Source organism: Streptopelia decaocto, assembly GCF_964273445.1.
Source record: "Streptopelia decaocto genome assembly, chromosome: 12".
NCBI lineage: Eukaryota > Metazoa > Chordata > Aves > Columbiformes > Columbidae > Streptopelia > Streptopelia decaocto.
The window spans coordinates 8089548-8651859 of NC_138667.1; the positions used below are offsets into that span (position 1 = coordinate 8089548).

Consider the following 562312-nt stretch of genomic DNA (forward strand, 5'->3'; position numbering starts at 1 on the left):
GCCTGTAGGGTAAAGAAGCAGGGAGAGGCAAAGAAAGCCAAAGCTTCCAAAGGATTTCCCATTTACTGGGCTTCTGGATGTTCATGTCAAAGTTAGAAAGTAACATTAATTACAGGCATCTAGAAAGAACCATAATCATCTGTCATTCATGGTGGCAGGATGACATCTCCTGTTTGGATGGTTCAGCAGTACCATTTGCAAGCTCAAGATAACTATTTCTGACAACCTCAGGAGATGAGTTTGACATTTTGGACGGATGGATGTGAGAGGAGGTTGTATGGCAGTGCAGATACGCATCAGGGCCTTCCATAGACAAAAAGCAAACAGGTATTTTCATTTGGAGCAACTTTTAGTTTAGATAAAAGGGGAAATAAGCACAAAAGAAGAAAGCACTGAAGGTTGGGTACCCCATGTGCCCTCCGTACAGCCTGTATTGAAGATTCACTGCTGTGTCCAGAGTCCTATTAAGCTAGATACTGTACACTCCTCATGACATTAAGTCATTAAACTGTGGCAACTCGGATGTGCATCTTATTCTTGCTCAGTCCTGCCTTTTACCTGGGAGCAGCTGGGAAAATGAAGCCTGCCATTTCCAGGACGGGAAGTCGCGGGCTGCCCGCTGGCTCAGTAACCTGGCCAGATGGGGCCTCCTCACAGCCTGAACTTCATCTTCTGCTCCTGGAAATCTCCTTTTGGATTTTCTTGCTTCCAGGGTGAGTTCCAGTGAGAAAATGCTTGTTTGCAAAAAATGAACAAGAACTAGTAGCTATTGAGAGATGGCCTGTTTGTTGCCTACATCTATGACACTATGACTGCAATGGTCATCAAAATCTTGCTTGAGAATGTCTGTTCTGAGTAAATTGGACTGGAGGCAGCAAGGGCAGGAATGCCGGACTCAAATTGCGGGTTCAGCATGCTGAGACTCACCAGTTCAGGACTGGGAAGCACCAGCTGACAGATGGCCAGTGTCCCATCTCTGTGCAAAGCAGGGCATCACTATGTCAGATCTTTTTCAGCTTTTTGTTTGTTTTTTATCCTCTGACAGATATCAATCTCTGGAAGAGCTGGCATCTCTTATATCCTCTCTGGCTCTGACTTCTCTGTGTGTCTGCATAAAGTAGGCCAGTGGGCTCCTGCTGGGCTCAGAGCTACGTAGGATTTGGGAGACCATGCCTGCATTGCTGCCTGCCCCACAAAATGTTCCTGCGTGCCCTTGTCCCCTGTGCTGCTGTGGTGAATCCCTGCCTTACACTACAGGTGGTTCATCACCTTGGGGCTGGTCACATAGCTTGAGTGTATGAGGAGTGCAGCATCTTCATTGCTCTTGATTAAACATGTGTGATGAGAACCATGTACCTGTGAAATTTGCTGATTGTGTGTTAATAATAGCAGAAATTAAGAATAAAGAAGAAAATGACAACAAAAAATACCCCCATCCAACCACAAATCCAAACTAAATAATGTAAGGAGTGTGTCCTGTGATCATCTCGCTACAGATTAGATCAATAGCAACATCTAAATGAAGCCAGGAGAGTGGCTCTGAGCCCAGAGATCTGCACTGCTGGCGCAGTATTCACAGCCCTTATCATGGTTTACTACACAAATGTTTTCCCTGCACATTGTGAGTTTCCCTGGTTGGCTAATATACAACCATTGTTGAAATAAATATTTTGTTAAATTTTCTTGCTAGAGGAGAGATCAAGCAGTAACTCTTCACTGCCCCTGGGAAAGAATATGCAAAGCCCGTTCTTCAAAAGGTCAGGCTTACGTTAGACACTGTGAATACAGATAGAAAAGGAAATCTGTGATCATTCTACCCTTCGGGCACATGCTAGACATTGCAAAGTTTGGTGTGCAAAGTATTTTTTCATACTTATGGAATATTGTCTGTAATGTGGATTCTTTGAGGAAGTCGGTAAGAATCTCCGTTGGGTCTTGACATGGGATTTCTGACTAACATGATGAATTTCTTTGTTTGCTGTATTTATTTTTCTCCCCCAACTGAACCAGTCTCAGAGTGTTTATTGTGTAGTTCATTATTTATACCGTGGCATTCAGCTGCCCTCATCGGATCAGCTCCCTCTGTGCAAACACACAGTGGGAAAGTCCCTTCTCTAAAGAGCTTTAGCCATCGGTGCTAATTAGAAGACAAAGGTGCCTGCTGCTCTCCCACACTTTGTTCTCTACTCACAATAACAGCCAGTTTGTTTTCCACGATGTCCCAGGAGGCGATGGGATTGTACCTCCCACGGGTCTTTTGCCAAGAGCTGGTGCCTCAAGGGTGCAGGTTCAGAGCTGTCGGTGGAGGATTTGTCCTTTCTGTGAACAGATGAAGATTTGCAACACGCTCCTTTCCTGTAAGATGTTGAAGTCTTAGCATGTCACTGTTTTTTTTTTTAACACAAAATAAATACCTTGGCCATGGGAAGTTGTTGTCCAGGTGTCTTTATGTTAGGCAACCAAAGAAATCTTGCTTTTCCTAAGAGGAATGCTGGAGGAGGTACGGTAATGGTAGCATCCTCCAAAAACCCTGCCTTCACTTTGAGGACTCAAAAGGACTTTAACTGCAACTTTGTCTTCCATCTTTCTTTATTTTCCAGTCTCTGAGAGGATATGAAGAAATGGTTTCCCATTGTCCTGAATATTACAGAAAGGGAGTGCAATATACAATGAAGATTTAAATGATTTATAACGTAGAATGGTCCAAAGGATAATCAACACAGGGAATGAGAGAACTGCTGGAACACAATCTTTTGGCAGCGCATAAAAGCCCAATAATGATCTTGGAAACGTATTGATTCAGGGATTAGCATAAAAGGCATCCAGCTAGGATGCTTTGTTCTGGTTTGGGTGGCATCACTGGAGACCTTGAGGAAGGTCGGTAGATCCCACTGACTCTCAATCATTCCAGCTGGAAGTTGGGTAAGAAGCAAAGACCTCGGAGAGGACCAGATGCTGTATCCACACTTATTGTTCCAGGGTAAATAAAAGAAGAAAATGTTTTTCATTTGTTTGAGCAGCTGTCATTCTCCAGTGAATCTTCCACTACATAGTTTTCAAATGCATATTAGCTAAGTAACTGTACATATTTCAAATTATAATTAAAGGTAAAGTATAATTTAAATATGTAATTCTATTGCCATTGAAATAGCATGAGCCACACTTTGGTAGTGCAGTCGAAAGGGTTACAAGGGTAGTGACACAGAAAAAGCCAGTTGTGCTAAGCCAGGCACATTTCTCTTGGCTGCAGCACACAAGGCTTTTTGAGAGAGGCTAGAAAAGTAACATTGTGAAATAAGACCTGGAGGATCTGAAATGGTTTTAGTTTAAATTACAGCTGCTATGTCATTCGCTTCCCCATCTCTGTCTCAGCTATTTCTGCAATGGGGGCCATTCAGACACATGAGAGTAGATGTGGCTAGAAATGCAGACTTGGCACCATATATAGGATGCAAAGAATACTTTATGCCTTATAGGAACCTAAAGCCATGTCAAGCGAGAAGCAGAAAGCCAACACTTTGCACTGCAGCTCTCTGCTGAGCCCTGCACCGCCTCATGAGATGGGATGGGAGAAGATGAGATAGAACCCTAGAGGCAATCCTGGCCACGCCACTGAGCTGCTCGGGGATGCTCCAGTGCTCCGACTCCTTCACCCCATGCACAAGGAGCTGCACGGCCACCGCAGCGTTCCTGCCCGAGGCACCGCGGCCGGCAGTGCTGCGCTCGCAGTGCCCCGCTGATCTGGTGACATACAGGTGGTGACACCTCTGCAGCTGGATGAAGACAGTAACTGATTTTAGGCAGTTTTCATGATACACAAGTCTGACTGCAAACTCTGCAGCTCCTTAATTAATGACTTGCTGGCTTCATTCCCAACTCATGGCGTCTTCATATAGAGTATTCCAGTCACATACACTCTCAAAACAGCTTTGTCTTTCAGAGATGCAATCCAACAGATGAATAAATAACAATAAGCTCTGTCTGAAATGCATTAAGGAAACATTTGATAGGAACTAATTTATTTTACTTTATTATTTAGCAACCCAATATATAAAATTACCTAACACAACAGTAGATTAACTGCTGCACTCACTTTCTATTAGATTTTGGTTGCCGTTATTGAAAGGCTTAAGCATATTTTTTGAAGGGCAGTTACGTAAGAAAGAGGGTTTTTTTTTTTAAAGACAAGATACTTTCAGGGTTTCCTGACACAAAAGTATACTGAAATAGACCTGCATCATCAAGCCTTTGAAGTATTGGTCCCTTATCTGCGCTTCACCTTAAAAAGCTTACATTGTGGGTTGGTTTTAAGGAAGACATCACTGAAAACTCTGCCATAAAGATTACAGCTGACACCTCCTGTGCTCAGGCACAGTCAGACTTCCCACCATGTGGGTACGGTGTCCCCAGGGGCTGGTTGTGCCCCCCAGGAATGGAGAATCAGCTTTGATCTCCTTGCCCTCAGCTCTGGAAGTAGAGTCCATGGCACTAACTCATTTCTAACATGAAAACGGGGCAGTACTCACAGTAAAAGCAAAATCCCAAATTAAATACTACCAAAGCAAAGTGTCTTCTTGCACACCCAGTTCTTTGCTTGGGAAGGTCACGCAGGGTGCCCAGCTCCCTGCTGGGCGAGCTGCTGGTAAAGGGTGCTGGTGTCTTGGGCAGTTTCTGGGCTTCTCTTGCCACAGGCTGAAGCATCTTGTTCAGGTTTGTCTGACAGAAAAACTCATCCCAGGCATATGGGTAATCCTAGAAACTGGGAAGACTAAAATGAACCTTAAGTAGTTTGGCTGCCAGTGCACAAACACTGTCTGCTTTGACAACAAAATGTGGACAGACTCCTCGGAGTCATAGAAAACCAGAGAGGGTAGAAGAAAGAGCAGCCAAATATATTCCCCTGGCTGTAAATAGCCACTACTGCAGTAAACTCTTTGGTTAGAAATAGTGCATTTCTATTATTGAAAAATGAAGTTACAATGGTAAGGGTGAAACTGGAAGAACAGTGCTGGACTCCCTGGCTTTGGATCCCCAGAATGTATAGGAAATGAAGACAAACCTTCAGTAATCTCACCTACTGTGGAGTTTTTCAATCTTTAGAGTTTTTCTGTTGTATTCTGATTTATCAGTTAGACAGAAGATACAGCCCAAAAGAACTTAGGCCCCAGTCCTGAAAATGAGAACCAGTTAGAGTTCTCACAGTATCTGAACTAAACCAATGTGTATTTGCAAGGGAAGAAATATGGTGATATTCTCTGAAAATCTTGTGACCCCATTTTCTAGAAACAATCAAAAACTGAGCAAGGGCAACTCTCTGGTGCGCCCAGATAGAGAAATATAAATGGAAATCTATTGCATATCAAGAGAATATGAAAGTTGAATGTGTTGTACGCTTGAGCTGTTTTATTTGTACATCATTTACTCAGCAGTCATCCTGGTAGTTTTTCTACCCCTTCAACTTTGTGCAATTGTATAAAATGACACAGCTTCTTTCTAAAGCTTTGTGTGGTTAGATGGAAATTAAACTCTGCATTACTGATAAAGGCTACCACATGCAAGGAATTTGTTGTTTAAAAGCTGGAATTATATTCTATTCAATTTTAGAACATTTAGGAGAAATTAAGAAACCTTTTAGTTCATCAAGAGATGTGTCTAGAAAGTCAGTAACCTGAAACTAAGGGTTTGACAGGTAAAGGCAGATATAAAATTCTGGGAGAGAAAATAAATTGAGAAGAAATGAAAAGCTTAATGAAAGAAATCCAGACTAGTGCAATTTCTTTTAATGTACTTAAGAAGGCAGTTAAATGGGCCAGACTGGCTGATGTGTAAGAAAGAGAATGTTCAGAAATAGGTCACTTTTAAGACAGGAAAGGTTAAATGACTTTGAGCAATAACAATGTCTCCAGGGTTCAATGGGATAAAACAAAGACAGATACATAACCAAAGAAAACAGAATATGAAGTGTACTAGAACGAGCTATCAGAAATTCATTTCTGGAGTTAATGGTAATATAGAGCAACATGACATGTCTAGGGGGGAGCAGTGGAAGAGAAGAGTGCCTGGCAGGGAAGGGTGATGGGGATGAAGTTCTCTCCCATTGCCACCAAACACTTGTCCCCCTCCCCACGTCCGACCCAGCTCCCAAAGGCACAAAATGCCAAGCTGTGCCCCACTGTCAAACTGCCTGTGTAACCAAGCAACCCCAAATACATGTGTACACATATATCTTATGTGTCTTCCTCTCCCTCCCATTTATAAATATCGGTAACAGTGTCCGGATATACCCAGCTTGGATTCTGAAACTGGTTTCCCATTTCTATGACTCCCTCCCTGAATACAAGCTGGCTTTTTTTTTTTTTGGTCAGTGAGCGGCTTTCTGTGTATTTTAGTTCTGGTCCTTAACCAATAACATCCTGAGCATTCCACAAACCCCTCTCCATGCCACAGCAAGGCCAAGCTGCGCTGAAGTCGTTGGCTCCTGATCTGCAGCACGGCATCCACACTCGCAATGATAAATCCCAAGACAGTTTAGCTGCGCTTTGAGGAATTAGTTAAACCTCCAGCTCTACTTAGACCTGAGGAGTTTGTGCGTATAGGGACACAGCATGAAAATTAGGCAGCGGGAGACAAATACAGAAGCTGTCGAGGGAAGCTTATTTCAAGCATGTCCCCCCAAACCCACCAGCCTATTACTCTAGCCATAAATTTGTCCTTCAGTGTTTGTTTTTTTTCTTGTCTTAGAGTCTGAAAGGCCTATTTCTAACATTGCAAGGCCTCAGCTGTCATATCTGTTCTTCTTTTATTGCAAGCTACGCACTGAAGCACCGTGCCCTTTCATATCAAATACATCATTAAAATAGATCCTTTTTCCCATCAGAAATAAGCTCTGGGCGCAGTTACTCAAGCATTTTCTCTAGCAGCCAAGCCAATCTAAGATGTTCCCACCTTCCTGACCTGTTTCTGCCCACATGTAGAGTTTCCATCCGCTCACACGTACCTGTGTGTGGGGCTGCCCCATGAATTTGATCCATGGGGATTAAAACCAATGCTCTAAAAACACGTGTGTCAGCACAGCAGAGAGGGACATCGACCCCTGGCACGGAGACAGGGAATGCGTCCTTGTAACCATGTCTTCAGACGCTGCTAATTGCCATTTCTGCTGCTTGCGGGTGCTGCCCAAAGCAAAGACTGCAAGCAGTGAAAAACCTGACCTGAAACCTTTATACATTTTTCAAGCAGCAAGCTAGAGACCAGAACCATTTATTTAGCTGTAATGGCACACTCTTTAGGCATTTCCCCAAACAAAATTAGCACCCTTAAATCCCCAAATCAATTCAGCTTCCACACTTTGCTATGATTAAGTAACATGCTGTCATTTATTTAATCCTCTTCAGAAACAGCAGAGCTGCTGTGAACAGAAGATCCATGTTTATTTTCAGGCATTTCAAATTCATTCCACTTGTGTCCTCACAGATACACACAGAGATTTATATCCTTGGTACAAAGGAACCCATTTAGTGAAACAAAATGCCAGCATCTAAAATACAAATCAGGGTGAGCCTTAAAAGCTGAACTGTAATCTTGTGTCTTCCTCATAGCACTAGTCTCCCAAAAGACTACAGCTCCCAGCGTGCACCCAATATAATGGCATTTCTGGCACCAAGGTGACAGTTTGCATGAAGAAGCAATTAACCTCCCTTGGCAAAACAGGAGCCAGGGGAAAGAATCATGACCACAGCTGCTCTGTATTCTTGAAAATTTGGTGCAGCTGCCAGCTTGCAAGTTCACCCTGCACTTTAAGGTGGTGAAAATTTGCAAGCTGTTTGACCTGCTGGTTGTTGGGAGGAAAAGGGATGCTAAAAATGACTTGCGGAGGGCTTGGTGAATACTGTGATATCACAGAAAGAGAATTAAATGCAAAAGAGCACCTCTGTGGACAAATGTTAGCAGGGTGTGTTTGCTTTGGAGAAAATGCTTTATGTTAAAACTTGCAAAGGAGCAGAACAAAAGGTAAAATATATTACAATGGCTATTCGCATCCACAGAGCTCTAATGAGCCATTCCATCTAATGAATGAACCTATACACAGCGTTTGGGGGATAATGCCAAAAGGCTGCAGCTCTGTGACACATGTGCAGACCCCTCCACGGGGGTTTTGTGCTGCTGCCTTCAGACAGTGTCACTGGCAAGTTCATACTCCGGCTTTGCCAACCAGCTGCCACCGCGGGGCACACAGGGTGTCCCAGGTCCCAGGAGGGAAGCAGCCATCTCACCCAGCATTTCCATACTGCCTGCTCTAGCTGCTTGCTATTTAAGTGTGTATGAAACTTTAGCTTGTTGCAAACCTGAGCTTTTGTGACAAGACACAGCCTCACAGGTACTTATCAGCTTAGCAGGCAACAAGAGTCTGGGTTATTTATATTTGCATTACCAGCTGCACCTGCAAAGTTCAGCGAGAACTAGCTGGAGAGCAGCAGCGTCAAACCCACCATGTTTCCTGAGCTTCTGTGCAAGCCCAGCATAGGCAGGACAGGCTTTTGCTGGAGGTGAGATCAGGCAGGCAGCCCAAGGCGAGATGTGAATTAAAACCACCTCACCATGCTGAGGGAGGAGAAATCACACCTGACCTTGGAGCCAAAGTGGTCAGGGGAATATGCTGGATTTTGCTTGGCACAGAGATGTCAAGTCCCTTTAAATCATTCCTGATCTTTTCCCAGGGGTGAAGAACCTGGATGAGAGGCTAAATTAGCTGGGGAGAATAACTACTCCTTATTCTCACCTCTGACTTGCAAAATCTTAGAATAGCCTGTTTGTGTTTTTTTCTAACCCTGTTCAGAGTTAAGGATTTGGGTGTGTATTCGTGCAAGATGTACATGCAGGTCTATAAAAATCCTCACCTCCTCCTCTTCTCCCTCACACACATACAAACGCATTGTAGCACTTGAAATTCTTCAGTTGCTTGGTCAAAAAATGCTCAGGAGAATGATCAAAGGTTAATGAAAAGTTCAGCCGAGGAGCAGTCCCCAGCAGAGATAGCAGTTCTTTAAGGCTTTCAAACAGCTGACAAGAAACCATCAACAAGTATTTGTGGTCAGGGATAAAGAGAAACATCTTTTTGAACATATCCAAGCATGAAACCTCCATGGTAGTTACCTTATAATACTATCCCTACATGTCAAACCATGTCATTTTTATGAAGAAGACTGATTTATATATGACACAGGCAACTTTTCACAGCCCTCAGGGGCTGCGACTTCAATAGCAAAGATCCAAGTAGCAGAACTGTATTCTGCAACCCCGTAATAAACAGCAGTGGGAGGAAGATGCGTGTTGCGTTCTCATTCCTGTTACCAGACTTCAATAAGAATTGCCTGCGAGTGCAGTCAACTTCTTTTCAGAGGTCAATAAAAATTGTCTTCATGGAGAAATGCTTTTTTTTTTTTTGTTGGGGTTGTGGTTTTGTTTTTTACTTTGTCATTGTTGTTTTTTTTTTTTTTTCTGAGTTTCACATATTTTAAAATAGAACTCTCCTGAAAGTAGGTTTTTGACTTGATGCCTGGGAAATTCTTAAGGATATTTATGTTTTGTGAATATTCATGTTATAAAATGAATTTACTTGTCTGTGTTACTAGAGTACCAAGAGCTCCACTCATGTCGAAGCATGGTCAACAGTCCTTCAAGAAGGAGGACCAGGGTTGCTGGAATGGTTTATCTGGGCCAGAGCCTACTCTGGCCTGAGGTCCGAGAGACCTCAGGAAAGCTGGCAATGGGAGCAGCCAGCACAGTGGGGCCAGCCGGCAGGTCATGGTGCCTTCATGGTCTCAACCTCGATGGTCTCAACAGCAAGTTGCAACAAAGCACCATCACCTCATGTGGCCTCTAGTTTGGGTCATAACACCTGTGATCAGAGGGGGGGGGATCATCACAGGGCCATAATGTTGGATGGTGCCCAAGGAAGAGATTGATTCACATTCTCTGAGGTTAATTATATGGTGGATGTTGATGAACTGGGCAGAAACCTTACAATCTATAAGGTATTTCTAATGGCAATTTATCATCATACCTATTGTGTTATTGGTTGAAATAGTAGTCACAAGACATCCAAACCAAAGTGATTAATTTAGATATGGTAATGGTGTATGTATTTTAAACACAGTTTGATGCACTGGTGTATTTTTTCTCATGTCTTTATTTTTATTTTCCTGTCGCCATGGTACTGCATATGTAAACACTCTTTATTTAAAAATATAAAAAATGAAAGCAGATCTAAAGCATTTTAGAATGTAAGTTCTCAGATCAGAATAACATGTGTGGTGTTTTGACATGAGCTGAAAATATATCCAAAGGCTCCTTTCCAGCATGCTGACAAAATATATAAATTAGCCAGGCAAAGGTCTAGCTCTCATCAGAGCTCCCAGCTTGGCGCAGAGCTCTGATCCAGCAGAGCAGCCAAAGCCGCTGCCTCTGATACCTGGTGAATCATCATTTTTCTAGCAAAGATGTGTACCTGTGGTCATCACAGGGAAGCCAGCAGCTCACTGCCTCTAAATTCAGCGATAAATTAGCATTTCTCTGTGCCTGTTTCCTACAGTGGTGGCCAAGAAACCCCCACAGTGGCCCTGGCTATTCTGTCAGTGGGGAAAGGGGGAGCAGAGTCACCCCTCGGGGCAACCTGAAAGACAGGACTTTCTGAGGAACACTGAGCACCAAACCTCACGTGTCCCTGTACCAGCACTTTGTTCTTAAGGAATCAATCAACGTTCTGGATCCAGTGGGAAAGGGAGACAACCTGGTGCAAACTAAAGCATTTTCGGTGCTTGGCTAGCCCCTTCTCAAACACAGCAGCCTGCAAACCTTGGAGCTCAGGCTGTCAGTTTTTCATAGATTTAGTTTTCAATGCACAGCCATCTGGTTAAAACACAACCTGCTGCTTTGTATGCAGCTGTCCAGGTTTGCTCTAGGTTTCTGCCCTGAGCTTCACCTCCCCACTCGTACTTTTTTTTTAAAGCTCTGGCAGTTAGAACAAATGGGCTGGTGGAGGCATGAAGTGTCCTTGAGTAGCTCTGAATACAAAAAAGCAAATTTATTTAGGGATGTTTCTTCTTATGGCTGACGGATAAAGTTCACCCTCAGGCTTGAAAAGACATAGACTTTAAATCGCCTTGTAAAGAAAACTATTTTCTATTGGGACACAACAATAGTGTGAAAAAATCCTCAAAAAAACAGGTCACTTTTATTGAGTTAGGTATTTATTTAGGTGCCCAAATCTGGTTCCTGGTTTTAGGCACACATTTTTACCAGCTTTGAGAACCCTGGCCCTGATAACACCACAGGCACAGAAGCACCACAAGGAAGAAGTTAACATTAAGAGTGCAATTTCTTTTAAAGCATTATAGATTCTGTGATTTGCACTTGTAATTCCTACAGATGGTCTGGAAAAGCCCACTTTAAATGTTTGTCAAGCACACTAGGACTGCTGGTGGGAAGTGCAAATTCAAAGCATTAATATTATTGCTTAGCTATTGTATCTAAAGTACAAATGTCACTTGGAAAAAGAAATAAAGAAAACTTCCTCTAGAGAGATCAGCTTTCCTCTTCCAGGGATTGTCTGATCCCAGGCAGATCTGCAGTATTGAATGGAGACTCGTTTGTGTCTCGTCTGTTCTTACAGAGACTGAAGGAAAATCTCCCAAAGGAATGTATGCGGCTGCTATAGCGCTTGTGGTTTATTTCTGCACCTCGCCTGTGCTGTCCTGCAGCTCAGGCTGGCGCACTGCTGTTAATGAAATACCAAAGATCAAGCTGGCATTGGAAATCAGGTCAGCTACTGTGTCTCAGTTTTAGCTGTTCTGATTACTCTATAGCACAGGGCGACACACACGGAGACCCCAGAAGACTCATCTTTGGAGCAAAATCCCATCTCCGTGTCACTGGATCTACAGAGGGGTTACATTTTGCTTCTTAGAGCTGGTAATTTGGTAAATTATTCCAGGTGCAAGCAGCCCCTCAGCTGGGTCACTCTATCTTCCTCACAACAGCTGTTGGTGGAGGGAGAGCTGATGGAGAGCCCTGAATTGCTGCCAGCTGTGCGCTGCCCGTCCATCCCGCACCACACCCCTCCCAAATGTATTATAACCATGCTCTAGGGAGCAATTGAGAGGCTGTAGTTGCTCTAATGTGTGTTTTAGGGGGATTTCCATTCTTATTACTGCACTGTGGTGGGTTTTTTTTGGTTTTGTGTTTTTTTTTTTTTTTTTTTTTAAAAAAGCTCTCTTGTAATGCGAGTGGTTCTTCAGTCCCAGGTAAGCAGCAGTCCTTGGGCCACTCTGGTGCTGAATGTTTTTACTTGCTGCATTTTACTTCTGTGGATTTTAAAGTAGATGAGATTGAGCAGGTTGTTTTCTCCCAGTTGGCTCCCAGGCTCCTGTGAGTGCCCTGGGGCAGTCTGCCAGGGAAAGAGTGTCCCAGGAAAGGTAAAGGTGGGCTGAGGTTCCCGTTCTTTATGGATTGTTAAAAATATGATACCTGTATGTTGATTTTTTTTGTTAAGATTGCATATCATTCTTTGTAAATCTAACCACAGTTACCATTTGTAGGTTGTTTGGGCATGCAAAGAAGTTTAGTGGTATATGGTCAAGTTAATTCATATATTACTGGAAATTTTCTGTTATGCTTCTACTGGCTTCTTGCCCACAATCGCTATACTTGAACTTTGCTACACTATTTGTGAAATACTGATTGCTCTGAAAGTAGGTGAACTTATAAAAGTACTTAGCAGCTCTTGGTGGACAGGTACCTAGTGAATTCAGAGGAGTTCAATACCTATTGTACTGAGAGCTCTGAAAATAAAAAGAGTTAAACAGAAGATGAAAGATGTTTGATCCTGAGGTATTGAAAACAATCGACCTTCTGTGTCTGCTGCATCCTCCCGTCACTGTCAGCTCTCTCATTGCGGTGGGCTGCACAAAACCTTTATGAAGAACGTGGTTCACACCTGAAATTAGAAAGGGGTTTCTTGTGGCTTCTTTCTCAGTAGTCTGTACCTCTAAGCCATTTGAGTCTTTCTTTTATTTGTGACAGTTTTCTCTTGGTAGGGTTCATAGTAGTTTGTGATGGTTTATACTGGCATAAGAACAGATAATTTATAGGACTGGGACTTTGGGGAGAAGATGTGAACCTTTCCTTGGGTTTGTTGTGACTGTATAAGGGTTTCTTGAAGGGGGTGGTGGTATGGAATTGGCAATGAAGTGTTGCTTGGTCTATAGTAGCTAGTGTCCTTCAGGTAATCTGAATATTTGCTTGAATGATCCTTCCCTAACTGAGGACCTCTGGTTGGTAGCAACACATTTGTAAGACCCAGAACAAAGGACTCAATGTCTTACTGCAAAGAAATTACTGCTTTTTCCCCAGTGTGTCTCATCTGCATAGTCCGGGCACATGGCAGCCAGGCAGACTGCCATGGGCTCTGTGCCTTCCAGAGGTGTGAATGGGATTCTCACAAGGGTGGAAGACTGTCACTTAATTCATTTTAATGAAAAGGCATCAGAAAGAAAAAATTCAGATCTCTGCCTAAACCCTTAAAGTTTCTTATTTTGATGCTAGAAATGGACTTGATGTGAGAAGTTCAGTCAATTCCTCTACTTAAGACAGCAGAAATCTATTTATGAAGAACAAAGTGATATGTGATAAGCACCACAAGTATTGGCTGGAAAACCACAAGTAATTAGTCAGGATCTGTTAACTTTGTGAAAATTCTGGACCTCAGTTAGACAGGAGAATGTTAAAATGCCAGCTGGCCAGCAAGGACTGTGGAAGGATCCAAAAAAGTTACCTCTTGAAATCAACCTGAGCCCTTTGGGCAGCAAATACTTGGTGTTTTCTTTGCTCTCATAATCATGCTGCTTTACCTTGATGAAACTGAGAAGACAATACAACCTTTGTTTCTGATGGTTACTTTTCATAAATGACCACCTATCTCCAGCAATCCCAATTATGTTCTTTCGTATCACATTTCTAGTCCTTTCACAATTGCCTTTTGTACTGCATAAATGAACCATATAAGTCTGTATTAAGTGCCAATTCTGGTAAGCTCGGTCCTGTTTCAGTATATTAGTTAGTCTGCAGTGCTTCTTGCTATTGCTGTAACTTCTTGTCATGGGAAATGAGGTGTATGCTGTTTTATCAACTGTTGAGCTGTTACACAGCTTTAGCATTACAGTTTCCACTGATGGCGAATGTTGTAGTTGAGGGTACAATATGACTTCCATTACAAAAAATCTGACTTGATGTTCTCATCATTAGCCTTGGGGTGAAAATTGTCTCTGAACAGAATGAAAGTGTTAAGAAGACAAATAATTTGGCCTACTACAGCCCTTTTATTATAGAATCTGCCTCAAGCCCTCTGATAAGTTACTGAAACTTTAACTTTTCCTGAACAGGGGCAACTGAAACAAGACACTCTGCAAGCAGCAGAACTAATACATTGTGGCTTCTCAGTAGTAAGCAAAAGTTATTGAGCGGCTTTCAGAGCCAGGCTGGTCTTGTGAAGCTAACAGTATAGTCAGGTTCCAGCAACTTTGTACCTCTGTTAAAGAACCCAGCAGGTCCAGGTTGCGTATGGGCCATGGATGTTCTGCAAGTCACATAATGCACCCCAGAATACTGGTGTTGTATGGTAGGCATGTGCAATGGGACATAATGTGTTAAGAACATGGAAGAGACATTATTGAGAAGTATATACATGCAAAATGGACAGGAAAGCAAATTCTTGTATAGATGAACTTTCTTGGGTGCTGGGCTGCTTGTGTTTCTGGTAAAATCAGAGCTTACAGTGAGTAGAACTTCCAATTTGCATTCACTGGTTCATTCACAAGAAAGAAAAGAACTGGCTTTGCCCAGGGCTGCCCAGTCTCACTGGAGTCATTGCTCTGCTGAGCTGATTTCGGGTAGCAGAAGAAGTGATTTGGATCCTTTAGCACTGTCCAGTTTACATGCCCTGTGTTTCTAGGGCAGCTCCCTTGGCAGCAGGACCTTGCTTTCACTGCAGTGATCCAGAGACCGGTTTTGTCCTCCCCAAAGTAAATGGCAGGGCAAAGGTATTTGGAGAAACAAAGAGGAGATAATCAGTGCTCTAGCTGCACAGGGCTTTGGCAGGCTTAACGGAGAGGAGGGGGTCACCCTTTTCCCCCATTCCCGCTTAATGTCCTTACTAAAGAGAGGAAAATATTTTATGAAGGCAAGGAATATCTTTGCTGATCTAAACGTGTCTGATCTAGGAAAGGCTTTGTTAGCTGACTCAGCTTCAGCAGCACTGAAATGAAATTAGCAGGTGTTAAGCTTGTTTTGAAATGCAGCATCACTGTTACCTGATTAATAAACGCCTAACTCTCTTAAGCTGCCTCTTTGGCCTCATATAATGAAAATTTTGCCAATATATCATGTCATTCCCTTGGTTTCTCTTATGCCAGAATGAAATTCTCTTTATTGCATTAGCCTCAGTAGCTGTGGGATGCTTGTTATGGAAGGCATTCAGATTGCTCTTGTCCCGTTCCTGCAAAGAGCCCGTTGTGTTCAGTTCCTTACAGAGCTCCTCAGATACCAGCAAGGACTGGCTCAAACCAGGGATGTGCAGAGCTGTGCTGGTAACTGACCACTGGTAGAATTTATCTCATCTGGATGGTTTTGTTTGAGAGTTGGGGTTCGAAGCCTGCAGTACTTTCCTTGCCCGTTTGGACTGAAACACTGTTTGAAAATCATGTGCTTTGCTTGCCTCTTGTGCCTTCTGTCTGGCAAAATGTTGTGAAGGTGCAGAGACACCCATTTTCTCTGCTGTTGAATATTGTGGCAAATGGCATTGCATTTTTTACTATTTAGGCAAGGTGTCAAAACCTTCTCATGCTTTTCTTGTTTAGTCTGTGTGACGTAGAGTTCTGTTAATTTCTTTGCTGCAGATGTTGTTGGTAAAACAGATTATAAAGAAGCAACTGAGTGCAATGTCTTGGGACACCAGTCCATGCCTCAGAAGACATGAATACCATCCCTGCTCTTGCAACCTTCACCTCTCTGGGCTTCTGTTTTCCTCCCTCAACATATTTATTTAGCTTGTATATTCTTAGGGCAGGTCATGGCTCTGTTCTTCCATGCTACATTCAGCACAGCAGAGCCTTGACCCTTTGGTAATGCAGCAATAAAGATCTTGGAGAGCTCCCTGATTTGACAGTTATGCAAGCTGAGTCCTACATTCAGAAATCCTGGAACCCAGCAAAGTCAGGTACGTCAGACTTAATCAGCAGTACAAGAAGGAAAACGAGGTTGGCTGTTTGGAAACAAGTGTTTGATACTCTGTCATTCAACGATTACTACCAGAAACTAGATAACTGCATTTTCCATATCTAATGTACTTCTGTTTCCTGATAATCTGCCCACTGTTTCTGATGAGTGAGGGCTGATTCTCTCTAGGTGCTGTTCCTGCTTGACTTCTGAGGTGGACTCCATGGGATGCTGACAGAGGTGATATTCACCCATTCATCCACCTGCAGAAGGCCTGTGCATCACCAAAAACTAGGTCTTATACAGTGACTGAGCCTCACCCTGTCTCTTATTGCCATCTAATCATGTTACTTATCACCACTTGACTCTGAAAGCTGCTATGGATTTGCAGATGGTAGAGCTGGTGAAGGGCCGTGCTCCTCTCTGCTTCTAAATAGAGCTAGTCAGTGCAGCATTTACACCCACAAACACAGGAGGTAGTAGCAGCTCTTAGCCTTGCTACCCTGATTCCCTGAAAATAAGCCCTACCCCAAACATAAGCCCTAGCATGATTTTTCAGGATTATTGAGGATGTTTGAAATAAGCCCTATTTCAAAAATAAGCCCTAGTTACAATTCATAAAAAAGTCAATTTAAATAGCATCCAGGCAACCATACATGAAAGTAGTAATAAGTTTGGGAGCAAAAAATAACATAAGACCCTGTCTTATTTTGGGGGAAACAGGGTACATGCAATACTAGGGCATTCTCTGCTAGAATGAAACTGGTCTAATCCCATCAAAATCTCCAACCTGTGCAAGTTCACACTGCCTACGCGTTTGCTCTGAGTTTCTGATTACGTGTCTTGACATAAGAAAAAAAGCACATGAATGCAGAATACCCATTACTGCTAGGAAGTGTAACTGTGAGAAAACTAAAGTTGCTTGTTGCTACTAGAAGTATTTGAATTGTGAAGAGTTCTTGTTAATGAAGAGTTATTTTGGGTTGCCATGATTTCTTTGGTTCACAGTATTTTCACATTGATCTAACAGTTTGTTGTATAACTGGCTTTTGCACATGTCCTGTATTTTGATACAAATTGTCTAGCGCTATGGCTCTCATAAGTGGTCATCGCAGTAAACAAAGCCCAGTCACTGTATGTCTGGTGAAAGGAGCAGATTTGCAGTAAACCAGCTGACAGAGAAAGAGACAGTGTGAGACTGCAGCCCTGAAACATGTCACTGACTTCAGGCAATGCAGATCAGCAGGAGACAGGACTGCAGCAGATGGTCTGAGTTTGATTAATCAAATGTCCTGAATTAAAGCCTGATTGTTTAAAAAAAAAAAAAAAGTAGAATAAAAAATAACAGCAAGCTGACAATGCAAATGAGTATACTGTCTGTCCCTACTATTAACTTCAAGTAACTGAAGGTTGAAGGAATCATTGTTTTCCTGACAGAGCTCAGCAAATCGAACATTAGTGTGTTTAAATATATTTTTATTTTTCAGTGTGTTCACATGCATTTCAAATGTCATGGAGATCGAGCAAGTTCTTGATCTTTGAAAATCAAGCATATTTTGCATCCTCTGGAAAGGCTGAGCATGATGGGCTGGGGACCTGATGAATGACAGGCAAGGTTGTGCTGAAACACTCAGCGCCCCACCAGTCTTGGGAACTGCTCTGGAGCATAAAACAGGCTCATAAGTTGTCTGATCAATCACAGACATATGCTACCCTGTGTTCAATTCAATGTAGTTGAGGATTTGAACCTTCTATTGTGACTTAATTTCCAGAGAAGCAAACCAGGCCTCAGTTCTGCATGGCTGAGACTGCATTGTTGGGGTTTTTTTGCTTTTTAATCATGTGCACATTTCATTATAATTAATCATAACATAAGAAATGAGGGTAAATGACAGAAGTGGTGAAAATCATATTCGGCTCTGATTTTTCCCTCTCTAAACCAGCAAAAACTATCCAACATTTTGGGAGTGCAGAATTGAATTAAAACTATAGACTGATCATAAGTCCTCTTGGCTGTAAGCCAAGAGTGGAGCTATTAATTTGACGCAAATTAATCTATGCAAATTTGCACACTGATTTAATGAAGAGACAGACATGCAATCATTTCATTACTTCTCAGGTTTTCAATTAGACTGAATTCAGTAGCTGGCCACCATCATAGTCACTGCGTTTTGCTAAAAGGTTATTTGATGAATATTTATGAATTTGGGACTCTGCTACAGCTGGGCTTAATAGCAAGTATCATTTTCTGAGTACATGCAAATGATTCTTCAAATATCCTAATATAGTGATTGATTTACCTTTTTTTTTGTCTTGACTGCTCTATCTTTAATCCCAGTTATTACTCTGGTGTTCTGGTCTGAGATAAATGACTTGCTCAGGGGTGACTGTTTTATATTATTACAAACACTGTCTTGTTTCATGGCTATTTCAGTGTGAGATGTGACATTCTAAACAGCTGGAAACATGACAAACCTCACTCAGAGTGCAAATAGATAAAATTGAGACAACCCATGATATTACCCTGGGCCAAAAAAAGGTGCCACTTCTACAGGTGCCTGAGATTAGAGGAGTGGATTCCCTTTTCATTGATTTCTGTAATGATATTCACCTTGCGGTTGCATTTAAGGATGTGTTCTGCTGGAAGCCTGATGCTTCTGCTGTATCCACTGCGTCTAGTATATGCATAAACACTGCCCCAGTTCGAACTGGTGTTTCTGAACCTTACCCAGCTGTTGTTGAAGTTAATGGAGCTAAACCAAATTGCTGTAAATAGGAACAAGAGCAAGTCCAACACATTCTAGTCCTGCCTCTTGTTGTTTCAGGTTCTCATTTGTTGTAAGAATCCAGAATAAAGACTGAACCCCTGAATGCACAATATATTAATGTACTGCAGGATCATTCTGGAAGCAGCCCTGAAAAATACTGCCTGCCCTCAGGTGGCTTTTACACCCTAATCTATAGGCAGAATGACAGAAACTTACCGCAGAAAATGATCCATTTGGTGCTAAATTAAGCAGGGACATGAGTGAATATGAGCATGTTATTATAAGCACTTTGAATCTCCCTATCCCTATGTTCATCTGTGTGGGTTCTTATAAAACTTTCACTAACACGGTGTCAAAGCCTGTTCTGAAACCATGAAGCCCCTTGTCTAGTAGCTGGTAGGAGAGATTTGTTTTGTCTCTCTGCGTCTCTTATCTGTGCTAAAAATACGATTTGCTTTGGATGCTCCTAAAGTCAGAGGAAATACAGAGCTGGTGCTTTGGCTAGGAGATAGGGAGGTTTGCAATGCTCTTTAGCTCCTGGAGAAAACAATTCTGGTGCCTGAGGTCATCTCCTCACTACTTACCACAACTTCAAACTTTTCTGTGGACCTTAGCCTTTTATCGGTGCAATGCCGATGTGAAAGTACAGGTAAACGTGAAAGGAAAATGGCTGTAATTTGTGAGCTTCATAAAATGAGTTCTTGAACTGCACAAGGCAACATAGGAATAAGCTCTACACTTTATCCATTCAGAACAGGAATCAGAGAGAGTTGGCTGGAGTAAAAATGTACATATCTCTTTGTCAGCTCTATCACAGTTTACTATTGTAACTTCAAGACTAAGCCAAAACTGATGTCACTGGCACCTTCTGCCAGACCCCTTAGTATGCTAGTTAAACCAGTTTTGTTGCCCTTTGGTTGATACCTATATATATTGCAATTACTCTCATATAACCACAGAACTGGCTCACTCTACCTGAACAAGAGTATTTTCTGTGTGAAGAGCCAGAAGAGCAAGATGTATCTAGAAAGACAGACATGCTGATAAGGAAGTGTTGACTGAAGTAGGCTACATCTCCTTCTAGGTTTCGTTCTCCCCTGGAGCCAAGGCGTTAAACTTATTAATTCCTACTGTACTGTATACCATTGTGTATCTGCCCACTGACCTCTGCCTAGTGTCCAGACTATGAGTTAAATCTTGTTTGTGATGGAGGAATTCAGCTGGGAAAATAGGAGAGCAGGAGACTTCAGAAGGTTAGGAGGCTGACAGGACAAGGAAGGCATGTTCCCATGCTGCTGAAAGAGTCCTTTTTAACTGGCAAGGAGACTGGCCACTATTCAATTAATGGCCCCTGAAATAAAGAGTTCTTGTGGTCTCTGCAATCCCTTTACTCAACAAGGTCGAATGAGTGCTGTTTCCATTGCAGCCTGTTTCTTGCACTAAATAAACATCTGCAGGTTATGTCAGGCAGGACTTGGCTCTCTGTGAGGAAATGCTGCAGGATTTCAACACGGGGCCCTGGATTGCCTCGGGAGAAAAGTTAATTCAATATAGGCTTTTGTAAAGTTCGTAACGAATGTCGTTGGCGGTGTTTGTCTATATGCTTATGTAAATCAGAGTACGTGTTGAGGAGGCAGATTATCAAACTAGTGAAGTAATAATATTACCAGCAAGTGACTTCAGGCTGAACCATTGCGGGGAGGTTGGGCTGAGCAAGGACTGAAAAATTTTACTCATGCTTTTAAGGGGTTTCTGAGTTTCACACCAATTTATTTGCATGATGTTTGTCTAATCATCTCTTGCTTAATAATATTTTTCCCTGTTCTGGAACATATCCTCCCTGTGCTTTTTCTTTAACTTACAAAAGGAGCTTTCATCACTACCTAGAGATGTAACATACAACTCGTCTGAGAGGTGTCACTGCTTACTGTGCTGTTATATGACAGTGGGTGATGTTTCCATGTTTAACTCAAACTTGTCAAATGCCTCATTGCCTTCCCTGAAAATGACCTTTTTTTTGCAAGCAGTGGTGACAAATGACCATCACAGAGCCTGTGGAGCAGGAGTAGAAACTGCAAAACTTGATAGAAATTAATTTCCTGTAAAAACAGACTAAAACCTGCACTTGCATGACTTGATACACTTCAGCCACTGGCAGCGTTGGGCTGCAAGCAGCTGAAGTGTTTCCTCGAGCTGATCTTGGAACTGGTGCTCTTGGCTTTTGTGGCTCACTGAAAGAGCACAACACATCCATCTTGGTGCCAAGGCAGACATGCCCTGCAAGCCCTTCCTCCAGGAGTGAGCAAACCAGGTCACAATCCCACATCCCCTTTAAAAAGCAAGGTTGTGCAAAACACAGGGTTTTGCTGTCTAAGGGACTAGGAGGTAGTTTCTCAGTCCTGCTACTGGTTTGCGCTGGAGTTCCTGGTATGTTTGTCTTCTGGTGAGTGTCCTTCCCTTGCATGTGCAGGCTGGACTGCCACACTTGGAAGGGGGCCCTGAGTGGGCAGGAGACATCCTCAAAGCCAAGGAGACTGTGTGGGTGAACCTATGAGGAAGGAAGGATATCTCTGCATGTCCTCATGGATAAGGCACCACTGACTTTTCCTGAGGTAACTCCCCAATTGCCATTTCTGGTCACTTTTGCCATCTACTGCCAGAGCTGCCCTCAGGATGAAGGCACTGGCTCATGTCTGAGAAAAGGAAAACAGGGATAAGAAACAGGAAAAAAGGTGCTTTCCCTGCACAGAGAGGGCCTCTTGCCCCAGGCACAGTGCTGAGCCTGAGGACTACAAGATGGCTGTCCTCACCTGCCCCCCTCAAAATGGCTTTCCCTCTGCCTGGGGGCTGAGATGTGCCCTTTGCCAAGACAGGACCACCCTGGCAGGGGTAGGTGCCACATCCTGCCCTCATTCCCCACCATGCTTTCACATCCCCTTGCTGTCAGGCAGTGAGCACTGAGCAGGGCTGGCCAGCCTGTGTCCATCCTCTTCACTGCTGCCTGCATGGGGATGTGAGAACACCTGCAACTCAAGGTGCTGGGAAATCACCCCAGCCACTCTTTGTGTGAGGAAAAACATCAGACACGGCAGGTAGGCTCTGGATTGCTGTGTGGAGGTGTTTCTAACACAGGGCCTGACCCTCTGCTGCTCCTGGCACTGCCTCTATTTTGGGGTTGTTTCTCTCATTCCCTGGCCGTGGGGAAACATTCTGCCTGTTTTGTTGTGCTTCCCCTGCACCCATGTAACCCTCTTCAAACTGTCCCTGAGTGGTGAGGTGGCTCGATTTGTTGTCTCTTCATATTAGGTCTTTCAGCCATACTGCAAATAAACCTTAGAAGGAAATCAATATTTCTCACCCTTAGCACATTGATTTATACCACCTTTCTGATGATGGCTCCTGTAACAAATGCAAAAGGGCTTTTAAAGACTTGTCTGAATGCAAGTGTCTTCTATGTGCAAATACAGTAGTGTGGGGTGGTGGGGAATATATGGTCCTGAACAAACTTGCAAGTGGCAACAGACTTGTGCAGGGCTGGCTTTTGTGCTACTGCATGTGCGTGCATGTTTTAGAGACATGGTCTGTAGTCTGGGAACAAGCAGAAAAACAGTGGGATGCTGCCTCAGCATGTGGGTTAAAATGGAGCTAGGATGGTGACATAGTGACGATACATCATGAAAATAAAAATGTATATATAGCTAGTGACAAGGTTTCAACCTTGAAGCATTTTGCTTCAAGAGAAGAGCAGAGCTGAACACAAAGAAGCAGTACATGCCATGCCGAGCTTTTGAGTTGCATGTATGTTGGTGCCAGGCAGCTGGGTGCCTTGAGTCTGTCTGTGTGTGTGTAGCCTCAGCCAGACAGTTACAATGCCAAAATAGTGGTCTTTTTAGCTAAAAGGGCTGTGGTAAAGCTACCTGCTCCAGGGTCAGTTCCAGGCAAGGGGAGATGCTGCAGAAGTAGCTGGGGTCAGATCTGGGTACACAGAGGTGGACCCTGTATTAGTGTTAAAACAACGTTCTATGATATATATTCTATGATAACATGCTTGATACTTGCCCACACCCCAAAGCACTGCAGTGACCAGAAAGCCACCCAGGATTGTGACTCTACCTGTTCTTTGAATTGGCCATATAGGAAGTATTATTTGTATTGTTATGAGTTACATGAAATCTAGTAACTGCTTAGTCATAGTAAACCTTTGTGTTAATGGCTGCCTCATTTTGGAAAAATACAGTGATTAGCTGATCTCTCCCTTCATATGACAAAGCATCCACCAAAAGCACAAGCTGAAGTCTCCAGTCAGAGGAGTTACAGGGGCTTCACAAGATGCTGTTCTGTGGCCCTGGCAGAACAGCATCAGATCATCTCCTTAAGCAGAGAGAAAGCAGTGGCAGCAGTCTTGAGAAAATGCTGAATGCAGCTTTTTCCTGGCCAAAAAGGGACTTAGAGCTCTCTCCTGCTGCTTCGTTCCTGGGGTGTGAAGGGAAACAAGGCTTTGTACGTAATTTGAAAGCAAACAGGATTGTGTCAGAGATATCAGACTCCACCACTAATTATTTCTCCAGACTGGAATGACCCATGAGAGTCAGATTTTTAGCCAGCTCCTCCAGGCACACAGATAATATCATGAAATATTCTTATCTGATGGAAGTGGGTATCACTCACTGGACGTTACACCGATACACATCAGGAAAGAAGTTGACAAAAATAATAATAAAAAAAACCTCTTCAATTGGAGTTGAAGCTGAGCAGTACATGAATTTAAATAGCAGTTTTAAGTTATCTGCTTTGTATATTAAGTATATAGTTTTCCTGCTCCATTACTTCTGCTGTAAAACAATCATTAATGAAGACTATGAATTAGTTTGAAAAAGTGCTTTTGAATCTTATGCAGTTTGACTCAAACTGATTCCTTCTCTAAAAGGGTAGATTTGATAGTTCGTAGATCTGCAGGGATTGCTGATACATACTGTATAGTTGCTTTAAACGTGTCAGCATTTCAGAACTGTTGGGCTATACATCTGCATTCTGTCTACGAGTTCCCATCAGGGCAGTTTCCAGTATTTTCATTTCCAGTAAAATTGCAGTTGCCTGGGTAAGAAGTTGCAGAGGATAATAACTTCTTATGTGTTTATACAGTATCTACCACTGTAGGGCTCCAATCCTTTGGAGTACTGCCACAGTACAGTCTTTGGGTACTGCCACAATATAAAAAAGAAATCTTCCAAATGTTGCTGTTTAGTGGATTGTGCAGAGTATTTGAGTCTTACTGTGCTGATTCCCTGGGGCAAGGGATTTACTGTGATTATTTGGTAGGATAGGTGTTTGGCTCATGGGAAGAACTGGGCATTCAGTGAGCTTAAGTTGCAGTTATTCTCTTGAGGTCCTTAAACTGGTCCAGGGGTGTAAAACCTAGGTGTAGGCCTGGACTTCCCCCAGCTCTAAAGCTGCATTGGGTTGTGTGACCTTGTTGAGTCTTCAGATATCATTTGAAATGTAACCTGCTGGGGTCTGAGCATCTTCCTTAGTTCAGGAAGAGAAGGTTGAGGTAGTTTAGGACCTCCTTTACAGGCAGACTCATCAATGCATTTTTAATGCTTTTCATTCAATAGGCAGGGTGTTTGTTCCTTGAAGAAGAAGAAAATAACTGTTTGTAACTTGGATAAGAATTGACACCTGTGTCTTGAATGACCCTCTATGCAAATGTTCTTTCACACACAGCATGATTTCCCTTCAACTCCCAGAAAAAGCACTGCATGGGAAAACAGTGCTGCAGCAGTGGTACCTTCCTTGATCAGTAAGCTGGGTTTATCCTGTAAATTTGATATTCCAGCCATGGTCTCATTTTCATACTTAAAAAGCCATGGATTTTTCCCAGCAAGAAGTTCTGCCTTACCACAGATCTGCTGTGCAGCTGCCTCTGTCCTCCAGTTTGTCTCTGTCCCATCAAATGCCTCAGAAAATGTAATACTTAAAATAGAAGAGTTGTATGTGCATCGATCCATACCAATTATATTTATAAGCTGCCACTGCTCTGGGCATATACGAGGACAGGCATGGCACTGAAAAATGAAGGGAAATGCCACAGAGGCTTTTATTCTTGCGAATACCTCAACTGTAACATAGAAATTGGGGAATACGCTTCATAGGGCAGTGCACAATCTCTCTGCACTGGCACCAGTTGCATGATTTGTCTCTTCTGTATTCATGAAGAGCTCTCATTATGGCTACTTCTCACATTTATTTTATTTCTAATTACACTGATTTATGATTGAGTTTTAATTAACTTCTCTTGTCTGGAGCGTACCTATATGCTTAATAGATCTTTACAATCCAGGCCTAACACATTCACACTGCTGGAAGTTGCTCATGGTAATACCCTTGTAGCCACAAGCTTTAATTAGTGGAGGATTTGATCCTCAGAGCAGTTAGTGAGGAAGACCTTGGCTTCTGTGTTACAGAAGAGGTGAAGGATGTGTCCAAGGTCTCTTCTGAGCTGTGGTTTCCCAGTACTAAACCAGTGCTGTGGTCCTCAGACTCTATCCCCTGTGCCGGGTGCATTGTTCTTGTGACAGCTGCCCAGAGAAATGGTGGAATCACCATCCCTGGAGGGGTTTAAAAGACATATAGATGAAGCTCTTAGGGACATGGTTTAGTGCTAGATTTAGGTTATGGTTGGACTTGATCTTAAGAGTCTCTTCCAACTGGAGTGATTCTACGATTCTTGCCCAGGCAGGTTGGCTTTGTGGCTGCTATTTTCCATCTTTGTGATGCTCAGCAGCTCTAGTGAGACCTCAGATCTGACTTGACCTTGGAGGATTCTGCGATCCCATGGCAGACAGAGGAGAATGCAAAATTGCTGACAGCATTGGACTGTTGATTCCCTATGAGGCTGCCTTGCATTTCAGTCTGAGAGAGCTGACTTGTGCTGCAGAGATATATAACAGTGCTATGAGTTAACTTTGATGTGACATCAGACTTTTAGTTTAGTATGACAGTCCCTCAATTTTCTAATAAATCTGGGTCAATGCTGGTCTTCTGTGGGATAATTAAGGTTGATCTATTCTGCAGGGCAAGCAGGGATAAAATTCATTACTGTGTGGGGAGGTCAAAGAGGGCCAAGCTGGAGAAATATCTGTGTCCTGAGTACCGCTCTTTAGTGCTGCATCCTAATTGAGCATTGAACTATGTAAATGCTGAACAGGTCAGGCTCTGCATTCTATGAAGTGTCAGAACTGATGAGGCTTTCTTTGAAAAGTTACCTTGCTGTGCTGCATGCTGCTGAGAGAATAGGAAAATGGGATTTTTCAGTATTGTTCATTTTTAATTCATGGCAAATTCTTTTTATGATCTTTATGCGGCACTCGGTCTGCTGAGCACAGTGATTGCTTCTGTAAACAAAATACTTGCAACACAAGTAAGACAACAAACAGTCTCTAACCTTTCTTACCCCCTTGCCCCCCATAGTGCAAGGTGCTGTACAGAATGATCATGGAGCAGAGAAGTGACGATTTCTTATGACTGCAAATAACATAGCTGTTTTGTAATAGGATTTATTAGTTTGGGCTTAGGGTCAGGCAAGTTCAACTTCTTGTTCTGGTGCTAAAATCCAAGGCCACAGAGGCCACCCTTCACACTCCCTTGGGTGTGGACTTCCTCTCCTTGTTTTTTAACGAGAGAAACCTGATCTAAAGCGGTCTCCATCTTCTTTTTACCTGGGCTCCAGGATTTTGGGTGGAGTGTTGCCATGAATGGTATAGGAATAGAAATCAGGGGCATCTCATAGCTGAAATTGCGACAATATGGGGAGATCTGCTATAAATACAGGACTTTGTTTGTAGAGCTTTGACTTGCAGGATTACGGTCAAGTCGGGTAGCCTGAACACTCTGCTAGAACAAATTGCTCTGGGAGATCTTGGTGTTTTTCATTTCACTACGACTGGAGGAATGCCAAGTTGTGGGTTTTTTTCATTCACTTGCAGCAAGAAACTTATCTGACCTCAGAGCTTTACAAAGCACAATGAGTTAGAATCATCCAAGAACAAGACCTATGAAGCAAACTACATATTCATTTGTACAAGTTATGTAGGGACAGAATTCCTACTTGTGGTACTAATCATTTTTGTGATGGACCCTTCACCACTACTTCCCATCAATGCTAAAGCAGGGAAACATTGGTTTTTGCAATGAGAGAAGCAAGAAGTGGATCTCTGATTATGAATACTATTATGGAGCAAAAGCAAAGCACACACGGGTTGTTTTAGGTGTCAAACAATGGAAATCACTCAGGCTCAGACAACGCATCTGTTACTGGTATTAGAATTGTTAATGTAAACGTGTCATGGTTTTCCTCTGTGATAAGACTGTACAAAAATATTAAGACAATGCTTGAAATTCTGGTTCCTCCCAGACTGGCAGAGGTGTGCTGTGGTTGGTGCTCTTGCTATGAAGAACAAGGAATCTCTGATCCTAAGACAGGAGGTTGAGGCTCTCATAGGAGAAACAGCTTGGTTTGTACTGCTTTGTGAAATGAAAACTAGGGAGAGAATGTGATTGCTGGCTAAAAATACAAGAGAGATAGTAAGAAGAAGAGCTCTGTAGTTGGCCTGTGCACCTCTAAGCTTGCCCAGTGCTTTCCAGTTGTATAAATTGACTTAATGAAAGATATTACCTCTCCCTGCAGACTTTGCCTTTCTTCTAGTCTTAGAAATGCCATAGCTATTATAGTCTATGCTCGGCACTAGAGTGGAACGCTTGCGGTCTACTTGAGAATAAATTTGAGTGTGAGATGGTTTCCAAGTATGAGAACTGCAGTGATCTGTAAAGGACTTACAGTAAATATAATGTAGGAAAGACACCTGAATAGCCATAAATTGACATTTGATTAGTATCTGAAGGATTGCAAGACATGGGAACATGTGATAGCAGAATGGCTCAAGAGATTCTCTGCAGTCCTAACAGATCACGAGCTGAAGAGACTGTGTAACATCAATGAAGTGGGAAAAATCTGCATGAGGAACACCAGCAGGTTTATTATCCAATGATTTCTATTTAATTATTGATAGTAATCCAAGTACTGCTTACTGTATCTTGTACTATTTTACAGCGTTTTCCTCTGTGTATTGAATGTCTGATTTACTAAGAAACTAACTACATGCCTTGGAGTTGTGTAAGAACAATGAATATATTCATCAGCTTTCATATAAATTGGCTTTGAGATCTCACTGAGGAGGGCTTCTGCAATGAGTTCATCTGGGCAATGAAGGGGAATGTAATAGAATTATACATAAGATGGGCACAGCCACTGAATGTACTACATAAACTGTGTCATAAGGTTGGTTGTTTTATTGTCTCTTTGTACGCTTAGAACTTAAAAAAAGATTTTGAAAAGTCAGTGTACCTGGGGTAAGATTTTAGCACTGTATGAAGGAGCCAGGGTCTTGAATATGGGGCACTGTGCTCGGTCCTTTCTCTGTGGGTCTCCCATGGAGAGAAACACTTGCTCCCAGTGAACCGAGAGGAATGGAGCACAGATGAGCACTCTGGCCTCCTAGCTCCCCAGTGCCTGCAGTGGGAGGGTGTCTGGCTGCAGGTATTTTGAGTAGTGACAGCACAGGGAGTGCAGTGTTTTGAATTCTGCAGTAGCTTCTTTAACAGAACTGGATGTGGGATGGCATGATGGAAGGACCATTGTACATTAAAAAAATTACCTGAGCTGCCAAATTTTTGCCCAGGATAAACAACCAGAGAATATCAGAATATTTATGTGAGTTAATCTCTGCCATCACTGGAAGTACCAGGAAAAATCCTCATTCTTCCTCTATATTGCATCGCATCCTTGCTCTGTATTGGTAAGAGGGAGACTTCTTGTCTCTTAAGGAAGTAGTCCAGAGCCTAAATATCTATGGTTCCTTGCACAAAATACGCCATGTGCATATTATAAAATCACAGTTCTAAATTCTGCCTCGAAATCTCACCTAAAGGGGCAGGCCATGATGGAGTGGCTGATAAAATAGAAGCTGAGGATGGAAGCCCTCACTACCTGAGCCTCCCCAGAGGATTGTGTGTGTGCCCAGAAGGACAAGCAAAAACCCTTCCCACATACTGCATGGGCCTGGACTTCGAACTTTGGCTGGTCTCTTCAGTAGCTTGAATGGGATTTGGATCAACCCCTGTGAATGGGAATGTGTTCCTGCTAATTATACTGCAATACTCTTGTGAGCTACTGCTCACCAGTAGTAGTTAGTGAAACAACAACTAGATGCACATGGGGTAATGTTTTACACTGTCCTCAGTTATCATTCTTCTCCTGTTGTAAATGCATCTGAAGGGCATGATTTCCATTTAGAGTACATTGTAGAACCAGGTCAGACATGAGGAATTCATTTTTTACCTGCCTGGTAACCTGACAAATCATGTAGTTAGATCTTTGTGAAATTATCTGACTAGACACGGTGCTCCTCAAAAGCAGAGTGTTAGGAACTATTAGACAAAGAAGCAGACAGGTGTATTAAAACACAGGGATAAGAACAGTTGCTTACTCTAGCCTTGCAGAGAAAATTAAATTAATGGGGAAAGTGTTACTTATTTGACTGTGAATGTGGATGTTATTACTAATTGCAAGAGTAATTCCTTGATAATGATGGTGTAATGATTCTTTCTATTACAAGTGGTAATGCTGTCATTACTACATTACTCAAACTCAGATCCGTGGGGAAGCTCTGTAGGGTGAGCAGTGATTGAAAGTTCCACATTAAAATAATTACCCTAGATCTTAAATTTAGAATCCACGTGATATATATCTAATGTTCACTAGATTTCTTAAGGCTCCTCTTCCACAAAAATGTTTCTCTTATCTGCACTGGGGTCTGGTTATTTTCTTCTTTAAACTAGTTAATGGTTCAGGATATGTTTAAGGATGATATACAGCAATGAAAGAGTTTTAGCATTGTTAGAATGGTGACAGCTGATAAATGAGCAGCTTATTTCTTATCTATAATGTTGTGTAGGAAAAAATGTATCATTCCTTATCCAGAGCTTTTCTGTTCCTGCTGCCTCTTTGAGACAGGATTTCAGCATCTTGGCAGAAAGACGCAGTGGCAATGTGAGAAATATGACATAGGCAGGTGCAACAAATGCTAATGCAGCTCTTGTTTTGAATCTGAGAGCCTTGGGGAGAGGGCAGGGGGTGTGAAGGACAGAGAGCGCCCTGCTGATAACTGAGTGGAAGGGAGACCTACGGAGTCAGGGTTCCATGCAGGTGTCTTCTCTGCTGTTGTGCCTGTCTCACTAACCTGACAGCACTTCCAGGGCTTTCTAAACAGGATAGGGCAAGCCCTTCCCCTGGGAAACAGTTACTGCAATTCTTCCAGAGGCGAGGAGCCTACTTGAATCCAGTGTTTTAACTAATGTCTTCTGTACTACTAAAGAGACAGTTCTCGGACAGCCAGAATGAGGCATGTCATTGCAATGTACAGATATGCCTCAGTGTAGCACAGACCAAGGAGCATCGCTGAAATGGAGCAAGGAAATAAGGTGCTTCTCTCTCCTTCAACCACTTTTTCTCTGTGGTGTTCCCGGTAGCAACTGGGAACTGAGCCACTGCTTCGCCCTGCCCTTGGCTTGCAATGGGAGGCTATGCTGGCATCAGTGCTACATGCTTGTTGTCAAGGACTGCTGTTAACTTGTGGGACCAGTTCTGAAGGAGGGTTTTATTCTGGCTTTTCTGTACCAAATGAAGGGGAATAAAGCATCCCAAATAATTTTTAGTTAAGCTAACTGGGTGTAAATTAGATTGCCACAGGAAAATGCAACTCACTTCAACTTTGAGATGAGGGAGCAGTGGGAGCTGGATCATCTCCTGCTTTGGAAGCACTTGCAGAGCTTCTGAACTCTGGTTCTTCATGAGGTCCCAAATGGGCTGCTGGCTGGGACTGGCCAGGGGGCCTGGGTCCCACATGAGGGTGATGGCTGGCCCGGTTGTGGTCACCCAGGACAGGCACTAAGGCCTTCTCCCTGATCTCTGTGCTCTTAACCTCTGTGACAATCTTATTAATATTTCCTTACTGAGCTTGTCCCTGATAACTGAAGTTGGGGACTTGTCAGGGTTCTCCTCAGGCAGAGCATGTCAGTCTTTATTCTTCATACATATTCTCCTTTGTAGAAGTGTACAGAATCTGTTTTCTTTTTAAGTATCATTTTGAACATATTAATGATATTGGCAATTACTCAAAGAAAAACATATAATCAATGCTTGTTAGTCTGTGAGGTGATAAATTTAAAAAATACAGTCTGTGTTTGCCTGGAATTTATTGCTTCAGGCAAGGTGATAGCTTCAGCAGTGCCATTTCCAAAGGCTGCACTGTGCATTTATTTTCTCATTAGCATCTAGTTTCTATTGTATATTTTGAACAAAGGTAACCTTGGAGTAGGAACACATTCCTTTCTGTCAGGAAGAACTTGTGATGCTGTTTCAAAGATGCATGCATGATTGAGCAGCAATACATCACAAGAAGCTCTGCAAAGAAGATAATTCTCTGTGGGCTGTAGTAGAAGAAAAGAAAAATCATTTTTTTTAGATTACTGTACTTTCTGTGTGGGGGAGGGTTAATTTATGTGTGTTGTGACAATCTCTCAGATGGTGAGTAGACTGTTTGTCAACTCGTAACTATCATTTTCCAAAATAGCAAAGCTTCAACAATTTGCATTTTAGTACATTTTGATAAGAATTTATATTCGTTTTTAAATGAGAGGAGCTGTTGTCAGTGCAAATTCTCAAAAAAACAACAAAAAAAAAGGCTGATTTTAATAGTTTGAGGGAGGAATTTGAAACGGTGACTCTTTCCACTGCAGCATCCATTGTATTGTGTCAAACCCTTGGTATACTGCTAGCATTTAAAACATGCTTAGGTTGCATACAGTCCACACAGAGCTGGAAGTTCACAGTAGTGTACTGGGGAAGTAAGGGAGGGTGGTCTTGTGGCAAAGCACTGAGCTGGGTCCTGGAGGAAGAGGAGGTCTGTGGTAGAGGGAGAATGTGTGACCAAGGACATCAATGAATTTCAGTGGGACACCTAGAAATGGCCTCTCAGGTGCTCCTGTTTTGAAAGCATTTGCTTTCCAGCAGCATCATGGAACACTAAATCCAGCTCAAGAAGGTAACGAGGAGTGGTCCTTTCTCCAGCTTGGACCGAAGCTGGGATAATAACCACTATCCAGCACAGGAAAGACCCATTTACATTCCCACAAACCACAGGGCATAGTTAGGACAGGTAAGAGGAAAATCACTGGTGGCAGAGCCAGGTATCAACCAGGATGCTAATCCCAGTACTCTCATTGTACAAAACACAAGCTGAGATCTTTAACAACTCTGCTTAATCTCAGACCTACCTGCTCCAGCAGAACTGTGTTCCTACATGTGGGTGGGCACTGACTCAGGGGAGTGATTTCTGCTGAAAACCCACCACTAGCTGTAAAACCTCTCATGTTTGGAAAGCTCCTCTGTGTTGGGCCAGCTGTGGGTAGTGCTGCCAGGATTTTGAATGTGCCATTGCTGCAGCTGACAGTGCTGCCTGCACCAGTGTTCTGGGTGCCCTCCTGGAGCTTTGCTGAGCTGTCCCAGGAAAACAGAGCAGCACAGATGATACACTGTGGAAAGAAAATAGTATTTCTTCAGTGCACTGTTCCTGATACGGACTTTAATTGCAGCTGAGATGGCTCTATCCATGCTGAGGTCACTATGTGCTGAGCGTTAAGCTGAGTACAAACAAGCTGCTCAGGCTCATCCTGCTGCAAAGCGAGAGCAGCGCCTGGGGAATTCCAGAGAGATTAAAGAGCTGCACCAGCCAAAGCAGCTGGATTGTGGCTTTTGGCTCTCAGTGCAAGCAAGCTCTGGTGTTGGCCCTTGCTCTTGTGTTTTTATGATGGAGACAGAACAGGGAACTGACACCATGGAGGTTCTTGCTTTGGGGATTTTTCTGTGATAGTAAGTTTGAATCCTCAGCATTTGTAGGGCACAAGAGTCACAAGAACTTGCTTCAGTTGAAAATGCAGCTTTTTAGTCCTGTACCAGGTTGATCCTAAAGGGTGAACTTCTATCAGAGAAGTTACTGGTTTAAGGATAAACTTCTGGTGTGAGGCACTGTATAATCACAACACAAAAATATGGCTCTTGGCTTGAAGAGCATTAGCTCTGTAGTCAGCTACAGCTGTTCTGGCTCGGAAGATCATATTAAACACAATGTCTGCTTCTATTCATAAAACTTGATGGGTTTTGAAAAATAAACTTTAATGTGTTTGAAAGTGCCTTAAGTTGGTAATAATGATGAAGTGCAGAGAATCATCCAAAATTTTTCTGTTTACATCTATAACATAAACAGCTTTATTCAGTAGTTCTTGCATGGGGTACTCAAGATTTTTAACTGACAACAGAAATCCACATATGGCTCAGAAAAGTGTTGGCATGCTCTCGTGTGAAGTTTGTTAAAACTGTGTGATAGACATCTTGTTATTTTAAAAATCCTTTTCCTTTCAAACAAATTTATTCTGTGGTTTGAAAGCTGAGATTTAAAAGCTAATTGGACAAGGCCAACGATATAATTAGATTGATACTTATGTAGAATAGTGGTCTAGGTCTATTCTGTAAAAGACTTCTGAGTCTGAAATTGAAATTTGTCAGAATATCACAACTGGGAAAAAAAGGGAGGAAAAAATTGCCACTCACTCTGACAATTCTGGTTGTACCAGGAGGTTCTCGATATCTAAGGCAGAAATAATCTTGTGCCATTACTTACCATCCACCTTGTCAGTCTTTCTCTCTCCTCTCCTGAGGGTGACACTGACTGCCAAGATCATTGGACCTGCTGGTGGTATTTGTAGGATTAAGAAGGTTAAACCAACATTTGGTCGCTCATTGAAAGATGATGATTCATAGCTGTTACCAAATGCATTCAGTAGTCATATTCTTTCTGGTTATCAAATCAATCACATCTTTAAGAGGAACAGAAAATAATTCATTTAGGGAATAAGAATCTTCACCAGTAGTCTAAATTTTTATTATTGTTATTACTATTTTTAGGGAATTTAAATTCTTTCCTTCCCTTAGACAGAAAGCTTTCAAATGAACACCTCCCAGGTTCTTTACATTTGCTTCTTTGTAAAGTCAGAGATGAGCAAAAGCTTGCTGAAGGCATCCTACATAAGCAAAATCAGTCAAATTCAGCCAAGTTGTGGTTTTTTTGCTTTGTTACGTGCATAACATTGATTTCTACATAGCAGTTTATTTTTCCATTCAAACATGTGCAGTGTGCACAAACATGAACTCCTCTGCACAATCTTACTGTGCTTATTTAAGCCTCGTTTTAAAAATCCAGTGAGAATGTGTTTCTTTTTTTTTCCTTCAGAAACAGTAAATATGAAATGGAAAGCAGAAAAATGACTTAATTTGTTCAGTGACTTCATTTATTTCTGAATTTTTTGTTCTGTAGGTCTTTAAAGGGAAAACATGCATGAATGTTACACATTGAAGTATCCCAGATTTGAATATGGGTAATCAGACAGAAAGGTTCCCTTCCTCAAGGATTAATAAAGAGAACTCAAATGGTAACTTACAGCTTTGGTATCAGGAATGGTTTCTTGTCTTTGCTAGTTACTGAGTAGGACAAAGATACACAAAATTAAGGAGAGAGAGAAGATTGGGGTACACAGAACTGCTTGAAACCTCTCAAGTTCAGATATGATCTGTAATGTTGATGATGGTTCAGCTCAGCCTGTGTGTTTTGTGGCCATTTCCAAAAAGAAGCTGCCTTCAAAAAATCTAAGTGGCTTACCAGATCTCTGTCATCAGGGAGAAATGTTAATGTGATTAAAAATATGCTAAATTTATAACAAATAAATTGCTCACATCCTGTTTGCTCCTGACACTGCAAAGACTAGTGGAACTGAAAACAACCTGGTGTCTTGAGGTCTAAAGAGTTTGGTCAGTAATGACTTACACCCACCTAAATGTGGTCCCATCACCTTGGCATGGAGGAGCTGCTATCCCCAAGGCTATACCTCTACATGCATGAAATGAATTTTGGTTTTTTTCCCATAGTTCAACCACCTCCTCCTGATCCCCTCACACCAACTGCAGCTCTATCAGTTTTTGGGTCATTTCTCTTACTGGTTTATTTACTGCAGGTTTCTGGATCTTGTGCTTTTCTGCCTTTGCCTGGATCATTTCATGGCTGAGATGTGTCTGGGCTACTCTTGAAAAGCACAAATGTTACTTCATTCAGCTTATCCTGGACTTGTAACTGCATTTCCTACCTATGCTATAATTTGTTAGGCCTCCCGTTACGCTTTTACCTGCCTCATTGTTATCACATGTCAATGATACATGCTGGGTCCTGACTAAATCCAAGGCGTGCTCTGGCGTATTCCTCTGTGAACTGCTGGGGCCAGGTTCTCCCCTCGGCCCCTGTGTGCGGATCGGCTTTGGTCCAGCAGGAGCTGCGTGCGCAGGCAGCTGGAGGAGCAGATCATCTTTACCTGGGCTTTGCCTCCTCTCCCTACCTATTATTAGAGGAAGCAGCAGCTTTAACAGTGTAAACAAGACACCTTGAAGTGGCTTTTGTCAAAAGCTTCCTCCTGATTCAAGAACGCAAGCCTTACTTTTTAAAGCAGTTGACCCTCATTAGGCACACACAGTTATTTAGCATGTGGAGGTATCAAACAATGGCAGTAACCCCTGTTGCTAATATCTATATATTTGGGTAATTAGAGCTCATCTCTCCTGTAGAACTTATATTTGGAGCTTGTCTGTAAGTCTTATAGGGAACTTCTTGAACAGGAATTTTCCAACTGTCAAATATTTTGTGGAAATGACCTGACTTTCCAGACTCCTATCAGAGCATATGCAGGTCAGAATGGCCACCATTTCCTACTTAGAGGCCCCAGCCTTTCCAAAATCCTAAACAAATGGAATAAATAGTGTAGGGTTTCAAATCCATTAAAAGGATGTAGATTTAGGCCAAAAATGATCCTGGAAATTCCATTTGTTTTCTGAAACCAGTCTGGTTTCCTATTAAACTCTATTGTCTCATAGAAAAGATGGAGGAAATACATGTTTGAGAGCAAACGGATTAAATTACTTCCCTGGGGTCCCACATGTACTCCAGGGCTGAAGCTGAATTGAACATGCAGCTCCTGAATATTAGTAGGGCCTTAACGACAGAATGATCTTTGTCTCATTATGTTCACATAATCCCAGTTAAATGCTCACCAACTTAAACCTCTGAAAATAAAAGCAAAGCTCGGGATTGAAAATGAAATGAAATGCTGGAATCACTTCATACTACTGAATTATTAATATTAACCATTTAAAGAAAAATGTCACTGCTTTTTGAGGAATAGCTTTTAAAAAAGTGTTTTCAAAGGACAGATGCTTATATTAATGTGGATTTTTTTTCCTTAGGCATTCAATAACTAGACTGCAGGGAATCATCTCTGAGAAAGCTGTGTTGACTATTACTCTGAATCCTTTACCTATCATTTGTTAATGAATTTCAGCTTAAGTGCACATAAAATGTAAGAATTTGACTACAGAATGTATTGAAAATAATAATTTTCCTTCTTCCTGTGGCCTCTCTAGGCACTTGTTAAGAGATGTTTGAATGCACTGAAGTGTTAAGAGACTGAGAGCTTGTTAAAACAGCAGAGGGGCTGCTGTTTGAGGAGGGGCAAAGAAGAAAGTAAGGAAGGAATCAGAAGAAACCTCCTTTCCAAGAAAGATTAAAAGCATTTGAGGAAAAATAAATGTCCTTTCAGATGTTCCTGTTGCATGCTTTAAAATTAAATGAGCTAGAAAATTTGTGTGGCTGTTTCTATGAGCATCCGTCTTTTATGTCTGCGTTGGGACACTGGACCTGGTGTGCACATGCCCGGGCTAATTGTACTGGTAATGGTCTCACTGCATCAACTGGATCCAAATTTGATGGGTATTTAAGAATAATGGATGCATTCATAGAGACTGGGATTGGCTAAAACCGGGATAAAGTTTTCAAATATCTAGTTTGCAGTCTGTGATGCATCCAGTTTTGATAAGTACATTTTGCATGAAAATGGCTTCTATTTCTCAATAATTAATCAGTTTCTATATTTATTGCTCAATAGCCATTGCTTATCTCTGGTTAGGCATCTGCATGGCTGACATCTCCTGGTGCTTTGTTTTTTTTTAATCCCACGCATCCCCTGCAGTTTTCTCAAATGCTGTAACCTACGGGATCAAATCAACTTTAAACAAGAAGGGTGAAGATTACAAGAGCAGTATCTTTGTTGTGGAGCTTGCTGGCTTGGGCAGAGGGTGGGTTTGTGCCACATCTGTCCCCAGGAAGGTACACCCAGGTCTATGGGCACAGTGCTGGGATGAACCCGTGCACAGGAATGATGCCTGCGGTTGTCACATCACAGTGCTGTCAGGGTGAGGACAGACACCAGCTGTGAGTTTTCACTGCTGGCCATCTCAAACGAGAAGTGGTGTGTTTGTTTACCAAGACTGGCACAAGGGCAAGTAACTGGGATGTCTCTGTGTGTGTTTGCCACATTATGAAAGGGGCAGGTTCTCCATGCGTCTGACCCCCTTGTGCCAAATAGGAAAGGACTGCGTGGCCTCCCCCTTATTCCCTTCTGCTCCCTCTACCTGCATTATGTTGGATTTGATGCTGCTTAGATACTGTGAAGTGTCTTAGTTTTTGTGAGGTTAGTACAGGTTAACAGGATCTGTGGAGCAGATATCCTGCACTGGGAGCAGGTCTGACCTGAGTCTCTGGAAGGGTGGTAATATAACTCTTATTTTGGCAAAACTGGGCTAATATCTGTGCAATGTTACTTTGTTTTGTGATTTACAGGCACAGAGATTGAAAGCATTCAATTAGATTACATGTGATTAAAGACGCTTTTGCTGTTAATCAGTGTGGATTAGGAGGATAGGTTTAAGAGTTTAACGTTGAAGGGGACTTTAAAAATATTTGTGAACTACATGCTTAGCTGTTCATTCAGCTGTAAGCCTTTGGGATCCTGAGAAGCCCATGTTTCATTTCACAACAGCATACAGATGGGGGAAGTCTGTTTACAGATGCGTTGTGTTCTGTGGAAGGGACTTACTGGGAATGTTTACCTTGGACTTTTACTATTGTTCAGATATAGTTCTGGTCTACCTAGGATTTTAAGCAAGAAATTTGTCCCAATTCTACTTGTGTTTGAAATCCAAGGTTTACTTGTACAGGTGCGAATACAGATCATGCTCATGCCACTGAAATCCTGCCCAGGACGTGGGCATGCAGCAGGCTTGGGGACTGAGCTGAGCTCCTGTCCCACTCAGTGTGAACGTACCACATATGGATGCACTGACCTGCGCTGGGGTGGCCCTTTGCAATGACCCTGTCACACCCAGCTGGCCAAAGGAGACATTTGGTAATGGCTTTGAATCCAGGCCCTCAAATGAACATGCTCTGAACACTTAGTAGAATTCTGCAAAACCCCAGTTGCTTGGTTGATATACAGTTTGATAGGCACATTTACAGAAATCCAGGAAATTAAACAATAGCCTAGCATAGATTAGCACTGCTGACTTTGAAAATCGTAGTTGTATATTTTAAAGACTGAATTAAGCCTTTTAAATAATCCAGCCTGACTTATGTAACATCAGAGAGTTGTTGCCTTGCATTCTAATTGAGATAAAATATACATCTTTTATATAAAGACCAACCTGTCGCATCACCCAGATAGGCTGTTTACCTAAAAATTGTCCTTAGTCTTAGAAGTGCATGTAGTGGTACTGACATCTCTAAATCACATTGGCAACTTTCCATAAACTCTTCCATAAAATTGGTTTTGATGTTCAGTGTAATGTGCTAAATTGAGCCTGGGCACTGAGAAGCTGAATTGCCCAACTAAGGCATATAGGTGCCCTGGCTTGAAACTTGAGTATAACATGCATTCTTCACCTTAAAAAAAAAAAAAAAAAAAAAAAAAAAAAAAAAAAAAACCCCACACTAACCTATTGCCAGTTTGTTTACACATCATCTCAGCTAATCTTAATATGGTTGCTATAGTGTTGCTAGCACAAAGATGTGGATTAGGAGTAGTAATTTTCTGCTGCTACTTTTCCAGTTGAGCAACAAAATAGTCAATGTTGGTGTGAAAGCAAATACTTTTCAGCCCACAACTGAAAATGGCTTTATCAAAATTCTCAATTAAAACAAACCCAACCTTAGTGTTACATTTGAAAGCCTGTTCATTGACAAAACTTGTTAGTTTGTCAGTTAAATATTCCCCAGACTAAACTTGCATCTCCAGAAAGGACAATGCAAAATGCAGAGTTTTAACAAAGCCATAACAGCGATGGAAATCCTCCTTTCTCTTGCTAATGTATTTCCATCACTGTTTTGCATCCCTATGACTCTGGGGAACACAGTCTGCAAAGTACACAATTAAGCATTATCATCATGGTTTCAGAAGCCATTCTGTTACACCAAGTAATAATTCATTTTCCACTGTTGTGCACACTGCTGTTACTGAGATAGAAGCTGGACCCTGGCGCTTGCAACAGGGCAAGAGAAGCCATGAATTAGTGATAACCGTTGTGTATATTTTTTTCCAGTCATAACTTTTATACTTAGTAAAGCCAAACAGGCCCATGGACTAGAATTGCAATCCTGCCATAGGTTTTGCAGCTGGTCAAAATAAGGCTGTTCTGTTACTCTAAGACATTTTGGTTTATGGTTATAGTTTTCTGTGGGTTTGTTAGACAGTCTTATGTTTTCCTGGAGGCACCATTTTAATTTTGAGGGCAAATCATGACCAGTATTGGATTTGTCTGTTTAATGAGATTGCTCCAGGTAGAATTTGCTCTCTGTTAATTAAAGCATTCACTTTGACTCGAACTGCTGTTTGGAAGCAGGAGAGCAGCAGCCCCTGGGTGTGAGAGGGAAGCTGAGGTTGGAGGAAGGTGGAGCTTTGGGGCAGAAAATGAGGTGCATGAACCTTTACTCTTTTAATCCCTACTTTTTTGGTCTTCCTGTACAGCCACCTCATGCACAATTAAATTATGGCTGTGATGTCAATTGATAGAATATTACAAGGGGCTCTTGCTGCTCATAATCCCAGACACAAAACTGGAGACCTAAGCCTCATTTTCCAAACAGGGAGGAATGTTTTCATTACTATGTTAATTCAATCTGTGCTATAATAGTGATACTTTAATTGCTCCTTTGTTTTCCTCAGACATAATCCAATTCCCTTTGGCCTCCTGGTTTATCCACGCATTAATTGGGTTATTGCCTTGTAAAACAGAAGAGCAAATATATCACTTAAATTTTATCACAGACAATTAATAAGCATGACTGAATTTTTTTGAACTGCCCTAATGCAATTAGGTGCCAGGCTCCCAGGAATTTCAGTGGGATCTGCATGCCTTCCTGCATCACACCTACTTGGAAATCCCCATCCAAGAAAAACTATATTTCCTTACTGTATGTTTAGCACTTCAGAGTTTCTCCTTTTCAACCTGAATTCCTGATTCTATAGTCTTTAAGCTTGTAAATCTGCTTTTGATGTAATCTAGTAAAATTCCTTTTGATTTCCTTCATCAAGGATTGTGGGGTCAAAGCCTTTGAAGTACAGCTGAAAGCTTCAAAGCATAAAAAAAGCAGAGACGGGGCTTGAGGGACTGGTAATGGGACACCCATCTTCTCACGTTCAGGACTGCAGTCCCTGTCGAAGTGACTCCACGCTTTCTCAAACTTGCAGCTGTGGGACTGGTGTCCATACCTCAAAATCTGATGGTGCTGCTGAGTAAAAGACTTGATCAGCAAACTCCGAAAACTCTGAAGCTTTCCCATCTCCCCACACCAGCTTGTTGTGGAAAGGAGCTGGCGTGGCCAGGTCTGTGCTAGTTATTCAACAAACAGACACCCCTGAGTCCCTCCTGTTTCATGGGCACTTTTGTCCTTGAATTTTTGTTGCCTGTGTCAAGGAACACTGGACCAGGATAGTAGCAATGAAATTTTTTAGGAAAACAAAGTGGACTATCAAGCATGACCTTAATTCATTTTCATTTGAGCAGTGCACAGAAACACCAGGACTGGAGGTCTTGCCCCCTTTGTGGCTGTTTCAGGCACCGCTCATAGTGGCATGGTCAGAAATACCCTTCATTCATCATCAAAACTGTGCACCTAGCAACTCCTTCAGCTGGTGTTTCTTGGAGGCAGCAGAAAGGGAGATGGCTGCTCCGTCCTCCTACAAGTTCCTAGTGACACCAGTGCTGGGTAACAACAAACAAATAGCCACCATTGCTGCAAAGCCTTCATAGAGAAAACATGTGCTGAACTAAGCCCTCTTTATTGGTACTTATTTGGGGTGTGAATAAACCAACATAAAAGCCAATAGTGTATGATCAAAGGGTGCATGCTAATGATAATAACACTTTGTTGTGGGATATCTCAGCAAAGCTGTTATAACTATGTCTTACCCACATCACGTCTGTAATGATGATGATCAATTTTCTTCAAGCTGGCAAAGGAGAAATGCGAATTGCCAAAGCAACACTCACTTTATTCAGTCTACATTTTATAGGAAGAGAGAGTACAAAACTGACAGGGATTATTTTACTTTGAGTGGTTTTCAGATAAAAACACTTTCCACTCAAGATTACATAGTGTCAGTATAATAATGGTCAGGGAAAAGCGAGCTGCTAAAATTGAATTTAGAAATAAGTTAAAAGTGGTGTGAGAGAGAGCTGGGGATAGGTACTTGTCCAGTGAAGCTCAGGTGGGGACTGAAGACCCAGGGCTGAGCTTAACTGGAGCCCATGGGCACAGTCCTGTTGGATGCAAGGCAAGATGTGTATAAACACAGTGATAGCTTACTGGGATAATTTCACTTGACTGGTCACATATTGTATATGGTAAACCTTCATGCATCAGGGAAGAAACAAGTCTCTTATAGTAACAACCAGGTGCTGGGAAGGTGTCCTGCATCTGCCTTGTGGAAGGTTTTAACATCAGCCTCTTTGGAAGATGTTGGCTCTTCTGGGTTTCCTTAAACCATGAAAACCAAAGCCAAAGAAATAGAATTGGTTTTGGTCTGAAATTATTTTCTTTATTGGAATCTTTCCCATTTAAAGTAATCTATGGGTTTAGAATCAGTCTTGAGTAACTTTCACTGATATGTGAATTTGGGCTTTTCAGGAAGTACCATATTCCAGACTTCAATGGACAGAGGGACAATGAGTGTTCTGTTCCACTTGTGTGCTTCACAGCACTAGGCAAAGTGTTTGCTTTTGCTTCTGACTCTTTCATGAGGAAAATCAGCCCTGTTGCTGGCTGGACTTCCATGTGTCTGTTAGGCAGAAATTACTTGCACCTGGGAAGTTTTCTCACTTCAGAATGTAGAGATATGCTACTCCAGATGGACTGATCAGGGTCTCTGGAGGATGTAGATTCTCTTTCACTTACAGACATATCCACAATATCTCACAGAATCACAGAGTGGTTGGGGTTGGAAGGGACCTCTGGAGATCATCTGGTCCAACCCACCTGCTGAAGCAGGTTCAGCAGAGCAGATCCCACAGAATCGTGTCCAGGCAGGTTTTGAATGTCTCCAGAGAAGGAGACTCCACAACCTCTCTGGGCAGCCTGTTCCAGGGTTCTGGCACTCTCAAAGGAAAGAAGTTTCTCCTCATATTCAGCTGTCCAAACAAGGTAGGAGCTTGATGTGGAGTTTCTCTAACCTGTTACACTAAGTTGGCAATGACCATCATAAATATCATCTTAAAATCTATGGACATACTTTGTGTTGTGTCTGCAGTTCTTCCATTTCCAGGACACACCTTTAATTTAAATATAAAAAGCCTGGGTAATTAAAGCAAAATGCTGTAGTGAGGAATGTGCCATGCAGCTGTGGTTGTGCAAAGTACAGTGTTCTTCCCTTGGAATAAATTAAAGGAGTTAGACTTTTGTTTCAGCTCAGCTGGGCTCCCAAAGCTCAGTTTGCCCATTTACCATCAGCACTGCTGCTGGCTGCAGGCGTTCAGCTGTGTGCATAGACCGAGGGAAGCGTTCGGCTGCCGGGTTTATATCCACAGTTGCCAGTTTGGGAGCACCTGAACCAGCCTGGTCTCAGCACAAAACCCGACCGAGTGGAGTTGTGCCAGCGTGTCTGGGAGGATAGGCTGAGCCTTTCAAAGGCTTTGCTATTCCTGCTGGAGTCTTTGCAGTGTTTTTGCTGCTGCTCAGCTGCATGCTGAACCAGCCAGCAGGACTGAGGGGTGAGTTTTCCCTTGGGGAAACTTCCCTGCCATTTCATTTGGAAAATAATAAAACTGAAGCACAGAGATTTTCTCTGTAGCGGTGGATTTGGAGAAGAGGGAAATGACTGCTGCAGTGCTCTGCTAAATGCTCGCTGCCATCAGGAAAGGGATGCTGCTGATTCTAAATTTGGGGTGGATTAAAACTCCCTTGTAGTATGGGGCAGAGCATTTTAATTTGGAGCCTGGAGTCTGTCCAAAACAGAAATGCAGAAATACAAATCAAGCTGCAGTTCTGACAACTGCTCAATTCTGTCTTCCCATCCCTTATCTCTCTACCAAAAAAAAAAAAAAAAAAAAGGCAAATTTTGGTCTTAAGCCCTCAGTCTTGCTTTTCTTTTTGGCTGAGCACTCATTTCAGGCAAATGCTGTCAGACAAGCTTGTTCAATTCCTTGAAAACTTAAAAGTCCAGGGATTCATTTTATGAAGTGGGTTTTTTTTCATTGCAGGCTTCAGAGTTTGTATGAAAGGCCATGACATACTCATTGGGTTTTTTTTAGTCACAAAAATGTCTTATTTAAGGTCTTTTATAGCCTCATGATCTTTATTTGTTGTTGTTTTTTTTTTAATACCTTTCAGGATTTATTAGCTCTATCTATGGAAAACACCCTAAAATCTGATAATCTGCAATATCTTTACTCGGGCTGTTGAGTTGATTGCATTTTACAAGACTTTGTGACATCTTAAGTACTTTGTTGAAGCTACAGCTATAACAAGATTATTGCTAGGTTATTGGCATTAAATAAAATAGCAGCCACAGGGTTTTAAAGTTTGTTGCATAGATTAGAAATGAGATAAAAATGTATCATTGATTATGCTGCAGTTTATTTGCAGTTCTCGTAGCATTGTGTCCAGATGAACTGGGAAAGCCCTGACCTATTTCTGATAAGAAGCTGAGCTCCCATCAGTTTTATACCAACAGGATCAGGCTCACAGAAATAGCCCAACACAGGGAAATCAAAATATCATCTAGGTTGGTAGCTGATCCGCCTCTCTTCTGGAAGTGGGAAGTGGCTCCACATTCGTCAAACCTTTTCCCAAATGACCAAGGAGTTGTGAGGGATCAGGTATTTTCCCCCAGTGATTTTCCTGGTCTGCTCTTTGAGATATGTTAGCTTGGCCTCATTCTCTGTAGAAGAGCTATCTGGATTGAATGGTCTGAAAACTTTAAGAAATAAGCAATCACAGATGGGAAATTGAGTCTAGTCACTAACTTTGAATAGGTGGTCTAAGATCTTGGGAATAAATGAGGAGGCCTAAGGGAAATGTGGTGCTTAAAGGACTTTATTACTTAGATTCTGTAACACTGATTTTGATTAACAGCTCTTTAATGCTAGAAGCACCATTTCCAGATCAGAGGGAGCTTCACATGTGGGAGTTGTGTGGGGCCCTCAGAGCTCAGTCTATGAGGCACAATAACTCGTGTGGTTGTAAAAAACAGGATGGCAGAAATGGGAAAGAGGGCAAAGGTGTTAAAAATGCAGGTATCTATTAGGTGTGTTTTGGTTAGGATCAGCCATGGTGCATGCTGTGTTCAGGGGTGTTTATTCTGGGTTCTTACCCTGGTACATCTGACCAAAGTTGAGTCTGGGGTGCTGAAGACTGTGATGTGATGCAGATGGAGCCACTCCTTTGTGTGCCATGGCACCATTTCCCTCACCCAGAAGGACCATCTGAGGCTGAGAGGTTATTTGCCTCCTAGGGATGTGCAGACTGTAACTTTGCCATCTACACTTGCTCTGTCACTGAAAAATCAGCCACTTGGCTGGCATGAGACATGAATTTTCCATTTGTACCAGCTGGTGCAATGCAAGTTTCAGGACTATTTTAACTGGAGAGATCTGTTAAGGTGGCAATAATAGTTGAAGCTTCATCAGCTTTTTTGGTCTCCTAGGTAAATGAATTGTAGGCTGTTTATGACTTCGAACTGAAGATGACCACTCTCCTTACAGCCTCAGCACAGGTCTTACTGATGAGAAAAGTGTAAACCCCTTTTGGAGCAGAGTAAGCTAGAGTGTTGTGATCCTGAGGTGTTGTGAAAGCCAAATCCAGCTCTGCTTTCCCTGGCCACAACGAGCCCAACTCCTGTGAGATTAATGTGCCAAATTCTGATCTCAGTTATGCTTGTGGAGTTGTCCTATATTTGTCCTGAATAAATCAGTTGTACCCCATTCAGGAAAGCCAGCTGAGTTTTGATCCCCATTAAGTCAATAGGAATGTTGCCACTGACTGCAGTGGGTTTGGGTTTAATTTGTGGTTAAGAGTGTTCAGTTTAATTTAACTGTTTCTTAGTGGAGAAGGCAGTAGTGTCCCAAACCTCAAATAAACACTTGGCATCCTCTAAACCAGGCAGGTCTCATCTAAAGGTACATTGCATTTCCCATAAAGACTGCTGCAATATTTGGTTGGCCAGGATGTTTCTCTTTCATGCTAAATCAACAGCTCTAATTAAGCATGATGACAAAATATGAGGACTTCTATGTAATTATGGCAATGGCACCACCTGCCTCTAATTAGGCTGCCAAAACATTTGGTCTAAAATGGTGCACTGAATGAGAAGAAAAAAATCTAATATTTTGGCAATGCAACAAAAGACTGGCTTTCCTCACGTAATTAGCTATAACAAAGTGTTGTTAATCTGACTTCTGATTAATAGACTATTTAATCTTATAGCAGTCTGACAAAACTCTGAGCTACCTCTGCCTTGACTTTCCACCAAAAAAGCTAAGATTTCAAACAGTTTTAAGGGATATACTTATATAAGAAACATTAGATTTCTTATTATTTTCATTGTTCTTCATGAGAGCCCTAAACATCACATTCTCTGAATTCACTGAACTTTTAAGGCTTTCATTAAATTGGAAGACAGAGGAAAAGCTAATTTTTTTTCCTCTTCCTATTTCCCTGTATGGAGAACTGACCGGTATGATGAGCTGGGGGAAGAGGGACACCCAGAAACCCTACAGGCTCTGCCCATTGTAGAGCTGCTGGTCGGCTGGTAGAAAGGATCTGCTTTCTGGGCTGCTGCAATGCCCCGGGCTGTTCAGTGGCTAATGATTCCCCCTAGAAGCATTTCTCAGGTTGGATTTAGTGACCATGAGGAGGGGAATATGATGCGTAACAGCAGCAAAGCAGCCCAACTGCTTTTTTAGGACTTGTGTGGCCATTTGGTTTTCAGAGCTGTTAATGTAACCTGGCATGTTAAATCAGACATGATCAACACTGTAAAAGAGCCAAGCATACCGACAGTACAGATGGGTGGCAGATAATGAAAGCGGCCATGGCTGAGCAGTGTAAAACTGCTGATCAAACCACATTAATATATGGGACTTACATTTCTGAAAAACAGCACTTGAATTTACCAGGATGAAAATGGGTAACCGTGTACTCACTGTAGGTGACAAACCTTTAAAAACAAGTTTTCAGCAGCTTTCTTGCATCCTGCCTGGCTGCCTTAAATTTTATTTGGGCATAATTTTTTTTCCCCTTGTCTTGTGTCCCCTGTAACAATTGGTGACTCCATAAAGTGGGTGTGAATACTTTCTGCCAATCTCAGTCTTTTGCTTGTTTTCTTGCTCTGTTGGGTCTCTTTCCCATAGCAGTGTCTGGGCTGGATTATCTACTCCCACTCCAGCTGCAAAGTTTTAATGAGCTTTAAAATTCAGAAGAGTTTCAAGAAAGTCCAAGAACTTGGCAGCTCTCAGCTGTTTGTAAAGATGACTGTTAATTCAAAAGATTTGTTTCAATTTTCTCAGCCTGAAGTAATGATAGCAGCAATGTTCCTGTATCTGGTATATCGCTGGAACAGTGGTGAGACTTTAGCACTTGAGAAAAGGCTTCCTGGTGCAGTTCCCTGCTCTGAAAGCACAGATTTGATGGAACAAATTATAGTCCCTTTGTAGGTTAGACAGCCTTTCTATCTGTGTACTCACACACCCTTCAGAGTTGGGTGCAGGAGTCCATTTGTTATCTCTGGTCTCCCTTTGTGCAAGCAGTGGGTTGGTTATGTAGTAAACCTTAACAGATTTGCTAAATAAAAACTTAGTTGGCGGATTGTACCATGACTTGCCAGGCAAGAGGCAGTGGTGTAAAACCACCTCCAGATTCCACCTACTAATCACATTTGAGATGTGGAGCATCCTTAATAAATGGTTTCTGTACAGCAGCATGATAAGAAGAAACGATGAGGGTCAGAGGTCTCATTCGATGCTGATAGAGCATGTGGATCAAAACCCTGATGTGGTGAGTAACCCACACAATCCGCTGAAGCAGCAGGAATACCCGGTTACTCAGCACGCACTGGGACTCCAGCCGACAATAAAAGCCAAGATCTCTATTAATTCTCAAGTCTTGTAAATACACTGCCCTGGTACTCCAAAACAACAGCAAGAACCCTTAGGTGACCTCACCTCTCTTACATGTTGAACTGGCAGATGAAATCCTTTCACTTTTTTTCCTCCACTGTCTATCTTATTTATCAAACACATTTTCAGAAGTAGATTTGGGAATACCCTGTGTTTACTTTTGAGCGTGCTTGGTAAGATTTGTTTTCTTAAGAGCTGATCCAAGAACTGAACAAATGAGCTCCTGAGCCAGTCTATAGAGGGAGATGGCCAGGGTCAGTTCAGTGTTTTCTGTGATTAAAGTACACACCACTGAGTAAATACAGGAAGGAATTATATATTATTTGACTAGCTGCTAATTACAGTGAGATCTTCCTGGCTGAGCTCCCTTTATACAAGATGAAAGTCAGGTCTCTCAAAATTCTCATATTTAGTTCCTTAGGAGAAAATGGACTGGTAAATACGACAAGTATTACTGCTCTAGTTTGTATCATGCTGCTTTTGCATGCTAATCCAAAGTTCCCCTGAGATAATTTGACAAGAAGGCCATTAATGCAAATTTAAGCGTGACCTAGAAAGGATTTATTTTTCATGTACCACACTGATTCTCTGCTATTGTTATTTGGTTTTCTTTGTTTTAAACTGCCTAGTGTTTTGTGGTTGCCTTTCCTTCTTTTTCTTTCCACCTTTTATTGTTTATATAATCTCAGGACCATAGTAGGCTAATTCACCATAAAAGAAATAAGTTGCTTTCAAATAAAATGCTCAAGTAAGATGTGAAAACGTTGCATATAAAGAATGGAGTTTATCCAGCAAACACTAGGTGTAGTTTGGAAAAAACTGTCTTTGTAGGCAATTAAGAAAAGTTGACTTCTCAATATCTTTTATTTTACTGGAGAACTTTGCAAATTTGTATTATAAATACCTGAGCTTTCCCAATAGATGTGGTCTGAAAACCATTGTCCAACCATGCCCGCTGGCCAGCAGAATTAAACACTAACAAACCCCAAACTATTGTAGATAGCAGGATTAAATATTCTTTTTTCTAATTGCTCCATTTTATTTCTGTAATTTCTAGGCATAACAGAATTTTGAGGGACTGCAGCTCTGACATTCATGTCATAGAAATGAGCAAGAAACAAAACCAAAGACTTGAGAATCTCAACAATTCTGGATTTGGTTGTACATTTTAAAGAGTATAAAGGTCCAAGTTACCTGCCTTCCTTTAGCCCTTCAGAGCTCTAACTATTTTTGTAATCTAATATATAAAGAAATAATGTAACCTTTCCCAAAAGGATCTCAAAGCTCTGTCACTAAGCCCTTGAAAAATACACCATTGCTCATAGCCAGGAGAAATAAATCTAGCTGGATTCCAGTTAAGATGTGGCCTGTTAGCATGTGTTGGGAAAAGCCTCTCCAAGCCTGTAGTGTGTTTGTGTTTTGTTGGTTTTTTTTTTTTTTTTTTGTTGTTTTCTCAATTTGGACTGCCAATAGCAGGAAAAAAAAAAGGTTACTTTTATCTCCCGAGTGTGCTTGGAGGTTATTGCTGCTGGTGGCACTGAGAATTCACGCAAGGGCGCGCACACAATTTGCTTCTGGGTTAGTTAATATTTTTCCCTTTCGGGTCAATACGTCTGCTTTCTATTTGGCTGAAGAGAATGCAAAAGACTTCCTTGTGTGTTGCAATGGGGACAGTGAGTAGTCCTGAGGCGGAGACAAGTTAAATGACTTGAGGTTATGGAGTAATTGCAGCGAAGGCGGGTGGAGGTGCGAGTCCTGCTGGAGCCAGGGCTGCCCCACCAGCACTCCTGCTCCTGCCCTGCCCGGGGAGCGATGCCGGTGCCGGGAGCGATGCCGACAGGCAGCGAGCTCTCGCTGACCCCGTGCCAGCTTCTACTGCTGGAAAACACATGCAGTGTCCAGCCCGCTTGACCCCCTGTCTGAGTAACTTGTTTTGCCATTTGTCACTGCCAAATGTTTCTTTATTCTGCCTCAGTCACTTAGTTTGCCACTCGTTTGTCTCCCTGCATAATTAACTTTGCCAGCCAATTGACTTGCTGTGTAATTATCTTTGCCAGTCACTTTGGTCTCTGCATATTAATCACGGTTCCTAACGAGCCTCGGGGCAGGCTGCATCTCGGTGGGGCTGGCAGCAGGTGCTGACCAGCCCTGACACCCACCGGGCACTGCCCGGCGCTGGGGGAGAGCCCGAGGGCCACCGGCACAGATGGGACCTTGCTGGGACCACAGCGAGACCAGAACAGCTGCAGAGACACGCTGCCACTTGCTGCTTCCCTTCCCTGACCTGAATTTAACTCCGCTTCCCAGCAGTGCCCCCCTCCTCATTTAATTGCTCTCATTTCATATCGCGTCTGTCCGCCTTTGTCGGCTTCTCTATCGCGCTTCCCCGTGTGCTTTACCACACTCTGGTTGTGCAGACTGGCCTTTCACTCCCCAAATGATCTGCAAGGCATCCACAAATTCTTTGTTCGGCTTCAACTGGGGGGCTGGTTTTGCAGGATGCCTTGGAAAAATTATCTGACTTAGACTGACAAGTGTGAAGAGCAGTTGCAGACAGTTTATACATCCTCCTCATGGAAAATAAACCTGTTAGTGTATGCCATATGCTACAAAGAAGTGGCTCTCAGCCACGCAGCTGAAACACTAGAGCCTTTCCTTGACTCTTTGTCTGCTTGTCTATTTGTGTTCAAAGCAGGAGTCCCTTACAGCTGACACTTCTTCTGACCTATTTGCCAAATAGCTGTGGACTTTGTAAATAATGTAGACAAAAGTTTTCAGTGTGGTCAGGAATAAATAACGTAATACCTAAATTTTATCATCTAATTGCAAAATAATGTATTAGGAAAAATATCTTGCCTGCTCGGTTACCATTCAGAGAGGTTTGGTTTTCTCTGTTGGTGCACTTTGCCTTTAAACTTTCTCTAGCCTGTACTTTGTTGTGCCCAACCTCAGTCTAGTCTCTGTATTACTTAATCAAATTTTGTACAACTTTATTCCCCGTTGGATACACTTCAGCTCTAAAAACACAGTCCAGCACCAAAACCAAACAGACAAACAGACTTCCAATCTAATTTTCCCTGATAGTGTTTTCTAGTTCTATGTCTGGATAGATAAAATCTATTACTAGGGTTTTGGCCTGTCTGTATCCTTTTATATTGACTGGTTATTTCAAAGTCCAGTTATTCTCCTTGCTTAGAAGATCTATAGCAAATTCTGATAAAGAGCTTTTATAAAATCCACTCCCATTGTTCCATGTTTTGCATTTGTATGTAGCCAGCAATGTCTCACAGACCTTATTTTTTCGAAGTAGCAAGGAAGATAAATCCCTAAATACATTTCTGAGATACAAAGGGGCAAGTCTATCCTGTGCAATCAAGTGTGATATTGTTATCTCACCTAATTTTGGTGGAGGTAGCTTCATGAATAGAAGCTTTCCAGGCTCTGCATTTGGTGTGGGACTAAAAGGAGGTGCTTTTGCCCTGTGTCCAGCCCCGTGCTCAGCATGGAATCACTCAGCTCATGCCTGGACCTTGATGTGCTGCACCACCAGCTATGACCGACATGAATACTTTGCTCACGTTGAAGGAAGGCAAGTATTCCCCCTCCTCCCAACTTGTCCTTTGGTCTCCAGCGTTTACATTCCCTGACGTGTTCCTGGGAGAGCCTGAATTATTGTTGGTAGTGGTTTTGTTTTGCAAGAGTACAAGCTCTTTGGCTGACTAATGCACAGAGAAATCATCTGTCCTGGCTTGGTCCTCCCATAACTTCCGCATAACAAAAGGAAAAGGAGTGATCGCATCTCAGCTGTCCTGCGCTCTCACGCCTGCGTTTCAGTCTGGGGAAGATAAGGGTACGCTGCTGGGAAGGGATCTAAAGTTCACAATCTAGAGTTTTTCTTCTGAGATTTAACAATTTTTTTCTTCTTCACAAAAAATGAAAATGAGTTCATGTGTGAAGTATGGCTGCTTTTTTTTTTTTTCCTTCTTTTTCCTGGAGTATCTCTGGTCTGTCTTTAAGCTGCAAAAAACCCACTCAGAAATGCACCAAGAGCAAGTTCTGACTGGTGTGGACAGTGCAGCTGCTGAAATTCGATTTTGGCACGGGAAGTGACATGACTGGAGCAAATTCCTCAGCTTGACATTTAAGAGCAAATCATTGGTGGTTTGGCTGGGGCTGTTGTTGTTTTGGACTAGGCTTGGGTCAGTGGGAAACACGGCAATAAAGGGGATGTACTAATGCAGCCTCACGCTGCCTGCTCAGCCAGGGAGAATTTGGGGGACAAGGGAATAACTTTGTGTTTTTCTGGTGTCAGTCCCTACCTTTGCAGATGTATGAATTCAAGGCTCCATGCACACAGAACTCCAGCAGAAGGGAGGAAAGAAATGCAGTCCTTGAAATAAGCTCTAGTTAAAGATTAACCTTGCTGACTAATTGAACGTTGGGGATGAAAAATGTTAAAACAAATATACTATAGAACCGGGCTGTGTGTTGTGTTGTTTTTCCTTCTCCATCTGCTGACAGAGGGCTGTGTTGCCACCTGTCTGGGCCAGCATCTTTGGATATTAAACAAACCCAGTCTCCTTCTGTGCTACGGTACAGAGAAGTTAATTCAGCTCTATTAGAAAAGCCTACAGCATGAAGCAAGCCAATAGTAGCTTTGAGAGTGTGTCCTTCAAGTTATATTTCACACCCACCTAGTACTTGTAGATAACAATGTTTACTATCACTTCGTAAGCATAACTCCGGATGACTAAATCAGAAAGTAATGAAATGCAGCCGCCTGCTGTATTTCTGTGTTCTTTTAGTTATTCACCTTGTTGAAAAAGAGCCTGGGGTCTGTGATTCCCTCCCACAGGAAGAGCAGAAGCATGTTCCTTCCCGTGGAAAGCCTGGCATGTGGGTCTGGCTGGCCCGCTGCAGCTGGGGAGATGGGGGCACAGGGACCGTGGCTGCCAGTGATGCAGTGATTGCAGCTCCAGTGATGGAGTGGGTCTGGTTCAGCACTCCGAACCAGAGTTTAGCTTCTCTACTGTTGTCTCAACTGTTGTAATGTCATTTGAGGAACAAACGTTACCTGGAGTCACAGTGGGGATGTGAACCCGTGAAGAGGTTCTGAGCAGCTCAGCTCTGCTATGTGGGTTCCCTGTTGTGCAGCCAGAAGCAGAACACAGCACAGGTGCCAAAGGGGAGATGGGAAACACAGCAACTGCACTTGCAGCCAGTCCTGGTGAGGTAATGTGCTCTGGGGAAGTGTCTCAGGAACAAGCTTTACATTCAACACCAAACATCACCACTAATCCACATGGCACTACTGACAGTGTTAGGGGATGCCAACTCAGAACAAAGCTTTCCAGAAAGGGACCCTTTGGCCATGTGTCCTGCAGCTACAAGAGGTCAAAATGATACCAAATCTGGACACCCTTCAAACTGAATGCAAGATTTCTCTCTTTGGCAAAGCTGACTTGCAATCATGAGTGATTGTCAGAAGCAAGGGAGGAAAAATAGACAATAGCAGGTGAAGGAGGATGGGGATGCTGTTAGAAATCATTGGCCTTTTAAGACCTCTGTTAAAGTCTCTCTATTATTGCAAAGATGAGCTTGCTATAAACTCCTGAACAGCCTGAGATGCAAGAGAATGGGCCTCAGACAGTTTTCTGTTGTCTGGGAGATTTCTGTCTTAATAGAAGCTTTCAGAGCCAGCAGGAGAGTTGAGCTCTAAAATTATGCCCCCACAGGAACAGAGTTCTGTGTTCTGATGGAAAAGGCAAATTGTTTTGTGATATGATATTGGACACACACAGTATTATTCTGCTGGTTCTTAAGAAACACAGACTCCATCACAGACAGTGAACCTAAATGCTTTCTGTGGCAAAAATAAAAATCACTTTCTGTTTTCACTAAGAAAATACTTTGCTCCTATGGGGTAATATCTGGTCAAGGTGGTTGCTCTGTTCATTTTGCAGAACTCCACAGGGTTTTTCTCCTCTGTGCTGCTGAGCCCCTTCTACTCTAGTGCACACATTTGTCTTTTAATTTTTCTTTTGACAGTATGTTATCCTAGCCTGCAAGTGCAAAATTAACATTTACACAATTTGAACCAGTTAAAACTAAACTATCACCTTCCAGCCTGGGCTGAAATGGAGTCCATGTCCCAATACACACACACAGAGAGCAGGATTAAACGGCAACCAAACAATGTCAGGTTAGCCAATGTTTTGCAACGCCGATGCTCCTATGTCCTGTGATTTCAATCATTGGAACAGAACTCTCTCCACATTCAAACCTGTGGTTTGCCAAATAGATTTTTGTATTTTCGATCTTGCCACTACTTTATTTACTTTACTACTTTATTTACTCACCACTTCTGGGTGGTGTTTCCTTTGGGGATACTAGCCACAGCTTCCATTATTTGCTGCACTGTTTATCATAATTCCACATTATTTCCTTTTCTGCCAATGGTAATCACATAAGAGCAATGGATTATTTACCTCCTTTCAGTTTACATATGATCTATATATTTCAATAGCTCATACATTAACAGTGCCTTTCTCTTTGAAGATTTTAATTGGATGTATGTTCCAATAATTCCTAAAACAATATTTTCTGCCAAAAAATGGAATTAAAAAGACCCTACCTTAATGTTTTACAGGGTTTTAAAGAGAGAATCTAATGAACAATTTTTGGTGTTATGTGCTGCTTTTTTTTTAAAAAAAATCTGCAATTAAGGGAATGTAATTACTTTTCACCTTGTCTTCTATTTGCTTTCTGCATTCCACCTCTCTGTGCTTGGGGTATGAATCATGTTTTATTTCATGACTGGAGAGCAGGCATGAGTGTGCTGATGATTCTGTGTCTGGTCTATATTTTTGGTAGAGACATGTAGCTGCTACAAATCAACAATGGAGTCAATGAAGCCAAGATGGTTTAGATGAGCAAAGGATGTAACCTTTGATCTGCAAGAGAAAGCCCTTGACCCTACCCCTTTGCAAAATCTAATTTAAAACAAAAAGTACATGAATGCCAATCAAACATATACTATTCTCCTCTTGCTGAGGGCTTGCTCTTGCAGCCTTTTTTCCTCCTCCTAGGAATGTGGTTGATAGAATTCAGATAAAAACCTGATGCCTAAGAAAGACCCTTCAGCAAAATGTTTGTCCAGCGGTGTTAGAACTTGCCCCTGGATAATGAGTTAAATCCACTTTTATCATTCTCTTGCAACTCTCACGCAATTAAGCTGCCGATTCCAGCATTTGCTGAAACTTACTGACGATTATCAGGCTCTATCTGCTCCTGCTGACAATCACTTTTACACTGGTGGGGCAGAATGGGCTTGGGCCCATCTCCTGCAGGTTACCTACCTACGTTCAGTGCTTCCTTCCAAACCTTGTGCTGTATCACTGATGCAATAATTTTGTAGGCTCAGCTGAGCTTTTCCCTTGAACTTACTCTCTAATTAACTGCTGCTTTAAATTCTTATCAGTAGATGAACTTGCTGCAGAAACATTCTGCATTTTCATAGCTTCCAAGCCATGTAGGAACACAGCCTCAGTTGTCTTGCTGTAACCTTGGCATTATTTAACATGTCAGGTGAAGTCTTAGTTTTCCAGACCTTTTAATCTTTACTCCTCACCTAATATTATTCCCTTCAAATAGTTGTCATTCCACTCACAGATACTTTGCCTCATGGGGATCTAAAGCAAGCTGGGTTGAGTAAAGACCCATTTCACACATGGAGGAAAACACCAGAAAGATAGGGACTCTCAATATAAGCCTCTGTTTAGGAGGGCAGTAAAGCCTGTGCTTAAATCCATTCTAGTTGTAATTATTTGTGTTATAAGAGCCTTATATGTACATGTTGTTGTAAAAAATATATAATGAGGAGGAATTGTCTGTCTAGCGGTGTAACAAAGTCAACAAGGAGCTCCCAGCAACAGACCGGGTACGGGAAACTTGACAAAACCTTTATCTACAGAGGGATTCACTGGCCAAAACAAATTACCTGTTGAACAGTAATGTGATTTTTGTGGGTATTGTGGTATATCCTCAGCCCAAAGCATGTATTTAAGTTTAATTGAAGAAATTAAAGTTTAGCATGTGCTTCAGAGCTTTGCTGAATCAGGGCCATAATGCTGCCACCAGCCCTTTTAACACTGGTTGGAGATGAGCTCAAGAATGTGTCTGGGATCAGTGAAATTCCTTAGTGGTTCCAAAATTGGGTACATTGTGTCCAGACAGAAGAACTGAAGCTTCTTTCTGTACCGTGATTTTCAACTCTGATTAAACCATCTCAATGTGCATTCCCAAGGCCACTGATGTAATAGATTCTTTCCAGAGAAAACGCTGCATAAAGCAACACTGCCAGGAAATGGGAGCCCTTACATTTGGTGACTGTATTTATTGTAAATATCCTGACTGAAATCTTTTGTGCAGTAGTTTGAGAAGAAGATTGTTGTTGTCGCCCTCCTCAACTGCACCATTGTCCAAGTCTGGAAAGAAATGGGGATCTCATCTGTGGTGAGAAAAATCCATCATAGAAAAAGAGACCAAATGCAGTAGAGCAAAAATAGCATGAAAATGGGTTTGCAGTGAGAAAGTAAGTTTCTTGGAGGTCTTGTCAAAATGACCTTCATCAACAAAGGACTCAAATGCTATGGGATTTTAACTTTTTTTCTTTTTAATTTCTTTGCTTTTTTTTTTTTTTCTTTTTCTGTAATAGTAGATTCAATCTATCAATGATAGTCTCTCTGACCCCACAACCTGCCCCTCAGCCCCTTGCTTCAAACTAAGTCAGCAGCTTTCTGTGGAAGAGGCCAGCTCATCTCACCCTTAGGTATTTCCCAGAAGCAACAAAACTCAAGGGCAGTTGCTGCTATTCAGGATAAAACTTTTGAGTGTTTATGCTGGGCACTCTACTCTGGCTGTACTACAGGCTCGAGAGCTCTTCTGCTGGAATCAACAAGCTCCTTGGCTCAGTACTCCAAATTTGCAAAGCTCCTTTATGAATTAAGCAGCCAAAATACAAACAAATGTCACTATACTGTTAAGCATCAACGATACTGAGCTTGGACCAAGAGTTCTCCCTCACTAAAACCAGTGAGTGACTCCAGGCAAAGGCTGTGAGTGTACAGCCATAGCTTTGTGTAAGAGTATCCAGAGCTACTTTCAAGCTGCTACTGAAACTTGCAGGTCTCCCTGTAGACCCAGCTGCTTGCCAGATTCCCATTAAGATGTCAGAACTAGAGACAGAGATTGTCATGTAAAATGAGGGACAAGGATGGGGCTCAGTGCCAGCATTAGGGGTTCCAGCCATTATCCCTGGGGACAAGTGAAGATGCTGTTCCGGGGATGGTAAATCCTGTGGTGGCTGTGGACCAGCTCCACCTGTACTATGACAGTGGATAGGCCTCACCTGCTAAACATTATCACAATGTTTAATAAAAGAGTACAGATATTTACCGAAGTTGAAAGGGGAATATCTTAGACAGTGAAATCACATAGTGTACTGGGTGTGCCTTTCAATTTTTCATAAATTCATCCATGAAAACATTGGCAATGTGGTGCAACAGGTACATTTCTAATTAAGTTGAGTACATACCACATGTGTTGCTTCAAGTCCGCTGCTCTTTCTCCTGGGTGCAATTTGCAGAGCTGGGTTTGATCTTTGAGCTCCTCATGTGTCTTGGCCAACAGCTGCTTGGAGAGCACTCCTTTCTCCTCCAGCCACCACAGCAGCAGAGACCAACGGGACGCTGTGCTAACGACTCCCTGAAGCCAAACTGCTGATAGAGACTTGGGCAGTTCTGCCTTACTGGAATTAACTCCCCTGTTGAGCCAATAAATTGTGTATGTTGAAGTTTGCACAGAGCATAACACTAAACAATGTGAGTGAGAATCAAAGAGGGTGCGTATCGATCTTAACCACAGAAACCAAGCTGGTGCCTGTCAGAGGATGCCTTTCCTTTCGCAAAAAAGTATGGAGCGAGTTGGCTGCTGATGAAGAAATATACCTCTTCGCCACCTTTTTTTCTTCTGTCTAAGAATCACACCTACATGTCAAACGATGACAAGCAACTAGCCCACCCTTCCTTTTTCAGTGTGCTAGCAACATAGGAAACGTGCCTTGCTTGTGTAGAGAGACAGAAATGATGAAGATGTGGAATGTCTGAGGACTAGAAGCTGCTTCTCTCTGGATTCCTTCCACGGTGTTTTATAGATCCTACCATTGTCTTCCCTTGCCCTTGGGAGATGAGTTACCATGTGGCAGAGAACGATGCTGCCACACAGCTGGGTGAAGCCAAGGGGCTGCACTTTTGTGTGCTAATACCAAAAAGGTCTTTTGTAGGAAAGCAAAAATAAGGAGGGACTAGGAGATCAACTAAAAAATATTCTTGGGTTTTTGTGATGTTTCTTCATCCTCCCAGGTGTCTCATTAAAAATGAATTAAAATGAGACAATTAGCTGCTAGGGAGAATTTACAATGCTGTTCCATCAAAGTACTTTAGACTACTTACCAAATAACAGCTGAGTAATTAGTACCTATCTCTACTGTCTGTCACAAAGACAATGGACAGGGTGAGGGTCCTGGAGAACTACGGTCTTTATTGAAGAAAGGAAATGAATGTTTAAGCAGTCTAATTATAAACAATATTTATAAATTAATATGATTACTAGTAGCTTGACTGGCTTTTTTTCCCCCTTTTTAATTTTTTTTTCTGCTTCCTTTCACATAGTTTTCTTCTGCTTGGCTGTAGAATGGGTTGCCTGGTGATCAAATAGGAAAAGGCAGAAATAGTAACTATTCCATTACTCTATTATAATATTGCTTTCACAAAACCACAGTCAAAAGGTCCTTGTGCTTCTTAAGAATGGAAAATGTGGATATACGTCATCTGAAACCACCGCCTGACAGCGGCTGCAGGACAGTTGCAGCTTCTTCCATACGGCCCCTCTAACCTTGCTGCTTCTCCTCTTGCTTCTTGAGCGGAATTCAGGTCTTGACTCCTGTCAAGATCAAAGTGATGATGTCCAGCAGTAAGGCAGGAGAGAATTTCCGATTAACTCCTTTTCACAGACTACATTTTTATTTGTGGCTATACCAATTCCAGTTTTCATAACAGTGCATTTTTCCTTTGAGGAACTCTCCTTTCATTTCATATAGTGGTCTAAATAGCTATCACACTGCTAATGTTTGCAGCCAGAAATTACTCCCTAGAGTGCCAGATCCAGACCTTCCAGTAATTTGTGTATGTAAATTCAGATTATTATTATGTTCATGTGTAATACTACAGGTAACAAAATTAAAGAGCAGATACAAATTATCTATATAAAGTCTGCATAAAATATTAACATATGGAAATCTAATTTTTCGTGTTTGTATAAATGTCTGAACATGTAAGGTCTATCAGTGAATCTTACTTGTATCCATACAGCTCAGAAACATGTCATATTTATTGCGTGAGTCCTAACACCATCTTCCAGTAGTTCAGAAAATATGATTGCTGCTAGGAGCCGATCGGAATTCAGAACTTTACAATCATTTGCCATTTGCTTGTCACTGTGCATCTAAATGTCTTTTTTTTTTTTTTTTTTTTCCCCTTGCTATGAATTTTTCTCATTTAACAGTCAACTAAACTATAGTGATCTGGGAATTATCAGCTGAGGACTGTTCAGCACTGCAGGATGCTCAATGCAATTAGCAAAGTTAATAAAATGTTGGACAGGTATCTTACACCGGGGGAAAAGGCGTTCTTATTCGCTCAGGATCAAACAGTTACTTTACCTTGTTTCTTTTAAGAAAGCATTTATTCTTAAAATAGAATGAAATAAAGAATAAAATCACTGATTGACCTGTTATTGGCTGAATTCTACATTAATCTTCCCTGTTTTCTACTTCCAGGAGAACAGCTTCAGGAAACAACATGTACCTACTTGCAGAGGGGCACAGAAACAAAAGGTACACTGCAATTGGCAAAGCCTGAAGATTGCCCTGGAATATCTAAGGAACAAGTTGAAGCCAGCTCTGAACCATCTACCTCTAATAATGTGTGGAGGATGAGAAATATAACAGAAGTCAGAGAGGAGTAAGCATACTGTTCCTCCTCTTTTTGGCAAAGCTGATCCTTGGAAACCACATGCTTATTGGCTTAACACCTGGAAAGATGGTAGGAAAATGGAGTAAATGAGAGACAGCTGAAAACTACTGATTTGTAGAACCAGGGGGGAGGAAGACGACTGCTGAAAGGTCTATGAAGCATAAGAAAAACAAGGATGTTGCTAATAAGGTAAGTGTACGAGTCTACTTGTATCTTCACCCAAGAGCTCACAAACTGGAGGGACTCCCACATTTAGGGTAAATGTTCTCCTGCATCTGTCCTTGAGGGAAAACTAAACTAGGTAATTGTCTGAAGTTATTTCTGTTGATTTCAGAGAAAGATTGGGAAGTCTAAGTGAGAACCTGTAATTATGAGAGGTCTTTAAAACAAAAAGCAAACCTTAACATTTAGAAAAAAGACTTTAAGAGAGAAATTGTGGAGTCAGTCTGTCAGGCTGTCTGTTCCCTGGTTCAAGCCATGTTGTTCCAGGTTGTGTTGATTTTGTGTTTCACTCACCTCTTCTAGAAATAGTTCTAAGATTCTACCATGGCTGGAATGAAACTGGAGGAAAGGATAGTCTCAGCTGCTTTGTCCCTGTCCTGCCTCCTAAGCCATCTGCTACAGCAGTGTCTGTGCCGAAGGAATGCAATGCCATAGGCCCCTGCCTTTGCTTTCTGGGGATCCCCACTGAATCAAGAACAGGAAGTAGATGTATGAAAAATAGTGGCTGGAAGACACAGCATGTCATCCTGTCATCATGTAGGCTTCCCTGTCTTCTGAGCAGACGTAGGGGTATTAGAGGGTGAGAAAAACCTGAAGGGGTTAAGGCAAACCAAGGATGCCCCATGCCATGCACAGCTTGTGAAACACCTCATCTGCTTGTGTTCCCCAGAAACAGGCAGAGGACAGTTGCAAAAACAAGCCTCATTTTACTGTTTCCTGCAGGGGAAAAGGCAGAGATGCATGTGCAGAGTGGCAGTGTCTGCATAGACAATTGAGCCTGTCTCTAGCTGTCTTTAAGCTGGGCCTGCAGAGCCACCCTCTTGGACCTGAGCTTGCCAGGCTGGAGGGCTAGTTTGTTCCAAAGGGGAAACCTGGGCAGGGACAGGCTTGGAGCATGGGCTTGAGGCCAGAATTAATGCTGATTAGCCCCAGTCTCTAGGTAGAGCTACCCCTTTACTCTTTGCATAGGTACAAAATGGTTCTTAGTCCCCAGGGGACCACTTTGATACCACTGGTAGATATAAAATGGGAACATGACTTGCCATTGTGTACTTGGGCTGAGAAGCTGGTCTTTGCTTGGAAGTGCTGTAGTCACTTGCTTTCACTTAAAACAAAAAGAAGTTGATAGACAGCGATGACTGAGATCTTGGACCTTTCAAGAGGAGTGGGCAAGACATGCTTTCTTGGGGGCAGGGAAGCTCACTTGCAACCTGCATTTTGTGTTAACATGCAGGAACGCCCAATTCCTTATACACTGCCCAGGCTGATGTATGGAGGGAAGTACAGATGTGCAGGCTGTCTGCTGCTCCCTTCTGCAACCCTGGGCTAGGAGAATTCCCTAATCTTGCTTATCTATAGTATTTACACTCCTCATAGTACCCAGGTGTCAGCAGGCATGGTACAGCCACGTTTCAGCTTTGAGTCATCAGGTGAAAGAAGTCTGGTCTGGGGCCTGTAGTGACTAGAATTCATTACCTTGTGTTGGCTGCTTGTTAGATGAATTTGTGGGCTTGATCCATTTTCCCCACATACATGCATAAAACACCCACACATGTGGCTTGTATTAGCGTGTCCTCATTGGCAATTTCTCTAAAGATGAACCAGGCTGAGGAGAACCAGAGTGTTTTAACCAGCTGCAGCTCACCTGGCCCATTGAGAGCACAGGAGTGACAGAGGGGGGTGCTGATGCCACTCATCCAGCCGGGACATCCTCTGTTGCCATCCTAAAGCAGTGCTGTGCTCCTGTTCAATAAGACGATCCTTCCCCAACATTTGTGATAACCTTTTATTTGTAAAACTGGTGTGCCTTGTCCTCCCTTCCTATAAGTGGCACAGTCATTTTGCTAGCTAAGGACATCCACTTCAAGAAATAAGTATATAAATGTTGCCTCTTATTTTCAACTGCTGTGAGCCGAAAGCTTCCACTGAAATCACAGGTCTCAAAATGCGGGGTTCACAGGAGTGGGGTGTGCGGGGTCTCTCCCACAGGCTGTGGGTCCCCAGGGCAGGATCCACTCGTGGTTTCCGTGGGAGGCCCCGGTTCTGCGCTGCCGCGGAGCAGTCGGCAGCGGCTGCACGGCGGCCGCGCAGGGGGATTTCGATCAGCACGACTGCCAAAGCCAATTATCAGGAAGAGGACGATATAATTATATTAGGGAACATCTGTACTTCATTAAAAGCCCTCGCGGGGCGGATTCACACCCGGCCACATTATGCACAGGCGCTTCCAGCCGTTTCTCACCCCACTTCACCGCGTACGGCCGCCGGCGCCACCGCCCCAGGAGCAGCCGGCCCCGCTCCGGCAGCTGCACCGCCCCGGGGCCGCGCCCGGCTCCGGGCCCCGCCGGCCCCCCGAGCGGCTGCACCTGCCCCGCGGCCGGGCCGCCCCTCCCGCCGCAGCCGGTCCCATCCCGGGCGCGGCGGGCAGGCGGCGCTCTGCGGCCGGGCTGCGCGGGGGCTCCGGGGCGGTGCGGCGCGGGCTTCTCTGCTTCTTCCTTCTCCTCCTCCGCGGCGGCGGCGGGCGGCAGATGCGGCGGATCCTGGGGCGGCTCTCGCCCGCAGCGGGCTCCCGTCCCCCCGCCGCCCCCATGGACGGCAGCGGGGGCAGCAGGCGCGCGTAGCTCGGTGAGTTCTGCCGCGGCCGGTCCCGGTCCCGTCCCCTCCCCCAGCACCGTGCCCTCGGGCAGCCCGCACCGCGCTGCCGCAGCCGCAGATGCTGCCTCTCTCTCTCCCGCGCTCCTCCGGTTCCCTCTCTCCGCGTAAAAATCTTCCCCCGCGCTCCGGCGCCCCACGCGTGTTGGCGGCAGGAGCCGGGCTGGCGCCGGGGCTGGGCTGCAGGGACCGGCTCGCCGCCCGGCTCTGCCACCTGCTCCCTGCGGCGCGGCTCCGGCTCCAGCTCCGGCTCCCCTCGGGGGCTGCGGGAGCGTCGCCTCTGCGGGCTGGTCCCTCCGCCGCGATGGGGTTTGGGAGAACGCCTCTCGGTCGTGCCGCTGCGAGCGTCCTGCCTTCATCTCTATTGGGGGTCCTGGGCTGATAGGCTTGCAGTTGGGCTCCCACGCATTTGTTTCAGGGTAGGACTTTACCAATATCAATCTTCGAGTTATTTTTTTTTCAACTAAATTTAATTTAAACTGACTCAGCAGTTGTAAGAAGCTCAGGGAAAAAAAAAAATGACAGTTTGCGGATTATTTTCTTTACCTTGGGTTTAAAGACCTCTCTCTGTATATTCTGTAATGAGTTCTTTCTGTAAAATAATATTTTTGTGCTTTATTTACTCCTGGAATTTATTAGTCCTCTAGGACAGGTAGGCTTATTAGAGGCTAAAATAATCAGTCCAAGGTACACAGTCAGTGCCCTTGGTCATAACAGGTGCATATTATTATGAACAATGAGATGGTTTCAGCATTCAGGTTTATTTGTATGCTCTGCATTTCTGTGACTCTGAAGAAATCGTCATGCTATGTTATGTCAAAGATGTGCTTGCAGCATGAGCGTGTCCATAGTACCTAATTAACAGGGCATGGGAGCAGCTGCACAGACCCTGTCAGCGATGGCTTTAATACCCAGGGTATTCCTGGGCAACACCCTATAACTTGGGGTGTTTTAGTGGCTTGTGTGAGGATCAACACTGGGCACAGGTTCTTCATCAGTGCTCTGGCACAGCATGTAACACCAGGAGATGAGGAAGAGTGCAGAGGAGAAACCATTTGTGTCCAGATTGTATTCTCTAGATTTGATGGTACTTTAATGCCATTCCCTGCCCCTGGGTTTTCTGAATGGGGAGGTGGTGGCACATCTTGTGCTGTTACTGAAACCTAAAATATTGATGCTTAAATTCCACAGCAGAAATTTCCTGGGCAGGTATTTCATAGAGAAAAGGACCATTATTGTTTTTGTAGCTTCATGGGACCCTTATTTAAGGCAAAAATCCAGAGTGACATCATATTGGTAATTGACTCAATGGGAGTTGTTCAGGGGTTAGAGCTGTAGATCAGAAGGAAATTAGACTGGAATTTAATTATTGTTCTCAAGTCAATATAGCCCAAAAGGTGTATTCCAGCAGTCCTTACCCAGGCTCAGCTCCTGCTGCAGGACACCTGTGCTCTGTGGTGCAGCCAGTGCCACCTCCTCGGAGGTGTCCCTGCCTTCCTGAGCACTGAAGGATGCACCGTGCTGGTGCTCTGCTTTCCAGGACTCTTGAAATGTCACTTATTTTGTTAGGGAGGGGAGGAGGAGTGGACTGCCTATGTAGCATGGGGAAGGATGACTGGATAAAGGGGTGCAGATGGGGACTGCATTCGTGTGTTACCTTCTGGTTCATTATAGATTACAACAAAGAAATGATGAAGCAAAGGAGGAGTCAAAGCGCTAGCCAGGGGAAAGTGTCTGGCAATGAAGTCTGCTAGAGCTGTGCTCCTGGGCAGTGTTAGTGGAGGCACAAAACAAAGTAAAGGCACCAGAGATGTCGAAGAGGTCTTAGCTTATTGTCAGAGATGCTCTGAGACGGCGCAGGCTTGTAGTTATGCCTTGTAGTTTACCCCATCAGGAGAGACAGTGCTTTTTCCTCCAGGAAAACGGTGAGAGAGTCCAATTCTCCCCAGAGGGTTTCCCCAGTGGCGGAGTCTGCCAGTGAGTTGCAATAGCAGTGAACTTTGGGTTGTTCTGTAGTGCCTACAAACCTTGGGACAGCAAAGTGTTTTGCAAAGGATGCAGAGAAACAAAAATGACAGTGTTACTGCTGTGTTAACTTCCCCTGGACTTCTTACAGCCTCTCCCAGCGATGTAATTCCATCCCTCGTGGTTCTTGGTTTATGGCGAAGGTAGGAATATATTTCTGTCTCCTCTGAAGCACAATGTTTTTTGTAGTTCTAATTCAGTCAGCCAAGGAAGATAATTACCTTGTTCACCCTTTGTAAGATGTGACTGATACAGCTCCCTCTAGTTTATGAAGTTAAAAGTGTTGTTTACTGCTGCAATACAGCACATTTCCCAAAAAGCCGTTAGTTGAGGAGAGAATGTTTCTGTTATACTGTCAAGTCAACTTCACCTAATGGTGTTGAGTTTAAAGGATTTAAAGTGTTATTTACTGAAATTTGGGGACAATAATTTAAAGGATTCTTTAAAAGTCCTCAAAAGTAATTAGTAGCCTTGTTTAGCATCTTGGGCAATTTACACTGGTGAGAGAGTGATTTGTCCTTTTCACATCACTGGTGAAGCGTAATGTTGCTGTGAGCAAGCTGGATAATATTTACGGATCTGCTAAGCAATCGAGCTCTGGATAGTGGTCCTTTAATCGCCTGAGGCTTTTCTCGCTGTAGACGCTTGTTTAACAGAGTTTTGAAAATCATCTCTAGAAGCCAGTTATTTGTTTATGCTGTAGATGCTGATCTGGTCAGGGATACATCCACGTTGCAGTGACCACGTGGAGCACCCCAGTGCTGCAGGTACCTGCTCTTGCCATGCTGAGGAGCTGCAAAAGAAGCGTTGGATCCTCGCTTTGCTGCCTTGTGCACCTGCAGGAAACAAGTCAAAGAGGGACTGATGCAAGAGCAGGGACTTCTGGACACTCCAGCAAGCAAGTGTAGGAGATGTGTTGCACCAAGCGGTTACCTAGGCTAGGAGATCAGCGGGATGTAAAAACAAGTTAGAAGTTTCAGATACCCAAAACATGTGTGCAGTGTGTGTTTAAAATGAACAGGGTGTTAAGGGAGGGGGTCTAAAGCCTTTTGCTTAGTATTTAAGTTGCTCTCTGATGCATAGAGTTAGGGGAAGATGCTTTCTAGGTGCCGCTGATGGCTGCTGCAATGCACATGGTGTTTGTGAGGTCTGAGCAGCAGTGCCTGTCTGCTGCTCAGGAAGACCTGTTCTCTCACTGTAGACAATTAATAAATTAAGGAATTAATAGTAGCAGATGAATTAATAATCATAAGTTTAAACCTTTGTGATGAGTTCCATAGAAAACTCCTTTAATTTTTTTTTTTTCTCATTTCCTTGCTCAAGGTCCACACTGCCAGTGGAATAGTAGTTTAAATACTCTGGGGTGCTTCTTTCTGATAGCATTGCATTGGTTACATTAGAAATGTTTTGTCTAAGCAAACTCACTCCGGACACTTTCCCACCTGCAGGTTTCTTCAGGGCTGCAGAAGCTTAGCAGGTGTGTAGCAAAGGCCTTTCCTTGGTGGTCAAATGTTTGCTCACATCCTAAACATAACTTCTGGGAAATTGTGTTTGTTTTGGAGCTGGGGAACACTTGTTTCTTTTACTCTTTTCATAGCTTCAGAGGATTTAAGCATATGATTAACATTAAACATGTGAATATCCTCCCTAGACTCATTTTTTGGATCAAAGGCGGAGTGTTCAGTATGTTGAGAGGATGGAGCCCACAACCACTAAATACAGGGAGCTGATCTGCCGCTATGCTTGTCTAAAAAGAGTATATGATATGAGTACTTTGGATTTATGTCTCTGTGCCCCAAATCCCTCTGCTAACTGCTGTCTTGATGGTTCTTATCTACAAAGTGCTTACAAGTGTTAACAAACCTTCATGATGCTGCTGAGACGTGTTGTTATCCCAGTTTGCCAGAAGGAGATGCTGAGAGGGTTTCGTGATCTGCTGAGACCACTGCGGGTTATGGACAAAGCCGGGCGTTGAATTTCCAGCCTTTACCTCCCAGCCCTGGAAGGCAGGGGCAGCAGCACAGCTCTCTGGCAGTACTTGGTTAACCATTGCTATCTTTCCAGTGATCAGAATGTTCCCCAGATTTCCATTCCAACACAAAGGCTTCTCATATCGTCTACTGGATCAGACTTCAATCCGAAATGTGGTCTGTGTGCGCAGTGAGCACGGGCCTGGGGAGGGAAAGAATCTCAGGAAATTCTGTGTCTGTCCTGGCTCTCAGTCTGGCTGGATGTTGCAAGGAGAGCTGCTGTCTGAAGACTCTTGTAACCTGAATGGTCGCAGCTTAGAGAAAGGGGGTTTTCCATCTTCTCTCCTGTAAGACTAGTGATTCTTGATTTCTCGCTGATTTAAAAATACTCAGGCTCTCTACACAGGCATTCTGAGTCCATGCGTATAAATATAGACACTAGGTGTGAGTGTGCCTGTGAGCTGGCAGATGAATCAGTTTCCAAATTTGAAGTTTGCCTAGTGTCACTTTTGGCTCTGAAGCGTGCTTTGTTTTCTTCCTGGTTTAATTATGCTTCATTTCCTTAACTTTGAAGAGAAGAGGCAAACTCCAAACGTAGAGGAACGTGCTTTGTCTGGGTCTGGTACCTGGGCAGCGCGGCACTGCGAGGCTGCTGCGGCCTCCGTGGCTGCTCTGCCCTTTGCCGACAGGACCGTCCGCACCGCTGTGGGACGCCGGGGCCGGGGAAGCTGCAGCGGCCCCGCAGGCTCCTGCCGGATCCAACAACCCTGACAGAGGCAAATTTCTGTGTGTTTTGAAGTTTTCCTTTTGGAAATGTGATTCATCAAAATCCAGTGTTGTGTGGTATGAGGCAAGTGACAAACTGGCAACAGGTCTTGAGTTTCCTGCAGGATAGATGTCTGGTGTACCTGCGTGTACAAACATGCGTGAGGGACAGACAAGCCCTAATTGGGAATTTACTGCTATTATGTGCTTTATGAATGAACCACAACCATCCTGAGCTTTCGTGTGTCTGCAATGGCATCTCTTTTCTTTTCTTCCTCCATGGAGAACCTGTGTTCTTCTGAACTAACATTCCGTTCCATAAATGACCCAATCAGTCTTCACCACCACTCGTTAGATCAGAAACTTCATTAGTTAATAGCAGTGCTGGTTTTCCTTTTTGCCCCTACTACAGCTAAGCTCATAGCATTTACAGACAGGCTTGTCAGTCATTCATATTCTTTTTATTCTTCATCTTTGGCTTCAAAAGAGAAAGCCTTTCATCTTTAGCCTTGCTTTGTTTTTTAGAAGTTTGACTGGAGGAAAAAAGAAACAAAAACCCCCCATTTCTCTCCTGCTTTCTTATAAGCTTCCAAGCAGTCTCCCCTGCTGACTTTGTGCTTTCACAGTAGACAAACATTGACTCTGTGGAACCACAGAATATAGCTGGTTTTTGGGTTTTTTTTATTATTCTTTTACCTTTTTGGATATGCCTCAGCAGATTAACAGGATTAATTAGCAACTGTCTATTTTGCTGAAATTCTCATTCTTTCCACAATTATTCCATTGGGTTTATTGTATAATACCTAAAGTCAAGTTGGTGTAAAGAGTACATAAACACGTCTAAACTCAGAAAAAATGTGAGAGGTTTCTCTGGTTTGGAGCCTAGAAGATTTCTGTGATTGGTTTGTTGATTCTTGCTCTTTTGTTTAAAAGAAATTAAAATGCTGGCACCCAGGGATGTGTTTTAACTCTGCCTACCCGAAATGAAATGTGAATGGGCAAGTACAATAATAAACTATGTTCCTCAGTGGTGGGAGGCTTTCTTTTCACCTCTAAATGCTCACCACTTACAAGCGATCAAATCTGGAGCCTTTGCTAATCTTCAGTGCCAACTAAAAGGAAGATACAGAGGCACAGCACCTGATCTCTGTGATCATGTAGAATCTCGCAGCTTATTTCTGAAGAGCAGGACCAAAAGCAAAAAACTTCTGGCCTGGGCTATGTGTTTTTGTTTTGGTATAAAAATCACTTGAGGTTCATTGAATCCTTTTTTGAACATGCCAGTAGTTCATATCCATTCTGCTCATGTTTCCTCACTCCTAGCTCTGATGCAGTGCATATTACAGTGTGATTATTAACTGTGATTACTGCATTTTTTGACCTATTTAAAAGTCTCTGGCTGTGAAATTCCAAATATTCTAATTTAAGCTATAAACCAGATTATTAATGTGCCATCCCTTATGCATTTCATGGCTCATTTCCTGATTACAGCAATTTTGAACGTGCACATTTAGTCTGTTCCAATGCATGTGTATAAACATCATATACTGTGTACAGTCTGGTCATCTGGGCTTGGGGGCTCACTTTCCACATATCTGCCATGATTTAAAGCAGATAGAAGAGAAATCTGTAAGTTTCCCTTCCTGCATTCTAACAGCTGGAGCTGCTGCAAGTCCAGGGGTTTTAGTAGCTAGGAGATGTTTGGGGGTCTCTAATGTGGCCCCCACTGTCACCCCATCACAGACATAGTGGGATCCTCTGTGCTCTTCTCAAAGGTCGGTGTAAGGTACAATATCTATTGGCAGAAAGTGGGGGAGGGAGTGTGGGAAGCAAAGTGAAAGACAGGTAGAGGAGTTCATTTGGCTTATTGACTTGTTCTTTTGGGTCATGGCACAGGATTAGAGTTCTGATCTGACAGAATCAAGTAGTTCTGTGCTGAAGTTGGTTATGGTTTTATTTGGGGTTGTTAGGTTTTGGTCTTTGTGGGGTTTTTTTGTTTTTTAATCAGTTTGTCATTTTAATAATGGATATTCCATCAATTACATCCAACACAACCAAGTCAGGAAACACGCAAGGTTTGGAAGATCAGGTCTTGAACGCTCTTTACTTTGATCTCTTTAAAATACATTGTCATGACAAATCGACATGTATATTAAACCTGTAATCTTGCAGATAATTTAAATAGTTGAATAATTTGGAGTACGTGAGCAGTTCTTCAGAAGTCAGAAGGGACTGTACCTGAGCCTCAGTGTTTGTAGATGAAGGCTGTAGATGCAGGTGGGATCCTTCTCTTTCAGGATATGGGGGAGAACTTCGGCATGGCTGAGCTGCTGGTGCCTCATGCACACAACATGTGAGAGGTGACAACCAGGCAATAGGCCATGGGATTTGTCCCTGTGGAGGAGCAGTGTCCCCTTGGCATTTTCAGTCCTCTCTTGTGGCTGTTCCTGTGCCAAGAGCTGGAGGAGAGAAATCTGTTCTGCTCAGCGCCCATGGAGGCTGCCAGCTCAACCCTTGTCTACTCATTCTGTGCACCGAGGACAGGATTTGTGCCTTTGTTCTCTCATGTGCGTATATTAAACAGCATTTCAGATGTTCAGTGTGTGTTGTTTTAAAGCACCCACAATACAAACTTCATAATGGCAGAGTTGCTGTCATTCATTACTCAGTTGCTGGAGATAACTTGGATCCTTTGGATCCTTCTTTCTGTCTCTCAAATGAGAAGCTGGTCAGAAGATATCATTACGTAGCGTACACAGCTGGGAGAGCATCAGCTTCTTGTTTGCCATCATCTTATTTCTTAATGTGGTGTAGTAAATTATAAATGTACACAAACACCTGTGGAGCAGTTCATTCATAACCTGCCAGACTGCAGCGTGTCTTTGGAAATTGCTGTTCTGCGGTTTGTTTTTGTTGTCTAGGATAACTTCATTAACTGATACTAGGCATTACTTAAAAATAAATGGATCACATGAGCACCATGTGTCCATTTGTGATTTTTGCTAACAAAAACTTCGTCTTTGTTTCATTCCTTGAAACACCTTCTGTGCAACAACTTGTTGTTCTTTATGACACAGTTATTGGCTGTTACTAGCTAATTTCAGGAAGGTCATTATTTGCAAATTAGTGTGCTGCGGGGCTTGGAAGCACATGCCACCGTGTCATAAAGGCCAACAGAAATATTTGATAGTATAGATTCTTAGGAAGATGTGAAAGAGGTTTGTATAAATAGAGATGGTTACGACTGAGTTCCTCTCGTGGCATTACCCATACGCCTCTCTTCTGGGCTATAGCAGTGCTAACAGCTATGCAGTTTGTGTATTAAAGCAAGTATCTTCCAAAGTGGAACCACAAATGACAGCAGAATTATGATTAAAGTGTGATCAGTACTGATGGTGAGCCCAGCATAAAATACAAGTCTGGCTGTGGTTAGGAGAATGTGCCCATCTAATAAGCAGCTTAACTTGGTGCATTACTGTGAAATAGAAAGAAGCATGAAATATGCGATATGAATAGTAGGCTGGATTTCCCTGTCACTTTGTATTTAAGTTCCAGGAGCTGCCCTGGCTTTGTCAGGGTTACTTCTGAATTACACCCACAGGAATCAGCAGTATAATTGAAATTATGTGTTGTAGCCCCAGATTTGGAGCTTTCATATCAGACAAAATGCAGCCAGTAAGACTAATTGATCCAAATGTTTTATTTTTCTTGATCAGATGCTGACTGCTACAACTTCATTCAGCCCCGTTAAAGAAAATAGATGTTGTTCCTTTCTCATTAATGTTGGACCAGGCAATTAAGGGCCAATTTCGGCAGAGAGATTAGCAAAGACTAAGGCTTGATCCACAGTGTTTTGCAGTCAATAAATCAGCAATTGCTATCTACACAATAGCAGGTCTAGTAGGGCTTTGAGCGTCTCTGAGAGCACTTGTCTGCAGTATTGCTTCTTTAAGTTTTCTGAAATCAGTTAAATTGAGATAAATCCAATGATTTGCTCATGTCCATTGGAGTTGCTCAAAATGCGTGTTCTTCACTGAGAACAGACTGGCCTGCTGTGCTTGGGTAGGGGAAATCGGGAGCTTTTCCCCACGGGCTGTAAATAGCCTGCTGAATGTTTGTGTTTTAAAGGAGATGTTCCACCAACCACTGAAACAGTATTTCCAGACTGCTTTAAATCACTTCCTCATTGTTTCTGTTCCGGATAGCCAGGTTTTACTTTCTGTGGGCTTTTACATGCATGAAGTTTCTTTTTAAGATTGTTGTGTCTCTCTCAGCTCTTCTCCCAGCAGGATTCTTCTCCTTCACAAGCCACATCCAAATACCTCAATGGGATGTTGTGGAAATAAAAGCCTATTGTATAAGGCTGTATGTATGGGTGTTTCAGCAAGTAGCACAAGAAATCTGAGGTTCTGTGTTGCACACCTTCTATCTTGATGTTTTGACAAGCCCCATTTAAAGACTCTTATGGCGAGTGATTTTTATGAGCACATGTGGAGAGGAATGTGTAAAGTGCTTGAGATGTTAGGGACCGGGAAGACGCATGACAACTGCTTTGTGTAAGATGATCTGCGTTCTGAGGAACAAATGGTGCATTGAGATGACAAATGGAGCAGCAGAGGTGCAGCTGGGCTGCACGGGCTGTTCAATAGCAGAGCTACCGTCGAGCAGCTCGATGAGAGACTTCTGCAGTGCTAAGAATAACAAAAATGCATTTGCTCTCAGCAGATAAAAGGATTTTGTATGCTGGTCAATATTAACAATTTCTTGTTAGCTTTGAACTTGCTTATAAATTAATTATATAATTCTCATTGATTTACTTAATTGGGTTCCAGGGTCTTGATTTGCAGTTTTCTGGCAGTGGTTTTAGAACTAGAAGATTTTGGGGCAAATAAACGGTCTGTATTTTCTCACTTGCTGGGTGGGGTGTTTGGTGAATATTAGTGCATTTATCAAGGCGTCTTTCCGTGTTAGAGACAGACTGTTATCCACTTTTGATAGATGGAAACAGAGGGACAGTGTGATTATGGGACTTGTCTAGAGAATGCTGTGTGATACAGCAGAGCATAAGAGTTAAGTGCTGACACCCTAAAAGCCACACTGGTCCCCCGAATCTGGCATTACTCTTCCTTTGGGCTATATTGTGCCTTTGCCCACACAAATCTGGCTCTGATCCCTGCTCCATGCTCCCAAAGGCAGGCAGAGAAGGGAGGGGGCTGACCTGTCCCATCAGTGCCTTGGAGCACTTTGTGATCTGGGGAGCGGATGCCATTCAGTTGCAAAGGGAAAAAGAGATCAGCTCCCCATCTTCCACCATGGTGACTACAGACCTTCCTCTGGAGCTTGAAGACAAATAGTAGTTCCCTATTGCACAAGCTTGGGAAAGCCAAATGGTTTTCCAGTGTCTGAATAAAGCACACGGCAAGGAACCTGGTGTGCACTCCTCTCTGTGCAGTTTGCATGCCGCCTGGGGATCCAGGGAGCTGGCACTGGTGTCATCTGGAGAAGTGGATCTGGACTGCAGGTGGGAGCCAACCAGGTGTGTCCCAGGGGGATGGAGAACGGAACCAAAACAGAAATTTTTGGCAAAGTAGTGAAAACTGACTGCTTCACATTAGCAGGTGTTGCTCTTAAACTGCCTCCCAGGGGAGAGGTGTTTGGCCAGAGCCATGAACGCAGACACTGCACCTGCCTGGCCGATTCAGTGGGAAAATACCCCCTGGCCAAGCGTGGGGCCGAAGCCCCGGCCTGCAGAGCTGTGCTGGGACAGGTTTCCTGCACGTGGGATGGAAGCGCAGATGTCTCTTCCCTTTTTGTACCTGCAAAAGGAGCGCTGTGGGTCCAAGGCACAGCTCAGCCGCAGTTCCCTGTATTGACTTGTGACAGCAGGGACTGAGGCAAGGTCCTCCTTTATCAACAGTCCAGCTTTAAAAAGGAAAAACTCCAAACCCCATCAGCTTGGCTTGTCTCCCTGCTGTGAACAAACGCTATTTGATTCACAAGAAACTGTGTGTAGGTCCTTCTGCATTCTATGGGGGCTTAAAATTGTGAAAAGTTTGTAGTAGACTAGAAGAGGGTTGGGTTTGCTACTAGCAGTGCAAGAGATATTTTTGCAAAGATCTGTGTTAATATGAAGCATCAGTAAAAATGCAAACAGTCTTTAGTCTGGAATATTATAAAGCAAAGGCAGAATACAAGAAAACATAAGAAAACGAGAAAAGAAAAAGGTAATTGAAGCAGCATCACCTTGGTATGACCTTCAAAGGGTGTAATTGGTGTCAGTGAGCAAAACACAAGTGCAAACACATGAGGTTTTGGTGCCTGACCAGCTTGGGCTGGGAGTGCTGCAGTGATTCCTGCTGTTGACACCGTGAGGAACCGCTGCTGGGTTTTTGGGCTTTCCACCTGGTGAGAGATGACCTGCGCTCGTATCGCATTGCTCTGATTAGCGTTGGTTTCTCTCTCTTGAGTTTGAATGTGTATTGGCTTTCCTCGGTAGATCAAGAAGGAATTAATGCTGCATTCTACTTAATTGTTCATCAACAGCTAAAATCATGACAAAACTGCTCCACCCCAATTAGTAAAGCAGCAATTAGGAAGACTTAATTAGACTCAAACATCTGAAGTCACACTGCTTCCTGGGCCTGGGAATGCCGTAGCAGACCAGCGTGTGCAGCTGACTTTGCTTAGTTAGCTTTAGACCTGCGCTAATGAGCAGAATCACTCGTTTCTTCATTTAGAAGTATTTGACCTTAAGATATAAACATATATCAAGGACGTGAGTTTTAAATCATTAACACTTGTGTTTCAAGACTCAGTCAATATCTGGATTTTATTTTTATGTATTTTCTTCTTATGTCTACTAATTGCTGTGTCAAGTAACTAGTTTAGCGAGACCAGCTGAAAAGATAAATGATGCTAAAATCTTGGGAAGAAGAGAATGTGTGTTTTCTACAACAGGACCAGAGGAATTTGTAGCCATGAGTTAGATACGCAAACCCTCTGACCTCCCCCCGTTGGTATTTTTTTCATAAGAACAAAGATGCTGTCAGCACAAGTCACCATTTCACCAAAATGGTCGTTTACCTTTCATAACAAATAATAAAGAGCATTATAAATATTCTCCATATGCTGCTACTGGATTGTATTAGTGAAATATGTCAGTGTTTGTGGCGTGTGCAGCCCCATGTTTTATGACACTGCTTGAAAAATGTGAGACGTTCATATGAGTTATTTGGAAGATGGTGACAAGATTATTTGACATATCTGTGTCTTAAACAGAGCATTTCCTAGTGTACAGTGGAGAGAGAAAAGCAAGTGTGTGACCAAGCGTCTGCAGCGCCGGGGCAGCCGTCTCCAGTGCGGTTGCTGCTCGGAAGGTGGCTGTGGGGCTTTCCAGTTGCTGGGGTTGTTTTCCAGTGTGACCTGTGCCTCTGCTGGGACCGAGTGCTCACAGGGACCAAGCAGGTGGCCACACAGATCTTTTCTGCATGGCTTCCAATGATTTAAAAGCAGTTTTTTTGACAGCTTGTGGTTTGGGGTCTCTACTGTATGTATTTCCCTTCCGTGGCTTTACTTAGCTTCTTGGATTATCTGAATGTTGCCAAGACTTCACTCTGAAGCAACTCAGAATTTCACCTGACAGCGTTGGCTGGAACACAGTGAACTCGTGTCCATTTGGTGCTTCACACACCTGAATGCAGCGTTTGTGTTGGTGACCAGAGCTGGGTTTTTCTCAGCCAGAAGAACAAGGGTGGTCGGGGCAATGGGTTTGGATTTGGGTCATGAGAGTACGCACTGAGCAGCTGAGAACGTCACCCCAGCCGCCCTTTCCTCTGAAGCAGTTGTGCTCTGCCTTCCCCATCCACACAGCAACGGGGACGGTTGATATTATAGTAAAGACCAAGGAAGAAGCAGCTTCTGCCTGTGTCTTTGTATGATTATAGCTAGTCCTTGAGCCTTCACTGTATTATCTCCTTAAATCTGTGCACCTGACAATTTTGCTTTAGCACAGCTGGATGTGTTACTGTCCTGGGTCGCAAGAGTAAAGCGTGCACTTGCGAGCCTGCCACAGGCTCCCTGGGAGGATTCGAAGTAAATCAACATGCAACTGCCCACTCCAATTCTCCCTTTTCTCGCAGCTCTTTTTTGAAGAGTGAACTGTTGTGAGGAGATGTTGCTGTATGCAAATTTGAGATGAAACCTCCTGTCTTTCCAGCATTTTCTATTTGCATTGCCCAAAAAGCAGTTGTAGTTTCGGAGATTTGGACTCTGACTATGTAGATGCCACGGCTGAGAGCTGGGAGCGTTGATGCACAGCATCTCCAGGAGCAGCGGGTGATGGGATCGACAAAATGTGTGGGCAGAGGATTTGTACCGCAGGCAGCAGCACAAAGTGGAGGCTCTTTTGGTTAATGAATATTGAACTTCTCCTGTCTAACAGCAAGTTGTATCCTGCTTTGCGAATGAGCATCTTTGTGAGAGGCTGAGCTGCAGACAGGGGGTCTGCTTGTGAATTCATCAGTTCCTGTCTGGGTGACGAGTGTGCTCTGCTGGTCACCCAACAGTTGGTATCATGCAATATGATGGGGGTTTTTTTTTAGTTGTTTGGTTGTTATTATTTTTCTCCAGAAATCTAGGAGTCTTTACTCAGTGCTGGATGCTTTTCTCTAGCTGCCCGCATTGCATTTTGTACGTGACAATACCCTCCCTCAGAAAGAATTGATGTAATAAATTTGTGCACGCAGCATTCCCTAAATTCAGCTCTGTTTGTGGCAGGAGTTCCAAAGGGCACATACATCTCAGAAACACTGTGACTGTTGCGTGAAATGGTAATTTTAATGCATGGAAGATCAGCTTCTGATTTATTTTATTAGTGCAGATGAAAATTACTATGATGGTTCAAGTAGGGCGTAAAATAAATATCTCTAATCTTATTCCATGAAGAATACTAACTTCAAATTTTGTATTTCTTTTCTTTTTCAAACCACTGTAAAATGCTTAGTATGTGACTTGAGCATCTGTTCTATTAATATCATGTTTATGTAGGAAGGTGGTTTTTTTTTTTCATGCTCATAATAGGAAGAGCATATTTTCATTTTGGTAGTGTTATGTGCAACACAGAAGTTCCAGTTCCTTTGATCAGGTAAAAGTCTCAATTTTTAACCGGAGCACAGAAATATGCATTTATCCCAGTGGAGAAAAGCACATTAGGAAATGCTTTCCTAAACAGGACACTGCAGGTGACTTCAATTTAAAAAACACCCAGACTGAGAAGTCTAACATTTGCTACCAGCCAGAATACCCAGGCAGTCAGGGCTCGTGGAAGAGATTATTTTACCCTTGTTTTCCTTTTTTCACCTGCAGGTGAGAACCAATATGGTCCTGAAGGCTTCACAGATAAACAAGTAGCTTCTTGCAAGGTTCAGTGTAAATTGAGATTCTGGGGAACATCCAGGTGCTTGAGTCTGCTCGTTTCCCCAGCTATTTTGGCACGAACTGCGGTGAGGATAAGCCCTCTGCAGACTTCCGCCGTATCCTGTCTGTGACAGGTTAATCTGCTGCCCACGTCCACACCTCGGGGTGGTTGACAGCGTGAAACCAGGCCTGGAAATGGAAAGTAGGGCTCCTCCCTGCTGCCGTTAGGGATGGCATGTTATAGGAGATCAGGGACACGACGTGTCCTGGCTGCTGTAGCATACCTGGCTGCTGTCCTGCTGCTCTGCACTCCTGATCATTCTGCCAGTGTTCAAAATCTGTGTTAACTGGTAGCACTGGCCGTGCTGAGCAGATCACTGAAGAAAAAGTGATGCTTCTCGTAGCATGGCTCAGCAGTCCTGCTCTGAACTAGCAAAACACACGTGCATAAGTGGAGTTGTAACTAATGCGAAGTGTTTTCATCCCTAGATAAGTCAGCAAAAACATGGTTATAGCCAAGCCAGGACTTCATATGCGAAGATGAGTGTGTGGTTCTGTGACATGGTCCTGTCTCTGACTGCTGTTGTAAGAGCACTGAGCAACAGTGATGTTTCCGTGGGGTTAATTGGTAGCCTAAATAGCATTGTGGGAAAATAGAAAAGGGCCTTAAAGAGATTCTTAAAGGATTCAAGTATCACTTGGAGTATTAACAGAAGATGCAGATGTAGATTTGTGCATGCATGCGTGCATTTGGCAATGCAAAGTCTTTCAATTGGAAATCATTGGTACAGAAATACAGTTAAGGTTTCAAATGTATTTAGTTCAAACAGCCATAGGGAAAAGCAAGGTTATTAAAGCAGTAAAAAGATGTACTGCAAGGCATTCACTTCTATATCAATATATTGATTATACTGAAAGTGGAGTATGAGTGTGCATAGTTGGGTCCTCTGGTAAGAAAAGGAAATTTGTTTTTGGCAATGGGAAAAATGACTGAAAGTGCTCTAAGAAATTAATAGTGATGCTTCTTTCTGAAGGTTTACAGAGGGTTCTTGTGAATTCTGCTCTGTGTTCCACTAAATCGGGACTGTCCTCTGTGAGAACAGCTATGCACTGTCTCAAGGTGAAGAAATCTGTGTGGTCTAAGAATCCACAGGTAGAAGAGAAGGAGAGAATGGAAAATATTTATAAAGACAAGGAATTTTAAACTGCTAGAGCGACACTTCTGTTGTGAATAATTTGCCATAATGAAAGTCAAGAGTTTGGCATCCTGGTGAGTTGACTTTGGCTGTTTGCAGTGGGAGAGCTCAGAGAGATGCTCCTGCGGAGGTAAGGTTGATGTTTATTATTCTAGAGAATAACTTGAATAGTCTTTCTGCATCAGCAGCACATAGTCTGCTAAGAATTATAGTCTGCTGGCCTGGGGAACAGACACCTGCAGTGTGTGGTCAAGATGGTGCCTATCCCAAATGACTTACCTGCCAGGGAGCCTGCTGTGTGCATTGCTGGTGAACATCCCTTCATCGGGGCTGGGGGCCCTGCTGGTGTAAAGCTTTTTGTAGGCAAGGTTTTGGGATGAATTTGGAGGGAGGTGGCTTTGGGAGTGTTACAGGTTGAGCTGGTGAAGAGTCCTTACAGACAACACTGGTATTGTGACTGGTCTCTCTACTATAAACTTTTAATGGCACCCCTGCCATCTCTCAGCGGGTTTAGGGCGTTGGGCACTGGGGGACGGCGATGGAAAGCTGTCATGTCTGTGTCCTCTATCGGAAGGATCCCTTTTGTGGTCTCCACCACTATCTTGCACTCAAGCTGTGCCCTGACCACCTTGATGATAATATGGATTTATGCATAGTGCTAAGGATCCTCACCCTGTCCGTACCCCGCAATGTGGCATGGTGCCCGAATGCTTAAGCTAACTTCAGGCAAACAATCTCACACCGTGGTTTACTCTTTAAATACAAGTGCACAGTGGTCCCAGAGAGCTGAGACAGGCTGAGAGACACGGTGTCCGCGTGGTGTAGTGCAGGGTACAGAGCCAGTTCATGACTTCATACCACACGTGCCCTGAGGGTCTTACATTCACAAGAGGCAGCTCATCCCTTTGTCTCCTGAGCTTTTGTATAAACCAATATGCCCAGCTACTGTGTTTTCTTTGGCTACTAAGTGCTAAGTCTTTGACTGTACTAATTCCTTTAGGAGCTATTGATAATGTAAGGTTTGCTTCGTCTCTGCTTGCGAATACATTGCTTGTATTCCTGGATGAAGATATTATTGGAATACTTACTTTAGTGCGAACCCTCCAGTGGCCAATCTTTTGTTCCAGAATAATGGGCCTTTGTCCAATTTAGCATAATGTACTTTGGAAGTGGAAGTCTGTAGTTTGTTGCGCAGGAAATGCACCCATTTACTAAATCTCATTAATTAACTGGCACCTATTTAAGGGAAGTTTCTTATTTCTTGCAGTGTTTAAAACATCATCTGTCATGAAAAGTAGCTCTTTCGATTTTTAGATTTAGATCTTTGATTTTACAAGTGATTCCTTCTGCATATTGAAAGTAATTTTTCTGCTGCTTTTTGTTAGGAAAAAGGGACCTGGGCTTTGAGAATTACAGTTTAAGCTGCTCAGAATTGTGTGGCAGCTCTGTGCTTGCTGCCAGGAAGCTGTTACTGGGCTCAGGACAGTGCGTCTCTGCCATTTGATGTAATATTCTACGTGATGAAAAACTAAAGCAGCTTTTTCTTTTTCTGTGCGTAGCCCCCACCACTTCTGGCCAGCACAAGATTAATCTTCTGGCTGCCAGTCTCTACAGAGCTTTTGTCCAAACCAGAGACATCTAGCAATGCCTGCACCACACCAACTGTATCAGACAAAACTCATCACCTTTCCTTAGCAGGCTTTATCGATATAACCATGCAAATGTTTCTCCTCAGCCACCTCATCTTCACTCCTTGCCTTGCTTCACTTTGTCATTTCCAGGTCACTTCCCTTGCCTTTGTCAGCATGTTTAGCATTGCTTCGTGTAGGCGCTGCCCTCAGGAACGCCATCATGCATACTAAATTCATGTCTGGGACCACGGCATGAAGTGGCTCATCCGCTCAGGAGCAAGGTACAGCCATAGGGAAGAACAGACGAGCCGCACACCTTCTGGGGATCAGTTCTCTGCAGCCGCACAAGCACCTTCTGCTGTCCTCCGGCATCAGGGTGCTGGGGTGGCCCTCGCGCAGGTGGGTGCACCGCTTCTACCATCCCTGGCTGCTCCGACTTACCATCAGTGGTGTCTGAGCCAGTCTATTTTAGTAATGCAATTACACACATTAAGCGTAATCAATGAGCTGCGGAGCAATCTACCGGTGCCTCCAATCAGTAGAATTACTCAGAAGGATCAAAATGAGCTGCTTTTTCTGAAAATGACGCTGTCATTCACAATGAAGTAAGTTCAAGGAAACCCCATTCTTTATGCGGAGTATGCTGTTGCTCTGAATACCTGTTCATATAACTCCTCGTCTTGGTGCGATGTAGGAGAAAGGGGTCTGTGTATGTTTGGGAAGATGTGGGTCCCAAAGGTGTCTGCCTGCAGAAGAGCCAGGGTAATAACCTTCCCAGAGAAAACATGAATAAAGGGCTGCAGAAAATACTGCAGCTTGCTTTCTCTCTGCCAGCACTACCAGCACAATGAGTAAAAGATTGTTTCATCTGGCCTCAGCAGAGTGTCTGTCTAGGACAACGTAGACATAGCTCAGACTGATTTCCACTGCCTCCCTCGGGTGGCTATGTGTAGTTGAGCTGCTGTGGCTGGTACCTGCTGTCCCTGTGCACATGGTCCCCATGCCTTCAGCACTTAACCGTGGACACGTGCTGGGCAGGTGAGTCCTCCTGCTTCTTACATGTGTGCTCTTCTTGCCAAATGACAAAAATACATGGAGGATTTCAGGGAGGGGGGAGGATTTGCTATGAAAAATGGCGTTCCTCTGCGCCTGGCAGGACTTCATCCAGGCTTACAGCTGTATGGAGGGGAGGCCAAGTGTGCAGCCTCCTTTGGAGTCTTCTTCTCGGCACAGCTATGGGAAAGTATCGCGCAGACCGCCAGCCGTGTGCTGTGAGTTCTGTGTCACTGTTTTGCATTCTGACCATAACTGTCCTTGTCACAATGTTGGCAGGCCCTGCAATTTCATCTTTAGTTTCATGGTACTTAGTTTTATCTTGAAATCACAATTCTTAGTCCCGATTCACAACAGTACAGTCTCAGTTTCTATTCTTATTTCAACTTAGCATGTGTTGGGGGAAGATGGACATTTACAGCCTTTAAATTCATGAAAGAAGCACTTGAAATGCTTGACAGCATTAACCATAAGCGCTCAGGATCCCAGAGGAAATATAAAGTTGATAGACTTGTGTGTGTGTTTTTAAATCTCGAGGTTTTAACGTCAGTCTCCTGATCAGTGGAAGCCTTTTTCGTTGCTGTGGAGCGTTCGATGCCGGCGACCTGGCACACGCAGCCTCACAGCCTCCCGCATGTGCGTCAACCAGACCCATGTGTTGGGAAACTGGCTTGGTCCTGCTGTGTTTGAACAGCTCTCCTCCCTGCCTTTCTGGAATGTACTTACTGTTGTTCCCAGCTCCTCACTTTTCTTGATGTTCTACCTTCTTTTTAGTGGTGCTCCAGGGATCCCAGAGAGGTGTAGCAAGTGTAATTTCCATGTGCTATCTGTAGAACTGCTCATTTTTTTGGAGGTAAACCCATGTTTTCCTTCAACTCTGCCTTTTGTTCGTAGGCATCAGTGCTTGAGGCAGAGTATTTCATTAAAGATTTATGTAAATCAGGGGCTGGTCTCTGAGGCGAGAGGATAAAGCTCTGCTCCAGAATGCAAATGCAGAGCTGGAGCAGTTTTGAGTTGTGCATAATGTAGCACTAGTTGGCCCAGCCCAAGGTTTCAACCAGGAGAGGGAAACTTGCACCACCTTTGTTTTTGCCACCCTGTAACTTTGAGGTTCATTCACATTTCGGTTTATGTGAGGAAACAAACAACCCTAGGCAGCCCTTGCCAGGCGCCCTGAGCGTGCACGGGCTGGAGGATCAAAGGGAGTTTGGTTCTCGGAGCTGGGGAGGCACTCGGCATCCCAGCCCGGAGCCTGCCAGTGCTTCTTTCTGCCCTGTCCTTCCTTTTCCAGCTGGCATGAGCAGGACGTGGAGGTGAAACGCCTCTTAAGTTTCCTTCACTGAGATTTCTCTGCAGTGGCTGTAATATATGGACAATGTGCCTTTTCTCTGTGCCTCATTCTCCAAGTGCTGTCCTGGTAGGATGTTTGGGAATCTGGAGAGCGTGTCAAACATGGATGCACTTGTGAAAATCCACAAGTGCATCTGAAAGCATCAGTGTACCTGGCAGATGCTGCAGCTGCAGTGCTGCTGGATACCTGGCTTGTGGAAGAGCACTTGTGTGCGTACAGAGCTTGGAGCAGGGACTGTCCCAGCCCCATCCACAGCAGCTTGTGCAGAGCCCAGGTAACCTCTGTGTGACAGCACTAAGTAGAAACCTAACAGCATGTGGAGCTTTCCCCAGGCTTCACAGCTGCACACACAAACCCAAATGTACTTTTTCAGAACAGTGTTGTTTACTGTCGATGGCAGGTGCAGCTCCTGTTTTCCACTTTGTGGGCACAGCTCCTCCCTGTAAGGATGCACCCAAAGCTCGCAGGGACTTGCTGTCCTTCAGACATGTGCATTTATGCATGCCGAGATGTTTACTTGAATGTAAAGACTTGACAGGAAATGGAGTTTGTATTCATGGAAATGTAATTATGTATGTTGTGTAAACTAACTAGTAAAAGTAATTCTGGAACTCAAAACAGGACAAGATTTGAATACTTATTAACCAAAACAATGTTAGTTGCTGTGTACCTTGGAATAAACACCTCTCTGTCCTATAGGAGAAGTGTTGTCCCGTCCTCTCTATAGCTCTGGGAGCCGGAAATGACCATCCTGCAGACTCAGTGTAGGAGGCCTTGGAAATGTGGGTTTGAATTCTCTCTGCTGTATGGAGATCCTGCAAGTTTTACAGGATAAAAGACTGGAACAAGTTTGCCTACGCAGGCAGTGCACTTCCAGCTAATCTCCTGAAGATAGGATCTGTGTGCTTCTTTGAAGTCATTCATGGAGAGCCACGATAACGTGGAAATCTCTTGGACTGTTTCCTGTGCCCGGCAGCTCCAGCTGGGATCAGAGGCCAAACTGCCGCGTTGAGTGCGTGAGAGGGAGATGCTGCTGTAGGACTCCGGGCGTGCGGAGGATGGTGGGCGGCAAACGGCCTTGTCGAGGGATGAACAGGGGAGGGTTTGACTTTGCAAGCTGAAATATCAGCCAGAGCAGTGTAGCAGCATGAGTGTGAAATAGCTTTGAGTCGGAGAACCCAAAGATAAGCATGCATTGTGAATGCTTCTTGTGGTGTGAGCTCCCGGCTTGCATCAGCTGTACAAAGCAATTGCACTCCTTGTCACTAAGGCGTCAGATCCCAGGACTGAATTGGTTTCACTAATTTCACCATGTATCTGAGCTAACAGATGAGACCATGACTGCGTCATTTGCAATTTGTTTTAAGGTAAGGCTCTCCACAAATTGGAAAGTCCAAGTTGCAGTCCTCTTAACATCAGTCATCTGCATGGAGGATGCCAGCCATGCGTGTGTATTTTAACAAGCACACACCTGGAGGAACACTCCCAGCTGATTTTTGCTCTGTGTTTGCCAGGGGCAGACAATGCCAAACCGATGGCTTTTGTAAGAGAAAGTTCTGAGAAACTTTGAATCATTCTGGTGCAAGTCAACTTGGTTGCTATGAGAGTGGAACTATAGAAGAAGATTGGCCTATGTTATTGTCCTAAGCCAGGAATGATTCTCTGGTTCTCCTAAACTGTGGAATATTAATTGAAAAAATCCAAATCTCTTTCTGCATTTTTGTGGTCTTCATTTTTGGCAGTGCAAGTGACGTAGGACAGCTAAATGTCACTCAGCTTAGCTGCTGCGTTGTCTGCAGTGAGTTGCAGGCAACCATCAGCTTCCAGGCGCTTTCAGCAGCTCTGCAAACAAGCAGTAACAGGTTGGCAGTGATAAGTTGTTGTTTCCCAGCAGCTTTGGAGGACAGGGTATACTTGAAATAAATCTATCAGGTAGGGTTTCAAATTGGCCAGGGCTGTAAGCAACAGTTTATTGAGCTTATTTATGATGTTGCACCTAGAAAATGAAATGGAGAAATGTCAAGTGCTTTCAACATCAGCCAGCATAATTTAATCCTCCCTCCCCCTTTCTTGGAAGCTCTGTCCTGGCTTCATGCCAGAGGCATATTATTGTAATAAAACACATTCACATTCTAGGTGGTAAATGGAATTTACCCGATAATTAAAACTACAAATAAAGTAAATTCATTCATCATCATCTTCATTCCCAGCATAGCTTACATTCTCAGCACTATATATGGTATAAAAATGTGCACCTTGGGCTTTTTAGCTCTTCATGGCGTAATGACCAAATCCATCTGTGAGAGTCTTGGGAATCCGAGCTGAAGCAAAACCACACAAAATCTAGATCTGAGCGCTTCCCCGAAATGATGCTTCCACAGCCTCTTCTCCTGTATTTGGACTCTGTCCTGCCCTGAAGGCCATCTCCTTTCCATGCTGCTGGTTGTTACAATTATTGCAAAGACAGAACAGCCTCAACTTCCTCGGCTGAGTAACCATCTGTCTGCCCTCCCACACAAACACCTGAAGATGAGATAATGTTGAAAAGAAAACAAATCCTCTAAATAATTTTAAAGCCTCAAACGTGTCTTTCTACAATCCTGAGTTTCCAGTGTGTTTTTTCATGCGTTAATAGGATAGATATATTTTTAGTGGCAAAGTTAGTTTGTTATGTTAAAATTACTGCATTTGGTTTGGTAGAGTTGCTTCATAATTGTGCAAAGGGTGTTCTTGATGCCTCTTACAATTCATGCACTAAACCTGGCATGTTAAACATGGGTCCCTTGGACACACACAAAAATGAATATTAGTTTGACTCTGTCCTGAGGGCCAGCAGCCCTTCTGCCAACCTGGGGATGGGGAAGAGTGACACAAGATCTGCAGCCTGTTTTGCAGATCATGCCTCTGTGCAATCTTACTGAGTAAAGCCTTAGTAAGCAGTCACATAATCCGGTACAAGTAGCACAACTGAGCACAGCAGTTTCTTTTCAGAGAAGCACTTGTTAATATTCGGATAAACTTACATAAAGTAGGAAAATTAAAGACAACTTTAAAATAAATCCTGAAATGCAGCTAGAGGGATCTTGGATTAAAAACCTCTTGCGTGTTGCTTTATGAACAAACAACTTCACCCGTGATAGATAGTGTGCCCTGAGCGTACATAACAAGGCAATTAAGGGAAAGCACAGTCAATGGAATAATATTGTATTATCTTTTTGTTTCACATAAGTCCTGTATCTTCACTGCCAGTTTGCTGTAAATTGTACCTTGTCATTAATAGGATTATTGATAACTCTGCCAAACAGAGCTTCTGCAGAATTTACTGTTTGCTAAAATGCTTCCTTCATCATTAAAAAGTGTTGCTAATATGCTTTAAACATAAATCTTGTACAGCCTTAATGCTCTGGGATGCAGCCAGTGGCAAGCAGAGCTCTGTAGATCGCTAAAGCTGGAAGTCAGGGACACATGTCTGCTTTGGGCTGCAGTGTCTCAAGCTGTTTGAGTATTTTTCAAGTCTGTAAACTCTTAAAACTGAATTTGCCCTTCCCCCGTGGGGCAAATTCAGGGTGAATTCTGTCCTGGATAAATCAGCTTATGCCACGATCAAATGCCCACCAGACAACTCATATTTTTCTTGCTTTTACCATCTCACCCTGCTTGTTCGGAGGCAGCAGCTGTGGTGCAGGTGGCCCCAGGTTGTGCTGCTGGTGGTGGCTCTCAGGGGCCCTGCACCTTGGGAAGTAACACTGTGGATGGTTTGCGCTGGGCTGTAGGGACGTGGTGATATGCAGCTTCAAAGTCTGATGGCCTCCAGGAAATCAGCTGAAGGATGTGGGTTCGCATCCAGCAACAAAGAGCTGTTCATCGCCTGCCAGTGAGGCTGTCAGCAATGTGGTGAGCACGTCACAGGCCTGGACCTGGAGGGATGACTGCAGGGCACAGGCTTGTTTTGGGCTAAAAGACAGCATTGTGGCTGGAACCTCCTCCAAACTACTTTTGTTGAGTGGCACCACATCTCTGAAGTCTGAGTTCAGTTTCAGCCGGCTGCATCCTGGCCCTTTGTCATCCTCCCCGTGCAGTGAATCATCTCGGTACCTGCACCATGGCTGGATAGAGCGAAGGGCAGGTGGTGGTGCAGTGTCTTCTCTGCCCTTTGGCAGCTTCTTAAATCCTCCATGCATTTCTCTTTGTGTTGTTGGCCAGGAGGTGCTGAGTGGGATTGATAGTGCAGGGGCCATTGCCCATCACTCTGGTTTATTTGGAAGAGCTATGTCACGGAGTTATCCTGGACTACTTTGTTCCTGCCAGCCAGTGCTTTATTGTTGACAAGTCTGAAAGCTGCGCAAGGGTCTGGAGGAATGAAAATAGATGATTCTCCCATCACCGAGGAGAGCCAGAAATCATCTATCACTACTTTTTCAGTCCCACTTCCAACTTGAATCTGGATTGTTGTCCAGAGCATCAGACGAATTGCTGCTGTTCCTTGTGTGCCTGGTCTCTGTACAGTATTCTCTAGTGCTTAGCCCAGCTCAGACTTAAAAAACACAAAGGAATTTAATCATATCTGTGAGACATGATTTATTGTTATTTGATGGAGCTGCGTGGTATCAATCTGGAGTTGTAACAAGGCATGAACAGACTTGCCTTGGTACCATCCTGATGTTTCAGCACATCAGCCAGATTCAGGCTGAGCAAGGATCGCGCAAAGCAATTCCCTGGATTTTCATTAGCAACACAGTGATGTTCAGATGCCTTTGAAGGTCTGGGGCCTGCATAGAGTTAGAGCAGTGACCACTACGCATTCTTGCGGCCCCTTCTCTAGCTCATGTGAAGCAGCGATTTGAGACAGCCTGCCCAGTCATTTAGAAGATGATTGTTCTCTCAAAGCAGCAGTTCTCAGACTGTAATTTTAAAATTACATCGTGTTTTGCTAGGACTTGGCAAAACTTCTCCTCGGCCTAGAGTTTTAAAACAGTAGCCCCCAAAAAACTCATTCCTGTGCAACTAAAAAAGAAATCAAAAGTAAGAAGGAAGAGCGATTTGAAATGAACCGTTTGTTTGGGAGGATTTTTTTAAGAGAACGCTGTCTGAATCTCTTGCTTTTGAAGATGTATTTCCACGCTGAGTCACATCCAAGGTTCATACAGAAAAGCCTGGCTGGCGTTTTAGAGGTCGATATTTGTTGACTGCTTTGGAGCTGTTGCCAGCACGCAGCAGCGGTGCCTCACCGAGGAGGGCTACAGGCATGCCCTGAGATAAATGGATTCAAAAGGTAAGCACTGCCTCTTCACTGCTTTAATTTTCCTCCTCCTGGGTTCGCTGTGCTGGTGCGAGTACAACACGCGCTGGGCTGGGGTTGCCATCTTTTGCTGGGTGACAAGGACAAATATTTTTGCCTTCAGAGAGACTGAAGGTTTCTTTGTCGTGTGTCACCGCTGTCTGGGGAGCACGTAACTCCGTGTCACCTGTGACAAACACAGCGTTAGAAATAAGCCTGGTATGGGTTAAGAGCCTCTGTCTCAAGGTTATGTGGCTGTTATGCTACTAGATGTCATTTTAACTTACAGAGTCTCACTCCAGCCCTATTTCTTAGTGCTTCAGTTGGGGAGCGCGTGTTTCTGTTACTGCTACTCCTGGAGTGTATAATTCAGTGTGAGTAAAGACACCCATCTGAAATCATAATGTACAACTACGTTAAGCCCCATTAGTTAAGAGTTGGACCGGTTACAAACGAGAGTAAAACGCACACTCCATTACTGCATCTGTCTGTGTGTGTGTTTAATTTTCTGAACAAAGGGTGGGGAATTAAGAGACACTTCTTTGATACATTTGCTGCTGTTTTGAGCCAGCCCAGATCTGGGAGAGCAATTGTATTTTAATCAGCTGTGTGAGTCATCACAAAAAATGCCAGCTCAGGTTTGATTGCCGAGTTCTTATTGTTGCTGATGTGCAAGACATGAAATAGAGAGAACACAACGTGGTATTTAGCTGCAAGACTGAGCTCAAGATGCTGACAGTTTGAAAAAGCTTGGTTTTGACTGTGTGTGCCAAACAAATTTGCCATAGGAAGAACACGTTTGCCACATAATGATGTCATTTTTGTAGACTCGCTTTAGAGATAGTGCCCACTGCTCAGCAGAAGGCTTGGTCTGAGTACAAAGACCTCTTCAGGATTCTTCTAAGTCTCCTGGTTGGAAGAAAGCCAGTACTGATGTGATAGTGAAATGCACGCAGATAGCAAAACTACTCATCCGGTAAAATTCCTGCCTGAACTCACTTGCAAATCAAAAGCGTCATTGAACTGCCTAGAGAAGGTGAAAGTTATCAAAGATCTGCAAATGTGAGAGAGAAAAATCTCAGGGTTCTAGAGAGGATGCAGACATGGTGCTGGACCAGAACCTTTCCTTGTGGGAAACTGGAAGCTCCTGGAGGCTTTTGTAGAAATGGGCATTGAATAATGATCATTTGAGCTCCAGAATACCCTCTTGACTCCGGCTTCCCATGGTGTGCAATGTGGCAGTGGAGCGGAATGAAGAGCCAATGTAACATGAAAAGGGATGCTTTAAAAGTGGAGAATTTGGGGATTTCAGAATTGAGGTCCCACTGAGAAATGATTCAGCTGGTAAAATTGACTACAGTCCTGGAAAATCTCGGTGCATTGTACCACATAGAAGATGGAACTTTTTTCTCCCCAGGTTATTATGTAGTAGCCATCTAAATACTATGTTAATAAATATTATAAACAAGAAAGCAGTTATATATTTATGAATGACAGACACACACTTAAAAATGCCCTGGACAATAAAGAAGAATATGGGCCATTAGTATGGTAAAACAGACATAATGGGCTAAATAACTTAATTTCCGATACATTTCTGGATTTGGCTAACATGAAAGATTTCACTGAAATTATCACAAAACAGAATGAGATAGTCTTGGCCAGCATCCTCCTTTTCAACAAAATAGATTTTAATAATACAGTCCTGTGCTTAATTGGTTAGCCCAATTAAAGGCTTTTAGTAGTCCTTCCTTTTCGTAGTGTTTAATAGGCTTTGGAGACATTGCCAACCAGTCCAGAGCAGGTGGGGAAGGAGAGTTTTGTGCTGGCCTTGGCAGGAAGGCCGGGGCACAGGTCTGGCCCAAGTGTGGTGGCATTTGCAGGGACCAGCTGTGGGGATTATTAAATGTGCAGAATGGAAGCGAATGGGAGTATTGGCCTGGATGGTGGGGATCTTCACAAATATCTCTATTTAGAAGATAATACGTGAATAAAATACTTATTATAATACGGGAGGAATTCAGATATGGGCAAACTCCTCAGAATTCCCAGAAGGGCTCACATGCCGGTATTAGCAGGGACTCTGGGCCCTGCTGGGACACGGGGAGGTGTCCAGGTGGGGTGCTATGGCTGTGACCATGAGCTGCCTTTGGTGTTTGCAGAGTTGGTAAATGGCCGTTACAGCTGTGCTCTTGGACTCTGCAGCTTCATTGGGGTTTAATCTGTTAAAGCTCTTTGAAGAACTTAAATACCCAGAGCCCTGTGTAAAGCTGAATTACATCTTGTCCTGTTTTTGTAGCACAATGTGGTGTCTTTGAGAAATCTCTGAGGTTATTTTTCTTCATTAACCATTAAAAAGCACCCAATTTGACCATGTTGTTTTAAAGCTTGAGTATTTCATTTTTGTGGACATTTTAAGCAGGGGCCCTTGAAATCCCTTAAAAAACAGCTCGTTTCTCTGAATCCCAGGCATGTCTGCTGAAAACACTGTAAATGTCATAAGAAGCGATTTCACTGTTCAGGCCGCCCAAAACAGACATATTGATGTTATTTAGCCTTCGCTTGCCAAGTTGAGCGTTAGGATTGCATTTTCACATGCAAAGAAGCTGTTGGCTTTACAGATAGCCGTATTTTCATAAGCTGCATTTAGCCGTCACACCTTCTCCTGTAGTCTCTTGATATGCAAACAAGTCTTGGTTATATATGCTCCTGGCCTATAAACTGATATCCCTGAAGAGTTCCTGATTATCCTTCCATTAACTTTTACTCTCCTCCATCTCCCTCAGGGAGGTAACAAGTAGTTTTTCCTTCATTGTAGGTTTCCAGCTGGTTACCTTCCTGGTTCCCTCCTAAATAGATTCTCTCAGTAGTTTTGTGTGTCACTAAGGAAATACCAACTGTGACATTTCACTGCCATCTAAAAATACAACAGGCACTGTTGAAATGAGGATTTGAAAATCTGAAATGCAAGGAAAGCATCCTGGATTTTAAAGTGCCATCCTAAATAAAAGAATGACTATACACTACTGTTTCTTCTAGTTATTGCCTTGAAATGAGTATAAACCCATGTTTGCTCATTCCCATCAATATTCTTTGTTTGAAACAGTCTGCTGGCTCAGCTCCTTTAGAATTACTCAAACTGGAATTATTATTTAGCTGAATAAACATTTCAAGACAAGTTGCACATTTCTAGTTTTGGTATTGGCACTCCTAGAAAATTTGCAAGTATTAGGGGCTGAATTATTTAAATGTGTTGTCTAACTTCGTTGCTGTAAATATTTTCATGACCAATCAGTTGTATATGGGGAGCAGAGGTGACTTCCCTTATCCACGTGAAGCAGAGCCAGATAGTCACACTCATTTCAAGGGCTTGTTGAGTTTGTGGCCACTAAACAGAAATAAGATGGTTAGAATGTGGTCCCAATTTTGTGGTGATGCCAAACCTAATCTGAGCATGTGATTCATCCAGTTTGCATGGGGAGCGGATCATCAGGGCTTTTCTTCAATTGCATGTATAAATCTACAGGCTCGAGACATTACAGGTGACATTAGGCTCTTCCTTTTGCAAATCCTACATATTTGCATATCTGTACATGCGTAATTTTATCAGAAATTCCCCTACAGTGTTTAAAGTCCTGTTGTGTACATCTCTGTGCCAGCCTGGAGTCTTGAAAGATTAAATAAGGGTGAGACATTTAGCCACAGGTTAACAACTCTGGTGTGCATTCAAATTTTGTATCAGGTAGTTTGTTAGATTATTAAAATAGTACAATTTTGTAACAAGAGTAGTGGCTGCTTTAAAAACCTCACTGTTGCTCGAGCAATATGCAAAATGAATGAACAAATATAGGGTGTTTTTATGCTGGACACTATCCATAGACAAAAGTTGGGATTTCCACTGTGTCTCTGAAGTTATGTATGTCCTTTTTCGAGCACTATGGAGGGGTGTGTGTACGTCCCCATCCGGGCCACCTATACGCTAAGGAAGCTGCTACCCTGCCGCCTTGGAGCTTGGGGAAAGAAAAACCATGTGTGTTGTTTGTGCCTTCTCCAGGCACCAGAATAATGAGTTTAAAAATTAGTCTCTGTGCTTTCTGATGGGTCACATATCTTTCTGATCTATAAGATATGCACCCTTGACACCATCTTTTGAGGAGCACTTCCAAAAAGTATGGAATGAATGTAGATTATGTGGGAAATATCTCAGTAGTGTGCTCACACAGCTCAAGTCAGCACAGTCTCCCACTGTTAACTGAACATGTCCTTTATGGAAATTGGCTTTGTAACTCGCATTTCAACTGCTGAAGAGTTATGAGGTCAGCAAGTGCAGCTCAGAATTTAGCTCATTTTGTGTATATCTTGGACCATATTCACCCCTGTTTTTTATACCACAAAAATCAGTGGAATGATGCCAAGAAAAAAATCATCCCCTAATATTAAAGTCTGATCCTCAAACACGTGTATTTCACTGAGCTCCCTACTATAGCTCTAGGAAGGCTTCTGCTTTCTGGTTCCTGAACTTTATAGTTTTATACAGGCACTGAGAACAACTAACAATAGCAGGTTTTGGGTGGATATTAAATCTTGTGCTTCAGGGTATGAACTAGTCCCTGACTACTGGAGAGCAGAAAGAGGCTACTGTAGTGAGCAAACCTTTGCATTTCTGCCTTCCACAGCACTCCTGGCCCCTTCCTACGATGCATCTGATGGTGGCCAGTGTGAGAGGCAGGAGGATGAGCAGGATGGAGCGTGGGCAGCTTGGCACAGGCATTTCCCATGTTTATCCGAGAGCAGACTGCTGGTCTCAGAGCCAAAGCATCACATCGCTGGTGCTTTGATAGGAAGCAAAGAACTAATTTCTGCAGTCCCTTTTAATGACAGATTTTTAGCAGTGATCACAGAAATGTCTCGCAGAGTTAATTTCAGCTAGTGAGCAATTAGTCAGCTCGGTGGTGGCTCCCCCTGCCCCTTGCCTGCTGGGGAAGAGGCTTGTTGGGGCTGCACATGGTGATTCCTGGGGTGTGGGACCCCTGGAAGCACCTGCTGGGCCCATCACCCTCACCTGTGTTTGTGCTTGGACTGCAGCTGAAATTTCCTCTTTCAGAAGTTGAGGGATTTATTTCCCATCTACAGACTTGCTGTGTTATCCTAAATGTCAGCAGAGTCTCTTTTTTTTAATACTTAATGCAGCCAGAGAAAATCTGTCAGCAGAAGACTCCTTGCCTGCCCAAACAAAGGTTGAATTTGAGAGCATATTCCAGCATGAATGTGTTTTGATTTGGAGACAGCTACTGATGACGTTGATGCTTTTCTCACCATGAGAGGCATGGGGCTGGCGAGTACCCGGCTGCCTCAAGTCCCACAGTGGCAGCGAGTGGTGGGACTGAGAGCAGGGGCAGATGGTGCTCCAGAAGGGGAAATCCAGAAACTCACGAGCTCATTTCTTTTAGGGAGACGCGACCATATGCCATCCATAGAGCACAAGAGCCTGCTCGTCAGTCTGGAGCACTTTGGGGATGCCAGGATGAAATAAGCCAAATCCATAGGTGAGACCAGAGCCTAATGCTGGTAGTGCTGGTGTAGCCCCTGTGCTCTGTCTTCCCTGGTGCAAAATCCTATGTTCAAGTGTCATCATCAGCACCTCTTCAACCTGGGGCTGAGGGGATATTTGGGAGGAGGTAGCTAGGGAGCTTGCGTGGCTGGATCCATCACTGATGGGCTCAGCTCTGAGGTCTCAGTTCCGCTGTCTGCAATCCTGTGCACAGTTCTTGAAGGCACGTTGAGGACAGGGAATGTGAGCACCATAAATCAGGTGCTTGGTTGTCTGCACTGCACACCAAAGCACAGAGGTACTCACAGCAAAGGATGCCTTGCAGTGGGACATAAATCTCGAGGAAGTCTGCAGATCACGGCAATTAAGAGTGAAAATCTAAGAGGCATTTGTGCTAATCTGGTAACTGAGCATTGCTCAAGTACAGTGTAATTAACAGAGGTGACAAATTGCCATTGGTGTCAGAGCTTATGTTGCTCTTCAGAAGGCACTGATGTTTCTGAGGTGAAGATGAGACCCTCTTCCGTTTAATATTTTAGTGAATTTGGGAAGGAAAAACAAGTCAAATGAAACGTCGTCCAACCCAAACTGGAGCAGTTGTAAGCAAATTACTTGAATTGCTTTATTTACCTATTGGAGGGATGAGGGCACTTATAAAAATGTCTATGCTTCTATATAACTGCATATATATATATATGTAATGTGCAAAATATATCATTATGCATTCATATTCACATAGGGAGTCTGTCTGAGGATGTATGTATATATATAAAAATATGATTTATAGGTTTTTAAACCTCCCTGACAGACTCCAGGAGGCCAATTTCTAAATCTATGCCGAGATTTTTGACTAAGACAGGTAGCAGTAGGTGCTAATAAATGAAAGAACTGCAAGTGAAATGTTGTGACACGCACCTCTCTGAACAACCTGCGGAGCGCTGGCAGAATCATCAAACTGAGCTGAGAGTAATCAGCAGGGACTGATAAAAGCTGCTCTTGTAATTATTTGTTTGATATACAGCTTTCCTTCTTCCTTCTGCATAAATAGCGGAATTGCTTTCCTTAGTGCGGGAGGTTTTTCATTCCTGTCAGGACTTGTTCTCACCAAGATGTCATGAGAGGAGGACTGAGGTCTGCGTTTTTGTTTTATTTACAGCCTTTCCATTGTAATTCTGACAGCATGCAGGGGAGACAGCATTCACGTAGATGGGGAGAGGCGTCCTTGCTCATGCAAAGCTGTCGGTGTCACAGGGACCAGACTCTGCCATGCTGCTTTTAAGCCGCTCTGATTCCTCCAGGTTTGGCCTGGAAGAAGCTGTTCCTGAAGAGGAGGCGGCCGCTGCGGTCTGAAGGCAGTCGCGATGTCATGCCCGTGTATTTAGGTATTAAATAAAATTCCCGCAGCACCTTTCTGGCTTTTAAGTGTGAGTTTGATGATGCTGCAGCCCCGACTGCCCTACAAAACCGCGCATCCCTTTGGATTGACAACCGTTAGTTATCCTTAAATAACTTTCTCTCCTCACCACTGCCTAAGTGAGAAAATCCAAGTGTTGACTGTTTTCCAGGCAGTCACAGTGGTGGCCCGTCAGCCACGACTGAGCTGAGCCAAAAGGCTCCTGTTGATGTCAGTGGTTTCTGGGAACGCTGCCTGCATGGTTTTGTTCCGGGATTTCCCTCTCCGTCCATGCCTGGTTGAGCTCTGACTTCACTCAGGGCAAATTTTGCAATTCTGTGTTTAACAATGGGTACATTAATTCATTGCCACTCAAAGCACTTTCATTTTCCTTGTTCCGTTTACATTTTATTGATCCTTTTTCTTTTCTTAAGAAAAAAATTGATAATTTTTTGTTACAAAAAGAAGAAAGGAAATTCCTGTATACCAGGGTAGTTTTTATACCATCTACGGGTTTTACCAGGGATTGGGGAGGGATAAGGGGAGAGAGGCATGTTAGAGCAGAAAATAGATTTCCTAGCCTAAAGTGAGAGAAATCTAGACTGCTGCCTTTAGCATACATTTGAATACTGTCAAGGACATCTGGAATAGGTTGTAGGCATTCTTTGAACATTACTAAAAATCCGATAATGATGAGGCACAGATAAGCCACTGGCCCTGTGTTTGGCGTGAACATACAATATTGGGAAAGTGTTTGAGACATCAGAGACCAGAGTCAATGCCAGCTCGCTCTTACTCAGGAGAAATACTTCAGACTTGAACCAGATTAATGAAAAGGGAAATTGTCCTGAGACTGAGGGAAGAAAAGCTTTACACCCCGTTGCAGTTCTATGGGGGGTAGTTCCTGAGTGATTACGGTGTGTCCTTTCAGTGCTTTCTGATTCCAGGCGATGATGGCATTTTAAGATAAATAATATGTTCATGGCTCTGCTTGTTATTGAAAGGCTTTTATTATTGCTGATGTTACATGAAAAAGAAAGTTATTAAAAAAATGTGGCACTAACAAATTGAAGCCCCCAGGGAACTGTTGCCTGAATGGGTTTTTGATTGGAGTTCAATTTAATTGGCCATAAATCTTCTCATTTCTGATTTACATTCTACTTCAGACCAGTCTACCAAATTCATGATAATCAGGTTTTCATTTTTCTCTGTCGAACAAATACTCCGACATGAGCATAAACAGAAATATTCCTTCAGCAAGGTGACCTTGTTCTTGCTTGCACTGTGCTGGTAATTGATTTAATGCCTCCTTACCTATAAATTGGGCCTCTTTCTGAGGCGTGTCCGTTGGATTTTGAGGTAATTGGTTGGCGTAGTTGTTTTTTCACCATAGTATTTTGACTGCAACATATTTCTCATAAACCCCTAGTACCAGAGAAGCTGTGATCATTGTCACTGACACAATGGAAAAGATTCAGCTGGTAGGCATACGCGTGCCTCTCCCGTGGGCTGGCCTTGAATGCAGCGAAGTGCATAGCTCAGAGAATAAAAGCTCTTGTTCTAGCCCAGAGTAAATATGTGGGATGCAGAGTGTAGTGATTTCTGTGGGGTTTGAGTCGAATCTTTTTTCCTGTCACTTTGCAATGCCTTCAGGGGATGAATTTGTGCTGCTCGTGCCGGGTCACTCTGGTTTGCAGGTTTGCTGCAGAGCAAGAAGCGGGTTCCTTTTTGTGTGCGAACATCAGTCTTTGATCTGGGACTTGCCTGAGCACTGGCAGGGAGAGGATGGAGACCTGAGGGCTTCTCTGTGCATCCCAGGTCAATGTCAATGCAGGTTTGGAGGTGCTGGGCCTAGTTTTTGGTCTGAATCTTTGGAATCACTCTCTTAGATTAGAATGTTGGGTTTTTTTCACCAGGAGGTTGGAAGCCCCCCAAGAATTGCATAGTGCGTGAGTTTGTAGTTGCAGAGGTCGTTTCGGTTTGGGTGTTTCCTTGAAAAACTGGATGAAGAGGGTTGGTGCTTTAGTGCTTCCCCAGTACCCCGTGGCTGCTGCTGCTCGGTTGCTCCCGTAGCCTGTTCTCCCCGGTTGGAGCCCCCCAGCCGCCCCCTTCCCCACCTCGTGCTGAGGTTTCCCCGTGTCTGGCCTGTCCTCCTGGGAATGGCAGTGGGCAGCAGCATCTAATTCTGTTTAGATACCCCAAACCCTTAAATTCACTCGCTGCTCTTGCATTCTCATTCATGTGAATCTCAGTAAAGTGCCTCAGCTGATAAAGGGAAAGGGTAGGAACAGGGACGGATCCAGCCCACATTGAGATGCAATCACTGAACTGAAGAATGTTCCAGTTAAGTGTCTTTCCCCACCTTTCCCATCCCACGGTTCTTTTCCCCTGTGATTTCTTCATGTTTCTAAGTTGCATAGCTTCATTATATTGCTCATTTAACCATTTCCAACAGTATTGGGATTGACAAGTTGAGTTTTCTGCAATCTTACAACTTCATGGACTGTAAATTGAATGTTTTATGGCCTGTCGAAAAGGTGAAAAGAAAGTTATACCTGCTACCAGTTTGCTAATTACATCAGCATAAAATACATTACGAGTTTGTTAATGCCAGGTACTCTTGCTGAAAAAACATTTATAACCATGGCCTTGAGAAGCAGAAGCAATTACTTTGCAGTGGGTTTCCTTTTTGTTTTCTGAAACATCAGAATACTTTCTCTTCTCTTGCCTCTGCCTTCCTCACTACAAAATAAATAGAGAAAAGTTGGAATTTTAAGTCATTACAATTATGTTCTGATTTTTTTTTTTTTTTCTGCAGAAATGAATAGCTGGAAAATTACTGAAAGCAATGTAAAGAAAAATGAGTATCTGTTACTGAGGTTTCTGCTGAGCCCACCGGTATTTAGAGCTTGTATGAGTGTGGTCAGTCAGTACCGAGGCAGATAAAACCCGACTGTGTGTCGTGGTGTCCTGGAGCACGGAGCGGGGTTTGTTCCCCAGGGATGGGGCAGAAAGCAAGAGCTTTATGGGGAAGGGCAGAAGGACTCACGCCGTATCCCAGCCTGCAGGGAGTGTGCGGCACAGATGAGAAGGATCGTTGCTAAAAGTGTCTTCATGCCAAATAACGCATCTACATACAGCTAAATCCTTCTGGCTCTACTTTGCACGTTCAGGCTGTCTGTGAAGTTGTCAATAGGGAGGGTTTGAAACTGGCCTTCACTGTTCAGCCTGCTCCACAGTGCAGTTGTTTCGGCTCCTTCGGTCATTACCTACTTGAGTCTCAGTATAGGAGTCAAGGTCTTTTCCAAGCTACCTCAGTGGTAACTCTGGTTAAAGCTTGGACCCCAAAGCCCAAAGAATAAGACCAGGAGTTGGTTCTTATCCCACCTGTGGCATTAAGTAGATCACCTTTGGCTCCAGTTTCCTACCTTACTGTTTGTCCATCACATTAGTGACTTTTGTTTGGGGCAGGATTCACCTGTATGTCAATTAGGACAAACAGGGCCTTGGTTTTGGTGGTATGGCAGCTAAATCGTGAAGAAGAGATCTGTGTATGTCTGCGTTGAGCTGCAGGCCTGTGCAGTCTGTTCACTTGGGTCAGCATCCACGTAGGAAAGATGCTGGTTGCTTGTGATTCTTTCTCTTTTCCTGCCGTTTCATCCCTTAGCTCCTCATGTTTTCAGAGCAGAGCAAATCCCTCAGCAAAGCTCTTCCAGTGTCACATAGAGAGATTAGTGATGGTTGGATAATAAGTTTTGTTACTAAAGCTGGTCAAGAATTCTCCAGGAAGATTTCCAAAATGTTTTAGTGTGAACCATCTTCACTTCCTTGAACTGTCTGGTGTGGGTGAAAGTTGGATCAATAAAGACATTTGCAGGGCTGAGATAGGATGGGAGATGTTCCCAGATGGGAGTAAGAACCAGTCCAACTGATTCTGGATTAGATATATTTGTTGAAGTCTGTGCCTTGCCAGATTGTACTTGACCTTGAGCCTCCCACACCCTTGATTTATCCCCTGCTCACTGAGTGCTGACTTGCACATCCCCAGTTCTTTCAAGAAGGAGCCCCCTGTCATGAGCAGGATAGCGAGTGAGACTGCCTCATGGCACAGATGGCCACAACCTCCTCGCCTTCCCTTACCATCCTCTCTAGCTCCTGTAATTCTGGTGGATTGTCAAAAGCTTGTGCCATTCATCCCTGAAGTGGGAAGGGTTTTATTTGTTTTGTTAATCTGAAAGTTAAGTGGGTGGGAAGATAAGACTGCAGCCCCGCTCCATTCGTCACATGGTACCAGCTCTTGTTTCCCCTTGAGAGAGGCAGAACAGATGGAAGGCAGAGATGAAATGAAGATCAAAAGTAAACAGTGTGATTAAGTTTTTGATAAAAGGATAAAACACTTATCACATCAAAGCTGCTGAAAAACACATTAAATATTTCCTGAACATTTCGTGTCCGCATAAGCATTAACTGTACTTGCCACAGGGATGTTTGTAACAGTGGGTGGTGGAGTGGGGAACGCTGCTGGGCTATTTACCCTCCTGGCTGGCCCAGGACGGCAGCGCTGGCAGCCTGTTAACCATCCTCTAGCACACGGAACCTCTCGCTGCAGACTGGAGGGCCCATGTTATGTGCATGGCCTGGCAGTCCTTTCTTTAAGCCATGCCCAGCTCAGCTTTCCAGGTTTGGGCACTGTTTTTCCAGAGGTTTTAAGGCACTTGCAGAGTTTGTGGGTGGCTTTTCTCCCAAGCATCAGTGATTGTTTGGTCTCATGCTTTGGCTCAGTGAATCAAATACTTAAATACTTTTGTGTAAGCAGTGTAATTTGTAGTGAGAAGTCTCTATGGATTGTCTGTTTCCATCACCGTGTTGGAATACTTAGCAGTCCTGGCCAGTGGAGAAAGATTAAAAAGCAGTATATTGCAATTATTTTTTAACTTATTTTCTAATCTTATGAAAGTATGAAATATATTAAAAGAATGTAAAGAAAAGGCACTTTGTAATAGCCAATAAAAGCTAGGGATGATGAAACAGAACAACAGCAAAAAAGAGTAGCAGTAGAAATACAAAAAATTCCCTGTTCCAGTTATTACCATAACATCCCAGAAATGCATTTCCCCTGAAGTGGCAATGGGCTCACTTCCAGCAATCTTGACTTTACCATCCAGAAAAGCCACAGCTGAACAAGCTGTTGCTTGAGCTGTTGCATTTCCCAGTCAGAGAATCCTTGGCTGTACACACAGCCCCACGACCTGGGAGAACATTGAGGAGCCCACTGTGATCTGATGCGACACCGTTGTCCTTCTCATTCCTAAGGACAGAGGGTCACCAGGACACCTTGCTGTGCAGTGTCCCCACACTTGTTGGGGAGGGACCTTTCTGGTGCCTTCTGGCTCAGCACCACCTGCACAGAGCTGGGACCACTGACTGAGCTGTGCCACTGCTGGTCATCTAAACATTTTGGTGAAATAAATGCAAAATGCTGTGGTACTGGCTCAGTAGCATTTTGTGTTGCTTTTTTGCAGATGTCAGTGTTGAATCCAATGTGGTTTTTTTCCTATTTATATAACTTTGCTTTTCTGTAGGCAAGGAAGGAGCTGCATGCTCTGCCTTCTCCCACATGGAAGGTCCTGTGTAATGGAAACCAGTCCCAGAAAGTCTCCCCTTGCCTCTTCTTTTCCCTTTTAAATTTTCTTTTAACCGGTGCAGAGATGTTTTCACATCTCCAGCTCTCAGTCCTTTAGAGCACAGGGACAGTTTAAATGCTGTATGTGTGCAGCCACCTGTACCATCAGTCGTTTTGCGTGACGGGGTGTGGAAGTCCACCCTTCGCCAGGATCCCCCCCCAGCAGCTGTCCCTCCAGAGCACCGTTTATCAGAGTGCTCCTTCAGGACATACGCTGTATTTTACCCTTGTCACTGCCACAAGAGCCTGTGTGCTGTTAGCAAAACATCTCTCCTCCTCCTGAACCCACAAGCGCTAGGTCTGCTTTTGGGACCAGTGTATACCAGTGTATCTTTCCAAAGTCAGGGCACCAACCCTCCCATGTGTTTACTGCTGGAAATGTCCAGGTCTTAATAAGCATGCATAAGAACAGCAGAATTTATGAACCTTGGGGGTTTGGCTTTTTCTTGCATCATTCAGTTTCCCTGTACTTAGCAAGGCTGGTGGATGCTGTTCCTTCTGCTAGAGTATTTGTAAAGTCTCCCACCTCCATACAAGCCCTCTTGAGTCCAGTGACAGGTCAGCTCACACTGTTGCTCTCTGCCCAGAAGGGTAATAATTTGGGTCTTTTTCCTCTGCCCAGCTGCTCAGCTTAATGGCACATGGAGGAACTCAGACACTTTTGAGATCTGTCATCCTGCAAATTTTTGGTTGAAATTGGCATTTGATTTCCTTCTGAAGTGAGAGCAAAACAGCAAAACCTGATGTGTTGAATTGGACTATAGCTCAGAGAAGCACCTGTTGAATTTTCACATGCTTTAATCTCATTTGCTTCAGGTTGAGTCCAAGTGGTCTTCAAGTGAAGTTCTGGGCCATTTTTACCACGTCTAGGCTGTTGTTTCCAGGAAAAAAGTTTTTACACCCAACATGGACTTCTTTACAAATATCTAATGATCTGGACAAGATTTTTACATGCTATAGTTTATATTAAAAAGCCCAGAAACTGGGAAGTACTTGCACCAGTTTAAGAAAGACATGTTTTAGAATAATAGAAAAGTTAATGAGAGGGGACCTCTCATGGTTGTTAGTCCAAGCTCCTGCTTGAAGCAGGGCTAACTTCAGAGTTTGCCCAGGGCCTTGTCTAGTGGAGTTTTGAAAATGTCCCAGGATGGAGACTGAACACCCTTTCCAGGCCCCACTTCCAATTTCATGTGGTGCTCAGGGGAGGATTTTCTCTTACCTTCAACTGGAATTTCCCTCCTGCAGCCTGGGCTGTTGCCTGTTATCTTGTCACCGTGCTGTTCGGAGAAGGGTCTGGCTCTGTCTACACCACCCACCTTTTTCATCATCCAAACCACCATGAGTACAATAAGATAAATCTCAAGGTGGTTTGCTTGTTTGTTTTCTTCTCAGTGCTTCCCTTTTTGCTTCTGTATTCTGTGAGTGATTGACACCCTAACCTTGTCTTCTACCTACTGCAAGCAATCACATATTTGGGCTGTTTCAAAGCAAGACCTTGTTTCTATTTAGTGCTTTTGAAAAAAAGTAGTTAGTAAACTGCATGAACAGAAAAGGAGATGAGGTGTTGTGAGCAGAAAAGTCCCTGTCCTTAATTCCTGTCTGCCAAATACTGATGTTAGTCATTACCAAGCTTAGTAGTGCAATAGTTTTTTAGTCTCTGTACAGTTAGCCTTCATCCTGCTGTGAATGTAACAGTATTAGTCAACAGTGACCAAAATGGCATGAAGTTAAAACCAGGTCATTTTCAGTGGCAAGTATGGTGTCAACCAGGCATCAGCTCAGATGTGACAGAAGCCTTGCCCAAAATCTCAAGATTAGACCAGGAACTTCATAATGTAAGGTCACATTTCATTTCTTAACAGTACCCGAGACAGATGTCTCAGTGACAGCTGTACAGCTGTTTTTATTCCGATTTTTAAGAAATGGTAACTTTTCCTCAAGAAGCATTACTGTGTATTTCAGCAAGATTTCTCATGTGATGAGAGGCAAATGTTCAGGCAATATCCTGTTTAGATACGTTTCTATTTGATAATAAAAATGGTGTTGACAGTGAGGGATTGCACTGAATAAATTATGACTTTGAATTCTGTTTTACACCGAAGCCAGGATGTGTCCTGTAAGTTCACAGCTGTTTTTGCTTTTTGTTTTCCTCATCTAGACAGCTATATGTCCGTGAGATCTATTTCTTGATCTATATGGACATGCAGTCCTTCTTGGGATTATTACCATAGAAACAAGACGTAACATAGAGCATGTTAGAAGTAACAAATAGGATTTGGCAGTGTTTCCCATTTACTACACGGAGTCTGAGCTGTGTACAAAAAGCAGCAATTACTTGCTCTTAGAGCCTTATTAACAGGCACATCTGCACATTCATTAAAACTAGATACTTCAACTTCTATTCTGACTGGGATGACATTCAGATATTCTGCTCTTTAAACTAAACTATAATCCTAGACTTCTATTTTATTTTTCATCCAAGATGGGAATTTGTTGCGTCTGACATTTTGGTTCCTTTTTGTTTGATTGCAAATCCCGGAGGCAGCCTGCGCTCCCAGCCCGGGCGAGCCTCCCGGGAGGAGATAAGATGCAATAACCGAACCGTTGGCTCCTGGGGAACAGTCCCTCCTTTGAAGGGTGAGGTCACCCAAGTTTTGCTCGTAAAGCCTGATCTCCCACGGTGCTGGGACCCAGCTCCCGGCCTCTCCCAGGGCTTCACACCCTTCTCATCCTCTGCGGTCCAAGGTTGCTCTGAGTTGGCAAGTTGTGACAGCCTGAGCTTGGGGGAGTAGATGGATTGTGCCAGGCAGAGAGCTGCTTTTGCAGGAACAAATACAACACACCGTACGTGGAATGAAAGCTGAGCTGACTATCTGGGTCACAGCACATCTACCGATAGATGTGAGGGAGAAACACAAACTCCAATTTTTAAGCCAAATCCATGGGGCAAGTTTTGAAGTTGTATGGGATGGCGAAGAGGCAGAGAAGCAGATGGAACAGGATACAGAAAAGGGCAGAGAAATAGATTAAAACACGAAGGCCTATCTGCTGACTGCCTGTGACTGAGCGCCCGCCGGCTGAGCGTGGCAGCATCGGGCAGTGTCAGCGCGTGGCCCTGCGTGGGAGGTCGGTGCCAGCTCAGCAGCCTGCGGGGCGCGGATCTTGCCCTTCTAGCAGGCAGACGTTGTGCTCAGGAGGGAGAGCTGGAGTCCCGGGGGACATTCTGTAGCTGCTCAAGGGAGCAGAGCTTGGCTCTGGGACTCTCCCCTTCCTTCATCTCTTTCTCATCCTGCCTCGCACCGAATAAAATCAAGTTTAGAAGCAAATTGTTAGCTCACAGAGGGATCCTTTGCTCTGGATGATGCATTTGCTGATGTGGGAGTGAGTGTGCACTGTCCTTTTCCCAGTCCACATCCTATAATGCTGCCTCTTGTTGGGAGCGGAGCAGCTTCTAGGGGGAATTTCAGAGGCAGCTGGAGATACTTTAAAGTTCTTAGGGCAAAATCTGTCATCCCCCTGGACCAACTCAGGAACGAAACAACTTTGCTTAACAGAAGAAATGTTAAAAGCTAATTGTAAGCCACAAAATTGAGAAGGAGCCTGGAATGCAATGCTGAGAACTGAAATATAGGGAGCTTGAAACTAGGCTACACGCTCAGAGTTTGCCTGGCCTTCTTTCAAAGGTGCTGAGGACTCTGCTTCTCTAGTAGAGTCGATGAGTGCTCAGGATCTTTTTGAAACATTTATTTAGTACCTAAGTATAGATTCAGGACTGACTAACCTCAGGCTCCAAAAATAGTGGAGGTGTCTGCCTTCTCCCTCTTCCTCATTTCTCTTTTCCTCACTCTTTAGTCTCTTCTTCAGCTCCCACGTTCTCTGTTCCCTCCAACTCCTTTTTTCCATCCCCCTCCAGCTGACTTCTGCTCCTGCTTGTAGCCCCTCACTCACTGTGACACGGCTCCTGTCCTGTGGGAGCCACAGAGCATTTCTCAAGGTGCATCCTGAGCAAGCCTTCGGTGGCACCCTTTTCTCTCGCTCTCTCACCCTAAATTCTCCCTGCCTCATTCTCAGGGGGACAGAGGTTCAAATGAACAGCTCCATTCTGCTCAAGAGCCTGCAGAATTCAAGTCCCACATATCTCGCCTGTCCTACATGGGACTGACCAGGGCTGGTAGCAAAAAAGGGAATCACCACAAAGCACTCGATTGGCGTGAGAATCCAGAGCAGCTCCTGTCCCTTTCTGGCACAAAAGCATAAATCAAAATGTCCCATTTTCCTGTGTATTTCCCATCACAGGCATGATCTGCCAATGACAACAAAAAGAGGTTATAATAAAGGGATCATGTTAATTTTGTGAACAGGAAGCACTCATTAGTGGCTTGTGTTTTCCAAATCAACCAGAAGACAGACGTGACTGTGAATCTGATGGATTTTGTCTCTTACATGGGTTTTTCTCTCTTGTAGAAAGGCATGCCCCAAACGCTGAGTTCTACCAGTATGTTTACCCCATGTGGCTTCAGCCCTCATCTACATACTGCAAAAGAAGATGAACAAGGAGGACTGATTTTCCAGGATGGAAACCTTACCTCAGCATCTCTGGATGCTCTAATCCAGCATCTGATACCTACCACTGATTACTACCCTGAAGTAAGCAATTCACAGTATAATAAACAGTTTAGTTTTGATAAATTGAGGCGGCACTTTATGCAAAAGTGCAAATGTGTTAAATTTTGAATTAAGAGGACTAATTTAAAAGCTGCATACAATTAAAGCTGGGTAAATTGATGCATTGCTTTAAATGCTGTTTCACTGCTCTGTAATTGTTCCCATGAAAAAGCAGATCCCAAAGTTGATAGTGCTTTTAAATAAGAGAACGAGGTGGCGGAGGAGCGGAGGGGGGAAAGCTGTGGTGGTGATGAATTAGTGATATAGCAGTTGGAGCACTTCAAAAATAGCAGTGCGTCCCAGAGAGGTTTAGATGAAGACTGAAGCAAAAATGTCTGAACTGGCATTAAATTAGCTGAATTTCAGTAGCTGCTGAGGTCATCCAGGTTTGTCTGTATGTACAAAGCGTTCCCTCAGTGACAACAGAGATGGGTTCATAATTTACCCGGGGTTATATTCACACCAACTTTGCAGTCACTGGACAGCACAGTCCGGATCCTAATCCATGCTCCATCAGTGAATATTCAGTGTTTCTTCACCAACAGTGTGAGGATCTAAACTGGAAGCAGGTTTATGGTCCTGCAAGCTATTGACTTTACTGGATTTCGCACATCCTCAGTGGAATTCAGGACAGAGTTTGACTGGAAGATTTTAAAGTCCTAATATATCTCTATAGAAAGGCTTGTATTTCAAAGCACAGAACAGCATTGACTTTGGGCCATTTAGAAGACCACAAAAGTTATGAATGCAGAGCAGACAGCATGTTTTAAATTACCCATGGCTCAGTTTCTGATCAGCTAAAAATAAGTAATAAAGAAGCATGTCAATTAAAAAAAAAACAAACAACAGAAAGGCAATAAAAATAGGTAATGGACAGATCAGGCTGTGAGATTTTCATTAAGCAACGTGTGATATGTGATACTATACCTGCAGCTCGGGAGCATGGCTAGATCTGGGGGAAAGAAGATAATTCAGGTGCCAGGAGGGTTCAGGATGCAAACAACTGATAATTCATGCATATGTTTTAAATTCACTGCTGGAATACTTTAAATAATCCATGGATTTATCCAACAGACCTGCTTCCCACAGCTTCACAGATGTAGGACTGCATAAGATATGGCTTGGCTGATAAAAGTGAATTTTTGGGAGTTAGTAGAATAAAAGAAATATTCCTGAAAACAGGCTGGGTGAGACCTGCAGGGCAATAGCAAGATGTGACTAATCTGGGGGCATCCGCAGCTCATGACCCAATGGAACACAGGGGTGCCTGAGCAGCTCCATGTTAAGTGTTCACAGGCCTCCACACGTCCCTGGTTGTGCTGTCCCCCATGTCCCCTACACCTGGGCTCACTCCTGCAGAGTGACCTACATGCTGTCTTTGCTGGATGTTTGCACAGGGTTTGGGCAACCAAAGGCTGGAAGTGGATGTTGTGGAGGAAGGAGATGCTGCTGCCTCCTGCACGCAGTGTAACCAGTTCAGTTTTCAGGGTCAGGAAGCCTTATGTCTTTTAGACATACAGGTCCGTCCCAGTGGAAATGCAAACACCGTGGAGTTTGGGGCTTTCATGGCTAACATTACCACTGTGTGGCTGCTCACAGCAGGTCTGTTTTTCTTTCTCCCGCAGAAAGCTTATATCTTTACATTCCTGCTGAGTTCCAGACTCTTCATTGAACCCCATGAGCTTTTGTCCCGAGTTTGTCACAAGTGCATTGAGCAACAGCGGCTGGACGACCCCGTGCTGGACAAGGTTAGTTTATCTTCACAGAAGAAAAATTGTGAGGTATTTTCAATGGGCAGAGAAATCTGGGGCTCTGGTGTGTGTCCTTTGACGTGTCCTTTGGATTGAATGAAGCTTTCTCATAAAGGATGACAGCTGAGATCCTGACATTGAGGCATCCTAGTATCCATGCCCAAGAGCAGCGCTCCAGGCACTAGTCACTTCAAATCTTCTGATTTTCCCTTTCCACTTGTCTCAGTCATCCCAGGTGACTTTCCTTCTTAACTTCTCTAAGGCTGTGATGAAGCCTGCGGGATGCAAGAAGGTAGGACGTAAACCTCATACACTCTCAATTGCAGGTGTGAATGCACCACTGTCCCATTTTTACTTAATGCCTCTGCCCTTTTGCTTTCTTGCTTCTGGAACAGTACTATTTCCTCTTGGACTTACCTGTCACTTTGAACGCTAGGTAACAGCACGCAGCCACCCACTAACCTCCCGCTGCCGGCACCAACAGCTGTGCTGCAGAGCGGTGCAGGCTGGCACACCAGGAGTGAGGTGAAGCAGGAGTGAGGCTGTGACAAGCTCACAGGATGAGAAAATCCAAGCTGTTCCTGTGTCAGCACTCCTCCTGTTCTGCCCTAGGGGCTGTGCAGACTGATACAGTGCGTAACAACACATGTGCATCTTCTGGCAGACCCGCAGACGCTGCAGTCGTGGATCCCACTGGATTGCACCCAAGCTCTCCTTGGTGCATTTATGGAGACCTATCCGGTACATTACCCGGAGCAGGAGTTGCATCTTCAGTGCAGTGGAGGGGAGAAGAATGTGCATTAGTTGCAACTTTCAAAAAACCCCCAAATTCTGAAATTATTCTCAAGATTAGCCTTTCCAGCTTTGAAACTATTTTTGGCATAGAATACTGAATCACCAACATCCGAACGCATGTTTTTGCCTGGGTAGCTGGTTTCATGAGTAACAGGAGCTCTGCCCTCACTATAGAGAGCAATCAGCCAGACTATATAGAAAGCTGATACTTGGGTTGCCTGTACAGTCTGTGTTAATAGAAATATCTGGATGAGGTGCAGCATCCAAAACAATTTTTCTGAGTTGTGATGGAGAATTAAAACGTGAGCTTTGCAAAGTTGTGCTGCTCATTAAACTTTGCAAGAAATGAGAAGCATTATCTTATTATGAAGATTTCCCAGTCTGCCTGAGGTGAGTCTGCATTTCGGACTAGCCTGTCGTAACAAAGAGTTAGGGGGGCACAGCTAATTTGGTGCTCTTGAGAGTGGGGCTGAGTTTGAAACTTTGCACACAAGAGACCTCCTGTCCCCCAAGTCATATCCTGTGACATGGACAAAGTCCTCTCCTTCAATTCGGAGTAGCGGTTTACACAGCTGGAGCAAAAGTCTCCCCAGACCTTTGTAGTTCCCAATAAAGCTTTCCCTCTAGCAGCCACCTGCTGGTCTTTGAGCCTGAGCTTAATGCTAGCTGACAGCAGTTATTTTTAGAGATGTGGTTCATTTAAACCTGTTGTTGTTGGAAAGCTGGAATATGCATTTTAACCACCTTGGTTGAAAAGCAGAGAGCTGTGGAACTCAAGAGTATAATTTTTCCTGATTACAGGGTACACTTTAGCTACAGTACGTACAATGCAGAAGAAGGCTGTTTGTTTTGGTCTGTGTTTTCTGTAAATAAAAATGCAGTTTGTTGCTTAACGCAATTTCCTTTTCACATGTTCTTGGATAACGGAGGGTGGAAGCTTTGCGAGCAGCCTCACTGGCCCTCTTTCAAGATAATACTAATGCACCATTTGTGCCATTCTCTACGTTTCCCTCCTTGCCCCATATCTTCCTGACTATTCCTGCTGCTGCATCCTGAGATAAACCTACAGCAAAAGTAAAGTGGGCATCAACTGTGTGTTATATGAGCGGGTGTCCTTGTTCTATCATGACCTTGAGCTTATCTGGGAAGAGAGCAACATTATCGGTAGCCCAGGTAAAGTTACCAAAGTGCTGGTGTTTTGTGCGTTGTTTCTTCCTCATGTTACATCTGCCAGCGGTCACTAAGCAGTTTTTTCATATGGCCAGAAAGCAAAAAACTCACCTCTTTGTTGGTCAAAAACTACATTGCAATCAGTTTTTCAAGAAAGGATGAAATTGTAGGAGGGTTGTAAGTACAAAAGGGAAGAACATGTGGTTCAAATGAGCAAAAAGGCCAGATGTTTTTTAAAAAGGCATAAAGGTTGCACAAACAAAACGTCCATCCAACCATAAACTGGCCAGTTGCATGTGCAGAATACTTAAATCTGCATGTAAAACAGACAGTTGTGTATGCATCTAAGTACCAGTATATTTTGCAGGCCAAAATATATCATTTGTGCACCAGACTGTTTGTTTGCATGTGTTCAGATTTTACAGGTGCAGTCATCAGTTCCTTCTTTGAAAATCTGGCCCCACGTTCAGTGAGATACAGATTTGGTGGGAGACTTTAATGAGGAAACACATTTCAATCCCTATCCATCATTCTGGTTTCCATTTCAGGCACGGATCAGAAAATTTGGACCCAAAATCTTGCAGTTGCTGACAGAGTGGACAGAGACATTCCCGTATGACTTTCAGGAAGAGCGGATGATCGGCCATCTGAAAGACATGATTCACAGGATAGCCCCATGCGATGAGGTGAGCATGTTTGATCCGGGACATTGTGTGGAGATGTTATGTTCATTTTCCCACTTGCTTCCTCCTTTTCCTTCTTTTGCCACATTGTGTTCCGTGCCTCTTCCTGGCAACTCTGACAGTTTTGTTCTCCTCTAATGGTTAAAACCTGTAGTAGCTTCCCTGAAAGCGACATCTCTCAGTTTAGGTTCTCCTGTGTCAGTGACATGAGGACAAGAACTCGGTCTAGATGACAGTATGGTCTTGGTGTTCAAGTGCATGAGCCGTGTGTGTGGCAGAGTAGGACACAGTGAGTGGAGTCCCTGGGAGACCTGCTTGCAAATTCAAGTGGGTGAGTCCCAGAAATTAATTCAGAAACATGAAAACTACCACCAAATCCATGAAAATAATAAGGACAAGGGCAAATAGTACATAGAGAGTCTCTAATTACTTCTAGGTTAACCATGGGATGTGGAAGAATTCAGTTCCATTGGCTACATCAAGGCCTGGCTTCAGGCCACAGATGGGTGCAATTCAGTAGAACAAAAAGTGCATACCCATGAGTCTTTAGAAAGAGAGGGGTGGAAAAAAGGAATGAGCAGGTTTGCAGCACACTGGAAATGAAATAGGACCTTCCTACCCACATGAAACATGAGAGAAATGGAACCAGTCGCTCTTGGGCTGGCAGCACTTTTGGGTGGCTGGAGGCTGCATGACACTGATGGAGGTGAAAGGAACACAAAGGACTCTCAGAAAGAGCTGAAGTGGCCTCAGTTCCCTTGACCAGCGCAGTGAGACTTTTCCCTCAAGGGGAAGAGGCAATGAACTTGCTCCTGCCCACCACCAAGAAAGGTTCCTTACAGCTCTTCAGCATCTGAAGCGAGACAAACCCACACAGACCCACCAAAAACACGTCCACAGGAAGGAAGGAACCAGCCAAAAAGGCAGAGAACAGAGGCTTTATGGCTCTTTAAAAGCAGTAGCTGCCCTGGTGAAGAGCCATAAATGCTAAAAATCAACTTTTTGCATAGAAAGCAGAAGTTTATTTGCCTAACCTGAGCAAGTGCTGCATGCCTTCGTGCTGGAATGGGCACAGCTGTGTACCAATGCTTAGGGGTGCCCCGGGGGGCAAATCATTGCTTTTCAAATATTACTAGGCACTGTAACTGCACATGATTATGCCTGGGCAAAATCAATAATTAATATAAGAAAGAGCTCATATCCTGCAAATTTCCTTTTTTAAGGGACAGCACGGAAGAGTGGTGGTACCCATTAGTTGTTCAGAAGAAAGTTGTTCCCATTGCGGATCATAGAAATGAAAGATTGGTGAGGTCATCTAGTCCATGTAGGTTAATGCAGGATTTTCCTCTGCAGTGTACGCTCCTGTCCTTTGTAGAGTCCACTTTCCAAAGGCTCTGAGATGCGCTTAGAAAGGTTTCCATGCTGAGAAGCATTTCTTAGTAACTGCTGTGATTTGCATTTAGAGTTAGAAATTTTAATTAAAATTTGAGTTCCTAAGCCACCTGCTGAGACCTGCCGTCTTCAGAGGAACTTTCCCAGTTAAGAACGAAACATTTTCTTTAAATATTAAACAGTAGTATGCTTCTTTTGACTGTTAATGTGGCAACGAAATGAAATTGGTTGATAGAGTCCAGCATGCAGCCCTTCTACAATGGGGGGTCACTTTGTGGCAAGGTAATTACCAGCATGTTGAAGGTAATGAGCAATGTTGTTTTCACTTAGTGAACATATTTTAAAGAAGGCAGGAAAAGCTTTTAAAAGAGCAAAAGCAGGATTTGTTTTTTAATTTCTACCCCAGCATGCACAGAAAAGCTTTCTAGGCAAGGATGCACCCAACCGATTTTCTGTGAGTCTCTTCAAGAGCTCTGATTGCTGAATATTTTTCTTTTGTGTCCATTAAGGGTCTCTCTTATTTCATTCTTTGTTAGGTGGTTGGCTTACCTGAGTCTTTGTTTACCATTGTCTATATCTGCATTATTATACTGTATTCCCTACAAAACTAGGTGAAACTAGATCTCGTGATAAGGATTTATTGAAAGACTGGCTAATATGTATGTCTTCCAAGCGATTTTATGCTGCTTTTTGGCTTTTCATCCAAACAGTGAAGAATTTGATGCTGCACAGACATGGCTGGTCCAAGATTTCTCATCCAGACTCCTTTTTGAAAAAGAACTGGGTTTTCAGCTAAAAGTTTTTTAGCCAAATGTTTTATGTTCTGTAGAAGACTTGGATTTAAGTGCTGTGCCTGCCCCCCACCGCCCCAAATTAATTCCCCTGTTTACAAAATACGTTCACAAAATACCAAATACGTCACTATTTGAGCATCCAGTAAAAAAAAGCATTCTATTCATAGAGCTTGATAAGCTATGCCGAGATTTGCAAACACACCTGGATATAAACCAGAGAAATATTTAGCTGATGTTCAGTAGTTTAGATCCAGGATAGTCCTTGTAAATCAAAAGTGTGACCATCTGTTTGAATGAGAAATTCCATGAAGAAGGCCAGTAGTCTCTTTTCCTTGAAGCTACTATACATCAGGAACAGATAAAAATGGAAAGAATGTTTTTAATTTTCTAGAAATTATTTCAATTATTTATTTTTACATCTTCCTCCATTCTCCCTCCTCCTTTGTGATTTACTTCCAAATAGAACCCATGTTGTCATCCTCCATGGCAAGTCCTTCCTGCCTTCTAGGTACTCAGTTCTCTCACTAATCTCGGTTTTATGATGTCTGCATCTGTCAGTTCTGAAGAGTTGAAGGCGTTTCTTTCTGCCCATCATCTATGGCCAGTGGCTTCACTCATTGTCTGTAAAGAGCTGCTCCAGCTCTGAAAACAACCTGAGCAACTTAGTAATGATCATTCTGCTGAACCCATGGCTGTGCTTGGAATACGATATGAGCTTCCTTCAGTAGAAATTAACATTTTGGGTATTAAATACTCAAAGCCACACGATGCTCAGACCACTCCAACTGGGTAGCAAGTCGCAGTATGTTTCTGCTGCCCTCAGCTTAAAAGGATGGAGACTTAAAAACGATAAACAGCGTTCGAAACATTTCTTATTCCTAATATATAAGAGTTGACGAGGCACCACTCACAGGTAGAGTTCTTGGCCAACACGTAGCTGACATAAAGCATAGGTACCGAATGCTGCTGTGCTCTAGAAAGCTGCAATAACTCATGTTGTAGCATTACCTCTCCTCTGATCCTGATCTTGGCAGGAATATGTGAGTGCCGGTGCCAGCCCAACCCGCCAGTCCTGCCTGCCTCTGCTCTTGACTGCAGTCTGTTTCTGTGGTCCAGAGCACAGAACTGTAATTAAGCCAACTGGGTATTCTGAAATAGGCTTGTTGAAAATAAAATGGTAACCTGTTGCTGACTTAGAAGTATTTTGCACAAGGGAAAATTCAGCATAAAAACACTCCTTTGTCAAGTTCTGTGGGTGGTTTATGTTTCTTTCTCTCCCTGTCTCTCCAGGCCTACTGGAAAAAGATGAATCAGCTTTTACAAACCCTGAATCAGAAGCTTGCAACCCTCAGCCACGGGCAAGAAGGGATTGTCAAGATCAGTGCTGCTGTCTCTGATAAGCTGGTTGCCTTTAAAACTAAACCTCCATCAATTCAGAGAGAAATCCTGAGCGTCTGCAGTGACCCCTATACTCTGGCTCAGCAGCTGACACATGTGGAGCTGGTACGTGGGAATGGTTCCCAACTTCTGCAGTCAGAGATATTATTTTAAGCCATCAGCCGCTAAGTATTCCAGACACAACCAGAAGGTGTCTGCACTGCTGCAGCACATCCCGTGCTGTATCAGCACTGCAGCAGGCAGCAGGGTTTGACAGGTTAAGAGGTGTTTGGGAAGCAAGCTATATATCAGAGTGTTCCTGTGCATCTTGGAGTAGGTCACTTTCCTTTTTCAGCTTGCTTATTTGTGAAACGTGAGTTTATAATCTCAGGAAGGTCAAGGCATTTTCAGTTCTGTAAGGTGCTCTAAGCCTCGAAACCTGAAGGTGCTGTTGAAATGGCTGGTCATTAGGCCTTTCGCAAGAAATTTTAACAGTTCGAATCCATTCCTACAGATACACAAAGCATCTGAGTTGTCTGATGCATTTTATATTCTTCCCTTTTGGACTTTGTGCATGGACATACCAGGCTGTGCAAATACCACCCCCACAAAGTCTGCTGTTTCCCTCCTTGGACTGCAGTTCACTCTCAAACAGGCTTTTGACCATAGTCGCTCCAGTGGCAGTACCAAGGTGTTGGACAGACTGGGTTGCACACCCTTCGCCCAGGTTCAGGTCCTCCTTGTAGACCTCCTGGGTGTTCACAGAAGTACACAAAGCATTGCTGCCATCTGCAGAATTCTTGATGCTGTAGTGATTCCCTGCTGCCTGTCCTTCTGTAGACAGTGCTCATCCTTGAGAGGAAGGCTGGAATAACAAACCATGAAATGGACTGTGGATTGAAGTGAATATCATGGAATTGCCTTGGGAATTCTGAAGGTAGTCGATATTCTATTTGTGAAGCAGTGGAATAGTTCAGAAATCCCAAATTTAGGATCATCTCACCTTGGTTAGTTTTCAGAATGTGCAGGTTTGGCTTTCTTTGCTTTATATAGCTTAAGCCAAAGAGTAGAAGTCTTTTTGCCTGGGGAGTTTTGCTTGCTTTTCTTTTCCTCTACAGTACAACTGTCTTCCAAGGGAAGATTCCCTGTAACTGGGGCACTGCTGCACTTTTAAAACTCATACAGCTGGAGGTCTTCATTCAGTTTACTGTAATAAATGCTCTGTGCCTTCTCTTTCACTTACTGCATTGGGTACACCAGCTACTCGGCACTGAAACTGTCCAAAGCTTATTTGTTAGTAAAAATTATTTGCTCTTTATTTGATAACAGTTATTAACTATTAAGAGTCCTATACTGTTATCAGTGGCAAGGTGAGAAGCCAAAAGAAATGGCACAGGAGTAGCCATAAAATTTTCACTTAAGCAAAACTACTATTAATTTAATTGTTGCTTGAGTGGTCTAAGTTTGGGGTGTAGGAATTCCAAAATATCTCTTCTGAAATACCTTTGTAGCCTACAACAAATATTTTTTTTTTCTAGTAAACATGTTTAAGGGAATTGAAAAGCCTAAAAAGAAGGCCAGTGGTGTGGCTGGAACTGCCAGGTTTGTTCAGGAGCTGGTGAAGGTGGACTGTTCTTTACTAAGAGAGACCTGGATGCTGTGGTTAATCTTGTTTTGGATCGTGCCTGGGACACTATGGTCTTTAACGTGACCTGTGTGTCTTCAGTGCCTTCCTTCCCCAGTGGCACAGAGCCACCACCTTGGGCCATCACCTGAGCCTCACCTGAGCACCGGATTGCTGGGGTTACCAGATCACAGCATTGCTACCATACTAACAGCTGGGGAACGAGGCTGTTGAGTTCTGCAGGAGCACAGCAGGTCTGTGGCAGCGCCAAGCACAGAACTGAGGTCTGCTGGCTCCTGTTGGACACCTGTGCATCCAGCGCCTTTCTCTCTGCGCAATAGAGGGGGCTTTAACTGTGTCTTGTCAGTAATGAGACATATTTATTCTCCTTTTCTTCTTTCTGCTGAAATAACTCTAATTGTTCTTATGAATTTTAATGTCCGGTGCTAGTTGGCTGTCTACCAGTTCAGTGACACCATTCAGAGCTGACAGATAGTGGGGATATCTTACCAAGGGGAACAGAATAGTTTCTGGGCTGCTTTCTTATTTCTTCCTCTCTGTCTTTTTTGCCCTCTCTAATAGGAAAGGCTAAGTCACATTGGACCCGAGGAGTTTGTGCAGGCATTTGTACATAAAGACCCTCTGGATGGCACCAAGGTATGATTTGTCTGTATGCAAAGTGTCTCCTGCAATGACAGTTTGTTCTACATGAACTGGTGGGATGAGATCCATCAGACCAGGGCCTGGGGCACATGTTGACCATGGCCAGGCCAACTGATGACCTGTATTCTCACGGCAAGGATGGGACTTGTTGGTAGAGCCGGCACTGGCAGGTTATTGCCATTCCTTCCTGGTGAGAGTACATCCTGGCCGGAGACTGGGCAGCTCCCTGATGTTCTTCTTTCTGGCTTGTTCCTCCTCACCTGCTTTGACCAGGGCAGATGGCTCACGGCTGCACACAGCCAGGGAACGTCTGTTCCCAGCACTGAAAGCATAAAGACTCTGGACGTGATGTAATGCCCCTAGTGTGTGCCCAGACACCACAGCAATGAGTCAGTGCGTCATGAATCAACGTACTCTTCTCTCTCCACACAATAGCTTTTAACCCAAAGCACCGCAGGGAATGGAGCGCCTGATCAGGGCTTCATCCAAAGTCCATGGAAGCCAGTTGGAGTCTTTCCACTGATTCCAGTGGGGTTTGAAGCAGCGTTTTGGTGAGTGCCTCAATAAGGAAAGAGACTTCCTGGCTGGAGAGGGAGAGTCTGAGATTTCACATGCTGCCAGAAAATAAAATTCTTCCCCAGAAGTGCATATGGGCTCCCACTGACATCATATATCAATGGCAGAATTTCATTGCTGGATGCCGAATATAACAGGAAGACCTCTGTTTATAGTGCTGCACCAGAATAGCTTGGAATGGTGAAAAAATGGATGGATGGATGGATGGATGGATGAATTGAAAGTGCAACGTTGTGCTCTTTCCTTTTGTTATTGGAGTTATGGATATTCTGCAGTTGGTTCCAGGGAGAGGGGAGTGCACAGAGATGGTATTTCTGTGCATTGATCACATTCTTTAGGAAGGAACCCCAAGGTAGCAAAGATGTGTCAGAAACATGAAATACCAAACCAGCCACAGTGAGATTTCAGCAACCTGCTGCAAACGTGAGGGACAAGACTGAAAATGAACAGCTGTCATATCTGTTGCAAAGTAAAATGAAGGAGATCAGTTGAGGGCACTAATTTCAGTGAATTTTGGAAGAGTGGGAGAGAGGCAGCAGCGAGTGAAATCAAAGTGCATAAAGCTATAGAGGGGGAGGGATGCTAAGAGGAAGAAGGAAATGTTCAGTAATAAACTAACGTACACGCAAGGGCTGTAGCTATAACTGGAATTTCAAATGCAAGGCCAGCACAGAATATCACCAAGATATGAAGAGAAATTGAGGTTACAAGATAAACGTAAGGAAACATCAGCAAAGGTGGACAGGAAGGATTGGAATGAAAGGCAGAGAACCTGAAAATAATGGTGGGATGGGAAATCTGAGCAAATCATCTTGGCAGACTACAACAAATGATGTGGCAGTTATGCTTGTTCTTCAAATGCAAATCTGAACACTGAGGTGCTGCCCAGTAGGAGGTCCGTGACTTCACTGAAGTGCATGATAACAGAGAAAATCACCAGTGGAAAGCAGGGACGCCCTCTGCATCGTCTTCTGAGTTCAAAGCTATGACTTCCCCCAGGAGGATCTACTTAGTTTAAACAAAACTGCTGTAACATTTCCACACAAGTCATGGCACTAACACATTATTTGGCTTCAAGTCAGCAAGGCTGATGGAAGTCAAGGCGGTCTGCAGCTCTTCTCCACCCAGTCCCTGGGCTGAGCGGAGGTCCCAGCGATGGTTTAGCAGAACCTCCGCACCAGGTAGGGACTAGAGGGATCATGTGAGACCTGCCAGAACGTTGTACATCGCGGCACAACCCTTGCCAGTCCCTCACCCATGGAGACCACCCCTGTTAACCACAGGGAACTGGTCTGAATTCCCTCCGGCTGGAGATCGTATCAAACATTTTTTTTGCGCGAGGACTTCAAAAGGTTTCACTGATGAATGTTTATCAAGCACTCTGAGTTGCAGATGGAAGATGCTAGGGAGGTGCTAAATATTGCTGCCATTTATAAGGCTTAACCTTTAAAAAGCAGCCTGTTTCCACTTTAACTGTTGCACATTTTTCACAAGTTTTGTGCTGTTAGCTGTGGTTTTTAAGGCCTGGCACAGGACAGCAGTGTTGAGATGAAAATAGCATATTCAGAACAAAACCTAGGTTTTCTCTACTTTTTGCTATAACAGAGAACAGGAGAATACCACGGAGTGAATGAAAACCAACTGCTATGGGTAGACTGGGGCTGCTTTGAGTTTGCTTTGGTTTGGTTGATATTTACTGGCTGCTTGCTGACATTTACTTTTGAGATGCTTTTAAAATATATTTTTATTGTATATCTGCTCTACTCATAAAGTTGATAAGAATTTCATGCTTGTTAATATTTGCTCCATATCATGGTACTGTGATTTCTGTTTCTAAACAAGCCTGTATACAGAATCACAGGTGAATATTTTTTTACTTTGAATTATCTTGGGAAATATGTTAAGCCCTATTTCTGAAGGGGTTTTAGTCACTTGTTTAACTCACATAGTACTGGTAATACCATTTACATTAATGGATCTATGTCCATGCATTGTGATATTGTTCTTAGTGGCATGTCTTTATGGTAGCTCTGGGAAATCATCATCGAAACAAAAAATTAGTATTCTCTGATACCCTCTAGTGGATGTTAATGAACGTTCAGATAAATCACATGAACTCAGTGTGTCCTAGATGGAAAGCATAAGAATTTGGGCCTGGGAAAAGGACTTGAATTCTTATAATCCCAAGCAACATCTTCGGGCTGTGTGAACTGCCCTATCAACTCTGCTGAAGCCAAATTATCTGCTGATGTCAAAGGAACTGGAAGAGTTCAGCCAAGTATCTGCTCCCACAGCCTGGATCCATTATATGAAAAACTGAAAAATGCACTTCTTGCAATGCCTCTTATCAGGGAAGGATCTCTGGCATGGCAGTGACCTGTTCAAGAGCAGCCACCAAGAGAGCTGGTCACTAGAGAGCCTATTATCCTGAAAAGTCAATAATGGAAGTATTTTTTTCCCATGAAGAGGCAAGTAGAACTGTGTTTTCTCTTGCTGATCTGTTTTTCACTAAACTACAGTCTCTCCACTCCAGAAAAAAGGACCATGGGTGATTGCATTTACTAAAGTGCAGGAAGTCCTGGAATCAAAGGCACAAACAGAGTGTGCTGTGGAAGATCTGCGTGTCTTACTCTTTCTGCAGATCATCGTTTGCTGTGTGCACCTTGCAATGCCCTGGCTGGTACTATCCCACCGAACAAGGGTCAGTGCAGACTGTGTTGCTGAACACTTGCTGTAGGCAAAACGGGGGCGTCTTCTGTCCACTGGTGTGAGTTGTGCGGTGTGACACGCTCAGCTGGACCCTGTGCACCCACACCCCACCCAGGCACTTTTTGAAAGGGGCCCTTGATGTCAATAGTTACCTTTATGTGGCATTTATTTTAGCAATCAGGCAGCTATATGAAACACAGTTAAATGTCTCTCTGTGCTTTTTTCTCCCCAGACTTGTTTCAGTGAACAGAAGAAGACGAGTAACCTTGAGGCCTATGTGAAATGGTTCAATAGACTCTGCTATCTTGTGGCAACAGAAATTTGCATGGTAAGTGAAAATTATGTGGCGTATTTTACCACATGCCTGAAATACCAGTTTGAGACTGCACATTAATAAGCAAACCTGGGGATTTATTTCTAATGACCCCGCTAAGCAGCTGACGGTAAGTTTTAGTAATATTGCACTCGCAGAAGCGACCTGATAAATGACAAACACATTGCAAATGGTGACACACGGGGGACGCACTGTTCTCTTGATGTAGTAGGAGTAGAGTGTGGAATAATGAACCCTGCAGGGAAAAAGAGAGGAAGAAATGCCTTGAATTTATCCTGTGAGATTTCTACTGGAAAATATTCTAGTGAAGCAGTATTTGTTATCTGTCATCCTAAAGCTCTGTGTCTGTGAATTCCCATTGCATGGCTCTTTGTTCTGCTGCCCATTACTGTAGCTGTGACTAGTGTTTTTTTAACTTGGTAGTTGTTTTGTTTTGTTTAACTTGGCCCCATCAAAATGAAATGAATGTTTTCTCCTTTGAAAAGGGCATGGAAGGGAGGAATAGTAATGGTATAAACAGCCTAGATAGCCCATGACTCAAAAGCATTACTATTTGAAGATCATCTTTGGAAAAGGTGGGGTGATTGCAGTCCAGTTAAATGTGGATTTAAAATGCAAGCTACCAAAGTCTTTCTGGGACAAAGATGCTGCTGTTTTATGGGTGTGAAATCCTGCCCTTTGGAAGGTCGGTGCTGATGTACCCACTGACAGGAGGGAGCTGAGACACTCGCTGCTTCGGGGCTGCCTCTCACAGCGCTCAGACGTTAACTGATACAAGCCTGGGAATTGCCATTAATTCCTTCTGTGTCACTGCAGCAAAAGCTTTGATTTTAGAGGCTGCGGTCACCAGCATCCACTGAGCTGGTGGAATTAGAGCCAGTAACTGGGAGCAGATGACCCAAGCTTTGCATGTACGCCTGCTCTGTATGTAATAAATACCTAAGTTCTGATTCTGCTTATTACAGATATTTTTTTATTTTAATTTGCAGCCTGCAAAAAAGAAACAGCGAGCACAAGTCATTGAATTTTTCATTGACGTTGCCCGAGAGTGCTTTAACATAGGGAATTTTAATTCGCTGATGGCAATCATTTGTAAGTATGGCTTCTGATCAGGTCTCTCCATCAGCTGTCACGGATGAAAAAGGAAACCTGACTCTGATCCGTGGGTTTCTTTTCTTGTTTCTCATTCATAGCTGGAATGAACATGAGTCCAGTTTCCAGGCTAAAGAAGACTTGGTCAAAAGTGAAAACAGCCAAGTTTTTCATTCTTGAGGTAAAAAAAAAAAAATTAAAAAATGCCAATACACTGCTTGAACTATATTCTGGATTTTTTTTGTTTGTGAATTTTCACATTTTTATCCAGGTATGAGATTCTTGTGCATGTTTCACAGGCAGAGGGCCCAATTCTGAATGAAGGTTGCAAAGTGTAGTGGGGAAGGTGTGAAGCTGCTGAGACATAGAGGGGAATCAGAGCACTCGAATAAATAGGAAGAGGGGAAAAAACAAAAATATGAGCCTATATGCAAACCATAGTGCTTCCACTGATGCCAGTTTTCTTTGGCCATACACACAATGCTGAGTGTAAAGCTTCCCAGCTCTACCTTGGATGTTGAGTGAGCAAGTTCCAAGGTTGTTTTTTGTATAGAGGATGCTAGGATTTGGCATATGAAAAATGTGCAGCCCTTATTCTTCACATAAAAGCCTGGTAAACTGTTAGGAAAAAAAAACCCAAAAAACAAAGGTACAAAGAGCCGTGATCTGTAGGTCTCTCATTATATCTTTGGCTCATGGGGTTTTTGTGTGTATGTGGATTTTTGAAGGAGGCGAGGCTCTGTTCAGAGTTTGCTACAACTGGGGGTGAAGTTGTCTTCAGAGAACCCGGATCGCTTTCTAACCAACGTGTCTTCTTTTGTGTATTTAGCACCAGATGGACCCTACTGGTAACTTCTACAACTACAGAACAGCGTTGCGGGGCGCTGCTCACCGATCACTCACCGCACACAGCAACAGGGAGAAGGTAGGTGTGACCACATCTCAGGTGTCACCAAATATCTCCAGATGGATGGGGTGCATTGCTGATGGGAGTCTGGGGCTCAAAGATTTGATGCAAGTGCTTTCCTCCCTTCCATGGGACACCAATGCAAGGCTCGTGCAGTGCTAAATGCAATGGAAGGAATCCGAAATGGATCACGGGGCTTTTGTGGGCTTGTTCTCAGACATTGGGGAACTAGGGAGAGCAGGACACACAACGTGGAGGAATTCATTGCAAGTATCTCTGTATCCCTTGAAAATTCACATTGATTGAAAAGCCTGATGGAATGGGTATTCCCAACTAAAATGACTTTTATTTTGGTGTGGAGCGTCAGCCTGGCAGGCCCAGGTGGAACTGCGCTGTTGTTCCAGCCGTGCCAGCCGGTGCAGACAAGCCCCTGTTGTTGTGCAGTGTGTGATTTGAGATGGGGAGCAAAGGGCACAGCACTCGGGTATCAGGTGGTTCTCCACTTACATTAGGGAAAAATGACTTACCTCAAGTCCTGCAAAGAAGTCTGATCTCAATCCATTGCAACAGGTTTGGGGTGAAATTCTGTCCTCATGAATTTTCATTTCATTTGGTTGTCGCTGCCATCTCGGTGAACAAGAATTGATGTTTTATCAGTGTTTGTGGCAGATATGTGGCTTTCTGAGATCTCACTGATGCTGGAAAAATACTATTGATGAGATATTAGGGCAGAATCCTCCTGTTTTGTGCCCCGGTGTGTTTCTTGTTAGTTTTCTTAAAGGTCTCTCTTTATTTTATGAAAGAAGGTTTGTTTTTAACAATGCAATTGCACATAGTCATGAAGAGGTAATCTCTGCCTATGCGCAGAGCATAGCTAAGGTAAGGTAGATACTGCATGAACAAGCGTAATATGGAATTTAGTATTCATTCACTAGAGGAGCCAGGGCAGATGCTAATCTCGCATCCCTGCAAATTGGATGTAAATCTGCTGAAGCTAATGGAATCTCATGGCATTTACAATGAAATGAGATCAGCATCTGGTCTCAGGCTGACTCAGCTGCAATGGGAGTACATTGTGTTGTTCTGTAAAACAATTCTCTGTGCAAAGAGACGATGGCTTTGGATGTTTGTGACCAGCAGAGAAATTCTTTTAACTCGCACACCACAGCAAGGACCTGTTGGTCTGAGATGCTTCTGCAGTTTAGTTCTTCTCTGACCATCATATATATTCAAACCAGTTTGTTGTTTGACTTAATTTCCTGTGGAAGTTAGCAATCTCTGTCATATCTCTACCTCTTGCTGGTTAATACTGAGGACAGGGAGGTTATTAGATTGAAGGGAATCTATTTTACATGAGAAAAAGCCCATATTCTATTTCCCTTGAATAGTGGTTCAAGAAAATGCACAAGCACATGATTTGGTAGCTACTCACACTGGGTATTTTACAGTGTCAGATACAGCAGATCATCTAATTGTTGCTATAGAAATTAAGGAATTCTGTTTCTTTTTATAAGCAAGATTATATGTTATTTATTTTAATGAGTTTGAATAAAACTGATAGAACATGATCACTTTTTTGAAAGAAAACGTTCTGTTGTTTCTTGGCAAACTTGTGGCAGAGCTCACCCCGAAGAAAGTTTTTATCTTCAAACTGAAGTGTCCTTGCAAGAGTCTGAGATCCCATCCCCTCCACCCCCCTTCTCCACAAGTGGCCACTCCAGCAGCCCAGCTGGCAGCTCCAGGCTTCAGTCCATCTGCTGGAGAAGGAAGATGCTCTGGAGGGATCATCCTTGTCGCAGACACCTCAAGGCTGGTGTCCCGGCTGATGAGTTTGCACAGTACTTGAACATCAGCACAGCTCAGGGGCTAAATGACATCCTCAGAGAGGGGGAGCCAGGGACCTGGGCACCCTCCCTCCTCCTGCCCCGTGCACACATCTCGCCCTCAGCCCTCACCGTTCAGATCCATCCCTTCTCTCGGTGTGCAAAAAGGCACGGCAAGGCAGCCCTCAAAGCTCAGAGATGCAATATAGCAGCAGAAATAAACCTGCCAAAGTGCAGGGTGAGAGAACTGGTAATGAAGAAGAGCTGATGTTTAATGCAGAATTCAGAAGGGTATGCTTGTTAGGAGCTAAGTTGGGTTTTATCTATGCAGTCAGCTGACCCGTGCCATCTCCAAAATTAAGTCATTCCACTGGGAAACCTTGCATTGTGCTAATGACATTTTTCTGGCTTTGAAATGTGGGGAGTATGGACAGTGTGGTACTGTGTGTTGTTGCCGCCTGATACTGTGGAGGAAGAACATGTCTGATCTCATTAGCTTTCTTCTTTCTGCAGGAGACAATTGTCCTTCAGCATGCGGGTGGGTTGGCTGGCACAGGGGGGAATCGAAAGGGAGTGAAATACGAGTTTCTGGCACTAACCCAGTTTTTATGTGAGCAAAGGGCCTGGATTGAAGCCAACATTAGAGCATAACTATATCCACTTTTGTTGCTTTTCCTACAGAAATTTGGAAAACAAAACATACAGTGTAACATATTTTTATTGGGGAAATAAATGGTGACCCAAAGACAGAAATCCCCTGGAAACGTCTAGAGAACTGGTATCCTAGGGTCTGTCTTTGCTGCCTTTTGGCTGCAGATGAGAACAAGCTCTGCCCATGCTCTGAGCTTGACCTGGCGTTGAGCCCACATTCGTGTACCTTCCCTCTCAGCAAGGCTTTTCGTTTATGTTTAGTACCACTAATGATGGTGCCCTGGCTCCCAGGCAGTGTGGAGCAGGGCAGAACAAGCTCGCATCTGCCTGCTAAAAATATGTAGAGAGAACCTGGCAGTAATTTCTAGCTGGGGATCAGTGTCTGGTTTCAGCTCTCTGTGTCTTTCCACCTTATAAGACCACACCAGCTACAGAGTTACCATCATTTTTGGTAGAAGACAAACCACATAGACTGAATCATATTCTTTACCTCAGGTTGATTGATCTAGGTTGGATGATATAAAAATGGATGCTGAAACACACTTAGCTCAGTTCAACCAGAAATTGTTCCACCCTGATAGGAGGGCTCAGCATTTGGGGGGGCAGGTTAGGCTGTGCTGTGTTTCCATTCCTATGTTACATCAGTGGGATGTATCAGGATAACTCCAGTGACTCTTGAGTGTCAGTCCAGGCTTTCTTATGGCTATTGCCCTGAGGTTGTGGAGTTTATGGTTGTCCCACAAAAAAGCCAGCAGAGGTGCAGATCTTTAGCATGTAATATTTTAGCCAAAACAGAAATTTACTTCTGTTTTCACAGCCAGAGTTATCAGTGCCTTGTAGACCCTTGCCTCAGTGTTTCTGCATTTCTTACTTGCTCACACTCACTGTTGCATCGTGGAGGCTGTAGACTGGAAAATAACAGCTGCCAATCCTGTTCTGGGTCCATTTCATATCCCATTACAGCTGATGTACAGCGTGAGATGGAATAACCGTACGACATTAAATACTTAACTAAAGGATTGCTCCCTTGGCTGGTCTTGCATGCCATGAAGGAACTTTAACTTTGGTGCAGACTAAACAGGCTACAGTTCAGTTAATTTACAAATAGAACAGTGGAAACATTTGGACACTTTCCTTGAAGTTCATGGTTATTGAGTTTATACTTAGTGGCTTAAAAGACCAGTATTGCTGCCACAGGGCAATGCCCACAGAGGTGGCTGCTGACCTTAGAGCTTAACCCTCCAAGTGGCCTTTTTCTATCACAGTGCCAGTGCTGGAGAGGTGGGTGGGCTCCTGAGAGCCCCAAGGGTCAGCTTTGTCCTGGACTGGCTCTTTGTGTTATCTTTCCTTTCCCTCGGAGTTGTGACATGAGCACCGAGAGGGACTCTGCTGAAGTGCTGGGTATGTGCTTCAGGAGCACTGTTGCTGCTTTCTGCCGTAGAATGTCTGGTGTCAAACATTACAACATCCTTGTTGTAATTCCAGTAATTTCAGGAGTCTTACCTAGAAGTGGACTTTTTCTATAGCAAATTATGACCTGACTCTGGTCATATGGCTTGGATCAGTGCCATATGCCACTTTGCCCTGGATGATGCCCAGGGCCTATTTTGAGTGCTACAGTGATGTCTCTGGCTACTCTTGGCATTTTCCTGTCAACTAACTTAATATTGTCAATCCTACTGTCTGCAGGTTAATTTGGAGAAGCAGGTTGTACTAATCAGGCACTAGGAAGGAAATTACTTGCCTCAAGAGGTAGCCATGCATGGAGCTGTTGAAAATGAAACTGCTCCTGATCAGCTGTTCGCAGACAAGTCCTTGGGCATCAAATTTTATTCTGTCTTTCCTTGTTCAGGGACAATACTGGTTCTTTGGTTCCCAGCTGTCTTTAAATTGCTAGATTTGTGTATTCAACACCTTTGCTTATACGGACTCAACAGAGAAAGGAAGAGTTCTGCAATTTTATTTTGCTCTTTGCTGTCTGATCTTGTCATCAAACAGTGATGCTGCTGGTAATAAAATGGGTTATTAGCATTTTCTTAGTCATGTTATGCTGTTCAGTGAACATTGTGTTCGGTTCGTATTCATTTCAGTGTACATTCTCCTGATGGCTGAACGTGTCTCTGTACTCTCCTGCCCTTTTGCTTGTCTGTCACTTTACTGCTTCTTAAGTGCATAGCACGCTGAAAACGTAATATTTCTTTTTTCCTCCTCTCTCCTGATTGAGTTCTTCTTTCATGCAGAGAAAATATTGAAGTGGAAAGATAATAGTTATGTCATTTCTCTTCACAGATTGTGATCCCCTTCTTCAGCCTGTTGATCAAAGACATTTATTTTTTGAATGAAGGATGCGCTAATCGCCTTCCAAATGGACATGTCAATTTTGAAGTAAGATCTGAAAAATGTTTTTATCTATCCTATTCTGACAGCACTATACTAGACCATGTGCCTGCAATTTCAGTGCAGACGAACCAAGACTAAATATGCCAAAAGGGATGATCTCAAATGAAAGTTAAAGCAATCCCAGAATGTTTTTTAAAAGAATTAATATGTATATTTTATACAAACATTACAAGCAGATCATCCTAACTTGCTCGATGTGCATTGGCTGCTAGAAATATAGTGTTAGAAATATAGTGTCGCAGTATAAGTGATTATATGTATGGCTTGGAAGGGAAGATGACTTTTTCAAAAAACATAGAAAACTATTTTTCTTACACACAAGTCAATATGAAAGCTTTATACTTTATCTGCCATTTTAGCCCTTTCTCATTCTTAGTAAAGAAGTTCGGCAAAGACATAAATTACCTGTGGTCATTAAATAAAAATTAGAATACAAGCAGAATTACATATAGAGCACAGAGGCACTGTATCCATGAGGTAAATGTCATGCCGCTGATGGGAGGATTTGAATGTGTTCTCTCTTGCCTGTAGGTTTCACGCAGAAAAATTTCTACTAAATGCAGTAGGAGGACTTGACCCAGCTCATTGCAGGGGTTGGACTAGGTGACCTTGGAACATCCCTTCCAACCCAAACTATTCCATGATTCCATGCCTTATGTTCCCTCCAGCCCTGGCACTAGGCAGTATTAGTCACATATCCCGAGTAATGCCAGTTGTGTGCTGGAGCGGCTGGATTTACACCAGTACACGGTTGCTGGTGCAGTGTTGCAGGCACTGGGCTGTTCTGTGTTGAGCTGTGCACCGTGAGGGCTGAATTCTTGGATTCCGGTGGAGGGGCAGAGGTGAGCTGATATGATGATGAGATGATAGTTCTTGAGCTCTCAAATTCTTTGTAAATTATTTCTTCAGCATCACTTTGGTTGTGTTCAGTTTCTCTTTCAGTTATTGGCATTGTGAGGTAGTGAGTAATGCATAAAATACTGAATCTGGCATTGCCTTAAATTATATCGGAACTGGTACAAGACCTAAAGAGTTGTAAGGTGTTGAAGTCACCCCACTTCATGGAATTTATATGTAATTCTGCTCCCTCCCGTTCCATCAAAGTTTACGTCCTCTGTTCTTAAATACGTGTGTGTAACCCATAACTTTGCTTATGGATACATTTTCATTTAGGTACAGAGTCGGCTTGTAAGAAGGAAGGTAGCGCACCCTTTCCTCTCTCTTTCCCCTGTAATGGACTGTGAAATGTACCCCTCTGAAACGTACAGGGCTCTTTTCTCCTAATATCCTTGTGTTTGGCACAAGGGATCCTGGATCCCAGCTTTCTGCTTGGATGTGGTTGTTTTCGTGAGATAATCTTAGTGTAATCTGAGTTGGAATCGTTTTCTGTTTATAGAAATTTCTGGAGCTGGCTAAGCAAGTAGGAGAATTTATAACATGGAAGCAAGTGGAATGTCCCTTTGAACAAGACCCTAACATCATCCACTACTTGCATACTGCTCCCATTTTTACTGAAGATGGTAAGATTCTGTACAATGTGTAATTATTGAAAATATGTCTCTTCATCACTAGTAATTAACACCCTGCTCCATGCTTTGGTGATCTCTCTCACTGACCAGTCCTGATTCTTTCCTGTCATGCAGTTTGTTTATCCCCAGTCTAGCAAGGTGTTTTTGCAAATACAACCTTCTGGCTCATGAAGCTGCTGCCTGATCGCTTCTCTTTTGTGTGTAGCTTCTCTATAAGGCACTATCTAGGAAGCTGCCAATGTGGCCCTATTTTTATAACCAAGAGAAGAGGCCACACAACCATGTTGTGGGCTGCTCTGAATGTCAGCTGTCCCTTAGCCACTCATTCTGTGACCGATGGAGCCAGAACTAATCTCTTCTGCAAGCCCACACTGTCATCTCTTCAGTGAAGACAGCCCAGGGCGATGTAGTCCAGCTGACCTCCTCTGCTACAGCAAAGAATGTTATCTACCAAAAAAGAATTTTTAAGAAAAATCTTTTCTAGTAATTCATTTAAGCTGTAGCTATGACAGCCCTGGTCTGAAATTATTTTTGATTTTCTTTTTATACTTATCTGTCCTCTTCAATTTGGTATCCAGCACATCAGACTGTGTCATTTCATACTGATTTGTGTCAGTTGCCTCTTGGTACATTGTCACGCACAGACTTGGCTCTAGCTATGTTCCTGTAACTTAAACTGGTGTTCAGTGTATTTTTTCTTGATTCTATAGGCAGTTTTCTCTACTAATCCAAGTTAATCAGACCAGACAGTTTTTATTTCACAGAGTACTTCAGAACACAAAATTCTGCTTCAGAAATCCTGCCTAAATCCTAAGACCGTCAAAATAGAATAATTAATGTGATTAAAGTAATACATATCAAAAGGAGATAGGATGGAGGCATCTGTTCTGTTTTTAGGCTCTAAGCCAAAGTCAGGGATATCTCAGAAGTGGTGTTTAAAAGTACAGTTTTGCTGGACAAAAAAGCGTGACCTCGACCCACTAATTGTTTGCAGCTTTTGTCTCTCATGCCCTCCCCTGTGTCCCTGCCGCTTGCGTGAGGTGCCCTTTGCAGAAGCCGTGGGCAGCCTGTTCCGCTGCCCAGGGCAAGTGTGGAGCAGGAGACCTGCCCTGAGTGAAAGGTGGGAGGATACAGCAGAGATGCAGCAGTGGTACATGAAATGCAGCTGGACTCTGCTTGTCCCAGTGTGGAGGAATAGTGGGCCAACACTCGGATATATAAATGCAATTGAATTGTAGTACGGACTTGAATACTGAGATGGTTCCAGTATTAAAGAATAAAGCATCGCTTAAACAGTCAAATGAGGAAATGTGTGTGAACACAAATCACAGCCTACTTTAAAAAAGTCTGTGAAGACAGCGAGCTATTAATGCAACACCAGCTTTTGCAGAGGAGACTCCACAGCATAGACACATTTTGGTATCATAAAATGCATCCTACAATGCAAAGTTTTGCAGACAAAAAGGACTTGTTTATTTTCTTCTGTGTTCCTTCTCTGGTGTCTGTAACTCGTTCTTACCTTGAGGCTGTTTTGTATCCATTCAAGATACCATGTCTCTGTAAACTTTAAAAAGATTGAGGAAGATAAATGTGTTAAATGATGGGAATATCTTTAATTTCATAAAGTTTATATGTTTATCTGCCAGTTTGTGCACTCTTTTTAAATGTTCAAATAACACTTTGGTGACAGTGCTGTGATGGAGTAAATCGGTTGAGATCTCTATAGGCAAAACCAGAGACCATTTAACTGTTTAATATTATTATAGGAAGGTCATGCTAACATATGTTAACTCTGAGGTCCTTTACTGTTCCATCAAAATTAACCTAACAGCTTTGTAAAGGCACACGTGTGAGCTGAACATCAGTGTCCTGTTGATGACCAGCTACCTGATGGACCAGGAAGTTTTAGTTGCTCTTGCTGTGTGGTACAATACAGGACGCACAGAAATGCAGAGAGATAGGGGGTTAATGTTGCTGTTGCAGTAACACAGATTTACCTTTCCCAGGTTTGTATCTGGCTTCCTATGAAAGCGAAAGTCCGGAAAACCAGACAGAAAAAGACAGGTGGAAATCCTTAAGGTAACCGCTCGTTTTATCAGCTCATTTCTAAAGTACCTCCCAAATGCTGCATTGATAGTCAAAGCTTGTAAAGTGCTGGCATATAAAATGTGACCTCTGATGGGGGTCTTTTGTATTTAAGACTAATTTACAGAGCTGAGGCTGCACTGGTAAAAGCCAGTTTGTAATCACAAACTATCCACCATTTAAAGGATACCCTCTTCCTACAGTCTACATCTCCTGTAAGAGATGTGTAAGGGTTTGCTGTGAGAATCTGAAGAGAGTGATTATAAAAACAAACAAACCCCATACTTTCGTATTGCCTTTTTGGAAAAAAAATAAAAATCTTATGTTTTAAATTTACAGATCCTCTATTTTAGGAAAGACTTGAAGATTAAGAGATTATTGCAGTAGGTCAAGGAAAAGAAATCCGCAAACATTTTGCACTACTGATTCCAAAGATGCCTGTTTGGGATTTAGACAATTTCTTTTGTTTGAGTTTTTTGTTGGTTTTTTTTGACTTCCTGACATGACGGATGAACTGGATTCATCCACTGAAAGCAACAGAACTGTATGCACAATGACGCTTTTCTAACTATGAGACATAAGAGGAAGGACAAACAGACTATTTGTGGCTGTGCCCAAACTGCGTCAGGATCACCATAATTTTTGCCTCTGGAAAATAAAACAGAAAATCAGGAGCATTGAGAACAATGGCACTGCAAAGGAGAATGGAGAAAAGGAAAAAAAAGAAAAAGAGAAGAAGAAATACACGTGAATATTTCAGAAGCAGGTGCTTCAGACAGCAGCTCTTTAAACTCTCTGAGGATTGTAAAATTAAATCAAACACAGACACAGCAGCAATCTGGTTAATTGCTGAATGAAGAAAGAACTTAATCTCACGTGAGCAGTCCCCAGCCTTGTTGAACAAAGCACTGACTGCTACAGGTATAAGCTTCCAACGGATGAAAACTGACATTGCTCGCTCATACGTGGACACGTATGTCACATATAGACCACATCAGCGTTGGACAGTCATACAAGCCCCATGACTTTTTACAGAGAACAGTCTGAAGTGGGACTATGGTTTAGTTCTTCTTCCCACCACTGTTGTTGCTTTTCTTACTGTGAATCTGGGCCGAGCTGAGGAGGGCACAGGGTGCGGACGGTGTTGCCTAAAGACCCCCCCACCACATCTGAAGTTGAACTGAAGAAGCAAATGCCTCTGGACTCAACTTACTTCTATTTAATGTATGTAGTGTATTCCCTAATTTTGTTGATGCTGAGTTGCATCTTTTAGAGGCTTTTATCACACTTAAAGAAAAAAAGATATTGCATTACCATTTGAAAAAAAAAAATTATCAGGTTCCAATGAATACAGTACTGTTCATTTTACAACATAGTACTAAGAGGATAGGACGTGGGGGTAACTGCTCTGAATTTGGGAACTACATGGTATGCTTTAAAAAGACAGAGGGTTCAGACTAGAATGAATGCACTAAAAAGTTGTCATTCATGAGCAGATAACCGTTCTTCTCTTTTTTATTTTTAGGATCTAAACCATGTTCACCATTTCCTTACAGATAATATGAAGTAGGGACTTTGTGTTGTGTTTAAAGGTGTACAAAAATCAAGGTGCTACTGTAACAAATATGTTAAATAATAATGAACTATATGGATACTAAATTCAAAACTAAGCCCTACCAGTAGACTAATCGTTTGTTTGTGGAAAGAATATTCCTACCTGCCCCAGAAAAGACCTAAAAAAGCTTAAATGAAACCTAAATGCCACATGATATTGAACTTTGCATTTTATTACTGCCTGATGCTGGCCTTTTCAGATGTTCCAGTCTTTCTGCCTGCAATAGAAGGATGTAACCCTTTCTTTGAGATCAGGAGTAGTTTTACTGAAATACAGAGTGATTCCAAGTGGCTGTACTATTTTGAAAAATTAGGCTAATCGCAAAACTTGGCTGTGTTGGCTTATGCCTTTAGCCAGACCACTGGAACCACTCCTGCCCTCTGCCAGGCCTCAGAAGCCTGAACGAGCTGCTGAACTGTTGGGCAGTGGGGAGCTGGGTTTGAGGGCAGCTCTGACAGCGGAGCTGAGCCGGAGTTCAGCAGCCCGAGACACACTCTGTGTGACCCACTGAAGGTCTGTAGTGTCTGCAGCGCGGTTCTGACGTTGGGTTATGAGCTGTGAAAACCTGTGCAGGCTGCATCGCGGCCACCAGGAACCCACTGCTCTCGCAGTCGCTGAGATGAGCAGGACAGCTGCTTCTAGATCTGCATACGCTGGGGCTCGAAGCAGAACTAAACTTCTTTTCATATAGGTCTATCAGTGCATGAATTCAAGCAGGGGGAACATAAAAATAGCAGGTGTTTACTCAAGCTTTGTGTAGAAGAACTAAGAGTGAGGATGGTACAACATCATTCCAGCCAGGGGATGAGCACTATTCTGGTGATACTGTTTATATGCTGTTTTTGTTAATTTTTGTACATGACCTGAGAGCTATATAGAGAAACACAGACACAGAGCCATTCGTTCAAGCAGAGCCGTTTCCAAAATGATGCCATTAAAAGCCTGTTAAATTCCAACCAAACCCAGAGCAATAACCGTAAGCGTATCTACAACAATGCTAATGCTTAAGTGTGTTTGACAAATGGTCATTTTTTTTCCTTAATTTCTGCATCTTTTTAACAGGCACAATGTGACTTCATAGTGGATTTTTTTTTAATTTATCTGAAAACAGATGTAGGTGGATGGGTCCTTTCTTAAAACCTGCTTTTTAAAATGCAGATCATCACTCCTTTTCTAATGAGCCAGTAGAGGCTGGCACAGCTGAGATTATAACATCCCGAAAACGAATGAAAATGTGATTTCTCATGATAATACTTTAGTTTTTTGGGCACCTTCCATGAATTCAGGCAATTTTGTAAGTATGAGTTAAATTAGATCTCATAAAGTTTATCACTGCAAACTAAACCACTTTCATAGTCCAAAACTTTCAAGCCTCAGTGCTTAAAATAGAAGCATAAAGGTCAGATTTAGGTAGGTATTAAGGGCTTAGTGGGACTTTCAGAAGCACCAGACTGTCTTTAAACCTTTATGTAGTCGCACATTTAAAAGGTCTTTTTTCAGAAGTGCTAAACATCCTCACCTCTTGGTGAATACTGAAGCAATTATTGCTTTACAAAGGCACGTGGCATATTGATCTGTAGTGTGTGATTTCCAGAGACGCTGGCTGCTCTTTGCAAAACAACCTGGAGGTCAGAGAAGGCAGCACTTTTAAAAAACAGTCTTTAGAAATCGTAGCACATCTTCACACAATTTCATGGCAAAAACCCTGTTGATTTAAATAGAAACAATGCAAAGCCTTAAGTTACAGCTGTCAGTTGCATTTGTAATTCATATTTGGCCTAACTAGGGCATACAGCTCCACACAGGAGAGTGGTTGGAGCCTTGCTTCACCAGCAGGATTTACAAAGCACGAGTACAACTGAAAACAGAGGATGACAATTTGGGGAATAGCGAAAATGTTTTAACATTTGATAGAAAGCACCTCCAGTAATTAATGTTTCCTTGCTATAAACATGTAGAGAGCTCCTACTGCGCTGAAAAGAAACTATCACTGAAGACTGAGCACTAAGCCACTACAAACTACACCAGGGGACACACCACTGGAAAACTGAACAGACAGTAAAATGTGACATCTAAATTGTGACAAAGTGTTTTCTAGCTTTTGCAAGCCCTGCTTACATCTCTGCATGTGTTACACTGTAATTAAAGCAGAAATACCCCCACAAACCAAGATGAACCAAAAATGAGTGAAAAAGGCAGGAAAACGCTTACCAATCCAGGAACAGTTGGGTTGTATTGGCCAAAAAAGCACTGATAACAGGTTCACTATAATAAATATTAGGAAGATATAAGAAAATAGTTGAAATGTCAGATCTGCACATGAAGTTTGATCAAGTGTAACAGGTGTCCCTGAGACACCTGTTGGATTTGACATTCAAAGGGATTTTGGTGCCGTAAACAATTATTTTTCTGTGAGGTGTCTGAGCAGCAGCTTCTGCAGTGTACAGGAGACTCTTGGCCCTGAGGATCTCTGTGAAAGGAGTTGCCTCAAGTGACTTGTGCTCACAGAGGCCAGGGCAGTTCAGCAAGTGAGCTCCCTGTCCTTCTGGAGCCACTGGGAAGCCACTTATGGGGTAGGATTTTCCAAGCACCTTCTGTGGTACACCCTTCACTCCTCTCAAATGGGACATCTGACTTGCAGTTCTGTTAGGAGAATCATGGGTCCGTGATCTGGTTGTTTTATTGAGCTTCTGCCCTTTGTTGTGAGCCAGCTGGACATGGAATGATGTGGCAAGAAGAAGGGGATATACTGTGCCCACCAGGGATCAAGTCTCTGAAAGTTGGAGCCTGTGCAGGGTAAAGAGAGAGGCAGGAACTCACTGGAGGAGGCTGTAGGGAGGCACTGACATGTCTGAAGAACACCAGAAGCCAAATTCTGCTATATTGAGCTCTCCTCTTATTTTTTCTGAGATGCAGGCCATACTTCTCCCTCTTCAGTTGTCAATGAAATAGCACGAGGTCATCAATATTGGCATCAGTCACATTACTTAATTAAAGGTGGATGGATGGATGGATGGATGTCTGCTGGGCATGACTGGATTTTGAGGGCAAAAACCTCTCGTAATGAGTTTAGTGCACACGAACCCTGTGCACCAGAGTACACCGAGCTTAGCAAATTGTTATTCCCTCTGTTAGGCAGTAACAATCCCATCATACAGCTGGCTGGTGGCTCCCCATGTGGATAGACACTCAGATCTAGAAGCAAACTGTGGTCCCAGCTACTGCTGAGATGGAGCTTTAACAAAGTGTGGACACAGTTGCTAAAGCACTTAAAATAAGAAAAAATGTGATCGTAGAGGTACTTTTCTCAGCTTGAAAATGTCTTATGATGTGCTCAGTCGTGATAAGATAATCACTCAACATCAAGCCAGTCCCTTACTGATACCTTGGTTACTTCATCGTGTTTTATTGCAATAGTTTATGCACCTTGTATTAAAGCACATGAGCACTGGTTTGCACGACTGTAAATCCAGTTTAGAACAGAGCTCAGATTACTGCATATGTAATTGGAGTTATCAAAAAGAAGACATGTTAGTAGAAAAGATATTGTTATGCATATCAGTTTAAAAATGTTACACAGTTAACAGTATCTGGCTGAACAATGAATGTGTTCCATAGAATGAGACTGATACCAAGGCCAGCGACATGCCCAGGGAGAAAGTTCAATTGATTTTGATGAGTTTTGGAACAGTCCTGAAATTATTAAGTATACTACAGTTTTAAGTTATTCATAGTGATCAGGTTGCATTGACAGCTGGTGTAGTCCCTGCCCTGTCTTGCAAGCCAGGTGCAACTCTCAGATGAGCAGGTGCACTTAATAGGGTGAAAATCCAGCCTTAGCAGAAGTTTTCTTTGACATTGTTGAAGTTTCAGCAGCAAATTCAAAGACTAAATCTGATCCGAGGAATTAATTCACATCTGAGAGTAAAATTTGATTTATGGCTTTAAGGACTTTGTTGTAAGATTGGTAGTAATTACCCTGTCTCAGGTGACTCTCTCATTGGAAATTAAAACCCCTTTGATTGTGAACTGATTATTTCTATTGTCATAATTGCAAAATGGGATTAGGGAGTGACAAGGAAACAGGGAAGAGCCCCTTGGTCTCTGCTCTGAGGCTCCACTGTGGGCCAAAGACTTTCTTTTGTCCTTTTTCACATTATCTGTTGCGTGAAATTACCTCGGTACTGGGTGCTGGACATTATTGAACTGTGGCTGGGGAACCACACGTGCTTCTCTGGTGTCCGTAGGGCAGCACATACACTAACAGGGGGATGTAGAGGTGGTTAGATGATCCTGTACAAAGCTGACGTGTAAATTCATATCTCAGCCTGCACTCTGGAGTTTCTGTTGCTGGGACACATCCCTTTGGAAAGGGAGGAAGTTCTTGGAAGTTCATTGGGGCAAAGAGTACTTATCCATCCAACAGAATGATTACAAGAGAATTCTTTTAACTAAAGGAGGTTCCTCTAGAGGACTAGAAACAGTGATGATTTTGTTATTTAGTTGTCAAAAAGTTTAAGATGTAAGCAGCATAGAAAAATAAGTACTAAAAAACTCATGATAAATAGCTCCATGGTTGTTAACTTTCTTATTTCACAGCATGGCAGCGGAGTGGAAAAAGATACCTGTGCATATCTTGCTATGCATATCAATGGCAGCTTGGCAGGCTAAGGCAGGAGAGAACACAGTGAAATACTGGTGCAGAAAGCTGTGCCAATACTTTGGGGTTAATGTTGGGTGTGTTGGAAGGAAAGCACTGGGTTAGCGTGTGTCCCTTGCCCTGCAACCACTGTGAGCTGCTCTGGAGCAGCTGAGCTCTGAGCACAGCAGAGGAGGCAGCAGACACGTTACCTGGTTTTGATGGAGCAGACCTGGAAGATGATCTGTTTTGTATTAATTTCTTCTAAAATTCTTTTTGCATATTTTCAGATATGCAAAAAATACTAAATACTTTAAGCTAAGGCTCACACAAGACATCAAATCCTGCGTTTTTACATTATGCAAGATGTAGATAAGAACCTAATAGCTTCTATGGGTGGTATTTCATTCAGTCTGCACAGCTTCAAGACACTAAAACTCAGGTTATAACCTCAACTACAGAGAAAAGCTATAGTAAGAGTAACTCCTGTCTAGATTCCCTGCCTCCCGCTGTGGCCAGACGCAGACCGTAATGCTGTAAATGCAGAGTGGCTTAGACTTAGAGCCAATTTAATGGACTTCTGACCAGAAAATTCCATACCCCATCTACCTTTCAGAGAAATGTGACTTCCTCAGTGAATTGTAACAGGGCAGTGCTACATCACTACTTTCATTATTTAATTATGCTTCTAAAATTCCAGTCTGTTTGAAACAACTGAACATATGATGGTTTCGTAATGTTTGGTCCATGGGTAGAGAGAGTTGAGAAAACAGGGGCTGTAATCTCGACAATTGACATCATATGTATTTCCCTAACAGCCCAAGTTGGGTTATCACTTACAGTCTGTCCTCATCTTGAACTAGAAGGAATTGTACCAAGAGAATCCCCCTGATTCTTACAACTTAGTGAAAGATACCAAGAGAGCTATTAAATTCAAGTGTTTCAAGACGTGATTCTTAGAACCATACAAGTACTTCCCTTAGGAGTCTGTCTGTAAAGAGACCACTGCTGGTACACAACAGAGATGGAAAATAAATTATCCACTGGGTTTCAGAACTCTTAGCAAGTGTTCATCAGCTTATAAAAGTGAGAAATCAGATGTTAAGATTTTTTCACTTTTAGTGACAGTAGCAGCTATCTTAAACCTAAACTACAAGAACCTGCTGCTCTAAAACAGGTGCTGTGCTTTTCCTGTATCTTTTTATTTAAATGAGGCAATTTCATGTTATGATTAGCAATTTCTGGTCAAATTGAAATCCCTCTACCATCTATAATACTCGAACCATGTAGCTTTGTTAGAAGCCCTCAGAAAAAAATACCAACACTTTATTAATTGCACAGGCAGGAAACAGTAAGATTACTTGAACGTGGCTGTTATGATTTTGTGACTGTACATAGATCTTGCAAAATGTTAATGGTAATATGCATACTGTACCCCACATAAACACCGCAAGAATAGCATGGTCATTGTTACGCTTTATAGCTGTTGTGGAAAATGTCTTAACCTGCATTCATGATGATAGTGCCCATCCTATTCCCATGCCTTTTTATACAGTTGTGCTAAGATTGTTATGAAATCCTTTTGTCAGTCATGTTCGAGCCTAACTTACCTATGTATAGAATTTATATATTAAACCCCCCTAATTTATACTGTGTTTTAACAGTTTGCCTGAGCTGTCTATGGTTTCTAAATTTTGTAATGTGAGTGTCAAATAAGAATAATAATAAAATTTTAAAAAGGCTCAGCCGTGTTGATTTTGGTTTTCAGTTTTATTTGTAGTAGAGATTTCAACAACTACAAATCTACAGAATAGGCTGTAAAGAAACTTGGGTTGCTTTGAAATTCCAAAAACACAAAGATATCCCTGACTGCACACAGCAATTCATCAATATGCGTGTAGGCACAAAAGTACCTGTGGTTTCTGCTCTTTCTCTTGTTTCCACTTTACTGCTTCTCTCTTCATCTTCACACATTCAGAACATCGCACTGCAAACACACTGCAAGGAAAAGAGGTAAATTCTCTTAGTTCCCATAATAAAAGTATTTTCCCAGGTAGTTGTAGACTCAAAACTTCTTCATAATGAGAGGCCAAATACAGGACTGGGCCTGAGTACTTTTAGTCTGTTCCTATAAAACTCCATGGTACAATTAGTGTTTAATTGCATTCTTTTATTATTGGTATTGCTCTAAACTGACAGCTTCTATTGAGATGAGAGTCCCATTTCAGTAACCACATTCAGTAAGAGGCATCCTTGCTTCAAGTAGCTTTAAATTATTTTAAACAAAGAAGAGACTCAGAGGAGAAACTCATGTGTAGGCATAAGTGGTAGAGTTTGTAACATTAAGCATCTGCACCACATTGCTCCTGTGAGTGTGTTCCTTCCATTCAGCACAGCCTGGCTCTGCCTGCCGTTACCAACCCACGACTTCTGGACTGTGTACATGGTGTCGCTGACTCCAAATCTCACAGAAATGGGATGTGCTAACTCGAGAGAGGAAAACCAAAACCAATACATCTTTAATTAACAGAAAGCAAGCACAGCATGCATGTACTGCATGCACTGAAAGTCGGGAATTTTTGCCTCTGCCACTGAGTATTTCAGAAGCTTTGGGCAAGGCAAACAACCCCTGCTTTAAATTTCATATCTGAGCAATGGGAAAGCGAAATGAGATTTACATCTCCTGAATAGCTGCTGTGAGGATGGATCACCTGCTGTTGTAAAGCATGTGAAAGAGGGACCATACAAAATGGCATTTTGAAGCAAAGGTGTTGAATGTAGCTTTTCATACAGGCACAAATGTGTCCCATCAGGATAATTACGCAGAACTGTAACGTGTTTTGCTGCACGAAGCAATCTAAAACATGGCTGCATTGTGTGTTACTCTCTCCTCAAGTTGAGCACACATTTGGTGTTGTAAAGTCTAATTAAACAAGGAAACATTTCATATAAAAACAGTAAATACCATAAGGGTTGACAGCAGAAGCAGCTATAACTGCACTCAAATGAGTCTCCTTCCCACTTTTGTAAAGATTAAATTTCTCTAATTCTATTCTTCACCATTACAGATTATTCCTATCTTAAAAATGGCCATTTCTAGAGGGGCTGTGGCTTTGTTCGAACTGGTCATGGCCAGTGAATTTGTCTGTCTCTGAGATACCACTGAAATTACAGCTGACATCTCTCTACTGCTGGGTTTCCACTGCCACCTCCTGAACAGGAGGGAGAATTCACTGCTTTCAGTACTGCTTTTCTTTTGAATGTCTATAGAGGTATTTTTGACAGCACTTTGTTCAACAGGAGGAGCAATAGCTGAAACTACTTCACAGTCTGTCTATAGAGGCTACTTGGTATAAACTTTGTCCTGAGGCTTTTGCTTCAGAGTGAAATTTCTTTAGTTTACTTTATGTATATTTGATGTAAAGGTGGTACAACCTTTATATTACCATTTTTCTTCTTGAAAAAGGTTCAACACAAAAAGCTAATTATTCTTCTGATAGATTTGTTCTTTCAATTATCAGCCGAAAATGATTAATATTTACTAGCTCCCATTCGTTGCATTTTCATAACGAACAATAGTTATTTTTAACCCTTCTATTCCAGGCTGAGGATCCTTCTTCCCAATGGGAGAGAACTGAAATACCCCAGAACCAAAATTTTCCTGCTTCAAGGTAGTCAGTTCCAATAGTCTCTTCCAGTGTGATCTTATTCTGTCCCACTAAACGGGATTTCCCCAAACTGTCCCTGAGCTGCTACACCCTGTTCGAGGGCCTCTCAGCTATTTATACGGGAAAACAAAAATAGCAAAGGTAAGACCTAGCAAATCCAAATACCCTTCCTAGACAGTCCTCTTGGAACAAGAACTCACTGAGAAACTGTGATGATGTGGTACACTTGGCTAGTGTCAGGTCAATGGATATTTTCTGCACGTTCACAACGCTTCCCTTGTACATCCTCACTCTCTGTATACATAACTTTCTGCTGCTTGCGTTCGGAGAGAATTCCTCTGCCAGAGGCTCTGTCAGTGGATATCGGGAAAACTCTTACCACTTCACAGATGTCATTACTAGTTTTACAAATAATAACCAGTCATTTACACGCTAAATAAGAAACAGTAAACCACTGGCACCAAAGCCATATTTAGCATGGACAGATTTGGCACAAAACAAACCACGTGGCAACAAACAGCCATCAATGTTTCAGATCTTAGTTTCTCTTAGTAAAAACAACACCACAGCATAAGAGAAACAGGATTTTTACTCTAGTGCAAACCATGTTAAAATGTTTATCTTAAGCTCACTGGCACATAAATTGTAATGAAAATTTTAGAACCACGAATCCAAATGTATGTCTTCATTTTAGCAGTGTTTGCTAATATTTTGGGGGACTGACATTAAAGAGACACCAGTAGTTGTTCAATGTAAAGTACACCACACCTTAGATATTCTGATTTTGCTTCAGTTGCAAAATCTTGCTGTATCAAAGGTAAAAGTTGCTAAAATTATTTTAGGAAGAGTCACCAATTTTGGGAATTTTTCAATTTTCCACTGACCTTCAGAGATTTGTAATTTTGCCCAGATAAAACATAGTGAGCTAATAAATTTGAAGCTTGCATTCCAATTCCAGTTTCCTCCCCATTTTGGTTTTGCTGTTCTTTAATGCAATCTCTTCTGGCTTATTAAATTCTGTGTTTGAATGACTGCTAGAGGAGAGGGTAATAATTTTTCCACAGTACAGAACTGGATTAATTCACACGAGTGACACGGGGGTTTTGGGTTTTTCTGGAGCAAGCGGGTATTTGTCTCTGCTGGACGCAAAAACGAAGCTCGATCACCATGTCCCATTTCTAGGGTTCTGTCCCCTCAGCCCCACGGCCGGAGCAGCTCGGCGGGTCCGTCCCAGGACGGGCAAAACTCGATTCCCTTTCAGCCAACAACACACACGCTCTCTTTTCAGCAGCCAGAGGAATTACTCAGAGAGGAGGTGGTGGTTGTAACTTGCAGACTTGCGTAGATAATCAATTTTATTAGTTTTATTTGCTGTCAGCATCACGCACAAACGACCCCCCCAGGGCTCAACCTGAGCGAGCGTGAAGCCAGGCCTAACGGTGGGATCAGCCTGGACACCAAACTTTTTAAACACATTTGATGAATTAATTGAGAGGAGTTAACTGGCAGTGTGATTACTGGACCGTTCAATTAGGCAACACCCCAGCTCGGTGGTCGCCTTTGAACCCGGGCTCGCTGCTTGAACCCCTGCATGAATTTCGGTCCCAAGGCCGCACAGCCTCACGTCCTCGGAGGCTTCCCCCGAGAGGGGCGCCGGGAAAAGCCAGCCCGAAGGGAGTGGGCAGGGCTGCGCGTAGAGAACCCCATTCCCCCACAGCGGCCGCCATTGCGACGCACCCCTTCCCTTCCCCTCCCCCACCTCCGCTAGGGGGCGGCCTTTGTCCTACGTCCGTTCGTTGTGCTGTGCGTCTGACGTCACAACGCACAGAAGCCACGAGACGGAGAGAACGAGCCGGGAGGAAGCGGTTTCTCCGCGCTCGGCAGCGGCCGCCATTTTGTTTGTGTGCGCAGGGCGGACACGGGGATCGCTCGCCTTTTTTTTTTTCAGCTGTAAGTGGTGGAGGTGGCCTTCTTCCTCTGGATCTTTTATTTTCCCTCTCTCCGTTATTTTTCCAGGGGACCGAAGCAGCGGGGAAGCGGAGGGGGCGCAGAGAGTTGGTTGAGGGGGGCTGCTCGCGTCGCCTCCGCGGCCCGGGGAACAGGGTGAGCATAGAGCCTTCCGTGAGGGGTTGGCTGGGGAGGCGTTAAGGTGGGGGAGAGATCCTCGGTACAGGACCCCCCTGGTCAGAGTCCCGTGTGGTGGAGAGGGCCTGTGGGGTGCGAGTGGGGACTGGGGCGTCTGGGCTGGGGCCTTGGGTGCGGTGGGTGCTTAGGACGGGGGGCAGAGGGGCGAAGCGGCCGCGCACCTCGGTTATTCAGCCCGCCCTGCACCGAGGTGTCTGGCCCCTGCCCAGATGGCGGCAGAGACGGGCCCTTCCCGGCCCCCCCCCCCCGGCTCCAGAGGCCTCCCAAGGGAGCACAGGAGGGGAAGGGGACTTGGTGGGTTGGGGCAGTGGGTGCCTCCTGTGGGACATGCTCCTGCATGTCTGTTCCCTGGACGCTCAGATCGACCCGACCTGGTGAACTTTGGTCATCTCAAAGGAATAAGCCTTTGGCCTCCTCTGCCCTGTGCAACCTGCCAAGTTTTCAAGGAGAGACATTTAGAACCTGCTGTGTAGGCAGCTTATGGCAGGACTTTTGGGGCCTTCCTGAGGCACTTTGTACGTGGATCTTTTACAAAAGATCTGTGTTTCCTGTTTGAGAAACCTTATGGCAAAATGTGGGAGTGAAAACGGCCTGTGGTACAGATTAGGACCAGATGCTGTATAGGAATACATACGTTCATGTCAGCTGTCAGTATTGCATAAGTGTTTCAGTGCATTTATTTAGAGGGAGTGCATAATAGTAAAAAAAATCTTAAAGCGGCTCCTACTGTGAAACGGGTTGTAGCCATTTTGAGCCTCGCAGAGACCTATTCTAACAATTTCCTCCTTATTTACATTAACTTGTCTCATTTAGGGACAGAACATATGACTTCCGTCTTAATTTCAGTAATTCTGAGTGCTTGAGTGTAGGTAAGCAGCAGTTAAAAGCTAAACCTTTCCTCCAATTTCCTGGGCCATATGTACATCTCTCCACCCCCAAGTCACCTTCTGCAGGACGCTTTAATGGTGATTTTAGTTAGATATTTGTCCACTATACAGCATTATTGCAGCCTGCGTTCTGCCAAATGGGAGGGGGAATGGCAATCATAAGTGAAATCGTCAGTTCACCTATAACTGAGTGTGTGGGGGGAGCTCTTCACCTCACAAGTAGAATAATTGAAACGTGAGTGTATTTCATAATTCGAGTTATGTAGGTTGAAAATGGCTTTGGAGCTGGGTAAGAAGAGAAGAAATTCAGGCATGTAAATGAAACAGTAATAGATTTTTGTCCTGTTCCTTCAGGAATTTTTGTTTGTCGTTCAACACATTAGTATATTTTTTTATTTCTTATTAATTATTGTAAGTGAAGAAGATTTTTGCGAGACCTAGAGCGTGACTGACTCAAAGCTTATACCAGTCACTTATTTTTGCATAGTTTGCCACTATGTTTACATTATATTTGTATTTTAAAAACTGGTTTTGTAAAAAAAAAAATTGTACAAGTGTTTGTTGTGTGTTTTGTAGTGTGTTTTTTTTTTTTTTAAACTACCAGCCTGTCACAAATATTACAAAAGTATCAGAAAAACTTTTTCAGAAGAGGCTTGCTATTTACATGCTCTAAAAGCTTCTCTCTTACTTTTTCCAGTTGATCTCGAGACAACCAACATTGTTCTGTGTCGGTTTACAGAATCATGATTTTTTTTAAAGTGCTGTCTTTGTCTCTAAACTACTTTTCTTGCTATCACCACTTACTAGGGAAAATTTTTCTTGTCTTGTGTTAGTTCCTTCTTCAGATTATACTGAATAGTTATGTAATATTACTCTTATTTCCAAAAACTACCAAACAAGAGTAAACAAATAATGGTTGGTTTTGTTATACTCTTAAATCTACAGCTATGCTTTATTTTACTTTTTTTTTTCCCCCCCCCCAGTTGTGCATGTACCTGTTTGAACACGGAATTCCTGCTTATAACATCCAGCAACGGAAGCTGGTGGGTTTTATCTCTGGCAAATAAATACCCACATACTTGCATGCTAATAGGGTTCAAAACTATGGCTCATAGTACTACCGAGTTATGTGTTAATTTATCAGAGGTCACTGTGATTGTTGCTAAAACTTTAAGTGTGTCTGTAAATTGATCTGTAAGAGGAGTTTTTAAATTTGACTTCCTTGAAGTAACTTATGTCCAATATAGGTTTTGTCAGAGAGAATATTTGAGGATTAAGGTGTTTCTCCAGCAGAATAGTTTTTAAGGAAATTATTCTGTTTAGTCACTTGAGAGTTTATTTAAAACAGGCTTTAATGACATGTTTGAAGCTATTAGCTGAAGATGAGTTGGCCTATTTAATCTTGCCTTGTGTTTCGTAACAGTGTTGCAGTGTTAGGATGAGAAAGCTATGTCTACTCACCCGAAGCCAAAATAATGTGTGGGGAAAGCTGAGGAAAAACAATTATTTGAAGAAATGCTTCTTTCTAGTTGTGTCATATTTGATCAAACTACAGAAGTGGACTCAATCTACAAATACCAGTGTAATCCTTTTGTCTTTTTTTGTGTTTTTGTTGATTTGTTTTTCTTTAGTGGCAGATGCGGCATTCAAAGCAAGCTCATTGTCCGGAATGGGACGACAGAAAGAGCTGGGATCAAAGAAAGCACAGTAGCAGCCATAAACGGAGGAAAAGGTCCCACAGCAATGGACAGGAAAGCAAGCACTATAAACCAAATCCTATTTCAGAAAGGTATAAGACTCTGAACTGAGTAGCACTGATGTTTCTTATCATATCTAGTATAAATATGTTTTCAGAATGAGGTTTTGAGTGCCCAAAGCTGGCAATTCCTTAAGGTTTGGCTCATTTAAGACAAACTTAAGAGATAACTGGATTTGTTAACACAGTACCTAGACCATTAAATAGAAATTCTTTAATAAAAACAAGTAAATGTTACTAGCTTGTTACACTGTTGTCAGTTAAGTATTGGTATTGAATACATTCAGTATTAAATTTCAAGTTAAAGTGTACATTTTCATTTACCTAATGTGAACAAAAGGAAGAGAAGGTTTGTTTAATCATTTAATACAGTGGTGAGTATGAATTTCTCTTAATAATTTGGAGGTGGTTTGCTTTTTCTCCCGTACTACTTTCACTGGAAGGATGTGTTGTTTTTTTTGTTTTTTTTTTTTCCTTGAGAAGAATATCCCATGTAATTATTTCAAGAGCTCATACTAATGCTTATAAAATGCTGGAAGCGGTAGGTGTACAGCATGATGGGGGCTCTTTGCCTCAGCAGTTTTCTTAAAGGGTTCTCTTTAATGTGCGGAAGATCCTTGATCCAGATATTCTGTGAGGTTTTTAATGTTTAATGCAGAGCACTAAGAACAATGCTACTTCTCTCAGTCTCCAGGTTTTGTTTTTCGCTTTGAGCTTTGGAGCCATAGGAGGGGATTATTGCAATATTGAGAGTGATTTATCCTGTGACTTTGGAGATTGTAATTGAGTTGCTCAGTATATTTTAGGAAGTGTTTTTCCTTTTTGAGTCTGAGTTTCTCACTATGCAAACTGTGGACAGATCATATGTTCTTCATGTGGATGGCTGCTGTGTATTTGAGACTGACAATGTTGTTATATTCATAATAAAGTAACATCAAAAGCTCCTCTGTTTTTGGGGAGGGAGTCAATTAGAAAACATTCTTGATGTAAAGACAGATGGTATGTAACTCAGCTCAAGTCGCTTATCTTGTTGGAACCTCAAGTTTTTGAAGTGGAGAACATTCACTTAAAATATATTTTCAGTCATTATTTGGACGATAGAGCCATAAATGAAAGAGACCATCATGACCGGAGATATGTTGAGGAATACAGAAATGACTTCTGTGAAGTATATGACCACAGGCATTATCACAGAGACTATGAAAAGAGTCACCATCATCACTATAGCAAATCCTCTGGTCGGAGCAGGAAAAGTAGTCATAAAAGGAAGCATAAGAGGCATCATTGCTCCAGTCACCAATCACATTCGGTATGAGCAATTTTTAACTTTATTATTAATGAATTAGTGATAATAGACTTCTTAAGTGAGCGCTAGAACTTCAATTCCTGGTCACAGTACTCTTAGGAAGTAGTATATTATTAAAAAGGATTTGTAGTTGAGTCCATTTATGAGCATATGAGTGTGTTCTTTGTTGAGACTTTTGGATCAGAGTTGGGTGGGGGGCGGGGTTATCATCAGTACTAGTTATACACTGGGAACATAGGTGGCTGGTAGTTAAGATCACTGGGATTAATCTAAAAAATGTTATATTGAAATTGAAGACAAGTAACTATTCTATTTCAAAGTACAGCTATCACTTTAGTTCTGCAGCATAGTCAACTATGTTTTTGAGGGTAGACTGTGAGATGTCATCCATCCTATTACTAAAGTAATTGAAGTGGCATGCCCTTTTAATGTTAACTTAATTGGAGGTGTGAAATATGCATGTCTGATAAATTGATAAGAACAATTCTACACCTGATTCCAGAAAACTTTGATAAGTCATGTGCCTGGCTAATGGCAGCTAATATTTTACTGAAGATGGGATAAGTTTGGTGCTTGCTGCCTTTAAAGGCATGCTCTCTCAATTTCTCATTATTGGCATGATGCCCACTGATACATATTCCAGGTGTTTTATGGCACGTTTCTGCAGAAGAAACAGCAAGTTATATTAGCTTATACAATGCAAATTAAGGACCTCGGCGTAATTTTTCTTCTCTCTAAACACGAGGGAAGTAAAATTACTTGGTAGTGTTTTGTATTTATATTACATGAAGAATATGTTTTAAAAATAGAAACATTTCACCTGACTGTAAGCTTAGATATGTAAATATAAGTACTGTTTTTTGCTGTTTGCTAGCAAAGTATTAGAAATAGTGATGTTGCATTCTTAATCTGTCTTCAGTTAAACCGCTGTTTGAGAAACAAAATTGTGTTGTTTTTTCTGTTGCTTTATCACTTTTAAGTATTTATCTGAAAATCTGTTCCTTGCCATGTTTTTCTTCTGTAACATAAACTGTGCCCTGTGAATTTCTGGGGACTGAATTTGAAATTGCTCCTGCCAACTGTTCGTGGCCGTGTGTAACTGAATGCCTGAATATCTCCCCGCTGAATGAATTGCGTATTCTGACCTGAATTCACTGTGATTGATATTGATTGACTGGACGATCTTGGTGCCGTTTCCAGAAGAGTCACCGAAGGAAAAGATCCAGGAGTGTAGAGGATGATGAGGAGGGTCACCTGATCTGTGAAAGCGGAGACATTCTGAGAGCAAGATGTATAGAACATTTTTCAACACTTTTTAAAAACTATTCAGCAAAAAATCTGTTTAGAATAGTATGTCAGAGGAGGGGGGATAAAGAAATCTTCATTGCTCTTTTTGTTCTGTTTTTTTTTTGTGCTTTTTTTGTTTTTTGCATATCTTCTTTTCTGTAGAATTTAAATACTGTGTTCAAAAAGTTCCAATTAGTAAATGAATTTGAATCTTGAGATTAGAACAAGAGATAGTTTTTTAGCTAGCTGTTTTCATGACACCTGTCCAATAAAGTAATGCATTCAGATGCTGAGATTTAAAGTAATTATGCTTTTGTAATGGCACGTTTTTAAATCTACATTAATAATGTTAATTATTGTTTAAGTAGTTACATAATTCTAACTTATGTTTGTTCTTTTTAGATGAAATTGTTGCAACTTTAGGAGAAGGAGCTTTTGGAAAAGTAGTGGAATGCATAGATCATGATATGTAAGTTTTGGATATGTAAGTTTTGGTTATTTTTATAAGTGGATCTCATGACAAAGGAGACTCCTTAGCTCAGAAATTAAAGTTTGGGGATGTTTTCTTTAAAAGGAAATTAGAGTTCAAATAAAGTGTTGCATTATAGTTAAGAAAGGAGTTAAACTGTTTTTGGGAGCTACCTTGTTTGCTTTTTTCTGGCTGAAAATTTTGAAGGATTTTCAGGTGATACCAGTCTGTTTCTGGTTGGTGTTGAGGTTTTTCAGTCATCTCTTCCAGTACTATAACTGTTTTTATTTTTTTCTATTGCTCCAATGAAAGGCCCTTGCATGGTATTGACTTTATACAAGATGAGATATAGAAAAATAGTTTTGGTTACTTTGTTTTTCCTCTAAGCTTTTGAGAATCTAGTGTTTAACAATAAACTTCCTTGACCATGTTTATGTTGGAAAAAACATCTGCTAGAGAGGGTTTCTTCCAAAACCAAACCTTTTATATCTATACTTTTTTTTTTTTTCCCTGTACAAGCTGTATAACTGCATGGTGCAAACTACCATTTACTAAATAGATGTAATCTGCCTGTGTTGTGAAAGGAGACGTTCTTAAGTCATGAGAATCAAAATACAGAGACAATTAAAAATTGGCTATCAGTGAAAGGGGTAGAATGAACTATGTGCATCTGTGTTCCATTTAAGTAATAGCCTTAGAGTTGTAACTTTACATTGAGTACAGGTCAGTTTTTACTAGTACAAAATACTCAGAACCTAAACTTCAGAAGTTACTAAATTCCAATGATTCTGTAGGAGCGCTTGAAAAAAGCCAGAGCAAGTTGTGCAAGTTGAAGGAAAAAAATGACACATTTTTGCTGTACTTTCCTCAAGTGAGAACTTGGGTAATTTTTTTTTAATCCAACTCATAATTCTCTATGACATTTAATCTTCTGTGTTTCTTTTATTGAAGCTGAGCTGCTTTGGGGTTGTAGGTATTTGACAATAATTGATTCAGTTTATGATGCTTTACTTTCTTTTAAAGGAGAGGAATGCATGTAGCAGTTAAAATTGTGAAAAATGTTGGTAGATACCGGGAAGCAGCACGTTCAGAAATACAGGTTTTGGAACACTTAAACAACATGGATCCAAGCAGCAATTTGTAAGTATGAAATAAGAACAATCAGCATACTAAGGATTTGCAGAAGATAATTATTCAGTAAGTTGAGTTTTCATTTGTTATATTTTTTTCTCTTTTTTAAGCCGCTGCGTCCAGATGCTGGAATGGTTTGATCATCATGGCCATGTTTGCATTGTTTTTGAGCTACTGGGACTTAGTACTTACGACTTTATTAAGGAAAACAGCTTTCTGCCATTTCATATTAATGACATTAGAAATATGGCTTATCAAATTTGCCAGTCTATAAACTGTGAGTAAAGCTTAAGTTTATCAAATATGTTCTTTTTCCTGTTTAGGAAATGAATGTGTTAATATGGAATACTGTTGTTTTTTTCCTTGTAGTTTTACACCATAATAAACTAACCCATACAGATTTAAAGCCTGAAAATATCTTGTTTGTGGAGTCTGATTACATAGTGAAGTACAATGCCAAAATGGTAAGTTTGTTCTTTGTTTCTCCCAACTTGTATTAGGCTATTTCTGTTTACATCTGAACTTTTCTTTAAAAAAAAAGTGTAGAAAGGTTAAGTGGTTATGTTTACTAGAATTTTTTTTGTGCTTTTTGAGATGTACTAACTTTCTGCTGAGTAACTTTGCTCTGAGTCTATTGAAACTTTCATCTAATGACTAGTTGAGGTATTTTCTGTTTAATGAAGTTCTGGCATTCACAGGGAGAATTGGGTTAATGGTTTTGAATTTAGCCAGGTTTTTTCCTTCATATTTCTTAAACCATTGTGGAATCCCTTTATAGCATTTATAGCATTCCCGTGTTTTGAGAGAAATGTCAGATCTTGCGTTCTGTCTGATTACCCTGGACTCTGACATCCCTGTCAGTTTTACAGTCCTTGGATTAGTAGCTAAAATGAATTTTCTGTTTGTTGTCAACATGGGATGCCGATCATTGGGCAGAGTTCTAATTGGTATGGGCCATGAATAGAACTGTTCTTTATGAGTATCTTCCTTTTAAGTCTAAGCAAACGAAAACATAGCGTTAGGATAAGAATTTGTGGTACAAATGACTTCTAGCACTGACAGAAATACCAATTTCTTTTCATGTTGCTGCTCCTTTTTCAAACTATAAAAACTTCTTGGAGACAGAAAAGCAATATGGACTTCAGTGCCTCTAGTTTATGCATAGGGCTTGGTTTTATTTTTATTTTAGAGTTAAAATTACATAAATGAGTGTATGTAACAGTGGATAATAAAAAACAAGACAGACCTAATAACTAACTCAAGTTAACTTGAAGATTCACAAAAAAAGGAGCTCTGTTACTGTGGGAGAGGTCTTAAGTTCAGATTAAATCCTTTTGTTACTGGCTCCTCTTTCTTTGAAGCTGCAGCTGAATAGGAATTTGTATATTTGGAAGGAGTGTTTCATTACATAGGTTTAATTTTTAGTGTTTTATGTTAACTGGTATTTTGAAGACAAGTTAATGTGATTAATACCTTCTGCCTAAGCATACTTTTAAAAAATACTAACAAATAGTACTTCAATTTTCCTACAGAAGCGAGATGAGCGTACTTTGAAGAACACAGACATCAAAGTTGTTGATTTTGGAAGTGCAACTTTTGATGATGAGCATCACAGCACATTAGTGTCTACGAGACATTATAGAGCTCCTGAGGTTATTTTAGGTTAGTAGAGTTCTAAACCTTCTGACAGTTAATTACAGTTAATTCAGATGGCTTTACTTCATAAACTGGAACAGTTGCTTGTGGCTCTGATAATTCAGTCATCTTCCACAGATGGTGATTCTTAAGAGTAAACAGTAAAATAAATACTCTAAAACATTCTAAAGTATTTTAGAGTCCATACATGTTCCTCTCCTGCTGAGGTTTGAGGAGAGGTGTAGACAGGAAGATGGGCATCAGTAATGCATGGAAAGTGGGAATATGCTTTGTGGATTACAGGTTTTGAAAAGATACTAAAAAGTAAAACATAAACTTGGCTTATTTTGCAGCACTGGGATGGTCGCAGCCTTGTGATGTTTGGAGTATTGGTTGTATTCTAATTGAGTATTACTTAGGATTTACAGTATTTCAGGTATGTACATAAAGTTAAATTGAATTTTTTCGTTACAGGCTACTGATTTTGAATGTTTTAATGACCTTTCAGTGACATGTACTTAACTGTTGCTGTAAAAGGCATAGCTTTACAGGCTTTTTCAGCATAACATGGATGAGATTGTAAAGACAGCATGCATATATGAAAATGTGATCTCTTGAATATCTCCTTCAGACTATTTTAATGTATCTGTTCTGGCTTTTTGGATGATGAAGCCTGCCCAAAGTCTGAAGATACTGCTGGAATTAGGAGTAAAGAAAACATACTCGTACAAACTTGGCTTTATGAACTCTGCTGTTTGGGGGCCGTCTTAACTGTGAGAAGTGCTATGTAACGAGCTGCATTGCATAATCTATTGGTAATTTGTGGTGATAATGTATAAAGATACTGTGACGGTACTCCAGCAAATGTCTTGTTTGTAGATGAGTGTTGTTACCAAGCACCTGAGAATAGAAAAATGTGATAAGTAAGTTCATTGCTTTTTCCACACAGACACATGATAGTAAGGAACACTTGGCCATGATGGAAAGAATACTAGGGCCTCTGCCAACTCACATGATCAAGAAATCCAGGTAAATTCATTATAGGAGTAAAATGCCTAATATTTTCCTATTATAAGAGAAATTTTAAAGTTTCCATTGTTAGTTGTGAGCTTCTGAAGATAACAAAGAGACTTCCAGGCTTCTTGTTACCTATTAATGAGTGTGTTGCAAGAGATGGTGTCACATTTAAGTGAATTAAATAGTTGACAATAGTCTTCTTTTCTGGTTGTAGTCTGAGTTGCCAGCAAGCAAAATGCCAGCTTCTTGAACAGAAACTGAGTATGACTATTCTTAAGACTGTAAAGCTGAGTTTGGTATAGTCACCAGAACAGTATTAGACACAATTTAAAGATATTTGGGAATAATCTGATTTTGTTAAATAGTTGCTAACCACTTAAACTCTGCAGACTTTATAGGGAATTCTTATTAGAGGTTAATTGACAAGCTGTCTTATTTATTACTAGCAGATGAGACCAAGTTCTTACCTTAGAGCATCTTAAAGCATCCATCTCTTTAAATGTCAGTAATGGAAAATATATTTTCAGTGATGTTGTTGATTGGAATACTGCAGGGCCTGTTTTCTAAATATTGTGACAATGGTAATAAAAAGCAACATGTCTGTGAATAACTAAGAGCTAGAAGAGATGTTAGCTCCCAAATGCATGAGGATATACAGGAAAACTTTTATGGTGTTTCAAAACTACTTAGAAAAGCATCTGCCCACTTTACGCACTGACGCTCTCTTAAAATTATTTTCCTTGTCATGCAGAAAGCATTATTTTCGTCATGACCAATTGGACTGGGATGAACACAGTTCTGCAGGGCGATACGTTAGGAGACGCTGTAAGCCTTTAAAGGTACAGGACAACATTTTTATGGTGCTGTTATATTTGCAGTTGTGAAAGGTCTCCCCTAAAACACTTCCTTTTTTTTTCTTTCAGGAATTCATGCATTGCCAAGACACAGACCATCAAAGTCTGTTTGACCTTGTTCGCAGAATGCTGGAATATGATCCCGCCAAAAGAATTACTCTTGATGAAGCCTTGCAGCATCCTTTTTTTGAACCATTAAATAAATAAAGAAATTCAAAGATTCTATATGCTTCTCCAGGGAGATTTCCTAGACTGTGTCAGTCAACAGAGATTGCATGAAACTTTTGTAAACTTTAAATTATTTTGTACAGTTAAGTCTGTAAATATTTACATATGTTTTGTATAACTGTTACATTTACCTTATTGAACCATTGTAGTCCTATGGGTATCAAAGTGAAAAATAAAGGTAATTTTCATTTTTGAAAATTGTTTTCTTTTTGGAGCTGTACCCTCTGCTTTTGTGGATGGGGCTCGTTAAGCATCTCACTTGAGGTGAGGATTCTCTGGGCTTGCTGAATGACTTTGGAAAACTTGGAATGTTTTTAACTACCTTCCTTTTATTAGTCATAAAGATTTGAAGGGCTAAGAGTACCTAATCATGCTGTATAATGCTTTGTGATAACATACTGAAGAATGGTTTAAAAGTGTACATTCTAAGTAGCTATCTCTTGTGGGTCTCCTTTTCCCCAGATTCTCTGTTCAAACAGCGTGCATCACTTGGTGACAGGCTAATGAGCCTCTGGAAACTTGCCTAATGCTTTCTTTCAATGTCAAGTATTTATAGGTAACTTTTTTGTTAAGGTCTGAAAAGTAACATTTCATAGCTTCAATATTATTTTCATTCATTGAAGAGCAGCATTTTCATAAAGTTTGTAGAAGGATTGTGCTTTCCTGGAACAAAATGCAGAGAAATACTGCCTGCCACAGAATTGTGGCATATTTAAGCGCTTCTCTTGTAATGGTGACAACATCATCTTGAAGTCTTCAAATACGTGTTTCTGTGGAGCTTGGTCTCTAATTACTGATAAATAATCTTTGCAGCTGAGAAACTGTCATCAGGCTATAAAATAGGAAGGAGGAAGGGTTCTCATTTGTGACTTCTGGAACTCGGGTGCCGAGTTGAGAAGAAAATGGCACTGCTTGGCAAGTTCCATTGATGCACTTTGGTAGTTTTTGCTCTTCCATGTTTTTAAGTTGGTGATTTCTAGGTCTTACTCAATGCCCTCTTAATCCACTTCACACTGTGTGGCTGGCTCGTGAAGCAGGTGGAAGGGAAACTTTCATGTTAGGCTTCGTTCAGGCAGGCTGTTGGTATAGATGCAATAAGCAAGTTATGGCCATTTGTTTTTCTGACAGTGCAAACCTTTCTTAAGGAAGGAAACCGTAAATACTTTCATCTCTGCAGGAGCCTAAGTACAGGTTTTGTGCTTGTTGAGTAGGTCCTAATGCATAGAAAGATTTTAAACTTGGTGTCCTTGTTCCACTGATGTGGAGGAGGCTTAATTTGCAAGAGGCTCCAGACATGCATATCTCTGGCTTAGGGGTGGAATATAGTTGGGCTGAGACTTTGAAAGCTTATCTTTGTAAGCAGTGCCACCTCCTGTGCTTGATGATGTAACAGACACCTCTCTTATTTAGGGTGTTCACAGCATTGTGTCTTTGTGTGATGGAAAAGTAACAGTTGGTACCATCCAGGTCAGCTCGGTAGGACTGAGGAGGATGGGAGTGAATTCCTTGCCTTGCTGCTTCCCACAAAACTTTCATCCCACACCTTCAGAGGCAAAGGGAGGACTTGGCTGAGTGTGTCAGCTAAGTGATGCAAATCAAAGGCAGATGGGGGGGCGGGGAGAGAGTTTATATGCTGCTATAACTATAAAACTGTAACTATAAAACAGTTCTGTCAAAATTAGGGAAAAATTGTGCACTCTTGCTTGAGTATTCTAGGCTTTGTTAATGTTAGCTGTTAAAAGGCATGGCACTTGCTAAAGGAGATACATGCTAGAAAAAATATGTATTATAAAAACCTGTTTAAACTCACTTCCCTTCTCCCAGTAAACATAAAAAAATGTGCAGCATCTGCGGTGAGGTGCCAAGCAGTTTCGCAGGCCTTGCAGCGTCCACAAAAGATGTGTTGGTGTGAAGGGGCTGGTGTCCAACATCCCCGGGGCTCCCTGGTGGGGCAGCACAGAGATGTTGGCAGCCGAGCAGCAGCCAGGTGCCAGGGCTCTGTCTGTAGCAGCTCTGATTTCTCCCCTACTCTGGGCTGCCCTCAGTTGTTTTTACTAGGGAAGAGATTTTTACGCATCCCCCACCCACCTTGTCTTGTTAATACACGAATATAATGAGGGTAGTTTGTAATCGTTGCATATCTGGATCAAGCTAATACTAACTGCCCATAGCTGTCGGTACATAAATTATAAGATCCATTCCTGTCTTTCTCCACACTTCTGATTTTTAGCTATTGTACCTCAAAAATATGATTATAAATCTGAATGGTTCAGCCAGGCAGCCCAACAGCACTTCTAGCAGCTCAGTTGTACATTTTACTAAACATGCATGATAGGACAAAGTAAAGTTGTGCAAACGGTGTATGGGATCCTGAACTTCAGAAGTGGAGGAGGGCAGGGGAAGGGTTGAGCTGCGGGTTAAACTTCACAGAAAGTGGGTTAAGAGTTCTGGGCGAGAGGGCTTAGCATCTGCGGTTGTGATTTTCTTTTTACAGCTTGCCGATATCTCTGTAAGGAGGACTCAGGTCCTGTGGGCATGTTTTAGGACAAGATGCTTTGCACCCTAGAAGCTTCCCTGATGTGCTGGTACTGTGAATGTGCAATCGACCTCATAGAGTTGGTAAGGGAAGCCTTAGCAGGCTGAGGGGAGAAGAAGGTAAGGATGAGGTTGGTCACAAAACCCTTGAATTTTCTTCTTTGTATCTTCAGGCATGCGAAAAAAAGGCAGGAAATAGTTAGCAAATGATACAGGTTTGCCTGGCTAACTGGTGTGGAAATAGTGGCTACACCAAAGCAGTGTGTGTAACCAACACCGCAGTTTAGCAGTGTGCCTGCATGGGTTTTGCTAACAGACACTAGATACTGATACCACTCCTACTATTTTTTTTTGTAAGTCTGTCCTCTGCATCACTCATCTCTCTAGAAGAATTACTCCTAGAAGGGCAGGGTCTAGGAGGCAGAGAGCACATTTGGATATGTACCGTATGTGCTCAGAGTCTAGACAGGCTTTAAGTTATCCAAAGATGTTTTATAGGTGAGTTAAGACTTGACGTGATGCAATATGTAACAGAGGAAAAGGCGAGGATGTTTGGCAAAGTTTATGGGTACTTAGTGCTTACATGCGCATAGTTTCTCTCATTCAAAGGCTCCCTAAAGCAGATGGGGTGCTTTATTGTGATAAAATCAGTATGTTACAATGCGTGGTGGAAGCCTGCTGGGCTTTGCAGATAAGGTCCCTTTCCTAAAGCAGGTCACAGCCCGAAGAGGGGAAGAACAAACACCCCCAAAGTTGACACCTTACAGGTCGCATTCGTTAGAAGAGGAGAGGCCGCTTCCCACCTGCCTGTCCCCGCGGCCCTGGGCGCAGCCGCTGCCCGGTGTCCCGGCGGGGGCAGCTCGCTCCGGCCGCCCCGGCCCCACTGGAGGGCGCCCGCTCCGCGCCCGCGGCGGCACCGCGGCTCGCCCTGCGCGGCTGCTGAGCGCCTCGGCAGCTGGAGCGGGGCCGCGCCCCCTTCGGCCGAGCACCCTGCACCCCGGAGCGGCGACTCCGGGGGGCGACGGGCGGGCGGGGACGGGGGAGCGGTCCCCGCGGGGGGCCGGGCAGCGGAGGTGGGATCTGCTCCGCGTAATCCCCCATGGGGGGCGGCGGGCCGCGCTCGGAGCATCCCCCCTTCCCCAGCGCGGGGGAGGCGGCGGGGGAGCCGCCACCCCCCGCTTCCTCCGTTTAAGACCCGGGCTGGCGGGGCGAGCTGAGGAGAGCGGTCGCTCCGCAGCTGCCGGCCCCACTTCCGCGGCGGGGCGCGCAGCGCACGGGGCGGGCGCTGGATGCGGGGGGAGGCGGGCGGCAGCCGAGCGGGTCCCCGCGCAGCGGCGCGGAGCGCGGCGCGATGAGCGCGGGCAGCAGCGGCGCCGCCACCGCGGCGGGCACCGCCACCTCCGCCCTCTGCCTGCTCCTCTCCCTCACCGCCGTGGCCGTCTGCCTGCTGCTGGGCGCCAAGACGGCGGAGCTGCAGGGCCGGCTGGCCGCGCTGGAGGAGCGGGGCGCCGCCGGCCCCGGGCCGCTGCTGGACGCGCTGCAGCCCCGCGTGGAGCAGCTCTTCCGCGAGGTGAGTGGCGGCGCCGCCCCGCAGCACCCACGGGCGGGCAGTACCCACAGACCCGCAGCACCCGCGGGCGGGCAGCACCCACAGACCCGCAGCACCCGCGGGCGGGCAGCACCCACAGACCCGCAGCACCCGCGGGCGGGCGCGCAGGACCAGCCGCAGCGGGACGGGAGGGAGACGGACTTGGGAAAGGCGCTTCGGCTCCGCTCCGGCGCGGGGAGCCCGGGGCTCGTTCCGAGTGTCACCGGCTTCTTTGGAAAAACTTCCTCCCTTTTAGCGAGCTTTCCCCTTTTTATTGCCGTTTGCATTAGTCAGACTGTAGGGCGAGGTGCGGCAAACCCCGGTCCTTCCGATGTAGGAGAGAAAATGCCCCAGGTGGAAAAGCGAGCGGTGTAATGTTTGAGAACATGCGACTTTTCCCCCTCATTCTATTCACTGGCAAAGGTAACCCGAGCACTTAAATACTATTTATCTTTTGATGTAATGGACTATAATTTCCTTGTTAGAAATTTATGAACATGATCCCTGTTATCTGGACTGTCTATCACAGGATATCATGTGGTCCAGCAGTGCTGAACTGATTTATGGTGGGTAGAGAAGACTAGTTGCTTCACTTTCAATCCCAGGGTTTTCTGAAATTATTCAATAAAGATTTCGGTGCTGAAAGATTTCTCCTACTTGGAGAACAATTGTCCACACCAACGCCCTTCTCCACAATTAAACCAAGTCTCTGGGAGAAGTTACGCTTGATCCCAGGGTTATGTTTTTCCCCAGACTCTGGTGTTTAGGTTTGGGGCTTTTCACAGGCGAAGGGGGGTGGGGAGAGCTCCCATCACTCATAGGAAGCGCTTGAAGATCCCAGAGCTGGTTTGCTGAATTTGTGTAAACAGTAGTTCATGAAGTGCAGCAGGATTCAACACGGCTTACGGGGCTGCGCAGGACACTCCAAGTGATCGATTCTGACATCTGGGGAAGGTTTTACACTGGGATTTTATTAATGGCCTGACCAGGGTGCAAAACACGGTGCTGCATTAAAATCGTTAGAGCCATGAAGCCTCAATCATGCAAAAATGTATTTGTAGGCAGCGCCTTCCAGCTGTGAGCAGCTCTGGGGATTCGAGGGGAGACGGAGGCAGGATGGGGTTGATGGGGAGACGATTCCTCATTCTGCATGAGTTACGGGGATGGTATCGCTGGCACCGCCGCGGCGTGTCCATGCTCCTGGAAACTTGGTTGCATCGATGTGCCTTGAGAAAAGGGAAATGTTAAAAAATATTTTTGTGAAAACCCTGAATACCAGAACAGAGGGGTGCCTGCGAGGCGCAGTCACAAAATCTAGTTAACGTCTTCTCTCCAGGCAGGAATTAGCCTGCCAGTCGTGGCAGTGGTTCTGTTCCAATTACTCCAATAAATGTGCTTAGCAATGGGAATGGTTTCTGTGGCACTGCCTAAGATCATGTGCAACCTCTTGCTGAGATTTAGTTAAGTGTGGAAAGCTTGTTTTGTACTGGAAACGCTCAGATGGAGATTGTACAGGGGAAAATAAAGCAAAACCACATAATTGGGCTTCTAATGCAAGAGTGAGCTTGTTGAAACATTTAGTATGACCAAACTTTTGTCAATACTGAAAGCAAATTTTGAAATGAGTAGCAGATTCAAGGAATGCATGGTGGTGATTGTGCTATCTATTAATAGTAATTTGAAATTTAGTTATTCATTTATGTTATAGTTCTAGAAAGTGTCTGTTTCTTGACCAAACTCCTCTCCGTTACGTAAGACGCCTCGCTTGTCAAGCAACTTCTGTCCTTTCTGTTCTTGAGAGTTTCTGGAGAGCGAAAGAATATTTCCATCATCGTGAATATCAACTGGTGCCTGGGGTCAGTTTTTTTGTTAAATTCTGTGTTGGTCCTCCTTTGAAGTTTACCACAGCTTTTCAGAAGTGAAACCAAAGCTCCATACGCTCCCTGTGCATGACCTGGCATACTTTGTTCTCTGTTGCTACCCAAAAAGCATTACTCCATATACCAATCTAGGGGTTTGCTGGCATAATTTATGGCAGAGCTGCATATAAAGGGCAGCAAATATAACACCAACATGCTGACTCCGTTGCTTTTAGTGTCGTTGCAATGTTTGGCAAGTAAAAGAGGATAGGAAATAATAAAGGAAGGGTGAATGCGTAGTTAAGCCAATGAAAGCCAATTTGGACAACTAAGATTTAGTTTCTGGCCCTGTGACAGGCATCCATCTAACTCTGGAGAAATTGCTGAGTTGAATGTGGTGGGACCTTGCCCTTCCCTTGGCTGTTCCCTTAGCGGGATGTGCTGCAGGGTGCTGCTTTGATGCCCTCCAAAACATTTCCAACAGCATGGTCCAAACATGGCAGCATCTCCACTTGCTCTACATCAAAAGCCCCAATTCAAAGTGTGTAGTTTTCATACTGGAGTGAAAACCTTAACGGGAGGATTATAGAAGCATCCAGTTGTTGTAAACAAAGCTGGACCGTTTTATTCACAAAGGATTTATTGTCTGCATTAGGCAGAGAGTGTCCAGATTAATCAGTTTCATGACAAGAACAATTCAGTGGGAGAACAGAGGACTTGCTCCAGGATTCAGGACCAGTGCAGATTTCTTCTGCTGTTTCCGTGACGCCGGCTGGACTGAAAGCATGGAAGAAATTGTTTTTGTTTCTATGAGCATCTTCATCATTCATACTACTTTAAAAATAAACAGATAAAAATGTAGACTTCAAGTGGCTGTCAGAAAAGTCTCTTTAGATACTCTCTTGCCACTTTTTCTTGAGGAAAGCCTGTTTTGCAGAAGGCAGCTGGATTATTCCGCTCTTTACACTTTTCTTAGGACAACTTCTCTGTCAGGTGCTATGAAACCATGTTGATACTTTCAGGACCTCTTAGCATCACAGCCGAGCAGCTGGGAAGGAATGCATAGGATTTCAACAACTGATAAAACTGTTTTATCTCCAGAATAAAAGGAAAAGAACCTAATTCACAGGTAGCCTAATTCCTGAATAGTCCACAGTGTTCAAATATTTGAACGTAGCTTGGGTCCTCAGCTATGTAAAATTCAAGTCTGAACGCCCCGAATCCAATAAGTACTTTGATTTTTCTCTCTTTGAAATTTGGGACTCCAGTTATCAGATTATTGGTTTGTCTCTTGGTAAATACTTTGGGTGAGACAGGGCATTCCTGGAGGACCGAGGGAGCAACCACTGCGGGTGAAGGTGAGGAGTTCCCGCCATGCTGGGTTGCCCCAGCCGTGAAGCACTATGCCTGAGCTAATACAACTTACCTGTCATCAGGGCTTATTAACTTGGGCTTGGCAGTGTCCTAAATGCAGGCACGAACATTTTGGTTGGCTTAGAGAGCAGGCAGAGCGCGCTCACATCTGTCTGCAATATGCCACGTAGACATTGCTTTAGTTTTGTGAATTTTTACATGTTCTTGTAGTCCTACTCATGAGCTTTGCACCTTGGAGATGGAAACACTGGCCTTTTGAAGGACCTGGGTGTGTGTGAGCACCCCGGTCTCATTGGCAGTGCCCATCCCGCTGTCCTTCATCCCCTCATCCCTCTCCTCAAGAACCTTCAATATGCCACATAGCATGAATTTTAAGTACAAAATCGGCCAAACTGGGTCACGTCTGTTGTGCAAATATCACCCAGCCGGGGTGTTGGGAAGCAGCCTGGCAGTCAGATGCAGCGGGGCTCTCCCTGGGGTGTTTGCCTTGCTATCGGGGTGGCCATGGCAGGGCAGAGGGGTTCTCTGCCCCAGCGCCATTCCTGCCACCAAACACGCTGACTTCTGAACATGGGACTTCTGTCAGCTGCTCAGGATGAATCCAGCCCATGGTGCTTGGCACAGGGGACTTCTGGCAGGGGCAGAAGGAGCCCTCACCTGCCCTGCGCACAGGGGGTACGCTGGCCACCTGCTAATAAACATTGAACATTTTGTGTGCCACTGTGGCACGCGGGATCCAAAGAGGTTGAACGTAGCAGGGTGAAATTATTACCTCTCATTGGAAGGGAGTGTGCTGGATGGTTTAGGTGTTGGCATGCACGTGCAGACCGCCTTTAGATCAAATGTATTCTCTAATTAGCTGTTTGTATTCCTTCTCCAAACAGAAACTGGGTGAAGGACTAGCAAAGCTGCGGACGGCAAGAGAGGCTCCCTCAGACTGCATGTGCCCCCCAGGTAGGTGCAAACGTATTGGCACGGCCAACACCAGACTGCTCAGGAGCCGCCTGCTCGCTGGACCAACGCCACTGAGCTCCTCCTCTCCTATTTTATATATTCCTCTGTATCAAGGAAAATGTCTTAAAAAGTGAGATTTTTTTTTCCAAGCTGAAGCCCTCTCTCATGCTTGAGACTGCTAACTTCTTCCACTGCCTTGCTTTGGCCTGTTTACAGATAAAGGAGTTTGAGGTTTGGACAAAAGCGACGTTTGGCTATAAGAATAAAAGAACAAATAGCTTTACTCGGTTGTGAGCCCTGAGTGTTGGGCCAAAACAATTTAGAAGTAGTAACAAAATCACTGGGGCTTAATGCAAGTGTGATAATTAAAAGCTGCAGCCTCGCTGCCTTTTAGGAGAGCAGCGACTTCTCCAGCGCTGCCTTGCTCTATGAGAGCTGCCACTGATTGTTTAAATTTCCTCCCAGAGTTTAATGAACTTCTTAAACTGTCAAAACTTCCTGTTCTGCTGTGGAAGTGCATGCTCCTTGGAAACAATAAACAGCTTAGATTAGTTTGTAAAGGAATCTAATTTATAGAAATGCTCCGTTAAGTGCTTTGCTCTCATGAATGACTGGGCTGAGGAACTTCAAGCCTTTTCTTTTTTTTCCTTTTCACAGAAGTAGCGAAAGATGGGTGAAAGACGTGCAGTTCTTTGATGGAAGAGAATGCTTAGGCATGTTACAAAGCCTTGCAAGCAGCAGATAGTTCAATTCTGGTTTTAAAGATTAAAAAAACCCAACCAACCAAACCTTGAATGCTGCTTGTAGATGCATGAAACACAAATGGGCAGTCTCAGATTTTCCTGAGATCCTGGAGTTTAATCTTACTAGAACACAGAGCGTTATTTCATACATGCAATACAAAAAAAAGATGGACTTTTTCTCCATAAGATTATGTGTCATAAGCTTGGAAATATTTCAGTAACGATGCTCTTAAATGTGCTGCTGCAGTTCTACTCACTGGTTTTCTAGTGGAAGACTCCTGTGAGCATCCTGTGTATGTTACTGCTATAACCAAGCCCTGTCAGCTGAGAAACAAATCGTGCTTATTTTCAGCTCTTCGGACAGTGGTGGCCAAATTGGTTTTCTCTCTTCTGGTGCACAGAGCCAGCCCAGTCCGTCAGCCTCACGGGCTCTGTGCGCTGCGTCTTGCTCCAGTCTGTGCAACTGGGGCACTACTGGTGCGCTTTAGTGGTCAAGAGGCTTTTCCTTTGCTCTGCAGAAAGCGGTTGGGATTGAGGAGGCTCCTTTGTGACCAGAAAAGTCCCAATTTGGTTCCGGGTCACCGAGTTCGCTGGTTGCTGCTTTTGAGAGATGAGGGGGAAGGTTTTCCCACGTGCTGCTGAAATACTTGTTACAGTCATTAGTAACGAATGCCAAAGCAATTTGTGAGCCGAGGAAGGAGAAGCGATTCCTGGTGGGTGGGACATATTGTGGCGTCGGTGGCTGCTCCTGGCTACCGTGGATGGGGAGGTAAGGCGAGGATGGGCTGCCGAACTGCCGTGAAGCCTTTCAGCTATTTTTGAGCGATCAAAGGAAACTTCACATGTGTTTCATTTTTTTCCTTTTTCTCCTGAAGAAGTCTGAATTGCCTTCTGGTCTGTAGTTAAAGAGCTTGGTCTGGAAACATCCTGAGAGCTTGTGGCCCTTACTGGCATTTACTGCAGAGCTACACCAGGTCGCAAACAGCTAAGCTTCAATTAGCCTCTGTGCACCGAAAAAAGTAGCCCCTGGGGAAAGGAAAATTCCCCTGTGGAGGGGATGGAGAGATGCTGCCAGCTCTGCATCATGGTCCCTCCCTTGGTGCCTCTTCGGGACGGGGGGGACACGCTCCCCGCAGACCCGCGGGCAGCGTTGGGAGCAAACTGCACGCTCAGAGCTCGCCCGGCGAGCTGGGCTTGTTTTAAACAAGATCTGTTTTTCCTTGGAGTGAATCAGTCTGGGGTTTCGTTGGAAGTTTGGAGGATGTGTGGGTTTTTGGGATCACTCTTATAAAAGCAACTTGCTATGCATTAAAAGAAGTTTTGGGCAAGATGACTGTGATCCATTTAAAAGTTAAATAAGGCTCAAGTTATTTTGACTACAGAGAAGCCCTAAATTAGTGCTTGTAAAACAAACAAACGAACCAACCAAACAAATCAAAACAAAACCCTCCATACTTCCTCAAAAATATCCCAGACCTCCAAACCCCCTTCCCCAAAACCAACCCATTTTGTGCTCTGCGTAAGTCACCTATTTGGCTATGGGGCTCAACCGGGTTGTTTTAAAGCATCTTGATTTCTACAGAGGGACCCTCTGGGGAGGGCAGGGCTGTGGGAGCCGCTGCGGAGGCGGCTGGAGCCCCAGGGCCAATGGCCAGCAGAGGGGGCCCGGCTGTTTCGCCAGGGCAACGAAGGCATCTGGATCAAGGATAATCATAATTATTTTTTTAAAAAGGTTTAAAAAGTACTACCCTGGCTCTGATACTGGGCGTGCTGTGAAAAGGTGTCTTCGTAGTTGCTCGCAGCATCTGTGTACTGCATTGAGCTGAGTTGTTTTGCTTTATTTATTCAGACAAAGCAGAGGCGGGAGGGACGATGATGACAAAAACTGCCTGTCACTTTGGCTCCTTCATGCTTTGGGCGTTTCTGTGGCTGAGGGAGAGGAGAGGAGAGCAGGACATCCTTGGGGGTTTGGGAAGCTGGACCAGGGGCGGGTTGGTCTCCGAGTTGCCTTGATGGCGGGTTGGTGGCCCCGCTCCGGTGAGGATGGCAGCTCTGTGGTCCCTCCAGTATTTGGGATGGGGCTGGAGTGGTTGCGTGCTGCTGGCGCTGGCCGGGCCCAGGACAGGCTGTCCCCATGTGTTGGCTCGCTCAGTATTTTTATTATTGTCATTCCCTGAGCCAGGCCCGTAATAATTTGCAGAGAGGCCCCTCATCCCCTTCTGTTCAGTCTCTTTCTGTGCTGGGATCCTCACACAGCCTTCGCTGCAAGATATAATCCGGCAGGTGTGGGAACACTTGTTTTTATGGCATTTAGGAGAGGCTACAGCTGATGAGCACTTGGAGGTGGCTTGAAAGCAAGACTAAAACTTCATGCTTGCAAGACTAAAACATCATGCTTGCAAACACTTTGTTTGCTGTTGTGTGGCCTCTGGCTTTTTATGTCTTTATTTTTAAGGAGCCTTTTTTATTTGTCTCCCTTGTATTTTTAAGCACAATCTTCTGAAACCTCAGGTACAAAAGGCTCTTATTCAATACAGTATTTGCCACGCCATTAGTCTTCGGGGGTCTGTGAGAAAGTCCCTCAAGACCTCAAAGTGCTGGATACACCGTGCTAGAGCCTGAGAACAAATGTTTCCTCTTAAATCCAGTAAAAAAAGAAAAAAGGCTTAAAACAAGCCCCAATCTGCAGAAAATGCCCCTACCTGGCACCTCGTCCTTGCTGTATTGCAGACCAAGGGTGTGAAAATCTCCAGGTCTTTCAGCCCCTCTTGCACCACATATTTCAACGTATTTGTTTCCATGTGCCTTTTTATTTAATGGTACCTCCTCAGGCTTTGCGCTCCGGAGTCTTAACTCTGAATGTCCTGGCTGCTGGATGATGCATATCCCCCTCCTCGTCCTGAGTTTGCACTGAGATAGTGTCATATGCTTTTGAACGTATGTATATATTACAAAAGAGTGTTAAATGTTCAGGGTAGTAGTCTGATGTTCCAGTGAATATGTGACAAATATTTCCCAATAGCGGCTTGGCAGCGGGAGGAGCAGTGGTACTGCAGCCTGCAGGACGGCGGATTGCTCCATTTCTCCGCAATTCAAACCATGTGTACTTGGGGGACCCGATCATTTAAAATCCTCCCTACCTTTGCAGACTCAGCAACTCCAGAGGATCTCTTGCTGTGCTTAATATTATTTATATATTATGTTATTATTTTTATTTCTTAAATTTTTACTTTTACTCTATACAGAGGGATCAGCTTTCTCCAGCTTGCTGGGAAGGTTTGTCACTATACGTTTTGTGGTTCCCAGTGACGCAGAATATCTGCCTAATTTTTACTGATGTAAATATTGCCTTCAAGTGTCACTTGCTATCTGCCTTCTCCCCACGTTGTCTCACCAGGTAATTAGCACAACAGAATTTCCCTAATTGCTGGAGATCAAGGAGGAGAGGGCTCTGCTGGCTTTGTAGTTCTGATAAATGGCAGATGTTTTCCAGGAGGCCAAATGGGATGAGCTGAGCTCTGTTAACACCGGCTCTTTGTTTCTCACTCTTGGTGATAGCAGCTCTCTATTGTTGCTCTTTTTACATCTTCAGTATCTAGGTCTAGAGTTCCGTGTTTTTGTGAGTTATGGTTAAATAGATACAGAAAAATATTAAATTAACTAGAATATTTCTTTTTGAAATCAATGGTGGTTTCTGCTTTTCTGAGTTGCTTTGCATCTAGTGAGCTTAACTATGTGAAGTATTCCTTACTGCCACCTGAAAAGATGCTTTTCTGCCTACTGAAACCGTTAAAACTTGGAATTTTTCTGCAATTTCTATGATTTAGAATGAGACAGAGAGCTTTACGACGTCTTCAGCTTTTAGAATGTTTCCTAAATCCTCCTTGCCCCGGTTTCTGCAAGAGCCCAGTCCCTTCCCACACCCCACCAGTCACTTTGCTTCAGCTTCAGTTCAGGGTTTACTTTCTGGGTCTGGCTTTGCCCACAGGGGGCTAGGACGTTATAATTACAGTATTAATATAAACGGGATTTTTTTTGCCCTAAACTTACAAACACAATCGCAATTCTCTCCTGCATGGAAAAACCCATGCCAGGAACAACTGGCTAGGAAGGACTTTTGACAAATGGTGCCATTTAAATGCAGGCGCTTACTTTCTGTTTAACATGTTTTCCAATCTTACCCCTTCAAAAATACGATCTGATTGCAGATCTTAGCAGCTTTTGGAGAAACGCTTTTTTGAGCATAGAAATTACTGCTGGCTACCTTCCACGCACTCCTTCCTGGCGACCATTCCCCAGTCCCTTTTGGATGTTTGTGGAAGGCCCTGAGGACATCTGGAGCCGTGTCTGCTCACCACATGTGCTGGAGCCGCCAGCCGCCTTCTCCCGGGAGCTACCCGGGGTGGGCACCAACACCCTCCATCTTCGGACGAGAAGGTCCTGGAAAGCCGCAGAGTGGTGGGCTCCCATTTCATCCTCAGGAACCTTCAAGATCTGCTTAGGGAGTTGTTTTGTGGCTTCAGGACTCTCCACTGAGAGCCTGTGGGTCAGGGCGTTGTTTATTGAGTGGTTGCAACAGATGGAATGAAATGGAGGAGAGGTTTGGCATCTCCTCCCAGCCATACGACTCGTGCATGTGTTGTGTGTTGCAGGGTGCCAGCCAGCAAGGGGGAAGGAGCCCAAGGTCCCTCTTGAGAGTAGAGGAATGATTTCCTTATGGCCCCGTGGGTCGCCCTGTGTCTGGAGAGGGCTGCTGACACTGCGGCAGAGCTGCGTGTGTCGTGGCCGAGGGAATTGGGGGTTTTTAACCTGGAGAAAAGGAGGCTGAGGAGAGATTTTATCATCTCTACAACTACCCAAAAGGAGGTTGTAGCGAGAGGGGTCAGTCTGTACTCCTGAGTAACAAGTGATAGGACAAGAGGAAATGGCCTCAAGCTGCACCAGGGAAGTTTTGGATTGGATATTATGAAAATTTCATCCTGGAGGGGGTTGTTGGGCATTGTAACAGGCTTCCCACGGCAGTGGTGCAGTCACCATCCCTGGAGGGGTTTAAAAGATGCGTAGATGAGGTTTAGTTTAGTTTAGTTTAGACATGGTTTAGTGCTGGAGTTAGCTTATGGTTGGACTCGATGATCTTTAGGGTCTCTTCCAGCCAAAATGATTCTATGATTCAGTATCAGAGGGGCTTCTGCTCATGCTGGCTTGCTTTTCTCTATTGCAAAGCCACTTTTGGCACTGCTCCACACCCCCGTTGAGGAGCTCGTGGTGGTGGAGGGAGCGGCAGGTGACAGCCAGGTGTGCAGCAAAGGGGGGGTTCAAGTCAGGGAATTTGGGGACTGCTCTCAAGCCAAGCTCCCCAGCAGACTGGCATCCATGAGAAGGCATGTCCTCTGCTCTCAACACCCATTGAGACAATACCCTACCAGATCAGCTGCTGCGTCAGCCAGCAGTGACATTTAATGTCCTACTGAGGTGACATTAAATGCTGGATGGGGCCAGGATTTTCCAAGGCAGGAAATAACGTGGTACCAGTGTTATTCCCAGAGCTGGCAGTGCCTCTGATGTGGAGGCAGAGGCGTGAGCTAAAAGGCAGTCTGGCCTCAAAACCACTGGTGCGGGGAAAGGGGCTGGAGCTGTGTCTCAGTGAGACCGCCGCAGTATTTATCCCAGTGGCATTTGGTGCAGCTCTGGCGTTTGAACACGGAGGCAGTTTGAACACAGAGCAGTACGGTAGGAACCGGCCCTTTCCCGGCAGCATTCATCTTCAGACCACTTCAGCAAAAATTAATTAAAACTTGTGACATCAGTGGGAGAAGGCTTTGAAAATTTATTTTTTTTAAGTCTGCCAAAGTTATTTTGAGTGTAATGAAAACTACAAAAATAAAGCTGATGACCATATCCTCTGCGAGAGGCTCTATGTAACTGTATCTTTGTCTTGACATATGAAGTCATTTATCCAGGCATAGACATTTTTTGCTGCCAGCCCCTTCAGTGCTGCCTTTCCAGAGAGGGGGCTCTGAAGCAGGTTGGTTCAATGCTCGTGGACTGACTCACCTGAGAGTTTCTCATCAGCTTCCAGTCGGTTTCCTCCTCTTTCTTGTTCAAATGACGGATGAATGTCACCCATGTGAGCAGTGACTTGGCTTTGCAGAACTGCTTATTGAAAATAGACTGTGCTTGGAATGGTACCTACTGTATCTCCATGCTGTCTCACCGAGCTGGTAGTGCTGTCATCTCCTATCCATCCCATATGTAACACGATGGGAATGTGTTCCAAATCCAGCGTGCTCTATGTTGATCTTATCATTCATGCAGTGTTGATAGAAGCAGGTTTTATTGCAGAAATGCTTTTTGGGCAGTCAGCTGCCACTGACGTATTCCTGAAGCAAGAGTTGCCTTGTTTCTTGGCTGCCAAGAAGCTCCAGGCTTGATGTTTCATGACTTGCATTGTACAAATACATGCCCTGGGGTGCTGGGTGGGGTGGCAGAGACACGGCAGCCGTACCTGGCTGGGGATGATGCTGGGTGTGCAGGAACCAGCCATTGAGGTGACCTTGCCACGCACGTGCACAAGGTACACCGCTCTGTACACACAGGTCCTCAGGGTGATACACTGCATGGAGAAGTAGCGTGAGGAGACAGATTCGGTTGCTGTTCTTTTTTTCAATTGCACCTGTTCTGCCATGATAAACCAGACAGCAGAAAGGCTGGATTTCTTCCTGCTTTTCTAAATTGGACCCAAGAGGCAACACTTCCCGTCATTTCCCAGCTATGACCCCATGGTAATCCTACCACTAGTACCCAACATCCAATGCTGGGGGCAGGTGACCATCTCAGCAGGCTGTGGTGGGCGCAAGCATTTGCGTTAACACAGCCTTGCAGGTTGCAATCACATGGTTTAGTGACCTAATTAAACCCCCACCTGTTCTTCATTTGTCATCATCAGTCTTTGTTTTATCATGTGGCAGAAGATACGTGGGTGCCAAGATACTCCTGAACGCTCAGATTTGGCAGCCTGTGCAAATACAATGTGCTGCTTGAGTTTCATCCCTGCGGCAGATGGATTGAGCTCCCAGCCTTTTGTACGAGTGAGGCAAATTGCTGCTGGAAATGCAGGGGATGGCAGGTCCTCAGTGTCCTGTCCACCCAGTATGTGCTCATTTGCTTTTTTTACTTGTGACCTAGTGGGGCAAGGAGCAGGAAACACTGCACATTCAGGATGAATCGAGTGCAGGCAGGGGGCTCATGGAGGGGGCTCGAGCGAGCCTGTCACCATGTTAATTTGGTGCCAGAAGTCCACTTTCTTGTACAAACTGGAGGTGCGGAGATACTGGTGAAAGATCTTGCATTCATCTGCCAGGGCTCTCTGTGGCCATACTCAGTCTTGATTGGGGTAGGGACTTGGGGCTGTGTTGATTGCATTTGAAGCTGTTGTTCATGTTTCTGGCTCATGTTTGGCTTATTTATTTATTCATCAAAGACATTAAGAGAACTTGGCTTCTGCTGAACGGCAGCTGCCCTTTATGGTTTATTTTTTCAAAAGGATTGCAATCGTTGACAAGACTTGAAGGCCAAAAAAGCCGGTCTTTACCTGCAGTTGGCTGTGTAACGTTAATTACTTTTTAACCCAGCTGAGTGGCAAGAGCTTCTGATCCCCGATGGCACGAGACTTCATTCATCAGAAGGTCCCTATGGTGCAAGTTGACTGGGACCATTTCTGTGAAGACAACTCCAGTGAGGCACTTGGCTCCGGCCCTACGTGCTTTCCTACACACTTGCAAGAAATCCCACGTTTCTGCCTTTGCTTCTGGCCCGTTCATAGCACGACTGTGGTCCCAGCTGCACAAGTGACATGTGAAGCCCAGCGGCGCCTGGATGGGCTGTTTAAACCGAAGCTCTGTGCACCACATTAACATTTTTACCCCTCGTGCCCCAGGCTCTTGGGCGGCTTCCCAGCAAGCATGACATGGAGAGGGAAGTATTTACAAAGAAAAATTAAATAGGTTCGATGGAGTTCCCAACCATCTGTATGCTTGTGGTCAGACTTCTAAAAAAAAAAAGAAAACTAGGAGAGATGAGGTCTATCAGTACAGTACATCTGGAAATGTTTCTTTCTGGCTCGAGTTTGTCTGCGTTTTCTCCCCGTTTTGTGCTGTCTCTGAGCAGTACCCGTTCGTGCTGCTCCAGTGTGCGGCGCTTGGTGCGGGAGGATCGAGCAGGTTTGTGCTGCTTCACTGCTAAGAAAGATTGAAGAGCTTGGACGAGATGTTGAACAGATTTTTCTTTCTTTTTCTTTTTTTTTCTTCCCCCCAGCAAATCTGTCTGGAAGATGAGAACAGTTGGTATTGATATGATCTGCTTCATATTTTGGGAAGCTTTGGCAGTAACTACTATCAAATAATGATGCTTCTGGGTCTCTTATTGTGCAAACATTTAAATATGTTAAACTGTGTTGCGCAGAGACCCTGTCAAGGGACTGATGCGCTGTCCAAGGGGGGGCTTGAGGGCACAGCTAATGGCAAAAACAGGTCCTGATAGGCACCCGTAAGGAATGTATGTCCCATTTCTTAAGAGAAAGCCTGGCTTTTTGGCTACTGGCAGCTGCTGTTAGCTTGCCTGAAAACAGCTGGTTATTTATTGGAGGAGGATTGATGGGAAACATGCTCTCGGTTGTGGGTTGTGTGCTGTTGCTGTGGGCGATGACACTCGTCTGTGCCAGGGACACAGGGATTTCTCGTGCTTGTTTGCTGCTTTAAATTTTTGTCCTCAACTTTGCATCCTAAGCCACAGCTTTTCCAGCTCAGTCCTGGAGGGTTGAATCAGGGCTCATCCTCATTACTGGGGTGACTGCGTGTGGTTCTGCCCCTGCCCTTGTCCTGGGTGGCTATCATCCCACACTGGAGTGCGGTGCAAAGGTGCCCTGACCCTGGCCAGAAGCTGCATGTGCTTTTCTTTTCTGCTGTTTTGTAGATCAGGACTGCATAAATGTCTTATTTTAATTCAAAGATATGGTTAATTTCCCCAAGAACGGGTGTTCGCCTCTCACTTGGGAGTTTACGTAGACTGCTTTGACTTTAAGGATAAAAGCACTGTATTTTAGCTCCTTGAGCGTTGCTTTAATGTGAATTAAGCCAGACTTTAAGGAACTCTGTTTCATTTTCAGAGTGAAAAGATTCACAGGCTTTAAACTATTTCTTCACGCAGACGTAAGGTCAGAGTGCATGGGTGCCTCGCAGCATGCCCGGGCGCTCGGTCGTGCCCCGGTGCCGGGGGCAGGCGGCCGCGCTGGAGATGCTCAGATGCGTGAGGTCCGGAGTATCTGGAGGAGCAGCAGCACCACCCCCTCTCCTGGTTTGACTCTCCTTGCTTATAGTGACACAGAGGCACATTCAGGCCTCTGATAAAAGCCAGGCTACTCCACTTTTACACACACACAAAACAAAAAAAAAAAAAACAAAAGAGAAGGGGAGGCTGTGTTTTGTTAAAGCGGGGACTTGGGATTTAGGAAGAAAAATAACCCAAACGTCACTTTTTTGAATTAACAAGGGGATCTGAAGTTGGAAGTGCCCCTTCTCCACCCCTCCTGCCCCACCAGGTCAGCGGATATTTCCAGGCTCCCCTGCCCCAGGCACTGCCCCATCCTCTTTAGCCCCATGGTGGTGGTTATAATGAAGAAAGCTTTTTACATGTATATATATCCCACCCCATATATAATCCCATACATATGTATATATACTCTTTAGTTCTTGTTAAGTGACAAAGCAAAATATAATGAACACAGAGAAGCAGGGAGTAACGTATATTTCTTCTCCATGCCCATGCTCTTTTCCTGGGTTTTATTCTGGGCTTTGCTTATGGCAGGTTTTAGCTTCTCTTTGCTCCAGACTAGCCCTTACTGATGGCTCTGTGTTGAGAGCTTGTGCCCAGGGGATTTCATTGTGGGGAATGGGTAAAATTGGGTGGCTCTATCCTGATTTGGTTTAAGCTGGTAATTAATTACCTGTTGTTTGAACCCAACAGTCTGAACTGTTTTGCTTTGAAATTGATTTGATACCTAATTTTGGAAGTGTTTGCCACTGTAACTGGGGATTCCCTATGGCTGTATCACTGTCACAAGTCTATATACCATTACTACCCTGAATTTCAGCCATTTTACACAGCGAGCTCAGTGCCGCTGGCAGGATCCTGTACAGAGCCACTGTAGTGAAGTGTTGATGTCAAACCTGGCAATGATGCTCTGAGGAGTTTGGCTTTCACCACCAAATGTTGAAAATGTTGGCTTTTCCCTCAATGTAAACCTGGGTGCACTCAAGGGAGGTTAAATGCACACGTTGACGCTGTGTCATTTAAGATCCAATATCCCATTTGGTAGCATCTTCACACATAGGAGTATTTTATTCTTTAGCTACTGTCCTGATGGCTGATGTGCTGTCAGCCCCAGCAGGGAGCCCTGGACCTCTGAACACCTCACAGCATCAATCTCAGGGTGAAATAATAATTAAAAAAAACTTGTTAGACTTTAAAACTTACTTGTTTTTAATGCAACTTAAAAACAATCCAAATGCCCATTTAAAAAGTAGTGGAATAAGCAACACTTCTCTTAATTGTGTAGTTCACAGTCTCACAATGAAAGGAAGAGCAGTGGTGTACACTGGCCTGGGAAGCAGTGGAGCTGTGCTGCTGCGGGGCTGCGACCCTGGAGGGGTGGGGGTGAGGACCTCCCCACCTTGCCTGTGGCTTGAGAGGAACCATCTGCAGCCTGAAAGCCACAATGCTGAGCCTGTTATGCCAGATTCTTCCCCCTCCCCTCTCTCATATCCCCTCTGCCCCCCGGAATGACCCAAAACTGGCTTCTGCCTTGTTTTCCTGAGGAGCCAGGAGGGAAATAAGGCGTCTCTCCCTCCTCTGAGTTTCATAGAATCACAGAACACTTTGGGTTGGAAGGGACTGTCAAAGTTAACCTAGTCCAACCCCCTGCTATGAGCAGGGACATCTTCACCAGCTCAGGTTGCTCAGAGCCCCGTCCAGCCTGGCCTGGGATGTGTCCAGGTATGGGGCATCCACCACCTCTCTGGCCAACCTGGATCAGTGTTTCACCACTTGCAGTGTAAAAAATTTCTTCTTTATATTTAGCCTAAATCTCCCCTTCTTTCATTTAAAACACAATCGTAGAATAATCTCAGAATAAACCAAACAATATCTCAGGGAAGAGAACAGAAAAGGCAATAGGGCTGCTCCCCCTCTTCTTGCAAAGGGGAGCATTGCTTGGTGGGTGCTTCTCCCCTGCTTGCACAGCCTGTTAAGGATGAGTGCTGTCACCTGTGTGTGCTGGTAGCTGCACAGCTGCCGCTCCTGATGTACCATCCTCATCCCAGGTGTGTCTGGGGGCTCCTCCTGCCCTTCCAGCAAAGTGTGAGCTTGGTGGGCTCTTGTGGGGCTTCGTGTTGATCTACTTTTGCTCTCCATGCCTGAGGTGAGTCTTGTGGTATTTGCTGTTTCTCAGTTCTTGGGAAGGTGCTGCAAAGGGACAATTTGTAGATGTGTGCTCGTGGGGGTGTTAGTTGGGATTGCCATTCAGCCTAGGAGTGAGGGTTATGTATGGGTGTCTTTAAAAGATCTGAATTCCCTTGTTTTTTTAATACAGAGGAGGGGTTCAGATACACTGGAGTGAAATTCATTACAAACAGGCAGAAAAGTAGATGTGTGTATGTATGTTTATGTATATTTATGTGTGTGGAAGAGCTCATGTGAGGTCTGGTCCATGAGCAGCTGCTGAAGCAGCCTGGGTGCTGTCTTGAGAGGCCCTTTCTATTTTTGATGTTGGAAACGTGGAGCTGTAGCAGGTCTCTCCATGCCCTCTGTTACAGGAGGTGGTGAGTTGCCCTGGGGGGCTTTTGTTCTTTCTTGGGGCATAAGTGTGTTATTTTGAAGTCTCTTTTAATTCATTTTCTCTGAAATTGGATGTCTGCTTGTTGCAGACCATACTGTAATGAACGAATGAATGTGAGTCTAACAAATACACATCTTTAAGAGAAGTTCTTAGTAGAAGGGCAAAATGGTCCAACTTTAGGATGTTAAACCACAGGATGCTTCTGAGGGGTCTTCACCTTCCTGGATGATTTAAGTGCTTTGCTTGTATAAAGTATCACTTTTACTGTGGAATGGCTGTAGAGCCTGGTGTATTCATTCCCTCACTCTCCTGAGCAAGTGGTTTCACTGGGGACCCCTGTGGGCTACCACCCAGCTGGTTTTTCTGTAAAAGAGGTGTCTGAGTAGTCGAGACACTTTATTGAGGTGGCTGTTCCCTGAATCCTCTATCCCAGGTTTCTGTTTTGTTTGGTGGAGTGCAGGGGATGATTCCATTTGTTTGCCCTGGTGAAACAGCAATGTGTGAGAATGGCAGACAAAGTAATGGCTTGTAATCCCAGAGTGGTGACTCCTAGAGATGAAAGGTTTTTCCAGGCGGTGGGGTGCTGGGTCAGTAATAGCTTCTGCCTGTAGCAGCCTTCCTGCTTCTGTTACGCGATTGCACTATTGTCTTTGGGATTTCCACCCACCCTTTATTTTGTGTGGAGTGCCTATACTGGGGTAGGGTAAAGTCAGACAAAAACCCTTATGGATGAAGCAAACACTGTCTGAGGTGAATGTTACAGAATGCAAAGTGAGGTGGAGGGGGAGCAGGCAAACTCCCCCAAAAAACCCAAACCAAGCCCAATCTGGAAATGCATCTTGCCCTGCGATGGGCAGTGACTACTAATTGCTGTTCTGATGAAGCGTGAGCTTGTGGCTCTTGATGGGTTGGTGGACTCAGAGGTCGCTGCTGATGGGCACCAGCTTTTGCATGGTTGGTGCCAAACTCTCTTCCCTTAGACCTCAGTGCTTGGCAGAAGTTATCACTAGCCTGGCTTAATGTGAAATGAGGCCCTGGGTTTAAGCCATTAATCTCTTCTCTTTGGGGTTGTACCTTTGCCAAAGGGTAACGAACAGCCTAACGAATGGGGCCAGCTGAAATATGGCTCTCAGCTGGGAGACTGATGGGCGACCCCTCTGATCAAGGCCACTTACTGAACCTGTTTCCACTCAAATTAGGACACACTGACAGGGCCTGTGGAGGATATGGCCATTATCACCTGAGATGTTGAATAATAACGCCTGTTCAAGGCAATTTGTACTTATCTGATAGCCTGAAGTGCAAAAGCTGGAAGAAGGGAGATGAAGGGATGGAGACTCGGCCCGGGACCAGAGGGTTTGATTTCCCTCTCTCGGCTGCCAGCGTTTTGACGGGGAGCCAGGAATGCTGTGGGCTGTGAAATGTTTTTGTTTCGCTTCGTCGGGTTTGTGCAGCCGAGTCCTAATCGGGGCTGTCATTTCCAGGGAGGGAAATCGGGAGGTCTGTGTTCTGAGCACCTCCGTGGGACTGTTGCAGGGAAAGGGTGAAAGGGTCCTTCCCGGTAGCTTTAACAGAACTGAATGTTGCTGATTTCTTTTTATTTTTTTCTTTTTAAGCAGTACAAACTAATTTGCTGGTATAGAGCTGTAAGTGGTACAAAATCAGGTTGAGCTGGAACCTTCCAGTCCCAAGCATTGCACCCAGCTCTGATCAGCTGGAGACCTGCAGTCAACAATCTGCTTTTTCCAACTCCTCTAGGTAAAAATATCGCAGAGATGAACGTGTCCCCCTGCCTGCATCTTTTTTTAGAGGTTATAAACATTATTAATGTGTTATCATTTAAGTCTCTAATTTCTGTTCACATGCGACTTTTCGGCTCTCATCTATAAATAATCCATCTTGAATCGTGAATAGCAAACTGAAGTTATTTGTTTGCAGATATTTTTGGTTGGAGGAGACCTCTTTGGTGTGCTTGTCTTCCTTACCATTTTATGTATTTTGACGTGTCATTTCCTTCGTGGTCTTCCCACCCCCTCCCCCCCAAATGGATTTGCATATGAATAATTAAAAACAAAAGGAGACAAATCGCTATCATAAATGTCTTTCATATTGGGTAAGACACGACTTTCAGGGGGAAAGACGGCGGATTGAAGCATTGCAGACAAGCTACCCAGGCATGGAAGGGAACCTGCTCTGCAGCTCCAGCTTCTCTGCCATCTCATCTTCTCTTGTTCAATGTTCTGCTGGACCTGCTGCCCTTTCCTGAATCCCCTCTCAAAAGAGCAGGATGGAGCCACAGTGATTAAACTAGACAGGAGTATGTATTTTCTGCAGCAAGCTGCATAAGGATATTGATTTAGTCAGCAAGCCCATCTTCGTCCAGCAGCCTTCAGTGCAGCCTGTGCTTGCTGAGCCCTCGCCTTCCACTGTTGAGATAATCTTGAGTCTCTGCTCTATGCAACAGGTCAGGTGTAATTTTAAGGTAGCTCCTAACAGGAATGCAAGTTTAGATTGCAGTCAGCGCTGGTTCTAGCTTTTGTTGGTCACTATTGGTTCTAGTTATTGTTAAGAGATTTATTTATTCTTTATTAGGATTGAAAGGTTTTTATTAGGACCTAGAGATTTTTATTAGGCTTGTGTATGCATTGACTTGTCCAATTGTTGCAATGTCTCGTGTTGAACAGATCACCCAGAAGAAGATCATATTTCCTGCAGGTGGTTTAACTGTATAATCTGTAATATTGTGGTACCACTCCTTAAATAGATTGACCTTTCGGTTCCAGTTCTACTCTCTTCTGCCAAAATAATTTCCTCCTTACTCTGGTTCACATTATCGAATTGTGAAGCGATTAGTTCTAGCTCTCAGTCAAGGCGCTGCTATCCAAATCTGGGTTTCACTCAGGCTAAATGAAACTTGTGATTATTTGCACAGCCTGAGGCAACTTACTGGGAAAAAATGAGATACAGGACTGAATAGTCCCATGAATGAGAAATGAGTGTATTTTTTAAATTGTATTGTTTTCCTTCAGATCACTGCAATGTGTGCTGGGGAGCTCAGGGTGCGGTGCCTGTGGGGCAGGGACAAGGCAGGCTGGGATCCTTGTTAGGAAAATGCAGTGGGTGGTGCTGGCTGGCGCTGGTCGCTCTCATGGGGGCTGGAGGGCTCCACTAAATATCTGCTGTGTCCCCATACAGCCACAGGACAGCACTGACCTGTGACACCTCCTGCTTTGCAGGAGGGACTTTCAGGAGGAAATAAATTGATTGCATTTTGGTAGAAACTGGGGTGTGTTTTTTTAATATATACTTATATATATTTATATATATATATATTTTTATATATATATATTTTTTATATAGAGAGATTTTTATATAGAGATATTTTTTTTATTAAGCTTGAATTCATCACTCTCCTGCTACATACAAACAGACAAACCAAATGAGCAAACAGTCCTCTAGGAACCCGGCTTGCTCTTGCTTTCTGGGTTCTTCTGGACTCACAGGTCACTGAGTTGTGTCAGAGGAGCAGGAGCAGCACTGAGCATCCTCTGCAGCTCATACCAGCATAGAAGAGCTTGCTGGAATCTAAGGAGTCCCTGCGATTTATTAAAAAAGAACAAAAAAACCCACAAAAACAAATAAGCAAAACCCCACACACATACAAAACAAACCAACCAACCAAAAAACCCCTCTGAACCCCTCCCAAAAACAACAATAAGAAAAAGCACCCCACAAACTTCCTGGCCCCTATATCCCCCTCAAACCCTACCCTTTTGAGTATTTACTTCTTTTTGCCTTTGAGCGCCTTATTCTGATGCTGTTAATCTGCTGTAAGCATCCTACTGCAGATTCCAGTGCAAACCTGCAAAAAGTGAATGGGAACCTGCTCTACTGAACAGCTTTAACGTGTGTCTTTTTCATGGCAGTAACTCGGATCTGAAATTGGTACTGAGAGTTGAAGAAACACAATCTTAGTGATCAAAGCATTTTGCTATCTGATGTCAGACCCTCATGAACCAGACTTTTTGCAAATATTCACTTACTGAATCCTCATTGCGAACGCAGCAGAGCAAACGGTGGGAGTTTGGGGCAGATTCGGTGCTGGTGCATGTTGTGCTGAGGGATGCTCGAGCCATTGCTGCTGGTGGAACTGGAACAAGAAATCTGGGGTGGGAAGGGGGCAAAGTGGCAAAAAGAGTTTAAAAACTGGCTAGATCCTTGTAATAGTTGTAATAGTATATGAAATATTGGCTCATGCTGAATGAGGAGATAGTCTTGGCATAATTCAGCAGAGAATGTGACTCTTAAAAATGTGTGGCTTTTCTTTAGATTTCCTCTTAATACACTAAATCTATGGCTTTGACATTTTAATTGTACAGCCCAGATGTGAAAACTTTCCACCAGATCCTGGCAGAAATCCCAGCAAACTGTTTCAGATAGAGAAGTTTAAAGGAGGGGGAAAGAAAAGTGTTTCTTGCACTTGTAAACCCTATTGTTTCAGAATTTATCAGCTAATATTGAACTCTCCAGGCTTTATAAAAAGCAGGATGGAAGTGTTGCAAGCCATAGTGTAGAGTAGATGCAACAGAGGCACTTTTTCTTTATCATGAAGTAGTGTATTTGGCACTAAAGAAGCAGGAAGCTTTTGACATTTGTTTGGTTTTTCGAAGGTTGGAGGGAGGCAGAGATCCAGTCATCGGTGCTCAAAACTGGCCTAGATGTTATGGTTTAAGCACTGCTGCTTTGAATTTTATTCAGTGGTACTTTCTTGAGGGGGACATAGAATTTTCCATCTGTTTAGCAAGTAATACTGGACTTGATTCCTTTTGTATCCACTCTGTTGCGAGGAAAGATAGGAAATCTGCATAAAATCTACAGAATATGCGTAAAATCAATTATGTGGGGTTTGGGGATTCTTTTGAGTCCTTCTGCTCTAATGGCTCAAGAGGAGCCAGCCCAGCCCTGGAGCTGTTCGCTCTGTGTCTGGAGTGTGTTTGGGGAGGTGGAGGGAGCTTGTGTGGATGTTCCTTCCCTAAAAGCAGCACCCTGGCTGCATGTGTGCCTGACAGGGCTCTCCCTTGGGAGAGGCCTCTGCTTTGAGAGATGAAAATGGAGTTTTAATGCAATTTATGGGTTGTTTTTACTGGTGGATGCTTTTGACATTGAAGACTATGGGATGGAAGGCAGAGGAGGAGCCCTCCACTTGCACCATAGGATTGTAGAACAGTTTAGTTTAGAAGTGACCTTCAAAGGTCATCTGGTCCAACCCCCCTGCCATGAACAGGGACATCTTCACCCAGATCAGAGACCCATCCAGCCTGGCCTGGGATGTCTCCAGGGAAGAAGAGTTCTGCTTGCAACGTACTTGGCAGCCAAGAGTCTGAGGTTGATGATCAATAACGTGGTGTACAGAGCATGTGAGAGCTCAAGGAACGGAGTGAGGCTGCTTTGTCAGCATCTCCTATCCTTCCTGTACTTGGGCACAGCCACGCTGCTTTGTACCTCTTGGGTTCAGGCACAGGGCCTGGGTGGTGGGATGAAAAGCATCCTCTGCTTTGGACTCCACCTCAGTTCCCAAATTGCCTATTAATTTTGGCTCAGTTAGGATTAAAGAAGTGTGGTGGTAGCTCTTCCCATCTCTTGGTGGGATGCTTCTATCAGGCTGAGCAAAGCAAGGCTTTTGCACTCTGGGTTGCCTGTAGTGTGATATCTTTTGAATGTCATGCCAAATTGGTTCAATGACTTGTGTGGGAACTGTTGGCACCCACAGACAGAGCCTTTGTTGTCCAAGTGTCTTCACCTGTCCCAGTGGAGACTGGAAAACCTGTAAAGGAAGGTGGAGAACATGGAGCCCTTGTGATCAGGCTGGTAAATTCAGAAGATTCAAATAGGATTCAAACCCCATGCAGAAGTCTTCCCCTTATCACACAGATACTGATGAATGGGTTAAATCCACAGAAGATGGCTGAGTGAGTGTAGAGGGACCATAGAGGGGCAGTAAATTAAATTACCATGTGGGAACATGGATGCTGTAATAAATCGGGAGGGAGGATTGATGCACAGCCATGGCCACTGCTGTAGGTAAGAGGGTCTGCAGCTCACAAGGACTCAAATACTGAAGCAAAGAAATGTCACTGGAAGTTTAGTGCTGCTGTAGCAGGGGAGGAAGAAGGGGATAAAAATGAGTTTGTAGTGCCCTAGTGGCATGGCCAGCCTGCTCATGACGGTTTCCACTGTCATTCTGGCATGTAGGAGTTCATCAAATCCCCTCTGAGGGCACTTGGGCCAGCATCGCTCTGTGGGGAGACAGAAGCAGCAGCATCACTTGCTTGTCTGTTTCTGCTCTATACCACACAGTTTTCCTTTGGTGTCATTTCCACATGGACAAAAAAAAGAAGTTGTTTTGTGTTTGGTGGGTTTTTCCTTTTTTTGTGTGTGTGTGCATTGCTGGGCATGAATCCTGTAATCCTGAATCTTCCACCAGCCCGGGGCATCTGAAATCACAGCAAAGCATTTCTTGTGCTTTGCTGATGTCTCAGGTTTCCATTAGCTTGGAATTACCATTAGTGAACTAATTTTATTTCCCCCCACCCTATTTTTTTTTCTGCCTGCAGGAAAATGTATGGTTTTTTGCAAACACTGTTTGTTATTTAATTCTGGCTTCACAGAATGCCTGTGAAGATTGGTCTCCATGAGAATCACTTGCAGATAATTTTCATTGCAAACAGAATTCTGTAGTATTTACATGTGCAGCCGGGTTGGCTTCTCCTTGGAGCATATGTAATGATTTCTAGATGGAAAGGAAAGTCTGAGATGAAATAGATCATGACATGACATTTTCAAAGTTTATGAAACAATAAAACACAATAATCATGGTTAAAATTTGATAAATATGTGGTGGTGTTTTTCTGCAATAAACCCTAATTAATACAGTCTGTGGTAAACAGATTAATCCCTTTTAAAATCAGAAACTTTCCATGCCCTGAACTGAGACAAACATGCGTTCTAGCAGTCTGTGTCTAACCCAGGGAGCACAAATCTTCCTGCCTTTTTTTTTCTTCAATTGTTATTATATTTTATTGTATGCATTGGGCAAGGACAAAACAAAAATCTCAGAAACTGCTCTGGGTGACATCAGCTCTGGCTGTGCATACACAAACCCCTTTCTCTCTTGCTGTGCAACATGTACAGCTTAATTCTGTCTACGTGGGATTGTGTGGGTTTATTTTTTCATGCAAGCAGTGATTTCTTCGCCATCTCTGATGCTTTTTTTCCTCCCAGTGGGCACAATTTCATGCCCCGCTGTTCTCCCAGCCTGAGGTGTGTGACTGTGGGAAGGGATACAAATGTCATGGAAAGAGATGCATTTCCCCACCCTGCAGAAATATAGGTAGAGGTAATTAATTTGGCCGTTCATCCTTTGGTAAATCAGGATTTGAAAATCTAAGATGCACGGGACATCACTGTGTGATGGTGACAGTACCAGGGGGCCTGTGTTTTGGGAGCAGAAGAGCATTTACCTTCCCAGGTCTGAATTTCTAAAGCCACTTGTGCATCAACATGATGTTTCCTCGGTGACTATATCTAAAATTGCTGTTGTGTCAAGCCTTTAATTTCTTGAGAGCTGGAGAAGTGCCTAGGTTTTCCGCATTGCTGAAATGAACTTCGTCCTTGCTGCATATACCAATTCTGCTCTGAAAATGCACTTTTTTCACCTCTGTTCAGCTGTGGTTTTCCCAACGTGTGTATCTGAGGCAGACCTGGCTGCCAAGGAAAACATCAACTCTTCCACTTGCTGGGAAGAGAGGATTAAATTCTGCTTCCTGATGGGATGGTAGTCGGATTTCACACAGGTAGTTTAGACCTAATAAAATTCTCTTCTGGGCTTTGCAGAAAAGAGAGATTTTTATATTGGCACTGACTTGTGGCTTGGAGAGTGTGTACTTCAGCGTCGGTCATGCAGATTTTGTTTCACTGGAGTGGGGATGCCCAACATCTTATACCACCAGCATAAGAAGCCTCTCGTGCAGCTCCTGCTCTGGTCCAGAGAAAATGTTCTGCTGTAAAATGCATCAGCAATGTTATTTAAAAAAAAAAAAAAAAAAGGTGAATGAAAGTTTGACAGCACTAGATGGGGGATGTACTGCATGTGCTTATCTAAGCTTCGTGCTAGTGCAGTTTGTATTGTGGCTATTGAAAGATGCGATAGTGGCTGTGTTACATCTTCCATTTGGCAGCAGTTTTTGGGGTGTGACTCTTGGTAAAAAACAGACAAAATAGTACAGGTGAGCAATGCAGCAAGTTTGGTGGAGTTTAACGTCCTGGTTAGCTAGGACCTGTGGGCACAGCAGCAGAGGTTTATTACCTGCAGCCTGCAGGACTGCTGGACAGATGATGCTTCCTATGGAAAGCCAAAGGCAAGATCCCCACTGGGAGCAGGGATTGGAAATAAAGATTTAAGCAAATGTTCCTGTGACGTTCAGCTTGCTGGTGTGTGAGCCTGTGGGCAGAGGCGGCTTTGGGCTATCTCCACTCCATAGATATAATTAAGAAATTGTTCAAGAGCACAGGATTTGCTGCAGAGGTAGCTGTGGGTTTAAAGACAAGAGCAGGAATCTCTGTGCAAAAATGTCTTTTTGTTTGTTAATGGAGGATGTATAACTCAAAACCTGATAACGTGCCGCTGAACGTTTCCTTAAGTGTATATATCAGTGCCTTGTTTGTTTACTAAACTAATTGAGTTTATCATGTCCACAATGTTTATGGCTGTCCCTGGAATCCTTCAGGAAGAAACATTAATGTATTTCCACATAGCTAAAATTTTAAAAACCAGTTGTTTACTGTGCGCTTAACCATAAAGAATTGTGTCAGCCTGAGTTTTCACACCGATGCTTATAGACACCATAAGCATTTCTGCTGTAAATATCTTCTGTGTTACAGCACTACTTAGCCTGGACTGATCTCACTGCATTTAAAATGCAGTGATTTCTTCTCACAGCCACTTACATAGATTTCTTTTTGAGTGGTGTGTGTATAATATGCCAGGGTGTGCGTGTGCATATATATGTGTGTGTGTATATATATATGAACATAGCCATATTAAAAAATAAAGACTACATGCTTTTTCCTGTAGAGAGAGTGACGCTTGAGGCAAGCTGTTTTCAATAATGGGACAGGATCGACTGCTGGGTAGGTATGTAAAAAGATTATTTCAATAGCGGCAAAAGCTCAGCAAGAAGGTCTTGCTTCCTTACTGCCCTCTTTTTTCCAAAGCACGCACAGTATCAGAGATGTAATAACCCGTCAATGTGATGGGCTGGCACTGGGGTCTACTATGTGTTGTTACAAAGTAGTGCTGAGTGTTTTAGACTGGACTGTGTTTCATGAACTTGTGTGTATTGGTATTTGTAACTGGGGGGATAAGATCAAATATTCTTAAATATCTGTATTGTGAAGTCCCTGGCCACAGGTGGGCTGTCCGCATGCTGGGCTTTGGGAGGGCGCAGCAAGGTCTACAGCCAGGAGGAGTTTGCTCCGTTATGATCTCTGTGCATATAATAATTCCTTGAACCGCTAAGGCTGAAGGAAAGAGCAATTGTCTGGCGTGTTATGTGGACAGTTGCAGAAACGCACGGAGACACGTAAATCTCAAATTAAGATGGTTTGTGAGCAGTTAACCCCAGGAAGCAACAGGTAGTGAGAAATCCTGTGAGTCATTTTTTCTGCTTAGAATGGTTTCCAGTTTTCTTTTTCCTCCGAGTACCAAAAGGCTTTCAACTAATTCTGACCTGAGTTAAATGAATGCTTTAATTAATGTGTGTGTTTGTTGCTTAACCATGAGGAAAATCATTTGGAAAAAGGTTTGGGGTTCTTTGGAAAGCTCTAAATGGCCTGCATAGTTTCAGCCTGAAAACATTCCAGTTTACATTAACACAGCTCTTATTTCCCCACTCTTCTGTTTCTTTTCTTTAGCAAGTGCAATACTAAAGAGGGAGTTTGGTAACTTGAAGGTGAAATGGGTGACAAGGCAGGTCCTTCAACCGCTGAGAGAAAACGTAGCCTTGAATTTCTTGGTGGAAGGGGTGATGGCGTTGGGGCTGCATGAGAAATCGGACCTCATTGTGGCCTTTCAGCACTTAAAAGGGTCCTTTGAGAAGGATGGGGACAGACTTTTTAGCAGGACATGTTATGACAGGACAAGGGGTGATGGTTTTGAACTAAAAGTGGGGAGATTTAGGCTGGATATGAGGAAGAAGTTTTTTACACTGAGGGCAGTGAGAGCCTGGCCCAGGTTGCCCAGAGAGGTGGTGGATGCCCCATCCCTGGAGACATCCCAGACCAGACTGGATGGGGCTCTGAGCACCCTGAGCTGGTGAAGATGTCCCTGCTCATGGCAGGGGTGGCACTGGGGGAGCCTTGAAAGTCCCTTCCAACTCAAACCATTCTGTGGTTCAATGACCTGCATCTGTCTGTCCCAGTACATTTTGTGGGACCGGTGGCAATGCATGATGCTGCTTAGGACTTGAGAGTCAGATTGACGTAATGCACCAGAACTAGCATTAAGAAGTTAACACCTTGCTCCTAAAATCACGTTAGGAGGTTCCAGACGTTAGGCTGCAAAGCAAGTGGAGTTGTTTACATGCACAGAAGTGCCTTTGGTCACTGGGAAGGTTTCACTGTGGCAAACATTCCTTCCTTCCTTCTCTCGTGGTCAGTCGTTGCAAATTTGCGAAGCAAGTGACGTATCTAGCCTTAAACAAAATCCCTGGTCCTCCTTGGAGCAGCTGCTCCCTCTGGATGCTGATGTCTGTTGTCCTTTTTACCACTGTGGCAACTGGGGTGACTTGGATATGCACCTGGCTTTCTGCTGTGACCCCCCAACTCTGCCTGGCCCCTTGGGAAGGAGGTGCTGGGGCTGCTTTTGGTATGGGGATCTGGGACCTTGCAGCCTTGGATTGGTGTTACATGTGCATGGGCTGTTCTGGAGAACAAATGCCAGAAATCTGATGTTTACCAGGTCTGTAACTGTCCTGCAAGTGAGCATCCCTGGCCCGGGTGAGCGGGGCTGCAGCCCTAAAGGAAATCTTGGAAGTTAAATGGTTGTGTTGTCCTGCGAAGAGTTGAAAAAGGAAAGGGAGAGGGATAAGGCTCAGCACAGAATCAGAGAGTCATTCTGGTTGGAAGAGATACTTAAGGTTATTGAGTCCAACCATATATCTAGCACTAAACCATGTTCCTAAGAGCCTGATCTATACATTTTTTTAAAGCCCTTCAGGGATGATGACTCGCCACTTCCCTGGGCAGGCTGGTCCAGTGCTTCACAACCCTTTTCCTTGAAGAAATGTTTCCTAAAATCCAATCTAAATCTTTCCCTCCTTGCACTCTTGTGTGTCTTGAACTTTCCCACTTGAACTGAAATTTTCCAAGTGCTAAGCAATGGCTCCACTTGATGGACATCATCATTATTGTATTGAGGGGATTGGCATAATTCTCCAACCACAGTCCTTTTTTCTCCTTGTATTTCTGTAATCAAGAGATGAATAACAAAGTTATTTTATGCATGAGAAGGGATTACTCCTTTTGAGTAATTTTTACTAAAGAGAAAATTGTTTAAGTAACTGTTTATAGTGACTAGTTGTGAGTTTTCAGGTTGAATCAATAGCAGATGTTACTTTTGAATGACCTTTATGAAATGTGTATGTGTTTTCATGCTAGGCTGACTCTTCAGGGTACACTTGAGGTAAATCAGATGCCTTTAAAACCCCTAACCTGTGGTGTGCCAAATGCCATGCACTTATGAAATAAATGACAGATAGCTCTACTGACCAGAACAGCTTGGGATCTACATAAGTGATTTTATACACTTGCAGCCAACAAATATCAGGATGTGGTTTTCATACAGGTTTTAATGCTAATTGAGTTGTACATGGGAAAATTAACATGATACAAAATCAACTTCATTTTCATAGGGTGACTGCATGAAAAAATTGAGCAGAGGTTATCTCTGCGATTCATTTCAGGAATTGTTAATAAAAAAAATGGAAAGACTCTATTTCTAACATTTTATTTCATGTAGTTGACTGCTCATTAACAGGTTTATAGCTTTTTGGCAGCAGAATTAGCAGGCATTCACATGAATGGAAAGATCAGTTCTTTCTTTAGATTAAAACGTAAAAATCTCTCCCTCGTCGAAAGTATTAAATTCTGATTTATGTGGTGATTCTTCAGGGTTTTGTTTTTTGGATGCCCTGACAAGTGATGCCAATTGGGCTGCTCTGGAATTTGATATAAAAATTATCTACAGCAGAAATACAGAATTGTGATGCTCAAGTTGATTTAACATACCTTGCAAAACATGTTTGAACGTGGATGATGGGTGAATAGGCATGTCGAATTTTCCCATTATTCCCACTTGGTGTGTGAATACCCTGTGTTTTGGGGACTGGGGTAAGACAAAGCAGTTTGGAAGTCTTTGTTTTGCTTGCAAGCAGCAAATACCACACAGGGGTCTTCATTCATGAGTGAGATCTCTTGATCTGTTTCACACAAACAGCAGGTAACCGAGTTGCTGGCAGGCTGCGGTGACTTATCTGTCCCCCACGGAGTTCTGCCTTATATCAGAGAAGAAATAGAAGTTTCAAATTTCATAATGACTTTTCTGAATTAGTTGCTGGACTTTACTTGCAAAAGTTATGTGCAGTTTCAGGTAGTTCTTAATATGTTCTTTTGAATAATACAAAGATTTGAGTTAAATCTTTGTTGGCAGCTGAACTCTTTTCTCCCATCAGTAGCATGTTGTTGAACAAAAAGCATCCAGAATCATTTGCAGGGGGAGATGTTTCCTGATCAGTGTGTTTTTTCCTGTTAGGGAAATATGCAGATTGACAGTAAAACATGGATGAAATCACAGGTCCATTTCCTCTGGAATGACTCGTTTTTATGATGAACGCTGAACATATTTATGGTATGATACCAACTGGATCCCATTTGCAGAGAGCATCCATGCCTGAGCATGATCCACTTTCGAAGAGAAGCTTTCCAGATGCACTTTTTCCTTGGCTGTTTGATGCATTAACATGGGAGTGCTCAGTAGCACCTGGCCCTCATATTTGTGAAGCTACAAAGCACAAGCCGTATCCCAGCATCACACAGGAGGCACTTAAATTTCACCTGGGGTGGAGGGAAGGAGGAAAAGGAAAATCCAAATAGGTCCCATGAGGTGACTTCTCTGCAGACTTTTTGGCCTTGGCTTGATGGGCTGGGCTGCTGTGTATGAATATAGAAATGCAAATATGCTCCAAGGTCACCAGGATATTTCTGAACTTGAAGAAAATTACAATGAAGTAATTTTAATTGTTACTAAAGCCCTCGATGTGATCAGTAATTAAAGTGAATCATCTTCAGGCTCTGGGATTTGTATGCAGAGTGTGGGTGTGTATTTTGGGAGAGGCAAGGTATGTGTTGTTATTTTTTCCTTCTTTTGTAGCAGCCTTGCACACATGTAGCACCCAGAAATCTCAATTAAGGACTATTGTTATATGCACCCTGGAAACAAAGTGACCTGAGGGCTTATAATTCACCTATTGCTGACGCAGGCTAAAAAAAACCCATGTGAGTAATTAAGTGTTTCTAACTATTTTGGTATTTGTTTGTGTGATATAGCAATTTAGAGAGTACTTGACAAATTCATTTTCAACATAAGCTGCAGGAGAGGATAATGAAATCTGTCAGATGCACGTGTGGATGTCTTGCTTCTGTTTGTCCTGAGTGTGTACGTTTAAGTTCACAGTGTAATTATGTTTAAGAGCAATATACTGAAGTGTACTTGTTCTTTGACAATCTGGCCCCATCTTCCTGGGCTGAGTAAATAGTATGGGGAGAAAAGCCATCTGGGTCTCATTTGGAAGGTGCGTGCTGCGGCGCTTGGCTGCCTCTCCCCACCGCGGCATCTCCTGCTGCCTGTGCCGTCTGCTGGCTGCCTTGCTCTGGCTTTGTCCCTCACTGTGCGCATCGAGTTTGTACTATCAAAATCTGTTTTCTAAAGCTCAGTTTTAGTCCAATTACTAGGAAGAAATAATGGTGACACAAATGGGACTATGTGGAAAATGGGGTTTTTAAAGCACAGTGAATTCTGGTGTGCTTTCAGTCCTGTTCCGTCTCTGTCCTAGTTGTGAGAAGTTGTGAACCACGGAGAAAGTTGCGCTTCTGTGACCATAAGATATAAAAGTTAACGGGAGATGCAGAATGCACTTGTTTTTGGCGCTGCTTACCAATTTTTATATTCTGTTCTATATATCTCTTGAAAAGGTATTTATCGCATCACACTTTTCTTTGAGTAAGCAGAGCAATGTGACTTTTGCATCTATTTGGGGTGACTTAACGAACCCCTGCCTCATGATTTAAGCCTTGCTTCATGTGATTTAAAGTGGACGTGGGTTTTTTCCAGCAATTTGAATTTCATAAAGCAGAATTTTCTTAAAAATGGATGAAATTAATAAGTGGGCACCTTTTCAGACCACAGGTGAAAATTAAATGGCCATTGCAAGCTATGCCAGAACCCTCTGCTTCCATGGTGCTGAGGATTAATGTATTGGCCATTTTTAACTTGGGAGATTCCTGGAGAACTGAAAGGACATTTCCCAAATCAGCATGCTTTCTGGTGCTGTGTGCTCAGTCCCACAAGATCAGCACTTGAAAACTGATTCCTCTGTGGCTGCAGACGTTGCCAGTTTGCTCTGCGACCTGTTCATTTATTAATATTAAGCACCCTGCTAAGACATGGTTTATGTCTTGAACCAAGTCTCATACCTGTAAAGTCTTTGTTAATGACTGCCTAATATGAGGAAAGAGGCTGTGTGTGGCTGTCTCTCCATTGGCAAATACATCTCCTAACTCAGCTTCTAAAATAATGTCTCGGGATTGTTGTCATCCTTGTGCCAGTTCCATGCACCCTCATTTCTTGCAGGAACGAGGCAGGTGATGCAGCCACATGGGAGTTGCTCTCTGACAGATGTTGCTTGCTTTACTGATGGGATTATCTGGGCTCCCCCCTTTTTTTTTTATCCTTGTGAAAAAGTGGACTTCCTGATGTCAGCTGGTGATCTAGGTCCTGCAAAAATTCTCTCCTTCCCCTTGGAGATGCTACTAGGATAACTGTTGTATCTAGTTTTGCCTATTACTTGGCACTCTCTCTGCTTTTTTTAAAAAAATACAGTGTTTCCCTTCCGAGTTTTACTTCTTGAATGTATAATATTGCACTAGCTTTTGCTTAGCAAGTTTTAAAGGCTGTGTCGAAGCTGTAGCATGAAATTAGCACCTTTGTTTTTAGCAGATGTTTGTTTCATATCCTCTTGGTAGGGTTTTATTTCTCCTAGTTCTGTGGTCTCAGTTTGTTAAAGGAGGAGGAGGCTGGATTCCTTGTTGTTTTGAGGCTCATGTACCATTAGCAGGGTTTTCCCATCCTGAGGGAAGAGCCTAACTTGGCTTCCAAACCTTGGGGTGATCTCGGGGAACTGGAGTTGGATCACTCTTTTTGTGGATATCTGTAACACTAAAACTGAGTCAGGACCCCCAGGTAAGCCCTTATGTAGCTGCTCTTCATGCACCTGACTAAAACTGTTGCCTAAAGGAGAAGCACTTAAAGCCTGGGTGACATGAGCATCTCATTTGGTCCAGCTCCAAGCAAGAGAAACAGGCATAGAAATTGTCATATTCTAGCTCAATACGGTCAACATGTAGAATAAGATCTTCAGAAAAAGCAATGCGAGGCGATGCTGAATGGGATTGCAGCAGTATAAACTGGTTCATTGTAGTGACGGCTGTACCATCTCACTTGGGCAGAGTGATGAGCATCCCAGAAGTGCTGTTAAATGTCCCTTTATTGGTTTGGTTGAAACTCTTGCAGCTGTCATAAAGTGGCAAAAACACTTCAGAAGTGTACAATCACTTTATGGCAATAAAATCTCTAGGCAGGCCTGTCGCTTTGCAAGGGCATAGGCTGCACGCTTGCCTAAAGGATGGGCGCCTTTAAGGCACATTAAAATAGGCTGTTAAAAAAAAAAAAAAAAGGCTGGAAAGTAGTTTGTTACCCCAGGAAAAATCTTTGTCTAAACTTCTTGGGCTGCTATTGTTTCTTCCAAAGAGAACCTCGAATCACAGAAACATTGATGGGAAGGGGTTGCTGGAGGGCCCTTGCCCAGCCTCTTGTGCAGAAGGGTTTGATCAACATCCCCCTTGACTTGGGGGACTCAAGGCTGGGTCCAGCCCCTGGTCTGCAGCTGTGCCAGCCCTGGCAGAAGGAGATAGTGCTGATTTCAATCCACTGCCCACACGGTGCTATTGAGTAACGCAGAGTAATAAATCCACAGTGGATATGGTGTTCTCCTCTAGGCACCGCCACCCCATGCCATCCTGGGTCATGATATTAATTTGTAAGGCGAAGCCTTGCTGTTGAAGGATGTGACATTTAACAGTCTGTGTTTCAAAATCCATCATCTGTGTTTGGACACCCTCAAATGCCAGCAGGAAAAGACAAGGTCACCCGTCAGGCTCACGCTTGTGCGTCTGGCTGTGCCTTCCATGCTGGATGGGCTTTTTTTTTTTATTGTTTTGCATATCACAAACTCTTGCAGCCCCATGGACTCCTCAGAGCTACTGGCTTTTGTATTGTGATAAGCCACAGTACTTCAGTTCTCTTGTGAAAAGCATTGTATAAGTGTACTTAGGCTGAAGGAGCATTTATAACTGTTTGATGTGGGCTGATTGTGAATATCGTGTGTTGAAAACATAGACTTTTTTTTTTTTTTTAACATGCAACACATGATATAGAAGGTGGAAACCTTTTTTTCTTGTTCAGTCCCACCACAGCATGTAGGGGAAAAACTTAGTCTGATGTCTCTTGTGAGTCTGTAGGTTCACTATAGGTAGCTACTTGGAGGTTTCTTTCTTGCTGGCTTGTGTTTGAAAGAACATTCAGGGAAGAGGTGGATGCTGCTTCATGAAACTGCAGGCATGAGCCATCAAAACAAACGGGAAATGGAGCACCAGTCATTTTGCTAAATTTAGGCTTTGAAGTGGATGGTTGCTGTAAACAAGTCTCTGCATTTGTCATACCAAATGTTCTGCTTTATCTGCCCATTTTCCCCATAGCATCCATCTCGGTTTGCAGGTCCACTTGCACAAAGTTGTGCCTTCTGTAACTCGCGTAGGATAGTGAATAGTGGTAACCACTTTCTACATAATATGACATTTGTTATCCAAAAAGTATGTCTTTTCGCAAGAGATTAGGATGAGAGAACAAGCAGAGGGATCTATGTCTTGGCATATTCAGCCTGTGGTAAGACGGTAGCTGGTGCAGATGGGCTGGAGCGTGCTGGCAGAGGTGGGACAGGACGCTGACCCTGGAGGCCACTGTGGTTAGGCTTTAACACAATATTGCTGCGATTTACAGAGAAGTAAATGCAACATGACAAAAGACCTGTGAATTTGTGCGGGTGTAATTGCTGGCAAAGTTGGATCTGCTCTGCTGAATCTGTAACACCTGCCTGAAGAATATGAAAATAGTCTTGTGGAGCTTGGGTACAGCTAAGTCAGTGCCATGTCTTGGTAAGTGCTTTAGTTATTTTATCACTTGTAGAAAAATCAGATTAATTTTTTTTTTGAGGAGGAGGAGAGATTTCTACAAAAGCCAACACGTCAGTAAATTCCATGGAAAAGTTGGTAGGCAACTGAAAACACTGGCAATGCTTGTGGTTGCCGAAGCTATTTTAATTGTATAAAACCATTTTGATTAATGTGATCACTGGTCTTCAGATAGTTTTGAAAGGGAGAGAGCTTCTGTGGGCAGCGAGCTCTCCCGTGCTGCCTGGGCGGACCAAAGAACAGGAGAAATGGTGATTCTCTGGAAAAGACTCCTGTGACTCACTCCGATTCTGTAAACTGATGTGCGGGGTTTATTCTTGCTAAAATCCAGAGTGGTAGCACCTGGTTTTAGTTTTTAAAGGAGCTTGTAGCCTACCCTGCTCTATCAGTAGAGCATGACATTTTCCATTACTTTAGGCAAGAGATTTAAGATGTTTGTTTAACAGATGTACTACTGTGGATTTTTTCCAGTTTCTAAAAACACAAATATTCCATTTTCTACTAGAAGAGGATGTGTTTCCAGGCACAAACTGATTACACTCTACATTTTGCCTTATAGTTCAACAGTGTGTATGTATTCCTTTTCCAAAGAAAACCCAGAGCTCATAAGTAGGAAGGAAAGAGTCACAAGTACAAATTGCTGCTGCTCCATTGAATATTCCCACCCTGCACACATGGATGGATTTATACCCACTCTTGGCATTATGATCTGCTCCCTAAAATCTGGCTTAACCTATGCATTACACTTAATTGTACCATATTTGCCTATGGATGTCTGAAATAACTCACCATTAGGCTTTGCACATGATTTGAGAGAACCCACCAAACAGAGAGACTCAATGCTGACAGCAGGAATCAATTATGAAACCTAATATGAGATTAAAAGGTTCCTGAGTATATTTGTAATTGAATTGTACAAAATGCCTGATTTGTGCAGTCCAGTGCACAAGAGACCGCAAGCCCAAATGAAGCAAATTATAATTCAATTATATAAATGCTTCCAGAGCAGTTCAAATCACATCTTTTCGACTGCTTAACACAGAGAAAATGCTTTTGCTTTTTTTTTTAAGATATAAAAATAAGCCCCTGTCTGAAGGACGTCCTCTCTACCACTTCTAGCAGAAAAATGTGGTGGAGTATATAACCATGCCAGCTATGGTGGTGATGTTAGTCTCTAAAGGAAAAAGAAAACATATGTTTTGTAGAGAAATGAGTTAAAATTATGATCATTTGTTGTGAAAAACAGTCCACTGTGGACCTATCTGGCAAGCTCAGCTCAAATTTTACAATTTTTGTGAGGCATTTATGAATTCAGTCCCCTCACAGATATTGTCACCAACTCCAGGCTGACTTAAATTTAATTCAATGTAAGTTGTGCTTAGTTTGGTATTTCTGTTTTTCCCTCCGATAATATTTCAAATTTTAAAAAGCTTATAAAAATAAATCAATGCATGCTTGGGAGTTTATCAATAGTGTTGTAATGTTTAATTAACCCTCTCAGCTGCTTTGTTTAGTTGCATGAGAAACTTAGTCCTTACTTAGAAATGTGTGCCTAAGTCTTACAGTAGCAAAAAAAGTTTCTAATTTTGAACATAAATAAAACCCTAAAATATTAAAAGATTTGTGAAATGTGAAGGTTTCAAGTCACTTCTGCCTTCCCACTCGCTCCCCCCGCAAAGGTGATATTGGAGTCAAATATTACTGCCCCCAGCAAACAAGCAAGGGTATAGCTGTATCCAGAGAACTGCAGATAAGTGATGGATAAGATGTGAAATAAATTAGGCTGGTGACTTGCAGAAGTGCTGGAAGCTTCGTTGGGATTGGGATGCTTGGAAATCACGGGAGAAATAGGAGTTTGCTTGACATAGGTCTGACACTAATTCTCATTATTTTCTAAATATCTTTTTCCTGGTGGGACAGATGAGAATAACATGGCATTAGACTCCCACAGAGCCATCAGCAGAAATAACTCTTGTGACAGAGGTGGGTTGTGCTTTCTTGGCCAGACTTCTCAGCTGTTTGGGCATCACTGTTAGTCCCTAAAGAACCCATTAAAATTTAAAAGAGATACCTTTAAAAACCTGGGGGCCGGGAGGGGTATGGCCATGGGGCGTGCTGGCAGACTGTAACCACTCAGTAAATATCACAGGAAATTGCTTAATGAGAGCAGATATAAGAATATCTCAGCCTCTGAAAAAATGTTTTTGGCTTGGCTGTTCCTGGATTATGTGAATTAGGCTGTGTGCTTCGTGAGGCCCAGAGGGCAAAATTGGCCTGACTGGCTGCCTGCATTAGGAAATAATTGCTGCGTAGATAAGGAAGGGCAAGGTTGCCTGTTAATTTTAACTGTAAGCAGTGAATGGGCTTGCTGGTTACTTCAACATGTTCTGTGGAAAAGCCATGGTTCCTCCATCAGCGATAATGTAAAAACAAGTTTGTGCAATGGCTTGTTGTGTCTTATTTTGGCTGGAGGAGCTCTGGCTTGGGGTGCTCCTGATGCCCTCTTGGTCCAGGGAACACCTTGCCCAGGAGAACCAGGACTGACCCACGTGAAGAACACTGATACAAAAAGCTTTATTTCTATGCATCAAATTGCTGTGTAAACAAATCAAAGTCTGAAAATTAGTCATATGTTTAGGTATTCAGTACAAATCTTCAGCATTATCTAACAGAGTAGCGACGAACTGAGTGCTCGTGTTAACTCTTGTGCTAGTCTTCCATGGATATGATCAACCCGCCAGGTTTAAATGGGTCTATCACCTGCAGCCCATAAATATTTTAATTAAAAGCTCTCTTCTGTATAATTATGTTGAGTTTTTAGATGTGATGATATAAATAGCATTTCATGGATGTATTCAGAACAGCATGCCAGACTTGCATGTCTCAAAATCAGGAGAGTTGCACCAGAGGTGAGTTGAACTGGGTGCATATAAGGCAGATATTCATATGTCTGATAGTTCTGGTGTTCGTGGTAGGCATTTCTCAACATTAAACATCTTGCTCATTTTAGCTTCTTTGAAAATTCTGAAGTCTGAAAGACCTTGTGATGAATTGCCAAAGTTCACATTTTAAATTACATTGCTTCTGGACTGTATAATAATAAATGACCATCATGCTGCTTGTGTATTTCTTGTTCACTTTGATATGTTTGGGTTTCAAAAGAAGTGATTTAAAAAAATTTTAAAAACCCAAACCAAACAAAAAGCCACCAAACTTGTGAAATGAAATATGCTCTTTTTCCAAAATAATGCCTGTTCAGATTTAGCGCAGAGCGAATGCTCATGGGTGAGACTTGTATATTATGAAGCTCTGGGTTTCCAGTACATTTGGACAGGCTGATGGAGGTGTTAAAACCAAGCGACTTATCGTTCTCTGGCTTGTGTTCAAGGTACCGGCTCATCACAATAACAGTCCCAAGCAAGATGGGGAAGCATCAATGCTCTAGACATCATAAGAAGTTGTTTCAGTGCAAGCGAACAGACAAATTCAACTAATTATAGAAGGCAAAGTGAAGACCCTGCCCTGTTGGCACAGCCAGCAGAGACACCCTGTGAGCTGCTGGCCCCAAGCCTTGTGTTCCCTCCTAATGTACAGATGGTGGGAAGACCAGTAGGATTTGATTTTTATTATTGTATCTCACCACAGTACTGAAAGCACCAGTGTGTTTAAAGTGACCTAAATGATATGTTTACTAGACTTACCAATTTTTGTGGTCAAGCTGAAGGAGTTGCTTTGTTTTCTTGAAAGTATTTTAATACCTAATCCTCCCAGTTTCTTGTATTGTATATAGCAGCAGCGCATGTGCAGACCACAGAGGCTGCTCCGTGCAATGGGGTCTCTCAAACGCTGGCAGGCGCTTTGCTGCAAGATTTCCCGTTTGGAGCGCGTTAAGATCTGCCATGAGCTCGAAGCTCAACCCTGCGCTCCACATAAACGTTTCATGGTACGGCAGGGAAAACTATAAGCTCCTTCTAGTCTCAAAAAACTTGCTTCCAAACTGCTCTTCTATTACCCTTGGCCCGATCTTCCGCACAAATGCCCGAATAATAAAAGCGAGATCTTTATTTCTTAGAGCTCAGTTCCTTTCAGCTTTCCTGAAGTCCTTGTCATCTGCTTGCAATGTGCTTTAACCAGGGAATAGACTCTGAACAAATCCACTAGAAATCAAGAAGTTTGCTTGTTTTTTATTCTTTTAAAAACTCTTCTCCTTTCCCTTTTACATTTATTCCTGCTTCAATGAAACTGTTTATGAGGATGAGTGCAAATTCGTAGGTTTTGTTTGCTCAGTTTGAATCTGTTCTCTTTTATGAACAATATTATGTGTTTCCTCAGCTCTCCTGAACCAGACATCATCTTTAATCACCAATAAAGCTCTCAGCACAGTATACCATGGATGCTTCTTTTTAACCCTCTTGTTTTAGGAACTTCATTTATTTTTTGCTTTCTAGCTTAAAATCCAGGTTTTTGCTAGCTCACTTTCTCAAATGTTTAATTAAAGAAAAAGAGAAAGGGGGAGGGGGGACAAAAAAGCCCACCCAAACCAAAAGAAAAAACACAAGTATGAATGAGTTAATTTAGGAAATGGCCCTAAAAAACCTTTTGGCAAACTTTTCCACAAATGGGCAGTTTGCCATAATGTGTCTTTGGAGATGCAGGAAGTTTAATCCTCTAGAGCTGATCAAATTTGCAAAGATTTGACCTTTTAGTGCCTTGTGGTAAATAACTGGGTTGAAACAATGTGCGTGTCACCTTGGCCCTTTTTAGGCTAAAAGGGAGAAAACTTATCTAGTGCAGAAAAAGTGCTGCTGTTCTTGGCTGCCCTGGCTCTGTGCTGTAGAGTGTTCTGGGTGGTTTTTGTGGTGGTATTTTGTTATTTTTTCCCAAAAAACCTGCACTGCACACACAAAAAAAGGCACCCAACAATAACTGTGAGTGCTTGAATACGCGTATGCACACACATAGGACCATACAAATATGTGAATGTTTGAATATAGAATATGTGAAGTTGAATACATGTATACACAGACACAAGACCATGCAAATATAACAGATCACTTAGTCCCAGTGCTGGCTCTCCGAAATATTTCTCGCTGCAGTTTCTATCATTTCAGGGCAGGAAAGACAATGCACTTTTGTACCTTTTCTTTAGAGCAAGTGAGGAAGGTGGCAAAAAAATCATCACCCGCACTTCTAGGTGCAAAAGCCACCTTGGTTTTTTTTTTTTTTCCTCCTTTATATATTTTTTTTCCAGTGCAAAGTAGGCTATAAAAAATGGTGCTGATGAACACGGACTTCATCTATGATGTTTTTTCCAAAAATTATTTCTTTTCTTTAAAAGAAAAGCTAGTTTTGTGTGAGTAATAGTTTCTTCCAGAACCCTGTATGTAGCAGGGTAGGAGGATATGTAAGAAAATGAAGTAAACCAGACCCTGACCTGCTTCTTTTTATCTGGTTGCCGTCAACTCAACTGATCTTGATTGTCGACTTCTGCGTTCCTGCAGTTTACTTGTTTATCTGAGGCCAGGCCAAATCAAACAGCTGCAGAATGTGCCTTTAATCTCCAGCGATAAAGAATACCTTGGAGAGGAAATTACATTGTAATGTCGGGAGAAGAGGAATAACTGGAGACAAATGCATGTGAAAGCATCGCTCTGCTTTCATTACAAATGTCTTTCCCATCACATTTTTCTCACAGTTCTCCTGACAAAGGGGCTGGAGGGGCAAAGGGAGCCATGGGGAATGGTAGGTTCCTGCTTGCTGTTTTGAAAGGAAATTGCAAAATATTAATTAGGAAGACAAAATTTGGGGAGAGAATTAAGGGTTGTATCTTGAAACATTAGTTTCTTTCTTAAATGCTGTGTTGACATTGCTATGATGCTGCTTTTGTCTTTTTAATAAGAATTTTTAACTTTGTCTTGATGCAGGATGCATAAATTATCTTAAAGTTTTATCTTTTTCCAAATTTCAAAAAAAGGACCGGTAGTGAATTATTTTGAATTTTTCTGGCCTATTTGAGTCTCTGGAGGTAGCCCTCAGATTGGGAGGGATTTGGGGAAGAGATCGTATTTCATTATGTGTGGACTATCTAGCCCAGAGGTTTCCTCTCTGCCAGTTGGAAATGCTGATGCCCATATGTTCAGAAATATTCTGCTTTTTAGGTAAAAATAATTGTGAATAAATTTTCTCATGACTTCGGGTCTTTTTTTCCCTTCCTTCAACCAAAGGGTTGTCTAAAACCTGGTTTGTGTTTTCTTATTTTCTTGCGCTCATAACTCCGACTTAACGTTGCTTCAAGTTTTACAAGGAAAACTGCCTTCAGGCTTAGATGACACATGGAAAACTTTAGTTCTTTGCAAAATTTGTTTAATAAAGCTATTTGCAACTGAAAAAGGGGATTAAATTGGAAATGCCATCCAGTCCTAATGCTCTCTGTTGTAACCTATGCCCGCACATGTACAAGAGCTTTACCATAACCTCTTGCTTTACAGAGTGGCTTATCTCGGCGTGAAATTCCTGCTTAAATATTTTCAGTGAACGAGTTTAAATAAACTGTTGGAAAATTGCTTCTTATAGCATTTGGCATTTCTGGAGTTCACAGAGTTTTTGAGGCTTTTTAGTCTCATGCTTTACATTGGTAACCTGAGAAGAAGGCTGGTATATGCTTTATTTGAGTGGAGTCAGAGCATTTTAATTAAACAAATTCTTTGGCTGTGAAGGGAACTGGAAGAGATGCAGAATGCAATGATGCTGCGTTGGGTGATGTGGATCTGCCTCTGAAGAGCCATCTCTGAGATGTTGCTGAGCCCATGGCTGCTGAGTTGGCCTTAGGATTTGCATTTCTACAGAGGATGGAGAAACAGGAGGCATCTTGCTTGGCATCAAGAGCTATTGATGTCCTCCAGGAAAGGGTTTCTCGGGGTTAGCTAATGCCTATTATGCAGTTCTCTGTTTTGCCAGTCTTTCCTCCTGCTGTACTTCAGCCCGATGCTGGTGGTGGCCGTGTGAGTCCCAATTTTGACTTGTCACTCTCTGTAGTTGCCGCTTCCAGTTTTTGTATTTTTTCAGTGGTTTTGGTTTCAATCCTGTACAAGCCAATTGACGTGTTAACCCGGTCTTTTGGGCTCATAAACAGCCTGGAAATCTAAGGAAAGTAGCTGTTCCCTAAAGAAAACTCTTATATTATGTTACCAAGTGTGCTGTGAACCCAAGCTGGTCTGGAAATGTACCCATAAAACATAGATCTGGTACCTCTAATCGCTGGTTTAGGATGGGGAGAAACTGGTTTCCTGTGCTGTACTGGGCAGTGCTTTCACTGGGGAGCTTATTTGATGGCTAGGAACGTAATTTGGTATTTCAAACCTGTCCAGCTGATTTTGGTTGTGATATTTTGCTCTCCCTGGGAGTTCAAGGCATGGAGCCAGAGCTGCATATCACAGCCCCAATCTTCTGAGGGGGTCTGAGAAGAAAATGTTATCCTCCCCTTGTTGCTTTTGAGTAATGAATCCCCATAGTGACTTATGGGGATTCAGCTCCTCTGATACCCCGAACAGAACAAATTACATGTTTAGTGGTATTTTGTAGCCAAGCAAGGGAAGGAAATATGCAGGTTCCTTCATTTCTTGCCGTCGGTATATTTTTGTTGGGTTTCTTGAGCGTTGGAAAAGAATATGCAATTGTCCTCTTTAATCTAGATTTGTGACACATTGCAGATTAAATACTATGATTCAAAGCTTAATGTTGCCTGAACATGACAGTTTCAGCCATAAGAAATCAATCATTTTGCAATATAGCCTTGCAGCACATAAAATGCCCCAGCAATTACATTCACATGCATTGCCTGGACTCATATACTTTAAAATGTTGCTATTTCTGTGCTCTGTTGGAAATGGAGACACCAGAAAGGAGGAACTGGTTGCATCAAATACTTTGCTGTTAACACAGAAAAATGTATTAATACTCGATTAAGTACAAAGTCGCTTGCATCTGGCTTCGGGATGTGCATTTGGCTGCTGAGTAGGTGATCGTCTTTTGAGCCACAACTAGGAAGAGTTACAATTAAACTGTTTTAATGGAAATAGTGAAAAATCTTGCAAAATCACTCTGATCAGTAAGGGTATTAAATACGGCATTTAAGTCACTTGCACTTCTGAATAGACTGCCCACATTGAACTTTTGTATATTATTAATTAATTCACTGTTATGAGAGCTGGCCATGAACATGAAATAGAAAAGTTTTCTTCTTGCACAAGAGTAGTTGCAGATCATGAGGACAAAGCCATGTGCAAAAGCTTGTCCTCTCAGTCTTTTAACTTCTTATGGCAGCAATGAGACCACAACTACGCTATCAGGGATTGCAATAAGAACCTGGGGTTCAACTCTCATTTTACACACTGAAGAAGAGAAGAATCACATCCATAACTTGAAAAACACCAAATATAGAAAACCTTCTTGTGCTCTGCTTCATGAATTAATAACTGCGTTGAGTTAGTACCTTAAGGTCTATTTGGATTCATGTCTCTTGCTCTGTTGGTTTAAGAATCATATTAAGAGTGTGGGTTCAGATGGTGTTATTTCTGCATTACTGCTGTGTTTTCTCTTGTTGAGGAACTTAAATTTTAGTAGCAAAAGGTTTTGAACTGGACAATTGTGTGTTTATCCAAACCTGAAATGCTGGTTTACAATTTGATAAGCACACGTGTTGTGAAGCTGAAGTCACTGTGTCTCTTGACAGCTTTTTTTATGCCAATGTTACTTTGACCCAACCTTTTCTTCTATTTTGGGGATTAGTCATTGTTTCCTTCTGGTTTTAATCAACATATTTTATTAAAAAAGATAATTAAAGAAAAGCTGAGGCTTGCACCATTCAATTTGTTGATCACGACTGTGGTGTATGGTTTGACGTAGATACTAGCTGTTGTTGCTGGTTGTCCCAGCAGTAGTGCTTTTGATGTTAAAATACGCCACTTTTTCTATTCGATTGCAAGCACTTTCCAAACCAACAAAAAAAATGGCATTGCACACGAGCTCCTCTGCCTGGTGGCGATCAGGGCTGAATCAGACTTTTGTGGCAGGCTGAAACCCTGTGATTTGGCAGAACTTAAAAGGGGAACGAATGTCCAGCTCATCACTGGTGGTAGAGACTTGCGCTGTAATCAGGACCATAAAACAGTTTTCTTGCTCAGCTGGATGTTTGCCATAAAAATATTTTTTGTGTAATATGTACTGAATTCTGAGACGTGGGCAATGACATTGGTTACATCGGTCAAGGAGGCTCTGGGTTGCTTAGGAGCCACAAGCAGTGGGCTCCAGCTGCATTTACATCTTGTTACTCCAAGGAGCTGTAAAATCACTTTGGGTGACCACAAGATCTCACGTTCCTTGATAAGGCTCTACCTGGCCAGCTTGGACAACTTACATACATTGCACTTTGTGTTCGTTGTTACGAAGACAGCCTAATTACTGCATGGCAAGGAAATTCTTGAAGAGAAGGAAGATATTGGGGAGAGGTGATTATGCAATATTTTTTTATTTTTTAAGGAAGGTAAAAACCCAACAACTACAAAAAAGGCATGGCTTTTAAGGATATTACTCTGTCTTGTGCAGTATGATGTTTTGGGCGAGGATGAAACTCTGTGCTGCTGTCATAAGACATAGAGGAGGAGTTCCTTTGCTTGAAACTATGGCAGACAACAGAAGCGAGCATTACTGCCCTTATTACTGCACGTCAGCCGGGAGGGTGGCTGAACTCTAGAGAGTGGCGTGAGATGGAGAGAGGAGAACACGTGGCTATGGGGGAAGAATAACTTGCAGTTGTTTACAGCTTGCATCTGAGTCAGCCACAAGCTGAAAGGTCAGCTTTCCTCGGAGGAAGATGGTGCTTGTTGCTGGCATCCCATTTCAGGCCTGAGGACAAGTTAGATGGCTGAAGAGATGTTAAGACTTTTTTTTACTATTATTTTTAACTGGTGTAGGTGGGTAACAGGAGGTGATTGGTGGCCCTGGTATCACTGCCCTTGTATGGCACTTGGCTTCCCCAGAGGCTGACTGTGTGGCTCAGGACAGCTGCAAGCAGACTTTGTGATTTAAAGTAAACTATCCAAGAAATTAAAGGATAAATCTGATGGTACACAATGTTCCCAAAGGGTATAACTTAAGACATTTGTGAAAGGAGTAGCTCTCGCTCTAAACCTTGTACTACAAGAGTTCTCTTGGAGCATGGAGTGTTCGTAAATGTCAAGAAAACATCTGTATTTCCAGGACCTTGGAAACACATTCCTGATAAAAACTTGGCTTTGTGCTGCCTTGTCTCTGTGTGGAAGCTCCTTTTGTATTTAATAGATTCCTGACGATAGTGTTGTGCACGGTGGCTTTGCTATTGTTTAAAATATGATAATTGGAACCATTGAAGATAGTGAATTTGGAAATGAGACACGGTACCCTGTCAGTGGACTGGGATAAATGTGGGGCTACCTGTCTTGCAGGGGAAGCTGTCACAGTGTCTCACTTCCACTTTCTATGAAAGAAATTAGAAGTATTATTGAAAGAACTGCAGAACTTCTAAGTATTTTAATAAAAAGAGTAAATATCTCTGTTTGGAATGGAGTTTGAATTTTAAACTCCCTCTGGGCTTCTGTGAACACCTACCACCCGTGGTTTCATGTTTATGCAGGCTGATGTGACGGCTGGGTGCAGCTCAAAAAGGAGGGCATGGGCTTACCCTTTTCCTTATGCTTCACCATGGAGAGCAGCTGCGTCAGCCCAAGACGTTGCCACCCCTTTTGCAGGTGTTCTTGGTCCTCTCTCGCGCTCGGTGCCCTGAGCAGCAGAGAAGCACGGGGGAGAAGAGTTTGCAGTTCCCAAGCCATAGGAGAGCAAAATGTGGTTGGAAAAAGTTTCCCTTGTGCATTCAGTGACTGGAAAAATACCTTCGAGTAACAGTAATCCTAAAATGATCCATTTTTGCCCTCGAATATATTTCCTGAAAGGACTGGAGAAGAGATGAGCAAAGTAATCGAGCAAGGGGGGGACTAAGGTGTCCGTGTGGGTGTTTACTGTTTATTGTCTTTTCCTTGGCAGCTGCTGGTTCTTCAGGCTTTTTTACAGCCATGCGTGAGACTTGGTTTGCTGGTGCTTTTAATTGTGAGATACTTCTGAGTTGCCTCATTAAGTTTACAGGGGAATTTCAGAAGTCTGTCCAGTCATTTGCCAGCTTTATTTATGTAAACTGAAAATGTCCCTGCTCTGAAATACCTCATGAAACACTTAAGCTTTCCTGGAAGCTTGCAGCTCTCATTGATAAACTTTGTAGTCCTTTTCACCATGGCACTTCAAGGTAGGTAGAGCATCTACTGTTAGTGTTAATGCTTTTTCAAGCTGGGAACGTACCAGATGCCCAAGCAAATGCTGGCTCCATGACTTCGGGTGGGTGCAGCCCTGACAGCACTGAGCTCAGACAGGGTTGAGCTGCCTGTTTCGAGATGTGCGTCAGTAGTGGTGGCTGTTTATGGGGCATCTGTCCTCATCTTGGCTTCAGTTCAAAAAATGCTTTATTTTAAAGCAAACATGGAGGCTTCTCCTAGATCTCTGCATGTTTCATGCCTTTATGAGGAGGAAAGATAAGGTGGAGCATCCTGCTCAAATGTGGGTGTGAAAGAAATCTTCCAAGGAGACCAACTCTGAAGCATCTGCCAGATTCAAGCTTTGCATATTTTCCTGCGGATGTGTTTACATCTGTATACATGCATTCACATATGTACAGTGTTGCGCATGACGGCGCCAAGGCTGTGAGTGCAAGAGAGGCTCCAGTCTGGATTCACACTGCAGCAAATTGATGAACAATGAGCTGCCACCAAAAGGTGCGGCATCCCTCTGTGTTTGGTGTTGAGGTGATCTTTGTACCAGTTCCTGCTCAGGTACTGTGGCAGGGAGATAAGGGAACTCTTGGGGAAGTCCTGCTCTTGGATCCATTTAGACACAACATGACATCTCTCATAACACACATTTTCCCAGGCAATGTGAGCCAAACCTACTCCTGTTGTCACCACTGGTTCTCGTCCCTCTACCACTTCCTCCGCTTAGTTGCCATAAACTTGTAGGGATTCAACCCAACCTTGTTCTCTCTTTTTTTCACCAGTGATCTCTATTCTGTCTCTGTTCTGGTTCACTCTGCAGTCACACAGGCAATGGGCCAGCACAGCGTTGGATGGGGCTGGAGTTGGGAGTGAGCGGCAGAGGCTCTTCCAGGGGCAGTGCTGGATTAAACCCTCCCGCAACAGCAGCAGTAGGTTAAACAATGTGTTGAAACTTCCACAGGGGAGAAAAACTGAAACTACTGCAAGTCTGAGATCTTGTGCCTGGCACTCGGAGCTGTTCTTGATGAGCTGTACATGGGGTTTTTTTTGTTCTCATTTTTATACAGTGGAAATTGTAAATATTTATAACCTGTGACTTGGGAAAACATGTTGGCCAGCACAATGTACATCTTAAAACTTGATTAATCTGATTGGGATGGGTTTAATCCAAAGTGCTGTTACTGGGGTTTTTTTCTCCTCAAGTTTGTGTACATTAGCCTGAAATTCTGGGAAACCGGCATCTGTGCACAGTGAGGGTGACGGGATGCTAGAAAAATACTGGCAAGTCACATCTGCTTGTGACCTGGTCCCCCCTGCCTGTCGATTTGGTGGAAGATCTTCCACTTACTTCTAAAGCTTATCTCATTAAATTGCTTTTCCTCTGCTCTTTAAATTGTTGGGTCTCTGCCAAACCCAGCTAGGGCAAGCACAGGACACATCCCGCTTCCCCCATCTCTACTACTCATGAAGGATGTTGTGTGTATTGAGGCTACAGGAGCTTCTGCACAAAGACCTTTCTGGGGGACCCCTGTGCTGGGAACCCCCTTGTGCCTTCTCTGTCCTGCTGGGAAAGTGCCTTCTCTTGTCCTTACTGAATTGCCTGCAAAACAAGAAAATGATTTCCTTTTTTGGTGCTGGGTGGGTAGGGGTGTAATTAGTACTTTTGAAGTGAGGAGCAGCAGGGATGAGGTGGGTGGTTCCTTCCAGTTCTGCCAAATCCAAGCACTTGGCTACTGGGCTGTGCTATGGCTTGGTGGGCCTCCAGCCCTCCCACCGGTGCAGGGAGGGTGGCTCTGCTATAGTCCCTGGAGAGTCACGGTGCTGTGGGGCGCAGGTCTCCCCAGCTGTGTGTTAGTGTTTCTCCATCCAGCCCTTCGTCCACAACAAGTTTGCAATGTGAAATGTGGAGAAGTGACAACACTGGCAGGCAGGTGGGACTGTGGGATGAGATGATCAGAGCCGAACGCAAACTCGATTGTGTCCTGTGGACAGGAGCTGTGGTGCCACTGTGCAGAGGGGGCTGGTGCTTCCTTCTGGGTCATCAAAGTCTTGGAGCTTTTCTAGTTTAGTTCTTTTTTTTTTTTTTTCTTGACAGTTGTATAAGGATCAGTCTTTCTTATTCATATTCCAATGAAAAACAAACCGGAGAATTCCCATATGCTAAGTGTATTTTCAGCCACCTCTGGCTTATCTAAGGAAGCCGGTGCTTGGGTGAAGTTTTGCAGAGGCAAGCAACTGCTTTGTTTTATGAAATCTGCATTTAAAGAGTACATGTGCCATTTGGTCACCAGCTGACTTAGCTGGAAAACCAAAGGCCCTCTTTGACTTCATAAGCTTTCAACTCATGTGTGTCACCTACAGAGACTGACTTAGCAAAGAGAAGTTTTCCAGTAATAATAATTTCATTATAAGGATAAAAATAAGTGCATGAATCACATAGTAGGATTAAACACATGGGGAGAATGTCAGCTTTTCAACTACATGGATTATTAGGAAGCTGATGGATGGTTTTTCATAACATGTTCATATTCTCTTGTAGGTTAAAGAAGTGAAAAGCTATGCCCTGTTGATTAAAATACCAGGCATTTATTGTATCCTACTTGAAATTAATTCATTTTGATTTAATTACCTTTCCTTTATAATATCAGCGAGCAACTTATGCAAAACGTATATTCAGAAAAGATGGTGGGTCCTCTTTAGAGATCCAAAGTCAGACTTGAGGCATGAGGAATTCAAAGAAGAAATGATGGTTATATCTGCAAGGAATGAATCACCTGGGTTCATATTTTGGTTTCCCATTCCTTGCTTAAGTCAAATTTGCAACTGTCAATGTTTTGCAAAACGAATTATGATAAGGCTGTCCCAGGGATAACTGGGTATCTTCTTTGCCCAGTTCCAGGCTGGAAGAAGCTGTGGCCTTCGAGTGAGCTGAGGTTACTCATAACGGGATAGTTATGAAGAAGTAAAGCAACATCTGCCTGCCCCGTACAGTAGTTGTGTCTGGGGGAGGTGTGAGTGCTCAGGGCTCTGGTTTCTGTTTGCTGAACACTGATACCTGTTGTTCATGTGAACGAATTCCTACCTTCCAGTTGATATTTTTTAATGCCGATTTCTTATGTATTTTTGTCAACTGGGAGACATCAAAGCTGCTCTACCCAGGAAAAACAAGAGAGATAGCGAATAGCAATTGTTTCAAATTAGATCTTAATGGGGTACAGATGTTGAGCTGCGCTTGGTAGAATTTCTTTGAAACTGCAGATGGTCTGGTAGTTCAGGGGTAAGAAAGGGGCTGGGAGGTTTTTTGGTTTCATTTTCTCTCCTGTGCCATTTGCATGACATGTTAGATTAGGGCTGAATGTAAATGAAGAGGTAATGCTCTGCTTGGGTCTCTGGTCTTGCAAAAGCAGTGCATGTGTAGTTGTGTTGTTGGAGCAGATTTTGTTAAGCAACTTGGGCTTATGTACAATATATCTCCATGCTTTCCCTTTGCATTTAATATTGCTGTGGGTTGGAGGTGGATGGAGCAGAGCAGCAGGGCTGTGATGTATGCAGAGTTATCCCAACCGGCTAGAAATGCTTTGGACTTTTTCTGCTCAAAAAGTTACCGTTGTATTTTAATGGAGCTGGCACAAATTGTCATATTTAAAATGCATATGGCTTCCTCTGCTCTGTTAAATTTGGTAAAATGTAAAATCTGCTTTCTCCCACTAGTTCATACATTTTACTGCTCTCTGGGGTGAATCTCAATAAATAACTGGGAACGAGATCAAAGGCCCATCTTTAAAAGACTGACTGTTCATGAAAGCTCATGTTCTCTAAAAGAGATGATTGTGCACATTGGAGGGCAGGGTTTGGTCTGAACGTAATCCGCATGATAGATGTAAGGGCTGCTTTAAAATACATAATGTCTTGGTGGCTTTTATTCCTGTCCTAAAGGTTCTGAACCTCAGAGTTTGGTTGAACTCGGTGGGGGTTTCAGGCCCTTTGCACATTTGCAAACCACACCATCCATGCTTATCAGGATAAGTGGGAAGCCCTGGGGAGTGTTTTTAAGCTGCTTCAACACCTTGGTGCATAGAGGGATGTAGTTGCTGGTGGCTGTATCCTGCCCCCCTGGGTGCTCCCGGCAGATTTGTCTCCTCTGGTCCCACTGCTGAGCCCCAGATTTTCCATAATCTGCTGTGAAAGAGGGAATTCCCCCCGAAATAGGGGAATGGCGGCAGTGTTGGTGCTGCCAACACCTTGCGCAGCCCCTTATCTCTGCAGTGAATTTCTTTGGTGCTGTTTGCATGCTTGTCATTAGCCCTCCTGGTAACTAATGTGAAACGAAGCCCCTATGGATCCTTTGATGTGGTCTTCTGCCTTTTTTCCTCTTCCATGTAGTGTTAAGCCTTTTAAACTTAGATGAATACACTAGCTACAGCTGTAAAGGCACTAACATAATTAAACCTTCAGTAACAAGGTTGCACGTAGTTCAAAATCTGAGTTATGCTGAAATAACAGGGCAAGTGTGTTTCAGCATCTTGAAACCTTTTTCCTATTCAGTAGGTGTTGAGGGTGGTGTGAATCAGTTCATCTGCTGCCTGGTGCCTCCCCATGACATGAGGAGGGATGTGTTGCTCCTGTTTCTGATAACGAGTCAAGGTTGTTGCACCTGGGCTGGCTGTGGATGTGATTGCATGGAAAAAATGGTTCAGGAAAACAAATGGCTTTTTGTACTGGTGTAGAGGTGGAGACACCAAAAGTGTCCCATGCCACATCCCTCTAGGAAACAGAGTTATCAGAATATAGATGGTATTCGTAAATTTCAGATGACATAAACCTACAAAAAATGGTAACTTATGCGGGAGTGGTAATTTGGAAATGCACATAATGAAAAGCATTGGCTCTTTTAATTAAAATATCTTTAAGTGCTTAGTCTTAATGAAACATTAACTCAAGGCGAAGCTTTTATTTTGTGTTGACATCCAGTTTACAACACTGTTATGGCAGCAGTTAGCGAAGTGTCAATCTGCAGTTAAATGTTTCATTTCAAATGACTATTTGGATGGGCAGATTTAGCCTACAAATTGGAAGATCTTTAACCAGTTAAGAGGAGAGGTTCTGCAACATGATTCAGGCTTTGCTGAGTTTGGTTGGCTCCAAGAAAAACTTTGTGAGCCAGATGTACTATTTGTCTTGGTGCAGTGGTGACTTTAGGGAAATACCAGTCCAAGAAGTAACACGTATACTTGATTTTTTTAATCTGTCTTTTTCTGGCATTAGTCATTCTTCACTAAATAAAGCTAGTGTGAGTTGCAATCTTGCACAGCTCCTGTTTTGAGCAAGGATAATAGGGAATAATATCTGATGTCTGAAAACATGGTGTCATCTTCAAATAAAGACTAATGTGTCCTTGGGATGTTGGGTAGAGGTGAGTGCAAGAAGTCCCTGACCCTGCTGTGGGTGCTCAAGGCTGGAGCTGTCGGTCCCTAAGACACCTGAGACACTTGGGCACACGATGCAGATGTGTGATGGCTGCTTGTCCAAGGCTTGGATTTTGGAAGGAAAGAGCTCTGGATTCACTGCAGTTTGCAGTGGCCATCTGTTGATCAGCAAGTTACTGGTTATTAAACATTTCATATTTATCCTCTCTTTTCTTTTCCTTTGAGATAAGTCCTGTGAGATTTTATGTAGGTTTATGTGATTGTGTAGGAGCAACAGAGTTGTAATCTCAGCTCTGGATAACAGATGCCTGACACCCCTCAATTACAGATTAGATTTTTTTTAAGACCAGAAAGAATTATTAGGGTTGTTAAGTTTGTGTTTTATACCCACCCCTGCAGAATTTCTTCCAGAAACCAGATTAAAACCTCTCATTTTAGAGGGAGTATCTAATCTCCTCTGTAAGGCTCCAAGCAGTAGCAAGTCATCCATCATGGACTGTGCTCACCAAACAGCAATGGGCAGCAGTAGAGATTTCAGGTTTGGGTTTGGAGCAGCACCCAGACTTCACATTCTTGCTTGGAGCTTATCTGGCAAACTCAGACTGCTGGAGCCTGGTGGATTGAGTGTGAGAGCTAATGTGAACAGGCTTCTTCCTTGCATGGCTGCACAGAAGCTACTTTGCCATTTTTCATGTGTATGTGGGCACTGAACAGAGCAATATATGCCTGGTCTTTGGGAAAGATTGAGACTAAGTGCTGGTGTTTCACACCAGGTGTTGAAGCTTTGCTTAATCCATCCCTCTTCTATGTAGGTATCCTGTATGGACCTATGGACCCAAATAACTGTGAAAGTTCGTCCAGGAACAAAACATGCCTGAAAGCATCTCTTAGTTCCGTTCCTTTTGGTTTAATCTATGCCAGAGGCATGTGGGTTTAAATTTTCTCAGTTTCTTCAGTCGTCTATTTAGTCCTCTATCCCAAAAAGCATTTTTATTGAGAAGAGGTGTTGGAGAAGCAGCTCACACTGAACTGAGGGAGTGTGGACGTGTCCCAGCTTGTGTCAGCAGCTGCATTTGAATTTCATGAGTGCAAAGTGAGAAACTACAGTGACATAACAACCTGTCACTGCTGGTGGATCTTGTGATGCCTATGGGAGAGGAACGTGGCAAGGGGGGAAGATTTAAGATTAAATGAACGAACATAAAATCAACAAACTTGACTTCATATTCTTTGGTGAAAGTTGAATCTACCCTTGGAGAAATAAGAGCAGTTCAAAGGGGAAAGGCTGTATTACTTGTTTATTGACAGATAAACTACATATGTGCTACCTGCTGGTTTTTAAATATAAGATGTTTTATAGGGGTTTGAAACATATCTGATCATAAATTATAAACTTCAGCCTTAAGTGGGACATAAATGGCTGTTAATTGAGGGCAGGGGGTCTTAAATGGTCTTGAACTGTATTTGAAATGTTGGAATATTGACAGACAGGTTGTATAGTCAGTGCTGTGGTCAAAGCTGCAATTTCTACTGACAAGGCTGGTTAAACTTAAAAAAATCAGGTGGTGGTAAAATACAACCATTATGTAGACATTAACTGTTAATGAGGTGTTTTCTGACTGGTGAAAAGCTGGAGAAAGAGGTTTAGTGACACAGGAATCTTTCTTTGCTCTTTGCACAAAGAACTCTTTACAGGAATTTCTCTCATTAGGAACTGACTTTGGGTTGAGTTTTTCTTTTGTGTAAAGTTCTCTGAACCTTTTGTAAGGAACTGCTAATGATTTTTTTTTTTCTTCTAAATAAATCTTCACTACAGTGATCTTTAGATGTTTTTCTTGGTCTCTCTGGCTAACAGCAAGCCTATGTCTCGGTCTCTTGTTTAGGTTTCTGCTGACTTTTGTTTCAGGCATTGGCATGAAAAGTGGTTGAATTTTTAAAAAGTGCTAAAATCTTGAGTATGTAGTATTGCAACAAGAGGAAAAGATTAAAGACACAAGTGGCTTCTTCGTGTGCTTGCTGTCATTGGAAAGAGAGTGTTGCTCTAGAAAGGGTGACCCAAGATGCAAGTCACCGTTTTGGATTTGGAGAGATCGTCCCTCAATGGGAGCAGTGGTGGCGTGAGCTGGGGCAGCTCGTTGTGCAAGAGCATCAAGCTCATCGTCTCGTCACTGGTGGGGCTGTGTCTGAGCAAGGTGACCCCCAGCAACGATTGGGTTGCCAGGCTGGGGTTTGCTTCATTGTCATGTTTGCTTTTAATTGCAGTGCAATTGGGAAGGGTTGTGTTTGGTGCCCACAGACATTCCCAGAGGAGGAGTGCCAGCCAGGCCCATGGTTTTGGTTTTTCCTTTGTAACTGCCCAGCTCTAGTCTGAGAAGGAACCGTGTTTTGGACTTTGGAAGAAACAAGTTGTGTTTGGTTCACCACTGATGATCTGACCTCTTTCATAGCCTAGGCTTGAAGTTACACAAAGAGGGTGAACTGTGGTGTTCTCAAAGCACAGTGAGTAATGATTCTGCACAGCAATTGTGTTTCCAGGAGGGTTTCTTAAAAAGTCTCTTTACAGCAGTAGGATGGCATGAATTTCTCTGGCTGTGTCAGATTATTTGCTGTATGTGGCAGTGAACTGAGTAACGCTCAGACAAGCCCCACACAGGGTGAAGATCTCTCTCAGCGTTATCAGCTCTGGTGGATGCACAAACTTGTCCTTGTTGACCCTTGTTGTCCTAAAGAGCTAATCACAAAATCAATTACAGAGTAAAAACAAGCAGTTAGTTTGGGAAGGATTAGACAAGATGAAGTCCCACAGAGTGTCAGAACTGGAATTGCCTCTTTTCATGTCATCAGCATTAGTGAGGCAATGTTTCTTGGCTGATCGCTGCTTATTAAGCTGACTACAACCTACAGAGTAGCTGGTCAGCAGCCTGGGGCTTGTGTGATGCCCAGAACTTTTTCTAGCAATTCAAATAATTAACACTTCATTACAAAACAAACAAACAAAACCCTAAATGTTAATACCAGAAGCTAAAGATTTTTTTATCTTTTTTTTTTTTTTTTTTTTTTTAGACTAGAAACTTAAGCAGATTGGAGCTTTACATTTGTTTTACTCACTTTGCCCATTTGTTTTTTTTCTTCTCAAACTGTGCAATTCCAGGCTGTGATAAAGGGAAGTTATAAGCTTTAAATGAAAGGAATGTCTCATCTAGGATAAAATAGTGGCAAAGAAGCTTATGGGGCTTAGTGTACCTGTGTGTCTGCTGATGTGTCTCTGGACTGGGTTGGGAGGCTGCAGTGGCGTCAGGGGTCTGTCTCTGCAGCTGGAAGAAGCTCCGTGTCCCCAGAGGTGGCACTGTCCATGCATGTAGCGCCATGCAGTTCTCCTGTGGGACTCTTTGCTGTCCTTCTCCATTGTGGTCCCTTTCCATATTGTGGCGCTATTTCCTCTCCATCATGCTGGAGGGAGCCATCCCTCCACTCCTCAGCACAGGGTGCAGCCCTGCGATCACCAACACGTCCTCCCTTGGGCTCTGCCCTCCTTTGAAGGCTTGCCAGGCGTTGGACAAGCCACCCCTCCATGTGGGGGGCTTGGGGAAGCACGACAGAGAAACAGCACATGCGGTTCTTCAGGTTTTAATCTCTGTGCCAGGAATGGTGAAATTGTTTTTCCTTTTGCCTTCAAGTCAGATTCCTGTCTCTTCCCAATCTAGGGTGAGTTTGGAGGTTGTATGGCATTTCCTGTCCTTGCCTGTGTTTTGCATTAAAAGATGGAAAATTCTGTGTTATAATTTTGATGTGGCCTACATAAAAAACATGGTTTGATCTTTGCAGTGTACATAAATGCTCCCCTGCAAAGGAGCACCACTCTTAATGGTGACTGTCCGTCTCAAGTCTGGAGGAAGCTGATGGTTTAGGGCGTGTATGTTAAATCAGGTGTTCAGCGTCCAGCTCCCAAAGGGAATTGTTGAGCTTAATCTTGTTGCCCCAGCATTTTTGCTCTGTTGTTCAGCAGCAGCTTTCCCCAGCTTTGTTTTCTGGCTGTGGGGATGGGAATTTTCTCTGATGGACAGTGGGTTTTTTATGCAATACCCAGCTTCCAGAAGTTGCTGGTTTCGAGGGGAAAATACCCATCTGAGCATAAGATTTGGAGAAAAAAAATAGTGATTGCTGATGCTGATAATGCTAAAACACTGTTAGTGTTTAACTGGACCGCACAGCTTCTTGCTAGTGGTGACATCTTTGAGTTGGTCCCCTGGTGCTGCTAGCACTGAGCAGGCATCAGTGGTGGTGTGGCATTGGATGGGACAAGAACATGGGATGACTTACCCCGCGTGCTTTGTGCTCGTGGAAAAACATAAAATAACTTTTATCACGCACTTCTACAGTATTTAAAGAACTGGGGCCAAGTTAGCTGGGATGCCTTGTAGCACCACAAATACCGGAGATAATAGAGAAGTGTGTTTCATTTTCTTAACTGTAGCGTGCTTGCGCCCTTCCCTGTGCGCGGGAGTCCTGTTTGGTAAAACTGGCTCTTGTGCTTGTTTATGGGATTTTCATTTGCAGTGGTACATTAGCTGGAACAGAAGCTATTTGAGTGGTCTCCTAATGAACAGAAGAGGGGGAAAAAAAATTTGCATAGCCATCCCATACCCTTTTTGAAGGGGAGAGAGAGTGGGATGAGGGCTTTACAGAGCACTGCACCTCCTTGGTTAGTGTGTGGTTTTCTTTGAGGGAAGTGAGCTGGTCGTTCTCTGAATCCCTCAGCGGATGCTGCCTCTGGGCTTTTGTTGTTGTTTTGTGCAAGAACTAATAAATGTCGGCTCAAAGTCCCTCAGTATCTTTTTCTCTTCTGTGAAGCTGCTTCCCAGGGAGCCTGAGCTACACGCTGGGGATTCCTGGGGAGCATGAAGAGGGACGCAGAGCTTTGGGAATCTTATTTATTTATTTTCTCCCTGTCCTGCTGCTTTCTCAAGCCAACTATCTCTGAAGTCAGGGCAGGAAATGAAGGGGCTGAGAGGTCAGGGGTGCCTGGGGAGTCCGAAGGACCAGCCTGCTGAAAGCGCGTGGTGACTCTCCAGGGTTCTGCATGAAAGCAGAAGGCTGTGGATGTACTTGTAAGGGTTTCCAGTTTGGTTTTGTTCTTAGCAAACACAAAAAACAAACCTGCAGCCCTTCCGAAAGGGGAATACAAGCTTGTGTTGAACTGGAAGCTGTAGTTGGAGTGCAGTACGGATGCTGTGGGGAATGCAATGTGTTGCTTGTTAAAAGTCTGTAGGGATTACTTTTGTAGTTGTGTCCTTTTTGCTGTCTTAATTACTTTGCTGATCAGCTGTTATCTAAAATTGCAAGATGCGATCCAACACTTGAGTCTCAAGCTGGAAGTGTTCTCTTGTAGTTCCCTAGTGGTATCCAAGTGTATAAGAGGATATTTTTAAACGCTTCCCCAACCATTTCCATATAAATTTTCCAGAGTTGAGCAACACAGCTCACAGCATCACTAGAGGGATCTTCTGAGCACCTTCTCTAAGGATTCCCAGTTCATCAGGGCATGTATGTGCAAGATTAGGAACATGGAATTGAAGAACAGGAATGGTTTCGTTTAGCAGCCCATTGCTCCTGGCCAGCCCCATCCAACAGATCTGTCCATCTGTCCATTTGTCTGGCATTGGAACAGGCTGCTCATGGAAGTGGTTGAATCGCTCTCCCTGGAGGTGTTTAAAAGGCACATAGATGAGGTTCTTATGGACATGCTTTAGTGGTGACAGTGTTAGATCAACAGTTGGACTCAATCTTGAGTCTTTGCCGACCAAAAGATTCTCTGATTCTATCTGCATCCTCTTCTGCTTCATTTGCAGCCATGTCCTCCAGTTGTTTGTCCCCTCTGTGCATACCCAGCCCCTTCTGGGTTAGCAAGAGAGCCTTTCTATATTACGTGTGCACGCTGGTGTAGATGACCAGCAGTTATTTAGCTATTTGGCATCTGTATGTGTTCGGTTTAAGGATGGACTGTTGAGCTTCTGGTGTGGCCAGAGATGACCTTGCTGATGTTCTGCAGCTGTTTTGTTCCCAGGAGGTACCTGGGGCTGCTCCACCATCCTTCCCTTGCAGTGTAAAGCTTTTTTTAAAAAAATGCTCTGAGGAATGGTGTTCAGGGTGTTTGCTTTTTGAAACATAAATAATCACAACTTGTAATTGTTTGTTTAATTTTGCACCCTTGCTCCCAAGCCATGGTGCATGGTGGGTGTCACTCGCCCTGTGGGTGCTGACAGATTGAAGCCTGCTGTGTTTTACCTTACAAGGATGTTTTTCCCCAAGTGATAATGAAGCTTTGTTACCATGTGCTTGATGGTCTTGTGAGAACTCCAGTGAACTACCAGGAAAAGCATATGGAAAGTAAGATTTCCTTTTTTGCATTGTCTCCCTATGAGTTCAAATAACAGGAAAATAAATTATTGGACTTTTTAATTAGAATTTTTCTTAGTACTCATTTATGCATAATAGGTTGGATATCTGTTGTGCTGGTCTCTCTCCTGGCTTGAATTACTGAAATTAATTCCACATATTTTTTGCCTGAAACCTTTCAGGATTCTTCGTTTTGCAAAAAGTTTGTTCCTTTCTCTTTGCTCCTGTTACGATTTTTGTATTGTGTGCCCTCTATAAAAACCAAAGAGCTGCACATGTCTAGTGTGCATTTTTTGGGGCATTGCTAATAAACAGACATTTGTAAACCATTAGTTTAAGAATTAATAAGAACAGTTTTGGCAATTCTGTCAAATTATTTCTTTATCTTAGAGGTAGACTTTCCAAGTCATAAGTGGACTAAATACCTTTGACCTTTTGGAAAATTAAGATGTATGTCAGCCTTAAGGGGATGCAACTTTTTGACCTTCTAAGTTTGTATAGATACAACTGTAATGATATGGGATTTTTATTCTTTAATTATGAACTTCCAAAGGGGTGGTTAATATATATATTCCTCCAGCATTCCTGGAAATATGTTCTCCTGTGGCCTTGTACTGAATCCTTTAGGTTACAACCAACCCTTAACACTTTGCAAAAGTTTATTTCTGTTTGTATTTAGACAGAAATACATGCTCACTTTTCAGACAGAGTTGTAGAATCACCTCACAGTGCAAACATGTATCCTGCATTACCTCAGTGTTGTAATTTTGTAGAAAAACAAATGATCTTCATCAAAAGTAACACAGAGCTGGTGCCAGCTCTTCTGTTGCTCAATTCTCACATTTTTTGAACAAGCACCTTCATGCTTGAGGGGAACTGCACATGGGCATCTGCAAAGCCATCTCATCATTCCCATCCTCGCTCCCACTCATCTCTCTGTAGCTATCATGATTTAAAAAATAAAAGAAAAAGCTTTGGCTGCTAAGTCATTGGTACTACATTTGTCATGAGGGGGTTTTGTGTTCCTGTCTTGGTTTGGTTGGGCAAACCAACTTATGAATTAAAGACTTCTTGGGCAAGGGTTTGCCTTTGCACTGTTTGTGCAGTACTTGGCATGGCTCTCATGCATGAATGGGATGGGATAGCACAGTAATGCCAAAAAATACAAGTGCTGCTAATAAGAGTAAAATGTGCCTGGCAGGATTATAAGCTCTTTATTTTCCAAAGAGAGAGAAATGAATTTCCTTTATGGATGCCACTTGCGTGCTCGCTTCCCAAAGCCATTGCATTGCTTTTCTTCTCTGAAAACCTTGTTTCATACTGAAAAAGCACCAAAGCAGATCTGTACTTTTCTCTTCCCTCTTTGTGGCTGGATTTTGAGGATGGCTAACGTGGAGCCAGGCATTAAGCTGGAGAGAAAGCCGTTGGCACAGCTGGGTGATGGCTGTCATTGCTTGGTGGTGCCGAGACAGATCTGCAGGTGGTCCCTGTTGCTGAAGCTGCTCTGTCCTGAGGACAATCATAGCTGAGGAGTGAGCAGTCATTCCCAAAGGGTCAGAGAGGAAATGGTTTGTCTTCTCCAAGTCTCGTGGTACTTCCTTGTCATTAACTGATCTTCCAGTGCTGAACATCAGAATGACATTTTAAGAATGAAATGTGCAGTCAGGACTCTTCTTTAGAAGATATTTTAAGTGTTTGCAATACGATCTGTGTAATTCGTGGTCTCAGCAGCAGTTTGCCAGGGTAGTGAAGAGTTAATGGAAGGGTCAGTTACACATGTATGTAGAGAAGGGGTTGGGAGAATAAAAATAAGATAAAAATATTGAATGTTGCGATAAAATTAAGCAAAGTCCATGTCCTGGGCTCTTGGACTCTGGGCTGGGTTTGACAGGCAGCACAAGGTTTGCAGCTGCCCTACTCCAGCCTCTTGGTGTGACAGCTTCATAACCTGGGGGGTCTTCAAACACAAGCAGCAGATCAAAAGCAAGAGGAAGAATTCAAGCTCTGGCCTTGATGCTTGCTCATTAGGTTATGTTACTTGTGGGCTTTGTTGTTGTTTTGAGTGTTTGTGTTTCGTTGATGTTGTTTTGTTTTGTTTTGGGGTTTTTTTTTGTTATGTTTGGGGTTTTTTTGTTTGTTTTTTGGGGTGTTTTTGAGCATGCAATGGAATTTTGTTCTGCTAGCACTGCAACTTTTTCTGTGGTTTGCAGATGTAAATGCAACGCTCAGTGCTAACAACACTAACTAAAAGGTTCTCACTTTGATTTATCGCTGCTACGCAGGGTAATGAAATAGTATCCTCAGCGTGTGCGCACTGGTATGAGTGCCATGTGGGATGGGTCTCCCGAAGAAACAGGTGGTCACGTATTATTTGGGGGCTCTAAATCTCCCATGTTGTGTGTTTTGTATAGAGTGAAACAATGTTCAGCTGTTCACCTTCTTTGATGGCTGTGCTTGTTTGCACAGCAGAAGTGGCTGGTGCTGCAAAGTGGGGTAATTCTGCTCCTGCAGCTGTATTGGCAGATTTCCTTTCTGTGGTCCAAATGAATTTGATTTTGGTGCAAGTCGTCAGTAGTAGCTATTTTCTCCTGCAGACAAGACAGAGAGCTGGATGACTTTGCTCTAATACTTCATCTTAGGTTTGTACACAGTCCCCTTTTCTGAAAGGGTTAATGAATTTTGTTAGCAATATACAGCAGAAGTCTTGACTAGTACCATCAAACACCAAAAAATTTCTATTCTGCAGTGGACTTCAAAGGGGTAGAGGCAGAAGAACAAGACTAGAAAGAAGATTAAAACAAACATGTTGGCTGTCCAGGATGCTGTAAAGCCTTTATTGCTTTTGCTTGGGAAGACCTTCATAATTCTACCAGACCTGAACTCAAGGCAATAAAATCTTTAAAGGAATCTGTACTGTCACATGTTCTCTCTATACTTGAATTTCATAAGCAGTGTAAACATGGAATTTTACCAGGCTCTAGTCCAGGAGGGAGTCTCTTATATACACAAATAAAAGCAAGGATATTAGTGCTTTTCTCATTTTTTTCCCCCCTTGCATATTGTTCACCATTTAGTTTTCATGGATTCATATATTTTCCCGATTGTTATCCTAAGGGAAACCACAGTAATTGGGGAGGTTTTGATATAAACTAACATCCTAACATGTCTCCATAAAAGCAAAAATGATGGTGATGTGACTTGGGGTCAAATAGTATTGTAAACCTTCTGTGTGACAGTCCCTGCCTTGAAGCTGTGCTCTTTGTGGCAGTATCAGAGTAGCACACTGGGATGGGTTTATGGGATGGGGATGGGGAGCTCTCAGACCTGTGTCTACATGATGTATATTGCCAGGACAACGGGGTACTGTTAGTTATCTGAAGGCTATGGAGCCTAAGGAAAATGGTTTTTAAAAGGAGACAGGGAAAAAAAAAAATAAACACTTTGAGATGTGTATTTATTTTCTTAGAACTCAGTTTCAAATTGAGAATATGATTCAACAGTACAGTTTAAAGCCTTCTGCATACGTTCACCTGTTTTTTGTAGTGGTAATATCATTTCTCTGAAATGCACTTTCATGTTCACATTGAGAGATGAGGTCTGTGGAGTTGTGTAGAAAGCGAGCTGCTTTTGGTCTTGTTATGATAAACTGTGAAAAGTGGAGACTCAAGATCCCTATTTGGTGTAAACCACTGTAATCCTTCAGTGTAAAGTGGAGAAATTGTGTGGTATGGGTGAAAGATCAGTGTGCTTTTCTTGGAAATAAGAAGGGAAAAGAGACTCAAACTTCTTGGAGAATGTATTGGTTGGGTGTAATCCAGTTGTGGACTTAGAAGAAAGTGAAATGTGCAATGAACTTGGTTTATCGTGTTGTGAAATCACTGCCCACTAATTATTTGTTGTTTTCTTCAGTTGGATTTTTCTCAGTTTTTTCAACATATATGAATGCACATTTTTTGATAGATGCAGAAATTACCTGGCCAGAACCAGACACAAATTCATATTAGTATGGTCTTTATGCATCTAGGAGGTAACTTTTGTTTGTAGAGAAAACTTTTAACTGTACTCCTAAGTGATAATCTCTTTTATTGGTGGTTTTTTAGAAAAGTATCTCTCTGAAATGCATAGTTCTGATCAATCTTTAGCCTTTCTTTGTGTCTTCCTAACCGGTCTTCCTCAAACTTCTTAAGATATAGCTGTCATAGTAGCTTAGAATTTATGGTAGGATGTTTGACCAAGCAGTTTCTATAAAAGCAGGACAAGCCTGTGGGACACATCTGTTACGTGGTCACCAGGGAGTTTTCCTTGAGGTCAAAGCTGAACATGTGTTGTGAAGAACTTGGGTGTGGTTGGGTTGGGGTTTTGCTCCACTACGTGAGGTTTTGGGGGATGTTTTCTAATGACAAGATACATGTGTGGTGTGTCCGTGTTGTAATTTCCCAACAGCTGCTTGAGTGCTGGGCGATAAAATGACAGACAAAATGTGGTGCAGATAAATAGGCATGTGGGAGAGGAGTAATTATTGGGGAAGATGAGAGAAATTTAGATTTCACCTACATCTTGAAACAGTATGTGTGTCTTCTGCCTTCTCCAAAAGGAGACAGAAGACCTCCTAAGTGTGCAGAGGGGGGTGAAAAGGATAATGAAAGTTATGGAACAGCAAGGAACAGTTAAATAGTCGGTTCTTGCATGTTTTCAAGTACCCAGCCAAGAGCAAGGAGAGGTATTCTTGGGTATTTTGGTTGGCATGGTTTGGGTTTTTAGCCAGGAAAGAGTGCAAATGCAGCCCTCAGAGGAGCTGAGAATGTGCTTGGCAGAAAAGATGATCCTCAGCCTGGGAAAACCATCTTCCTGATCCCCACCGCTGGACATGGGTTAATGCGGAGACAGGTCATCCCACATACATTCACATTTCAACTTCTTTCTAATATTGTCATGTTCATCAGCAAAACTGACAACGGGAGAACCATGCAATGCTTTCTTCCCCCAGCATGGCTGTAATCCCTCATGCAGCGCAGTTAGAAGTCTCATTCCTGGTGATTTTCACCCCCCGCTTCCTTCCTCCCCCTAGTCTAAATCCCATTCATACCCGTGGCATGCAATCTTAACCCACCGTAGAGAAAACTGGATTTGTGGGTTTGGCACATTGGTTGTTGTGGTGTCATTTGAGCACCAAAACTCAGGGAAATCCTTGCACTGTTGTGCAGCAAACTTTTGAGATTGTTGCTTTGGGTATTCACTGGACCCTATATTTTCATTAAAACTAACCCAATAGTGGTTTTCTGATTGGAATTAAGGTGACGTTATTTGTGAAACACATCCATAGGCTGACTTCTGTTTAAGCTATTTTTTGGGCAGTTGTGCAACCCAAACCAACCAAATGTTAAGGTTCTTTTGTTCATTTAACTAGAACTCTAGTTTGGTCTCAAGTAACATGGGAGCTTTTTTGGCAGGTTGATTGATTTTATTTCTTTCTTGTGTGGAGTAAAAAGGCACCATGTCTCAAGTTCAGGCGATTGCAGGTGAGATCTCCTGGTCTTAAAGCATCACGTAGCTAGACAAATGGTTGGATCTTGTGTGACACAAGAACTGCTCTTGCTCATCTGTTTGTGAACGCGCAGGTTGTAATATCAAAATAGAGGAAGAACCTCCAAATGTTAGAACCACTGGTGTAAGATACCTGGAGACACTTGAGAGTCTTCAGGCTCCTGAAAACTTGTATGAATATTGGAAGAAAAAAACCCCCTTGTTTATAAGTAGCCATATGTCAATGATAGGCTTAGAATAATTTGCCATGCACGGTTTTACTAGCAGTGTTTGTTAACAAGAAAATTCCTTGGGTCCTTTTGTGTGCTACATTAGCCTTGCTAGTTAATGTTATCCAATTAAACAAGCCAGACAAGGGCAGACACTGAGCTGAATTCGCCTGCCTAAATGCATGTGCTGTTGAATGCCAAAATATACCTGTTGTCTGGGTCCAAGTCCACCAGACAGATCCAGTTAAAAGCCCCTGGTGAGGTTGGCGTTAACAGGAATCGAGTTGTAACCAGTCCTTTCCTTTGACTGTAAAGGTGTCTGGATGACCAGCTCTAATGAAAAACTCTACCTCAAAGGCAAGTCAAGGCAGGTGAGATAAAACCCACTCTCAAATCCTTATCAAACATGCTGGAATAATTTTGCTTCGGTTTGAGGCTTTCTTTCATAATGTAGTGCCAAGAATAGTGAACTATCTTCAATTTACTCAAGAATTTAGTTTTTATAACTTCTTTCAGCTAGAAACATGCGAACACGTTTCATAATTTCCTTTACAATTGTGTGCATCCATCTATGCAAATATACAGGCTGTTTGAATTACTTAATGTTGGAGTGCTTTGAAAATGTAATGTGCTGTGTAAATGCAAAGTATCAACGATATAGTCCTACGATTAATAAGGCCTTTTATTAAATAAATGCCGGTCCTTGCCAAAATTCCAGAGAGACTTGTGGTAGAGCATGTGTACTTAACAGGTCAGAATGTGAAAGTAATAACACACATTCTCAAATAGAAAACATATGTATTTGTTTTTAAACTTGGATATATTATTTTAAATTCTTAATACCCTCACCCTTCTTTGATTAAAGGGCCATAGACTAAGTGGGGTTTTGCAAGAGATTTTCTAACAGATGTTCACTGCTGAGAACATTTCAAACTGAAGACAGAACAGATGAAAATCTGTAAAGGAAAATATAATATAATATTGATCTTTTAAACCTGCAAGACTGTGGGAAATAATGAGCGTAGCTTTTCTTCTTTTAGCAGTTGGTGCTTCATACTGACTGGGATGTTGCAGAACACCATGTACAGCAGTAGCGAGGGGGAGAAGTTAATTACAAAAATGAGAGAACTGGTTTCACTCTTGAGAAATTAGGCTGGTTGTATTAATCCCAATGAATGCCACTTAAGGGAGTAGGTATATAAACTTATACTAAGGTTTATGTCTCTGACCTATCTCATCTGCATTGTCTTAAGTGGAAACATTGCTCAGATTAATGGAAGTTTTGTTATCGAGCTCTCCTTTATTAGTATTAGGCTCAGTTCTTCTTTCTGTTCAGTTTATCAGTTTTTATTACAAGTAGATTAGAAGCAACAGAAGCTTTATCTCAACAAAAACCTCAAGATTTGATCATAAATAATAATGTTTTGTTACAAAGACCACTGGAAAAACAAACAAACAAAACAACAACACCCCCCCCCCCCCAACTAATCAGTGAGATAAATTGCTTAGAGACTTACTCAGGCTTTTGAAAAGAGATTACCTTTGCTACAGAATAACATGTATTGCCTTAAATTACTTTGTAGTAGTTTTGGGGTAGGAATGGGGAGGGGGTGAGCTTCAGATCCAGAGCTTCAGTGTCCTGAAGTTATTTGTTAAGTGATGTGAAGGTGCCAAACAGACTCCCCGGCTGCTTGCATCAAAGCGGGTGTTTTGACAATTTACAAAGGAATCTGAGATCTAAGTCGATTGTAGCACAACTGTAGATAACATCAGAAAACAAACAGAATAACCACATTAAAAATAAATAAATAACCCCCCACTAAAAAACCCAAACACTCAAACTAGAGAACATGTGAGCTTCAATGCTCCATGCTCTTGTCCCAATCTCTCCTAAAAAAAAAAAAAAAAAAACAAAAACAACAAAAAGAGGGGAAAAAGGAAAGAAGAGGTCTCAGCTGGAGTGAGAACTTGCTGTGTTTCTCTGGTGCAGTACTGTGGGATTCCAGCTTCAATCTACATCTTGTTTCTTACCTGGGAAGCTCAGTCACCAAAGGGGCCAGGTCTGGCACCGCTGGCAGCTGCATGTCCCCAGCTGCAAGATCCACTGTATCAAAACACAGACTGCAGCACCATGTTGATTTGGAAATCCACGGTGGATGTGCTGTTTAGGGGACAAATGGACACCACCACGGATGTGATAGTCCTGTCTGTTTCGATGGAGGCAAGGCAATATGTTTTCCCCATCTCGAAGTCTTGGCTTTTGCACCGCTGTGTGTGAGAGCGTGCCTGGTGCTGTGGTAGCACACAAGGACATTGATAGTGATTTGTGGCAGCTTCTCTCACAAGCTATTTAGTTTTTCATATGAAACTGTTGTGTATAAGGTGCTTTTATTCTGCCTTTTGTTTATCTATGGATTTAAATAGTGAAATAAGCAGGTTTGAATAGTGATCTGTACTGTCAACCTCCTCTAATTTTCCAGTTGTCTTTAGACTTAAATTTGACTTTATAGTATATTGCAAATATAAAATGGGTTTCTGATTCTGCAAAACTTTGGCCTATCTTCCTTAAAAAAATTTGTACTCTGCTTATTCATGCTGTGATGTGGCTATATCTCATGTGCCTCTCTTTTCTTTTTTCCTTTTTCTTGCCAATAAATATTAATAGACAATATGTTTGGGCGAAGCTTTTCTTTCCCTGCATTGAGTTTAATTTTGCATTGAGGAGCTCCGTGGTGTGCATGTCAGGAACCAGCACCGCTGCCCATTTTGATATGGGGAGAGTCTGGCTTTTGAATTTTGGAGTTTGTTAAAAGCAGGAGGACCATCTTTCATTTGTTAAGGGGGAAACGTGTTTCAAAGCAAGTCTGGAAATAGGAGAATGTAGTTCGGGGAGAAAGAAAATTATCAGGGTTGGGATAGCAAGGACTTTCTGCTTGGGAGGCAGTGGCCCCGCTGCTGAAAAATGGTGACATCTATCAATCCATCAAAGGGCAGAGTGCTAAGGTAAACAACGGCCATAAACAGGGACATCTGGCTCCCATAAATTAATTGGCCATTTACACAGTGAGGGCTGTTTGCATGTAAAAGGGGGCTTTCCTGCTAACGCTGTCATACGCTTTTGATTCTCCTGGTTCACCCGTGAATTAAGTCGGCTTGTTTTAGTCAGCTGGATTTAATTTATTTTACTTTGTCACTCTGGAAATGAAGAGGAACTGGGCGGTCATGAATCATCTGACACTGACACTTTGTCTTTTGATCCTCTGGGGTCTTGCTTATATTTTCTCTTATAATAAGAAACCCAAGAAAAGGGGATGATGAGCCTGTCTGCATGAATGTGAGTTCAGACTCTTCTTCCCCTGAGAAATCTTTCCCCACCACCACCATCAGTGTTGTTGAGTGTAATTGATGGTGCCACGGGGCTGAAGAGGTTTCCTTCTTGCTAAAAATGTTCTGAAAAGTCCCAACACATGAGAGCAGTCCATGTTCCCTGAACTGATGGTGGCAACGCCTCATGGATTCCTAACTGGGCATGACGAGCTCTGAGGTCTGGGCTTTCCTCCCGTGCAATCAAGATGTTGTATCTGACCGGACTTCTGAACCATGCGAGGGTGGATGGAGGGGTGTGGAGATGCTGCTGTTGGGATGGACAGGGTTTTGGACTACATCCAATGGAAAGACTGAAGCAAACTCAATCCAGTGTAAGGAATAGATTTATGTTCCTGGGCCTGAGGCCAGGACATGCTGAATGCATCCCAGAAGTGTTGTACTACTTAGTTCACATGCCTTTTGCAGGGTTAAGAGAAGTTTGCCCTTAGGGTTGCTCTCCTTGATTCATCCATTAAGTAGTCTTGCAGGGGGAGAAAAAAAAAAAAAAGGCTACTAACGTGTTGGTTTAAGTTGAATGAAATAACCCCTGCTGCCATATGTGGCACTGAGGATTGTCATCGACATTTTTGAGTCTCTTAAATAGTTGAGGCTTCCTCTCTTCTTCATCCTGAGATGAACAACACATGGTCTTGCTTTTCTGGGAGTGTTGTTGAACTGAGATGTGGAAAACAGTGTTGGACATCTGTACAGACTTTTCTAAAAGGTGTGAAAGTCCCCCAAATATCTTTCTGTTATTAGAAGTTGCTGAAGATAAGCCCAGTGGGTGCTGGTTAGCAGTGGCTGGGGTTATATTGGGCTGTCTTGTCCTAGTGGCAATGAAATGGAACACAAATGCAGTTAGTGTGATGGATGAACTGGGTTTTTTTGAATGGTACCAAAATATTTTGGAAATTCTTAAGAATATTATCGATTTTAATCGTTCCAAGCATAACTGCTGCAGAGTGTTATCTAGGAGAAAAAGAAAATATCAAAAAGGTATTTTAATGGCAGGGGGGAGAGGCAATTTAAAACTGTTTGATTTTGTGTTTACAGTCCTGTTTGTGTTTTAATGGTAATTATTCTTGGTCCCTAACAGTATCCCCTTACACGCGTCTCCCAACCCGCCACTGTGCTGCACTGTAGGATGTGCTCCACCTCCCGTTTCCCTCACCCTGCTCCTCCATGACTCCAGTTATCCCACAGCAGATCAGTCTTGCAGGGGCTGGGACCTCCTGAAGGGTCTTCCTGCAGCAACAAGCTTTCTGTCAGCCCAGGGAGCTCAAAACACCTTCACAAGTTGCAGTGATATAAGGACAAAAGTTAATTTTAATGCATAAAGTACTAGGTGAGTTATGGCTTCGTGGGTTGAAACGATGTCCCTGTAAGCCACGTGCCTCTGTCAAACTTGATCTGTGTATTCAGGTTTGAGTTTCTTCTTGAATTTGCTGCTCAGCAGACATGTTTGAGGGAGTAAAAGAATCATTCCTGCTATATGAAGGAAAAAGCTAAATACGTCCTAGAGGGGAAGAAGCACTGCTGACTTGAGACAAGATGCTCGCTCCAGAGCATGTTTGAGAACATGTGTTTTGCTGTTGCTTTTTTTTCTCTTGAAACTATGCAAACTTTTTTTTCCTTCTGTTTGTCAGTCTGTGCCCCGGTGCACTGAGGTTTTACTCTGCCAAACAGCCCCTCAATGGCATCGTGGTTTGGCTGGGTGGATGGACCCTCCACAAACCTGCAAGTCTGGTAGATGTGCATTTCAGGATCATCTGGAGCGCAATGAAAAGAAATTTGCTATTGCATCCAACCACTGAATCCAACTTTTCTTGAAAAAGCACTATGAGACTTTTTTTGAGCCAGTCTGTAAGCCACTTGAGAGAATACTAAGTAAATATGTACAATTGGATCAGACAGGCTTTGTAGTAAAGAGGGAATTCATTAGAAAGTGTTCAGAGAATAATAAACATCACTGAGAATTCCTGGGTTCCTGCCTGCGGATTTATGAGTTCATGCTTTAGCCAGATAAATTTCTCTGCCTTAGTTTCCCTTCTGGGATGGAGCGTCATCTCCAGCCCTCTTTCCCTGCTCTTATCTTGAAACTGGAACATGCTATAACGAAAAAGAGATGTTAGTCATTCCTTTAAGCCTTCCATCATACGCTGCTCTGTGGGCTTGTCTGACTCGTGTTGAAAGTTTTGTTGATTGCTCAGTGGCTGTTCCTGGCAGGGTGGAGGTTTTGGGAGATCCCTGCCGGGTCGGGGGTCTCGGTGAGGAGTTTTTCCCCCACACAGTAACTTTTTTGCCTTGTACATCAATGTGTTTCCCTGAGCTCTAAGTCCCTGTGGCCACTTCTGAGTGTCTTCAGTCCTGAGAACAGAGGAGGCATATTTTCAATGTGAGCACGTAAAAATGAATTAGTCTGAAAGCAGGTACACCACGTGAATGCCACCAAAGAGATACTAAAGCCTGTTCTGCAGCTTTGGGAGTTAGCATTGTTTTAAATGCTGGTACTGGCACCTTGGTTGTAAAACCCACTGATTTTTATTATGACTGAGGTTTGCAGTGGGGAAGGGAGATGCAGCCTTGACCCTGGCTGCCTCCCATGAGCATCTCCTCTCCACTGAGGGTTCCCTGCAGGAATGAAAAACCCGTAACCATTTTGTACCAAATACAAGCCCCTTTCAGGGATGTTTTCTAAGGAAAAATGTTCTTTCTTCATGCTGCCCAATTGTAGCTGAGGAGGAAGTTGGTTGTAGTTTCTTGAGCAGTGACAGCTTGAGGAGCTGCTAATGTGGGGAAAGGAAGAGCTGTCTCGGAGCACTTCACTAGGTGAGGCTTGCGGGGAGATTAAACAAATGCACAGTGGGAGCTTTGGTTTGGGGTTTGTGGATTTTTGGTTGTTGTTTTTGTTTTTGTTGTGTTTTTTGTTCGTTGGGTTGGTTTATTTGTTTTTTAATGAAGGCAAATTTAAATGAAGATAGAAACTCTTCTCCCTGTTTCCCGCTTGAGCAGAGAAGTTTTCTAGTGTCTGAGCCCACCAGACTTCACACTATGCCCATGACTTCCCCAGGTTGTGTGAGGGCTTTAGATAGAGGGAGGGAAAATGACAGAAAAAAGGTCATTGGGTTCTCTGCTGTTTTCGCCTGATTCAGGTGGAGTCCTCCATGGTTCAAAATCTCGGGGGTTCCAACCCAGAAACACATGATGGGACTCTGGACACCTTTCAGCAGGGCCTGTCTGCATCTCCCCTTCCTCCTTCTCCAGCCCCAGGAAGAAACTGCCTTAAAAACTGCCACATTTCCAGAGTTATTTGTTTTGTTGAAACCTTTTGTTGCCAGGCCGCCGTGATGGTGAAAGGAGCAGTGTGTGATTTGGGGAGTGGTGTTGAAAGAGGCTTTCCTCTCCTTTCCTTCTCAAGGGGGTCCAGGTCGAACCTGCTTATCTCCTTTCCTGCGGATTATTGGGAACTTGTTTGCCTGCTCCCAAGGGCTTCGTCTGCTTTCCTGAAAATGTAGCAGGCTTTTAGAAGCTGTGAGGCATTGATGGCAAAGCACAGGAGCTATATTTGGGTTTTGATGGTAAAGATACAAGCAGCAGGATGACATTTTTTCGTATTTGGGTTGCTTCTGAAGCTTGGAGCAATGAAGAGTTTTCATTTTTGCTTTCAGAAGTTACTTCCAGAATGAACAATGTAGGTCTTTGTGTTGCTACATATTAATTCCCTTAGCATATATCTACTCATATTTCAGCAATAAAAGAAACATATTCTAATAAATGTTTTTCTGGTGACATTCAGTAATGCATTCTCTTATGAACAAGTTGAAATATAACCATAAATTTTAAGCAGACTCTTTGTTAGTCAGGGTTGGCTTCAGTATTTGAATCTCTGTCCAGTGCTGTAAAATGTAACAAGCACTTTGGATAAGTAGTCTGGGGCTATTTTTTTTTTACTTCAGTGTGGATGTTTTTTCTAGTACCCCTAACTTAAATAATCAAATTGATACTGCTTGCATTTCCTAAACTGAAAAATAGTTTTAATGGAGTTTGATAGGAAGAGGTTTAAGTAGTGAATGCTTGCTTTAGTGATGTAGTGAGATACAGTTTGCAGATATTCTTTATAATTTAGGATTTGATAAAAGTCTTTCTAGGTTTATAGTGAATTTTTGTAGTCTCATTTTCCATTATCTCGTTGTGGTATAGGGACTATAACTTATTAAATGAGGAGCTGGAGTTTAATTTATTATGGGTAACTCTCTTAAAATCTACTTTTATGTACAGATGGGCTGTAGCACTTTTAAGTGACTGGTGGACAGAGTGATCTATTTATTTTTGTTCCTGCTTGATAAAGAAGAATTTTTCCCCAGGGATGTAGTACTGCACAACTGACCTATTGCATTAAATAAATTCTCTGCTTTCCTTTGGAGTAAGCAAACCAGTCTATTCCCAGAGCAATTACGGATGCGTGCCCCTTCCCCTGGCTGATTCATACCACATTGGTAAAAGGTCTGTAAATAAACAGAACTGAATTTTTACCTAACTGCTTTACATGAGAATGATGGTGTTCAGCGGGCTGAGGGCGATGTGATCCATTTGAAATATTGCAACTGTGCCTGAGAAATGCTTTGATACATCAGCCTGGTGGAAAAGGCTTGGAGATGGGGATTGGAGGCATATGGGGCTGGAGAGGTGGTTGCAGCCTTAAAGAAATAAAGCAGTAACCACGGCATGATGGCTTTGAACTTTGACAGAGATAAGTACAATACAGCACAGGGCTTTGAGCCATCATCAGTGAGTAGCTGAGGACAGAAACCCAAGGCAGCTCGATGCTGGTGCTGGCAGCCCAGGGTGCAGTGCTGAGCTGCCTGTTGTACCAGGGCGGCACAGGAACAGGCAAATGTAGAGCGATATTAGCTCTGTAGCTGAGAAGATTAAAGCAGCGCTAATGCTAATTCTCAGCCCTGTTCCAGATTTCCTTTCTGGATTTTACAAACTGCTGTTTGTGGGACAGATCAGTTTATCTTGCTATCATCTGGGCGCTTGACATGAGCACAAATGTTGTCGACAGAAACTCCCGAAGAATTGGCACCAGATCTGCTGCTTTGCCTCACGTTATTGTGCCTCTATTCCCTTAATGAGCAGACGGGTTCAGGGGCTGAGAGGAGCAGTCTGGTCTTCTGTCCTCAGCACACCTGACGCATCTGCTGGCTTATTTCTTTATGGATAGTTTTCCCCAAACATGACTTTGTTCTCATTGATGGAGTTTTTCTTGGTTTTAATTCCCTTTGACTTCCCACCTTCTGATAAGCATTTCAGGCAAAGAATTGTGCAATAGAGACATGAACAACCTAAACCCTGTTCCCAACATGTTTTAATGAACAACAGAAAATGAGAAGGAAGTAACGCTACTGCCAAACCCTAATGTATGACATAAGTTCCAGAAAACATCACAAATTCGTACATGTAGTCTGAGTGCTAGCACTCAGGGTTAGGATTTTATGGGGAATTCTGCCTCTGCAAAAGCGTTCTTAACGAATTATGTCAGACAGCGGTCTAAAATAGTCAAGAAACTGTCCTCATTTTGCTTCAGATTGGTGACAAACTTATTCTTAAAATAAGAACCTGTTAAACTTGGATCCGAAGTTGGATATAGTTACGTTTAAGGCACATACTCCGCCTATTAAGGCTTGCCTCTAGCCACAGGGACTGTATAGGAAAAACTCTGGAAAGTAAATATGTTTTATGTTTTTGAGTGCAAAACCCTGCCCTGTTTTCTTACAGCTTCAGGTCTTGCTTATATTGCATAGTAGTTACACTTCGTAACAACTTTATAACATACAAAATTGACTTGGCATAAGTACTTTGCTTATCAAAGAAATGCTTTAGCCTGCAAGTGCTGATATTCCCAAGACTTGGGGATATTAGTTATTTCAAAGCATGCAATGATTTCTATCACTCAAAGTTTTAAACTTGCATACAGAAAGAAAACTTTTCCTTCAGTGTATTCCTGTGTCTGTACTGTGAAATGGGAGGGCTGTTCCTCATTACCAAAAGGGCTTCCCTGAAAATATCTTTGTATGCAGATGCCTCTAAGAGTTTGTTTTTACATGCAATGTCAGAGCAATGCTTCCCCAAAGCATTATGGTTATGAAGTTGAAGATCACAAAAAAAATCAGTGTTGCATTTTATCTGATGGATCGCTGTTGTAGGGAAGTCTAAAAACTTTCAGTGAAATGCAACAGCAGATTCTTCACCAGCTTTAATATTGTTGGGTGTCTTGTTAGCTGCTATTGACATGGAGGTTTTGTTTGAAAAGCAGGTTTTGATTCTGAAATAGATACCGCACTATTCTGTCCCATGTAGGCCACTAGAAATCCCATCAGACTCACACTGAACTGCGTTTAAAGCTTCCTGACTTTCCCCAGTGCTGACTCCAGCTGTAGGGTCTGGTTTCACGGGCAGGAAAGCAGAATATCGTATGGGCTTTAAATGATAAACAGCTGTCAATCCAGACAGTGTGCTTTTACTGGTTGTATCTATTTTCTGTATTGAAATCCAGTATTGCATTTTAGTTCTTTAGTTTCCTTTGTGTGAGAATATGAGACCGGTGTTGGAATATTAGAAGGACATGGAGTAATTTGTTGTGATTATGTTCAAAATGAATTATTTACTGTTTTCATAGTAAAACATGACAGCCTGAAAGAACCTTGTGCCCTGTCCAGGGATAGCTGGGTCTTCCTCGGTTACACGTACAGCCCCGAGCTTTTGTGTGATTACTGAAAGCAGCTAATAGGACATCTGAGGAGTAAATTAACTCCATCCCTTATGCCTTTATCCTTTCATTATTAGCAGCAGCATTTAATTAAGAACACAGACCATGAGATACTAACCCAAACTATAGGAAGGTACGCCTTGTCCTGAACAAAGGAGTGTTTAAACAAATGAAAAACACTTTTAAGAGGCGTAGGCTCAGAAAGAAGCGACTTACCTAAGGCTGCAGTGTTGTAACCTTGAACAAGTTGCTACTGAAGGGCAGTAGTGAGTAAAACCAAGTGTACTGGGGCGTGGTCAGGTCTTCTGCCCCATGGATCAGGCTCTTCTGAACTTTCTTCTTTATCCCAAGTCACCTTGGCACTGCCAGGAGTCACCGCAGAGGTTTTCCATTCACTGCCCTGTTCTGATGGCTTCTTGGCACATGCTGCCATTGTGGTCTCTGTCTCCACGGCTGCTGCCACCTCTCTCCTGAGGATGCCCTGCACAGCATCCCTTGTGGTAGCTGAGTTCTGGGGAGACGGGGCTGTTGCCGGCACTGGTGTCTGTCAGCTGAAGAGCTGCTTCTGTTGAGTGGTTGCCCTTTGTCTCTTTCTTTTCTTCCTTCTCTTTGGAATTCCGAGTTTCTTTTCATGTATGTTGTGTTAAACTGGTAACTGTGCCGTGTTGAGGCACTTTTAAAGTGTAAAGGAATTGATTAATCTGAGCACTGGAGTGGTGCCATTGACAAATACATGTGCGTAGTTCTGTGTTTTGATCAGTATAGAAAGATCAGTAGTTGTTAATAGTTTGGGGTTTTTCCCCCCCCCCCAATATTGTTTTTATTTTAAGAGATGTCAAATACTTCATGGAGCCAAGGAGAGGTTTGTTCTGAGTCAACTGAAAAATAAGATCCTAAATACCAGTAGGAGATTTTTCTAATCAGATCTGTTGATCATATGTGAATGTAGCATGCTAAAATGGAGCTCTTTGAAACACATGCCATTTCTTGGATTATGGTAATTATAGAGCAGAGAAAACCTTCAGCTAGAGGAAAAATAAATTTGTACTTGACAATTTACATACTGATGTCCAGAAACAATAAGAGGTACTTGATGTGCAAATAAACAGAGTCTCCTCTCTGATGAATTCGAGTGGCATAGCTCCAAGCACAATAGGTTTCCAAGGAGGACGTTTTCAGGAAAAAAGCATGGGTTTAATACTTGTTTTCCTTTTCATCCATAGAGCATGTACAATTTGGGGAATTACAAGGGTCTTGCTGGAAACTGTGCCAGTAAATGGACCTTGGTGGTGTTGTCTTTGGCAGCCAACCAGGGAATAATTCTGAATTAGTTTTGAAAGTCCTGTTTCTAAGAAATCCTGGCAGACCAAGGTCAGGGTTGAAATGACCCAGTAAGGCAGGATACAAAGGCCATTTTGTATCTTAAACTATGCCTTGTTTTAGCACACTAATCTCACCATGTGTGTCGAGCTCTGCTAACTGTGCCTGGGCACCTGTGTGAGCAAGATAGCACTTGTGTGGGCTGGTGGAAAGGGATGTAGCAGCAGTCCTTGACACAACTGCCTTTAAGGAAGAAAGTGATAGTGCACGTGGGTATTGTTGGAAGATTGCTGGGGGGTGCTAAATGTTGATTTTTGTGATTTGAGTGTCTTTGATAAAACATTCTGATTTAAAGAGGAAATGTTCTGGTTGAAGAATCAGTCCACAGGAAAGGTTGGCTGGTGTAAATACAGTGTTTATTTCTTTTTTTGGCTGTGTAACTCATGGGCACAAAGCCACACTGGGAATGCGCTGCTCCTAGCCGGCCAGAACAAGGAGGGGAGCTGTGCCAGCAGCCTTGGTGGCTCAGCAGCAGCAGGGTATCCTGAGGGACAGGGATGGATGCCTGGAGCTTTAGCACCTCCTTTTTATCCCTTTGGTTGCTCAAGGTCTCATCCTGCAAATGCTAATGGGGAGGAGTGAGGAGCAGGGTGCTCTGGAAGGGAAGGAGCCTGCAATGGGCTTTTAGGGCTCACAAGGTGGGAGATCACCCAGGCTTTGAGCTCTCCATCACTGGGGGCTGGTGGAGGTGATTTTCTTCTCCTTACTTCTGTGAAAGGGGAGTAAGGAATAATACAGTCTGTAGCTTTGAATTCATGAGTAAAGAATTGAGTTACTGTCTTTTTGCCAGCCAAAAGTCAGCTGAAAAGGTTTTCAGTTTGCTACCACTTCCCATCCCGAGTAAACCCAGATTATACAGTATATTGCAAAGCTGATGGGATATCGCTGCTAAGTGTTTCTCTTGCATATACTTGTGTGATTTCTTATGTATATCTAATGGATGCAATTTATCTGTGTATGTGTGTGCAAATGAGTTGTATCCATATATCTGTATTTAAAAAGAGGCATGGATGTTATAATGAACACTTTTTCAGAAACTAAAAACATTAATTTCCTGCCTTTTTGCCACTTACTTAATGCAAAACAACCAAAAAAGGTGGAGTGTAGGTGTGTATAAGACAGTGCTGGCCACTGCTCCAGCTCCACAGGCCTCCATCATGTGAGGAAACCCCATTGTCCTTGTGAAACTCGCTGTAGCTGGTGATGCTTTGTGCACATACTGGGGCTGAGGATCTGCTTGCGTGATTGCAGCCCATGTTTCATGTTTGGAATGACGGTAAATTCTGTAATATGAAAAGCTCTTTTTTAAAAAAAAACCCAAACCTCTTCCACGGAATATTGTGCTCCTTAAATGCTGAAGTCATTTTGGTTTACTACATAATAAAGTTATACGTGGCTTTGAAATATTATGTGCGTAGTTTACCAAGAGGTCCTTCCAAACTTTTTTTAATTTTACCACAAAGTGTCATGACTGCGGAATGACTTGTATTTGGTCTGTGGTTTTGCAAATAGACTCTGAGACTGGAGTTTAAAAGACGACGACAACAAAAACCTCAGAACTTCGAAACACATCCCTAGTTCTATTTTAGGATCCAGAGCTACAAAGGAGCTGAAAGAAGCAGGAGCCAAGGTCTGCTCTTGGTTACCATGCTGAAGTAGGGAGTTATTTCAAGCTGTCGTCCGACCAGCACTTCTTGCAGGAGTAACGCCAACATAAGTAGCGTCTGCCGCTCTCCCTGGTGAAATGGGCTGGGAACTGACTTGGTTGCTGAAAATAACATGTGGAAATGGCTCTTCTGAGTCTGGGCCAGGTCCTGGTTGGGTACCAGTCGGTGCTGACACCCGAGGAAAAGCTTCTCATATTGTACACTCGGGTAATTGCAGCAGCCCTCCTGCTGCATGGAGTAACCAAGACTATGCAGCCAGCTGCTCATTTTCTAGGCAAAAACCATCTGAGAGGTGAATTGCAAAGTTTAGCCTGTCATTAACGTGGGTTCGTTCGTCCCGGGTGCAGTCAGCAGATGATGCTGTAATTTGGGTTTGGAGGAGCTGCAAATGAGAGTTGGACGTCCCTCCTTGTGCTTGCAGGGGAAATCAGCCTTAGCAAAGATGAGAGGATGTTTGCGCTGTGTTCTGTTTCCTGAGAAGCTGGTGGGGCACTGTGGGTGTTGCCCATGGGGGGCAACAGAGCTACCAGATAGTGACCTATGGGGGCAATAGGGCAGCCAGATAGTGATGCATGGGGGGCACTGTGGGTCCCATCCCCCTGTCCCCCCACAGCCAAGGACTATGAGCAGGCGGTGAAGCTCTATAGATGGGGGGTGCCAGATAGTGACCCATGGGGGCAATAGGGCTGCTAGATAGGGAGCTATGGGGTCACTGTGGGTCCCGTCCCTCTGTCCCCCCCATAGCCAGGGACTATGAGCAGGTGCTGAAGCTCCATAGATGGGGGGTGCCAGATAGTGACCTATGGGGGCAATAGGGCAACCATATAGTGACGCATGGGGGCAATAGGGCAGCCATATAGTGACCATTGGGGGCAATAGGGCAGCCACATAGGGAGCTATGGGGGCAATAGGGCAGCCAGATAGTGACCCATGGGGTGCACTGTGGGTCCCATCCCTCTGTCCCCCCACAGCCAAGGACTACGAGCAAGAGGTGAAGCTCTATAGATGGGGGTGCCAGATAGGGATCCATGGGGGGCACTGTGGGTCCCATCCCTCTGTCCCCCCCATAGCCAAGGGCTACGAGCAGGCGGTGAAGCTCTATAGATGGGGGTGCCAGATAGTGACCCATGGGGGGCAACAGAGCTGCCAGATAGTGACGCATGGGGGCAATAGGGCAGCCAGATAGTGACCCATGGGGGCAATAGGACAGCCATATAGTGACCCATGGGGGGGTCCCATCCCTCTGTCCCCCCCCCATAGCCGGGACTACGAGCAGGCAGTGCAGTTCTACAGATGGGGTGCCAGATAAGGATCTATGGGGGCAATAGGGCAGCCATATAGTGACCCATGGGGGGCACTGTGGGTCTGAGGCCTGTGTCCCCCCCATAGCCAGGGACACCCCCTGGGGCTTGGGGACACCCCCTGGAGCTTGGGGACACCCCGTGGGCATGGGGACACCCCTGGTGCTTGGGGACACCCCTGGGGCCTGGGGACTATATGTCACCCCCCGGAGCCTGGGGACACCCCCCAGGGCTTGGGGACACCCCTGCGGCTTGGGGACTATGTGTCACCCCCTGGGACTTGGGGAGACCACCCGGGGCTTGGGGACGTGTTTGGAGACACCCCCAGGCTTGGGGACACACCTGGGGACACGCTTGGGGACAGTGTGTCACCCCCTGGGGACTGGGGATACACCCAGGGCTTGGGGCTGCCAAATAGTGAGCCTTGGGGGGCAATGGGGCTGCCAAATAGTGAGCCTTGGGGGGCAATAGGGCTGCCAAATAGTGAGCCTTGGGGGGCTATGGGGCTGCCAAATAGTGAGCCTTGGGGGGCTATATGGGGCTGCCAAATAGTGAGCCTTGGGGAGCAATGGGGCTGCGAAATAGTGAGCCTCAGGGGGCAATGGGGCTGCCAAATAGTGAGCCTTGGGGGGCTATGGGGCTGCCAGATAGGGAGCTGTAGGAGACAATGGGGCTGTTGTGGGAAAAAAAGGCAAGGGGATTCATTTGAAAGGTAGAGAGAGATGTCAGTGAGAAAGGGCTTATTGGAGTGGACTCTTTTCCAGTCCTGCTCGTGGGTGTAAGTGCTCCATGCTGGTGTGGTGCTCAGCTGTACCGATGTGACCGAGGTTCTTGTACTTGATTTACCCAGGGGAGATCAGCTGAGAAATAGCATCTGATGTTCAGCTTGCTTTTATTGCACCTAGATTTTCACCTGGATTGACAAAGGTCCAGGGAAGCCCATAGCAATCTGCACTGGGTCATGTGCTGAAACGATGGCTTATTTTAGTTACAAAATGATCACAAGCCTTCTAGGTTGCAGTCCTGGTAATCATTGTTGGAGCTATATTAACTTTATTAAAATACACAGATGTCCTTCACCTTAATAAGCCATTAATTCCTATGTTATTTGAAAATGCAGAAAGGTGAATTCAACTGAATCTCAATGTTGCTGGAGTATTGCATTTATAATTACTAAATTTGATCTCCTTAAGGCACAAGGTGTTTGTATTTCACATGGTGTGTGAAATATTGCTTGGACTGTGAAGCCCAAAAAGCCAAGAGATGAACTGTTCTTTACCTGCAATATCTAAAGTAAGTTTATCTCAGAAATGCCACCTGAATGCAGAGCTGACTGTTGCATGGGCAATTCAGGAGCTGCTCACTTTTTTTTTTTAATTTCTAAAAGCTTATTGTTAGCACCAGGGTAACCTGTGCCTGAGAGACACTCTTTTTGTGGTTTTCCTTTTGGAAATGCTCCCTCGTTGCCTGAAAGCCCTGTCTAGCTGAGCTTCTCCAACTCACAGAGCATGAGGCTGTGTTGCGGTGCTGCTGCCTTCCTTGCTGTGGCTCCAGAAAAGGACGCAAAGACCCCAGACATACAAATACCTTTGCTTTAGTGTGGCGGAGCAAGCAGAGTTGTCTGGTGTTTGTCAGATCTCCAGGGGAAAAAGGTGTTGTGCCAAGGAATGTGGTGTTTTGGTATTGCGCCCCGGCTGGACTGGAGCTCTTGGTGCCCTCAGGGATGGGAAGCACATCTCAAAAGCGAAGTCCAAAAATGGAGTGAGTGGTAGCAGGGGAAAAAAAAAAATACCAGCATTAATATGTTACACTTTTTTGTAGCACCTGGCAGTTTGGGGTCTTCTGGGTGCAGCTATGTGCCCATCTCTGGTGCGGGCTGTGGGTGCAGCTGCCTGGCAAACCGGAGCTGAGCTGTGCTGGGAATCTCCCTCAACCTTCACATAACTCAGATCAGCTACACATGGGTGTTTATGTTGCTCTGCCTGGTTTATTGCATTCACATGCTGCTTTCATTATATATACCTTACAGACTCGCTCCCTTTTTCCTTTTTTTTTTTTTTTTTTTTTTTTTTTTTTTCTTTTTAGGGGAGGGAATAAAAAGGGGAACAAATCCAAAACTAAAATTAGTCATTTGAGAGTCCAGGTTTGTTTTTCATTTGTTTGCAGTTAGGATGGGTTTGGGCTGGGGGAGGTTTGCCGAGGGGAGCAGACCAGATGAGTGGTAGGGCTGAGGTGTTGATGTCTTTTTTTTTTCCCTCGATGTTCACATAGTCCTTTTGCAGTCACACCTACACTAACACAACATCGAGGTCTTGGTGTTTTATTAGGGTTTTCCTCCCCTGGCTCCTCTCACTTGTGGTGTTTACGGGGTGGAGACAAGTTATGGCCAAGCCACACTCATCAGCACTCACAAGCACCTTGATGCTCAGTAATGGGGTGGCTGATCTTCTCGTGGGGCTCCTGCTGCCCTGTTGTTGGTGCATGCTGGAGTGACTGGTGGGACAGGCTCCAGGTGAAAAAATTAGCACAGGTCAGATGTGTTCCAGGTGTCATTCTCCATTGCCTTCCTGATGCTGGTGTGTTTTGGTGGGTATTTCTGTTATTTAGTCAATGGCACATCTGTGTCATCGGTGCATCCTGTTAGCACTCAGAAATCATGATGTATTCTTCATTTTCACGGGGCTGGCTTGGAAATGGTGCTGGTGTTGGGTGAGACAGTGATGGTTTGGTGTGTGCCAGGGAAACTGGTGTGTGCTCCAGCTTGAGCTGCAGCCTTGATTTTGATGGGGTGCCCACTCACCCGTACCCTTCCCTGCCACCAACCCTCATCCTGACTCTAAAACAGTATGTTTTACATATCTGCACTAATTTTCCAAGGGAAGACTGAGGGAAGGGGCTCCATTAGCTGCGGTTCCTTGGCCTCATGAAGCTGCAGATTTTGGGATGCTTAGCATAGGGGCTTTTTTTTTTTTTTTTTTTTTCCCCCTGTCCCAGAGATTTTCCCTGCAATTATAAACCTGGCTTATCCCCAGTGCCTGGCTTCTCCAGCGCTGCTGGGATAGTTGGCCATACTGATCGACAGCTCCTCCCTGGCAGTGGGCTTGGGGCCAGGTGCTCATTAACACGTACTTAGATTCCTGTTGAACAGTAAAAAAATATAGTTGTTTCCACCATGTGCTGGCCTCCTACCAATCACCTGGAGGTAAAATGTGTGGTGCCTATTGCGATTCCTTAATTCCGTGCCTCTCCCGCCACTCCAATCATGGTCCTGGTGTAGAGCCAGGCTTCATCCAGTATCCCTGGGGAGCACAGGGGAGGCAGCAAGACAACCTGCCCGTGCTGCCTGCCTTTTCTGCTGAGGGATATTTCACCTGGAGAGATTTCAGAAAGATGGGTCTTGATCCTGCCATGGTGTTAGCAAAACCTGCTGGTGGGGTATAGTAAGGCCAAAACCAGATAAATCTCCACGATCTGACTTGCTTCTGGCTTCTCTTGGGCAGGGTTGTGCCCTCCCACAAAGCCATTACAGTGATTTTTAAAGTAGCAAGAAACTGCTTTTCTACTTCTCCCTGTGGGAGCTTATGCCGTGAGCTCATACATCTTCCTGATGGAATGTTTCTCCTGACTGCCAACCTAAACGTTATCTTTTCCATTTTCCCGGGGGTCAGGCAGCAGCATGCACTAGATCATGGCTGTCCACTTTGTGTTTATGCTGCCTCTGCTTGGTCAATTCACTACAAGGCCCTTTTCAGGTTTCCTTCACATTCTTCTCCTTCCTCCACCTCCACCTTCACCTTCTTTTTCTTTTTTTCCCTCCCCTGTATGAAAGTAATAGTGTGGTTGCAGAAGAACTGAAGGGTGACCTGTTGTCACCCTGGTTTCTGGTGAGAACCCAGCAAAAATGAGAAAACTTTCCTTCTTGTTTGCAGCCTTGTTACACTGTAACCTTTGTTTAATATTCTTTTATTCGCATTTTCCTTTTGGAATTACTGCTTCTCTGTTTTCTTCCTTTCTTTGAATAAGTTGCTAGAAATGATGGCATTAACCTTATCTGGCAATAACCATAGCATAAGGCTACGATGCATTAACTTGCATCCTGTTGGTGATAAAAACACATCCTGGTGCACTTTTACAGTGTATCACTTCAAGCATCAGCTACGTTCATATCTTCTTTTAGATGTTGATAAATCCCCTTGTATAAAATCTAATTTGGGATTTATAAGGAGAGATTTGAAACAGGAAAAACCTCTGAGTAGAAACTGAACAAAAATCCTATTAATGATGTGTTATTGAATTTTATGTCAATCAAACCATTATAAAACATGTTACAGTAAAAGTGTGCTGAGAACAAAATTGCTCACTACCTTTTGGCTCTGGTGATTTAGTTCTTTGATGTGAACATGACTTTGTAATATTAGTTTTGTACATATTTTTATAGACTTTTTAAAAAAATACACACTGTAGAGCATCTTATAATATTCCTGTTGATCACTTTTAACCCCTTCAATAATGTTCCTAATAGAATTTTCAGAACAGGCTGTTGCTGGAAGTTATTTCTGATGATGTTTTGGTGAGACATAGAACATATGTCTAAGAGCTGCGCGAGTGCCCTTTGGGTGAAAACAGGCTCCACTGTGAGTTTACAAAAATCGATCGTGCCTGGGCAAAGAGAGGAGGGAGAAAACGCGCTACATATCCTCCTTCCTCCCACCCCCTTTTCCTCTTTGGCATCAAATAAAACGATGTCTCATATGGTAGAGTATGTGGTTCCTGATGAGCTTACTGTCTTCATACCACCCAGGATGGGTCTGGTTCTTATTGTGCATACTTGCACACACAGTGTGGAAAACCAGGCTCCTTTGCCGAAAAACAAGGATTTCAAAGCACAGTTAATTGACAATTATACACCTATTACTTTAGGGGAGAAGCCTGCAGGATGGATGTAATTTTCTTCAAGTGTGATTTGTGCAGTTTGCGATGGAAAAGCAGATTGGTAAACTCTTCCCTTCTTCATTGAATAATCCAGCTCTGATTTGGGTTTTCCTGGGTTTTCCACATCTCTCCTGCTCTTGCTACTTTGTGCACAGGAGTAACCTATGGATTTATCTTTTGCTGGTCACATATCCTACTGTTAATAATAAATATAAGCACAAATGCTGGCAGAGCTGTGCCTGCCCGACAGAGAAAGAAGGGTGCTCTGGTGGGAGCTGTGGACTAGAGGAGCTGAGAGCACTTGGTGTCCTGGTTTTGTTAAAAACAAGACCTTAAACCTTGACACTTGGGCTTGGGCTCTACCTCAAGCACAATGTGAATGGAGCTTGACAAATTGTTGCCACTTTGTTTCCTATCTGTAAAGTGCAGAAACTGTTTCACAGCCTCAGGTTAATTACTGAAATGCCTGGTGGTCCTTCATAGCTCTGGTCTGACTCCAATACATGGTGGCTTCTCCAAAAGCAGGGAAAGGACCTTTGGATGATCTGTCTTTATGAAGAGATAAGTTGCTTCATCCTGAGCCCTGCTGGTTCTAGATAAGTGGCAAAGCCAAGGTAGGTAAGTCAGGCGTTGTACCTGTAGCACGTTGGAAATGGTGTTATTTGTTAGCGTTTCCTCCAGGCTCAGAAGCCCAACAATGACAGTTCTATGCTGGCGTCGGTTCAGCATGAAAGCGGTGGCCAAGTTGTGACAGTGCATCGCCTCTTCAGAGGTAGGGAGAATAGATGTGTGTGGAAAGCATCCCAGCTGTGGGATTGCTTGGAATAATTCACCTGGAATTGCCTAAAGTAAATTCGGTGTTTAAAAAAAAAAAAGTAAGTTTCTTCTTTCCCACTCACTTCTGGATGACAGTTTTATGACTCAAGAGATGCAGAACACGTCTGTGATGGACTGGACATCTTGTTTAGAGCTTTCATCTACCTTGGAATCCAAAATGTTGTAACACTAAAGAGTCAAAGAGTGCTGTCAGTGATTGGGATGAGGTAACTGGAGAAGTTGTTTGAGCTATTTTTTTTTTCCTCTGAAGAAACTTTGGATCTTGCCTAGAGCAGCTGATGTAGAAATATAATCATGGCCATGCTAAATATTACCACAATGCAATATACTTTCAGGGAATTTGGGATCCAGAAACTCTTCTCTAGGGAATGTTAAAATTGTCTCGGAGGTGCAAGTAACCCATACGTATCTATAAGATTCACTGTTGGACTTGGTGTGAGAATGTAAACCACAGCAGGTATTTGTGGGTTTTAAAGACGTCTTTTACAATGTGCTTTAGTGAGGGGTTTATCACTGGTTCTAGATTTGGGGTTGGTGCCAAAGAGTTGGGAGAGTCTTGCCATGAGACTTGCAACATACAGATAAAGCATTAAGCCCGTGTTGAGTTTTTTTTTCCAGATACATTAAAAATTGTGACATACTTGCAAATGACAGGGGAGCACCTCTCCATCCTGTTTTGACATTGAGAGGCCCCCACACAACAAGCCCTGAGCTCCTTGCGCAGTGCATAATAACTGCTCTGTCTGCTCCCGCCGCCATGGAGAGCCAGCGCTGGCACCGCTCGTGGGCTACGGGAAGCACAACTATGCAGAACAAAACAGCTTAACAGCCCACAAAAATCTTGTGGACGCCAATATACTTCAACAGCCAATGTTTTCATGAGGATTAGGTTAGGTCGTTTGATAAAATGCGCTGGCTGCATACAAGAACCATTGTGTGTTATCGTCTGGTAGGCCGGGGCAGATTCGTGTTAGTACTGATGTGCTAACGTGCAATGAAAGGCAGCCGCAATGACTCTTCAGATGTCCAAGGAGGCTGATGACAAGCGTGCTCATTCAGACCCCTTCAATAAAGTCACTCGTGGGTTGCGGTATTCCCTCTGTGGGCAGCGCGGGCGGATGGAGCAGCGGCTGCAGAACGAACAGCCTCAGCTGACAAGAAACCCGACGAGGGCTCCAGCGTGGAGCTAAGAAGAAATTAGAGACATGGGCAGAAAGAGTTAGATAAACAGAGATTATGCTTAAGATATTTTTCTTTCATTTTGATTTATGACAGCTGTGCAGCCAAACCTAAATAAGTTAATCTTGCCTAATACAAACATAGAGTCATTTATCCTGCAAGAGAAGGCGATGCTGGGGGAGGGATGAGACATGACTGCGTGGGGACTCCGGGCTGGTAATTTCCCTCTGTTTTAATGAACTTGCTGGTTTTGTTGGGGTGTTTGCCCCAGTGTTGCAGATGGTCTTGTAAAAAGTTGGCTGTTCAAAGCATGGGAGCCATGTTCTGTGTATGTAGTGCTGTCTCAGAAAGGAAGAGAGAGGAAAGGGTTTGATGAAAGCTCCATGCTCCCTGCTCAGCTTCTTGTGTTGGTAGCACTCCATGGGCATTAGCAGCTATTCATACTGGCCTGGTGACGCCTTTCATGTGCATCTTAACACCAGTTCCTGGCCAGACACGAGGATTTGTAGGCAAGTCTCAAAAGGAAAAACAAAAATTATTTTCCCCTCTTGCAGATTAAACAAAAAAAGGTTTGGTTTGGTTGTTGGTCAGGGCAAAATCAGCGCTTCAGCAGTATGTTTCTCTTTTTAAATGTGAAATGCTGAGCTCCTTCCTCTCAGGCTGCGCAGAGAAAATCCAGACTGACATCTACAAGCAGGTCTCCCTGCGTTGTCCTTTCTCAGCCAGGTGTTTTTGGTGTAGCGGAAATGAGGAGCTGGAGTGTTGGGAAGCAGCTGTAGGAATTAGCTCTCTGGAGCAGTAAATCCATAGCCCTGCAGCTCTCACAAGTACTGTGGGGGGGATTTTCACTCTGCTTCGAGCCACTGTAGTTTTGCTATTGAGGGGAATAAAGCTTAGCAGCTCCTCTCAGCTGTGGTTTGAACTCTTAAAAGAAAAAATAGCTTGTTTTGAAAACTGAGTTTTAATATTGTTCTTCAGACACCCTTTCCAAGAACTAAAATCTGCCTTCTTTGAAAATGACACTGGGGTATTGCATCTGCTACACAAACATTAATAAATTCCATATTTAAGTCTCCACCATAAAACCCTGGGCTGTTGTGTTTTCTTCTTTCCCGTGTTTCAAATATCTGTGCGCTCCATCGTGGTGTGTCTAGTCCCACTTCAAAGCTTTAATGGTGCCTCTGGGAGAAATGTAGAATGGTTTTTGCTTTGTAATGATGTTTAAACCATACAGTCAAATTATTTGGTGTTAAATACTGAAGAGGAAGATACTACTACTTAATGAAGAACAACCAAAACTCATGTTAGAAGGGGAAAGGAAGGTGTTACCGGTTAAAAGCAGAAGTGGTTAATCTTTGATCTTTGCAAACAGTTCCTGATGGTGCAAATCATCAGTGCTACTAAAATACACACACACATTCCCTAACCCTGAGTTATTAAGAGTGCGATTGCCGCTAGGTGCGGGCAGCTGAGCGGCACAGCGTGTGAAATGAGGCTTGGGTTTCAAAAAGCATCTAGAGACTTGAAAAGTGAGATGGGTGAAACTGGACCTCCAGCAGTGGCGCATTGAGGCTCTGGGGGTTTGGGCAGCACGTTCTTGACTTTGTGCTGAACGCCAAAGAGCAACCTCTAAACGGAAAATACCCAAGGGATGCTGGTATTCAGTTTGAAAGTATTAGTCACTATGAGAAAGGGAGCGACTTCCCGTCTGCATGGCAGAAGTTTATCACGGTGTGGAAGTACGGTGCTGACAGCAAATAAAATTATCTCTTCAGATTACTTTCTAGCTGACTCTTCTGATTGCTTCAGTGCTCTTTTTAAAGTGAGCAGAGATGTTACAAACTGAAAATTACTGTATTTCTGTAGGATTCTTCACTCTAATGTGCCGTTTCCTTGGGCTTGGAAAGTTTTTCCTCTTTAAACATAGTAGGAGGCAATAAGAGTTTCTGAGAAGAAAGGACTGCACTGGATCTCCTGATAAGGGTTTGCTGCCAGTAACTTTCTGCTTCTGAACTCTCTAGAGTTGGGACAAGTTCATTTATGGTGTGGCTGGGAAGCCAGGCAGGTCATTCCTACACGTGTGCACTCCAACAGGCTTTTCGAGCTTTATGTCTCATTGACGTGACCAACAGGGAATTTCCTACACTTCCTTTTAACAGCAATTAACCGACCTCCCATTCCTTCGGAAAGTGTGTTTGGGGAGTGGGTGACAGTGCGGTGGGCAGGGGGCAACGGCAAGTTCCTGCAGTTGGAGCACGGAGCTGGGAATTTGAAGAGCCGGGTTTGGGTCTCACTGTGTGATCATGCATATCACTGTGGATTATAATATTTCTCTGTGAATCCATTGCTTCCTGAGGGTGAAAAAAATGACATAAATGCTCCATTATGAGGCTTCCGCCTTCCTCTCACCCGTAGTCGCAATTGCCCACTAATGTTGCAAGTGAGTTTTCCCTTCCTTTGAGCAACCAGTGCCATAAATCCTAACTAAAGTAAACATAACTCACAATCTGTTCTTAATCCTAAACTGGGGCAAGACAACCCCTGCTGGAAATGAGTCTTCAGGTAATTGTGATGGTTTGGCAAAAGAGGGAGACCGTGTTAAATCTCGCATTACACAACTTAGTATTCTACTTATTGAATCATCTGCTACTTCTTGGAAGGAAAGCTTTTATTTTTCTTCTGCGAGGTGCTTAGCAGAGGCTCAAATACTACTAATATTATGGAAACTCTTTTTTTCCTGTGTGACTCCTGGTACTTTGTAAGCAGCACCCGTTCACGCATAAGCGAACTCTTGTTAGGGTTGTTACCTTGGATAACAATGAGTATTTTGGGTTACTTGGGTAAGAATTGCACGTTAGTGTAGTTACAAGATGAAATTCCTCATTTGATTTTAAGTGTAAACAATTGAAAGCCTTAAACTTTGCTGATCCCAAAGTAAAGAAACAAGCAAGGGTTAGTAACTAGCTTAAGTACAATGTCTTTTAAATGCAGTTTGTCTTTATGGTGTAATTTGAACCTTAGAAATGTATTTTATTTTTGGACCAAAAGATTCTTCAAAACTGACAGTTGAAAACGTGAAGGAAAATGTAATTCTACAGTGATTTATTCCCATCAGGGCACTCAGATATTTAGTTTCGACCTACACAGCCTGTTTTCATTTTAAAGACAACTGGATATCAACCACAATCAATGTGTAATGCTGGAAGAGTGGTAAAAGGCTGATGGATTAGTGTTTCCCTTCCCTTTTGAAGCCTTAAAAATGGGAATATTGCAGTGAATGCGCAGAAAATAGTCTCTTGTAAGACATGGTTGGAAGTCAGAAGGTCTTTCTAGGGATGAAAGGTCAAAAGTTGTTATTCAGAGGCAGGACATCAGAGTAAGTGTCATACAGACATTTTTAAGAAGCCTCCACAACTTCAAAGCCCAGACAACTGGGTGTTCATACCAGAGGGTCACTTCCTCTATGAATTGCTAAGAGGCACTAAGAAACCCTTTAGAGAAATCCCTGGCTTAGAAAATCATGGTACAGTGCCAAAATTTTAATACTCGTAGGGTCATCTTTGTTGTTTGTGCATTTTTTTCCTCCTTATAAAAATATTTTGGGAAGAGAAATACTGCTTTTCAGGATCATATTTTTACTTCAGTTTTTGCACCTCCTGGTAATACCTAGCAAGTCTTTATTCTTTCACGCAGAGATAATGTTAGGTTTGTTTATTTTATTGTCACGTCTCTGTGGAATATTTTCTTCACTATTTGTAATTAAATCTTTTGCATTTGTTTCTTAGGTCATTGCTTACCCTGGTGTCTGTTCATAGGCGTGTGTGCTTGGGAACAGCAGACTGGGAAGAGAAGGAAGGGCAGAGAGTGGGTAGTTGTTTCTCTGTCAGCTCCTGCGACGGTCCTGGAGAGCAGCTGGGAAGGGATCTGGGGGAGTCTCCCCTTGGATGTACCAATATCCCAGACCCTTGACTTGCATCAAAGACCAGAAAACAATATTTCACCCTGCATCTTTGGCCAACGTTGCTTTGTGCTTTCTGGGCTGGGGACAGTCAGCCACTGCTGCTACAGATGATATTCCCTGTTTTATTATCATTCAAACAGCAGCAGCTATTCGAATTCTTAGCCTAGCAGGGAAGAAAACAGAACCAGTTCTAAGAAAAACGTAGGTGTTAGGAGCAATAAAACCAGGCCTGTTGTTTAAGGGCTTGACTTAGTGCAACTGTTATTTATGACTGTACAGACAACAGGATCTCTTGTTGAGGATGCTTATTTTAGACTAACATTTTTGTGGGGATAAATTGTCTTTGTCCTTTCTGCCCCCACTTAAATGCTTGCTGATCCTGGGATTTCAACAGCTGGGATGCCATGGCATGGCTTGCAAGCATGAGCAGCACTATGCAAGTGCATTGAGCTTATTTTGGGGAAAGCACCCACACCTGCCTTTCCATGGTACCTGTATTTAGGACATGTGAAAAAGCAACTTGAATTAAACTGTCACTAGAGGGAAAGAATGGGATAGGAGGAATTGGGGTAACCTTGAAAGTTTCCTGTGTTTGCCAGCTGCTGGGCTTGTTTTATGAGCAGTACGTAAATCTGATGGAATTTCTTTTAGAAATCTCACTTTGGACTGTACTTACGCAGCTTTCCAAGAACTGTCGTGTTGGCAAACTCTGAGACTCATTCAGATTCAAGCTAGACCATGCTCACAGGAGGATGGTTTTTCTTTCAAGATGTGTGCAAGCAGGTTTGGAGGTAGTTTAAAAACAAACAAACTAAACAAATACACACACAAAAATGACAACAAAAAAAAAACATTCCTGGAAAGGGGAGGAACATAAACCCCTTTGCCGGTAGCCTCCTTATTTAGTACTTTGTGCTTCCTTGCAGCCCAATTTGGGCCAGCAAATTATTTCTTTAGGGGCAAACAGATCCTGATGTGATTTTGGTTGTCTTGAAGCTTACCAGGATACAGCCACTGAAACACATCAAAGAGCCACAGTGTTCATGTGGGAGGGAAAATTAGCTGTCTTCTCCTTTCCCCACTGCAGTGGGTCCATGTGATGTGCTCTGCGTGGTCCATCAACAGCGGTCCTGCAGGATCACTTCTCTACTCTTTTCCTTCAAGGGGCAGTGGGATCACTATAACCCTCATTACTTAAATGTTTGCTCTCTGTCCTCTGCCTGAGTCTACCCAGAGACTATTGCAGCGCTGCTCAGGTCTGTGTAAGATCAGAAAGCCAGTTCCATGTGTGGCCTGAAGCTGGTTGGTTGCCATGTAGTCTGGGAGAGGATCTGCCGTACATCGCTTTCTTTAAACTGGAATGTAGTTGTACTATGTGGTTTTTTTAACTTCTTTGTAAATTTAAGAACAACTCCAGAGCAGGCAGTGTTTCAGTAGCTGTATGAGAGAGAAATCAAGTGTTTGGCAAATAAGGCAAAACCTTTTCTGTGTGGTTTAGGATCTGTTCTATCCTAAATGGGCCATTTTAAGTCATGTTGGTGTGACAGAAATAATTTCAAGATTGATGGTAAATCTTGCTCCTGCAGTAAGTACCAGAAGCAGTTAGCATTTTACATACAGTGTAAACAAAAGGATGATCATCAGCCATAATTAGATTTTTATGGGTTTGTTAGCTGACTCATGCCCCTTGGAACTTTTGCACAGCAAGCGAAAGACATGCCAAGGTTTAGAAAATCATGATTGCTCTTTGCCTTTTAAAAATATCAAGTTTGCATGTACAGCTGTTGTGTGTTCCCTAATAATAATAATAATAAGACAAAAATGTTGTAACCTTTACTCATCCTTTCTTCCAGCAAACTTTCCATGGGATTGAGTAAGAGCCTCAGGATGTACTTTGTGGACACTGGCTGTTAATGTTAGATTGGAAAGCCAGCAGCAAAAATAGCCAAATTCTGATGTTTCTTCAATTTTGGGGGATGCCAAAGATAGCAAGCTTCTGAGTGGGCAGCAAATCTCAGTCCAAGCTTTGAAGTGCTAAAAAATAGCAGCCATAACAGTGTGTCTTGGCCTTTCAGGAGGCCTGAAACCAAGTGGTACCTGTGGTTGAGGAGCAAGACATTTTGTAGGGCACTTCTGAGCTTCTCGCAACAACTGTAGAGAAATTCTTTCTGAAACTCAACAGGTGACTATCTCCTGAGCATGTCACGTGAGTGTGTGTCTTGTACACGTAAGGCTTTTGCAGCTTCTCACAACTGTCCATTGACACAAAGCATGTCAGAGTAGATAATTATTTTTTTGATCTGCAAAGCTGTTGTCATTAATTGCCACTTTCAAAGGCGTTCACAAAAAATGTTTCTTGAAATGCAGCTTGCCACTTAGGTGGTACCCGAGGCAATCAGCTGTCATCGGAGCTCTTCTGCCTCACTTGACCTCAAAAGTTCAGTCTGGCACTTAAAGGTCTCTGGGTTGAATATGCCAGGTAGGATTTGGGGACAGTGACGATGCCCCTTCTCCACGTGCAGCCTGTGGTCTTCTGCCACCACTGACCCTCTCTCACCATTGCTGCTGCAGGTGTGTTTGGTCTTCCCCAATGCCAGTGTCTGGCATGACTATGCCTGGATAAGGTTCAGTCTTGACCCCAAACTCCAGCTGTCCAGGTGGCTTCTGTGTGGGGCTGGTGGGTTTTCACACAGTTTTCCCTTGTTAGTGTCTGTACCTGATGCCTTGCTCTGGAAAACTGCTCAGCTTCACACGTCTCTCTCTGACAAATTAAATCGCATGTATAAGGACAGGAAAGTCCTCTTTCTGGTTGATACAATAATTGCATAACTTCTCTGAAGAAAGCCAGAAAATTGATAAATATGGAACTACTGTCCCTCAAATTTACTGTTCCCTCTTGTTTTGTGTTTTTTTTTTTTTTTAGCATATGGAGGAGGTTTCCTGCATGGTTATGGAATACTGATATGGTTTAAATGAAAGTACACGTGTCCTCAAAGGACTGAGCACATGGCTACGCGTAAATATGGAAATAAGCAAACTGTTTTCTCAGTGCTGATCTCCCTGTTAGGAGGTGCAGAGGCTGCAAAGCACAGAGTCAATTCTACAGCTCTGGTAAAATGCATAAACTGGCCCAAGATGCTGCTGCTGATGTACCTGGGGTCTGTTCAGACTGAAATCAAAAAGATGTGTTAAGATAGGCGCTGCTCACTTAAGAAAAGGAGTATGCTTTACTACTGTGTTAAAGCATAATGATAATACAATAGCATAAAGCATACAACTTTTTTATTTAACCCTGTTGGTAGTGCTGCTTATCACCTGATAAGAGAGCATGGGTGGGAAACAGTCCTGTGTCATTCGAAAAAAAAAGTGCAAGAGGACTGAGTAGCATTTGTACACTTCTAAATGTGTCATTCTGGAAGCCTCTAATCAGAAACAGGAGCTTTGAGCTGTGCAGGGTCCGAATTCTCAGTTGCTTGCTTGTCCTTCCTGGCCCCCTTGCCCACTCGCGGCTGGGTGATGCTGGAGGTTGTAGCCAGATGACTGAGACGGGCTTGTGGCTGTTTGCAGGTTTGGCTTTGACCTCAGCAGTGGCTGCTGTGCTACCTCGATGGAGAGATTGATTTATTTTTATTTTTTTTTTTAGCATCTGTTGTACATTTGTCTATGGCAAGAATTACAATCCCCGAAAGAATTGTTGGCTGATGTATAGATGATGCCAGATGAGGAAAAGCACCGTTTGGCACATTCCAAATTAAGCAGCTCTCCGTGTATGACACCGTCATTTGGAGATGATTTACACAGCCACTTTTGCCATCAGGATGTCATCTGCCCTCTCTGCGCTGTTGAGCTTTAAGGTTTGGATGCAGCCTGACTACTTAAACACACTGCCATGATTGGAAACACACTGAGGAAAACAAATGCATGCGCTTGCCTTTTGTTGCAAACTGTTTTATTTCAATGGAAAGCAGAAGTAGTGGAGTCATTTTTCCCCCCTCTGATGTTGATGTCAGGGTTTCAAGCCTGACTGCCTGAATGACGAGAGCCGTGGTATTTCCATAGGACAGAGCTGTTGTCAGGTTTCAATGTGTTCCCATTAACATGGAAGGAGCAAACCAGTCTCCTTCCCATCTTGGCCAGATGTTTCCATGCATTAGCATTGATATTGTGCATGTTTTTCCAGCTGCGTTTTGTCCTTAGGAGATTATTTTGTTTTCTGTCCTTTCATCTCCATTTTGCGTGATGTAAAAATAATGGTGGGCAAGTTGTGATGATGACTTTGTGATCTCCAGAGGTCCCTTCCAACCCTAACCATTCTATGAGCACTTCTCTCCAGATCAGGTCTGGATCCTGTGCTGGTGTAAATCAGCATAGCTCTGTTGACTTCTACAAGATGAACGAGTCTGATCACCTTGCTGGTTTTTGCCGATGCGCATTGTTGTGTGGCGAGGTTGTCCTCAATCCCCATTGCAGGCAGCTGTGCCGATGGTTGGGCCAGTAGCTCCTCTTCCCTCCAGCCCCCAGCTGAGCTGCTTACAGAGCTGTACCCAGTTTTAGTGAAAACGGGTTTTATCAGTTTTCGTAGCAGCAAAATCCCTAATGTTAGCATCGTTGAAACACGAGACTATCCAAAAGATCTTATCCCCTGTCTCCCCCTCCACTTCAACCTGGCACAAAATAAAGTCTATATATTGGTATAACCATCCCAATTGCAGAATTTGACTTGTACCACTGAAATCTATCTGTAGATAGTTCTTTCCTTTCACTTGTGTATTTAGTGTGTTAAAACTTGTACCAGAAGACAAATATTTTATTCTGTACTTAACTCTAATTGTCTTTCTGGGACCATGAAGTCCCCGTTTTCCCAGCATACATCTGCCCTTGCTGGCTTGATAAAGCATTTGCTGAAGTAAATCCCATGGCTCTGAGAGGATGATGGTGGTGACTTGCCCCCTGTGCATGACACGGAAAAGCAGACAAATGTAAGTCAAACTTAAAACTAGAATTGTCTTCCTGTCTTAGGTAGCATACTCATTTTAAGCTGAATTTAGGACAACTTAGACAATTGTTTTACTACTGGGTTTGGTCTATGGAAACCAATGAATAAAGCAAAAATGGCCTTCCATTCTGCTCTTGGCACAGTATCAACGTTTATGTAGTGATGTGAAAGTTTTAAACTGTGAAAGGAATAATTGCCTGCTCTAATCAACATTTTAGGGGTAAGGAGTATTAAAGCAGTGATACATTATCTTAAACTTTTGAGTACTGTTTCTTCCATTTACAAGAACTTGAACTTTCCCTAGCTGCTTCGATAAACTTTTCAACGGGGTTCAAAAAACTAACAAACGATCCTATTACACCATACGTTAAAAATCTATTCGTCTTATACTAATGAGTTAGTGGACATGCATAAAATAAAAATATCTGTTCCTTTTACATTGTTTAAATAGCTACTGTCAGGTACTTCAGCTCCAAATGATAATGTGTGTTTAAAAAAACAAATACATTAATGTTTCATGTTATTTTAAAACATCCATGACTTTTTCAAATGATTTATATTGTGTTTGTGATCCAAGCCTGAAAGCATGCTAAGAGAGAAGAAAACTTGCTTTAAAAGCAGAGTATTTCCCATAGTATTGCCCCAAACCAGTGAAGTAATGAAATGTGATAAAGAAATTGGAACAGATTGTTGATTTTATCTTTAGCAAGTTAATTTAAAATACAATATTTTAAGAAATGACAAATCATTTTAGCGATGAGACCCGTAATGTGGAATCCCTGAATGCTTCTGTATTACACTTCATTTGCTTCCCCTTGTAGTTTGTTTTTGAGACGTGCAGCTGTAATTTTTTGGAAAAAACAGTCTTGTATTATTGTAAGCACCTTTTTCAGATGGTGGATAACTTCTGGATTGGTGTGCATCTCTGACATTAAATTGTAATGCAGAAAGAGCACTGAGCTTTAAGAAAGTCTTCATGGGTGCATGCACTAAATGGAAAGGGCTGTAGGTACAAGAAGCCCTGTTTGGCTTCATCTGTAGGAGAGAGAACAAGAAGCTCCTATGGAGAGATATCTCTATAGTGAGAAAATATATGTTGAGTGGTATTTCTCTCCATACAGCTTCTGCTTTACCAGTCTCATGCTGTGAAGACATGCCATCAGCATCCTCCTCTCAGGGCAGTAGCTACGTGTTGATGTCTTCTGGTTGCCTTCAGCAGTCTGAGGCAAGTAGGTTTGGAGACTGCTCGAATAGCTGACGTTGGCTAACATTTAAATAAGATATCCAGCAAAAGCTGTCATTGATCAGACAGCCAGTTCCTGTGCTGAAACAGGAACACATGTGAAATATAATTAACAAGAGGAGTCAGAGGTTTTATAGCTGCTGATGCAGCTCAGCTCTGGTGACTGTGGACTATCAAGTTTGGCCCAACAGCCTCCCTACAGGGAACTTCTTGATTGAACTCCCTCCATCTCACTCAGAGATGCTCCAGGAAGGTGGAAACAGCACAGGGATGTTCAGTCTCCTGAGAGTACCTCCCAGCAAGCAATCACATTTTTTAACACTAGTTTTAAATCACTGAAGCTCTGTCTTAAAACTTTTTATGTCCAAATTCATCTGTTGAAAAACTATTCCAGATCTTGTGTCGGTCACAAAATTCCTAATTTTTAATGTCAGTTTATTCACGGTCAGTTTATTATTCTTATGCCAACACTGTCCTATATTTTAAACAGCTCTTTTAAAAACGAAACTGGGCGTATCTCCTTTCCGTTGTGTTTGTGGATGGCAATGTGTCCCATCTGTCTCCGTTTTTCTAGGCTAAGCATGACAGGCTCCTCTGGTCCCTTGGCCAAGGCTGGACCTCCAGTGTCCTGCTCCTCTCTGGCTCCCACTGGTTAAGGAATAAAAGAAGGACTAAGTGTTCCAGCTAAAAGCCACCTTCAGAAGGCAACGCCGAGCCAAGCTTCTCTCTGGAGCTTAATTGTTTTCGTTTCATTGTATTTCCTGATGGCAAATTAAAAAATGTGTGTGAGAAGTACAAGAAGGCTATTGTGGATCCAAAGGGCTCTCCTTTGAAATGAAGCGGGTGTGCGTTTGCCGTGTCCAGGCACTGGTGAAAATGCCATAGTGTTGTTGTATTTCCATGTCCCAAAGGCAGTGATTTTGCTGACATGAATTCGTAGGGAACAAAAGTGAAATCAGATGTGAGTTTATTACTTTAGCTCTTTGCATTTTCAGTGTTCTATTGCATTGAATAACTCAGTAAATTTGAGTTATTTTTTTTAGTACCTTTACACATAGCAAATCCTACTGATATTTTTAAAAGGAATATTTTTTTTTTTAATTGGTTTGATTTATTGGGGAAAATGTGTAAAAATAATTTGAAGCAACCTGTAAATGTGTTCTTTCACAAAAGCCTCTGCAAACATTAAAGTAACAATAGTGTCATGTCCTTCTGAAGATGCACCTGGGTTTGATATGGGACTAGCAAAGGAAAGCCACATATGGCCCGTGCCTGGTTTCACAGAGCTGATTTCTGTCACAGCAGTGGAAATGCTGCTTATGGATTAAGAGTGTTTTTTGAACTGTGTGGCTGAAAAACAGTCAATCTTAAAAGCACTGTCCTGAAAAAACAGCTGTGTAAATATTTCAGTACATTTTTCCCTCCTGATTTGTTATTCTTTCCCCACCTCCAGCCCCCTTTGTGATAGCAGATTATTCACTTTTCCTTCGGAAAAGGATCTTTGTAATTTTAAGTTTCCCGGCATAAAACTCCAGGGGTTCATTCTGCTTTGCAGCAGCGTGTCGAGCCCTCACTGTCCCATCAGTCAGAATTAAAACTAAATGATCCTTGGTATTTCCTTACCAGATGTCACACACAGGGACAAGGACGTAGCAGGCAAGTTCATCACTTGACTGCCCAAATCTCTGGCTGTATCGTTCCTACTTTTGGAAATGACCCTGGGAATTTTAGTGCAGATCTTGGAGATGGCATTGTTTGAACCTAGGGTTTTGTTTTAGTCTCTAATCTATTTTGTTATTAGCCGTATTGTTATCTATTTTTTAATCTGCTGGAATTATTTGCAGGAAATCAGTGTGACTTTCTCTAAATCAAGATAAGCAGAAAGACTTTGCTTTCTTGTTTTCACAAGGGCTGTAGTTCTGCAGGTTGAAAAACCCCATGGGCTCTTTTTAAGCTTGTAATAAACTGTGGTCAGTAAATATTTATTCCACTTCAGTTACCATCTTAATGGGCTCAGAGAGAGGTGTCCATCTAAAAGTGCGCTCCAGAAATGGAGCTGCTCTTAACGGAACAGACCAAATGATCCAGGCAGACTTGGTTTACCGCTGCAGTCATAGCCTCTGACCAGTGCTCCTGAGGAACTGCTCTGGGCATGAGTCTGGTCCTCAACGGGTGATTTATATATGTCCTTCAAAAGAATGAAGATACCCTATGAAGCATTTCTTTACCAAGAGGGTGGTCAAATGCTGGAACAGGCTCCCTAGAGAGGTGCTTGATGCCCCAAGCCCTGTCAGTGTTTGAGGCATTTGGACAATGCCCGTAACAACGTGCTTTAACTTTTGGTCAGCCCTAAACTGGTCAGGCAGCCAGAGTAGATGATCATTGTAGGTCCATTCCAACTGAAACAGTCTGTTCTATTCTATATATAATTATATACCTATTTTTTAATATGGACTAGAGACTCTGGACTTGGGTAGTCGTCTTAGATTCACGTTTAATCTTTGGCGTTGGAAGAAGTGTTGCCCAGCAGGGTGCTGAGCATTTGATTCCCACTTTGCTGTGGGACTTTGCAGACCAGTATAGGACCAGTCGATGCACTGAACGAGGCTTCGGGCACTTGGTGAGACTCGGCAGGACGTAGCCCCTGTAGTTTCTCCCACCCTGCGCTCCCAACGAGAGCAGCACTTGCTCACATCTGCTTGTGAAATGCTGGGAGAGGTGACGGGGCTGTCACTGGGGGGCTGTTTGGGTGTGAATTGGCAATCGGTCATCAGCTGGCGAGCCGCCCTCCTCCCCTGCTAGTGCTGGAACCTCCATTCTTATTGGTGTATAAACTCCAGCTTGGATTCTGCCTTAATTGACACCTGATACATGCTAATGAGCTTTTTTTAATTTATTTTTTTTTTTTTTTACTTGTTTTCTATTTCAATATCGTATTTTCATTTCTGTCTAGGGATGCCCTCAGAGCTGTGCTAATGATTAACCCTGCAGACTACGGGGTTCGCTCTCAATGTCTATTAAACTCAGAATTGCAAAGCCTGCAAGAGCTGGACGCTGGTAACCTTGTAACAGCGTGGTTTGATATGACTGTATCTATACCCAAACAGCCTCTTCACATGCAGCACCCTAAATAATGTATAGTTTCTCTGGTTATATAGGTTATTTTTCTGAAATTAAACACAGAAATTTTTGTAGAAGATGGAGAAAAGCATTATATTAATCTCTCCCTGCAAGCACCATTCACTCAATTTAGATGTCAGATCTTAAAAGCACAATTTTTGGTGGGAAACACGGATGCCAGGCTGGGTATCTGCTGGCCGGGTGTGTGTGGCTCAGGGTATTTGTGAGCAAAGTGGGCAGCTACTGCTCAGAAACCGCCGGGGAGCGAGGGGAAAGCGTGAGTCTGACCTGAGTCGTAGATGTTCTTGTTCCATGTGTGGGTTTTTTAATAAAAAAACCCTCAATGTATGAACTTGAGAAAGGGGATCTGTAGAGTCAGGAAATCCTGGAAGCGTTATAGTTGATGCTGTGCTCCCTGTAGTACTGTTCTCCATCCTAACGCACTTTGCAGGCTGCAGACGAGCAGTATGAAAGTCATTGGTTTGCTACTGAAATGCAGCTTGGGACTTTTTATGTCTGTATTGACTTAGAATAGAAAATAAATGCATAAACAGTGTCCAGCCAAGGTTACAGGGGACTCTTTAAATGGGCTGGAGGAAATTCCTCTGGCCAGAATTAAGTGCAGCCGTACCTGTGGGTTTTCCCATCTGTTGCTCGCAGGAGACACATCATCCCATGTATTGCTTGCAAATGCATTATTTTACTCAAGGTAGCCATGAAAAAAAAAAGGAAAAATAAAAACTGTCTAAAAATAAAATAAAAATGTTACCATGGGAGGAAATGGGACCAAGCCCTGTGGTGTGGCATTGGCTTGCTGAAGGCTAGAGATGAGGAGAGCTGGATTAGAGCAAGCTGCACCCAGCGGGGTCACTCAGGTATGCGCTAGTGAAGGGTTTGGACTCCCTGTATTTTAATTTCTCCTTTTTACTTCCCTTCCACTGGCTTTTCGTGTCCATTCATTAGGAAATGAACCTCCAGGCTTGTGTCCAAAGACAGGGTTTGTGTGCCGTATGCACTGCTCTGGAGGGAACTCAGGATGTGTTTATGTGTCTTATTGTGAAGGAGCCGAGTGAACTGGCCCATGCCGAGCTGCTCATGCCTGTGGTTTTGCAGGTTCGGAGTTACCCTGTGTGTGTTTACCTGTGTGGCATGAATTGCTGTGGGTGGCATGTCTGCTAGCCAAACAAAAAAACTATACTTTGGGATGAGGCTGATATTCTTTCATCATTAGTGGACCTGGGACACTACTTTTGTATCACTACACTTGCATCTTTTTGTTATTTATTTATTTTTTTAGTGATAATTAGGTGTCTTAAGAGCTTTTTCCTCAGTAGTTGGAGCCTGAGGAGGTGGTGGCCAAAAATATCCTGCATGTTGTTCAGGTTCTGCCTCCAAGTGAGGACCAGTCATGTTAACACTTGACAAAAACCAAGAACCCCTGTGGTTTAGAGGGAGATGTTAAGCCTGTATTTAAATTGGCACTCTGTGTGCTGTGTCCCCCATTGAGGAACAGTGTTCCCTCTGATATTTTTTTTAAGTAGTAATTTAATAGAATGCGATTTAATTAAGTGGAAACTTTTTCAGAAAGGCACTGACTTGTATAACGCAAATGAAAAATAGGCTGTAACCACCATCATTTTCTAAGCCTAATTTGCAAAAAATACTTACATCAACTAAGTAAATGTGATCTGAATCAGAAAATGATTCCGAAAGACTGTTTTAGCTTAGCTTCGACCGAATTAATGTCATTCTGGTTAGTGGCTTGATGATAAACATGCTTCTGCTTTCTGAAGCCACTACTTTATAATCTGATTACCACTGATACGGCTGGCAGCGAGCCAGCCCCCGCTCTCACAGCAGCCTCCTTCTCTGCTGGAATGTCCCAATAAAAACTACACAATCTGCTTTGAAAGCGATCGGGCGAGGCAGCAGCGAGGATCACGTCCCAGCAGGCGGCTCTGCTCCTCACCTTCGCTTCCTCAAGGTGACTCCTGGGCTCTGGTGCCTTTTCCCAGCTGCAAAGGGAAGAAAGGGCGGGTAACGGTGGGACAGGGCACCTTTCTGGGTGCACATCACTGAAGGCCAGCTCATGCCAAGGGTGCTGGAGCTGCAGGGTGGGCTTTCAGAGGTGGTGGTATCTAAAAACAGTGAACTCAGGGGTTCCTGCAGGGTTTGATCAGTTAAAGTACTGCTGCCATCACTTACATTTACTTGCCAATCAACCGTCCTGGTGTGAAAGTCCAACGCTTCTCGGAGTTGGAAGCTTTGCCCACAATGATCGAACTTTTTCTTTTTCTGGATCAAGTCATATTGCTCGATATAACTTACATAATGTTTTGCTGATGGCCTTTTCAACAACATGTTTTTCTCCTAACGCGGTGAGGGCTTTCGCGTTGTTGTTTGCAGCAGAGACTGGAGCAGGGAATAAAGCACAGTCACTGCACTGGAGAAACCTGCCGTGATGGAGGGCTGAAGCTTTCTACACTGTTACTGGAATGGGAATTTTTCTTGAGATAAGTTCTTATTGAAGTCTTTTATTTCTATTTTAAAACCAGGAAGTTTTCCAAGTTGGTATTTGTGGGGTTTTGTTTTGGTTTGTTTGTTTGGTTTTGTTTTACTGTTGTTCTCAGCAGTACAGTTGAGTTCTGCAAAGTGGGTTGGATACCATGAGAGTGGTTTCCTGAGCACATCAAATGCAAAAGACCATCTCTTCTAGATACGAATTATTCTATTTCTGGGCGGCTGGATTGCTGTTGTTGCCTAAACACCTTCAAAGACTATAAAAATGGAGACTTGTTACTGGTACTTCAATGACTTTGTCCAAGATGTTGCTCCCCAGATCCTATTTATATGCACTGGGTCTGTTTCTTATATTTCCAAATTTGCTGGCATGGGGGCTAACATAGGAAATCAGAGACAACATCTTCTGAAGTGGAAAAAACTAGAAATACCTTCACCTGAAGGTAACCAGTGATGAGGAAAGGGGTCAAAAAGAAAAAAGAATATTAGCAAAGGCTTTCCATATTGCTAGTAAAACTAACAAGCTATTTTGATGCTTTTGTGACCACGAGCTTTTCCTCCACTAATGACTTCTCCGGCATTCTTGGAAAAGCTCACGAGGTGCAGGATTGGCCAAGCTCATGGGCAGTGCAATTCTCCTGGGTCATGTCCCGAGAGACAGATTGAAACTTCAGAAGCAGCAGCTTGTGTGTTTTGGTCGTTTTTTTTACACGGGGCTTTGATACGGGCACAGATGCTTGTTGCCGGTCCAGGCTCTGAATTCTTTGAAGCAGTTATCAAAGTCTTAAGTGCAAAGCAAGCCAGAACTGTTTAGGGTGGAAATGGGTGTCTCTCGGGTTCTAAATATTTTGGATCAGGGCAGAGGCACCTTTGGGTGCCAAAAGAGACTGTTGCTCTCATCATTTGTCCCGCACGTTGTAGAAGTGACACTGCTCATATGTATGTGTGTGTAGGGGGGTGAACTCTACCTATTACAATGTCAGCTAATGGGAAACAGAATTGTGCTCTGTTTGCTTACAGTCATTACCCTAAAATAGATTAAACTTTTATATTCCAGCTGAAAAGAATTAGACATAAATGATTGACATGCATTACAGGGCAAGACTGGGTTGAAAAAGAAAATTATGTTGGGTTCATAAAGAACTAGCTCTAAAATTGCATTTAATGTTATTTAATGGATTGCTAAGAAAAGCACCTGGAACGATAATTTCACATAAACTGCTGATCATGGAGCAGTTTTTTTCTAATGGAGCAGCATTATTTCTAATAATGGAGACAGAACAGGAACCTGAAAGAATTTCAGGAAAGAGAAATCAACTTGTAAATGGGATGTAAAATACAGCACGTCATTTTCTAGCAAGATTCATCTCTAAATTTTCTGAATGTTTTAAGCACTCTCTGAAGTGCTACAGATACTGAAATCTGGGGAGCGTGCTGGTATTCTGATAACCTGAAACAAAATAAGGAGTCTTTCTGCGGCTTCTGAGAGGCATTTTAAGTTTATATCTTTATAATATAGAATACAGTCTGCATCAAAGAGGTCTGGGTTGTAGAGATATTAGTTATTTCTTTGTCAAGATGAGGAAATCTGCCACAAAATTAGTGGAAAGTATTTGTTTTGTGATTCTGTTGCCTACTTCCCATGGGACACAAGAAGTAAAAACAACTTGTGTCCCAGGCCTTTTGATTTGCAAAGCAATTTGTTCAGGTCTCCAATACCTTATTGCTGAATGGAGGAGACACACAGACCCTTGAAAAATACGGACTTTTGTGTAGTTTACATTTATTTTGCAGGAGCACATCTAACATTTCAATAAATTTGTTCAGTAAAAGTGTTTGCTTAGCTAAGAGGAAAATGGCACATTAGAAAAGTTTTCCCACTGCTTTGTCTTACCTTTTTGGTTTTGTTTTGTTTTATTTTACATATTTCTGCAAAGGTTTTACAGATTTTAACTGGAACCTTTATTGGGAACATAAATCACTGAGATTCATTGGGTTTCTTCTTTTTTGTTGTTTTTATAAATACATATCACTACCAAACCAGACAAGCAGCTTCAAGGTTAATAAAGGCAGAAGAGATGCAGGTTCTTCCAGAGACATGAATGTTTTCAGTTTATTTGTTGCTATTGAATTTGAACTTAGTTTTCAATAAAACTGGAAAGGAAATGTTACTATTTTCCCACAAAATTGTGCCAGGAAATGAATTTGCTGTGATTTGGTTTCATCTTGGAAGAATTGGCTGGAGATCTTATTGAAAGTTCTCAATTGTTACAGCTGTGGTCATCCTGCACATGGCTCCAAACTGGGAATCTGTGTCCCTGGGGCTTTCTTGGAGCTTGGAGGTAGGACTCCAAGTCCAGAAGTGTGTCGTTGTCCTGCTCGGTGTCTGTCCCTCCATCTGTCACATCAGCCTGCACTTTCCTGCTCTGCTTAAAGGAGATGCTGGGGCTAATTTGTTGCTCGTTGGGTTTTATAGCGTCAATGACTATAGGAAAAGGTGGGAACTGGCATACTTACATAGGCTATAACTCTTTTTTATTTTTTTCTAGGTTTCATATATGGATGTCATATATGTCATATATGGATGCAGGTGTGCGCACGTCACTTCTGTGTGCAATTGTCTGTGCAACAGACCTGCACTACCCAAAACCATGAGAATTTTAATGTGTGGTGACAGTCTACTTATCATCTAGGCAGTGTTGCTCTAGTAATTACAGTGTGACCAAGGGGTTGAAAACCCTGTTTAAAACAGTTATGCAGAGATCATAGTCCTGTGGACTAAACTGTTGTAGCTACGAACTGACTGGAATCAAGTATACGACTTATTGCAACAAAATATGTTTGTGTGTGGTGTGTTTGTATATAGAACTTTTTTTTTTCTTTTTTTTTTAAATAAAAGCACAATGTGTTTATTTATGTTTTTCTTTCATTTCCTTCCCAGCACGCCGGGTCTCTGCAGCGTTCCTGCCTGCACCTCGGCTGTGCTGGATCTATACAAGAGATGGTGGTGGAGGTGTTAGACCTTTTTCTCTGAAACCAGCACTGAAGGACACGTTTGTAGTGCAAATAGAGACACAGCCTCCCATTGCTTTTCTAAAATGTGTGTGGAAACTGCAAAACCAGAGGATTTCCAGATTGAAGGTGGGGAGTGTTTGTGTGGTACCACCAATTCCCCAGCCGGCTCCCACACCTCTTCCTCCTCTGCTGTTGCGGCATCTCCATGCACTTACAATAAGCAGAATTCTTGAATCCAGGCTGGAAGAGACAAAACCAGCTTCATCAGCTCTTGGTCCTGGCTTGCAGCTGCTCTTTTTTCTGGTCTACTCGGTTTTCCCTTGCTCCCTAACGTAACAAACTTGTGGGCAGAATTTCTCTGCTGACTGGCCACGCATTTGGGGAAGGATTTCTCTGCATTGGTACAGTGCACCCAGAGATAATTCAGCTCTTATTTTGCAAATACTTTGCTGTAATGATTTGAGAAGTTATGGCAATTGAGTTATCTACCCTGCTTTCACTCACCTCTGATGCTGAGAAAGAGAAGACCTCTGTGCTGCAGTTAACCCCTAGGGTGAGACCACCCTTTCTCTTTTGTTTAAACTCTTTGAGCTGGTAGATGAATGCGGTGGCATCTGCAGCTCCTCGCTCCCTGGGCAGGCTCCTCTGGTGGCCACAGCAGCTGTAGGGTCCTGCTGCAGTAACTGCATCAGAAACCATGGCCAAGCCAGGCTGCTGGAAAAGCTTTTCTCCATGACAGGAGTCCCAGGGCACTGGAAGTTTCCTGTACAAATAATACCCTCTCACTTGGTCCTAATGAGAATTTAGGTTTGCATGTCTTTAAAATAGAGGAGGAAGGGCTGCTTCCCCCTCTTCGGACAGGTCGCTTGTGAAATGAGGAGCTGTGAAGGCTTTTGGTGCAAACTGTGTCTGTATTTGTTCTGGGTTCCTACAGCACTGGCTCTCCTGTTGCTCAGAGCTGTAGCTGTTGGTCTTAGGATGCACCTACAAGAAAAAAAATAAAATAAAAAAAAAAGTCAGCCCTGTGTACCTGGAGCTGAGAGATTTTGCTGTTTTGTGCCTCTTACATGGATGGTGGCTGTGGACATCTGTTGCCATGCATTAGTTGCACCATCAGTGCAAAGGAGTGTTCAGCTGTGCTGGTGATATGAACTGGAGGTTTTCCACCAGTATGATTTTGGCTTTTTTTTAAGTCAGCTGTTGGTGGGGGGCGCTGTGTGTGTGTCTGCATGTTTTAGTATTGCAGAGGATTTTGAGTTCTGTTTTTTAGCAGACTCGTAAAATTCTACCAGGGTCTTTAACACGGTGTGTACTTCTAGCACTGCTGCTCTGCAGCTGTATGGTTATTGAAATGTTTTATTATTTCAATAACATTTTGAAAGGGATGTTTCCCTCCCAGCTTGAGGGAAGAAAATTTAATCTCCTTTCTGTTGTCTCATGGCCATGGGACTAAAACTGATGTGCTCAGACCTCATCTGAAAAGGGTTCATTGCCTGTGCCCATGCCTAGTGGTGCAGGAGAGGACAGGACACGTCTCTATCAGCAGATATCCTTTGCAAAGACCAGCTCTGAGTGTATTTTGCTTGGTGTGAAAGGTTACTTGTGAGGGTAAAGGCTTTCTTCCAAGAAATCCGAAGAGATTTCTGCTGCCTGATTCTGCGCTTATGTACACTAGCAAGAAGCAGCAGGTAATGTCTTTATACTTAAAATAAGAGTAGTTTAAGAGTAGTTTTTCTGAGAGATCCCCTAGCTTATGGAATTATAAATTAGAGATTAATTCATATCAGCCAATGAAAAAAGCACTGAGCCTTCTCTGCCCCATACTGGTGATGGGGATATGCACGAGATCCTCGATTTTATTTTCATTGTCAGTTCCTGGTGCTGCCAGCCTTGGTGTGCCCGTCCTGCACAGTGTCCTGGCCAGGGCTTTCCAGCATCCCCTGCTCCCAGCCTGGGCAGCCTCGGAGCGCTCAGATGGTGTCACTTGGGGCTTTCTGAGTCATCACGACGTTGGTTGGGCTCTGTCTGTGTCAGGCAAGGAGGGTTTTACTTTGAAGTCGCTCCTGGTGTATGTTCTGTTGAGCAAACACGTAACGGGACCTCATTTTGTTGCTGTCTTTCTGTGTTGGATTAGTTCATTCCTGGCATGGTGTGTCAGAGCTCTGGCTGACAGTCGACATTAAGACCAGGTTTTCCTGTTCCCTGTTTGGATGGGAATGGGCATTGATGTGAAAGCAAGATTGGTTCACAGTGGTTTATCTGTTATTTTTGTCCTTTCTTCTGAAAGGAGGAGTTTCCTGTATATAAGAAGAATTTATACTCTGGAGGTTAGGCTGAGAAGTTATTTAGATCCTATGCTAAAGTTGGATGTTCTGCTTACATGTGTTTCCAAAGCCAACACCTCCTACTGGTTTAACACCCTCTTGGTGGTGAATGAGTAATGAGGCTGAGCCAGTGGTCACAGCAAAACAGCTTCAGAGTCACCAAGTCTCTTCAGGTCTGTCCTCAGGGCTGGTAATTCCGCCTTGGTGGTTCTTGAAGGGTGCTGAAAGAAACCAGAAATTAAATGCGCTTATTGAATTTTGTACTCTTTTGTGGCTGGAAATGAATTAATTAGCTCAAAACAATAATAAAGAGGTGACTCCACTGCAGTGGCCTCCAGCAAGGCGAGCAGGGTGGGCTGGGTTGGGGGGTTTTGCTGGGGTGGGAGGGATAGCTGGGCCAGGGTGGGAAGGCAGGGATGGCCTGTGCTTCAGAAGAATGGAGAGATCAAGAGTATTTGATTTTTAAATTGAAGTATAAAACCTCAGGAATGTTAATATCTCGTACTATTGTTAATATGAGTATTTTTATCACTATTTAATATTAAGCAGTTGTCATTTGCACTATAGTACTTTCATTCCTCCAAGCTTCAGCCAAGAGATGGACCCTGTTTTGTTCTCAGCTCAACAGAAGGAGCTGCCCGTGCAGCCAAGGAGCCCACGGCCACGCTGCAAGTCTGCTCAGCATCGCCTGGGCCTGGCTTTGCACTGAGCCTTTCTCACACTACAACCGAGATAAACCCAAAGCACAGGCAGGACAGCACAGCAGCATCAAAATGCGCCGTTGTAAAATTACAGAGAGCGGCTTATGGGCTAAACGTCTGAGGTGGCTCAGTAAAATTTTTCTTGCCATTTAGTAGCAGATTACAGCTTCGTTTTATGAAATAGATTCTGAGATGGACATTTAAAGAAATGGGTGAATTTAAAAGCATATGTATTACTTGCTCCCAAATACACAAAAAAGGGGAGGAGGAGAAAAACCCAGCCCACCTCAGGTCAATAGATGATGAAAGCAGAGGGAAAGGGAAGGCCAAAGACCTGATTACAGACTGACTTTTAGACCTTAATTTGCTTGTTTTCTTTCCTCACTGCACCATTCCCAGCAACACATCTGAAAATAAGATGCCCAAGGTGTGAATCTGATGACAGAACATGGGTCCTTGTGTTTGGTGATAAGCGTGGGGTTCTGTAAGCAAGCCAAAGGATTAATGAAATAAGTTCCTGTAGATAAAATGAAAAATTACTTGATTGCCAAGGCACTCTCATCCTAATGAACTTGGATAGTCTGTTTGTTGGAGACAACAGAAAATTTAACTGGCATTGCATAGGTTTATTATATTCAAAAATAGACTTTAACTAGAACATTCTGTATTCTTTCCTGTGTGAGTAAAAACAGGGGCTGATAGAAGTTGAAAGCAGCAGATAAGCTGATGTGGAGACACATATGGCTTGAAGCTAGCATTTTAAAAGCAAAGAGACTGTAATCATTTGAAGGTAAAAAGAAAAATGTTCATAGTAAAGAGTCCTGTTCTCAAGGCATCACTTCACATTGGTATGAAGACAAGTTTCGATTAACTCCAGATAATTTTTTTTTTGGTTTAATGTGCACCTTATGCAGAATGGATATTTGTCGCCGTCCGTCTTTGTTACGAGGGAGGAAAAATGTGGAAGCATGTTGCTGCCTGAGCATTTGGAGCCTTAATGCTAGAAATCAATTCAATGTGGTCATCTTATGAAAAATGCTCTGAACAGCCCCTGTGCTGCATTGACTTTTAGTTGAAAATTATAAATTTCCTTCATCATCAGTACTGTAATATGGGATACAGAAAATTCAGTTTTCTATCTGAAGACTCTTTTATCTAGGGGTGTTCAATGGACTTGGTAAAGTAACTTAGATTTGCTGGAGAAAGGAAGATCCATGGTGATGGGAAAAGGGACCTGTCCTGTCTGACGTGGTGCACGGCCAAGTGCAAGGACCTGGCTGGGTCTCTCCTGGTAGGATGTTGAACGTCATTGTTTGTGCCTTGTAGCTCTCTGGGGAACCTGGAATATTGTTCATATTTTCTGGGATCTTTCACATCCGTGTAGTGAAGTCGCTAAAGCAGGATGTCTGTATGAAAATGTTCTCTTCCTTGGACACTTTTTATTTTGAAAGAAAAGAGGGAAAACAATATTTACAAAATTCAGAACATTTTCAACTTTCTGATTGGAAAATGTAAGTGGTTGTGTTGAATTCTTGGCTATTTACTTTTTAAGCTGAAATGCTGGCTGGAAAATACCCACACTTTCTGTCTGGTGCCTGGACCTTGATACTTTGGACAAGGCGATGGTTGTCTGGCCTCAGTTTCCTATGGCAGAAGCATAACCTGAAACAATGTTGGCCTTTTATAGATGCACTGGTTTTCAGAAGCAGCAGCATGACACTGGCTAGTCAGCAGAAAGGTATGGAGTTATTTCACATAGACAGGAATGAAATAGCAGAAGACTACATGCTTTTTTTCATAACCTGTTGCCCTTAGTTTTCAACAGTCAGATTAGAGTATAAAAAGCAAAGATAGCTGCAGAAAATTGAACCCAAAGGAGTAATTTGCTTGCTTTCAAGTTTTTTTGTATCTAGAATTTGATTAGTAGGGAATATATAAGTGATTCTTAAAGTTAGCCAGCAGTAGAACGTGTACATGGGCGAACACAGCAGTACAAAGGTTCCAGCTGGTACCCAGGATGAGTGTTGTGTTTTGAACTGGAAACCAGAAAACTTGACATTATTCCTGGCCAGGACTGCCTAAACATCTGAAATGTTGAGGAGTTGTGTTCCCTGTCTGTAAAATATGAATAACTGTATTGCATAAATATTCTTTGATCTCTTCCCATGAACAGCTCTATGGAAATTCCAAGAATTTAATATTAAATGCTGGATTTAACCTTTGTTGAAAATTGAGACTGTTACATTATTTATAAATATTCTGGTTTTAAGTAAAATATTCATTTGGATCAGTTAATGCCTTTTACTGTAGTCAAATACAAGTGGTTAACAATAAAGTAAGTTCTGTAGTAGCAGTGATTAAACAACAATTTAATGTCTGCAACTACAGTATGTGCAGAGGCAGATTAAAAGTGCCAGAATGCAGCCAGTAATGCAGTAACATGGGATTTGTGAATTATCTGAGGTAAGTCTGAGGCAAGAATCATGGCTGTGACTGTATAGCACTGGAAGAGAAAGTTGTCACAACATGTGAAAGGAGTTGAAGTGGTGATACTTCTCCAAGTCAAATGGGGAATTGACTGGTTGTTGCTGGTTTAACAGGCATAAAATATAAGTCAAGACAGATACGGCAATTCAGGCTTTGACACCTAATCTTGTTGTCTCATTTGAACTGATGTGCAATGGCTTTTTGATTCCCTGCCATCAGTCTTCTCCTTAGGAACTGCAAGTTGAAGTTAATGGCTTCCATCATAGCAGCAATGGAAATACCATCTACCTATTTAAAATGCTCAGCAGGGTAATTCTCAAGAATGATGCTTTGTGCTCCAGGCTATTCATCCAGTTTGATGAAATCTCAATTTTTCCTTATGGCTGTGTGTATGTAGACACGCCATGAGGCTTTGAGCTCTCTATCCATTTTTGAGCATGACTGATTTGTGTCCACACCAGACAGCTTGTTGTACGTTAAGCCCTGCCAGCCAACAGATAATTTTTCTAGCATTTAAACCAATTTACGATCTAGCTGACATGCTCATTGTTTCACTAAACCTGGCCAGTCAGCACCATCTCTGCCACAGAGCAGGAAATTAATCTTTGCAGATATTTGACTCCATCAGGTTTCCTACGTGCTGCATGCAATTGTGGAGGAATTTGGAAAACTTTCTGTAAGACCTACATCCTAGAACTGTGTTCATGATAGCTCCCAGTAATCCTCCCTTTCCTCTCCTGGACCATGTCCCCCAGGGCATCATCTCTTCTCCCACCCAGCTGGGTGGAAGCAGAACACCCAAAGCCCAGGGGAGAGGGTTTGGTTGTGTCATTTGCACAACCCAGGAGGGGGCATCTGAGGTTGCTGAGACTCATGAGTAGACAGTAAATACATTAATGGGGTGATATGAAGGGTGATTTTAAATCTTATGCTGTTGTCTTTAATAGCTTAGGGCTATTAAAGATCTGAAAGCCTTAGAGCAGGGGTGTCAAACTCATTTTCACCGGGGGCCGCATCAGCCTCGCACTTGCCTTCAAAAGGCCAAAAGTAATTTTTAGACTGTATAAATGTAGGAGTAGTACCCTAACTTAGAGGGTACCAGCTTAGCTCTTTGGTTGTGCCCCTGGCTTAACATACAGGCATAGATACAATTAGGCTGAAACTTCAGCAGGGCCAACAGATGAATTGCAAAGGAGGCATTAACCAAAATATGTACTTTTACATTCGTTTTCATGGAGATGCTTTAGAAAAGACAAATTCAAAGCTCACGTCTTTATGACACCATGCTGTTGCAGTTCTTGCTCTTAAGACATGAAAAAGCAAATAGGAACTGGAAAGGAAATTCAGTTCAAACTTCCCTTAATAAAGAGTGCAGTAAGACTGGCACAAACCCAGATCTGTACCCAAGCCCTGGTTTAGGTAAAACCCTGCACTTGCACAGTGAAGGGGGGCCAGAGGTGCTGCTCTGCCAAAGCCCCCCTCTGACTCTCATTTCCACATTCCCAATATCTGCCTGTGCCCCTGCACTGGAAGAACTTTGCCTTGAATCTCTGATGCACAATTTGAGCTAGTCTTAATTTCATGATGACTCTGTGCTTAAAATGAAGGCTTGTAAATTTGAGTTATTTGACTTACAATTTGCATGACTAGGAAAAGGCAGTTGGATTTGTTTTTTGAATTTTCAAGGACTGTGGAGACAGAACTATCCTGTGGAGAGATTCACAGCAGATAATGGGATGCATCAAAAAGATGTAAGGAGATAAATTTCAAGCAATCTGAAGTTAATTTGGTGATCCCAAGGAGATCCCACTAAGTGACCAGTGTTTTGCTGAAATGCCAGCATCTTTTTTCTTTCCAATTTTGTTTTCTCACTGAGCCATATCTGTTGTTTGAAGTAGCTACAGCTGAAGCCAAAATTTGTGAATGCCGGGAAACCAGCAGTTCTAAGCAAGGAAAAACCTTTGTAGTCTGTTCACAGACAGAGGAACAGAGTAGGCAAATATTATCTTTTTTATTAATATTTTATTTCCAAGCCTCTGGCATTTGACCCTCAGCTTCAGCCTGGTTGCGTTAAAATGTGTGGTGCAATCTCAAAGGTCTGTTGGCCACCAAGCAAAGAGCTTCCTGGTCAAGGAGACCTGATGGTGAGAACATTTCCCTCCATGCTGATGTATTGCCAAATGGTTTAGGTTAAGGATAACGAGTCATGGGCTGAGACTTGACTGGCTTTGAGATACAACATATTGCCTGTTCTGGGCAGTTGCACTGGTTAGTTAGGACTGTGGTTAATGTCAGGAAAGCTAGCCGTAGTTAAAACGCATGCAGCGCTTCCATTGACTGACTTGGAGTTCAAAAACTAGGAATCGTGAGCGTTAAGGCTAAACAATAAAATCTGTATTCTTTGTGATTGTATATTGTAGCTTGTGTTTGAGTTCTCAACCTCATGTCCACAGCTGCTAAAATGGCAATAATTTTGGATGTGATGGATACAATTCCTGTTACTATATGATTTGCAGTCCATGGCATTGTAAGAATGAGTGAGCATTGTGAGACATGTTGAAAAATAAAGCTAATGTTAGTCTCATACTTGGGATACTCACTCAGCTGAGTGACAGAAGTTGGTATCACATAGCAAAGATCCTGCCATGACAGTGCTGCTTTTGCAAGTGGAAGCTGAAACTAGTGCCACTTCCAGGGATTTAAAGATCTTTGTTTTCCTGTGATACTGTGTTCCTTTCAATTAATTTCAAAAGAAAAGGCTACAAAAATTCAAATACAAAACAGTCTGGATGTCATCTGGAATTTATTTGACCTTTTACATGGGCTCTAAAAGAAATCATAAACAAATAAACAAATAAAACTTATTTTCTAAGATTTAAAAGACACTTCATTTAATAACTAGATTAAAGAAAAACAATTCAAAGCTTAGTGGGGGAGGTTGCGTGTGACACAAGAAAGGAAGGAGCACATTTCATTTTAATGGCGAGTGGAGATGCTGCCAGTTCATTTGGTATGAACCCCTTGTCAGGGATGTGAAGAAATTCCCATTGTGCTAAACAGGCCGCGACTGCAGTGACCTGTGCTTCCTCGAGCTGGTGAAGTCGGGGTCTTTATAGAGAGGGTTTGGACATTTGAGGAAAAAGAAATAGTTACTTTCTTTTGGAGGGAGTGAAATTTTAAGGCCAGTATTTAGAAAGGGCATCTTTATTCACTAGGCAGCCCCAGTGCTCCCCAGTTACTTTAAATCAGTGTTGATGATCACCGATCTTAATTTGGAAAATTAATAACCGGCTTTCTCCACTTTTAAAAAGCTAACTTTTATGTACGCCCAGATTTTTAGACATGGTCTCAGCTCTTTCCTTCTCTCCCTCAACACCACTCCTCCCTCTCATGAGGCACCACTCTAGATCTCTTGGATAAAATGTATTGCTAGATATAAAACAAGAAAAATATTTGTTTATTCTGCTGCAGACAGCTGTTTAGGATGTTGTAGAAGTCTAAATCTTGTAGTAGTTTTGCAGATGTTGTTTGTATGAGACTTTTTCTTGGAAACCATACTTGTTAGGAGGCATGGAGAGTTTCTGTGCATCCCTTGGTGAAAAGAGTCTTGGTGAAAAGGTTATTTTCCTTCAGCATCTTTGTCCAAGGAGTTTGAAGGGGGAGGGACAGAGGAGTGTTGCCAATGTTTGGTCAAAAGGAGGACTCATTTGACCTCGAACTACCAAAAAGTTTTTCCGGAGCATGAACTAGGACACTCAGTGTGTCCAAAGTCCAACTGGGCTGAAAAACAACTTCCCTCCCTTCTAGAAAAATGTAGAACAAACTTCTAGTGACCTGTATATAAGTGGTGGACCCCTTCTATAAGTAGATCTTCAGTTTTATCCAGGAAAACTGCTTTGGATGGTCTGTACTTCCAGTCCAGTTTGGTGGGGTTAATCTGCAAAGGAGAGAATAAGGACTCCCCAGGATGACGGCTGTAGGGCAAAGCGGGTTTCTCTCCAGAGGAGGGGATATACATGCACTCACATTCAAAAACTTACATATTTCTGTTAAGATAATTCAGCCAACAAAACATATAGCCAAGGGTGATAGAAACTGAGGAATGTGGACTCTTTCTTGGCAGCTCCAACCCGGCTTGGAAGCGTTTCAGGGGAGGATTAAATCTCGCTGCTCGGCAGGTCAGAGTTGGGGAAATCGGCAGAGGTTGGGGATGGCTGAACCAGGGATTAGTGCGGCACGGTGGAAATTCCGCTGCAAATGGGGATGCAAATTAAAATATGTCAAGCATCTTTCATCCTAGGCATTTCCGAATGGATTGCGGTGTTTTCAGGAGCTTTGAGCCTGTGGAGTGGGGAGAGGTGGATGGCAGAGCTGCTGTCTGTGCTGAGCACAGGTTTCTGCCTGGGGTTTGGTGGGAAGGCAAGAACCCTTTTGATCCTGTTTTCTTTGCTTTGGGGGGAATCAAATACCTGAAGTCCCACAGAGAAAAACGGACTTTTCTGCTCCGGTATTGTTTACTTTGTGAAATTATCCACTTTGTCATTAGTTCACCTTGGTTTGTGCAATGTGTGCATTGTATGCAAATTAATATGGTTAAAACAATGTCAAACAGGCTTACATTAGAGAAAAGTTAATATTTCTCTTGGCAGTTCCAATATCCTTTGTTCCTTTTGTGCTAAATTAATTTCTTCTGCCAGCTCTTGCTCCATGCACAGGGCGATAGTGTCCAAGGGACTTGCTGAAAGGACTCTGCTTTTCCTCTGAATAAGGTGGAAATTCCAGTTTTGCCAAGTGTTTCTCAGATGTAACCACTTTTGCAAAGCTTCCAGAACAAGACAGCAGATCAAACCCCGAAAGTAAAATTAAACAGTTTGTGGCAGGAAGCTACCACAAGCAAAATAAAGCTGGCCTTGGCCTCATGTTTGGGTTTCTCTGGTTTGCCAGATGGACTGTACCAGGAGGCTCAATGCCAGGACATGGCATGGATCCGGAGTGGTGGCTCAGTGCTCGTGTCCTTCTTGCCATGCTGCCCTAGGTGCCAGTGGGGTTTAAACATAAATGCAGGGTGCAATCACCCAGGCTCCAAATGCAAGCTGCAGGTTTTGCATACATAGCTACAGTTTTGAGTTTAATCTGCTGTCAACAAGAGCTAAAACCAGAGCTGATGCCAGTCTGTACCACGCTCAGTGCAGGTGGTCATTGACCTCTAACAGCTGGGCAGGAGCCACTGCCGATGGTGCAGCAGCATTTCAAGAATAAAGTGTTTCTCAGCCATTTCACAGGTTGTCACAGTGATTCTGTTTAAACATCCATTGAGACAGACTCAGGGTTTTATTGTCGGGTGTAAATGAACCCCTTGGTTTTTGTGCACGTTGTTTCAGTGCTGGTATGTGCTGCAGGTCATCATGGCCATACAGAAGGTGCAATTTCCCCAGTGATGTTGGTGCAGCCACATGGAAGCAGCCAAGTGGCACTGGTTTTGCTGTTCCTTGAAATTGAGAATTTTGTGGAGTTAGAAATGCTTATTATTTCCGTAGTGTCATCCAGGCGAGCAAACCTCCTCCAGTGTCCCCATGAGCTGCTTGTCTCCTGGGCTCTGTTGCTGCTTCCTCTAACCAGCAGCAGAATAAGAAGATGCTTTAGACTTTGGTGTGTTTAGTGGCTTAAAAGAAGGCACTGGTGTATGGTCCAGGCCACATCTGCGGTGGAGCCCGTTGGGCAGGACCAGGGAGGCAGTGATGCGGGAGCAGAGCTGGAGGAGAAGGGACTACTTGACAGATTTCCATGGAGGTTTTGGGCTGAACTTATCCATTATTCTTGTGTTTATTTCTTATTCCATCAACCTAAGTTGTGTGTCTGGCAACTGTTTGTTTGCTCTGGCTAGTTATAGTTATATTAGTATAAATATTTTCTAGTGATTGTTGAGTGTCCAGTTTACTTTAGTATCTTGCAATTTCCTGCTGTAGTTCTTTTTTGTTCTTTTTTTTTTTATTATTTAAAAAAAGGCAGAAAACTACTCTTCCCATAAGCATCAAACTGTGCTTTGTCAGGCAAAACTCATACCTCTGAAATTTCAAAGGTGCTTTTTCATAATTCAAGAACTGCAAGAGGTGGCATCTACAAGATTGAAGTAAATTCTCCTCCATTGTTTCAAAATGGTACAATAAAACCCAACTGAGTCACTGCTGCTGGAGTTTAGTGACCATGGGAAATTTATGGCCATTCCCTAGTTCTTGTTTATCCTCTTCTTTATCCCATCCGTTTCCTATTCAAACTTGTTTTTGTTTTCATGTATGTATATTGAATGGCAGCGTCTTTGGAATGGGAGTCTTGTATGCACGGGTCTTGCAAAACATATACAAGTCTCCTGGTTACTATAGCAGTAATAGCACAATAAACGCTCAAACTATGCTGAATACAAGTAAGCTAGGACTTGATTTTTTTCCTTTGTACAGGTACTCTTTTTCCTAAATGCTTTCTCCAGTTTCCCATTCAGATCCCGGACAAGTGGGCACAGGCATCATGAGAGCCAGGTCATGCACTGGACTGGCCCCGGGATGCCCTATTTCTGCAAAATTAGATTTTCTTGCAGCAATATGAGCAAGGCCTGGATCTTATTTGTTTTACCAAAGTCATTTTTTCAATATGAGAGCAATTAATAAATGATTATGGAAAAGAGCTCAGCATTTGTTCCGCAACCCCTATAAATAAGGTAATTGCCATCTCTAGAGGGAACAGAGTTGGCAGAAGTTTCACAGGGAACTTTTGAACTGTGATTTTTTTTTTTTTTTTGATATGTTTTAAATGGTTTACCAAGCAAAATTAGACACAAAAGGAAAGGGCCCTGTCAGTCAAACGACTTGTGTGGAGCTGTTAATGTCCCCCTGTCAATCAGAGCAATAGCAGCTTTCCTAGGTGGCTGAGTAGTTGCTGGAGGGAGGTGGGGAGCAGCTGCGATAATTCGAGTTATTTTAGACTTTCCCATTTTATACAAGTAACACATAGTTTCTTGGAGGATCTGATTTATTATTATATGGATTCAGGCAGAGTGTTTGCAAGATTTACTCTACTTTATAGTATTACAGCAAATGTAAACACATATAATTCAACAGTACCAGAAGAAAATGAAGGTGGAAAATGGCCTTTGTCAGCAGCAAGAGGGATTTAAGGAGAGCTGTGAAAGGGAGAGAAGAGATGCAGTTGTGACCAACAGTAGGATTGGGTTTTGGTGTTTTGTGGTTTTTGTTTTGTTTTGTTTTCTTCCATCTCCAAGAGGAAGACTATGTGTCACTTTTGAGGAAAGTAGAGGTGAGCTGATGCTGAGGGTTAGAGGAGGCTTGTCCCACATGGGATGGTGCCCGGAGTCGGACCAGCCGTGGGGAAGATGCCGTGGGGGTTTCCCTGCCTGGGACCCGAGGTGTGAAGGGCCCGTCGGGGCTGACCCCCGTGGCAGCTGGCTCCTTCGCTCAGCTGGAACTTGTTTGAGCTCTAAATGCAAGCAAAAAGATAAGAAACAGAAACATCAGCAAGAGAGAAGTTTGACAGCCAAGTTGTGCAGAAACCAGATGTCATTCTTCATAGTTTTCTTTCACCCGGGTAGCGCGGGTTATTCCACCTCTCTGCCTCTGGGCGAGGGAATGTCTCCCTCCCAACCAAAAGTCTGGTTTAGGCCATATTTTAGCCGTGGTTGCAGCAGATTTCCTGGTTACGGGTCTGTACAACCACTCATGAGCACACAGCAGTGATACACAGACATGATCAGAGACTCCTATGAGATTCTTCTGTGGGATGAGATGCTCCCTGGGGACGTGGGGCTCCCCAGCAGGATCCCTCTGGGGACAAGATTTTCTGCTCTTCCGTTCAGTAAATGTCATTTCTCAGTATTGGATTAATTCATGTTTGGGGTTTTTTCCCATGGCAGAGAACTGTGCTGTGTGAAATACCTACTCCCTGCTGTACGGCAGCTCAAAGACATGGGCAGCAGTGCATTTTGCAGGGGCTGCACAGCCGTGGATGGGACTGGCTGAGAGTGGCAATAAGAGAACGTGGAGGTGAAGTGGTTGCAAAGCAGAAATGTAGTTTGAGGGTTGACTCTGGCTTTGTGATCTTTCTAATTATCTGGAAAATCCAAAGCCAGAAGTGATCTTGACTGAATTCTGGGACTCTAGAAAAATGTAGAGGGGAGGAAAAAACATACCACTTTTCATTACTTTGCATGAGTTCTTAGTTTAGTGCTAGATACCTATATTTAGCTTCTGTAACACCCTGTTGGATCTATAGTTATTTATGCTCTTCGGGAACATTTTTTTACATGTTTCCAAAAGCCTACAATGAGCGGTAAAGTTGAGTTTTGGGTTTGCTTTCAGACTGGAGTTCATTGCGCAGTACTCCTTAAATTCCTCAGCGTCCCATCCTGTAGCACAGAAACTGGCTGTGCATTACTTGTCTGTGGATACAGTAAATGTTGAAAGGCTGATTATGAATAATGATTAATAATGAAATGGCACCAACCCAATACTTGGAAGCGTGAGTTGAATTTGCTAGTAAATTTTCATCTGTGGGGAGAAAAATACTGGCTGAAGCAGTGGATTCAAAACCTTTTAGTCCTGTAGACCACTGCCAGCATGCAGGGCTTCTCCAGGATACAGATGTACTTACCTGAAGACATTGTGAATTCATCTCATGAAACCAGAACCAGCTCATGGTTGTTCACTATGGCCTTGGAATCGTGGTTTGGAGGGTGGTGGCCCAGAGGGGGGCGGAATATATATATATATATATATGCACACACACACATATATTTATATGTATTTTTCTGCTTTGAGTGTTAATTTCCAGCCATTATACTTTAACACACGGTTAAATGCCCTTCCAAAGGCTTCATTGATCTCCATTTCAGCATTCATTGGCAGTATATCCATATTCATGCAGGACTCTCAAGGTTTCTACTTGAACTACTCTTAGGTCCTCAGGTGAAATTACATCCAGTATTTCAATAGTTTAAAAGTGCATCTTGGAATCCAGAAAGCAAAATTGAAAGCAGGATTCAGCTTATTGTGTTGCATCTTAAATCCAGGTCTGATTTTAGTTAAAAGCTTGGCAAGATGCAGCAATAGGCATTGTATACTAATCAATGAAAGATGAAGGCCAACCCTGCTGCTCTGCTCTGGGGAGAGACCTGCATTTTTTTTATTGTCTTTCAAGAACAAGGTAGACTTGGAGAGTTAACAGAAGTCTTCATGCAGCACTTGGGGCATATGACTGGGAAAATAGAGGTCTGTGGACAAAATAGCTCATAAAATGATAAAACAGTTCAATCAAGCCTCAAAGTGACATATTTAGGAAGTGAAATTTTACACATTGATTCTGTTTTGCAAATCTTTTGTCCATTACCATGACAAAAGGATGCACCGTCTCTCCCATGTCCACACATCTGCAGCTCCAGTCCAGACAACCTGACCACCGCGCTTGTCCCTAACACCAAACAAAAGTTGGATGCTTTGTGCGTTTCCCTTTCTTATTTCTCTGGCCTTGAGTCCTGCTTCCACCATATTTTGAACTGTTTTTCTCAAACTTGAACACTTTAAAATACAAGTGGAAACTGATGGTAGTATCCAAACTTAGTAACATATTGGATAGCTTTGCTCAGAATAATTGCCTCTTTCTTTTCATCTTGTCTCAATGTTTAAAGAACAACAGTACCTCATCTCTGCTAAACCTTTGAACCTTTCCTGGATATCATTTGGTAAGTTAAACTGGCAATCCAGCATTTGTTTAGCTGATCTCTAAAATGCACAGATGATAGGAATTCAAGTATCTGGAGGTAAAAAATTGCACCTCGGGGATTGTCAGAAGTAATTTAAATTTCCTGTTTGATCTTCGAGATGCTTTTCCATATTAAAAAACAAAACAAACAAAAAACCACTGCATCCCCCCCACTGCTGCCTTTCTATCCTGTCAGTCCTGCTTTTTTACTTTAAAATAAGGAAAGAGAATATGTTTATCTGTCATGTCAAAAGCTTTATAGACCTATTGCTTTATAGACAACTGAAACTTTGGAGCTGAAAATGGTATAAGTACCTTTGAAAGATGCATTTGGCTGTTTGGTAAAGAATCAAGCATCTGGATGAAGCAGCTGAACAGTCAGTCACTTCATTATAGGTTCTTGAGGTGTTTGCAAGACTAGTGATCCTGAAGCAGCCAAATAAAACAAAGTATTCATCAATAAGATGCATGGAGTGAGCAAATGAACATGGTTAAACAAATCATGGTGGTAATTTTGGTAATTCATAAATTTAAGGTGCACTTGCAGAGCTCCATGCTATACCTCACATTCTGGAAAGCCGTCAGCTGAGCCGCGCGCTTGGAAGCAGCTTGGTGCAACACCTTGGCCCAGCTGAACTTTGGTCTAAAATGAAGTTGTTACCAAAATATTTCCCAAACGTGTGATCAATATATCATCCTCTCTTTGCGCTTCAATAAAAACAACCATTGCCACTGAATTCTGGGCTAGAGCAGGCCAAAACATGGCAGGAAGGGGGCTATAGCAGAGTTTGTCTTTGCAACTTTTGTATTTATTGGCTGGTGCCGTTTCATTAATTACGATGGTTCCCCACCTTGTGCCACCCACCTCCGAGGCATGGCATCTGCCAAAGAAGTGTCAATGTGCTTTCTGGGATCTCAACTATATTTTATACGTGCCAGGGTACCTTCTTTTTTGGGGGGGTGGAGGGGTTTCCCCTCCCCTTGGTTCACCTACAGCTGTTTTATACCCAGTGTCATTGCCAACCATGCACTGGGACCCACGGTCTCAGCCTGGAGTGAGCTCCCCATCACCCTGACCCGATCTCTGCGCACAGTCACCTGGCGCTGGGCATGATTAGATCTGAGTTGATTTGCCATCTGCTGGCATTTGTAATTAATCTCTGGGGTGGCATTTTGTATTTTATGGGGTTGCCCAGAGGCTTGTGCAATTGTTGCTTGTGTCCAGCCGGAAAGTAATTGTGCTCTTTGATTTTATTTTTAATTTTTATTTTTTTAATCAATGCCTTTATGTTAACTGTCATGCTTCTGCTTGTTAATTGGATTCAGACTTGACACGGATTAGCATTATGGCTGGAAGCCTAATTCTTTAAAAAGAGACAAAAATGCTGCTCAGAATGTAGTCATTAATTGCTTTTATTTATCAGAATTCTTAAGTGTGGCCACTCAGAGCTCAGCGAGCAATTTTAACTGCAACTGCCTCAGTGTGTTTCTGCTGGAAGCTGTGCGGTGCAGGTCAGATACACAGCAGTAAAAATTATTGTATTGTTTTGATCATTCGCACTTGCTACAGGAATCACTATATTCTTTCTATGGAGTGAATATGACTGTAGCATGTGCTGGTTGTGTCTGTATAATGGAAACTATATTTTCCGTAAAAAGATCATATATTCCTTTTTTGGAAGGGTCTGAAGTGGACGGGAAAGCAAACAGAGGAAATCTGGTGCTTGCCCGGGGTTGTCAGGGAGAGAAGGTGATTGGATCTTTAATTATATTCTCAATTAAAATGAGGAGCAGTTTGGTGATTAAATCTTCGGCATGGTGAAAACTCAAGATGTAAATGTTGCATTTCAACACACAGCAAAAACCCAAAGTCTTTAAAAATGAAAGACTTTTTTTTTGCCTCTCTGTCTCTTCTGTAAAAATTTTTCATCGCTGATTTCATTGTGTTATCAGGACTGAAATGAGAAACACTGCTTACGAGCAAATATAGCATTTGAATACAGGCCAGGAATTCCTTTTAGAGTATAAGCTTTTGTGTGAAATAAAAGCCAAACAGCTGCTCACAACTTAAGTCTGAGTAAGTGATCTAATGCTGTTGCTCTGGTCTCAAATTTGAGGCTAAATTGTTTCTTTGCCAAAGACCTTGTGCCAACCTACCTGGTCCCAATTTGTGAGAACAAAGTACATTGTTTCTGCTGCACTAGGAGTGAAATAATTTTATTTGACATTTTTTTCCATTATAATTTCGGCCCTGATGTGGGAAACCTCTGTGAGGTTGAGACTCTACTTCTCACCTTCAGTCCTCCAAGATACATCTCAAGTAGGAAAATACCTCCTTGTGAAGGCTAGTTCAGCATGATGTATGGGTATATCTTAATATACCTGAAGACTCTCTTTTTTGGCCATTAATGTAATTGCCTTTTGATTTATTTTGTTCTTTTTTTCCTCAGATCTTGTTTTCTCTCCACATCCAGAGCTGGTGGAGCATTAGGTGTGATTAAGCCTTTTGGAACAAAAGCTTCCACAGTCCCCAGGGAAGAGCTTAATTTGGGACAAGATAGATATCCGCAAGTGACTTAAGCAGAGGTTTCTAATGACTTTGGATGCTCCTAAATGCAGGAGATAACCAGAAGCTGGTATAGGTGGGGTAGTTGAATTTCAGTTTTCCAATTCCTCCTCCATAGCACCACACTTGTGCATTATTGGGAAGATGGGAGGAATGTTTAAAATAACTAAAAAACCACACAGTGGTGTTTAAACCTAAATCAATTATTTTCGTGCTTGAGGAAAAGAAAGTCAAATTACCAAGAAGGGAACTTCTCTAACCATGGAAAAGGCAGAATATTTCCAACAACCCGCTTAGGCATGGACTGGATCTCTCTCAAATACGCTGTTGTGCACTTGTGCTTTCACAAAAGGTTTTAATTTCCAAAGAATTTGAATTGTGCTGTAAGTGCACACTTAGAGCTTAAGGTCCTGTAAGATTTATTGCCAATGTGTAAGCAAAGGGGAGGAGAAAAACCTATTGGCCAAGATATGCCGTGTCCTGTCCTGTGACAGTGACTGCCTCAGCTGGTACCCAGAGAAATCTCAGAGCAACCACAGCCTTATTCATCACAGAGCAAAACAGAGGATTTACATGCTTGTTCTAAAAATAGTTTATTTTCATATAAACTAAAAATGAGGATGTTTGAAGCATGTTTTATTTAGAAGTTTACATTGTTATTGAGCTTTTTTCTATCTAAAAAAAATAACCACAGTTTTTCAGAGTTTAGATGCATTATTGTAATAAGGACAGCATAAAAACTTGTATGCACAGAAAATGGGAAAAATTCCTGAAGTCACCTGGTCTGTATCCCAAATATGTTTAATCATTCACTCAGTTCCCATGGTGATGTTACCTGTGTTTCTTCTCTTTGCTCTTCCATCCCACCAATGGCCATTTGGGAGCTGTTTTCTGATGATGAACAGCATCATTTTGCATCTGTTGCCACTGTCCTTGGACAATTCCCCATCTCTGCAAGGTCATAATGATGTCAATAATAGCTCTTTCCTGTGTGCTCAGTGGCATTTTAGCAGTACTGCTCAGTGTGCCTCTCTCAGCATTGTTCCACTGACCCATTTACTGGGAGAGCAGAGTTCTTGATGGATTAAGCACATCTCCTTAAAATTACATTGTCAAAAAGATCATTTGTCTTGTGTGTGTTATGACTGACAAACAGTAAATTGAATAACATGCAGTCAGTAATCATCTGCTGTACTAGTCTGTGCTGCAACATGGTTTATCTTGTAAAATCCTCTCGTGAAACCATCAGCCGTGGCTGCCTGACTTCACAGGTAACTGCATGTTCCTTGATCCCGCGTGGTGCTGGGTGAGGTGCAGCGTCCTGAAGCATCCGTGCTCCAGGGGCCCCTCCAACAGCTATGCCAGGAGAAGGGTCACACTGTTATACAAGAAAGGAGTTTCTTGTCTCTTTTTTAATTGTCCTAGCAACTGGCTGCTTGCAGATGGTCTGCTTTCTTACATGGACTTTTCATAGGATATTTAAACGCAGTTTCATTTGGGGTGTTTGGGGAAGGATCACCTGTGTCCATCTTTCATCACTTAGCTGTTGAAGACAGTGCGGTGGTTTTGCTGGGTATTTTATATTGGGTAAAATTATTTTGAAACAAACTTGTTAATATCCATAGTTTAGACACTTATTTGTGTGACACTGGTGATAAAATGACATGATTAATTTTTTGGTTTGTGTAGCCTTAAATTTCAGGCTCATTGCCTGTTGTGCTTACTGGAGACTGCAGGCTTTTGAGAGCAAAACCAGCATAATACCATTAGTTTTCCAAAATCAGTCGTTGTTGTTTGTTTATGCTGAACTTGGCTGGGAGCACACAAACACCAAATGGCTGCCGTAGTTGGTTTGGGGCAAAAATTAAACCCCTAATGTTGTATTCTCCTGTTTTCCTTGATCTGCAGCATCTGCTGGGATATGAGTGTGCTGGTACCGTTGTGCAGAAGGAAATATCCCTCGCTATGGCACTTTCTGTCTGTATATATTCTGCCCAGAAGGGATTTTGCTGTTTGGGTTTTGTTTCACTAAGATGTGCTTTCACTCTCTTTTTTGAAGCATATGGCATTGTGAATCCCCGGTCCAGGGTTAATGCTGATAATGGAAAGAGAAACGGCTCCAGAAGCTGACTTCATATTTATTTGACAGGCTATTCCTGATATCTCTTTATAAAAAGGATGTTGCTTGTGGGACAACGTGTAGAAAACAAGGTAGTTTTTAAAGAGGTGGAGGAAATGCCTTCTGCATGCAGAAAACTTGGGAGGGAGAGAGAATTGAAAAAAAATAAAATGTTTCTTTTGAGACCGCAGGAGGAAGAAGTTAACAGCTTTTTTAAAGATGCTGAAATTGTGACATGTAATAGTGCAGTGTTGGATGAGTTTCAAAACACGAAAACTTAGATTTATATGTTAAACTTGATTTGCAACATGGAAGCAAAATCTGTTGGTGATATTTAGCATGATCACTGTGGGCTTGCACTTATGATGAGCTTGGCCCTGTCCCTCAGATGCTTTATGGTTTGCACATGGCAGCTTGCACACTCCTTTTTAGGAAGCTGAGAAACAAAGAGAGTGGAAAATCCTGCCAAAATGGGCATTAACCATAGACTACATCCACAAATGTGTTCGTGCAAGAATAACATTTAAATACAAAGTATGTGATTGTTTGCTTAAAGTCTCTAATGTATACACTTCTCTATAGTTACTGGGATCTTTTCTGGATATACGAGAAACCACATTATTTAGCTGCTCTCAAAGTCTTGAATTGCTGATTTCTCTTCTCTTGCAGTCTTTGCATACTGAATGATGCTGAAAAGGACAAATAATTACTTTTTTCCTGTGGGATCCTGGCTCTGGAATGGCTAATTCTGATTGTAGATAATACACATTAACTTTGAGTACTTCCGTGCTCCAAAAATGCAATTCATCAAAACCCAAGTACTTTGTGTCAGATCTGAATGTTTCACGAGAGATTTTGTAATCCAACATGTCAAACTTGTTTAAATGTGAGATTGTAACTGAAAGCCAAAGGAAGCAATAAGTGCTTTGTTATCTTGCTTACCTTACAGAAGTGTCTTACAGTTCTTGGAAAGAAGAAAATTATTGTGTTTCTGTAAGAAATACACAACTATCTCAGGCGTTGCCAACATGTGCATTTGCTGCTTGTGTTTGTAAGCAGGCTGGTGTTCCATAGGGGCAAACATAGTGACTGCAGTAGAGCAACGCTCCGTTCCAGCTGCCGAATAACTCCATGCACCTTGGTTGCTGGTGACTTCTTGCTTCTTCCCAGAGGTGGCTTTGTGTTAGCAATCATTTGAGCAGGGGGAAAAGCCTAATTTATAAATGCTTGCTAAGAAAGTGGATTTTGAGGGTATCTGTTTCCTCATCTGTTCCAGGCAGTGATGCTTTAAGTTACCTAGTGCTGAGGATACTGTAAGAGTGATGAATTTTAGTCAAATGCTACCGGAGGACTCCAGTGTGAGTTTGGCATTGCTTCTGTTCACCTCAGTCTATCACCACATGGTTTTCTAGCTTGTATCCAAAGCAGGAACAGGAGTCTCTGTTCATTTTCCATGTTCATGAAACTGTACCTGACTTGCCTAACCAGTAAGTCTCCAAAAAGAAGAGACTGTGACTTGCTTGTGCTTTCTTAACCTTTCTTGGTGTTTTTAGTGTGTAGGAGCATATCGGCATGGTGCACAGAGGTGGTCACTGTTCTCATAAAGACACACGAAACCAAATATGTGTGTATGTTTATGGTAGACACTTAGATTTTCTGAAAGACTCTCAAAGTTACCATCTCAGTTCAGGGCTCGTCCTGAAGCAGCTGTCTCGGTGCAGATGTGGGAAACTGAAATCTGCCACAGAAACCTTTCTACCGTGCATATAGCAGCCCCCACAGCTGCCAAAATATTCATCTTGTTTTAAAAATAGAGGGGGGGTATACTGGATACATCTGCTCCTGCCCAGCGCTGTGCTGCAGCTGTGCCAGCATATTATCTGGATAATGGCCCGAGTCAGACCAGCCATAACAAGAGGGGAGAAAAAATCCCATGTTTGATTTAAGTGCAATTGTGGCTTTATTCCAGTCACTTCTTAATTTATATCTCAAATTCAGTTTATCTTCGTGCCCTGGTGACTAAACAAAAGAGCTGTGTGCACTTGACTGTTTGAAGAAGCTGTCTCTAGGTGGGGGGGAATTATTTAAGGGAGTGTGTGTGGGGAAATCCAGAGTACTGAGCAGCACCATCTCAGTTGTTTTAAATGGAGCATAATCAGCACTTCGAGTGGTTTCAGTATGTGTGTGTATATCATTTCACTCTTTGAATGAGTGTGAATGTATTTTATACTTTTCTTTTACTCTACCCAAGGGAAGAAGGGCTTCCGTTAGCAACAATTAAGGAAAATGCTTAACCACTCCAAATTTGCTTCTGGTCTTGAAGAGCTGTGCTGCTTTGAGCTATTAAACTTTGTGTGTAGGCTTCGTCAATGCTGGTGGATGTTGGATTTGGGACTTGGTTTTGCTCTGCCCCATCTTGCTGGGAGGGTTTAAGACTCTGCCTCCCACCTGTGCATCCCATCCCGTCCTCTCCCTGGATATTCCTCATTTTTAGCTCAGCTGTAGGTGAAGGAGAGTTTGTGATGGTAAACCTTTAGTGCTGAGGTGCGTTAGCCAAAACGTATCTTAAATGTTGCGCCTTTATTATTCCAGTAATAGCAGCAATATTCCTGTTTGGTTTCTAGAGCAGGAGTTTTCTTCCCCAGGGTTGAGTGCAGCTCCCTGCCATGTTGTGAGGAAGATGCTTGTGTGTATCTTTGCTCAGAAAGGCTGCGTGGAGTGGCAAGAAGGAAAAGAAATATATTGCTTGTTCTGTATCTTTGAGAGAAATGGGGTCACGTATTGAACTGCAAGGAGCTTTTCTCAGCTAGCAACCAGAGGATGCTTTTTGGGTGGTTTTTCTAGTAACATTAAACATAGCCCAGGATTTCAGGGATCTTTTGGGGCACTTGGGCCAAATTTGAAATGAATCTTGTTTTTTTTTCTTTAATTTTATTTGGAAAACTTCTGTAGACTGTAGGTACTGCATGTTTCCAATCTGCATCTGGTATTTACTTTGAATGTTTGTGTCTTTGGAATCCAAAGCCAAAACATTTCATGCAAAGTGTTGTGACCCAAAACTGTTTAATCTTAGATCTGTGTTCTCAGAGCCCATGGCCTGACTTGAGTAGCTGATGAGTATCAGCTGAGCAAGCATCGCAGAATCTGACTTCTGCCCATGAACCATAAACCTTTTCCCCAGGGAACAAGAGAGTAAATTGGCCTTGGTGCGGGAACAGCCAGCGAGGCCGGGGCCGCGGTTTCCTTGTGCTCAATACCAGACCCTGCAGCACGCTGCTGCGAAGATCGCCTTCCTTCTAAGTGAAGCCATATGAAAAAAAGAACAACACTTTTTTTGAGAGTGGCTGAACCAACCAATTTGTTCAAGCTACTCTTCTTGATGGCTTATTTTTAGCTGAAAAAACACTGATATTTTGAAGGCAACTTGAAAAGTGCCGAAGGGGAAGAAGGGGAAACAGAATCAAAACCATTTCAAGCTCACAAATGAAAAACAACAACAACAAAACCCCCCCAAAACCCCAAACAAACAAACGCAAGCATGTGAGCAGGTAGGCCCTCCAAAATGGTGTAGAACTTAATCCCATGTTAGAGCATGATGAGTTAGATGTGAGTTCATCTAGAAAGTAAGCTCGACATTTATTATTAAGAGGTCACAAGGCAATCAGCTCGCTGTGTCATGCTTGTGAGGGAAAAAGTCCTCTGATTTAAATATAGCCCATAAGATAGGTCTTCATTTCACTTGGCCAAGGTTTTTGCTTGAATGTTGTTCTTAATTTGTTCTTTGTATCAATGTACGCCAAAAAAGTCCCTGAGAGCCTTAGGCTTGAATCAAGAGATGGGTGCAGATTTATGGTTAATATATTTGTGTGTATGTTCTCAGTGGAAAAGGGTGATGTATCTGAGAAATGAAAGTGGAAAGATAGCACAAGCCTGGTGCCACAAGTTCTTGGGTAACAAAGTACTTCACTGGATAAACATTTTAAAAGCATTGGCTGTCTTCAGTGACGTTTTGCTGTGTTGTAGTGTCAGACTGTCTGTCTTGATGGCGTTTTAGATTCACCTTATTCTTGATGAACATGGATTTAACCTGTTATGCCCAGCAGTGAGGCAGGCAGCAATGTGCCTCTTGAACTGAATTGTCATGAGCCAGCACTGTAGCCTCCCAAGCCTGGGATCATGGGTCAAGGACCAGATTTGATTTAATTATGAGGGATAAAAAGATGTGAAGCACATGTAGTGCCATAGACCTGTTTTGCTGGTATTGATGGATTACAGAGTTCATAGAGCAGCCTGATTTGCGGTTATCCAATTTGCAATGGGAAAATTAGTTCAAACAAGGTAATTTACTGCACTGTGGACAAGTACTTGGTTTTTGCTCTTAACAATATCTTAAATGAACTATAAAACGTTGTTGATTTTTACTCACCCACAGTAGGTGACATAAGTGGCTGCTACCCTGCAGAACCGCGAAGTCAATTGAGTCTATTTACTGTGAACTTTTTACCTTGTTCCTGAGTAGCTGTTCTTTAGATGCACCCATCAGCTCTTCCTTATAATGCTTCCAAAGAGCAATATGTTTCTTTCCCTGCCTTTGTCTTTGGGTTACTAAATCTATCATCTCACTGGAAAGCTTAACGGTGTTGTCAGAAATTGCATTTTATGCCCTGGATTAGGGCTGTTTAGCTTGAACGTGACAAGTTGTTTAAAAATAGACTGTTTTATGCTTTGTATTCATTCTCCTCTCCAAAACTGTCTTTCAGAACAATGTAAATAAAGAACTCCCAGAACTGATACAGGAGAGCTGGCATGCTTAGCAGAAAAGGCTCAGCTATTACCCAATTGACATTAATGTAACATAAATCTTAATTATATTGAACATGCATCAAGCTGCAAGGTCTTAGGAGATGGAGTCATTAGGTAACAGTTTACAGTGAACATTTATCTTCAAACAAATTCCCAGGCCTCCTTAATTCCCTTTGTAGTCTCTTAAAGGCGTTGGAAATGAGAGGTGTAATATGGATTTACTTTATGCCCAGCTCTTTTAGCAGTATCCAAAGCTGACCCCTCAGCACAGGCACAGAAATGGCTAAAATAATCATTTCCAATCATGTAGACCACGGACTTAGTCCCATCTGCACAGGACGAGGTTGCAGATGACTCTAGGGTGACTCTGCGTGTCCTCTCCCTGGGGAGCAGAGAGGTCTCTGTCCTTCTACTCACCCACATCTGCACCACAGGACTGTGACTTGCAAGTCTTGCCCAAACTGCATACTGGATGGGATGTTCTTCCTTTTAATCCCCACAAATATTTACTTTCCTCAGAGATGTTTCCATATTCCATTATGACAGCAGGATTCTAGATGTTTCCAAAATACTACTTCTTTTTTCCACCAAATTGCTTTCTTATCTGTTATCTTTCTTATCTATTTTTATCTAAACAGCAAGTAAAACAGAAGATAGTGGATTTTTTTTTTCTCTCAACTTTGGTTTATCTCATGGTTTCCACAAGCATGCTATACTTGTAAATTCATGTGCTACACCCATCTTACAGATTTTCTTGAAGACTAAGGAAAGAATTAAAAGATCATATAATCCTAGAACAGTTTGGGTTGGAAGGGACCTTCAAAGCTCATCCAGTCCAACCCCCCTGCAACAAGCAGGGGCATCTTCACGCAGATCAGGTTGCTCAGAGCCCAGTCTGGCCTGGCCTGGGATGTCTCCAGGGATGGGGCATCTACTATCTCTCTGGGAAACTTGTACCAATGTAGGCAATAGTGAAGTTTTCCCTTTTGGAATGAAGAATTAAGAAATCCCTTAAATTAAAAATAAATGTAATACTGATTTTAGTAATTTTTTTTTAAGCAGAATCTTCAGTTTCTCACAGTTTTCTCACGTTCTCAGTTAAGTCTCTGACCTAAGCTTTAGTTGGGAGCTCCAGCATTCACCTTTCAATATCAGTGCTCCTCTAAATTGCCTAAAAACATCACTACCAGCTCATTAGTCACTTGTTTAAAACCTTTGCCTTCCTCTCCTACAGCTTCATTAGGACATTTCCTTCTCCTGAGAAACCCCGGGCTTTCTCATCCCTGCTAGCAGAAGAGAAGAAGTAAAATCATTATGGATTAAATGCATCCAGGAGGAGTCTATCTCCAGATACAGAAGGATTAAGCAAGGCTGAAGTTTCAGGCTGTGGGGGCTCAGGCTCTGCCTGGGGCTCAGACCACCACAATTAGCCAAAAGGGTGGTACAGGTAGATTAGCTTTAATTACTTGGTTGTGTCCGGTCTCTGATGTAGGAAAAGGTGCTTCATCAGTCGTGGCTACCCTCCTTGGATTAAGGATGGAGGGAGTAAGTGTTCTTCCTGGTCTGATGCAGTGCAATAATTTACCTGATGTCAAGAATTAAGAAGCTGAAGATATGCCCTTTCTATTTTCTTTCTCGCCCATGGATGTTTTCTCCCAAGCCCTTGTGAGGGCACGCTGGGCTGGAAGTTGCCACCCCCATAGCGAGAGGAGCCCGTGGGGTTTGGAGCAGCCGCTGCAGCCCTGGTGAGGGACAGATGAGCTGGGCGGAGGCAGCACTGCACAGTTTGTCCAGACTTCAAAGAGAAAAACTCCAGGCCATGGCTGGAGATGCAATTACACATTTGGGCACAGAGATGTTTATGTAGAAGGAAATCTTGGTAGGAGTGCCGAAGTATTTAATGATCTTTGTTTATTGTCTTTTAGCCTTAAAGCTAAGAAGAAAAAAATAAAGCAGTAGAAAGGAGAGGAAGCAGTGTAATTTCACAAATAAAAAGTGAGCTCTTGCTTTTTGTTGTTAACATTGCTGTCACCCAGCAAATGCTCCCCTAGAGCTGGCTGACTTGCTGCAGAAGGCTACAAAGAGTGGCTTTTGTGTCCCCATCTGGCAGATGTGAGCCGCAGGAGCAGCTGCCAGCGCCAGCCCAGAGCCTGCAGCACGAGGGACGTGGTGTGACAGCTTTGTCAGGGACCTGGCTACTCAGTATGTGCCAGAGCAGTGTTCTGCACCCATGTGTGTTTGTATTAAGTGCCTTATTTTCTTGATTAACAGTATTTTGTCATTTGTGGTATTTTATCGACCACTGAGCCATTGCTATCTAGAAGAATAAGAATACAAGCAAGTTTCATACCTGAAATTATAAATATATAATGAGATGTAGGCAGTGTTAGCAGTCTGCACAAAAACATTTTCTGACTCAGATAATGATTAGTAGCAAAAAGTTTCTGTTTCCCTTTTTAATACTTTAAACATTGCGATTTGCAAGCCTCTAACATCCATGTGCAGTGGGCATGGAGTGCACAGGACTGCCAGCCACTCTGTGAAGATTTTTCCAGAATTTTGGAGCATTTAGGACCTGGTTCCCTCTGCTGCATGGGCAATGCTAGTAACTTCCAAACCTGCTGCCCAGCTTGCTTAGGAACCTGGCCTCAGCTTTTCCACCAAAATGATGCGTTCTGGGGGGAAAAAAAAAAAAAAAGTGGTATTTAAGATGTACAGCCTGCTGTTTTCTCAGTTGTTGGGAAAGGGGGTAAGACACGAGGCGCTCTGGATCCGAAGGGAAAGGTGTGGGATGTCGCTAACCCTGTGCTCTCTGCTTTCCACAGGCCCTCCGGGGAGGCGGGGGAAGCCCGGCCGGCGCGGAGAACCCGGTAAGCATCGCCTGGCCCCAGCCACGTCACTGGGCGCCCCACGGGCGTCATTGGGCTGCGTGGTAACCCTTCAATAATGGTGCTGGTCACCTTCACCTGGGCTGTGGAGCAGGGGCTTCCCGCATCCCTGCGTGATGGATATAAAGGTTTTCATAAAATCCCCCAAATAAAACCAAACCCTAAAAAAAAAAAAAAATTAAAAAAACCTTCACCAGAACAAAACTCAAACAAAAAAAAACCTCAAAACACCCACTGTTGCTGCATATTTATTAGTCCTTCCGTTTCTCCCTTGTAGCATTCAGACCCATTTTTTACCCCATCCAACAGTGTGAATTAGCACAAAAATATAGAAGCTCAGCAGCTGTGCTAGGTGAGAGCTGCGCGCTGCTGCTTCCCAGCCTATGGACATGTCTATACGTTGCCTGCGGGTCCTACGCTTGTGCTGTTTGGTGTCCACATTTCAGAGCTGGGGATAAACCAAACCTCAGCCACCAGCCGTGGGCACGTCCCCTGAGTGCTCGTGGTGCCCTTCGACCAGGTGAAACCGCAGACTGGTGTCACTGGGAATTTTTATTTAAGCTAGTTATGTATTCTAATTAAATGCTTCTGTAATTTTGTTATCTGGTGGTTTGGGGTTTTTGTTGTTGTTGTGGGGTTTTTCGCTTGTATTTTTTCTTGTGTGTGTGTGGTTTTCTTTTGTTTGTTTTTGTTTGTTTTGTTTTTCCTGGCTTGTGAAATGGGAAAGCACCAATCCCCTTCAGCTGGGAAGTGCTGTTTGCATTCTGCTGTTTGGTTCCTAGTGCTGTTGGAGAGGGTAGACACACGGTCAGTTTTGCTCTTCCCAAGGCAAACAGTCACACAAGGATGTACCTCAAAAGCCACATGGAATTTGCAGCTGCCTCTGCATGTTGGAAAGCAGCAGGTGATATTTCACACACCTCAGCTCTTAGGTTATTGAACATTGAGAGAATGAATAGGGACCAGGTAGAATTTATTTAGCGAGGAGGCTGTTCTGTGCTGCCTGTTGCTATAGCAGATAGGCAGCTGGGTTTTAAAAAAGGGCAGCCTAACTTAACCAATAATTTGAATGATTTTTTTAACTCTGGGGAAAGGAAATTAGGGGGTTTGGGCTGTGGACTGATGTCGATGGAAGGCAGGCAGGTATTTCCCTTCTCTCTTCCACTGATGGTATTTCACAGTGCACCATGTGTTTTTTGAGATATTTTTGCTCTTGAAGCATCAGAGGTTACTTATGGCCAAGGATTGGATGATGCACTCATGGGGGTGGTGATGGACCCCAACCAGCTTCATTAAACCCCTTTTCCTCCAGCTGGGCTGTGGGAGTAGCCACCAGGTAGCTTTGATTCTTTTTATTTGTTTATTGTTTTTTAAATATCACTGTGCTCTTTAAAGCACTTAGAGGAGAGTACAGCATTCAGCCAACGGCACCTGGTGAGGTCAGCCAATGAATTTGGGATTAATATGCAGGCATTTATGTAAATTTTTTCCAAGGTGTGTCTTTAGCCCATACAAAAATTTAGGAGGTAGCTGTGAGCTCGAGCATGGCCGTGACCTTCGCTGCCTTCTCCCTGTTCCATGTGAGAGCTCTGAAAAGCGATGGTTGCTCTTGTGCTGCAGCACATCCGCAAGTGCTTCTTGAGCATCCCTCAGACAAAGTGGGAAGCTGCCAGGGAATCAACACAGGACCAGCAGGAAAACAAGCATTATAAACTTAAAAAAAAATAATTAATAATAACTTATGATCTTCTTTGAATTTTTCTGTGATTGTGGAGGAAAATCCGTTTAATGCAATGCAACCTCCCCAGATTGTTCCACTGGATTGCAGATAGAAAAGCAGAGAGCAGACATCCTGTGTATATTGGTTTTGGCCAAGCTGCCAGATGTTTGTTTTCATAGATAGCTTGAATATATATTTCCATATTTGTTTGAGAACCTGACCACACATAAACCAGGTCCTTGTTCCTTTGCTACAGCTGATAAATGTGAATAAAACTTTGTTTGCGTAGCATGATAGTGTCCATCCCCAGGGACCCTGCATGGTTATAGCTTTACAACCTTGAGACAAATGTTGTTGTAGAGCCAGAAGGCTCAACGCTGTTCTCAGCCCTGCCAAAGGGAATGTTTTTTTCTGGCAATTGTTGAAATGGTTATGTTGAAAAACTTTTTCTGCTTTATATTGAAACTTTGAAACTATGTCTCTTAAAAAGAAACAGAGACACCTTTTAGAGGTCATTCTGTCCCTTTTCAATCGCATCCTCTTGTTGATTTAAACCAAGGCCGAATTTTACTTTTTTCTCTTGCTGTGTTGGATTAATATAATTTTTTTAAAAAATTAATCCAACAGCTCTGTTTCTCTAAACTAAGAATTCATCATCCTTGAAAGCATGCTGAGACAACTGCTCTCTACCATAGAAAGACACCATACCATAAAAAAAATGATTTAAAAGCACTTTTAGGAAAAGAAAATATAACTATTTAGACTGTTTGGAAGTGGGGCAAGCCTGGCTGCATGTGCTTCAGAAAGCACTGACCAAAATGTGGGTGTGAACCACTACTGCTGCCTCCTGATCTCCACCCTGGGGAGATGCTGAGGGCAGGCGGTAGGTCCCACCAGGGCTCTGCCTCTGGGCTTGGTTTAGTTTATTTTGTTATACACAGCATAAACACAGTAATTCCCACCCCGGGGAGTCTGCGGGCCGGGGAGGCTGTGCTAAACCCCAGCCTTTCCTCGTGCTTCATGTCTCTGGCGGCAGCGTGAGCTTCCCGTGGTGGCACGGTCATCCCCGCTGTCATCTCTTCCTCAGCCTCAAACGTGAACACCAGGTACCTGGGGAGCGTTTCTGCCACTGTCAGTCCAGCTGAACAAACCAAGGACTAATTGAGTCAAATGGCTCCATCTGACCCATGTTAGTGACTCCAGCAGCCATCTGGCCCTGTGGGAATCACCTCCATGGCTGCGGCCGGGGAACAGCAGATGTGTTCCAGGGATGGAGTGGCTGCAGTGACAGTCACCTGAGCGCTGCCAGTGTGGGAGAGGTTACTTTTAAAAACCAATTTATTCTTCTGTTACTACCATGAGGCCAGGAAGCCCACACCAGCAGCCTCCGTGGGGACGTGTCGGTCCCAGCATGGCCGTACCCATCTCCACTCCAGCCTCTCCCAAGTTCCATCCCATCCCACCATGTCCTGTCATGCTTATTCCTGCACACGAGCATTGGTAGTTTCTTGTGCAACTGGAAGGCAAGCACAGCATTGAAGACCCATGTGCACCTACCCATGGAGATGGCGTATGAAAAGAAAAACACATTTTAATACAACCTCATGTGGGATTTGCAGCCTTCTCCGAGTGCGAGGTGGAAGGAAGGCTTTGCAGCACTAGCTGTTGTGGCTGGTCCTGACAGCCAGCCCACACGTCTCAGATACAGTTCTCTCTCCACGCTAAAGGCAAAAATCAGGTTTAATGTCACGTTAGCTTATTTTTTCAATGTGATATGTCCCAGTGAGAGTGCACTTCAACTCGTTTAAGTGAACGTTTGTGAACTAACATGAATTTTCGCAGGGAACCTGGGAGGTTTTGCTTCCCCTCTTGCTGCCAGCTGGTGCTGTGTGAGCGGGATGGGGTACGGCCACACAGCACTCCTCTGGGGCTTTGTGTTTCTTTTTGTAAAGATTGATACATACTGGGGTGTTCCTGAAGGGTGAATGAGTAATCGGATCCAGGATTTGGGAATTTAGTTAGTTAAAGTATTGGTTCAAAGTCTCTGCACAACTAGATGGTGGGAGACGGTGCTCATGTCTCTCATAAGGACGTGCTGCTTTCTTCCCGACTTGAAGACTGATCTGAACCTCAAAATCCCTCAAGTAAAACCGGGAGAAAATACACCTGAAATGTGAAGTCTGGGAAGTCTGTGGGTACATCTCTGCTCTCCTTGCATGAAGCAAGAGCTGGTTCTAGATACAAACACTCAAAGCCGATCGCTGTGGGCCAGCGCGCATTTGCATCGAGTCTGCGCAGCTTCAGCAGAAGGGAGGAAACATGGGCCATTTTATGCACAAAATTGCCCTTACAGGTAGGCCTGGAAGGGCATTTTTCCATGAAGTGTTATTTCATTGGAAAGTGTTGACTTGGCAAAACTGCCATTCCTGGCAGTAAAAGTTTTGTTTCCAAAATTTTTCCTTTTCAAAAACAGTTGTAGGGAAAATGTTTTGAAGTTGTTGAAATGGAATGAAACAGTCTTCTGCCCCCACCCGCCATGGCTTTTTCTTTCCCAATGTACATTGCACTACAACTGTTCTTTAATTTGAACTTCTAAGAAAATTTTGAATCAACGCTTGTTTTGTTTTGTTTTGTGGGGCTGGTTTTGGATTTCAGGGGAGGTTTGTGTTGGGTTTTTTGGGGGGTGTTTTTTTTGTTTGTTTTTTACAGCTATTCTGTTTACAGAAATATCCTGATTTGGAATAGGGAAGACTCTAAAACTCTTTTTAAGGAATAAAAGCAAAGCAATTTCTATGCAGGGAAACATTTCTCTCCCAGCCCTACATGTACTTGAACGCCATATTTTACACGTTAAGACCCTTTAGCTGTGTGATCGTGTGGACAACTGTAAATATACCATTGGTGTTATTCAGTAAACCTATGTATGCATATATGTGGGTAAATCATGCAGAACTTTGTATTTATTTGGAGATTTTCAAATACCTCTTGCAGACTCAGGTACTATGTGTTCACTCCCAGCAGTACAGCAGTAACGTATGGAAAAGTAAATCAATTGTAGACCAAAACCTGTACGTTTGCATGTTGTCTTCCTCCTCTTCCTTCTGAAATAAGCCACCAAGTTATTTCTTGTAGAGTTTTAAATACACAAAGGCTGTTTCTAACTTTTATTCATCATAGTAAAAATTTCCAAGTGGTTTCATTCTTCTTTTGGAGCTCTCGAACTGATTCTCACTATTCAAAATTATTAGCGGTAAATTCTGCCAAATTTCTCAGAAAAGAGCAAGTCTCCTGTGCAGTGTGTCCACACTGAGGAGATGGCCAGGTGGGGGCAGCCCTTGGGTGCACCATTGACTCCTTTGTCCTTGGCTTGTGAAATATTTTACTTTCTTCCATAGGCAACAAGTGTCTTGTGGCTAAGCTTTTGAAAAACGTGTTCAACAAGCAGAAGATTATATTCTTAGGAGGAGAAGGGATAGGTTCAGTAGTTTTAACTTTATGCCTTAACGAAGATTTATCTAGCCCCATTTGGCCAACAGCGCAGCTAAAGACAAGCATAACTCCACTGATGCGGATGCGGAGCATCCCATGTTGCAGATACAGACCTCCCCATCCCACTTTGATTCCTGCATTTGAGAGGAAAGCATTTTAAAAGAGCACTTGCCTGCACGTGTTGGGAGAAAACAGTAGCTGAGAAAAGGAAAAAGGCAATGAATTCCAAGGAGATTATAATTGGTACATGATTGAAATCCCATATTAAAATAATTTCCTGACTGCTTCTTATTTGAGGCTTAGTTCTGACTTTACTACAAAGGGCCTTTTGTGGGTAGCTTGGCTTAAGCGAGTTAATAAATCAGGTTTATGATTCTCAGTTAATAAATTGGCTTAGAGCCACTGACTTCTGTGTTCATAAGAAATTAAACCCAGGAAAGTGAGCTAAAAGCCTGTGTGAATTTTAGCGCTAAAGAAAATAGGCTCGTGGGCATGGAGGGCAATTTGGAGGTTGTCTCCTCCCCTCCACACCAACCAAGCGTTCAGCCATAGTTGTGTGCGGAGCCGACCACATTAAGCTAACGAACACAGGTTAATGGAATAATTCTTGGCAGCAGGCTCCGTCTGTCCTTTCTTGCTTCCAGTCCTTGTTCTTAGGCTTTTCTTGGGTTTTATTCTTCAACTCTTCAATGTTTTAATTTTTAAACAAATTTTTTAAATCTTGAAGAGGCATGAGCTTGAAATATACTTCTTATTTTTTATTCATGAATAAGATAAACCAAACTGTTTGTTTGGGTTTTTTTATCTCCATTTTAATTTTTCCCACATTTTTTCTTTTTTTTTTTTTTTAAATTGTGATTAGTTTCTGGCTTTGATCAGGCAGGAAATAGAGCATGAAGAAGGCCCAGACACAGAGCTATAGGCTGCCTTGCGAATGGGAGTGAAATGTGGATTGCATTATATTTAGGAGCTCAGCGTTCACCTCTGCATAGCACCAGCCTGGGCGAGCAGTGGGAAAGCTGCAGATATTGGTGTGGCAGGTGGCACAGAATAGAATATAGGGGAATATATTTTCTTTTTCTACTGCCCTTAATCACATTTTCAGACTGTGGCACCAGTACCCAAAGCCTATTGTAGATGTGGCGGGTTTTTCCCCTGGATCTGAGGCGCCGTGTATTGACCCACCAGCTGTCTCTGAGCACAGCAAAGCCCTCGGGCAGGGGCCACGTGGAGGTGACGCAGGACCATGGGGTTGTGTGACTTGTTTTGAGGTCAGGGGGGGACATGGACCAAATAACAGCGATGTTTGGGATCTAGGGCAGCTGTAGCAATATCCTTGCCTGGTGCTCCCGACACTCCTCTGCTCCTTTGGCTTTTGCAAGCACATCTCCAGCTCCTCTTTTATACTGTGAAGGAAAAGAAGCTCTGTGGTGAAAATGCACTTTTTGCTCATAGAATTCCATCTGTGTCTGTTTGCTTTGTGCTGGGGATGCTCTGTGGCTACATGTGATAGTCCAAGCCATGAATGTGGGTGATGCCCTGTGATGTGCCCGGGGTCTCATAGGGGGAGAGGGAACAGAGTCACACTGGGCAAAAGATCAGAAAAAATGGGTTTATACCCCATGTAAGCGCTGCCATGCCACAGTGTGGGTGAGGTGGTCCCAAAATGGGAGGATGTGGATGTTGTGAAGTATATCTGGAAAGTCATCCCATTGGAACTGAATTGAAAAGTAATAAATTGTTCTGATTTTGGTTCTTGCTATGTGCTGTTTTATCAAATTATACTTTGTGATTAAGTGACTTTTTTTTCCCTTTGTTTTTCTTTTGTTTTCCAGGACCTGCAGTAAGTATCGTGGATTTTACTGTTGGATCAACAAAGTTAAGGCTTCCCCTTCCCCCCTCCCCTGCCTTTCGGTGTCATTGCAAAAGCACAGCATTTTTTGGTAGAGGTGTGTCTGGGAGCAAAATTGGTAGCAGATGCTGCTGCATTTCCCTCCTCTCTAGACAAATAGAGAGGAGGGAAAAAGAAACTTTTAAAATGTTTAACTTGCTGCCCTGAGGGACTTCCAGTAATTTTAAACCCAGAAAATAATAAGTAAAAAAGAGTTTTCCTTTTAAAGAGTACTTTTAGTCCACTTTCACTTAGCAGAAAGAGTGTTGTACTAATATTTTAATGTTAGTGGGTTTACTGGTTCTAAAGCTCTGTCTTGCTTTTCTTATCTGTTGTGTTTCCATCATTTAATATCGTTTTGGTAGCTTCACCAGGAGGGAGAGAGGGAAAGCCGTAGCTTGCTTTCTTCTCTCTTTGAAGTCTTGGGGAGAATAATGAGCATTCCTACCAATGCAAACAGAAAATTTATGGGGAATTTGTTGTTTGAAGGGGTAATAGTTGAAAATGTGTCAACTCCTCCTTCCAAACGTTCAAACGTGCCTCTGGCTGTGCCACCACCACGTCCAAATCTGATGTTCTCCTGCTGGTTTTGGAGTGAGAATACAGCACTTCGTGTTTGCTTTCCAAGTCGCTATGGGATTGTTAAAAGAAATTATGGGCATTAGGTGCTTCTGTTTATTTCAAGCTTTCATCCCCCAAAACTGGAGCAGGAGGAGAGCCGTGAGCTGTTTGCAGCCACGTGTTTCCATCGTTGCACTGAGATGCTTCCTCACATTGTTCTCTTCCTATAGAGCATCGTTGAGTTGAAAAGGGATTGTTTCAGGAAAAATAAATTTGCTAGCTGTTAGTGGATTAATTATTTTCCAGTTCTGTAAGTCTGTTTGAAAGCTAAAGGGTGATAAGGAAGCGCACGTGGGGCGTGGGGGCTGTCATAGTGGGGGCTTTGTTTCTCCTGGGTTCAGCAGTGCTGCCTGTGGGTATTTTAGTTAATGACTTTCAACCTTTTCAATATGTGCTTCTGTTTCAAGTTCATTGATTTATATAAAGACTTAAGACTGGTTTGAGCAAAATTACTATTTGGCCATGTTTTGAAGGAGCAAATCAGAAAATGTAGGATGTTAGCATTTATGGATTAGCCATTCTTAGAGGAAATCTAAATGCTTTTGCTCTATAAGTTGTGCCCAGCATTAGCAATAAATCCAAGAGACTGTCTCAGGAAATGCAAACAAATGAGTTGTCCTTGTTAGCTTTTGTTCAGAAATGTAGTCTGTCAATAAATTAATTTTCCTGTAAATATTCTCTAATTAAAAACTGCAATGCAACCTCTCCAACCCAGACAACAGAAGTGACTCCATGGGGTTTTGAAATATTAGTGACTGTGGCGCTGGTTGTGGGAGCACCGTCGGGAGGTGAATCCCCACGTGCCTGGCCCAGACTTGGATGCTGCTCTGTGGCAACTCGGCCGTTCGCTGGTGTCACCAAATCCTGCATCACGGTCACATCATGGGACAAGATCCCGAGGTCCTGGGGAGCATTTGCTGTGGCTGGGGAGCCCTTTTGGATGCTACAACTGGTCCCCACAGGGCTTCTGCCTAGTGGTTATTTTTTTTCCCCTCTGAAATTCTTGCAATTTGGCTTAATAATAATAATAAAAAAATCTCATTCGATGGCAGGTTACAGATGAAGAGGCCTGCTTAAAACTCCATATATACATCTTTTAAGGGGCATGTTCCTCTTAGTTAAAATACTTTGGCTGATTTAAACTTGATTTATTTAAGAGTTTCAGCTCTGCTCCTGCTCAGAGCCTGTTATCAGCCCACACGCAGCCGGCTGGGTTACGCTTCCTCACGTGTGCTGTCTGTTCACTTTTATTGTATGCAATTTGGCATAGGCAACATATGGTGCACTATTAATTTTTCTTTGTCTCTAGTTGGTTTCATTTCCTGGTTCCCACGGCACTATTGAATTGCAAACGGAGCACAGGGGAGATTTAACACAAACAAGACTTTTTTCTTCTCTCCCCTTGCCCTTCTTTAAAACACAACTCCTGCTTTATTTTGTTGTTTAAAAAAAATGTAAAATCCTGCATTTTTAGCATAAGCGACATTTGCCAGAGACTTGTTTAAACATAATATATAATAAAAGTCCTAGAACCCACAGAACCACAATATTATTTTATTTCAACAGTACTGTATTTAACTCTATTAGTTTCTTCTGTTTCTTGATTTTGGCCATAAGGAATTGATTACATCTTACATGTACAGCATCGCACTCTGCTAAAACTGTATCCTCAATTCTCTTGTTCCCTAGTAGCAGTTGTTCTGGTATTTTATTTTTTGGCTGTCATAAGCTAGTTGTGTATATGAAATTATTAGAATTTGTGGTACAGGATTTGTGGCTGTTGGATGATTGATCATCCTGTCTGTGCATAAGGGGTATTCTGCTCAGATGTGCTATAAAACCTCTGTTTCGGAGGGTATTAAAATCATATGCTGGGTAGGAAATTTCTACAATTGAAGGATAGACTTACCACAGACTGTAATTAAACATTTACAGTCCCAGATATTAACAAACACTTTATGTATTAACATGCTGGCTGGGGAACTCACCAGCGAGAGCGGACTGGGAGTTAACAAGTGTTTCCTATTTATCTGTGTGTGCTCCAGTGCCATACGTCTCCATAAAAATCTCACTGTACACTTTATCCCAAGACTGTAATTTGTTAAATAGGTGGTTGTTGAAGTCAGTGTTGTTTCTGGATGAATCAATAGTGCTGCAGGAGGCATTAAAAGCTGCATGGGCACTTAGCAAGAAGGGAGAACCCCTGTTCGTGGGATGAAGGGGGCTGCCAGAGCTATTTCATGCTGTAAGAAATGTATGAATCTGTATATCCACAGCATGCTGACATAACCTATGTTTATGGTAGCAGATGACATTGCTGTACCAGATACATGCTTTACTGCCTACTTGTCTACCAGCTAATACTTAACAGCTCCTTCCCGGGGAATCTGGCTTGCAGCAGGCTCCTCTGCTGTAGCTCACGGCACATTTAACGGCAGCTCGAGCTGTAAACGCCTTTAGGAACTCCCCTGAGGAGAGCAGAAAAGGTGAAATACACTGAATGGGTTGTGTTTTATTCTGCTGATCTTGCAGGTGTTACTAGCAGCTTAGGTAGGGTCTTTCACCACAGCGTCAGCTTTTTTTCTGCTTCATTGCAAACTAAAGCAAAGCTTAGAGGTGAACTGGAAGAGCTGCATCCTGCAAGGAAATTAATGAATGTAAGAGGAGGAAACCTTCATTCAATCCATTGCTGGAATAGTTGGAAGCTGTGATTGCTGCTGGGTAGATGGGCTGTCCCAGCCGCTGGCTTGGGCCTCCCCAGCCTCTCCCTGCTGCCCGGGAGCTCCAGTACCTCTCAGTACCCTCATCCTGGAGGGTCTTATGGCCAGGATCTGGTGTGTATCCTGCACATCTGTGGCTTCAGGGCCAGCAGGGACTGAGCACAGGCAGCAGGGATGGGTGCAGGTTGACAAAAGCCTTGGTAAGTAGCTAAAGGAGGAAGCATCAGATCAAAATCTGGGAAAAATGTGCCACCGGTGTGACATTTCTGGTAGGAAAAGTGCCTTGAGAGGTTTCTCTGGAGAGAGTTTAGTTCTGGGGCTGGCTGGGGAGCCAATGGCCCCATCTCCTGCCTGCTGCTATGTGTTGTCACACTGCTATGGGTGCATTGACTGACTTTTATCTCACTTGCCTCACAGGGGCAGTCAGGACGTGATGGTTACCCGGTAACTCTGCTATTCCTTTTATGTTTATTCTCTTCCAGTCTGCACTCCATGGTCCTCTCTGACTTTTCCATGACACTTGCTTTTCTTTGCCTGTCTTGATCTCTTTTTCTTTTCTTCTTCCCTCTCTCTTCATCAGTGATAGCTTTTGAGGGATTTAGCCCTAAGACTCAGGAGCCTGTGCAATATTATATTCTCCATTAGTGTTTATAGGGGTGAAGTACTTGAGCCCTTTCATGGTATTATTCACACTCTTGCCAAAGAGTTCACTGGTGTGCAAAGTTTGGAGTTTGTCCCGTTCATAGCTGTAGGTGGCCAAATTTGGGGACATTGGTGGAAGAGCTTCACATCCTCATTCACCCTTCTCCAAACACTTTTCCCTGGGAGCAGAGGTGTCTTGCTGAACCTGTTGGCAAGAAAGGATTTTGCAGAGGCTCAGAAGGGTGATTTGAGATGTACTGCCCTTCCTGTGCCCATGGCCACCACTGACATGTGTCTGTGTTAGAGGGAGAAATAAAGCTGCTAATTTGGGGCTGTTAAAGGCTCTAAGCCTCTTTCTACAGGAGAAGGGACCTTGTTCTGGCCACATCCAAACTGCAGCCTGCGGGCTGGCTCCCCAAATCCACATTGATGCACTTGGATGGCCGTGGTGCTCTGGCTCCGAGGGGCTCAATGGCTCATCAAGGAGTAGTGGCTCCCGTGTATGCACTTAGTGTAATGGGTTGGTAGAAATGTGTTGATTCTCCGTGGCGCATTTCCAGCCCTGCTCCTGCTTTTTGAATGCGTGCAGCGAGTCCTGCGCTGCCTGATGCTCTGGAAGGGGCTTCTTGGCTGTTTGTCCTGTTTGTGATGGAGTGGGAGCTCAAGGGAGGAGGATTGGGAGGGAAATACAGAGCTGTTCTCACTTTTCATTTCCCCTGAACCCCTGTAAGCCCCTCTGGGAAAGCCAGCAGCATTTCCCCAGCAGCACCAGCCCATGAAGGTGAAAGGTGCGAGATGGGATTAATTTTGCAGAACCAGCCTGTGCTGCCATTGCATCCCTAACATGAAAGCACTCGGAGCTCCACCAATTGATTTGGATAAATGAAGTTTAGGATGAGGGAAGGCTGGGGAAGCCTGTGAGCAAACAGAGGGCGGCTGATTTCCAGGGGAAGGATGGTTGTTTGTCTCCCTCCGGCGGTACCGGCCGCAGCGGGAGCCGCCACCAGCCCCAGCTGGAGGGGCTGCGCTGCCCGAGCAAGATGGTTATACTGATGCACGAGTGGCTTGTTGGAAATTAAGAGCTGAATTTATTAGAAATTAAGATAGGAGACTTGGCTCTAATTGGACTCTTTGAAGGTAGTTTTAGGGTGACGCTCTGCTCTCGCAGGATGATGCTAACCATTTCTGAATTAGCAGTGCCCCTGGACAGCTGGCCCCCATCTTTTCTGTGTTGGTCATATTCTGGCAAAGCTTGTGCATGTGGTTTAATTGCAGAGCTCGGAAAAACAGGGACACTGGGAGGAAATAGTGACTTTTCTCCAGGACAGAGCATCATCCACAGCCTGTCCCGGTGAGCAGCCCCAGCACCGTGCTCACCCCAGCTCCTGGCAAGGGATTTTGGTGTTCCTCTGGCTCTTCTGGATGGGGTCAAGGTCTGGCAGTGACCTCCAGCTCTGCTACCACATCTGCCCTGGGAAAATGGCATTAGTGTCATCAAAAGGTTTTTCCTCCTTCCCCCCAGGAGCTGCAGTCCAGGCAAGACGAGTGGCTGATCTTATTCCCGACTTTGCAAAACTGACTGAGCCAAACCCAGCAAACCCTTGAATTACTGCACCCACACATCTGTGACTACACTCGTTAGCTTTGTCTAATAAGGAGGTGACAATAATTGCATTTCCAAAGAAATACATACATCTGAAGAAGGAGGAAACTAAACATAAAGCCTGCCTGAGTGTTTCATTCTGCAGAAGCATATGAACACACTTTATTGCATCCAGCTGCGTAGTCAAATCTATTTAATTATTTAGTTCCCTTCACAATAATCAAATAAACTTTCAGCTGTTTCCAGAGGTGGATGTGGTGCAAATGCAGAAGTGTTATAGCAAGTGGATATTAAATCGTGTTTGGTGTCAGAAATAGGTGCGGTAACACGTGCATTTCTTCACTAGTGGTGCTTTGAGTTTGTCAGCTGCTGGTGTGTAACTGAGCTGCGAGCAATGGAAGCTTTTAAGGAGTGAAGTGAGCCAGAGCTCTGGAGACAGGCCCCAAAGAGAAAACAGCTTTTATAAGATGCTTTCAATATTTTGATAGTTAACATCCTAAGGGGAGAGGTTTCTGCCCTACAATAAAAGTTTACAGCAGAGACAGTTTCTTTTTTATGAAGTTCTGTAGGTTCATTATTATTTTTGAAGCCCCAGAGAGGATTTAGTTTCTATTTTTAGGCCTCTGGCATATCCTAGTAATGTTACTGTAACAACTACGAAGAATGTTGGGGTTTGTTGCTTTTCCAGTCTTTTTTGACGTGGTTTTGACATCCCACTGAACACGATCACCGCATATACCTCAGCCTGATTTCAGTGCAGGTTCCTATGGGCTGAGGGCTGCATGGGTCTGGCTTCTCTCTTTCCTCAGTAACTTTTCAACTCAGCCCATTTCAACCAAATTTGACAGAAGGACAAAGACTCTGCAGATAATTAGTTTAATGTGAACTTCTGATATCAGAGGCAGGTTAAGGGAAAAAGAGTCTCTTTGATATCCATGGTGAGGCACGCTGCCATACACATGCCATTGCTGTGTCACCTGCATCAGAGGATGCCTGAAGATTGTTCTTTCTGAGATGTTATGTTTCTTTTCCAATCACAATGCTGGGGAGGCTTTTAAGATGTTTTTGACACCCTACCCCCCCTCCAGCTGATTATCTAATCTATTTAGGGCATTTTCTGACAGACATGGAAAGCTGATGGCAGAGAAAGGCAGAAGATCTATTTAGTGTCCAAAATATCTGGAATATTTTTTTCATATCTTGTCTGTGTAATTTGCACATAGTAACAGTGGCAGCAATCATCATAAGCTCCTTGGTTTTGGGGTGCAAACCTTAGTCTGTGAACCTGCCTTGCACCTCCTGAGCTTGCAAGAATACAAATGACAGCACCAGGGAATGGGGAGGCTTTTACTCTTTTTGATGCCAAGATACTGATCTTGAAATTCTTTTTTAGAGAAAAATACCTAAAACAGCTTCTGGGGGGAAGCAGAGTGCTTTACGCTGAAGGTGGAGGAGAGCTGACAGGTTGCTTTTCTCATCTGGACCTTCTTGCAGAACACCATGATGTTTCTCTTGCTCTTCATGCTGGCGGGCTGGGGGAACACATAGGTGTGTACTGGGTGGTGTTCTGGGCTGAACCAGCAGCATTGGAAACTAAAAACTACAGGATAAATGATCACTTTATACAGAAATACCATAACAATTGGTAATTACAGATTGATTACTGGGCTCCATTGATTCCTCGAATCATTTAGGTTGGAAGAGACCCTCAAGGTCATCAAGTCTAACCACAACCTAAGTGTAGCACTAAACTTCATTAGAGATGCAGTGGTTTCTAAGGAAAAAAACAGTGAGAAAAATTCTGCAAAATGAGTGGTTCAGCAGAGAAAATCACAGTTTTCTAGACAAGGTCCTGAACAACCTTTGGTTGGTCCTGCCTGGTGGTATTGCTGTGTCTGCAGCCCCTTGCTTGGGGACCTGCTGGGTAGCTGTGGTGATAGAGCTCTGGTTGTCCTCGGTCTGGGCTTTGTGCAGGTCCAAGCATGTTCTGAGGTCTCCCTGCTGCTGGGGAGGGTGTTGCTGCACTCCTGCCATCAGCCACTGATGGCTTGATTGTGCTGTTATGCTCTGGTGCTTCCCCTTGCTGTCTTTTCTGAAGGGATGACAGCAGTCTCTAGATCAGATTAACAAGGAAATTTTGGATTACATCTTTAGCCTTCGCCAAAAGATGGCCTGGCCCATCCCCGAACCAAAGCACGGCCCCAAAGTTTGAGCTCAGGTTTGTGCGAGGGCATGCTGGAGCAGAGCAAAAGCAGATGTTGAGCCACTGCAACGATGGAAATATGTTTCTTGTTGGGCAGAACCAAGCGCTGGGACCGGGATCTCCTGGGACTTGTCCCAAGCCATGCTTTTTGAGGTGAGGAGCGGTTCTCCTCGGCTTGATGTGCTGTCAGCGTGTCGGGGACATTTGCCCTCGTAAAGCTGAGAGGGAAGCAGAGGGACCAGCTGGTGCAGGGGTGCTTTTGGCTGCTTACGTTAGCTGGGCAGGAGGAAAAAAGAGAAAATGAGGAGCAGATGGAAGAACCAAACTGTGAGCAGGCTTTTCAGCTGACCTTTTGGTGCAGGCAGATCTTCCCATTATGTAGCTGTTTAATGGAGTCAAATCATACATGGAAGGGAGAAGCAATGGTCAGATGATGCTTTTAGCAGCCTTTCCCCCATCCCTTCTCCTGCCTCACACTGGGATGATTTTATACTTTTTATACACAGCTGTCCTCCTACATGATATTTCTCCTTTTTCCCAGTGAGATGCTGCATTTGCGGTTCACTACAACCCATTCCCTTCCCTCTTCCCATCTACCGGAGAGGCCTTTTGAAGCCAAAGTCTCTGTTTCCTCTGCTACTTGTCCCTCCCTAAAACTGGTCTCTGCTACGCCACTGCGTGACATCCCAAATGGAGAGTTGTCATTTCAAGTGGGAAGAAACCAAAAGAATGAAGTTGGTTAATGAGGGGAATTACTTCATGTGCGTGTCTTCATTAATAAAAAGCAGAACAAGGAAGAGGCTTTGCAGAAAAAAAAAAAAAAAGTATTATATGAAACAGAGTTGTCTCCTATTGATAATATTCTAAGTAAAATGTATAATCTATTTTCAGTTGAGCAGAGTCTTATTTGTTTTGTTCCTCCAGCGTATCATGTTTGCCCTCTGAATTTTGTAAATCACTTGCATGTTGCCTGATTTAAGTTTTCCATTTAAATTTAAGAAAAAACTTCTTCTCAGTAAGGGTGACAGAGCACTGGACCAGGCTGCCCAGGGAGGTTGTTGAGTCTCCTTCTCTGGAGACATTCAAAACCCGCCTGGACATGTTCCTGTGCGACCTCACCCAGGCGTTCCTGCTCCAGCAGGGGGATTGAACTAGGTGATCTTTTGAGGTCCCTTCCAATCCCAAACATACTGTGATACTGTGATACTGTGAAAGAGCTCAGGAATTGTCCTGTCCATCTCTCTTAGCAATGGGGACTCTTTGGGAAGGGGAGGAGAAAAGGGCTTCAAGTTCTGCCTGCTTAAACGTATTGCAGCTCCTTACTCAAAATAATTAATTGTTGAGTAACATCCTTTTCTGATGACAGGTAACTACAGTGATATAATCAATTAACGGACTCACTGTGAATGAGAGATACAACACGGGTTTTGCTCAGTGCTGGCAGACCTTTTGGGGAATAATTGCTCAGTCAAAGTAGAAATATTCTTGCATGGGCTAGTCTTACGTATGTACAGTCCACCTCACGCTAAGGAGCTGTTGGAGCTAAGCAGCTCAGCATCTTCAGAAACTTTATTTTGGGAGCTCTGCAGAGTGAGCTAATATCTTCCTTTGGCTACAGTGTTGTAAATCCAGAGTTATCCACTGAAGTCAGCTGGAATGTCTATAGCCAAAAATCAACTTGTAAGGATGATAAACTCTGTTTTTAATTAATTTTGAAGACATAAAGTGAAGCCAAATGTTTTTTTCTGAGCTGACATCTGGGAGAGAGGTTGGAGGAGCATATGCAGAAGAGAAGTTGGTTCCTTGACTTGCAGGACCCCAGTGCAGTGGAGCACTGTGACAGTGACTTTGCTAGCAGCTCTAGACCTTGGCCATAACCAACAGAGTTTGGGGTTTTCTCCCCTTAGCAATTAAGAATTTCAATTAGTGTCAATAACTTAGCAAGAGACGGTCTGTGCAAGCTGTGTGTGACCCATAAACGTATTATGAATGCAGACAGGCTGATATGTGGGGAATGAGGAGCATGTGCCCAAGCCCATTCCTGGTGGCAGTTCCTCTGTCCCGTTGCGGTCCCTCAAAGTTTACCAGAAAGCTCCAAGACGTGCACTTAGCCAGGCTTTTTGGAAACAGCAACACCAGAAAACCAGATGTGACATTAATGATAAACTGCTTTTACAGGAAAACTGCAGAAGTAACATGGAATTGGACTGCCTGCTGCCTTGCTGAGTTGGCTCCGTCTCTGCAGTTATCTGCAGGACCTGCCTGGGCACGCTCAGGGTGCGCCCGGGGAGGGTCGCAGAGGAGCCGTGCCTGGCTCCAGAGCGCTCCGTGCCCAAACCAGGGCAACAGGCAGGCGTTTAACTCTTCAGGAGCGCTGCCAGAAATCCCATGGGAGATATGGGAGACCACGCTACGTGGTCAGATCTCATGAGCTGTAGGAAAGAGCGTGTGAATCTCAGACTTTTCCAGTTTTTCCGCAGCAGGCAGTTGCTTTCCAGACCCTGGGTGGTAGCTCGTGCACAGGCACGGAGTGCCTGTCTCTTGCATGGGTGTTTTTGTTGGTTGTGCATGCACAGAATTAAAAAAAAGAAAAAAAAAGATCATATTTAACATCTGGCATTGCTAGACTTAGATATTTTCAAATACTGTGTTGTGTGATTTGTATCCATCCCCAAAATGAAGGCTTCTGTTGGTAAGCTGGCTATTTAGTTTTCTCACCTAGGTTCATCAAAGTCGTAAATGTAATTTAGGGTTTGGTCCTGTATTTGTTCTTGTGGGTATCTTTACTCATAAATAATCAGGCTTCAAGGACCATCTCCTGTGAATGAAGTTATTTGCACACATACTTCTCCCACTAAGAGCCCAAACAACAGAAGTAACAAATATTCATTTTACAAGGCAAGCTTTGTAGTTTTAGTCTTTTTCGTTTTCTTTTAGTATCAGTTTTGTGGCCAATTCACGTAATTATTTGCCTAGAGGGCAAATGTTTGCCTATTTAAACAGGGAAAGCAGATCCAGTGTATTTTCCTGCCATGTCCATTTACTGGCTCTCTGATGTGGAGACAACAATGATTTTGTAAAGACCAGCTCTTCTTGGCAGCAGTTTATTTTTCTTTTGATTTAGAGGTAATTCTTCCACAGGGAAAATAAAAAGTTGTCTCATATCCCACCCAGTAGAGGAACCGCAGATGCATTTGTTTATCTTCTGCACTTCTAGTGTTTCTGGCCGGGGAGAGGAGAGGATCTGGTGAAGGTAACGATGACAACAGCTAGAATTTCTTCTTCCCAAATCGCACAGGCAGATTTCGGAAACAGGACATGCACAGCTTATGAGTTGATGACTCGGACCCAGCTGGCTGCCTTATCCCGAGCTGGCTTGTGCAGGGGAAGGCTTGGCAATGAGGATGGCTGCGAGGATGGATGGTGGAAAAGGTCCTTCACCACCCAAAGCCTGGCTGAAGCAGGGGGTTGGTTTTTGGCTTCTCATGCTGCTTTTTCGCTGGTTCCCTGGTTTGGGTGCAAGTGCAGCTGGTGGTTCTGCATCTCCCATTTTCAGTGCATTTGGGCACAGCCGCATGGTACTACAGCTTGGCTTTTAGGCAGGGGAAAACTGAGAAAAACCAAGAAGTTTGCTCATTAACCACAAAAGAGAGTTAATCCAAACAGCAGCTGTCAACTAGGGATATGACACTGGTGGGGAAAGAATATAAATGCAGTAAGAGGCTGAAGTGTTTCCTTGAAATGTCAATATTCCTCCAAAACAATTGCTCGCCGACTTCAAAATTGCGTTCCCACCACAGAGGCCTTCTCTCTCATAGTTGAACATTAAACAAAAAATATCCAAAATCTAATTTGGCACCAAATGCTCGAAACAGACAGTTGCACAGAACACGTGGAACTCATTTAAGCCTCAGAAATTTGGGGGAAGTCGGGGGACTCTTTCTTCCATAAAAGCACTTTGTTGTTTTGGAAGAAAACTGATGCAATGTGATGCACAGATGAGCAAGCTCTTGCTTCTGAAATGATGCGGAGCAGCAGATGAGCCATGCCAGGGCGCTCCTTGCCGAGCGGTGCTGGCCGGGGAATTGAGGCACTTGGCTGCAGCGACTCCTTCCCTTTGCACTGGAAGGAGAAAACAAAATGGCTGTGTTGTGGCAATTCTTTTGGTTTCATCCAAGTAACCTTGCTCACGAACCCAAGCGATGTCCCATGCAGCTCCAGCCCAGCGTTTCCTTTCCACCCCTTTGCACCATCAGCGTTAGATTTGCTTCCAGGCGTTTTTCCTGAGCATCCTTGAGAAGATGTCCAGCAAAACAAGGAGGAAGCTCTGCAAACAGATGGAAGAAGGCTCATCTTATGTTTAAGAGGAGAAAAGGTCCCTTATTTCTGCAACAAAGCCTTGATGAACATGGTTGTCCCATCTGGTAAGACAGCTGGGACACAAAGTGCTCTGGTCAGCCCAGGTTGGCCATGTGAAGGAGGGGCTGAACATTGGGCTGGGGCCAGTGCTGCCTCAAAAAACTTCTCAGGATAGGCCTTGGTTGTTTGGTTTTTCGGTTTGTTTGTTTTTCTGTTTTGTTTGGGTTTTGTTTCCCACGGATTTCAGACACTCTTGCAATTATTCATGCCTGTGTGCGGCCACTGGTTGCCCCGCACAGCCCAGCCCAGCCTCCGAGGTGGCTGATCCCTTGCAGAGTCCTGCAGTCTGGTTTGCGTTATGGGTGAAGTTTTTAGTGAATTGCTGCTGCTTTCTGCTCCGTTTCCATCAAAGAATGGGCAGAGGCTGCCCAGCAGTCTGAGGACAGATTTTTTTTCTGGAATAGAGCACGGATTTTGGTTGGTTTGTTAACACACGTTTTGGCTCTTATCAGGCTGCTGCTCTGCATCATTTGCCTGACACCTCTGTTGGGGGATTTATTGCTCTCAGGTCAGGCTGTGGGACACAGTCCCACCCCAAGAAAGGTTTCAGAGGAGTTTTGGGGGGTTTGGTGATGCTGAGCCCTACCAGGTGCTGTGGGCAATGCCTGGGGTGTGCTCAGGTGGCCTTTTGGAAAGAAATTTGGGAGAGGTGTGAGAGTGGCCACAGCAAGGGGGAGGTCTGCAAGTGAGGGGGGCTCAGCTCACCCCACTGCCCAAAGCAGCCCCGCCGGGATACCCCCAAAACCAGGGTTGGATGCTACACACAGGGCTTTGGTTTGCAGGGAGATGGATTTTGTGGAACTCCTAATTGCCCTCCCCTGTAAAATGAAATAGGGTCTTCTTGCTGAACAAGGAGAACTTGGCTATGAGACTGTGCAGGGCGATGGCAGCAAATGGAGTAGAGGGGGGAGAGAAGCAAACCAAAATGTGATTTGCCATTAAACTCTTAAAAACTTAGTGTCAGTCACATTGTTTCCCAAAAATTTGTCCAGCTGTCTCCAGATGTGGGGTAGTACACACATACAGGTGGAAGTGGCTGTGTCTGAGTTTCAAAGCCCTCTTGCTTCTTATGCTACACCTTGTGTAGGGTTTGCTCTGTCAAGAGAAGTCAAATGAAAATTCTGTGCAACATGTTTTCTTACACAAGTGCCTCTTGCTGTGCTTTAAATCTGGAGCTATCCCAAACGGGAGCCACAACCTGTAATGGTGATTTCTCTTACCTGCTACTCATGATAAATATGCCAGTGAAGCCTGACATTTAACATAGCTTTTGATCCAGGAATACAACTTAATGGCTAAACATAATAAATACCCATGTCTGGCTTATCTTTATTTCTATAACATCTTGCAGTCTTCTTGAAGAAGACTATAAATCAGGTGATGCGTGCAGCAAGCTGTGCTCCCAATGCCTCGCTGCCCACCGTGGTTAGGATGCAGGTGCTGGCAAGGCTGATTTTTGGGGAATGACAGCAGCACCCCCAGCTACCTGTCCCCATGGCCTGGGGGGACCTGCTCTGCCAGAGGTGCTTGTGTTTGCAAAAAGGTATTAGCTAAATCACAGAGGTTGGATGTATTTAAAGCTTAACTCTTCCAAAACTGAGACCTCAGTGAATGTCATGTGTAAATGGTTTCCTTGTTAAATCTGGCAACAGGGTACTTATCAGGGCTTGCTTTGGAGTTTTGCTGGTTTTAGTCATTTTGAAAATAATAATTAAAAAAAAATACTGATTTACTCAGAAAATATGTTTAAAAGACTTCTATCCCTTGAGGGGTAGCCAAGCCAGTTCAGTTTCCTGCTTTTCAGTTATTCTTTGCTTCTGTTTTTAAAGCAAATACACTGATGCGTGACATGACAAATGGGAATAATTTTCATAGTTAATTAGTCTTACAAACATTAAAAAATAGTCCTACCTCATGAACATTGCTATTTTGTGCTTGTAACAGAACTGTAGAAGGTATTTGACTTTTTCTTTTTTAATGAAGAAAACACTATCACCTAGTAATGAAAAAGTTTTAGGCTTGTGTGCAGTCATGGACTAAGGGGGAATTTGTGTTGGATGATACTGAAACAGCTTTTTTCAAGCATAAATTCTCATATGACCCATTTCGTATGTAAAGTCTGTCTCTCCACAGATACAATATTTAAATGCTGTTATTTGGAAGGGCACTGTAGCAGAGGTGGTATTTGATGGGGTAGAAACTTGTGTTTTTATAATGGCTTCTGGTCCTTCCACACTGAGGGCTTTGGGGAGGGAAGAGGGAGTAGCAGTAATTGGGGACAAGGATGAGGGAACATCCTGGAGCGTGTCTCTGGCACTCAGTTCATTGGCAGTTAGTGCCAGTTGTTCTCAGCTGCCATTGAGAGGACTCGCGTTTCATTTCTCAGTCCCTTTTCACCCCTTCTCCTTCAGCTGGGGACTCTGCGGAGCCACAGCAACCTGGCTGCCTTTCTCCACTTTCCTTGTGACGGGTCTGGCGGGGCGTGCTTGGCCACAGCTTTGGCCAGCGCTTTCTTCTCCTACAAAAATGTGCTGAGGACCCGCATGGCCAGCAGACACTGTCCCGCTGGCGAAGATTTACAGCGTAGCCGATAGGAACGGATGGTCCCTGGTCCCTGGCTGAGCTGCAAACCACTCTGCCTAATCCCCCCCTTCCCAGGGTTACTAAAATACTGTCGTGCTCTTTTGTTCTGACACTTTCCTCCTTTTCAGATGTGAGATTTTACCATTTTTTGAAACCACAGAGACAACGATTGAAGGCAGCCCTTTGAATTTGTTAAAATTCGACTGCAGGGTTCCTTCCGACCTCTGTGCTAATTTTTAGCAGAGCAGGAAACATTAAAAATAACCATGAGAGAAGATTTCTCAACACAGAAGGATTGTCCTCTTAATAATCTCTGGCTTTGTTTTCACTGATATTTTTCCCCCCCTTAAAATTCCTGTAATGCTGCTACAGCAAGTCCATCCCTGCCAGCAGCAACGGCACTGGAGGAGGAAGGCAGAGGGCCAGGTAGCCAAGCTGGTACCTGGGCCTGTTTTGAGCAGAGGTAAGGGACGTACAGGGAAAATTCTTACTATTTATTGGAAGAGCTTTTGCATGTGAGTCAGAGCTTGCAAGATCCAAGTCTTCCCTTTTTGGTGAATTCAGAACTGTTCCCAGCTCTTCAGCTAATCTCAATATTGGGTGAATCTCATTTTTGCAATGAGAGGTGACGTTTTGGTGTTATATCTTAAGATTTATGAGCTTCTACCGTGGAATAAAAAAAGAATCATTATTTGTTTTAAAGCCTATCTGAATGTAGCCCCTTCCTCTGAAGTTGAAATGTTGCATGGTCAAACCAAGGTGTGCAGCAAGAGCGCACGAGAGAGTAACAGCCGCTGCTCCAGCCCCAGGGTCTTATCTGGCCTGTGTCACCCAGGCGATGGCAGTGGGGATGCCCTATGGTTTGGGTCATTATACCTGCAGGAACATCATATGCTTATATTACTGTTTGTGAGGGGCAAATTGAGGCGAGTAACTGCAATTACCACTTAGCTCTGCCCTGTGTTGCCAGCTCTCCCCACTAACACAGCTCCTCCCACCCTGGCAACCTGAGAGCTCCAGCCAGAATTTCTGGATGTATCTGCTTTATTGAAGTGATAGCAATGTTTCCTCTCTTCAGATGTGGCGCAGCACCACACACAGGTGGTCCTTACTGGTGCATGGTCAGAAAGTAAGATCTGAGTTGATTACAGCTAGGTCTGGGCTTTGACATCCACCGAACGATGTCAGCTGAGACCACATCAGTGTTGTCTTCCTCAAAGCACCTGGGATTGATGGGCTGTGCCGCTATGCTTTTGGTCAAGACCATGTTTCAGGGGGAAGTTGAGTGATTTTTCTTTTTTTTTCTCTCTACTTAAACCATCAGGTTTATCAAAGATATAAAGTTCATCCCCTCTTGATGTAGCGAGCATTTAATTATGTAAAGTGCAATCACTATGTGTGTGATTCAGAGCGTAAGGCTTGTAATCGAGTGTGGGCAAAGGCATGAGTGAAACTTATCCCTGGGGAAAAAAAAGCACAGTGTGAAGCCACTGCGATGCTTTCTCTTACGTGAGCCCTGTAATGGGGTATCCAGATAAATCACCTTTTTCTTATGCTTTATGCTGGTCGTTTAAATGGAAGTGATTTTTGTCCTCCCAAAATGATAACTTCTATAGAGGTGGGTTTTGACTTGGGGATTAGGGGATTGCGTGTTGTTTTCCTGTTCCTTAGTTGTCAAATAAACCAAATATGCCTTCATCTTTGAAATGACATGGAGCAGAATTCCAGTAAAAGGCAATAATAATCTCAACACATGGATTTTCCTGAAAGTTGCAGGCAATCACTTCAGTGAGCCCAGATTTCACATGCTGTCTTCTGCTTTACACATTCAGTCCTTTGGCTGCTTTTGGAAACCCTTTGCTCAGGCAGACATTTGGCTGGGCAGGTAGAGCAGAGTCAATTAAATATCCAGCCCAGACTAACAAAGTATTTAAAAGTCTGAGTTAGTCTTGTCCATTCAGCAGCGTGGCTGGCCAAGAGCCCTTGTGAAAGCCCAATGGATATTGTTTCTCTCAAGCATTAAATGCTTTTCCTCAAACATCCATCCTGTGAATAGGCCATTGTTTTTCCTTCTGGATGTCTCTTTGTGGACTGATACAAGAATAGCCAGAAGCTGATGAATTGGTATTGTAAATTAAAAAAAAAAAAAAAAAAAAAAAATCTGTGGGACTCCTCAAAGAAGTTGAATTGCTGCAAGTTCTCTGCTCAGGTCCCACGTCTTGTCCTCTGGAAGTCAGAGAGCTGCCTTGGGAGCTTCAGGTGAACCATCTCAAATAATGATAGTTTCAGGAGAGAAGCTCCATGGACCAGATGCCTTTCCCAGGTGTTATAATGTAAGCAATTGAGGTGAGATACAGTGTGGAGGGGCTGTCAGGGAAGTAGTAGTAGTTTGGTTGTAACCTACAAGCCTTTGCATTTATATTTTCCATTAGCACTATGTAGCGGTTGTGTACTGGTAATTCCTTATGAGAAATGATACACATCATGTGAACAATATAACCTATGTTTGGCCACTTCAGGTAACTCACATGTAGAGGAATCCCCATTTATTTTGGGGTGAACATCTCTGGTACAGGGTCCCCTAGTCCTTACAACACAGGTACTGATGCCCTGCCCAGGGTTCAGCAGCCTGGATTTACCTCTTTTTTTCCTAACAGAGCTGTGTTGTTCCATATTCTAAGAGCAGGTTTTGTATTCCAAGCCACATCACTACAGTCTCTGTAGTCTGATTTATGTCTTACCGATGGCCAGACCTGTGAGCTGGAAGAATGCTATTTTTAATGCAGCCCTTTGGCTTCTCTCACGCCTTTCTCTTTTATGCTCAATTTCACCATTACAGATTTACGCTGAACTGGAAAAAACTTCACTTTAATTGGTTCCCTATGAGATATTGAAAACTTTGACCCTTTATTGTTGTGTTATATGATGGTCCAGATTACATTTGCTTTGGTAGGTCCTCCAGGTTTAGAGGGCTGTGACATGGGAAGATGTTTCAGCCCAGCACGTCTGCAGAAGGAGCCAGGAGGATGCGCGGGTGCCGCACATGTGTGGTCATACAGGGCAAGATGTAGGGGGGGGGAGCGGGTGCTGATCCCAAGGTACCATTTTGGAAGCGTAGCCCTTGAACTTGCAGCGGGCAGTGAGGAGAGCACGGCTGGGCTGGGTTGGCGATGCTGGGAGCAGCCGGCCGTGCTGCAGCGCTGAATCAGGCTTTGTGGTAGGGATGCAGCACCCACGGCTCCCTCTGGAGAGGATCGTCGCCCAGCGAAGCACATAAAGTGCCTGTTGGAAATCTGGAGGTGCAAGTGGGTGTCCAAGGGCTTGGTGGACTTGCAACCATCATGCCATATTTCTTCAGGAACATTTTGCAGGGCTGAGCCAACTTTGGGTTTAAATGAAGAAAGGTTGTAAGTTCTTGGGCGGTAGGTTGTGGATGGTTGGAAGTGCACTTCTGGGATTTATCGCAACGGTTGGGTTTTGAACCGCATCTTTTCATCCCCAAGTGCTCCAGCTGACAGCAGGGGCAGCTTTGGCCATGTTTGTGGGCCTTAGATCTTCCTCTCCCCACATGTATCCTTTCTCAAAATCAAGGTTTCCTATGGCCCAATATGCTCAGTGTTTCACATTAATTAAGGGCTCACATGCTAGAAGTGGTGGGGAAATAACTATTTACCGTGCTGATTTACGATGCACTCCTGCAGCAACTCTAGAAAGGGGGGACCTGGGGAAACCAAGTGCTTGGTCCTGCAGACACAAGTGTACTTCCAGGTTTGTATCACTGCAGATGAGCAAGGCACGTAGGGGCAGATGCCCCCCTTTTTCCTTCATAATGAGACACCCCATCCCACCAATGAGACTTACCAGTGTGGACTGAGGGTGATGGCTGATCCCCACATCTTAGATAAAACAGGAGAGTTTCAGCAAGTTCTTTTGAGAAAACAGATGTTTCAGATCTGGGGTTGATGTTTATCACTCCTGGGATCTGCTCAGTTTAACTAATATTGGGCACAGAATCATAGAATATTTGGGGTTAGAAGGGACCTTCCAAGCTCATCCAGTGCCACCCCGGCCATGAGCAGGGACATCTTCACCAGCTCAGGTTGCTCAGAGCCCCATCCAGCCTGGCCTGGGATGTCTCCAGGGATGGGGCATCCACCACCTCTCTGGCCAACCTGGGCCAGGCTCTCACCACCCTCAGTGTAAAAAATTTCTTCCTCATATCTAGCCTGGATACATTTAAAGGTGAAGATTCCTTGTCCAGTTTGACGCATTCTGTCACTTTCAAAAGAGAAAAGATTTGAGTCATAGCCATAGCGACAGAAACAGAGGTAGTGCCATTACACAAGATCCATTTTATGGCTGCACAAAATTATTTCTATATGTTTTACTGCTCTTTTAGAGTCTTTAAAAACCTCAAGGGGTCCCAAGAGCTGTGCCAGAGCAGTGTCACCCTGTCCCTGTCGCTAATCCTGTTGCTTTCTCTCATGCTCCTTCATACTCTGCAAAACGCTTGATGCCTCTTACTCTACTTCTGTGAAACCTTTCTGCTGGATTGCATGGATGAAGAATTAGTATATAAGTAACATAGCCAAAGATTGCACTATATGTAAGCAGAACCTCTTTCAGAGCATGGCTGATATTGCTATATTCGTAAATTGCTTTTAATTTTTTTAATAATATTGTCTTTTCCTTCCCTTTTCAGGGCCCTCTTGGTTTGGATGGCAAACCAGTAAGTAGTACTGAGTGCCAAACATAGCATGTCTTTATTCATGCTGCATTGCAATAAATAGGCAAAATCTCAAGTGTTACTCATCTGTTACTACATATATAACTGTCTGGGAGATAAAATTGCATTTAGAAAACTATTCAGTGGTCTGTAACATGTGCAAGTTCAAACTCTGAGCCAGAGCTGGCTGGCACAGCTAGAGCTGAGCTTTTCTTTAGCTGTCAGCCCATCTCTGCCGCTTCTCCCCATCCTGTGCCAGCTCGGCTAGTGGAGACTTTGCAGATGGGCTGCAGCCCAAATTTGGGAAACAAACTCCAGTAGCACCTGGGAATAAGCAAAGTTTCAGTGACCTTGGTCATGTGCTCCTGGCACTACAAAGTGGTATCATAAAAATTATTGTTCCCAAACTGGGTTCATTTGCTTGACTCTATTTTTACTGGGAAGCTCTTTAGGTACTCAGGTGCTCCACTCTTTTCTCCTCAGCTCTGTATTTTTGTCCAAACCCCACTCTATTCCACCACGTTCACTAGAGGGCACCATTTGAAATCTTTTCAAACTCTTATCCTAAACCAACTGTGATTTTCAAAGTAGGTAAAAGTCATTCAGTCTTTGCAATCTAAAAATTATTTCAGATACTTATTTCTAGCCAATTAGGAAGTGTTTTGTTATAGGTGTACATTGCTGTGGTAGGCTTTTATCCTACCCCTGCAGATGACAAACGCGAATGAAAAGAAACCTAGACATAAAGCATTAGAAAAATTAGTCCCAAGGAATAGGAAGACCAGCTCACACCACTGTGCTCAGGGCTCGGCTTTGGATTAGCAAAACCCCGTGATGGAAGAGCAGCACAAAGCCCCGCAGCACGGTCCTGCACCCGCTGCCCTCGGCAGGCACGTGGCTGCCAACGGCTGCGAGTTGTGTGTGCGCACCGGGCAGGAGCGAGACCTCTGGGTGACAGGCAGGGAAAATCTCAGCGAAAAAGCAAACTTACCAAATGTCCCAACTGAAACCAGACTGTTCATGGTCTCTTCCATGGGAGCAAGGGGCCAGCAGTCTCGCTTAGAGCCAAATTAACAGCAGGAGGGATGCTGCGTGGGGATGCAGATGCTGCCGCTGTCAGCCTCTCTTGCTGACTTCCCGCCGCTGCACCCCACCAGGTCCTGCTTCGGCAAACGCCGTGAATTGGGCTGAACCCCAAGAATTTTTCAGTGCTGGAAGGAGGGCGCGGAGCAGACACATCAAAGCATGGCTCTGCGGTTCTTTTTGGGGCTGCAGCATGTCTCTGCCTGCCTGTTGTACAGAAAGCTGCTTGCAGGGAAGATGACTTACGTCTTCAGCAAACAGACTAAAGAAAGCAGCCCATCCTCCCTGTTTATTTCAAACAGATGTATAATTGTTGTAAGGATATGCTAAGCATGTGTTTTTCTATAAGTGATTTAATACTTCAAGAAATCTCTTGCATTGATTTAGAGTCACGTGCTTGTGAGCAGCTGTCACGCTGCCTGCCCTGCCCCGGTCCTTATTGGGTCCTCTGTCCTGGTAAGAGCAGGCAGGACCTTGTTGGTGCTTTTCAGTAGCATGCTGCTCATTTGAAGCAGTGCATAACTTAAAATAATAGCAAATGTGGCTTAGGCGTGCGAACTGACAAATGCTGTCTCCTTGGTTTGGATGCTGTGTGCATTGATGATTCTGCTGTTTCGTAACTCGGATCCTTCTTATGTATTTCCAGGGACCTCCAGGACCAAAAGGGGAAAAGGTAAAGACTGCATTAACATGTGGCTTTTGACGATGCAACTGTATGTCCTCTTCCTGCTGTAATTCTCTCATGCTCAGGTTACCCCAGTATGTCAGCATGAACATTACCACTGGATTTTGTTGGGATGTAGAAACATGGCAGCAGCTTCTTGGGTGGCTTTTGAATAAACCCTGGTAATTGGAGGGCAGAAAGAATTTGCAAAGATGTAGGAGGAATAAGTATGGCCTTAAAGCTCATCCATGCTGCAGGGTTCCTGGTAACCCCTTAAGGGATAGGAGAGTGGCATACAACTCTCTTCTTGTTCTCCTCGAAGAGCAAGGTTGTGGGCTCCATCACTCTGTGTTCGCATGGCATCCTCCCATGAAACCAGAGCAGCCAAAGAAGGTCATTACTGTACTGAAAGTGATGTTAATCCTTCATGTATAAGACATAAGCAGTTGCTAGGAGAGTTGGAAACAATCCACTATTTCTGATTTATTCTCTGTTTCATTGCCTGCCAGAGCAGAATCATTCCCTATTGTATTGTCTCGAGCCCTTCTCCTCATTTGTTTTAAATACATTAAGCAATAGGACTTTTCCCACTTTCCTCGTGTGCCGTTCCCATGTCCAGCTGACCCTGCACGGTCCTTCACGGTTGAAATTTGAACTCCAATACTGACCCTTGCTGTTTTGCCTGACATGCAGGGTGAAGCAGGGGACATCGGCCCAAGGGTAAGTAATGGCACGCTTTATTCTACGATCTTGTTGGGTTTGGTTACTGCACAAAACAAGGCTTCGTGCAGCTTTGTCTCTGTAAACTGAGGTGTGGTAACAGTTCTGGAAATGTTTCATTTTGCCATTGGAGCTCTTTGTGGTGGTGTTTTTTCTAACTTTGACCATGGGGAAACAAGAGTGGAAGACCTTGAGGTACCTCATGAAGGGTTTCACTTTCGCTACGCTTTTCCATCCCAAATTCCCTCTTCTAACGTCAGAGACAGACTCAGTGTTTCTCTTGAAGCTGTACTCTTTATTTGTTGGCATCAGAGCACCAGTACGCAGTGGTAAGACCTGGTGTCCCAAGAAAGGGCCCAGCACGGTGTTCTGCAGGATGGAAGGTTCTTCCTCTCTTGCTGAGCAAACCATCTGGGAGCATAGGCTGCCTTTGATGGAAAATAAAGGGTTTAAAGTAACTGTATGATGAAGGAAAACTGTTTTGGTGATGGCAGCAGTAACACCAAGTCTCCCATGTTGTGGGTGAGATGGGACAGCTCACTGCGAGGTCTGTAGTATTGCCGAGGTGCAGCTGGTCGTGGGTTATAGGCATCTGCTGGAAACCCCACGATGGGATGTGGTGCAATTGGGATGCTGGCATATGGGCCCTGTGCAGAGGCCAGGTTCAGAGCTGGTACCCAAGAGTCAGCTGGTAGGTTTAGATACAGTTGCAGGAAACGTAGGCAGGACCTCAGTGGTTAACCAGGCAGAGATGCCTCAGAGTCATTTTTCTTTTTTCCCTCGGGAGCTGTTCAGTCACTTTTTGAAGTTGGTGTCATTTTCTGAAGCAGCTCCCAACTGCTGCTCTGCTGCCACCCTCAGACTCCGAGAGCCCCTGAAGTTTCCCCAATAGATTTATGCCCTGCGTGGCTGAGGAGGGGCTCAGCATAAGGTCTCAACCTTGTCTAAGTGCCCACCCACGCTCTCAAAAAAGGCTTTAAGAGGTGATTCAGCAGCATGTGGGTGTGAGTTTTCACTCCTTGTCTGGGGCTGTGAGTGACTTCAGGGCTGGGACTCGGGTGATGCCGGAGGAGATGCTCAGGCTGCAAAGCCTCTGTGGTCTCTGCTGCTGGATAACGGGGGATCCCACCTCCTGCCATGGCTCCTGTTTGTGCTGCAGGAGATGCTCAGGTTCCATCTGGAGTCACAGGGGCAGGTGCCACTTCCCAAGGTAACACTTGTCCTATATTTTAATCTACCAATAAAAATATGTGCTTTTTTTTTTTTTCCTCCTGATCTGCATCTGTCCAGATTTCACTTTACTTATAGATTTATGTCTTTTTGCACAAGAGTGAGAAAAAGGCTCAGAAACAATCTGGGAGGAAAAGGGGAGAACCAGGCCTGGCAGAGCCATGTGCAAGTAGGTCTAACGACTGGTGCTTGGCTTTGAAAATAGCTTCCTTTGTGTCTCCAGACAGTCAGGGTTGTGGATTGGATACGAAACATCTCAATACCATCTGGGCCAGATTATTTTTTATTTCTTAATTTAATCTATCGTCTTCCTCAGGTTTCAGTGTTGGCTTTATTTAGCTGATTTTGAAAGATGTGCTGCAGCAAGTCATCGCATCAATGGGAGGATAAATAGCTAGGAATATATCCAGTGCTGACTCCCTCGTAAATGTGTGTGTCTATGAGAGCTCAAGCGGGAATAGCGTGTGTCAGTGAACACAAATATTATCATTAGGAATGATGGATTAAAAGAGAATAATGCTTGGGGCGGCTTTGGAGGGACTGTCTGCAGTGGAAGTGAGATGAAGGCAATTAAGGATTAGCTGCTGAATATGTTTGTGTCTGCGCTGCTTCTCTTTCTGTCTCTAATCAACACTTGCCATCAGTGTGGACAAAAAAAAGAGATTACTGCATGTGTGAGTGTGCCTAATGCAGATACTAGAGGGTGACTTTGGAAGGCTGAGGAAGGCATTTACATCAGGTTGTCTTAGGCACTGAATGCTAGTGCTTGCAAATGGCATCAGGAAAGCTTTTGCACAGCCTTGCCTAACCAGGATGGAGAATAAACATGCTCAAATATACTGACAAAATGCATGTAAGTGTATTTACAGGGAGAAACCAAGAGCAGATTGTCTCGGCTCTGGGGAGGAAGTTGAAGGGAGTTGAAGCAGGACGCTGCCAAGGCTGGGTCTGCTGTGCCCTGATATTTTTTCTTCTGTTTCTCTCTTAAAATCAAACCTGTTGCTACATCTCTGAAAAGGACTGGTTTTATAAGCCGGGCTTGTTCCCTGAGCTGGCACTGGGATGACCACTCTGAATTTATTACCTGAGGTCAGGTAATCCTGTTCTTACTGACAATTCAGAGGTTTAGACAAATGGTGGGATTGACAGATTTCTGCACATCCTGGGCTAGTGGCTGCACAGCGTGTGTGGCAGCAGTGCCAGCTTTGCTCAAGAGAGAAAAGGGGCTTCAATTTGCGAGAGAAACGTTCTCGTCAGTGGCCTGTGCAGCAGTTCCTGCTCAGCAGCCAGTGCCGATGGAGATGGCACCAGTAACATCCACACCTGTGTCCTGAGCCACCGGGGGCAAATGCTGGCTGGCTGTGTGGCTGAACTGGCTCATGGCTACAGGCTGGAATTCAGGCTGCGGATAGAAAAAGTAGCACTTTTTCACTCTTTTTGCAAGAAGATAAATAAGTGCTTGCCAAGTTCATGTTGCAGATGAAAGCTCGGCACAGAAGGTGTCCTGGAGAGCTCACAGCCAACAGATGTATGGAGATTGTATTTTACTTTCCTTCACCTTTAGTTCTTATTTTGAAGCCTTATGTTGAAATGGTTAAATCGAGTGCCCTAAAGCTGGGAATTGCCCGTGCTCAAGGTTTCTGTGCCCTATGGCTCTACTGCTACACAGGGTCAGACCCAAAGGCCAGTTAGCTCAGTGTCCCATCACTAGATGCTTCAGGAGTGTAAACGTGGAGCAGGAACGTGTAATTCCAATACACCTCACAGCTCCCCTGGAGTCTGGTTATCTCTGACCTGGGCATTTTTGGGCCAGAGATGGTGCCTCTGTATTCAATAGCTGTTCACCTCAAGGCTGTTCACCTTTCACGAACTCATCTGTAACAGAGATTGTTTCAAATTAAATGTGCGGTGGCTGGATTTGGTGTTGGGATGTGGTGTGTTTGGCCACAGAGCAGATGCAAATTGACATTTCACATCAAAATAGAGAGCGCTGCCCTTGGGAGGTTTTGACTTGGATGGTGCTCAGCAATCTGAGGAATAAGAAAAAAGTTTCAGCTCCTGCCCGGTTCCTTGGGCTTTTCTGAAAATCCCACTCAGTGCTCTTGTGTATCTTCATGCACATAAGAAGCCATAAAACTAGGCCCTTTGGGTCTACCACAAAAACTTTTGCTCTCAGTAGAACTTTTTTGGTGGTTTCTGTAGTATCTGGAGAGCCTGGCCAAGCACAAAGGCTCTGTGTCCCCATTAATTTCAATGTGGCATCATCTTGGGTTTTTAAAATCTCAGGATTTCAGCATTGTTCCTTCCGCAAAATGGGTGTATTTAAGTGAGGGCTGAGCTAAAGACTCTCTACAGCTTGAAAAAAAATCCTTGGGAGGGGTTTATTTTCCAGCGTTGATTAGTTTTCTTCTGTCTGACTTTGCTTTTCCCTCCCTTTCCGAGATGACTGTGTTAAAACATCTGAGTTCAATGTACCTGTGCGTGCCTGGACTGGGAGACTGGGTGGGAGGTGGGCTTGTCTATGCAATATTTACCATAAAACTGAGTTTTGGGATTATCTGTTCTTTGTGTAAAAGATTTAAAAGCTCCTTGGGCGATTTGAACAAGTGGTTTGTTCCTTAGAAAACTTCCAAAATCCTCGTGGAGGATGTGCTGGGTGTTCCTGTGGGGCTTCTCGTGGTTTCGCTCCATCCTTTTGGTTCTCCCAGGGACGCGCACAGGGATGGGATGGACAGGGGAAAGGGAGACGCAGTGTTCTGAGAAAGGAAGTGTCTTACTGCTTCTCCCTAGATAGATATGTGGAAAGGCTAAAAGACAATAGCAATGACTACTGACATGGTCTGAACACTTTGTTTTTGCATCATATAAATCTGAGAGATTTGTCTGCGTTTTGCAGGCGCGGGAATACATCGGTATTCATTTTAGCCTCTAAAAAAACCAAACCAAACCAAAAGACTACCAAAAAAAATGGTCTCGGGAGAAATGCTGGGATATATCCCCTGTGGGCTTTACTGGAATACTGCTCTTCATTCTGCAGAAAGCTCTGCAGTAGAGGGATCTTCTGTACCCCAGCTGCTTTGAATGTCCTATTGTGCAGTAAACTAATGAAAAGATACTTGTTTTTCTCTGTCTGTTTACTGCTCACCAAGCTCTACTGTATCCAGAATGTTGAAACAATCACTGATGGCTACCTAGATTATTTAATCCTTGTGCATCCAATTAATTATTGAAGAAAAAAAATGTTATATATTGTTACAGCCTTTAAAAGTCATTGTTCTGCTGTGCTTTCATCTTAAAATCTTGCTCTTTCCTCCTCTGCCTCCCACTTTACCTGGCTAGATGGTTTTTCCCCGGCTCAATCACGGATTTCTGGCTAATGATCAGCTTGTCTTTAGCCGACGAGTGCTCAAGGTAGATGTGTTGGATCTGCTGCTGCTGGTTTGCTGTGATTCTTTGAGTTGCTTTTGTTTCTTCTTTCTGGCTGGTAGTGCACTTTTGCTATTTTAAATTGTCACTACTCTGACTAGATTCAGAGGTTCTTGTTGGGAGTGCACTTGATTGAAACCTCATTGGAATTTAGGGGGAGTTTTGTCAAAGGAGACATAGAAGTTTAGGGGGTTAGGATCTGGCCACTTGTGGGAAGTGGGGATCAAGCAGCAAAGTCCTATTAGTGTTGATATGAGCAGCACTGGTACTGCAAAATAAAATGCATTAAAACTAGATTTGTCTAAATCTTCATACTCTAAACGTGACATTTTAATTAGGCAAAATTTGGTAGGAGACTCTTGACATAATTGGATGCAGTGTCCAGCATTTCCAATAGGATTTTTTTTTTAACTATGCAAGTGATTAAGGAGCACAGATCTTGTTGAAAGGCCGTGGGATTTGTGCTGCTAAGTCACTTAAGGACTTCTGAAAATCCCACACTTGTCCCTGATTTGAGGGTGGACCACATATTAAATACAGTCCTCGTAGCGCCTCAGTGGTAACCCTTGCAGATGTTGCTAAAAGATTTACGAGACGGCCTTTTTGTGGGGTTTTTCCATTGTGCAGCTGCATGGATGTGCCCGGCCATGGCCCCGGGGCTGGGCTGCGGTGGGTCGGGAGCCGGTAACTGGGTGGTGAAGCCCCACGGGCACCCACCAAACCTTCACAGTCCCACGGAGACACAGCTGCTGCTTTTCTCTTTGCATCCAAGCAATACTGGTTGCAAGCTACGCTGGATGTTAATATATGACCTTGTCTAGTTTTAAAGGATACTAAGGGCTACTTTTTTGGTTTTTTGTGGGTTTTTTGGTGTGGTGCACTAAGCTATGGAAGTGTGTGCATGCTCTGCGCCAGCACGCTGTTGGGTCTGGTTTGTCTTTGGGTGCTGTCAAATTGGTGGTTTCCATGCAGACAGTTGATGGGCAAGGAATTAATGAGATAAAACCTTGTTGGAAGGCATTGAGCAAAGTCCTGCTTAAGGAACCAGAACCAAAGGGTGCAAAGCAGCCATGAGCCTTCCCAGTTGGCAGTTGTAATTAAATCCCTTTGGGAGAGTGGTGCTGATGGCCCAGGGATGCAGTGCATGTGTCGCGGGCACCATATAGCCAGTGCTGCTTCATCTCATCATGTCTGTGTGAACTTCTTCTAGGGTGACCAAGGTCGAGACGGAGCCACTGGCCCCCCTGGTCCACCAGGACCCCCAGGTGCCCGGGGGCCTCCCGGTGACACGGGAAAAGATGGCCCAAGAGGACCTTCGGGCCCCCCTGTAAGGACGCAAGATGCACATTGAGCACATGCCCAGAGAGGGAGAGGAGGGTGAAGGGTGTCCCCTTCCCCAGTCCTGCCACCCCAGGAGCTGGGTCCCCAGCCCAAACCAGGAGTTGGGCTCTGGTGGCCACTCATACAGCAAAGCTTTGGGGCATGGGGCCAAGGGAGGAGGAGGCCATCCCATCTTGAGATTTGGAGCAACGAGCTGGACTTGGAACACGTTATTTGTGGCTGCTGATTGAAACCTGGAGAGCCTGGAGGAGATCTCTTCCCTGAGGCGTAGCCTTCAGACAACCTGTTGCAAATCTCCAGATCGCTGGCAATGTATTTAATAAAAAAATAGCCTGAAACGCAATGCTACTGAACTGGGCATTTTGGAGAATGAGGGATAATAGTTTCAATATTGCCCTTTTTACTTTTGCAGGGTTTCAAAGGCGAGCCAGGAGAGGATGGCCTCATGGTTAGTACTGCTCAGCATCATCTGTGTGTGCATATCAAGTGCTCCCCTCGCTTTACATCACCCTTTAGCTCTCCACAGCAAGTGATTTTTGTGTCGTTGCCTATGGAGAAAAAAAAACCCATGAAAAATTATAGATGCCCTAGAATGGATGTTTGTCTAGCGGTACCTGTGCCAGCGGGGAGAAATGAGGCCGGTCTTTGTCCCATTGGCTCCTTGGAGGGATGTGCTGCTCCTGTATCCTCCCTTCTGCTCCTCCAAAGCCTCCTGACATTGTCACTCCAACTCACTAAGGTCTAGGTTGGATAAAAAGGTGCTCGTTATACATAGAATACACAAGCCATAAAAAAATATTATTTACTGGGAGCACAGAGAACTTACAGCTCTGTTTGTAAGGGAAGATGAGAATTTATCACTCACATTGTTTTTTTAATGGGAATAAAAATACTCCTGAAAATGTTTTTATCCTGTTACACTCTATTGCCAAACAAGGATACCAACTACTTTTACATTCAACAGGGTGCCAGGGGACCTCCAGGACCAAAGGTGGGTAATAAGTAATTTCTTATTTGTTTAATTTTAACACAGATTCTTGAAATATTGCTGCATAAGTGGGGCAGAAATGAAAATACATATTTTTGCACTGGATTTGCACTCATCTGTATATATCAGATACAAAATTTCCGAGGTATCACAGAAACTATTGACTTGGCGCTGCAAAAGTCTGAATGTGTCACCTGCTCAATATCACAACCACTGCCCTTGCAGCGGGGGTGGAGGGAGCCACTGTGCTGTGGGAACGTGCTTTGTGCCTTTTGGGATGGGGGATAAAGATGATCAACATAAGCCAAGTATTTTAATTTTACAATTAATGTTTACTATCCATACAATTAGTCTTATTTTGTTATATCTCTAAACTTCTTTGTCCTCTCTGTGTGTTGCTGTTGAAGGGTGAGCCCGGCATCCAAGGGAAAAAGGTAAAATGGTGATTTTTTTTTTTTTTTTTTTTTTTTTTCCCCACTTTGCACGGTGCTCAACTGGGGAAACCATTGCTAGAGACCAATGGAGAAGCCGTGGTCATGGCTGTCCATACCGAGCCCTTGTGTTTCCCCATGGTTTCTCCCCCACGCCACCCCGGAGCACAGGCATGGCTGTGCCTGCAGCCTGCTTTTCATTACCACCAGAAGCTGCCATCGCATCTGCCCAGTAGACAAAGAATAAAGCTGCGAATGCTGAACAAAGCAGTAGGTCTTGAGCCCCTTCACACCAACAATTCAAGCTGAACTGAGAAGCGCCTGGAGGGTGTTATCTGCCCAGGGGCCCGTGGGATGGGATTGAAGCTCCTGGGATGGGCATCGCCGTGCAGCACCTCGGTCTCCTGGGAACAGCCTCTCTCTTAAGGACAGACACGCTGCTTGGCTTGGCTGTTGAAGACTGTGGGAGATTCACGTGTCTGAGCTCTCCACGTTTTCTTCTGGTGGTGCCACCAAGCAGTGGATAAATCACTGCCCTTAACTGAAGCCAAACCGTTGCCAGGGCCCGGCCTTTCCCTCTTGCTGCTTTTCCTCAAAACTGATGTGGCTGGAATTTGGCTGAAAAAAATTTCATAACTGGCCAGTAAAGTTAACCTCTTCAGCGGTTTTAATCCATGGGAACAACAAAGCATGATGATGGAAACAAGAAAATCTCCTGGCAGATGAGCATGCTGGTGACTCATCATGAAGTCCACGAGGATGGGTGGCAGGTTGCAGGAGCTCTTTGGGACCCAAAAAGCATAAATGAATGAAATATCTAATTTCTATTAAAGGTGGGGGAGCGTGTTCCCCAGAGCCTGCTGTAAGCAAATCCTGGGAGATGCCCACCCGCCTCCCCAGGAGCAGGGGGGCAGAGCTGGGGCTGGGTTGGGAGGAGGGGACCACGCTGGAGCCTCCTGGGCTCCTTGCTGCAGCTTTCTCCCAGCCTCCTGCAAACCTGAGTGGGTCTCGGGTCTGTGTAACACTCAGTGGGGTTGAAATGACAAGTTGGATCCTAATGATAAGTGTGTACAAGCTCTTTGTATTTAACTTTTTATATTTTATTTTATCAGGGTGATGATGGGATCCCTGGGGAACCAGGACTTATGGGCCCTAAGGTATGTTCTGCTCTGTGCCTGTCTAATGTACATGCTTGGCAGCATCTTTTGCTATCTGATTTCTTGGCACAGTATCGTTTTTGGGGCAAGTTAAGAAACATGTTTCTTCCCTGATGTGAAAAAAGCTAAAAAAAAGAGAGAAAAGAGAAGCATAACGTACCTCTGCCCTGGTAGCTCTGCCCAGAAGTTTGCAAATGCAACTTGCTGACTGTGGCAGAGAATTGTCACTTCAAGGCTGCTCGCGCAGAAGACAAGGGGGCAGCGGTGCTGGGGGTGGCCCAGAGCTGGGGTTTGGGACGTGGGTTTGCAGTGCCCAGACTCGGGGTGCAGCTCTGTGGGAGCCTTCCCCAGCCCCTGCGGTTTTGGGGCTCGCTTTGCAGCTGAACAGCACCCTCAGACAAACTGTTAAGCCTCAAAGCTTCGTTTCATCTCAAAAATTCCCCCTTTGCACCTAGGCAGCGTGACATATTTCAGGCTAAAAGCAGAGCTTTGCTCACTCATGTATGTAAAAGTAAAGAATAAAGTAAGAAAATTCGAACTTAAATCTGCTCCCCATCCTACCTGGATAGCATTTGTCTAAATTCTCTTGTTTTCAGGGAGAAAAAGGAAGCACAGGTCCCAGCGGGGAGAACGGCACAGATGGCTTGCCAGGACCCAAGGTAAAACTAACAGTATTTTTAAGATAAATATCCTATATTTTCCTTGGTGTCTTTGAACCAAAAATGTGATTTTGATTTTCAGGGTGAACCTGGTGAGAAGGGAGGAATCGGCTCCATCGGACCCCGGGTATGGACGTTTGGGGTTTTTCTTTCTCGGTTTGGAGTCATGTATTGGCCTCAACCTGAGCTGTTCCCCACCAGCTCTTTGTGCTCAGTGCGTGGTTGAATCACTCCAGCATCAGTTTGCTGCTAGAAAATAGAGATGCTGCATTTCAAAACAAATCATTATGTGCGTACCAGATGCTGCCACGGGAGATAGCTCTGGGAGATGCAGTCACGTCCCATTTTCTTATCATTGTGACCCTTTTTTTGCAAGAGGGAAGCTGTGAATAGGGGTAATCAAATGAGGATTTCTATGCACTTCTCAGTTTCACAATTTTATGCTCTTCTGAGATGTGGTTAGATGACAGTTACAGCTGTAAGACTAGAAAATGATTAAATTGATAGTGGTTGTAAGGTGATAATGCTCCAAACACTTGGGCGTCAGGTCTTTGCTTTCTTACCACCTGCTTTTCTCTGATACTAAATCTAAATAGGATTTGTCCCCCATTGCAGGGTCCTCCTGGCCTGAAAGGGGAACAGGGTGACACCGTAGTGATTGACTATGATGGCCGAATCCTGGATGCACTCAAGGTAAGTCCGACACCAAGGCCATGCCAGTTCCTGTGGGTTACAGGGAAGGGACTGAAAAACTGCTGAGCTCTGCCACAGTGACGTTGTGGCATCGTGTCAGTCACTGTCCTGCTTTTACTTCCTGAGATCTTGGTCTCAGCACAGAGCTGAGTGAGAGGGAAGAGTGTATTGGGTCTGGAGGCTGAGGATATTTAGGATGTACCAGCAAAAAAAGTGGCAAAACTCGAGGCTGTGAACTCAGGCTGGGTACCAGGCTCCTGGGGATGAGGATGTGGGACGCGAGTTAGTATTCTGCAGGTAAAAGCAACTTGATGCAGCCTGTGACATATAAACACCTGATGTGATGAGTGTGATAAGCCAAATTACAGCATAAGCACTGCTGGGTGTATTTCCCATGGTGTGGAGCTGTGGGTTTCCCTGCGCATCCTCTGGAGTGGTTTCCTCTGCAAGCAGCAGTCAGGATGCAGGAGGAAGGGAGATGGTACCCGAGCCATAACCTGCCCGACCGAGCAGCACCCTGACATTTTTGTTAAGATGAAAGAAACCAAATAGATTAAATACTTAATTACAGACACATTTGAGAACCATCCTAATTGTTTTATAACAGGCTGCAGGGATACACAAAGTGATGGTAATTACCGTTTGCCAGATGTCTGCACGGCATGCAGCTTGTGAGTGGAGTTTGTGGAGTGCAGTGGTTGGAGAGGCTCCATCAAGCGTCTGGAGACTATATCTGCAGGGCCAGACCCTCTCCCGTGTGCTGCATGTGGAGATTGCTGAGGGGCACGTCATTGAAGCTCGCTAATTTTGTCATTTTCCTGCTTATTAGCTGGTTTTGGTGTTTGCTCACTGACCTGTCTCATGGATGGAGCTCTGGAAAGGGGGGGCTTTACATGGCTCCCAGTGCAATTAAATGTATTTGAGAATGCAGTCATGGAAAAAGGTGCTTGGGGATGTGATGTGGTTTTGTCTTTCAAGTGAGCGAGACCATGAGTTTTGCTTTTTGAGATAAGTTGCAAGTTGCAGAATATTTGTTCATCTCAAGGCAGTTTATGGTCTCTGCACCCAGCAGCACCCAGGAAAAGCTTCCTTAAGTGTGCAGGGTTTTCCTGCTGGTAGCACTCACACAAACTCCTTAGTTTCCCCTCTTTAATTGCACCTCTCCAGACAGCTGGTTCTATTTTCAGCAGGATGCTTCTTCCCAGCCCGACTGGCTGGAGGGGGGACAATGCAAGAAGAGACCCCTGGATTTGGGGCCACATCTCTGGCTCAAGGCATTTTGCCTCGTAGCACACGTACTGCTGCATGGGTACACCTGCCTTGCTCTGGTTTGGTTTTCTTTCGCATGAACAGCCCCTGTGCCGGAGGGGACCCTTGGGTCACTTTGTGTCACCTGAGCTCATTGTGGCGTTGGGGCAAGCCCGGTCACTCCGGTGCCTGTTGCAGATTGTGTCTGGGAGCGTCTCTCGTGGACAGTGTTGCCATATTCATGTTACTCATGCCAGTGTTCCATTTGTTTGCTGTGTTTCAGGGTTCACCAGGTCCCCCGGGGCCACCGGGTCCCCAGGGCGCTCCAGGTCCCAAGGTGAGCCCAACCTCTGCCACACACATGATGTTTCCTAGCGAGAGACATGGTCCTTAGCAGCTCTCCATGTAGCATTCCTCAAGCCAAAATAAGGCAGGTGATGCTGGCTGCGAGACTTGAGACTACACATGGTAAAGGAAATGCTATTTAACATTTCCTTGGGCTGAGAAGGGAGGTATTCATGCAAAAGCCAAAGTTTTGTTGGCCTTTACTTGGTCTCCAGCCACTTCCAGATGAGGCTGGCCCAGAAATGAATCCACTCCCAATCTTACACCCAACGGGTGAAATTTCGTTCCCTCCAAGATTTCCTCATTGCACATGGTGGGAGGCAGCAGCAGTTGTGGGGGAGGGCTGGTGGTCCAAAGGCCTCCATCCCGCCCTTCATCCCACCCTCCCCATGTGCTTCTTGCTGCTCCACCACCACGTCCAAGCAGGACCACACCATCCTCATGCTTCACAAGCAACAGCCAGTAACCTCCAGTCAGCTGTAGTTTCTTTAAAAGAAGAATTTAACTTGCAGAAAAGCATCTCTTGAAAGAATGGGATGGGGCAGGATTTTGGTGCCTCTTGGGGCTTCCATGTTGCCTGAACTCAGATGAGCTGGTAACACTGGCACATCACTGAAACTTTGCTGCTGCTTCTGAGCCTGGCAATGCCAAACCCATAACCACAACAGCTGATATACCTGGGTAACTCATTTCCTTGCAAAATCCTTTCCCGAGATTATTTCTTGATTTAACTTACCATGAACTCCCCTTTCTTTGTGTTGCTTCAGGGAGAGCTGGGCTTGCCAGGTCCACCTGGACTGGACGGTGAAAAGGTGCGAGGGGATGGCTGGATCGAGTGAGACCTTGCAGGAGCTGAGTTTAAAAGGAGTTTACTGTATGTCTCGTAAGCTCTGCCCTGTAATGTTCAGCTGCATCTTCATGAATTAATCGCCCGTTGTGCTCAGCCATGAGCACGCAGATGCTGCTCATGGCCGTGTGTGTGGGGCTAAAGGGGCTCCTTTTATGAGAGGTTCATCAAACACTGTCTCAAATTCTGTTGTAAACCTTCCCAACTCTAAACGGCTGCAATCCCTGCTACAGCTTTGCCAAATTCTGCTGCGCCTGTAAAATTGGTGTATGTACGTTTTAACATTAAAATGTGTTTTTGTGAGCTCATGCTGCAGTATGGAGAGAAAGAGCGGAAAGGCAGAGTGGATTTGGTGGGGTTTTTTAACAGTTTTCCTCTAAGCAAGTTGTTTTCTGGAAACTTTCAGGGTCCCAAAGGAGCGAAGGGTGACCAGGGCAGCGCGGGCATCACAGGACAGAAAGGAGAGACGGGAGAAATGGGCTTGTCGGGTCCACCGGTACGTCCCTCTGTCTGTCCCTGTACGTCTGTCGCTCGGTCTTTTAACGCTAGGATCTCTGCAGACGCTCAGTATGTGGCTGGGTTTGCTGAGCAAAGCAATGAGGCCACGCTGCGGAGCTGGAGGGTGCAGGAGCTTTTAATTTTCTTTGCCGATGATGATAACAGCTTATTCAGAAGGTGATCTAAGCTGGTAGCAAGGAGGAGAAAATCATTTCTCAAAGTCTCCTGGGGATGAACGTGAGCTTTGCTTGAGCCAAGGCTGGAGTCAGGAGAAGACAAATGTATTTTTCTCTTTCCTGAAAGATGCACCCCGTGTATGTTACATTTTTATCTTTTAGGGAGCAGAAGGACCAAAAGGAGACAAAGGAGAAAAAGGAGACACCGGGTCACCGTGTTTGCAGAATAATCACGTAAGAACCTGGCACTATGAAGCCTCTTCCATGTCGTGGGGTCAGGGGGTGCAGGACGGAGCCACCGGTTCCACACCCACCAGTGTAGCGGAGGGGAGCAAAGCCCAGCTGTTTTCTACAAGAACTTTCAGATGCATCTAAATGGGTTTTATTCACTAGGGAAGAGCATTTTGCACCCTCAGCACTGCAAAGTTACTTTAGATTTTGCATTGATGTTTGATATATTGGATGCTGCTGTTAATAATCATGTTTTGTTCTAGAAAAATATCGGGGTCCTTGCATTTTTATAAGATTTCTGCATCCTTTTTTCCTTGTTCATGCCTTTTTCTTAGAAAAAAATGTGGTGGGGTTTGATATTTTTTTTTTAATTAATGACGTGAGAACTCTGATTTTGTTCTCATTTGTTGGAGTTTTTTAGGGTTTGGGGGGGTTGGTTTGGTGGTTGTTTTTTAGTTTTGTTTTTAATAAAAAAGGCTGTTTTCCTCTGGTCTATGCAGAACACTGCATCATTTTCCATTACATCCATTTGGCGACTGGCAAATACACTGAGCAGCGTGGATCACACCTCTCATTTGGAAGGCTAGCGTGGTTCACGTGCTTATTAAGATTCATTTATTTATAAATCCTTTAAGCAACTCTTTGATTAGCAGATATTTTGATTAAAGCCATTAAATCAGAGGGCATTAAATCATGATTCTGGGCCCTGTGAGGTTTCCGTTCCCAAAGTGCTGTGTCTCTGTGCCCAGCCCCATTAACACACCATTTAATTCCCTTCTGCAGATCATACCCGAGCCTGGACCCCCCGGATTACCCGGCCCTATGGTAAGACTCTGGAAAGCAGCTCATGCAGCTGAGTGTTGCTGCAGATTTGTTATCCCATGTGATTAGTTAAGGATGAGGGTGGTTTGCTCTGTTTAATCATTGTGGGCTGCTGTGAATCTGGGAGAATATCTCGGAGGAGCTACAGCGTTGGGTGCTGTCTTGGGAGAGATGGAAGCGCCTGGTTTAGGGCAGTATATCGGTATTTGTGGCATGCTTTGTGAATATCCAAGTTGCTTCTTGGCGTGTGGAAAAGATAAAACCCTGTGGGATGGGAAAACCTGTTGTTGTGGAGTCTCCTACTCTGGAGACATTCAAGACCCACCTAGACACATTCCTGTGTAACCTCATCTGGGTGTTCTTGCTCCGGCGGGGGATTGGACTGGATGAGCTTGCGAGGTCCCTTCCAATCCCTGACATTCTGTAATTCTGTGATTCCTCCCATGACGGTGTTTGCATCCGCACAAATTTGCCCAAGTCAGTGAATTTTTGCCACCAATTGCAGCGGTGATGAGCGCACAGAGCATTTTTGGTGCAGACGTCTGTGTTTGGTACCTGTGATGCTCCAAAAGGCTGAGGAGCCGTCAAGGGCATCCAGAAGGTCAGGATGCCCCTGCTCTGTCCAAGAGGCACCTTGAGAGATCCCACTTCAAAACCAGGCAGCTTTCCAGGTGGCATTTGTGACCTGGGAGGTGTCCCCAGCCCTGCCCGGTGGCAGCGGGTCGCCCTCCAGAGCTTTTGCTGTCACTTGCTTCAGCAAAGCTCTTGCAGAGCTTTATTGTTGCATGTTACGCAAAGCGGTCCTTTTCAGTTCCTCCTCCCCCTGATTTGACGTCGGAGAACAAAATGAAGTGCCACCTGTCTTGCAAAGAAATATTTGGCTATCGTCAGCCTGTAATTTGAGCAAGAAATGGTTTGTGAAGCAAACTCTTGGGTTAGTTTTTTAAATTCTGGTTTTCAAATGCACCATTGTCTTTCCCACAGGGTCCTCCAGGAATCCAGGGGCCTAAAGTAAGTCAATAAATTAAATGTCACCCACTGTTTCCAGGCTGCCAGTGTGTTATTTACAGGCTCACAAAGGCCTGTCAGCTCTGGGGACTGATTTTCTGTCACTTTTTGTGACAACACACCCTTTGGTTGTGCTGTTCAGCAGTTGGCTTTTTGGAAAACAAGCTGTTTTTCCTTCCAAATACATTTACCATCTTAAATTCTCCTCTAGCACAGAGTCCTGAGGGCAAGTGGCACATGCCAGTCAAGTTTTCCAAACCCACAGGCTTTAAACCTGTATTTTCAACAATTTTGTACGTGGTCAGGTCAAGAGGAAAACATGAATGGCCGCGGGGGGTTATAAGCATCCCAGAGACGCGGTGGGTGTGTGGGGTTGATGCTGTTTCATTTATGCAGGGCTTGGACGGTGCAAAGGGAGAAAAAGGTGACAGCGGTGAGAAGGGCGACCACGGCGACCCTGGACCTGCTGTGAGTTTTAATTTTTCCCCGTATCTCATTTCTGTCCATTGCCAGAAACCTGCCCTACAGCACCTATCCCAATGCCTTGTTTCTTTGTTCTTTCAGGGTCTCCCGGGTGCTCCAGGGCTCATCGGTTTACCCGGTACCAAAGGAGAGAAGGTAATCACTGGTGTGGGAAAGGTGACGTGTTGTAATCCTAAAGAATAGGACTTAGCGGCATCATCCCAATGCTGGGGAGGAGAAACCTCGAGTCCCGGGGCTGTGTGTGAGCCCCTGCTGTCAGTACCATAATATTTCACCAACTCTAGATATAAGTTTGTCTGTGACACCGAGCTCAATATGGCACGTCTTAATTTTCATTTTTACAACTGCAGGGAAAGCCAGGGGAGCCAGGATTGGATGTGAGTATGGAAAACATTAATTGATACGTAGACATATGAACAGCATGCATGTAAAGGCCGTCAAATTGCTTGAGATTGTTGGAAAAATATGTAGCTAACACTATGTAGACGCTGTCTCTTAAACATCGTGTTAGCAGAACAATGTCTATAGGAAACAGCTTAATTCAGGCCAGTTGCCAGACTACTCGCACTGCACAGCGGTAACTGCTCAGCTAAAGATGCCGCGGGGGTTTCCCTTTCCAATTGAGAATATATGTCTTGGATTCGGTGAAATTAAAATCTCCAGTAGATTTCATGTTACTGGGGTAGGTAAAGCATGAGATTTCCCAAGAAATTACTGAGACGCCAAGTCAATGGGAAAGAAATGTCGTTATTCTTCACCGTGGGGGGATGGATTGATCGCTGGAGGTTGCTTATGTTGAACTGAGATGCTGGGACATTTGTACACTAAACTTACAAACCTCTTCCCCCCGCTAAAAATTGTCATAATAGGGCTTCCCAGGTCTCAGAGGAGAGAAAGGAGAGAGAAGTGAAAGAGGGGAGAAGGTGAGTTATGGCTGTAGAGATGCTCGCGGGGGCGCGTGGGGCAGGACCGTGGCCGCTCCTGCTTGCCGGCAGCAGCGCTTGCCCTGGGCACGGGTTCCCTCTCCAGCCTGGCAGCGTTTCTCGGGTCCTTGCTCTAAAGCCTGTTCAGCAGCAGAGGTATTTGTGTGGCCCCAGCGTGGGGCAGGACACGGAGTTAACTCCTACACACTGGGAAGTGCTTTCTGCAAACCTGTCGTGTGTCCCCCCCCCCCACCACTTCCCCATAGTACAACAATTTTGGGGAGCTGGCGCAGTGTGACAGCTCTGGGTTGCAAAGAAACGCTAGTTTTGGTTTATAGACCTCGAAAATGGATCCAAGTCAAAGGTTTTGTTGCAGGGATCCTTAAATCAAAGGGCGCCCAGCTGAAGGCAGGAACCCAGCTGAGCACAGGGCTGGAAGCTGATGCTCCCACTGTTAGATACCAACCTGGTTTCTAGCAGAACCCAGTCATTTAGCTATTCTATTACAAAATTATCTATTTTAATATCTCCACCTGGCTTTAACTGAAGATTTTCACAGTGATTTAATTAGTCATTTGAGGTGACGCTAGTGCAAACATCCTTGCTCCGGGGGAGGTGTGGGGCTCTGTATGTGCTGTGTGAATTAAAGCCGGGGTGTTTAACCCTCGTTCCTGATATTTTCCCGTTGTGCCAACAGGGAGAGCGAGGAATACCGGGGCGAAAAGGAGCCAAAGGGCAGAAGGGGGAACCGGGTCCTCCCGGACTGGATCAGCCTTGTCCCGTGGTACGTCTTTTCTTTCCCTTCTCTTAAACAAGCGTTGCCAGGACTGAAAGGAGATGCAGCTTTGCAGCCAGGGAAAGGGAGGGAGGATTTGGTAGTTCTTTATTTTGCAGTAAATCAGAGCAGATGGTTATTGTTTTCTCACTTTTCTTAATGGTTTATCTGCACTGCTGGAAGTTCACTGCTTGCTGTAAGGGCTCCTCTCTGGCCAGATGGGACCAAGCCACAGCAGTAAAAACAAAGAATCTTTGTGTAAAGACCTTCTTATTGTAGAGGGGAACAATGGGCTTCAGTTACGCTCTTTGGGAGATAGCATGCCCTGGTGAAGCTGCCGGCGTGGCTTTTGAGTGCATTTAGAAATCAGGGAGTAGCTCAATGCAGTGGATTTGAAAATAAAGTCAGCTTCATCCCTTTGTCTCTGCAAACGGAGCGAGGGATGAGCTCAGCTTTACCTCTCCCACCTGGGGCAGCGGGTCAGAATCAGAACATCTTGGTGCTACCAAAGATAAGTGATGTACAACCTGGAGCTGCCCAGAAGCGCCTCTGGGAGAAGAGACCTCCCCATGTTTCTGCGCCTGCGGGAGCAGCTCAGACCTGTCCCTGCTGGGACACGTCACCGTGCAGCATGTGCACAAAGGGGCCTTCCAGGAACCTCCTGGGTGTCTGAGCCTGAGGAGGGTGGATCTCCCAAATGCACTGCCAGAACCTCTCGTTGCTTTGGTAGGGCCCAGAAAAAAACAAGCACCAAACCACATACCTCCTTTTCATTACTATTTTTCACGTAATGGCTAACACCAGAGATCCCTTCCCTAAAATGCTTTGAGGCTATAGGATGAGTGATTTGTATCAGCAATTGCACTAGAGCTACTTAAACATAGCTGTTAGACCTTAGCTAAGCCGCACCTAACCAGTAGAGCCAGGTGCCTGCTTCAATATGCTCAAAAAAACCCATTTCTTTTCTACATGTGTGACTTTTCCTCGCCCCACCAGCACAGCTATGGCAATCTAAGCTATAGTATCACTCCCCGGTACCAGCAAAAAGCTCCTTCAGTCAATATGCTTTATTTTGCTTGGAGATTGAATGTGAACTACAATTAATTATTTAGTTTTTGATGGATCACCTTTTGTCCCTCAACATGCTGGATGATTTAACCCTCATTTTTTCTCTGTGCTGTTACAAATGTGACTCTCTCCATTGTGTATAGAAGATCTTTCCCAGATGACAGACTTTATGTGTCTGTGAATTCCCTACCGTAAAACAACTCTGCTGACTTGCTGCGTCCTCAGAAATGGAAGTGTAAAGTTCTGGACCCGTCCTCCTCTGCTGAAACACACGTGTCTGTTCGATTAACTCCCGTGTCCTTGATCACTCTCAACAAGTGGTTATTTTTTCAAACAGGGAGGTCGTACTATTGCAGGCAGCCAAGGGGACGCAGGTTTGCCAGGCCTGGCCGGGGTGAGCGCACCCTGCCCTTTGGTACCGGATCTGCTTTTCTTTCTTGCATGGCTTGTGTGTGTTCCTGCTGTGGCCAAGCCCTGTCCCGAGCACAGAATCCCTCCGGGGAGAGGAAGGACATGAGGCAGCAGAGCTGGAACAAAATGTTTCACTTTGGCACTCGGGGAAGGACGTCAGTGTGTTGTGCCTTCTTCCCACCGTTAAAATGACTTTGGATAAGGATGGGAGATCGCAGAGGGGATGTTTCCCCCTTCACAGTAACCAATGCTAAAAACGAGTGGTGGTTTCTTTCACCATCTGTGGCCCAGTTTGGTTCCCCTCGTGCCTGTGCTCCCACAGCCCTGCCAGTCCCGTTCCCAACTGGGTTGGCAAAGCTGTCCCCACATGAATGGCCGGTTGTGTGGAGCGGTGGCTGGAGGGAACACCGGCACCCCGGGCACCGCAGGGACATGGGCTGTGCCAGCAGGTACGGCAGCTCTCTCCGCACAGCTCAGGCTCGAGCCCAGTGGTTACGCAGGAAGGTTCATGCTCTGCTCCCCAAAAGGGCTCTGCACGACTAGCTAAAGAAGTTTATTGTTTTATTTTCATTTTTTTTAACCATAGAAAATGCTGCATGCTAGATGATTTGCAGTTGTCCTCAGAGAAACAAAAGGGCAGTGAGCTGTCTCTCTTTCAGAAAGTTAAATTACTTTCATATGTGTCGAAGAAACCAATTACTAGCAGCAGGCCTGCTTCAGCTCTTCATATTTACTCCCTAGAAATGTTATATTTATCAACTATTTCCTGCCTTAACTATACAGAAAACACAAGACGTATCTGTATTGAAGCCATTGTAACCTGCATTAGGTGGTTTCTCCAATAGGTAACTACTGCCTGACTAGTTAGTAAAGCACTTCCAGATCTTCCTGCTTATGTACATGAGGGTCAGCTGCACGCTGGTTGGGAGTCTTGTCTTCATTCTCCAGCCCACCGAGCAGCAGACACTTGCTGGGTTCTGTGCAATGGATTTCAGTCCAGAAATGTGAGCAGGAGCCTTACACACAGGTTGCAAAGCTCTTTGTAAGTTGACAAGTCATTTCAGAGTTACTCGAGTGAAACACGATAGAAAGGCATGGAGTTTTATGATGGGCAAAATAAGCATTTTGAGTGCACGGGAAGAAGAAAAAGCCCAGGGCAGAAATCAGCCCTGTGACTGTCGGCGTTAGGATGCGCTTTAACTGCAGGTCGGGGTCTTTCTAGCTCAAACAACTGCTCTGTGCCTTGTCTCCTTTACCCCCAGACAACTCTAGCAAATGTACAGTTGCACTTTTTTTTAATGAATAGTTATAGGCCAAAATATTCAGTGGTGTCAGCAGAAAAACATGTATGTTTTCTAACGTTATAGGAACGCACGTGAAAATAACTTGACCTGTTACACTCTGAGTAGCTGGAGAGGGTAACCTTACTTCACTGCATCTGTTTTATTGGGCATAGGCTATTTTACATATAAAATCAATACAGAATACAAAAAATGTGATGACTGACATTTACAGTAAAAAATGTAAAAATGCATTTTGACCTCTATTTGCGGCAGCCGCTCTCTCCGCTGGGTACGCATCCCGGTGGCTCCCACCCGCTGCACCCGGAGCTGGCTCTGCGGGCAGGGTCGGTGCGTGTGTGCTCTCTGTGGCTCCACATGCAGAAATTCAGGCAATCAGAGATCCGAGAGCCTTAAAAAAATCCAGCATGGAAAGGCAGCTGAAGTCAGCTATTTCTTCTGAAGTATCTTGCAAGAGTTGGTCATAGATAGTCCATTCCTCTGCTGAGGGCTCCTTCCTTTGCAGTGTTTGCCTCCTGGTAAATAAGCTCTTCAGGCTTTCTGGTTTCTGTATGTTTCTTGTATCTCCATCAGAAAAAGACAAATATTTTCACTCCCTCTGCATAGTCCAAAACAGATTCTATTTCAATCAGTTCAGCAACTCAAAGAGTTCTTAAAGAGACTAGATACTGCAGGATTGAATTTAACACAAGTAAGATATCATCCGGGAAAAAAAAATTACATCATCGCCCTCAAACTGAAAAGCGCATATTAACAAAAAATACATTTCCACATCAAGCTTTCCATATATGTGTCTGATTGCAAAAAACACTACCTTATAAAGCAGATTAAGTTAATTAACTGTGGTTCCAAAATTTTTATATTTGTTCACATTTCAGGTTTAAAGGAAAAAGTGTAGGTTTATTTTTTGTTACCCTGGGGTGTATTTAATTTTGTGTTGTGTGTGACACCTGGATTACATTGCCTGCATATTTACGTTTGTGCATATAAAATAAATGGGTTTTGCATGGTAGTTAATGGTAAACCTTTCACTGTTGTGAGCACTGACCTTCAGGTTTCTGGGTGTGACACTTAAGTCACTATCAACAGAAATTAAGTCTGTAAATTCAATTTTGCAGGGACCAGACGGACTGCCAGTAGCAGGATGTTGGCATAAGGTACAGTAATAATGATAATTGTATATCCTTGAGTGGGTCCTGAGTAATTTTGTTTGCTGCATAGTGATTGTTTGTACTGACCACTTCATTTAAGCAACAGGTTCTATTCCTGGCAGAGCCAAGGCCAAGCCTTGGGAGAGCAGGACTCGATCTGGCTTTGTGTCTTGTTCCCCACGGCTGTCAGCTGGTGCTAGCAACACCGCTCCAAAAAACTTGCTAAGCATGAAAAATCACTCGCATTCATACTGTCGATAGCAATGCCTTTTCTTCAGGCTTGCTCACACTGGGCTTCTGTTCTGGCCCAGGCAGTTCAGGAACCCCACATGCAAAGATTGCTCCACTCTGCAAAATGTGCTGGTGTGACTTGGCCCATCGCCTCCAGCTGAGACTTTTACACTGCGTTGCCTCTTTGTCGCCGAGTTACAAAACACTTGTTTCTAAAGACTTCTCTGCCATTCTAATTATAATCCACAACCACTATGCTGCTCCAATCAGTAAATCAGGGTGCAGGTGGTCAGGTAATTCGGGGTAATTTGTACCATCTCAGCACCCAGAACAGCCAGGGGTTGTAAGTGCTAAAGGCAGCCCAGGAGAATGAGGGAAAATGTCCCCCCCTACAATGAGGATTTGATCCAGACGTGTAGGAGGATGCTCAAACCTCATTCTCCAACGCGGTTATGACACTGAAGCTGAGTGGCAATACTAATCTGGTTTCAAACACGTGGTATATGAACACAGTCTAACAGCAAGCGTGTTACTAACTGGTTGCAAACCCTCAGAATGTGAGCACGCCCTTAGCGTATAAAAGTTTTTAATTCTGTGGTAAGTTGCTTGAATGTGCTGTTAATATTAAAAGCAATCTGAATGCCCATCCTTAGAATATTAACAAGATTAGTAAATGTAAGGAATGGTGCATTTCTCTTTGATTAAAATGTTTGTCTGTGTGTTCTTTTTCAGTGATCTCTAAGCATGGAGCACAATGTGTAAATAATGTGATATATTTTGATCTTTTTAATTTTTGTATAAAAAAAGGAAAAAAACCCTTTCAACAGTAATATATTGACCTTTTTTTATACTGGATTCTGTCATTTATGGACTCTGAAAATATTGTAAAGCTCCAAAACCCATAAGATGCACGTGATAACATCAGGATTTGGTGAAGGTGCCAATGACGGTAGCTGGGAATGAACAGCATTCACGGCTGATGTTGCTGCATGAACTAACAGTACTGAGACTGCTGCCTCGTGTGCCTTATCGCATGAAGGAGGGAGAAATCCTTACCCTCTCAACTCTGTATTTGCACTGCACATGCACATTAAAAGGGTGAAAAAAACTGGCTGAAGACAAAGAAGAAAATGATGCAGCCCTAGAATTGAAAAAAGCTGCTGTGTTCCCTGGGGTCAAACGAGAGAAGGACTTGCGACGTGCAGAGGAAATGAAGCCAAGCTCCATTCATTGCCACCTGCTGTTGATACGATGGAAACAGCAAATCTTTGGCTAAACAGAACAACCTTGACTACCTGTGGGTGTTCTACTACTATCAAGACAAACTTTTTTATCTCAAGAGGGTCCTGCTCTGAGGTCTATGGCCGAAGATGTGCAAAGTGCTTCCTTACTGTGGAACCCCAATTCCCCAAGAAAACATCCACTGCAAAATTTCAAAACACAAAAACCTAGTCAGATTTTCAGTGCAGAGAGTTGCAGGCTGAAATATTTTTTTTAAACAAGAGAGCACATCATGTTGCTGTTTGGGTTCCCAAAACTTGGAGTTTGGAGTATTTAATTGTCTTGGTTTGTGGAGTTCATTGGTGTTTGATTTTTCTTGGTTTACATTGTTTCAATTGTAAACTCTGTAACTCTGCACACTCATCTTGTCCTATTTCTCTCCCCTTTTTGGTCTCTTTCTTTTAATTATCTCATATCAGGCACATCCCATGCAAAGCAGGGTAATGAATAAAGGGAGGATTACAGTTTCGGTATCGGCATATGGCATTAAGTGAGCTCAATTAAAAATTTGCAAACTATTCCATTGTTCACATTTTTAAAGATGTTGGAAAAAACAGATTGTGCAGTAGAAAGCCATAAAAATTATTTCAGGGAGGAAAAGAATGGCTTACAGCCGAGTCTGTTCAGCTTACAATGAAGAGGCGATCAGATTCCATTATAGGGAGGAGACACTTTATGTTAACAAGTTCCTAAATTGAACAGAGAAAAATGTACAAATATCCATCCAATGTGTGGAAACTGAAGCTACACAAAATCAAATAAAGTAAGCCATGGATTTTTAATGGTGAGACTGGTTAATCCTAACCAGACCAGTGATGTAATCCCCATCACTTTAATGCCTTTTTGATATAACAGATAATTTCTTGAGGAAATACTTTAGTCCAGTAGAAGCTGCTAGGCTCTGTGTGAGGAGTCTTAGGTGAAATTAGGAGCATGACGGTGCTATGAAACCAGATGACGGAAAGGCTCTTTGTGGCCTTGACCTTGTATTACAGAAGGGAGGCGTTTTTGGTGCATTGAGGAGGTCTGAACCCTCTGTTCGATCCTTGTTCCACTGCATTTCTTACAGCAGCTACTGCCAGAGAGGACTTGAGAGAGGAATGAGACCATCCACGGGGAAAATCTACCCTGTAGATGCTGACCTAGCGCTTGGGGGGTTCTTGCTCCGATATTCTGAAGAACAGCAGGAACATGCTCGGTGCTCCACGCAGGTTGGGTGACATTTGACTGATGTCTGAGTTGTTATCTGTGACTGAGTCCTATGTGTCCTTGAGGTTTATTCTTCTAGTCAGCTGGGAGCATTTGTTATTTGCTGGTAAATGCTGAAATGGCCATGGAGCTTGGGCTGTAGGGCCATATAGACACAGAAGACTGATGGCTGTAGGTAGTCAACTTCTGTTACCTTTGTTAGCTGCTGAGGGTCTGCACCTGCACACTGCTTGCTTTCTGGTTGTACTTGGCATCTTTACCGGTTACTGACCATTTTCTTGGTCACTATATAGACTAAATCTGTGTAAATTCAGATCAACTAACGAATCAAGAAACAAGAATTGTGTAACTCAAAACAGCAATGAAAATGCATTTTTATTTACTTCCATTTCATGTTGTTAGCTATCACTTTTGACGTAGGGGTTTTTAAAGGCATAAGGAGCCTCCAAAGCTCCCACTGGCTTTTAGTGCTCTTGAAAAACCCCTGTACTGTCCCAAATTAAAGCTAAAAATCATCTTCTGTGGAAGGTTGAAGGCAAATCTCTCATTGATGTCACCGGGAAGAAGATCTGTAATTGTTCCCTTAATGTACAGTTGCTCTTCCCATCTCCCCCAGTCATCTCAAACTAAAAGCAATTCACTACTCCAAACCACACTGTGGGCTTCTACAAATTCCTGCACGTGTCCTGTTCATGGAACCTCTATCGATATCAATGAGAGTTCAGTCCCCAGAATGACTGCAGAAAGCACAAGAATCTGGAAGTGTCCACAAACAATCTACAATGCAGATAGAAAAGTCTTGTTTTACATATGCTGGCAAAAACTAAACAGCTTTCTATCTAGCTCCTACTCGAAGAAGTTTGATATCACTGAAGCTACAAGACAAGCTAACCTCCAAAGCTTATGAAATTATATTAAAATTTATATTTTCTCTGAGGAAATACCCCGAAGTCCTATTATCTTCAGGTAAACAAGTCAGTATTCCGTCTTCAACTTGTGGAATATCCAGTGCTTGTAGGCATCAACTGTGACCACTGCCAGGCCTGCAAAACATTGATACAGAATACCAGAAGAGTGCTTTACCCGTTGCTCTAACCACTCCGCATGGCAGCCGTCCCCCTCCCAACACAGCCTCTGCGGCCACAGAACCCAAGACATTTGCTTGTACCAGAGGAGCAGAGCTCATTCGGAATCAACCAAACCTCCTAACTGTGGATTTCCTCCCCATCCCCGACACACAGCCTGAGCACTCGCAGTATTTCCATGCCCGTCGAGGAGGAAGGCTGGAATCATCTTCCTAGCACAGAACCGTGGCTGGTATCCGCCCCATCGGCGCTACCGCCTCGCTGCCAAACCTTTCAGTGATCGGTCGGTCATCTTTGAGAATTCCCGGGCACGTGCCGTCTCTGCATTGGTTTGTTCTGCATCCCAAATGCAGTGAATCCAGCACATAACAGCAGATCCATCTGTGCACCTGCAGCAAGTCTGGTCTGTTCAGGACACCTGACCTCCTGCACCCGTACAGACCAGCACAGCCCAGGTGCAGCAGCTTCTCCGCACTCCTGCCGCTCCCGTTTCCATTAGAAATGCGGGCAGGTGCGGATCCTACTATATACAGCGCCTACTGCCACTTGGTCTACGAGGAACTAACCAGGAGATCTCCAAGGATCTGCTGGTGGTTCCTCTACTCTACCAGCCCCTCCTGATGCAGGCAGAGCTGGGATGGGCGCTGGGATTGGCGCTCAATGTCCTTCCCGGTCCCCAGCTGGGGATCAGTGCGCCTGGCCTTTGTATTCTGAATTCAGCGTTCCTTATCGATCGTATCATGCAGATCCACAGACTGCATTAGAGGATCTGTTGATTTTTGTATTGACTACACAGAGTCTAAGAGGAAATCTGCTTAGACTTCCATGTGCTTTCCACACACACATATTTAGAAGAGTGGGTTGATAAATGATAAATTGTTTCAGAGCAGTCATGATCCTATTGGGAAGAGTTAAAAAAAAAAAAAGATGTGCTTTGCTTAGCAAATGCATTCCAGATCAGTTGATTATTTTCTCCTTCCATATGAAAATGTTTATGTGGGTCTTTTTGAATACTTTGAGCTTGCAAAATAGCTCACAAAGTTAAATTTGACTTTTAGGTAGTACTAGCAGTCTTGCTCAAAACTCAGTCGTTATGTCAGCCTCTCACCAACCATAGTGCATTTTTTTCTCCCCAGGAAACCTATTTAGGTTTTATTTTGTCTTTTTTTGTTGTTGTTTTCCCCTCTGGTTTAAGAGAAAGTTTGTTTTACAGGAATTCAGAAATGCAGTTAAATGTTACCACGAGATGTCAGTAGCAATAAAGGTGATTGACAGGGAGGCTGCTAATGCTTATGAAATGTAGGTCAATGTGAGACTGAGCAACTATTTATCTTGATCACTAAAATCTTCAGTATGTTAGCTTCATGGGTTCACCAATAGACGTTTTGGGTAACACACTTCAGCTTACTGGTCTTGGGGGAATCCAAAGCACAGCTAAATTTATCTTTGTTTTCTACTTCACAAAACAAAATTATTAGTCTAATTTAACTGACCATGAAAGCATGGTGATTTCCATTATGTTAAGATAACCACATCTGCCTGCTGTCTAGGAGCAAAGGACAAGCAGCTTTCTTTAAGGCTTGTTTTATTTGAAATAGTAGCGAACGACCATCTTCCCAGTTATAACCAACATCCTAACATGCCGTAGCCAAATCAATTTTGGAAGCAAAGCTCCCAAACTGACTCCTAAGAGCCCAAGAACTCACTTGAAACCCCTCGAAGGTTTTCCAGCCCCCAAGCCCTGCAGGGAGGACACAGCAAATCCATTTGGTGACCGTGGCCATTTGCTGCCCATGGTGTTGTGGTTGTGTGTGTCCTTGTCCTGGCCCCTGGCACTCCAGGACCCGGCTGTCGGGATGGGGAGCGCTCCCTAAAGCTTGGGGGGAGAATGGATTGTGTGGGAAAGGAACATGGCCAAATAAACCCTGTTTCTCTAACTCCAGTTTGGTCTTGAAAGCAACTTGAGAGGCCCCTTGCCAGAGCCTGAACCTGATGATTTGGCCTGTGCTGATGAGGGCAGGGGAGATTAATTAAGAGTTTTGTGGCTGACTTGTGGGCTTGGCCAGTGAGTTTGGGAATATTTCTCTGGGTTATGAAACAGATGGCAGAGAAAACCCTGTCTGATTCCAAACTGAAACTTTCTAAGCCCTAATACAGTGGGGATTTAGTTTTTGGGTTTAAAAAAAATAATAATAATCAAGACATTGCCACATGCTTTGTTTTATTCTCATGGGGGGAGTCGCCTTTCTTGTGTACACTGCTTCTAACACTTGCTGTATATATAATGGTGATGAATTTATTTCCATATGGATTTTTCTCCTGTGTATTTAAAAATAAGAATGTTTCCTCTAACAATAAGAGACTTTCTGATGTGTTTTCTTTTTAGAAAACCACCAGATTTAGGTGAGCTTTTGTCTTCTGTAATTTCATAAAGTCAGCATTTGAAATCCTTAAGCAAACGAGCAAAACGCGTGTGAGGTTTCCACAGTCCAATACATCCTCCGCAATGATGAAAAAGGAGACACAACAGAGAATGACACGTGAGGTTTTAAGATTGTTATGAAGCATATTTGTGATGCCCAAGGCTTTTCATGCCAGAAAGTCTGTTTTCTCGTGTGGCTACTTTCTCCTTTTCCCCCCACATACAAGCTCAGTGTCCCGTTGCAGCCGCTGTCACTGTGCACAGCCGTGCCGAGCGCGGTGACACCAGCAAGCGCTCAGGCTGCGTCCTCGCTGTCTTGCCAGCCCACAGCTCAGAAGGAAGCTCCGCATTTTTATCTATAACACATGGTTTTGCAATCAGCCAAATATAGCAGACTTTTGGGCCAGAACGTAAGAACTCGTCCATTTGTAATGCATAGCCTAATTAAAATATTAAGATGCCAGAAATGTCCAGCTTTATCGTAATGGTAAATAACCATCCTTGGTCAATATAACTTGGTAGCCTGTAAATTCGGTGTGCATTATAAAGGAGTATTCGAGCTTAGGATTCCTGCTCATTGAATACTGATTTAATGCTGCCCTCTAGAGGAGATTATGTTTTTAATGGAGAGAAACAAATGTTCTGCCAGGACAAATTTTGTACCATGACACTGTCCCTTAATTGACAGCACATATTGGGATGGGTGCATAACTGTTTTGCATAACTATATGGCTTGAATAGATATTTGTAAAACGGGAGCAAATAGATAGAAACTTCAATCTTTTTTTGCAAATCTGGCAGTTCTTTTTTGGGAAATACCATCATATCCTCACTTCCTTCTCACTTTTATTTTTTTAGTCCCAACGTTGCCCAGACAACTTTAAAGTGTTATACAAGTAAAATCAATCTGTAGTAGGTTGCCATTCAAATTTCCATTTTAAAATTCTAGAGTGGAAGCTTTTGGAAGCTTTGAATTATTTTTCTTTACAAGCAACAGATTTATATATAAGATACGCAAAAATATTATTAACAACAAATGATAAAAAAAGGGAAAAATTTTACAAGTGTCCCCAAAACACTTATCCTGGGTAAATACTGTATGTATCTGTCCAAATGCAGGCCAGTGAATCTGGTGCCAGTTTGCCCCAGTATAACTAGTAGAGTTAGTCCCAGTGTCCTCAGTAGGTGTCCAAGGGTGGATGGAATAAAACCTCCATACTGCTTTACCTCATTAGAAGCCCCAAAGTTTTAGGTGGCAAGTATCTGCTGACGTACTTAACAGCACAGCCAGCCTGCCAGGGCTATAACCGGGAAGGTCTGTCAATGAGAGATGAAGTATTTTAATAGATTTCAAGAGACCAAAGCCACTTGAGCTTGCCAAGGTCATCACTGTGGCATATACTGACCTTGGCAACCTCACAGGACAGCGTTTATGTAAGAATACTTCTTGGACCATTTTGCACTACTGATTTTAAACAGAACAAAAAAAGGTGTGGGGGGGAAGAAGACATCTGCTCACTCTAGTTAGTCCAGTCTCATTGGAGTGACCTTTTAACTGTGTTGCTGGCACTGCAGTGAACCCGACTGTAATTAGTACAGTTTGAAATACTTAATAGCTCTGCTTTGGGGAATCTATTGCAGACTGAAGCAAACCAGTGAGTAAAATTGCATTTCCTAAACGTCGTTTTCCTTGATTATCATTTACATTTGTAAGCTAAAAAATGACTTCTAGTATTTTCGTGTCCTCAGGTGAACCCGAAACTTTCCCATACACTTGTGTACCATTAGCTGGGATGTCTAACAATTGTGCAATCTGCAGCTAAAGTAAGTGCCGAAAAACTGTCACTTAGAAATGAATGGGAGGACTTAATAGATTGTATGACTCTACACTAATGTAGAGAGCCTGGGGGAAAACCACAGGAAAGCTGGGAAACTTGAGTTTTGAATGCGTAAAAAGTTGCATTATTGACAACAGAGTGGAATAAGAAATGCGTTATTAACATTTGTGGTTTTCCTGTGTCTTAGGACAACAATCAACCCCTGTTCACCAAGTTCTGGTAGAAGTTGCCTCCTAGTTGCGCAGTTTCATGTAACAGTCAGCTTACTTGTGTGTCTGTGTGTGGTTTCTTATATAATGTAGATAGTAATGAACAGAAACTTAAAATGGAGATGTCCCAACTATCTGAAATAATTTTCTCTGTAAAGGAAATTAATACCACTTGATGTTTTTTTTAATATACTGAACACTGCACTGTATGCTTAACTTTGAGAGGTGCGTTTGGCGTGATGTTATGAAGTACAGACGGGTGTATATCAAATCTGCATTTTTGCAATTATATACAAAACTAGGACTTGGTTTTGCAAAGCAAAAGCACCCACATTACCAAGTGAATTTCCAAATAAAGCAGAAGAGGTAGGAAATTGGCAATGGCTAGAATGGAGTTGGAGTCCTGTTTTGTTTGCTGGTGATGTTTCATAGACAGAGTGCAGTTTTATGGAAAATTTCATAGCATAGCAACTCTTTGCACTATAATTTGGGGGCCTTTTTTCAAAAATAGCCTACTTGATGAATGTTCAGTACAAAATGCCAGTCAGAACTGAAAGCCACCTGCTCTGGTGCATTAAATTACTTTGGATGTAGAAGTATTTTAAAACCAGTATGTACACTAGCACTGAGGTGTGATTTCGGAAACAACATAAATTGAGAAGATATACCTGCTGGTATTTAAAATCTAAATGAAAATCTGACTTATTTATCTACAGTTAAGGAAAAATACATGCAATCTGTGTTTTATCTGTCCATATTTGTTTTGAAATGATGCTAATGGGGCTTAATCCTCTACCATGTTATGCAAGTGTCCCTTTTTATGTGAGTGGTTGCATCACTTCAGTAAGGCTGTTCAGAGGAGAAAGGGCCATTCGTGTGTGTGCAGTTTGGACACCTTGCAAAAAGTAGTTTTGTTATGACTGTATTTACATGGTATTTTATACAAAGCTGACTAAATCTCTGTAAAATGTATCACCTTTAAAAAGAAGTATATACAAAATGTACTTAACATCTCTGTTGCAAACTCTTTCTGATTTTTAATCGTGTATGTGCTGTGAAAAGTATTCTATTTACTTATTTCTTGGGGAAACAACTGTTCTAAAAATGAAGGCATTAACAACAGTATTTCTTATTCATTGTTTTAACATGTTAAAATAGTATTAATTAGTACTGCATCATGTATTTCTAGTTTAAAGCTGTAATGGACAGTACATTAGCTTAAGACCTCAAAAAATATATTTTATTGTGCTTTCTGTAATAAAAGCAAGGACTAGATTTTTAAAAATGGTCTCTCTGTACAGATTACCTTTACAATTGTGTGAATATGTATAATGAACTCTGCATTTATAACCAAGAATAAACTTTCCTAATTGTAAATGTTCAGGTTGTTATTATAAAGATACTTAATATCTTAACCAGACAAGAGTTCAAATAAAGATTAACAGCCATTATTAACTTTTCCTCCATTGTCTTTTGTTACTTGAAATGTGATGTTTGTGCAAAAACTGAGTTTGAACTCCTAAGTTCAAACTGACTTAAAGTGCGTAGCAATTTGGTTTTGGATTCTCCATGTGATGCAATATTTAAATTGCTCCTGTGTTTATCAAATAACTGCAACTAGAGATAATTATTGGTTGCTATATCTAATCAGCAAGGAAGTCTGCCAAGTCTGTAATTTAAAAGGGTCTGCTCTATCTTCTAGAGTCCTCTTGGTGGATGTTGTTGCTGCTTCCAGTGGCAAAAGACTCAGAACATCCCTTCTGGTTCTTTGTCCTGCTGTTCTTCTTTAAGTAATTACAATCAAACAGGAATGGAGGAATGACCAATCTTCTAATCCCAACTACTGCCTATCCTAGGATTGGCTCTTAAGTAATCAGTCAGGTCTACCTGTCTGTCCCGGACCATACACAATACAACAACATTGATTGTTTGGTTTTAACTTTTGCTTAAATAGTGAAGTATGCGTTGAACAATTAATACAGTCATAACACCTAGACTACCACCTCAAATTATTTCCAACTGTAAAAGAAACTTCTCCAATATGTATTTCAAAATAGAGTTATGATATAGCTGTAAGAATGATTCTGAAAAAAAAAACCCCTCAAAACCATGTTATTACCCTCTGAAGTGGCTGGTAACCAGCTGGGATCCGGGCTGCTGTGACACCCGTGGTGCAGCCCCATGGGGTACAGTTTCCAGCCTTGCAGGACCCCACAGGGGCCACCTCTCCCTCATTTGTTGGATGAGACCTCAGAGATGAAGTCACCACTCTTGATGCTGTAAGTGAAGAGTCCAGCCTCGCAGCCAGAGGAGCCTAAAAGCCCTGGTGAGTTACTGTTCTACTCCTTGTTGACACCAGCCTCCCTAAAGGGATGGGTTTGGGGAGCGGCTGGAGGTCGGGCTGGTCTCTACGATAAGAGGCACACTGTGACAGTGCTGCTAGAGCAGACACATGCGCAATGCCTGTTTCCCTGTGTCGCTCCTGCTAACAGTCGCGGTAAGGGCACTTTTTTAGCAGCGATCAGCACTAATCGCTACGGCCGTAACTCCGCTCCGCTCCCGAACACAAGGCGGCACCAGCTCTCCCGGGCAGCGCTCCGCCCTGCGAGTAGGCGGCACCGCCCCGGCCCCCCCGAGGCGGCGAGAGCGGCCATGAGGCCGGCGCAGCGCTCCCGGCAGGAGACCCTGGCCCTGCGGCGGCAGCTCATCGGGTAAGTGCTGCGAGATGAGGAGGAGGAGGAGCCGCCACCACCCCTCGGGCGGGGAAGAGCGCTCCCGCCGGGCTGCCCGTCCCGCCGTCGGGCGCTTGACGTGTCCGCAGGGCCCGGCCCCCGCTTGGCGGCCCCGGGCAGCCAGCGCGGCAAGTCCCGGCTGCTCCGAGCCCGACACCGCGATTGCTGCCGGGGCTGCAGGAAGAAGTTTCCTGCCTCGCCAGATTTGCAGGGTTAAACTAGCAACATCGTGGGGAAAGTTGGTGGTATGAGCGTGCAAAGCCTGCTTCTACTAGTATAATTAACAGTAATTAGCATTACTTAGGGAGTTTCAGAACTAAAGTATAGAAGCTGTATGTTATCTGTGCCTGTTCAAACTTCCAACGGCTCAGGAAGCATCTCCTGGCAGTTCCGCTGCACTGCAGGCTCAGATCCTTAGGCTGACCTAGTATTAGAGCCTTTCAGAAAACCTTTTCTTACACCTAAAATATGATAGAATTAACAACATGTCTGCCTAATTTGGCAGAACTAAGCATAAGATGCATTTCCAAACTTCCAATTACTTGTCTTCAACTAACCTAAAAAATTTTTCATTCTATGGCCTGCATCCAGGAATGGCAGCAGAACTTGCTCTTACATTTAACTGGGAATGCTTTATGTTGTACCTTATACACTGAAAAAAATCAAGGCTACTTGAATCTGTAAACTGATGATGTAATGAGCCCAGAACTTGGACTGGAAGTAAATGCTGGAATTAGAATTGTGCCATTAAACAAACCTGAAAAATAAATAGCTTTTGGTGTATTTTATCTTTTTGTAACTGGGAACAAAGACCCAGTCTCTGTAAGAGCTTTCTTAGCATCTGTTGAACAGTCAGTATAACTTTACCAAAAAACTGACTTTTATCATTCTACTGCCAGCTCACACAGAAAGTATAGGATTCCTGTAGGGGAGGGAGAATGAAACAGCGTCTTATTTTATCATTTGCCCTTTTGTTGTTGTTGTTCATTCGACAATGAGTTTGTATTCATGGTCATTTTTTTTTCATAAGCAATCTTTTCCTGAATGAAGCATGAAAGTTTGGAATTTGCCCTCGGAGTGAAAGCTCTGCAACTCTTACTTAGGCAGACGTGTTTCCATTTTACTTGTTTGGCAATTTATTTTAAAAATGAAACAAATACACAGAAGTAGACCCACCCTTATAAAATCATTCAAGGTTTCAGCTAAGGTTAGTAAAGCTTTATACAGAACCACAGCATACTATCTGGAAAATCAGTACCTTGGCAAGAATAGCAAGAATATAATAAAAACGATCACAACGTAAGAGACACCAAAGAGAATTTCAAGACCATGAAGGGCAGACAGTGTAGACAGTAAGGAACTGCAGTTACTTAAGATCGGATGAAAGTCCAAAGGTGAAGTCCTGTCTATGTGCTGTGCCTAGATTACTACTGAAGGATTCTCAGTTCTGGAGTGTTTTAAAATTGCCTGCAAGTCTTAACTAAAACGTGACTCTCAAGTTAGAGCACAAGGCCTGTTCTCTTCCCCACCCTAAGCTTTAGTTTAGGGGGCAGGAGCAGGATGACATCACGTGTCAGCAAACTGGGAAAATGTCTTTCTCTTGATTAACTGACTGAACTCACAATGTTACCAGCAGAATAAACTGCAACTTTTAGAATTCACTAAGATTTATTTTGCTTTCTGATGCTTGTCACAGCTCTTCTTGCAAGCTGTTTTTTGCTAACGACCCGGTGAAGATCGTAAAGGCGAAAGGCCAGTATATGTACGATGAGAATGGAAGACAGTACCTTGACTGCATAAACAATGTTGCTCATGGTAAGTTAAAAGTCATGTTACTTGATACCATGTTTTTCTACGCAGAACAAGGAGCAATCAGTACTTTTTACCATTATTGCATTGTGTTGGGGGAGCCACTGTTTAATTGGGAAAGTGGAATGAACCATTCTTGAGCCTGTAGTTTGGGAAACTACGGTTCACATTTGAATTTCTGTGCACCTGAGTGTGCTTTTCAGACTTGCTTCCTGCTCTGTCTTCCTAGAAATGTACTTGTCTTGAAATTTACAGATTTTCCTTCCCATGAAGCTTAAGTACTTAACTGTAAAACTAACAAACATCTTAACAGTTGTGTTTATAAAAGTTACTGCTGAGCCAACAATCAAAGGGCCGCTGCTCAGTGTGCGGCCTTAATTTTGTATTAGTAGCTGCTGCTTTCTTACAGTATTTGCCATCTCTCTAATTGGTCAGTGCTGTCACTAACACCATAGCACAACTAATAATTCTTCGATCATAAAGCTTACCTGTATATTCCCAAACCCCTAAATTATGTATATGTCTAAATCCAAGTATCAAATTAGACGCTATTTGCTTTAGCATATCAATTTCCAGTTTTAACTGCAACCCTTAAAGTACAGTAGCAATGTCAAACTTTTTGAGGGGAAAAAATAGTTTTTAGAGAAAGCTTACAATGTGTACTGACATTGCCTTCTGTGAAAAGTATCATTAATGCCCTACTGATGAAATACAATCATCAGTAGTAGTATCTCTGTACTATTAGAGAAACAGAAGTTAGTATGTGAATGAACACCGTGGGTAATGTGCAAGAACTCTCAAACCACTCTCCACACTCTCTTGCAGTTGGACATTGTCACCCCGATATAGTAAAAGCAGCCCATGAACAAAATCAATTGTTAAATACAAATTCTCGTTATCTTCATGACAACTTGGTCGATTATGCAGAACGACTTTCAAAAACACTACCTGCAAAGTTATGTGTCTTTTATTTTTTGAATTCTGGGTAAGTCATGTATATTAGAATTGATATGGCGTTTTCACTAGGTATATACAGACAAATATAATACCTTCTTATCAGCAGTCAATTGCATGATCTGGTGTAGATGACTAGATATTGACAAAAACATGGTTTGGGGTTCTGGTTTTTGAAGAAACTGTAGTCTCTTAGAACTTCAGTGACTCCAAAGTTGAGGTTTAACAAGCTCTCTATCAGGAAACTAAACTAGTGCTTTATTTAAGAGGGGGTTTATTCTCTTTATAAGGCCTTGGACTACAAAACATTAACAAATATTTACGGTATTAGTTTCTGGTCTGACTTCTTGACTGTGAATTACATTTAATTTTGATAAGAAAAGTAATGATGCATATTTCTGCTTCGAGGGATGTATTCCCAAGCAAACTACAAAAAACCCAAACAAACAAACAAACAAAAACACACAAAAACCAACACAACAACAACAAAAACCAAACAAATAAAAAACCACACACACACACAAAATAAACAAACAAAGCCACACCACACCAAACCAAAGCCACCTGTTTCCAAAACAGTTTCTGTACTTCAGTTTTTTATGATGGATTGTGAGTTAGGAATGGATTATTATTATTAGTAGTAGTAGTAGTAATAGTAGTAGTAGTAGTAGTAGTATTAATTGTTAATTGTTATTATTATTAATCCAAACCCAATGGATTATTCTGGTGAGCAGTCCTACATAGTGAGTGCAGATTACTGCAGGGTCTGTGAGTAACATTGATCCAGTTGTGTCTGTTCTTTAGCGACACAAACAACACTGCAAGGCAAACTAGAATTTCAAAACTCAAGACATCTGGATTGAAACACCTATTGAATATTTCAATTGCAGATCTGAAGCTAACGATCTTGCCCTAAGGTTGGCACGACAGTATACAAAACATGAGGATGTTATCGTTCTAGACCAGTAAGTATACTGGCAATTTTATTTACTGTGGGGTACAAGTCTCAGTTTTGGTCCATGGTCAGAGCATTTCTGAAAATCTCTCGTCATAGAAATATTTTAATAACCAGGAAGTTGAGGGAAGTAATTTTTCCCCCTGGTCAGTATTTTTTCAACACCAGCCCAGAGAACTGTGTTGAGCTTGGGCTCTTCAGTATGTGACAGACATGGACATAAAGGAAGGAGGCCAGCAGTGGCCGCCCACCATGGGCAGGGAGCCACAGGTTCGAGAGGTTAAGACAATTGGATTTGTTCAGCACTAAGAGACAGCTAGAGGGAGATCTTACTGCAACCACAACTGTCTGATGGGATGGAGCAGAAAAGATGGGAGCCAGGCCTGAAGATATATGGTGATAGAAAAAAAAGACAACAGACTTAAGTTGAAATCTGAGGAATTTTCATGAAAACTCTTCTACCATGAAGCGGGTCAAATATTAGGATGGGATGGCCAGAGCCATCATTGGAGGTTATTCACAAGTAGGCCAGACACATCCCTTCCCATCATTCTGCAATCTTTTAATACTGCTCATGATTCTAGTCACTGGTCCAGGCAAACCAGTGGCAGGGAGTACTGTCCCTCTGCATCCCTTAGAGAATTGCAGAATGACAGTCAAGATGTGGAAAAATAAAAAAGCCAACTGCTACTAAGCTGATTGATAGAGCTGTTCTCATCTTAAGTGACTGTACTCCCACCAGGTGACAGAGCCTCACTACTCTTCAGCTATCAGTAATGCTAATCTTTGATAATCAAGAAATTACTGTTTAGTTCTGCTAATTGTTTTTTAAGTGCTTACCATGGACATCTGACAACCTTGATTGACATAAGCCCATATAAATTCAGAAATCTAGAAGGACAAAAGGAATGGGTCCATGTGGTATGTATTTGAGCCTCTATCAACCAATTGTACATTTAGTTGTCTTATTTACGATATACTGAATATAGAATACTGTTCCTTTGCACAGGCTCCTGTTCCAGACACATACAGAGGAGTTTATAGAGAAGACCATGAGGATTCAGTAACAGCCTATGCTAATGAAGTGAAAAATATCATTGAACAAGCACATAGGAGAGGCAGAAAGGTAAAAAGTTATTTCCATAACCATTTGTCTTGAGAAATGAGCATGGCTGTCAATGCCATTCAGGATTACTGAGCTAAGTGGTATGGATTTGTCTAAAAGCAAAGATCACATAATCATGTAAGAACCATCCAATGACAAAGAGCTTACTAATTTTTAACACAATTTCCACAACTTTCTGTATTGTGTTCAAACATTACATGCATGCTACATATGTTTCAGATTGCTGCATTTTTTGTTGAATCTCTGCCAAGTGTGGGCGGTCAAATCATTCCACCAGCAGGCTATTTTCAGAAGGCTGCAGAGTAAGTGGTCATTCATTATCTTAACTTTTTAAATTTAACATACTGGCTGAATATAGGAATTTATCTGCCTGCTTTAGAGTATAGCTCTATAGGCAGGAAAACAGCCTCTGCCTTCATGTTAGAATGTAAACTTTGTATAGCAAAGACCTGTTTTTAAACACATGGTACAGAATATAGGCCCCCACAAGTTTGTTTTGGAAGTTTGCAAATGCTTTCTGCATGTTCTTAAAAAGTAAACACTGTTATATTACAGGCACGTGCACAAGGCAGGAGGTGTTTTTATTGCTGATGAAATTCAAGTTGGCTTTGGCAGGGTTGGCAAGCACTTTTGGGCATTCCAGCTTCAGGGAGAAGATTTTATACCCGATATTGTCACTATGGGGAAACCAATAGGAAATGGGCACCCTATAGCCTGTGTCGCAACAACAGAAGAAATTGCAGAAGCATTTGCAGCCACAGGAGTAGAGTATTTTAATACAGTAAGTAAGCTGCCCAAACTTTCCTTCTCTACAGGAATCTATGTATTAATATCAGATATTCATGCAGTGTTTTTAATCATCCTTATCACACATAGTTTTGCTGTTTGTATTATTTGTATCTTTCTAGTATGTAACTGTTCACTGGTTCTATCTGATATCAAGGGCAGTATGCTCATTCTATCACTGAGGCTACACTTTCAGTGACAAGATTACATCTTTCTTCCCTTTCCATGGCTATGTGTGTCCCTTTGCTGAGCTTAGTTTGGAGGAAACCCCGTTTCATGTGCAATTGGATTAGCTGTGTTAGATGTGATTGAGAAGGAACAACTTCAGGCTCATGCCCTGGAAGTAGGCAACTTCTTGATGAAGCTACTCAAGGAGCAGAAAATCAAGCATCCCATCATTGGTGACGTCAGGTATCAGTGCCATGTTTATATTTTCAGCTGCTTTTTGTTTGGTTCAGTCATAAACAACTCAGTTTAACTGATAAGGTTTTAAGAAAGTAATGAAATCTGTGTTTTCAGCAAAAGTCAACAGCCTGCTGTACCTTAGATTAAAACAAATTTGAGCTTATCAAAAGAGTGTGATGTACTTTGCCACTCAAGGTCAGTACTGTTTTATTGATTTATTAGTAGCTAAAGGAATTCACTTTCCTGTTTGAACTCTTACTTCAACTGCAAGAAGAACAGAATTAGATGGATGGAAAAATATATTCAATATGTCCTGCACTGCCATTCTGAGCAGACAGAAGTCTGTACTGCATTACTACATTTATTCAAAACAGCAATACCTTTTCTATCACTAGCCAAGTATCATGTAATTCTCATGCAGCAAAGGTTTGGTCTCACAAAAACCTTCCTCAATTTTTTAGTTCACATATAGTTCCTTCCTCTGATACCAATTGACTATTTTTATTTCTTTTAAAGGGGTTCTGGCTTATTCATTGGAGTGGACTTAATCAAGGATCAAGCAGAAAGGACCCCGGCCACAGCAGAAGCAGAGCTTCTAATCACAAGGTACAATGATGTAGCTGCTCACTGTGCAAGGCAAGCACGCAGTTACAAAGTAACCTTGCCACTCAACAGTTGTTAAAAGATAGCCAACTGGCAGAAAAAGGAACCAGTCAGTGCAGAAAGGCATTGTCTGGACAGCCTGCATGCTCATGCCTTAATTTTTTTCAGAGCTACATGCAAACGTAAAGAATTGTTATTGCTCTTTCCAGACTTAAGGAAGAATATATTCTACTGAGTACAGATGGGCCAGGAAGAAATGTGCTTAAATTCAAGCCCCCAATGTGCTTTAATATGGAGGATGCAAAATTTGTTGTGGACACAATGGACAAGCTACTAACAGGTAGATCACCACTGCCTCAAGGGGGGTTGCTGTTGGGCTGCCTTAAGTCAAAGCTGAACTGCTGAGCCTGCTTTTTGGAAGTGCTAGAATAGCACCAAAATAGTAGATGCTGAGCACATAGGAAAATTAGACTTAGTAAATCAAGTTTAGCCTTCACTTCTAAATTATTCTGTTTTCAAGTTCTCCAACAAAACCATTTACTCCACAGATGCACAAGCCTTTTAAAGTAGCTTTGCTCTGGCAGAGGTTGAAGTGTCTATCTGAATAAAGGCAACTGGTAACAGCTGTCCAAATTTCATTCTTAAAAGCCATACCTGCGTGCATTTGCCACTTAGCTTTTTATACAACTTCTGCACACTCAGTATTAGCCAAGTTAGTCCAAAAAACTTGTCTCAAAGTCATCTGTTTTCTCAATGGTTGCTTATTCTCTCTCCAGATATGGAAAAGGAACACCTGAACCAACAGAAAACTTGCACTTGTTCTACCTAAGCAGGTATTTATCTATATTCACCCTTTACTATTTAAATGCCAAGGTTCCCAAATGTAACTTCACAAGCATTGTCACTGGCAATAGAGCAGGATCACGTTTCCTCAGAGATGCTTTTATTTGAAATTAGTTTGCAGGAATTTCTGGCAATCTAGAAGCATGGACCAGACTTGTGTATATCTGATATTCACAGCTACCCTCTCTCAGAGGCTGACACTTCAGTAACACTGTATGTATTCATTTGTTTGCAAGCCAGGTTCCAACATGTCCCAGAAATGCTCACCACTAGAACATGCTGCACTTGTCTGGGAAGCTGTAAGAGTTTAACCCTTGGCATGCAAATGATATGCAGATCAAGACAAAAAACATAGTTTTCATGCTAGCTGCTCAGTGCCTGAAGTCTCCAGACAGAAGCTGCTGCAACTGCATACACTGTCTAGTTAAGTCAGCTGTCTAACTACTATTTAGCAACTCTCTCCTTAACTGCCCTGAAGTGCAGAACACCCTACATTCTAAATGTCACAATCTAGGAACCTCCACTTAGGCTAACAGCTTTATAAAGAGCTATAAACAGGACTTTTACTACTATACCTCCTGTTTTACTTAATATTTGACTTTGAAATAGCAGTGCTTCCTGTTGTCTTGAGCATTTTCACTACTTCAGAGGATCATTTCAGGTTCACAGCTGTTATCTCCTGCTTAAGTATAAATTTATTGCTATACTCAGAAGTTTGTGGGCATTAGTAAGACTCAGTCCTGTTAAGTCTTCCAAACCTTGTAAATCTTAATTTATATGTTGAAATCCCTCTATAGCTTGCTTACAGAGAACATATTGCTGCCACTCATTTTGCCACACATTCATGAGCACCATATACACTTAAACACCTTGATAAAAACACCCTTTGTACTTCTTCAGCCTACTCTGACAAAGATAACCAAGTGTTTTTTACAAAGTGGCCAGTGAAACTCCAGGTACCTGGGTAGGAATATACCTAATGTACTCACGGTAAACAATATTATCATTGGTGGCCTCAGCCACCATAGTAGATTCACAGTGCTGTGGCCCTGAGCTCAGGAGAAACATGCTTTTAGTTCAGTGCAATATTAGTATAGCAGGCACGAGAAAAATGTGTTAATATTTTATTGAGCAAGTTAATGGAAAGACATACAGCTGTTCATACTTGTCTGAGAACAGAAAGACTACTCAACAGTGCCAGTTTAACTTGGAGGCCTAGTGACTAAATGTGCTTGTCTGCAACCTAAACTAAGCAAGAAAAATGCCCTTTTTTTTTTTTTTCAACAGGAAACCAAAAATGCAAAAGCCTCTTACTAAGTACAGTACTAGTATGACACTTACATATAATGTAAGTGAAAATGAGGCAATGAAGTTAATTCCTTTTGATGATGCTTTGACAAAAAAAACCCATAACATTATTTTCTTTCTATAGGTTTCAAACAACATTCAAGATTTACTGCTAAGAAACATTATTCTACCATAATAATGCACATTAATATTCATCCTAGCATGTCTTAGACCACCTAAGTTACCTTTCTTTGATTTTGTTATTTTCAGTTATTGTGTTATTAGTAAAAGCTTTAATAGAAATAAATTTTACAAGAGCTTGTTTTATCTCTGGCAGAAGTGTGGAATTGGCTTTTATTTAAAACAGCATATCTAAACCTGATTATAAAGGAATCTATTTCTAGTAGCTGCTATAAACTACATCTTCTAAATTCATGCTCTTTCAGGTTATGATGCTTTTAAAATGGGTTCTCTTTATTTTTTATATCTGCTGCTACCTATGCAGACACCATTCTAGATGCCAGTATATCCAGTCTTCCCCAGGCTCTTCCAACCAGTTTCCATAGCCCGTTTCATAACAAGGTCCCTAGTAGCACTATATTCAACAAACAGTCTCAGTGACCAGATGAAGTAAAAAACTTCAGTCCCAAACTCATAACATCAAATGCATGAGGAACAGACAGCTGAGGGCCATGGCACCCAAACCAGTTCTTACCAAGTATTCTGTCCTCAAGAAATATCCAAGTAGGATTAGTAAATTAAGAGTAAATTCCAGCCATAAGCAACAACCTTGCGTACAAGCCCTTGCTTTCACCAAGTAATTACATGTTCTTTGTATCACAAACCTTTCATGCAAAAAAGAAAGGGAAAGCCAGCTCTGCATTTAAGTACCTCAATTTCTGCTTAAGGCCACATCACCTGTCAAGGAAGCATTACCTGAGAACCTACTTCAAAAAACACCAACATCACAGCCAATTGACAAACTATTGCTAATACACTAGCCAGAAGCATTGCAGCAGTATGGTCCTGACACACACAAACTCCCTGTTGGAGGGTAAACTGTTTGCTAGAAAAATATTCTGCTATCCCTCTTACTTCATAAGAGAACAACTAAAAGGATGCAAAACAGTAAAGCATTTCCATTTTAAATGTTGAGACAGTAATACTTTTAAATACTGTACTCGTTTGTTTCAGTGGTCTGCAATTTTTTATTTACAAGTTGAGCATTAGGTTACATACTCCAGCTATAAAACTGTCATGTTAACTATCAGATTTGATTTTTTTTTTTTTTTTTTTTTTTTTTTAATACTCAAGATTTCCACTTAACCCCAGAGAAGTCTTTAGAGACTTCTAACTTGACAGCCAGTTTTTCTTTCCAAGAAGAGCCAGCAGGGAGCAGTATATTATAGTCTCCACAGGAACAGCTGTATCCCTTGTTAAAAAAAAAAATGAAAGGTCACTGCAACATATGTTTGTCTTGTCTTAGTTACTTGGTTTGATTCCACTTCTGGTTCCCATTTGTTCAAATACAATTTATTACAAGAAAAAAAAGTCAGATGATTTAAGCTCTAAAAGGAAAGTAAAAAAATTGATTACTGCAACAAAGTTTAGAAGTTTACTTTGTGCAACACTTGCTACTTACTAATAAATCTGAGATGGGGACTATTCTGCAGCAAGTCAGGCAAATCACATGCTAGTTATTGCCTTAAAATAGTGGTAAATCAGCCAACAAAGGAGAGCTTATTTCTAGCTGTTTACTCATCTCTAGAGATATCTTGTTGGTTTTACTCCCAAAACTTTAGTGGAAGATCTTTAGCCCTTTTCAGGCTGCAGCAATTCAGACTGTGCATTGGTAACTGAATGTCTGTCTAACCTGTCTTTCGGGGCAGGTACACGTACTGTTAAAAACTTTTAGAAAAGTCTCCAACTCAAGATAGCGAAACACAAAGGAAGTAAAGTGAGCTTCTTGCACACCTCTTAGCTTCCTCCTGCAGTGCTGTCTAGACTCTCTAAGCCCTCACTGACACCTATGCCTCTGGCTCCTCCTAGCAAAGCCCTACAATGCAGACGCTAAGACGGTTATGCTGAGCCTCTGTCTTTGACTACAGAACACAAACCACCAGCACAGTCTCCACAACAGCTGGGGCTTTCCACCTGAGTGCTCTTCCATAACCTCCAGGCAGAGTGACTGCAGTTTTTAGCTGCCACTTAACTGCAAGTGAGCACAACTACCACTACAGCCTTCTAGTTTTAAGATTAAAAACACTTAAGCACAACTCTTCATCTATCAAGGTACTGCCACGACCTAAGTGTTCTGGGAACAGTATACTGGCATTTTACTAATACATAAGCTGAAGAATGGCACAGGACACTAGATTACGCCTTTTTTATTTCAAAAGCTAGGAATAGCTTCAATATTCATGTCATGGTGAATCAGAACACATGTAAAATACCTTACAATACATTAGATTCCAAAAAGGTACCAAAAAGTACAGTAAAATTAACACTTCCATTACAGGAAATGTATGACACAAAAACAATACAAAATAAAAAGGTGGAAAGTGACACTGGTTCCCTAAGATGCATCTCATTCTGTACAACTGGAGTAATGCAGAGTCCATAGTTAACTCCAAGAGGCAGTCCCTAGATGCAGAGCTGCAGCTTTAAGCAGACCCTCAAAATCTGTTTCAGTTTAACCTATTAATAAAATCATTAATTAATATCTTCAGCAATGCTGAAGTTTACACACCACACTGTCTAGACAACTAGTTATCTGTAGGTATTAAACATGTAAAACATTTCCAGGGAGCTCTTCCAAGTAAGATGCACATTTAACAGGCCATAGAAATTTATTGTAAAGTTAAATTTGGTACAGAACTGAAATATCCATCTACAGCATTGTATACAAAACCTATGCAGTCATTTTCCAAAAGAGACCATGCCACTGCATACCTGAATAAGTTTGATCAATATGGCTTGTAGTTATTCTGATGACCACCACGTCTTGGCGTCTTCCCATAATTTGCACTGCCTTGACCTATGAACAAGAGAACAAATGCATTAAACTGCTAATTAGTTATGCTTGCTTATACCCAATACAGTTCTCTTTACTTACTGTAATCATAGCCTGGTCCATATCCATAATACCCATATCCTGAATAATCATAGCCTCCATAGCCACCATAACCTTGCTGATAGCCGTATCCTTGATTCCCATAACCCTGGTTCCAGTAATTGCCATAACCTTGATTCCAATTTTGACTTTGAGCTATAGAAGGGAAAACCATCCACAAAATCCCATTTTAGTACACACAACTTATTTAGAATGTGTCCATACTAAAGTAGTGTGTGCAGTACTTACCGCCGCCTCTTCCACCTCTGCCTCTTCCTCCATAGCTACCTCTTCCTCCACCACTACTGAACTGTTGCTGCTGGTATACTTCTTTTGGCTGTGCTACCTTAATCTCGCACTGAAAATAAAAAACAAGGAAGAGTATGTATACTGTCTTATAGCAGCAGTACCCAAGCCTAACCACCTAGGAAAGCCAGGTTACTCTAGAGGCAAAGGAGGTACATGTGCTGTGTTCCATCATGGGACCAGGACTAATGCATATCCAGAAGCATCCGATTTATTGTGCCACCTGGACAAAAGGTAAGTCACTGCTGGCCACACAAAGCAGGCCACTGGTTCTGGTCTACCACCAGCTTCCTCACAGAAGAAAAGGTGAGTCATTATTGACCACACAAAGCAGGCCACTGCTTTCTAAGTATTTTATACTGTCAATTCCCTACCACCAGCTCCCCTGTGGAAGAGGTGCTGAGGCCACCTCAGCAAAGCCACTGCTCCTGCAGGAGCCCGAGACAGCCCTCTATCCTGGCATAACCTCCAAGAAGAGGCTCTTGTTATTGGAATTCACCTGGGCTGCACTGAATGAACAAGGCTCTGGGAAATGCACCAGGATGAGTTTTCCTGGCAGACTTCACACACCCTATACACTGAGCACCTGTGTTGGACTGTACAGTACACTTAACAACACTTGAAATCATCACTTATCTAACAGCTAAAACCAATGAGAATTGACATTTCCCAGACAGGTTTCCAAGCTGCAGCTCAAGCTGTCAGCCAGCTTCCTAGTTCCTGAATCTGTGCAGTCTGAGATGAAAGCTACTGCTGCTGTGAAAGAACAACTCCCAGTGACAGCAGCACCTGAGCAAGCCTGACTTGGAACTCTTCACACAGAAGCTTTAAGGTAACCTGCTTTTTTTATTCTATCAACACAAAAACAAGCCATATTTACAAGATATACAAGTATTACTTATTTCTCAGCTCCCTTGGCACATAAACTTTCATTTCTCTTGAAAACAAACTTTATTGCTAACTACAGTGCCTTGCCAACTACCAGTACATTTGCCAAAGTTTCTTCTGTGCTGTGTCAAGACCAGTCAAACTAAGTGCAACTGAAGTCACCATGTCAGAGTATGACCAACTGCACTACGGCTCTCAAGTTAGCACATGGTCACACTGACCATGGAGCAATGGAAGGACACCTCCAGCCAGCATACATCATTTGCCTCCAGCCCTCACTAGCTTGACACATAAGCCTCCACTAGCCATTCCTACAGAGAGCAATGTCAACTCTTCAGAGCACCTCACACCACTTCTACAGTAGTGCACATAACCAGCTGACCAGGTGCAAGTTACCCTAAGTACATATTTACTCTCTGCATCCTTTTATTGGGTTTACATGACAAAGTTTTAGTAGCAGGCGGTGCTTCTGAGTGAAGACACCAAGCTGTGAGACAGAGCCAGTTCCAGCCAGCAGCTTAAAAAGTTAGTCTATAATCCTTGAGTTTTATATACAAGTGCTCTATGATGAAAATAGTTAAGTATCTATTGAAATAGCTTATAGTGCCAGACTGATACATAAATAAGACAGTTTTTCCCACACAAATTTAATAAATGCAATCAGAGGCTTTACATACAAAAGCCTCTAGAACATAGCAAGTATTAAAGCCACAAGAATCAGTAAAAAGCCTTGGTTACCTCTGTGACTGAACTTATGGTAAAACACCGCTGTGGTAAACTGAAAGCTGTCCTTATCGTAATTTTGGTACCCTGAGGTCACAGGTCTACAAAATCCTTTTCAGATTATAGATGTAGTGGTATTAAGAGCTTGAACAACAATTTACAAGTCAAAGTTTCTACCTTGCTTCCACTGACGTTATGGAATTTCTTCTCCAAAACCTTCTTCACTGGATCCTCTTCCTTGAAAGTGATGAACACAAACCCCCTCCTTTTGTTGGTCTTTGGATCCATTGGAAGTTCAATTGCTTCAATCTGAGGACATGAAATACTACTTTCAGATTTCCGTTTTAGCGAAACAGTTAAGTGCATGGTATTTGGGACACTAAAACCGTCAGTTTCCTATCTATGCATATTATGCAACACTAAAGTTGCAATATTCTTCCTACACTAACATTGGATTTCAGACCAGAAGTTTCAATTTTACAATACTTAAAACCAATTTTAACATAAGACAAAACAGTTTGAATTAAAGACAAAGGGTATCTAACTAGCAATGGAAGTGCCTAGCACACCATGTGCCTTCCTTGCACTCAAGATGGGAAACCTCTGGACCAGTTACAGAACAGAAGGCTTAATACACCTGAAGTTAATTTAATTTGCAACTTGCAAATTATCAGTAAACTAAACAGCAACTGGAGACTATGTTTCATTGTTTACTAAGGTAACATTACACACCTCTCCAAACTCTCCGAAGTATTCCCTGATTTTCTCTTCTGTAGCTTCTGGGTTAAGTCCACCAACAAATATTTTCTTCACTGGATCCTTTTTCATTGCCATGGCCTTCTTGGGGTCAATTAGTCGTCCATCTAGCCTGTGTTCTTTCTGTTCCAGAACCTGAAAGATAGTTTGATATGATTAACCCAAGCTGAAAAGTTTCCCCGAGAAGTTAAGAATCTGAAATGTGAATCTTAAATTCACCTTTTCAACACTCCCAGGTTCTTTGAAGAGAATAAATCCAAAGCCTCTGGATCTTCCTGTGTTAGGGTCCATCTTTATCGTACAGTCAGTTACCTCACCAAATTTGGTGAAGTAATCTTTCAAGTCTTTTTTGCTTGTATCCCAACTGAGGCCGCCAACAAACATCTTCCTGAAATTTCAAAGAGATAAAGCTTTTTAGATTCACAAAATACTACAGAAAAGCACATAGAGCAAAATGCTCATAGTGGGACACACCTCAGCAGTGTTGTCAGAAACAGGACCAACTCTTGTAAGTTGAATGCTTTTAAAACTTGTCAAAAGCTAATGATACTACAGGAGTGCACAAGGATGCACTCTCTTTTTGAATGACACAATGCATCATAAAGTTTATTCCAAACTATAAGAGGCAATAAAAATTGCCCCATTATATTATTCACAAGTAACTTACATTCTTTCAACAGTATTTTGTTATTTGCAACAAAGCAGTATTGATTATCGAGTACTGCCAACTCAGTTTTTGGAAAGAACCTAGGATCATTCCTACCATTTTAAAAACATTCAGGATAGAATAAGGCATCAAAAGCAAAATACTTGAGCTCTTTTAGGATGTGGACAAATGGCAGTAAAAATTTTAGTCCTACAACTGTTCTGCAGAATTTAAACCAGGTATCTATGACTTTCAAGAACAGTCACATACAAGAGCTGGGACTTTGGACCTGCCTTAGCTATGCTGTGCATTTCTTCCTGCTTAGTTACAGAATCTAGTTCTATCTTCACAAGAACCACAGGAGTTATCTTCACTATTAAGTCTTTACTTTCATGAAAGGTAATACAGTACTTCCCTGTCCGCTTTCCCACACAAAATATCCTCTGAAGCATCTCAAAAGAACTAAAAACTAACGAATCACAATACAGAAGTGAAGCTAAAACACAAAACTTAGATTAGTCAATCAGGCACTTTTCAAATGCCTCACTTCAAATGAAAACATTAATAACATGGTTGTATTTTCTGTTTTCAGAGTTCCCAAGCTAACTATAAACCAAAGCAGTTGAAGTTGTTATCACTCTGTTTAGGGGCAACCTAGATGTGGCACTAGAAGCTAGTAGCACTTTAGAAACTAGACTATGTGTAAATAAAAGTGGGTATTGGTGGTTTAACTTAGATTTGCTATAACACACATCCATTTATGTTCAAAAGGCAACATGAGGAAAATGTATAGGTACTATGTTTTTTTTTTTTCCTTAAACTGGATGAAACTATATCCTTTATAGGCTAAGCCCTTATTTCTTCTGAAGATCAAAGTGTGCACACTCAACTGACAGGTACAGCAAGATATACAGAGTTCAAGTTAAGGCTGTGTGCTTTTTGCAGCCATTCCAGAACCTTACAAAAAAGGCCTTACAAAGTTTCCTAAGCCTTTCAATAACAAGTGAAAAAAGATAACTTGATGGATTCCTTCTCATCACAACCGCTTACTGACCAAGCATGACTGCTGTAATCTGTACAGACGGACAGTGGTTTTCCGTAGCATATCCTGTCATCCTTGACTACACTCGTAGAATAATCAAGAGAAATTCAGTGGTTGGGGGATGACAGGAATTTGTCTGCAGGCAGCTGTAGCTGCTTTATGCCACTGGGATGGGGCTGTGGTATACACAGATATTGCCACATACTAAGTTCACCTCTTACCACAGCAGTAGATATTACACTTTGTAATTTACAGTCCTTTGTTTTGTAATTGGAATGATCCATATCTACATATATTTACATAACACAACATAAAGCCTTTGAAACTAAGACCAAATTCCTCATATTTGGCTTTGCCTTCCAAGGCCACAAACTGAACAACTGCTATCTTAACATGTAGTCTCTTTTCTTCCTCCTGAGCATAGTAGTGCAGCTAAATCAAAGCATGTTTCAGCTCTCAACAAAATAGTCCAATGTCAGCATCCAAAACTCTGCCTTGGACAGACCTTGTTTTAGCACAGTGCTATATTTTCTACATAGGTCAAACCCTCTAAATAACTGCTTTTCTCGAAGTTTTGTGTCGCACTGATTTGGGGTTGAAGTTTGTCACCTCCTATGTGAGATAGGCAGAGAGCATCACCTCTTTTCAAGGCAGAACACTAAAAAAGTAAAACAAAAATTTGCACACAGCTAAAGGGCCTGGTTCTCAATCCTTCTAGTGTCTGCAAAAGATACATCCAGCGTTAGCTTATGAGACACTTGTGCAAGTTTTCCTCCTTCCATTACGGCCAAAATCTATTACGCTACAGTGGCTTCAGCTCACTGTCCAACCTGAGGGAACAGACCCTCTGGTTCAGGGCCCAGGGATAACAAAGGAAGTTCCAATTAAATATATGGTGTAGACTAAATAACAAAGACCCACTTGAGAAACAGCCAGGTAGTTTTCAAGTCAAGCATGTATATACATAAACAAACCAACTATGATAGGAAATAAATTACTCTCTTGTACACAAGGATCAAAACACAGCGAAACTACACTGACTCTTCCAGAAATCAATTGTGAACGATAAGCCGTTTTCTGACAATGCTGCAAAGTACACCAAAATCAACCTTACTGGTTTAAACACACTGCACATCAATTCATTCGTGCTGATTTTTTCCCCTACTCACTCAAAAGATACTTAGCTTCCCCCGTCTAGCTTCCAAAGTCAGGATTATTTTTATATGCGTTACACAAAACATGTTCACATTTACATGATCGCCGGCGGCGATGGGCCATGCAATCCTCACAAAGTTTGAACCAGCCCACCCCCCCAAACAGAAAACAACTCCTTCCGTTAAAAAGCGAAAAGGAGGGGAAAAACGCGGGATACGAAGCGAACCGAGTTAAAACCTCCTTCCATTTTACAGCGTGAGACGGCAACAAACCCGCTCCTCGCCCCTCCCCCAGCCACCACATGGCGCCAACAAAAGGCAGCTCCAGAACAAAGGAAGCGCTGGTGCTGCAGGGCCGCCGGCTCACCGCCCGACCGATCCCTCCGCAGCAGGGCCGCCCGCCGCCCTCCCCCGCCGGGCGGAGCGGGCCCCGGAGCGCGCCAGCCGCCCGCTTTGCTTCCGCTCCCGCCGAAGGGCCGCGCCGGGGCCTGGCGGCCGCGCTCCGCCGCCGCACATGGCGCCCGGGGGCGGGGGGGGCGCGGCCTGCTCCCGCCTCAGCCCGCCGACGGAAGCGCGGCGCTTACCCCGCGTCCTCCTCATTCTTGCTGGCGTTGATCTGGTCGCCTTCGGCTCCGTTCTGGCTGGCGGCCGCCCCCGCTGTTCCCGCCGCCGGTCCGGCTCCTGCTGCCGCCGTTCCCGCTGTCGCCGCTGCCGCCGTTGCTGCGCCCGCCGCCGCCGCCGGAGCCCCGCCGGTTTCGGCCTGCTGTTCTCCTGCGCTCTCGGCCGCTTCGTGCCCGTTCTGGGTGGCGCCGGCAGCGGCCGCCAACTGCTGCTCCGCTTCGGACATGCTGCCCCGTCCGCAGAGGCGAGAGGGACGACAGGCGCCTGCAAGAGATGAGCGCGGCCCCGCGGGTCAGCGAGGCGGCTCCCCCCGCCGGGCCGGTCTGATCCGGTCCGGTCCCGCCCCTCCCCCCCTTTCCGCCATCGCCATCCCGCCGCCGCTCATACTCACTTTAAAACCCACTCCTAATAAAATCCGGGCCGGCCGGAATCGGATTAAAATCCCTCACGCGCAGGAGCTGGCACCCCTCCCCGCGGCGCTGGGCTGCTCCGCACCGGCCCCGCCACCACCTTCTCCTCCCCCTGAGACACGTACTCTCCGGCCCAGAGCCTTAACGCGTGGCCGCCTTTATACCGCCGGAGCCCCAGCCACACAGCAATAAGGATCTTTAACGTTGGCCGCTGCCGCCTGTCACTCACGCCGTCACGCGGTTTCTGTTGGTTCTGCTGCGAGGGGAGGGCGGGGCGCGCGGGGCGAGGCGAATGGCGGCCCGCGGGACTGGGCTGGGAGGGAAGGCGAGGCGCGCGGAGGCCTCTCGCCTCAAGGCTGAGGGCGGCTCTTCCCGCCTGTGAGGGGAGGAGGAGAAAGAAAAGAAGGGGAAGGGGATGGCAGTCGTGCCGTTATCGCCAGGGCAGCCCCGGAGGTGTGGGGCGCCTGGGGAGGACCGCCCTCCCGTGGGACCCGCGAGTACGGCGCGTTGTCCCCTTGTGGCGGGCAGGGAAGTGCCCGCTCCGGCGGCCGCCCCGGGGAGCGCTGCCGGCCTCGCCGGGTGCTTCAGGAAAATCACACGCGTGACAGGGAGGAAACCCAAGCCCTGAGGGTGCGGGGCCCGGGCGGGACGGTCAGAACCAGCGCTCCGCGCTCGCCGTTCGTTGTTCCGCCGCGGCGCCGCCGGAGCCCCGCGCGGGTCGCCCAGGCTCGCGGGTCCCGCACGGTGCAGTCACGGAAACGCGCCTGAGAGTGGAGCGCAGTATTTACTTAAAACGTTGCACCGTTTTAACTTAAGGTGTGGTGTGTACACTGAGTCAGTTAGTCCAGTACGAGTGGTTTACTTAATGTTTCCAGCTCTGCTGGTTTTGCAACAGAGAGGGCCAAAATTTGTTGTTTTTAATGGAAACTTAGGTTTGGGTGTTACATAATTCTGGGAACTGCAGCCCTGAACTTGTGCCTAGGCATTAATGTCTTTTGCCCAGGGATATATCAACCTTGTTGATGAAGTTGTGTGTGAAAAGTGCAGAAGACAACTGTTCCTTGCAATCATACTTAAAATTCTTCTGTAGCATACTGTTCCTAATATCTCACTTCTCCACATCAAAGGGACAAGAGTCTGGATTTTAGGTAGACAGCTAAAGCTTGCTGCCACATCTTAAAAAAGGTTAAACCCTTTCCTTGTGGGCAAAAAATAACAATTATTACCTAACTTGCAGTACTAATGAATGCATATGTTATTACTTGCTTGCTCCCCCCTCTGTCAAATATCTCCTCTGTCTCGACTTGCATATTTTCATCTGCTATTCCAATTCAAAAAGAAAGCACATAGCTACTTGAGAATAAAAATAAATCGTGGTGACAGATTTTGTTGTTACGTAATCAGGTCTATGGTCTGGGAGGTCCTTCAGTGAACTGCTTTTAGAGCACTTTTCATCCTCAACAGGGTTCATTTGCTGGACTAGAACTGGGTAAAACAGGGAACATTGGGTTTGGTTTTGTAAGCTTTGTAGCAGTACAACAAGCAGAGTGTTCAAGGTGAACATGAAATAAAATAAATATGGTATGTTGAGGATAAGGGCCTCATCCACTTTTTTTTCCTTTTTTATTTTTTTTTAATGAAGCATTCCATTGGTTCAGGCTATAAGCAGGAGCGCTTAAGGAGAAGAAAAAAAATAAACTAAAAAAAAGGAAATTGTGCTTGGTATTGGGACGTGGTATGGAAAAGAGCCCCTCGCTACAGCCAAGAATTTCAAGCCGCTCTTTTGCTTTGGTGCTTGTGGTACTTGCCATGAGCACTGGGTTGGACTAGATGATGTCCAGAGGTCCCTTCCAACCCCAGCCATTCCGTGAATCTGTAATTCAGCATCACTTTAACTGGTCCAAGCTGAGCTTTCTCCTTTGATACCCACGCACAAGTGCAACAAGACTGCATCATATTTGTTACTGGAATTGCACCTGATTTTCTTATATTTTCTGGATTTTAAATCCTCAGCCATGGTGGCTATTTGCTTTTGTAAATCTTCTGCCACACACACACATTCTTGTTACTTACAAGTAGGAAAGTATTAAAGTAATTAAAAATACGTGCCCAACATGATTAGCTCCGATAATTTACAGGCATAGTATATGTAATGTGTGTGATTTGTCAGCCAGGTGAAGGATATTAATTTGTAAGTATTCTGTCACACTTTGTGGCCCAAGCTACAATAGCTCGGAACTTTATCTTGAGAGATGTTTATCCCAATGTTGTCTGCTGACAGGGTAGGGTACACTGCGGACAAGCTCTGCAAACAGCTCTTTAGGCTAAAGTTTGAGAAGCAATGTTATATGAGGTCAGGTCTAGTAAAGACAATACGAAGAGTATCTAACCAGTACATTTCGTAATTGTAATGCCCACAGGACAGGTTGTATATGTTATCTGATAAAGATACTCATCTTTATGAGAGTGGGTTTTTTTAAATTGTTTTTCTTGTATTGGATTTAAATAAAATGTTAGAAGTGAAGACATTTTTCATGAGATATTCTTTATCCTAATTTATGCCATCTCAGAGGAATTTAACCCACATCCAGCAAGATAACTTACTTTGATTTTTGTAGGCAGATTTGTTTTACATCTTAAACCTATCAATCAGGTCTGTACCAAAAAGGTATGGTTTGTGGTGAAAAACAACTAAGCCACTGTCCGTCAACTGACTGCATTTGTTTATATTGGGCTGCTGGCCTGCTTCCATGAGAAAATACCATGCATTGGCTTAAATCACTCCAGGGGACTAAGGCCAAACTGATATTTGCAGGCTGATCCGGCTGAAGTGGTAAACGTGCACTGTCCACCTTCTTTTTGCAGGATTTTTGTATGCAGCTGTGACAGCTGACTGCAGAAATGCATCTGTGCTGAAGTTACAAGTTCATAGACCAGCACCTAAGAGCAAACTGAAATTGGCAGCAGCTTATATGAGCGTGTCATGAAAGTTTAGGCTTAGCTGGTGGATGTAACCTGAGTGCTTTTGATGTTATTTATTGCTTAATTTCCTTGCAAGATTCACTGCCCCAAACAGCTCCTTTGTATTTCATGAAGCTTTGCTAAGGACTTGAATGATTGTCATTTCATTGCGACTTCTCCATACGTTTCCCATTTCTGTCTCTCCTCTTTTTTCCCCTCTTCTCTTTCTTGCTTTACTGAACCCGTCTCATCTTTCCTTTCATAGCCCTTGCGCTGGTACTCGGTCACACGTTATCCTTGCCCTGCCTAGCAATGCTTGCTTTAGAGCTGTACTCTTTTCTTCCAACTGCTGATTTCTCCTGGTCAGGTCTCTCTCAATCTCTCATCTTGACAATTCCAAATAGCAGTTTCCCAACTCCCAAGGCTTTCTGTGATTGCCAGTTGCCCCGTTTTAATTCGATGACTTAAATGTCCCATAGCCAACAGCAGGACAACAATGTGGTTATAGACTGGCTAAGCAGCCTGCTTTGAAAACTGACTGTCAAGACTGGCTGACAAGTTACTCTTTACATATCTAGACACTGAAGACAGAGAAACGTGAGAATATGGGTTGTTATAATTATTATTTGTCTCACCAGGCCCCATCAAGCCACAGGTAATTTTCAAGAATTCCTTCGGGTTGTGACTTAGGTTTTGGTCTTGCATTTCACTCTCTTCTCGAAGTCTGTGGTTAAAGAAAGAAAAATATACACATACCTTCTCAGGTGGTAATTGTTCTTACATGACACATCTACTGCTGAGAAAAACATCCTATCATCCTGTTTGCCTTTTTTTTTTAATCCTGTAACTACTATGATTATTCATGGTGTTGACTGAAATTCAACTGCATTTTACTTGTGTATGGACCTTCTGATCTTGGGCCTAATTCTGCTGTTCTATCAAACTTGCTGTTTACTCCATGCCCTGCCCTTGCTGTCTGTTTATACCAGTTTTGTGCCATACCTGTCTTCATTGCCTCCTTCCCTTTCCTCTCTATTCTCTCTATTTGCTTGTTATTTCCATTGTGTTGATTTTTCTAGCTCCTCTTTTTTTAAAAAAAAAAAAGAGGAGAACCAAGGTATTATTCACTTCCTTGAAACTGTTGATGTAATTTATCCCTTTCCCGCACGCTCTGTCTTGTCTAAAGTGATTGTAAGCACCTCAGGTCGCAGATTGCCTGCTATATACAACATACCGTGCTATAAGAAGCTTCTGTCTGAGTTGGTCTTTATGCACAGTATAAATAAATAAATGTAATAATAATAACTTTGATTTTAATGGTATGGCTGAAAGTAAGTGCTCAAAATAAGAATGGAAAAAGGGTGCCTTATACTACATAACTTAAGAAGAAGAAAATACGCATTTAAGGAAGCCTTGACAATATAACTTTTCAAAAAGCCTTATTTAACTGATTGCCTCTTGTAATTTGCCAAATAAAATATTCATTTATTCATTGTGGACAGCATTACACCGAAGACTTATCTATGAGCTTAGTGGCCTCAGGGGTAACCCAAGCTAGTATTATGTTAAACATTATGTTTATGAAATGAAAGAGCAAAACCATGCAAGAGTTTCTCCTCCAAAAGGTTAGGTAAAAGCCTAATATCTATATGCAGTATCTATATGCAATGAGGAAGAGCTTTCTAGAAAATAAGTTGTCAATACCAGCCTCTACAGGTGTTCAACAGGAGCTCACCATGGGAAGAAGCAGGAAGGTCTTGATTTGAAAGTGCAGTAGTGGAACTCAGTTGTACCTACTGACAGGAAGCAGGAGATATCCGTATCCCTTCAGCATCAAACAAAAGGTACGTGGGACCCGAGCAGAATGTGAATGGGCTCGTGATTGAAGACTAACAGTTTTGTGTGTGATAGAGAGGACTCTGGAAAGATGTGGAGAACTAACAGAGTTAAGCTGAAGAACTAAGAAAATTATGTTGCAGAGCTTTGTGAATGGAAGCGAATGTGGTTGAGGACAAAGAAAAGGATGTTAATAACAGAGATGAGGAGACCTTGAGCAAGATTCCCAGCCATGTCAGCCAAGACACAATCTGGTTTTTATTGATATCCCCACAGTGATTTAGACCAATCTGAGCCCAAACCCCACATTCCTGGCTGTAAGGTTCCACCAACTCCTTTGCACAGTTGACTGTAAAATAACTCAGTAGAAAAATGGTTGGGTTTCAGGCAGATGGTTTTTCCGACATGTGCTTATTACCAAGACTTTTAATTGCAATGGAGATACCTGAAGTTTGAAAGGAGACAGTAATGGGAGGCAATCACATCTGTATTTGCTCGTTAGGATGTCTTGCAGAAAAGGGAAAGAAACACGAGGTACGATACTGACAGGCCAAGCTGAAATAGCGACTGGAGAAGCAGCAATAGGTGAGAATATTTGCAAAAGCTGAGATAGGACACGAGGTAACTATGCTAAACGTGAGTGATGGCCCAAGAAGAGAGTAGTTTATGATGGGTTGAGAAACTTTCAGATGATGACAGTAAGCAAAAGCAAGTTTGAAGGGGATTTAGGGTAGAACTGGACAAGAGATGTGTTTGGAAACTTGGAAAAGCGAGATGACAAGAGGCACTTCTACCAAAGGCGTTTTTTTTTTTTTTTTTTTAATGTAAAAGAGACAAGCACATCTGTGTGGGTGCCAGGGGGTCAGAACAGACTGAATGACTGAAGCTGTGAACAAGTGAAAGAGTGGGTGTGAGGGGATTAGGAAGTGAAACAGGGTGAGGTTAATAGGGCAAGTGACAGAGTTACAGGACACGTGTAGGTAAGATTTTTGTCAGTGCCACTTACAGACTTACAGAACGGGGAAGCGTCAAGACAATATGTTGTTAATTTTATCTTTAAAGAAAATGGTGAGAATAGAGGAAAGCAGCAAGGAAGGCTTGACAAGGGTCAGCAGCAATGGAAAGCTAGCTGGGATTACAGACATGCAGATAAGCTGCAAGAGCAGAATTGTTCAGCTGTAAGAAGGCAGAAATGGAGGAGAGAGCAAGCTTGCAGGAGAGGAAGTTAGCTCGGTCACAGGATTTCCGTCAGAGACACTATGTGCTGCAAAAGCAAGCCTGGATGAAGCAAGCGCTGAAGGTAAGCTGTGCTGTGGGCAGGTTAGGACAGTTTATCGGAGAGGTAGAAGCAAAAAAAAGTCAGTGGTGGACAGAAGTTGTATGGGTGGTAAATCTATAGGTAGTAAATTACTACAAAAGCAAATATTTTTTTCTGTTCTTAATGTCAAAATGCAAATAAAGCTAAAGGATGTGCAAGCTTCATTTTTTATCAATGCAACTAGTCAATGTTATTCCTTTAGCTTTTCTTCACTCTCTTTTTTCATCATTCTCTTTTTCTTTCCCTTTTTAAGAGTCTACTAGACATTAGTTTCTCCATCTTCTTTCAATATTGGAGTACAAAGTTCTGAAATAATATTTTTCCTTTAAAAGTTACTTTTCTGTTGTTACTAGAATGTAAATGCACCTGTAGCCACAGTCTTTCAGTGTTGTTATATTCCATGCCAGCTAAAAATAAGTGAACTAAGGCTAGTTAAACCGCTTAACAGATAAGATACAGCAGCAAAGCTACACCCAGGGAAGTATTCTGAACTGTAATGGTTCATTACATTGTAATTATACTTTTCTTTTTTTTCTTAAAACCACATCCCTGGTTTACAGAAGTTAAGGAAGATGCTTCAGACCAGCCTTTTAGTTTTCAGAAATATTTTTTCAGCCACTATAAAGATAACATACATATGATAATGCTATTAACACAGGGTCGTAAGGTCAGGTTTATAGAATCCAAGGCTTTAGAAGAAACCTTTGAGACTTTATTACTGTGAAAAACGTCTTTGTTAGGGAACACATAATGTTATTTTGTCTTAACATGTAGGGCCACTTTAAATTTGTAAGTCTGCATTATTAAACGATCGTGGGAAGCGTAGCAAGAGGAAACCCGGCGTAATTGGCTGCAGCTCCAGATGCAGCCGCCCGCTCATTGGAGAGACGAGGATTCTCCGAGGTACTAAAATTAGACAATCTCCACCCTCCAGAAATGCTTCTGGAAACAGCGAGGAGAGAAATTCTGAGACAGACTGAGGGCCCGTGGCGGGAAGTGGAGCACACAGGACTCTGCTCCTGGTGAAACTGCTACGTGTAAGGATGCACAGAAATACACTTGGGTTTTTTAGCCCTCGGTTAGCTGAAAAAAAAAAATACACACAATAAATAAATTGCAAGAGATTAATCTTAGCAGTGTTTTACATGGATATTAAATTCACTATTTCTTATGTAATGATAATTCTGAATTATTCATGCAGGCCGAGGAAGCCTTTCAGCTGCTAAATCTAAGCTAGGGCTGTCAGACTTGTGCTCATTGACTTTGAAAATAAACAATTAACCCTGAACTAAACTAAAAAGCTGGTGAACTCCTTCTCCCAGCTTTTTTTTTTTTTTAAATAAACACATTTGTTCATTATCTTTGTGTGGCTGCAGTGTTTACAATGTCTTCAACCTAAATATTGGATAAGGTATCTCTGTTAGAGAAACAAATGCCATACGCCCCTGTCAGTGAAGGAAAGCCTGTATCTGAATTACTTCATCTTGTGCACTTGGAACCTTTATTTTTTTAAAGTGTGTGAATAAAACACAACTTCAGTCTTGGATTTTTAAACATATTTCAAACTGGCTGCAAGGAGATAATTGTATAGTTTAGTTTGTCATTTTTATTTTTTTATTATTTACCTTGCTCATGAAAAAGATTAAGGCAAAGTGCATTTTTCTTACACTAAAACCAGCTTTTGCAATCAATTTATTTCCTCAGCTAACCAGGGTACACAATGTCAGCATCTACAGCTCTTAAAGTGTTGTTTTTTTTTTTTTTCTTTTCTCCTTTGCATCCACTTTCAGTCTGATTTCATTAAAAAATTAAGCCCATATACCTGTGTTTTCTCTCTGTCCCTTTGTCAGTGTCACCTCGAGGACTCAAACGCAACAGCTGGATTCACCAGCAGGCTGGAGGTCTTAACACCATCTCGGAGCCCACAATTTTTGAGAAATCGGTACCAAGAGGTGTCGAGGCCCACTGGAGAGGAGTGGCGGCTGCAGAGCGAGCTCAGTAGTTATCAGCGATGTTCACCGGTCACACCCGGGCCATGCCGGGCCAGCTGGCAGCCGCTCAGCTCTGCCCGGGGCCAACGGGGCGGCGGGTGATAGCGGAGCGGCCAATGCTTTGCTGTCCAGATCACAGACCGGGCTACAGCACAAGAGATCGCCATGTCAGATGGGTGATGGCTGTATCAGAATTGCTCCCAGAGAGCCGGGCAAACATGGAGTGTGCAGGGAGCAATGGTGGTAAAACCTGGTGAAAATCCCCAGCGAACATGGCTTCCCCAGCTCTTATGGCTCACCTTGTTGTGGTTTAGCCCAGAAAACGTGGCTGGTCTTACTCATTATATGTTTGGTTTTGTGATAGAAGTAGCGTAGCACTGGATAGGCACTGTAATTCAATAAAAAATTATGAAAGATAGGGCTGTAGGTTGAGGTCGGTGCAGGAAGGCCGCGTGCTGCGGGCTCCCGATCCTGCGGGTGACCAGGCGTGTAAACAGGAAACCTCGTGCGTGCTCCCACAATAAATACTGGTGTTTACATAACCTGAAGAAGGGCTTCTGTGCATATTCGTTTTTCCAATAAATGGCGTTACCTCGGTTTATGAACGTTTCCTGTGAGCTCACACCTCCCTCAGTAGTCCTGAGCATGAGGTAAAAACTGACATATTTTATTTTATTGTGGAGAAATGAGCGGGTTCCCCCCACATCACGCCACTTCCTTCCTTCCTTGTTCTCGTACCAAATGCGGTGCCCACCAACAGCCCGATGTGGCCCTCGGCCACCTGCCCGGACACCGCGGCTGCTCTGGGCTGCGGGGCGCGTCCCGAGGGTGGCGACCTCCCGCCCCCGCACCGCCGCTCCCGGCGCCATTTTCGCTCCCCCTCCCGGCTCAGGCCGCAGCCGAGGCCCGCGGAGGCCATCTTGTGGCGGCTCCGCCCGGTGAACCGGCCCCCGCCGTCGCCTGGCAACGGCGGCGGAGCGCGAAGGTGCGTGGCATGGCGCCGGGGACAGGCCGGGCTGGGCGGCGGGAGAGGGCGCAGCCGCCGGGCAGAGCTGCTGCTGTGGCGGCGGGTCCCTCAGGGTAGGCGGGGTCGAGTCTCCGGGTGGGTGTGTGAGGAGGAGGGAGGCGCTTCTTGGGGGTCTCCGTGGAGCCCTGGGCCGCTGGGGCCGCCGGTGTCCGTGCCGGGGTGTTCCAGCTGCTGCGGTGTGTGCATTCACCCCCAGCCGGGGTGTTCCAGCCGCTGCGGTGTGTGCATTCACCCCCAGCCGGGTTCCCAGGCAAAGGCAGCGCCGGCCCCCGTGCTCAGCTCTCCGACTTCCCTCCCCTGCGGTGGAAGCCGCAGCTTGTTCACCCCAATTTGAAAGCAAACGAGGAGTCTCGAAGGTACAGCTACAGAGCAACTCATCCTGACCAAGAAGGCAAGTATAACTGAGCAATGAGATGTGATTTTTGCAGCAGTGAGCTGGCCGGTCGGCTGCATCCCTGTGTCTCACCCAGTGCAGGTGGAGCGAGGCCCTGCGCTGTGAGTTTGGAGGCAGAGGGAAGAGGGAAAATAATCTCACAAGTGGTAACAGGTCTGCAAGAAACCCGTCTGCACTCGTTCCTCTATTCACAGAACGATTTTATATCCTCATAGCTTGCTGGTAGCTTGATCTGCTCAGTTAGAAAAATGGCACTTTGTCTTGAGTCCATAAACGTAAGAATTAAGTAACAACTGAGGAATACCCTGAGGCTTACAGGTGGAATAGATCCAGGTAATAAGTCCCACGCCATGATCTTCATGCTTGAGAACAGAGATTTTGTGTTTGGACGGAGAATGTGGAAGTGCAGTGAACTTTGCAAAGTGTGTGATAATGCTTTTTTTCCTCTCATACACCGTCTGAGTTAATTAGTTTACATCTTGCAGTGAAATGTGAGTGTGAACTGCAGACTGCCAACTAGTCCAGAGAATATCTCGTGGATTTTCTGAAATTGGGGTGACCCTCTCTGTTCCCAGAGTACCTGGTAAATGTCACCGCTGGTGACTGTAGGCAAACTCCAAATATCATGAACTCATGTCATTGCAGTACAAAAGGAGTACGTGAATTCCTAATTTAGAAGCCAAGATGCAGATGTTAATGCCTGAACCTCAGATTTTTGTGGAAAGAACTCTGGCCCTCATCAAACCAGATGTCATTGATAAAGAAGAAGAAATAGAAGATCTCATTCTCAGATCGGGTTTCCTGATCGTTCAGGTAACAGGCTGAGCCTCAGGGAAGATAACTGTACTTTAAGAGTCAGAACAATATTTATCTTAACTTTCAGCAGCCAAGCCAGTAACTAAAAGCCAGTGTGTCCAAAAAATCAATTTGTGTTGTTCATATGTCATCAACCAGCGCTGCCAGATTCTGTAGGGAAACATCTTGTTGGTGCATGGGGTGGAACAGAACAGATCAGTCATTTCACTGGCCACAGGAAAACACAGACTTTGTTAATAAACTCAGATTTAGCAAACATATGTAGCAGATGTGTGGACTCTCTGATGTAACTTTGGAGAGCGTATCATTCTGGTATCGCGGGGTTTCGTACAGCGTGTGTTTGCCAAGTGAATAATTAGATAATTAATTCAATTAGATAACTGGCCAGTTGTGGTCTGATGTATTTTTTTTTAAATTTCCACTGTGTTTTATCTAAATGGGCTTGATGGCTACTCAAATGCATTGCAAATATTTCATCCCGATCGGTCTTACCGGGCTGGTCCTGTGGCCGTGGGACCGCGTGATGCCGGGGAGGGGCCGCTGGGGGGCGCTGCTCCCTCGCGACACTCGTTGTGGGCGGGGCCTCCCCTCCTTCCCCTTGGTCACGAGTGAGCGACTGCGCTTCTAAACACAATTTCACCATTATTATTATTTTTAAAAATTCAAATAACTTTTGTTATTCTCGTAAATGCCCTTTTCCACATGTGTTCTTTGTTTAATTCCCTCCCTTGCCTTTCTGGTTGTTTTATTTATATAAAATGTATCGGAAGATGAGATAAGAAATCATTTTTATTTATTTTTTAATGACAGTATGTTTAGAACGTCTTTTGATGTCTCCAGTGACTTTTGCCACCAAAGTTATCAGGAATCTGAATTTCTGGTGTTCTGTGTGGCATAAGTTCAGGCTCAACAAATGCACTTTAAAAACATTTTCTTCTCTTTTCCCAGCTGCCCTATGCCTGCTGATACCTCCCAAACGTGTCCTAAGCCTGGCTATCTGCAGGCTAAGCAGCTTGTGAATACCATAAAGCATGAATCCTGAATGAAAAATAGAATAATTGCATAAATAACGGTGTGTGCTGAAGAGAAGATTGTTTAAAAGTAGAGAATTATGCTGGAGCAGCTCAGTAATTAAATCCTGCCCTTGTAGTGCTCCTCACTTTTTCTGTACTGTGCCCTGGCTATACTTTAAGTCATCCAGCCATTTTACAATGCTGAAGTGTGAGTAGGCTGAAATCACATTTTACTTAAATGGCCTGTTTGTCTGCTTAATTAACTTGGAAAACTCTTGCTTTGTTGCACTGTATCTCCGAGAGGATCAAATCTGGGAGAATCAGATTAGGCTGGGACTTTGTGTCTATTCTCCTGCACTTGAAGATATGTCAGCACCAGAGGGCTGTATTCTACCTGAGGTAGCGAGTGACCTTAATTTGGCAAGCTTTTAAAAATATTTTTTTCTTTTACTCTTTACAGAAACGGAAGCTTCAGTTAAGCCCAGAGCAATGTAGCAACTTCTATGCAGACCAATATGGAAAAGTGTTTTTTCCTAATTTAACAGCCTATATGAGTTCTGGACCTTTAGTTGCTCTGGTTCTTGCCAGACGTTGCGCAGTCTCATACTGGAAGGAATTGCTTGGACCACCAAACAGCATAAAGGCCAGGAGAACGCACCCTCACAGGTAAGTCGGAATTTGTCTTTCTCTTAATTGAGACCAAAAGTTCTCACTTATTTTTTTTCCTTCTACAAAAAAGATACAGATTAGGAGTGGCCTGTTCTTTCTTGAATTTTGTGTAACATAGCTTTTCACCTTTGTCTTGTTATTATGTAAAGCTCTCCCATTTTATGGAGAATGCTGAGTGCGTGAACAGAAATTTTAGGTAGCTACGTATTTTTTTTAAAAACAGAATCAAGCCAATACCTTGTTAATTAATCCATATGTATTGCTTTTATATGCTCTCAGACTGTAGAGACTTGGAAGGGATTTGCAGTTGCCTACTAACCACTTTTTTTCTCTTGTTTTTAGCTTAAGAGCCATCTATGGGACTGATGATCTGAGGAATGGACTTCACGGCAGTCACAGCATTTCCTCAGCAGAAAGAGAAATTAGGTTCATGTTTCCAGAAGGTAAAATGGTACAAATAATACATTGCCAATGTTTGGGAGGACAGTGTCCTCCCCTATTATTACTTGTCTCTGTTTGGACTCTAGATAAAATTGGATTTAGAAGAGGTTGAGCTTGTTTGCTTTATGGGAACGTGAGTCTTTTTTATGTATAAGCTGCTATTTTGTGTGATGAAAGACATACCAAAATTTATCTGAAGAGCCATTACAGGGATTGCTTCTACTTTTCAAACTCTGTGATCTGGGAATTGGAGCAAAGCTGGTAAATGAGAGAAATGGGAAGCTGTTCCAGGTCTTCCTGGCAGCGTCAGCCCAGGGACTCCTGTTGGCTCTCTTGAGAAGACTGACTCTGCTTGGGCTCAGGCTGAGTAATTCTTGTTCTGCAGCAGCTGGATGCTCACACGATAGCGCAATTCCCAAGTTAAGTGCCAGAGAAATGGGCCATAAAACCTGGAAAGGCTGGGGGAGGATCTCTTGTTTGTAATGTAACAGTTGAAAGATCACTTAGCTTTTTGACAGAAACTCTGTGAGAAAAACTTGTATGTTTCTGTCAACTCCACCAATTTAATAAAAGACGGTGTGTTTCCCTACAAACCTTACCCGTTGTAAACCATGTCTCTTCTCCTCACCTTAATGACAAAGTTGGACTTCAGGTGAGATTTTTAGGGTCTTCAGAAACCAGCTTCACACTGCAAGAAGTATTAAGCATGGGACATATTGTTTCTTTCTTGCCCCCAATGTGTCTTCAAGGATACACGTTTTCCCCAGATGATCTGTTTTTGTCCCTTTTCATAATTGCCTAGTTAGTAAGATGACCTCAGGGACATTGTAAAGGGGTTCAGGTAGTTTCTTTGCAGTTTGTTGTGGGGAAGCTATAAAACCCATTATGTATTATTAACTTAATAAGGAAAACAGCAGCTCATACATAAACCACCTTTGAAAGAATGCCTTCTTTAAATCACTCTACAAGCTGCTTTCCAACATGTGTGGTTACTCTTTACAGCGATTTTGGAGCCAATTCCAACTGGACAAAGAGCTAGAGATTACCTGAACCTCTATGTAAAGCCAACATTACTGGCTGGGCTCACTGCGCTATGCAAAGAGAAGCCAGCAGACCCCATGGTACGTACAATATATCAGCTTTCTGTTGTACGCTTTGTTATACATTGGCTTTGTATTAGTAAAGCCCCTGTATAAAGGAGAGCTACTCTTGTGTTAAAGAGCTGTGCTGTTTTAGGTACCTGCTAATGAGCTGATCAAATAACATTTGCCTTTCAAGATGTTGATTGGTTTGTTAACAGAATAAATGAGCCAGGCCTAAATGAAATCAGCCTTGATGAAATGAGAGGGGTTTTTGGTGACTTCTGTAAAACTCTTTCTAACATGCATTTGTTACAGATGGCTGGAAAGGTAAGTAGGTACTATCATATGATGTCAAATATAAGTTTTTACTTTATTTACTGTTTCTGGGTGTATTTGAGATGAAAGTGCTCTCATACAATAGACACTAAGTGAGATTAGATGCTAATCACAATGGTAGTAGTTACACAGTCAAGTAAAATATTGTAGAGTTCTTAGCAAGGTTAACTGTATTTTGTCGTTGTTAGGTTTGTTTAAATTTATTATCATCCTTCTTTAGGATGAATCATTTTTTTTACTATACAGTGTTAGTTTCACTTGCTCCACAGTTCACCAGGAAAATGAATTATGGTTCTTCTGAGTGAAGTTTCTCTTGAGCAGTCAAATAGACCTACAGAAAAATCTTTTGTCTCCTTGTGGTCTTTTTTTAGTTATCAGGCCAATGCATCTTGTTCTCCTTTCATGTATTATTCCTTTTACCCATATATGTAATTCAAATTACAGTTCTTAGTGGGAAGACTAGAGTTAATTTCCTGTTAGTTTGTTTTATTTTGTTTTGTTTGTTTTTTTTTCAGTCCCTAAAAAAAATCAGTTTCTTTCATCTGGAAAAATATGGTAAATGTTTTTGTATTCTTAAGGTTCAAGTCATTCACACTAGTACTTCTTTAAGATGCAAATAATTAATCAGTGTGACAATTTACTGGCAGTTGTGGTGGATTCTACACGATTATCAGATTTTTTAATCAACATCCATTTTTTCTAAAAGATACATTTCAGAAAAAAAAAATCCTGACAAATAATTCAGGGATGTTTCTGTGAACTATGTGGTACACAGGGGGTCAGATTAAATGTGCTGTGATTGTTCCAGCTTTATAACATGTTCATTTTATCCGTATGTCTGGCACTGTTACCATAGAAATCTAGAAAACAGAGATGAAGAAATCTTTTCATCCATCCCTTTGCCCAAAGGCCAGACCAGTTGTCTCTAACCATTCCTAACAAAAGTTTGTCTGGCCTGTTCTTTAGCACTCCAAGTGATGGAGAATTTACAGTCTCCCTAGGTAATCTGTGACAGTGCTTAGTTGAAAAGCTTTCACTAGAATTTAGCCTAAATCTCCTCTGGTCCAATTTTACTTTTTTTCTTTACTATCCCCAGAGGACATTGGAGTCAACGTATTAATAATATATAGTTTTTTTGCAACAACCTATTGCATATTTAAAGGGCATTATCATCTCTTTGCTAGATTAAATCTGATTTTTTTTTTCCTTCTTACAAGTCACATTTCTCTAACTCATTGTTTCTTTTTGCTTGCAATTAATCTCTGCATTCTGAGCATAATTTTCTAGCCAGTTGTGTGGTAACTGACAGTAACTTCATCAAGACTATGCTTTTTTGCCTTGCTTGTAAGAAAGCCATAAAGCTATTTGAAGCAGTCTCAGTAGCTTTACTATACTGAAAATATGATATTTGCTCTTTCTTCCCTGTCCGTAATGTCTGTGACCTTGTAACAGAAGAAAAATAATGTTGATTTGATAGAACTTTGTTGTTGTTTTGGAAATGGATGTTGGCTATTGCTTTTCAGGTTGTTATCTGCTGGGTGATTTACAGGGAGATTGGTGGAATGTGTTTTGTTTTTTTTTTCCTAGTGTCCTTCCAGGAACCAAAGAACTGAAGTTGGGGTGGTTTGGCTCTTCGTTGTTTTTCTTTCCTTCCTTTCTAGAAGGAGATGGTATCAGGAACTATCTGTCTACTCAGAAATACTTGCTGGCAGCACAGAGGTTGTCTCGGCAAATTCCCTACGTAACACAGGATAAATTTAATCAGGCGTAAATGATTTTAAAAATTCTCATTTTTCCAAGTAGTCTTTCTAAGAGCTTTTGTATTTTGGCATTTGTGGTGGGGTTTTGTATGTGTGTATTTGTTTTCCGTTTATGTCTTGAATTCTTACTGTTCTCCTGCTATTGCTGACTAACCTGTGAGGGTTGTCCTAGTGCTCTACTTGTTGGCTCTTTCTTTGTCATCCAGTCGTTTTGTATCTGGTAATAACAGGAGAGTGTTGCTTACCTTCCTGGTCTGCTGTTCTATCCATTGTTTCACTTCACAGGATGGTATGAAGTTTGTTGTACTTAGCGTTCCAGAAACTAATTGTCAACAGCCTTGTGAAGTAAATAAGGATGTGTTAAAAACTTCTGTTTACAAGAAAGAGAGGCAAAGGGCTAATTTGCCTAAGGCCAGGCTGTGGCATTGGCAGATGAAGGCGGGCTCAAGACATTCCTACTTCCCACATTCTTATTTAAGTACAATTTGCTGGAAAACTTACAAGATGAATTTAAAAAAGTAACCGCATTTTGTTTTTAGGTTGTAGGTGCTATAAGATTATTTCAGTCTAGAAGACTGGCACTTTTAATGCATGATTTTAGATAAAATATCTGTAGATGTTGTCAGGAATAATATTTCATTAAGCAGTTTCATGCATATTGTACAACCTCGTTCCAAAACAGAGTTGACCAGATTATTTGAAGTATGGCTCGAGTGTTCTTATATATTTACAAAGATAGGCATTGCCAGGAAAAGTTGTCTTCTAAAGGTCAGTGTGAATGATTCAAAAGTAATATAAGCTGTGAAGATTTAAAAGAGCATTTAGAAGAAACAGGTTATTTGTATGTCTGTTTTTTTCTGAAAGGTCTTCAGAGCATAGCAGGAGAGTGTCTGTATCAGAGGTTTCAAATAATGCTTTCAATATTCTCCCATACGGTTAATAGAAAACAACAGAAAACTGAAAATGTTTGGTTTTTTTGTTCCACAGACTTGGCTGGCTGACTGGCTGATGGAACACAATCCTAATAAACCTCGGCTGCGACATCAGATCGCTGAGGAAGAGCATCAGGGGTGAGAGCTCAGTGGAAATCATCTCAGGCATTCCAGGTTACACTGAAAATGATAATATATATCTGTATCCCATGGCTATGTAATCAATATTAAGTAGATGTTATTGTCATAACTACCCGCATCCTTGTGAGATAAATAAACTTACACTTAACCAGGATTTAAGAGTTCTAGTAGCTTTTCTATAGATAAAGTGAATGTAGAATTACATGATAAATTTATGGTAAAGTAACCAGAAAAAGTCAAAATTCCATCAGATGTGACTTAACTGCTATTTTTCTCCATTTATCTTGGTTCTCCCAGACAGACAAACCAAATGATTTAGACCAGTGCAGATTCCCAAGTGACGTGCAGCTGGGCTGTGCTTTGTGAAACCGAGAGTTGTGTCTCAACATTTTTTAAGCAGACTACAAATTCCATTATGAAGAGGGGTACTTGGATGTAGCTTTGAAAACTGTTCCTGGAGGCATGTTAGCAACTTCAGAATTTTAATTGCTGATTACACCACTGAGCTAATGTCACTGTTGAAGATGACTCACTTGAGCCTGGTGGTTTTTGTCAGAATGTGATTTGAAAGACTTATTTGCAGGTACATTGAATGTGCCTTTCTCATCTTGGGGGCAGAAGGCACAGTGATTATAAATCAGTCTTTGATTTCCTTTGGAAGTCACAAGATGATGTATTTTAGTCAAGGACTAATGCTCTCTTCCAACATTTGTTTGAAAGAGAGGTGTTTAATTTGAACAGCTCACCTTAAGGATGTTTTCTGTGTTCTGCTCTTCAAAGGTACACTGACTTCTGTTGTTTTCCTGGTATTATTGTTTACCCTTGAACTTTAATGTGTTCTAGTTTCAAGAGAAAGGGTTAGAGGCCACACTATTACCTTTTCTAAAATAACTGGACTGGTTTGGGGGTATGTGGGGCTTTTTAATTTTCTTAAGAGCTGTACTTGTAGTGTTAACTTCAAGCTTTGTATCTTGTGGTTTGCCTGGCTAGGGTGGAGAAAACAATGTAATTTTCACAACTCTGAAATATTAGTATGCTTGACTAATACTAAACAAACAAGCAATTTCATAATTCATTTCATGAGAAAACTTGCTCCTCCAACTTGAGTAATTACCAGAAACCTAAGTCATTTGTCTGTAACAATAAATTTTGTTTAAGCTAATTGTTTATCTTCTCAGTGGAATAAACCACTATTGCCCAGAGAAATAAACATTTAGAAAATGGGTCTCTACAGTACTGAGACTTTAAAATCTTGGGACTTTTTTGGAGGGAGGGGATAGAGGGGCAAATACAAAAAGAAGCAAGCCCAAACCCTCAGGTATGAATTAAAAAAAAAAAAAAACAAACAGGAAGTGGCTAGAAATACAGTAAACAGATGTGTTTACAACTAGTTTATTTTGCCTATGATTATTATCCCCATACGTTTCTGATTGCTCCAGTTACAGGACAGTTGTGCTTTGTGATTGTCTGTCAGTCAAACCAAAAATGTATCTTTTGAAGATGCCAGAAACTAAAATCTGGTGAATTCACAGGACATTCTCCTGTATTTTGTTAGTTACTATGGCATTTGCTTACTTATTTTGATGTGATGATGCTCGACAATAAATATCTCCTTTGTGTTACTGCTGGGATTTTCAGTTTTGCTTTTGTGACAGATGCGTGCTATATTGTCCCTATAGAAGATCACAACTTCCATAGAGAGTGGGTAGGTCCTTACCAGGAGAACGAGCAGAAGCAGCTGATGTTGCAAACATTACCTTTATACCCCATGCAATAGAAAGTGCCAGTCCTTCCAGTATACATCTGTCATGGATTTATCCTCTCATTAGAGTTCACACCTTGAACTGCTGACTTGTGTTCACTTCAATTTTTCTAAGGGAAAGGTAGAAAGAGAGAAGATACAGTGAGCCAGGATGGCACCTGAGGGATGAAGGTATCAGTACACCTCGAACAGGTATCGATCCAGCAAATCTCACAGCTGAGTTCTTGAGGAACCTGCATTAATAAGAAGGACATGGGCAGGTCAGCCCTGGGAATGTAAAATGGACGAGCAGCCTGGTCCCCTGGGGGAGCTGTGACACCACGGCAGAGGCTGTTGCAGGACGTGCTGCTCACTCTTCTTTTGGTCTTTAGTTTTTTATTTGGCTCAGAGCGGTGTAGACTTGGCCAGTGTTAGAAATCTGTATCACAGAAAATGTAGCTTTGGAAAAAACAGATTGACTGAAGGATGTCTTACTATTTGGTGTCAGCAAGGTAAGCTGCTCTCTGGGAATGAGTGACTTCTCCCTCTGTTGAGTCAAAATGATTACCTTGCCTATTGAGTTTTATTGGGCATTTTTGACTTTGAGGGAGTTCATTTTAGTTTTACTGCCTGAGTGCTGGAATAGAGCTCTGTCCATAAAACTAGCAGTTCAGTCTCTTTCCCATAATTCTGTTTTTCCAGCAGACTTTCTCCTGGAACTTTGCTTGTCATATGCTTGCTATCACCTGCACTGCAAGTTATTCTTGGTACTATACAGATTGAGCTAGTCTGAAGTGTACGGTTGCTCGGCCTCCTGTCTCATAAGGGATTTATTATCTTTAAGAGCAGTTTAACTGCCAGGAACCTTGAACATACATTACAGATGGCAGAAACCTCAATCAAAGCCAGTTCCCCGTAGCCAGTTCCCTGAGTAAGTCAGAGTGTTCCAGCATGCTGAGCTTCAGGAACGTGTTGCTCTTCAGAGCTTAGGACTTTTCATTTAGCAACTTTAAGCAAAAACTAGTGTTACGTGGAGATTTGCAAACCCTCGTTTTTCTCACGTAGAAAAAGGTTTTGTCTTCATTCAAATTACTAATCTTGAGCATCTTTTAAACAGCAGTTGTCTAAGCAAAATTGGTACACTGATGATAACCTGATAGGTATTTATCTCTTGGCACTATATGAAGGGAAGGAGTGACTCAAACTCTTTTTTTCAGTGCCATATTAGAATGATAGATTCTATTTAAAGATACAAGGGTCTTAGTTAATTTTTATTTGTTAAGTTGGAGCAGTCAGATCAAGATAATTCTTGTTATTCTGATATTAACAAAGTTGGTCATTTTTGGCACTGCCTAACAACAGTGCATCCTGTGAAAATACTGTGGCTTTTCAGTTTCTTTTTTAAAATCTGAAGAGTCATTGTTTTTATTTTGTTGGAAAGAGAGGCTCTTCGCACATCATAAAAAGTTAATTTCCAGTTGTTCTGGCAGTGCTGTTTCCTTTTAGATGCCAGTCAGCAGATTGTTTCTTGGACTAGAAATAGTACTTTGGTCCTCTCTGCTGATGACCTACTGCTTTGCTTTTCTCAGACTTTGCTCAAACTGACATGGCAATGTCACAAGTACCATCGCAGGAAATAGGTACTTTATTTTTCTGCTGATAGTGAAACAGAAAAACCTACTTTGGTCCATCAGGAGCAGCTTGTCAGTACCTAGAAACCTTCTGTATCCTGGAGGAGCTCCTCTGGGTGTGGAGTGTGTCAGCAGCGTGACTGATCTGTTGGGTCTCCTTGGGAAGGTGCCTGTCAAATTATTGTGATGCTGCCTCCTGCCAAGGGATCCTGGAGGTGCTGCCGTAAGCTCCGGGGAGAGCCTATTGTTGGTCTTCTGAGCCACAAGTGAGGCTTTGTTGTAAGACTAAGCAGTTGGTGGGAGAAGGCGGCAGCTCGCAGACAAGTGGGTGAATGATACTCTAATAATGATGACACTGAAGGATTAAGAATTCTCTTCAGTTTACCGCTTGTGAGTGTTTTACAGCTAAGGGAGATGATACTTTCATACAAAGTACTTTGTGTAGTGATGTGCTGGGGATGCTTACATTTGTCTTGTGTAGCATCATATTTTGTTCCCTGAGAGCACCTGACTGACTCTTGCGTAGCTGAGGTACTATTCTGAAGCATGATTATTAAAAAAAAAAACAACATTAGAAGACACTGGTACTGTATATGCAACCTTTTACCATCACATTTGTTTGCAAGTCTTCTCACCCAAGATCTCCGAGTCAGCCTGGATAGATCTTCTGTATTACTGGCGAGAATTGCAAAAGGTAGTCGGGTGCAGTCTGTCTGCCCCAGGCTCCCTGGGCAAGCGATCACATATGAACTCACCCTAAATTCCAGGGAATTTTTATGTGCAATAACCTAATTTGACTCTAAATACTCTTGGCTTTAGTGAACTACTTTGCAAACCACCCGTGCTTCTTTATAATCTATTTATAGCCAACACCTAAGCTCTCATTTCCTTGCAAGGAGACGGTTGGGTTTTTGTTGCATTTCCAGAATCTGCCTTGATTGTCAGGTTAGGAAATTCCACACTTCCAAAAGCAACATCTTATTGCTATGCTGGCTATTGGTTCTTATCTCTTTCAGGTGTTGTAAAGTTTTTTTCTTACTGGGTGGCATTCCCGTTGCAGTGTGAATGACGGCAATGTTTTGTACGCATTCAGTTTTGTGTCGGCCTCATCTCTCTATGTGAGAAAATTCCCAGGAGCATTTAACATACGCGTGTGGATAAATCTCCTGCATGCCCCATAAAGTACTTTACTATAGGCCAATATAAAGCAGTCATCACAAGGTGATGTTTAAACTTCTAAGATTACCACAGTCTGTCAATTGCACTTATTTTTATAATGCGTAATTTAGCAACTGAACCGTGAAAAGTTATGGCATAGCAAAGTCTTCTTAAAAACAGTGTCCCAACTGTGCTTTCAGTTTCCTTCATTGTAAGTCTGTAGCAATTCCATACTCTTAGTCGAAAGAAAAAGGAAAATTGGACTGTTTCTGGGAGCTGGTACAGTATACACACACCTGAAATGTATTGGCAGATGTTGGCATGGCACATCCTCCATTCCTATTGAAAGCAAGGAGTTTGTGCCAGATTTCTCTGGAACCAGACTCAGACAATACTGTTTTCTGCGTGCAGAACACTCTGTCATTTGCCATTTTGCTAAGAGTTGTGCAGTGGTATTTTAGCCTGGACAAGGAAGGTTGAACACGCCTCTGTTTGAAAACCAGATGCTTTTTTCTGTGGTCACCACACATCTAGATATCTGGGCAATCATGCCCTTACCACTTCCAACTAAACTAACCCATGAGGCTATTTCAGAATACATTTTCTTTTCTTCAGAGGTCTTCCATGTAAATATACTGAATTGACCAGCAAAGTTTTGACCGTGACTGTCTTTGTTTTGCAAACTTTTCTTGTAAACAGGCACCACGCTGGCTTCTCTGAATAGCACCATCAGTGCAATTGAATGGGAGCAACAAAGGCATAGGAAATGAAATGTCCATTGAATTTCCTATTCATGTAAAGGATAGTTTATCATACTGATTATTAGCTTCATGTAGTTAGGATCTGTGATGGTTCTTAAACCTTTTATTTTATTTTGTGTTTTGTTTTTAATGAACTGCAATAAAATGTTGCCTCACCTGAGCACTGACTCAGTGTCATGGCATGCTCCAAACTTAGTGTTATAATTGCTGTTAGTTCATCATTACGTATGATACTTTGCCCTACAAAACAGCCATGATGTGTCTTTGCCAGTTGCCCGTTCTTTCTGCAAAATGTTCCTTTTAAAGACTACATGGAATTCCTGGAATGAACAATTTCAAGTAATCCATAAACATAGTTTTAACAACAATACCTAGTTTCTTTATAACATATTTCCTCAGGAGAAGAGGTGATGCTGTACAAAGGAACTAGTAGTACTCAAATGATACAAGTGTGAAGGTCAGGGACAGAGAAATTAAATGGCTCTCCTTGGGTCATCCTTCAGAGCGACAGCAGGATCAAGAGTCTTTAGTTCCAGCTTTGTGTCATATCAGCTGAGCAGTATATCAGTTTATCTCTTCAATAAAAACAAAACATCAAAAAACCAAACCAAACAAACAAAAAAACACACACACAAAAAAATGCTTGTAGTGGAGGAGATTTGGTACCAGGTACTGGCTGTGTAGCCCAATCTAATGTCCTCTGAGTCAATGTGGAAGAAGTCTCTTCACTGTCTCTTTTTGGAACAGGACACAAGTCAAGGCTCCTGGACTCCTAATTCTTCTGTGTGCCGCACATCTCAATGTTCCCATCTGAACATGAGCAAATATTCACATGATCATCCAATACCTCGTGGACTACTGGGCTGAACAGTCCATTTCTTGTAGTGTTAGTGCTCAGGCACTAATAAAAATGAGTTTGACACCCCTGCCTTATAGTAAAGGAAAAGGTGGTATTTTGGCATGTATCTTGCTAACGCATTGCAGTAACAATTACATGTAAATTTGGTATAGTGGGAATAAATTAAACAACATTTTGACTTAAATAGTCATAAGAAAACTTTTCTGTAACACGACCGGGGAGCTGTAACAGAGTGAGAAGTCACGTTTCATCTGTGGAAGCGAAAATGAGCAGAGCCGGTGTAGTTCTGATGCCGTGTCTGATTGCATTGAACTGGCAGGTTTGGAGTAATTCAGCTCCAGCACTACAGGTGAGTCTGTGACCAGGAGGATCCGCATTTTTCTGCTCCAGTGGCATCTCTTGCTGTTGGGTTTTTTTCTGTTCCGTGTTGCTGCCTATGGCCACTAAAGGTGATGATCCAGGAGGAAACCACACTGTCTTTGGAGGCTGGGAAAGAGAGAACAGGCCAGACGAGGACAAGCATGTTGCTCTTTTCTGCAAACTCAGCTTTGGCTGCTTGTGTCTTCCTCTGTTCTTACAACTCTGAAATAAAACGCTTCCCTATGCATCCACCTTGCAAATATTCTTAGTGAACTCTGCTCAACCTGATCGCAGGTGTGTGTGGGCAGGACTGACCTGGACAGAGAGAGCAAAGACTGACAGACTGTTAACATTTCTAGTTCATTTTTTTCCTTTCTAACTGCCTTTTCTTCTGGGTACAATCAGTTGATGTGACTTCATCAGCTGATGTGATGGAAAAGGTATAAGGTAAAGTATATTTTAAAAATTAAATGAGCAGTTTTATATATGCCTTTATAGATCTACTGCAGAAGATGATGTTTAGCCATGTCCTTAGGTACTATAACCTGGTGTAATTCTACTGAGGTGATTGCTATTATGTCAATTTGAGTATGACCTGTGAATGTAAAGTTCTAACAGTATAAACTGGCAGCTTTTGACTTTCACTCCCTTTTACTGACAAGAAATTGGATCTTTATTTATCTATCCAGTTCCAGTGAAAATCAGTTGTCGCTTAGTATTAATTTGCAGTTCTGCTGCAGGTTTTTTTCCTTGTGATTGAGAAAGTTTACACACAGAACAATTTTCAGAAGTCACTGTTTGTATTTGCCAACCCACTTGTGCATATGAAATAGCAGTAGCTGCTGCCAGCTGGGTTTTCCAGAAATATAATGTGTCTTTTATGTGCACACATGGATAACATTAAATTGTTTCTGCTCACAGATGTGGGAAGATTTTCACGCTGGTCTGTAGGTGACAGATTGCTGATGGCAATTTATTTAATCTTTAGAGGAAAAAAATATCTTCTAAAAGTTTCTTCTTACATTGGTGTAATATGTAGTGCAAGGGGAACATGTTGAGGCATGTTCTTTTCTGTTTGCTTTCAATAAAGATGGGAATTCTTTAGTCAATTTTTTTTTTTAAATCCTTTTTTTTTTTCCCTTTCCCCTCTCAAGTATGTTTTGCTAACTGAATCACATTCACACTAGGAGAGATGGGCCTGTTTTACAAGGGAAAACCAAAACATTCCAGTGCAGCTAATATTGCAGCTCCTCTGGTGTCTTAAGTTCAGGCCACAGCAGGGGGTGCAGACACCTAAGGGGAATTCAGTAACTTTCTGCATCTTTTCTTTGGAAGAAATAGTAAGATGAGTCGAAATTAACCCATTCAGCTAAATTAGTAAGGCTCTGGGAGATGAGAGAAGAGGTGGAGATGAGTATTTCAGGCGAGGCTGCAGCGGAGAGTGTGGCCTTGGGGCAGTCTGAGTCTACACAGGCTGGGCAGTCCTGTCCTTACCATTGCTGCTGTTAGACCTGACTTTTCTGGGTGGAAATCCAGTGTTTTTTTGGCATCACTCTCTAGTTTCAAAGAGCTATTGCTTTCTGGAGTTACTGAAAGTACAAAGACAGCATCCTGAAAAGGTATCTTATCTAGACCCCCGTTTTGGAGGACAGGTGGCACCCCTACAGAAAGGGGTCTGTGCCCATGTGAACAGCCAATGGCACTTTTTTTCCTGGGCTTGACTTTTCCTGACTTCTGCACCAGCTCTCCGACTTGCTGGCCACATTCTAAGTTTACTTGACTGCCCACTGCAGTGGACAGAGCATTTTTCCTTGGCTGGAATACTCTAAAAACTGATCCCAAACCTGATTGTTTGGGGTTGGTGTTTGGGTTTTTGTGTGTGTGTGTTTGTTTGTGGGTTTTTGTTGTTGTTTTGGTTTGGTTTGTTTTTGTTTGGTTGTTTTGGCTCTTTAATTTCTTGCTGCTAAAGCAGTTAACCTTGATTTATGAATTAAACTGAGCCATTGCTTACCCATAGGCTCTGCTTCTGGCCTCTTAGTTCTAGTGGTCTGTCCTACAGAAAAGAAGTCGTCTTCTTTTCGCATGCCATTTCAGGCCAAATCAATACATTCATCTTCAGCATTGCAGGAAGCGTCAGCTTGCTCCCTTTCTTACAGCCTTGTCCTGTGCATCCTTTCCTGAGATGTTCAAGTTTGATGTAATGACCTTGCAAGCATCAGCACCAAATATTTTGTTCTTCTTATGTGGTTAATGTGGAAGGAGTGTTTTAAAGTATACTGGCTGTGCACAGGATCCTGAACAAGTACTTTCAAAGAAGTGAATGGAAATAAACATAGCAGCAAAGTGATATGAAAATGTGTTCCGCTCCCGAAATGGATGACATCTATTTTTCTCCACCATGCTGTGTGGCAGAACTTGGGAAGCAGATTGTCTGCTCCTCTGACCATCAGCCAGGGACTCAGACATGTTGCTTGGGATGTTTTGAGATAACAGGAGATTGAGGCCAGATCTGAGGATGTCAGAATCTTTTGGCATTCTAAAAAGAAGAAAATTGTATCTGTGAGGAATGCTGTCCAACCAATCGACAGCCCAGAGGTGTTTCCAGGCGACTTCTCAGCGTTCCTAAAGCCCTATTGCTGGTGGGTCAGAGCAGTGAGAAGCCGATGTCGGGTGGCTCCAGGCTTTCATCCTGCTGTCATCTCTTCTTGCATCACAGCAAGTGCATTCTCGTATTTCCAAGTGAGGATACAGGCTGCTGTGATTGCCAAGCAACTGCATTACTCACCGTTTTCCCTGTTCATTTGCATATTTGCGGTGGTATTGGCATGTCATGCACTGCAGGCCTGGGGTGAAGTTAGAAATTATTTCTGCTTGAAACAGTTACCTCTTTTGAAAAAAAAGAAAAAGCTTTAAAAATATTAATAAGTCTCAAGAAATGCTGGATGTTTAGAAAAAATACATTAAATGACTTGAAATGAAAAAACCTCACATCATGAGTTGCCTTATCTGTGCAACCTGGAGTTTTTCTTAAATATAAATACTGCTGAAGGCATTTCAGCAAGAGAACACTTTGTAATTTGTCACAGTGTGACTTGCAACAGAAAACATGCTATAGCAGCAGCAGTTGGGACCATGAAGAGCTGTCTTATCAGCTGGGCTGTCGTTTGGAAGAGAGAACTGTTTGTAACCCAGCTGAAATCTGCAGTGCGTGTCTTCCGCAAGGACGGGTGGGTGGATTAGCAGTCAGACCTCTGAGGAACAGGCTGAAAGCCTCTGTGTCCATGGCAGCAGGGACACTGTCAGAATTAAGAAGGAAGACTAGCACATCCAAATCTTTGTTTTTTTGAAGCACTTCTGTTCTGGAACAGGCTGCCCAGGGCCGTGGTGGAGTCACCATCCCTGGGGATGTTTAAAAGATGCGTAGATGAGGCTCTTAGGGACATAGTGTAGTGCTGGATTTAGGTTATGGTTGGACTTGATGACTTTAAGGGTTTCTTCCAACCAAAATGATTCTGTGATTGTATGATTCTTTTTTACTATCGGTCCTTTTCTGGTTTGTTTTATTTAGCTGTCTTAAGGATCCATGTCTTTCAGCACACTGACAAGTGCGTGTGTCTTCCCTGGTATCTCAGAAAACAAGGATGTGTCTTCGGTGCATCACAGAAACAGCTACAGGCTGGTGAGGTGGGCGAGCTGGAGGTTTCATGTCCTTGTTGCTCACCACCTGTCTCTAGCAGCCCAGTGCTTGTTGGGAAGCCTCTCTATCATTAGATGGCCACCAAACGATGACTGATGGGCCTTCCCTAGGCAGAGCAGAGGACAACACCAGGCTGAACCCTGGCAGCGGACCTGCCTCCTTCACCTCCCAGACATCTGTGACACGGTGACAAGCTGCTGCCAGATTTAGCTCTCATGGGGCACATCTCTCTGACAGGTCTCCTTGTACCCTGTGAGCACCAATCCGCTTGTCTCAGCATTGCTTCACTGCTTCTTGTTCTCATTTTTCCAGCCTCCGGGCCTCTGTTTCTTTTCCCCGTTGCCACGTGGCTGTGAAAAAGTAGCATCTTGAGGGTGAAGAGGTCTGTGTGAAAAGCTGCTCGTTGTTCAAAACACAGGCCAGGATGGCATTTGTTCCAGGGAGCAGCACCTGAAGGACAAGTCTATTATTCCATGACTTCTTAGCTGATACATTTTCCCAAAAGCCAGTAATCTCCAAGGAAGAGTTTTCCTGTCTGGGAAAATAAAGCCGACATGTAAATTATCCTAATGGGGTGGTTTTATGCATTTATGTCTCCATAAAAGGAAGCTAAACTGCATGCACGAGATGACGGATGAGTTTATTTTCACATGTGGATTTAATAGACTGCCAACATCTAACTGTGTTTTTAGTGCTAGAAAAAGCCTCCAGGAAAATAGTTCCCTGGGCTGAGGTCAGTGTCTGCTTACAGCTGATTTTCAAGGGAAGAAACTGAAGAGTGGTTAGCTTGGTTACAAGGCAGGGTGGCTGACACGATACTGAACAAATCACGGTGATGTGGAGATTAATTACGTCTTCAGAGAACAGAGAGAGTAGAAACGTCCCAAAGACCATCTGGGGTTTAAAACTCAAGGGGGCTGGAGGGACGTGATTACCACTCTCAGTTCTCTTCTTAGGAATATTTGTTACTCTTCCCAAATATTTACTTGATCATAGTTGTAACTAAATTTGTGCTAAAAAAATACAAGCCAAAGTGTACTTAGTTTCACATGAAATTGTAGATCCTCTTTACTGAAGCAGAATGGTGGCAAATCCTTGGCCACAACGGCCCCCTTTGGAAAGTGAAATAATCTAAAGTAATCTAAATGAGACTCTCCCACAGATATGGCACTTGGTAGGTTAAGCACAGGAAATGGTGAATTTTGGGCTCCATCCTGTTTGACCATTTATACTATCTCCTTATCGATGTACCTGGCCTGGCTCTGGGAGACTGGATGGTGTCTGGATACAAGCGGTACAATTTAGTGCTCCTAACTGCTTAAAAAGGGCCAGGAGGGTGATTTGTGACCTCTCTGGTGATGGGTCAGATAAAGCTGCGCAGTAGGGATGTCCCCTGCCCTGTCACTGCTCCTGGCCAGAGCCAGCCCAGGCTCCCTGGGCACCCCTGGAGCTCGAGCAGTGACGTGATTACACCCGAATCATGGGATGTCTCAAACCCAGATTCAAGTCTTGCAGCCTGTAGTAGATCAGGAAAAAAAAAACAACAAACATGCTGCTGTCAAAAACATATAGAGGTTTCACAGGGAATTTAAATAGCAGACTGTTTGCTAAAACAGAGGCTGAAACTGCTGCTGGAGAAGACAACTCTGGCATCCCGAGGGGGAAAAGCCCATGGGAAAAGAAAGAACCAGAAGGATAAAGTAGTCCGAGCTGGGAAGAGTTTGCCCTGGGATAAGGCTTATTAGCCTAAGCACATCAAAGGATAAATGTTGCTGTTTTATCCCTGGACCTGAGCTAACTCGAGCAAAACCATCCTGAGAGTCTCTTCCCAGTGCTCCTGTCCAGGATCTGCTGCTGCCGGTGCTCCCGCGCCAACAGAGGTGTCCCCTGGAGCCACCTTTGCAGCCTGTCACCAACCAGAATTACCTGCTCTCCAAAGACCTGCAGTGCTGCTGCAATGCTGGGAATGCTCAGCACCTCAGAAGTTATTTGGGACCGAGTTAATTTAATTATTCTGTTGCTTATTGCCTTCAAAATCCACTTAGTGATAGGGAGGAGGTGCCTTGTCCATATCACAGCTGATGGCAGCTGGTCAGCAGAACTCTCTGCCTGGCAGGAGTGCGAATGGAGAGCAGGGTCAGAGCAGGTTTAGGTTCAAGACAGTGGGAGAGAAATAGAATTTACTGTGTTTAAAGCTGTTAGCTATATTCTTGATTGATTATCCTCTAAAAGAGTCAGGCCACAAGCTATAGTGTTGTGAGTTAGAGAAGTCTGTTGAATTGGGAAGAAACATGAGAACCGTTGTCCTCATCCTTGTCTGTGTCTGACCAAGCCGTCAGGCTTGATCTAAAGCAACAATAAGCGTCCCACTGACTTCACAACCCAATGTTTCAGACCACGTAACTCGTCACCATGCAGTTTTGAGTTCTGGCAGCCAGGTTGTGTGGTGGGACATTCAGCACAGCTGCTCTCCCAAGCAGAAGAGCTTGCAACCAACAAACTCAGTCCATGTATGGCCTGAGTTTGAGCCCAAGTGAGGTAACGCTTGTGCCTCTCCCCACTGTTTTACAGTCTTTCCACTTCGTCATTATCATCTTTTATGGCATCCCATGAGCTATTGAAAGCATCAGAGGAGGAAATTAAGGGCCGTATACTGTCCAGGCTCTGTGGTCGTATGTCCCCTGACGAGCTATTCTCTCCTCGATGTGCCCACAAGCGGCTTCAATTAATGTTGCATAGGACACTGAGGAAAGACTAGAGAGAGAAAGAAAAACTAAAATACTACTTGAGCTACTACTATTTCCCACCATGTCCTTCTCCTTGTAAACATCTACCTTCCCTTTCTACAACAGGTTTAGACCTATTCTGTTCCTTTTCTGGTCCCCACTCTGTCCCACACGATTGCTACTCTTCTTTGTATCCTAACTTTGTTTGGTGAACGTTTCCTAGCCGTGGGCATCAGTCTCTGCTCCTGACTGCACTTGGAGCTACCACCAACTCGCTCTACTTTCCTCTCTGCATTTCAGACCTGCTGGAAGGGACGGGTTTGGGTCCGAGACATGATATAGGCTTTAGACAGGGTCTTTTCTAAACTCCAGAAGTGTTCGGACCAAGTCCACCTTGGCTGGAAGTGCTCTTGTGTGAAGCTGTCCCAGCAGTCACCTCTGCACCCAAATAACAGCTCAGTTAGAGAACACGTCACCTTTCTTGTTCATAGATTACGGGCTGCTCTGTGTGTTTGGAGGAAGGGAGAGTGGGATGGGAGAGGAATAGTGGAGGAAAGAATCAACTTTGAAAGTACATTGCAAGTTACATTTATTTGATCATTTCTAATCCATCAATCTTCTCATCTCCTTGGGGCTTGTTTGAAAACGGGGAATTTACTGCACAGGGCAGTGATTTGCGAAGCAGGGGGCATGGGGTGTATCCTAGGAGAGAGCAGGGAACCAGAAAATGGGTGTGGGGAAGCTTACGAATTACTCAGCAGAGGTGTAAATCTGCTGTACGTTACCTACTGGCCCCAGCCACCCATGAGGACATCTTTGGAGGGGAAAACCCAATCTTATCCACACTAACTCTTGCACATCATCACGTGTGGCCATACCAGAAGTAAGGACCAGAACATGGGCAATTAACTCACACCCTGGCTCCCTGTACACCTCTTTTTCCTCAGAGTAACCCTTGGATAAGAAACTTCCACAGTAGACCTGTGCTTGCTGATCAGGCCTCCTGGATGGAAGCTCAGCATGAACTTCTGGTGAACATGGACCTGTCCCCTCCAGCCGGGGAAAGCAGAGGCAACAGCTCCCTGTGGACAGTTATTGTAGGTGTTCTCCCCAGCTGAGAAATGTTTGGGAAGCACTTGTAACTCTTTTTCTCACGTGTTGCAAAGAGGATTTGTTTTGTAAATAGCAAAGCTGTTAATTGTCTTGACTTTATTAAGAGGGAGCTGGAAAGGTGTTAACACGTTTCTGTTGCGCTGTGCTGGCGATGAGCCACCGTAGGGGAAGGTGGCGAAGTTGCTGTGAAAGTTCCTTTGCTCTCTAGAGAAGAAAAGAAAAAATCAGGCACCGGTTTAGCCAAAGACTTGGGGTAACATGTGAATCTTGTAGGAGAGATTTAATTTGAATCGCCACGCGGTTCAGTTCTAGGGGATTCCCTTCCAGTTGAGCAATGTGGACTAGAGTGGACAGCTGTGAAGGTCCAAGCAGGAAGGGCTTTTAGGGGTCGTTTTCTCCCTGTACCTCTTTCAAGGAACAGGTAGAGAGAAGCTCCTGTATGCACTGGGCAAAGCCCAGGTACTTGGCAGCTTTGAAAACCAGGCTGGTGAGCTTTAGGGATCTAACTTTAAGCACCTCACTTAAAAAAAAAAAAAAAAGTTGCTGAAGATTAGAGTTGAGGTTTCAAAGTCACTAACTGATCACAAAAATCTTTCCTATACACTCCAGCAAAGCAGACACCCAAATTCCCCACCTTTCCCTGAAAATCCCTGTCAATACATCCTGCAGAAGGCATTGCACAGATGCTTTTTCATCCTCCTCTATGGTGCTAGCAATAGCAGGGGCTAACCAGGGACTGATTAAGGCCCCTTAACTTTGTCATGCTAAGGGTTGGTTTTGCAAGTCGAAAAGGACCTGTGAGTTGTTTTTTAAGACTTGAGGGAATTGCTGGCACTCACTGGTTTCACTGCACCAGATGCAGCGTGACCGACCGGGAATCTACGCTGCATATGAAAAGGTCACTTATCCTGTTCAAGAGAGGAGATTCTAACACTTGTCAGCTTGAGTGATGGAGACTCTGCTTTGAGAGCCATAATATTCATGTCAGAGAATTGCCAAGCCCATGCGGAAGTGTTGAAGACGGATGGCCTGGGGATGTACTCCTGACACTTTAATACGGGGGGAGGATACAGCACAAACATCTCATACAGAATTATAATCCATGAAAGGGCACTGGCGGCATAAATTAAAGATAATCCACCAGGCAAGGAGTTTAACAGCTGAAGTGAAGCAGGCTGGGGTAGAGGGGGGTGCTGGAGGGATGCAGGAGGGGCTGCTGTGGGACATCGGGCGACAGAGCATCCCCCAGCTGGGGTGGGAAGGAGCAGCTGTGGGCCAAACCCCAGCCACCTCCAAACTGCTTTGCGAAGACCATCTGCAAAGCTTGCACTTTGTGAACTAAATGAATTTTGATTCTCAGCTTGCTGACAGTCGCTGTACGGCGATGCAACTTGTCAAGGGGAGGGAGGCAGGGGAAGTATTGCTTGCCATGGTACCTCCACCTCTGAGGACAAACGTCCCTGCCAGCCCGCGGGGAGAGGCTGAGGAGGCACACAGCTGATGATGATGGTGAGAATTCTCCATCTGAACTGTCCTTGCACTCTCTTCTGGGAGAGGGAGCAAAAGCGACGGCACAGCCCTGATTTCTGCGCTGGGTGATGTTCTCAGCCCACACTGGTGGTACTGGGCTCGGTGCTGTCACTGCCCAGGCAAACGTGGACACTCACCTGCCTCTATGTGAGCTGTGCACCCCCGGGACGTGCAATCCATCCCTGTCAATCCCAGGCTGGTGTGGCGTGTGGTGTTCTCCTGGACCTCACCTTCCCTCCACGCAGCGGTCAAGGTGACCCCGGCCAGCACTGTGCATGGAGTTGTGCCCGTGTCCCTGCCTGAAGGGCAGTTAGACTGGGGGTGAGGCCGTGCACATTTCCACCCACTGGGAAGAAGAAAGAAGAAGAACTGGTGGCTGCAGCTCCCGGTGAGGGTGCTGGGGTGGGCGCCTGGATGGCAGCACGACCAAGAGGCAACAGATGAAATGGTGACAGTGATGGTCCTGGGTGAGATGGGAAGGACCAGGAGAGCTTGTGGGCTTAGCCTAGGCTATTATCACAGTACAAATATCCCAACACTGTTTTTTTTCAAGCCCTATCAATAGCTGAGCAGGCACCTCTGACATAAATTCTGACACCTGGGTAGTGCTAGAGCTGGACAGTATTATTGTTTCATTTAGAAAATGTTTCCCTTTCTCATTAAAAATGGAATATCCTTTTCAAAAATAAAGGCTCAAATATGCTGCTGGGATGGCGGTGGTAAACCTTCACAAAACCAACAGTGATTTCAGGCCAATCCAGCCGCTGTCCCACAGGTTCCTTATCACAGAGGCCATGGTGATAGCTGAGTCCTGTGAGCAGCAGGGCTGGCAAAGCCCATTCAAACATGAAGACGCTGCTCCAAGACTGTCCAAGCAGCTCCATAACCCTGCCCAAAGTGCCCCCTCAGGGCCTCGGGGGGATGTATCTGCTCCAGAGCATCCTGAGCACAGGTGCTCTGCATCCCTAACAGCCCAGCACCACGAGGAGCCTTCGGCCCCAAAGGGGAGCAGCAGTGTCAACAGCTCTTTGGGGGCAGAAAGCAGGATTTTGGTTTGAGGTCATACAGAACCTGTCCCAGATTAAGATTTTTACTTTTTCGTTGTAATTAATATCACTGCTCTTACTGTGGGACAGCAGTCAGGTTCCTCCCCAAGGGCTTTTAGGGCCAGGCCATCCCTTCCTCGGAGCGCAGTGAGGTCCAGGTGGCTGGGATCAGTGTCCCAAATAGGAGTTGGCTGTGGGTAATCATGAGGAAATACCTGCAGGTCTGAAGACACCATCAGTCCCTTCAAATGCTTTTTGGTTGTGAATGTGCTTTTGCAAACAGCAGATGACAGAAGTTTGTTCTATTGTGTGCTGTTATTTATTTTGAAAACCACTATGTGGGAGTGTGCTGCTCAGGTAAAATCTCCACTAAAATGATGAATTAGCCTGTGGGATTGTGTACTGCAGGCAGCTTTGGGGTTTATTACTCTGTGCCAGCCTCTGCACAGGGCATTTCTATGTGTGTTATTGCTGAAAGTGAGTACTGGCAGGCTGGGGTGTGGGGATTCTGTGACAGTGCCATGATGGATTAAGATGACCCTGAATTTCTATTGTTTTGTAGTGAGAATTGATGACTGTTGTAGCCAAGTGACAAGGGGGAGGATGAGCGAGCTTCAGCTTCTCTAGGGTTGTAATATTGCTGGCAAGGTGCAGCTCCAAGTGATAAAGTTGGTTTTTGTATTTGTTTAGACTCAGTATTATCTCTGCAAGCTATAAAAAGAGAGTGGGAACTTGTAGCATGGGATGGTACGTAACTTTCTCTTGAGTTTGCTTCAATTTGCATTTGGTCTCTGGCTTTCGGATAAGATATACTCATTGCCTTTGATAATGTGGGTGCCGGAAATGTAAATGGATTTTAAAAAGTAATTAGACAAATTCAAGGAAGAGCGGCTCATCTTCAGCACTTCAACGCAATGTGGTGGGTACGAGTGCTGGCTCGGCAAGGCCCTGGCTGAGGGTCGGTGGGAGCGGGAGGGTTTGGCAGGACAAGGATCAGTCTCAGTATCTCTGCTCCCTTCTGCAGCCCGATTGCCCCAGCACGGAGCCTGCACTGGACAGAGATCTGATCTGGTGCTGTGGGCAGCCGCAACCCTGCCACTTCTTATTTTCTGCATTAACGTTAGTTTGAGAAGATGCTGCAGAAAGATGTATAAGATGATACACAGATGTATAAGATGATACATGTCCTGAACATGCCTGCTCACTGGGAGCCCTCATCTCCTGCGATATACCTGTGTAGTTTATTAACTCTGCTATTGTTATACAGCAAGACATTTTTTATGTGTGCTTGGGAATTATCCAGGTGAAATAGTTTCCCCCCTCCGAGGGCCCATCAGCAGTGACCATCCTGTGCTCTGTGCAGCCTCGTTTTGTGGCTCCACGGGATTTTGGCAGCACCCTGGGGCTGCCCAGGGATGGGGCTGGTGCTGCTGAGCACTGACCCAGGGCAGCAGCAACCTGGGGAACCCCAGCAGATATTGCAAAAGTAAAGTCTGGGTCTTTTTGGTGAGTTGTAAATGCTGTTGTGGCAATACCGTGCAAAAACTCTGAGGTTTTTTTTTTTTTGCTTTGGTGGTGTGACCTATTAGTTATGGAAATTTGAGAAACAGCTACTGTGAAGGCAGCAAAGAAGCCCCCCAAATGAGCGGCCCTTTCCAGCTCTAACAGAACAGCTCTTTGCAAAGGTAAATGCGTGGAAGTGTTTTGCGACTTGTGGATTTTACACCTTGAGCTTCCTGATGTGGCTCGAGTGTGGAGGTTGTGTTTGCAGTAGGAGCTCTCGAGATACCCAGACACAATAGCATCAAAGCCTTTGTAGGTTTTTTTAATCCCACTTGTGTCTCCTCCTCTGCAAAGCAAACCTGGTAGAGCATCCTTTCATCCTTTGCCCCTGCATGATGGGTGCTGACGTACAGCCCTGGGGAGGCCAGGAGGAGAGCAGGACCTGCCTGGGACGGGCCACCCACCCATGTCCCCTCCTGCTGTCCCCACCCTGGCGCGGGGCTGTTTGCACCCAGAGCAGCAGGGAACCAGCAGACACATTCACAACTGTCCCCAAGTTTTCTCCCCTGCCTCCAGTTCAAAGGGCCCCTCTTGTGCCTCCAAGAGTTTTGCAGCGAGCGCCGTTGCTTTCCACATCAAAGCGGAGCAGATTCACATTGTCTGGGGGATGTTTGGCCCAGGCAAATTAAAGAGGCATCGGGAGCTGCACAATCAGCTTTAGCCAGGCAGTGCCTGCATACTCAGCACTTGAGAAAGGTTTGATATTATGGTGATAGGTATTAGAGCAAACCCTCTGGGGACTGAAGGCTGGAGCCAACTTTTATTGAGGTCTAGGAGAACAATCTTCTCAATGGCTTCAGTGGCTTTTGGGTTAATGATGAGAAATCTGGGAAGTGATGGATTTTACACAGAAAGGGATAATTTTGCACCTGAAGTCATATTGCTAGGAAGTCAGAAAGGAAAAAGCCAGTCCTTTTCATTGTGGTGTTTATTGCAAAATACAGTCCAAAATCTCACTCTTTAGAGAACTTCAAAATATATAGAGAAAACAGATTGTGCTAAGCAGTAATACAGCTTATTTATAAACAACATTAGGCATAAAGAATTCTGAATTCTTATCTGCTAAATAAAAAAATAAAAGCATAGGAATTGTAAACTCCTTAATTGTATCTAGTACAAATACATGAAGCTACTGTCTACTGGGAATAGGGGTTCTGATACCAAAATACAAAATTTAAAAGGGTGTGGAGGGGGAATGAAATCTGTAAACACTGGCTGTAAACTTATCAGGCTACAGTCATAATAACACACACCACGGTACTGCAGAACCTCTTCTTGCGTTAGAAAGTGCGTAAGTTTTCCACTAAAAATGCTGCCAAGCAGCTGCTGTGCATGAACTGATGGGACAGAGCTGCCCCATGGGACCTGCTTTTGGCCACCGTGCCTGTCCCCACCTTGCTTGTCATGGGGTTGGAGTCCCACTGCTGGCCTTGGCAGACCCGCTGGATGTGGCATAAGGGGTTGAATCCACCAAAACCATGAAATTCTTCCCTCTGTCTGATACACAGAGTGACTCCTGAAAAGAAAGAAGCTACCAGCAAATATTGAGGAAAAAAACATGGAAGCAAGAAGGACTGTGGTCCCTTGGTACCTGCACCTTGTGCTTCCTAATCCCCCAGCTTCCATCTGCAGGAGGTCTCATTGCCTGGTGTGATGCCCCAGGGATGCTCCTTCTCTCCCCATCTCCACCAGAGGCTGCCGAGCATGGGGACATCAAAGCGTCCTCCTCGCGCACCAAAACCTCCCTCTATCTCTTATGTCCCTTGTTCCTCCGCCTGATGTGGTTTGGGGCGGTGGCGGCAGTGTCGCGGCGGACACAGAAGTGCTTGGCCACCAGCTGCCGGCACTGGTCGCACCGCACGGTGCAGCACCAGTGGAACTTGCAGTTGCAGCTGGACACCACCTCCGTCCTCCTCTCCTCCACCCGGAGACCGCACTCAGTGCAAAGCCGCCGGCAGCTCCTCTTCTCCCACTGCGAGAGGTTCTTGCCGGTCTGCAGGCACTCGCGTCCCTCGGTGCCGTGGTGGCCCAGGCTGGCGTTTCTCGTGCAGTAGTCGGGAGAGTCCTCCAGGAAGATGAGTTCGGTGGGGTGGACGTGGTGGAAGGTCTCTGCCGTGGCCCCGCGGCTGTCAGCGCTGTTGCCGGCTCTCATCCGTCTCTTGTCCATCTCCAGCTTGTGGGCTTGGTCGTATTTGATCTTCAGGTAGTTCCCGATCTCGCGGAATTCGGCGAGCTGGAGCCAGCAGGTCTGGATGCTGCAGCTGCCTGACACCCCGTGGCACTTGCAGGCTCGCTTCATCGTGTCTTTCACGGCCTTAGTGCAAAAGGTGCAGAAATTAGGAGCAGCAGAACATCATTTAAATCTCAAAATTGGGCTATATGGCACTTCTAATTCAGGTGGCAATGGGTCAAAAGTGACTTATGCTCAGCATGACTTCAGGTCCTTCCAAGACGTGAGCTGATGCTCTTATTTCAGTTCCTGGAAAACATCTGCCCCTCTTCGCTAATTTAAAGGACAGATATAATGAGTTGGCACAAGCTATTGTCTCCAGCCCTTGCAGAAGCTGTTTCTTTGGGCCAGGAAAAAAGTGTCTTTGTTGGGTCATGCCCTTCTCACGCTGCTCACCTCGCTCATCGCAGCATCAACCCATCATCCTTCTCAGAGGTTTCATTTAAAACGTGTGAAACTTCTTTGGGATAACCATACCCAACCTCTCTGCATCTCCTCCAGGCCAAGCAGTTCACAGATATTATCTACCTATCTCCCTCTGGTATCTATAAGGTCCCAATCACTGGTATCTAGGTGAGATTAAGCCTCGACACACCCCATGAGATAGGTATGTTAAGTGTTGCCATCCTTGTTTTTACAGACAAGGAGGTTTGGCGAGATGCTGAGAGCCTCCGCCGGCCCAGGCAGGCAGTGGGGGACGAGTCTGGCAGCCAGCTCAGAGCAGGGCCAGCTCACACCTGGCTCCTCTGGCCAAATAGCTTGGAAATGCATATAAATGCACATTGCAAGAAGGTACTGTGGTTCTTGCTTTGTCTTACAGACCAGACAAGCACCAGGTGTGTGTAAACCCCATGCGTTTCTGGAGAAGTGGCGTGTGCTGGCAGTTAACTGCATTGCGCACAGCTGCAAAAGCTGTGAGTAGGAACAATTCTTACTGCAATTCCTTGTGTTCAGGTTTAGGGTCAGATTCTGGCTGAATTTTTTTCCCCATGCAAACACTACAGGGGTTAGATTCTCACAGAGGGCTGGAGAAGGGGACCTGAACAGCCTACCAGGCTCTTGGATTTTATTTTCAATAAAGACATCGTTGTTATTATTATTATTATTATTATTATTATTATTATTGTAATTATATTTGACTTACAAGTCTCCCAACTTCATTGTTGTGCAGGTTAATCAGTGCACGGGTATCATGTCCTGTTTCCAAAGCATCCACAAAGAGCTTGGAAATTCTCTCCCCAAACTCCACATTGTCGCTGCATCCTCCCCAGACCCAGCCTCGGCCACCTGCAAGACAGACACACGCTAAGGGACAGAACTGTCCCGTTGGGCTGAGTTCTGCCCTGAAATCCTGGGGCAGCTGCGTGCGGGGACGGAGAGAGGACGACAGCCCGTCTGGAACCGGCAGCTCACCGACACGGCCGTTCCTGGAGTCGTCGCAGCCGCAGCTCTCGAAGTCTCCCATGCTGCAGTTCCTGGTGAGGGTGTACATGACGCCGGCCGAGCTGATGGCATGTACAAAGGATGTTTCCCGGGTAGCTGGGGGAGAGGGGAAAGAAATCTGTCACATGCAGACATAGATATCGGTCCTGGTTTATTGGGAATGAAGATCTGCTGCACCGCAAAGGTGCAAGAAGAAAAAAGCAAAACAAACCAGTTTGTGCAAAAGGCAAGGTGCTACAGAAATTAAATGCTCATGACTGGAGTGTTTTCAGGGTTCAGAGTCAAGGGGTTCAGCAGTGTGGCACAATATTATGCAGCTGTCCGTGCACAGGATGGAGTCTCTGGGCAACAGTAGGATGGCAAGGCAAAGCCCCTGTCCTGTTCTGGTGGAGTTATCACTCCCTTCACCTGGCTCTCCCATTCATCTCTGTCCCTCCTGCTCAGGGGGTATGTTCATGCTCTGATCTTGCCTGCTGGGGAAAATCACCATTGCTCTTGTTTCGGTTGGTCATTGAACCTGTGCTAACAGCTGTCTGCACCCACCCTTCTAATTTAGTTTCTTTTTTTTCTTTCCTAACAGATTCAAATAGAGACGCTGCTTTGGGAAAAAAAGAGACTTCTTCTTGTTGAAGGAGACAGTGTTGAAATATATCCACAGCTTTCTTATGAAGACAGTTTCTTTGGCCATGTCTCTGTTTTCTGCCTTTGTCTCTCTGCACTTGCCCCCATTGCAAGCTCAGGTGCCTCCAGCATCGTGCTCCCTGGGATGCTGCACAAAAAGTGGCCGAAGTGAGCCCAAGGAGCAGCTCTGCAGGAAGGACCCAGCTCCAGCCCGACATGGATAGAGATCCGGAAAGAGCCTGAAATTCCTAGAAAAATACTCGCACTGTTTATTAGACCATCTAATACAGATAGAGAAAAACAAACATGACTTCTAGGACACCAAAATCCTTCTCCATCATTTGGTTTAAAGAGCAGCCCCAGCACTCTGCAGAACACATCCCGGCTGGTACCCAAAGGCATCCCGGGCTGGGGATGCGGTGCTGGCGGGTCCGGGCGCACTCACCGCTGCGGAGCCGGTTGTGGGTGGAGAGCTGCAGGGCGCTCTCGGGGCAGTTCCAGCGCTCCCACCCGAACTGGAACTTGCACTCCTCCATGCCACTGTGCGCCCCGGCCGCCACGCTGCTGGAGTACGTCAGGTAAGCCTGGCATGGGAAACAGCGAGGTTAAAACCCACCCGTATCAATAGGAACAGACAAATGTGTTGTGAGTCCTTTCCCTCATTACGGAACAGGACTTGGAGCAGATATGCTCTGGGAAATCGGGTTCCTTGAAAAAGCCCTGTTTCCCATTTGCAAAATGAAATTGCTCTATTTAAATTCCTGATAGCCCCTGTGTTAATTACCTTAGGTCCTGTCATCAGAAAGTTATTCACAGACCTGAAACGAAGAAAAGAAAATGAATCACACAGCTTACCATAGGCTGAAGAGCACCCCTAAATAAATGCCCTTTCCACTGAGCTGGACCCTACCATGCTGCTGCATGGAGAATGGCGCTGTAGACCCCTGTGATGGAGAGGATGAGGAAGGTGCTTCTCTTCATGGCTGTCACGAGGAGCGAGGATGGGTCCCTTTCGCTGATCCGTAAGCTCTCTGTGCCGCAGGGCCGCCTCCCTCTGCTCCTCCCCAAGGTGAGCTATCGGGATGGAGCAAAACTGCAGGAACCTCCAACCCTGATATTTATAAGGTGAAGCTGTGAATAGTCAAAACCCCCCCATTCATTTGTTACCCAATGACTTAATGTGGTAAAAAAGCTCCCGCTCCAATGGGGTGACAAGGAACCGCCTAAGGTTGCACTTCAAAAGGCGGCGCGGTGTCCCTGGGAGCGGGATGGTCTGAAGGAGAGCAAACTTCCCTAACAATGGGACACTTTTAACTCTCTGCCCCACGGCCAGCCATCCCTCTCTCTTGGCCTCAAGTCCGCTTGCCTTTTCCTTTTCATCCTCTGCTTGCCAGCAGAGGCTCTGAAATAACAAGCTGATACATTTCTATAGTTCCCCTGCTATCTGACTGCTCCCTCCTATGAGAACTCCCCGAGGAGATTTAACAACAGTTCTGTAAAGATCTATAAGGAACAGACCCCCCAGGTTTTCTTGATTTGAAGAGATGCATTTAACGGCAGGGCTTTTTTCCCTCGTCGCCTCTTTATGATGAAGTTTTCTGTATTTCCATCCTGATAACAGTGTGCACAGCTCGGGAGTGTTTGGAAATATCTCTAATTTACGCGGCTGCAGCTTGGGAACACTCTGTGAATCATTTATGTGGTTTGCTCCATGCTCCAACACTGTAATTAGGGGAACAGTTTTCTGGGGTTAGCAATTTCCCTATGGCAAAGGCTGCTGCAGCACAAGCTCAGCTCCTGGCTGGCTCCGCAGGCAGGAGCGCTGCCCGCGCCCCCGGAGTGGAGCGAGGGGCTTCTGCTGCTGCCGAGCCATCGGCCGGGCTCAGGAAAGGAAAATCCTTACCAGAGAACATCCAAAAAAAGCCTTTTAATAGTTACAGCCAATATCATTAACAGCTGTAATGCCGCAGATGGAGCAATCGCGAGATGGTGTTCTTGGTTCAACTTTTTGGTCTGTTTTCCTATGGCAGAATGGTCCCAGTGCGGGGCTGGCTCACCCCGGGCAGGGGTCCTGCCTGCTGAGCAGGGCAGTGCGGGTGCTTAGCCCAAAAGCAGTGCCATGCCAGCATTGCCAAGCAGTCTGCTGGCTCTGCCAGGCACTGCCCCATGGCACAGGGCTGCAGCATCTGGCTGCGAGGCAGGACAGATGTGCTGCCCTCCTCCTCCTCCCAGCTCTCCTCTTGACTCCTGGGGACACCCTGTCTCCTGGTGTCAATCAGTGCTGCTGCTGGGTGGCTCGGGAAGGGGCTGCAAATGTGAGGTTCAAGGGAATGGGGCTGCTTGTGGCATCTGGGGGGCTGTGCCATGAACGAAAGGGGCCACATGAGGCTAAACCCCACCTTTACACCCCAGGCGAGCAGCTGCATGAGTAGCACTACAGGCAGGCAAGAGGCTGCATCTTAAAGATGTTTGCAAAGGACAGGCTGTTTCAAAAAGATGGACCCAATTTGAAATCACTGTATACAAATTCAACTATCGTCTTGATGTTGTCCATGCAGCAGGTGGGGGGGAACATAGAGCATTTATAAAAAGGTTACTAAAGCTTGATAAATCATTAAACCGCTTGTAAATTTTTGTGTAACTGCAACACGTTGCCATCGTGAAATTGTGTCCATCTTTCTGAAACACCTTGTACTTTGACGTCCCACCATGAAACGCGTGAGAACGCTGCCAAGCCAGCAGCCTGCCCGATGGTTTCATGCATGCCAGTGCTGGCTGGCTGAAGCGTGGGTCTGTCGGCTCAGCTCCCATCTACTGGGGGACGGTTGCTCCTCTCCCCGCTTCCCAGGAGCAGGCAGACGAGCTCCTCACCATTCACAGCTGCAGAAACACAGGGGTTTTCCCAGTCTTGCTGCCCATTAGTGAGTGAGAGGAGAACCCTCAGCACCCTGTTCCTCCAGACCCTCCAGAAGGGAAACCTGGAGTCAGCTGGGCAAAGCTGCAAACAACTCTTTGCAGCCAGAGGATTAAAATTGCAGATTGGTTGAAAAGTAGGGATGCAAAATACCTTCCAAGTGAGCACAAAGCTGGTGTAGTCCCGCCAGCATGGCAAAACCCTCTGTGAGTCAGCATTTTAATCATTACCATCCCGAAGAAATCCTACTTGTTAGAGCTGTCAAAGGACCATTACTGGGAATAAAATGTTTCCCATGTATCAGTGAAGTTCATTGATTAAAGTCTATGCATACAGTTGGGAAATCTTCTGTGCATTTTCTATATGCATGCAGGTCATTTTGGGGTTTGTTTCTGGCTGTCTCTGGGGGCATACTGATTTTTGGTTTGATTGGGTTGGTTTTTTTTATCTAACAGAGCTTGTACAGCTAGAAAAATGCTTGTGTGTCTGCTATGTCAGTTCACACATGATATTTCTATCACATGCCAGAGGAATAACAGCGTCTCTGGGTGTGAAGCTGTGCCGCGAGCAGTCGCTGCAGTTGGCAGGATCACACAGCTATTTGCCTGGGTTATTAAAAATGTCCTTTCCAATTAAAGTCACAGGGATCTTAAAAGTCACTTGTAATGTCGTCACTTAATGCTAGTTGTCAGCAAAAAAAGCGGCGTGTTGGGACAAGCCTTCCCGCGCTGCTGTGGTTGTTCTTCCACATTTACAGCTTGGTCTGGGCGAGCGGCAGCCAGTGCTTCAGCGGGGTTATCCAGCCTGGCACACCAGTTGGGACTGGGACGTTCCCAGTCTATCACTGCAGGACTTTCCCACCTTATGCAAAAGTGTGGTCTTGCTGTCTTGATCAATTTTGCATTTACAGGGTGTTTCATGCCATGTCTTTGCAGTAAAAGAGATTTAATATAGCTGCCTCTGTCTTACAGTTGGGTAAACTGAGGCACAGAGCCAGGCGGTCTTGAGATCTCAGGGTAAATCGGTGGTAGAGCTGGACTGGGTGCAGCTGTTCAGCACCTGACTTCGGCGCTTTGCTGCGTACATCGCAGGGCATGTGCGGGCGAAGCCCAGCTGGGCTCGGCGGGCTGCAGCGGGGCTGGGTGCTTCTCCATCACCCGTGGGAAAAGCCGTAGATCCCATCTGTGAAACAATGCCAAAGGAGTTTCTCTTTGTTTTCCCACTACCTAGAAACTTGCTTTTGGTTTAGTCTTGGATAGGGGGGGAAAAAAAATCTGAAAGGCAAATTCTGTTGAATTTACCTGGTTATGCAGAAAACCGTCAGTTGTTCTGGACAACCTTGGACCTCAAGGTCAGCCACAAGCTGCCTGGTGTGGTGGCTCCATGTGCTGTTGCAGGGCAGGATGTTTGGAAAGTGGTGTCCTGAGTGTCGGATGGAGCCCTGTGGCTTTACTAATGAAATGTTGATGCTTTGTTTCTTATTTTCTTGCTATATGACCAAAGAGACAGTGCTTTTCACGGGATGATCAGCATCCTAAAATATGTGGTATTCCTATCTGCCCCAAGCCATGAGACAGTAATAGTATAGACAGCCCCATATGCCCATACAACCCTCTTCACATCAGAATATGTGTTTTAAGAGAACATGAGATAAATCAGTTTATACAAGTCCCGCACACTCTGCCAGGCAGTGGGACCCACAGGGACGGGCTCAGCTTTCGGGGCAGCGAGCCCCACGGCTGTGGACAACAGGCGAATAAAGCACAGACCACTTGCTAAATTGCCCTCGGCAGGTGACACATTCAGACCCCTGGCGTCAAATCCTGCATTGCTGGCTTTGTTACAATAAAAATCCACCTGGGTAATTAGAAAGCCACCCCCTTGCTAGCAAGGTGGAGGATGTTTTATGGTGCTCTCCTCCACCACTCACCCTAGGGAGCCGCCCGAGTGATGCCACATCCTTGCTCTGTGCACAGCCAGCCACTCAGCAAAGGGGACGGGTTGCTTTGCTTCAAAATACTCCATTGTGGAGGGCTGCAGCCATGGGGAGATCTTCCTGCACGGTCAGCTCTATGCAGAAATTGGGTTTTTTTTCAGCCTTCCCAACATTTAACCTTTGTGTGTTGGGGGAAAGAGGTCCCTGTTGCTCTGCCTGCTGCGCAGTCTCTTGGGAGCCGCTGCGGTTCCCAATGCCGGCAGGACCCCAGCCCTGGACCTGGCAGCACTGGTGGGAGTTTTGCCCATACAACAAATGTTTGGATTAATGAATGGTAATTGAGGATGGTGGTGAAGCTAAAATCAGGTTTTATGTCACACCTATCCCATAGGTTTAGTCCTCTTCATTCCTATTTTAGCACATAGTTAAAGTGGCCTGATGTTCACTGAAAACTAAGTGATGGTTTAGGTGTGCTTTCCTAGGGACAACATTATCTCGAGGAGTTCCTGCCTCCCTGCAGCAGTTTGTCCCCCGTCAGTTGTACCAATGCAACCAGTTTTTCTGTCTAATTTTCAATCCTGATTTGCTATTGAAAGAAACACACCCTGAAATAGAGTACAGGACCATCAGGATGACAAAACCTAGGACCACAGGAGACTCCAAGTTGCACACTTTGGGCTTCATGTCTTTTGGTTTCAGGAAGCAAAAAATCCAGGTTTAGAACCAAATTCTGACTTTTCCAGCCAGAAGCTGGCTGGGGACATGGACGTGTCCCAGCAAGGGCTGTCAAGGTGATTTGGGAAGAGTGGAATGGCCTGATGGGGGTCCTGGAAATGGCTCCGGAGCATTGCAGAGCTCTCAGGCGTGTGTGCACAGGACACTGGGTTTAGGCTAGAAAGAGAGGATGGAGCAAATGAGGGAGGAAAAGCCTTTTTTTCTTTTCCATCAGCAAGCAGCAGAGCAAGAGGCTCAAGGGGGAGATTTAATTTGCTGCAGGCTCACCACGTGTCAGGAATGAGACGGGTGAGCATAGACCTGCCATGGCAGGGGGGAACAGGATGGGCAATGGGTTGGGGTCCCTCCAGCCCCATTGACAGCCCCCCCACCCAGGGCGGCAGCGGCTGGAGGTGGGTGTTTGCCCTGCGAGGAGCAGTGCCTGTTTCCCTGGGGGAAGTCACTTTGGATGCCTGGGTTCCCAGCGGCACTGCCAGCCCTGGATCCCAGCAGCCGTCCCCCGGCGCCGCGGCCTGGAGCCCAGCGGGATTTCTGGCCAGGGTGGGCTGGGAAGGCCGCAGCCTCCCTCCAGGTTGTGTGGGGAAGGCTGCGGGCACTGCTGCGTGTCTGCTGAAGCAGAAGCTCACATGAGCATTCGAAACAGTGATCTCAGCTCCAGAGCCAAGCTGGGATGGTGCTCATGGGGAGAATGAGGCTATTTCACTGGCAAGCAGATATAGGGCATTTCTTCTCCTTCCTTCCCCCTCAGTTTTGCATTATGTGTCTTAAAGCTGTAGTTTTCCACTGTCTTCTTACTCCGGTGATTTCCCCATTCTCCTCCTAAGCCTCCATCTCCCTGTCCTCAACCATTTCCAGACTCCCAAAGGCAACTCCCTTGCCCTCCCAGCACGGGGCAAGTAGCAGATGAGTCTGCAGAGTCAAATGTCTCTCTAAAAGCTCTAGCATGTCCCTCTGTGAGGCACAGGCAGCGGTGTCCCCTCTGTGCTGCCGAGGGAGGCCACATCTCCTGGCCAAAGCTCTCCCACCCCTTCCGGCTGAGTGAAACTTTTCCCCACTGAGCATCTAACCCTGGAAAAGGGCTGTTGAGGGGCCCTTGTTCCCTCCTAGCTGACTTTCCTAAATCCCAGCAGCCGCTCCATGCCTCTGTCTCCACAGCATCCAAAAATGATGCCAAGCTGCTTCTGGGCAATGAAGCATCTGAAACTCGGTCCTGCTGTGTCTTGAGCTGCCCCGAAAAGGAGGGCAGAGAAAAACATACCAGTTTAGATCAACCTCCAGATCTCAGCAGCTCTCCAGAGGACTCGGTCACCTGGTCTGCCCTGGGGAGGCAGTTTCGTGACCTGATCAGCCTCACCTCACCTGCCTCCTTTAGGTGTGTCCTTCAAAGCCTACAGGGCTGTTTACACTACGGCATTATAAAGCAGGGACAAGTGTTTTGTTTTTCTCTCCCTCTTTAAAGGAAGTGTCATGCAAAACGGTGTTAGTGCAGCAGATAGGTTACTGCTTGGGCATCTGCATGCGGGAACAGATCTCTGTCCTGGCAATGTGTCACCTCAGCAGATAAAAGCCTGTCCAGGAAGAGATTGGGCACTTGATACTGAGGAAAATTATCACCTCCTTCTTAATCATTCCCGGCCAAACTCAAGTTAAATTAACTGATTACAAGCCGGCTCATGTGGTGCTCCCCAGCCTTTCTCAGTGTGGTTCCTCACGCTGTCCCTTTGCGGCTGTGTCTCTGTCACCCCTCTTGCCCCTCATCCACTTCATGTCACGGGGAACAGATTAAGTCCAAAGATGGTAGCTGGGGACACGTGTGTCAGTGCTGGCTGTGTCTGACACACCAAGCGTGGGGGGTGTTGAGACTCACAGATTAAAATGGTGATTTGAGCTACAAATATTCTTAAAACTCCTTTTTATTTCTTTGGGCGGCGTGATTCTGAGTGCACAAAGTTGAGGCTTCCTCTGGGGGAAGAGGCTTCCTCCTGGGCCAAAGAGTAACTTTAAAAGCACTTTGAATCTTGCTTGGAAAAACAAAGTGAGGAGAAAACTTGCTTCTGACACTTGCTTTGCCCCAAGAAGGCGGTGTGGAAGCTGTACTTCGCGGGGACTCGGTCCCCCCGTGTGCCCGCTGTGGCTCCAGCAATTTGCTCTGTTCCCCCCAGGGAAGCTCTTCCTGCCCTGCCTGTCTTTTCACAGGCGTCGAGCTGCGTATTTTAATTTCTTAATGGAGCAGGGCATTGATGTCGTATTTGTATAGATGCTTTAATCAGTCTGAGGGTGAAGGCAGTGCCATGCATTTATTAATCTTTGAGGTGGGAGGAGAGATCTCCAGTGTTACCTGAGTTCAGCATGAGGTGACAACTCGTGACAAGGTCTCTGGCTTTACTAAACCAGTTTTAGGCCTTTACTATGTTGTTTAAATTTGACTTGATAGGAAGCCATAAGGTGGGGATCCAGCTCACCGGTCCAGCTTGTCAGCATCCTTTGGGCACAGAGACCTGTTAGGACCTTCCATAGGCTGATTTTTTTTTTTCCCAGTAACACCCTTTGAAAACAGATTTCCTTGATCATATTCCCCCCCGAAAGCCTGAACTGTGAATAGTTTTAGAGGGAGCTTTGCCCAGTGCCTCAAGGACGAAGACAGGACGTTTTGCATCCATTAATTCAGAGAGGGTGGAAATGGTGCAAGACAGACGGTGCCGGATCAAACCCAACGGTGCAGTGGTTGGTGGGGATCCCCGGGGCAGCGTTCCCGGGCAGTGTCCCCATGGCAGTACACCCCAGGCACTGTCCCCTGGGCTGGTGACAAGGCTCCCCCCTGTGGGACATCCCCGCACCACACACCCGTTCCAGCCACGTCCAGTGGCACTTGGGTGGCTGATGGACATGTGTGGATAGGACAGGCTTTGCAGAGCACCCTCCAACCTGAGTAGCTCAGGCGGAAGCTGGGAAAAAAAACAGAACAACCTCCAGTGACTTTTTGGTGCTTGTTGCTTATGTTGTCTGCCCCATCCCTGGCTTTTTCAGGCTGCATGAATAATAAAAAATATCTATATAGTGGCTCTGTGGTTCGTCTGGCCATGCTCGGTGCAAGGAGGAGCTGTGTTTTAGCAAAATGCCCTTTCAGGGACAGGAAAGCTTGTCTGGATGCAACTATTGTGAAATAACGGAGACCATATTTGGGGACCCTGCATTGCACTGCACTTCTGCTGCCTGCGTGAGCAGGAGGGAGGCTGCCCAGACATCTCTTACATTGCCGAAGTGTAATGAGGTGATGGCACTTGCTCAAGGGGAGAGGCAGGAACAAGCCTGGAGCATAAGTTTCCTAAATTCACCCTGACAGTGTACCTCACTTAAATTGGGGGGATTTGGTTACTGTCGTTAATATATATTAATGGTGGGGTAAGCGGGGTGTTGCTGGTCCTGAGCGCTGGCAGGTCCAGCTGCGGGCACCGAGTGTCTGCAGGGACACCTGGCCCTGCTCCTGTCGGTGCTTCGGGTCCTACTTGGCTTGTGCACGGCTTAGCAGCACCCCGGGGGGTTAATCTCAAGTCTCAATAAATTGCCTTTCTGAGTGGCCTGAGCATGGACTCGGTGCACACTGATGCAGAGACCAAAGCCACTGATAGGTGTTGCCAGTCCGTGTATTTATGCTAGTGTTACACAGAGAAACAGCATCCCTGTCATTCGAGCATGGCTGTGGGATTTATATTCTTCAGCCTGTTCTGAATACTGAGTGCTATTTTAGGTTAACCTCTTTTATTTCACCTTAGCCAGGCACCACTGAATGCTTCAGACATAAAGTTTAGAAAAGCAGATACATTAGAGCTTTATTAGTGCTTCGTACAGGTAGAAAATAAACGAAGCCAGGGTCAGTGCCGCGAGGAGCCAGTGTTCATGTCGAGGCAGCTCCTGTTTGAACTATTCTTCATTTATCTATTGTGAACGGGGAGGCAGATTCCTGCCGCTGATACAGCCACACTGGAGTCATGATGTTTCCAATTCCCCGGAGTATTTTTGAAATACATTAAAAGAGAAATAAAATTTCAGTTGGAGCCCCAGTCTTGCACGTTGAGCTTGGGATGTTAAAGCAACGGGATAATAAAATGGTGCCAGGGGTGTGTTAAAACAGAGGCATGAGGACATTCAGCTGGGTGTGTCAGAAGTGGTGCCAGCGTGGACCCGAGTGGGTTGGCATGTCCATGGGAGGGAGCACCGTGCCATGCCGTGCCACATGCTGTGCTAGGCTGTGCCATTTTGTGCCATGCAGTGCGATGCTTGTGCTGTGCCATGCAGTGCTGTACTGTGCCACCCTGGGGCTGGCCCAAGGCTGGGGAATATCTGGGCAGGCCTGTGTTTGCTGTGTGGTCATGGCAATACCCACTCGCTCATGCTGGGAGCAGTTTCCTCCAGGTTTTCCCCGCTCTGAAGCCCTCCACTGAGCAAACATCTCCCTTTGCTACATGACCAAGATAGGGAGAGCATTGGGTGGGCAAGAGCAATCCTCCAGCAGCACCCACAGCCTTCTTGCATTCAGGCTAATAACATTTTAGCTGCCCCCATTTCATCTGGATTAATGCCACCAAAGTCATTAGCATTATTGGGGATGTCTGCCAACACAGGAGAACTGCAGCTGCCACAAAAGTTGTTTGATGCCTCCTCCCTCTGAACACCCTTGCTCCTTTCCACTCTTGCTGGTGAGGTCCATGCTGGAGCTGGGGCATGGTGGTTGATGGCCAAAGCTGGCACAAAGCAGCACTGCAGGCTCCAGTTACTCAGTTTCCACTGAAATAGGAGTCTGGACAGGACAGAAATAAAATGGTACAAGTCAGGAGGAGTGGTGAGGAGGCTGGAGCTATGATAAAGCTACTAGGGACCTATTATAGCACTAGTAGCTATTGCTGCTCCTGCTCCCTGGAGAGAAGGGTCCCAGGAGCTATGCTGCTGCCCCAGGTCAGCCTTGTTCGGCCCCAGAGGCCTGTGCCTTCACCCAGGTCATCTCATGGCTGAGCTCCTCACTGCTAAATGAAACATGTGATATAGGACCCACACGTGTGTTCCTTTGACACTTCAAGGTGGTGACTCTGGTGCTAGCAGGGATGGGATGGGGTGGGGTGGGGTGGGGTGGGTGACCTGGGTTAGCTCCCGTGATGAGGAAGAAAAAGAAAAATCCAATTCTTCCCTCTGAGTGGGAGAATTATTTCCAGCATCATGAGAAAACAAAGCAGACCAAAAGCAGTTATTTTTCCCAAACAAGATGCTGTTTGCAAACACCCACTTGGAGTCACACATCAGTTTTTTCTTCCCTGCTTGTTGGAACTTCACCAAATCAAAAAATTTCAATACTGAACTGGCCTCTAAATTCATGAGTCCAGCTTAAAATTCCTGAGGTTGTTTTTAAAAATCTCATTCTCTTTGTTCTGTGCCTACTGCTGGAGCACTAAAAGACCCCATTTTCATGTGTCTGTTTGACCACGGTGTCTGGAAACACCCTTTTGCTCCCCATTCCGCTCCCTGTTTTCCTGTTTCCCTGTGAATCGAATGAATTCTGGAGTCAGACCTCAAAGCAAATACGAAGCGTTGGGAGATTTGCAACTGATGGTGGGAGCTGTCAAGAGCTGTTGTCAGCACAGCGTACAAGATGTGCGCGAACCATCCCCAGCAACTGTTCCTTCCCCAGCCAGCTCTTCTCACAAGACAGAAAGTGCACTGGGCCCCTTTCCTGGCACAGATACCCGCTGCAGAAGACAAAACGGGAGCTTACCCTGCTGTCGGTTTGAGTGGAGTTGGGTTGGAGCTGGAGAAACACCCCCACGTACACACGCACCCCCCTACTCCCACATTCTCTGGCTCAGCCCCAGCATCCCCACACCGTGTTTGATGCTCAGTGCTGAGTGGGTTTTGCTGCTGGGGCACATCTCGGTGCCCAGGATCGGGTTGGGACGACCCGCAGACCCACTGGGCGGGGGCAGGTGGAGCGGCCGGGGCTGGCTGCCCATGCCTGGCACCCGGAGGACACGGCGGCTTTGTCTGCCTGTGTGCGGTGTGGGAGGCTCCCCCAGCTTGGCACCAGAAGGTTAGTGCTTTTAAAAAGATTATTGTTTTCACCCTGTGCTTTTGGAAAAGGGAGGGGGAGATGGGCAGAGGCATGAGAGCCGCTCTGGCATCTTCTGCCTTGAGTTCCTGCTGCTGTGGGCACCCCCGCAGCTGCGTTCCTGGCCCCACAACCTCCTCCTTCCAAATCCCACTGAGCTTGGTCAGAGTCCTCATTCCCTCGCATCTCCCCCTGTTTCTTTCCCCATTCTTCTCTTAGCAGGAGAGGTCTCTGATGTGAAGCACCACCAGCAACAGAGCAGAAACACAGAAAGGTGTTTCCCCAAAGCTGAGACATCTCCAGCCTTGGCCTTGCATGGGCATCTCAGCTTTTGTTGTGGGAAACCAGCCACCCAGCTAAAGCTGATTGTCCTCGTTACTGCAGAGCTGGACCTAAAGATCTGCTGTGAGATGCCTCAGCAGCCACAGGGCTAATAACCCGAATAAGAAAGAACCCCAAAAATATTTGGAAAAAAAACCCCACACATGCTTTGAGCGTCAGTCTGTGTTATGTGAGCTGGGATCAGCAGGAACTCCAGGGGGTTTTAGCTGGGCTCCGACTGAGACACAACACACATGTGCCCTTTTCTTAGGAGAGCTACGTTTAGGGATTGTCTCCCTGGTTTTCACTGTTATCAAACACCTGCCTAAAGAGGTTTATTAAATCAAATACATTCTGTATAATAACAAAAGGAATGTAGATTTCCTCTGCTCAGTTGGGGCTCACTGTGACTGTGCAGAGCAATCAGAGGTGACTCACAGATTGTCTTCGTGGTGATGCCAAGAAAACGGGCATCACATAATGAGTATTTTTACTGTAACTGGATTATAATGGAAGGTTTTTATCCTTTGGAGGAGTTGCGAGGTAATGTCTCATTACCAAAACAGCAAAAGGTTATTGCTAATTGGCAAAAATATTTAGATTTCCCACCTGGAGCTGGTTGAGTTTGCTGATGAAGTTGTCTGCAGCTCAGCTGCCTGCCCTGGTTCCTCAAGCAGGTGGAGTCTCGGTGCTGGAGGATGCTCTTCCTGGGAGTGAAGGTCAGGAGCAGGTTAACACCCAGAAGGTGTTTCCTAAGTGTGGACAAGGTGTTTGGTTTGGCTTCTTTTGTAGCTCCCTTTCAATTGCAGGAACAAATATTTCCTTAGTGTAATGACTGGAAAGATGAAAATCCACTGTTTTGGCCTTAAATGATGAGCAGATTCTCGGTCTGTGTTCCCAGATAAGAGGGCCTGCCCTGCCCATAAGGGCTGTAATGCTCTTTGATTGACATAACAGGGAGCCACACTTGTCCCTGCTCTTGACAAATTTTAATCTCCTGATCCAGCTGCTGAGGTGGTTTCACAGAGCAGCAGAGAGGGACCCTTCTCAAATCAGGATACTGTAGCTACATGTCTTTAAGCCTCTTCTAACTCCTAATGGTGAAAGAAACTGTCCCCAAAGCTGTGTTTCACCTGGGGCAGGTGGGTGAAAGGCGGGAAGATCTGGCCTTCGAGCTCAGCAGTTTTTCCCCGGTGTGCAGCTGCTTTGTACTCTGGCTGTAGCTCAACAGCTCTTGCTGTCAGATCCAGAGTGGGGAACTTGGCTAAAGATTTTCTCATCTATGCAGTCTTTCCAGTGGGGTGTGACATAAACGAAAGTGCTGAGATGTTGGATTTACAGTGTCAGGCATTAAATGTAAATGGTAAAATCAGGAGAAGGTCTCACAGGGGTGGAGTGAGCCCTGCAGCGGCACCAGGAGCAGCTCCAAGCCAAGTGCTTGGACAAATTTGATACCTCCAGAGCTGTAGACAGTGCTCTGATCTCTCGCATCACTCCTTAGAGCCACGCTGCTAATCCTTTATATCTGTGCAAACATGAGAGGAGAATATCTCTGTATTCTTCCTTCCCTTCTGCCCGTGAAATGCCAGCTTGAGGACACAGCCCAGCCCTTGAGTTTCTGGGAGAACTTGGGGGTGAAGACACCAACTCAGTTGTGCCAAAGAGGTTTTGGTGACTTACAATGTATTGTGCTGAGTGAGTTGGCAGGCGCTCTGAGCTGGCAGAGAAGGAGGGAGATTATCATGTGTAATAAAACGCCGTCTCCTGGCACAAACAAGGAGGAAGTCTAGTCTGTGGACTTACCTGCTGAGTGCAATATGATGCGTAAAAGTCATCCTGGGGAAAAGTAACTGGTAACCTGTTTGAATGGTATTAACTATGAGTTTCCAGGAGGTGTTGTTGCACTGAGTGCTATCTCTGAAGGCTTTCTCCATGAAGGAACTGTCATCAAAGCAGATATTTAAATAAAGTCAGAGGCTCTTTGAGCCCGAAGTGTGCAGGGGGTGAGGGGAGGGCAAGACTCACAAAGAAAATAGCACTGTTTTCCTTGTTGCTCAACCTTTTGCATTCTTCACCTTTTAGATAAAAACAAGTATTAATAAATTCAGCAGACCCTAAAAAACTCCCTTAGGTGCCAAGGGGAATGAGGTCCTCAAAGGAGAATGTGCACAAAACCAACCCCAACTCGGTCATGAAGGGAAAACAGCAGTGTTAAACTGATGAGCAGTGGCTGTCTTGGCCCTTTGCACACCCCTGACATTTATGAAGCTCTAACTGAAATCACTAGTCCTACATGCCATTTGTTTTCCCTTGGCCACCTCTGTTTACTTTTTGCTGCCACCAAAAGTCACCCATTTTGTGGCTATGCTGCTATTAATTGCAGTTCTGACTGTTCACATTACATGTCAAGTGTCACGCAACCCTTAAGCAGATGAGAGCTTTCTAAACACCACCCCAACCACGCATTTTTATTTTCTGAAGCCCATAGCCTGGTTTCGGCTTTGTCTTACACAGGTATAAGCCCAGCGTAACCCTGTCAAAGTACACAGAATTATTCCTGTATCCCAGCGCAAGTAGAATCAAACTGAAGCTCCAGGGACAGCAGTTCATCTTCCCAGAGTAAGCACTTGTTTTCCTAATATAATTGCAAATTAATTCCAGAGATAATGTGATACTGTGTAATTGAGAGTTGCCTGAGCTGGTACCAGAGTCTATTTTTGCCAAGCTCTTTGCAGACCAGTGAGAATGTTATTGCACCACCAGTAATGGAGATTTAGGGAGACCTTGCTTGATTTGAAGGTTTGTGTCCTACACCCCTGTGCTGCTGAAGATCTCTCATCCCCGAAAATCAGTGCAATAATGTTTTATTTTCTTTCTGCCCCCTGAATACCTTTCCAGATTCCTATATTGCTTGATATCAGGTGGGTCAAAGGCTGTGCGTGCTGTGGTTGTCCCAAGGTTGATCAGATCTCCGCAGGCTAAAGAGAGAAAAAAGCTGTGGAGAAGATGCTGCAGTCCTTCTCCTATCTAGAATGTTAATTTAAGTATTTCCTCAGCCCAGCCACCAATTTTGTGTGGAATTTGTAAGCTGGTACTTTCTGTGAGACCTCTAACCTACTGTTGGACAGGACTGAAGCAGGCTAGCAGCTTCCTATCTAATTCACGTCTGTTGTCAAGCTGGGGGTTTAAAAGCTTGGGAGCTATTAGCATGCAACATTTGTCCCTCAGAGCTCCCGTGAAACACTCTTTCGAGCGAGCCAGGGAAAGGGAGTGAAGTCTCCAAGCTGCTGCGAAGGCAGTCGGGGGTACCTGGGGGCTGATGGAGAGGGGCTGTGTGCGGCCAGGGGGACCCTGGGGGACTGGGGTAACTCTTCCCAACCTGGCTGTGACCTCTAGATGCTGCGGCAATGCAGAGTGAGAAAGATGCCAGTAAGAGTTGTGGTGTAAACCCTGTTTCTGCAAGGCTCAAAGACAGCTGATCAGAAGAGACCTGTTTATTGTGAGGTTTAGAAAAACAATTATTCTGCAAATTGCTGATTTTGGCAAGTAATGGGGTTGATACAGAACTTGGAATTACAGTTTTAAGAATACAAATACATGGTATCTTGTTCAACAAACACAAACCAAACTTCTTCCCTGGGGAACATTAAGGAGCAAATGTTCGCTAAAATAAATGGGACACAAACATGGGATGAGGGGGAACAGAACAAAACAACAAAACTTGGAATCCAAAACCCCACTGAAGAAGCAGCAGCCACATCTTCAATTTTACTATCAGGCTGTACTTTCACTTTGCTTTTCCTGTTCGATAGCTGCCAGAGAAACAAAGGAAAGAAAAACATCATCAATAAACATTATAATGATCCTGCAGGATACAGATTTCTATGGCCATTCTTAAAGCCAGGGAGGGTAAGTCCCCACTTGCTTTCTTTGGCCACTCTCAAAATGCCAACCCGTTCCCAGGTCTGCATAGCTAGTAGGGAGCAGCTCATGATGTGCATATCTCCTTGTTTTTACAGCTTTAGCGTTGGTACGGATAATAAAACAGGGAAAAAACCAAGCATCTTATGTTGAGGGACAGCGTGTATCCACGGCTACCAGTACTGACACATCTGAAGTGGTTAATGAGACTCTTCTGAAGGAAACCACTCACAATGTCTGGTCCAAATGCAGAGAAATGCTGTTTTGACATCCAAATTTGGATGTGAATCGCAACCCTCACCTGGCTGCTTGTGCACAGCGTGTGTATGGGAGATGACCTTGCACAAGAAAGGCCCAGGGGCACTTTGCTAAGGAAGATTGCCTGTTAGGTGAGGAGGATGATGGGTTTCTCTTGCGGCCTTATTCCCAGAGAAGGTGCCCGGAGCTCTCCTGGCCAGGGCTGACAGCAGGTACCAGAGGGGGGCAGCAGCTCATCTTCCTCATAACACGTTGCATCCCAAGCCCAGGCACCTTCTGGGGATGCTGGCAGGGATGTGCCAGGGTTCCCTGCACGTCTGTGCCTCCAAAGAGGCCAGTAACATGGTAATTACAAACTGTTTGATCCTGTCACCTGCAGCCAGCGGCAAAACTGGTCTTGCTTTTAGCAGAAGCAAGAGCAATCTCATCAGAAAGGATTCTTCAGACAAAACGCACCATCGGTTAGAACTCCTCATATCTTTGGAAGCCCAGCACAGAGTACAAGTCTTAGTATTATCCCCAGTTAAAGTCAGGGATGAGTTTGAGCCTGTAATCCTATGATTAGTATTCATTTTGCATATGAACTGCAATGCAGATTTAGTTGAAATAGCCTCCTAAGCACTTACTTTCTTTAGTGGGCAATGGATTTTTCTCTCTGGTTTCTGTCTTCTTCAGCTTGGTTTTGTCAAATGTTTCAATTTCTGCAAAATCTGGTTTGTCGGACATGATGGGTCCTGACAAAGAAAGGAAAAACACACCCGTGGCTTCATCAGCTAGTGCTGTGATTTCAGCCATCTGCAAAGCATTTTCTGCTTGGAAGAAAAAATATGAAAATACCATCAAAATGTTTATTCAAAAAACCCCCCCAAATCTAACACCTCAGTCTGGGACCTCTCCCTGAAGCTTGGATCTTTCAGAATGAACAAGAAAGGCATAAATAGACATTTATCTGGGTTTTTCAGACTCAATTTCTAAAAAATCATATTTTGCACATGGAAGCAAGAATATCTCAGTAAAGAAAAGACAATGCATTAATTGCCAATAATCCTCTAATAAGCCTCTATTTTCAGGAACGCTGCTAACCAGAACATGTACAATAAACCCCAAATTCAATATGAACAAAGAGCTTCAATCATGATTTTGTTTTAATTAATAGGATTTGTCTTTAATTCTGAGCTCCCTGTCCTGAGTGCGTACATACCCCTGTATCTGGATGAGCTGCTGTGGACACTTGTACTTAACAATAGAGGACCGGTTCACCCAGCCCTTTGTTTGCTCTCGCACTCAATATCCAAGTCGCAGGCTCAACGGGTTTGATTATATTCTATTATAAGAGAAATCAACAAAGCACACAGGCATTCAACAATTCACCTGTCAAAAATTCCCTAATCCAATTCCTGTTTATAATAGAAATTCAAGTTAAAATCCAGCCTGGGCGTTACTCCCCTTATTTCAGTGGAGTTTCCCGTCAAGGCGAGGTTTGGACCAGAGATGGCTGATATAATTATATTTTTTTCCTTCCTGAAGACAATCAGATTTCATTGCTATCTGCACTGAGACAACAGAAGTAAATATTCCCAGCAAAAAAAAAGAAAATATTAAAAAGAAAAGCTACTAAAACCACATGGCTTTACCGTCTGGCTGCTCCCTCCTCAGCTGCTTGGTGGCTGTCTGAGGCAGTGTGAGTTGAAAAAGGTCAGGGTAATCCCTCCTCTCCTCCCCCCGCCCCAGCCCATCGCTATTAATATTGATTAGTTTAGTACTGGGATTGCTCGGCATTTCGGGAAAGGAGAGATTGCTGCTGCAGAAAGTGCACGAGGGAGGGAAATGGGAAAACTGATGTGGAAAACTGCCAAAATATATCCTAATATTTTTTTCCCCCTCCTCATCTACCAAGACATTAATACTTAAGTTTCCATTCCTGCCCTTCTTTCACCATGCTGAGGTTTGAAGTTAAGGTGAGGTTTGGAGTTCACTCAAGAGGATGCTGCTGCCAGATCAGTTTGTGGGGAGATTTTCGGTGCATTTAGCAAAGTGCCTGGGGATCGTCCCCCACCCACCCAGGCCGGCAGAACATGGGCTGGGAGCTCTAGAGGGCTCTGAGCCCAGCCCAGGAACGATTGCCGCCATCCAGAGCCAAATCCGAGATAAGCCCGGCCTGAGCATCACACTGGCATCGGGGAGTGTGTCCTGAAAGAAACCACAATAAATTCTTCATTCGCTCCCGTTTTGGCAGCTACAGCCCTGCTCACTGGTGTGTCCCTCAGCCCGGCGGTGTGTGGCTCCGTGGGCCGGGGCAGCTGTCCACAGCCGACCTTCCTGCCTGCACTTCGCCAGAAGCCGCGTTTGCCTGTTCCTGTGTTCCACCCGTCCCCATGGCGTGCGCCACACGGGGCTTTCTCACAGGGAACCTCTGCAGTTGCAGTGACGGGAGAATGTGTTGTGGGTGCTGAGCGATGTAATTAGCACAAATAGCATGGCCGACAGGACCAGGGCTGTGACCATGCCCTGAACTGGGCACTGGTGAGGCCGCATCTCAAATCCTGGGGGCAGTTTTGGTCCCTCATGACAAGAAAAACCTTGAGGTGCTGGAGTGAGTTGAGAGAAGGGAACGGAGCTGGGGAAGGGGCTGGAGCACGAGTGTGATGGGAGCGGCTGAGGGACCTGGGGGTTCAGCTGGAGAACAGGAGCTGAGGGGAGACCTTCTGATCTCTGAACTACCTGAAAGGAGGTTGGAGCATGGAGGGTTGGTCTCGTCTGCCAACTAACAAGTGATAAGAAGAAATGGCCTCAAGCTGAGCCAGTAGAGGTTTAGATTGGATATTAGGAAAAAATTCTTCATGGAAAGGGTTGTCAGGTATTGGAACAGACTGCCCAGAGCAGTGGTGGTACTGCCATCCCTGGAGGTATCTAAAAGATGTGTAGATGAGGCTCTTAGGGACATGCGTTACAGGTGGACTTGACCACGTTAGCTTAACAGTTGGACTTGGTGATCTCAAAGCTCTTTCCCAAACAAAATTATCTGATGATTCCATGAATTTCAGTAAAAACCTTTAAAATGACTAACAGCTCTTGCATGTATTTGCAAGAAACACTTTGTATTAGATGTGGGGACTACCTGTAGCCACCTCCTGGAATCCGCTGCTCCCGAGGGCTGTGGACACACCTGCGATGTGACATGGCCCCAGCTGTGCTTCCTGTTGTGCAGCACAAAATTACTGGGGGACTCATTTTTCAAAGCTCCTGGGTTTGGGAAGGAAGGGCTGTGTGCATCCTCCTAGATATGGTGGGTTTCCTCTTGTGTAACTTTGGATGTCTGCATCTGAATTACTTGTCTAGACCCCATGATAGTCAATAGGGAGTCAACTAAATTGGGATAAAATTAATTGTACCCTCAGAGCATCTGAGTTTCTCTGCTGACTATAGAGGGAGCCTGGACGATGAGCTCAGGGAGATGGAAATGTCTCGCAGCTGACTGAGAGCCCTGAGAAGGTGCTGTGGGTATTTCTGTTGGAATAGAATCATTTTGGTTGGAAGAGGACCCTCAAGATAATCGAGTACAACCATAACCTACATCTAGCACTAAACCATGTCCCTAAGAGCCTCATCTCCGCGTCTTCTAAACCCCTCCAGAGATAGTGACTCCACCACTGCCCTGGGCAGCCTGTTCAAGTGCTGTACAACCCTTTCCGCAAAGAATTTTTTCCTAAAATCCAGTCTTAGGTAGAGTGGGTTTGAGTTTGTGTGTGCATGGAGAAAACTGAGGTATCTTAAGGACTTCTTCCAAAGTGTATTTAAAATAATGAACACAAATGCAGTAAAAAAACAAATTATCTTTACTCATTAGCATCCAGAAATAGTGGTTTTTTTCCACCCAGTGATTCCTTCCTTTATCCATCCCATTCTCTGTATCTTTGGAGAGTGCAGGGCTTGCTGCATACCGTGGCAAACAACACTCCAAGAACATTTTTTTATGTAGCCGTGTCTGTGGTATTTGAGATAAAGGAGAATGGAAACCTGCAGAGGTGGAAAAACCTGCACAACGCTGCTCAGCTGGAGCTGCAAAGAGATCATCTGGGTCCCACTGAGCTCAGCTCTGTGCAAACCTGGCTGTGCTGCTTCGGGACCTAAAATTGTCCTGGCACTAATGTAGCTGCATTTTCGTTATGCTAAAAGCTCAGTTGACTTGTGCAGACTGGCTCAGTTATCTCTGTGTCTGCACTGACTGCCCATGCGACATTAGTTTGTGTACCAGTCATATTTAGCATCAGGAATGTTTCCTTGCTTCCATCCCCTTACTCCAACCAATTGTCAAAAATAGAAAGCTGTGCTCTTGACTGAAAACCCCTGGGAATAAGCAGGAAGGCGGCTGCTGGGTGAATATTTGGTGTAAGCTGTAGCTGAGATTTGGCACTGAACAGTCTTAGTTTCTGTTTAAAAAGAAAGCATTAACCTCTTCTTGTTAGGCTGGACACAAGATTTAGAAGATCAGAAAAGATTTTAAAATGCTATCTGAATGATTAATGAATGCAGGCAGTTCGTGAGTTTGTTTGTTAAACATATGTCCATTTTCACAAGTAACAATTAGAATTCTTATAATGAAGAGATATTATAAGGGGAAAAGCTCTTAAACTTTTAGATTGGCACAAGTTCTCTCAGATGTAGAGGGCAAACAAAGTGTTCAGGGCAGCAAAGCAGAAGAATCTTTCTTCTTGCTTTCTCTGTACAGTCACGGGCTTGGCCCCTGGCATTCACAACAGAGCTCAGGCTTTTCTAAACATGCTAAGACATGATGGGCATGCTTGTTATTTCACCACCACCATTTTAATTGTCTGATTTATTGGCAGACCTAGCATTAAAACCAGTTTGGGATGGATTGTTTGGGCTTCTAGGCTGAAGATGACCAGGTCTTTAATTGATATGAGGCTGGATTTCCGAGGAAGGTGCAACACATAACATAATGATGAGAAATTACGTGTTCTCTCAGTTGAAGTCAGTAGATAATCATCTCCATAACGAACAATTTGACCATTGCATAAAGTGTCTGTTAAGTTTCTGTATTTTCTAAATACAGTACTGTGGTCAAATGCGGCTCATGTTGGATTCAAGCCTCATGTTTACACTCCATGCAGGACAGACAGCCACAAGCAGTTTTCATACGGAACATCTGGAGTGTGGCCTGAGGGCACTGCACACCGCGTTGGGGCTGTTTACAGGAGGGAAAGATGGGTCAGTGATATTTTACTCAGATGCCTTTTGATTTCACTGGGAACTGATATATTTTTGCTCTATGAGCAGCAAAGCAGTTATTTAATAGGTTTTTAAGGGCAGGATTTCAGTCACCACCTTAAGTAAGAGGAACATGGCAGTTACTGGGCCTTAGGATGACTGTGGTAGCAATGAACCCCAACAGTGTTTGAGGTGCACAGCAGGAGCTGAATGATCCAGCATATGGGAATGGGGAAAACCAGTAAGCCAGCAGAGCAAACTATTTGATCATTACAGATCCTATACACCTAAAGTATGGAAAGCCAATATTGGTAAAGTTGTGCCTGAAAAGCTACCTCGGATACAATGGAAATTGAATTTTATTTCAGTCTGCTGCCAAAGGATGAAAGGCTGAGTCAAACCTGCCAGGACTGACACCTCGGATACCAGTGAGTCACCAACAGCATTAAAGTGTGCCTGACAGCACAACCACGGGCGTCTGTCAGACACCCACAGAGAAACCCAGGAAAACAAATACTTGCTACCAGGATGGAGTAATAGGTGAGAGGAAATGTTTAAAGGGAGCTCAAGTTCAAAGGAAAATTCAGAGGGGAGTCTGAAGAGTGAGGCTGGGAGGTCTGGAGCCTGCTGCCACTCGGCTTTTCCCTTGGCTGTTGTCAGTTGGAAGCAGTGAGCCCAGCCTGCTGGGGCTGCAGGGACATATTATACATACATACATATATATATATATATAAAAGGGCATAGCCTTCATGGACTTGGGGGACGTTGTGCTCATGTTTGGCACAGGAGGTGCTCTGGAAATGCTAAGTTTCATGGAGTCTAGGTGGGCTGCTGCAAAGAAAAGGGATTTATTTCTTTTTGGTGCATCAGTGGGGATAAGATCGCATCTATTTCTCTACGGAGCTGAGGAGGGATAAGGGACAAAGCACCCTAATGTGAGCAGCCGGTTAGAGGAACAGATGCTGGAGCAGATCAGTGTCTGTAGCTGAGCCAATAAGCTGACACAACTGATTTTATAATCACATTAGTGCTGTCTCGAAATAACACACCCACTCAAATTTAACAGTGATTTCATTTCCAAAATGTTGTGGTATTTTTGGTGCTAAAGGTAAGGGATTAATTTTTTCAAGGTCAAAAGCTGGGCTGGAATCTGCAAACACCCTAATTCCTTTAGGTCCCTATGAGCATTGAGCACCTTCCAGAAAGGTGGTAGGATTGGGCATGTTATAAGCCATCCTTAGAAGGTTTCCCATTCTTAGGGGAAGGAACAAAAAATTAAAAAACAAAGACTACAGCTTCACTGAAAGGGTTTTCTTAGTCCTCTTTGTGCCTTTTGTTCCATCTTGCTGCCAAAAAAAATATCCATGTTTGGGAACAGAGACAGGTTCCCAGGCTAAAAGACAATGAATCCTGAGGGTGTGAGGAAGGCAGCGATCCCTCTTTGGCAGGATGGCAGCTGTAGCGCTGCGCTGCCGGTGTGTGAATACTCAATACTTGTCTTCTACTGTGTGCTTTATCATTACCGAAGGTGTTTCATTTCCCTTATTGAGACCGTTGAGCCTTAAGGGTAGGTGTATACAAACGATGAGGGGAGCGGAGAAGCTAGTTGTAGACAGTCCTTCTGCTTGGGTTATTTTTTCCAATCCCATGTTTTCCAAATAGCTCCGGAGTTCAGACAGTCTATACTAGGAGCCCCATTTCACCAAAGAGCAAAAAGAGAAAACATAAGCTAGTGGGAGTGGAAATTTTCTCTCTCCCTCTTTTTTTGGTCTTATAAAACTCAGTATGGGGGTGAATTTTTAAAAGTTTAACCAGATGGAGATTCTTGTCTTGAGAACTTACCCAAAAGTGTGTCTTCTAGCATAAAGTATTTGGCTTTGGCCTGGCCTTTCCTAGCAAATGTGGACACGTGTGTGCATTATTACAGAGGAAAAAAAAGAATAAAAAATGTCCATGCGCATCCCAGAGACAGGGTGGGGAAAGGAGCATGTGATGTGTTAGTCACATTAGTTGATATGCTACAGAGCACATGACAGTTTGCGATGAATACTGGTCTAGAAACACTACTTTGGCATGACTTGGAGTCGTTGCTAACAGTCTTTTTATCTGTCTCTGGACAAAAGTATCTCTTGCAAGCAGCAGGTCTTAAGGAAAGAGTAAGTTTTGGATGAGTGTTGGGAGTGTGCTCCAATGTGGCTCTTCTCAGTGCAGCTGTCTGCCCTGGAATGAAACAATCCACTGCTGGATTTCTCACTCTCTTTGCTTTAAACAAAAGGAAAATGACCATTCCTTATGAAGATCAAATGGTGGCACCCAGTGTGCAGCAAATAGATAACCAATATAATCCAAGATAAGATAATCAAAGATAATGAAATGTAGAGACCTACTAAGTTGATATCAACTTCAGATTTTCTTTTTGTCCAGAGGAAAAAGGACAATAGGTGCGTCTGTTGTTACAATCCCTGTTGCGCTGGGGTAGACAAGGAGGTGTGGTATCTTTGGCTTTTGGGACACAGAGCTGTGGATGTGGTTTTGATGGGTGCCTAACCAGCACTTCTCTTTGTGTTGCCAAATCATTCCACTTTCAATAGCCTGGGACCTCCTGGCAGCCTAAGTATGTTTTATGTTTTTGGGAAAAGAAGATAAACCCTGAAGTTTTTCAGCTGCTTAAGAAAATGAGGCTGCTGAAGCAGAGGAACAGACCAGGCAACCAAGGGTCTTCTCTAGCTGATCTCTGTGAGCAATTCCAGAATAAAAACGTGTATTCTACTTGAAGGGATTCATACATCATCTTTTCAAAAAACCATTTTCCAATTTCATAAGCTTGTTATACAGAGTAAGCCAAACCCATAGGTATTATACGCTGTGTACAAGGTCAACAATTATGTAAGAAAGTGGTAATCAGTAAGTTCCATATTTGTTAACTTCTCTGTTCAAAAGTAAGTGTATTATGTTAAATCCTGTTTTCTTTCAAATGTATGAAAAAAAAAGACCCTTCACCTCTCACAACGTCTGAAGTGAACAGCTATCTCTTCAGAACCTGACTGAATTAAAGAATGTTTTCAATGACTGATTTTATGTCTTTTTTTCTTGCAAATCTATATAAAGTGCAGAAATCAGCTGCAGCCTTACTAAGGCTATGTCTTCATAACAGGGTTAACCTGAGCTCTGCACACCCAAACTGACTCCTCTGGGGTTACAGTACTTTGAGCACGAGTGACCACACCATGAAATAACACAGGAGCAGCAGAGAGTGATTGTGTTGGCAGCAGAAAAATTGTGCTAACTTGAACGAACTGCAGCCTCTTCCCAACGCAGGGTAAAAGCACCACAGCAGCTCAAGCACAGACCCTTGTGAGTGCAAAGAAGGGGAATTCAAAAGAGATGGGGGCATTCAAGCTTTAGTTTAAGTTGACTTTTCAGTGGAAACGAGCTCTGGGGCATGAGTTCGTGTCTGTCCACAGCCCAAACTGGTGAATGCAGAGAAAAGCAAGAAATAAGTGAAATACCAAAGTGTGCAATATTGTCATTTTCTCTTGTCTGATGCATATGTTGAATGATTTTTCCCTTTGGATGAATACTAGCTTGCATAAAATCCAAATAACTCGGCTGTCTACAGATGGGGGGAGGAAGTGTGGGAAGGAGAACAGAAGGAAGGAAATGGAACTGAGAAGATTGAATTAACCTTTCAATGTCTTGAATTTCAACAAGGGAAGAATTCTTTCCTGTTAAGTCTGCGACCATGCAATTAAAATGTGAACAAGCCTGAAAAGCCACATTTGCCCCATATTCCTAGATCTATACTTTAAAGACATCTTCTAAAACCAAGATTCAGATCCAAAAAGTATGCAAAGGCAGGAAAAAAATCTGATGTTGTAAATGTTTATTTTAACCACAGTAATCTAGTAGAAAAACAAGTAAAAATGTCTGACATTTACACAGAACATGTGCCTTTGATATTGAATTAAGTTTAAAAAATCCTTACATCTGTGCCTACTAATGGCAGACAGTCTTTGAAAAGGTGAATGTGTTTCTCTGTGCTGGAGTTTCTGTTTCTAGAATAGATTCCTTCACCTGTTTGCTTGAGCATTGTGAAGCTTTAAAAACGGACTTTGATTCTTAGGTGCCCTTTCAGACAGTGAGTCAGGCCTGGATACTTGCTGATTCAAGAGCCTCCATGGAGAGTCATGAGTGTCCAACATGGCCAAGTGTCTTGTGCTGGGCACCCTGAAACAAAATTCTAGAATGCCAGAAAAGAGGAACAAAGTAAAGTCTCAGTATGGGGACACGTCTCTGTTTCTGGATGAAATACGCAGTAAAGGAAAGCATCTTGCAGAGCAACTAGCTGGAAAGTTTACTAATTCTTCTTTGGTGTTGAAAGGAATCATGTTTGTCAATATTTTTGCAAGATATCAATAGGATACATCCAAGACAAAAATCGAGTACTTCCAAGCCCTGGAGAGTATATATATATATATATATATATATATATGTATGGTTTTTTTTTGGTGGATGGACAATTAAAACCAAAAGGAAATACTTTGTTGATGCATAGATAATTTCCCCTCCAAGTATAAAAAGTTGGCATGTAACATTCAGGTATTACAGCAGACAGTATCTTGCTTTGCTGTGCATCAGATTTCTGTTTCCTTCTAGTAAGATAATGACGCAGTATGAGGGTAAAGAGTTGGATGGCAGGCTATCAACCTTCCAGGGATTTGATGGCATTGCAAAACTGATTTAAGTTCTGGAATATTCTAGCTCGGTTTGTACTAGGCTTTGTACAGCAGTGAGGACAGTTGGGACAGAGCTATTATTCTTTCATTTGCTTCAATTTCTGAGGAGGAGTAACGCAGGGCTGTTGCTGGAACTAGACTTAATTGGAAACTAAAGTGTTCAGAGAATATTTATTCTGAAGTCATAATAGGTCAGGACTGACATTGGGTACCCACGAAGGAAGCATGGCTCCAGTTCTTCTGCGACATATACTGCTGATAATGACTTGTGCTCATTAATAGCTCTTCCTGAAAACAAGAGAATTACACTAGTAATCTTTTCAGATCTACTGAGTTACTTTGTGAGCACCTAGTAGCTGAATCTCCGCAAAACTGCTAGACTGAGCAACTTAACTGGACTTGAAAGCTAACACACGGAGCTACAGAAGTGGCCATGGACATGGTCCTCGTGGTGTGGTCTTGGACATGGATTTACTGATGAGATGGGGATATCATGGCACCCTGGCTCTTCAGTGTCAGGAGCTAGATGCTGACCGGACACATCTGCCAAGCTCCTGGAGCTGTGTAGCAGCTGGGGAATGGGTCCTTCTTGTGAGGAGCCACATGCTGCAGCCTTGTCACCAACTCTGCGCATCGTCACATGTCCTGATGGGCGGGTGACAGTCTATGTCACGCTGTGGGACTGCAGCCACGCTCGTGCTGGGGCTGCTCTGCGTGCGCCTGTGGATTGGGAGGGGGTTAACAAGCCTGTGTGAGCTCCACGCTGTCCTGTCCAGACCACCAAAACCAGGCTGGGTGTCCAAGCTGTGCAGCAGTCTGTGTACTAAGTGGGAGAGTTACAAAATGCTACCGCAAAATTTGAGTTGTGCCCTGAAACAGATGGGGACAGCTACTGCATCGCTCCATGGTAATCTTTAGCAGCAATCTGAGAGGCAGATGCCTTCCACAGCTGTATTTTGGAGGTGTAACCATGCAGCCTCCCTTCCCTCTATATTTGCCATCTTAGGAAAAGTGGCTCAAGCACCAGGACTCTCAGGTTCTCCTCAACCTTTCAGAAATAGGCAGCGAGCACACAAAGTGAGCAGAAAAGACTGAAATGGCAGCCTGGAACTGCATATGTCTGCCCCCTGCAAGGAGCGCTGGAAGCGTGTGAAAGGAGGTAGGTTAAACTGGCACAAAATGGTGTTCTCAGAGCCAGTTCAGAGGAGGGAAGACACTGTCTTGGACTCAAAAACCAGCAAACAGGCGCTGTGCAGCCCCTGCCTGCTTACCTGCCTCTGCTGTCTGTCTCCTCTTGCCACTCGTGTTTTCTGTGTCAGGTTTCTTGCCGTTTTATTCCTGTCAACTGGCCAATATATTTGCTGAAGAGCCAGCTGGAGTCCGCTCTCTCCCATGTTTCATCAACAGAATTGCCAGCTTGTTCTGATTCAGTATCTTTATTGTTGTTGATGAGGCTAAATGAATCAGAAAAAACACAGCTATGTATACAAAATACAAATTTGGAAACCTCATCCTGAGGAGAGGAAATTTTATTAACTGTTCAAGAGAAATCTGCTGTGGAAGCAGAATGACAGCAAATACAGACCTCCTGAGAGGTCATTTTCCCTGACCCTACATACTTTATTGTATTCCTAGTGACACAAAATCTTCTAGCAGGAGAATATAATTTCAGATCCGATTAAAACCAGGCTAATTTACTGTGCGATTGTGACTTTCCTTTCTTTGGATTCTAAATGTAAAACCTCTTGAGTCTTATAAGCGTACCTCTAGATAAAATTTAGAATCCATATTGGAACACCTGAAACAAAACCCTCCCAGCTATTGGCAATGTAGAATTTTCAATTAATCCCATCCTATATATATATATATATATATATGTATATGTATATATATTTTTTCTTTTTTTCTTTTGTATAATCTCTGTCAGTTTTTCATGGAAGGAAAGCTTTCCCTGAGAGGATTTTTAAGGGGATTTAGATGTGGTTAGTGAATGCTTTATGAACCCCCCTCCCGGGCTGCTGGCAGCAATCGCGGCTGCGGTTCCAACGTGGCATGTGGGCACCGCAGGGTCGGGCTCGGCGCTGGCACTTCTGCTCTGAGCTCGCATCTCGTCATTTGCCCGTGCTAACTCGGTTTAAGGGTGCTAAATTTCGTATTTCAAATCGCATTAGCTCTCTGTCCCCTAAGGGCGCCGGGTCGCTTCTGGCACGCGCCTGGGAAATCTTTGGGAGCGATCGCTCCTCACGCTTCCAATTCTGGAAATGCACGGGGAGTGTTTTAATGCGGTTTTGAGAAATGCAGATCTGAGCAGGAGCCTGTGGGGCGGCCCTGCCGGCGGTGGGGACAGTCTGGGCACCGCGGAGCCCGAGGCGGACGGCTGAGTCACTGTAGGGTTAGGAAAAAAAGAAGTGAATCCCTGTGTCGGGTGCGCTGTGGTTGAGGCTCTGGGCAGCCCGGGGCCATAACGGACGGTGGCCCCAAACCAGGGCGGGCCGGTCTACCCCGCCCAGCTGTCCCCAGCCGCCAGCCCCCTCACCGAGCCCGGCAGTCCGTCCCGCCGCCCTGAGGGCGCGGCCGCCACCGGCGGGAACCGGCTCCCTTAGCCCCGCCCCGCCCGCGACCCCTCCCCGCAGCACGTGACCCCGAGGGAGGGGGGCGCGCGCGCTGCACCTGTCAGTCAGCGCGTCACTTCCGCCAGTCGGCGCCGCTACCGTTGGGGACCCTCGCTCGCCCAGGCGCGCTCGAGCCACGGAGCGGCTGCGGGGACGGACGGCGCCCGGGTCGGCAGCGCGGAGGCCGCGGCGGACGGCGGGGACGGCGGCGGCCGACGGGGGAGGGGGAGGCCTGCGAGGAGAGCGGAGCGGCGAGGAGAGGCCGGCGCCGGCCCCCGGGGTAGGAAGAGGCGGAGGAACCTGCTGCCGGTGGTGCTGAGGACGGCGGGGAGGGCGAGTCACCCGGCAACGGTGAGGGGAGCGGGGCGCATGCGCGGGCCGGGCGGGGGTCGCCCCTCTGCGGCGGGGACGGCGGCGGCTCGGCCCGGGCCGGGCTGCCCCCGTTAGAGGAGGCTTGTGGGGGAGGGAGGGCGTCGCGTCAGCCTTCAGGAACCTTCTGGGAGCTGCGCTGATAAGGGGCGCGGGAACTTCCTCGTGTGGTGGCGGAGCCGGGCGCGCCGCGGGGCTGCGCCGTGCAGAAGTTGCTAGAGCCTCCCGGGGGAGCTGTCAAGCAGGGCGGGCGTTCCCCAGGCTGCGCTGGTGGCGATGGGACCTCGGAGCAGCCCTGACAGCCAGCAGGCATCTCTTGGCTCTTCCCGCGGAGTTGTCTGCCGAGCCCGTTCCCTCCTCCCCCGGAGGATCAGCGTTGTCCCCCTGCCCTGGGGCTTGGCACGCTGACAGCCCGCCAGCTCCCTGCCAGCAAAGTTGCTTCCAGAAGTTAGAGAAGGGTTGTCACTAAATCTTCTGTGAATACGAAGGCAACGCTGGCATTAAGAGCTCTAGCTCATGGACTTAATGCTCCAGCCTGTGACTAAACGTATCGTCTGAGGAATCTCTCAGTGTGGGCTTCCATTGTTCTTGGAAGCTCCCTGAGGGATTTAAACATTTGAGTGCAAATGCTCCTTGCTACCAAAATTTGCTTTAACGTGAGATGTTCCAGTGTTAGGGTATTTCATGCCATCTTGAAATAAAGCCCAAAAGAAACAACCCACCCCTGCAATCAAACAGTGCAACTTGAACTTTTAATACACAGATGACTTACTCTTGAGTTCCTTGTTCTGGCTGCATTTTGAATTTTTACAAAATTTGTTACTGCTGTCAGACTGAAGGGGCGGGGAAAGGTAATGAATGAAGAAAGGAAATATCACCTGATCTCTCTTGCCTGTTTAAAGAAAATAAACTGAATATACCAAACTCTATACAGTTGTTTGTTTTTTTCAGGCATATATGTTCCTGAGTATCGTCAGGCATGGAATAGTTAGCATGTGACTTTGGAATAAATTGTTCAACTGGATTAGCATTAATGTTGGAAGTTTTTCTGTCTTTGTGCAGTTTAATCTGCCAGCATTAAAAAAAAAAAAAAAAAAAAAGCTACTTTGTTCTATATGATAACAGATTCAAATTCAGTTGTTTCATTAGTCTATTTGGTGGGTTTTTTTGGTTGGTTTCTTTGGTTTTTTTTTTTCCTGCTCATTGCTAGTAAATTTGTTGGATAGATTTGAAGGTATTTAGAATCTCTTTTTTAAAATCTGCTTTATCCCTATGTTGTCTAGCACCATAGGGATCCTTTCCTTGTCTTGACAACATTATAATGATGAGTCAAATATGTCGACATTTTCAAAGCATCAGCCTGGAAATTTACACTATTATTTTAGAAAAATCAGTCAAGTAGAGTGTTTCATGGCTACATTTAAAGAAGTTGACTGGGGGGGCTCCTGATAATTTCTAATGCTTGCAAATTTTGACATGACACTATGTTAAAACATCTGAGTTCGGCAAATGATAGTTTTTATCTGCTCAGTCTCTGGGCTCTTGCTGTATGCACTGCTTGTAACATTGGAGGCCCTTCTGACAGCTCATTAAGAGACTTAATTTAACGTTTGTCCTGAGCGGCTCATAATAGGAGACCTGTGCAAGCAGTGACACTTTGCTTTCTAATGTACGTAACAGCATGTTTGCAAAAGCAGGTGAGGCCAAATAAATATTCCTTGCATTTGGAACAGACATTAGTCAAGTTTGGTGAAACCCCTGAATTTCTGTGTTTGAAGGCTTTTTGTGGTTTTGCCTTTTTCAAATACTCAACCTTTTGATATCTGCTCAAACGTTTATAGCTCAGCAGTGATGCTCTCTTCGAAGGCTCATTAGAAAATGAGGAAAACCTGCCAAGTCCGATTATTTAGTTTGGATTTTTTTTGTTGTTGTTGTTGTTTGTGGTTTTGTTTTTGTTTTTTTTTTTTCCCTCCCCCCCAAAAAAGAAGCTGCAGCTCTAAGGAAGAGGAAGTGATGTTGGCAAGAGAATGCCTTCAGCTTGTCCTTCTGTTTTGTGGGTAACACCAGATTATTTTTTGCTGCCATGTTAGCACACAAAACAAAAATCTGAAACACCTGAGGAGGAGGTACAGAATTGAAGGAATATGAAATCCTCTATGAAGGGGTCTGAAAGAGGGAGTTTTGTTACTTGTCATGCAGTTTTTACGGTGACTGATATATCAGTTATTCATTAGAGAGGCTCTGTGTCTCTTGTCAAAATTATATTGAGGCAGAGAATAGAAGAATTTCACATTGCTCCCTGGAAAGTTAGTAAACATAGTTCAGAAGGTGATTATGGTGCTGAAAAATCAGCCCTACCAAAAAAACCCCATGTTTGCAATGTATGGGTGGAGTCGTTCATTACAAGAAATGGATAATATTTTGCAGCTGGATCTAGTACCTTTTTCTGATTATAGTGAAATAAATAGTTCTGTTGTGATAGTAACAAACAGTTCTGCTCCTATGGTTTCTCACCTGTGAATGTGTGAAATTTCATCTGGTATATTTGTCCTAAAAGGAGAAAAAGATGACTAACTTGAGCTTAAAATAAAGATACTGCATTATGTTTATGTTCAAACAGCTTGTAACAAAGACTGTGGTTGCAGAGGCTCTTTCATATTCTGAGGTTTAAATGGTTTATTTTCTTCACTGTCTGGACATTTGTAAGGACATTGGGTGAGGCAGCTGCTTGGTCAGAAGAGGGATCAGGTGGGAACCCCGAGATGTTGTCCAGGTTCCAGTCTCACCGTTCTTTTCATATGTCTCTTCCGTTCAATATTCCCTGCAGTGTGTTCGTGATTAAAATTTGTGCTCAGCTGTGTAGGATAATAATACTTGGGCAAAATTGGAAAGATGAGAGCTGGAATCTTATGAATGTGGTTCCTTCTTCCTTTATATTTTTTTAACGTGTATAATTAAAAGTTTTTTTTCCCCTTTTTGCTGAACTTCATGTTTCATTATATCTGTTGTCTTGTTGGTCTCTTAATGTAATCAGGTTACCTAATTTTAGTGTGCAATGTCATTTCTAAGCTTGTGATTTTTGGTGGTATCTTCAGATTTGGTCATGATCAAGTTGTGACAAGAATTGCTTGTGGAGAAAACCTCATTAGCAGTCCTCTCTTTTTTTTTTTTTATTTTCTGTTTTTCCTCCCTCCTCCCCCTTTCCACTGTAATTCAAAGAGTCATTGCTACAGAACTGAACTCTTCATTGAAAATTGTTAGTTTCTCCTACAATGGGGATGCTAAGAGTGTCTCTTATTTTGGTGGCATGTGGTCATCATTCTGACAGAGGCTGTGTTTCTATTGCAAATGGGCTCTGTATTATATTTTGTAATGTTGAGTTCCACTGTATATTTCTGCTTAGCTGTTTGGGAGAAACAAGCTGATGATAAATGTATGTAATAGGATAACTTATGTATAATAAATTAAGTGCATTATATATTTATAGTTTTTTAGTGTCTGTGAGGTAGCTTGACTTCTATTCCAAAGTCTGTTTTAACAGCAGTGGCAGTTGTTAAGCTGCCTTGGTTTTATCACTTGAACCTCTCAGGTTGCATAGTTTTACTGATATTTTCTTCCTGTCTCTTACCTTACTATACTTTTATAATACCATTGCACCCCTGTATTATCTGATGAAGTGGCAATTATATGTGTGTGGTTGGTGGAGTACTGCTTTACTTTGGGGGGAGGCACGTAGGATGAATATAATTAGCTGTTGCACAAGATACAAAAGCCTTTTTATTTATTAACTGCTCTTGGTAAGAATGTGATGGGATCTGTGTGAGCAGGAAGTTTCCTTATAATTCTGCACATGTGCATTGGCAGCGGCAGCTGAGAGCAAATCTGGCAGGGTTCGGTGGTGGGTGTGAACCAGCAAGCAAACATCTACTTTGGTCTGGTATCGCTGATGCTTTTTTAGTTAATTCCTCTTGCTACAATATAGTTGCAGAAGGATTATGAGTTACTGTAATGCTGTTAAAAAGCCTTTGGATTTTATCAAGTAAGTGAATGTGTTACCTTTGCATATTAAAACACTTGAAAATCAGTTAACAGATTTTGGTAGTAGTAGCTTGCTCTTTTAAAATATGAGTGTGTGTGAGAGAGTAAACATGTGAAGGCACATACATGCAAGTAGTGAGCTTATTAATTAAGGAGCTGGTGTTGCATTCTTCTTCTGACTCCTTTTGTGATTGTGTGCAAAACGGCAACAAGCTTGGTTTCTTTAGATTCTGATTTAAGCCATACGCAGACAGGTCAGTGAGGAGTTAATAACCATACTAAGAAACAAAGGGAGCAGGAAAGTCACATCTGTCTGAAAAGATGTTTATTTTAATGGGCTTTCCTTCAAGAGTACAAGTTAAATTCTGTAGTTATACTGATTTTAAAACCTTATGGCTTGATGGGGAATATATTCCGTACACGATCAGCTTGTTGAATTAAAATGACTGAGCCAAATTATCTGTTTTGCCAATCCAGACTTTTGACTAAAATGCCTTTCAATAGCTGATTTCACTGGCAGTCAAAAGATGAAATATTGCTTAAAGAGTCTATTTTAAGGTAATCTTGCTCATTTTAAAACTTCTTTCTTTAAATAGTTTTTGTTTTGACTACTCAAATATATTAATGAGTACTTCAATGTGGCTTCTAAATTATTCTTACATGGAGGATATTCTGTCTCTTCATCTTCAAGTACTCGCAGAGCTCTGCATGCTTTTAACTGTGCTCTTGAGACAAGTATCATTTATCCTTTTCTATGTCCTGACTGTGTGGCAGTGTTCTGTTTGTTTGCTTAAAGCTTGTGGTGGAGTATTTTTCAGGGTTTTTTTGTTTAATTTGTTTTGTTTTTCCTCCAAGCTGTGTCCCCTGCCCCAACCTGACCATCTTTTCAATTTTGACTAGATTAATTAAAATGAGCAAAATAATATATTTTTCTTAGCTGAACAAAAGCTGAAAATCAGATGAGCAAAGGCTCTTCTGCCCAAAAGCATTTCATCCATTCAGAAGCTAACAGTAGTTCGAGTACACAATTGGCATAAATGTCATCAGTTAGTGTCAGTTGTTATAATCGTGACATTAAAAAAATCCGTTTCCTTTTATCTTGATAAAACTCAAGAGCAAAGAGCACAGTGCCGGTTGCCATGTTTTTGAAACCATAAATTAAATGGTGTGTAGCACGGCTGTTCCCGTTGGGCTGTGTGTTCCCTGCCGGCCGGTGCACACGGGTGTCCTGGGGAAGCCTCCCTGGTGCTCTCGCCTGGCAGCTGCCTCTGGATCGTGTTGTTACATGAGGAAAGTTTCTGTGGTTCCAACTTGGAATCTGTGTCATAAGTTTGGGCCATCATTTTGAAATTTGTAAAATCTGTTATAACTTTGAACATTTGAAACTTAGCTAAAAAAAAAATTCTTTATTTGGATTTAAAAGCTTGTTTACTACGTCCATCTAGAGGGACATCACAGATTTTGCCTCATTATAAGTCATGTAAGTAACCGCATACATTATTTTTATTTATCAAATACACAGTAAGAAATTCGAAACTAATTTTTGAGACACCTTAATGCTCTTATGGCATTTTATTTGTAAATAAACCTCCTTATATTGCAGAAAGCAAGCATTTAGGACCCTGTGGGTGGCTTAAAGGACAACAGCACTGTGGACTGAAAAAGCCCAAGTCTAAATTTGAGATGTATTTCCTGAGAAGTAGGGACAAGCGATTTTACTGCCCTATATCACTTTTTTTTTTTCCTATCTAAAGATCTTACATTTAGTTTTTATTGTTCATATGTTACAGAAAAAAATCACTGATGATTTCTGCTTATTCCACAAAATAATATACTAAAAATAGAGCAGAATGGCAGTCACTGGTAACTTCAGTTTTGGCTTCACAGACAATATGAATTATTTGCTAGACAAAACAAGCAAATAAAGCAATTACTTAAATAGTTGAGACTTGTGGCAGAAATTCTGCATGCAGAATTAATGTTTTAATTCTTGTGGTGTGGTTTCAGTTTGTAGCCTTTTTACTTGTTTATTTTTACTTGTCCTTTCATTTCGTCGTTTTAAGGAAAGGTGGTGGAGTCCTGAGGACTTTAATTTTAAATGACAACATATATTTGTAGTTCAGCCAGTGATGTAAAAGCTGAACTGAATTTAAGTCTAAACTTTCTTATGTATTCCTCAAATATTAACAGCCATGTATTCTGTGTTTTCTTAGTGGCATTTCATATGTGGGTGTGAATACTTCTGTAGTTGCCAAGATAAGTGAATGCTATTATGATGGCAAAATGAAACTCGTGGTGCTATTTTCCCAGCAGACTCCTTATTAAAAACAAAAAGCACAAAAAAAAACCCCTGAACCAGATTTTTTTTAAATAACAGAAGACAGAAAAGGACTACACAATACAGAATGAAACTTAATGTTTTACCCTCATTTAAGACGCTTGGACTCAAGATGTTGCATAGGACATAGTATGATTTTTTCAGTCTCTTCTAAAATTGCAATAAAATAAGTGGTCACAGTAAGGTGTATTTTTAGTTTTGTGTAGTTAAGTTTTGTAGAACATTATTGTAGCTTAGGGGATCTTTGTAGATGTTTGTAGTTACAAGGTAGTTTGTAGTAACAAGGTAGATTGAGAAAGATGCAACCAGAATATTTATAATAAAGCACAAACTAGAGTGTGTGGGGTTTTTGTGTGTGTGTGTTTGGTTTTTTTTTTTTTTAATTAATTGTGTTTCTCTTGATAGGACTTGGGAAGCCTGTAGGTTTTGAAATTGGAGTGCAAAGCACATGTACAAAAGGGTCAGGATAATATGGACAAAAGTAAGAATAGTTGATTGAATGGATCAGCTCCCGTTTTCTGAAACATTTCATTATGGCAAAGTATTGCTTAGTATTTGTAAAAGACTCTAGAAATCATTCTGAAGCTTGTATATCTTGTTCTGGTTTTCCTATGTGTCTCCATTGAAGTGGTGTACTTAGGAGTCAAGGAGAGCAAGCGGGAAAGCTGTTCATCAATATCAAAAGTAGAGATAATAATATTTAATTATTAACAGTTTCTGAGCCTCTCCTTCAGTTTTACAGTGTTGGAAATAACAGGAAATAAAACTTGCTGGAAGTCAGGTAACTTTTTAAAAGTTTCTAGCTTTTTCTAGACTTGGTAAATATCAGATGCATTGTATCACAGCCTGTGAAGGTCAATCCAAACCTGCACTAAAAGGCAGAAGGCTTAAACTCTCTGAAAAGAAAGTGTTGTGTGTTATGATATTTTTGAAGTGTATGTGTATAAGGATATGTGCATCTGCGAGGGTGAAAATTGGCCTTTCACTAATTCTTCTAGGTGCTGGTAAGGCATATAAAACTTTGTTTAAAGTACAAGCTTGGGCTGTAAATCTGTTTTTTCTCTAACAATGAGATAACCAGGCGGTTTCAACTTGATCGTTATGTTGCCAAGCTAGTTAAAATAGAAGACTTTTCTTTTATTCATGTCTCCTGAATGAAATTAATATTCACGTAGCTTATTTGTCTGCAGCACCTGGTAAAAATGGCTGTGCTTTTATGTCAACTAACTTGGCGCAAAGTTATCTTTGCTAAGAAAGCTGGACTTCAAGATTGTTCGTTTGGTGTTGAATTATAAAGTGGTTGTTTCTAATTTGCTTTTTTTATTAGGTGATGCTTGTTTTGAAGGTTTATTTGTTTGTTTTAGCAAGGCAGCCTGGAGCATTGTAGCAGATCCATCAAAGATTTTTTCCCAGCTGCCGTGAACTCTACAGCTGGCTAACGTGAGACTGTCTGGTTCCTTGTGGATAGATTGACTTTGGTAGGACTTGAGAAAACAGGCTGTGTGCATCTTCATATTTTAAAAATGGTGTGATATATTTGGGTTGATTAAAATTACTTGCATGCAAAGATTATGTTGACAATCAATATACCAAAATAATGAGAAAAATGGCTAGGCAGTGTCTTCATAAATTGTAGGAGAGTCATGAATTGTGACTGCTTCACTGCTGAAATCTGGCAGCATCTTTTAGTAACCAAGAATGACAGATTTGTGCCTGTTGACTGGAATATAACCCTTTATTTTCTGTTGGCAGCTCATCTGGAGCCGTGATCTTAGACCAGAATCCACTTGCATGAGACGTGTAGCAGGTTTACAACCTGTGTGTAAACAAGACAATAGATAGAGACGGATGACAAGGAGCAGGAAAGAATATTGGTCGGTAGTACTTATATCAATAGGCAAAGATTTAAACACTCGTAAGCCTGAAATATTTTTTCCCCTAGATCTCAATGCAAGAAAATTGTGAGGAGGATGAAGCAGTCTTGTATACAGCTTATGGCCAGCTCCCTTATCACAGGGGTGCAGTTTGGGGAGGATTGGGAGCAGGAAAATGTTATTTATTCAAAGTATTGGAAGGACTGTATTCCTGGTGTCATAGGCTAATGAATGGACTGGTATTTTGGTACTGATAGGAGTGTAGTAGTTTGTCAGGACTTTGAAAGTGAAGGTGAATTTGATTTATTCTGATGTGGAATAGAAGCAAGAGCCAATGTGGGGGAACAAAGAGAGGGAAGGTACTTTTTTCAAGTGCGTCAGCTGAATGCTCATATCAGTCTCAATTTATGAAACAGAAGGTTTCAGTGTATATACTTTAAAGCCAGGGAAAGTCTTTTTATTGTCTAGTTTTGGTGATGTGTGTTGTGTTTGCATATGTACATTGCAAGCTAGTTTTGCCCAGTTATAGTTGCTTGAGTTTAATTAGTACAGGCCATGGGTGAGATCAAGAGACTGAGACGACTCTTTGGCCGTATCTGGACATCAAATCAGTTCCACTGTGTCATGAAGCTGCAATTGAAATTTTTAGTAATACAGAAAACCAAAAGTCTATTGCTGTGGTTTGTAGCTATTTTGAGATCTGAGAACATGAAAAATGCCCAGATAATCTGGAGTCTAAAAGGTGGCAAAACTGTGGGTGGTTCTGGGGAATCTAATTGGGGGAAGTTCCATCCTGTACCCAGATCTGATGATCGCTTGGATGTTAAACTGGCAGTTAGGACACAAATCAACTTTCTAGAACAGATGATCAGTACTGCTGAAGACCAGCTGACTCTTGATGTTGTTCCTTAATTAGGACTTTTTTGTTCATGCCATTTAAAGATAATGTGTTAAACCAGTGCCGGAGATCCTTCTAAAAATTTTATAGCCATTAAATGTTTTAGTATAGTAGGTGCTATAAAATGCTTCTATGTAACCTACTGAGCCCTTCATGATCCTTTGGAAAAAAGATAAGTCCGAAAATAATTTCATAACTGTAAGGCTAAGATGTCCCATGTTAACTTGCAGTTTGTGTGGTTAGCTCCTAAGCAAATAAAGGGATTTGCTTTGTTGGGTGCTCTCCTGTGAGCCATGTCAATGTGGTCCTTACGCTTTCTTGTTCAGAACAAGGAAGTGATGATTTGACCTGGAGAATTCTGCAAATGTGATGTTTAGACTTGTGACTGAGTTTAAAAATGTTGAAAACTTAATGGTCTAACAATATTTTCCTTATTTTTAGATTAACTGCTGAAGTACTGATCGAGTTCTGCTATTCTTCAATGAGGAACTACAGGCTGATCTTTTGCCATAATCTTAAACAACCATAAATGACAAAAGAATGCTTGGTCAGTGAGGGCAGCTGGCGCAGAAAACATTTTTTAAACTCGGCTGTTTAAGTACTCTGAGGTAAGTTTCTTAAACTACTTTACTCAGGCTATAAAAAAAAGATTAAAAGGAAGTAGAGAATTAAGTATGTCTAATCTATTAGAGTTTATCAGTCTATTAGTAAACAGAGAATTAAGTTTGGTTGTAGTACTTTGACTAACAGGATGGACTTTGTTCTATGTGCCATTCTTTATGAAAGTGATTACTTGCATTTAAGTAAGTATGTTTTCCTTTTTAAAAATTTATTTTGAAAAGACATTTTTTTCTTTGCTAAAAGAAATATTTTGTTTTTGACAATGTTTTGGTTTTTTAACTGACACTGCCTTTGGTAATAACGTTACCTATCTAGATCCTGTATCAAAGGCTTGCAAATAAAGCTTGAGCTTGTGTGTGATAGGAAGAATGGAATCACTGAGTATCTAGAAACTAGTTTTGGGAGGTTTATTTTCAGTAAATTTTTTTCATTTGATGCAGGTGTTGAAAGCTTTATTGTGTAGACCAGAAAATGCCAAATATATCAGAAATTGATTGCAGTGCAGTTGTGTATTACAAAATACTCAATAATTTCATGTAACTAAAACCTGGGAGTTTGGTTTGGTATGATCCACTAGTTTCACTTCCTCTGGAGAGGCTTTTGTGTTGGATTTTCAAAGCCTGACTGATAAATATCCCATTAGAAAATGTACTGAAGAATCTAGCCCTCCTAAAGTACCTTAGAACTTAAGTAAGGACATTGTAACTAGAATTTTCTGAATTTCCTTTGCTGCTATATGCTCTTATTGGTCCTCTGTTGAGGACTGAACAGAACACCTTGGTAATAGTCATTTATCTAGTTAGTTGTATTTGGAATTTCTACAGAACTTTTCATTGAATCAGTGAACTGATTGAGAGAGAGTGGAGGGTATTTGCATTAGATAATTAAAGCACATTGTGTTACAGATCAATACATTCAACAGTGCACGCTGAAGTATGGTTTTTGGTTTTTATTCCTCTTATTTGACAGAAAAGACAGCTTTGATTTTTGGCTGCAAAAAGATATGAGGAAGAGCTCCTCCCCTTCCTTGAGTAACTGCAACTCTGTTCTTGCTAACAAAATATTTGGAATTCCACTTGATGAGCTGCAGCAAGAAGGGCAACCAGACAATGAGGTTCCATTCATAGTCCGCCATGTCGTGGACTATATTGAGGAACATGGTATGTATTATCTTGCTGTACTTCAAATAGTATTTTAGCTGTTATTCTTACAGAATAGATTGTGTTTTTTGAAGAATATTTGTTTTCTTGAGTTACTTATATTTAATTGGATGTGATGATTTGTTTTGGTGATACTTCCTTTCTTTCCTTCTTCTGTTATGTTCGATTACCACTGTTTTCTAGCTAATGCAGTCAGCTCAGTAGGGCACTTCATATGAAATGGTGTGGTTTAGGTATTGCTAACATTTACCTTATTATTGTATTGTTAGCTGGTCATAAGAGTGTGTTTGCTGCGAAAAAGACTGCTGGAAGTCTTGCAAAACTGTTGTCCAGAAAGTAATTCACTGAGTATGTGAATTGTGTGTATCTGATTATCAGTATTTTCTCATATATTTGTACATAGTAGACCTAAAAGCTTATTTCCGCAATGTCTTTCTAACTCAGGGGGTCTGGAACAAGAAGGACTTTTTCAAGTCAATGGGAATGCTGAGACAGTGGAGTGGCTTCGGCAACGATATGATAATGGAGAAGATGTGGACCTGGTTAAAGAAGCAGATGTACCCTCAGCTATTAGCCTTCTTAGATTTTTTCTTCAAGAACTTCCAGAGCCAGTTATCCCAGGCAGTTTGCACACACATTTGATGCAACTTTCTCAAGGTAAAAAATATTTTTGATTCAGTGTTTTTATTTTTTTTTGTCAGAAGAACAAAAACCAGTATTAAAATGATTTTTTTTAGTGGCCCTAGAGTTTCTTTGGTGTTCCATGGAATAATGTGTGTATCAGAAGGCATTCCAATATACCTTTTCTTAGCACAAAATCCAAATAAAAAGGTCTTTTGTAGCAAACTCAGTATAGGTTCAAAGACAGAGTTTATCGATCATGCAGGAAAATAGTGAAGCTACCACAGATCATGCTGGTTGGTTCTGAATATTCCGTGTTGTTGTGTGGGAGTACTAGGACACTGGTCAAAGCCAGTGGAATCAAAGTTACTCAACAGTTTCCCACCACTGGTGCTTTAAAAGCGCCAGGGAATGCTTTTGTCTGATTTTCTTGTTTTTCCTCTGAATTTCACTTACTCTGTCTATGATTCTATGGCACTTAAAGCTTTTCTTTACTAGAGAAGAGATTCTGATGTCATATTTACTCTCCCACTGTGGATTTTTATCAGCTTAAAATTCATTTGTAGGATTAAAAAAACCTGTTGTCAACATATTGTTGCTAAGTATGTTTTTTCATATACTACAAGAACTTGCCCTTTCAAATTGACACCCATACACTGGCATAGTATTTTCTTTACCAATTCCCAACTTGTCTATCTGTATCTCCTCTCCTGGGTCTTTTGGCCCCTGCTGTGTTGAGTGGTGCTGGAGTTGAGTCACAACTTGACCAGTAAAAACGTCATCTTGCAGCTCTATGTTAGTGATGTCCTCAAAGGGTGCCTTGGTCTCGGAGTTCTGCACCCTGTGACATTCTGGAGGGTTCTGCTGGTTATCACTTTGCAGGAGTGTTGCTCGTTTTCCAATCTGTTTGTACTTTTCGTGAAGTGCTGGACTTGTTTTGCTTTGTAAGATGCACATATTTGTTTCATTTAATTTTCTGTTGTTGAGTTTATTCCTAATAAGAACTTGATAACACTTGCGATAGTCCTGTTTGTTCACAGTGGGAAGTGGTTTGTGGGATGAGTGAGTATAGTGTAGTTTTCATATACTGCTATGCTGTATTTACCAAGTGCTGAACTGGAGGGTCATCTGCAGCAGTGTGAAGCTGCTTCATTTGCCTCCCTTCATAGCCTGTATATCTGAAACTTTGAATGCAGGGTGTTTATCTGGATAGCTGGTGAGCAGACTGAGCACTCATGTGTGAGGCACTAAATAGTCTTGAGCTGGCAACAATTTTTGGAAGCTGCTGACCAGAGAAGCTTGTTGAGGCTGATGGTCTGTTTGTCTGTCCAGTGCAGTAATGAGAAACTGAAGTGGATAGGGAATTTCTTTAGTGATGTGTCTTCTATTTGGTTTGACTTAGCTAATGTATTGTTCACTGGACCTAACTAGCTAGTAAACTGTTACTTGGGTTTTTTCTTTCTGAAAATGATGATAAATAACAAAAGGATTGTTAAGCCAATAGTGCAGAATGTTCCTGCTTGCTCAGCTGATGCTGCTGTGCACCTTGGTTTGCAAGGTTACCTCTCAGGACTGGAACTGGGATTGAGGTATACTCGTTTGGTGTGACAGTGTATTCCCTTCTATGACTGGTAAAATATAGGTAAAAATTGGAGTTTTTTCCATCTCTGACTAGATGACTGTAGGAAGATTTACATATAGGTTGTTTTGGGAAAAGAGTTATTCTTCAGCATGTGAGTCCCCAGTTAGCTCCCTTTTGTTAAATATGAAAAGAAACTTCACTTAAAGTTGCAGTTTACTGTCCTTACTGTCTTTTTTAAAGTGTAAAGTGAGTTCAGAAAGATTTAAAGTTGTCTGTACCAAGGAAATCAAAACACATAAAATTTTAAATGTTATTTCCTGATACTAAAATTAGAGTTTCGGTTTCCTCTGTTCAGGTTTTGGCTTTTGGTATTTTCACTGTCTGATAGACATATCTAGGCTAGTTTTCAGAATTACAGTATCAGCTGTATTTTAGGCAGAGGAATTGCTCACAGAAACAAAAGTGGTAGTAATTTTGGATCCATATGTTACTTCTGGAATTTCCCTGTTTAGCAGGCCTTTTGTATCATTAAGTTAAGCTTACTTCTCAAAACGACACAGGCCATACCTTGTTATATAACTATATACAACTTTTGAGGCTTGTTCCATGCAGACCTGATGGCGGTTCCTCAAAGGCAAGTGATTTTAGTAACTCAAGTGTGAATTTAACCCCAACACGCAAAGCCATGTGTCCCAGAGGTGTATATTCACAGTTTACTGTTCGAGGACTTTGATTACAGATAAGAATGTTTTTTCCCTCTAGGTCTCTGACTTTTATTTAGAACCTACATTTTAGGATAAATTAGACAAAACATCTCAATGTCTATGTACAAAGTGATCTATCACCTCTCTCTCTTGTGCTCTTTCAAAAAGTTGATAAATATAAAATGTGAAAAAGCAGATACTTTATTTCTGTTATTAAAATATTTTTATTACATTTTTCAGATTATAATAATGAAGATGAATTTGGAAGAAAGTTGAGGTTCCTCTTGCAGCAGCTTCCACCTGTTAATTACAGTTTGTTGAAGTTTCTGTGTAAATTTTTAGCTAATGTAGCATCACATCATGAAGAAATTTGGTCGGCGAGTTCTTTAGCTGCAGTCTTTGGCCCAGATGTTTTTCAGTAAGTTAGTTATAAAAGTTCTTGCAGTGTTTCTATGTTGTTATGACAGTGTACCTCTGTAGTCTGAAGTCTTCACTACTGCATGAGAAACAGCAGCAAACACATGATATGTTTTGGGCAATGTCTTTCTCTCTGTTCCCCCTAACTCCCTCACCCCAGTTTTGTCTTAGTTTTTGCTCATATCTAAACAACAGCTTGTCTGTGAGCTATGGCATTAGAAAGGACTGATTTGATTGTTGCATTACTGTAATTACACTGAGGTTCAAATTGAGATAGTGTGTAAGATTACTATTTGTAGCGAGAAAGCAATTCTGGGAGAAAGCTGTTAAAGTACAAATGTATACTGGGGTTTCCTCTCTACAGGAAAATACTTGAATTTTAAGTAGGCCTCATGAAAAGTTAATTAAGTAAATAGTTGTTACTTCATCACTTTTGAATAAAAACTAGTATAAAGCTTCATAATACAGGAGTGTGAAGGTACATTTAAAGTTCTGTGTGTTGAGAACGGATTAGGGCTAATGGTGTGAATTGAAGGCACTAGTCAGCAGGAGTTCTTTGGGGAAACAGTTTGATTTAGATCTTGAAACTAAAACAATGTTGACATCTTTAGCATTTACACAGATGTGGAGGATCTGAAAGAACAAGAAATAGTTAGCAGAATAATGGCGGGACTTCTGGAGAACTATTATGAATTCTTTGAAAATGAAGAGGAAGATTTTTCATCCACTAATGATTTAAGCTCAATAACTGAGCAGGTAAAAATATTTTAAATGGCAATATATTATCACTTTAAGTATCTGTTATACACAGACGTTTATGAAAGATACGTTGAAATATAATTTTCTTTAGTATACGTTTTGGTAGTTGCTTGTAAACTGACAGAACCTGATATTTCCGCAAATGCATTTGTATGCTTGTGAAATTGTTGCTTTGTATTAAGTATAGCTATGCTATGTAGAAAAATACGTAAGGACTAAACCAACATAGGTGTTGTTATGCTATCTAAACAGTATAACTTTTTAATTACCTTTTTAGGAGTGGAGAACTGGTTTTTAAGCAAATGCAGAACCATACTGTTGTTGGTCTTGGTCAATAATATTTCTGGGTGTGTCTTACAGAAGCATGTAGGGTTTCGCACTCCATTTGGTGGTGATATCAATGGTGTTTCCCTATGCCAAAATTTTTGAATGGTGTTTCTAATTCTAAGACTTCAAAATATCGTCTTTATATTGGTGTGAAAAAGTGTTAAAATGAGAGAAACAAAGTTGACTAGGATAGAAATACTCTAGGTCCTGGTACACAGCTGTCAGGATTGTCAGATTCACCTGTCCACGTGAGTGATGGGATCCATTATCACTCTACTTTTCCTCATGACAAATTGAACTCTCTGAAGTTAAATACTATGTCATGTTGGGATAAATAGACATGGAGAGTTGTTAGGGACATGAAAATGTGGCATGGTAGTGCAAATATTGGCAAAATATTTTTAATTCTAACAAGTTGTGGTATATAAGAGCGAATGCATGGAAGAAGTACTTTTTGTATAAACAAAGCCAGGTTCATGGATTATTAATAAAATCTTGGCTTAGACCCTTCTTCAGAAATATGAAAAACTATAAACTGAATTTTCTCATGTTCAGTTGACTTAAGAAATGATGTATTTTCTTTAAAGAGGAAGAAGTGTAAATAACTAGCAGTTGCTAAGGAAAGTAACAAGAAATATTGAATTTTAAAAGCCCAGTTATCCCACAAACCTCTCCTCTAGCAAGACAGGTAAGGCAAGTACTGGGGCGGCTGGTTGCTTCCTCTCCATGGCAGTAACACCTCACCCGTTGGTCTGCTCTGCCAAGCGTGGGCAGCCCGGGCTAGATGGAGCAGCTTCTGCTCCGCCAGCTCTTCCAGCGCAGTGTTGCAGCTTTGCCGTGTTTGCTGTCTCCTCAGCTCCTCGCAGGAATAAGTCTAGCGCTGAGAACTGACACAGCCTTGCTGCCTGCAGGGAGCCGTGAAATAAAGCTGGGCTCTAACTTGTGCAGCTGGAGGCCGAGAACTAGCGTCTTGGTTTGGGATGGTTGCTGCTCTCTGAAGTGTAGTTAGTCTGTGCTCTCCCGCTTTGAAATGACTGACTTGTCTGTGGGTTTCCTAAGCATAATGGTGTGTTTTGGGTTTTTTTTCCCCACGACATTTGAGGCCTGGTGCAGAGTCCCTTTACTTCCGTGGTGTCTCCACCAGATGTCAACAGTGCACTTTTGCTGGGTCCTGCTCCTCCCAGCTGGAGCAGTGGGGTACGAAGGGCTGCGGGCGCCCCTGGCAGCGGGCTGTGCTGGGTGAAAAATAAGTAAATGCCTCCTGTCTGCCTTCTGTGTTACGTTAAACTTGTAAAGTTTCAACTTCTCATAACAGAGTGGTTTTCTTTTATACTTGTGTGGCAGATTTTATCTTTTTTGAGGTTCCTGTTGATACTTTGATTCCTGGGTTGGCGAGTTTGGGAGATCAGTAATCAATCAGAGTAGTTTTATAAATCACAACTTTGTTGTGTTTACCTTTTTATGTTTTAGACGTAGTTGCTTTTTAAAAAAATGAAGGTGGCTGTATAGAATTGTCAGTTAGCTATATTGTTTTTAAATTGGCTGTATTTTACTGCTTCAGTAGAAAAAAATTTCTGTGCTTGGAAACACAGAAACAAAAATAGGCAAGGGGCTTCACAAAAACTCCTCAATACTCTTGCTCTTACATTTGCCATTATAAATATTAATTCCATACTTTAAAATTGGGATTCTTAGATTTCTACATTGTCTTCCGCAGAAGGGTTTGAAAATGGTTCTCATACACAAATAAGAGTACCTATGGAATTATCTGTCCCTGTTTTTTATGTAGAGAAAGAAAGGTTTGTGCCTCGTGACTTTGGTATTGCTGGCATTTTGTTCTTTCTTGGTTCTGCTTGTGTTCATTTACTGCATCAAAGGTGCTTCTCTTTTTGGGTTTGGTCCAATGTTTGAAAAGGATTGTGTAGCTTATTTATGATGTGGGGTGTATGATTTTACATAAAAGCAAATATTATGTGCCTGTTTTTCTAAAACTGAAAAACCACAAGTATGTTGTTCCTATGCTTCTCACGCTCTTTTAATTCCTTGGACCTCTTAAAATAACTTTTCAAGGCATTGACTGCTAATAATTCTTTTTATTAGATAAACGATCTCTTGGAAGAGGAGGAAGATGTAAAGCTTGAGCAGTCTGAAGAACTTCCAGAAGATGGCACGGAGAAACCTGTTGAAAGGCCAGCTGTGGTGCATCTAGATATGACAGGGGGTCTCTCGGATTCCAGGAGTGTTACAGCATCAACAAGGTAACTTGTTTCTCCCTTGGAGTTTGGGTTTAAGTTTGGAATCTAGTCTGTTCTGTCTGAGAGAGAGAAGCTGTCAGCCTAAGTGGAGGTGTCTACAAACCGAAGCTGTAGAAGTGGGATATCCTATGACTATTTCTTGTCACGTGCTAGTGAGCAGAGACATATCCTTACATGACCCTAATTCTTTTCTAAACCTGTGGGAATTTGTTTGTCCAGGATTTTTTATGCCCACTTTGGTCAGGTGTTAGATGAGGAGAGTACTTTCTCATTTCACTAGATTATGGTGGAATATTTTTCATAAGAAATTGTAATGAGGACTTTGTAGATGTGATTACTTCCTGAAAATATGCTAGAGAGAGAAAACACCAGGGATGATGAGGAACTGTATATGTCCAAAAGTATAGTGGAGAGCAACTGGGATAATATTGACCATTAATGATTTCGAGGCTGGAATTTAGACATTCTAGAAAGGCCTTTAGTAGGAGCAACGTGGAAGAAATTGTGAGAACTTTGAAGATGTGGCATTTTGTAACGTTATATGTGAGACTTCATAGAATGAGTTGCTTGCAAAAACACTTGAGGGCCCAGAAAGTCTCCTTAATTTGAGTTGCAGTGAAGGCTCTCAATACGCTGTTTTGTGAAAATTGACTTGCTAATGTGTATTTGTAAAACACCTGAAGATCTTCAGTTAATTTAAACTCTGCCAACTAAATGTATCTTGGAGGCTGATGTTTCTTTGTTGCATCAATGCAGGAGTTACATGACTGGCACCTGTGCACCAGTTGAGGTTTAATTTAACTGCTTTTCTCTAAAAAGTTATTAGAAAAATGCATAGAAAGCCAAGGTTTTGCATTGTCCAAACAGGTATAACGCTGCTGAAGCTGGAGGGACCTGTGTTACCTGCCTAAGGGCCGGGTTGCAGAAGGAGCTGTTTGGAGAGGCTCTGCTGGTCCAGAGCTCTGAGCAAGCTTGGAAGTTGCAAAGTGTAGTACAGGCAGGAGTGGTGGAGTGGGAGTCAGCTTTTAATTAAAACCAATCCTCAAAGGAGAAGATGCACAAACTGGAAATGCTGCTTCCATGTGAGAGATGATTTGCACTCGCTAGTAACACACACATTCATGTTTTACATGCTTGCACTACACAAGTTTTAATTTTTAAGGCTGCTTTACTTGTATGATAAGTTTACATAGCATGTGTTAGGTATGGGCACTGCGTGTCAGAACTTGTAGGGTGGGGTGAGGAAGAATCTATAATAAAAGTATGACTAAAGGCAAAAGAAATGCAGGATAAGTTTTGTGCGTAAGACTGACTCAAGAGTGTGGATTTCAGGTTGAAATTTGTTCACCTGGTTAGCTGCACGCTTCCTTCTACTTTGTAGCAGGAATTTGTACAATATAAAATAATGAAACATAATTCTGGTTTGTAATTTAAATTATATTTTAATTGTTAATTATCCTATTCAGCAGCATACTTGGTTAATTTTGGTTTGACTTAAAAAAAAAAGTTGCTGCAATTGGAACTTCTCTAAAAGTGCTCCTTCCAATTAAAATCTTAAAACAATTTAACTATTCACAGGTATTTAGTTACTTGTGGAACGTGTAAGCACAGCAGTAGTGACAAACTCAACGTTTGAGAGTTTGAATTTGATAGCCTGAAGAGAAAAAACATTTATACTCAATGTTTAGGGTAAATTAAAAATTAATAGACATTAATTATGGTTGGCATTTTAGACAATTTGTGGGGAAGGATAGGGCAGAATCCTGTAGAAGAAGAAAAAATTTTGACTGTAAAACCAGAACAACTGCAGGAAACATTTAAAGAAAATAAATTACGGAGAATGAGAAAGTACGCTTTATTAAAGTTTTAACAACTATAAATACTGTAAATGTTTTTCTCAAACGTAAAGGCTTTCATAGTATGCATTTAATGGCTTTTTTTTTTTAATAGTTTCTTGTTGTCAAAAAAGAAGTAAATGTTAGTGCAGGTTTATTGAGATGTTTGTGTTGACATAGGGCCTGCAGCAGCTTAATAAGGGAAGAAGAGGAGAAGTAGATATCGAATATGATTCTTGTTGTTCCTTAACCTGTAGTTTTGTTGCCTCTGCTGTTGTCAGATTTCTGGGAGCTGAATGTCTGTAAATTTTTGGTCTCTGTGGAGAGAAGGAAAAGGACGCTGAGGTTGCATGTTCTGCATGTTAAAGATTGGTTATCTTGAGTCATACAGTGGGGTGTATGACCTTTCTTCTAGTTACTTGGCTGTACCTTGCTCATGATTTTGCTCACTACCTTTTTTCTTCATCCTTTCTGTTTGTTCTTTGTGAAACATCTGACCTTCATGCACTGCCTGGTGCTAATTTTTGGCTGAGTGTGAGAGAAATCTGGTATAATCATTAATGCAGGTGATTCAGTGATTGCTTGAAAATGGTATTTAAAATGAACCTGTTGATTGATCTTTGAGCCTGTTAACTGAATCAGGGAGCATTTGTTGCCCAGGAGCTGACATCGAGTACTTAAAGAAAATATCGTGTTGTCGGTTAGTGGAAGCCTTTTTGCCAGGGCTCTTTCGATTTTGCTGTCTGACTTTCGGAGAAAGAAACTGACTCAGCATTGCAGCTGACTTTTAAGACATGCTGTTGAAATCCTGCTCGGTCATAACTCCAGATTTTTCATCACTGTGCTTTGCCAAGCAGTATTTGCATTACTTATTGCACTTAATCTCAAATATTGTCAGTCAAAAGCCTGATATAAAAATCTCTTTTTTTTTTTTTTTCTTTCTTAGGGCTTTTCAAAATTTTAAGTGTAAAATATGAGCTATGACAAGTAGTAAGTTCTGTGAACGGTTTCCTTTGTCTGTATTAAATACAATAACAAGGACGAGCTCCTCACTGCTTGTGTGATATTTTTAACGTGTTTTTTTTGTTTTAATTAGCTCTGAACAGTGAGAGCCAATAATATTAACAGAAACTAAGTGAGCCAAGCAAGGCTAGCCAAACGCCACAGTTCCGTGGATTGCTAGAAAATATGTTATTCTTTTAGCTCAGTGCTTTCCCTAACATCCAAGTACTTGTCCCTACTTCCATCCTAGAAAATCGGTGAAAAACATGTTGGGGAAAAGCTTTTCCCGTGTTGATTGGGCAGCTGCTTGTCAGGAGTGACCTCATGTTGCAGTGGGGCTCTATTTAGACTGCAGGGCTGGGCACAGCGGCCCCGCCAGCCCCGCACAGCCCGGCCATGCACATCAAGCAGTTCTACCTCCAGTGCTCGTTCGGGCTGGCAAAAATCATCAGGATGGCCTGTAAAGTTCTGCTGCACAGGTAATTAGATGACAAGGAAACGCTGCTTTGATATGACTGCAAATAAGGCTTTTATTTTAAAATTACGGGAGATTTAAATGTATTCTGGAGGTATTGTGAAATGAAATAATGTCACAATTGATTTTTTTTTTTTTTTAAATGAGAAATAAGAATCTGTATACAGTCAGTAAATTACCAAGAAAAGCGGCAAAGTATTTTCTCTCTAGTTAATGTATTTTTCTGTCTCAAGGTATTTTTTTACCGGGACTCTTTCTGGGTAGAGAGAGAGTGCAGGAGAGATTCAGGAGTGGGTTAGCGTTAGGAAACAAAGATGTTTACCTTACTGTGTCTTGCTGTGTCATGCTGCGTTAAGACTGTGTAGCAGTCTAAATTACAGCTTTTTAAAAGTGTCCTTGAACTGCTGTACATGGGTTGGGAAGTTGTATTTTCAACTAAGAGCGATTGCAACATTACTTTCAAAAAGTGCTTAATTGCTAAAGTGATTAGTTGAAGACGTAAGATATTCTTTATGTAGTAAGAGGATTCTTCAGGCTTTGCAATACTGCTGATTAGTGCACATCTCTTGCTGAGTGCCTCTAATGCATCTAAAGGCGTTTAATGAAAAAGCTGGTGAACGATCCTGTGTCGGGGGCTGAAGGTTATGCAGTGAGATGGAAAATTTTGTTGTGAACCATGTCTGAAATCTCTTGGATTCTTCGGAGATGAGTTTGATTTCTCTTACCGTGCCCCCCCCCCCCCCCAGGCCCCCCCGTCCCCCGTCTTCCACAGAGTTCCTTATTGTCACAAGTGGTAGAAAAAAGGATTCCAGGTCGTCACAGTTTCCTATAAATAGTATTTGTACTTCTGTCCTTGACTGATTATTTTTTTTTCTCTTCTTTCCGCCCCTTTTTACAACCAGAGTGTTGCAGTGTTCTGGGCTTCAATTGCCTTTCCTGACTGTGTTTTAATAGGAAATTAATTTCAATTTGTATTACTATATATTAGTGCTTTGAGAAAGTAAGCCTACCTTTTATAATGCAGCTTTTGTAGAACTTACTGAAAAGACTGAGATGGGACACTTAAAACAACATTTTTTGTGTTTTGAATTTTTTTTCCTGATGTTCTTGCTTACGATCCTTCTCTTTTATCTTGTTCTTAGAGCTGAACTTATTCACAGCTTCAAGTGTTGTCAAAACAAAAACTGTTTATCAAAAAACTGAAAACGCTTTGTACAAGTAGTATGTCTGTGCTGAACTGTGCACACTATTATCCATGAAATGTAAATATCTGAAGTTGTGAGCTATTTTTTACCATTTCTTGGTTTGAAAGGAAAAAAAAACAAGGTGCCAGCATGTTTACCATCAGTTGTTTGATCCAGCAGCTTTGAAATTACTGGCTGCAAGATCTGGCTCCTACATCAGGTGTTTTAATTTTCCAAAGCTGGCAATGTCTGTTTTGAAATAGTTCAGAGCTGTCTGTTCTGTCAGAGCATTTGGAATAGATCTGCTTTGTTTATTCACATAGGCAAACAAACACACAAATCATAACATGAACTTGATTCAAAAATCATGTTTCCATTAAAAACAAGCAAACAAACAAAAAAACCCCAACAACAATAAATGCTTACCAAAAAAACCCCAGAAATTAGAAACATTCTTTAGTGTAAGAAAATGAGTATCAATCGAAGGTCTCTTGCAGAGGGAGGAGCTGCTCAGGTCTCCAGTGGAGCAGAAGCTCCTTCCAGTTTCAGGGTTGCTTTTTGCATTCTTGAAAATAATATTTAGTACCAACTTTGACTACCAACAATGTTGTTGCATGATACAGAGTAGAATGAAGTTGTTTTTCAGCTTTTGGGGCTTAGTTATATATAACAGGGAGAAAAAGCATTTGTTTACCTCTTAGTTGACATGAAGTTAGTGTTTGTTTGTTTTCTGAAAAAGACACGAAAGTTGCAACTCGCTGCCATTTACAGTAGTGTTCTTTTATGTAATGCTAAGCATTTTTACTGTCGCTTTGTCTAAATCTCAAGTACTCTGTTTATAATAAGAGCATTTGGATCACATTAATGGAAAATTGAAGCGGGAGGGCAACAGCATGAGTTAACTTACTTGAACTGACTTGTGTTAGTTACACTGATTGCCACCCCCCAGGAGTTTACCATTCCAGGCCACAGGGGCCTGTGCTGGGACTTTTCCAGCTGCTTTACAAATGTCCGGCTTGTGTCTCAAAACCTGGGGAAGGTACCTGCCTTGCACCTGAAATGCTGCTGTCCTTGGAGAGCACTGCAAGTCTCTCGACTGCTGCGGAATAAGATTATGCAACAATCTGACAGGCAGGGAGGAATCTCGATGAGTTGCGGCTGTGGAGGAAAGCAAAGTCATTTGGAATTTGCTTTAGGCAGCAAGGTTAAAATCTGCATTCTTAAGCAAGGTGTCAGGAAATCTTTGGAGACTGTGTGATTAGTATTTCCCATGGGAAAGACCATACATCTGAGAGCTTATAGTCGCCTAAGGTATTCAGTATTGGCTGTTAAGAGGCAGAAATCTGCACTGCTACTTCTACAACTTCCTGTATTATGATAGCATTCTTTAATTTTTCTTCATCTAAATAATAAAGGGGCTGCAAATCATTGCTTTCTTTACATATTTATTCTACTTTTATTAGCCGCATTACATGCACTCTTCAAGTATTTTCTAGGTTGCTTTCTCTTGACTTCAAGACTTTTTTTAGTGTGATAAGTTTTGCATTGCATTAACTTATTTATTCTTTATTGCAGTGCTCATATCTCTCCCATAAGTATCTTGCCAGCCTCTGCAGAGTAAGTATGATGAAAATATAAAACATTTGAGCTGTACTGTTATTGGAACATGCGGAGAAGATATATCTTCTTTCAAGAAAAAGAAATGCAGTAGGTTTGATGTTTACAGTTCTGAATGAAGGTGTTCTAGTGTGAGATATTTCACTTATGGCATTTAACACTAATGTGAGAAAAACCTAATGTGTGCAAGTGTTGTTGACTGCAATAGCATGAGAGGATAGTATGGCAGAACCTGGATTCCAAACCACTTTGATTTTATACTTAGGTGTTTAACATGATGACAGCATTCACATTTTGTTTTTAGCACCACTTCACAAGGCAAATACTCAGTCGATGTTGAGTACAGTTCAGTGGAATTGCATATACAAATGTGGAGGAAAAATAAACACATGATTCCAGAGTTAAAAATGGGATAATTCATAATTGTGTTTTTGGATGCACTGGCTAAGAAGCAGTCAACAGAGTAGTCTGTTTTTAAAGAAGAATGTTCTTTTCTGATGTATATTTGGATATATCCTGTCCCCTTCATCAGGTACTTGCTTATTGTCTCTGCAGTTTGTTGGCTCTTGCCTTTTGAGATTACAGCCCCGTTCAGGGGGGTTGCAGCCAGCTGAGCTGGACGGTACCTGCTCCACGATTGACCCTGACCTGGATTTTACTGTCACATTAATGTGTCTTATAAGTTTTTGTGTATAGTTATTAAAAAGTAAGTTAGTCATTATAATGTGTTGATTACTCTTTAAATACTGTTAATATACTTCATAATACTTCACGTAAATCGTATGAAATCAAAGATAGTAGGTGCAGTAATTTCCACTGCCTTTTTGGAAAAGTTAGACTCTTTTTGCCTTGAAGTACTTGGCATCAGAGATTCCTCTCGTGTAAAGTTTATCTCTACCTTTCTGTATAGTTGATCAATGCAAAAGGAGAGTTCTTAATATGAATTTTCTTTTTTCTTTCTAGCATTTTAGAAAGAACAATTAGAGCAGCTGTGGAACAGCACCTTTTCGACCTGCAGAGCAGCTTAGATAACGACCTTAAACATATACAGCAACACAAACTGGGCTGTACCAATGAAGCAAAAACTCCCAGTGTGGATGAGGAAGGATCTAACAACCAGTATGTTTTGTTGTTGTTGTTGCATCTGTAATGCATTCCATAGGATTGTATATCTTAACTCTTCCAACGCAAACTACTCCAGTCACCCTGCTCAACCCAAAGCAAAAGTTACGACTCTTGCTATTAACTTCAGTTTATCATATTTTTAACCAAAATCAGCTTCCATCAGTTGCCAATAATCAACAGCTCTTGAAGCAAATATTTTTAATTGACCTCGTGGCTAAAAATGTTGTGAAGTGTAACTGTTTCACTGCTGAATTCTGTGCAAGTAACACAAGAACTTAATTTTACCCTGGTGCTTTCATTCTTACCTCACTGATGTTACTTACGATGCAGTTTTACCATATGAAAGTTATCATAGGTGCTGCTTCACTTTCTTTATCCTGTCCTTCCATGTCAACATAGCTATTTCACTACTCTGGCTGCCAGCGTCAATGAAACAGCTAAATATTGATAGAATGAGCACTATGGGTTTGTTTGCCTCGAGTTTCAGCCTCATTTGATGAGCTTTTATTTTTGTTATAAATCTTGCCGTGTTATGGGTGTAGTGATTGCCACGGCAGCATTGAGAAGCTGATACGTTTTGGTGCTTTACTAAAAATAAATAGCCGTGATTAATACCCAGACTCCAAAAATGTGTACTTAAGTAGGACTTCAGTATCTAAATTCCTTTGTTGTTCAGAGCCTGAAATACGTGAGATATCCAGACTCAAATGCTGTTTTCTAAATTGTTCAATCTTTACTGTTTTCAGGAATCTTATCTGTGACACGATGTCAGACTAGAGATAACAGTTGATCATAAAAGTAATAATCATTACTGGCAATAATCAGTTAAAACTGAGTTTTAGTGACAGAGATTGAATGTCTTTAAGTCACTTATAAATAAGTGGGTAATTGCTGAAAGACCTGTTGTAGCTGGATTCCCTCAGTTACAGCATAAGTGCTTTAAAGACTGTCTGACTTCACAGCAGCAGAGCCTGGAAGTACCATCACTGCAGGTCTGAAACCAATATACTCTTCTGGCACAGTGACCATTGCAGTTCTGATCATCATTCCACTGTGGATTAACGTAATAGAAGATACATGATAGTGTTCTTGAAAGAGGTCGTCTGCGTCCTTTAAAGCAGTGCTGCCAGCAGACTTATGCACAAGGCAAATACTCAGTTAAATGAATAACTAAAAATTGCAGTGATCCAGTGCAAATTTCTTACAACCAACTTAAAATAATTGCTGGAATAAAGAAAAGAGAGTTAAAATGTTAAATTCCAGACCATCCTGTTTAGTATCTCTATGTCTGATTAGACGAGCATTTTTAAAAGTAGTTTGGAATTCTTTGTGAGTGGGGAGAAGGTTGACAAGGAAGTCAAAGGCTTTTGATGAATTACAGAATCATGTGGTAACAGAGATGGTGGCATGTAAAGGATATAAGAACATAAACATGGTATAAGTTTTAATCTGGTTGCACAGTTACAAGCCTTGAGTTGAATTCTAGGAAGATTAAGTGTTAGAAATAATGGGATTTCTCACTGGAGGGGACTGTAGTGATACTGGCTATAAAACAGCAGCTTCAATATTGAGAGGTGTGTAGCCACAGCAACTTCATGTGATCGCAGTAGTGTCAATATTGCTTCTGGCTCTTGGCAATTTTATTCCTTAGGGAGGCATAGTAAGTGGGGGCTGTATGCCTGACCCTTACTACAAGAATCAAATACAAATTTTTAATATATCTACTGTGTACTGTTGCAGGTATCCTCAGAAATATATATAAATTAACATAAATAATTAAGTTTGCCTACAGGTGATTGAAATTGTAGGTATTGCCGGTATCTTTGGTCACAAGAATTTTGTTACAAGAAAAGATTTTTATACTGTCCAAGAAAAAAAAAAAAAGTTTTTTTTTCTTTTAAAAGTGGAACAACAAGGTTGCTCAAGTCTTTCTGTTCTTCCCTTTAGGAATGATGTTATTGAAGATAATGACACTGGTAGCAGTGAGAACACAGGAGACTGCTCTGAAGTATTGGTTTGCACTGATTTAGACAGTGAAGCTATGAAACATGGTACTGCAACTGAGGAAGAAGAAAGCGTTCAGGTGAGAAGAGCCTCCTGTGTATGAAAATCAGAAATTGCTGTGACTTTAGCCAAGTGCTTTAGAGATCCGAGCTTTCCCAATGTCTCTGATGCTGCCTCACATGGCGCTGTTGCTCTGAGCAGCTCATCACCTTCTCTGCCATTCACATTTTGTAGATCTGCACAGAGACATTTTTGTGTGCTTTGGTGCAACTTGTTTGGACCCAGACTAATGTGTTTCTATTGGTCTTTCACAGGTACCAGCCCTTCCTTCTGCTCAGGTAAGTCGCTGTATCAGCAAGAATAGCACTTGTTAGAATGTCATCTATGTTAGTAAAGGCTTCCCCAGGAGCAGGAGATGTGGATTGTAGCATAGCCCACAGTCACGGCTTTGACCATATTAAGCAAAGGTAGAAGTAGCAGTTGTGTTGAGACTCTACAGCTTCTTTCCTATATTTGTGCTAGGAGGGTGTGCTTTTGTAATTGACCTATTAAGAAGAAAAAAACCAAAACAGCAACCTTCAGATGCAAATTGTTTCTCAGCCTTTTCTCACTGTCTCCCATTTCTTCTGTGGTAGGCATATATGTCCTGTGCTTTTCAACACGTCTTCATCTGTCTAGTTGAAAGAGTTTCTGTTACTTCTCCTTGAACCTCTCCGCTTAGACATGTGACTTGTGCTGTGCTCATAGCTCTTGTCCCTCCATACTGAAGTGTTCACTTAAAATTCTTACACCCGATGTGTTCAGCAAAGGAAAAATAGACTTGTGACCTCCTGAAGAGGTTCAACACTTATTGTCACCTTGAAAAGTATGAAAATTGACTGTTTGTATTCCAAAGCAGAAAAGTCTGTTTAGAGTGCTGCATGAGCACATATTAGGATGTGATGCTAACATGCGTGTAAAAATAAAATACTTAGCTCTGTTTTTTAAAAAACATTTTGCTCAGAAAATAGGACTTGCCATCTTTCTTGGAGGGGGACTTTTCACAAAGGCATGTGGTGATAAAACAAGGGATAATGGCTTTAAACTGAAAGAGGGGAGATTTAGATTAGGTATAAGGAAGAAATTTTTCCCCATGAGGGTGGTGAGGCTGGGACAGGCTGCCCGGTGAAGCTGTGGATGCCCCATCCCTGGCAGTGTTCAAGGGCAGGTTGGACGGGGCTTTGGGCAACCTGGTCCAGTGGAAAGTGTCCCTGCCCGTGGCAGGGGGTTGGAACCAGGTTATCTTGAAGGTCCTTTCCAACCCAAACAATTCTATGATTCTGTGGTACTGGAAGTTGGTGTTAAAGTTCAGAAACCAACTAAAAATGTAAGCAACAGACCATAGGATATCAGATGTTGAAGATTTAATTTGGGCTTTGCTTTAATTAGGCTTGAATTGAACAGCTTCACGTCGCTTAAAAAAGCAAATATTGTATACGGTTTGAATGGAAGCACAGGATTGCAGCCACTGCAAATTGTTTGCCCTATACAACAAACATCCCTCAGCTTTGCTTTGAGCTGGAAATTATTAGATCTCCACATACAATCCAGTGTGAAGGTTTGTAATGTGTATGGCCTGAATTGGTAATGATGGCTTGAACTGTAGCATCAGTCTCTCGTTCAGGGGATCTTTATGCAGTCAAGCAATGCTGTAAAATACATGCTGACAACAATGAAATCAAATATAACAGTAACATGCAAGGGAATATAGCTTCTGCCACTCTATATGAAATAACACATATACAGCTGTCAAATAAGCACTTCTAAGGAAAAATTCACATCTGAAGTTCCTTATTTGGCAAAATTTTAGTTGTCATAAGTCTAAATGATGAATTCTGTGTGTAGAGGGATTTGCTATACATGTGTACAGATCTTTCTATGATGGTTTTTAGCTTCTTGCCTGTGAGTCCATAGATATTTCTGAGGGTTTCCTAAAAAATAACTAGATAAGCAAAGGTATTGCTAGTAGACTTAGATTAACTGGAATAATTTAATGGGTCTGTGAACTTGAAAAGATAAAAATGGATGCCTTAGCATAGTGAAACTGTGTGTCTTGTCTGGAATCTATGTTTTTATTAAAAAAAAAATGTCACTGTAGTGCTTTTCCCTATTGTAATGTATTCTTCTGCTGGCCTTTGTTTGCTTTCGTGGATCCCAAAAGACTTCTGAAATACTGAACAAGCCAAATTTTTCAGTTGTTCTGGCTAAACTACCATATTGGTTTAGAATCCTATTCTGTTAAATTAAAATTTCACTGAATGTATTGATTGTCCAGGTTCTTTGATACATTAGTGCCAGATCTTGTTATAAAAAAGTTAGTAGATTGTTATCCAGTAGGGCTATTGTAATCCTTCCTTTATTTGTAGTATTTGTTTTAGGTTTTCAGTCTTTTGACAATGAAAGTCTACAAAAGCCATAGAGAGTTTCTCTTATTAACTCCTAACACCTTCCTTCCTCCCGACTTCCTAGTTAAAATATGTGCTCAACTTTTGAAGTCAAAACTCAAAAAATACAAGTGTGGATGGACAAATAAAAATTGCAGTCCGGTGGCTTTTCAGTGCATTTTATCAGTTTCAATGGTTTCAAAGAACAGCTGGGAAGTGTGAATTACACTTCTCACAAAGTATGTGTACGTCGGAGTTCCGAGTACATTACTATACTTTAAAGGCGAAATTAATGCTTGGGAGCACAGGTTCATGTATGGCTGAACTGTTGTTTTCACACCTGATACCATTCTTGGCCTTTTTTGCTTTTTGATAGACCTTTATCTATTGATACGGTGGTAAGGTGGCATTCTGGGGTGAGCTCTTGGTTTTTTTCAGCATTAGCTAAGACGCTAGTTTAAGTGTTATTGGGGAGTCGTATCTTTAGGTGGGATGTTAAAGGGAAATCTACTGATTCTTCTCTATGAAAGGAGTTTGAGGGGGTGTGTAGGGTTCTAGGAAACAAAAGATGTGCCCATGAACTCTTCTTTGGTCTGAAATGGAAACAGAAGCAGCTCTTCCCACAACTACAATAAGTGTGACTATGCAAGTCTTGCACAGCTCATCTCCAGGGTGGAAAGTATCTGCTGGAGTATGACAGATGCACTGTAATTAAAGATTCTTTCCCCAAATTGGAATTTGACTTGAGGGCTGAGTAATGTAAACAGAATAACTGGAGTTTTGTCTGATAGTGACGACTATTACTGTCATCAGTGTAAAACTGGCAACCATTAGATAACTTCATTTTATATTTAGACATTTTAAAGATCATTTGTGAGAACTTCTTAAAGTCTGAAAGCAAATGTAATCTGTTATTTTAAAAAGACATATTTTATATTCAAATTTCTTATGTTCCTCCATATAAGGCATTTTTTGAAGAAATCAAGTACTGGGCTTTGGCATAAATACCTATAGTTATCTTCCTGTGCCAACTTCTAGTGGAAAAATGGTGACATGTATTCATCTGAACTTGTTTTGTGAGATGGTGTCATAGAAATGCCAACATTTCTTCATCCCCTTCCAGTTCTGTTGCTGCTTTATTTAGTAAGAGGGATTAGTAGCTCCTTTTAGAAAGTCTGTCAGACTTGTTTCATTTCATATATGCTGAGCACAAGTCTGCATCCAACTTGATTATTTTCGAGACTGGGATATACTTACCGCCATGATTTTAGTCACCCCGAACTTCAAGCTATGATTAACAATTTGCAGTAGAACTGTTGGTGTTAATATTTAAAAGAAATAATAAAAAATGCTTTGTCTGAAGATGGAAAGTCATTGTCTGTCTTTAGTGATTAAAACAGCCAGTTAGTGGCTGCATGGTTGAAAAGGATGATTTCCACCCCCACACAAAAAGCTGTGCTTTTAGTTCTTGAGGGTTTTCTGTGGTCAGTGATGATTACAGAAATGTACAGAAATCTGAGAATGCCATTCCCAAATCTTTCTAAACATCCTTTTTGCCAACAGACTGTGGATGTATTATTGAAACCATGTGATGAAGATGCAGATGTTGATGGAGAAAACAATAGTGAAAGGTATGTGTTTTTCTTTTTTTTTTCATTCTAAATGGCAGAATGTGTAACTTCAGTTCTAAAAAGTAGGTGTACCCAACTGGTTATTTGTGACAACACAGTATAACATGGGAGGTGAGACTAAACATACAACTTCTCACATGGGAAAACAGGGATATGGAGTTACATTTTTATGATGATATAAAAAACATGAAACTTTATGCACTTAAAACAGAAAATAGGTACAAGCCTATGATACATACACTGTTTATTGGTGAACAACCCTATATTTTTGGCAAGAGAAATAGAAAAAGTTATTTTCTTTAAAATATTTTGGCACATTTTATTGCTCTTAACGATTGAAGAACTAACATAGGTAATACTGACTAGCCAGAAGAACTTAAAGTTCATTTGCAGTTTGAGTTCAGCACTGATTGAAATTTCAGTTTGAGTTCAATTGAGTTTTAAAATATTTACTCCTAGCTTGCAAATAAAGGTCTAAGCTATTTTTATTTCCAACTTGGTTCAAGTCCAGTTGTTGTTTACATGCTTCAGTGTGAAATTCTCTCTGAAGAACAAAGTGGGTGGTGTAAAAAAAAAAAGGGGGGGGAACATAAATTTTGCTTGAAATTTTAATTGTCACTTTAAGGAAGCACATTGCATATCTGCTAAAGCTCGACCAGGGTATGTAAAAATAAAATGTAGAGGGAATGTGTGCTATTTACTGTTTGTTGAAGAACTTGTATTTAAAAGGATAACTCACTCTATGTCTTCTTTTTAGGCAAAATAGTATATCGCTTGGTGGCAATGATAGAATATCTTCAGAGATGCTTCCGGTAAGATTATATTTTCATTTAAATACAGATACATAGCATCTTATGAGTAAACATAAATACAGATATGAAGAAAACCAATTAATTTGGCTTTTAACATCCGATGTTGATGGCCTGCTGCAAGGTTTGCAAACCCCTGTTAGAGATCTCGTCATCTCGCTGCACAGAAACTGTGGGCAGCAGAACAGGCTTATACTTATGCATCTCGTCAAACAACTGTTTTGTAATGCAAAAAACTGACTGCTGTTGGGGTTGGGAGGGAAGCTCGTTTGTAATTCCATGAGTTATTTTTTTTTTCCAGAAAATTTCCAGAAGTGCTGGAACTGGCACGAATTAGGTACCAGATTTTCAGTTGGTATATAATAATAAAATTGTTATATTAAATACAGGATTCAAGTAGCAAGACTTGTGATCTTAATGCAAATCCTGATTCGGAGGTGTCGGGCGATGGCAACGTTAATGTTTCTGAGGAGGCCCTGGGTGTCCAAGTACCACGTCTGGATCTGAAGAATGGATCTGATGGTGACAAATGGGAAGGTAATTTTGACCCTTTAGCTCACAATACAATTAGCTAGTAATGATGAACGCAACATTTGACAAAGCAGAAACACGCATTTTTCCTTTAGTTCAATCTGAATAATATGTTCCCATACACATGGTAAGATTGACCAAGCCATGGCATAGGTCCCATCTTGTTTCAGAACTATCTGCAACTTAATTAAGGACCTTAAAAAAAACATAAAGAAAAAATAGTCAAAGGAGCAACTAAAGAAAGAAAAAAAGCATAAGTTTCATACTAGAGGTTTGTTTATTTCATTTTGTTTTGTTTGTTTAAAAAAGGGACTTACGGTTCCTAGGAGTCTCTCATCCAAGTCCTTAAAAAAGCTCTCTCTGGATATGTCTTATAGTCAATATATTTCCAGTGTCTTTTTTTTTAATATAAGCTACTGAAGTTCAAATACTACCTGAATTTGACTTAAAATCACTAAACTACTAAACACAGCAACTTATACTTCATTTGTTCTGAAAAATCTGTTGTTTCATTTTAAACATCAGGAATGTTAGATGTTGATTTCCATGTCATTGGACAACTTGAAGCAGCCCTCAATTTTCAAATAAGAGTTAAAGTTGCAGATGGATATTATTTCTGTGCCCCTTCTCCCTCCACTGTTTGGATTTTAAGAAAAGCAGAATGTTTGGAACAGTTTTCTCTCAGGCAGGATTCCTTATGTTTGTGACCTTATTCTTCATGGCCTTCTGTGTTTAGCAAGACCCTGTGAGCTTGTGACTTTACTGCACTCTGTTGCTCAAATGTCTGGTAATAACTGTTTAGAATGTCGTTTTACTTGTGTAAAAACATAACCACTTTGTAAACAGAGAAAACAGCTTAACAGTATCTTCTTTTCAAAGTACTTACCTTTTTCCGTGTTTTTTATATCCTGTTCCCTCTGCCTAGTGTTGATATTCTGAATCATCACACCTTAAAAAATGCAAGTGATACAGTTTGCTAAAATACCGTGAACTGTCACCTACAGTACAGTGACCACAGTCCACTTGTTTCCAATTTTAAAAGCTTGTACATACAACCTGGCAGATTCACTACAGGTTTACTCTGCAGGGACAAGGTTTTCGCTCCAGTGGCAGCAATTCTTTGAGATGCCTCTGAGTGGCAGGGTGATGTCTCACTGGCACTGGTGACAAGGAATGACTGCGTTTCACCCTGCTCGCTGTGGTGGAAATATTAAAACGAGCGAAGTATACCTGAAATGCGTGTAGTTCAACAGTGCAGCATATGCTTGTAGCAATGTCAGTGCATCAAGCTTTGTCCTGAAGCTCAAATGGTGATAACTTACTGTTAATTTGTCACCAGTATTGGCTGTTTTCCAAATTAATTGCCTGCATTTATCCATCCTTCTGTTTTAGCATTTACAAATGCTGAGGTGTACCATTTCTGATTGGCTTGCTTATAGTTTTGAAATACTTGCTGGCTCGCCCCCAGCAAACTGTACATTCAGAGTTTGTCGTGTCATATAGAAGTCAATTTGCAGGCATACAAAGACACAGAGTCTAGATTTTCATTCTTGTTGTCCAAGATAATAACTATCTAAAGTTTAAAAAAAAAAATCCTGCTTATGTTCTAAGTGTTTTATTCACATTAATTGCTTACTCACACATTTAATTTTGTTGCATTTTGTATTTGTGTTAATCTGGTTTAATATGTATTCACAGAAGGTTTGTGGCTTCCATTTTCATTATTTCCTTAAATCTGCACATAAAAATTCCTTTGGTTTTACTTACCCAAATGCCTTTATGACCCTTAATTTGAAAAGGAAGTGACATATCTGTATATAAATTTCTATTGTAAGCTTTTTGGTAGTAAAATCATGATATTTTGCAAGAGTTGTTATTTCACTGCAAAGTATTTTAGCTTTAGCTATTGTCCAGTCCTGTTTAGAATGGTTATTAGGATCTCAGCCTTCCAAGGCCCTGTAAGTCCTTGTGTTGTTCCATTGAAGTACGTTGGCTTTGTACAGAAATCTATACTAGTCCAAATCTCCTTACAAGATTTGGGTTATTAAAGCCTACATAATAAAAAGATTAAAGGCCTGTAACCAACAGAATTCTTGACAATGAACCATCAAATGCTTGCTGGCTTAAGGCAGAAATGCAGATCAGTTAATCTGTATTTCAGATAATTTTTTTCTGCATTTGTCCTGCTGTTTGGAAATCACCACCATCTCTATTATTTTTAAGCTGTGAGCAACAACATATTTAGAACTCGTCTTTTGTTAATGTGAGGATGCATGAGACTCTTATTAAACTACAATAAGTCTTTACTATTCCTGTGTCGGTTCTTTGTAAATCTTCTCAGTAAAAAGTTCAAATTGGCTGAGGACTGAGCTTCTTACCTGTGTTGAAATTGCTGGAAGCTGAGAGTGCTCAGGGCCTGGCCCAAAAGATGGGATGTTTTTCCCTGGTACTGTATCTTCCTGCTTTACATGTTATGTATAGTTTGTTCTGACTGTGCTCTGTGTTCACTTTAGTATTTTTGCCATTTTTTTCATTTTATTAGCGCCATGCCCTATCACTTTTCCCCTCATTGATTTCAAAACAATGCATCTGCAGAGAGAAGGGGAGGGTAAGTATGGTTCGCCATACGTTCAGTTATCTGCCTTTTGATAGTTTATGGTTTGCTTTCTAACTAACCCTTCACCTGCTGTCCCTTATATCTTGGGAATGTTCTGATCTGCAGTTTTTGTGTTTACTTTTTTCAAAAAGGTCCCCTTCTTGTATCTTGTACTGTGTGAACAGGCAAGATTAGAGCTTAAAAATGAAACAAAAAAATCCCAATAATACTTAGTAAATGTACAGTGGAAAGCAGGTACAAGGGTTATTTTTTTTAAAGATTACTTTGTGGGTTTTATTGTTCTGCACACTTTGAGCCCAGTTTTCAAATTTCTGCTTTGAACTGGGAAATATAGGCAACTCTCTGAAAGGAAAAAGGAGGGTGGGATTTTAATTTAAAGTGCTTGGAAGATCACATCAGCTTTTTGTTAGACAGCAAGAAAGCCGTATCTGAGAATAATAAGGGATGTTAGCAACTAACTTTTTATAGGTGTTTAAAAAAAATTGATTGTTTTGGAATCCCCTGCTTAAAAGAAATCACTTTCCACGAATTAGAAATCTCTTTTTCTCAGTGGTGTCACGGTGGATTTAAACTTAAACCCAACAACACTCCTTTAAAAAGACTTCAGCAAATGGGTATTGTACCTAAAGAGGTATTGTCAGGCTTACCTTCTTCAAAACCCAGAGGCAATCTTTCAAAGTACATGCGTAAGGCTTAAAAGTTAATTTCCACAGCAAAACATTGCAACAGACAAATATTTTCTTCTAACTTCAGATTTCTGATGAGTAAATAAGGCTCTTTTACACTGTTACTGTTCGGAAATGCATATTCCCAAGATACACTTTGAAAAAGGGATCCTAGTGTGCATACTTCATTTCAGTACCTTTTTCTTTCAGTTGATACATGACAGAATTTGTAGCTTTCTAATGTATTTCAATGTTTTTATTCACTTTGTGTATGACACCACATATATCCTTTATAGCATACGAGAGTAAGCATTGGGTACGCATTTTTGTTTCCTTTTGACTCTCTTTTATAATTCTGTTAACAGAAAAGTACCATTTTGTGTCCCTTTCTTATCTTCTAGATCCGTTTCCTGCTTTCAAATCTTGGCAGGAGGACAGTGAATCTGGAGAAGCTCAGCTTTCCCCGCAGGCTGGGAGGATGACGAACCATCCGTTGGAAGAGGACTGTCACCCCATCTTGTCACATCGTAGTTTGGATTTTGGGCAAAGCCAACGTTTCTTACACGATCCGGAAACATTAGATTCTTCATCCAAAGCACTTTCTTTTGTTAGGTACGTATTTGAATGCAATTTGGTGGGTGTTGGGGCAGGAGATGCTACTGCCAGTAGGAAAATACAGCTGTTTTAAGAACCTCGTGGTTTTAATGATATGAATTAATTGCAGATATTAATTAATTTGCCAAGGTCAAATGCAGCATTATGTGGCCATTTGGCTGTTCTGCCATGGTGAGTCAGACCAGAGGTTTGTCTGAGACGGTATCGTGTCTCTCAAAGTGGCCACTGGCAGATGCTGAGGGAAAGAGTATAAAAATAGAGCAGACTTGCACAGATTTCCCTGGCATTTGGTCAGGGCTTCTGACAACCTGTTCTAACGGCACTTCCTGGGCTGAAGGTGGTATTTATATCCTTTGTTTACCGGTCTCTACTGGACTGCTGGTCTATGTTTTTATATAAGTTTTGGCTTTTTTTTAATTCGGTAGCATCAATATTTGTTTTCATGTCACATAATTTTGGATTTGTTTTGTGTGCTGTTATGCACTCCCAGGAAAGAGAGCCGGGTTCTACAATCCATTGCAACTAAAGTGTGCAGTAGTGGCCTGGGCAGGTTCTTCATTTGTGCTGTGGAAAGTCATTGTTCAGAAGCGTTGTAGGAAAGTAGCAGCTGTTAGAGGGAGAGGCAGCAGTACAGCGAAGAGCGAGGCTTCTTAATGCAGGTCCTTGCCTGCAGATTTCGAGGATCAAGCCTGTTTAACAGTGTTTGAAAGCAGAGTCATAACTAAACAAGCTGCAAGTTATTTGTGTGATGCAAGAGGAGTGAGACCCTCCAAAACACTAAATAACCCATGACCTGTCCTGCTGTTACTCTGAAAGGGGATTTAAGAACTTCCATGCTTATTAGGGAAGAAATAATCCCATAAAAATGAGAAAATCTCAAACAGGAAAGACCAAGTTCAGAGCCTCTAATTCTGTCTGACACAGATTTATTGACAGAAAAAGATAGTTGCCCAAGTTTTATCTAGTTACCCACAGAAGGTAGTTGACAAGCACTGTTAAAATGATGCAGAAGAGTGACCTGCAGAGAAGTGCTGATTGTAAAGGCTGCTCTCCTCGTTCTGAAACTAATCAGGATCTATACTAGTAGATTATTAGATTAGTATTTCTAATATCTCCAGCTACGTAGATGTCTCTAGCTGTGCTGTGCTGAGAGATCTTTCAGGCACCTTGTGTAAGAAGTACTAGAGAATTCTCATGATCAGTCTTGAAATAAAAATGTTTTCTCACAAGAAGGAAATATCAAGGAACTGAACAAATGCAAAAGATTATTCAAAACCGGAATTACATATTCTAGAAATCTGTTAGTAAGGCCAGCAGATTAAATTATGTAGATGGTTTTTAGATAAATATTTAATCTTCACCTAGCACAGTTAAGTGGAACTGTAATTACCAAGGGTTGTTTGGTGCTAGCTTCTAGCCTGGACTATATTCTGTGCCAGGTATTTCAAGAAGTACTGAATATCTAGTAACTTAGATATGTAATTTAGCCACCAGGACGTTCTGAAATGTTTTAATAACAATGTAATTAACAGTACAGTAGTTTATTACACTTGAATTTCAAATGCTCTCTTTCACCAAAGAGCTATTTCTGTTATGTGTATGACTAGAATTAGAGAGCAAAAAATAACGTCTCATTTTGAAGGCAGCACATCAAAGTGTTTTGATTCAGTAAATAAATAGCTCTAAATGAAGACCTGAAAAGAATTTATTATGAACTGGAGAAAAAAATTGAAATTAGTCATCTGTTACTCAAATACACAAGTTGTTTGCACTCGTTTAATTGTTTAGATGACATTTTAAAATGTTTTTAATACAGAACACGACGAGCATCCTTTAGTTCAAAAGATGACAAAAGGGAAGACAAGACACCTTATCAGCTTGTCAAGAAATTACAGAAAAAAATAAAGCAATTTGAGGAACAATTTGAAAAAGAGAAAAACATAAAGGTAAGTTACGACTTCTCCTTTTACTCAGGGTAAAAACTGCGTGATCGAGCTGAGTTTCTTATTGTAGTTCAGCACTGAGCAGCTAACTTTGGGATCACAAATAATTTTATGTGCTGCTTTTTATACAAGTGAACTGAACAGCAGCTGTCCTGGAAAACAGGCCATAGTGGCTGAGCTCAGGAAGGGCAGACAGTGACATTTCTGCAGTGAGCCTGGGGGATGAGAGAAAAAAAGCATCTTAACACTTATCTCTGGCTCAACTCCTGATGTCTTGTTTCAAGTTTGTTTTCACAAGTGATGTCTGTTCTGTTGGCACTAACAGTGACATCCATGTTACTATAGTCACGTTCACTGTCTTTAATATTACCAAGTCTTGAAATAACTATTTATAAACAAACTTTGGTGTGTTTGTTTTTATAAAATGTAGTTTGTTTTTATTACTTTCCAGCCCTCCTATAGTGATATTGCGGCCAATCCAAAAGTTTTAAAATGGATGACTGAACTTACCAAATTGAGAAAGCAAATTAAAGGTAAGGGATGCTGCAGTTTCTGGTTTTCTACAAACACAAATTATCTACATGACTGAAAAGGCTGAGTCGTTCAGTAAAATTCCATAGGACAGTAAATGTTTCATTTCTAGATTCTGAACTATTCAAAAACCAAAACCAAATAATTCTTGTGGCTTTGTTTTTAGTTTATCGGGAGAGAAACTGCCTATGCAAACTGTCATATTCCTTTATTTGCAGTTGAACTGAGAGAATTACTTCTTCTCAACCTTTGGATTGAGCAATTTTTCTCATTTCAGATGCAAAGCAGAGGAGCTCAGATGGAGATTTCATACCTCAAACACGTCCACGAAGTAACACTCTTCCAAAGAGCTTTGGTTCATCTCTCGACCAAGAGGATGAAGAGAATGGAGATGAGATGCGGGTTGTGCAGAAAGAGAAGAAACCCACCAAGGAAGCTACGCTTGAACTCATTTTGAAAAGATTAAAGGAAAAACGAGTTGAGAGATGTTTGCCAGAAGATATAAAAGTAAGTATAAGGTTATAGTTAGGCTGTTTCGAAGAAACTAACAGAGGGAAACAGAGCACTATCAGACACTTTCAGTATCACTTTATCAATGCAATGATGCCTCTGTCTAGCAGCCCTTTATCAGTCCCTTGTATTTCAAACTCTGTGTGGAAGTGACCAAGATGAACCACATTTTCCTTGCTAACTCTTTATTAAAATATTATACGTATCTGCTGACAATATTGGACAATTTTAAATGGATGAAGGTGGGATGCATGTCCTTAACTAAGCTGAGCTTGCCTAAGGCATCTGTATAGCTTATAATGTAGGAAAAACTGTTGACATGACTTGTTTGATTGAGTATGAATTATTTCCTGATAGAAAATGACAAAGGACCATTTGGTAGAAGAAAAAACATCTCTCCAGAAAAGCCTCCTGTATTATGAAAGTCAACATGGACGGCCGGTAATACTCGGTTTACTTCATCTGACTATACTAATGTGTGTGTAGACAACAATAATTCTTGTGCAGTAGTAATACCAGACTTTAGTGCTGGTATGTGTGGATATTTTTATTTGTTCAAAGCAGAAAGTTATCTATTAGTTTCCATGTTGCGATCAGAGGAAGTTATTACATCGACTTGAGAAAAAAAAAGTATGTATTATTAGGCCCTTTTTCCACAGATCAGTAGGTTGTTGGAGTTTGCAAATTGATTGGTGTCATTTGGTGCCTTGTTTGTCTGGGAAGCAAAGAGAAATCTTAAAAATGAACACTATTAAATTTCCTGGGAAGAGACTGGAGATGTTGTTCTGGATTTCACAAAAATAGAAATGAAAAGACACTTTGTGAGGTTTTTTGGGGGTGTTTTTTGGGGTGTTTGGTTTTTTTTGTGTGTTTTTTTTTTTTTTTTCAAATATATGGCATGTTTCTTTTATCATTGGAGATGTGGAAGTTACAGTCAGTGGCTTGCAATTGGTGCCTAAAGTTCTGGGCTTTTATCTTGGACAGTGATCAGCATCACCGGTCCAATCACAAGATCTTTCCAGTTACTTTTCTCTCAGCCTTCTGGCCTTGGCACACTGGCTGTGTAACCAGCACTACGGGAAAATCTGATCAAGCCTTTCAGTCTAAAAGCAAAGGAAGAGTAATGGTCTTGAAGATACTGGCGCTGGTTCTGCAGTCCGCAGTAACAGTTCAGGATAGCCTTTCAGATCTGTTATGTTGGCGTACACAGTGGCCAAGAATGGAGAGTAAATCAGATATCGGATAAAATCTCTCTATGGTTTCATCCTTTACTTTTTTTCCCCTGTCATTTCTATAGAATCATCATCACTGCAAGGCACAGACTCTTCTCCCCCAATTCTTGATCCTTTTTTTTTTTTTTCCTCTTTTCCATGGGTCTTTAAAGATAGAGGGTTTGCTTCTACTGAAGCTCCCCTAATTCTAGGAGGTCTTTGCAAGTCTGAAAAGGGAGTTAAAGTGAGAAAAGAGAGAAGGAAAAAGCACCTTTTTATTCCCTTTTATTTGCATAAACCCCATTTTGTACACATAATTTAAACTAGTTTTATGTTCCTAATTGGAATGTACGTGGCCTGGCACGAGAAGCATACCGCTTTGTGTTTGCTTGGATATTATTGAGTGACTGGTATAATTAATTCTGTGGTTTCTCTGCCTTCAGGTTACTAGAGAAGAAAGACATATTGTGAAGCCACTTTATGACAGATACAGACTTGTAAAACAAATGTTAACTAGAGCAAGCATTACTCCTATTCTTGTGAGTAAAACAAATGCTATTTCTGGTTTGGGGTTTGTTTTTTTTACTTTCAAACTGCTAGGCTGCCTTTAGAAGAGCTAGTACTACTGTTCCATAAAACACATCTTTCTTGTGGAAGATTTAAGATGTAGTTATTTTACTTGAGGCATTGAGAGCAGAGCAGTTCAAAGCTGTCTGTGACCTTGGTGGCTCTTGGGAAGTAGCTGGTTCTCAGAAATAAGCTGTCCTGACTTGCCTTGGCTGAGACCTTCCCAAGTCCCTGTGCTAGTTATGGATCCACAGTACATGTTGTACTTCTCGTCCTTCCCAAAATAGTAACAACAGTTGCAGGGAAGCTTGTGTCTCTTCCGTACTGCAGGTTACCGTCCCTAGAGGCACGAGTGACAGGGTGGCCATAGGAACCATTTCATTCCTTTGTGCTTCCCCACTGTGAGACGTGTTACCAACATCCGCAGCATCTGTACAACATCTATGCTTTTTCATTGTGTTTTCACTTCATTTTCTTCTAACTTGCAGTGCTTTCTATTTTCTTTTCTTCTGTGGTCTTGTAAGAAATGAGGAAGAAAAGCTTTTACGCTGTGTGAGGATTGATGTAACCTTGTTTATAGTACCTGTAGAACAGTTGGGGAATGGCAGCCAGCTGGCTGACTTTGTCATGAGCTGTATTCGAAATCTTGCGTGCTGACCCAGCCTTGCAACAAGACTGTTTTGATATTAGCGATTTGACCTTTTTAGAAGGAAGGGACTGCACAGCTGACGTGAGATAATCTCTTTATGTGCAGACAGGTATTTACTAGATTTACGTAGCTGGGCAGTGCTTACTCAGCAGGAACTTAATCAGCTGTTTACACTGACTGTTCTCAGCTATAGCCTTTAAACCAAAGTATGTTGAGATAAAGGGACCAGTTCAAGATCATCCTTTCTTGCACATATATTTTTGGGCAGCCGCTTTTATAGAAAAATGTGATTTATGTTGCAGTCATATTTCAATTTAAGAGCTTTTCTATCAGTATCACTTTTTGAACTCTGTAAACACAGTTGGCTCTTACACACCTAAGCATTTCTCCTGGACTGGTGAATCATAGGTTATTAGTGGTGCCCTTGACTTGGTTGAGTTTTATCCCATCTCTCACCTCAAAAATCTGACTCCTCAGCTGAAATGCCTTTTATATTATCAGTAGCTTTATGACTATATCATAGTAGTGTTTTCTTTTTCCTGTGAAATAAAGGGATGGGTGATATCCAATCAAAAGGATTTCAAATTCAGAAGAGAGCTTGGTAACATAATTCCTGATCTGTGCTGTGTGCAACATCTGTAAAAGATTTTTCCCGGGCCTCTGCTTTTGAAACCTGTAAGACTGATCTGTGGAGCTCTCTAATTACCAAGGATTGTTCAGTGATAGCTTATAGGTAGGCTGTGTTCAGTGCCAGGTATTTCAAGAGTAGCGTTTTGGTTTATGACACTTGCTTCCATGAGGTATCTCTTATGGTATCACAGTGCACTCGTCACAGACACTGAAGCCTGTATGGAAATTTCCAAAGAAGCAAGAATCTATTTACCTTTCGTGAGCTACAGTTGTTTTGACAGGTCATTGTCTGTGTGGCTTTTGTGTTCCACCTTCCTCCTGTTCAAATAGTCCATCTACTGGAATTGCTTCTGCCGTCCAGGGGCGAGGGCTGCGCAGGGCAGAACCGCAGGTGTGCAACAGGCAGCCAGCAGTGACACCTGCACAGCACAGGGACGCCTCTTTTAGGCTGAAATCAGAGGATTTGGGCTCTGAGGTGGCAATAGGTAACTCGTACATAGTGCTGGGTTTCAGAGTGGTCTAGAAAAACAAACTGGCATTGTTATTCCCAATGTATACCTGGCAATAGATAAAAAAATGGCTTTGGCCTTGTGTAACTTTATTTTTATAATCTCCTTGTGGTTTGCGAAGAAGAGTAAATATGAAATTCAGAGATATCTTTGTGCTTTATGAATTTTTTTCAAAACAGAGAGAGAAAGAGTGCTTTTTATTTTAATTCAGAAGAATATTAGAATCTCACATTTTTACTTGTATGTCAACAATACTTTGGGCATCTGAGCTTTTTGGGCTATGTGGTAGTTTTGTCTATGCTCTATAAGTATGTTTGCAGTCTTTTATTCTTCTGAAAGAAGAAGTACCTTTAGGTATTAGGCGACTTCAACCAAATTCTGACTGCACACAGCATTTATTGTCTAATTGTACATAATGATACAAACTTGAATTTTTACAGGGGTCACCATCAACCAAGAGGCGGGGGCAGATGTTACAGCCCATTATTGAAGGTGAAACTGCCCATTTTTTTGAAGAAATTAAGGTGTGTATAGTGCACTTTAAAAAAAATGCTTCTCAGCACTTGTAATAGGGAACCAAAATATTTCATATTTGTTTTGAATTTCTGCTTTGACTTTCAGGAAGAAGAGGAGGAAAGTGATGGTTTGTCTGCAGACCTGAATGATATCTTAAAAACTGCTGCCCAAACACAGCCTGTTTTAAGCCCAGTTGAAAACTCTGAGTCTGATCTTGAAGATGGTCAAGAGAAACTGACCCGCGACCTGAGGTTGTCGAGCACCCGCGCTGCTTCTATGTACGTCAACATAAGCGACTGATTCTCTTATAGAAGTTGCAGTTATTGGACTTAACAGTCACGATACTAAATATTGATGTTGGGTGGAAGGGAATGATGTGTTCAGCACATCTCAGCAAGCATTTGGCTTGAAGGAGCGTTCTTTGACATGTCTGAGATCTTTTTGTATTCATTGAGTTGTTCAGTATCTTCTAAACCTTCTTCAGCTTTACTTGAGCTGTGTAGGCAGCAGAAAATTTATACCCTTTTATTAACTACTACTTTGTTCTCAACATTTCACCATCAGACAGCATATTCCTTATAAGCAAGATAAATTTATTATTAGCCTAGCTAGCTCAGTTGCTTTTGATTATGTTTTGGAGAACTTAAATTGTATTGTATGGCAAATAGTATTTTTCTTTCACTTGAAATTTTTAGGCCTGAATTATTGGAGCAACTGTGGAAAGCCAGAGCTGAAAAAAAGAAGCTACGTAAGACACTACGAGAATTTGAAGAGGAGTTTTATCAGCAGAATGGAAGGTTTGTTTAGCACAAAAACCAGATGCTGGACAGCAGCCTCATTTTCTAGCCAAGTATTTTTCTTTTTCAACATTCTATATGAATGTTGCCAAAAGGAATCTGGCCTGTTTTAATCTCTGCTATGAATAGTTTTCTGAAGGAGAGAGCATTGCTGTGTATTTTTAATTGTGGAAGAAGCCTGCTCCTGGGTTTTGTTTCCTCTGTTACAGTCTGTGAAGTATAATAATGAAAATGGAAGAAGTGGGGGTGTTTTTAATCTTTTTTAAGAAAAAGTATTTTTAATATAACACCCCCACCACCACCCCCCCTACCTCAAATTATCGATCTCTTTTCTAACATCAGGCAGGGAAAGTTTACCCATTTGTCCTTTGTTCCAGTAGGTCAGTCCTGATGCTGCATATTTGCTTTACCCATAAAGGGGTTGATCATTTTTATTCTTCTCTGTATTGTTCAGTTATTTTAGGCCTCTTATTCAAATATGTATTGTTATGAATTTGATTGAACTGCTGCCCATTCTGTGTAACGGGGTTTTTTTTTGAGGTGTATCGCCTCATGATCAAAACTAACACCACTCTTAAGAAGTCAGTCACTTTCTTGCCTGGCAGCCATTCTCACTTCACTGTATTTTCTACTGAAGAAGTACAAGTTCTAAGAAGAACTTAAGAGAACGATTTATAAACAATGCTGTGATATTTATGCGGAATAAATTCTGCTGGGTTTTCTATTCAGTTTAGGTGATGGCAATTTTAACTACAATGAACTAAAATATAATAACATGTCTGTTATCAGCGAACAAGCTCCAAAAATATGTCTATCTGCCCTAAGATAACTGCGCATCGCTGCTCTCGTGTTTGGCTTGTTGCAGCGTGGAGCATTTTCTTGAAACTTAATTGTGCTTCTTTTTATAGGAATGTACAGAAAGAAGATCGAGTTCCAATGCTTGATGAGTACAGGGAGTACAAGAAAATAAAAGCCAAACTTAGGCTGTTAGAAGTCCTTATCAGCAAACAAGATTCTTCAAAGTCGATTTAAATCTTGGTCCTCCAAACCACTGAATAACATGATATTTCCGTGTACTACCGCTGTACTTATCGGGTGCTTGTGTTCATTTGTCATGCACTGTTGAAAGAATCCAGTTTGTGCACTTTATTGTGGTGCCGCTATAAGATGTTTGAAGGGTAAACAGGTCCTGTCTAGAGAGCAAATAAGATTTCTGAGTTTGAGACTGCTCTATCCAACTTTAGCAAACACAGTTTCCGTCAGTTTTGTATTACAGATACATCATCTTGTTCCAAAACAACCATAGATTTTTTTTTCTTTAGAACTCAAGAACTTTGAGACTTTTGTTATTACCAAGTTTTTGCATTATTGAAGAAATTATTAATACCATAATGCTACACTGAACTACTCCTCTTGCCTGTTTTTTATTATGGGGGAAAAAAGTCAGCAAATTAAACATACAGCCCTTTTTCCTGGAACATTTAAAAAAACCTAGACTGAAATTCCTTTCAAAGGACTGCCGTGGAACAGCTTTAAGTTTTGGTATTCTAAATTGCGCCTATAACACAGTAATAATTAACATCTACGGATTTTGCTCATTAGTGGTCAAGTTTCCTCCTTGATAAAGATGACAGTGGACAAACCAGAAAGTGACCTTGCTTAGTGTCTTTTAAAACTCGGAAAACTGAAAAATTCTATCACACGCTGCCTACAGGACTTACTGTTGTTCGTTTTCTCTTTTTATTGGTTATTGTTTATCAACTAGTGGTGACATAGTGTTTTGTCTGAATTGGATACTGCATCTCCACTTCAGGAAGATTTGAGGAACGTAATGAACATTTCGGTGTTATGGGAAATTTGATGGCGCTCAGACTTGTGTAGCTCCAGCAGCAAAGAGCTGGCTTAGGACAGTTAAAACTCCTCTGTACCTGCACTAAGTACATTGTCAAGGGCTAAACTCGATGTAGTTAACGTGCACCACGGGTGAACTGTTGGGCTTGAGTGAAAAATTACTGCTGTTTATCATGATTTTGTTTTACAGTTGGAGAATAAAAATAAGTTGTCTAACCCTTATGATGTAAGCAAAACTGTTTATGGGCCTTGCATGATTTCGCTTCAGAGTTGAAACTAAATAACGTTTTAAGTATCACATCTGCTGTGCTGAATGATGATTTAGCTCCCAGCTTTGTGCTCTGCAACAGCCGTCAGCAGCTAGTTTGGATCTGGCAAAACCTGAGTGTTAATTTTAACTGGTGCTTTCTCAGTTTGGTTTTTTTCCTTCAGTGTATCAGTTTGATCGTGGCCATGTTTTGCATGCACCTACTCTCGCTGCATGTTTTTATGACTGGCTAATGTCAACATAGCTGTTATTCACACTGCTTTACGAAAGACCAAAAATGAACTTTCTGACAACGGAAGCGATGGCCAGCATGTAACCTCAGAGACTTGCTGTTCTGTCATGGAGCATATGAAATAGGTTGAAAGTAGGATATTTAGTGCTCAGATCTCATCTGTGTACTGTAGAATACTTCTTGTTTTGTTTTACTCTGCTCGTAGGCATGCAATTTTGGAATTCAGAAAACAAAAGCACTAAAACTATTGAGCACTGGTGGTATGCCTTTCTTTTTTAAACTGCAAAATGATCTGGGACCTTAGAGAATAATGAGGTTAAACTAGTGTTGAGACCATTTATCAATTATATTCAGTTCCATCGTGCAATGTACACTTCAGTTACTTTTCTATCAGTCTGCAGACACGGGTGTATCCAAACATTGAAACTAATGTGTACTGTATAGTGTTGTACATGAATGTTTGTGTTTTATATACCACATGCAAAATGTCAATATGCACTATTTAAATGTTTTAAATAATATATTCCTCCTTTATAATGCTTAAATCTATATGATTCCAATATTTTTATAAGTGAGTGAGTGATCAGATTGGTTCCAATTCAGAATTAACAGCTGCTTTGTGTTTGTTATGCAGTGTTTGGCTGTTTATTCAGTATAGTAGATAAGCATGGCAACAGTTATGCTGAGTGTGTTTTGTGCCATCCTTGTTCAGCAATAAATAAATGGTAGAACTAGGCATTTTGTGATATAACAGTTTTACTTTGGTAAAAGCAAAACCTATATATCTATATGGATATATAGAAATGAAATATATATAACTGAACCAGATATAATTGCATTGCTATGTCTGGTGCTTATTGTATAGACTTTTATAATAAAAGTACCTTAACCTTTATTGTCATATATCTTTGTTTCTCATCGTGCTTTCTCCTCCACTGCCATCTCTTAAAAAACAAGGGCCGAGTCCTTCACTGTTGTGTACGTATTTGCAGTTTCAGGGTGTTGCTGAGACAGGTTGGGATTCCGCCGCCTGCCAGCAGAGCCCTGGAGGAGGCTGCAGCAGTTTGAGCCTTATCGTACCTGTTCACACTGTCTGACAGCAGAAACGTGACGGAATCGGCTCCTGGGCGGACGGCTGGGCTGGCGCTGTGTGTGGGCTCTGCTGCTCTGTGCGCTGCCGCGGGAGCACACCCCGAGTCTCGCTCGTTCTTGCTCCAGCAGCAGCTCTGGGTGGTCGTGGGGCAGAGCTGCTCCAGCCACTGCTGGGCTAATCATTCACTGCCGATGAATACACCTTCAGCTGATGAGCAGCGTTTGGTTGGGTCTATATCCATGATGATTTCTCAGCCTTAAAACGAGTATCACAGCAGTTACTGCTGTGTTAGTGGCCAGAATACACTCTTATTACACGCAGTTCTGTAAACCCAAGAGGATGCTCTTCTGGACCAAATAGATTTTTTTTTTTTTTTTTTGTAGTCTGTTGATGTAAGTTCATCTGGAAAGTGATTGAGGTCTTGCAGACTGACTTCTCTGTTATATTTTGTGTAAATCCACCTTTCTTCAGCTTAAGGCCTGGCAGGAGACAGAAGAACTGAAGGTGAAGACTCTGCTTGTGGATGTCAGGGCAGGTAAATGGGAACAAGGAAGACAAGTGGGAAGTTGAGGGAGAGGAGGCAGCAGGCAGCCTGCGGTTCCTTCCGCAGGCTGGGACAGAATAGCCTTCCCTCTGATCCCGCCTTTCCTCTGAAGATGGGGGGGAAAGAGAAAGCACAAATTCTTAGGACACTGGCTTGAAGAGTGAACAAGGTTGTTACAAATCTATTCGTTCATCCTCCATTTTTCCTCAGCATTATTTATTCAGCAAAACTTGATGAAGATGCTGATGAGAAGACAAAAGCCCCTCCAATAACCTGCTTGTTGTGAACTGTTTAAACTCCATGTGCTACAAAGCAATGAACTAAGAAGATTTTAATGAAGGAAAATAACCCTGTGTTGAACACCATTAGCCAAAATGGAGGAGAAACAGATTTTTCAGGATGCACAAAGCTCAGTGATCCTGGGACAAGATCCTCCTTGCTGAAGAACCCATTCTGAGATAACACAGATCTATAGTATTCCAAGCTTTACCTCTTGACACAGGTTTGCTCAAGCTGTTAACGTGACCAGGAGCCTGTGAGGCAGGCTATAAAGAGGGTTTCCCGTGCCCTGGAGGAGTAGAGGAGGATGAGCAGTGCTTGAAAACTCTTCTGGGGAGTTCAGGGTGAGTAACTGTGGCTGAAGGTTTTGGGAGGTCTTTGTACAAGAGGGGTTGCCAGGAGGAAATGCTGGAGATGCTAAAGGTGCGATACATTTGCTTCCTTGCATGTCAGCTATTGAGAAATTGAGATAATCAGATGTTCAGTGACCTCTGTTTTCAGGGAGACAAGTCCTGTGTTGCTACGTAGCGACAGGAGCCCTTGGGAAGGGAAGAAGAGCTGGTTTTATTGTAAACTGGTCCGTTTTAGAAGAGAGTGGATGTCTTGGCTTGGCCAGGAGACTGAGGTACAAAGTCAGTGAACCCAACCCTCAAACCAGAGCATGGGTACGTTGTGCTGCTGGGCTGAACTGTCTCTTTCTGGGTCCCTGCTCCCCTCTCCACGACTCCACAGCGTGATTAGATGCAGAGAGACCAGAGCCCAGGCAGTAGCTCGATAGTGCTCTGCGGGACATATGGCTTTACAGTATTATAAATCTTTGCAGGATTTATACAAGTTCTGGAATACTTTGGGGGCTGCATGTCATGCATGAGCTGAGGTGTCCGGCAGCAGAAGCTCCCCAGGCAGGGACTGCGAGGTGCAGGTGGGGTGATGCAGCTGGGTGCTGGCCCCATGTTTTACCGGGATATTCAGGTGGCATTTGGGCACATGATTTATTTCTTGCTGTGGCTGAGGCCCAGCAAAGAATAAATATTAACGACTACATAGGAGCAGATAGCTTCTGGCTTGAACGTAACACCTGGGTATAAACAGATGTAGGAATAAAAGGATATTCTGAGAATTGTGGCTGGTGCAAGGGAGGAGCAAAGCTCCCTCCAGTGGCTCCGGCAACGAACGCCTGGTCACAACCAAAGTTTGGGTTTTTTTTTTTCTTAGAAGAATAATTGTTTTGTTTGTTTGTTTTCCTCTAAAGGCAACAGTAACCTGCTTTGGAAGCAATGAGTGCCTTGAAAGAGAATTGCTGAGGAATAAGCATTAACTTCAGCAGCAGATGCCCTGGCAGAAGCGAGCGGTCGGGGAGGTGACGGCTGCGGACCCGTGTGCTGGACCGTGCTCGGAGGGTGAGGGCTGTGCATGGAGAGCAGGGTGAGGAGCAGAACCAGGATGCTGCTGCTGCTGCTGGTGATCTGCTCTCAGTGACAGGTCTGTGTCTCACAGCAGCCCCAAAACAAGGCAGAGGAATACACGTCGTTCAGGTGTTTGTAGAGATTCCACCCAGTTCTCAGAGTTAAAGCAGCACCTGATATTCTCAAAGAAACAACCCAGAAGCAACAATGGTATTTACCTTTATTAACATTCCTGCTTCTCTTATTCAGAAATAGAAAAAAATAAAGCGGGGTGGGGCGGGTGGGGAAATGGTGACCAGGTGAGCTCCTGTCCTGCGTTTTACTCTCCCGTCTTGCCTGAAGCATCCTGCAGTTTTTGAACGATTTTTGTAAGTCTCCTGATTTTCGCATTAACGTTATTTAATTCCTTCCCCAACTCAGCTGTATACCTGAAGAGCCTAGAACACACAAATACAGCCACATAACCTTGAGACAGTGCTGGCCATGATCTTGCATTTGCAACCTTCCTCTGCTTGCTTGTGTCAGCTGCCCAGGGTCTATCTCCTGAAATACCCGTCACCAGCACAAGGTCTTACAGCCTCTGTCTCCCTCCCTGGGCAGCCACAAGGACATGTTCTGCGAGAGTGACAATATTTTATATTCTTGTCCCACCTCTTGACTGATGTCCTTACAGGCTGCCCTACTAAATTCTTCCTTCTGCCCTCCCTGGGGGCAGCTGTTGTCAGCCAGTATAAAAGCACTTAAAATACCTTAAAATCACTGACTTTGTGTTGATCTTCTGTCTCTCAGGTTGTCACTTGGTGAGGATTTCAGCTACGCTGCAGCTGCCAGGGGATGGGAATAAGGCTGCGGGGACAGGGCCGCACACACTTACTTCTGAAATTCTTCCATGGAGACGTAGCCCTGAGCTGTGACTGCGTCTGCGTCCTCAGCAGCTCGATACTGCTCACGAGGTTTTTCTTCCTGCGGTTTTGATACCTTCCCATATTTCTGTTCAACACCAGAGGGATTTAAAAAGTAAATTAAATATCAGAAAGCCAGCACGGCTCACTGGAACATCTGGAACACTGTCACTCGGCAGGGAGGAGGTTGCATGCTGGAACAGATACATACAGCTCCGGGGAAAAAAATACTCTCCATCTAAAAGTACATTTTCCTTCTGCCCCTTCCGAAAAGACAGGATATAGGAATATATTTCTTCTCAGAGGTGGGAGAGATCGCAAGCATTGTGTGTGCTGGTGTTCAGGGGCTTTTCCCTTTCTTATTGTAGAAGTGTTTTTTTTAAACAGATACAGGTTAGAAGTTACTTGCACAGGCTTACCCCAGATATGGAACTACCAAAGGCTGCTGGAAACCTTTCCTGAAACAAAAGGGAGTTACAGTAATTCTTCTTCTTGTGGTAGATGCAGCCTATGACCCAATAGATTGCTGTAAAGTGTGTTTGTTTCCCGTACATCTGTTTTTGTTTAACATTTGAGCAAATGCCCAGCTCACAACTTTATAGCATTGCTAAGATGCACTGACCTCACCCTTCTATCAGCTCTGCTATCGTAGCGTATGACTTTGCCTGAACAAGCTTTCATTTGAAGTTTTGGGCATAATTAGTGATTTTGATTTATTTATGGGTCTAGCTTCTGCTATTCCTATGATGGTAAAAACAGTACCCTGTGGAGAACTAGCTTTTGTAAGTAAGAGTGAGGACCACCGTGACTCCTTTTGTATTATTCAACTTCTGAAATAGAACCAGCAGTTTCTAAGAATACAGGAAGGAATAAAGCCTACCTCTTTCTTAGCACGGTCTCCATCGGAAAGCTGAGAAATGTCCTTGTTTGTGCTTCTCACAAATGAGAAAAGACAGAATTCCTGTGAGAACAGGTCTGTGCTCCGTGCAGGGGGTAACCACAAATGCCGAGATCCTACCTTTCCAAGCTCTTGGCTTCTGGATGCGTATCCACCTCTGGTTTCTTCAGCCTGAGCTTGACAAGGGCCTTGTTGTAACTCTGAACACAGACAGAGAAAGTCGAGCATGTTAATTGGCTTCTCTTTAACCAGAGACACTTTCGCACAAGGACTTCAATGCATGAACAAAATGTCAGTATAATGCCTTGGTAATTAAACAGTAATCTCAGCAGTCTATCACTTTCTATGTTCTCTTAGGTCAGAGAACTTACCCGGCTATATCTCAAATTCATCATGAAATCCCTGAGGCTAAGAGCCAACAAAATCCAGTAAGAGTTTCTGTTTTCAGGCACATTCAGTTTAATCTTACTGTAGGCTGGGATCAGTGGGGTGATGAGCTTGGGTGGGGGAATCTGAGCTGTGCTGTTGCTGACCAGACTGGTTGTGTCCCCCGTTCCTTTTCCTTCATGAAAGCTCAGCTTTGTGTAAGCGATGTAACTTGTGGCTGTGCCACTCCTAATATCCTACAGGAAATCCTACGGGAGAATTCCCAGTCTGAACTTTGTGGAGTTTTAAAGGTACATATTTCTTCTTGTCTTCCCGTGCAGAGAAGATCTTTGGTTTCTCAGTTTGGAAGAGCAGCAACTCTGAAGAAAGCTGATGATGGGATATAGCACAAACCAGGCTGCTCTTAAATGTTGCTTTTAAAAGGGCGAAGTAAAGGTAGGCTCCTTGCACCCTAACCTAATGCTGCTCTCACATTAGGAGCTCCCGTGGGTTTCATGGAAGGATGGCTCTGTATCTGTCAAATGTTTATTTAAGTGAAAAATCAAATATTGGCTGTTCTTAGATGGTTATGGCCCAGCTGCTTAAAGCTCTTTGCTCATCATGTATCTTAGAATTCCTCCTCTTACCTTGAATAAAATGATGCAGTTACAGAAGTTACTTACCTCTCTAAAGAGGTCTCTGAGGTGAAATTCCTGACTGGGTATCACTTCAAAGTCTGCTTTGACTTCTGAATAGGTTTCATTTATAATTGCCAAAAACATGTTCTGCACAAGAAGGTTGCAGTTAGATATTTGTTTCTGCAAGGTGCATTTGTGTTATGCTGGGGCTGTTGTTTTGGGGGCTGTTCTATGCTAGGGAATTGAAGAGCTCTGGTGGGTGCAGATGTGCTCCTAATGCAGTTAGATTATCTGTTCATCTTAAGGTTTTAGGGAATATTTTTGGGAGACAAATCACTTATTTCCCATCTGCAGTATCAGCTAAAAGGCCCAGTTATATGGAGGTAACAGGTCTCTTGTCATATGCTTGTAGCTTTTCCAAATGCTGTTTCAGTCTGAAGTAATTAATGAAAAATCAATCTAACTGATAAAGCTGCACCTACACAGTCCCATCAGAGTCTCTCTTTACCCTTCCTACCTGACAGGGCTGACATTATGTGGTTTTCCAGAGCACCCAATTAAGTTTTCAGAAATTAGAATCTGGAGAAGTGGGTGGCGCAGGAGAGTGAAAGGTGCAACGTGCTTGTTTTGGGTGGAAAAGCCCCTTTTGTGGCTGTTTGGAGGAAGGGGGAGCTGGGAAATGTGTCACCAGCTGGAAACTTCTGGAAAAGAGTTTGGATTGTCTCTGCCCAGGTGTACTGAGGGGCAGCCCCTGTTATCCTGGGGGGGGAAACACCATCCGAGAGCCCTGTACAACAGTGCTTCTCTACTGCTCATGTAAAACTATATGAATTTTTAAGATGATACCTACCAGCAATACGAAGAACACAAAGAATACAAATGTGATGAAGTAAATAGGTCCAAGGATCCTGTTTGCTGCTTCCGTGGTTTCAAAATTAAAATCTCCCAGCACAATACGAAACTGTGTAAAGCTGGGAGTAAAAAACAAACCAAACCAACAGAATGAGGTTGACTGGCTTCTCTTAAAGGGAAGTGTTTTAAACATTATTAAACAAAATGCAATAGATACAATTGCAACTGATTCACCATTATCTTAGTCACTGAAATCAAAAGACCAGGCAGGATAATGCAGCAATGGTAAATGGGACATTTAGCGTATATTTGAGAATTTGAAACTACAAAGGATTTTTTTAATGGCTTGTATGAGAAAATACTTCCATTTTGGATAACTCACTTTTATTTTTTTTTTTAATTTCCCTTCTGTTCTAACTTCGTGATCCCTTTTGTTAGCACAGAAGGTAACAGTATAGGTCCCTCTGTCCCCCTATAGAGGATTTCATTCCTAGCTAAGATAAATAAATACATATTTCTCTGTATTGCAGCATCTTAGAGCTATCTCACATCCAGGTGGATCCAGAATGAGCTCATTTTAAGTGCCTTAATTTTACATGAAAAGCTGCTTGCAAACAATCTGGTACACCAAAGATATCTCTCCAAAGTTGTAAGAAACACAGCCACGGGCTAAACCACAAGGCACAGGGTGGGCGACAGGTTGGGGTTGCTACAGGGTGCAGGGACCATCCAAAGGACTAAAGTTCCATCCAGCACCTGGAACTGATCTGATGTTGTTGCTACAGTGAGTGGCTGAAAACAAATATGGGAAAGAAAGTAACAGAGCCAGCAGATGGGATTTGGGGACTCTTGGCTGTGCAGCTGGATGTTTTCTTAGAAAAGCAGTAATTCTTATTTGCAAACATGCTCAGCAGCTTGTGCTCTGAGCTGCTGGGGTCTCTCAAACAGTTCTGCTGTGGTTCTGTGGGAAGCAGAGTGCACAGACAACAACATGGGTTTTACTCTATGAAATAAGTGTTGGAGACCTGTACTCTTAAATTCTGCTTAGCAGACACAGGTTTGCACCTGTGGGGGTTTGGTATCAAAAAGGTTAGAAAGTAGCATACATGCAGTTTGGGAAAGTGGAAAACTCTTTAACTTGCGCCCCAAAAACCAGATAGCCAAACTGGGCATAGGCAAAGAAAATGATGAAGAACATGACGGCAAATCCAATGATGTCTTTGGCACAGCGAGATAAAGTGGAAGACAGCTGCGTCATGGTTCTGTTAAACCTTATATATTTAAATATCTGCAAGAGAACAGAACGTATTGTTATTGGGGGATCATGATATATTGCAACTTGTTAACAGAATTTCTGGAATGTTATCTGTAATCATAATTTGCAGGTTAAGTCTCACCTAGAAATAAGTTGCATGGTATGGTTCTGGAAGGAGGGCCAGGGTTGGGTGTGTTTCTGGAGATCATGATTATTCTGCACGGCAAATAGATGGACGTGGTAAAGCTACTAGTGTGTGGACAGGTCTTTGCTGGGTGTCATCAGCTCTAGCGGGTACGGACCCCTGGTCAAGGAGACTGCAAGACATGTCTCCCTCCTGTATCTGAGGATGCCCTGACGGCCTGAGGTGGTAAGGAGCTCGTTCTTACCTTGGGTGTGAGACAAGGCCTGAACAAAAGCCTTGTTCAATGACAGTCACTAATTATGAATATAGGTGTGTTATGAAGTTAACAGTAATGAGTCTGAGGGGAGGATAATGCGGGGGAACATGGGGCTGGGCTACAGAATGGATAGAATAGTAGAACCGTGGAATTATTTGTGTTGGGGCATGACTGTAAAGCGTCATCTCTTCCGGTAGCTATTGGAATCTCCCCTGCCCGTTCCGCAGCTGCTTTGTGCTGAGTGTTTTACCAGTTCCTTACAGGACAGAGGGTCCGGCAAAGGCAGCCTGGGATCAGGCAAAACTTTGTGAAGTTTCATCCAGTCACTGGAAACACTGAGGCCACCTAAGCCAAAGTCCCTGCTGGGTACAGGGCAAGGGGCGCAGACCCAAGCTGGGGACACCAGGCTTTTTCTAGATTAGGGGCAGTGGCATCCAAACATGCAGGACTGGTTTGGCCCCAGAGCACTTGGTTAGGAACAAAAGCAGCCCCTAAATCTTTGAGATGTTTGCGACTCTGTCCAGAGATCAGCAAATCTATTTGCAAGTAAAAACTAAATTAAAGGTGTCCTGGCACAAAGCCACTTCTCAATAAGGTTCTGACACATTTTGCCTTCCTCTGCAGTTAAGAAGTAGCTACAGTTTTCATAGGTCTTGGCTACAAAAGCTATGAATAGCTTCACCTATACAGCCGTGCCATCTGTGTAGGTCAGGCTGTGACCTGGGTAATATTGGGTCTAGGAAAAAATGGAGTTTGAGGCGGCTGTTAGGCCATGGTAATTTCCCAGCTGCTTCAATGAAGACAGCTGCTGCAATTTGTTTTTTTAGATGTGCTTGGAATTTGTGTGACCTATGTTAATGAGAAGGAGGTAATTTGAAACTCTTCTGGAATCTTACAAACAAAATTCTCCCTTTTAGCCCCAGCTTTGCAGTTCACCCATGAAAAGGTAAAAGTGAACACTTATGCTGTGCTTAGAAACACTATGATTCTTGAGTACAACAACAACAAAAAAAAAGAGTACGAACCAATACCTTTATCCAAGCAAAGAAGATGTTGATAGCGATCATGTTGTTGTAAAGCACCTGCCAGTATGCAAGGAAATAGAAGTCTGGATACTCCTTGGCATCAGAGAGCAGCTTCTTCATTAGCATCGACACTTTTATGGTGCGGTAGATGTTGAAGGCAATGGCAAGGATGGATACCTGGGGGAAAGCAGAAGCCAATGAAACGGAAGTCTGGCTATATCCCCTCTCTTCAGACTTGTCATTTTGCACAGGAAAGACCATATTGATTTCAAAAGGCCCTTGGCTAGAGTTGAAGAACCTGAGTTTCTTAGATGTTTTGTCAATAAAGTGTATATACAAGATTTCATTGGCCAAATGACTTGTAATTGTACTGTGATAATTCTGGACTTGTTCTATGTACCATGCTGTGTACATCCTAGTTTTCCTGTGCTAGCTCTGTCATGCACTAGTGCTTCCCTGCTCTGCAAAGGTTAAGGCTAAAACAAACAAGGTGGATGATGAGTAAAAAGAACATGGAGCCACAGCAAGTTGACAGCAAGGCTAGAAAAGAATTCAGGCATGCTGAACCATGGTGGGCTGTGACCTCTTCAGGGTAGACCTGGTTTTAAGCAGGACCAGGCTTGGGCTGTTCTGGCTCCTTGGCTGTCTGTCCAGCGCTAGTCTAGGCTGGCAGCACAGAGGTAGAAGTCAAGGGGCAGCTCACCACCAGCAGCACCAAATCCAGGCAGTTCCAGGCACTTTGGAAATATTCCTTTTTCAGTTTTACCATTTTTACAGCTTCCTGGACTATGAATGTAAGGATAAAGAGGCAAAAGGCGACTTCACAAGAAGCCAGGAAGTAATCATAATACGTGACGTATCTGAGGAGCTTCACAGAGTAGATGTGTGAGGAGGTGTACGCACCCCCGGTGGCAGGGAACTCCACCACCAACCTGGAAAAAACAAATCAGGGACTGGTTTTAGTTACCATCCCTTTTAAGCCACCTCAGTCCTCAATTTTCTAATATTAATTATTACTACATTAATAATGCCTCACTGGGACTCCTCCATCTGTAAGGCCTTCCTGTAAAGGTTACGCTAAGTCCCCCATGAGAACAGTATTAAATGGCAGGGAAGGTTGAGAGGAAAATGAGGAGCTCTTGGGATACCCAAGCCATGGTGTTTGGTTAAAAGTCTTTAAAGAAGCTGTCTCAGAAGAGATGTTCACCCTGCTCTGAGACTTTCCCTCCATTAGCTGATAACCCGACTAACAATCCAATCTCTGACCTTGCAAAAGGCCATGAAATCTATTCCAACTCACAGCGGCAACCAGCTGTGCAGACCAGACATCAAATATTACCAAAAAAACGAAAGGATCTTGTCTGTTCCCTGCACTAACTGAATTTCTACATTTTTAATGAATTACTGTTTTGCCAGCTGCTACCTGAGAAACATTGGCGCCACATGCCTGAGGTGACCAGCCTTTCCTTGTGTCCTTACGGAAGCATCATGCCTCAGTAAATTGGATTTCACATGTAGGAAAGGTAAGAACTCACCTGACTATACAGAAGAGGTTTATGTTGGCATTATATGTTGAGAAGTCGATAAATACAACCCTGGTTCCTCTAGTGATCCAGTTGTTCTGCCTGAGAAACGCCAGCTTCTCAAGGCTCTCCTGCTTGGATTTCGGTAAGGTGAATATATATCCGCCGCTGCTGTAAAAGCCCCTGCATCCCCAGTACCACGGGGACAGCGAGGAGGAGGCTGAGGCGTACTTCCATCTGTCAGGAACGAGGAAACAAAGCAGCTCAGCTTATGGAAACTGGACTGAGGTGAGCTTTAACTTCTATACAATCCTTGTTAGTTCTTGTGTTCTTTTGTATCCACAACCAACAGACATTTATCACTTTACTTCACATGAAGTATGCATGAGACATACGGCCTCAAGATATTCCCATTTCTTTTATTTAGCTACTCAGTACATTCACAAACCAGCAATTGCTTATGAATCTGGATTTCACCCAACATGGGCCAGACAGTTTATTACCTTAAAACCTTTATAGGTAAATGGAAATCTCTGGTTTACGGAGTTCATTGTTACTGTGGCATGTCCACATACTCTTTCATTGCATTAAATGAACCCTAAATGAAGTGTGTGAAGCAGGCCCTTTGGCTCTGTTTCAGAGCATTTTAGCATGATTCCAATTTATAAACATGTGATTTAAAATCAGGTCTCGTATGACTGAGCATTTCTCCAGAGATGTTAGTGGAGACAAGCCACTAACGTGCTGCTGCTGAACTGGCCGTGCTGTTCCCAGTTCTTCCTGTCTCTCACTATAGATTTCCCATGCCAAATTCCCATCAATAATGTTGGCACAAAAACAAATCCAGGGTTTATCCAGGGTTTACATTGATCCTTTATCAATGTAAACAAGAGAAAAACTCAGCTAATTGCATGCACAGTTCTTACTAAATGAAGAACAGTGTGGCATTAAGGATTTGGTTAGGTTTTCAAAAACATTTCTATGCTGAAGTAGGATGACTTACTCAGATCCGTTCCTTGGACCAAAGTCAGACTTGTCTTCAGCTTGGTAACGATATTTACTGTAACAGTCGTCTAATAAATTATGGAAATACAGGTATATGGAGCAAGTGTTGTTGCGTACTCTCAGCTGGCGAATCTGGGCTACTCCTAACAGCAAATTCTCATAGTAAATATGACTGTTGTTGTCCTGGAGGGTTAATGTCCTGTTGCTATACTGTTTGTCCCAGTAGAGTCCATCCAACAGCCGTCCTTCTGCAAACTATATGTACAAGTGAGGTTAAAGACACCAAAGAAGATTTAATTACCGCTATTATCCCACCTTTTAGCACACAAATCTCTACAGGGTTCTCTCAGGTTACTTATATCTGTAGGGTCTAACGTAGAATACAAACAGTTCCCACCTGTGCACTGTCTTGTAAGTACGATACATTAACACCCTTTTCTATGAGTCAATTCTATTGCCTATGCAATTCTATCAAAAATATGTAATAAGATTATTCAAGATGAAACTCCAAACAGACGTATGTTGTAGCCTTATTGAAAAATTCTGCTGAATTCTAAACAAATATGTTCAAACATAAACATTTAATGTTGTTTTAACAAAATCTGTTAGTTATCTTAATCCATGAAGATCTGTTTGGGCGTATATTTCTGACTAGTTTTTCCAGTTGTCTGAATTTAAATGAAGTGGGATTTATTTTTGAAAAAAAATCTCTTTTTCTGGGTGTTTCTTAGATGCAGATGAAGAACATTAGACTTGGGGAGAACTTTATTCTGAGTACAAAACAACATGTCCCATGGTTTGGTGCCATCTGAGCATGTATTACAACCATCTCTAGTACATCAGCATACACACTGTATAGCAAGGGCTCACTACTTTATGGACTAGCAATAACAGATATAAGAGGGGGTAGAATTCTTCCGAATGCATTGTTAGAACCAGGCATTTCCATTTTTAAGCCAGCACAGGGTGAGAGTCTTTGCCCAGCTGGCAGCAGAAGGCAATGTTGGTAATTTTCAGAAGTCCTTCACCTAGTAGTGAAAACAGAGAAGCGTTTGGCAGCTCCCACTGAAATATGAGATAAAGTAACGGCAAACCAGCTGAACCGAGGGGTACATTTTCCTGGCTGCCCCTGTGGCAATCATCAATATATATATATATATATATTTTTAACACCTGAAAGTCAAAAGAACAGTAAACCCCAAGTCTTCCTCTTTTTATTGAAGCTCTTTTCAGATCAAGACTGAGAATATGATGCACTAATTAATTTGCCTGTTGTTTGCTTGACTGATTATTCAGAAGTATCAGTATCATTTATTTTTTTTTGTATCTAGAATTTCTCCAAATGCATTTTAAGAAGTTATTTCCCTTTCTTCAACTCAAAACACAACACCTAGACCACGTTTTTTAGGAGAACCACGAGGCTGTATTGCTCCGAATTAACGCTAGAACTTCTTTAGCTGTTTCCTCTCCAAGAAAGTACCTTTGCAATGAAAGCCTTACCCTCCAGAAATCAGCTCTGCTCCTGATGCTTTCGAAACCGCTCACGGTGCCGTTGGACAAGGAGGGCTCCAGGAAGACACGGGACATGACCTTGTTCAGGTAGTACATGTCTGTGCTCACCATGCCAAACGTCACTGGAAAGAAGGGGCAGAGAGGGGATGCCGGCAGGCTGAAATTAGGGGATTGAAGAGAAGCTGCCAAATTAATGCGTACTGGGATTAAGTTATAAAAGACATACCCATCATTAGCCAATTTACATGAGATAAATGCTTTCTGGCCACCTGCAAAATGAGGGGATATTTTTCAAGTTTTAGATCCTCCTGTGTGACAAGATTAAGTAATACATTGTTTAGAATCAGAGTGTTTAGTTTAATTTTAACCAATAATTAATAGATGTATTGTAAGTAAGAAACTAAACAATTATAACTATCGTCAATTATTTCTTAGTATAGATGTATTGTATGTCAAAATTTTCAAAAATTGTAATGCATATGCAATAATTATGTGGATATAAGCAACACGAGAGCATCCAGTCTTTGGAGCACTTATGGAGGATGATCCCCAGTGTTCCCCAGCGCTGATAAAATAAAGAATGCCGCTTAACAGTATAACTGGCTCTGCTGTTAAGTTTATTTTTTGGTTTCAGGATGACGGCAGCTTCTAACTCTGCTTCTCCGTGTCGGTTGGCATTAAGTCACAGAGCTAGAAAAAAGCAAGTCAGAGCCATTCTGACTGATGTGACACATTCGGGTGGAAGACAGGTGCAGTGAGAAAATACCCAAAGCGGTGCAGCGTGCACGTTATTTGTGAGCAGCCTCCCGGTGACTTACACAGACAGAGGTCCGTCAGGAACACCACGTACACGACCAGCTCCCGCAGGGTGGTTTTCAGTTCCAGCTCCCCGCTCAGGCTGATCCGCGGTTTCACGGCACCTGCCCGGGGAAACGAGTGCGGGGGGAGTCAGAGCACGGAGCGCTGCGACCCGCCGGGGCCCGCAGCCCCTTGGCCGCTCTCGGGGGCCGTGGGCCGAGCCCCGGGGGGAGCGGGTCAGACCGGGGGGAGGTGGCGGGTCCGCCTCACGCACCGGTGCCGCTCAGCCTCCGGTCCACCCCGGGCTCCTGCTGCGCTGCCGCCGGCTCCATGGCGGCCGGGCCGGGTCAGCTCCCGCCGCTCCTCCGTTTGAATCCCAACGGGCGGCAGCGGCGCCGATCTGCGGGCTCGGGCCGGTTCCCTTCACCTGCGGGAGGGCTCGGGCTGCCCCTCCCGCCCCGGCAGCTTCCTACCATCCTTGTTTTGGTTTTATCACAGTGTTCAGCGGGGATGTCCCCGCGGTGCCCGGTAGAGGCGCCTCCCTTGTTGGCAGCTCTTCCTTTGGAGCGGGGTGGGGGGGGAAAATTAAACCATAAATTGCTTCCAAGCTAAATTCAGGCGATTAGGAAATTCCCTTCCTGCTGTGAAGAGCAGCAGGGAACATAGGATATGCTCATTTAAATGTATATTAATGCAAACAGGGTGAGTTCAGGTGCTGCTGGGGCTCCCAGACCTCACAAGAACTCGGGTGCTGCTGCTCGGTGCTGGTCCCTTGCCCGGGCATCACAGCATCTGCGCCTTCACGAGAAGCCTGTGGGCAAACTGGGAACCAGTCCGCATTCCATCAGCTCAAATCTGCAAAGAGCACAGCAGCAAGAGGTATTTTAGTGTATTTTTCGGTGCTCGGTCAGCCCAGAGGACAAGTGTGGTGACAGAGCTGCAGGCGTTTGTTGGGAGTTTACCAGTTCATGCTGTGCAGATTTGGGGGTGTTATTTAATGGTACTGCAGTGTGTACAGCGGCCTCACTGTTTTCTGTTCTGGAAGGTGCTCGTGGGGTTTGCTGACCAGCAGCAGGAGTTCAGGCTGCTTCTACCCTTGCAAATTTCCCTTTAGCACGTACAGTTGAAAAATCTTCAGAGATTAGGTTTGTTGGAGTTTGGCAAAATCAGGCTTCATGGTATTTATTATTTTGAGCAAGGCAGCTGTGAATAGCAGCACACAAAACATATGGATGATTCAGATCAACAACTTGTTGAGAGGCAACAGGCAGAGAAGTCACAGCCACTCTGATTACAGGAGCAAGGAGGGAAAACATGGTAGCCTTGACGCTTTGTATTATACAGGGCAGCTTTGGGGTCAAGGGTACAAGGAGAGAAACTATTGGTGTTGCTTCACTGATGTGTTTTATTGCTAAGGGAGTGCCAGCATCTGCTTTATAGCCATGAGATGACAAATGAGGGGGGAGCAGACAAGGGAGGGGACCAGCGTCAGACTTAGCAGGGTAAGAATCCATCTTTGCTGGGATGCGGCTGATGCCAGACATCCACAACCTGGCTTTACCAGGTCAAGGAAGAGTCACAGCTGATGTTGGTTATTTAAAATTTTATTTGCCTTTTGTTTATTCTCATAAAAACACTCTAGTCTAGTCTATTCGACAGTACAGACTTCTGATATTATCTAGTGATATTAGAGAAGCAGTACAAACCAATCTACTTTAGCATGTAACCAAGCACAGGTGGAACTAAAACCACCCACACCTGTAAGAACTAATGAGCCTGCTTTCTTAGGCTTTATAGTTAAAATACAATACTCAGTAAATGGTTATAGTTACCAAACCATATAAATAAAATCTAACATGGTAAAATGGGAACAGCTGAATGTGCAAGAGTCAAAGTAAAAATATGTAGATAGGTATTTTGCTAATTAGAGCAATCACCAGTTAACTGCATCTATGTTGTAATTGTCTCTTATAGATGCGAGCTTTCCTCTTCATTTCCAGTTAAAGTTCATCGCTTTCGTACAGTCCAGACTGCTCAGCCAAACGCTGAAACTCTCCTTCTGGTGAGAAAGCTTGTTTCACGTCCAGTCCTCTTCCATTAAGTGCCAAATACTTGCTAAAAGTTGGTCGAACCCGTAACTGCTTTGGGGCTGGAATTGGCTTGTTCGCATGTGCTGGAAGAAAGAAAAAAGTCTCTTTCAGTGTCTTCCCAGGCTGCAGAAAGACCCCTGGTAAAGCAACCCAATTGCTTTTTGTCTGCAACATAAACCAACAAACCATTAGGAAGAATTTAACAGACAAGCCCATATCTCAGACACCAGAGATTTATATCCACCTTCCTTCTATCAAATTGTAGTATTTTAAAAGTGCAGATACCAGATGTAGACAATGTATAAAGGACACACCTCTGTGTCTTGGTACTAACAAGAGGTTTTTTTCCTGGGGTAGTTGCTTTCTGTATAATTCAGTATGTTTGGAAAGAAATCCTCCCAGCAGCCTGAACTTCATCAGGTTAATTTTGAGTTGTCCTGAACACGAGTGCCGGTGGCAGTCTGAGCAGTGGCTGTGGCACTGCAATGTGGGACTTACTTGCAACCTCCAGCCTGGCGTGGCACGTGGCCACACCGGCTCCGTTGACAGCAGAGACCGTGTACCAGCCGGCGTCTTTCTTGTTTGCATTGTGAATCAGGAGGCAAATCCTTCCAGTATTGTCATGTAACAAGCTGAAAAATGAAGGTGTTTGTGTGTAAGTGCTTGGAGGGGGAAGGAGACATTGAAATCAGTCCGTTTGCATGCTGAGGAGCTGAGAGCCCTAGAACATTTCTTGCAGGGCACTGCAAACTAGTTAGACATAAACACTGCATTTGTGTTATGAGCCACCAGCGATTTGCATCATGATACCATTCAGGTGGCACCAAGGCCCTTTTGTAGCCCCACGGCCTCAGAGCATGATGAATGTGGAACGTGCACATTCCAGTCCTAAAACTTCTCTGTGGGCCTTGTAACTGCTGCTGGAATCCAGAGTGGCATCGGGTCAGTTTTCTCTCTGTGCCCTCAAAACAAGATTAAGCATGTTGCCGGTTTGCCACGTGCCATAAACGAGGGGCAGATCTGGCTTTCCAGCTCGCTGCTTTTAGAAACTAGCCAATTCCAATTTGACTTCACAAATACTGGTAATTGTTTTCTAACACAGCGATGGCCAACTCATTAGTAGGATACCTTATTCGGTCTGTATTATATTGTACCATTTCGTTGTTTCTTTTCCAGTAAATCCGGGGTGTTGGGATAGCAGAGATCTGGCATTCAAGTCTGGCTGTATCACCTTCAAAAACTTTTTTGCTTTGTGGCTTGAAGATGAAAGTTGGAGGTGTGTGATGTTCTTTTGCTGAATTAAAGAGGAAAGATAAAGAGGAATTACTGTAAGTATTGAATGCTAATATCACGCTTGTTTTTTAAGATTTCAGAATGCTCGGTTCAGGATGACACATGTTCCTTACTGCAGCTCCTTAGCCTACAGGCAATTCCCATGAGCATAAAGGTATAGGAGACACAGTTCACTTCAGGAGGAGAGTCGATCAACATATGTTATCAATTCTGGGAGATTAATAACTCTAAAACTCTGGACATTCCGCTACATCTAAATATCCCATTGGAAGTGCTTTGAAGATATATGGCATCCTAGATGTACGTATTAAAATAGTCTTGGAAAAGGTGTTTGTTATTATTTGAGCTTGAATATCTGGAGATCTACCTCTGCTTCTTAATTGTTCTATGTCTTAAACACATGGAGGGACAAAGGCATTGGATTACTGATGTTTTCCATGTGTGGCCAGGTAACTATCAGTGCTCTCAGTCTTACCAATTACTTCCACTTTTACTGCGAAAGATGCTTCTCCTGCACGGTTGACAGCCACACATTCGTATGTCCCTGCATCAGATGATTTGACTGCTTCAAAAATAAATGAGTGGAATCCCTTTTCTGACACTATCATTTTATGGAACTGATCTTGATGAACCATCCTTCCATTCTGATACCACATCACATCTGGAGTCGGCAGCCCACTAACCTGTGAAGGAGAGGAAAGCAGTGAAGAGTAAAACAGCTTTCAGGTAATAAAAGCCGTTCAATGCTATAGGAAATTTGATGCCAATAAGTGATCAAATCGTGATCCCACTGCAGAATTTTACAGTCTTGCCTAGTTTTGAATATTAATGTGGTGCTGCACAGAGAGGAAGTGTTGTCAAGTGCCATGGGAAGATGAGCTTTAGCTACAAGACAGTTGATGCTGTTCCTTCAATGCCCTATTGTTCCCATCTTGTAAAGTGTTTCTGATTAGGCCAAAGATACTTGTTGTGGGTTCATGGAGGGGAGGAACTCACCCTTTTAATCCCACAGCTAGCACTGTCAGCAGCACTGACATCCATACTGTTTTGTTAATGTATGTAAATAAACTGTCCCACAGAGGTGCTCCAGGTTGTCCATGACATTCAAAATTAAAGCAATTTACAGCAAAATGGCCTAAGGTCATGCCTAAGTCTGGGAAGAGTTTCCTTAAGGAAAGACATGAGAAGCGATTAGGAAAAACCAAGTCAAACCACAATCCAGCAAACACCCCTTGCAGTGAAGTTGTGTGTGCAAGGTCCTTTCTTACCCTGGGGCTGGTACAACTGCCATGCAGTTTCAGGCCATTCTGATATTTTGTTTGTAATCATGGCATTTCCTTGACAGATTGTCTGCTCCAGCAAGGGCACAGTTAGCTCAGAGAAGACTCATTAAACACCGGCTAGTCCTAAACGGACACGTGTCCACTGAATCCTAGTGCAAAGCACAAGGTTCCCTCCCAAAACACCTTCTTTCAGCAGGGCATTACTATTCATTGTTCCCGATGAGGGTCTAGAAGATGTTCTGTGGTGATCCATATCTACCACTATTTAGCTTTGAGCAGATTTTTATGCAGCTAATTCCACTTACGTTTCCCAAGGGAAAATGCTGGAACACTTAGCCATCTCCTATTTCTTGGTTTATACCACCCGGAGAGACCCTGCACTGTCTGCTGTTAGTGCTCTGGCTTATTAAAGCTCAGAGACCTCTCCTGGAGTCACACACCCCATAGAGTGAATGGAACGGAAAATGAAAGGCTGGTATTACTTTGAAGTCGAGCCTGCAGAATCGCCCCTCCTCAATAATTACGTCTTCAGGCACTTGTGTAAAACGTGGCTGAAAAAATTTTTCCTGGATGGAGTCATGTCCGCGGTCATCGCCTCTTGAGGACGGTCTGCTCCTGAAAAGCGGACAGAAACAGTGAATTGTGTAAAAGTCACCATAGTGCAAATGACATTGAAGCACTGATTGCAGCTAGAGTCCCTCAACACATTTAGGAATCCGACGCTACAGTTCTGGTTTGGTTTTCAGCTGTAAGAAGTGGGTTTTGGTCAACCACTTATCTTGCTCAAGTTGCAGATGCCCAACATGTGAAACCTTAATCTTTGGCCCGATAGCCAAAAGAACTTACAAGAGCAATGTAGGCCATGTTTAATTGTGCCGTGTTTCATCATTTACATTGTTGGACCTTGCTGTGACTAGAGATTAATATTCTAAAATACAAAGCATATTTGCTGTAGGTAAGTGGAGTCTTTAAACCTTTAGTGTTATGCTTAGAATTGGCTGGATTAAGATCATAGGCATCATCAACCATCCACAAATGGTAGCATTTTGGTTGAAAGGAAGTAAATGAATTAAGTAATTCCTACTTTAGAAAAAGCGATAAGTAGTGAAGTAAAACTAACGTCTAGAAACACTTGAAATAAGTTCCTGAATAGCAGCACAGCACAAGTTTATGCGTTTACCTTACATGTGTTGTGGGAACCTGCAGCCTGATGTTTTCTGCGTTCTGATGCTTGCAAAGAGAAAGAAGAGAGGAGAGTCAACTTAGAGACAAAGTTTTATCTATAAACTGGACGAGAAGCCATTTGAATTTCATATACTGGCTGCTGCTTAAAAGCAAACTGAATACTTCAGAAGTCACTGGGACAAGAGGTAAAGGACCTTGCACCAGGAGCTCCCACACGCTGTTTTCACACCCGTCTTTGCCCTGACAGTAACAAGTACTATTAATAGAATGGCACAACTTCTCATCACTCCGCACAGGTGATAGGTGCAGCAGTTTTGTTTGGCACACGATGCTTTTGGCCAGCCAATAACCTTTGTTAGAGGGGAGCGGTACCACTGACAGTATCTAAAATCAGAGCTAAGTACGGAGTGTCCTTCCCTATAGCAGGAATAGAAGTGGAATCGCTGGCAAGAATGCTGTATTGTGCCCACTTAAATATGGTACCAATAGCAATGGACACAAGCTGAGCTGGAAAATATTTTTCTTTCTAGATCACAGCACCAACTAAAGCTCACTGACGACTCCACAATCACATGAGTAGATCTGCTAAAGTACCCAGGATTGATTCCTGCTGGGAACTTGGACGTTTGGAAAATGCAAGCAGAGTTTATTACCAGTGACTCGTTTTAGCAGTGGAGTCAGATAGATGAAACACTGCATGGAAATTTCTGGAGTATTTGCATTGAGCCAATACAATGCTTGGTTCTGTGCTCCGTAGCTCAGTCCTGTGGAACATTTAAGCCCAGGTTTAAACTTCAAGCACAGCAGCAGTCTTCAGTTCAGGGGAAGCATTACATTGCTGGACTGACCTCAATGTTGAGTCCAAGGGCAATTGCTTGTGTCTGCTCATTTACACAATTTCTGTACAATTATTACTTGTCTTGTGCAATGATGCTGTAGTGATGAAGTTGCTGATAATTCTAGTGCTCTATTATATGGACTGACTCTGTAGTTAAGTTCCTGAGGAATCAGGAGGCTGAATAAATCAGTGGCTACAGTATTTAAAAATAAGACTGAACAATGGCAATAAGATCTCCCAAACACAACCAATCTCTCCTTCCAATACTCCTTTTTATGCAGCATTTCACACACCCTGAGAAGCTGTCAGTCATCCTGTTTTGACTGAATATTTCCTTCTTCTCTGCAAAACCTGAGGCTTCCCTTGCTCTCTGACATTGATAATGTTCCCTTCTTGCCTGGTGCTGTAAGGTGTTTGTTAGGGAGAAATAGCTCAAATGGTGTATTCTTCCACTGATGTGATCTTAACTGTCTCTTGCATGGAGGAGTTTTGCTGGCTGTGCTGTGCAAGGTGCACGCGCTGCTCTGTGTGTGTGTGCAGCAGGAGGGACCTTTTCTTTGGCTGCACAGGTACCCAGTGCCACCTCACAAACATTTCCGCTATTTTAATCGCAGAACTTCTAAAGAGAGTTTTTAACTGGCCTGAATAACCCACGAATGATCCAAGTCTCCAACTAAAATGCTTTTGGAAATGCCAGTTGTAATAGATTCTGGTCTATCAGCATGTGGGCTGCTAAAATAACTGCTTTGGCTTCTCTTAATGATTGCAGGCCCCTGGAAGGGCTAAAACCCAACCGATCCCACCCCAAGGCCCTGACCTCTTGTGGTCAATGTCACTTATTCCAAACAGGTGTAAATCTCGCTGTCCTGGGCAAGCCTGGGCTGTTAGGGAGTGGGTACCTGTATCCCTGGCGGTGCTGCTCCCTGCCTGTCCCCGGCAGGGTGGAACGTGCTGTGCAGCAGCTGTTGGAATTCCTCCCCGGAGAGGTCATTCCTACAGATCAGGCCCGGCAAGGGGATGGTGTATAAATTCCACCCCCCTGCCACCACCCACACAAGAAAAACCCAAACCCTTACTCTACACAGCTCTATCAGTGAGAGCTGGCCCCTTCCCTCCCCTGCACTGGTACCAAATAAACCCCATCTCTCTGGGCTGTTCAGGCACAAGCAGGTCACAACATAATCACAGGAAGCATTGCTCTAGAGACAGGTCTCCACTTACCTGCGCATTCTGCATGTTGTCTTCGCTTTGTGCTTCCAACACAGATGCAGCATTTACTGGTCCGAGCAGCCTGCGAGCCATTCTTTCCTCATAAGTCAATCGCTTAAAGCAGAGCAGAGAGGAATTCTAGTCAGAAGTCAATTTAATATTTCAGATCAGCTTGTAAGAGCACATGAATATGCTGTTGTCAATGAAAGCAGCGGCTGAATAGAAACACCACGTCTGTTCCAGAGGGTTTGCAGTCCGCGATGCCTACTGAAGTCAGCCTCAATATATACAGCGCTGAAATGCATAAAAGATTAAACTGCCTGTTCATCAAAGCCTCTCTAATGCCATCTGTGGCCTTCCACTCCTCCTCTTTCTCTGCTGGGTTTATTTATGGGTAACTGATGGCATTATCTCAGAAGCCAGAGTAAGTCCCAGGGTACCTTTCTGTTAGCACTGGGAAGACTTCCCGAGTCACTCAGCTGTGGATTTAGCTCAGGAGCTAGAGGCGTGATGGATGCTGGTGTCCCCTGCTCCCAAAAAAGCAAGAGCCACCCCAGCAGTAGGCACAGCCAGAGAGCAGAACCGCTACCCCGAAAGCATAAGAGGAGTTTATGCCAGGGCAACATCCACCTCATGAAACGCTGGGTGCTGTCTTGAGACAAGGCAAGAATGCGTTTCAGTCATGTAACAGCAAGTTCCTACAATGTGGATGCAGCACACAGGGATAAATATGAGTGGAGTTCAATCAAAGTCCTGTCAGTTGGGTTCCTTTAGAAGAGCACATTAGTCCCCTGGGCACCAGAACACCTGACACTTCACTTCCCACTAAGTTTACCTTGGGCTTGGATTTTGTGATGTGAGGATGACCTCGACTGAATTTCTACTGTGTACAGGACGGTACAGGCTACTCCTGGGTAGATAAAGGTTTAGGGAGGCTTGTGGGACTTTTCTTTAGAAGAGAGCAAGAGAGACCTTTGGCAAAACCTGTGAGAGCTTAATATCCCAGGGGTCATTACGGTTGTATCAAGTGTGGCTGAGATTGGCCAGTTGGCTCAGACGTTGTTGGAGGACAAGGGGAGGAGGACACAGAGTGGCGATTGCATAAGCCTTATTTTTAGCCTGGCTTCCTATGCAAAGAAAAGCTGGCTTGAAATGGCAAGCTTTCTTACAGCAGATAGGACGTTCCTGTTAGGGACACATTAAGTCAGATTGACCTAATGTATTTTTTTTCCCTTCAGTATTATGAAATTATATATATGACACAAACCTATTCCCACTGATGGTAATGCAAAAAATCCTTTCTACTTCAGGGGAAAGAAGATGGAAACTATGAACACTGGGCTTTTACCAGGCTGCCTCCAGCCAGCAGGAAGGTTGTGGTTCCCACATCACAGACCTGCTCTCTCTAGCTTGCTGTGATGTGTTTCCCCACTAGTAAGCAATTTTTTCTCCTAGATTTGGATTTCTTGGTGAAGGGGATTGCCTTTGCAGAATAAACAAGTAGGTACTGAGACTAAGAGACCTTCTTTATGATAAAAGCTCATTTAATTTCTTTGATTTGCTGTTGTTCATATAAAAAGAAATCAAGGAGGTTTACCACAGGTAGTGGTGGTCTCTAGAATGAGCTTTCAAATATTGGTTCTTCTCCAAGTTCCTAATAAGTTGGGGTGGTTTATTAACTCCAGTGTTGAAAGTGAGGTTGAAATCGTGTCTGGAGAACTGAGGGATTCTCCCTGGGTTTCTAGTTGTCTGTGGACGTGATGTTCAGCAGGATCCCCAGCGGAGAGCTCAGGTTTTTGCCACAGCTCTAAACATGTACCTTTGTCCCCACCTTAGCCTTATTAATTTAATTGCACAAATTAAAAGACAGCTTGAATGGTGCGTGCTGGCCAAGAAGGCAGGAGAAGAGGGAAAACCAATAGCAGCTCAAATCCACCTTGCTGCATCAGGTGGCTTTCAGAAGTCAATGCATCCCTTACTGAAGTCACAGGAGATGCAGGCATTCAGTTGCCATGGTAGATACCTACAGGCAGACCTTCTGCAGCCATCTCCCTTGCCACACGTTCAGGGCAGCTTTCACCATGCACTAGCTGTGTGCTGCTCCTCTGCTGGGACAGGCCTTCTCAGGGCTGAGCTGAACCTGGCCCCATCAGCACAGATATTTACATTTTAATAGCAAACATAACTGTGAAGAGAGTGTTGGGAAATTAAGAGATTGGATGTAAATCTTTCAGAACGACACCTTTTACACCAGCTCTGAGCCATGATTAAAAATGGAGTTGCTGTTGGAAGAGGTTGTTTTTTGGTTTTTTTTTAATGTTTCTAATGGAAAAGCTCAGCTACTTCTCATTGAAAGAATATTCTGATCATAAACGGCTCAAAAGACCCTTGCTAGGATCTGTTGAGGTTCTCGGTAAAGGTGCGTGGACTATGTCACTCCTGCATTTCTTTCTGCTTTCAGCTCCGTTCGGAGGTTCCAGTCCCTGGTGCACTAGAACTAATCTCTGCATCCCTGCTCACGCTACCAAGAGTCAGAGCAAACTGGTTCTGTAACCAGCAGGTTTCCCTTACCTGGTTGCCATTCTGGAGAAGGTTGTCTTTGCATCGGAGTTTCTTTTCCAAGTCCTGAATGAGGGCCTCTTTTGTTCCTCGAATTTCTTGGTCTGATGTCTTCTGCATAGAGTTGATGCTAGCTTGTTTGTTATACATTGGTTGTGAGTAACTGCTCATGCAGGAGGAGAAAACAAAGTTATTCCTGTAGGCCTGCTTGACTGTTTGCTACAGCTTCATAGAATACACACAAAAATGTGAACCTGCTACGTAGAAACTGTGGTTCAAATGAACCCATAAAGCATTTGGGAGATAGATAGACCAGGTCATGTATTCGATTATCAAGAACTTAAGGGGAAGCATCATGGTCTAGCCCAGTCATTGAGTGTTCTCCACAGCACTCACAGCAGTTTGTGGGTCACCGTTCAGCATCCCTGTGTCCTGCCCTGACCCAGATGTGTGCAGGGAGGCCAGTGGTGCTTGGAGGGAGCCACTAACTCCTCTGAGCAATGGGAGTCTGTCGGGGAGCAAGTTCTCCCTCAAAAACTACATTCCTTTATGATGTCAGTTGTTAAAAGGGCCCTGGGTGCTGCAAATCCACAGCAAGGTCACAAACTGATCAATTAAGTAGGAACAAACAGCTTATTAGTTGTCCTCTTCTTGGCCCCAGAAAGTTACTTCATACAGCATTTCTGCCTGGATGTTCAATGCCCCAAGCAAGGCTGGGGCTTTAGGAGCCCTTGCTGCAACTCCCCCACAGCCTGAGAGACACAATCAAGTCTTGGACCTGGATAGTAGGCTGGATTCTGAAATGTGCTAGAAAAAGAGGAGCATCCTTCAAAACAGGTTGTGAAGGTCTGTGAGAGGTCACAGCACCCTGTGCTGACAGGATCTAACCCAGTTCATGACACACAGTGGGGCCTCATGTGCTGCAGTTACATTCAGCAATGATTTCTATTCAAAATCTTCTTCCTCCTGTCTCCTGGGAATTTGTTTTGCTGATTAGAATAGGGTAGAAGGGTTATAATTCTGGTACGTATTCCCAGCACTGCTTGGGCTTAATAACTTGCTCAAGTTATAACTTAAAAACTTTAGTAATTTACCCAACAGATTAATATGTCTTATGTCCCTGTTTGCCCATTTGTAGCATGATTAGGAAAATAATTCCTCAACTCACAGGATGTTGCATTTAAGAGCAGCTTATATGAAAAGCGTAGTGAGGCACCAAAGCCCTTTGCTATAAAACAAACAAGCCCACACCACATACCCAAAGCGCAGTGGTCACTGCAGGTTTGTACCTAACCCCCACGCACCCCCGAGTGCCCCAGCTTGCCCGCTCTGTCTTACCTTTCCACTTCCACAGTGCCACGGTTCAAAAAACCCCAGATATATTCAGATTTCCTGAATACAAACTGTCACTTAAACCTGAGTTTATATGCAAGCCAGCAGGACTTCCCTGCCCCTGTCACCCCTCTAATATCCTCGGCTGAGTGTGTGTTTGCGTATTCTGCACTGACTTTCCCCAGGACCTCCAGCTGATCCTGGCAGGAATACAAGTTGTTGAGAAGGCAAGACCCAGCTCCCTTTGAGATCTCACTGACCTTGGGAGATATTTGGATTGCAGCCCAAAGGCAAAATGATATAATACATATTCAGGAAAGAATTTAGTCCTTGGTCTGAAAGGGTAAGATTTACAAGTGGCTGCCTTTCTGCTAGCACGTATCATTAATGAAAACCGTATTGTAGGTGAGGGTAGAGTCCCATGTGGAATCTGAAAATACTGCTGAGACTTACTAGAAATCTTGAAATTGCTTATATGTGGAAAATACTACTGCCTTCTCCCCTGTCTCCCCATTTGTAAGCCATGCTTGTTGAGAGACATTCATTTGAGATGTGTGTCCACCTTCTGTTCTGAATACTCTTAAAATAAGAGATTCCCATCGAATCAAACTAAACTGTTCAAACTGACTCCAGAAAACCCACACAGCAGCCTGAAGAGAGTTTAATTCCTGGTGGACACCCCTCTCTCCCCCACAGGCACCAAGGTAAGCGCTCAGCCTCCTAACCTGATCCATGCAAAGTCCTGCCTCGAACATCACAAGTCAATGGGAGTTGAACCATTGGCTTTGGCCGAGCTGGCGTTTCACCAGGCAGTTGGATTTGGGATGATCAGTGCATGGGAGAGGCCAGGCCAGAGGAAAGCAAGGGGAGGTTAGAAGCCTGTATATACTTACTGAGGTTCCATAGGAGAAGGAGTTTGGCTGTTATAGCCGGGCTGCGAGGGTAGCACTGAGCACAGGAATGCTGCGGGGGGTTGGTTAGGCGTGGATATAAGCCGTTGCCCGGATGATGAGCTAGCAGGAGACTGCGCAGATGCAGGTGTGACGGGATATGTGGATTCCTTAGGGGCACTACAGGAAGGCGAGGAGAGCGTGATTGAAGAGCTCAGTGATGACGAGGAGGAGAATTTCTGCCCACTTGGGTTACGAGGCTGTATTAGGATGGAGGACTGTTTGATTTGTTTGCTTGACTCGGTTGAAGCTGCGGGTCCCGGAGGCTGCTGTTGCCCTTGACACACATTCTTAGACTGGATAAAGTGTTTTGGACGTTCATAGTTAAACATGGTTGGCTGGCACATAGAGGAAATGGATGGTAAATTAGGGACACTCATAGGAGAGGTTTCACGGCTGTCCTGGGTTTTTGTTGGTGATAACTGGCTTTGGATAGGTGACTGGTAAAAACTAGGTGGTAGGCCACAAAAGCTTTCTTGGCTGGGCTCCTGGATAGAATGGAACCCTTGCCTTGCAGAATAGAGGCTTTCTTGGTGTGGATTTTCCCTTAAGGAAGACAATACAGATAAAAGATATTGTATGTCACCATTTGAATCACAAAAATACTATTTCATGAGCAGTCATTAGCTATCCAGAGTACGAAGTTCAGGCAACTGAAAATAAAAGCTTGAGCTTAAAATAAAAGGATTTAGGATTGATTAGAACTGTTCCAGAACTGTATGAACATTTTGGATTACAATAACAAGTCATGCGCTCTATGTGGCTCAGGTGCAGTGCTCACCATAGCTATCTTATCTGCGAGAACTCAGTAAATTCTAAAACAAATAGCAATTAATTTATTGAGATGACCCACCACCTCTATAAACCTACAGATAACCATAGATCCCACTGCTAAAGAAGGCAATTTGCTACGTATGGTCTTAACTGAAGATCTCTGGATCCTGCAGTTTTCTGCCATGTCAAAATACTAAATGTACTGTTATTTAGATGATTGGCTATTTGTGCTGAGAAATTCCTTACACCATAGAGAAGCATGAGACTGGTGCCACTTTCTTTTAAGCCTAAACCTAAACCTTTGAAACAAGGTATCCTGATTTCTTCTCTAATGATTTTTGAATCAGAGCTTTCTATATCCAACTGAGATTTGGGACTGGAACGCCAAGAACTCTCCTTCTCCATTTGAAGTGATTTCCCAAGATTTGCTGTTAGGGCTAAGAATTGCCCAAATGACATAGCTGCAGGATAAACCAAGGCAAGCGGAGCTGCTCAGAGGTCCTGCATTTATTTTCCATGTCCTTGATACCTAAACTCGGGCTTTCCACCAACTCAAACCCCAGAAAAGTTTCATAAGAGTGAACTGAGCAAGTTCATTAAAACTGACAAACAACTTCAGCTCCAGGATAAATAAATAACCGCCTAAAATAAATGTAAAGCTACTAATAAAAAATGAGGATATAAATCCACACAGTTACATGTGCTGGAAAAAATTGTAATCTTGCCCCACCGCGATCAGCTGTTTCGCTGCTATATATACCCAGTATATTGTATTCCTCTCATCGGAGAGCCCGAAGAAGGGCTCCCCGAGGTCATAAATTTCCATGGGGGGAGATCAACTGCAGACATCGCTCTCGTTTTAAAGATCCACAGCTTTCATTTCCTAAAGGTCATTATCGCTATGAGTTGTAAATTAACTGTAAGTAAACAAATATTTTCTAGTAAAAATTCCCTAGTTTTGCCCCTGTTATGCTCTCGGAATTTGAAGCTGGCTCAAATTTTTGGAGCATGTCCACACTATGTCTCATTCACTGGTGCAGAAAACTCGTTGAATTTTGTTTTAATACAATTTTTATATCACTGCATGTGTACAGATTTATTCGTTTTACCTGTAGGCTATGTAAAAAAGCCAGCATTTACTTTATTTTCTAGGATATGCACTTAAACTTGGTACGATGCACAGAATCACTTGTCACAGTAATGGATAAGTTACATTTTCCTGAAATCATTCCACCTTGATTTGGGTGGGGAAAAAAAGAATCTATGGAGACTTTTGACCTTACAAGACAAAACCAGTAAGTAGTAATAGAGACACTTCTGCTTTCTAAAAGAATCTTTCTGCCCCCCCCGTTTGTTGCCTCCCACGTTAACTTTGTCACCACCGTACCTCAGAGGTACATTTTCATCTCCACATTACCCGCCGCGTTGCAATTTCTCACGCCAGCTCCCTGATCAGCTTCGAAGTAAAAAGTGACATGGAGAAACAAACTAACAAAAAAAAAAACCCGAAAACCGACCGAACACAGCACCTTACCTACAACCTAGGAGTTGTCCCCTGGGCTTTGACCAGTATTTTGGGAATGGACCGTCATTCACTGCCCCGGACTGTCATAGCAGCCTCTCTGCGCAGCGTTGTAAGCCCGGGGACTCCGATGTGCTGCCGGCAGATGCCACCGCAGGACCTGCCTGTCCCCTGCCCGACCGCTGTCACAATAAGAGTCTCCGCCAGCCCCGGCCTCGCGGGGACACTTCATTTAAGGGCCGGAGCCCGTGTTTTGGGCAGGTGCCCGTGGTCAGCGAATCACCCGCAGGGGCAGCGGGAGCCTGGCCCCGCCGCCGGGCCGGCCCGCGGGAGGAGCCCCGGGAGCCCAGCGGGGCCCCAAAGCCGCCGCTCCGGGCCCGGGAGCGCTGCCCGGCTCGGGGGGTCAGAGAGCTGCCGGCCCCGGCTCTCCCCAGCCCGGGATGGAGCGGCTGAGGCTCCCGAGTACATCCCTGTGTTCAGCGGGAGACGGGAAAGAAACGAAGAAATTGACGGCTATAGAACAGAAAAGCTGCTGCTTCTTGTTGTTTGTGACCATGAGAGCCGTCAGGGAGCAGCGAGGAAGGACTGCTTGTAATATGTTTAAACGTCCCTAAATCCCACTTCACAACCTCAAGGAAATTCCTTTTAAAATTCGTATAATCACAGAATCATTTTGGTTGGAAGAGACCCTAAAGATCATCGAGTCCAACCATAAACTTACTGTAGCACTAACCGTGTCCCTAAGATCCTCATCTACGCGTCTTTTAAACACTTCCAGGGATGGTGTCTCCACCACTGCCCTGGGCCGCCTGTTCCAGTGCTTCACAACTCTTTCCGTGAATAAATTTTTCCTAATATCCAATCTGAACCTCCCCTGGTGCAACTTGAGGCCATTTCTTCTTGTCCTATCACTTGTTACTTGGGAGAAGTACTAATTTACTAATGGACTGTAGCTAATTGCCTCTGCAGTGATAACACACTGTTACCGCTTTTAAAGGCTGTGTGCTTAAAGGCAACTTGAAAGCCAGATGTAAATGTTGCTTAAATAACCACCCAGGATACCCCACGGAACCCCGTCGGTGCCCGGGGCCGCCGTGTCCGCATCCCCGGTGCCGCCCGCACCTTCTCTCTAGGACGGAGCTTAGTCAGGAGCATCGGCATTGCTGTGGATGTGTCTGCAGAGTCCTAAGCTGAAGAACAGAGCAGATACTTGGTGGTAAATTATTTGATATTTTGCTGTTTGTGTATATTATTACAGATGTTTACTTGCATGAAAGGATGCAGCTGTGGTGTTTTCACCAGAGCAGCAACAGATCCTGCTGGCAAATTAGGCGCTTTGTATCCTTTTAATCAATGGCTTCGATGCTTACTTACATCTTAAATTAACATTATGGCGTTTTAAGCATGCTTAGGTAACTCTTGCCTAACATGTACGCTATTGTTTTAAAACGAAACAACACAACACAACGCTCGGCTGCGAGTGGTCTTTAAGCTGCCTCTTCTCTCTCTTGGCTGTACAGGTGAGTCTTTCAGCATAGTGATCTTCAAGAGTTAATCTACGTTTAGTGTTTGTACTTAAACACCCTTTGTGAACTAAATCTATAGAGCAGGTGTTAATTGAGTACTAATTTATTTAAATTGCTCGTGATGAAAGTGATTAAGGCAGGAAGCGTTTCCCTAGTTGCTGGAGAGGTTATGTGCTTCTTAAGTGAAGAAGAAAAAAATCTGTAGTTTGCACAGAGTTGGGTAATTAAGAAAAAAAAATAGATAACTGTAGTGTGGCCATTTACTCCATAGGAAGCTGGGAGTGTGTTGACAGTCAGAGCCTGTGCTCAGACAGGCTCCCTGGCTTTCCATCGACTTCAATGAGGGTGCAGTATGCTCTTTTTCAGAGCTAAAGTCGGCTGCAAGGTATCAGTTCAAGGACAGCTTTATGCACTTAAAAGGCTGAACACAACTAATACGACTTGTGTGAAAAAGGAGGAACAGAAAACGCGAGATCCAGAAGGTAGGAAAACAATTGAAAGAACTAGAGCTGATGAAAGCAGAGGAATAAATCTTGTAGCCTGTTCTGGGGTAACTTAATAGTACTCTGACCAGCACTGCGAGGTGATAGAAACCAGCTCTTCTGGACTGCTTCAGTTTACTTTCTATGAATGGTGACCTGCTGCGTCTGACCATGTTCTAGTTGCTTGAGTCGTATAGTAAAAAATGTCTAGGAAAAAAGTTAAGAATCTTTTGCTTATTTATTAAGGAATCTTAAAAGCTACCTAAAAGACCTGGCAGTATACTTAGTGCATGAAGACTCTTCTTTTGCTTGGATTAATAAAGTTAATAATAAGTACAGATTTTGTTCTGCTTCTTTAAGGCTGTTGAGAATGACACTGTAAGCTGCAGATATAGAGGGCTCAGGAAAGAGTAGCTGATAGTGACAGTCTTCCAGAATTGTGTTTTCTAACTATTGCAGAGTGGCTATTGCTAAGCAATAATTTGGAGGAGTATGAGCTCAAGGGCTTCATTAATTTTATAGCTATTCCCAGAAAGAGCTTTGTTCTGTAATCACTGTCATTGTTGGTATTTCTTTTTGGTTTTGGTAATTACAGTTGCAACCACATAAATTACATGAGAGAGTTATGTGGTTAAATCTGTCTAACATGACAGCTATTGTACAGCTAGTCATGAGAGATAATTGCTTAGTTTGAGGTAAAAGCAACATTCATAATGTTGAGTCTCATTCATAATGATGTTTCAAAGCTTGTGGCAATAAGACTGTGGGCTTTGAAGATATTTAAATGCTCATTGATGGGTATATCTAGAAATTTTAATAATTTTCTCTTTTTATCTTGAGATTTACACAATGCCTTCCAAAATCTGTTTCAGCATTGCTGTCAATCTAAAGCACTCTACAAGTCTATATGCTAGTTAATGCTTTATGTAACCCCAATTTTTGAAAGCTATTGCATAGCTAATTTTGGGGGTATGTTATATCCCTTCACACAGGACATCAGGTACTGTATTTCAAACTAACCAGAACTTTAATAATAAAAATGCAAACACATTTCACTGGAACTGCTGCAAGCAACAAACTTTACAAGTAATCATCCTAAGCAGCAAGTACCATCTAAAAGAGCTCCCCCGCAGGTTGCTTGTTAGAAACGCCAAAATACAGTCTTCCCTGCTGCCTTTGAGACATCTGGAGAGCGGTTGGAAAACCAGCCCTGTTCTAGAAGAACAACTAGAAAATGTTTCCTACTGCCCCTATTCCTTCCAAGAGGTAATTATGCCAGAGATTTTATGACTCTTGTTTTTACTTTTGCTTGGCAGACAATTAACAGTCTGCCCTTGTTTAAAACAATTACTGAGTAAAGATGACAGGAAACGCAACACTGATCTGCGTTAGATACTCTCAAGCAGGCAGCCTTATCTCTAGGGGTTTGGAGCTGGGGCGGTTGAGCGGGAGTTGACTTGAAGATGGTGCTGGGTTCCCATGCTTGGCTTGTGATGTTTGAAGGCAACAACAGCACATGCTCAGCTCCCCAGCAGGCTGCAAGCCGGCCCTCCACAGCTTTGAAGTGCTGCAGTCTCCTAAAATCTGTAAAAACCAGCTTAAACCAGGGTTTTGATTCTGCACTGGGGTCGGCTTGGGGTCCAGCCTGATTGCCCTGGAGCAAGCCTGGATTTCGTGGAAGGGTTTGAAGCTAAACAGAGAGCTTCCTCTTAGCAACCTGCACGTTTTTGAAGGAAACTCACTTTTATTCAGTGATACAACAAAAAAGAGAAATCCTGTGCACAGAGAAACCTATATTGAAACATGATCTCTCCTGCAGTGAATTTGGAGAAGGGTGTTCAGAATGGTTAAAATAGCTGGTTTAATTAAAGCAGCTGAGGACAACCAAGTAATTTATAACACAGAGAATGCTTTCTGTCATGGACAGCCATTTACACATGATGTAACTATATTGCTGCAACACAACGTGGCATTCAGCTGCCTTGTAGCTCTCACAAGCAGGACTGAGGAAACTCCTCTGTAGTGCTGGGCTTGGACCTCTTAACTGTCACCCCTTGAGGTCTTTGTTCTGCCCATGAGCACATGAGAAACACCACAAAAATATGGGATGCAATTGGTAATATGTGCATTCTAACTTGTTTTGTTTCTTTGGAAGAATTAAAGAGCATAACTAAATAATGCAATAACTACAAAGCTACTTGAGAGCTGCATTTGGGATAGAAATTGAGTTGAGTCTTGTTATAAGATGGACCACTAAATCTTGGGGGGGAAATCTCTATTTCCTGAGCTGGGAATGTCCCTACTGTGGCATGGGACAGTTTTCATTCTATCCAGCAAATCGTTGGGTCAGTACTTTTCCTCCACGAAGTGCTTTGCAGGTACTATCTGCACTACGCTTACAGGATCTTGAGTTTTATTGCTGTCTTTCACAATGGGAAACAGAAACATGAGGTGATGCCTCTCGGCCAAGGCTACAGAGGAGGCTGGTGGCAACAGAATTGTACCTTGAAATTTCCCAAGTACTGCGATCTTTGACTCGTGCTCTGCTGAGGAGCCAAAGGTGGTCTAGACACTAATTATTTGGGGTGATGCTTCAAAGTTGTTACAGATAGGCACTTCTGAAAATGTCATTAGGCACTTACCTGAGCCTTTAGATAGTCACATTCTTTGTCAAATCGAGTCTGTGCTGTTCTGTAGCTGGGCTGTTGTTACGTGTTCCCATTGTCATTTAGGCAAACAGCTCAGGTTACTGAATGTGCATGTTTCCCCATTAGGGTCTGGAGCACAGGAGTTTTGCTGTTGTATTGCTGGGCTCCTTAGAAATTTCATCCGCTAAGTATTGTATAAAACTAACCCAGAGATGTAATTTTTCTCTTTGTCTTACCGCAGAGATGAAGCCTGAGGTGAATTCCCATAAGCTCCATGAAAATCTTCAGCTTCACTCTCGGAGTTCATCTGATCAAAGTTTGTGGCTTCTGCTCGACGGCCCAGCCCTGGGCTCTCTGTGCCGTAGGATGGCAGGGCAGCCACATCTCGGTCCTTGGCTCCTGTTTGGATGTTCCTAGGGAAGGTGGGTTTCTTCATGGTGACTTGCACAGCTGGCCTGTGGGCAGCACCTGCAAAGCTTTCCAGCTCTTTTGCTCCTGGGAGTAGAATTGTCCACAAGTCAGGTAGAAAGCAGTGGTGGCTCACCAGTACAGCATGCTCTAGTAACAGGGGAAGGGAAACTGGTGTGTCTGTGTAGGTGGATGAGAGTTCAACCTGCCTGGGCTCTGCAGAGGCCAAAACCTGCACAGCTGCATTAGCCAAAGCTGGCTTCTCACTGGGAATTGTGAGCTTTGGTTTACGTGCAAGGTGCTGTTCTGTTTGGAGATGGCTTTCAGCACAAACCAGGCAAGTCATCTGTTACGATAAGGTGTAGGTGCAGCCAATGTGTTGAGTTAAGCTGGAAACCCTGAAGATATGAAGCTCAAGGATGAGATTCCTCTGTGAGAGGGAACATCATCTCCGCCTCGTCCTCCTTGACCTGGGAGGAAGAGGGACCAAAAGCAGAAATGCAGAATAACTTGCATCAAGCTTTGAGAGGTACCCACGCAAACTACATTTTTGGGGCATTTATCTGCTCTTAAACCTACAAAAGTGTTTGGGTCTGGTGTCTGCTTGGTAAATATCTGTGACTCTGCCTGATGTTGAGCAGCAGCAAATTCTCTTGTGCTTTGTTGCTCAGCTCAGAAATCCATGTGCTTACCTGGGGAAACAGAGAGGCGTGCGCTGGATGCCGCAGATCCAAATTCATTTTCAGCAACACATTTAAATATTCCAGAGTCTTCTGGAAAAGCTTCTGTAATAACTAGGGTGCAGACTTCCTCTGAAAGAACAAATTCAGGCATGCTGTTGTGTCATGAAAGTCAAATGTTAACTTGCAGGAACTGGTCCTTGCAGAAGGACTGTTATTTAGTGATGGGGCTTGGCAGCAATGAAGTGCAAAAAAAGTGATGTAAAGGGCACGGGAAGTCAAGGGATTCAGAAGGAGCAAAATTGAAGGAAGAATCTTTCTTCCTGTGAATTTAATGAAACAAGGCAGAGTGTTTTTGCTAAATTCTGTCATTTTTTTGCATATGCACTGGAACAGGCTGCCCAGAGAGGTTGTGGAGTCTCCTTCTCTGGAGACATTCAAACCCACCTGGACACATTCCTGTGTGATCTGCTCTGGTGAACCTGCCTCAGCAGGTGGGTTGGACCAGATGATCTCCAGAGGTCCTTTCCAACCCCAACCACTCTGTGAAGTCTAAACCCCAGAAAATATTATAGGTCGGAATGGTTGATGTGTTTTACCTTAACATGGGGTACTCTTAATTGATTGAATGTAAAAGGGACGATACCTTTTTCATTGTGTTGTGAAAAAAATCAGGGCCTTTCAGGTGCTTGTGTCAAAACTAAGAACTTGAAAGCTCTTAGCCTGACACCAAATGCTATCTTCTGGCAACCCTTTGAACATTATTGTTTTATCTTGGATGAGGTGGGAAAAACTAAGTGTGGGGTAATTAATCAATGAGATGTCTAACAAAAAATGTGCAGTGTACTTACCAGGAACTGCTGATGAACAAGCCTCTGCTCAAAACAAGAGAGAAAAAAATCGAATGGTTATAATGCCAGACTGGAAGAAAGACTTTCAGCCCTCACTCCTTTTCCCACCTCAGCTGTCACCCTGGTTACAGCGAGACCATCTCCTTTTCTGTCCACCAAGAGAAATACCATTCAGACAGGGGAAGCTCAGGTTTGGCTGGAACCTGATGGTTCAACACATCTCCACTGAGGTGATACAGACTCTACTGACTCTAAAGTTAGATGCTGTGAATTTGGCCTGCTGGAGCTATGACCTTGTACCTGGGGGTATCAGAAATTGTTTAAAATCTGCTTTTTATTTTTTTTTCCTCTTTCCCTGAGTTCATCGGTAGTTCTAATATACAGTGGCAATGCCTCCATGGCTCAGTAGTACTTTCACTACAAACAGCCTGGCCATCTCCTCCCATTGTGCCTGATCTGTTCGTGTGCTGCAGAGGAAGCACAGACTTGGTACAGTCAGTGACTTCAGGTCATTTGGTACTTGTAAACTGAACTCTGCCTCCATGAACATGTACAAGCTCCTCATTTTTATAGCAGTTCTTGTTCCTGTCTTATCACTGTCACAGTAAAGTTACTGTACATCAAACAAATGTAGTAATACCTACTTTTTCGTAGTATTCGGAAATCGGCAGAATCTATTATCTGATCGTATTCTCTGTACCAATGAACCTGTAAGGTGGGTGTAGCACGAATGCGACATTCAAATACCACTAATTGACCCTTCGTAGCTCTTATGTTTTGTAGACCCTGGAGGAGGAAAAATGGATGTTAAATGGCTGACATAAGTATTTCCCTATTGAAGCAATTATTACAGAACGATACACCCTTCAGTGAAGTTGATCTCACGCACATGTTTTTATTTTACTTATAATAGTTGATTTAGTTCTAGATGTATTTGCAGTGGGTTGTGAGTGGAAGATTTTTCACCTGCAGACCAGTAGTCATTAAAAGCCTTCTGCTTGCTTGTGCATTTTTAAATAAGGATACAAATGCAGGAAGAAACATCTATTCCAGTGGATACAGCGTAATAAAGGAGGTTAGTATGAGAGGTTTCCACTTCAGCCTACTTTGTAGGAAATAAATTAGATTAATTCATGTAAGTGGTTCTGTCTGTCTGGATGGCTTACCAATTAAGATGCTAGTTTGATAGCATCACTAATGAAACAGACTGTCTTTTTTCAATTGTAAATGAACCAATGTTCCAGCCTTGAAATACCTTCTGATGAAGCAAGAAAACTCAAAATCTAACGCTAGTAGTTTCAGAACAAGCTATGTTGTTCAGACAACCTGTGCCCTTTACCTTTGTGAACACAGGTGTGCTTCCGTAGGCAGACCCGGTCAGGCTCGCTGAGGGACTCTGCATCTATATAACAAAGAAAAGTGATTTTATAGCTTGAATTTCTCATACACATAAACCTGACTGCCCTTTACTCTGAGACAGAAGATGAACTCAGAATGGTTTTTCTGTTGTTCATGTGCCAGTCTAATAAATACCCTGTGGAGAGTCTCCAGAAACTTTGGTACTCTGTCCTGACATCCTCCTTTAAAGCTCAACTGATGCAGGGATTACAATAAGGTTTCTGATTAAGCAAGAAAGCCCTTTTCCAGAGCTTAGCGTCCAGATCTTGATATTTGTGATGACTCTTGCCTCTTAGTCACTTGCTGAAGATGTGCTTGAGCCGATCCTCTTAAAATATTTCTAGAATGCTGCAAATAATAATTTAAAATATGTGTAAGTTGCTCTTTGAGGGCAGGTTACAGATTACGGCTAAATTCAAGTGGTGTAGCTGTGGTGAACTGAACGGCTGCTAAAGGCTTCATTGGCTGAGGAACCAATGGTGAACAGAACACTGGTGGCTTTCCACTTGTTCCTAGCATGGGGGGTGAGGAATAAAGAGGACAGGATGGAGACAGAGTCTTCAGGAGGCTGAGTATACTTGACCCAACAACGTTTGCACTTACTGTGACATTCCTCTGGCCCTGCCAGAGTGCTGAGACTTGCAAAGAGGCTTAGCCTTTGGATTTACGCTGTGAACCTGGAAAGACAAACACAATTGTAAATGAATGTTCCTGGTTTGGATCTTGGTTCGTCAGCCAGGAGAAGGCATGGAAATTGCTGAATTGACTTTGGGCTGGCTGTAGGAGCAATATATATCCCCTGCTGATCTCTTTGGTATGATGCAACACTCCTGAGCTGCTGACGTGCTACAGGGTGCCCTGGGATTTGTGTTGCCCATCCATCAAGCCAACTGTTCACCCTCTCCTGCTCTTAGCACCTGCGGCACTGAATTCAGAGCCTTATTTTACATTGTATAGTACCTGATGTTGTCATGTACTGCTGAGTCCTATGTTTGTGCCTGTATGTGTCTGTGGTCATGCAAACAGTACCTTAAGGTACTGGCAGATGGTTACAAAGCTGCTGTTTCTTTTTAGTGATTGGTTGCCAAGGCCACTGTCCCCTTGTGAACTCCTCACCTGTTGAACCACTACCTTTGTGGCAGTATTGCTTTGTGTTTGCAGCCTGCCAGGAACCAGATATGAGTGGTCATGGCTTGGCAGGTAAGAAGTTTCTCCTTAAGGTTACAGTTGTTTCTCTGCACCCTGACGGAGCTCTAGGTCAGACAAACATATGTGTTCCTTCAGGGTCTGGATCCTACACTTGATGCTCCTGGTTCCATATGGTATTTTTTGGTACTTACAGCATTTGTAACATGATAGGTAGAGTAACTTCAAATCTGAGGTCTTCTAGCTGGCTGTTACCCTGTCTTGGAGCCACATTTGTATGGTTGCAGATAGGTACATGGAATGAAGATATGGAGGCATCTCAACAGATGAGGATTTAGTTACCCTGAACAGGTCAGTAGGCTACAAAAGCACCTATGTCATCAAATAAAATCAGTATATACCCTTCAGAGGCTTTGCATAGCCATTTGGTCCAAATAATTTATTTGTGATCTGTTCTTTCTCTCTCCTGCTTTTTGTCACTCTCCAAGACAGTTATAACTGATTACAGTGAAGGATATTTTGCAGTCTAGTGTGATTTGACTGGTGTAGCATGAGACAACTGAAGGCAGCCACGGGAGACAATGAGCTGCTGTAAGGCAGTCAGACACCTCTGATGAGAACATGTCACTGTGTGTCTCATCCAAACCCATAGTGTGTTACCCTTGGCCTTGATCCAGCAAAGCAGTTACACGTGGACTTGGACCACCCATGGCCTTCATATTTCTGTCTGTTGCTCTCAAGTTATAAGTATCTCTCAAGCAGCTCCAGGATGGCTCCTGTCCAAGGTTGTGCCACGTGGCCATCAACAGGGCTGAGCCGTGATGCAAGGTCTGCTGGATAATCCCAAGCCCTTGGATGTGGGAGGAGGGCCTGGGAAGCCAATGTTGTTGAGTTGCCCCGGGTTCCCGCTGCAAACCAATCCTGGCTGTACTCCACCACAGATCCCTGCAATGCTGTTGGCATTGCTCCTTGACATCTGTCAGGTAATGGTCAATATAGTTGGTTTTCAGGATCTGTGAAATAGGCTGATTTTCTTTTTTTTTTTTTTCTTTCTTTTTTTCTCCTCCAGATTTTCTCACAAAGAAAAAGGGCAGTGAAAAATCAGATGTACAGATTGTGAAAGGAGTTAATGGGCTGACATATCTGCTTTAAAGATCACCTCACGTGACTGAAACAGCATTAACCAAACTGCATTGGAGAGTGTATGCCTCCCTTTCGTCTGTACAATAAAAGAGTTAATTCTCCTATAGATCTGCCATCACTCTCGGTTGTTCCACTCTAGCTCCAAGTCCATGGTTGGTCTGGAATTGGGCAAGACATGCACAGAAACAGAAGGCACAGACAGACATGCCCCTTAGCAAGAGTGAGTGAAGTGGTCGGAGCTGGGACTGTGGTAGGCTCTGGTCATCTGAGCCAGAAACAAGATCTTGGAGAGAGGTTGTTTAATGGAGTGAATAGCAAGAGCTTCTGACATTTTAAGATTTTTTTTTTTTTCAGAAATTCCAGCCATAATAAAACAGGCAGTGAACCTAAGCAGGAATTGCAGTAGCTTATGAACTTGTGCTCAAGACAGTTAGTTGCATGGCATCAGTTCCTGAATGCGATGATTAGACCTTCTGACATGACAGAGGCCATGGCCAAAGATGATGGCCGTCAAAATTGCAAGTGAAACTGGACTGGTGCCCTGTAACACGCCAAGCAGTCAGTGTTTGCTCAGTAAATACAGTGTTTGCACAAGAGGCTATATACGTGATGCAGCTGCCAGTGCTTGAGAAAGGCTAAGCTAATCTCTTGCCAAAGCAGATCTCACTAGCTCAATTGAGAGGAGACCCCATCGCTGGGAAGTCTATTTGTGCTTGACTGCTGTAGGTGTCTAAAGCAGAAGCCATCCTTGAAACCCACATTGCTTGCAACACCCTGGTTTGTGGACAAACTCATCCTTCATGTGCATGCTTTATGTTAGATGCTCTGCTCTTATGTTCTGTGGTCCTCCCATTTCACAGTTTGCTCCTCACGAATGTGTTGGATGCTTTCACTGTTAATATTGGATTTGCATAAAGAATTGTTCATGTGAATAGATAAAAAGCTTCATCACTGGAACAGTCACTGTTTTAGTCTGAATTGCCTGGTTTTGTTTGAAACCTAATGACATTGGGATTAGGTTATTTAGTACACCGGGAGGCTTTCAGGTGTGCAAACAGGATGGCAGGTGCTGCTTTAAAGTGCAGAGTGAATGTAGGAGAGTAAATGTACAAAGAGAGTTTGGACTCTGGTTGCAACGCTGACCAGCCCTCCTACTACTGGTTGGTTTCACGTCACTGTCTTGTGTGTGAGGGTGTACGTGCTGTCCAACTAAGCAGTAAAAACGAGAGGAGGCAATTCAGCTTCCAAACGAACACTGTAAGGTCACTCTGAGCTGTTTATTCTCTGACGTGTCCCCTTTTCTTTAAGTTCTGAGTGATTGCTCGAGGCTTCTTAACTATCTGTTTTCAGACTCCCGAGATTCTGTTCCTGAGTGCTGCTGAGCTCTATATGTGATGTGACCCTCTGTCCATGTTTCCCTTGCTGAGCACGGAGATTTTCTGCAGCAGGCTGGCGGAAACGCTGGGACTGTATGACTAACGCCCTTGAAAGAACATATAGCCAAGGTTTTACCTTGGTGAGTCATTCTAGCAGTCCTAGTGTCTCATGTAAATGTCAGCCTTTACTTAGTGTAACTCTAGATCTTTGTGAAGAGGACAGAATTAGACTCAGCCAAATGAAGAGTCCAAGGACCTTTGCAACCCAACACCAGAATGATTACAAGGTACATACAGATCACGCTGTTGACTCAAACCGTAATGACGACATTCTAGCATTACCTGAATAGTTGACATGGCTGCAGAATTATGCTATATGCAACACTAGGACAAATTTAACAGAGGGTTAGGAAAGTATTAAAGTTGCATGGAGCCCTTTTGCCAGGTGTCTAGATAATGGAAAACTCATTAAATCTGTTTTAGGAATAAAATGAGCATCTGCTGGATCTGAAATACACTGCATTGTAAAGAGTGTATGTAGGGGGGAGGAGAACTTTCTAAGTTTTACACTTTAAAGTAAGGCAGACCTAGACTGCATCATCATGTACCAGCATGTCGTTTATTTAGAAAATAGGCTCTAATAGTTATACAGGATAACAAGCTTCAGTCAATTTGAAAATGATACATTTTGCAATCCATCTGCATGTACCTGATGGTGTTACTCATTTTTATAGAGGTGTTTGAGCTTTGGGAGTGTATGGTAGGCACTTGAAGATCTTGTAGCAGTATCCTATATGGCCTAACTGTGCTATGAACATAGGACTGTGAAGAATGAGGCTTTCCTGAAGGCACTGGGGTGGAGAAGCCTCTGTCTGGAGCTGTATTTCCTCTGTGCCATATGGCTAAATGGGGAAACTGTCACGACTTGAGTGGTGAGCTGTCTAGTTGTGAGTTACTTGGTAACATGAATATGTCATTCGAAAGTGGCTTCTCTGTTGCTCCTGGGGGGGTGAATAACAAGACTTCTGTAGGAACTGAGAAAAGAGTGATTTTATTTGTTTCTCCTCCCATACACAAAGGTTATCCTGAGATGACCGGTTAGATTGCAGGAAAATTTGTGATAGTTTCAAATTGTGGAGCAATTTCTTAAAATGATGAGTGGGAAGTGCAGGTTTGCACTGGCTAAGATATCCTGAAAATAAGCAAGTAGCTGGAAGAGGTTATTGTAGCCATTGATAAAGTATTTACAGAAGCTGCAGAATCCTGATTGGATTTGAAGCTTGCTGAGTGTTTTTCTAAATTGTAGAAAGGCAACTGAACACTGAGTGTGTTTCAAAGGCCATTTTTTTTGTAGCATATTTTTGGAACATGTTGGACTGAAGTGCACAGTTTCAAAGGCTCGTTTTCTGTGCGTTGGGTTTTTGATGCCTCCCACCAAGCAATATTAGATTCGCATCACAAAAAGTGCATATGGCACTCCTGTGGGCATCTCCATACCTGCTGCTCAGGAAGGGCAGAAAGGTGCACTGGCTTTCAAGGACAGGCTTCCTCTGGGATTAGCAAAGACTTTCAAGCACGGAGAGCAGCACGGCTGCTGAAATGCATGTACTGTGCTCCATGCTTGAAAGTCTTTGCTAAGCTTAAGATGAGTCTATCTGTCATACAGATTGGAATGTCACAAGGAAAAGAACATTAGTGATCTGAATGTAATGGTGTTTGGGCAACAGTAGCCTTAATATGGGAAAAAGCACAGTAGAAAGCTTAATCTTGGAATTAGGTAAGGCATGTCCCTGGTGAGATGGTGTTTGCAAACACACCATGTGTATGGCTCAGATGAAGACTGGGTGATGTCGGTGTCCATGTGCAGCAAGCAGGGCTGCATGTACTCAGGGTGTTATTGCTTGTGGTACACGTCCCACTCCAAGTGCAGCATGAAGAGATGAGGACTCAGTATCTCTCTCATCAAATCACCTTTTGATTTCCTTGCAGGTCCCTGATCCAGCCCTTGGAGGACAGCGAGGTCCCTCCTGGTGTGGCTCGGGGGCCGCCTAGTGGGGTGCAGACCGGTGGCCCCGCTGTCACAGCCGGGCTCTTCGTCCAGCGGCTGGGGACTGCTTGCAAACTAGGGCTTAGAGTGAATTAATTTTATCCCTCATATTACATGCCTCTTCCAAGCACAGCTGTTTCTCAGGGCTGGAAAATCCTGGCTTTCCCTCCCCTTATTTGGATAACAGCTGAACTGCCGACAGATATTGGACACTTGAATAAAACTGGAGTTCCTAGAACCAAGTGACTAAATCCCTTTTTAAGCACCGACATGAAAAGATGCCTAGAGCTTATTTTAAGAGATGTTAAGCTTCCACTTGAAATCATAAGGCTCCATACTTGTTAAAGTAAGTAGATTCATGTCAAATGGAGATCCTGGTTATTTGCTTCCTTTCTCTCCTATAAAAAAAGCCCCAACCCTGCCCTACTTCTTTGCATGCCAGAACATTACAGGAATGTGGAAGGATTTTGAGCCCAGACTGCCTGAAACATGAGGACTGCAGATCCTGGGGAGTGTAAATGCATGGAGACTTGGGTGCCCGTGACTGTAACCTGCAGAGTATGTGCAGATGTGAATAACGACAATGATATTTGTGGAGTCCCTGGGCATCCTGATCCAGCCACCTGCTGCCTGTGCTGCAAGTACCTGTGCTGAAAGTTCATGTTGCACAGGCACATCCCAGTAGTTTGACAGAGGTTTGGGGTCCTTTATGTGGACCCTAAGGACAAGTGTTTAGTGCTGTGGAAAGAACAGCATTTCAAGAACCTGGAAACTGCTATTTCTGCAGTTAGGATGCTATATATGAACAAAGCTAGGCCAAGTTGTTTCCTGAAAGCTCCGGGGAAACACCCACAGGCCTGCTGTCTTATGGGTTACCCCTTCCAAAGAGCTCTGTGTTGTCAGTGCTTGGACCAAGAGCCGGTGCACGGGGGCAGCGCTGAGCTGCTCTGGTACAAATCTGTGAGCTGTTTGGCCCGTCTGTTCCCCTCCTTGTAGCCCGCCAGTGGCTCCTCCTGCCTGCACCAGCCCTGCTCTATGGTGAGCGGGGGATGAGCCCAGTTCCAGCTCTCCCTTTCACTGCTGATGCTGGAGGATGCTTCCCCATCCTCCCACCGATACCTGAAGTGAATAATGAAGCAGAGGCTCAGCCTTAACACAGAAGACAACCCACTGTCTTTTTTTAAAGTAGAAAATATCACAGTATGCTATTCAGTCAGCAAGTAAGTTAACCTTTCCACCCTAGAATACAATGGTGATCCTCTGTGAGTCATAAGGAGAATTAAGTTAATGGGCCCAAAGAAGAGGGAGATCAGTCTCGCCAGCTCAATACTTGATGTGGGGCACACCTTCCAAGGAGGTGGATGTGTCATTCCAGCGGGTTTAGGAGAAGATGGGAATTGTGTGGTCAGTGCATGTAACTGTGTATGGCTCTCAGCTTTGCTATCCAGTGCTCCAGCCGTGACTTGCTGTTTCTGCTGCCCGTGGCTGTACTGTTATATTTGCACTTTCTGGAGAACACAGCAGGGTCTGATCTCTGCTGTCCCCAAACCAGACCTGTTACATGTGTCTCATCTTCTTTGTGAAGAAGGCATTTTTGTGAACAGCACTCTATACATTGTGACTGCTGTAGCATCAAGCTATTCTAGTAATTACCAAAATGGAAAAAAGCATCTTCTGTCCCAGGGCCTCTTGCTTTTACTTAGCTGATTTAAATTGTTTTCAATAGGAGTAAAGAGAAAGTACATCCTCAGGTGGGAACACATTGAAATGGGGTGTATTTAGACTGATAGCTGTAAAGTTGTGATCAGAAGCAAATGGGAATCTGAGGTAGCTTTCCCAGAGCCTGCATAATAGTTTTCTCCAGTGCTATACAAAGCAGCATGTGCCTGCTGTAACTTCTGCCATCTCTTGTAACCCAAGTGTGCCCTGGGTGGTCATCCCACAGCGCGTCCTGATGGGTGGTCTGGTGCTTCTGCCATATAGCCCTGATATCACCAAAGCTGGTGAATCCAGAGATGACGTGAAGCTCCTGAGCCCTCCTGCTCTTTTGTCCCACTGCACATGAGGCCCCTGAGCTGCCTGTGCCCTGGCTGTGCAATGGAGAAAGCTGTGGTGACCATGGAGGTGAGTGACGGTATTTCATGCACCTTGGCTGATTTCTAGTACCACGAGAGCTGCTTCAGCCTGTGCCCCAGGCAGGGGAGCTTGTGCACAGGAGTAGCAGCACATAACCCTCCAGCCTACCCATTGCTGCACTGTATCACCTTGCATCTGTACCCATGGTGAATTCTAGCCTAAAAATCTTGTCCTGGTTCAGCTCTGCCAGCCCTGTTTGTGCTGGGCACATGTGGGTACAGAGCTGCTGCTGGGGACTCGCCACTGCCTGGTCCGTCCCCACTCCAGCCAGCTGAGCCACCGACACCCAGGACGGGCAGTGCCAACCTTCCACGAGTGGAGCAAAGTCAGTGGGTGAGATTTAAACTTCTACAGTTAAACAAGAAACCCAGGATCCCGCTGGACACTGTTTGCATGAGGGGAGTGTTATTTAAAACTGTCTCGTCTCAGGTTTCCCTGATGTGCCAGGAGATGGTTTTAGCTCACTTGCTTCCTGATAGAGGAGTGTCCGAGCTGTCCTGTGTCACCATGTCAGTGGCTCTGACCTGAGGCACCTTCCCTGGGGCAGCACGCCAGGGCTGTGTGGTTTCCCTGGGAGCTGTGGGGTTTGCAGTGGGCATGTGAACTGCTGGGACCAGCCGTGGTCACCAGAGCTGGGTGACACTGCCTCCCTCCACACTGCTGTGTGCCGTGCCGGGGGACTGGGAGGAGAGCATCCCAAGGATGATGGGGCCTTTGGCCACCTCGTCTTTGGCCACTTCCTGGTCACACTGGGACAGGGCTTGTCACTCTACTGTCATCTGAGGAGCAGAGTTATCTCAAGTGACTCAACAATGAGACTAGAGTAGGATCCTAGGCTGTGGGGTGTGTCAGAAGCTGGGGATGCAGCTGGTACTGATGCGAACACAAGGAGGGGATTTTCAGTCATTTTGGCCTTCCTGCAAAGGCTGGAGGCAACTGTGTAGTGGTGCAGAGCTGGGGTCTCTTAAATACTTGCTCTCAGTTCCAAATCTAGGCTAGGTCCAGTCTCTGATCTCTTCCCCAGAGAAGCTAGAGCAGCTGTTGACATCTGGAAGAGAGTCTGAGTCCACACCAACAGCTCTGTGGTTCCACCAGTGGGGCTCATGATGCTTATCCAAAACTGCTGGAACTCAGACTGCATTATACCTGCTGCGATATTGCCATGAAGCTCAAAACAGGGACTTGTTGCACTGTAAAAAAACTATTCCAGCTCAGAGCTTCTACGCAGAATATAAATCGTGTGCAGAGTGCATATAATCAGAGTATTGTCAAACACTGTAGTTTAGATGCATGTTTGGAGAACTAAGGTGTGGACTATGAAGCAGTTAAAAGTGCCAGTTCCCAAGCCCATCATTATTCATGTTGCCTAAATTAAGCAACTACTATATAGTCAAATGAACCTTTAATAGGGAAATTATTTTACAAAACGCAAGTAATTTCATTGAAAATTCAGCTGGCAAAAAGTGCTGCATAAAATTAAATAACTTGCACAGATGTTTCTTGACTGAAAAATAAATGTACACCTGGTCTAATGGCTGTTTTTTCCCTCTAGGGAGCATCAAGACTGGACTGTCTAAGCTCTCACAAACACCTCTTATGACAGTGATATGTGCGATATCCTGTGTCCAAGGAGGAGAAAAGGTTAGTTTAAATGCATAGTCATGGCATTCGGGCTTCTACAAAGTACCGTGTGCCTGGTTTATGCTGAGCAGTGAGCTCTTAATTGTTGGGGAGACCACACGCAGGCTGTACAGCCCCAAACACTCCAGGAAATACGATCGGTCTAATTTTAGCTACATGGACAGCATTTGATATGGAAGCAGCTGGTGTCATACAAATCTGTGGGCTTGTCAAGCAACCCCAGTGCATTGCTAAAGCAAATCTGTTCATTTCCACTCAAAGGCAATCTAGAAAGCCAGGGCTGGTTTTAGCTTGCACTTGACTAAATATAAATCAAAGCTGTAGCTTTGTAACCATAGATGTGCAGTGCCCAAACTCTTAGATTTTAATGCCATTTCATTAGAAAAGTGAGGCATGAGTTATTTTTCTCACCCTGTATTGTACTTCATGCTAGCACATACCTCTTCCTGTTTACAATGGGTGGAAATGTTTTCTGGACATGCTCACTCTGTTGCCCTCTTGTGAAAAGGTTTTCTAATGTTAAAAGTTTATGTAATGAAAGCCAGTGGTGGTGTGAGCCTAAGCTGCTGGCAGTCTCTTGATCTGCTAGATATCATGCTAATTGCTCAAGAGTATATCTAGGCAGTGATCTCAGTTGGTGCTCGGATTGCGGTCTTTTTGGCAGCTGAGACACAAACTTCCTAGGTAGAAAAGCCCTAAAAATACAGCAGGGCTTGGATTTTCTGTCTACTAGAGGGTGACAGAGATAGCATGTCTGCTAAACCCCTCCTCAAGTGGCCCATGAGCAAGCTATAATGCTTAATTACTGGAAATTCTGAAGAAAACAAAAATGGCAAGTCTAGTGCGTACCCAGCTGCTCTGGAAACTCTTCTCGCACCAACATTCAGCACCGAATGCGGCAGCATCCGAATGGCCATGAACTCCAGTCAGTGCTGCAACCAGAGCTGCCAGCAGCCCCAACAGTGCGAGGCGATGTCCCTCAACAGCCACAGCCTTTGGAAATTAGGAAATGATAATGCAAAGGCATGTGTGTAGCGCAAGGCACGGGAGAGCCAGGGCTTTGTCTCTGCCTGCCCTCCCTGCCAAATTAATAAATAAATAGTTCTGTTTAGAGAGCTGGTTGGTAAATGCATTTAAAATGTTATAGGTTAAATAAGCAACAGAAGTAAAGGAGAGTTAAAGTTTTTTATAGTATTTGTAGTCAATAGACAAACTTCTTCTCTCAGGCAGTGCAAATGCACCACTGAATATTCTTGCTATGTTTCGCAATAACAGCTAGGAAATTTCTCAAGGAGATAACACAGTGTTATGGGCAAAGCTCTTGAATACTCCAAATCTGCTAATTAAAAGCAAAATATGAAAAGGAAGAGATGATATCTAGGCAACAGAGGGAATAAAGTTCCTTTCAAGAGGCAGATCCTGCCCTCATGTTCGCCTGGCTCCCTGCTCTGCTGAGAAAATACTTGATCCTCAACTGTCTTGTCATTTGGAGCTGGGAGGCCCCAAAATCCCATCCACCCCTGGCCCTTGTTTTTCCTACACTCTGGGTTAAGCCTGTGGATAATGCGCAAGATGTTTGTTGTGCCACAGGGCTGAGGTTGTGGATCCCGCACTGCTGGGGTACAAAAGGTTCCTCTACCAGCTGCCTGTGCAGCCCGTTCCTTGGGGTCACCCTCTGCTGCTGCCCTATTGCAGGGGACGCAAACATGGTATCCTGCCTCCTTGGCCCCTGCAGAGGAATATCCAGGTAATGTGTTTTCTTGGCACATGATGGTGGCTTTGGGTTAGTTCACTGGACAGTGAACTTTTGTGGCTGCAAATGATGTGGTGGTAGAGGATCAATCTGCTGCTGCCGAAAGGTGAAGCAGGGGGTGAAAGACTAAATCCACATCCCATGTCTGTGGTTCTGGTTAACTTCATTATGTACTCATAGTTCTCAGCACTATGAAAATGACTCTCACTGAGAGGATGCATTATATTTTCTTGCCACTGTCTTCCCTCTAGCATCCCTATCGCTTCTCTTTTCTTTTTAACCTGCCCATGAGCCATGATTAGGAAGAGGCTGTGGACCCCAGATCATGCTCTGCTGCAAAACTGAGCCCGCATCCCAGCTGAGTGTGTTGTGGACCATTTGCCTCTTCTCTCAGCCCAAGACATTAAAAGAAGTACTGGTGCATTCTCTGCTTGTAAAGTAAAGTACCTTGCTAATGAAGTGAGATGTTCAAGGGGGCAGAGCTCATCATGGCTGCACCCCTTGCACATGTGCTGTGGAGCCAGGATGCCTTTTGGTTGGCAGTGGAGTCCTCTCTTGCTTTGGAAACCACAGTCTTCTTGGGTTTTCTGGGTGGGAGGGTAAGAGATGCTAATGCAGGCAGGAGGACTGAGCCAGGTATGCTGTGGGGTTGGAGCTCCTCATTTGCCAGGATGCTCAAATGACCACTCTTGATAATCCTACAGGTAAGAGCAGAGCTCAGTGTGCCAGAAAAGGGAATGCTGCTTTCTGAAATCAAAAATCATAACCCTGCATCTCCTCCCCACGCTCTGAAAAGCCCTCATGTAACCCGAGAACATCGTTAGTATGCTAGAAATTAAAGTGTTACTCACCTCTCTAAGGCATCAGTTTGCTTTTGGGGCTCTTGCTGCCAGCAGCTTGAGTCAGAGCTGAGTCTTGAAGTGGAAAGTCTTGTCTCCACCAACACCCCTCCAAGGACTGAAGGCTGTCTGGGGTGGTGGGTTACATTTCTAATGTTCAGATCCCTGCTTGTGAGTGATGGCATGGCGGGAATGTCAGCTGTATGGGAATAAACTGCAGCAATTTATTCTCTCCAGCTGGCTTGAAAGTCAATAGAGCAGCACTATTAGCTGGAACAAAATAGGTCCACTGTTGTGAGACACAATGGTGGCCAGATCTGTAGTTGCTTATAATTTGCCATGCTAGTTGTCCAGAGTGATGGAAAGATGCCAGCTCAGGTTGATTGTGACTCTCTATGTTGATAGTGGGCCAAGATAGAGAAGTGAGGCAAAACTTCATTAGTAGCAGGACCCTCTTATACAGACCTGGAATGTGAAGAATTTCCTATTCACTCGGGTTATAAAGAAAACCTGAGCTACTCCCCGGTCCCCAAATGCTGAGGAATGCAGGGGGATAGTTTGGGTCCAGTGAAGCCAGTGTATGTCTTGCTGACTTGAATGGTTTCACATCAGCATCCTTCAGACTTGGTAGAAGAGCCACATAAAGCTCGTGGGAACTGGAGTGATGTCCTGATGATGGCAGAAGCACAGAGCCATTATGTGCTTAAGTTTCAAGCCAGGTGCATTATTCAGTGAGGTACCATGTAGGGGAGGAGCTGGAGAATGGGATTTTCTGAAGTCCAGGATTGTGTCTGTGCCCAGTGTAAAGTGCAGCAAGTTTAACTGGAAATTTCTGTGCTCCAGACTGCTGGTTAGCAGCTCATTTGGAGGAACTGCTTTGTGTAGATGCACAAAGAGTAGGATGAGACATCTCCAGGCAAAGCTGCCCATCACTGTGAAAGTGTCTGTAAAGGAATTGGATCTTGTCTTCTACCATAGCAGTGCACTTCCACAACTGAAGACCATTTAGTCTGGGCATTGTCAGCCTTTATCAGTTCCATGACCATGAAAATAACCCAGCTGCTTCGAGAAGCCCTTTTGATACCCTTTAGATACCTTTTGTGGGATTCTGGAGGTATTCCCCAGATTCACAGTTCAAAAATATGACTTGCAGTTGGGTTTCCTGCAAGCACAAGCTCGTAAATTTTTCCAGTTACCTGCTTGCTTCCTTCATGCTGATCTCCAGGAGCTGTGCAAAAAAGTGTAAATTACTTTTGGCTAAAGCCTCTCTCCTGGCACTGTTATTAATGGCTGCATCATTTTTTTTGTGTCACAACAAATTGCATCAAGGCCATCTGGGCCTGAGGCTGCGTGAATCCTCCCCTCCAGCAGGGACTATGGTGTAGGGGGTGTAGGGATGCTCTGGGGGCTGCATCTGCTTCCTTTGGCTATCTTTTGCCTCCCCAGTTCTCATCTGTGCTTGAAGACCTCTGAGGAAGGGGTCTGGAACTCCAGGATGCTGCTCTCCCTGTCCTGTGGACAAGAAACTCTGCCCCAAGTCAATGGGTTTTACTTGGATCCTCTAGCTAGACAATGTAGCCCAAGGAATTTAAAGTATTAATCACCTCTTGATGGCGTAATCATCAGATGAACTTTTGACGCTGGCTTGAATGGAGGGGTGGTGGGAAGAGACTGGCTATTCCAGCCATCTTAAACCCTTCCCAAAATGGAAGAGCAGCTGGCGCAAAGGCGACAAATGCTGGGGCCCTTCTTCCTGAAGTGCTTTGTCAGGGGCCCCTGAAGTGACTTTTCAATTTATACCACATCAAACCCTGAGGCAGATGAGTAGTTATTTTTTAAGATTTGTTTTTATTTTTCCAAGGGGGATTTCTAAATGGAGGAATGCAGGTAACAAATGGTCTTGGTGTGAAAATGAACGGATCTGCTCTGTGGAGAAAGTAGGTATCTTCACTGGCAACTTGGCACCTAGGATAGGGTTGATAGTAAGAAATTAATTTATTCTTACAGTTGGATTCAGAGTTCAGGCAGAAACTTCTCACTTCTGCAAGGAAATGCAGCACATCTTCCCACTCTTGCTTGAAACAATGGAGCATAAGCTGGTGTTCATGCCACAGGGGAGCTTGGGGTAGGGAGAGCGCTTGGCAGCTACGGATTTCGGGAGAGGAGCTCCAGGTAGCCTGGCAGGCCCCAGTTGGTCTTTCCCAAAGAGTGATTTACCTCTGGTAGTCAGGAGCTGTTTGACGCTTGCTGCTGGAAGGGAGGGTGCTGAGCAGAGAGGTGTGCGAGGACAGTCTTGTGCATCTGCCTGTGGTACATGTTCAAAGATGGTGGTGACCATTGCTGGTGACAGGGCTTTTCCTCTATGAGATCCTCAGCGAAGTGCATTGAACATGATGGCAAGTTAAAAGTATTATAATCATCTGTGAACAGTGAAGAAGAGACTTTGGGAGGTTCAAGTCACAGAGACACTCATTGCCAGGAGGTGTCACAACTGACCTGTGGTCCAAAGGCGATGGAGGGGCTGCAGGTGTGTGCTGGGAGGCTCTCCAAGGCCTCCCTCCTGTCTTCTCACCACTGAGGTCTCCAAGAGGGTGGTAAACACTGATAGACTCAGCCAAGTCTGGCTAATTAAACTTAATGAAGCCTGAGACCAGCAACTGTTGCAATGTCTCCATCTTCGATAGTACACTGCTCCAAACCCAGAGCTGGATTGCTGTGGTTTCTCTGACTTCAGAAGAGTGATGCAGGTTTGTGTGAGGCTGTGTTTGGACAATAGGACAGGTTTGACCTTTCTTCTGCTGTTATTAGTTGTTCCACTGAAGATCTGATGTTGTCACTGAACCAGACAGACCAGTAGTTTTAACCTAGATGCTTATCGTAGGTATCTTGGTGTAAATCCAGATTGTCTCTGATGATGTCACTATTAGGCAAATACTCTCCTACACTATGCTGGCACGTGTTTGTAGACTTCAAGGGGATTGAGTAAATGTGGTGGAAAAGGATCGCAGATGAGCATGAGTGATTTGGAACTGCGTTATTGCGTAAGAAAAGTGGCATTGCTGGCAGATGTCCTCAATCATCTGTCAGTACTAACTTTTGAAAGCAACGTAGTAGAGCTGCTTGCTTGCTCTCTGCATGTTGAATCCCAGGAGGAGTGTTTTAATGGGGAGTCTGACTACCCTTAAATTAAAGCTCACCCACAGTGTTGCAATAGAGACATTATTATATGATGCCTTGAGGCATCCACTTATTGGATGATCTTACAGCTCTGCTTTCTGGCAGCATTCCCTTGGGTTTAACTTCAGGCATTTTGACATCTTAAATGTATTTTCCACTGTAACTTAAACCTGTGCCAGTCTGGGCTATACAGACTTATCTATAGGCAATTTGAGGAGTGGTGAACATTGCTGGATGTTTGCCAGCGCTGGGTAGGACACTTTTTAGAGACAGTGTACTGATGTGCCCCCAAGCTGGGTCCTAAAAAAAAATCTCTGCAAGCTGCATCATGTTACAACTCCACAAAATATGTCAAAATTTTATGTGAGTTTCCCCCTGGATGTGGGTCTAGGTCTTATCCAGCTAGAGCATTTCCAGAGAGGGATGTTTTATCCCAGCCTTTCCATAAGCCACCTACTTGCTGGAGCAGTAAAGATTGCATTCATCATGATCTCTCATTCCATTTCCCACCACAACAGTGGTTCTTACAATTGGCTTTTCTTTTTGGTGCTTAGGAGACAGGGTCAATTTTTTGAGGTAGAGAAAATAGCTAAAAGTGGAGACTTTTCATTCTGGCGTGCCTCGGCCAGAGACAGTCAGAACAAATGCAGCGCACTGATTGCCTGCACTTTGCTCATGCTGCCCAGGCTTTCTGTTTTTAGCTCTGGCAGAGGCTCCCTCTACATATTCAGAATGCCATCCCAACAGCTGCAGCTCTCTTGGTGGCCACCCAAGCACCTCTGGCCCTCAAGTTTGCAAGTTTCAATGCCCATAAACAAGGACATTTAAAAATTACATTGCCTGTGCTCTGCCAGGAATATTCCACTTGCCTTTCTCTGTATGGCACGTCACCTTTTATCAGCATTTAGTGACTGGAATGGGTAGGAAGAGGCATGGTATCTGGTATGAAACCTGTTTTTTGCCTGGATAGCAGGGTTAAGTGCTTAAGGAAGAGCACAATTGTCAGTATAAATAACTTTTGGAAGGACAGTGGGAATGATTCTTATACAAAGCAGTTGAATAGTGCCTCAGCAAAATAATATCCTCCCTTGTAAAACTCCAACTTGGGAGCTGCCGTCTTTGTGTCAGGTCTGGGTGCAGACTGAGCATCTTGAGAAGGTGTTTGGGGAAGTGGTGGCATTTCTATTGCCTCAGGACACTGGCTGCAATGGTTTCACCTTGTGCAGGGCGGGACCGAGTCCCTGTCCCCATGCTGGGAAAACGTGTCCCACCACTCAGCCTTGCTGTCACTTGCTTCCCTGGGGATTTGTCACCTCCTGCCCCACTGAGGGGGTCCTGATAGCAGGGGTGGCTCATCTGGAGGGTCTGAGGAGGAGGAGGGTGCTGAGGAAGGCTCCGGGGCAGGTATGTGTTGGAAGGTGACTCTCAACAGCGGGAAGGGTGGGGGGTTGTGAGCCTCTCGTGGTGCCTTCGGTGGAGGAGCTGGATGACAGCAGGCTGGGTTTCTGTCTGGGTTTACGGATGGACCTGGTTCTGTGTGTCCTAAAGGGCAGAGATTTCAGAAAAAGTACTTTGTGGCATTCTACTCGGGACTACTGGGTTTTTGAGCTCCAGGAGTCATGCTCCTGGTCAGGAGCTAAAAGTAACTAGTTAAACTAAAGTTGAAAGTAACTTCACCCTTAAAAGTAAGCGTCTTGCTCTGGTTTTATCCTGCCTTTTACTTCTAGAAGGGCATTGTGTCCACCTTCTGATTTCATGCAGCATTGAGGACTGTGTCGGTAAGGATTTTCTTCTGATATTCCCCATGCAAATAATTCTTGTCTAAAACCCTGTTTATTTCTGAGCTGCCACAGGAGACTCCCAGGCATCTGAAGGATTTTCTTGTATGTCAGATACTAATTTATCAAGTCACTTTGTTATGCTATTATTTGATTTGCCTGTGCTTGCCTGCCAACAGCCAGCGAACAGCAGATGGCACCAGCGCCCTGTGCCTCTTCAGGCAAACCACAACCGCCTGCAGCAGGACTTCTTGCAGCTTGGAACCAAGCACGGGGAATACTACTGAGCACTTAAGCTGTAAAATTAAGGCTATAGCAGAGGTGTGGGGTTTTTTTTGTTTTACATGAAGTAACTCTTGTATGTGGATACAAAGGGTCTGGATCCTGCAACATAGCTGTAAATAACTGAATTCACTGGTTCTGTGCAGAATTTTCATCCTTTTTACAGCATTTTTTCCCACTAAGGCTATTTTTCTTTCAGATCCTGCTGCATATCTGCTACAGTAAGGGCTTGAATGAGCTGATTATTTTAGCATCTTTCCTCTTGCTAAGTAGCTGCAGAGCTCTGAGATGGCTGTGGCAAGGAAGGGCAAGTGCTTCAGCATGATGGGGACACTTGCAGCTTGGTTTGGATAATTGTTTCCTTTGAATCACTTGCTGAAGAAAGGTTCTTGAAAAAACAGTGCTGCTGCTGTGTAAAACCCTGCTTCAACAGCTAATGAAAACTGAAATCCTCACAATGATGGTGTATGATATTTCTGTTTAAATTATTGCCAGTAGCTCTGCAATCTGGGGAGCCAAGACTCACTGCAAGCACAATTAGTCTAACACTTGCAAAGATGGCATGTCATAGTTTCCTAATATAGTACTGACAATTTGGTGTATTTTCTTTCCAGAATGTGGTGCATGAGCCTTAGCTAATGTGTCAGAGCAGGTTGCCATGGTCAGCAAGGCGAGGAAACCTGCTGTTCCTGCTTCTGGACTCCCTGGGCACTTGTGTGTGCATTGCACTCCAACACTTGCTGTCCCTGTTGAGAGTGTTGGTCTGCCCCATGCTAAGAAATCCTCAGTTCTTTGCCTCGGAAGCATTAGCACTGGCGTTTCTTCATTGCAGAGCCTGGACACGAAATTAAATATTCAGGTGGTACAGCAAGGGAAGGGAGTTCAAAAGGAAGACAGAAGGACAGAAGAAATCACATTCATTAATTGAGGTGATGTTGAATTGCTCTTCTTCACTTGTTTCTTGGTTACAGGAAAGCACAAGAGCTCTGAGTGTAGCTCTTGTTTGCTATTCAACAATCATATCTGTATGTACATATGCTTTACCTTTGGCAAGCGTGTGGAACTGTTAATAAAAGCTTTTAAGTTGTCAGGTCAAATCTGACCAAGCCAGCAGCGAGCAAAGGTGCTGGGGCACGTGGCCTGGGTTTGTCACTGCCTCTCCCTGAGCATCTTTGTCAAAGTGATGGACACCATCTGAATTTCGTAGAATCATAGACTTGTAGAATGGTTTGGGTTGGAAGGGACCTTCCAAACTCCCCCAGTGCCACCCCTGCCATGAGCAGGGACATCTTCACCAGCTCAGGTTGCTCAGAGCCCCGTCCAGCCTGGCCTGGGATGTCTCCAGGGATGGTTCATCCACCACCTCTCTGGGCAACCTGGACCAGGCTCTCACCACCCTCAGGGTAAAAAACTCTTCCTCATGTCTGGCCTGAATCTCCTCTCTTCTAGTTTAAAACCATCACCCCTTGTACTGTCATAAAGCACTCTTTAAAAAGTCTGTTCCCATCCTTCTTACGGGCTCCTTTAAGTATGGAAAGGCTGCAATAAGGTCTCCCCAGAGCCTTCTCTTCTCCAGGCTGAACAGCCCAACTCTCTCAGCCTGTCCTCCCAGCAGAGCTGTTCCAGCCTCAGGTCATCTTGGTGGCCTTCTCTGGCCCCTCTCCAGTAGGTCCATGTCTTTCCTGCACTGAGGGCTCTGGATCTGGACACAGGACTCCAGGTGGGCGTCTCACCAGACCAGAATAGTTTCTGCTTGGTGTCTTTCCATTCTGACCTTGTGTTTCTGCGGGCTGCTGCCTTGTGAGGAGGCACAACCTGCTCCTCCCATGGGCTGTGGGCACCGTCCTGACCTGAGAGGGGCAGCTCTGCCCTGGGCACATGGGGGAAGGAGAGTGTTTGCAGCCAATTGCTCTTCTGAAGCATCTGAATACTCAAATCCATTAGAGTTTCCTGGGAAATATCAACTCAGATTCACACTGGTGTACTTTGGAAATACTTTTAAAATTAAGTACCAAAAATCAATGCATTGTAAGACTCCCAGCATGTAATTCTGAACCCATTAGGAGATTTTGAAAAATAATCTTCCTGTTTTGAATATTATTTTGAATGTATTTTGAACTTGTATATCTGGCAGAAGGGGAACAATTACATCAACAGAAAGATTACATTGTGTTACTTTAATTGTAATGGATTGAATAATTCGCTGAAGGGAAGTATCTACAAAGCATATGTAAGTGCAGAAGCAAAAATGAAAGTGGGTCTCAGCTGTTCCACTCCCTGTGATAAATGTGTGTTTATGTAATGCATTCCTTCTCATATCTTGCCAACAGTAGGGGCCCACAGCGCATAAACTAATTCCACTGAGAACTGCAGTGAGATTACCTCTGAACCTGTATAAGCAGGAGGAATCAACATTTACTCTCAGGTCCCATATGTATTCATTTATACGTTTAGCATTTTAAAGCTGCATAAGGGAGAGGAGAAACACCCCTGACTGGATGCATTGCACCAATGTCTCATGTAATTCAGGGTCCAGAAAACTATCACATGGCTATTGCCAGTGCCATGGGCCAGAAAGCAGAGGTTTGGGCACACAGGATTTTGTGACAGCCTTAAATGAGGCAGTGGATTTCTCTTCAATGGAACAATTCTTAGGAAGCAACTTAGGCAGTCCTAAGGAAGTCCTAAGGTGGTTTTCTAGTTGCTCTGCACTGAGGCAGAATTCTCTTGGGAGTAAAATTTTGGTCTAAGAGCTGCCTGTGTATCCAGTTTGGAGAAGAAAAATCTGGCATTGAGACTGGAAGTAATTCACTGATCACTATGAGACCAGCTCATCCGGGAGGCCTGGGCAGATGATCTAAGAGCCCCAAATCTTGAACGGGGACAAACTTATATGGTCATAGTCTGTCCTAGTCCCACCGAACTGTTGTAGTCACTGTGCAGGACTGGATGAAAAGCAGCACAATGAAAAGACTGGGTTTGCAGATACAGCATGAAATGTCTTACCGAAGAAGAGTTTATATGTATCTGTGTGATGTGTAGACAGTGCTTTAATCCATGCTGCTTCTATCACCAACAATTAATTATAATTGTTCAGTGCAGGCTTGGTCACAATGTCCTGCACAACTGCACAAATTGTAAATGATAGCATTTCACTAGAGGAAAAATCACTGTGTTTGCAGGAATGCTGTGAAGCTCCATTGTGAATGAATGTCCCGTGGTGCTCTGTAATGAGAGCACTGTGAATGAAAGCAGGAGGGCTGTAGCAACTCCTGTAATGACTGTGCCTTAGTTCAGAGTCCTGCCTTCCCTGGGCATTAAAGCATCATCTTGGAAGCAGTAAGAGGTTGAAGGTATAGAATCTAAAACCTGCTGTAAACTCTGTCTCAGAGTTGAGCAAGACTAAGGTCACTTTGGTGAGAATGAAATAAGAGCATCTGTTCCCCTTCTCCCTCTGCCTCCAGCTGCTGGGAACCAAGACATTCACAGTCTAAGTGTATTTCCTCAATTGTCAAAAATTTGTTCTTCCAATATGAGTTAGGGACACTTTAGCTCCTCTGGGAGCCTGTGGAAGTCCTGCTGTGGTGTGGGAAGGGGTCCTGCTGGCCCACTGTCCAGCAGGTACTTTCCCATTCATCTTTGGAGTCCAAAATCACATCTAGCAGCAATAGCAATAGTAGTATAGCAATAGTTCCTGCTTTTAATTAGAGCTGCTTATGGAACCTATGGAGCTATTTGGACTATGGAATCAAAACTGCAAAATAGGTTTTTAAAACTCTGTGCTGTGGTAAAAAAGTCATTAGTATTTGAGGCTAGTATAAGCTGTTGACTGTCTCTCTCTGATCCTTTCCTGGTTTATCAGCATAACTGTTGGATAAAAATTCAAAGATTTTGAGTTGTGAAAATGTCTGTTTGCACCACTAATCACTTGAAAAATCAGTCTCCACAATTTCATTTGTTAGGAGCAGCTGATTAGCTGCTCTCTATGCTTTTTCCCTTTTAATAAAACCCCTGAGTCAAACAACAGGAGGACTATAATTAAGGAGCAGCTTTTTTCCTTTCCCTGTGACATTCTGGCAGACGTTAGCCAGTGGGTAGCCTGGCATGAACAGGGCAGAAATGCCTTTGTGCTGTTTGTGTGGCCTGTGCAGGGGGAGATGAGGCTTTGCTCCTCTCTGCGCTGTCATTGACGGACACAGGGTCTGAATTTGGTTGTGTTGGACTCGGCAGTGCTCGCCGTCCCTGGCTCAGCTGTCCTGGCGGGGATGCTCTTCCTTTGCTTGTCACCAAACTGTACCCTGAAGGTGACAACAGAAGCCACAGCAGACACAGACTCTGAATTTCCCTGGGCATCTTTCTCAGTGGCCCCAAGTTAGATGATGGTGAAGATGACCCAATGATCTTTTGACCTAGCAAAAGATAACTCAAAGGTTAATACTCTGTGCTCCTCTACCCTGGAGAGTAATGACTTGAGTGGGAAAGAATAATTCTGAAGGCTAGGGAGATACATTCACACCATAAAGATTCATGCTTTTCTTAAATTACTTCCCTTTTCAGAGGTATATAGTACAGATTGACTAGCAAAGCACAGGACAAGGGGGCCCAGTGAGCAAAAATTGAGAGCTTTGGTTTTGGTCGTTTGTGTGTGTTTGTTTGTTTTCTTTCTTTTTTTTTTTTTTTTTTTTCCTGACTGATACCTTCTGGTTTCTAAATGGCCTCATATCAGCCATCTGGCATTCAAAAGGTTTTTAGTATGAAAAATTAATTAGGTGCAATCCAAGCATAATATGGCCGTGATTTTCTCCGGCGTAAAGAATAGTTTGCAACCATACAACTCTAGCAGGAAATATGCCAATAAAATAACCACTCCTCTTAAAGTTCATGTTGATATGGTTCTTTTTATTTAAAAAAGTGACAAATTCTCCCAGCTAAAGGCATGTTTATGCAGGTCATTGCTATGTTATCTAACTTGCCCAACCCAGCCTGTACTTCAGGTGTGATCAATACAACCTTCTGCCTTGGCCAAACAGTTATGGCTAATAATAACAGATTGTGCATTAGTAGTTTTATGATGCAGACAAATAATTATTAAGGGCTGAAGCAATTCCATCAAGCCCTGTGACTTGTGACCAAGTTGGAACTTTAACCTTGCTCTCTGGAGATAAAAAGTCAGAATGTCAATACAATAAGAGAGTGAGATGGGGAAAGTATTTTGGTTATTTTTCCTCCTTTTTTTCAAAACTGAGCAAAGAAATTAATAAGTCCCAGCTCTGCATATTTACATGGAGGCCACCAGGAGCAAAATATGTGGAAATTGCAGATTTAGTAGCAGAATGGCAAGCACGACAATGGAACTCGACAGACAGGCAGTTGATGCACAAAGCTCAGCAGGTTAGGAGTCTCTTAGGGTTTTTTCTAAATGCAGCTGTGTAAATGAACTGATAATGCAGTGTCTGAACACTTCCACTGTATTTGATCGCAGATTGTCAGTGTAAGGTGGGATAAATTAGCAGATTGTCAGTGTAAGGTGGGGTAAATTAGCAAACTGAGAGGTCTGGGTTGCCTGAGAAGAATTGACACAAGGCTCATGCAGGAACCACTGCAGGTGGTCCCAGTAACATGCAGAAAGTCCTCCCAGTTTGCCCAAACAAGCATGTGCTGCTCCATGGGAATCAAAGCAAAGTAGTCCTGGACAGGGATTTAGAGCTGAGTTTGTCCGGACCTTTCGTGTTACTTAAAATGAAGCAGTTGTTCTGCAAATGTTCTTTTTCATTTGCATTTTTTGTGGGTTTTTTTGCTTGTTTGTTTGATTTGGTTTGTTTTTTGTTTTTGTAACAACCAACAACTTCCTATTTTTGAAGTATTTCAGGACAGTGTCCTGGGAAAAGTTGTCTGTTGCATTGGAAGTGCACCGATTTGCCTAAGAAGGTTCAAGACTTAGTTTTTCTAACAAGGGTGTTTGCTGCACTCGTATGTTCCAATAGTTTTGCGAGTAATGTATATTTGTTGAGTTTTTTGTTTGTTTGTTTGTTTCATTAAATTTTTTGTCTCCAGAGGATCTGAAGATGTTAATCTAGACATGGAAGCAGACCGTGTAATGAAGCATGACAAACCACTTTAGTCTGGCCGTGCGCTCTATAATACCAGATCAATCAGCCATCTGGCTTGGGAAACTGGCATCATCTCAATAACCAAAGTGTCTGTAGCCCTGGGGGAACTGCAGTTAGGTGCTGAGTGCTCTGAACATTCCCCTCTGATGCAGAACATCCCTGAAGAGTGTCCCACCCCATTCACAGGTCCTTCACAACAGCTTGCTGACAAGTCCTGACACAAGCCTGACATAAATCAATAATGTATTTTCAGATGTTAGTGAGATGGAATTTCAGTGAGCCTTCATGTTAACGTCATTTGGCACTTATGTGGAGTAAACAGCAGACAAGGAAGAGCAGTGCTGAATGTGGCTGCAGGAGAACAATATGAACGCAGGTGCTGCATCTGTTTATCTGTCTGAGTTTGTTACATCCCGTGTGAGGATGTGGTCACGGCTGGTGCACCAGCCGGGGTACCGCTGTTCCTGGAGCCACATCCTCCTGTACATTTGACAAATCCTTGTTTGTGGAGTGTCTCAGGTGTGCTGTGGAAATCATAATACTGCCAAAATCTCTGGGAAGGAAAAGGATGAGTCTGGTATTTGGTAGCCCAGTGCTCAGGGATTATGCTGGTAAAAAGCCCGTGGCTTGCTTAATGGTGCCCAAGGAGTTGGAAAGCAGTTGCATCATGAAGGTGTTCTTGCTAAATACTGTGGGAAACATCATCTTTGCTCTTCCCCAGTAAGTAAAGGAGTAGTAGAGAGGAGGGAAATGGAAACTGAAAATCCAGGTAGGGCAAACTGAGCACCAGAGGGGTCTCTGTCCTGGAGCTGCTAGAAATGGGTGATAAGATTTGAGACAGGAGTAATCTATCTCCGCTGTGTATTTTGGAAACTCAGCCTGGGTAAAACCTTTTTCTCTCTGTAAATAATGGCACGTTTCCTACCTTTGATCCTGCACATCAAGTGGTTTGTTCACTCAGTGTGCTGAAGTGAGTGCTACACAAGCCAGATCTCTGTCTGCCTCAGCTGTGGGGATTTAAGGTGGTCAGTCGCTGTGCAAAGGAGATATCCTCTGTATCTCCCTCAGCCCGCAGGGAGTACTGAAGCCTTTCAAGGCTTTTTAACTAGAACTGTAAAAGGTTCATTTTTGCAGGAGGATGGCTGCTGAAATATGAACACTAGTTAGTAGGTTAATCTAAATGCTGAAGAGTAGAATAAAAACTATGGTTTTTATACAGCCCTAATCATCTGCTTTGGAAAGAGTGTTTGGTCTACCAAAAAATCCTTAGAGGTCTACTAACTAGAAATCCAGCAATTTATGTAGAAATTAATGTTTTTTGGTAAACTGTCGTTTTATTTTTAGCGTTACCTAAAGCTGACACTGGAATGTGGGCAACTTTGGGTGTGAGAGTCATCAGTACCTGGTTTTCCACCAGAATTTGGCCAGAAGCTGTGCCCAGAGGGCTGAGTGTGGGGTGATGGGTGCAAGGCAGGGAGATCTGTTTGTGCTGCAGAAGTGGCACCTTGTGCTGATGGTGGATGTTGGGTAAATGGTGGAATGAGGCTTTTGAGAAGTGAAAGACTCATGTAGTTGCCTGGAGTGTAGGTTTGCTTTTTCTCCAGCCGGATAAGCCATGTCAGAGTCACAACCCATTCAAATCCAGGCATGAGGGTTTGCAAGAAGCACAGGAGAGCAAGCAATGAGTGTGAAAATATGTCTAAGGAATTGGGTAAGGAAGAGCAAAGTATGTGAACCTGTATGATGAAGGGAAGGGACTAACTGGGAATATCTGAAGGCTGCCTGGCACAATCCTGCTTCGGCTAACAGAAAAAAGGTCTGTGGTGTGGTCAGCAGATGTCTTGACAGGATCAAAGCCTTATTTTTAAATCTGTCCATTCCAGTTCCAGTGTTGGAAGCTAGAAATAGCACAGGCGTAGCAGGAGCACCATATGGTGAGCACGGTCTTCTCCAAGACGGGGCTGGAAATGGGGACGGGCTGTGTGCTCTGCCCAAGTGTTCTCATTTCAATGCTGAGCATTCAGTTTGCCACTGCACCAAGGCTTCAGCTTTTGGAGTAAACACGGCACTAATCTGATTGTGCTAAAGGTGGCGTATGAGTAATACCTGCCTTGGGAGCAGTCCAGTGGTAAAACAAATAAAGTCAGTATAAAAGGTCGACACATATTCCTGAGGATTGAATTTGACAAGCGAATTTGACATATTTAATATGAAATGTAAATGGCAGTACTTTGAAGGGTCTGCGTTCTGATCATCCAAGGCAGTTCTGCTGGTCTCTCTTTCTATATCTGTACCATGTACTGAAACATTAGTTTCCAAATCCATCATCATTCCACAGATGAAGTGGGCAGGAAACTCATTTTTATTGATTTCAGCCTTGGCTGGGTCTGTAGGGTGAAAAAAAATATATATTACTTTTTGCCTTGCGCTTCTGCCCAGACACACGAGTCTCCTGCGGGCTCCATCCGCGGCTCCACAGCACGTCTGCTCCTCGCTGGCCCCGACAGCCGCCCTCCTGCTGCTGGCCGGAGCAGCCTCCGCTGCGGAATTTAGATTGGTTTGTTCTCAGAAAATTCAGCTCCCAGTTTTCCAGCAACAGGAACTGGGATAAAGGAGAAAAAAAAACCCTCCAGGATGGGGAGATACTGAACCGGAGCTGGGACCATCAAGATCAGTGGTGGCAAAGTGGCGTGGCATGGCACAAACCAGGTGCTGCTGGCCATGCACCCGCCTGTGGCTCCTCCATGGCCACCTCTCCCAGAAGCAGTTTTCTGTTGAAGAATTAATTAAGTCAATTTATAATTATGCTTCAGAAAAAGCACTATACCTGACTGAGCCCAGGGGGGAACCCTACATGATCTCAAGAGGTCCCTTCCCATCCTCAATGATTCAGTCATTCTGTATGTTTTTTAAGCCTTCTTAATTATTAAAGTATTAGTTGGTTTTCTGAGATTTTTCAAGAATACAAGCAGCAGCTGCTACTTTTTAGCAGCAGATGTACAGTAACTTTTGATTATATTAATTTGACTTCATAATTTTTCTTCATTCATAATTTGATCTTGTTCATAACTTGCTTTTGCTGTTCTCAAATGTTTTTCTGTACAGCTGTTGCAGATCCCCTCCATACAAAAATGTACTGAAAGTCTTTTCTTTAAACACTAACCCCGTGCTGCCTTTTAACACAACTTGAGCACTCCTAGAATCTTAGTACACTGTATATTTTCCTTTTGGAAAGAGGCAAGGACTGAAAGCTGCTTAAGCAAAAGCTAATCAACTCTGTAAATTGATTAGTCAGCAAAGCAAATGATAGTAACAACAAGAACAAGGTTTCTTTTCACTTGAAATACTTGATTTGTCTTGTTTTTCAAGGAATAAGGAGGCGAGGTTTAACAGGATGCTCAGGCTCATGTGATTTTGGGGGGTTTTCTGGCACAATGCCCTCAGTATCTCCATGCCTGGTCTGTTTGCAGGATGGGAATGGGAAGAAAGAACCTTTTTGTCAGTGTTCATCAAAGGCTTCCAGCATGCCTTTTTTACATTTAGTGTCAGAGCTTGTGTTTCCTGGAACATAAAGTGATAATTATCTCCCTGTGTTTGATGACCTTTTAGTCAACTCAGATTTTGCTTTTGGATTCAATACTAATTCTGTGGCCAATTTTTAAAACAGTCTCAACTTAATCTTTAATTAGAAGCCAGCAATCTTGTGTCCCAAGCAGTCACAGGACTTCAGTTACTTCAGCTGATGATTAAAAGCAGTATGTCCATGGTTTTGTGTGCACGCCTAGGCACAGGCAAAAGTTTTAGCTGGTTTTAATTAATAAAGAGCACTTCAAAATATAGTTATACCCTTATATGCCTTAGTTTTGGGGTTTTCTGTGAGTGTGGGGTCTGACACTGGTTGGCAGGAGGTTCTGCAGCACCCAAAGGCCACGAATGCCCCTGAAGAATGTGCTGGTGGGATCACATTTACGGTCACCAGCCCAGATGGTGGCATTCAAAACCACTGGAGTGTGACATTCTCCACAGTCTCTCCCTGTTCCAGCCCTGTGTCCTGACCCTGTGCTTCCCTCTGACAAAGGGCTGGAGACAGACGGCGCCTGCGGGAATCGCCCTATTGAGAGCCAACTGCAGGAGAAAGCACAGGCCGCGTTTTAGAGAGATACTTGGTGTTGTTTGAATGAGACAAGTCCCAAGGAGCAGATCTTTCAGTCTGATTTCCCTCCAGGAGAGCATGGTGCATTTGGTGCATGTGAGAACTTGACCTGCACACTTGGTCTGGAGGGTCTATGAATAAAAACCTGGGAGCAATAAGACACTGAAATGCAAAAATGTAAATGTGTCCTGGATAGGACATTGTGCCATGCTGACAGGCTTGCTAGGTTGACTGCTAAAGCTATTCATTACAAATAGTGTAATAGTAGGCCTGGATACCTTAAAAGAGACTATTTGCTGACTAATTATTCTCCCAAAAGTTTATCTTGTAGGTGCAGTGAGGTCCCTCTGACCTTTCCTTAGGAGTTCCTCAGAAGAGAATGAACTTACAGCCACCCAGTATGGACATGAAGTGCCCGTCCTGCTGCAAAGCCACAGGTCAGCTGCATTCTCGGAGCAACCCACAGTCTTGGGCTCTTCCGTGCTCTTTGCTCTAAGACACAAGTCTTACATGAGGAGGCTCGGGGTCCCTTGCTAACATCTTGGGCACCTGATGGCTTTGCGTCCCTCCAAGGAGAGCCCGTATTTCCCACCTCTCCAGGCATAACTGCAGCGTGTGTATGTATTTCCTCCCTGTGTGAGTTAGATATGAAATGGTTCCTGTGCTTTTTTATTTTTATAAACATGTCCTATGAAGATATGATGCTCAAATAGATCTTTTTTTTTTTTTTTTCTGAAAGCCAAGAGTGTTGCCACAGTGTATTGAGTTTAAATACATATGGATGTTTTCATGCTGTTACAATCTATTCTGACCCTTGTAAACACTATCTCCATTTTCTTGCAGAATCTTCCTGAGTCCCTTCCAGCTCCTGAGTGGCTCTGTTCTTCTCCGTTAATCTCAGCTTCTTCCCTGATGCTTCAGAATCAAGTCCCTTCCCAAAACATCAAGGCTGTTTGCCATTCATTTCTATGGTGGAATCCATCCAGGAAGCAACGGGAATGGGTAAGGACTGTGAGGCAATAGTTGCTCTTAAGTTCCAGCAGAGATACTTAAAAGGGGATGGGATGGGATGGGATGGGATGGGATGGGATGGGATGGGATGGGATGGGATGGGATGGGATGGGATGGGAGGTAGATAATTGTGTTGAGGAAAATTCCAGAAGATTGAGACAGTTGGCTCGGAGAGACCAAAGGGACTATGAGGACTGTTCTGGGATCTCCTTTCTTGTTTCAATCCATGCAAAATGTCCTGAATTTTATTCTTGCCTAGGTTTACTTCTCATGTGTAAGAGAACAGTGGTTGTATTTATTCGAAAAACAAACAAAACCCAACTACCAACCCCCAAAAAAACTCCCCATAAACCTACTGTGCATTGAATGGCTTCCATTGGCCAACTGCTTGAGGAAATAATGGAATATGTCCAGATTACAGTCATGGGGTGGTTTTCTGTAGTGGTAATGGTGGCAAATCCTGAGATGGTTTCCAGGTAGAAATCAAAGCATGGGATCATCGGACACAACTATACCATCCAAATTATTTTAGTCCCCAAAGCAGTCATTTTGTTGCTTGCTATAATAATAGACAAATCTGTTGGCCTGTATTGAGGATGAGAGAGATTTGATTGTGGTGGGGGCATGTAAGCACGGCCTGTGTGTTGGTGGAGGTGGAGGCTGTGGAGAGGTCACTGCAGAAGCTTGTGCCTGGGAAATCTGTGTGTCTCCAAGCCACCTCCAACACTGCAGTTCTGGCTTCGTGAAAGTAAGTGCTGCAGAACTCTCCAATCTAAAAATTGAGCTGGTGAGGGGGTATAAGTGATTCTCTTTAGAGGGACCCCAAACTTTGAGAGCTGCTTCTGGCTATAGTAGCCATTCTTGGTTGGAAGGACTAATTCATGTAGCTTTTACAGCTCTATCATCTATATGAATTAACATGTTTTCCTCACTAGGTATGAGGGTGAAATGAGTTCTGCACAGAGAATAGCTCCACACAGGTGCCAGTTCCATCACATTATGTAAATAGCCTGTGAAAACAGAGAAGTCTATGAAATGAAATGAAATAAAAGTCATCAGTCAGTGCATTTGCATGGAAACCAAGCTATATGCCAAAGGAACCTCGTTTAAAAATGAGTGATAGCAGACAAGATAATTCTAAGGTTGTCATTGTGGAACATTTTAAAGTGTCTTATTAGCATAGAATCGAAAGGACAGCATTGGTTTATATTTAGGGAATCTGTGAAGTTCCACTATGTATGCCTGCAGTCCGTCTGACCCTTTATTGTAAGCTTACTCAAAGCTTTGCTATAGATCTGCTCTCCTTGCAGAGTACTGTTCAAAACAATAAGGAGGAAAAATATTTGTATGATGAAACAAACTTCATACATATCTAATAGCTTGGTTCATCACCCATCTACTGTGTTTGGCCCAGGGGAAATGGGGAGTTGCGTGAAAATTTTAAAAAAGGCAAGTCTAGGAAGGATGATTTTTCTCCTGAAAGATAAATCCTATTCTATTTCCATTAGATAACATCCAGAGCTGCAAGTGCGAAGATGCCTGTATTGTGCTGGCCACTGTGTGCATCCTATAAAACAACCCCTGCCCCACACACTCTGTGCACGAGAAACAGGAGAACAAAGTTGGGAAAGGAGGTGCAGGCTTAGAGGACTTTCCATAGTTAGACCATGAAAATTTGTGAGTCCCAATGTAACATTTTGATTGAAACACCTCTCTATTGATGGTGATATTTTGTCAGCCTCTTTTTATTTTGTTTAAACTTTGTTTTCAACCTGGAAAAAGTATCATAAATGTTTTTAAATGCCATTCATGGCTACACACATGCAAAGGTTTTGATGCATTTAGAACAGAGTAATGGGGAGATAGTGTGGCAACTTGCATGCGCGTTCTCTTTTGGTTGTTTTTTTAAATTCAAAGCATCCCAAAAGCAGAGGCAAAACCTGTGTGTCATCCCTCTGCAGCTCTGATACCCTTCCTGGGCAATGGACAGCACGTGCTGTTGCTGGTCTGAAGCTGTTCGTCTTCTGACCAGGTACTGCAGAACTGAGCAGGTGCTGCTGCACGGGTGACCTTTCCATGGGGGTGACGGTTTGTGTTTCTGTCTTCTAGTCAGCCGCTGTTCTTCCAAAGATGGATAGGAGTGTAATAATCTGTGAGACATTTATTCTTTCAAATTTGGTTAAGATTGGCCAATAGCTCAAATGTTATTGGAGTCAAAAGCACAGAAGAATAATGGTATGAACTTGGTTTCTATAGGAAAGCAGGCTAAAATCAAGATGTTCTTCAAGAGACGTGGAGCGGAGCTTGCTGAATAAGAATGATGACATAAAATAACATATAGATATGTGGCTATAGAAGGCAATTAAAATAAGTATGTAGTTACCTGCCTCGTCAAAATTTCTATTTCTTTCTAGAATCTGGGTAAGATTCAGACACTTCTTAGATGCCAAATTTATCTCCCTGAAAGTCAGCTCTGGTGTTTTTCAGAATTTTACCTATTGCATTACAGTTTAGTGCAATGTTCATTACAGTTTTGTCAAGGTGAAATACTCCTGCCTTGCAATCGATGTAGCTCTGATGTAATTTTACAAAATATAATGCAAGAAATAGAACCTGGGTATTATGTACCACTTGTAGTGGATCAGGGCTGGATAAAAAAAGTGTCTCATTTTCAAGGCTGGAATCCATTCCAGTATGTGTCATTGTTAAATTCCAAGATTTTTTTATCATATGTGATAAAATATTGATAATGCAGGCAAATGTGGTATGAACATTTCAGCTTAAACAAGAAAAATCAGAAGTATTTTTCTCCTACTTCAGATATAGAAGAATTAAAGCACAGTAGTAGATGCTACTTTGGAAATTAATATAGAATCATGTTGGAAAGACCCTTAAGATCATGGAGTCCAGCCATAAACCAATATGTACCAAGTGGGCTGCAATGCAGTACTAGGAGCTTTTTCAGTATTTATGCTGCAGATAAAAATTTTCTGAGCTGCTGAAGGGAAACTTCCACTCTGAGAAATTGCACAGATTATTCAATGTATCTGCAAAATGTCTAAGAAAACAGTATTCCAAACACATTGATTATGTTTAGGTACAGACCACAGAGTATCATACCAAAAGGTTGCTCTGCCCTTGAAACCTCCCTGTCTTATGACTCTCTCCTTCTCCACCAAAAACTATGCCAGCACCAAGTAGGTTCTCTACCTGTTTTTAAGTTATTTTCTCTTCTGGAAACAGCAAATATCTGATTTTTCACTCATCTCTGTCTAGCTAATAAGTGAACATGTGAAATGCTAAACCACTTTCCAGAACTGTTTGCACGAGAACTGTCCTATCGAGTTTATAGGCAGTAAAATTTACCCACTGAGCAATGTAGCAGTTTTATACAGGGTAATATTTATTTGTCATTACACAGAAGGAATTAAAGTATTTAAGTGACACACGGGAATGGCACTGCTTTTGTCCACATACATAATTACAGTCAATAATCAATTGAGCTCTCTGAGTGGAATCATTTTCACAATGAATGCCATTGTCCAAGTACCTAACTCTAGTTAGACATTCTTACAGTTAAATCAATCAACCATAAAATACAAACACATGTAATCATATATTCATTTACAAGGATGTTTATAAATATATTGGTCTGGTCTACATGACCGAACCACTGGAACAAAGGGCTGATGTAGGTTTTTAAAAAAGACATCACTACTAAGACTGTTTTGTACATTTGGGCAGCATTTTGGTGTTCAGGTTCCTCCCCTAGCTTTCCATAATTTATTCCACGTTTCTGCTCCCCCAAGAAAGCTCACAGTCCTCCATCAGCCTGCAGGAAGTAAGAACAGTCTGGCAAGCAAGGCTGTTATGATTTTGTCTACTTGCTATACCAATAAAATAAGGGAAAATAATGTTTTCACCATTACCTAACACAGGACAACATTTGTCAGTTTAACATTATGAATTGAGCAAACTTTAAACACTGCATGTCGCAGCTACATACGTCACCATCACACACCACACTGGAGTCCATAACGCTTTTGTATTGCCTGTTCCTATTCCTATCAAAGTCCGTTCACTCCTCTTGACTTGTCTGGAAATTAGATATCAGACTGTGTATAAAACCAGTGGATGTAATGAGAGAACATGCAGTGTGAAGGGTGATGTCTTCAAGACAGTGATGATATTCAGTTCAGTTAGCAGTGATTTCTAAAAGTGCAGCATTCTGAATCCTCAGGACAGAAATGGAATGTCAGCACTTGAGTCAAATGAAAGTGTAGGGAAGAAATGACAAGAAGAAATCAAGGTACAAGTATTATTATTATTATTCACATTAGATTCTGAAGCAGTCTCACCGCTCAGAGAGCTTCCACCTGGTAACAAAGAACCCTCTTATACCAAGATTCAGACTGGAAAAATTGATTGCTCAACTCTGATCAGGATGTCAGGAGTAGACAATTGGTGCAATTGATATGACAAAAAGCAACAGCGACTTTTTATTTTTCCTTTTAGCTGTTTAGTACCACAGAAGTGCACTGCCCAAGCACTTGTAGAGAGGGACAGTAAAACGAGACCAGCCATCAGCATCCCTGGCCTTCTCATAAGGTCAGAAGAGTTTCTGCTGGCCCACTGACCACATCATTTGGATTAGCATTCATTTTGTGGCTGTATTTAAACCACTTGGGGCCTGATACTAAAACCACCTCTGCTATAAAACTAAGCACACTTGGGCATGCCCATGGGATGGGAATACTGGTATGGGAGCTACTTAGGCCAAATTCACACATGGAAATCTCAGCTGGGCCTGATTCAAACACTAAATACTGCCTGAGATATTTACCATGATGAGAACTGAGAGTAACCTGAACTATTGCGTCTAATATTAGTAAGTTAGAGTATATTGTGAATGTAATGTGCTACTCTGACCATGCACCATACATCAGCAGTATCATTGACTATAAGTTACCGCTTTCTATCTGTTGTTCTGGTCAAGCAGATGGTGTGTATCAGCAATAAAGGGAGCCCAGTAACTGAGGGTGGGAGTTATGGCAATAATTAATACTCAGCTGTCTGATCATTAACCTTTACTAGGTATTTAGCAGTCTCCTGTTTTTCCTTCTGTGATGCATGAGGCAGGTGTTTAAGTTGTGGTTATTTATGCACTCTACATGCATTATGTTTGATCTAATTAGGAAAATAAATATACTAATTCATGCCAAAACTAATCCGTACTTGATTACCGTGTCACTAATTCTGCCATCCTTGCTCTTGTGAGTAGCGCTGCCCTCATGACTTCGATGGGATCAGACCCTAATAGATTTCCATGAGTCTTTTTGCTCGGTGTGAATCAGGAAGCACTTAACAGCCCAGCGTATCTGCAAGAGCTTGTGAGGCTCCTCTCACAGAGCTCCTCTGATGAGGAGAGTAGTGCAGACAGTTTGCACTAATGCTGTAGCAAACGAGAACTGTGACCTGACAGAATCCTTTAAGAACAGTATGATTGCAGAAAATGATGGTCTTTATCCAAGAGAATTTTATGGCCTTAAGGTAAGTTTCATTATAGCTGAATCATCAAGGAGCTGATTGTAATCAGAATATTAATTCTTTGTGCTTAAGTGAGACATCGGTAAATTGCTAAAGCTAGAGGCTAAATCACAAGGAATTTTATATACAAGTGTCAGAACAAGGCTAGTTTTTGGAACTCAAAAATAAAAGTGAGGGAGCTTTAGCAATACAGGTAGTTAATTATATTAAACTTGAACAAAAGAAGTCAAGTTTACTTCTTAGGTGGTGGGTTGTTGAACTAAACTGTTCTAAGTATTGTATTTAAACAGCCCAATTTTAACTGATTATTTATGTTGGTATTGTAGTATTGATGAAGAATCTGGATGGTGCTTTTCAATGTGTTTTAGTCTGAGGAAAGTTCTGTTCAGTATTATACCTTTGGACTTCTATCCACTGTGTTACAAAAGCTGTTTTCAAACATAGTCCAACAGAAATTATCACATCTGCCTTAAGTGTGGTTTCTTGCTAGTGCAAAAATGTGGAGAAACATATTTTTGAAATTAACACACAAAAGTAATTTTCTACTAGAAGAGAAACCTATAATCTGGATAAGTATCTAAACCAAAATGTATTTTAAATTCACAGTGTGTTTGATAATGGAGGTTCTAAAAGGTCTGTTTTCAGTACGAGTAACGGTGGTAACAGAGAAAGCAATGATCTATACAGGTGGTTTGGAGTAGAATACAATGCTTTTAGGAGAAATGCTAAATACATGTTCCATCTTGAACAGCATCAGAGTGGAATTTGCAGTATATCAAATGGGGCCTGTATTAGTGCTCATTAAGAAAAAAAATCCAACTCTAGCCTTTTCCCTTGTTAAAATACAATTTCTAGGCTGAACTGATACTAAGCCAAAGCAAACTGCATGCTGGGGCTGAACCGAAGATGGTGGAGGCTTAGGATACCTTCGGGAGCTTTTCTTACAGTGTGAACTACCTGTCGTGTAGATTAACCAGAGGTGGGAACAGGGTAGGATTTGAAAATTAAAAGGCCAGAAAACAGTCTGTGAAAAGGCTGATGAAGTTAGGAATACCATAGTATTCATGGTTTACTTGCATGAAGCCAGGTGCTTAGGAAGGACAACCACATCAGTGGCTAAAATGGAAATATTTTTATTGGTGCTAAGGTAGTATGCCAGTGATTTGGAAATTGTGGATTAAAAAAGAAGCTAATACTCTTTGTAATTCATTATTATTGACCTTTAGGACTCTTGGAAGTGGTTTATTAGCATGAATACCGTAATAAAGAACCTGTTAAGGTATATCTACGGTAGCATAATCCTGGTTTTGCTGAACTGAATGGCACAGGTTTCCTCTAAACTCGGTGGTAACGTGATCAAGACCTACAGAAAGAGGTAATCTGCAATAAAATACAAAATTATGGAAACTGCTATGGGATTATTTTAGATGTCTATAGGGGGATTATTTAATTTCAGAGATCCCTTAGATGCATCAGTTTGCAGATTTGAAAGGGCAATATTTTCATATTCCTCTTGTGATGCTGAGCATCTGCATTGGTGAACTAATACTATCAAATCCTTCTGAAAATTCTTGTTGAGAAATCCATAAAAGATGGGATTGATACACGTGGAGATCATGGCCACAAGGTGGCATATTGTAAATGTTAAATTATGATTACAGCTCATTAGTGCCTCATAGTTCCAGTCAAAAACCACATTGAATATGTTGAGGGGCAACCAGCAAGCTGCAAAAGTCGCAACAATTGATATCAACATCATATTAATCCTTTTGTTTTCACTCAGTCTGTTCTCACTCTCTCTCATCCTGTCTATTTTACCATGTCTCCTTCGAAGACATACAAATATCCTGAGATAGCAGATAAAAATAAACGCCAGTGGGAAGCAGTACTGGAAAAACAGCAGACTAGTGGTAAAAACCAGTCGTTCTGTAACTGACGGCCAAGCTTCAATGCAAGCAACCTTGTTCTTGTAGAAATCGCTATGGAAAGCTAGATGTTTGAAGGGTTCATCAGTTAACTGGTGAAATATTAAAAAAGGAAAGGATATTATGAGGGAAAACCCCCAGATGAAAAGAATTCCCCAGTAAGCATGAGAAATATTAGGCTTCCAGCCACGTGGGTTCACAATTAACTGATACCTCTCGATAGCAATCAGTACGAGTGAGAAAATGGAGACTGTGACAGATATACTTTGTACGAAAGAACTCATTTTACACATAGCTTCCCCAAATATCCAGTAGTCCATTAAGGTATATGCAACTGTGACAGGAATACACATGATACAGATCAAGATATCTGATAAAGAGAGGTTGGCAATCAAAATGTTGGTAACATTTTGAGCTTCTTTCTGTCTCTTTATTATAATAATCAGACAAAGGTTTCCGAAAAGCCCTACTATTGTAACTAATGTGTAGGCTGTAATAAGCAAGAATTCTGCAAGGAAGGAAGGCTGGCAGGTATCAAAGTTCAAAAACTGAGAATAGCTACTGTTAGAGAGAGTTTGGTTAGGCAGAATCTCACTGGGATGCTGAATGGCTTTATCCATCATGAAGCATCTCGCAGCCTATGGGACAAAAACTGGTATTATTTAGAAGGTACTTTGTACGGAGCTTTCCAAGGCAATGAGTACTATAGGTCTATGTTTGTCGTTGGTTCCTTGAAGTTTTGAGCAAGTCTAATATAATTAATTATAGCGCTGAGAAATCCTGAAAGGAAAAGCCAGTGGTTATTAGTGGGTTTGTATATACATGAATTGAGGTTGGTGCTACTTTTCTGAGGTTCTGCACTGACAGTGTTAGAGAACTGTAACTGACCATGATGTATAAGAGATAGCAGCGATATCTTTGATTAAAATTGTATGAACATTTTCATACAAATTCTCCTTTACCAACTGCAGATAAATGTTGCTTTTCAAAATAAAATATTTTAAGATCTGTTTCAGCCAAAGATTTAGCAAAGTTAAGGAATTCCAACAAGAATAATATTTTTGTTTGTTTGTTTTGTGGATGTTTTTTGTTTGTTTTTTGTTATCAGAACAATGAATAATTGGGCCCTGCCATCACATTGCTAGCTTAGACATCACACTTATGTTTTTCCCTAGAACTACAAAACAATGTGAGCTAATACACCAAATCCCTCTGGCTTAATCAAAATGAGGTGTGCTTCAGGTTCCGTGATATTCAACCCCTCCATGAATGACATCTTTAAGGAAGTTTCCTGTTCTGCTTATGTGTCACAGGTAGCACATCCTTTTTCCTCAATCTAATCTGAGAAAAATGTAAACCAAACAAAGATCACATCTTAGTATACACACAATTATTCCAATATCTGTACTTGTCACAGATTATATCATCTCCCTACACACTATTCACTGTTGTATGAGTTTGACAAATGGTAGCCCCAAAATGTTCTGTAGTTAAATATAACAGGTACTCGAGAGACACAGAGTTGATTTTTCTTTCAGTTCTAACTTAAACAGTTGTCAAGTAAAAATCTGATAGTAGTACAACTCTGTTGTTATGAAACTAATATTAATGGGAAGAAACAGGTTCTGCAGAAAATCTTGATGGGTTTGAATTTATCACTGAGTTTAAAAAGTGAATCTTAAATCAAAGGCTCACCAGATTTCTGGCCAGAAAGTGGTTGTTTGCAACCTGTGAAAGGAAAAAACAAGGCTGTAAGGAGTTACTTTTCAAATTAAAGATGGATAAGTATGTTCTATACATACACTTTTCAAAACGCAACTCTAACTCACCTTATTTCCTTTCTGACATAGGAATTATTGGAATACTAGCTGGAAGGTGCTCATTCTTCACCACCAGTAGTAAATACCATGGTGTTGCGAGCCTGTGGAGAGAGGAGGGTCAAGAAAGGGTGGAAAGTTAAAGAGGATACACAAAAAGAAGTATGTTTTATTATTACTGGAAATAATCTCTTTATGTGTAGATTTGTCAACCTTTTTAGTTAAATGATCGCTGTTATTTAATCACAAAGGAATAAAAAATGTTTGGTTGCTTGCACAAGATTAAATGTCAAATCTAAGGTTAAACTGGGAACTATAATTCTGTGACTCTTTGCCCCCAAGCACTCAAAGAATATTCCAGCTAGAGGTATGTCCTGGACTGCTTTATCCCAATACTTCTCATGACATTTGTTAACCTGAAGCACCCGAACAAATGGATCTATTACCACTCTCATTCTGATTAAAATATACTTTTCAACTAGTGTAGTCATTTTGGAATGAGAAGTGGCTGGAGATTTATGTGACTGATGTTCCAAGTATGCCTTAATTTGTGGTAAGGAGCCAACATAAGACCTTTAGTCTTCCTAAATAACCTAGCTGGCTTGGGCACAGCTTCACTGAGGGAACGGCATAGAACCTCACACAATCGCGCTGCCAAAACTATTGAGGTCTGGTGACTCAGACTTTGCAGTCCCTCGCAGGTGTCCCTACTCCTGGAGAGCAGGAACAAGAGCTATGCACCCTGCAAAAACTCTGCTTCTAAGGAGTCCACGGGAAATGGAAGGGATTCTATAGCTGGCACAGTCAGCATAAACTGATGATGTGGCTGGGCAACAGCACCTTCAGGCAACGTATTTCCTGGAAAGCACTGTAAACTACTTTTCCCTGGAGCAGCGGCAATTGCCTGGCTGGATTTATCACACAGAAGGATGTGTGTGCTAGAAGGACAAGAGAGCAAGTGGTGGTAAATGTTGCTCTGATGACCTTTACTGCCACTTTAGATGTGTAAGGGTCTGAAGTCTGGCTGATGTGTTTCTTTGCCCTGTCTGTGGTATTCACCCAGCTTGCACAGATCTGAGCCCTGCCCTTGGAGAAAAGATCAGGAGCTGGCAGGGGATCTGGCTTGGAAGCAGGATGCCTTCAAAGACAAGCTCTGCTCTTCCCTGCTTTTTATGTTAGCAAGAGAAGCTGTGGGGACTCAAAGGACATGGGGCTGAGCCAGGTTTGTCATATTTTATGCACTATTTGCTATGCTCAGTTATTTATCCATGGCTGCACAACACAGTTTGATAGAGAATGCTGAATGCCCTCTCCCAAGAATTCAGTGTGCGTTGTAGAGCTCCTTTGGCACTTCCCACCGTGAAGGAAAAGTCTCTGTACTGACCTTCTGATGAGTTCACTCACTACATTAGCTTTAGGCACATTGATCATCGACCCTGTCCTTCTTTCAGGAAAAAGATTAATTTCTTTTCACGGTTTGGTTTGTACTGTGAGTCAAAAAGTGTAGTCATTAGTATGTGTCATTCTGCAAGGCAATTTAAACATTTCCCTGGCAATAAAACAATTACACCTGTCTTGTTTAAACATCTGGAGTATTCATATCATGAGAAAACTATGTCACACTAGTACTTACTACAGCATGTTGAACTATATTGTAATACATAATGGCATTTTTTAAGCTAATAAATATTAGCAGTCAGTATCCTTGAACCGCAGCTAGAGCTGATGTTAGAATTGAAGTGTTTAACAAGAGAAGTAATTACTTCACTTTCTCATCCATGCATTTTGAAAAAGATTCTTTATCATAGTAAGAGTTTAACATTGTAAGAAATGATAACCCACTTAACCTAGTTTTTTCATTCCTCTAGATGCAGAAACATTATTGAATCATCCATAAGCAAAAGAAATTGAAAAGCATGTTCTAAAGTAAAATGAGGTTTTAAAAGGCTTTCTTTCTGAAGTATTTTCTTACCTATCTTAGATGCATAGTCCCATCCCTCCAAAGTGACCGGTAAATATTTTGGTTGAAAATACTGTCTGTTTAATAAGTTCCAAAGTATTGATTGCATGGATAAAATCTGGAGGAAACTTTTAATTCAATTTTAAATATGAGACGTACAGAATATAACAATCCTTGGAAAGTTATATTTTGGAAACTTTTGGCACAATCTTATAGATTTTCTGACTTCTTACCTGATGAAAAATTCAAGTCATATCCACGCCGCCTTGAACAATTTTTCTTTTTCCTTTTTGAGTGAATTACAAAGCCAGCAAACACATCTCCTTTGTGTATAAAAGAATGCAAAGCGAAGCCATCTCCTTCTAAAGTGATACTTAATCTCTCCTTTCTTTTTCTGAAACAAACCACAGTTCCACAATTTCCAACTGTGACTGAATTCACCAGGCTGTAGAAAGGCTGCTGAGGAATAAAACAAGCTCTGGAATCCAAGGAGAGGCGAACAGCAATGAGCAGGGAGGAGAAAAGACCAGTAGTCATGGGGATGGTTTTTCCCCAGCTGTGCGGCTTCCCTCCACCCTGTCAAACACCTTATCTTGCATTTTCATTTCCAATTATCTTATCTGTTCTGTAGTGCAAATGTTTTCTCTGTGTTGGATTTCATACATAAACAACTGCATATGGCTTATTGCCTTTTTTTCTTTCTTTTCTTTTTTTTTTTTTTTTTTGACTGAGGGAGATAACAAAATACAGTAAGTTGCTGAGAAAGAGCATGCACATCCTATTAAGATCATAATATTTTCACTTTAAATTGTTATTTTAGCTTTTACTCCAGAGCTACAGATATCCTCCTGAAAAGCAAAGCGTGTTGCATTTCACTAGCACATGTTGAAAAGCAGCTTTTTAAACTCTTGAATTTATACCTGGGTCCGCTTAACCCCCAGTATCCCAGTCTCTTACACTGAACCATTCTGTGGCTCTCCAGTACCAGAAAAAGCAGAGGCAATAGAAATTGGTTCAGAGTGAGAATGTGTTTGTGTGGGGATGGACTCAGGATAACTAGATGAGAATCATTGCAAACTTAGAGAAGTAGAAACTCACAGACAAAACAACTGAGAGAGCGCTAGAGTCTGTTTGATTGTATCTGTTTTTTTTGGAGGGAATGATTTTGAAAAGCAGTAGGATTTTTGGGATGAGCAAGACTGATGCTGTACCTGGAGTACAAGTTAGAACTAATTATCTGAAACTATTCTTAGTTGTTATGCTATTGTGTTTGTAGAAAATAGGGGTGGAGGGAGACTGAGATCAGCCAGACAAACCCACTGCTTCTAGTATATTTTGATCTATTCACGATGGATTCATCTGTTTTTTTTAAACATTTGTGGTAATCCTAGATTAGGCAGTCAAGTGTCTAATTTACTGCTAGGAAGACTTCTTTAACACTCCCCCTAAAATTTCCTTCACTTTAGTTTAGCCTATTGCTTTTTATTCTAGGTGTGGCCTATGAATTCTGAAATGTTAACCAAAATGCTACAGCTGAGCAATGTGAGTATACTTTTCTAAAGCATTCTAGCATTTCTTGGCTTTGATTATGCCAAAAATACTATAAAAGCAAAGCTTTTCCAAAGTATTTTAGAATTTCTGCTTCTGGTTGTAGTGTAACCCAGGAAGTAAATGAAGATCTAAAATTAAATGTGCTAGTTATACATCAGAACAAGCCATAAAAATGCATTATCTGTTTATAAAGGAAGTCAGTAAAATTAAAATACGTTCTGGTTCTATTTATAAATTACAAATAAAGGTCAGGTTGCTTATTTACATTGGCCTCTGTTTCTAATATCGCACTGTATACAAGTCCTCCATCGGTGGAAAACCTGAAGTGTTTACTGTGTGGTCCCCTTGGTTTTACAGTCACATCAATCTGCTGCCTTCCGTAGATTTAATTTTGTTGTAAGCTGGTGTGAATTAGATCACATCCGACATCAGAGGCTTGTGAAGTGTGGCTGCTCTTGGTCCATTTGTGTCTGTCACAGGTGTGTACACTACATGGAATCTACAGCTGTGCATGAAGGGATCATGGTGTATTGTTTTCAGTCAAATACTGCAGTGTCTGTTTGCAAAGAAGGTTAATGGATAGCAGAATTATATGTATTTTATATTAATGATCATGTTGTTTCTAAATTGCTCAATATTTATCAATGGGAAAATAGCCTTTATCTCAGTAGACATTGATAACTAACTGGAAGGCCGGACTGCAACTGTAGTGAGAAGCAAACTTTGTATGCAACCTGATAACAAAAACTTAAAATATACTGCAGATAAGACTGCAATTGGCTTGCCCATGGCAGGTGTAAATTTAGTAGCTCTGCCTTTATGGGATTTCAGCAGTTCAAAAATGGCTTTATAGCATAGGAAATGGTAGGATTCTGGATGTGATTTTTGAAGAGTTTTATTAGGAATTTCTGCCTCAGCTTGCAAAACAAGCAAATCAACTGGAAACCGCAAAACAATGTGTGCTGATTCTCACTATACTGAATGCCAGTCATTATCCTGATTATCACCTCATCACAATCATTCCAAAAAAAGCCTGATCCTAAAAGCTTTCCAGGTATGATATTCAAATTGAAGGAACATATTTTCCAAGCATCTGGTTATATAGCAGCTGGAGGCATGACCTCAGTGTGTGTAAATGTTCCCAAACTGGTTTTAAACCAGGCAGTAATTAACCATTACAAGCACAGAGCTTGGGGCACTGTCACCTGAACTCGCCAGCTCAGAGCTGAACAGGGTCCATGTCCAGTCTGTAATAACATCTGTTGTGTTGACAACAGCCTAATGGTGAAAAATTCTCTAGCATATAAGTCAGTTGAGGGAAAGCTCACCCTTTGCTTTGACATTTACATGCCCAGCAGGACTTTTTTGCTGATGGCTGACCACACTAAGCTTGTGCTTTTGCTTAGTTGCTTCTCCCATGCTCTGCAGCAGTCCTTGTTCCTACCTGGTGGAGCTTTCTTCTTCAGAAAGCAAGATTTAGTAGAGATGTATACATACAATTTCTCGGCTTCCTAGGTGAAAGAGTTCTTCAGTAGCAGTTTGGCTATGAGCTGGTCCAGTCACCTGTAGCATCTCTGAGGGGTCTGGAATGTTTCTAATTAGTGTTATTCTTATAGCACTCCAAAGAGGCACAGCAAAATAGGCAAGAATAATTGGAGATCTCTTATGCTAGTGTCAGATGTGCTGGTTAATGTCAGGAAAGTAAGATAATATGCTATGATGGAGGAAAACCACAGTCCCTTCATATTTTTCTGTTTGGTGGAGAGAGCAACACCCTAATAAGGCGTCTTAAGCAAATAGGTTATAATTTGACCAAACCCGCAACATCTGAACAGCAGCTACATATGCACTGTACGTTTTTCTCCAAATATC

General features: G+C 43.2%; 11 protein-coding genes and 1 long non-coding RNA gene across 43 annotated transcripts; 7 read left to right on the forward strand and 5 right to left on the reverse strand.

Annotated features, from left to right (window-relative positions):
- Positions 1 to 62516: 62516 nt before the first annotated feature.
- On the forward strand, positions 62517 to 137025 carry RASGEF1C (RasGEF domain family member 1C). Of its 2 annotated transcripts, none has more exons than XM_082063742.1 (14): positions 62517 to 62690; positions 104492 to 104674; positions 106318 to 106440; positions 108957 to 109094; positions 112568 to 112780; positions 114861 to 114935; positions 118459 to 118554; positions 119550 to 119652; positions 119754 to 119833; positions 120482 to 120577; positions 125323 to 125418; positions 126830 to 126953; positions 128969 to 129041; positions 129387 to 137025. In XM_082063742.1, the coding sequence occupies exons 2-14, from the start codon at positions 104498 to 104500 to the stop codon at positions 129409 to 129411; spliced, it is 1419 nt and encodes a 472-aa protein (XP_081919868.1). In that variant the 5' UTR covers positions 62517 to 62690; positions 104492 to 104497; the 3' UTR covers positions 129412 to 137025. The 2 variants fall into 2 exon arrangements, with proteins under 2 accessions (XP_081919868.1, XP_081919869.1); XM_082063743.1 differs by lacking the exon at positions 62517 to 62690 and adding an exon at positions 87282 to 87394.
- Positions 137026 to 140801: 3776 nt separating this feature from the next.
- On the forward strand, positions 140802 to 151882 carry CLK4 (CDC like kinase 4). 7 transcript variants are annotated; one of them, XM_082063858.1, is made up of 15 exons: positions 140822 to 140919; positions 141928 to 141983; positions 142985 to 143044; positions 143633 to 143790; positions 144841 to 145066; positions 146264 to 146354; positions 146753 to 146819; positions 147843 to 147959; positions 148061 to 148227; positions 148320 to 148414; positions 149483 to 149612; positions 149939 to 150021; positions 150535 to 150614; positions 151354 to 151441; positions 151526 to 151882. In XM_082063858.1, the coding sequence occupies exons 3-15, from the start codon at positions 142991 to 142993 to the stop codon at positions 151661 to 151663; spliced, it is 1494 nt and encodes a 497-aa protein (XP_081919984.1). In that variant the 5' UTR covers positions 140822 to 140919; positions 141928 to 141983; positions 142985 to 142990; the 3' UTR covers positions 151664 to 151882. The 7 variants fall into 7 exon arrangements, with proteins under 7 accessions (XP_081919986.1, XP_081919985.1, XP_081919984.1 ...); XM_082063856.1 differs by lacking the exon at positions 140822 to 140919 and adding an exon at positions 140987 to 141072; XM_082063861.1 differs by lacking the exon at positions 141928 to 141983 and having other exon boundaries at positions 140826 to 140919.
- Positions 151883 to 154879: 2997 nt separating this feature from the next.
- LOC309445291 (uncharacterized protein) lies at positions 154880 to 337457 on the forward strand (the record flags this gene model as incomplete). The annotated part of the gene is given in 33 exon segments (XM_082063921.1): positions 154880 to 155309; positions 155312 to 155426; positions 155428 to 155499; positions 155501 to 155789; positions 159925 to 159994; positions 287070 to 287114; positions 294177 to 294220; positions 313726 to 313752; positions 315479 to 315505; positions 316190 to 316216; positions 320786 to 320857; positions 322083 to 322199; positions 322626 to 322661; positions 323178 to 323204; positions 323609 to 323635; positions 324745 to 324789; positions 325386 to 325448; positions 325531 to 325575; positions 326064 to 326141; positions 326749 to 326772; positions 327673 to 327726; positions 328502 to 328546; positions 328988 to 329077; positions 329418 to 329489; positions 330270 to 330311; positions 331293 to 331319; positions 331713 to 331784; positions 331881 to 331934; positions 332150 to 332176; positions 332669 to 332722; positions 333420 to 333506; positions 334903 to 334980; positions 337396 to 337457. Coding segments are annotated over 33 exon segments (2430 nt in total). The 3' UTR covers positions 337444 to 337457.
- HNRNPAB (heterogeneous nuclear ribonucleoprotein A/B) lies at positions 336383 to 367015 on the reverse strand. 10 transcript variants are annotated; one of them, XM_082063334.1, is made up of 9 exons: positions 366843 to 367015; positions 366415 to 366715; positions 363208 to 363376; positions 362965 to 363123; positions 362410 to 362541; positions 360565 to 360673; positions 360319 to 360471; positions 360156 to 360240; positions 336383 to 341192 (listed from the first exon to the last, which is right to left on the reverse strand). In XM_082063334.1, the coding sequence occupies exons 2-8, from the start codon at positions 366675 to 366677 to the stop codon at positions 360170 to 360172; spliced, it is 1056 nt and encodes a 351-aa protein (XP_081919460.1). In that variant the 5' UTR covers positions 366678 to 366715; positions 366843 to 367015; the 3' UTR covers positions 336383 to 341192; positions 360156 to 360169. The 10 variants fall into 10 exon arrangements, with proteins under 10 accessions (XP_081919460.1, XP_081919465.1, XP_081919463.1 ...); XM_082063337.1 differs by lacking the exon at positions 336383 to 341192 and adding an exon at positions 358481 to 358627; XM_082063335.1 differs by lacking the exon at positions 336383 to 341192 and adding an exon at positions 358481 to 358635.
- PHYKPL (5-phosphohydroxy-L-lysine phospho-lyase) lies at positions 348249 to 357536 on the forward strand. The gene is made up of 13 exons (XM_082063331.1): positions 348249 to 348414; positions 350132 to 350250; positions 351070 to 351229; positions 352089 to 352163; positions 352987 to 353074; positions 353163 to 353279; positions 353499 to 353581; positions 353835 to 354060; positions 354322 to 354476; positions 354987 to 355076; positions 355283 to 355413; positions 355850 to 355906; positions 357349 to 357536. Exons 1-12 carry the CDS (start codon positions 348356 to 348358, stop codon positions 355900 to 355902), a joined length of 1356 nt encoding a protein of 451 aa, XP_081919457.1. The 5' UTR covers positions 348249 to 348355; the 3' UTR covers positions 355903 to 355906; positions 357349 to 357536.
- Positions 367016 to 372840: 5825 nt separating the features above from the next.
- Positions 372841 to 385195, forward strand: NME5 (NME/NM23 family member 5). 3 transcript variants are annotated; one of them, XM_082063817.1, is made up of 6 exons: positions 372879 to 372958; positions 377034 to 377201; positions 378678 to 378883; positions 379229 to 379329; positions 380330 to 380448; positions 383493 to 385195. In XM_082063817.1, the coding sequence occupies exons 2-6, from the start codon at positions 377073 to 377075 to the stop codon at positions 383577 to 383579; spliced, it is 642 nt and encodes a 213-aa protein (XP_081919943.1). In that variant the 5' UTR covers positions 372879 to 372958; positions 377034 to 377072; the 3' UTR covers positions 383580 to 385195. The 3 variants fall into 3 exon arrangements, with proteins under 3 accessions (XP_081919944.1, XP_081919943.1, XP_081919942.1); XM_082063816.1 differs by lacking the exon at positions 372879 to 372958 and adding an exon at positions 375854 to 375952; XM_082063818.1 differs by lacking the exon at positions 377034 to 377201 and having other exon boundaries at positions 372841 to 372958.
- Positions 385196 to 403510: 18315 nt separating this feature from the next.
- On the reverse strand, positions 403511 to 407042 carry WNT8A (Wnt family member 8A; the record flags this gene model as incomplete). The annotated part of the gene is made up of 6 exons (XM_082063256.1): positions 406968 to 407042; positions 406842 to 406875; positions 406503 to 406641; positions 405407 to 405532; positions 405138 to 405280; positions 403511 to 404077 (listed from the first exon to the last, which is right to left on the reverse strand). The coding sequence occupies exons 1-6, from the start codon at positions 407036 to 407038 to the stop codon at positions 403511 to 403513; spliced, it is 1080 nt and encodes a 359-aa protein (XP_081919382.1). The 5' UTR covers positions 407039 to 407042.
- Positions 407043 to 434943: 27901 nt separating this feature from the next.
- Positions 434944 to 481245, forward strand: FAM13B (family with sequence similarity 13 member B). Of its 5 annotated transcripts, XM_082063980.1 has the most exons (25): positions 434944 to 435164; positions 444772 to 444938; positions 445921 to 446111; positions 446556 to 446768; positions 449259 to 449436; positions 450047 to 450191; positions 452622 to 452779; positions 458848 to 458889; positions 459853 to 460008; positions 461962 to 462097; positions 462333 to 462356; positions 466005 to 466072; positions 466830 to 466884; positions 467271 to 467418; positions 469955 to 470020; positions 471096 to 471306; positions 473126 to 473255; positions 473704 to 473785; positions 474061 to 474290; positions 474651 to 474734; positions 475948 to 476043; positions 478300 to 478383; positions 478481 to 478653; positions 479071 to 479172; positions 480081 to 481245. In XM_082063980.1, exons 3-25 carry the CDS (start codon positions 445955 to 445957, stop codon positions 480202 to 480204), a joined length of 2862 nt encoding a protein of 953 aa, XP_081920106.1. In that variant the 5' UTR covers positions 434944 to 435164; positions 444772 to 444938; positions 445921 to 445954; the 3' UTR covers positions 480205 to 481245. The 5 variants fall into 5 exon arrangements, with proteins under 5 accessions (XP_081920106.1, XP_081920103.1, XP_081920104.1 ...); XM_082063977.1 differs by lacking the exon at positions 469955 to 470020 and having other exon boundaries at positions 434950 to 435093; XM_082063976.1 differs by lacking the exon at positions 469955 to 470020 and having other exon boundaries at positions 434955 to 435164.
- Positions 481246 to 482508: 1263 nt separating this feature from the next.
- PKD2L2 (polycystin 2 like 2, transient receptor potential cation channel) lies at positions 482509 to 496688 on the reverse strand. Of its 5 annotated transcripts, none has more exons than XM_082063983.1 (15): positions 496295 to 496688; positions 496041 to 496142; positions 495211 to 495344; positions 493709 to 493965; positions 492718 to 492942; positions 491886 to 492114; positions 491189 to 491359; positions 489608 to 489789; positions 488500 to 488620; positions 487695 to 487796; positions 486766 to 486845; positions 486628 to 486679; positions 486167 to 486205; positions 485720 to 485835; positions 482509 to 485282 (listed from the first exon to the last, which is right to left on the reverse strand). In XM_082063983.1, exons 1-15 carry the CDS (start codon positions 496350 to 496352, stop codon positions 485165 to 485167), a joined length of 1986 nt encoding a protein of 661 aa, XP_081920109.1. In that variant the 5' UTR covers positions 496353 to 496688; the 3' UTR covers positions 482509 to 485164. The 5 variants fall into 5 exon arrangements, with proteins under 5 accessions (XP_081920109.1, XP_081920107.1, XP_081920111.1 ...); XM_082063981.1 differs by having other exon boundaries at positions 495211 to 495491; XM_082063985.1 differs by having other exon boundaries at positions 495211 to 495912; positions 496295 to 496314.
- Positions 496689 to 497608: 920 nt separating this feature from the next.
- MYOT (myotilin) lies at positions 497609 to 511279 on the reverse strand. 5 transcript variants are annotated; one of them, XM_082063745.1, is made up of 10 exons: positions 511068 to 511279; positions 508703 to 509305; positions 506490 to 506640; positions 503931 to 504032; positions 501867 to 501910; positions 501169 to 501301; positions 499879 to 500086; positions 499239 to 499404; positions 498609 to 498742; positions 497609 to 498193 (listed from the first exon to the last, which is right to left on the reverse strand). In XM_082063745.1, the coding sequence occupies exons 2-10, from the start codon at positions 509137 to 509139 to the stop codon at positions 498021 to 498023; spliced, it is 1548 nt and encodes a 515-aa protein (XP_081919871.1). In that variant the 5' UTR covers positions 509140 to 509305; positions 511068 to 511279; the 3' UTR covers positions 497609 to 498020. The 5 variants fall into 5 exon arrangements, with proteins under 5 accessions (XP_081919871.1, XP_081919872.1, XP_081919870.1 ...); XM_082063746.1 differs by having other exon boundaries at positions 501867 to 501916; positions 508703 to 509097; positions 511068 to 511278; XM_082063744.1 differs by having other exon boundaries at positions 501867 to 501916; positions 511068 to 511277.
- A 1438-nt stretch (positions 511280 to 512717) lies between these two features.
- On the forward strand, positions 512718 to 522317 carry LOC309445208. Of its 2 annotated transcripts, XR_014185249.1 has the most exons (4): positions 512718 to 513063; positions 515953 to 516133; positions 520123 to 520248; positions 521264 to 522317. It is a non-coding gene; the product is annotated as an uncharacterized lncRNA (long non-coding RNA). The 2 variants fall into 2 exon arrangements; XR_014185250.1 differs by lacking the exon at positions 520123 to 520248.
- Positions 522318 to 554610: 32293 nt separating this feature from the next.
- Positions 554611 to 555946, reverse strand: LOC309445126 (neuropeptide Y receptor type 6-like; the record flags this gene model as incomplete). Its single annotated transcript, XM_082063602.1, has 1 exon — positions 554611 to 555946. Exon 1 carries the CDS (start codon positions 555733 to 555735, stop codon positions 554611 to 554613), a length of 1125 nt encoding a protein of 374 aa, XP_081919728.1. The 5' UTR covers positions 555736 to 555946.
- Between the last annotated feature and the right edge of the window lie 6366 nt (positions 555947 to 562312).

Bases quoted from the DNA above. Each gene is read 5' to 3' on its own strand.
- RASGEF1C (XM_082063742.1), top strand. From the start codon at position 104,498: ATGCCCCAAACGCTGAGTTCTACCAGTATGTTTACCCCATGTGGCTTC. The intron at 104,675-106,317 runs GTAAGCAATTCA...TTTCTCCCGCAG, and splicing joins CCACTGATTACTACCCTGAA to AAAGCTTATATCTTTACATT. The intron at 125,419-126,829 runs GTAAGATCTGAA...TTCTGTTTATAG, and splicing joins ATGGACATGTCAATTTTGAA to AAATTTCTGGAGCTGGCTAA.
- CLK4 (XM_082063858.1), top strand. From the start codon at position 142,991: ATGTACCTGTTTGAACACGGAATTCCTGCTTATAACATCCAGCAACGG. The intron at 146,355-146,752 runs GTATAGAACATT...TGTTCTTTTTAG, and splicing joins AGACATTCTGAGAGCAAGAT to ATGAAATTGTTGCAACTTTA. The intron at 150,615-151,353 runs GTAAATTCATTA...CTTGTCATGCAG, and splicing joins CACATGATCAAGAAATCCAG to AAAGCATTATTTTCGTCATG.
- PHYKPL (XM_082063331.1), top strand. From the start codon at position 348,356: ATGAGGCCGGCGCAGCGCTCCCGGCAGGAGACCCTGGCCCTGCGGCGG. The intron at 353,582-353,834 runs GTAAGTGGTCAT...GTTATATTACAG, and splicing joins TATTTTCAGAAGGCTGCAGA to GCACGTGCACAAGGCAGGAG. The intron at 354,477-354,986 runs GTATCAGTGCCA...TTTCTTTTAAAG, and splicing joins CCCATCATTGGTGACGTCAG to GGGTTCTGGCTTATTCATTG.
- HNRNPAB (XM_082063334.1), bottom strand. From the start codon at position 366,677: ATGTCCGAAGCGGAGCAGCAGTTGGCGGCCGCTGCCGGCGCCACCCAG. The intron at 360,674-362,409 runs GTAGAAACTTTG...TTTTATTTTCAG, and splicing joins ATAACGTCAGTGGAAGCAAG to TGCGAGATTAAGGTAGCACA. The intron at 360,472-360,564 runs GTAAGTACTGCA...TCCCTTCTATAG, and splicing joins CAGAGGTGGAAGAGGCGGCG to CTCAAAGTCAAAATTGGAAT.
- NME5 (XM_082063817.1), top strand. From the start codon at position 377,073: ATGCAGATGTTAATGCCTGAACCTCAGATTTTTGTGGAAAGAACTCTG. The intron at 377,202-378,677 runs GTAACAGGCTGA...TACTCTTTACAG, and splicing joins CGGGTTTCCTGATCGTTCAG to AAACGGAAGCTTCAGTTAAG. The intron at 380,449-383,492 runs GTACGTACAATA...TTTGTTCCACAG, and splicing joins AGAAGCCAGCAGACCCCATG to ACTTGGCTGGCTGACTGGCT.
- FAM13B (XM_082063980.1), top strand. From the start codon at position 445,955: ATGAGGAAGAGCTCCTCCCCTTCCTTGAGTAACTGCAACTCTGTTCTT. The intron at 471,307-473,125 runs GTACGTATTTGA...TTTTTAATACAG, and splicing joins AAAGCACTTTCTTTTGTTAG to AACACGACGAGCATCCTTTA. The intron at 474,291-474,650 runs GTAAGTATAAGG...ATTTCCTGATAG, and splicing joins GTTTGCCAGAAGATATAAAA to AAAATGACAAAGGACCATTT.
- PKD2L2 (XM_082063981.1), bottom strand. From the start codon at position 496,352: ATGGAGCCGGCGGCAGCGCAGCAGGAGCCCGGGGTGGACCGGAGGCTG. The intron at 495,492-496,040 runs GTAAGTCACCGG...CTCATTTTGCAG, and splicing joins CCTGACGGACCTCTGTCTGT to GTGGCCAGAAAGCATTTATC. The intron at 493,966-495,210 runs GTAAGGCTTTCA...TTGTACATATAG, and splicing joins GCAGAGCTGATTTCTGGAGG to TTTGCAGAAGGACGGCTGTT.
- MYOT (XM_082063744.1), bottom strand. From the start codon at position 509,139: ATGAGTGTCCCTAATTTACCATCCATTTCCTCTATGTGCCAGCCAACC. The intron at 504,033-506,489 runs GTAAGGGAAACC...CTCTGCTTTAAG, and splicing joins TTCTCCAGAATGGCAACCAG to CGATTGACTTATGAGGAAAG. The intron at 501,302-501,866 runs GTAAACGCATAA...TCCGCTTTTCAG, and splicing joins GTTCCCACAACACATGTAAG to GAGCAGACCGTCCTCAAGAG.